Here is a 576,716-nt window from a genome sequence, read left to right as displayed (position 1 = left end):
TAATAATTATAAAAAAAAATACAAAAATTGGGACAGCTTTCTGAAACTAAAATAGAAAAATCTAGAGTTAAGTTTTGTCTAGCATAAATGTTGTTATCCGAAGAACGCAAATAAGTAAATTGTTTCAATAAACAGCGCAATTTAACTGTTCTACTCTCGTATTATGGTGATTAGAAACCAATAGATGTAAAGTACACGAGCCTGAAGACGCGAGATATTTTCAGCGATGGGTTTTCTGCCCAGAAACTACGAGTAATTCAATGCATTTTATAGACGTCAGGACTGGTGGTGGATGAAGGCCTACTGTGATATCCTACTAATATTTATGCGGAAGTTTGGATGTCTGGATGGATGTATGTTTGTTACTCTTTCACGCAAAAACTACTGAACGGATTTTGATGAAACTTTACAGTATTATTGTTTATAACCCAGAATAACATACAGGGTGGAAACGATAAGTGATCTCACTCGATTATTTCTAAACTATACAAGATATCCAAAAACTGGTTACTGATCCTAAAAGTGCTTCACGAGCTCTATCCAACGGTACGAATAATAGGTTACAAAATAAACTGAATCTATCCGAAAATTCAATGTTTCCAGCTTCCATACATTTACTACTGCTACAGTCATGGCACTTATGTCTTGATAATATGTATTATAGAAAGTAAAGCCTAAAACCAATGTTTTCCGTGAATTGTTTTCAATAATAATGCAATTTACGAGTTAATTTTAAGTGTTTAATGATTTAAAATAAAAAAATATAACACTTCTAATATTGTGTGGCTGGCATAGTGGCATACATTTAGTATGGAGGCTGAAAACATTGAATTTTCGGATAGATCCAGTTAATTCTGTAACCTATTACTGATATCGTTTGAAAGAGCTCGTGAAGCACTTTCAGGATCAGTAATCAGTTTTTCGATATCTTGTATAGTTTAGAAATAATCAAATGAGATCACTTATCGTTTCCACGATTTAGTTTCAACGGGACACAATTTCAACGGGACACATTTTCAATCAGACACATTCCCACGTGGACACAGTTGCAAACTGACACAATACAGTCATTTGAATAAATGAAAGTGAAATGAAAAATATGAACATTAAAATAACTATATTTTATTACAATTAAAAACAAAATTAAACAGAAATAAGCATCTTCGCGTACCTAGCTACTTTCCTTAAATCAATAAAATAACCTAAACACAACATAGACCAAACGGCAGACGAATACATACCCATGACAATTAACACATTTTATTTTTTTCATTAAAACATTTAACTGATGATACAATAATTGATGTGTCCACGTGGGAATGTGTCTGATTGAAAATGTGTCCCGTTGAAATTGTGTCTCGTTGGAACCAAATCCACCCTGTATAGGCTATAATTTATGACGATCTGTGACAAACTAAGTTTCACGTGGGTGAAACCGCGGGCAAAAGCTCTCTTAATATTTGCCACAGTTTACTCTATAAAATCAATCGCATTTATAACTTTCCTTTCCGTTACAACACCTTGTTTACAAACATCGCAGATTGTTGATTCTTTTCGTTTTGTTTATTTAAATGAAAATACTTATTACTAGCTTACTTCTTTAATTTAAGGAATGCAAGAATGGAAAGAATCTGTTTTAGGATTATGATTCGCAGAGCCTATAAAAACGGAATCTTCAAAAGCCATTGATTTAAGGGGTGAATAAACATAGGATAGGAGTCCTTGAATACCCCATTCTAATACACTGTTTAAAAAGTAGGTTCTAGCTAGACGATTGGAAGACCATTTGTTTCCAAAGAATTTCAGTCGATTTAGTTCCAGTAGGGAGGATAGTTAGTTAGTTAACTAATAAGGTTGGATAGGATTTCTATAACAATGTGAAAAGCAAATACACTCGGCATCAAATAAATCGCACCTCCCGCGACAAGCACTTATCAAACGTATGCATCCCCACTTCCCACCAACATTGGTACCGTACCATTTGAAAGCCTAGTTCTAAACTTCATTTCATTAAAGGAAAGGTTTTTACCCCAAAAATGTGTCTTTACAAGGATCCAGAGTCACTTCTTCAAAAAATAGGTAGTTACGCTATAGCCATTTTTTATGTCTATAAAACTGTTAAGTTGGGATTAATCGGTATCCATCTGTTAAAGAGGACACGTGAGATCTTTATTTGGTTTTATAACCATAAAAATTGGTCTAATTGATCCCAGAGGTGAGCCCAAAGTGAGGTCTATTTTCAAGTCACATTTATGGTATATGTTAATCATTTATTTAGAAATGAAATGTATTTTTCTTTAAGGATATTTATTGGGCTTTCAAATAACACCAATATTGTTTGGGTACCATGATTGTGTCAGAAGAAAATCTTTAAAGTTCGCGTCGCGGAAGGTGCGGTTTATTTGATGTTGGGTGTTTGTTTGAGAAAACTTTCTTCAATCATTTTCATAAAGCTTAGATCTAAAATAAGCACATAAAATGCTCACAGTACCTTCTATTGACTTACCATTATTTGCTTCGAGTAGGTACTTAATTTTAATTATTGGCATTCAATTTTTCAAGCCGTGTGGTGACGGCAGAGTAGAATACATTTGTCACCAACCCCTACTCTTCCCGCGGGTGTCGTACAAGAGGCGACTTAGGGACTACACATCAAACAGAGAATGGGCAGCAGCGCTCTCTAATCTTTTAAACTAAATAATTAAATTAAATAAATAAATCATTGGACAATTTCACACAGCGCCAGCTAGCCCCAAAGTAAGCAACTTAATGCTTGTGTTATGGGTGCTAGTAGGGAATTTAGTGCAATGATTTGTATGGAGACCCCTCCACTTTGGTATAGAAGGCTCATTTTTGCACCAGTTGTTCTTTGGGTGCTCCTGAGTAGATTTCCGTCGGTAGACATCGGGAGCCCCCCCTGTGGTAGCAGGGGGAGGGGGGGCAAGTTTCCTTCTGCCGCGCTTCACTTTAAGGCCCATATCTTCAAAACTATGGGTATTAGGGCAAGTGTGGTGTCATTTTCGGATAATTAAAGGATGGCAAATTTATTTCTAGAACAAACTTTTTGCCTTTTCATACAAAATAATAGAAATATGGAGTAAAATTCACAAAAACCAAAAAGTATTTTTTTAAATAAACGTCGTTTACTTTTAAACCACTGGAGATAATCTAATAAAAAAAATATGTCCTGAAATCTACATTTATCAGGATTATAAATATATACCATTGTATGGTACTTTTTTTTAAAAAAGTAGGTGAAAAAAAATTTTTCTTCAGGACACAGCGGGCGAATTTTAATGCGCGTCGGAAAAAAATATTTATTTTATCCATGAATTCATACTATTTGGTTCATAAGCAAGTAAAGATTATTATTTTAGAATTTATTTAGAGTTCCTGGCACATCATGCTACCATGATTTGTATTTTTTCTTCAATTAATTTTGAACTCTATGTGTAAGACATAAGGTTGAAAATAGTTTAAATACATTGTATTATTGAAAATATCATAAGAAGAAAGCACTAAATAAAGAACTTGAATTTGTCTAAACGTCTAATGATTATTATTATTATTATTTTAATAAACATTTTTATTTCTACATACTATTGTACCAGTGATAACGGAAAGGTAAGTGTGAGGAAAGAGAACATTGATATTATCATAGTACGGGAGATTATTTTAGCACAAAGGCTACGGCTGTGGCCATTATAGTTGTTTTTTCAGACAGCACCAGCTTCTGCACTACTTCTTTCCAGGCAAGCATCGGCAGCTACGGACAATTGGTCCATGTAGGCTCCATGTTGCTATCGATTCTGGTCCACCCCCAACCAGTCGGGTAAAGGGAAGACTGAGTCGGTTGCTTGCAACTGACCCTATACGCGAACCCCTTGAACCAACTAAATTTTAAATAATATGAAAAAATCATAAAAACATAATTACTGCCCTTGATATACTGATACAAAACTGCCTAGGTTGGTGGGCACTTACAGCATTCATTCATAGTCAAGCATGTAGTAATAAACACAGTGAACGTTTAAGGAGGTTTACTACAGTATTTCAAGCTGAATTCTACGCTATAATTATGTGTGCACTAAAAACAGGGGTGTAAGAAAAGCAATATTTACATCCTTAGCCACAGCCAGGCAGCACTCAAACAAAGCCATCGCCTCAGTGAAGGTTGAGTCTAGAATTAGGTATTCTAGATGCAATCTTAAAGATGAACAAACTCTGAAGGCATGACAAAGTGTCCCTAATGTGGGATACCTGGACATACACGGATCGAATGCAATGAGAGAGCCGACAGTCTAGCGAGACAAGGGTCAGAGACGATAACTATTGGGTCAGAACTGATAGTACCTTTATCTAACAGCTTAGGTACGTCATGGCCATAATATGGCCATATCCAAGAATAACAGGGCTGAATGGGAAAGCTCCAACGATATAAGCCTCTCCAAATCATTCCTAAAGGGAATACAGGGTCATGAAGAAAACTTTTCAAAGGTATGCCCAAGCAATTACAGGTACGCAAACTGGGCATTATGGAACGAACGAATCACATGTCCCACAAAATGGGCCTAACAACAGAAGCTCTCGAGCATGTGGAATACAATGTGGAGTCCATGAAACACTTAATACTGTAAGGATGGGTCTGCTTGGGTCAGCATATCCGGCATCAAAAGACTATTAGGTGGCTTTCACTCAGACGCTTAATTCACTTAACTAATGGATAGGATTTTGTTCGATGATAGGGAATAAAAAAGGGAGAATAAAGATCCTAATGGGTCGCTGTGGACTACGCTTAGGTGTGACCCTACATAAAATAACCCAGACAGCTTTGTATCAGCATTGGCTACTGGCAGTATATCAAGGGGTTCGCGTATAGGATCAGTTGCAAGCAACCGACTCAGTCTTCCCTTTATCCGACTGGTTGGGTGTGGACCAGAGTCGATAGCAACATGGAGCCTACATGGACCGATTTGCCCGTAGTTGCCGAAGCTTGCCTGGAAATGGTGAGATGTAAGTGCAAGAAGTAGTGCAGATGCTGGTGCTGTCTGAAAAAACAACTAGTTATAATGGTCACAGCCGTAGCCTTTGTGTTAAAAATAATCTCCCGAACTATGATAATATCAATCCTCACTTTCCTCACACTTACCTTTCCGTTATCACTGGTACAATAGTATGTAGAAATAAAAATGTTAATTAAAATAATAATAATAATAATCATTAGACGTTTAGACAAATTCAAGTTCTTTATTTAGTGCTTTCTTCTTATGATATTTTCAATAATACAATGTATTTAAACTATTTTCAACCTTATGTCTTACACATAGAGTTCAAAATTAATTGAAGAAAAAATACAAATCATGGTAGCATGATGTGCCAGGAACTCTAAATAAATTCTAAAATAATAATCTTTACTTGCTTATGAACCAAATAGTATGAATTCATGGATAAAATAAATATTTTTTTCCGACGCGCATTAAAATTCGCCCGCTGTGTCCTGAAGAAAAATTTTTTTTCACCTACTTTTTTAAAAAAAAGTACCATACAATGGTATATATTTATAATCCTGATAAATGTAGCTTTTAGGACATATTTTTTTTATTAGATTATCTCCAGTGGTTTAAAAGTAAACGACGTTTATTTAAAAAAATACTTTTTGGTTTTTGTGAATTTTACTCCATATTTCTATTGTTTTGTATGAAAAGGCAAAAAGTTTGTTCTAGAAATAAATTTGCCATCCTTTAATTATCCGAAAATGACACCACACTTGCCCTAATGCCCATAGTTTTGAAGATATGGGCCTTAAAGTGAAGCGCGGCAGAAGGAAACTTGCCCCCCCTCCCCCTGCTACCACAGGGGGGGCTCCCGATGTCTACCGACGGAAATCTACTCAGGAGCACCCAAAGAACAACTGGTGCAAAAATGAGCCTTCTATACCAAAGTGGAGGGGTTCTTGCACTAAATTCCCTACTATGCTAGCTTAACGGATATACTACTTATATACTTTTTTTTTTAAATACATACATATTATACATAGTCACACCCAGACCCGTCACAGAAATTAAAATTCATCATTTCAATTTCTGCCCGGCCGGGAATCGAACCCGGGACCTCTCAGCATAGTAGTCCGTTCTGAACCACTACACCAAACGGCCGACAAAAACTGCGATCTCCAACCCGCCTGCCAAGCGTGGAGATTATGGCAAAACCCTCCACTATAGTGGAGGAGGCTCATCCAGGCCTCGTCGTCGGAGGCTCGTCCAGCAGTGGACTGTAAAGGGCTGTTGATGAATTTTTCATTAAATAATAAACTACTAACTACCTACCTAAGTTAGTCTTTGAAAGAAGAATTGGAATTCCTAGTCATAACTTCTGTGGCAAATGGGTGGTTCATAGCACCTGAGGCCATACCGTATCAGACTTTATGAATCGTTGTAGTATGTATCCATGTTTTAAATTACTAAGGCTAAGTTGCACCATCTTACTTTAGATAAACGTCAAAAATCTGTCAAAAAAGCACCGTTTATTGTTAATGTTAGCCTAGGCGCAGACCACCAACTTTTAGTCGGCCGATAGTTGGGCCCGATTTTAATTTGTATGAAAATCAAATCGGTGTAATGTGCACACTTCTATACATGTCCATACAGCTGATTAACAGCCCGGCCCAACTATCGGCCAACTAAAAATCGGTGGTCTGCTACGGCTAGGCTTACGATCAAAATAGTGGTTCAACTCAGCCTAAGTACTTAATTACCCAAATTGTAGTCCACACAAGTCACTCACACACGTAATAATTTACAGAAATGTGACGCGATGCTAGGAAATATTCCTATTGTACGAAAATCCTATAGTGTGTGTAATAAAATTACATAACGGTTCCACCTCACCTTCCCGATTTACCTTTGTTGATAAAGTTAAGACAAATTGACGTTGGAGCCTTCAGTCAATTTATCACGAATGTTCGGGAGCGCTTAAACGTTGAATATTGATAAAATAAATATTGAGCCCGTGACCGAATGCTTCAACAATGTCTGCTGGTGTTTGCCTTTCGAGCGACTACAGAATTACGCCGTGTATTTAGCGGTTGAGGTGCCGATTCTGGTGTGTTTGTCTGAAAACGTAGGGTAGGCGGTTGTAAGAAGGCAGGTATCCATAAGAGAATTAAAATCGAAAGAATTGTCAATTTTATTCCGCTAGAACTTAATTGTATAACTGGAATTGTCTTTTACTACAATAAAACTAGTTAACTACGCACGCAGTACTTTTTCAGACGATAGCATAGCTAAACGTGTTACTATTTTATAGTAACTAAAATAGAATTACGTAAAGTTACTATTTTATAGTAACTAAAATAGAATTATTGAAAACGGTTAAGCGATAGGTTAAACAGATAGGTACATCATAAATGTTCATACTGACTTCACCGCCACCACAGTAAGGTTTGCCCCCGGCGGTATTAGAACCTGGTCATCCTCCTGGTATCAGCTATCGCAGCTGGCATTGCAGTCCGGAACGCGAGCCATCAGGACAGGCGGCCATGAAAATTGTTCACTTTGATTGGTCCATGAGCATTTGATTTCGTGCCCTGAAATAAATAGCCATGGAAAAGTTTCTAGACCCAAGTCTCTTTAATAATTTATTCTCTATTCACCTTTGGTAAATTAGAGAGGGTCTTCTGCAGAGACTAAATGACCTGGTGATGATGTTATCAAATTAAACTACTTAGGTTTGTCAAAATCACATGAAGTTTTTGGTAAGCATTTATAGTTCAATGCCACGGTGCAAAACTAAAAATAGTTGCTATTTGGATTTAATGACCGAAATCGGTTAACGTTTTTCAAAGTTCCAACTCAAATTTTTGCAAACTAAATTCAATAGGACCCCTCGTTCTTCTTTATTAAAGGCGCTAACACGATAACGAAGGCATTCTGCTCGGTTATACCAGCTCGTTGGCATGCGGGCGGCGGACCAATCGCCCGGAAAATACACTTGTCATACATTTAACGCGGAATATTTTATGATTGGGGGAATTACCGGCACCTGAAACGAATAAAGACGTTGTGAAGTTGTTAAAGAAATATTTTTTTAGGGAGAGAGTTTCAGGGCATGTTTTCGCAGGTGTGGGTAAATAATATTTTTCTCTAATCCTTTTTTTAATCTTTGCCCTTGCATGTAAAATACCGTTATTTGCTTAAAGTTTAAGTAATTTATTTTAATAATTTAATTAAATCAGATAAAATTACACTCGTTAGTATTTCTAAAAATAATGCTAACAAAAATATGCATCTCATGGCATGATGACCATGACTCTTGTCTATAATGCCTAAACATTAAATATAATAGTACCCTACGTTGCCTCCTTTTTCACAAAAATAAAAATAATAATCGTCATGTACCTAACCGATGCTTAGGTGAATAGAAAAGTAAAGCAGCTTTTACATTTATTCGTCTTTTCGTTCCTCTATCTCCAAATGTCATGTCATACATTCCTATATTTCCCTATCAAGAATGTATAGGCCATCTCACAAAATTGTGTTACACAGCCATAACAATTCCAGTTTGTGGCTCCCAACGGGAATAGAAGTCGGGACATCACGTGTCACGAGGCCACGTCCGACACTCGTCATTGTCGAAGAATAACTCCGCAAAAATACTCGTGGCCACGAATATCGCCTAATTCTTCGAACCCCCGTCGCTCTACCCGTCAAATTTGCCTTCAGGGTTCCCACAACATGGTTAAAAAAACAAAATGATTGAATTTTGTAGTTGATCTACAATCCTTCAAATGCAAGTTTAGCTCGAACTTCTAAACTAGTCTAGAGTTTTAATTTTTTTTAAAAGGTTGTATACTACTGACAAACATCTACACTAAGGTCTTTCTTTCTACAATTAATTCCTTTCTTACATTTTCTGTGGTTTTTGTTTATTTTTAAGAGGAATTAAGATCCTCTAATCGCTATTATTCACCAAAAATGATGTAGATATTAAAGGCTTAAAAGAACCTAAGAAGAGATTCAGCTGAAAGCCACTGGAATACGAGTGGACTCCATATTCTGATCGAAAAATACATAGTGAATTTATCTGATGGAGAGACAATCATGTGAATGTGTGGCCATTGTGGTGCGGTAGATATTGCGCTGGATGAAGCAATCTACAACAAACTAGACCTAGACACGATACACATCGTAAAAAAAGTTTTATCGCTGCGCTTCGCACTGATGAGGCAGCGGCCATGCATCACCCCTGCAACGTCTTCGTCCCGACTGACAGCCGGCGACATATTTTATTCACAGCGCACCGCCGTAATTCCGTCGATGCAGATAAATTGTTTTACCGCGGAGCAGCCACGTCCCACGACTTTGGCGTTTGCATGATGAGCTCGTTTTTTATGCTTGAATAAAATTGTGTTAGCCACAGCCACCGGGAGCGACGTGTGAACGAAGATTTGCAAGAAATTGTTTTCGCGGCGGCTGCTCTGATATTTATGAGAGCTGGCATTTTGAGTTGAGGCGCCTTTGAGTGAAGGGTAAGTGGATTTTCGGAATCCCCTGGACGATGCGCATTTGTTTATCACTGACCAAACGTTCGTTCACGTTCGAGATAACTCTATCGACGTTGTGCCGCAGTCAAACTTATTTCAGCGCATTTCAAAGCCGCCAGTCGCTCTGCGCCGTGTCGTATCTCGCAAATACGTCGGCACTGTTGCTTTACAATGTTCGCCTTGGGACCGCGCTGCATCCGCTATCAATATTAAACACGCTGACAAGCAAATATCTGCACGCGACGGCAAACGTTGTAGGTTTAATCTGGTTAATCTGGAGTGTTCCGATTAGCTGCGAGTTTCGAAATCATTTAATGTTGTGTACCGATCGTGCGGCTTCATATCGACGAGTACATGGCATTAATTTACACAAACGCCGACTGAGATTTGCATCATTTGAATATATTCATAGATCATAATGAAATACTTGGTCATATTTTAGTTTGAAATTAACGATTTATCATGATCAAACCGCTTTAGCAATGCGCAGTTCACATTCCAGAAATCTTAAAGAGGTTGTAACTCTATTTGAACTGGAATAAATTGAATGCTTTTAGAGACTCGGTGCGGTAGGAATACGAAATTAATTTTAAGCTAAAATTTACATTACTTAATTGTCTTTCTAAGAGTTTTTAAATCATTTTACAGATTCATTTATGATGTAATCTCACTGCAGTTATAGATGGAAAAACAACCCCTCTCACGTAATTAACAGAGACCTAGTCTAAAAACTGATTTTCATCCATTCGACATAATTTACAAACCATGCTTTGCCTACTTATGCACCCCTTGCTCTCACTATTAAAACCCCAAGATCTGGCAACTCTACCCAACGGTATCCAAAAGCCAACCACGTTAAACGTACGCAAAACAACTATCAAAGATAAAAAGGCATTCGTCCGGAATTTGGCGAGCGAGCCGGAGTTTCGGAGTCCGGATTATGAGTGTTTGTGCTGAAAATAATGCGAGGTTGCGGCGTCGCAAATATTTGAAGACTGAGTCAAAGGGCCGTGGTCCTTTGACCCGTGGTCTGCGGCGACCTAACCCGATTAACAGGCTAGAGACACGCCACGAGGTTGAAAATTCGATATTTACTGCAAGCAACAAAGGACAAGTTTGCCCACAATTTTGTACCGCCAACTCGCTGGCTTTTTGCTGGATACCAAACATTTGTGAACCTCTAAACGTTTAAAGGGTTTAAGCATAGCGTCTTGAATGCTGTCACATTCTTACAAAATTGTGAGTTGATAGAGACGCGCTTAGACTATAGCGACGGGCGATTTTCATTGCAGTGATATTTTTGTTATGAACACATTTTTTGTGACGTCCTAGACGAGTTTTTGTCAAGCTGTAGGAGTGTTTACTTCACGTCGTTTGAAGCTTGAATCAAAGCTTTTGACCGGCGCCTGCGGCGGCCTAACTTTATTACGGCGGGTCGGAGACACGAGACACTGCTCAGTATTCAAAAGTTAACCGTGTAATCTTCACTTTACATTGCGATTACTTATGCAGCTTTTAGAGCTTATAATAACAGACGTTATTCCATGTAGGTAGGTACCTAATTCAAATCGTATAAAAAACAAGTCCAAACCCAAATCATTCAATAATAGATTCTATGCTCCCCAAAACACTCAAAGGCAGGCTGGAAAAAAGGTCGGCCTGACGATTTCCTACGAAAGTAATAGTAATGAATGGGTAAGTAAAAAAACATACATATTATAGGCTGAGAAATACAAACACTATTATTAATAAAAATAAATTCCTATAAACGCCAGTCTCAGCATCACGTAGATTTAGTTGTAAAACGAAACAAGTTCCTCTAAAGTATTCCCCATTTTCATAAAGAGTCCCGCTTTACGTCCAAACCGAAAGGATATGATACTCGCTTTACGACTGACTGACGCTAAAATGGCTGCAAATAAAATTGTTGCCTATCAAAATATCCGGGCTCCTTTAACATACAGAATGCAATGGCATGTGCCCGAAAAATAGTCTCGGTTTTTCTAGAAGTGACAAGAAAGGAAAAAATGTTTCTTTCGAATTTTTCAGCTTTATTGCTAAAATGAAACTAATGGAGATAATTGTATGAAACTTGCTTGATTACTTCTTTACACTATTTGTACCTAAGCAGTTTTAATTTAGGTTTCTTTAGGATAATCATTCGATTTTATCTTCAATTTTTAATCAAGTTGTGTTTGTGTGACTTACTATTTTTGTCTTTTTTTTTTTTATGGGATAGGAGGCAAACGAGCAGACGGATCACCTGATGGTACGTGGTACGTACGTGATGTCTACGTTAATATTATAAAGAAGAAAGATTTGATTGTATATTTTGAATAGGTTTCGATAGTACTGGACCTATTTAAAAAAATCTTCCACCATTTTCACCATGAACTGGTTGTCCACCATGTCGTAGTTCGCAGTTCGCTGGGTCAGATAGTTTATGTATAAATTGTAATATGAATACTACACATAATATCAATTACTTACAGAACTATTAGGTAGCCTCTTATGATCACAAAGATCATACTCGTAGTTTGATTCGGAGTTACAAAGTTAAGTAGGCACTCTTCTAGGTTTGACTGACTTCTCTAGCATGTCTTATCCACGTCTCTACCTCCATGGTCGTGACTTATTCATCATCGCGGCAAAGGCTCCGCTCCACCTGCGGTTAGGTGTAACTTAACGAACCCTCTCTGAATCTTTAATACAGTTTTATTTAATGTAAGCTAGTTCATTGCCTACTCGTCTAATGTTTGTTTTGAAATACCCATGATAGAGTTGAGTGAAAGCGCCCGACATCTTTGCGAATTAATCATGTGCGTTCACGGTCCGTGATTTATGTTTGTTCATAAATTAAGACGGTAATTTTGAAGTTACATCTTATTTACTCATACCATAAATATTTACTTACTCTGGTTTGTGTATCTTACATAAATATTAGAATAATATTTATTAACGGCATTGCTACCATGTACCTTATTTAGGAGCCTCCGAAGTGATAAGTGACCATGAAAGTTTAAAACACTACCTAGTAAACATTATTTACTCTAGTTTTCCTGTACTAGGGAACTAAGTATTCAAAGATAAATTAATTTTAAATATATTTTCTTATCTTACTTAATAAACCAAGTTGAAGGTTTTTAGTTTCAGATGCGACTCTTAACGCTAGAAAATTTTAATAATCAAGTAGAAAGCTCTTATTAAAATCTACACTAGATATCAACTCAAATATTAACTTTCTTTAAGACAATGGCACATCATCAACAGGTTCAAGGTATATTTACAAAGGCTGAAACCGTCGCGGGCTCTCCAAATAATATCATTATAACAACTTAAAAGCTGAATTAATTCCATTTCCAATACAAACACACCTTCTCCAACAGGGTGGTTCTCAAACGGGTTCTCTTCGCAAATTAGATTTCGCATAAAGCCTATTTTAATTTGCGTCGACGCTAAACATTGGGAGCTGTTTAATGTTTAAGCGGGCGCACGAGCCTCGTATTGACTCTGCGCGGGACCAGCCGTTGACATTCATGAACAGAGCAAACACGAAGGTACCCCTAGTACGTCTCGGCCGCGGCCGCGGTCTCCTCTAATAAGCTTACGGCCCGCGCCCTGCCCCGCCCCAGCTTATTAAATTCTTTTGTTGGTCAGAACAACCCAGCTATTTACGCGCAATCCGACTTTACGGATCAACATAAATATCTTCCTCCTTTGAACAGAGCGAAACGGATTACCCCTTTGTTTCACGGGTCAAACAGCTATTCCGACAATTTAATATAAGATATTACAGGTGCTCGCATGTGTGCGATCATAAAATAAGCTGCATAAATTAAATGTGTAAATCCGGGGTGAATTTCGGAATCCGCGCGCCTCATTTAGAGAACATTACTCTGCTCAACAATAAAACTCATGAATTCGGTGCGCGGTTTTATAAATGTTTCAGGTATTAATAAAATTAACAAAGCGGCGGTACGCAAGAGGGCTATTTCCCGACAAAGCGTTGGAGCGAGTACAATGGGATCTAAAATAAATAGGAGGAGTTTAGCAAACAGGAGTTTTGGAGCTGAAAGCGTCCACCTGGCGCGATGACGGCTGCTGCTGTTGGTCCCATTGAAAATTAAGTAACTGCGACTGCGACGGACTTCAATAATTATTTAGGCCCGGGCCTCAACGCCGCTAAAGCACAATGGCATGACATGACATGCCCTGACCGGTGCCGGTGCTTTTGAACTATTACATTTAACTTTTGTTGTTGTTACAACTCAAATATACATGAAAGTTTTAAGCCATTTTGCGTTTAACTGGTTTAACTAACCATCATTGCCTAAACAGGTACACTTATGCTCTAACATGAATTTTCATTGCTTTTTTTAGAGTTCCCTATTATAATATTATTCAATAGATCCAATAGAACAGACACTTTATAAGAAAATTTGCTTTAACATTTTCAGTGAAAAATCATGTTTAAACGTAAAAACATACTATGGGTTTTTAGCAACTAAAAAAAACTTAACATCAATAACAACTAATAAAGCAAACCAGCTTACCAGATGTATAGGGCGACCACATTATCTGCTCTATCAGCACTTCGTCGCAGACAAAAAAACACGCGACCACTTTATCTCACCACAAAAACCGCAAATAAGTCGCACGATTTGTAACACTGATAGACCGATTAACAAGCTCGACCATAACCTTATCTGGTCCAGTTTTTTCACCAACAGAAGGACACGCCACCCCACCAGATCTCTATCGCGGCAGTCCGGCGCTAAATGGCGGCTTATCGAGCAAATTACATTTTACTGGATCCTCTCAAAAACTGCGGAAGGTAGACGTGTTTTCACAGCTTATGGAGTTGCCCCTACCATGGGATTTAAAATAATAATTTTCTTCAGCTTTAGGTCCTTTTCACACGTCCCGGTTGCCGGCTTACCGGCGCCGGGTATCCGGTGGTGAAGTGTATGGGCATGGTACGTAGCTTTCACATGTTCCGGCGTAATTAATCCGGCATGCCCATACACTTCACCACCGGGTACCCGGCGCCGGATAGCCGGCAACCGGGACGTGTGAAAAGGACCTTAGGTTTGCTGAAATTCGATTTTCGATTTTCTTCCGCTTCAGGTAGTCGATTTTCTTCGAAAGTTCGATTTTCTTCAGCTTCAGGTTTGCTATGCTAATATCATATGACTAATATGGTTTGGCACATACTCATCCAAATACAAGAAAATTGAAGAAAACAAAAAAAAATATAAGAAAACAAATACTTTTCGTGTTAAAGAGAGAGAGAAAGAGAAATACGGATCTCAGTGCGACAATTTTTATGTTAATGGACCCGTATTTCTCCCTTTTACTTTTAATGGGACGTTAAAGCTTAAATTATTACACTTTTAATTCGTAGTAAGGGAAAGTAGCTCACCCATCGAACCACCGCTAACTCCCGACGGAGGATTTTACTGCCATTCGTATTGTCGGCTAGAGATTTGCTCTGACACATCGGAAATTCGTTTGTTGACTCAACACCACTATTTTCGAATCGAAGGTGGCTTTGATTTTCCCAGCGTTTTTCTTCTTCGTGAATGGGATTAAAGTGTCTATCTGTGGGAGATGGTTTTTTGGTATTATTTCTCATTCATTCGATTGGTATGAAGTTCAAAAGAAGCATATAGCTTTTCCGAACTTTTAACTGCAACTAATTAGATATAGTATTTGCAGATATTTGAGGTCTTATTTCCGCAAAAATATTAACCGCAATCCCTTAAACATATTGTTTCCATGACTAAACTTTAAGAATAAAGCTTTGATTAATTTACCCCAAAATGTAAATTTTAAAAGCTCTCCAACCACGCTTTAGTGGCAATATTGCAAAATCTTTGCCCGTGTAAAAGGGGTAATTAAACAATTTACTTTTTGTGCCGCTTTCCGTGTATTTAAAAATTCCAACGCACAATTTTCCTCGCAAATATTTGCATGCTGTTTAAAGTTTCGGCCGCTAACAGTTTTAAGTGTCGTTATTTTCAATTTTCACGCCGCAGTGCCTTCGGTGCAGGTGTAAGATAAAATGCATGTACATGTGAGAGCCTTTGTCTGCTCGGCGAATTACGGGGAAAGGCGAAAATTTAAATACCCGCTGGGACTGTTTTACATGTAAGAGATGCACTTTGCATGAATGCGGCGATTAAATGAGTCGGCGACAACGGTGGTTGCATTTGTTTTTTAAATCGACGAATAATGGGAGCCGTCTGAGCAATGTGCGGTAATGTTCAGGGTTCTCGCATGGTTACACTTACACAGACGAATGTAGACTTGTGACAGGTAAACTGAACCTGTTTGAATCATTGGGGTGATTTTAGTCCGTAAGCTCTGGTATGCAAAATTGCCGACGTTATATGACATCACTATAAAATGTACGGATGGTCGGAAAAGTTATTTTAAAATAAAACCTTATAGCACTAAAATTGGCGTGAATGTTGACTGATAATGAAGGATTTTCTCTATCCTTTACGATACCAGTTACATTTAGCTTTGTAATTTTATTGTAATTCAGATCTGACATAATTACGGTACAGAGAGTACCGTAATTATGTCAGATCTGAATTGGCCGGATATTTATGAATTACCAAATAATATTTAAGGAAAACCTCATTCTGATAAACTAGGAAGACACCAAAACCGTCTTCACTCAGCGTATGAAGCCGTGGCGCAAAGAACGATACTTCACTAGTTTGCAAAAATACCAAACGTACACCGAATCCACATTGCCCACGGCGCCTCATCAACTCATCTGTTAATTTCCGAACGAGATCCTCGCAAATGAAGAGAAAAGCACCACAAAGATAGGATAACTAATGACGTCACATTCAGTCTTCCCCCGTTCGAGTGTGACACACAAAGGCAAATGGAAAATGAGACGAAATTAAAACATCACATCAGCTAACGACCTTTGTACTGACATTTAGTCTCTATAGATGAGCAATTAGCTGCAGTTAACTGTTTTTTCAAACTGGGTTTTACTATTTTTAACCGACTTCAAAAAAGGAGGAGGTTATATGTTCGACTGTATGTTTTTTTTTTTTTTCTATGTATGTTCACCGATTACTCCGTCAATTGTGGACCGATTTTCAAAATTCTTTTTTTGTTCGATAGGGTACACTTCTGAGGTGGTCCCATTGTCACCAAGTTAGGATCTGATGATGGGATCCTAGGGAAATCGAGGGCAACCCTCAAATTTTATAGGCACGTATATCGTTTTTCAAACTTTTTCTTAACTTATTCAAGTATTTGCTCCTGGAAATCATCATCTCATATTGATGAGCTGATGATAGAAGGTAAAACTCCTTAATACTTAGGAATTGGAAGATAATTCTTTTAATTTTATAGATAAGTATAGTTTCTAAAGTTATTCAAGTGTTTACATCAGATATTCATCATCTCATCATGATGAACTGGTCATGGTAGGTACAACTCCTTAATGCTTAGGAGTTGGAGGATAATTCTTTAAATATTATAGGTACAAATAGACCAACAGTTGTATTCTATCATGTTTTTAAGGTGGGCTGACGGTTTAAGGTCTTTTTAGGTTTCCTATATGGTAACCTGTATTTTGTAGGGAATATTATTTTACACTAGACATGAAGAATATGGTCTCAATGTACTGCCTACCTTCAGTGGTAACAATCATCAAGGTAATAATTAGTTAACTAAAAAGCAAGAAATAAGTAAAATTTTATAAAAAAAAATAAAACCGACTCCAAAAAACCTACACTAAAAAGTAGAAAAATAATTACTAATTACCTACTTATTTATTAGGACGAATTAATATTTATGTAGGTATACCATGATTGATACTTTTGGAGTCGGTGCAGGCAAACTTTACATGTTTCATAATCTTGGCACCGACTCCAGAAGTATCAATCATGGTATACCTACATAAATATTAATTCGTCCTAATAAATAAGTAGGTAATTAGTAATTATTTTTCTACTTTTTAGTGTAGGTTTTTTGGAGTCGGTTTTTTCAATGAATACTTAACCAGCACAAAAGACGATCTTTTACAATTTTACTATTTTTCGATGAACCTGCACAAAAGACGTTTTGAAGAACAAAGTTACCAAAAGAACTAACTGAAACCATGGCTCTATAACGCTTACCTATGATAAATATTACTCGTATTTATGTAATAAGAAAATTATAATATTAAATTGTTGTTAACCTAGTTATTGTCATAAAACCAAATGAATTTATGATAATGACAGTCTTTTGTAACTAAAAAAAATACATATTCAGTGTGTGTAGAATAAATAAAATTAAATTGATTGAAAAATTAAGTTTTGTGCAAGCTTTTTTATTGCGTAACAAATAACTGTGTTTATTGAAGACAGTTAAGTCATAATGGCTGTATTAATTGAATACTAGGGTTTCTGCTCGAGCTTTCTCGAACTCGAGAAAACTCGAGAAATTTGGCTTCATTCGAGACGAGAAAAAAAATACCGGAGCTCGAGAATTCTCGAGTTTCGATTTTGAAGCTTTAATTTTTTTGAAAGCCTATTTTCTTAGACAAAAGTAAGTTTTTAATTATTTAATAGGTTAACGTTGCGTTTAGACTGGCCTAGTCTTTCCTTTTTTTTAACTAATTTGATTTGCAAGTAATGATCTTAACCGAAACCAATAATGTTCACCTACGAGTATGCTATATTTTATTATGTTTGTATAACTGACTGATTTAAAGACTGAAAAATTTTTGTTAACTGTTAGTTTAGGTACTCGTAAATACGTTTATTCAAGTCGTTATCTTTAAGTTTAAAAATTTATTTAAAAGTTTTTTTTTGTTTGTAAATGTAGGTTTATTATCGTAATTTAACAATTAATTTGGACTTGTGTTCTTTGGAAAACAAGTGATTCAATTGGAGCTCCAGATATTTATGGTTATTAATATAAATGGTTATTCCTTAAAGTACACGCGACTTTATGACTTTTGTTCCTTTAGTTAATTATTAAGTTATAATTATCCTACTAATATTATAAATGCGAAAGTTTGGATGTCTGGATGTTTGTTACTGTTTCACGCAAAAACTACTGAACGGATTTTGTTGAAACTTTACAGTATTATTGATTATAACCCAGACACATTATAACATTAATAAAAACCCGTGTTTTTATTAAATTTCAACCGATTTCAACAGTTTTAATTAAAAGACTCGAGACCCGAGAAAACTCGAGACTTTGGCCTCGAGAATTCCCGAAACTCGAGAAAAAAAATAAGTCGAGAAATCAGAAACCCTATTGAATACGACATTTAATTGTGCAAATAAAAAGGGAAAAGGATTGTTAAGTTATGATTGCTGGTTTATACAAAACCAAGTAATTAAAGTATGAATAAAATTGGTTAATTGGAGTAGAATATAACGACTGTCAAGAAGCTGGTCCAAGCCTATTATTGTTACTTGCACTATTGTTTTACTATTATGTCTCGTATGAGACCTTTAGATAATTATAATAATAACTCTATAAGTAAAGTTGATAGGTACCAATTTAATAAGAAAGAAAATGGTGGATATTCACCTGGATAACAACACGGTCCCTTTAATTTTGGATTAAACTTAAAGAAACAAATTAAATTGCTACTTATGCGGCAAAAGCTTGAAGATCCCGTTCATGTAATAAACAAAATCAGTGTTTGCTTGTTCCCATTTATCAAAAATTCCTACCATAAAACTAAAGTTCTTCTTAACATTTCTCGTCTTATTGAGATAGGTAAGTACATATCGCTAATTCACTAGGTGATCTCCCACACACTGCAGTTACTTGAAGTTAGTACCGTCTCTGGTCTATCGTAATAAAATTAGCATTATTTTCACATAACTTTTATTGCCTCAGACAATGCGATAAGCAAACAAATGTCCCACAAAAATCCTATTCTTAGATGGTGTGGGTTTTTTCGCAATTTGGGGGCGTAAATGAGCGGCGCTCTGACCAATGACCGCTGGGGGAGGGGTGATCCCTGATAAGGACTTTCACACAAAGCTTTGCGACTTCTTAAGACAGTTTTGTTTCACGATTTTATTGGGGACTATATCGTAAAAAACTATTGTTTCTATACAGCTCTTTAGAGCTCTCTTCAGGAAAATTATCTTTAACTTTTACTCGGTAGAAACGCTTAAAAAACGTAATTATATATTACGGTTCTATCATTAAACAAAAAATCTTACTAAAACTACCTATCTCAAGTTGTTGTAACTTTCGGAGAGGTCCTACTTTGATTCATCCTCTAAAGATAGCAAATTGATTAGTAACTTATAACTAATTTCAGAAACTTTACCTGGCGATAAAATGCCTTGTTGCGTCACGCACGTGCCAATATCACAACGACAGACGAAGGTGCTGTAAACTCCTCGCCTAATCATAACATAAAACTTTTGTAACGCATGTAACCACGAACGTAACAAATCACGTCACGCACGATGTCAACTTAAAGTGGATGGAACAATAAAATTTCAAGGAACCTCGCAAGAAATACCTCGGAACACCTCGGCTTCCGATTGGGCAATTCATTTTGGAGTCGGATCATTAATTAATTGGCGTCTGCTGCTTTTTACGAGTACTATAAACTCATCCCGCGTAACAGCCGCGGCGGGTGGCGTCGTTACAGCCAACTTGTGACGTTACAAATTGCTATTTACGCTCAAACGCGGAACCATAAAAATTGGTTGGTTTTACAACACCCTTTCGAGTAATGGTCATTCAATTAGGTACTTCTGGAAATCATTTTCCTAAATTAAATATCCGTGAATGGAGATTGCACAAAAACATTGAACTCGCACGATTTGATCGAGGATTCCATTTTATTTGAAGCTTCTTTCTGCAGGCAGAAAATCGCCGCCATGAAGTGGCATTGCCATCACTATTTTACAAGCTCACACCTCGGGTTATGAGCGAAGGAATGGCACGACCTTTTTCCGACAATCTTTCACTTCATGGACCCAGACGCAAGTTAGTGTATATCATCCCAATTTTGTTAAAATTCTTACCCGCACGTACAAAGTTGCCAACAGCCCAAAATCTTTGAACTGAAACTCTTCAAACCAAGAAGAAATAGACTCTATCTTTGCAGGAATAGTTCATACCACCCTACTGCATCTACAATTTACACTAGATATTGTGCATACTTATTTACCTAAGGACTCAAAAAAATGGAGAATGACCACTGTGAAACTGTATGATAGGAAACTGACGATAGTCGGTAAAGTGCAGTGCAGTTTTAATGCATTGTTTAAACATTAACTTCTATGCCGTTTATTTATTACCTCAGCAACCTTTTGTCGATGACTTCGCAGTACCGTACAGTTACGGATTAATTTATGATGTTGACCGCAACCGTTACTCAACTATAACCGACCGCAAGACCGACCCCCGCCCACTTTGTTTGCTAAGCACCATCAATAGGGCTTTTGTTTTACGCATATTTAATGCCTGCCAACTGCCAGAAATTAAACAAGCTTTAGGTACGAGCCTCCGCCCGAGATGCTCGGCTGTTACAAACCGCAATCACTTTTACGACGCTTTTTGTCAGAATACGCGGTTTTATTGTCAACTGTTTTGTTTAAGGCATCTAGAAATTAGGCAGTAAAAGGATTGTATTTGCCAGGGAGAATAAAATAACGTTTCAAATTTTAATTTCACCTAATAAAATTTATTTTAAATCATATACTTAAATGAATTAATTCTCAAACTCTTAGATAGTTAAGAAATGCATGACACCAGATAAACTTTATTCCCTGATATTCGTAACTTAGGTAGAATAGCATGAATATCCTCCTAAGCTAGTAAAACCGTTACCTACGTAAGACGAATTCACTTAAGTTACAACTATTACGAACTTGCTCCAACTACTTTAACCGCCGCACAATAGAGTTAAATCACTGTTACGCGTACTAGCATTGTCACCTGAAATCACACATCCCCTGGAATCCGGAATACAGGGTGTGCGCATGGAATGAATTATGGAGGCGTACGTAACCCCGCGTTCTGAAGACGAATGCGCGCAATCCTGCGTTTTGAACAGTTTTAATAGACGCTTTGTGTGCTGCATACAAATTGGGGAAAGCCAGGCACGGATGGAGGATCTGAAAATTATTTTGAGAAAATATGTTTTTCACTGTAGTACCTACCTAGTTTATTTTCAAACTCTATTCTTAGCAGATGTAGTCTGACGGTAGTTTTCATTCTACATGAAAGTCCTCAGAAACTGAGTGGTACCTAAGATACGATTCTAGACTACCCTATGCTTGCAGGTTTCAATCGCTAATTATTTTACTGTTATTGTATGTACTTTGCTACGTGGAGTGATCTCGAATTGAATATTCACATCAAGGGAGGTTGCCCCTTTCGCTGGCCATCGACTACTTATATGAGAATTGTAGAGAAGTAAATATAATTTTGTAAGCATTTTCTCAGCGCTACATAAGGCACAAAAATTCATGGAATTGTTCGAGCAAATTACGTAACAAAATAAAATTTCAGTCTTTTTCTTGATTCCAAGCCTGTCCCAGTGTCCCCGAGCGCCAACAGTTAGCAACACCTGACTATTTGCTTCTTCTGCGACAACGCTCGACAACTTTGCCGTTAAAATAATTCCCCCACAGACGTTCTTCGAATACCAATAACACAAAAGTATGAATATTACATTTATTTAAAAACAGCCTAACATGATAACAATTTAAATATTCGCATCGCTCAGTCAGGTACATTGTTACTGTCAAAAATATGCGAATTGTGAACGTAAACAGTAAGTACATTCCATAATACATTATATCATACAAATTGTACAATTTCAACAATAATTCAACGTCAACAAGTCCATTTCAAAAAATATGTTTTATTACTTACGTACGTATCACCATTAGAAAAATAATACATATTATATTACACAATATTTTACACATTTACATATACGTCTGCTATTTCAACAAGATCACAATTTGATTCTTCTATGTTATCACATTTTTACTTTTAGTACATTTACTAAAATTGAGGTTTAGTTGCGTGCGATCTAAAATAAAACCTAAAAGCTTTTTTTAAAGTATTCAATTTTTATCTATTACTCGAAAATAAAAGTGTTATTTAGACATATGAAATTTTCAAACAAGTTATTTATTTATTTGCAATTAAGTATAATAGGTATACGGAACCATCCGTACGCATGTAAGTATGGGTCTAAGAAAATGTAAAGAAGAAGTTTAGTATAGTACTGAAATAAAGCTGAAAGAAATTAGGCTGTTTACTATTCAAGATAATATCAGGCAGTCCCAATATTGTTTTAATTGTTATAAATTAAAAATTAAAATGCTGATGTATGAGGAATGCCTGCTTCTGTGAAAATTCTAATGTTACACACTATTATAATATTGTGCGTCAAGAACTAATCATTTAAACAAAATTATTACGTATAAAATTAAGATATTTCGATTCTATTACCTAGCACCGATGTCAAATATTCAATTTATAGCCCGACCAGGAACATAAAAACCCTCGCCATGTTGCGGAAAACTAATGGTACTAATTTCTTTTAATGGCAACAGTAACTGAAAACTTCATTGACATGTCACCTTGCATGTCAGTCTATTGCTGTCAAAGTGTAAACAAACTTTATTTTAAATGTGCGCAATTGATTTTGTGAATTAAATTGCTAAAATCTTTTTATAGTCGTGAAATAAAAGTGGTTCACAATGTGTTAAAGTATTTGTCGAAGAGAAATAGGTACTAAGGGTTCGGACAATATTTTCATTGAATAATGTTTCCGACAAAGGTTGTCAAATTGACTGACATGTTTATCGCATAGTACAGTCCACTATGAAAATTAGCCGTGGTTTGTTTAACTACCTATTTTTAAAAAAATTGTCACTTTCTAAGTGTTGAATTTTATGGAATTGGGAAAAAAGTACCGAGTTTGAAGCGTTCATGAGCAAACATTGCAGTTGAATATTCAAGTTCTGAATTTGATTATTGATGAATAATAAAATAAATCCTACTAGCTCGATTGATGGTTTCATTTAATTTATTTAAACCAGGTTACCTCTAATAATATTTTTTCGTTAATTTATGAAAATATCAAATTAGCCCGTAATCCTGAATCCTGATACATAAAGTTAGCCTATTAATTTAACACAGGTACGACTGTACTCAGTGTTGCACTATCAAATGCAATTGACGCGCCTCTATGTCAGGGTTTTTATGTTCCTGGTCAGGCTATAGTTGCATTTAATACAATTTTATTTCTATTTAAGTACCAAGAATACTGAGACAAAAGATTTTCGAAAAATACTATTCCTTTTCCTACTAACTAATATTCAAAATGCTGCAAACCTACAACTAAAGAAATCTTAACAAATCTAATACCAATTAAATTGCTAAAAACTAAATTACTTTCTATCGAATAAATAATGAAGCTAATTATAAAGCCAAAGGCTTTTTTTCTAACAAGATGGCCAAAATATTGGATAATAATTTACTTAAGTCATCTAAGGCAATCATCTAATCTTTAATACGGATATTTTTCAAGATTCAATTTGTAAACAATTATTTTAGATGGCAGACCGCACTAACTTCAATTAATGTCCTTAATTTCATGATGTTTATTACCTACTTCATTAAATAAACCTACAGTTATTATAACAATATTATAATACACAAATACATACATATTTACAACATTTGTACAAAATCTATTATAAAGATTCACAAGATCTCGTAAAGGTCTCAACAAACATTGCAACAACTATAAAATTTAGGCACTTTATAGTTCACTAACTTGGTGTCAAATGAACACCAGTACATTGATGGATTATAAATGGATTGGTCCTAGTCCTGAATATACAGTCAGAAAATGGAAAAAACCATCAACATAGTATCGATATCGATCCTACTTACTTCTCACATACATCGCATAAAGAAAATAATTAGTTTCGTACATTTATTGTACTACGTTTAGCTCCAAAAGTTGAAGCATTTTGCTTATTATATGAAATAAATACTTAATTTTCAGCTTCACCGTCTTGTCGAATTGCCATTTTCATCTACTGGCCTGGCCGTTCATTTCAATCTGAAATAAATAAAGTTAAATATTACAAATAAGAAAATGGTATAAGTACAGCAGAAACAAAAACTGTTTTACATCTGTTACTCCTGCCAATTTATCTTAACAATTGCAATGATAAGTTATTTGTTGCTCTATCGACACTGCTTGTACTATAATATCACTGAGACAAGATACACTAGAATACACTGGAGTTATTTCTCTTATAAACATACAAGTACTTTTGGAAAAGGAAGCTGAAACAATATTAACAGCATTATTGTGTTCCGGCAGTTAGAGATAAGATAGCCAGTTCCGCCGTGGTCGAGGATTCCGGGTGAAGCTCGCTTCCACCTTCGGCCTGATCGTCACTTACCATCAGGTGAGATACAGGCCAAGAGCTTCCTCGTAGTGGATTAAAAAAAATCAGGAGACAAGGAAACTTTTACCATTTAATACTCTTTCATACCTTATCCGCACTCCTCGCCATGATAAGCGGCGAAGATGGCCTCGGAGACTCGACTTTTTGCGCTAGCGCTCTTCTCGTCTCCCCTGCCCTTTCCCTGGCTTCCTTGGGGAGTATCTTCCAGACTATTGGCGTGAACAGTTCCTGGTCTAACTTCATGTCAGTGTCTTTGTCGAAGAACCAGCCCACTAACGCGCCAACTGTCACTGTAGCCAGGAGACCGAGCGGCGCTATCCAGTGGTACGAGAAACGGAATAGGGGGAATATCGTCTCGGGATTCTGTGGGACAATGAAGTAATATAAAAAATAAGAGTAGCAAAGATTAAGTGGAGGGAGTGCTTTAAGTCATAAGACTCATTTATTTTTGCAAATAGACTTTTAAAAAGCACTTTTACACGTCCTAGTATGAACCCTACCACTGCTTCGGGACAATAAATAGGCCAGTGCTGAAAAGAAGCAGCGCAAGAAACTCAGTCACTAATAATAGTCATTTATCAGGGTCAATAACAAAGTTGAAGACGTCTAACAGTAAACGTTGTTTAATCTCAAGAAGATCCAACAAAAGACATAATGAGCTGTAACACATGAGACACGATAGATACTTGGACGATGTTGTATCAGAAAAGAAAGAAGAAAAGAAAGAAAGAAAAAAACATTTATTTGGTACCAAAAAATTAAACAATAAGTACAATCAACTTAAAAAGCAAAATACATTGTACCAAATTGGTCTCTGCTCAGTATGAGGTCATAACGTACTGAAGAGCACGTTACGGCCACTGGTATTCTGCAGAAACCATGAAAGAGGGGTGCGTGGCCCACAGCGAACGTTACAACTTACTACAAAATTTGACAAATAGAAGAAAATAAGTAAGTGTGCATTAATTTGTGCTATTGAGCACCTTATAATTATGATGATAATCTAAGATGGTGCAATAAAGGTTTATGACTTAATAAATATGAATATTATGTTAAGGTATTTAAAATAAGTTTGAGAGAGAAAAGATAATATGAATAATAATATGTATTGAGTGTAATATCATTTACTTTTAATGTTGGTATGTGCAGTTTATACATTAAGGCAGGTAGGTAGGTACTTTAAATATTCTTTTGGATAGATAGCAGATGTAGCTTGAATTTGACTTTGAAGGCTCTGACCGTGACACAGTTACGTATTGGTGGAGGAATGTTGTTCCAACATTTTGTTGCCAAGTACCTGAAGCTGCCACGAAAAGCGGCGGTTTTGTAAGGAGGACATATCAATCGATCTGTAATGCGTGATTGGCGTTGCGTGAATTTTAATTTGTTGAACAGGTAGGGAGGACTCTCGTAATTTACTACTCCAAAGAGGAGGCTCGCGAAATGCATCACTCGCCGTGACTCCATGTTAAGGAGGTCACTTCTATTTAAATATGGGGTCACGTGTGCTCTGCGAGGGATGGAGAAACAGTATCTAGCACACGAATTCTGGACGCGTTGAATCAACTTCTTAGTACGACCAAGCAGGCAACCATCAATTACATACAATCATAGTCATCATTGCTTACCAAATCATTCTCGAAGACGAAAGACGAATTCCTCGCGCACTCCATAGTCAGATTCAAGGGAGGGGCCCTCAGGCCCTTGGCAGCTGCAGCCTGGGTGCCCAGAGATACTGTCCCAGCCACGACGGCCCCCGCGATGCCCCCCGCGATGGCCCCCCGGGGGCCCACCCACCAGCACATCATACCCAGCGTGAAGATACCACAGGTAGCGCTCGCGGCGATAGCTGATAAAGCTGTTGCTACGCCTGTAAGAAAACCACGGAAACACTACGTCACACTGAATTCAATTTTAAGAGCCATTTCACAAAAATATTCCGCGCGAATTTAGGTAAAAGCTGTCAACGCAACGTCAAAAGAGTAAAAAGAACGCTGAAATGGACAAAAAAATCTTGAGCCGTGACCGTATTAAGACTTGATTTAAGTTATTATTTTTAAGGTAGAATGAGGTATTCAAACTTGATTAATTAATTTAAATTTTTAATAGAGTTTATTAAGTCTTTTATATTTCGATTCATAATGAAACACGAATAGGTATAATATGTAAAATATATATTAAGTACAAAATAAAGACAGTCACATAGTGAAAAATAAATCTGCCCCCTTACAGCTCCATCATCGGATCCTGGATACGAATAATGAAACACGAATAGGTATAATATGTAAAATATTTTAAGTACAAAATAAAGACAGTCACATAGTGAAAAAAAAAATCTGCCCCCTTACAGCTCCATCATCGGACCCTGGATACGAAATATTCGTCAAGGCGAATCACACAAGCCCAAACTCCATAAGGTTCTATTGTTTTGTTACGGAGGTGGCCATTGCATCTTCTCCAGATCCATTATCAGACAGAGCTAAGAAATAAATAAATAAATATTATTATAAGTAAACAAATAACTAAAATAATTCATCTTACCATCTTACTTTTTACTAGTCTTACTAATATTATAAATACGAAAGTTTGTGTGGATGTCTGGATGTTTGTTACACTTTCACGCAAAAACTACTGAACAGATTTTGATGAAACTTTACAGTACAGTACAGCAGTACTAGGCAGTCTGTGTTCAACTATCACTCGGGTCGGACGTTCCTATCGCAAGACCTTTGGTTCACTCAGTTCCGATACGACTCTAGTGCTGTGTGTAATTATTTTCGTTAATACACTGAGTTTATTAATTTCTACGAGTGGATTTCATTTTGCCTGAGACCTACACCATGAACCCTGAACCAGAAGACCCTGTCGCCAGCGACAGCGACGCTCATCCATCCCTGGCGTCGACCAGAATAACAATGTATAGGCTATAATTTATGACGATCTGTGACAAACTAAATTTCAAGCGGGTGAAGCCGCGGGCAATACTACATATTTCATACTAGCTTTTTGCCCGCGACTTCTTCTGCGATGAAGTGGAAAATGGTTCTAATAGAATTAAAATATTCTAAGAAAATCAATTTTGTTAAATGATTATATTTTTTGATATAAAATCTACACATCATTATGTTTAAATATTTGAATACTTACAAAATTATGAGATCTTTCTAAAACAAAATTAAAACACTACACCTGCCGCAGATTTCTTTGTAAACAATGTTTTTTTGTTTTTCCTTCAGGTGCTAAAATCACCAGGCTATTGTGTGCGCATACTCTGGAGTATTCCACATACAACTGGTCGTCGGAGAAGCATAGATTTCCATTAAGTCTACTCCCGCTACCATATGGAACTCCGCTAAAACTCGTGAGGGCGCCAACACTTGCTTTTGTATCGAAAATTAGTATGAGCAGCTGCGCACGCGGTTGCCCGTTGCAGGCTCTATGCAACCACACTATTTTAAACCGTGGTCCCTAAGCATGAGATGGGAAACTGCACTCTCTTGAATTCTCTTGAATTTGATGGTGTTAGGGGAATCCTAGGAATGAATACAGACTTTCCAATGGAATCTCCTCATCAATATTGCGAAATTGCAAGTTGCAATGCAATGTTACGTTTTCACTTGTTATTTTATTGTAATCTTACCTTGATTTTTCAAGTCAAAATAAAAAAAAAATTAAATCAAAAGTACTAAGGAATATTTCATTGATATCAACTTAGAAACAAGCACAGATCACAGAAACTAAAGGGAAATGTGACAAGGGACAAATTGGAACATATTGCTTGTGAAAGCAATGATGACAGTAGCGACGTCATTATGTAAACAGTTTATATTGCTTGCATAGTACTAAAGATTATTCGAACGTTGAATACTGATACCGCAATGGATAATGAGCACATAATTTGATTTCTTTGTGTGTGTGAATTTCTAATACGACACTGAGTTTCGAACTCAGCGCATTACTTAACATCTCTCTATATTTCTATGGAACCAAGTTATCTCCAAAAAAACATTCCACACCTTTTTAGATTAGTCAGGTAATAATTTTAATAAAATACGAAGCACGTCATTATCAATAAAATATATGTATATTTTAGAAGTTAATAAATTATGCATAAAATATAAACACTAGAAGTTTAGTTAAATCGTAGAATTTCTGAAAAACAAGTACTAAAATCGTACTGAAAAAAAAAAGTATTAACATGTTATCTAATTTATTTATTAAACGTCGAATTTTACAAAGATTTTGGACTTAAGTTTTTGAAAATATTTTATAGCCTACATAGAAAAAAAATAGGATTCTAAATCGTGAAAGAAATTTTTTTTCGGAGCCTATTGCCTCCAAACAAACAAACAAACAATTAAATCTTTCCTCTTTTATTAGTATAGATTTAACAACAAAACAAAACGCTTCTTTTTCTTCTTCACGAAACAAAACTCAAAGCGGATAAATAAATAAACAAATCTTTGGACAATTTCACAGCGCCATCTAGTCCAAAAGTAGGCAACCAATATGCTTGTGTTAAGGGTGCTATCATAATGGATATACTTTTTTATAATTTATTTATTAAATTAAATACATGGTACCTACATATTATACATAGTTACACCCAGATCCGTCAAAGAAATTAAAATTCATCATTTCAATTTCTGCTCGGCCGGCCGACTCGAAACAGCCTCTCGGCATAGTATCAAATGTATTTGGTCGCCGTACAAATCACCGCTTTACGACACGAACGCACGTAAACGTCACGGCGGGAAAAATGACACAGGTCCTGCCTTGACGGGCGCTCGCGCCATACTAATCGATGTCGGCTTGCGCATTGTAATTTATACTCATATTCACATCAATATTTTGACAAAGTGGTTACTAATATTTAAACAATAACTGTAGAAATTAATTCTACAATGAATATTCTTTATTTTGGGATACTTTTATTGCAGTTTATGCTGTGTTTTTAAACCAAAAACCACGATCAAAATGTGACGTTAATCTTCAAATTTGCCAAATTATTTTTAGATTTTACTCAATAATGGTAATGAAATTCAAGAATCTATTTCATTAATGGACTACAAGAATATATGTCCGATGATTACTATATATTTTTAAGCTTATTATATGAGCATAAATAATAGATACAGGACTTTGAAAATGAGTCTGCGGCAATTTTTTCGTAAAATGGTTGTGGGAGATGGGGCACTGTGAATTAAGCAAAAGAGTTTTAGTAAATCCGTTTCATTAATGGTCAACAACAAGGATTGACCTATCTTTCGCAGTTATTAAATAATCTCTGGGTGTTGCTTAAGATAGTAATTCATGCTTCCAAAATCTTAGAAATTCGCACGAAAATGTAAAATGGCTCTTAACATCCGGGATGTTTTTAAGTTATCTCAACAAGTCATGGATTTTGACGATTGTAGGTACTTTGTGCATAGCAACGTTTGAAGTTTGATGCCAAGATAATCGCGATATTGATAAATAGATATTCTTAAATAACTTGCTCTAAACATCCTTTTCATATCAAATACTCAGCAGGAGACGGATTTACAATTCTTCAAAAATTTATAATCAGATAAAGTAGAGAACTGAATCATACATAAGTTAGGAGATACCAGCTAAGTGCTGTGACATAATATATCGACATTCTATGTTCATTTAAAATACGCAATAAAGATTAAATTTAGCAAACGTAAACGCACTTCGTTATCAGAGATAGCGTCAAACAGGATTTGTTGGTTTACGCAGATCGATACCACCAAATTAGATTAAAATTAAGCCACTACCACACAGCGTTCTCATTGTAGGTAACTTGAGTCAATGAACTACTGTAAAATCCTACTGTAGAGCTACAGAGATTGGCATTATCTAAGACATAAATCGTCTTATGATTTTATTAAACATAAAACGGAATAACTAACGTTTTATCGGTTTCCAAGCTACGGTAGGTACAGTAGAAACTCTGTTTTTAAGAATACAAGGAATCCTTCTTCTGATATTAATTCACTTTGTTTTTCAATTTAATTGAACCGTTGATCAAAATTTTGAACACCGCACAAAACATAATTATCCAGCTGCTGACAGCTATTTTTATTAATTCGCTGGTCCATTGAGCGAGAGAACATTTACACCACACTTGTCAAAACATGGTCTCTACTCGAGGACCTGCTTAGTTCAATTTTACGACAAATGAACTGCCCGCTGTCACTTTAGTTTTCTATATTTTAGGACTGAATAAAAAAACTTCAGGGAATGTTGCATTTTAAGGGAACTTAAAGAAATTACCACTATAGTCAACTTACCAAGGACACCACCCAGCTTGGCAATGACGATGAGCATTACAATGGAAATGATGGCCAACAGGCCCGTCACCAGGCGAGCTATGATGCCCTCCGTCAAAGGCTTGAGGTGTATCCTCAGCCAGCCGTGCATGATGTCCTCAACGGCCACCAACGCGCATGCGTTTAGGACTGCTGATAGCGAGCTGAAAATAAGGCATATTGTGACAAATGAGAAAAAATAATACACAATCAAGTGCTTGGTCAACTTTATCACCAAATTGTCTCATTGAAGTGATCGTGAACACGTGATTATTATCATATCCACTCAAATTGTCTAGCAGCTAGAACGGTTAATCGTCTAGCTAGACTCTACTATTCTACGACTTCGCCAGACTATGACACGACAGTCAAGTGTTCAACAGCTTCATTTGTCTTAACTGATCAGTTAGTTGAATCCACGAAGTATCAGACAAGTGTTCAGAACTTCAGATGACTTCTCAAGTTCTCTTCTATAGCAACCTTTTATCATAAGTTACCTTAACCCCTCTCCAAAGATGTCAGCCAACCCCGGGAAGAGCTGCTGCTTTGAGATGTAGGTCAGCCAAGTGTTCAGACGACTTCTCATCAATAGCTATAGGTTTGCAACCGTTTATCTTCACGTACCTTAACCCAGCTCCAAAGAATCCAGCCAGGAACACGCCAGCTAGCCCAGGCAAGTGCTGCTGCTTAGAGATGTAGGTCACGAAGGCTGGCAGAAGCCTACGTCCACCAGAGGCGCTGCATAAGGACTGCACCCGCCCTGCACCCATACTGCCCGGGCGACCAAGGTCAAGCGACTTCCCGCTTATAGCTATAGGTTTGCAACCCTTTTTCTTGACGTACCTTAACCCAGCTCCAAAGACGCCAGCAAGGAACACGCCAGCCAGCCCCGGCAAGTGCTGCTGCTTAGAGATGTAGGTCACGAAGGCTGGCAGTAGCCTGTCGTCCACTAGAGGCGCTGCACCAGGACTGCACCCGCCTTGCACCCAAACTGCCCAGGCGGCCAGTCCGCACCACACGCATAGGGAGATCGCCAGTATGGCTCCGATGCAGAATATGCTAATCGCACTGGGGTATGAAAAAAATATAAGATAGTTATTGTAATTGGGACAGAACAAAACAAAATGCTTCATTTGGTTGTTGGTGTTGTTGGTTTATTTTCCGTTTCATTAATAAACTAGAAGTACACTACTAAAATAATTCCCTTGTTCGCGTCGCGATAGTTTGGTGTCTCTCTTTATTGTTTTCACACGTCAATGAGTAGGTGAGTATTTACGATTTCATGTTGTTAAAATGTTGTCATTCACACAAGCTGTCTTAGCAATTATTAGGTACGTATAATACTCGTAAATAAAAAAAATAGCAATTCGCAAAAAAAAATAGCAAATTTATTTATCCTTAGACCGGTCATCTTTTAAATAATCCTTTTAGATTGATTTTAAATCACGCAATCAGCTCGCACGTCGTATCGGAATATTTCCAAAAAATATATCAACACAAAAACAAGTTATTTTAATTCATGATTTAACTTACTATCGTTCGAAATACATTTTCAAAGGTTAAAATAGGTTAATTAGTCGTAAACAAATTACTAATTTCCCTGTCAACCCCGTCCAAGTAAGCTACATATACATAAACATGTGTTGTTGAAAGTGCGTTGTCCACAATATAGTCAGGTTTTCAGGGATAGAGCAATAAATTATATTTATAAATAGTTACCAACTACTTATTTCAAGTATGATTAAAACGGTTGTTATGTAACTCAAATTAAAGCTAATAAGCACTAAATAAACTAATGATGAAGGTCGCGGGAAGAGCCTGGATGCGGGGAGCGCATGACCGGTCAATATGGAAATTTGGGGGAGGCCTTTGTCCAGCAGTGGACGTCATTTGGCTGAAACGAACGAACTAACGAAGCACTAAAAGTTACAAGACACTTACGCAACAGCCTGTCTCCTCGAGGGCAGCGAGATGTACCGCTGCACCATCGTCTGGTTGACGGAGTTGAAGCACGTCCAGTACAAGAACCCTCCCAGGACTGCGCCCCATCCCGTCTGTCGCTCGTAGGGGGAGAAGCTCCAACTAGGAATACAAAATTGTTCATGTTTGTCTGTATATTTTTAATGGGTTAGTACCTCAAAAGAACCCTATAAAAGGTCTACCAAACTATTTTAGGTACTTAACCCAAGTTATTTTGATAGAAAGGGTAAAGAAATAAAAGAAGCATAGCTCTAAGTGGCAAATCTGATTCCAACTCGCACTTAACCTTTGCCGCCGTACAAATGCTGCATGGACAAGTGAAAGTAACCATCGAAAAATTATGATCGTCAGTTGTTCAATCTTGACCATCACGGTTTTTTACTATTTTAACTGACTTTTTTTTAAAAATCATTTCAGAATAATTTGATTGACGGTCACCGTGGACGCCCTCTACTCCATCGGACATTAGCCAAGAGTCAACAACCAAAATTGATTGGCAACAACAAAGGTGTTTGTTTACCTTATTCCATGTTTAATCACCAAATATATTCACACACTTCAAAATTCCTTAGAAAAGTGGTCTTTAGAACTTGTGTTTCGAGCTAAAGTTAGAAAGAAACTATCAGTTATGTAATGATTCTTCATTTGAGATATTGTTTATTTTGGTTACGATGCCTTTCTTAACTTGGTACCACACCGGCTGAAGAACGCATAAAAAACATTATTTTTGGGACCAAGTCTCCAAAGCCTAAGAAATCCGTCATTAATAAAAAAAAATCGATATTCTTGTCTTGGGGAAACTTGACTATGTTCAGCAGATACATTATCTAAAACGATAATGTCGATAATGATCATTTCTGACTTTTTGTTCTGCACTTACTTAGAAAGTTCTATCCTCCCCGAATCGCTGGCTATACTAAGCACAGCTTTGACCCCACCCACGGCCAGGGTCCCCGCAGCGGCCACCAGGATCACACCTATGAACATCACCCCGGTCTGCACCGAGTCCGTCCACACCACAGCTCGGAGACCACCCTAGCAAACAAAGATGTCTTTTGAATATTCCTAATTATAAATAAACGAATGTGCTATACAAAAACAACTTACTATAAGATTATATAGAATTGTAACGGCTTTTCTTTTTTCTTTTTTTTTTCAAAATAAAATTGTCATAAAACGACTCTACCATTCAATAATAAAAAGCAATCGAAATATTTCTGTAAAGACGGGAAGTTCAACAACACATTTACATTTGCAATGCAGATGTCCGATACTCACTAACACTGTGTACAGTCCACAAATGAGGACCATGATCCCTGCAACGGCGAATACATTGAGTCCCGTCACTGAAAAGAAAACAAAAAAACATCTGAAGATCGCATCGGCGGCAAAAACGGGGAAATAACCGTGAAGTGCAATACTATAAACACGATAAGCAGCATTTCTCGCCTAAATCCGCATTCGCAAGTCGTACAACGCGATAAAATAAGGATTTATAGATATCGCCTATTCTTTGGTGTTTTTATCTCAATATCCTTAACATTGAGCGAGCTAAAGTACGCAAAAAGGCGCAAATATTGCATGAATAATTACCGGCTTATGCAATTAGGAAAAGGTTCTAAATTTAGCATCATGAGCTGTATTTTTCTAAGAAGGAATGCTATTTTTAGTCATATTCAAGTTGACGTTGTTTAGCACATAAGCATTAGATAACATGTTTTTGATATGTTTTCTACCACACGGGAAGCAATCAATCACTGTTATGTAAAACTGCGTCTAAAGGTTTAACGATGACTTACATTGGTTAAATGCTAATGCTGGAACATACACGACCATAGGAAGAAATAGTACCTGGAACAATATTATTTGTACATTAAGTAGCTGCTTACATAGCTCTTTAAACATTATCCTAAAGCGACATCTTCAAATCATTAACAACTGAGCAAATACCTATATTGCATGCAAAGAACCATTATGTGTTCTGAGGCAAAAGTACCAAACAAGATGTTCTATCAAATAATGGAATCATAAGTAGGGGCAAATAACAACCGGTCAAAGTCCACGAGGACAAAGTATATATTAATTTGCTGGTAAACAAACGGCAGGCATTTGTTTCATCCATCTTAAATTGACCAATTGAAATAGTGACATGGGAATAAAGTTCACAACTGTATATTATTCTATTTCCTAACTCCAAACTCGATCTTGTGCTATGCCACCTAGATAACGAACAATCCTACAAAAATATTATTATTATTATTTTATAAATTAACAATGACGTTATTAAACTTCTGTTAGAAATACTGACTTGCGTTCAAAACTTTACATTTGTACCATGTGGAAATCGAATCAGCAACCACAGTCGGGGTTGCAGTCCGTAAATCAAACGGCACATTATTCACGATATTACGAGTACAGTGTGACAGTTTGTGACGTATAACACTTTCATTCATGTGTATCTCAAAATAAACCATCGATAGATAACATGTGATTCAGGAATGCATACAATTGGCACCTACAGCATCATGCGAGTAGTAGTAAGATTAAATACATCGCACCTCGTGCGTGAGCGAACGGCACATTAATGACTAAGAAAGCATTACAATCAATTTTATTATTATCTTAACTGTAAATTAACTGCTCTGTGATTTATGAAAAAAATACTGCGTTCTTTGCGTGTTGTTACTTTCCAAATGCTACTTGTTTAAACCCTAAAGGCAAATATACGAGGCTCTACCTTTCTTGCATACGGAAGAGTGTCGCAAATATCTACGTAAGTGACCTCTTTAAATTGCGGTCAAGGCCCATGAAGTCGGTCAATTTATATATTAATATGCTGACGCTGACTTAACACAGACAGCCTAAAATGATGATCCTTCATGTAAAATTTTGTCAGTGATAAAAAAATATCTGCATTGAATATAATTTTAAACGTCATCATTGACGTTGGTGCAAAGTAAATAAAAATAGGTAACTAAGTACGAGTACATAATGTGTATTGACTCATGAATCATTATTAATGACAAGATATACACAAATCACTGTGTATATTTGTTTGTTGCGTTTTTCATATTCATCCTTTTGAAAGACTCGAAAAAGACTTTCTGGCACCTGCGAGACACAAATGCGGGTGAAACCACGGGCAGAAGCTAGTAAGAGTAATACAATTCTTACTAACAATATTATGATACCTGCCTGTCAGCCAGAATTTCATTGGATCAATTCTGAGATCAAATAGTCATTACGACTGGCGGCATTATGAAAGTAACATCCACTACAGGTATTGTTTTACTATTTTTTCATTTTTACACCTGCCTACCTAATAGGAATATCATAAATTCCGGAAAATAGTCCTCTAGTTTCCAACTGAAAAGCAGTTTTAACTGATTGCTTAAAATACCCTCCTATCCCGTACCCTTAAAAATATGTAGAGCTGGCTGACCTGTGAGAATATTCGGTAACTTAGATCAACGTGAACAGATCTCCTCAGATGTTGAAGTACCATCGCGCGTGTTTTGTTTATTAGTATAATTTTACACAAGCGCATAAGTATCATTGTTCACCACATCTAGGCGCCTTCCAATAATGCGGCAATTGCGGCGGCCAACGCCGAACAATTGACGTTCACACGACACCGGTCAAAGTCCGTGTTGCAAGTAGCTGTAAGCAGAGCGAACGACCTACAACAACATTAATAAGAATTGCTGATTTTACAACGCTTATTGGAATAGAATCCGCTCAGACAACGCGGGGTGTTGACCTTATACTAGCTGTATCCTGGTCGCAACGGCTGTGATAATATTTTCATTTGCAATATTTAAAGTAGAAAGTGTGTTGATGAAGCAACTTGAGTAGATAGCTACTGCCTACGCTTTTCCAACTTGTGATTGATTGAATTTCAATATTTACACCAATTTATTGAAATTCAAGACTGAAAGGTATGAGCGGTCTAAAACTCTATCTAAAGAATCCCATGGTCATAAAAAAATCGGGCAAAGTAGATAGTAACAGATTTAGACACGACAACACCTAACGAAGTGAAAGTAGATGTTTTCAATAGATAAATCATATTCATAACACTTAACAAGGTTAGAAATCTCTTAGAAGGCATCTTATCTCTAAATACACGCCTACCTATATTAATTCTCTGATAAGAATTAAGTAATTCATAGCAAAATAAATCAAACAATTTCGCATGCCTACAATCATTTATAATCAACTTGTACTTGACTGGTATTTATAGTATATCTATTTAAGTAATTATTTATCTAACTATGTCAGTAGTTCCATAAAAACCTGAAAACAAAATTGGTGTTCTGATGAACGATTTTGCATTGATCGTCATAAGCAAAATAGTTATAAGAAAGTAGATGTATTGGAGTACTTTTTGCGAATAATAAGTTACCTAATGTGTTCAAACATGTTTCTAGGTAAATAAATACCCCTTATTTATTCTGCTGATGATGTAATAATATGAAATGACGCAAAAGTAGACAAACATCATTACAAAATTCACAGACAAGATGCATTTAGCCGGTGTATAATATCTGTAAATAACCTGAAATTACGTGGACTAGGTTACAAGTTAGTAACATTTAGTTAGAGGAAAACCAATCTATTTATCAAACATTCATTTTTTACTTCACAGGCGAAGTTCATGTACCTACTTGTATAGTATAGGTACACTTATTAAAATCACACTCAAAATACAGTTTTTACCAGCCAAGGTGACATCAATTGTGGACTAAAAATAAATACGGTGCTTACCTCATCTAATAGAAAAAGTATTGAAGCTACAGCACGGACGTGCCGATTGAATCGCAGCTCGAGATACTGTAACAATACAAAACTAAATTACTTATCCTGCTAATAAATATGAGGCTTGTATCAACTCTTGTACAATCCCAAGAAAAGCTATAAGTTTAGTAGAGCCGAGCTCTCTTTAGTAACGAGCCTCTCGGTTACTAAGGCAAAGGTCTTTAGTAACTAAATCACTTTAATTTGCTGTTGTTGACAAATTATGATGTACAGCAGCAAAGATGTCAGCTTCAAGTAGTTCGTGATACTCAAAGTAGTCAATAAGTTCGCAACACGTCTTAACAAAGACGTTATTGAAATAAGGTTGTGTTGTCAACTTTTTGGCCACTTTGGGTGTCACGCACGAACTATTTTACGCTGACTGTACGTAAGTACATAGCTATAAGACCTATGTCACATAAAGCATGTAACACGTAGCAGCCTTTAATATACCCTTTGGAACGATATCAACAAGTATGCAAACTAAAGGCATCAATGACCTTTATTCACACAGGCTACGTATATTAAACTTAGGAAACCAATCCAACCGGCTTCCTTTTTTGTTGATGGTCTTTGTTAGGTATAACCTAAACACACAGGTTCAAAGTACGATTAATTTAATACTTGTGTACCTACAGCAATGACGGAGAAGCGACGGACACAATGGTTCGAGCTTTTTAAGTTAAATAAAAAAGATATTATAAAAAAAGGTATGATGTCGGTACTCATAAATAAGCGCCAGTAAGCATATTAAAATAACAAGCTTATCAGAAGACAAAAAATGTCAAAATATTTCATTTTTCCTACCGCATACTCGTACATTGCGGAAAAATTGCAATTAAGTAACATAATGATTATGATGGATTAAGTTTTTAACGATGCAGTTTGTTACTGTGCAGCTTATCGGTATACAAAGGGAAATAGGTAACTATTAATACAGTCGAGAGCACATCAAACTATACATTTTTGTCGCATAATAATACCTATTACAACTACATAAGAAGTCACAGTGTTTAACTGGATGTGCCGTCGTCTGTACAAAGTATAATAACCGGACAATCTCTTCACAGTCAATGTCAAGGAAAAAACGATGATTAATTATTCTTTAAGATGCGCCTTCCTATCTTGTATAGTTCAGTCTGTTGAAGAGTACCTTAAAACGTTAGTTTTAGCTGATTTTGAAGCATAAAATAATAGACATCCAAAAAATTTACACGGAACTTGAACTCTATTTTAAAATTATATTTTTGTATTCTACGCTTTAAAGCTATTAAGTTTAGTTATTATTCTTAACGTTTCAGTCAATTTTATGAAATAACATTTTACTTTATCTTAATCAATGACAAGGTACATCTCGTCTGTAACTGAAATGCAATAACTGCAGGCTGACTAATACAGTTAACATTACAATGTTTGTTTTCCTAACAATAAAAATAAAATAAAAATGTTTCATTTTCATCAGAACAACATAATTACTTATCGACTAACGCTTCTAAACAATGAAAATAACCGGATCATAGAGCAATGGAAGGAACCTGAACAAACCGGATAATGAGAACCTAAGTAGGTTAGGTTAAGTTACAAACTTTATGAGCTTTTGGTCGCTTTATAATTTGTATGAGGAGTTGGCCGATGCTAAATCGATTTAACAACCAGACTAAACTATCGGCCAACAAAAAATCTGCAGTCTGCGGGAAGTTTTAGATAAACCTTACCTCATATGAAGACGATAGCCTCAAAGTGCAGAATACTGGCAGGTACACCGTCACCACGACGACACAGCTGAGAGCCACGCCCACTATGACCAGCCAGTACTGGGTGCCGTAGTTGTAGATCTCCGCGGGGGTTCCCAGGATTGTCACTCCAGAAACATAACTGGGAAAAAATGTAAAGCTGTAATATTTACCTCCACGAAAATTACTCATAGAGTCTACATACATGATTATACAACCCCAGGATTTGAACATTGGCCAAAAAAAACTACATACATAATATTCTCTACATCCGACTATCAGATTAAAACGGACTATACAATACTGTCCGCTGTAATTAATAAAAGAAAGCGTCTATGGTGAGACAGACCATAATCTTAATAAATTCATAATTAATAAAACCAAGATTATTGACCTCGTAATAACTAGAATGATTAATTTCGTTATCAGTACTAGAATACTAAGTCACGGTAAGTAATCTGGCGATGCTATAAAACTTATCATTATGTTAATGGCAATAACTTTAATCTTATGAGCTAACAAACACGTGGAAATCTCACTGTCATTACATCCAGAGCATAAATAAACATTTAAACAATTGTTAATAATTTCATTTTAAGATAATTTTAATCTGTCGTTATCTTCGTACGTCTGGCTCTTGTATGTAACCTTGGTCTGACTCTATGCAAATAGACGGGAGAGCAATGTAGAACAATTAAGATATTTTCTTTTGCTCTACTTCTGGTCAACGATCCATTCATGAGAACATTCGTATTAAATTATTGAGATTTATCTGCCCCACCCTTGACATGTCCATATAAATCACAAGCACTTGCGCGGAAAAAACCGAAGGGTCACGCACAGCGTGTTACTTATTTTTTTACAGCGTGTAACATCTTACGTTACCATATAAGTAGAGAAATCTTTACTCTTTTGACAAGTTTTGCCCTCCCTCGTGATCCACGACATACTCGTAATAATGTTACTTAGAAGAACTTTTAAGACTTTTTAATTAGGGTAGTTTACATCACCAGTCAATTGAAATACTTTTTTGAGCTATACCGTAGTACTTATTATTATTCTGTGGCTATACCCAAAGTTTTTTATGGCTTATTAATGTAACCAAAATTATTGATGAACTGCCCATTTGTGGAGAAGGAAAATCACTGCCTCAAAGGCATTTATCATCATTACACTCTTCATTTCATTCATCACTCACCTTGCAATAAGTGACATAGCAACTGGGAATGTGGACATGGCCTTCCCACCTAACAAGTAGTCCTTGATGTCCACTATCGCCTTACTCCTGGATCCCATGGCGCTGTACCAGATGCCGCCTGCGCAAGACGCCGCGCACAGTATCCCGAATGCCACGTAGTCCCCCACCCCGAACCCCCCTTCCTTCATCGTGAATGCCATGATGGTGTGTTGAGTTTAACTGCAACAAAATTTTCAACAATGATTTAACTGCTACATAGGTAAGCTCAGTTCGAGGCTTGGTAAACCAGATGTTGTAGTTAATCTAACAGAAAAGTTCCTGTCAGGGACTTTAGCCACAAGTGTCGCAAGGGATGAAACAACAGGCCCTAAAAATCTTCTTAGGCAAGATATTAATTGAAACAGTGGTCAAAATTCATGGGATGCGGATGCTTCAGATGCGGATGCGGATAAACAGTCTATTTCAAAAGTTATAAGGGAGATATCGCAATAATGGTGCTACACATATTATCGCAAAAGAATTTAAAACATGAAAAATCCGAGTGCTTCAGGTGAAAAATGTAACACAAATGTGCCTAACAGTCGCCTGGTAAGGTTTGGGTTCAATTGCCGTATGAGGTAGTCGAATTTTTCCACTCTTTGTATTACCTAACTCTATAGCGCACATATTTATGTATACCGCATCGTATGTAGAGACAAATACATCACTATTTTTATAAGCATTATCATCGCAAATACGTATGTGTACCAAGTTCCTATGTCTAAATGTTAATGTATGTAAGACCTTTTAAAAGTGGAGATTAATTGATAACTCTCTGATAAGCGAATTGACGTGAAATTAACAACAATTAAAGACAAATTAACAACGTACCGAAGTACAGTTTGCAAGATTGTTATCTATGACAATGATGAAATGGATTTTAGAAATGTAAGTACTTATGTACTTCCAAAAATAAAAACTGCTAGTTCACCGTGACCGCTGCACGAAATGCATTTAACATACTACGGCAATTTAGTATGTATTTTTTTTTATTTCTACGCATTGATTCCTGTACAGCACAGCAAGTAAATGTTAAAATTTCACATGTGAAAAGAAAGAAAATAGGGAAATATTTGAAATAACGTAATCCTGTAACTATTACAGTTTTGAGAAGGTCTCGAATGTTCCTTTTGAAATCATTTATCAAACGAAATGGAAAGTTTTTTAAAGTACAAAATATTATACTGGAACTGGACGACTCGCGACCTTGTGGACTGGTTTTGGAATGTGGAATTTTGCCACAGATCAGATTATGCATCGAGACAGTAGCTGATGACAATTGCTCATTTTGAGCCAGTTCTTAATATAAGTCAGTAGACTGAACGACAAATTGTAGGCAAAAGAATATAAGTAACCAAAATAACGTCAGTTACCGGCAACAAACTGTTTTTTTTTTTTAAATAAAAACAAGACAGCAAAAGCCGTATTATGCGACTTATCCATTATTAAAATAGCTCATCGTTATTTAAACAAACTATGTATTAAGCAACAAGTTGTTAACAAAATGTCAGATTAATAAAAACCAGTTGAATTGCCTACCTACAGCTAAGATTAGTCAAGCATTGAAACCTGATTACGAGGAATCACATAGTTTTTTAACGTTTCTGGATTTTTAAATTTTTAGGCGTTTATTTATTGTTTTTATTCTAAGCTGACATTTTACCGCAAAAATTAATTAAATTAAATATTTATAACGTATTTTTAGAACACATCTTCCTTTGCAGCACCAAACAATATAATTACCTACCGTCATAGCCAACATAAGTACCTTCAGTGTCTGCCGCGATAGCGAATACATACAGGCACATGAAAGTACCAACCCCAATAAAATTTTAGTACAGAGTTTAATTCATAAAACGAATATGAATGAGATATACCTTTATAATCATTGTGATACTAAACTTCGCAGCCAATATTGCTGATGCTTTCCAAGAAATTCGTAGTTTTTTCCCTACAAATGTCATTCAATAGATTAATGGATCATTGGGCACTCCATCACACACAGCTTCACAAGTTAAATATTTATAATGTTTCAATTAATTCAACTTTAATGAAATAATACAGTTTGATTTGTTTAATCACCAAAATCAACGCAACATCACAATGTCACTGTCACAAGTCTGCTGACTGAAAGCGAAAAATGTTAGAAAAAGTCTGAAAAGAAGAGATCTGACTAAACTATTAAAGAAGTTATGGTCATCGAAAACCAAGTCGAAAACCCATTTTACTGAAAATATTACCATTTTCTAAGAAGTAAATGCATAAAAGCGGTAAAATCAAATAAAAACAATGAAATTCTTCGAATATAGGTATGTACCTTGAAACAAGTTGAAACATGGCTATTGATAAATCAATAAATTAGCAGTTTTTATGACATTCTATTCTTTGGTAGCTGAAAATTAAAGAGTGCGTAAATTAACAACGTGACCTACTCGTATTGAGCTGGCCCATTTAAGTAGAACTTAGTGTGAAGTTTATTATCAGGCGAAGCATTTCAATGGCAAACATCGAATATCATTAAAATATTAAATTAACATAAACCAAAACTAAATACATACAAGCCAAATGTTATAAGTGTGTAAGCCTTGAAACAACGTAAAAGATGCGAATATTGCCGTTCGCTACTAACCAGATTTTATTGTAGGTAGTAAGTAGGTATGTCCGCTAGGTAAGTAAGTAGCCGTTTAATTTGCTGTTACGTAAATACAAATGTTAGTTATAGTCCATAAATAATATAATTACGTAAAATCCACGTCCATAATCTGTGTAAACGTAAGTCATATAAACTTTATGATAATTATTCAATCGGACAATGAGTTATTAACTCCAGAGTTTTAAGTTGTTTAAAACTTCATTGATTTTTGTGCACATTTAAATATGATTTAAATGTGCACGCCTCCCTTAGATAGTACCTAAGTACATTACGGAATAATGTAGGTACTGTCTAAGGGAGTCCTTTTGGTCCTGAAAACTTGCTGAAACTGTCTCACTATATTATGTACCTAGAAATGCCTGTAACCTACTTAATTCGTATATATAGTCAACAACAACATACAATTTCTTTGTGCTCATTATGTCAATTCCCGAAAATAAAATATATGAAACCACAAGTATTATCATAATTAACAGATACTTTTACGCATTAATGTATGGTTAAGTATCAAAAACAGCTGACTAAACAATGTTTGTAACTGAAAAAAGAACAATTGAATTATCAGTCGTCCATTAATTATTAACTTGTAAAAACTAACAGCATAATACAAAACAATGAAAACCAAACTAACATTAAAACAAAAGAGTAAACTAATTTACCTGTTGATCAGATCTTCAAAGTTACCGCGCGGAAATACACTTGAATAGTTGGCGAGTTATGGTGGGTTGCCAATCATGCAAGGGCATGCAATAATGCTGGCAACGTCACCGGACTGGTAGTGCACGATCACATAGCTTTACTTTCACCACAGAATCCACGGCAAATCACAATAATGTGAAACTAACTATGCGAAATACGTACGACAAACTTTACACGTCAAATTTTCCCGCGCACTCACTTGTCAATGTCATTTCACAACACAAACTCTGGTTACTCAGAAAAAGGCACATAATTTATTAAATCTTGACAGGACGAGGTCGTGCTAGTCCAAAGTATAATATTTATCGAACACTGTCTACGAGTAAACCAACTCTCATAAGATCGCACGTCGGTATGTGGTATATCAGGTTTATTTGTGACGTGCACTTTGGTAGCAAGCAGTCGCGAATAAACTTCACACTACTTCTAAAGTAAAAAACAAGCACATGGCACGGAGTTCTTTGGTAAATAAACGCACGATAGCGACACCTAGCGACGCATTATCAATTTAAAAGTTGGAACTGTTTTATCGATTCTACCTATGAAGGAAAAACTTTCAGGAAAACATCCACATTTTGGAAAGATTACTTTTCAATATTAAAATTAATATTAAACGAACTGTTCTGATCGGTTTTTCTATTTAGTTTTGAATGATTTCCACTCTTGGCAGGTTTTTCTCAAAATTTTCAGAATTTTCCCTTTCTTTAGAAGCCAAAGTACCTAAATGAAGTTATAGTAGGTACCTATTTCATTAGGCATTTAATTCTGTTTGATTAAAGTCCAATTTGCCCAATATCTTTTTTATTAAAAAAATGTTAGGTGTTTTGTAAGAAAACTTTTTCGTGGTAGCCTTTATCAATACATTCCTTTGTCACATTAAATAAACTTTCAAAAAACGTAAATAATTATTTGATGTCAAAATATTTGGAAATTTTTTCGTTTTATTTTGTAGTTTTATTCGAATCATAAAAGCTAATAATAGTACCTGCAATTTATTTAGTTTCTTCTGAAAATTATAATTCTTACTCATTTATATTCTCAGAAGTTTATAATTCTAAATAATAAACTTTTTAACTCAAGAAAATGCCGCCAAAACCAGCAAAAGACGTGCCCAAAAAGCCTCCACCGCAAGTGGCACGCCCTCCGATCAGTGATTCTAGCCTAATGTACATTCCTGATGATGCGATTGAAGGTAATAATAATAATAAGAATTCTTTATTTGCATACCACAACAAGAACAAGAACAAATTATATCTACTGGAACAGCTGGATGGAAAAAACAGGAGATCGTGGTTGGTGGCGTTCCTTAGGGAAGGCTGTGACGTCAGCGTTCCCGAAATTTGCTGAAATAATGATGAAGAACGATCCAGCCAACTTGGCAGAGGTTCTTATGATTTTAAACTTAGTTATTAGAGAAGTTAAAATTAAGCTCTATCAATAAACTCGTTGGCTCTACTTATCTTTTTACCGTTTATTGGCGAGTCACTTTTTTTTGTTTTGTCGTACGTTTACAGGTTTTCAGGAACGAATAGAAACAGGGATAGACTGGACACTCATTGAAACTGCTGCTAGACACCACAGGGAATTGTGTCAGACTGACCTACCAACTATCACGTTTACCGAAGCCCTGCAAAACAAAATTAAGAAAAGCATATTTAACGGCTTCCTCGATGAAGAGTCTGGTTTAACTTTGGACCAACAGTGGGAGTTACTGCTGCCTATCACGTTGTGGGATAACGAGAAGTTTGCTAACGAAGAAGGACAAACGTGTTTCAACAGTATCAATTGTATCACTGATGATATGGTAAAACTAATCAAGAAAACAGTTAAAATTGGTGATAGAAATGTTCTGAGGCGTGAAATTAAAGCTGCGTCGGTTTTAAGAGTTAATGACACCCAAGTGTGTATTTATGCACTTTTTATAATAATTTAGCGTTGCAGAATTCGTAGACTTAATAAAACTAAGCTTAGAAAATACTTTTGTAGATGACGGAACTAGACAGCGGATTATTAGATTTTCAAAATCTAGTAAATCTAAATTTATGTGGTAATTATTTAAGTGAAGTGGATGGAAAACTTCTCCCACCTGGAATAAGATCACTGGAACTTCAAGCTAACCGCATCAGAGATGTTGGAACTTTTGTAGAGTTTTTGCCCTTCGACTTGTTGTATTTAGGATTAGCTAGGAATTTTCTAGAAAACGGTAAGTCTCAATTCTTTGGAAAGTATTGTCATATTTATTGGTGTGTCAAAGACTGTTATTTTCAGAGTACATTGAGTCTTTGGCGCGTCTACCATTCCACATTACAGTCTTGGATTTGTCTGACAACGACATCTATCACCTTGAGCCGTTACTAGATGTTTTAGCGCGGCTACCGAACATGAGAGCGCTCCTGCTAGCCGGCAACCCGTGCGCGGTAAGATTAAATTTAATATCCGCATGAAAACAAAGATGGCGTTACTATATTTTTCTGAAGCTGAAAACTAGAAACTAAAATATTAATTTACACTACACTACAGTATCTTGTGTAGGTATTTCTTTTTCTTATTATAAACAAATTATGTAAAGTTGAAAAAAAAGTTCTTCCAACTTGTTTGAAACACAAGCAACAATTTAAATTCATTAGAAAGACAAAGATGGCGCTACTGTTTTACGTAAAATTAACTAATTTTATTTCCTGAAATTATTTAAACTACTTAGAAACTTACGTATTAAGAATTTTTTTTTCATTAAAATACAATTTGACCCTTTATAACAAAGCTTCTAGTTGAAGCGCTGTATGACTCTACCTGTTCCACTTCTTCACAGTTTTGTCTTGAATAGAAAAACTACGTCATTAACTTCAATCTACGCACAATATCAGTACACTGCTGGCCATTGGCATCTAACAATACATACGCCACGACTAAAAGCTCCTAATTTTCTTAAAAATCTGAAAAATTGATACTGCAAAACTCTATTATTGTTCAAAACTAATTTTAACAACAATTTATCGAATACTGACTTGTAGATATTTGGCTAATTCCAGGTGTGTGCCGGCTACTCCCGTACTACCCTAATGAGGTTGCCTCGCCTCAAGTGGCTGGACTCCCGCGAGGTCCTGCCCACAGACCGGTCAGCAGAACCGTTCGAGCCCCACCCTGATGACTTGCGCTCTGCCTACTTTAACTTTACCATATTCCGCGTCATGTCTGCTGCGCAACCGCCGAAACCAGAGAAGGTAAAAAAATCGAGACATCTACTCACATTAAATACAATACAATTTGTTATGTGTCCTATAAAATTACAAAGACACAAGTCAAAAACGCTATTTGTATCTTCATTTACAGTTTTTTTGTTTCATTATTATATTTCATATATTAGCATTCTATTGCAAATCATGATGTGCCAAATACTAGACTTACAAAGGAACGGAAACGTCTAAAAGAATGATTGAAACCAAGATATTTCGTCAGCCATCTTCATTTCAAAACTGGTATTTTTACACAGGGTGCAGTAACAACATTTCATGTAGAGTTGGAATTGCCTCTTTTAGACGCAAAACGTCGTAAATTCCTCATGTTCCGCAACAACGAATCACTGATTGAGATGCTGCCTCCACCTGAAGATGAGGAATGGCCAACCAATAAAGTGCCCTCATTGTTCATAGAGAGCAAAAGCGCTTTAGGTTCGTGCTCTTTCAAAATTATATTTTAATAAAGTCATCGTGTCGTTCACCTCAAACATGCGATCTTGAACGTAGCATGCTATCCGTCTTTTGTTTGAAGATATCTTTTCAACCGACTTCAAAAAAGGAGGAGGTTCTCAATTCGACCCGTATGTTTTTTTTTTTTTTTTTTTCTATGTTTGTTACGCGATAACTCCGCCAATTATGAACCGATTTGAACAAATCTTTTTTCGGCGTATAGGTAATACCTCAAGGGTGGTCCCATTTAAATTTGATAATAGAAAAAACAACCCCCAAGGGTGGAAAATTGGGGATGAACTTTTTTATACGCAATATCTCCGCCGATTATTAATCAATTTGAACGATTATTTTTTTGTTGAATAGGTATTATCAAAAGGGTGGTTTCATGCGAATTTGAAGAAAATATTTCACCCCCAAGGGTGGAAAATTGGGGATGAACTTTTTTATACGCAATATTTTTAATTTTTAGTTTTTTTTTGTGTTCACGCATTTGAAGTCGGTTTTATTTTTAAAAAAAGTTAATTGATGTTCTTTTGCTCTTATTTGCCCACAACACCTTGATAAACAACTGAATGATATACTACTGCTGTCTTTTGTTTTTCGAATGGCTTTCCCTAGCATATGTTTGCTAAAAAAAGCATGACACGAAACCTCTTTGTACAGATACAGAGACGTCGCCCCATGAATCTGATATCTATAACCACTTAACGGCTAAAAACTCTAGAGAAATTGTCAATTTTACGACCTTTGAAAGCAACAGGATTCAATGGAACAAAGTAATGAACTTCCAAGAGCCGGCAGTCAGGATCTTCTGCCCGGACCTGATAGCTTTAAGAGATACCTTCAGGACAATCGTTACAGTTAGATTGATTTATTCTGTGGTAAGGGTCACATGTCCAATTAATAAAAACATTCACTTTCGAAGTTAAATTTTAATAATGTACAATCGAACGTAACGTGCTTTGGCACAAAGTAAGTAGGTAGGTATATCGTACACTCACTATTTCAATAACTTGTTTACTGTTTGATTAAAAAAATATAGTATCTATCAACCCCAAATATATGTTACATTCTAGTTACTTGTAGTAAATTAAATCTTGTCTCTACATTGTAACACTATATTCACATCTTCATGGTACCTAAAAGGTAGTCTGGTCACTATGGTTCTCAAATGAAACACTCTCCATAGACGGTAGCTGGAAAACAAGGAAAGCCAGACAAGAAGAGTGCTCACTCGATCAAGCAACCAGGAGAGCAGAGAGTGGTACTGGCCTCCATCAAGTGTCACTTGCGACAGCCGGACTGGAGTCAACACTCCCAGCACTTCCATTGGGACGACTCCTTGGGGACAAACGATGCTATACACTGGGGAGATGGAGATCTATCTGTAAGCATCTTCACATCCAATAAATAGAATGTAATGTAAGTAAGATAAAATGTAATGATGTAATGTGGCACATAGGTGTTCGGTGTGAACGATTCTCGGTTTAATCAGTCAAGAGAATTTTCTTTTTACACATAGTTACGCTCAATTTTCTTGTTGTTTACTCCGATGATGGATTAATAATACTGTTCATCACAGCATTTAGCCTAGCATTCTAAAGTTGACGTTAAATTAGATATCAAATTATTAGTTTTTTTAGAGACTCTACTATTGTAGTATATGCTACATAATACAGGAAACTTTAATTTTATACTGTCTAAAGAATACATCAGAATAAAGAGAGAAATCTCCTTTAGGTTCTGCAGTACAGTCAAGCGCCTGTAAAAGTAACGAAGGGCAAACAAGAGACCGACATTGGATCATCAAGACAACTGCCCCCAGAAAATCTTACATGTCATTTTGGTTTTGGTATCGATACCTTGAGAGCTTAATTTATAATAAATGCAATTTAACTAATATTCCGATATTTTAATACATTTTATTGGCTATCACCGTTAGTCAAACAATCTGATGGAATAAAATCCATTCATTCTTCCATTGTCCTTAACGGATATAGTGATTCATATTCAATTGGTACAATCTTGTCGCGAGGACCCCCAACCGGGATTGCTAAGCAAATCATAAGTTACTAAACAAGGAACTGGTTGTCTTCTAGTCAAGTGACGTTTTTGCTTGATGCAGTAGTCCTATATTTGAAACGCCAACGGTGATTAATGTAGAGTGAGTGGGTTAAACAACAGGACAATTTGCTCTATTTGCGATGGCGGGGGCTCCACAAGAGCGTTGGGGCAATCAGCTCGAATACTTACTCTCATGTCTGGGATATGCAGTCGGGATCGGAAACGTTTGGAGATTCCCATACTTGTGCTACAAAAATGGTGGAGGTAAACTTTTAGAAGTGTTAAAGTGTTAGAAAAAGTTTAATTTAATGTGTCTGATAGTTACAGTCGTATCATACTACTTATGTTACAGGAGCATTCCTTATTCCTTATTTTCTCACCCTTTTCATCTGTGGAATACCATTAGTGTATCTGGAAACCACATTGGGACAGTTTTCTAGTTCAGGATGCATTGCGATATTCAACATCAGTCCATTGCTCAAAGGTAAGATTTTATTATTACAGTCATTGTGTATTTTGCATAACAAACGTCCATGCCTTCATAAAATAGGTAAATCCATCACCTCAAATAGGTCATCTGTTTACTGTTTCTGAACCATGAAAATCTATTGTCTATACCAGCGACAGTAACTACGGTTCCCGCAAATGACTCTCGATCACGAAATGAACGAATAACACCGTAAAATATTGACATTGTAAAGGTTTATTGTACATTTACAGGTGCTGGGTATGCGGCGGTCGTTCTGAACATAATTGCAATCGTTTATTTCTCCGCAATCATGGCGTATCCATTACTGTATATGTATCACTCGTTTAGCTCACCTCTGCCATGGCAAAGTTGTGGGAATTCATGGAATACAGAGAGGTGTACTGAGGTATAAGATTTAATTTTGAAATTACTATATTTGGATCATTTTTTCATAAGTCTAAATCGCCTACAATTTTCAGATCACTGGTAATATGAGCTCTACCTATGGGAATGCATCGATAACAACTCCAGAAGACGAATTCTTCCAGTGAGGATCTCACTTTAATCGTACTGGTTCTATACATTTTTGCCTTTGTTTCGAAATTTTTATTCTTTTGTTTTCATTCAGCATACGACTTCTTCGAATGTCATCGAGCATAAACGAGGTTGGTGGGATAGTATGGCCTGTATTCTGGTGCAACGTCATCTGCTGGGTCGTCGTGTATCTCTGCATCTGCAATGGGGTCAAGAGCGTTGGAAAGGTATTTCCTGTGCTTGGCACAATGCCGCGGTGTCAATCACGTGAAATCATTACCTCTCCTTGAAGTCACTTCTTGGTAATTCAAAGAAATTTATTTTCAGATCGTTTACTTCACGGTGATATTCCCCTATGTGGTTCTCTTCTGCCTGTTCGTGCGGGGAGTGACTCTACCTGGTGCATGGAATGGCATTTCATTTTATATTTTTCCGGATTGGGATCAGTTACGGAACCCAAAAGTGAGTTTTTATTTGTTTACTATTCTTCACATTAGTGGTAGTTTATACCTAGTATTAAATATGGGATATAGTTATGAATTTAACTAAATGATATATTTATGATCACAGGTATGGGCAGACGCTGCCACTCAACTGTTTTACTCTCTCGGACCAGGCTGGGGTGGTTTGGTTAGCATGGCAAGCTTCAACAGATTCAATTACAAGAATCTACGGTCAGTGCACTCAATATCTTAGAATAATACAAATTACTTTACCAATATTCTTTAAAAATATTTAAAATCTGTATTTCCAGGTCATCAATAATAATCCCCCTAGTAAATAGTGGCACTAGCATCTGGGCTGGTTTTGTAGTATTCTCAGTACTCGGCTTCGCAGCTGAACGAACAGGGGTGCCTGTGGGACAGGTGGCCAACGCTGGGCCAGGGCTGGCCTTCATCACCTACCCAGCCGCAGTCTCTATGATGCCAGCTCCAAACTTTTGGGCCTTGGCTTTCTTTGTCATGCTGTTTTTCCTTGGAATTGATACTATGGTAAGTGACAAGGTAACTATGGTAAGAATTTAAGCCACGATAGCCGAACGGTGAAGGGGTCGGACTGGCCGACTCGTGATCCGGGGAACGCGGGTTCGGTCCCCGCCGCCGCTCGACTATTGTGGTGAGCTCACTCGTGATACAAGCATATTTAGCTTAGTACGAGGGGCTAACGGGACTATTAGTAATTTGTGTAATAACTACGAAGATTACTAATCTTTTAAAAAAAAAAAAAAAAAAAAAAAATTTTCATTTTCAATTTCATTCGTATTATTTTATTTTATTTTTTTATAACCAACTGCTTAGGTACTTTCTAAAATATGTTGAGCAAGTTTAATTTTAAATCCACTTAATGAGCTTATATTTTTTATTTCTGAGGGTATTTTATTATAAAGTTGCGCTCCTTCAAAAGTATCTTTATGAAACAAATAACAATCTACGCTTTTAAATCACAAATATTTAATTTTTATAACACTTTCTTCAATAGAGCTTATAGAAAGTCAATGCGAAATTCATCCTAAAATCGATTCGATAATCTCGCATAATTTGACTGTTTTCCCCATTTGGAGTACCTATTGGCAAAGCGATAACGAAGTCAAATCTATAACCTTTATACCGAATCAAAAATGACTTTATTAATTTCTTGTTTTTCAGTTTGTGACCATAGAGGCCGTAATAGCGGGGGTAGTCGACGAATTACCAGCTCTCCGCTCCAGAAAGCGCCTCATCACATTCCTCACTTGCCTCATAATGTTCTGCACTTCCATTATATGCAACACTGAGGTTTGTAGCCAAAGTTAAGGTGAAGTTTACGGTTATGAAAACTATGCTGTCTTCCATCCTTTGTGATTATGTAAAATGCTATCCTTTTCCTTGTTACGCGATAGTAAGAAAATGTCCCAAAACTTTACATTTTCCTGAACCTATTTTTGGCCTTTCGTGTATTCCACATTATTTCAACAACATTCGCGACAATTTACGTAGATTTTTTAAATTGTTTCAATAAATAAATACTTGGACATTTCACACACCCCCATAGTTCAAAAAAAAATTTTTTCTATGGGTTACAACGACGGAAATCTAGTTACCAACATAACATATAATATGAACAGAGAATAACGATCATGTTTGTGTTGTACGAAGATATAACTCGCGTACGTACTAGCCGAATTATCACCATCCATCCAGATTTAACCGTTACACTTATCAAATAAGATGCGATTTCCTGTTGGCCCCTTCTAAGGGTCAGTGCCGTCGCTTACGTCGTATTTTTTCAAATTAGATTTGTTTTTCTCAATAGATATTGGCGTAAACAATGACTAATTCCATCTCTTTCCCAGTAAACAGTGACTGGGGTGGACTTGTCGTGACCTTGTCTGCTACGAGTACGTAGGAACTCGTGACAGCACTTTTATAAATCTGTTCAAACCAGTTACGATAACACTGCACTGACTTGCCCTTTCCTATCGGTTAGCAATTAAAACTAATTTCCCACTGTTACTTTAGCACATAGATAAAGTAAGATAATTTGATCTGAAAATTCTGTGCCAATGAATATTAAATTATAATTTTAGCGCATAAATGAGTCAACGCCAGAGGTATGGGAGTGACACAGGAGGAGTAACATTGACTTAATAATTATTTGATAGACAATTCTGAAACATTTCAAACATATTTGAAGTCTTGCTGAAGTTCGACGTCTCAAAAACACCCTCCCACTAAAAAATAAAGCACTAGACCATTTCAGAAAAGGAAGAAAATTATTTAACTGTATGTTTTGTTAGAGGAAATCTTATCAAACTCCACCAAGAGGCTGTTTATTACCCTTAAGAAAGGGTAATAAACAAACTTATGTAACTTTCATGACATAGATTTTACGTAAGACATTGGACTGGTTTTACCGCCCCAGCGTAGGTTAGATTATACTTATATTGCCTAGCCTAGACGCATGTCGCACATCGTCTAGACGGTTTATGACCTAAATATTATTTATACAGAACAAAACCACAGCATTGGAACACGAAGTGTAGTGGTAGTGTTATTATTAAGATAGAAACTTGTTTAAAAGACGCACACTTGTGGGCAAAAATTTTTTTTTCGTTTCTTCTATTTATTTAGAAACATTAATTTAAACTTTCATTTTATTTCCAAATTATATTCAATGCACATACTTATGTAATGACTAAGTCCCACTAGGTGGACCGACGATCTGGTGAATTTCGTGGGAAGAGCCAGTATGCGGGCAGTGCAGGACCAGTCGTTATGGAAATCCTTAGGGGAAGCCTTTGTCCAGCAGTGGACGTCATTTGGCTGAAACGAACGAAGCGGCACCCTCATGTTTCTAAAACAACAATAATGATTTATTATTTTATAGAATAGAATACCTTTATTCAGCATTAACATTTATATGCAAACATGTACAGAGGTTAAATTACTGAGCCATGCTGAAAAGGCGCCCGCTCAGCGAAAATCGTGACATGACACAAGTCGTCAAGTCACGAAGCTGGTTTTCAGCGGCATTTTTGAGTTGAGCGACTTATTCTTAGTTGCATAGATATTTACAAACATGACTAATTTTACACCCAATTAAGACAGTATTTATATAATAACGTTTGATTATTTCAGGCGGGGCTTCACGTGATAACTCTTTTGGACTCTCACGTAGCTATAGCGTGCGTGCCCGTGGTTTGTCTGCTCGAGATTGTCGCTGCCTTGTACACTTATGGTCCCAAGAGGTTCAGCCGGGACGTACTCTTCATGACTGGGAAGCCACTACACCGGTTCTGGATCTGGCAGTGGAAATACGTCCTGCCAGTCATCTTAGTTGTAAGTTTGTATTCTGCAGACTGAAAGACCCTGACATAGCTCCATTGGATTGGACTGACAGCTTAAAGTCACTTCCTTGTCTCCCTAAGTGGATCAATGTCATATTCCACTTATAACCATTATCCTAATGCAAGTCGCTATCAAAACAATCCGGTTGACTGAATCCAACTCCTATATAAGCTATGCATAAAATGCAATCTCTCCCCTACAGCCATGTCAGTCTACACTACCTACCTACAGTTATAACCTGTATCATAGTAGCTTAGCCTACGCAGTATTTATTTTATTTAGTATACGATAAATGTAAATAAAGACTGAAATCTCATGCTGTCCCTCTGAAAATTTTCAGGTAATCACAATATACACTCTTCGTGAAGCATCAGGGATTGCTGGCTGGTGCGTGGCGCTTTCTTCGGTGGTCTTCATACCAATTTATGCTGCTATTGTTGTTTCCAAAAGCGCGGGACCTCTTCTTCAAGTAAGTGTATGAGCATCAAGCCTGAGTTAAATAAAACTTATCGAAATTACATCACTGTGTAATGAACCTTTGTTTAGTCATGAAAACCTTTGTAATCCGCTTGACACTGGAGAAGTCGAAAATTAACTTTGAACTCCCCATATGTTTTCTGATTAATTAGTTGTGGGTCCAATAACAGTTTAACTTTCCCCCCCGGGACAATCTTGACCTTCACTGGTTGGGGTTTTATTGGCGGTCAAGCGGTAGATCCTGGCTACATAGGAATTGCAGCTGTGGGAACGAGAGGTGGGAATAGTCCCATTTACTGTGTAAAGAAATAAGAATAATTAATTATTTAGTGGTCGTTAAAACGTAATTTATATTTTTCAGCGCATTCGTGCCAGCTGTTCCCCCAACAAGCAATGGGGCCCTTCTGAAGTGGAGGTGCGCCGCAGATGGCTGGGCAGCCGCAAGGAGAGCAACCTGGCCGTTTTCCTCAACGAACTTGATAATTTTGCCTAAGAAAAGGAACCACAAAATAAAAATTATTTGGAAAAAGAATGTTTCAATTCTGAACTGAAAATAGTTGTGCGACACGATACATAAATAAGCAACATGCTTTAACGCAACTATTTACTAATAATCACATAATTATACCTTTTGTATACCTACATTTTATAAAATAGTCAAAATAAATCATAAATTAAACTTAGTTATAACGACCTCACGGCAACAAACTCTAGTTTGAAATTGACTCTTTTCTCTATGGCTAACGCCACTGTTGACAGCTGACATTCATGGCCACAAAATTTCAGAGTTAGCATAACTTAACATTTGGGTATCAAAATTTTAGTAAGAACCGCTTAATCGGACAGCACATGGTATAAAATTGACCGTACTGAGCCATAGTCTCCAAATTTCTAGTGATTCAGTGAAAGCCACAGCTTTTTAGTTGCAAAAATGGGTGACAACAAGCAAGATGATAAGGACAAAAGAGTCAAACTTAACGTAAGATTTCATTTATTAACCACATTATTACCACCAATGATTATCCCAAAGATTCTGCTCTATGCTGCTCTCTCCATTGCTGTCCATACCAATATTCGAGACAGTGTTCTCAATTTGTTTATCACACCTGAAACACAGGTCTTCGGTACCACAGATCCCTAGCATGCCCCTTCATAAGCTCTGCAGAAGTATACCCACTCAAACTACACGTGAACTCTACATTAGCAAGCGTGAGGAACCAGCAGCTTCCGCAGGCATTTGACCTGTTGCACCCATATTTTAATTTATTTAAGGTAGACAAATAATAAATGTAACGAATCACAAAAAACTTATAGCCTCATTAGTCTCACTACAGAAGCACATCAAGCTAGACAATGTGGCGCCTTATACAGTTTTAATAGGATCCAATTTCCAACGAAAATGTGTAGTCTTATAAGCTGTCGATGTTTGAAGGTGGAAGGCGAGGATGAGACGGGCGAAGGTGAGATGGGGCGCAAGAAGATGAAGCGGTTCCAGCTGCCCAACCTGCCGCGCTGGTGGCAGGCCAAGATCATACAATATGCGTAAGCTTGCTTCATATTCATGAAACTTTGTCTGAAGCTTCGGCCTTCCACAAAAAGATTGCTCACTGAGCAAGTAATCACACCTTTTTAGGGTTCCGTAGTACTGACAAGGAACCCTTATAGTTTCGATATGTCTGTCTGTCTGTCTGTCCGAGGTTTTGCTTGAAAACTGTGTGCATTAGGGAGCTGTAATTTTGTGGAGGTATGTATATTAATTAAAAATAGCCAAAATCAAAAATCAAAATTCTCTTTTTTTTTAGACTAATTAAATTAGTAGATACTTGCAAATCGTCAAATGCTCTTAAGGAGCCTATACATGTCTCATTCTTTTTTGCCCTACCAGCCTACCAGTACTGTTTACAATTTCAAAAAAATATTGTTAAACTTCATCCATGTTTTGTCGCTAAGCTAAATAAATAATTGGTATTTAATTATTTAAATAACACGTCATCTAAAAACACGTGATGTTACTTGACAACAAAAAAAATATCACCTTGCCATATTACGATAAAGAACGAGTAAACATCCAACATTAGACATGTATGTGATAGAGCACGCAACGAACGTTTTACAGGCACTTAAATCGTATCATTTAACTAAAAACACCATTAAGTCTACAACTACAGAGTTTTACGAACCCAATTTTCTCCACGAGGGCTTAATGGGAAAACTTTGACCTACTCAGAGTGAGAACATTAACTGTTATTTACCATTAAAAGGAAAGCATAGGATAAAAGTATCGATTGTTTACAAGCTACATATTTTATTCAGTTACGTACCTACAGTTCAGTCACACAACCGCCAAGGTCTATAAATTAGTAACCAACAATCACTTTGGGTGGGTTGCACCATCTTACTTTAACTGTAACAAACGTCAAAATCTGTCACACAAAAAACACCAGTTATACTTCGTCGCTGCATCCTCGAGATTTTCATATTTACCAGGTAGTCCACTTCTCATTGTACTAGGCATCGAACATTTTAGAGCATACAATACAAAAAAGTACTTGTTATGACTCGATATCCGGCGGTAGTGGGGCACGCTTACGTCACACCCCTCCAACCGTCGAGTCGTCATTCGCTTCGATAGTGCGGGCATCGTAACATCGAAATTTCTCGTTCGTGCCGCAAAAATTAAATTAAATTAAATTGGAAAAAGTGTGTGCTTCGTGTGTGTTTAAATGTGAAATGACCATAAAAGAGACCGGATCAAGGCCGCAAGTAAGTGCTCCGCCAACGAAAGTGCCTGCCAAGCTGCAGTCTGCGAGGAATCGCGCCGTATTGCAAAAAACATCACTCATCGTGAATCACAATGATGACTACGACCACTCTGGCAAGAGTGTACCGACCGAGAGGCAGATGAGTTTGGGGAATATTTAAAACAATTATTTTGTTTTTACCCAACTGTAAAAGGAATGGCAAAATGTTTTCGACTATGTTCAATTTCTGTGCTCGTACATAGGTACGTAATAATTATATTGGATCCTAATTTAACACTGAGTTGTGCTGTGATGTGAGTTGTGCTGTGATGAAGTTCATACCGTGTTCATGGAATCTTACCTTAATGCTATTAAGGTAATCTATGTATTTCCTAAGAGTAGTGATGCGATTACTACCGAAATACCAAAATCGTAATAAAGAACCTCGATGCGATTGAGGTCAAATACGAATCTCTTAGAGTAGTGATGCGATTACTACCGAAATACCAAAATCTTAATAAAGAACCTCGATGCGATTGAGGTCAAATACGAGTTTCTTAGAGTAGTGATGCGATTACTACCGACATACAGTTCACAAGAACAAAAACTCGCTGCGTGCCTCCGCACGGCGCGCCTGCCGTGACCACTGGCCCCGCCGCCCCGTCGTCTTCCCGTGCGCCCAGGTGGGACCCCGCCGTGGTTCAGCTGCTCTGCAACTGCCCTTCGCGACCTATGTCGCCCCGTCCGAAAAACGGTGTCGTAAGGTGAGTGCGTCCATTGCTATCATAATTGCTATTGAACGTAACTAAATTTACTTGGCTGGTGTATTTACATACAGGACCTACCTATCAGATTTTTTGTTTAAACTATTTAAATAAAATAAGAAACTATATTCAATTGTACTAAAACAATGATTTCGAATAATCAACCTGTAAACCATCAGCGAGACCTTATATTATGTATTTCCTTGAGTAGTAATGCGATTACTACCGAAATACCATAATCGTTATGAAGAACCTCGATGCGATTGAGGTCATATAACTATTACCTAGAGTAGTGATGAAATATCAAAAGAATCGGATGATTCAACACAGGAGGAAATATCAGTCTGTTAAACCAGCAAAACCGGATATAGAGGTTACATAGGTAAATAGTTTTAACTTCAGACACGGAAAAGTTATCCCGTTAGCCAATAATATTTTGGAAGGCTTAGGTCAGCCTAAAAAGTAAAACTGAGGTGTACGCACTCCAATTTGGAGATGAGATAATATTCTGAACGCTTGGGCGAATCTTGGCTAATTGACTGAGGGACGAGTCAATCCAGAAGTTGACTAAAAATACTTGCACATGTTGTCACGTGTCTCTTACGCAAATAAATTAAAACGGGGGGCTTATCCCTCAAGGTAACTGCTCGAGGAAGCGCAGAAATAGTAATAAAAAAGAAAAAATACACAAAATGATAAAATGTATTTATTTAATAAAACTTTTATACAAGTCCATAAATTAAATTAAAATTACAATAGGAATAAGGACTTTAATCTAAATCAAGAAAACGTTATTTAAATGTTCAAATATTATTTTCGAATATTTGCCTCTGTGTGGGGTAACCGGTTCACGCATTTCTTTTCCTCAACACCATCCGGTTACTGTATGTATGCGCGTGCGCAAACATCACCAACACCCTACAGTAGTAGTGCAACTGTCGCAATTTTTTGAGCAGCAGCTTTATTGAACGGTGGCATGATAAACACCAAAATTATTAAGATTATATATCAGATATTTAATAGCAGTAATCCTACCTTTAGGTTTTGAGTGCCAAAACATATCAGCAGTTTCAGTTTCGGTCATCCTTATGAACAGCAGCGACGACCAGCGATTGCTACAGCAATTTCGTCCAAAACAAACAACAGCGAATTATTTCCGCTTTCTACGCTTTATTCTGGTCTCGTGATAAGGTTTAATTTAAACCAGTATACCAGCTTCATTCCATAGTTACAAAACAGAAGCTTAATTATGCCAACAACTTATAAACATTTTCACTTTGGTCTACCTAAGAACTGCAATGTTTTTTCAATACATAGTTATACATATTATACATAAATATTTGATACTAGCTGACCCGGCGAACTTCGTACCGCCTTAGCGTAGAGATTTTCTTTATATTTTTTTCCGTAAAAACCTTGTACAGAGTATTAGAAAACTACAAAAAAAAAAATCATCCAAATCGGTCAAGCCGTTTTCATGTTATGTCGTGACAACGGAAAACGGGTTTCATTTTTATATATATAGATGTATATCAAATCCAGTTTAACTGAGAAGAGTAATTCTACGATAATCGTAAACCATTTACGTTCATATCTTTTACTCGAGTAAAGAATTTAGTTCAGTCGCCCAAATTAATGACTTTATGTAAAGAGTCTTATCCCACAAGCAAGATACCTACTTAAGATACCCATTACTTAATATACCTATCATCATCATCTTTTTACTTTTAGCAAAGTTAACAAAAAACTGGTAAATTTCCATAAATATTATCGACATAACGAATCCAAACATTACCTAATAAACTATCATTCTATAGGAATGACGAATCGAATATTTATTTCTAAATATGTAGTGTGGGAAATGGCCCCAACTTCATGTTAGTACATTATCTCGTGACTTGGTGTGTCGGCTCTCGGTTGTGGTTTCTTTCTATCGCAAAAAATGATAAGCAATAAATACAAATATTATTTATTTAATTGAAATATTTACCTATAACATCATAATTAAGAAACAGTTAATCGGCTACAGACAGCTGTGCGATGTATGAATATTTCTGCTACCGTAAGGTTACCTCTGTAACATCTTCAAGCTTACTGAAATAAAAGATTTGAGTGTTATTTTTTGTGGGTCTCACACAACACAATTGGTTTGACAAACAATAAGACAAAACAAGGAAATATATTATTTTTTGAAGTACTATTTACTTACTTAGTAAAAGTAAAGTAATAAATAAATTAATTTATTTATTCTATTGGTTTACCAAGGACATACGTTCTTGTGTAAGTGTAAGTAAGTAAGAGCATAAGCTCTATTAAAACACTAAGTATAACATCTATAACGTACACAGTCAATTAGAGGTAAACTCTGCATGCAATGAAGTGTTAATTTCAGAAAAATGACATCAAAGTACAATTTTAGATAACGCTCTCTGCTCTAAGCGTATACTTATATGTATACGATACATGAAATCGGTCTTGAAATGATGTATTAATATTGCTTATTTTAACTATTTTTTTTATTAAGACCGCGTTTAAAAGTAAATAAATAATTCAATTTGTGCTACTGATAGATAAACTCAGTAAATATACAAAGGAAAAGTGGTAATATATCAAAGTCTATATATTTTATTTTTCATGTTTATTGCACCGCCTTAGTCTCTCTACTAGACCTGTGGTTGACTGGCAGAGAATGCCACTTGGCATTAAGTCCGCCACTGTACAGTTTTATGTGCAAAAATATAAATAAATAAATGTTATCCTATCTTATATACACACACACTTATCTGCAAAAACGTTTAATAAAACGTTTCATTACCTGAACGTAGTTAGAGAATAAGCCACCTCTTTTGTGTGCCGACGTTCTGTCGGACTGAGCACGCTGACTGGCGATACTCACGGATTGCGCGCAAATTTTTGCGAAGTACCCACTTATTTAGTTAATCTTTAATTTTATATTCTGTTAATATAAAGTTATCGTTCTCAGTTTGGTTATTATGTTTCCAATCCAAAGCTAGTGTTACTAAACATTGTGCTTCTCTCACGTTAGTGAATTGTTTTAATTCTTGGGGAAATAAAAATCTTAAACTAGATATAAATTCAATTATCATAGCATTAATATACAAAATCTGACCCCAGAAAACAGTTATTGTGTAAACTTAAAAGCGAAGGCAAAATTTCAAACAACAGCTACATTTTATTTGAAGCAGAAAATTACCATCAGAATACTATTAAGTATTTATTACATAAAAAGAAGTAGTAAAAATATTAACTCGCAGAAGAATGGGACACCTGGCCTATTATATTTACCGGTGATTTTACTAATACTTTAGCACCCGGGCGATCTCAGTTGCACTTTAAAGTATTGTTTTCAATATCAGAGTTATTATTCCAGCAAATACAATTATTTCTTACAAGTTTACAGAAATAACAAGTTATATTCGTATCCTTACTAATACTAAAAAACTAATCTCAAACTACGAAGAAATTTTACCACAATGCAAGAACCTCTAGGATAGATTAAACATATTTGAATATTTTTTCATTACGTGAGAGTTATATTGATATAACCTAAAATTATATTCCGCACAAAGTGTCCGTCATGCAACAACTAATCGTTGAAAAGTTATCATAGAATCGATTAAAAGAAAAGCAGCAGGCTAATCTAGAAAATTACCTACCTTGAATTATATTCTTAAATTTTGAAGCAAGACCTTCTGCTTCGCATTTTGATAATACTTTACTTAACGATAATACCTATTATGTATAAATATTCTTTATAAAGGTCTTATTTATTTAAATAACGTATTTATCATAGTTTTGATTTCACTAAAGCTCTCTAAACATCTACCTGGTAAATATGAAAATCTCGAGGATGCAGCGACGAAGTATAATTTATGGTTAAACAAACTTACCTTAAGTGAAGTTTGACCGTAATTATACGAGTCGCTGCATCCGAAGAGATTTTCATTCCCGCCCTACCCCTAAGTTTACACTTAACTTACCCTTACTTAACTTTAGCGAAATCATACTCTGAAATGAATGACGACTCGACGGTTGGAGGGGTGTGACGTAAGCGTGCCCCACTACCGCCGGATATCGAGTCATAACAAGTACTTTTTTGTATTGTATGCTCTAAAATGTTCGATGCCTAGTACAATGAGAAGTGGACTACCTGGTAAATATGAAAATCTCTTCGGATGCAGCGACTCGTATAATTACGGTCAAACTTCACTTAAGGTAAGTTTGTTTAACCATAAATTATCGTTTAAAGTTACTGTACCACCTAACTTTAGCCGGTGCAACTCATCCTTAAAATTTAACGCGAACGGAGTCACAAAGAAAGCAGCTAGTTACCAATAAAATTCCTCAACATGGTATCCGTCACCATGATGATAACCTTTGTGACGTCATAACACTGATACAATCTTTTATCAATTGTTTTTGTCAGTCCGGAATCTTGAAATGTAAACAACTCGTACTAAGCACGTGCGCACTTTCGTGACCACCGCTCATTCCGGACGTAACGTCTTTATTCTGGACGTATGAAATGACAGACATTACATTACCCAGAAGCCAAACGTCTTTTTATAGTGCTATTACTTGAACCTATCACACGAATCAAAACAAATATTGGATGTGCCACATACACCAAGTCACAAATAAGCATTTGTTATCATGACCCAGTTTAATGAAGGTCTCTAGACAAAAAGGAAGCTGAAATAGTTTGTAAGTTACAATTTCAACGTAATTACTTAGGTAGTTGCGAAGGCCGTCCTGGCAAAAGTATCCGGCTGACCCGGTCGCGACCGGCGACGTTGGCGCCATCCGGGTCACCGCGACAGGTGAGCGCCCGACCCCGCCGGTGCACCTCTAATTGGTGCATATTTGTTGACGAGCCTACAGAAGACACACACCGTGCGTGCGGCACGGCGCACAAAACTCATCGCTTCGGGATCCATTACCCACCTCAATCAAGTCCGATATCGACAGAATAATGGTTCGGCAAATTGCTTTCGGAGCAGTTAAGTTCAATTAAAAGAGCTAATCGAGCTTTCCAAGTGTCGGCACTTGGATGTGATTCACTGAATGCGAAAGAAATTATCCGTGAATGGTGTCGGGGCAGATTAATGATCGCGTGCTCACACGAGGTGTGAGTCGGGGGTGAGGCGGTGCGAGGACATGGCGGCGGCAGTCATTGCACCTTCCGCCGCGCGCCGAGCCACTTGCACCGCGGGCGACCAGGCCACTTGCACCGCGGGCCACCAGGAGTGCAGCATGCTCCGCACACCCTCCAGCGCCTCTGAAGGCTCCTTCTGGACCACCATCGAGCTGCTCGCAGACCGCGGCCGCCGCAAATCCGCCGGCGATGCCGACGAATACCCAAACGATGTTGAGGTCCCGGCCCGGAGAGCGTCGACGATCAGGTGCCGGTCCATTTGCAGCATCTGTATGTGCACTTACGGCTTGTTATAGATATACGCATTTTATTTGCCGTTACTTTCTAAAGAACATTTTTCATCTTAACTTTTCCGACTCAAACTCATGAAAGTTAAAAGGAATGTTGTCGCCCGATTGCGAAAGTAATCGTGAGGCGTTCAATCAAGTTTATTTGGGAGTTGCTCAGTGAACATTGCTCACGATATGAGTCATCTCCGCCCGTGACAGAATTTCATTAGCGCACTGGCATCGGGAAAATGTCGGCCAAACCGAACATCCTCTTCTTAAAAATGCATTAGCTGAGTGAAATAAAGTTTTACGGTGCAGAATTTATTTAGCAGTCAGCGCTATTTATGAGCGCGATTTTTAAAAATCAAACGCTGAAAATGTTTTAGTGAGATGTTATAAAATATTGACCACGTTGGTCATAATTTTTACCAAATAGCAAACATATTGTGTTTACAGATAAGACAACATCTTCATGAGATATTATGTTCAACTTTGTGTCATTTGTAAGCTGTGTGACTCTATCATACCTTCTTAGGTACATTACCTATATCATTAATTACGACGAAATCGCACAAACACACCGAATTTTCCTAATTAAAATATTCAGCCGTAACGTAGAGACAGTTTTTACGAAAACAACCAATTATTTTAGCATGTCACATCATCACGCGTCTCATGCATGCTTTCCTGTACTTTACGAATTTACTTTTTGTTTACAGCTTTCATTGCAGTTCAAAGTGCTTATTGTTATCACTGAAAGATATTCGGCAAGTTAATTTACGTCATTCTTGTGTGCGAGATTTCGGCTACAAATAAATATTTTCGCGAGAACATTAACACGTTATCACTCCTGATAACTGATTCTCAACTAATGTAGCTTACGAAACGCGTGACAGCGTTTCAACATGCTTCACTTAGAAACCTTTCAGGGTGTTGTTGTTTTTTCCTTTATCTTAAATGTATTTCAATGTCAAATGTAATTGTTTACTTAATCATTGTTCTCATCATTTATGCAACAAGAAAACCAGTTATCTAACCACGCCATCTGGTTTAGATTTGACTAGACTAGCAGAAATTCAATAAATGTCCACATAAGTATAGATAATAGAAAAAGAAGTTCTGGGCTTGGTTAATAAGTAGAAAGAAAAATAATTAAAATCACGCATAGATTGCTTTTTCTTTCAAAGATAATACATAAATGTATTGTGGTAGATTTACAAAAAAGCTATGAATATTTCAATAAAGATTTAACCACAAAGATAATAAAGAATTAAGCACTTTATAGCTGAAACATCATTTTAACAACTCATGGTGGTTATTGTCTGTTTCGAACCAAATTGAAAGAGTTGCTTACAATATTAGGCCCGTATTTCAAAGCGCGTCTCAATCAGCATTCGAACGATATTCAATAAAGTTTAACAGCTATAGGTACCTATGTAACTAGTGTGGTTTGCTCTTGATATCGCCGCACGGCAACTTAATATCGTCTGTACTATTACTCTACTTTTCTTAAGTACACGCGTGAGGTCTACGACCTCTGGAGATATATGAATTCGTCCCAAACACGAAACACACTCTTAATACACTCAAAGGTTGAAGATTAACTTTTTAATGGCAAAGTAGAGAAGTAGAACTTATGATAAGACTGGGTAATAGCGCTTTGCAAAAAAACATCCATTGAAGAATATAACTAGTGCTATCATTGGGTAATCTAATCCCAGATGGGACTGCGAATAACACCAATAAATTGTACCCACACAATATAAGATTAAATTTTAAAATATGTAAAATTATAAAAATATTCCAAATATACACTTTTTACTGCCATGATACTTTGAAAGATGACAAAGTTCTAGATTTTTTGGTGTCGCTCACCTATATTAAACAATATTCAGATAAAAATGATATAATAACAAATTTATTCAACATCATCATGACGAAACCCAACAGGTCAGGTTAAATAACCGTATGTAAATGTTATGTTTAACATTTGAACTGTAACACAACGGTTCAAAGACTTTTGCCGTGCAATTGTCTTTTATCACCACCACCGAATGGTTTCATTTCACTTGCATGCAAAACGATCGTATACCGAACTGCAAGTCGTGTTTCTGGACATAAAATGCATGCATGAAACATACAGGTATCATTCATGACACAATACAAATGAACTTTAGAAACTGAAATACCCAATCGAGCTTTTGTAACGTCATTGTTCTTAAGGCCGGGTAGCAGAGAAAATGGCGAAAATGAGGTTTTCATTTTTCATTTTTAAGGTACTAAACAGTAAAATTAAAGGCTAAGATTTTTTTTGGGCATAGTTGAGGATATTTTCTAGGGCTATTAACGGATGGAAGCACGATTTGATGAAGTTGACTCGATAGAATAAATTCCCAAAGTTACCTCTATTCGTTTTCTATTTATGGTTTTATTTTTAAAATAAGCGATTTGAGATTCTGAATCTTTTACTAAACTAAAGTTCAGAAATAACTTGAGGGCTTTTAACGGATGAAATTTTTATATTGTGTCTTATTTAGTTACTATGTTAAAAAATGTGTAAAAAATCGCCCATGACGGCTTGGACAATCTCAATCAGTCGCGCGGTGGCGCTTACGGAGGACGGACGCGTGTCAGTTTTTTGGCCGTGACAGTTCGCGATTTGTCAATATTTTTGACAATGATGACTTTGATGAGTCACAGTATAATAATATCAGTGTTACTGGAGAAAGCTAAAATTTTTGATAATTAAGAATTATGAATTTTGTCTACCTATTGAAATTTAAATCATTGGCATCCTTTTAAACTAAGACTCTACTTATGATACATAGTACATTCCTCAAATATGAGACAAAACCAATGAGTTAAAATTACATTTTAAAAGTACCTACATACAATCGTCTTACACTATTTAGAAGAGCACACTGACACAAATAAATAATAAAAAATTAGGTCAGTGGGTCAAATATAAGGGCAGCTGCACGTCACTGAAAGACGAGTCTGTGTAGAAAGCCACATTATATCTGAGTGTAATAGGTTATATAAAAACCGAAAAATTCCACGCGGGCGAAGCGGCGGGCGAAAAGCCGAAGTCAAACATTCTTTATTTGTGTGGACCTATATTAACGAGAGATTACAAGGTGTCAAATATTTCAAGAAAAAAATTAAAAACTATTATAAAGCTAAATTTTGCTCTCATGGAGCCTTTACCTACTCTGACAAATTAAGACTTAGAGAAGAAACTAATAATAAAACTATTTAACTGTCCTGCAATGAAAAGCTTGATCGGGTACAACACCTCAAGTTATTTCAGAACTTGATTTCATTAAAAGACTCCGAATATCAAATCGCTTAGGTATCTAAAGTCAAACGATTCTGAAATGTCAAGTGGCATAAAGTTGGGACTAATAAATAACCCATTAAGATAGTAGCGCCCTCCTGTCAATGACATACCTGGAACGATAGAGTATTGGACAAGTAATAAAAATGCTTTGTCCTAAATGACTGACGGATATCGTAGAGACCTGAAAGTTGGAAGGTGTATTCTTTGTATGACGTAGGCATCTCATAAGAAAAGATTTTCCGAAATGGGGTCATGAAATGAAGGGGGTGAAAAAAGGGGGCAAAGTTTGTATGGGACAAAGTGATTCCTTGGTTCAATGTATTTGAAATTTAGCTTAACAATTCCTTAATATAATTCATGAAAGGGTATCCTTCCGTTTGGCCAAATTACTTTTCGCCAAATTTCACTTCGCAAACAACTTATCGCCAAAGTTTCATTTCCCAAATAAACTTTTAGCAACTGTACTTTTCGCAACTAATTCATTTGGTCAAATTAACATTTGGCCAAATTTTACTTGGCAAATGTTTATATAGCAAATGTTTTATTTTGCCAAATATTATATCCCAAATAATTTGCTTGGTCAAATTGACACTTCACATACTTACGAGTACCCACCGTTACCCACAAATCAAAGCATAAGGCACATGGTCATGGTTTTCACAATAATTTTATGTAAAACAGAGAGATTGCAGAAAATAGTATGGTTGCAAAAAGTAGGTATTGTAGAAAATAGTAGGTTAGGTTAGGTTAGAACAGTGACCCTTAATGCGCGAAGGCGAGCGAAGCGTGCCGCGGCAGCGGCCGCCGAGCGCTAGAATCATCTCTATTGTTAATGAATCATTTGGAAATTTCGATAAAAAGAATGAAATATGAAATTTTATTTAGAAAAATTTTTATATTAACTACCCACTAAACAAAATAATAACCACAAGCTAATTTGTATTCCATTCTATGCACCAATCAAATTGTTTTGTAAATAGTTTATCGTGAAATATTTTTGCCAAATGAAACATTTGGCAAAACATACTTTGCCAAACAATAATTTGCTAAACAATAATAATATGCCAAAAACGACATTTGCGAATTAAAAGTTTGCAATAAGTTGTTTTGCCAAATGAGAATTTGCCAAATGAAAATTTGCGAAACGTTGTTTGCGATGTGATAATTTGGGAAACGTTTTTTGGCCAAACATTAGTAATCCTCATGAAAGACGTGTGGAACGGGTAGAAAGTAATTTTGGCAGTCATTTTCTTCTAAGTTGATATCAATACTACTTGGTGCCTTTTATTTAATTACTTTTTATTTTTACAAGTATTTGAAAACTCCATGTCAGATTGTGTTCAATGTCAAGTGAAATCTCAAATTGAAATGTCTCAATCTCAATGAGGAGACTCTGTATTTATTCCTAGAATTCCCCTAACACCGTCAAATTACCCTTTCGAATTTAAGACAGTGCAGTTTCCCATCAGTCTGCTTCGTAATGACTATAAACAAAGCTCAAAGTCAAACTCTAGGGACCTCTGCTTAAACTCCCATGAGTGCACAGAGCTACGCAGGTAACCGCGTGTGATGCTCATAGCAATTTTCGATACAGAACCCCGTACATACGTCATACATATTATAGAAAGAAAACACCCAGACCAATACAAACAAATATGTTTCTGCAATTTTAGTATGATATTTTTATTTGTTAATAAACAAAGAGACGTGGACAGCAGTGGACGTCATTTGGCTGAAACGAACGAACGAACGAAACAAAGAGACTGAACAAAATTGATGCGTGTACTGATTAATGTTATTAACCACATGCAAAGCTTCGTGAATTGCAACAACTATAATTTATTATCCAAGCTCTAAATAATCGCTACTAAGAGCAACTTATCATAAAATGCTTTTCCAATCGCTCAAGCTCCCAAGGGCCTATCGATAGGTCGGGTAACGTAATCTTGAAATTCTTTAAGCCGGCGCAGAACTTCCAGAAGGTCAGGCGACGCCACGGCCACTTTGAACCGTGTTTACTTCTGCAGTTATATTTTATATTTATTCGATTCTAGAATATATTCCCAAAAAGTCTGAAAGGTGTTTTAATTTGTATCACTTGGATATGATTTTTATTAGAAAGTGTTGTGAGTGTGACCACAGAATAATAATAAGTACTACGTACAGAAGTTTTACTTCGCGAAGGTATTTAAATAAATGTATGCTCAATGTCATTAACAATATGGTGTAATTTAGCCTGTCTTAAGAGTCAAGCACCATTTTGTTGACAAACGTCAGTGATCGGCACTGCGCCGAAGCTATAGGGCTGACTTCGGCAAAATGATGTGACGTGAGGTGCCAACCTGCGGAAAATGGCGGAGGAAATACATGATTTAGCATGAATTATCATGAATAATATTAACTACTTATTTACCTCTCAGTGTCTTGAGGCAAGTTAAAAAAGTACATTCTGTGTTTTTATTATTATTTAGGCAGTTAAATATTGCACAGTATTTAGTACACCATTTCCTTTATTTTCTTCCATCATACCTACACAAGAATACGCGTGCGTGAGTCAATGTTCGCTCGTATGTGAGGCCTTGTCGAATAGTATCCTGTAGGTGGGCCATCGTGCGTGTTTTGTTTTCGATGTAAACTCGCGGAGATGAACAGGCCTGGTGTGACGCTTGAATGAAAGGAAGTCAACCTAACCTAACCAACTGCGTATTTCTATACTGTGTAGCTGGAAATTGTGGCGGGAGCTCTTTGGCGCGCTGTCTTCGGCGAAGAATTGCGCGCGCAGATTTTGACAGCGCGAAATACCTACTTTAGCAGAAATACCAAGCCTTAAGATGCTCTATTCTTACAAAACACAGTTATTTATTCAGCTTTTTGAAAAAAACTGGTAATAAAATATGAATTTTGAATGTTTACTGCTAATAAATCTTTGTTGATAATCATTTCTGGCGATATAGCAGCAATGAATTGAACATATTTATGATTTAGTTAAGCATTGTAATGCTCACTAACGTAAACTTTTTCAAAGAGCCGACGATAGATGAAAATCATCTGTATTCTAGTATCAAGGCTACTCCGCTTTATTGCGCTGTCGATGCGCGAGCGCCACTGTCGAGCGCTCTCCGAAATGACGGCACCTCTCGGAATATGACGAACTTATACCTATTAATAGACTACTAGAGACTCTTAAATTTATTTCTGGTCGAATTTCGAGACCCAATTTTACAGCTCCCGCCAACGAGTTACACAAACCATTTACTCGTATGTTGCTATAATTGTTTTATTGTTTGCACTACTGACGTCCGATCTGAGGCTTTCGTAGGTGAATAGTCATCAGGGCGACGTCATTCCTGTGCATGAACGTGAACAACTCTTGTTTTTCAGTCTAAACATCTGAAACATTACGTTGCACTACTGTACGGAAATAGAGAAAGTTCAGCTCTTTCATAGAGGCGTCTACAAAATTTTTAAAGTATTTTTTAGATAATCTACGTAACTTTATTTTTGTATCATATCTAAAAATTAAACAATAGAAAGCTGCACATAATTACGTACCTACATAATTCTCTATTTTATACCATTGAGTTATAATATATTACTTCAATGTTTTATACTCGTGTTTCGGTAATATCACGGTTTCAGAGGCGCGTACGATAAACAAATAAATCTTTCTTTGCCCAACCATTCCACTCGAGTAGTGCCTGAAGAAAAGACACATTATTACGAGTGATAAATGTGCATACGATATATTTCGTGAATGCGGCAACAAAACAATGCTAAGGCTTAACGTTTTCAGTATGGCATACCATTGGCATAGTTTAGGCTTTTTATCAGGTCGCATGAAAGTTTTACTAGTGCTTTTAGAATCGAAATGTTCGTGCAGGAATGTAGGCAGAGGAATTATATCATTCAATGATAATCATTGTTGAAAACTAGACTAGTATTTTAAAGAGTTTTAGTAGCTGTAAAAAATAGAAGCACTTAGTTTTATCGCTGATATGTTTAACGTTTTTTACATCGCTCGAAGTATCTGTTCGCCATTGCTTGAGTACATAGGTATATGAGCTTACAGGAAAAAAAGATTTTGTGACTTGCGAAGTAGATTTTCAACCTTTACCACATTTCGTTTATTAAAGAAAAGTCATTATTCGTAGAAGTCAAAAGGACATGATGAAAATTCATAACAGTGCGAGACAAAAAATAAACCTATGCCTACTTCCTATCAGTAGAACCTCACCTAAGCAATATAGGTAATAATTAAAACACATCGAGAAAGATGAGTTCATCGCTTCGACTATTTTACTCATACTAGGTATTTCAAGATAAGCGAACACTGGTACCTATTACCAATATGATTCAGCTACACGTTCACTGGAATTAAAGTATGTTGAAGGTACTTATTCGCCTTTGATTATAATCAAATCTATTCGAGTTATACACTGACGCATCTGGCAGTAAAGTGTTTCGTCACACGCAATTCGGATCTTGAATAAACACTTATCGTGTAAACTATAGTCCTCATCAATAAAAACTGTAATTTTGTAACAAATAAACCGAATAACGTTGACATCGAGCTTTCTATGTGTCTTATTGTAATTTGAGTAACCAATCTTTGCTTGCAAAGTAAGATTTTCGGTTTTGAGACGTCTACATTTCTGGTAGAGGCGAATTTAATCATCCTACTACTAGCTGGGTCCGTGACTTCATACACGTGAAAATGGTTTGAATATTTTTTCCCGCTTTAGCGCCAATTTTCATTCATGCTCCGCTCCTATTGGCCATACGTAGCGTTATGTTATATCGTAAATGGACTACCCAACACTTTTTTTTTTAATTCTGACCAGTATTTCCGTCTTCAGCTACTATAACAATGTACAGCAACAATGTTAGTAAGTATACACAGACAATATTTTCTATTTGTTAGTTTCAATTGGCGCGAACTATACGTCCATTGTTTACGCGTCGCGTGCGCAGCCGGCCTGTTACAGCAATATCTTTGATATCTAGAGCTTTCATGTTAACGGTTTTATTACGTAAAATACAAGCTGGATTTAACACACAGCAGATGCAATTGCACGCCAGAGGGCTACAAAATATCACTCGTAATGTTTAGTAGCAAATGCTACAGTTGAAAGACCTATTCCAATTTGGATAAATATACTCAACATCAAATAAACCGCACCTTCCGCGACGTGAACTTTAAAGATTTTCTTCTGACACAATCATGGTGCCCCAACAATTTTGGTGTTATTTGAAAGCCCAATAAATAAACTTAAAGAACAACACATTTAATTTCTTAATAAACGTTTAACATAAACCATAAATGTGACTTGAAAAAAGACCTCACTTGGGGCTCACCTCTGGGATCAATTAGACCAATTTTTATGGTTATGAAAACAAATAATGATCTCACGTGTCCTCTTTAACAGATGGATAGCGATTAATCCCAAATTAACAGTTTTATAGCCATAAAAGTTGGCTCTAGCGTAACTACCTATTTTTTGAAGAAGTGACTCTGGATCCTTCTAAAGACACTTTTTTGGGGTAAAAACCTTTCCTTTAATGAAACGAAGCTTAGAACTAGGCTTTTAAGTGATGCCAATATTGGTGGGAAGTCGGGATGCATACGTTTGAAAGTGCTTGTCGCGGGAGGTGCGATTTATTTGATGTCGAGTGTATTATAGCTCGTAGTCTAAGAGCAATATTCCATATAATAAGCAAGATTAAAACTCATAAAAGTCATTAACTTTTGCAAATAGGCTTTTAAAAAGCACTTACACGTCCCAGTATTAACCAAAATATTGTCTGGAAATTAATCCCAAATAATGAAACTAAACCAAAAATCTGATAACCTATGTTTGAGATTAGTTTTAGAGCGTCGTTGCATACCTACTTATCATGGGCTGTTTAAATTACAATAATTACATAATGATAAAAATCGGAAATGATAAGAAAAAACTTGAAAATTCTAGTATTATCGATTTGGCATTGTGTCGGTTAGCGCTGTATAAGTCTAGCCTTGCTTCAAGTTATCATTACGTTATGTAATGATAATTCTTTGCAATAAAGTCTATATTCGTCAAAATATGGACCATCTCTTTCATCAGAAATATTTTTTCGCCCACCAGCAAGTTTGATAACCTTAACAAAATTATTTATTAAACTATCTTGACCCGAAACCAAAAATAGTTTCAATGTAATGATATAACCGTAGGTATAGGTACGATAGGTAACACACTTAACACTGTCACCTCATACCATATGTAGCTGTACATAGATGTGATTTTGCAACAAAAATAATAGTCTGATGTGCTGACGACTACTGTACAAATGAAATATTCCAGAAAAATGTGGTAAATCTTAATTTTTCGTCTCATTGCAAAAGTAGGTATAGCTGATAGTCACAGATAGTGATAACCCATTGGAATAATATAATTGAAAAATATGTTATTTTTTCACATAAAAAAATATTTAAAAAATGATTTTTTTCAACAAGAGTGATTGAAATTCAGTTACAGATAGGTAATGAGTGATATCTTTGGTTGCTCAATCGAGTGATCGAAAAAGAACGCAAAGAAGAATAATGTTTTACTTATTATGTTACAAATGGCATCCAATATTAATTCTGCTCCATCTTAGATTTCATCTCTTACCAGATGGAACCGAAATGAAACGTAAACTCAGTTCCATGTAAGTAAGTATGTAGGTATATTAAACTGCACATAATTAGTTTGTAGGTAAAGAACTGCCTTTCTATACTATTCGAAGAATTCATTGCAGATAACGTGAACAAAATATAGGTAAGTGTGATTCCCCAGCACAAGTGACGTCATTACCTCCAGCATCCACATTAATTAATCATCCCGTTATAGTTGTGTTGTTTAGACCTACATAGACTCAAGCAAGCGCAAGTGAAAACTTTCAACAGTAAATATTATGTTTCTTCTGAATTAAACCGAGGCAGAGTATAATGGATTCTTCCCTTGTAGGTACGTTGTAACAGGGAAACATTTGTAGGTACCTATACGAACATCAGTTCTCCCTCACCCATTTAGTGAACGTGGGGAGTATAGGACAAATCCTTGTTTAGTCTCTGTTAAGTTAAAGAGGTGGACGTCCTGTGGCTGAGATGATGATGATGATGAAGTTATAGAGAGTCGCACTCCTGCAGTGTTTACGAAATGATTCTGGAGATGATAATTCCCTTCATTTTAAAAATCAGAATATGCAGGCAGAAAAAACATACACTCGAATTGAGAACCTCCCTCTTTATTGAAATCGGTTAAAAATACAGTGTGGCCCTGGATAAAATTCAACCCCAGAAGGGCGTGAAACTACATTACAAATTGATTATCGACAAAAAAACATAGATTTTTTTATTACAAAAATTGTTACATTTTTTTATACTAAGTATCTATCATGCAAGTACGCAAATGTTTCACGCGGGGTCAATGTTAGGTCACCGGCAAACAACCCATTTTATGGGCTTATTAAAACAATGATACAGCAGCAGATATTTTTGTATAATAAAACAAAGATAAAGTATAGTAGCGATTAAACTATGAGCTGGGTCATGGTCTATACCACAGAATAAGTAATACACTCGACAGCAAATAAATCGCACCACCCGCGACAAGCACTTTCAAACGTATGCATCCCCACTTCACACCAATATTGGTACCATTCAAAAGCCTAGTTCTAAACTTCATTTCATTATAGGAAAGGTTTTTACCCCAAAAATGTTTCTTTAGAAGGATCCAGAGTCACTTCTTCAAAAAATAGATAGTTACGCTTGAGCCAACTTTTATGGCTATAAAACTGTTAAGTTGGGATTAATCGCTATCCATCTGTTAAAGAGGACACGTGTGATCATTATTTGGTTTTATAACCATAAAATTTGGTCTAATTGATCCCAGAGGTGAGCCCAAAGTGAGGTCTTTTTTCAAGTCACATTTATGGTATATGTTAATCATTTATTAAGAAATTAAATGTGTTTTTCTTTAAGGATATTTATTGGGCTTTCAAATAACACCAATATTGTTGGGGCACCATTATTGTGTCAAAAGAAAATCTTTAAAGTTCGCGTCGCGGGTGGTTCGATTTATTTGCTGTCGAGTGTAGTACCAAGGTCTATAAATTGTATGTATGTGTGAAATGTATGTAATATACGCTTGTTATTTCCGAAATGTAATATTATTAAGGGAGGCCTGTGTTCAGCAGTGGACGTCCTATGGCTGAAATGATGATGATGATGAATATTATTAAGTCAATATGTTTATTTCTACAATTTTGTTTAGGTACCCCTTCTTGAATCGTAACAAGAGCACGAGCTAATAAGTTTAGTAATAGCTTAAGTGCTTCAGTAATATTGATGATGTGAGTTAAAACGGTGTGTAAAAGCTCTTCTTCAAAGATAACCTACTCGTTTTCTGTCTCCCCTTTCATGTTAATTTATTCAGGAAACTTTTTTCAGGAAATGTATTGTACGATCAGTTTACATCCTGTATAGCGAATGTTGATGCGTGCCGAAACAAAACACGCTAAAAAGCTCGTAGCTTAGCAACTCTTGCCAGAGCTTTTAAGCTACTAGACACACACAATTTATAAACATTATTATTTCCTGCTTTGTCCATCTAACTAATATTATTCTATTTCAAATAGGTAGATAGATTTTGGATAGAAAACGTTAGGTGTTGCAATAAAAGTTGGGAAACAATACTTTTCTCTACATTTTAACTGGCTTCGGGGGTCTGCATAACTACTTATTGTGCCCTAATATGTACCTATTTACTTAATGACTTTTACCATAACGATACTCTGTTCTCAACGATGATTTAAGTATAATGTCGGGATGAAACGGTAGTGTAATAGTAGAAAGTTTTGTTTAGTCCAACAATCTGACCTATTATGTATTGCGATTCCTTATCAAATGAGAGCAAATGCATGTGTGTGATGTCACTAATAGTATCAATTTATCAATAAAATTTAATGTCAATTTACTATATCTGCTGAACGGTGGCAGTTCCTGTTTTGACGAATACACAGATAATAGGAAAAAAAAACATAAAATAATAAATTGGAATGTCAAACAACCCACTTAAGTCAAGCTACTGCACTAGGCATCGTTGGAATATCTTTGCACATACATAGTACTTCATAGTAGATAGTACAATATTATTCAAATTATGCGTAATGGTTTAACAATAGGTTAGGTACAGTAGTTACGATCACAGGTATCATACCAGACAAGGTTTATACCACTGCGGTTCTAAGCAATAATGTATTAAGTTTTGTGTTCCATTAACTTAAAGTCATAAATGAGTCAGATTGTTGCTGTTTAAATGTTAACCACCACAATTCGGTCTCTGTCTATAGTTTCTTATGACTGCACCAATAAAGTTTGGCTTTTACGGGCGGCGCCCTACGTGTTTCAATCCTCACCCACCACGATAATGGGTGCGTGCTGACTGGTGTATATTTATTAGGGGAGAGGGGGGCAGCTTTGAACAATTTTCATAGTTTATTAAATATCTTCTAAATTTGACTGATTTCATTATTTTTTTCTTCCTAGATAGAGGTCATGGTTAACACACAACAAAATAATGATGTTCTTCTTAATTGTTCATGAACGCTTATTAAGATATTTACATTTTTGCACAGACCTGTAAATGTTCAAAACTGCCCCGTAGTCGGGGCAGCCTTGAACACGCCTGGGGCAGTTTTGAATTAGTATTTTTTTCAATGAAATAAAACTGAATATTTATGAATATGTATTTTTTAAATAATTAATAAATAAAATTCTTAATGATCAGTGTCATTTGGGATCAATTTAACATGTTTATTTTATTTTAAATCACTCTGTACAAAGTAACACAAAACTTAGGGATATTATTAAAAAAAAGTAAATATAAGATATATCAATTAACTACATACTAATAAACTTTCTGTTTAATGACACATCAAAGACAAAACTGCATAATTTTAAAAATATCAATCAACTACTAAAACTAGGTTTTGCCCGGACTTCACCCAGCTTGAAATTTTATCTGTTACAGTAAAGCAGTCTGCTTATTTTTTATGTAAGAACCTTCTACGAAGTATTAGAAAACTTAAAGTTTCATAATACCACTGAAAAAAGAAAATTGATAAAGTTCAAAGGTGCCCCAACCATTTCGTTCAAAGCTGCCCCATGGGTATATTTCCAGAAAAAAACATAAATTTCATAACGGAACATACTTTTATATTGCAATTTCTTATCAAATCTTGATTGAAACTATTTAAACTTCCATATAGTAAACAAATCACTCACTATTTTATAAAACTACGTCCACAAAAACCTTAGAACCAAAATAAAAAAGTGCGAAACTGGCAGTCAAAAACAAAAAAGCACTTTTACCGGTTAACCTACAGTTAAATATTAAAAATGAGATGTGACAGCTATGCGCATCAGTGCTGGCAATATAAATTATGATTTATACCATTGTAGCCTAAACCAGTGATTTTTAAATTCATTTGTTCTAAGCTGCCCCTGTCCAAAGCTGCCCCCCTCTCCCCTACCATACGATTGTATTAACAAACTATAAAAACACCCAATCAAAACAACATTAAGGCCCATTATTCGCAAACGTAGACAAAACAAAATGCACCTTCATGCAGCAAGGGCGTTAGTTTTGAGATTGTCATTCCTGTGCCATGTATGGCATTCAGAAACGTTTTCAACAGTCACGGCATATAAAGGGGTTTATACAACTTACGTATACAAAAGTGTACTACACTTTACCTACTCTCTTTTTGCAGTTTTTCTTAAAAAAAGAATGCATTGATCAATAGTCCTTCCTAAAGGCCAAGTAAAGAATGACTTTTTAAATATTATTGAACAAATAATTGTTTTTACCATTGACTTTTTATCAACCAAAACATAGATTGTATAATCTAACTGGATTAAATAATAGATTTATTAGGTTATTATGTCAAATTGGATTACTTAGTCCAAAACACAAACAACGTTTACACTTTGTATTTACCAGTTGTTCATGCTTATCTACGCCTAAGTATCTGAGTCTCATTTAAGAGATTGTTTTATTTACCCTACTTTTGGTGGGTTAAAGTATTCCAAACCAATAATTAAAGTATGACCAAAGTGTGACCTTTGGAGAACATTGAACAAGCATTTGAACGAATCGATTTCCACCCTGCCAAAAAACACGCGTGGACCCACCGACGCATGTGTATGGAACTTTACATGTAAATTGGTACATGTGGTGTCGGCGGGGGTCGTGCCATACCGTGCCAGGCCCATCGCACGCCGCGATAAAGGTCTCAACTATGACACGAGCCACCTAGAGTCTGCTAAAAGTTTACGGCAGCGACGCGGCTAGACCGCTCTTGCTCCGCCACTTCAGAGTCGATTTGCCATTTGGTATACGAAAACGGCACCGAGTAACCCAAACAGCACTCCGCCGCGTCGGGGGTAAGTTGGCTGCTTGGTAACAGCTTGATTGCACCTGCAAGATGCGTTAGTAACACCTTATTAGCACGTAATGCAGCTAAAATGTTAGAGTGCCATTTAGACACGTATTTGATTTGAGGCAATTAATAACTGTTATGAAAATGCACCCTTGTTGATCACACGAGCCACTGACAGCTTGAAACAATTGCCTTGGTTTCCATATTCACAAGAAATATGCATAAAGATTGAGGTACCTAGGTCATAGTCGATTTCAGTTGTACAATGTTAGAAAAGGTTTGACGAATTTATTTGTATCTTCCCTATTAGTCGCACAAAAAAATCACTGGTCTGGTAGACGACAAACTTTATAATTTGGACAGTATTCACCTGAAAAAGTACGATTCTGGGAGTATCATGGTTTTGGGGAAAAACAAAGAAAATGCGATTCATTTTCGTGACACCCATTTTCCTTTCCATTCCACAGCTTCGCGCATCCGCATGTGCGGGCCCGACTGGAGAAGCACATGGGCTCCAACCTCGTCAAGCTGACGGACAAGTCCTACATGACCGAGCTCGAGGAGAGGATCCGTGCCGTCAACGAGGAGAACCTCAACAAGAGGATCTCCAGTCGAGTCGTGAGTACTCCCATCACTCAATTTTGTGCGTTCAGCTCCTCTAGACAAAGCAACTTTTGTGATATTATTCAATTCTGTAATAACTTCACTATTTGTTTTGAATTCGTCCAAGACGCCATGTGAAACATTAGAAAAACGTACCTGATGAAAATTGGCCCTAAATGTAATTTCAATATTTGGCTAGTGTTCTTTATTACGGTACTTACCTTTACTTACATTATTATGCTCATATTCTTCACATAAGCTCGGTTACAGCTTGAGCGTCCTCGTCTTCTCTTTCAAGCATGAATTATAATGAAAAGTTCAGACTTGATTAGAAGATGAGCCCGCTCAGGCCAAAACAAAATGTCATACTCCTTCTAGAATTGATGAAACGTATAGTGTCTGTTTTGTCACTAACAAGTTATTATTTTCTTTCTCGGCAGCTCGATGAGATGGAGAGATTGAAGAGGCTCATCCTAGTCGGGAAGACGCCCCTGAAGGAATGTCCACCCGAGCTGTTCCACCACCCAGTCTTCGTCTTCTGGAGAATGGTGAACAGGGAAGTCGCCAGAGCTTCAAAGAAGAGGGCCGATGCCTACTACAGAAAGCTGAAGGCGTCCCAGCGATTTGACCAGGTTTGTCTCTGTTCTGTTCATTATCATCATCATCATATCTCAGTCATACGACGTCCACTGCTGAACATAGGCCTCTCCCAATGCTTTCCATGTTGCCCGGTTGGTAGCGGCCTGCGTCCAGCGCCTTCCTGCTACCTTTATGATGTCGTCGGTCCACCTTGTGGGTGAACGTCGCACGCTGCGTTTTCCGGTACGCGGCTTCCACTCCACGCGCCTTGTCTTTGTTATGACTAGGTTATCAAAATGTGATAAAGATTTTTATTATTATTATTATTCTTTTCATATCATAAACTGTTACTCTAAATGTACCTACCGAAAGATGAATGACCTCTACAATCGCAGTCTTTGTTATCCGTACTAAGGAGTAACAGATTCGTTTTTAAAACTTAATGCCAAAACTTAGTAACTTCTTTATTATTTTCTTTGTCTTCTACTTGGCAATGTCACTCGCCAAGTTAAATTATTCTGAACTAAGCTTTGTTATGTAGGACAAGCACTAACTTTCAATGTTAATTTCATAAAAATAATTTATTCAAGCAAGTTTCGCTGAACTCTCTATTCTAGAATTGAAATATTTACCTACCTGTTGCGGTTAGACTTGTTGAACAACATTTGTATAATTGTAACATAAAAAAAACTTTTGAAAGACATACCTACTCGGATTTTAAGGTTATCAATATAAAGCAAATATGACGTGTTTGTTTTACTAGTTACCGTTAGTAGCATAGCAACATAATTATCGACTATGCAGTTAATAATAGCGTTCTCATCACCTCATAGTTACAATTTCCTAAAGTTCTGGCAGTTAAAGTATTACTTGCATTGCTGTAAAAAAGTAACTCGATAAATTCGTTTACGTATCGAAATGGTTCGGGAACTTTCTTTAAAACATTCTTGTTATGGATAGTGTATATTTTTAACGCGCTTTTCTTTCCTACAGTCTATGGACGAAGAAACCGAAATCGAGGTGGTCCAAGAAGAAGCAGAACTGTTGACCCCTGACCAGCTTCTAGCAAAATGCAATGAAGAGATTGAAGAACAGAAACAGATAGACATAGAGAAGGGAGTGCGATTTACAGACGAGCAGTTCGCACTGCTCAAGTACGAGACTAATGACGTCAAAACACTTAAAAGCCTTACGGTGAGTTATGAGAAGACATTCATATGATCCGCAGTAAATAATACGGCCATAAAGATGTTTCATGTTTCGCAAAATATGTCTCTTCAAAAGTAAAAACAGCATTTTAGTTGCAAAATAGCCCCTATTACAACCAAATAAGTTGTTCGATGTTTATCTTGACATGCCGTAGTCTATATTTTACAAAATTCCTTTTATTCTACGACTAGGTACTATTGAGTTTGCTAGCATTATTAATTAAGCAAAACAATAATTATTTCTTTATTGCCAGAACTTGGGTACTATTTAGATAAAGTTAATCATAGTACAGGATGTCACAGCTGCACTTAAATGTCTATCGATATCGATTCTAGTGAATGCACTCGCTCTGGAAGTACCTAGCGTTTGTTTACATACACCGAGCAGGGCTCGTGGCAAACCGGCTGGAGCCAGATAGGTTCAGCTGTGTTTAACCCGCGGGTTACCAAACATCGAACGCTCTCTGGACTATGATAACGGCTACTCGTGTCCACCGGTTCACGTTTACTTCATTACATGAGCACATCATTAGGTTATGACTATGACAAATCGAAAAATATCAAAAGATTTTCCTTTGAAATGCGCAACTCTATAAATCATGCGAAAGTTTAAAATCTTGCCTGCGATCGTCATTTGTCAAAACTCTGCCCTGTTTTAATACTCATTTATCATTGGGAATCGAGATAAATAATAATATTTTGATTTGACTCTACAGGGTGTTAGGTAAATGGGTATATGAGCCGACACTAGCCCATGTTAACATGGGCATATAAATGGTATGGTGAAGTCAGAAATTTGATATCATCATTTTAATTTTTTTAATTTTCATACAAAATAAATTTTATAAAATCCGATTTGTATGAAAAATAAAATAATTAAAATGAAGATATAAATTTTCTGACTTCTCCAAACCATTTATATGACCATGTTCATGTTAACATGGGCTAGTGTCGGCTCATATACCCATTTACCTAACACCCTAAAAAATGATGACTTAAATCCAGACACTGTTTAAAGAACGTCATAAATCGATCTCAATTATTTTTTTAAGCCTTAATATAGAAATATAATATTTGGAAGTTACTCTCACAAGTCTAAACATAACCATAACTAACTTAACTACTCGTGCCACTAATAACTTTTGCGATAAAACAGTTGATCAAGGTATCACAGCAAAGATAAATTGGAGCATGACGTGTAACATAATATTTACTCACATTTTATTACCATGTTGTCAATTTATCGTACCTACACCTAATCATGAAGTAAAAGAAATATCCGTGTACTTGAATCTTCTCAGAAATGGTCTGATTAATATAATCATGACTTTTACACTCAAGTCACTGAACCGGACATCGGTTTGTCCCAAACGAGTGTTGATTGTTTAATGAGAAGTGTCTGTACCGATTAATGTGTGATATTGTTTGAAGAACCGAACAAAACCGGCAACCAACTGGATTCTAATCGCACTAACTGCTTGCACAGGCTAATAGGTGATTATGTTTTGACTTGTCGAGTACATTCGTACAGATTCTAGACTAACTAAACGAAAATTATTAACACAAAACTTCCAGATCTCACTGGTTCAATGGTTTTGCGGTGACTTGTCTGATGCCTGAAATATGTTTTAGGATCTTCAACTGTTTCTAGGCTACCTAATATTATGTCGATATTCTGTTACGGACAAAATGTAGGACACGCACTACTCTGAAAGTCAAACGCTCCAGAATATGAGCTGGAATAAAACACCTGAAATATAGCCTTTATTTCCAAAATAATTATATCGTAATCGTATTCCAAGTTAAGGGTTGTGCCGTGATCGTTGTGCTCGAAACAAATTGTCAATTAGTTGTTCGTGACTGGAATAATTTGTGTGCGATTGATTTCTTAATTTGAATATCCAAACAAGACTCTTCTTTTGTTAACTATGTTGTGGTAGGATCAAATAATTTGGTTATTTTAGTCCTCAGTAAGTATTCTTTTGTTTTTGCAGACCGTGGAAGAGTTATACGCCTTGGCCGACAAGATTATTGGGAGCAAACGCTTGTAGCTTAATTAATTATTTTAAGCAAATAATCGTTAGCATTAAATCAGTCACTTTCGTTTGTTTTTTACCATGTGTGTGCCCCCAGTAGATAATACGTAAAAACATTGTAAAGTTTCTAAACGTAGTGAAAGTAAGCGACACTGTGATTTTGTATTAGAAATAAATGTCCACAAAACTTAAACCGGTTTTAGTGTATTATTTTACCTTGTGGATTTCTTAATATTTTTCTCAATCTAGTTTAATAACACAATCATTTAACTACTTCTTGTAGTAAATTAATCTGTGTATTATTTTATTTTGTCTGGTATAAGTACTTTAGAAGTTAATTGGTCAGTTAATGTGTAAGAAGATGCGAGGAAAGAAAGTGATAAATATATTTTAAAAGATTTTTATTCACTTTAACTACTTATAAATAAATACTTTTGCAACTTAAGAGTTGGTTACGTCAGAAGGAGCAGAGCAAAATAATCAAACCAAATAATACTTCACAATTTATTTGTTGACTTATAGTAAAAGTACATTTTGATAGTTATTCTGAGACTTTAACTTTAATATTTACAATTACAGATCAATATAATATTAATATCAATCGAAATGCTTAAAAATAACCCAGTCAAAGTTTTTTTGTATTTAACAGAACTTAATTACACTGACTACGAGTTTGGCGCTACGAATAAATGTCGTAGCGCTTGACTACGACGTTCATAGCCTTGAGTAGTCGTAACTCGTAGCAAACTGTAAAAATGTCACATCGTAATTCATGGTATTATGTAAATTTGTAAATACTTACGTAGTTATTTATTATACAATGCAAATCTTACATCTAGTTTGTATTACTAATAATTTGAACTTGATAATGTCTTAGAACTAGTAAAATTAATCCGTCTGTCTAGTGGCGAAAAAACCATCATATCAACTCTCCTAGTCACAGTGGTTGCGAGTCAAAATATGACAGCGATTGCTATCTTTTGACTGGCCTGTTTAACACTTTAACAGCTTGTTTAACACTTTATCAGCCCAAATATAATACGTATCACTTTATTAACTGACTGTACAGTGGAAACTATAGTTAGAACAAAAACGATTAGCTAGATTGGTGTCACAAGTGACTCTTTGGTCTCCTACGTAGTTGTGCGTAGATGAGGCCTGCAGGTTTGTCTATGGGCTGGTAGATGTGGTGGCGGGGGTCTCCTTTCGTCACGTTGGCGGGGAATTTTGACAGGTCTATGTTCAGGTAGTGCTTATTGGGCATTGTCATTCTAACCCAGGTTATCTGTGGACAACAAAAAAAATAGGATAAGTTATCGGAATACTTGGATATTTCGCCTATGTAAAAATAGCTTCCTAAGATAGCAGGGCGGACTTATACGAGTACAGCATCTATTTATAAATGTTTGACTACTTTAGAATTAAGATTTACACAGTCTTTTAGTCAGTTGACCTCAAACTAATCAGCTAAAGAAGAGAATTGGACGCCTAAAATAACTTCTTATCTTTAACTTTATGCCTACGACATAAATAATAATTAATCTTTAATTTTGTTTTTTAGCTTAAACTTAAACATTGACCAGACCAATAAACTTGTTTTGACACATTATTTAGCTCAATTAGTTATGCTATTACGAGTTGTTATTATGGTCAAGCAACGATATTAACCTAATTCTAAAAACAACAAATATCTATCGTGTATAGTTTAAATTCAAAAGATATTATATTATTTACGATAATCTTTAGCCTCCAATTGCGTCACATCACGCCCATATCACAAGGCTAATTAATATAATTGCAATCAATATTGGTATGACATAACTTAATGTTTTACTCGTGCATGGCTTTATAGTGAAATGAAATCTTACGTAGTTATACTTATTTTTCACAGTCGCCTCATGCATTCTTTTGGCCACGAAAATAATTAATCGCATTCTAATCATTTGAATATTCCGGTAATAATAACACCAAAAGTGAAACTTTTTATATGAAGTAGTTTAGTTAAGAATATGAAAATTTAATACAATTTTACAGAAAAACACATTTTAACTCTATTTACATTGCAATAATGGCATGAAGCTTTGTAAATTACATTTTATAATTTATATGTTTTTTTGTAACATAGACTCAATACTTAAATCTTAGACTTTTCTAAACAGTTTATTCTGATCCATCGATGTTTACAATTTTAATTTGTTTATAAACAAAGTTAAAATAAAACCTTATCTTAGAAGACATAACGACCATAAATCAAATTATTGATACTAGTAATAATTTACTGGCCCTGTTTAAAATTAGTTATCGGCGCACGCGTCGGCCTGTCGACGCGTCAAATAAATCGTGTTATTTACTCAATCGATATCTCACTCGATACCTAATTACTGTCTGAAACAATTAACTGAGTCACATGACCACATTGTTATTGCTCCTTCATACATAAATATAAATAATATTTTTAATTGATCCATAAAGTTGTCAGTGTTGTTAAAACCGGTTTTTCAAACTTTAATCGGAAGATTTTGACAGTTTTAAATGTACCCACTTGAACTAAGTTAGATTTAAATTCATTCATCCCATCTTTGCCTGCATCTAACATTGAACCATATTCCATTTGATTAGGATTGATTCGAATTGAGACTTGAAATCATCTGATTTAAATCGGTTTCGAGAGCGCGGGTAGGTCTTGAAAAATAAACTTCTACATACCTCAGGTACTTTTTCTAAGACGACCTTCTCGGCCTGGTACAAGGTGTGTTGAACGGACGGGGAGTATATGCCCACGTCTGGGGGTCCAGCGAATTTATCTAAGATGGCGTCTTTGACGGTCAACCACGCGTTGTCGAAGTTAGCCGTCCGCATGCTGTCGTATGTCCATTCCGCCTCCACTACCGTACTATAGAAAAAATATGAATGTTAAAGTCTGATAGATATTTAGTAATTACTAGACTAGTCAAGAGCTATTTAAATGTAGTATATTGTAGAAGATAGTCTTATCTGTACTGAACTATTTTTAATTTAATTTATTTTATTTAAAACTAGTCTTGCAAATGTAAATGTAAAATTGATAAATTGCATCTTACCTGAATATTCTTTCCGCAGCATCTGGTAGAGTTGTGTATTCATCCTGCACAAAGTCCACGAACGCGGACTGTGTAGTCTTCAGCACCCTGAGACCACTGAGACCTGATTTCACTGCCACAGCCTCTGTGTAACATAACAGAACCCAGTAAAACACTAGTTCAAAACTTGAAACTTAAAACTTATTGGCACTGTTTAATAGCAGTCACTCACCGTGTCTTGATTGGGACACTTCGCACCATCTGGTAGCAGTAGGGGAGAAGACGAAGGCGTGGTTGTGAGGCAACGTGGCCTGCAGCCTCTCCCAGGGGTACTCGACGACTTTACACTTAGCCGCCACCACTTGTTTGTACATGTAGAGGAAATGGTTCACGACGACCGCGCCGAATTCCTCGGGCGTTTTGATGCCGTGCTTTTTGGCCAGGAGGTAAATGGTGTTTTTCTGAGAGTCGGTGGCGACGACTTCTTTATTGTCGCCGAGGACGTATGCGGTTTCTGAGATGAGTTTGAGTTCGGTGGAGACCTCGAACTCTCGGATGGAGTGGTAGTCGTTGTCGCGGTGAACGTGAAGGAGCTTGACGGAGCTCTTGCCGTAGCCATGGTCGCTGAGCTCGAAGCGGCCGCCGGTGTCGGAAGCGGCGGTGAGAGCGGCGTGCGTGCCGCTACCGCCACCGTTAGCGACCGCGCCGGCCACGGAGCCCTCGCCGGTGCTCGTGTTTGAGGGTTTCGCGTAAATTCTGAAATGTTTTAAATTATTTTACTATTTGCACTAAAATCGGAAAATATAGGAATTCAACATTATTAATTTAATACCTAACATTTATTTTTATTGAAACTTTAGCTTCCATTACAAACATTTAAATGTATGTTTTATTTTATTTTTAAATAGACATCAATAAAAAAAGGCAAGTAAAGTAAAAATCGCGAAAAACCGAACGTGAATTTGCTCAATATTAGCAAAACTAACCTGTTGGTGCTGGTCCACGGCATCTTCGTAACGATTTAATTAATCACTTTATTTTCAACGTATGCAAGAAACAACGCCGGTACATGAGCGCACAAAACTAAGTAAGGCGGGTGTCGCGCGCCCGCGCTACTTATAGGGGCACACTTTGACCCCCTTATCGGGTCAGCACGCGCCCACTGACGACCAGATATCAAATAGATAACCAATATCTAGTCTACTACATTTGCAAAACATGCCAAGATTTATCCTATTATTTGACGTAAGTTCGTAGTGTTATGTAAACTTAATTGGGTTTTTTCAATTTTAACGAATTAAAAAAAACAACAATTTTAGTGAGCCGTATAAAGTTGGACGCTCGACTGTTTAAAAATTAATGTAGGTTTTTTGTAAAACATACTTTTAAATTAAGTCATGATGTTTTTCGTTAGTTAGTACATTTTAGTCAACAAGCGTCAAACATCGCATTATAAAACCTTTGTACACTTTACCGAATTTGCAAAGAATACATTTGTAAGACAACAGCACTGTTTTAAAGCCTAAAAAATGACCTTACTGCATCAAGAGTCAATAACCTTTTTACATTAACGATATTGTTGTAGCAATTTTGAAAGAATGCAACTGGTAAACGTCGCGTCGCGTGCTGAAAACACTGCTGCTCCGTAAGTACTTAATGCATTTTCATCAAAGTATTGGTGCATACTTTACCTACTAATTTTAACGCCGAAGTTGTGAGGACGGTGGATTTTATATTTGTAACTTTACAAAGGTATGAAGAATATAAATTAGTCACGCATTTTTTATCTCAAAAACTTTACTGGCAAATGCTCCATCAGTATTTTTTAGTTAAAAATACACAATACATTTTCTCTATATCTCAGCATCTCTCCCTTTTGCCCTCTGAATCATTGATTTAATTCCATTTCATATTTGTTTTAATAATTGAGCAAGACTTTATTTGTAATAAATGATTCATTAGTGTAGGTAAGTAAACAGACATTGCAATTAAATTGCAATTGAATTACAGATGCCTTTCGTAGGTACCTATATTCTTCGCTACTTATTTGCTTTGGAGAGATCCATGTACAGTCACGGAATGAAAAGGTTCGTCAGTTTTCAAATTGATTCCTTCAACGAATCGCGAGCACATATTACCTTTTGAAACTATGTTACAGAATAATCTCGAGTTAGAGAAAATAATCTTTAACTGTTCGCCAGTAAAGTTCAAAATTATTCAGATCAAAGTTGTTTGACGATTTAACTTGTCAAGAAGATTATTATGATTGATAAACTAAAACCTTCTTGTTGGTTCAACCTGCCATTATCTATTAAATAAAAAAAACTACATTTTGTAACATTGCACTGATGGGATAGAAAAATAAACAAGCAAAACCTTATTCGTTAGCAAACGTCATATTTATTTAAATATTAGCAGCACTGTTTCTTGCACGGTTATGTTGGCAGGTTTGACTCTTACAGTACCTAGTGCAAGCGAAAACCGACACTAAGGTGACGAACCTTTTCATTCCGCGACTGTACTTGAGTGATGCTTTTTCATCAGTTAGATTTGACCGTTCCAAACCCTTGCCAGACAATCTTTTTAGGATAGCTGCCAAAGCCACAATGACCCATACATACTTCATGATGCACCATAGTTCTTACCTGGGTTGAGAGCATGCGCTGACAAACTTTCAGCTATTGTAAAGTAACTTTTTTCAGAGTGTTTAACTTTTAGAACTTTGGTCAAGAGTAAAACCATTGTATTCATCAATAGGCATCTTCGCCAGACTGACGTGGCTTGGAATTACCCGGGCTGTCCCGTGCTGTGACCATATTAAACAAACAATTTTATTAATAAAAAAAAAATATTTTACTTTTTATTCTTGCTTGATTTTTATACATTGATGCTGCTGATGATAAGACAACTTGTGGTTACTTAGCCACGCTTTGCTTATTTATATTTTTGTACGCTGGAAAGCATAGAAAGACCAACAGCAGCTGCAGCACTTTTTCTTAACTTTATCGCAGCGTTTTAAGTCTTTAAGGTAAGCTGTTAAAGCGCTTGTTGATAAAATGAGTAGGTTAATTAACAGAAAATATGTGAATGATTTTCATCATGTATTGTTATACTAAATTATTGAACAGCCAATGATAAAATACACGTGATTTCTACAAATCATAATATGTCACGTCCACAGTATAGTGACGTAGCCACACGAGACAAACAGGGTGAGGGGTTATCGGGCGTAACTCTAAATTCGATTGTCGGCAACCTGCGCCTCCTGCAACGGACTGTTCACATGGTCATCGCATCTCTATCAGTGCCTAAAAACAACTGTTTTGTTGTATGTTGTACAGTGACCAATGACACACGACTGATATAATGCTGTCCGTGTGGCCGAAAGTACATGGTCGCAAAAAGATGAAATAACTTTCAGAGATTACATAAGTAACTACGAGTATGTTTATGTAACAAATCTTCGTTGATAATTTATTCTTTATTTTTCAGTCAGTGAATCACATTCATGGAAAGCGTTTTCGGCAATGAGTTAACTACTTTTACGTTTTTAAGTAGTCAACTACCTACCTAACTTTCTAAGTATAGCATTATTCTGTGATAGAGGCGCACAATAATAACTTATGGCTGTTTTTCCTTGTTTACTACTCTAGAATGCACGCGTTAGGCCGTAACTCAAACATATCCGGTTATTTATTGTTTTATTTTGATCTTCGCTTTTTCAGATTGAATGTTTCAGTAGATTATTTTTTACGTTACTTCCTCAAATATTTTCCTCTTCTTGTCGTAGAGCTCTATGATTAATTACATGTAATTAATTTTGTTGGAATATCTTTATCGGCCTTGTCTCAAGTAAAGTACGTTAATAAGATCCTAAGACCAACTCAGCACTAACTTGACGCTAGTCACCAGTCACTGGGGACCGATGCTGGTTGCGCCATGCAATGCTTGCGTGGTTTCATTCCAGGGCAAGCTACCGCAGCGGCCGGCGATTACAAGACCTAATCTCATATTACTTGATAGTTGGTATATTATGTTTAGTTGTTATAACATTAAATATACCTAAATATTGCTTTCGTAATTTTCTCTCATAAGAATTAGTGCTGTGGATCGCCCAATGATAATGAAGAAGAGACACGATATTCACATTATCATCATATACCTAGTCTTTAGTTACCTGACTTTTCTATTTAGCCACAATATTTTGAGTGTAGCTTCTATGTACAATGTATATTTATTAGACAAAGTGTTTTTCATGATAGCGATAAGGTCTGCTTAATTTAGTACTACTTTCCACCAATGAAACATGTACAAACATCTGCACTGCGTCTCTGTATGAGTATGTCGCAAAGTATCGATTACCATCAAGATAAGGTAACATTCGATAATCGAATTGCTACTCGGTAATGGTTAACATAAAGTAACGCCATCAACATTATTTAATGTATCTGAGTAGGTAATAAAGTCATATGAGTACGCTTCCCAAGAAATAGTGACAAGCCCATACATGGTGGGCAGCCCTAGTGTTGTTCTACTATTTTTGAGACACCCTGTATGTAGGTAAGTGCACTTATTGATGTACTTTGGTATCAATTTCTCAGCTCTCTTTCATAGACTACGTACGTCAGCAAGTAATTCTATCAGAAACTATTTAACTTTTGGATGGTAGAAATTTGTTTGGTGACGTAAAGGGTAGAAGAGAGAGGGTTATGGGTAGAAGAGAGAGCACATAAAGCTTTCATGACAAGAGGCTTATAAAATACGAATCAGGACGACTGCCATAACCAAATCACATAAAATATGTGTCAATAAAACAAATTAATGAAACACTGCGTACACGTGTAAAGTTTTAACGGAGCATCCTCTCTAAAAATAAAGAACCTATAATATCAACATATCGAAATGTACCTAAGTGCCGCGAAGTTTTATCGGCGATCGTAATATTTTATGTGCGTCACTATTTGATTACTTACCTATTTTTCATATCTTTCATGAATTTAAATTTAGATGCGAAATAACAAACATGATACGTTTGTACGTGCTGTACATCTTACAGAGTACTGTATCGTGAAAACAACACTTATCATAACAGTAATATTACTTCTTGTGTTTTTGAAAATATTGTATATATATGTTTTTTAATATATATTAGTAAGTGAAGTAAAGCTAATCAAAATTTTTCAGGAATACCTTTTTTTCCTTCTATCGTGTGATTTTATGATTCGCTTAGATTCGTCGACAACTCTCTATCGGATAGCAGACATAAAACGTCTTTTAGTGACCTTTTTTACTTTTTTTTAATTGTCTATATTAATACTTGGCTTGGAATAGGACACTGAACAGTGATTCAACATTTAACCATGTCACACGTCTACTACCTGACACAGACGATGTTCTTAGAACCGACACAATACAAAGAAAATGATGCCAAAAATATAATCGTGATTGATGGCAAAAAAACAAATGGCTCTGAAGCTCAAAATTAGCTTCATAGAATTCTTAAATATCTCTCTCATAGTAATCCCAATTAAACTGAAATCCATTCCAAAAGATTTATAGGTAATGCGCTTGAAAAACGAGCCAAGCACTTCGAAAAGTTCAACTCTAACCACTACGTTACCAAGTAGGACAATAGCTAATAAACCAGCAACATTATGAAGGAACAAATACACGCTCCCAAATTAGAACATAAACATCATTAATTTTCTTTAAGTCGCCAAGCAGCCGTAAAATTTCGTCGAGTAGATTGAGCGTGAAAAATTACGAAGCGCATGAAGTATTAAGATGCTTCGGATCTGTAAATAGGCGGCGTGAGTCAGTCAACGTCAACGGTGAGCGTCTGCTTCAGTGTGGAACGTGAAACGGGAATACCGTGCCCAATGACCGACGACAAAAAATCGTGATCAATCTTTTTTGATCACGACTTTTTGCCGTCGGTGGTGTCGTAGATGAAATTAATCCGCAGAAAAGTTTACATGTATTAGTAATTTATAACTAAGTAGGTACTGTGTTTGTGATGTTACAAATAAATGATAGTTGTCGTACGTGTGACCTACTGGCATGATTTGCCGTGCATGTGACTTGGCACGATAACTTATAAACGTTTTAATTATCAGTCAATGGTTAGGTACCTAGGTCATGATCGTATCGAATGGTAAGCGTTTACTTATTTCTGCAGCAGAACTTTTGTCGCGAGCCTCTTCTAATCCCTTCCCTTCCCAAAGTGGACAAGCCGAAAACTAATATTAACAACTCGAATCGAATTAGCGTCTGTGGATAAATTATATCGGGAGTAAAGTAGGTAAGTTTGTATGTTTATTTTAGTCAATACTTAAACACCCTAAGAAGGCTATAATTTCCAGCATCATGAGAGAGTGGACAATATTTGTTTTTCTTAGTAGCTTTAAACTTGTAAAGTGGTGTAAATACGAGTTTAATCACTTTAAATTGTTCTTTAGTCGTTGATGTCTTTTACTTGTTTACTTGTGAAAGGTCAATAAAAATACATAATGTTAGGAAAGAAAGAAACATTGTTTATTTAAGTGGTACTTTATAATCTTAACTGAAAAAAATGTCATCCGAGAATTTTATCGTCAGACAATGCGCTCGCAGCGTAACGTGCGGGGCGGTTTCAGTGCGCAAGCGCGGTAGGGCGGCTGGGCGGGCGGCGCTGTGACGTGCCGCTCAGCTGACGGCGGCCGCGTGACGCGTCGGCGCGTCGATACCGCGCACGCCTGCCGCGTCGCACTAGCCGGCTATGCCAAACCAGCCAGCGGCAGTGGCCCGACGCCTCGCCACCGCATCCGTACCGCATCCGCACCGCGTTTCCACACCGCACCTCGATGATGGTGCGACGCAGCGGACGCTACACCGTCAACTGGCGGGGATTCAGGGATCTCGCTCTCGGCAACAAACCGCCGGATGAACGTGAGTAATTTCTAACACGATCAACAGACATAACCTAAAAGATTCGCAATTTCGCCTCCAGTTTTCGCATGATTTCTTCGTAACGTTAGGTCACGCGAGCAAAATTACTGACTGTTAACTCGTAATTTTCATGCAAGTACCGGTTATTTGAGTGTGTGTGACAGAAAACCTCGGTATTTATATTTAGTGGCAATTACCAATCGTGAAACTCGACAGAAACTTTACGTTTTTGTTATTTGCGCTTGGAAAATGCTGTTCGGCCATGAGCGAGGTAAAATGTGTTAAGTACTGTGAAATATGCGTCAAATCATTATTTCAGGCGATATTAAGTATATGTAGAGCAGGGACGCTTAAATCCCTTCCACTAAAGTCGCGAAATTAAATGACTATCCCTCACCAATCCATCTGTTTATGTTTTTAAAAAACAACAAAAAAAAACGTATGTAAATTCCGTTTATTGCATTTCCTAACACGCTCACTTGATATGCAATTACATTCCAAAATCGAATAACGACGTTTTATTAGCGCTTTATCAACTAAGTATTTTGTGTTTTCTAATGCATCATCTTTAGACATTTTAACCACCTACTATAAGCTGAATTTCAGTCTGAAATCATAATACATACTTAGGTAGGCTCTTACTCGTGTTGAGCATTAAAAATGATGAGTATTACGTCGATGTTTGACAGTCTACTTACCTTCACGCCCACGCCAAAAGGATACCTATTTTAAATCCATCAATCACTCCCGTCACATCTCCCGTTATGGTAGGTACACTCATGTAGACAGTTGCTATGCTCATTTTCCCTTCTTTCAGTAAAAATACCTTAGTTACTCTATTTTGTGCTCTAACTGTGCACATTTTGTATAGTAGTAGTATTGTAGTAGTAGACGTTATATTGTTCTATTGTCTGGTACCTATTTGTCACATAAAAGTCCATGAATAATAAACAGAGAGCAGAAATAAACAGAGAGCAGAAATAACAGGAGTGGAACTGACAGGCAATCCCCTCTAGCAATGTAAGTAGACCAGTGGTTCACTCAGTTTATAAAAACTAGTTGCAGCGCCACCAATGACATATTCCAAATGTCACTATTGAAGAGTAACGTGCTGCGATAAAAATGGTGAATTGCAGTGTTTTTAATTGTAAGAAGAGATCTGAAACATCAAATCTTGAAAAGGACAACATTACATTCCATCGGTAAATATTATTTTATTTATTTCACATTAATTAATACACTAAATTTGCAAAAAACTAAATTTCTAGAAGTGTTGCCACTGGAATGACTGGAAAGCAAAAATTCCTAATTGTGTAATATTTTAAGGATAGTGTACCTACTTATAACAATATAATCGAAATTCTATGCAAACAATTTGATACTGCCAATAGGTGTTCTCTTTTATTATATTTGTTAGTATTAATACATTATTAATAATCACTGATAAATGTAAATTCATTTATTACTTTTACCTCGACTGTCGGGAATTATTCATAATAACCGGCGATTATTAATAATTTTCAATTTATCACATTTACCCTGACATAATAAACTTGTTAAGTAAGTTCCCGCTATTTTACAGATTTCCAAAAGATCCAACTACTCGCAATATCTGGATCCAGGCTTGTAACAATCATGTATCCTGGACTCCAAAACGTTGGAGCGCAGTTTGCTCAATGCATTTTGATACTACCTGTTTCATTTTTAAATCACATGACAAGAGGAAATTGAAACCGAATTCCGTGCCAACTTTGAAGTTGAAAAAGGTTTTTTTTTTTATTTTTTTTATTTTTTTTTTTCCTTTATTCCATCATGCGATCAGTCAGAAGACTATGAACAGTTTTTTTTTATAACAGAAAAAGATTAATTTTATTATTGCTTTTTCTCGTTACTTTGTAAACGTTGAACTGACCTTCTTAGTCTGAGTTGCACCACCTAACGTTCAACGTAACTTTAACGATAACTGGTGTTTTTTTATAGAGTATGACTGATTTTAGTTAGTAGGTAATACATTGCCTGTTTCATTATTTTACATATTATGGTCAGTCAAAAGTGTGTACATTTTTATTTCAATACGCTGGCCACCCAGCGGAAATTTTAGTGTGGTACAGCACAATATGAAATATCGATATCGACATCGACTTGGTGATTGTATTGTTAGAAAGATTTACTTCTCTCCTGTAAATAATTTTACGTATAAACCGAACAAAAGAAAATTAAAACAGAGTTCCGTACCATCTTTGAAAGTTGAATTTCGACATTGAACTAACCTTCTATGTACCTTCACATACGCTAAAGTAATAAAGAATATTGAAAGAGCATGAATGCTCAAAATGCCACCTCTTGTTCATCCTCTAAGGCCCGGTTTACACTAAGGCGGAGTGGAGCAGAGAAGTTTTTTGAATCCAATCAGATTCCCTTATTTGCACATCTTCACTCCCCTCCGCTTCGATGGAAATGAATCAAGAGGAGAAGAATCAGGTGCACTTGATTTTCTATAGAATTTGACGCTGCCTTGCGGTGCGGAGAAGAGCGGAGCGGTGTGGAGTTGTGCGGAGCGGTGCGGTATTTCATAGATAGCAATAGACTGACAGCTAACAGCTACGCACAGCTCACGCATCTCCTCTCGTCTCAGCACCGCTGCGCTCTTCTCCGCTCCGCTTTGGTGGAAATAGCCTGCCAGCTTCGTCGTACATCTCTCGTCTCCGTACCGCTCTGCTTTGGTGGAAACCGGGCCTAAGGCTGATAGTCGATCCCCTTTGCCAAGGGAGTATGGCCGTGGGTCATGTTTGGTATATAAGAATATTAGGTACCTATTTCATGGGTAGTGTAGGGTAATGGTGGTAGGGTTAATACTGGGACGTGTAAAAGTGCTTTTTAAGAGCCTATATAAATGACTTTTTAGTTTTTTTCATATAACTCTTAACTTTCACAATTCGTATTCGTGCTAGGGAAGAAATGCCAAACTTTTGCGTATTTTCCTTTAAATAGAGATCTGAAATGTTGAATCTCCCATAGGATAATAAATTAATTCATATCATTTTTTTAAACGAGCCATAGACTATGAACCATAGAGCAATGATTCTCATCGACAAAAATATCGATAGTGTCTCAGCGCCATCAGCTGTTACACAAATGTCATTACCTCGTCCCCCTCAGGAAATGGCGAAATTTTTTTGTATGGAAATAAACGCGCGCTGCTACTCCTGTTATTTCTGCTCTCTGATAATAAAGCAATAACTGCACAAAATAAAAGCAGAAAAATTGCACCAAACCCATAAATTATTTGTATCGTCCCTTTCCCTGCGGTGGGCTAACAAAATTGATGGTGTTGGTTTTACGATAGGGGCGCCTGTGCAAATAATTGCACGAGTGATCGTTGAGTTAATTAGTGCTATCAAATGGAGCCTCTACTCTACATAACTGCGTTTTAGATGAGGTCGGGACTAGATTAACAAATAAAAAGGCTGTGCTAGCAATCATAACTAAAAAATACCCTCTAAGCTAGGAGTGACGATTTGCAAAAGATCGCTAGCAGAAGCGGTAGGTGACAAGCCGAAGGCAGGATAAAATGGCGCATATTAGGGAAGGACCTATTGTCCAGCTGTGGACTGTTATAGGCATAAAATGATATTACCTTCTTTTCATTGTTGGATGGTTCCTGTAGGCTAACAAAATTAGGGTGTTAATTTTCCAACAGGGGCGGCTCCGCAAACAATATCCGAGTGATCGTCGAGTTAATTAGTATCATCAAATGAGCGTTACGGTTTACTTTACCACAGAGACTGAAACAGTTTGGTACCTAAACAGACAGTAAAATAGTGCCGTTTATAATACCCACTTACCTATTCTATTTTGTTTTTATTAAGGTAGTTACTTAGTAGGTAGCTAATTAAGTTAAAAGTGTAAGTAAATAGGTGAACGTTACTTTACGAAACCACAAAGTTCAAATTCTAAAGCTTTTTGTCAAACGTATTCGGACGGAAGTAAGTAAAGCTTAGCGTGCGTGAAGCTTTCTTGAAATTCAACAGCTGCGTGCGTTACGGAAAGCACGGCGCTGCGGTGACGGCACGACTTATCGCGAACTCAAATTCCACCACAACTTTTCATCGACAATGGTTTTGTAAAGTAGTTACTGAAACAATCAACTGGAGCTATTTCGCTGCTCGAATATAACGACCTTTACTTATTATTATTCTGTGCTTTTACAAACATTTTATGAATTGTCGAAAAAGTTGTTAACATTTTCGCAACAGAGTCGCACCCTTCTACGTTTTGATTTGTGTTTGTACTAATTAATTGTCATATCTCACGGTCTCACCACACCTTGAAGAGCTATTACCACGTAGTTACGCTTAGGCCTGCAATATAACTTCATAGTTGAAAAAAAAGAAATATTATTATTTATAAGCTACTACTACTACGGTACATTATTCAACACGTAATCTACGACAAAGAGCATACATCAATAATTATAACTAATTTTTCAAAATAGTATCATCGTGATACTTAATAACACACATTATCATGATTTTTGTAATTCCTTCAGTAATTTGCTAAATCAAATTACTTACCAAACAACCCTGTTAAAGATGACCCACGCTGAACTGTCCCACCAAACTCAATGACAGGAGGGCGCTACCATCGTTCAACTATATGGTTTCCAACATGGCAAAAATCGGAACCAGCGATCCGGTATTGACGGTGGCGCCTCGCTGTCAATGTCATGCATAGGACAGTTCAGTATTTTGGAACTATATGCCTGTATCACTGTCCTCAATTTCATACCACATGCCCTCGGGACCACGCGCCCCAACCCCCGCCCAATTTAATAACAACAGATTGATATGTTACAAAAAATGATGGCGTGCGTGACCTTTTATGTCCTCGAATCGGTCGCGCGGGAAAACACATTCAACCTTTACGATTTTTTTTGTGTCACAAACAAGAATAAAAAAAATGTAATAGGTCCTACATTTTTCCTTTTCAGACATCCCTCTCTATGCAGTACTAATCCCTCCCTTGTCATGATTCAATTTCATTTTTGCCCTTTTTTGGTTGGTAAAAAAATGATTTATTTCAGAGAAAGAAGAACCTAAACCTGAAGATGATCTCAATAACCATGAAGTAATATTTTTGAAGAGCATTGTAGAAAGCCCGGATTTTGGAAGAAGATGTGAGGTAATTAAGTAATCTTCTTATGTAATTATTAATCATGCTTCGCTGAAAACTCAACCTATTACGAATTGTATGGATTAAGGGTTAATTATTGTCTGACCATGACCATAAAATGGTCATTTATCGACCAAGTTGCCAGCGAAGGTTTTTTGCCGAATGCCCCACTGTGCACTTCTCATTCATGGCGTTGGGTTGGCACCATTGTCATTTTGACACATGACGTTACCTCCTTTCTAGTAATGTTATGAATGAACTAAGTAACTGCCCTTGTTATTCTAATTTAAACACTATTGCAAGTTGGTAAAGTTTATTTTATGAAATAAATATTTGCTTTTACTACAAAATATTCTGATAGTACAACTGTCAGTCGTACAAAGCGTACGGGAGGAAGAGTGATGTTTGATGTGAAATCAAGTTTCGGCTGCCCATTGTATCAATTTCGAACGATTACTTTGTTTATAAATTATTTCTTCACCTGTACGCAACGAAATTTATTTGAATTCACTGTGACGCTCCATTAACCATCGCAGTTCAGTGCATCGACATTACTTCGCAACTTTTCATTCAAGAAACATAACAACAAGTGCCACGCCTATCGGTTTCCATATTTTGGAGTGTCGTTAAACTTGATTGGGTTAATTACTGGTGAGTGTTGTGTTTACAGTCTATAGAATCGGAGGAAGATTTGGTGGTGAAGCCCGCGTCGCTTGGCAACGTTACCATAATAAAGTCGCTGAGCGAGTACCGAGGGAACAACATTCGGACTATCGAACAAGCGGAGCTCGCGATTTTGTTGTCGCGGGTTCACTTTAGGGTAAGCCAGCCTCGAAATTAGACACGCCTACACCTTATCGTACTCTAATATGCTGAAGATTCGAATTAGATTCTTAGTGGAACAACTAGGGCGCGCCAGTTGGTTATTTTCATAATTTACTACTTTCAATGCTCTCTGCCTTCTATAAACATAAATTATTTCATTTTTATGCCTAAATAAATACTATTTAACCTTCCCGAATCAATTTCTTTAACACTTAAGGACTCGCACCTTCATTTGTAACATCCATACTCGCTACCGGGTGCGCTGGACCCAGTATATAAAATCCTATGTATTTTTCAAAGACAGTTAATAAAAGTGAAAACTACTTTATTAGAAGTAAAATACGATATAAACAAAGACAGTAGTAAACCAAATAGTAATTTTTATTGCCTTTTTCTAAAATAACAACTTATTTAAGTAATTGAAGTTTTTTTGGTAAAATTAAGGTTATTTTTGAAAATTTCTGTAATTAATTATTTAAAAAAATGGCTTGTATATTTTCGTAAAGTACTATGATTTGCCTACTTATACTAATTAACAATTAATGAGAAATTAGTATAGAACTTTAAAAAAAATCACTTTATTTACCGGGTCCAGCGGACTCAAAAACACCTTTTTCGTCTGTAGCACTCACATGCAGTGGGCTATTTGTCGAGTACGACCGCTATTATCCGTGCTACAATGTCGTAGAAAGGTACTAAGAGCGACAACATCGCAAATGTCAAAACTTAAAAGTTATTACACAAAAATTGAAGGACTGGGTCCGTTAGACCCATTAGCGAGTCCTTAAGTGTTAAGAGAAAGTCATTCTTTTTCTTTCATTCTTAACAAATAATGCTATTCTCAATTTTTTACAGGCACTAATAGACGCTCATGACCAAATAGGTGCCATTTGGCTTGAACGAGGTTCAGGCATCGATGAGAAAGCAGCTGTGAAGGACGAGGATAGTAAAGACATCGCTGAAGGTGCAGACAGTCCTGAGGAGAACGGAGACATGCCGATAGAAACCGTCAAAGTAGTTGGCCTTAGAAAAGTACCTGGACAACCATTAGGGTTAACTGTAAGTTACTTATGTTATTATTACAATAATGAAGAATTACCATAAAGGTAATTAGATAAGGAAATGAGATAGAGTTAGTTATTACTATGTTGAATAATTAACCAAGTAGGAGATGAGAGTCATAAAATTAGAGTTAAAAAATCGAATAGTTTCAATATTATTTTTATGCCCAAAATATGATATTTCTAACATACTAAAACAAGACTTATTACAATACTCCATAAACTATGTGAAAATTGAGCTGAAGATTTAAAAAAAATTATGTTTAATTTACAAAATGTTTGTCAATAACAGGTAACAACAGACGAACATGGACAGTTAATAGTAGCTAGGATATTAGCGGGTAGTGCTGCGGCCAAGCAAGCCCTGCTCTCAGTCGGAGATGTCTTGCTCGAAGTAGACGGAGTGCAGATAAACTCAGAAGACCAGCTCAAGGAGGCCGTATCTAAGCCCAATGATAGAGTATCACTCAAAGTTGGACCTAATTTAAAGGATAAGAATAATCAATTAAGCAATAAACTTACTGTAAGTATTTTCAGTATTATTCCTAGACAAAATTATATTCTATTCATGAAATTATTAGAGTTGTGTCATGTAACATTTTGCTTTTTATTTTACAGTGTTATATGAGAGCATTATTTGACTATGACCCTAAAGAAGATACATTATTGCCATGTAAGGAAATAGGATTAGAATTTAAAAGAGGAGATATTTTACAAGTAAGTATAGACAAAACTGAGAAGTACACAAAACTTTGAAACTAATCTGTAAAGGCTTTATAACTTTGAATTATTTTCACTTTATATTGCTGCTCTTATCTATACTAATACATACTAATTATGTTTTAGGTATCAGATAGAAAAGACCCAAACTGGTGGCAAGCAAGCCATGTAGAAAACCCTGAGGTTGTTGGGTTAATCCCATCGCCAGAGCTTGAGGAGCGGCGTAAAGCGTATGTGCCGCCCGAAGCAGACTTTGTGCACAAAATCAGCATTTGTGGAGCCAGGGTGAGATATTTTGTTTAGTCAAAACTTTTATATTTAGAATTTCTAATGTGTAAAAAACCAGAGGGTACTTATTAAAGCTTATTATTCTCTTCAGTAATTTACTTCTCTGTTATTTAAGATGTTATTAATATGTCGTACTTTGAATACTTTATAATTTCTGTGACAGTATAGAAAGACATTGTTTTTATAAAAACATTGCAACTAACTCTGATTGTATTGTCAAACAGATGTTTAAAATTACAAACAATATGCTGTATTGCATATTTTTTCAACAATGCTCTTTTCATTTCTATTTCATGCTGAGTGTATCTGAATAATGCAATTATAATTTACATCCTCCAGTGATTGTTGTTCATGGCCATTGTTTTAATATGCCCGATGAATATCAATTTAAAAGTGCATTCCTAACGCATTCCCAGTGGAATAATTGCTGTGAGTCATGTACAATTTCACACATTAACTTTTGTTATTAGATAATTGCTGCCATTGTAAGACTTGCTCGTTAGTTTCAATATATTAATGTTACTGAATATTTTTTTTTGTCTGTAAAAATATCTTTTCTTCCATTTATATTAAAGAAAAAACTTTCTGTTGTTCCTAATTGGTTTTAAATACACGCCAACAAACTTCTATTTAAAGTTCTTGAAACTATTTAAAAAAAAGCGGGAAATAACTAATCTCTCCGGGAATAAGTACAGTAGCACAATGACATACGAAAAAATATTGACAGGTTATGCTTTATATACATTTGTTCGTTTCAGTCAAATGACTTCCACTGCTGGACGAAGGCCTCCCCCAACGATTTCCATAACGACCTATCCTATGCTGCCTGCATCCAGTGCCGTGCCCACAGTATTTAAAGTGGCGCAAGCACTTTTATACACATCTAGTTTTAAGATGCCCAAAAAGTTCCACTATCAGTAATTTTTCCAGCTAGCAGTGTCATAAAAAAGTATTCTGTCCACAGATATCCAAGAAAAAAAAAGAAGTTCCACTATCAGCAATGAAGAATGTTCACTAATTTTGTTTTTTAGCTTTCTGTATTCTCTGTTAAAAATAAAAAATACACGTGAAAGAATTATTTCGATACGTCAATTAGTTTCCAAGATATTGAATTTTAAAAGTGCGGGCGGCGGCCGGCCCGCCATTTTATACGCGTGACGTCATATTACAACGACTGGCTCATATTTGTATGGGTGGAATCTTGCAAGCTGAATTAAGACCCACTTCCAGGCAACCGATTAAGCTGAAATTTCGCAAACACATGTGATTTGGATGACCATGCAATATTATGATGACATGGAGCTGATCTGATGATGGAGCTGGAAGATGGCCATAGGAACTCTATAATAAAACGACTTAAATGCATCGAGTTTGGGCTCGTTCGTTTTGTATTGATGAGTATTTTAATTCTATATAGTAATCGGGGTCTAATGATGAAGCTGGAAGGTAATTCGCAATAAAATGACACAATCGCATCAAGTTTGGGTTTGGTTCAATTTTAATTTCTGTGATGGGTCTGGGTGTTAATATGTATAATAAGTATGTATTTACAAAAAAAAATGTATTTAAGTATGTTTATATCCGTTTTCTAGTGAGCGGACACTGTGAATGTACGTCACGCGGGGTCACGTGACCGTCGGCGGGACTCAATATTTAAGCGAACTTTGAATGCCTATAAAATCATAACTACTGGGTATTTTTGAATGAAATAAAAAGTAATGTATTTGTAAATGTAAAAGCTTAACTGTAACATAGGTTTCAAGTAATTTTGCATACCTAGTAACATTCTCAATTCTTCCAGCCAGTTGCATATAAAAACTATTTCGTCCACAGATATCCAAGAAAAAAAAGAAGTTCGTCTACGAGTCCCGGTCCAGCGTGAAGCTAGAAGGCGCGGAACTCGCTCTGTACGAGGAGGTGGCGCGCACTCCGCCGTTCCTGCGGCGCACGCTCGCGCTGGTGGGCACGCGCGGCGTGGGCCGGCGCACGCTCAAGAACAAGATGATACACGACCACCCGGACCGCTTCGGGGCCGTCGTGCCGCGTAAGTGTAGAAGACTAGTTAGGAGCAGAAGTTTGTCTACGAGTACCGGTCCAGCGTCAAACTAGAAGGGGCGGAGCTAGCGCTATATAAAGAGGTTGCGCGCACTCCTTCGTCCGTAAGTGTAGCTAGGAGAATGGTTGCAACTAGTGTATAATAAAGGACTAACTTAAAGCTGCGGGAGCTTCGCCCGCGTGGTAAAAGAAGTTCTTCTATGAGTCTCAGTCCAGCGTCGAAATAAAAGGGGTGGAGCTAGCGCTGTAAAAATAGGTCGTGTCGCGTATGCAGCTAGGAGATTGTTTGCGACTAGTGTATTAAACAAGACTAGCTTCTTCACCTGCGTGAAATGAGAAGTTTGTGTACCTGCGAGTGAGAAAAATAGAGCTCGTCTACCAATCTCGGTCCAGCGTGAAGCTAGAGGGCGCGGAGCTGGCCCTGTACGAGGAGGTGTCGTGTCGCAAAAGTTTATCTTGAAGATTGGTTGCGACTAGCGTATAAGACTAGCTTTTGCCTGCGGCTTCGCCTGCGTGATACAAGAAGTCCATCTACGAGTCCCGGTCCAGCGTGAAGCTAGAGGGCGCGGAGCTGGCGCTGTACGAGGAGGTGGCGCGCACTCCGCCGTTCCTGCGGCGCACGCTCGCGCTGGTGGGCACGCGCGGCGTGGGCCGGCGCACGCTCAAGAACAAGATGATACACGACCACCCGGACCGCTTCGGGGCCGTCGTGCCGCGTAAGTATAGAAGACTAGTTAGGAGCAGAAGTTCGTCTACGAGTCTCCATCTAGCTAGAAACTAGAAGGGGCGGAGCTAGCTTTATACGAAAAGGTCACGCGCACTCTCGTTCCTGAAGCGCACGCTCGTGCTACCATCCGATCTGGTTTGTAACTGTAGTGCCACGCCACATTAGTCAGCTAGCTAGTTGCGATTACCTTATTTACAAGACTAGCTTACAAGTCCCGGTCTAGTGTGAAGCTAGAGGGCGCGGAGCTAGCGCTGTATGAGGAAGTGTCGTGTCGCAAAAGTATATCTAGGAAATTGGTTGTCGTGCCGCGTAAGTGTCGCTAAGAGACTAGTTAGGAGCAGGATTTCGTCTACGAGTTTCGACCCAGCGTCAAACTAGAAGGGGCGGAGCTAGCGCTGTATAAAGAGGTTTCGTACACTCCTTCGTCCCATGTAAGTGTAGCTAGGAGAATGGTTGCAACTAGTGCATTATAAAAGACTATGAGTCTCAGTCCAGCGTCGAACTAAAAGGGGTGAAGCTAGCGCTGTAAAAAGAGGTCGTGTCGCGTATGTGTAGCTAGGAGATTGTTTGCGATTAGTGTATTAAACAAGACTAGCTTCTTCAGGTTAACGCAGGTGCGTGAAATGAGAAGTTTGTGTACCTACGAGTGAGAAAAATAGAGCTCGTCTACCAGTCTCGGTCCGGCGAAAAGCTACGAGGGGCGGAGCTAGTTCATTATGGCATAGCTAGCGTAGTATGACAAGGTTACATACAAGGAGCCCGTCCTTTGTTCTTGCGATACACGCTCGCGTTACGTGGTCCGGTTTGGAGCTGGTATGCCGCGTAAGTGTAGCGCAAGCTATCGCAATGGCTATCCGTAAACATTGTACCCTGCAAATCACTCTGAAGATCGATATGCCATTGAAGGATAATGCAATAGATGTTGAGGTAAAAGAGACAGCTACAGATCGTTTGTCAGAACACTATTGTCTCATATGCTTTTCTCCATACTTTGTCCAAAAACAATGAAAAAATTTAACTTTTTATGCCCGTTTATTGGGTTAAGTAAGTTCTATTTTTAACTTATTTTTATGATTTTGAGAATAGGGATGTTTCCTGGGTCAAAAAGCAAGAGTTTTAATTAGTCCGTCAGTTAACTTATCAAAAAATACTTTACACGTATTTTTCACTTTTTCAAACTAATGAAAATTTAAAGAGATAAAGCGCGCCAAAGTTCATAAGAAGAGGCCCGTGACGTCAATGCTTGCATAAAAGTGCCGCACGTTGTGACGTCGTGCGGAACTTCAACGCACCATAACTATGTAATCATTTGTTAGATTGACAAATAAAAATATATGTGTCCAATATTTTTTGATATTAAACATGACGGAGTAAAAAAATTTTTTTAGGAAACTAGCCTATTCAAGCAAGCGCTACTATTACTTGCAGATACCTCGCGCCCCCCTCGGCCCATGGAAGAAAACGGCCAGTCCTACTGGTTCGTGTCCCGGGAAGAAATGGAACGGGACGCGCACGCCGGCCGCTTCCTGGAGTACGGAGAACACAACGGACACCTCTACGGGACACATCTGGACTCTATACGTGCCGTTATCAAGGAAGGTAAGTGAATCATTAACATGTTAATGGGTGTGTTGACGAGCCGGTTATTTCATCGATTGTCAACCCGGTGACGAACCGGCCCAACGCCGGATCGGGTAGAAACTGACTCGTCTTGCGATATGCACACAAAATTTTAAGCTGCAATTTGACCAAGTCCCTCGACAGGCAACTAAGCACATGAAGAAATCTCCTAGCAATACTTTTTTTTTTTCTTACTTATACATACGGAAAGAAGTGGATATTATATTTTGTAGAAAATAATTCTTACACCCTGGTGCAGAGTACCCAAAATGATATCAAAACGAACCATATCTCTCATTAATTCTGGAATGAGCGAAGAATAGACCTGTCACCAGCAATCGGAATAATTAGAACTCCCTTGAAACCTAAAAAGAATCTTCACGCCTTAACATAGGGTGTATTTTCAGGAAAAATGTGCATCCTAGACTGCGCCCCGCAGTCGCTGAAACTGCTTCACAACAGCAGCGAATTCCTGCCATATGTAGTGATGGTGGGTGCGCCTGGCATCGAACAACTACGTAACCTGACCTACGCTTCGAACAGAAACCTGACGGTAAGACGCTTTCTTGTAGTATTTAACCCTTAACCAGGCCTTGGTTAAATAGAGCCCACATCAATTTGAACTTTATGTCGTGTAAAGCCTGGTCCGTGAGCACGTAGAATTTCGTCCAATGACCCCAAGCTACCCATCCTTATCGCTCGCGAGATACGGTTGAAAACCAATGACTTTTTTTTGGGCCTGGTTAAGGGTTAGTAGTTGAGATCGTAGCATTGTTGTCGCATGACTGCAGAATATAAGACCAATTTAGGTCTTTCGTTGAGATGCTCGAAACTAATTTAATTATTAAAGAGAATTAGAAATTTTATTGTCATATTGAGCGGACGACCTTATGCCTGTGAATGGATGATAGAAAGTTATTAGATAAAAATATGATAAATTGGCTGCTAAAGCTTTAGTTTTGTGATCTGTGTCTGAATTGATTGCGTTATTTTTATTTTTGTACCTGATATTTTAGATTTAATATGAATTCCAATTCCTTGCCTGTAATAGAGATTGTATTATAATATAGTTAAGTTGTAAGAAAATGTAAATAACATTTGGCCCTCAGACAACTTGATCATGCTGAATTTAAATCGAGTAAAATAATCATGCTATTTCATGCCTTATGTACCTATGTCAAGAAGAAACGGTAAAACTTCTTACAGCTTACTATATTTTGAAGTTTTTATTTATGTTCATAAGTCCTTTTTGTTTTATTTGACTTTAGCATGCGTTTATTTTATTTTGTTTGTCCCTTGGCGTAGTTTGACCGGCAGAGCTCCATCCGCTACAGCTCTCGGCGCGCGCGCACGTTGGAATCGTTGGCGTCGCTTTACGAGGTAAGATGCAGTGTTATAGATAGTGTAGATTTGCATGTAGATAGATTAGATAGCATAGAAACTAAAATAAAGTATATTCGACTACATATTTATAATAACCAAAACGTGTTGTCACAATATTATGATCTAATTTGACACTTCGTCACTTTTGGTAACACCGTCGTGTTCATAAAAAAATATCAGAATGACCCTACAGCACTGCTTCTTTTCATCGCAGCGAAATCAATGTAATAAATTAGAATCACTAAAACCGTATTATAGCACTGGTTTAAGGAGGTAACAGTTTATGAAGAGGCCATAGCCGTCTGATATTCCTCAATCGAAAACAGTCTTCTTATCTGGCAACTACGACACAAAGTAATTATTCACTTCGTGTGTGTCCCTTCACGTGTCCTGTTCCCAATCAAAAGAGACCCAACTCCTGAAGGACTAGACCAAATCTTTCTGCATTCAATAAAGCTATAACCTCAATATCAACAGGAAGAAGACATGAAACAGACGCTCGAAGAGAGCGCTCGCATCCACCGGCAGTACGAAAAGTACATCGACTTCGTCATCACAAACAACAACGCCGACACCACCTACTCAAAGATCATGGACGCGCTGCACGCTCTCTCCACCGACCACCAATGGGTGCCGGTCAGCTGGATTTATTAACATCGACCCAATATAGGTTATCTTTAGTCTGCGAATGCGCTACGATGATTATCAGGTAAGCGGGGTATTCCGAAAAACGTTATTCGAAGTTTTGGATGTTGCGATCCCTCTCACGCAACGCGAAATGCTAGCATGGGCGACGGTGACAAATAGACCCGAAGCTACGTAAACGGCGTTTCGGAGTAACCCTCAAGGTCTATGTCTTCGTTTGTACGCTATAAGAGCGATGATACGCATCCTCTTGACCAATTACGGCCTACTTTTCTGTCTATAATGTTGTCCATTTGAAATGGTTTCACTACTTTCTAATTTCTTAATAAAACTAATGAACCTTAATTAGCCAATTTATAGATAAGTTACTTGATATGTCGTCATCGTATCGCATTTATTTTGACTGCCTCTGTATTAGTCTTCCCGCACTGTGTTAGGTAAATGAATTTATGTATTTAAGGTATGAAGCCGAGTGTTATGTTATGAATTTGGTCATTTAAATATGCCTATTTACATCACATTACTTAATTAACAAAATTTTTAATGTTCCAGCATTGCCGCTTGTATTATTATAAAAAATAAAATAATAATGGCCATTTGGAAATATTCATCTGACACTTGCGCTTATTTTTGATAATATTATGCCTAAAATAGCTTGTATAGTGCGGGCCTAATTTTACAATTAATTAATTAGTATTATTAAGTATTACTTGTAACTTGTATTAAGATATTGTGCCAGCAAGAAAAATAGCTGATTTATTTATAGTTGGATAAAGTCATTCCATAATATAAAATATCTTTTACATGCAATTACAAAATTTGTTACCAAAATATTTTTATCACAAAATAGTTAATAAACCTAAATAAATCCACTTTAAACTTACATAATCTGCAGTCTTTTCGATATTTACCATTAGGAATCAGTATGTAATTCCCACCTGTAAAATTATGATTTTACATGTAATTTTAAGGCCAAGATTGTGTGTTATTATTATTACAATATGTATAGATCAGTTATGTACGTTTTTATTAAATTTATATTTATACTTAAGTACTATGGATAGTACAATATTATGTGCAAAGATGTATTATATTAATTTCTTTCAATAAAATCTCATGATCATGACAATGTATTGATGAATATTCTAGGTCTTTTAAAACTTTATTGTTCTTTTTTGCGCTTATTTATATTAATATGCAAAGCTATTTTTTATAGACAAGCGTTACCTAACAATAGCTGATGCTACTTTTAACATTGCTATGTATAGTTTGGTGTCATAATGTCAATATGTAACGGATTTTGTTTAGAGGTAGGTACTTCAAAACTTTTTTATGCAGAACAGCAGGTATTTAATCGCAATCACACCTGATGTTAAGTGAGAAGAAATCAATGCTGAAATAAATCAGTTTATTCTTTACTTTTCTTAATTTATTCATTAGACTCTATTACGAGTACTTTAGTTTCAATGTATTAAAAGTACACTCTTTCTTTTGTGTGTACACTATGACGCAAAATGACATTATGTACCAACTATATTAAATAAGAATAAATCCTGTTTTTACATCACGTAAGGGCGAAACGGTTTCCCCGAAAAGCTCTACGTGTTATTAGTTCTAAGGAGACTTGCTTTGATTTACATTTAAGCTACATTGTAAATTTAGCTTGTACTTCATTGAGAATCTCACATTCCGTCCATTTTATTTTGTTGTTTAGCTATAAATTTTATTGGAATATTCAATATACATTATAACTGTAATAGCTTAATTTTATTTTCACGCTTTTAACTGTTTCTTTACGGTTTTCCCTGCACGGCAAAACTCAACGATACGGTATCCACCATCTTATTGCAGACATCTCGATCCGAATTCCGATTCATGGCGGAATTCCGCTAGCTGAGCTAGGGCCATAAAGGAAAATAGAGTTAGAGTCCCAATTTAGCGCTATCCTGGCTCGATTATTCCCAGCTAGCTTTTGCACGCGGCTTCACCTGCGTGAAATTTCGTTTGTCACAGATCGTCATAAATTATAGCCTATGTTATTCTGGGTTATAAACAATAATACTGTAGTTTCATCAAAATCCGTTCAGTAGTTTTTGCGTGAAAGAGTAACAAACATCCAGACATCCAAGCTTTCGCATTTATAATAATTTAGTAGGATAGTAACCTCTGGCACTGTGTGTGACAACTGGGAATAGTTGTCATCCTTGAGGGGACTACTGGGAATAGATCGATCCAGGGCTAGAAACCATTAAATCAAATGTGTAGATAGGTACATACCAGCAGCCAAATTATATAATCCCGCCCCAAGTAAATAATAAGCAAGTCAGTTATGCGCTAGTCTCACTGGTAAGTGCAAGTGCTTGGGGATTTCCCCATAAGTTTGTTAGGGAAAGTTGTGAAAATGCCCTGCCCCATAAGTTTGTTAGGGAAAATTGTGTGGAAATGCCCTGCCCAGCCCTGCCAGAGTTTTCTTGTAACCTTTATTTTGTAATCGTGTAGAAGTTGATACCATAAAGGCAGAAATGATTTTACAAGAACTGTGTGTACTGTGTACCTACTGAAATTATATTCCTGATGTGGATAAAATATTTTTAAATGAAAAGCATTATTACGTCGTGTAAAATTTATTAATGTCCATTTTTACACTGAGATTATAACTACAAAATATAGATTCATAATACGACAAAGACTAAGTATTCATTGCATGAATCATCAAATTCATCAAACCAAGTTTGGTTTGTATACTAATTATTATTTACAAAGTAATGCCGACTCCAAGATTATTTTTAGACAATATTATAATTAAATGTTTTGACAAAGTAATTTTGGTACATAATACTAACTGAAAAAAATGCTAACTCGACAATTAAACAAATCAAATGACACCTTTTAGTTTTTACACTTACATTAAAAACATTATACTATGTATTACAACTTTTAAATCAATATTTTAAATGGAGATTATAAATACATGGCTGAGTATTGCTACATAACATACATTTGAAGCCATGTAATGTCTATTATTTTACAGTAATATAAAGAGTCTGATCGTAATGATAACATAACTTTTGCAGTGCTTGAACAAAACTTGTAATTGAATATTCATTTATATAAAGTTCTCTAAACTAGATGCACAAGATGAAAAGTGGTACTTATAAGGTAAAGTATAATGAATACGAATAAATTGATACCTCTAGGTATATTTAAACCATAATGGACTGATGGGCTTAGCATACAAATTTTTGAATAGCTCCTGATCATCAGAAAAAGTATAAATCTAGCTGCTGCACCCCAAATGCAAGATAAATTGGTATCGTATTATTAACTACACAACTAAAAATGGCTTAGAGATAATTAAGCAAAATAACCTAATGTTTTACAATTGAAGCCTATTTAGTACTTGACCCAATTATATGAATTTTGTAGGAAAGAAAAAGATTATAATATGATTGAGTTTCACAAAGTACATAAATATCGACATGGAATGGAATTCTACCATACATTCAATTTTAACTTCTATCAATTTGTTCTTCAGTCCATCAACAATAATTTAGTTTAGCGTCTTCTGCGCCGACGTGAGTCACCATTGTAACCGTTTTCTGCAATAAAAATAAATCAAAATTAGACCCATGTCCATGTCATCGATGTTAAATACAAATTGTAAGGTATAAGGAGAGGTGTTGTTGAAGAGATGCCAACAAAACAAAAATGTATATGTAATGTCGAGATCGTCAGTCTCCAGTAGAAAAATCTTTATCAACAAAATATACATATTTTTATACCATCTTTATTCTTTACATAACTACTCAGAAAGATATCCTAGTAGTATGGGTAGTGACAACACCAAAAGATAACCTAGTAGTTCATGGGCAGCATATTTACGATTTGGAATTTGAATGTATGTATGACATTAGAAATCCCAGAAGTAGGCAGTTCTAATGCCAAATTGCCGACTCATCGAAAATACAAGCGATTAAAGTTTTTGAAAAATGTGAGTGTGTGATAGAGGTGAGTTTGCATTGGTTTGAATGTAACAAACCTCTGTATTTTCACCGACGGCGATTCCTCTGGCGGTTATTGTACCCCATGGAGCCATTTGCCAGCGCACCGTTCTGCACAGGTTGATCCATACCCACGGCCAAGCCCGAACCAACGTTCTGAGGCCCGTAGTAGTCCATAACGTTCTTATATCCGGCGTCGTTATAACTCTGATCGTTAAAATTGTCGTTATCCATTTTTTGGTTATTTCTGGACCCGTAAGACCCGAACGCCGCAAAATTAGCACCCTGGTCGCCGAAGTCGCCGACCGCGCTCTGCGGAAGCATGCGCGGCAGGAGGCTCCCATGGGGTACGTCGAGCCCGCCAGAGGAGTATCCGTAGCCGGGGGGCCGGCCCAGGCCGCCGCCGTCGTGGCCGCCGAGGCCCTGCGAGCCGAGCCCCTGGGAGCCGAGGCCCCCGTCGCCCGCGTCGTCCGAGCCGTGCTCGGCGCGGTCGCGTCCTCTTCCTCGGCGCCGGCGGTCGCGCGCGCGGGCCCGGGGCGCGGCCGGCTCGCTCGAGCCCAGCCCGCTCGAGCCCAGCCCGCTCGAGCCCAGCCCGCCCGCGCCCAGCCCGCCCGCGCCCAGCCCGCCGCCCGCGCCCGCGCCCAGCCCGCCGCCGCCCGAGCCCGCCCCGCCGGCGCGCGGCCCGCGCTTCCTGGAATCTGACTCGAGACCGCTCCCTCCCGAGCCGCGTTGCCCGTGACTCGCGCCGCCCGAGGGATCGGAGGGAGGGGGAGGGGGCGGGGGCGGGGGAGCCGCCGACCAGCCTCCGCTCGCCGCCATCATGCCGCTCATGGCGCTCGGAGGAAAGTTCGGCACCATCATGCCGAACTGCTCGGGAGCGTAAAACTGAGGCATCACGAAACCTTGGCCGTTCATGGGAGGGGGGACGCACATGCTCTGAGGGTTGATCGTCATCAGAGGCGGAATCTGATTCGGCATCTGTTGCCGGTTGAAATCATGGGCGCCGTTGGCCCCGAGCGTGAGCGAGTCGCCGGGGGGCTCCTCCCGGGCCGGCCGGGCCTCGCGCGGCGGGGTGGCGGGGCCCCGGCCGTTCTGTTTGGCGCCGCGGGAGGGAGGGAGCTGGGGACCGATGGGAGTGGGTAGCAGCGGTTTCGGCGTGGGCAAGAGAGCTTGGGGCGTCGCTTGGGGCGCCGTCTGCGTGGTGTCCTTGACGGGGCTGCACTTGCCTGAGCGTGATCGACTTCGCGAGCGGGAGCGGGAGCGCGAGTGGCTCCTGGAGGAGCGCGACGACCTGCTGCGCGACGAGCGGGAGGAGCTGTGGCGGCGCCGGCGCCGGTCCCGCGAGCGGGAGCGTGTTCGCGAGCGGCGGCGACGGTCCCGCGAGCGCGAGCGTGTTCGTGAGCGTCGTCCGCCGCGGCGATATCTGCCGCCACGCCCGCGGTGCCCTGTAACAATTGTTCAGAAAAATCAGATTGGATTCCGTGCAAAAAAAAAATACATTGTTTCTATTGTATAGTGATGTTTATATCATCGAGAGAATCTAAATCTGTCAGTCATAACATTTCTGACGACAAAATAACTTACGTCTGCTGCCGCCACCACCTCTTTCGGCTAGTTCTTGTAATTTAGGGTTGACAACTTGCTTAGCTTCCTTCAATACTGATACGAGGTCAGCGGCCTTCGCGGCGTTTGACGGGGTGAAGAAAGTGTATGCTGTGCCAGTTTTGTTAGTACGTCCTGTGCGACCGATACGATGCACATAGTCCTCCGAATTGCTCGGGTAGTCAAAGTTGATTACAAACTTAACGTCATCCACATCTGAAACAGAACAAGTATTGTCAGAACAGATTTAGATAATAAATATACTTAGTAGACTTAGTATTCATTACTGCACAGAGATATACATACCTAAACCTCTAGCAGCTACATCTGTAGCAACTAAAATGGGAGCTTTCCCACTACGAAAATCTGTAAGAAAGGCAATTTATTATTAAGTGCACAATAATAATGTCCTATTTTGCTAAATAAATATTTAATACATACATAAAAATAAGATACCTTTAACAAAATAAATAAATGTATGTAATGGTAACTATCAAGACATATTATTATGAATAAATGAAGATAAAAAGAAAAAAGTTATGAAGAATACATATTATATTATTATGATAAATGTGATGCTAGAGAAATACAAAGATATGAATACTTCAAAATGGAATGAAATTGTATCAAACTGATAAATAAACAACTATTCTACATAAAATATACCAAGACTTCCAGTTGGTTCTCCAAATAATTTAAAATAGCCACAATAGACATCATGTTGATGAACACCAAGCTCTTCAATATCAAATCGCCCTACACAACAAGTTACAAGTCTGATAGGTAGGTTTTATTTTTACACCGCGCGTACTTTTCAGAATGCTTCGAAGATATCCTTTGCCATTTCAATTGAATTGAAGATGATACATCCGTTAACTCGTTAATTTCTAATCTAAGTACTATTACTGACATAGATAAATCGTAAATTGTTATTTTTTCTAATGACCCTTATGAAATCGTCATTCTTATCAATTATATACTTAATCCCATCATTATAATTAAAATGTGTAACGCACGTAGTAATACAAGATCAAGCGAGAAGTCGCCACCCGGCGGCTCGGAGGCGAGTACGAGGGCTGACCACCGAGCGCTGGTGGGGGCCCCACGGAGCCGGCCGGCGCCGGCGCCGCCTCGAGGGCGACGGCGCAAGGCCACGAGGCGGCCAGGCGGCGCCGAACGAGCGAGAAGCGGCTCAGACTAGCCGCGGAGGCAAGTCAGTGCGCATAGGGCATTGCCCCGTCAACTAGTGGCGGGCGCGGTGCGGACGCGGAAGCAGGCGCGGCGCCGGGACGCGCGTGCCGCCGCCTCCGCCGCCCGGCCGCAGCCTCCAGCCTGCACATGCAGACACGCCTTCAGACATGTGACATCGGGCACCACTACAGCGCGCTCGTGATCCCCGCAGTCCGACGCCGCTTCTCGGCAGCCATTTATATTTTACAAGTAGATATCTAAATGTTGAATAGTACTGAGATCTCTTTTACTGAGCGTTATCAAAGTGACATTAACAATTCACACTTTTACTTCTGGCAACTTCTAGATCAAGCTATCGATTAATTTGCAAATAACAAAATAAAAGAAAATAATTGGTTGGTTACTTTCGAAATGTAGAAAACTTACCTTGCAATACCCAGTCACGCTCATGTTGTGACTTGTCACCGTGAATACAAACTGCAGGCCAACTGTAAGAAAACATAGTGTTATCCATATCCATTAAAATACATTAGTTTGACTGCAGTTGGAAAGGACATAATTCAAATTTAAATTGTTGGCCATATTAAGATAAGAACAGATCAATAAATACTTCCAGTGGCCTACCAGTTAATTGATAATAACTAAAGATGTAGTCAACGACTATAAAGGAATTCTAAATAAACAGTAATAACACTTACCCATCTCTTTTCATTTTTCTGGTAATGTCATCAACACGACGTTTTGTTTCAATGAATATAATTGTTTTGTTCTCTTTTTCTGCCATAATTTCTTTCAGGAGAGTACTAAGTTTAGTTTCTTTTTCATATTCCATACAGACATCAATGATTTGCAAAATATTGTGGTTAGCAGCGAGTGACAATGATCCTACATTAATTTGCAAGTAATCTTTGAGGAATTCAGAAGCCAAACTCTGCACCTCCCTGGGCCATGTAGCAGACCACATGAGGGTTTGACGATCTGGTCTTATTTGTTCAATGATTTTTCTTATCTGAGGCTCAAAACCCATGTCCAACATTCTGTCAGCTTCATCCAATACCAAATAGGTTGTCCTTTTCAGGTTGGTTCTACCACTTTCCAAAAAGTCAAGTAATCTTCCAGGGGTAGCAATAACTATTTCAACACCAGAATCTAAATCCCTAGCTTGGGGACCTTTGGGTGCACCACCAAATAGACAGGTGTTGTGAATTTTAGATGTATTTGCAAACTTGTCACAAACTTCTTGGATTTGCTGGGCCAGTTCTCTTGTTGGTGCCAAAACCAAAGCAATCGGGCCATCACCTCGGCTTGATTTAGGCTGATTGTTGATGTGAACTATAGCTGGCAAAATGTATGACAATGTCTTCCCAGATCCAGTTGAAGCAATGCCGACCATGTCATTTCCACTCAGAGCAATGGGCCACCCTTGAGCTTGAATAGGAGTTGGTTTAGAAAAACCCATTTTGTCAATTTCATCCATGACATAATCAGGGAAACCGGCTTCGTCGAAGGATAGCGTTGGTTTTGGGATGTTACGCCCTTTCAGGGTAATTTCATTATCACTTCTCCAAGCTTCCACTTCGGAATCAGGCCTACTTTCGACGTCAGGGTGAGGTACATAAAAATCTTTCTTGAAGGGCTTCAGTCTGCTCAAATCCCACTTGGGTTTACGTAGGCTGGCGCCTGGGTTGCTTCGGCGGCCGCCGCCGCCACCGCCGCCACCATATCCGCCGCCGCCACCACCGCCTCCTCCGGAACCAAGACCATAGCGAGGACTACGGCTACGACTGCGGCTCCGGCTCCGGCTACGACTCCGGCGCCTATCACGACTACGGTCCCTAAGTGAGAAAAAAGTAGTGAGCACGTTGCAATTGTATGCCTACTCTCAATAAAACCAAATGTAATGCCTAATAGATTAAATATTATACCTGGTGATAGTATATTAACATATTTAACTAGAATACATATATATTAAAACGTAGAAACAGGCCAATTAACAAAACCGCTAAAATATTAACACGCACAGTCATGAAAGTACCACATAGTGGAAAAACAATTGATTATTGTAAAGTTTAGTTACCTTCCTCTGCCCATTATAAGAGTATTATCTTTCTTCAATTTGAAATCACTTAGACACACAAACACTGAATTAGAGCTAACACTTTTACAAAAACGCCATTCGACGCTTGGTTGGTTAACTCCGTAGACAAGACAGGATACAAAATGGCGGAGATCGAACGAATTACAAGACCAAAGACAAAACAAGCGGAAATGGAAGTGTTGCTATATCTAAAGGTCATAGACTAAATTTATGTGTTTTTTCAAAGGGGCGAGTGCCTTATTGCGTAATTTTTATAAATGATAGCTATCTATTTAATTAGTGTAAACTGAGACTAGAGAGGTTTCTTTATATTTTTGACCCAGGCCCTAGGAGGACCTTAGGTACATCTATTGACCAATAGAATTTATCTAGTTTTTTTTTGCCCAATAGGAATCATTAAAAGTGACATTTGGTCCCAATATTCCGCAATATTCATTGGCTCTATGGTTGATCTCTCGACTCTGTTGTATTTTTCACAACACTACGGGAATCCATTTTCTGCGTTGTTGTGACATTTTGATTTTACTTGCGTATTTCTTGAAATAGAAAAATTAATGGATTAAATGCTAATAATTTCATTCTTGATGAAGTAGGCTATGATTGAAGGACTATATATTTAATTTTAACATCAAGTTGACATTTTGGAGTGTTTAGATTGTAACACAATGGGTTGAATTAGTGATTGCTATCGGCATACATTCAGCATTTTCAATTCACACTTTCTGTTCATCTTAGATTACAACAATGGAATTGGATGTATCGCCTGAAACCACAGCTGGTAACGACATGGATTATTCAGATACTTCTTCTGATAGTAAATACTTATCTTGCAACAACAATGAACAGTCCTATTCAGTCATACGTATTCCAGATGATACCGAAAAAACAAGTAAACACTCATCTAAGAAACAGTCTAAAAGAAGAAAAAAGAGTTCCAGTCATTCAAGACCTTTGCCTAGGATTATTGTTAAACCCTTGCCTCCTCCGCCACCCCCGGAAACGCGAGAATGGACAGCAGCCTCGTCGTATTCAGAATCGAGCTGTTCGAGTAAACCTTCGACCATGCGTGAAGTGCTAGCAAGTATACCAGGATTCTGTATGAAGCCGCGAAAGCGAAGTGGGAAAAAACTATCCACAGCGGCACAATTACAACAAACCAGAGAAGGATGCATAGATTTAGAAACACCTGATTCAATTTTAGTGAACACAAATATTAGAGCATTGTTAAATAAACACACATTCTCATTACTACCACCATTATATCAATACAAATTGGGACAGCTTTTACCAAGTGTAGATAGGCTCAGTCCTTCAGGACGTCTCAACTCATCTAGTCTCAGTAATGAATTTTTTGCTCGAGCTTGCTTAGAGTGGCAAGACAGCCTTTCAGGTGGAGAGTTCACTCCAGAAAATCAACAAAAAATGAAGACTGAAGCTGAAAAAGAAAAGAGTAAAATTGATCCTTGGAAACTGAAACATTTTGAGCCATTCTGGGGTGAAAAGTCAAAGAAAGAAAGATCTGCAGTCAGTATGAACTCAGAGAGGCCATCTCTAAAAACAACAATAAAATTAAGGCCAACAGCATCCATCACAAGCAGTAGTACTGTACCAAAAATTAAAAAGAGTAAATCAGGCACAAGCAAGAGGATGAGATCAGTTGGAGCAGTGACCAGGTCCTCATCTAAGGCAGATGATGTGCAAGATGAACCAGCTTGTGTTGCGTCTAAATCATCTGCACCCCTACCAGATTTACTACCTATCAAACACATAAAAGGCCATAACCAAGGCTATGTTGAGTGCCAGGTAGATTTCAGCTTTTCAGACTCATCTTCAGTGCAGCAATTGGAAGATTCCACCTCTTCAACACCTGTTGATCCACTACTTGATCCCTTGTTGCCTGACAATGACCCGGACAGAAATGAATTGAAAAATGAACTGGATATGAATGTTGTTACAATAGAAGAATCTTCTGTATCCAAAGTTAGCGAGGAAGTTAAGGCAAATGAAAATGCAATTACTGAAACAACAAAACGATCTAACAATTGTAATGATGAATATGTAAATTTATCTAAAAGGATAAAATTTGAGGTAGAATATGAAATGGATAATAGTAGTTTTATGCCCAACAATGTTGAAGGCACTGAAAGTAATACATGTTCAGACACTGAAAATAATTACAACACTGAACCCTTGTGTTCAAATGATGAACTACACATTTTCCCTAGTCAGGACCAAGGTGAAAACAGTGAGGATGGCAAAGCAACTACACCACTATTCAATTATGATGATGGAAGTATATCTTCAGTTTTAAGTCCAAAAACTGAGAATCAATCAAATGATGGAGCGACAAAAGAACCAAATAGTAATGCAGATTTGTTTTCAAATATTCTTACTACAGTGAATGCTGTAGAGAGTTTAAGAGATGATATTGAAATTAAAGACTCACCAGTCTCACAAGATTTAAACCTAAAAGAGTGTGCAGATTCTATGCCTAGTGATAGCAATTTAAGTGCCGCCCACCTGGAATCACCCACTGAAAATAACTCTACTGTTCTAATAGAACAAGAGATTGAGCAGAAGATTGAGGTAATACAAGAAATAGAGTGCCAATTACCACAAGTAGACCAGCAAGAAAGTATAAAGAGTGAAGATCTGGACATTCAAGTCAAGTGTGAAGACAGGACAATGGATAATGTACAAAGTTATTACGATGAACATTTTAAAGACGCTGAATCCTTTATTTTAGAAACAGGTGGACTATCAATTCTTACATCACGTAAGTCATACTTATTCTAATTTAATATTTAACATACTTGTGTATGCCATGTGTTTTAATAATATGATTATACATTCTATTTTCAGAGAGTGATGATATAAAATTTCCTCCACATCCAAATCTAATGGAACTATCATCATACATGAGTGAAACAAGTATGTATTCTTTTCAAGATTTTGTTGTTGACAGGCTGTAATCTGTACATTTATTAGCAATGGTTTTTCATTAATATTATATTTGTCAACTTTGCAGATGTTACAGCTGTTGTGACAATGCCTTTAACCCACAATTCTTCCATACCCATGATGGAAGTAACAAATACATCAGTGAGCATTATTAGTTTATTGTCAGTCCTAATATTAACATTGTAATCTGTGGTATACTCAATTTCCAAAATGTGTTTTACAGATAGTCTCCTACCCTGATGACAGTATGCAGGATCCAGCAAAGCCAAAGACCTCAGCAGTGACATGGAAAACAGATAACGACTGGACTAATAACGAAAATATTGTGACCTTACACTCATTTTCAAATGTAAACAATGAAAACACTAAATACGTCAGTGAAGACTCCAAAACAAGTTTGGATGATGTTAATATGAATGATGAAAACTGCATGTATAAAGAAGATCGGGATGCAAATTACAACATGGAGTCATCAAGTTCCTCTGAGAGTTGCCAGTCAATGAAGGAGATGTCAATAAAGCTGGAAAACGACACTATTCCTAGTTTAGTGTCTGGCACAACTGCTACAAATCTGCCTGTAAATTCAACATCCAATACTATTACACAAAGTGCCAGGCCTATGGGAAAGAAGTCCAAGTTAGGGAAAGAGTCCAACAGGTATGCATGTCCCATCATTCAAGATATTGAAAGAACGAATTTAGCTTTAGTTACTCTCAGTAAAGAGTAGCCTATGTTCTATTATGATGTATTTATTTATTTAAAACTTATTTATGCACCTAAAACACAGGTTATGGCGAACTTAACACATGAGATACATGTAAAGTTTCATCAAAATCCATCTAGTAGGTTTTCCCATCTATCCTCACTAACATTCGCGTTTAGATATTTTGTCAAAGTGTTTTGTATCAAATAATGGTCAGGTCTGTGCTTTAGCAAGGGTTAGGGTAAACGCGCCATCCTACTGTAAAAAGCATTCAGGATGTGACTCTTATATTTTTTTATTAATGATTCCAGAAGTCGGAGCTCCAACAAAGTGCCCCCAGGCGCGGTCAACCTAGAACGCAGCTACCAGATATGCCAAGCGGTGATCCAGAACAGTCCCAACCGCGACGCGCTGCGCGGCCAGCTGAGGCCGCCGCCCGCGCTGCTCACGCGCCCCTCCCGCGCGCCGCGCCCGCCCCCGCCGCCGCTGCCGCTGCCGCCGCCGCCTATGCTTGTAAGGCAGCTACCAGTGCCGGTTATGGCTCATAATGAGGTAAGTTATCGTCTCATCGTCATGTTTTGGGTGCCGCCTGCCGCTGCCGCTCCCGCCGCCGCCTATGCTTGTACGGCAACTGCCTGTGCCTGTCATGGCTCATAATGAGGTAAGTTATAGTCCCATCATAATGTTTTGGGTGAGATTTTGACCAAAGCCAGGCCTGGCTCACTCCTCGCGGTACATCCGATAATTACCTACAGCGAAGCGCCCCGCCGGCGGGTATTATATCAGTCGAGTGTCACGCGCGCGCTCGTCAGGACGCTGGCGTGCGTTGTAGTATGATTATAATTCTATGATCGAAGTATTATTTAAAAATGGACATAAAGAGAAAGAAATATTGTGCGGCGTTCGGGTGTTTAAATTCGAAAAGTAATCTACCGGATTCATCTTTTTTTTCGCTTCCCAAAGATGCTGAAAGGTATGTTGGCCAAGTGGGTAATCAATAATTCTTAGGATAGTATAGGAACCTAACCTACTATGACTACTGCTCAGAATGCGTCACTGCTGGACAAAGGCCTCTCCCAAGGTTTTCCATATTGAATGCATACTTACCTACATACGTACCTCATTACAAATAAGTAGATTAATATTTTTTCACTAGACAGCAACCCTAACAGCGTAAGAAGAGTTCAGAGGCACGCGATAGAAAGAGACAAAACTTGTAGGTGAATAAAATTGTAGGTACGTAGTGCTGTGCGAGCTGAATTCCACTGTATCGCGTCGTAGCAAGACTCGCATTTATTTAAATCGTCTTGCGGAGTAATCCTTCTGTACCTGTACTATTACTTATTCTGTGCCAAAGCCAAGAGTAAAGCTCAGTTTCCACCAAGGTGGAGCGGAGCGGAGAAATGTTTTGAATAACCAATCAGATTTCATTATTTCCACATCTCTCTGCTCCGAGCCGCCCCTCCGTCACTGTAAAATTCTATAGAAGTCGCCCGACACATCTCTCTTCTCCGCTCCGCCCCGCCTTGGTGGAAACCGGGCCTTAGTGCAAACCCAAACCCACTTTCACAATAAAGAAAATGTGATATTCATTTGATTCTAGATAAATGAGAATCGACCCAACAATGTGGGGCAGTACATCCTTGTCCAGAGGACTCCAAATGTCGCACCAAGAGCGTCCAGTGCACCACCCTCTAATCAAAACTCGAATGTGGTCAGTATAATTTTATTATATGCAGAATTTAAATTTTCTCATTGCGAAAGAACTTGTGATCAGTTTTACGAACCGAATTAAGCACGACCGAACTAGCGTCAATTACTATTTATTTTTGAAGATGAAAGTTGTATCGATTTAAAAAGTTTTGACAGCGGTTCTCAAACTGTGCGTTGCGCCCTCATAGAGTGGGGAGTTGCAAAAAAAAACAATAAGAGTGACCATTTTGAATGCCTATTGTAATTAAAAAAGTTATTAAATAGTAAAAAAATAAGTATAAAATAAGTTTTATATTTGTATTTTTTTTACAAGTGTGACTACCAGAGGGCGTAGTGTGAGTTTATGTTATGCATAAAAAAATGTCAAACGCATTCGAAATCGACTGTGTTAAAAAAACATATGAAAATTTTAGTTTTTGAATGAAATTAGCGGAAGCTAGGGGCGCTGTACAATCCGTCATACATTTAATGTCACTTTTTTACGCAGTCGAGTTCGAATTCGTTTGACGTAAACACACGATACGCCCCCTGAGCAATTAATATCAGTAGCCAATTAATTATAAACTTTTCGTTACCTCCAGAGCGTGGCGCGTTGCCGCAGCGTGGGCGCAGAAGACGCGTGCGTTTGCAACCTTCGCGCGATGATATTATGCAAGAAGTGCGGCGCGTTCTGCCACGACGACTGCATCGGCTCGGCCGAGCTCTGCCTCACCTGCCTCATACGCTGACCCCGCTGCCACCCCGCCTCGCCCGACCGACAGCGATATCACGTGACCCTCCTAAGACACTACAAATTCATCCGAATTACAGAACGAAACTTGAATCTCGATTCAATTTAAAAATGGATTAAAGCTGCTCGTAGCCCACTCTGTGTCGTCGTGAATTTACTGTTTTGTATGTGTTTCTATGAAATAGCATCGGTTGCGTGCTATGCGTTGTCTGAAAGTAGTTTGTAAAAATACATAAAAAAATAGTGTCGCGGCGACACACGTCGTCTGCTGCTGCTGTGTGGAGCAATCACAGGAAAGATTCTATGACTGAGATTGAATCGAGTTTTGGGTGTAGTTTTGTAATTTGGACCTAAGAGTCGCTGCAGGTGAGTGGACACTCGAAGACGGTTGTTAGGAACGGTGGTGCTATTCATTTTCCAGTTTGAACGGTCCGTTTCGTCCTTATTGCATCTGAATCTAAGCGATAGGACGGTCTTCTGCGCTTTAAACGCTGTAACTTAAGTCTAATTCGTCTGTGAGACGAATGTATTGCGAAACTTACTTTTAAGTGATCATAGTTGTGTTGTAAATAGTATTCTATTCTATAAAAGTCTGAATGAAAAGTTTAACTAACTTCCAATTGAGTGTGAAAGTATCGAATTACTGGTAAAAGTAATAGTAGTGTTAATAATATGGTACATGTTAGTACAAGTCAATAATGATTTGATGAAAATCATTACTTGTAATGTAGATGCTTCTTCGTGCAGTTGTCTGTATTGAAGTTGTTTAAACATGCACTAATTCAGTTTGAACGACATTAATATTGCTGTTAGACTTGTTTTTTTTTATAAAACTTAGAAAGTTTGTTTTGACTAAATAAGTATGATTGTCGAGATCTTATGTAAAGATTTCAAAGAAATGTGTATATTTGGATAGTTTTAATTGTAGTATTATAATACCTCTCTACTAGTGCGACTCTGTGCGACTGACATGTCACCACTTATTAGAATTTCTAAGGAATGGTCAAAAATATAATTTATTGTAAACCAATATGTTTATAAATTATAAGTAAACTTAGATAGTATTTATAAAACAAGGGGATTATTTTAACCATTCCCTTGTTTAATATTTCTTCAGTAATTGTAAATATTGTTTTGTACAGTAGTATTGTATGAGGCATGCCACAATGAATAAAAAAACATCATTACTGCGGTTCTGCTAATGTAATATTGGTTTTCATTATTAATTGCTTTTTTATCTGTGATTCCATTTCTGCTCATATCGAGATCCTATTTTAAAAAAAAACAGGACAGTAATGTAACAAAAATGTTCGTCGTTTGTTTTTAAGAGTACATAATTCTAGCATTTAAGCTATAGACATTGTTTTGCCATTATATTTTTAAAGTTAGGGTACCATCACATTTAATTTTATGCTATTGTTATATTTATTTTTAAGATTATTTTACAATTATAATTGGCAGCAATAGCTGTAATAGGTATTTGAAGCAGGATTTTCGAATAAAAACTTAAGTTTTTTGAATAACATCCTAGTAAAGTAACTTTTGATAACTTTGCTTTGATATTACGAAGTGTATTCAATGTTCTTACTGGCGGCGGTTGGCAGGCTTACTCGCCATCCGATGTCACTTTGTAATTCATGTGTTTGTCTTTAATGGGTGTGTACAGATATTTATTGACTTGAGAAGGCTGATGGACGGTACATCGGGTGGAAATGTAATTTATAGCTAGCGAGGACCTTACTAAAAGTATTTGCTATAGGAATACAACATGTTATACTTAAGTTTTTCAATATGGCGTGTACACTAATGACACTAAGTTATGCAATATATTTATAGTTGTCTATAATATTTTTATAAGAACCTTTTACAAATTGAAAAATAGCTTTTGCTAATTTAAGACTCCACCGTGTTATTGGAATTCAAAATATTAATAATATAATATCCTTCTGATCTCTCAGTTTGTAATCTTATAAACATTATAAATTCTTCTAGCTCATATTGAACGTAGTGTATGGTATGTTATAATAATGATATTTTAACAAAGATAACTGAATTATCAAAACAAATAACTGGTTGGTTAGTATTACAAACGTATATAGAAGACGACATTAATCGGCTATGCCTAGATTGTTCACATAGCATTGCCTTACCTGACTATTTATATACGCTGTAATTAAATAGAATAGGTATTATAATAAAAACGTTGCTCATTCTGTTTGAAGGACAAATATGATATATATTTTAAGTATATAAAATATCACATGATTGATAGACTTTGTTACAAATCTCTCATATTATTAGATTAGGCTCCTTGTCCACAAAATAAAAAATAAAGGCACTTCTATCAATGTGAAATCAACACACGAAAGCGATATGTATGTTACTGTAAGCCTTTGAAATTAAACTGTAATTTTAAGACAGGGTTTTTTGTTACTAGCACATAATGTTACGAAAACTATTACATAAAACCTATAACGAGTCTCTATAAAATAAATATGCAATTTTGATATTACTTTTAAAGAAATAGCGAATCTGTATAGGCATTTAAACAACTGTAACGCCTATAGGGTCTCTAGTAATATTTAGAAATGAATAATCAAATTATACTGGATATGTAGCTAATAAATCCATAGAGATCTTCAGGCTTTAGTATAGGTACTATCGCGTGTCGTTTGGCCTTTGTTAACATAGTTACAGAAATATGATTGTCTTATCTGTAAAATGTTATCGAAATGTAACATGGCATATTTTATTGGTCTAACAAACGTACCATATTTGGTATGTAAAGTACTCATTAATTCATTATCATTCGCGATTACAAATTTGGATTACCAGTTCATGTTAAGGATTTTATTCAAGGCGCAGGTTAAAAGACACGTTTTAGTACTTGATAGTTAGTTTGATCCAATAACACATCATAGACTGGTCTTTATTTTATAAATAATGTCAAGTGAGCTGTTGCAAAATACATGTTTGTAAGTTACGAATTTTTTGCATTATTGTTATTGATTGGTAATTAGTTACCTACTTTATGGCACATCAAAATTTTTCTCAAATAAAATTATGTTCTTCTATTTCTTTGTTTTTTTTTTGCTAAGAACGAAGATTTCTTCTGCCCATAGGAAAGGTAGTCCGTAAATCCCTATACATGACTAGCTAGAGTATGCAAATGTAACGCAGAGGAACACACCGCACACTTCAATATTAAATGGTTCTTTTACTATCTCTTCAAGTAATCACACACATAAACCACTGGTTAGGGTCGCATTCCTTCAGGGGCATTAGGAAAAGAAAAAACAATGGTAGTGTCAAAATATAATATAATTTAAATAATCATGGGACAGCATTTTTAAAATGAGAGCCTAAATAAAAGATTATGAATAAATCCCATGATATTGTAATATTAACAATAAATTACATTATTTACGTTTACGACACATAAAAATACTATCTATACAGGGTGTTAGGTAAATAGGTATATGAGCCAACACTAACCCATGTTAACATGGTCATATAAATGGCATGGTGAAGTCAGAAAACTGATATCTTCATTTTAATTATTTTATTTTTCATACAAATCAGATTTTATAAAATTTATTTTGTATGAAAATTAAAAAAAATTAAATGATATCAAATTTCTGACTTCACCATACCATTTATATGCCCATGTTAACATGGGCTAGTGTCGGCTCATATACCCATTTACCTAACACCCTGTATAATATAAAAGAAAGTCGTGTTAGTTACTCCACTTATAACTCAAGAACGGCTGAACCGATTTAGCTGAAAATTGTCAGGGAGGTAGTTTAGAGCCAGGAGAAGGACATAGGATACTTTTTATCCCGTTCGAAATTAAAAAAAAGTCTGCTTATTTATTGCCATTAAGGCGGAACAAAGTTCGCCGGGTCAGCTAGTTTATTACAAAAACAGATGTTTGGGAACTTGTGGTCTATATACAAAGGATTTGACTTGATGTCGATGGTCAGTGCCCAGTGGCCAATTCGCATCGCCATAACTATAATATTTTGAAAATCATCCGTAGGGCATCCGGGCAGGGCACTAGCTAGAGTCACAGTCCTGTTCTCTGTAATGAAAGATATAATGAGGATCAGTACTGTTGTAGAAAATTCAATAAAACTAGTATCTACGTTAATCTTTAAGACATAAGAAAGATATATCTTTTTGAATTATCCAAATCGGACCATTACTTACGAAGATATTAAGTAATAAACATAGGCCGCTTTTGCCGCTAAAAGTCAACGTACGCAAGGCCGCGTGACGTCACTATATCCGAATCGAGCGCAGCCGGCGTACTATTGGGATGGAAAATATTTTTTTCCGGCTAAACTATCAGTTTTAGAAAAAAACTTTTAATAACATTTATTCTTCAAAATAAAGTAACCTATCGACCAGTAATTTTTAAAAATAAAAATTGTGAAAAATAAGTATTGCTATGTCCAAAAACCACATTTTCATAGGATTCGATGCAATGCGGAGACGCGGTTGGGGTGAGTGTAACTTAATGATTGTTTGTATTGAACATAATAATACATAATATGATGCTAATACCCAGTTTATGGCCTGGGGGGGGGGATAAGTCATACCCAGCTTATTGATTGATTTTGTACTAAGTACACTTTTTGCTGAAAGCCAGTTATTGTTTTGAAATTAATTTGTGATTGATTGACACCTTACCTAAATTTTACAGTATTTAAAAAAATTAGAAACTGCTCTACTTTCTACACAATACCACAGAATAAGTAATAGTACAGGTACAGAAGGATTACTCCGCAAGACGATTTAAATAAATGCGAGTCTTGCTACGACGCGATAAAGTGGAATTCAGCTCGCACAGCACTACGTACCTACAATTTTATTCACCTACAAGTTTTGTCTCTTTCTATCGCGTGCCTCTGAACTCTTCTTACGCTGTTAGGGTTGCTGTCTAGTGAAAAAATAATTAATCTACTTATATGTAATGAGGTACGTATGTAGGTGTAAGTACGCATTCATTATGGAAAACCTTGGGAAAGGCCTTTGTCCAGCAGCAGTGGACGTCATTTGGCTGAAACGAACGAACGCATTCTGAGCAGTAGTCATGGTAGGTTAGGTTCCTATACTATCCTAAGAATTATTGATTACCTACATGGCAAACATACCTTTCAGCATCTTTGGGAAGCGAAAAAAAAGATAAATCCGGTAGATTTCTTTTCGAATTTAAACACCCGAACGCCGCACAATATTTCTTTCTCTTTATGTCCATTTTGAAATACACTCGGCATCAAATAAATCGCACCACCCGCAACAAGCACTTTTCAAAAGTATGCATCCTCACTTCCCACCAACATTAGTACCATTTGAAAGCCTAGTTCTAAGCTTAATTTCATTAAAGGAAAGGTTTTTACCCCAAAAATGTGTCTTTAGAAGGATCCAGAGTCACTTCTTCAAAAAATAGGTAGTTACACTTGAGCCAACTTTTATGGCTATAAAACTGTTAAGTTGGGATTAATCGCTATCCATCTGTTAAAGAGGACACGTGAGGTCATTATTTAGTTTTATAAGCATAAAAATTGGTCTAATTGATCCCACATGTGAGCCCAAAATGAGGTCATTTTTCAAGTCACATTTATGGTATATGTTAATCATTTATTAAGAAATTAAATGTGGTTTTCTTTAAGGATATTTATTGGGCTTTCAAATAACACCAATATTGTTGGGGCACCATGATTGTGTCAGAAGAAAATCTTTAAAGTTCGCGTCGCGGAAGGTGCGATTTATTTGACGTTGAGTATAATACTTCGATCATAGAATTAGGTACCTACTACAACGCACGCCAGCGTCCTGACGGGCGCGCGCGTGACACTCGACTGATATAATACCCGCCGGCGGGGCGCTTCGCTGTAGGTAATTATCGGATGTACCGCGCGAAGTGAGCCAGGCCTGACAATACAATATAATAAGTAGAAGGACGACGAATTTTTAAAATTATTATTGGTTACATAATGGTGTCAATTAACCCACGAAGAACTTGGTGGGAGGGGGGAGAGGCAAGTCATACCCAGTTTCTGGCCTGGGGGGGGGGGGGGGGGTAAGTAATACCCAGCTTCCGGCCGAGGGGGAGTCATACCTAGCTTATGCTTATGGACTGGGGGAAGGGGCTAGCCTTACCCAGCTTCTGGCTTGGGGAGGGGGGGGGGGGGGAGGGGAGGGGTCAAGTCATAACCAGTTTCTATGGGCTGGGGGGAGGGGCTAGCCTTACCCAGCTTATGGCCTGGGGGAGGGGGGGGGGGGGTCAAGTCATACCCAGTTTCTGGCATTTCTGGCATGGGGGGGGTGTCATACCCAGCTTCTGGCCGAAGGGGAGTCATATCCAGCTTATGCTTATGGCCTGGGGGTAGGGGCAAGCCTTACCTAGCTTCTGGCCTGGGGGGAGGGGGAAAGTCATACCCAGTTTCGGGCCGGGGGGGGGGGGGGGGGTAAATCATACCCAACTTCTGGCCGAGGGGGAAGTCATGCCCAGCTTATGACCTGGGGAGAGGAGAGGGGCGGGGTAGTCATACCCAGCTTCTAGGCTAAGATTAAATAAATTTCCAGCACGGAGCGGCTGTCCTTTCCTGCAGCAGCTGGCCCGCCCATGGGAACGGCGAATAGATAGGTAGGTGCGTAGGTTTAACTCAGAAAAACTAAATAACAGGTAGGTATTGCGTGTACATCGAAATTATTTTCATAGCAATGTCTTGTAGCCTAGGCAGAGTGTATCTGCCTCAGCTATACCTTATTGTTAGAAGTAAATAAATTAATACTTATACATTTTTATATTTTACTTGGAAGAAGATATGACTCTAACAACACTTATGAACACTTTATTTGAATAAATCGCCAAATATACCACCGCGGAGACCCCAATCGCGTCTCTGCGTGCCATTGAATCGTATGAGCGTATGGATTTTTTGCGTTATTTTTCACAATTTCTATTTTTAAAAATTACCTATCGATAGCTTACTTTATTCTGATGAATAGGTAAATGTCATTACAAGTTTTTCTCTAAAACTGATAATTTGGCTAGAAAAAAATATTTTCTATCCACGCAGTACGCCGGCAGCGTTCGGATCGGATATAATGACGTCATCGTCCCCGCGCCGGGCGGTCAGTGAACTTTTTTAGTAATTTGGCCATAACTTCGTCAATTTTTGTCGTAGAACAAAAATTTTTGCACTGTGTATTAAGGATTTCTTAGCCCTATAAATCTGCATTCACAGCTAAATATCGAAATGATCCTCATTCTAAAACTGACCAATAAAAAAGTGGGTCTGTTAATAAGTTCACCATTAGAATTAAATCATTTTATTGTAGGTTTCAAACTGAAAGCACACGCAAAGGACAATTTATTATCTCTATCAGAAAGAAAAATGAATTAGCACCAGAACTAAAGAACTTCTGTTTAGTTACAGCAGTGTTTTTCAACCTTTTTCATGACACGACCCCCCTAGTACGGAAAAATATTTCGCGACCGGGGATCGGTCGCTTCTTTTCCATGCATTTTTTAAGGTTACTACAAAGATGTTGTAGGGAACGAATTTTTCAATCCATACAACATTTATGCATTTGCATAAATTTGATTTCGGATAAATCTATCTTTAAAACTTTACCGTTTATTAACTGAGATAGTTTTTACGACCTCTCGCGACCCCCTATAGAGGCTTCGCGACCCCCCAGGGGGTCGCGACCCACAGGTTGAAAAACACTGAGTTAGAGGATTAGACCACTTTATTTTAGTCCCGAACTACCGATATGCCGTACACTGTTGATTGTTGGCTTGTTCAGTGCCCAATTCACATAGCCCTAACTATAATGTTACAACCATGGAAACCATCCGTAGGCACTAGAGTCACAGTCACAGCCCCATTCTCAAGGTTTCAAATGTCAAAAAACTATTGACCAATAAAAAATTAGGTGTATAATTGATCCACCAATAGGATTAAGTAATTTTATTATCGGATTTCCAATTGCACCAATAGAAATGAGTTATGATTTTTGTTCTAGAAACTGTCAGATTTGTTTTGAAAGTTCTTGTTGGCCGATCTGAAAAAAAAAACAGTTCCTCTCGTAATAACTCGTCAGGCGGACGGTTCTTGAATAAATAAAGTTATTTCCTTTCTACTAAGGAAGTTACATTGCTATTATGTAGGATTCACTTCTTGTAAAGTTGGCATCTAACGTAATAATATATCGTCAGAATGTCGACGGTTCTTTTAGCTGTTGTTGCAGTAATTTTGTGTGTGCTTTTCCGATTGCTGAATGTGAATAGTCAACCGCAGAAACCTGTGATTTATGGAAAAGATAGGAGTTTTATTGAGAATATATTATTCATCTCACCTTTTTTGAATGAACCGTAAGTATTTGTTTACATTTTAGATAAACTTCCATTCATTTCAATTGCATTTTACAATATCCCAACCCAACACTGTGTGGGTCATGCTTGTAAATCGTGTTTGATGATGTCATATCATTCTTTCTGGACAATAAAACTTTATCGCAAAACTTAGTTCCGATAGTTTATTCCAAATATGTATGATAAATAGAAATTTAGAACATTTGTACAATATCGTGATAATGGTACTAATATCTACAGTAATGTTTTCAAACAGGATAGGTACCTAGTTTATTTATTTACTATTTACTTTACATCCTTTTAAATAGTTACAACATTCTGATTATTTGGTAAAATAATTAAGCAATCTGTAAATGAATGGAACGTGATAAAGTATGTTTTGTTTCCAGTATTGAAAATTGAAAAGCCCTTAGCTACACTACAGCATTAGTAGATAATTAACCCTGATGTCAGCTTCATAAAAAAATATCTTGAGTCACTGATATGACCTTGCTATTGCCACACTATTGTAGTTTCTGTCTTGCATGATTTGGTCAGCTGAGAATGTCTATTAACAATATGTTCATTATTGTTTGTATACATAACACATTTGTGGTTTGATTAAATTCTAATTCTAAATTGAGGTACATATGTAATCGGAAAAAACATATTTTCAATATGTCTCACAGCAATAACTCATAATAATTATAAGATTTGTGATGTATTTGGTGAATCATAAGTAAATTCTGTGAATTATCTTTTACATTGAGTGAGACACAAATATGATTGAATGGTACTAATTAAACTTGCAAAATAGATAACTTTTAACCTCAAAGACTTGAAACACAAAGACAAGTTCGTTAACATTGTTTTGTTGTTGTTTTACAAAGATCCATCTAGTTCTTGAGGCAGAATTATCATATTTAAAAAAAACCATGTACCTACCTCATAATTAGGTAGGTACATAGTTTTTTTTTAAACGGAGGTAGTATTTTAAAACGGATTCAAGTACCTATGTCTCCATCCATTCATTAATCAAGCATTATTATTTATTTAGGTACTTAGCTTTTCCCATTTAACATTAAAATATTCTTTAACCACAATGGAGAAGCTCTTTCCCTGTATCTTGTCTGAAGGTGGAAGCAAGCTTGACTTGGAATCCTCACTTGAAACCCAGAAATACACCCAGTAATATCTTGTCTGGGAAAAATGAAAATAAAAAATAAGTATGCAAATGTTTTATTAATATATTCATTGCAGGTACATTCCAACTCGATTATGGGGCTTCAGTGGCCACGTCCAGACCATCCTCCACAGCCTTATAGGGCGGGTTCGCTGCCCATGGCCTATTGGTGGAAGGGTTTCACTAGTCCTGCCTGACAAGTCAACTCTAACATATGATCTCTATGAGCCAGTTGGATCGGAACATGAAGGTAAATATAAAAATCTATCAATGTTTACTGATCTTATAAAATATGCCCATAAATATTTACACCTTAATCTGATAGTGGCAGAATTGATGCGATTTACATTTTTAACTTTAGTGAGATAAAAGGTTCAAAACCAATCCAACCAAATCTTATTATTAGGTACGACGATGACAACGACGCGACGTGTATCATGATGATCACATTCACATAACGCAGTGATGCTGCAAATGTCGTATTAGTAATCTAATAGTGCTGAAACACCTGAACTAACTTTATTTTCTCCCTTTCCCTAGTCGCCAGGCAGACATCAAGTGCATACCTAATCACAGATAACATAATACTAGTACCTATCAACGCTGTTCTACCCATTATACATGCAGTCATCAACCATAACAAATTTTTATCACATTTTAAATTTTCATCAAAATTTTAATTGTCATCCTTCCTTCCATTAGATGACGTCACGGTTGCAATCTGTCCCGGCATCGGCAACACATCGGAGAGCGTGTACATACGCACATACGTCCACTACTCCCAGTGTCACGGCTACAGGTGCGCCGTACTGAACCACATCGGTGCATTGAACAGCGTGCCGGTTACCGGCAGTAGAATATTCTCGTATGGTGAGTCATCTATACTTAGCGCCGATGTTTCAGGCATAGCAACCATCCGACTTTTCTCTTGCAGATCCAAAGTAAATCAGACTTTGATGTTATAGCTTTAAATGTTAAACTTGCATTGACTTCGGTCCGGTTCTCCGGCGCGCATGCTAATGATGCAATATAACGCATACGCGTGTGACCCTTCTCGTTTGTAGGCTTGCCAAGCTGCTGGTATGTGTGCGACATTTAAAAGCCCACAACGCTGTCGTCAAATTGAACCCGTGAAATAGAAATCCATAATGTTTGTTTATTATACACTACATTAAGACTAAAACTAAACTAGAACACGAACAATCTAATTCTAATTAGTCCTTGTTTTATACGAGTTATGCGTCCAACCAATAATTAAAATGCATTTCTAATAATAATGATTGTAGTAAGCAATTATTCCACAATTTTTCTTCTCATGTGTGTGGAAAATTCCGTAATCGATCATCGTAGCCATTGTTACTTACATTTCTGCTAAATGTAGTTTAAAGAAATGTAGATACCCTCAGATCATATCTATGATCTGAGTAGGTACCCTTTACCCCTGCACCTGTAAATTTCCTACTCTGTAAGTCGAATGTGAACTCTGTGGACTGACGATGTGAAGGTCGGGACAAATACATGATGGGGAGATGAGGATGCAGGCAACGCGAACGCAGAATCGGCCGTAAATTTTGGGGAACGCTTTTTGTTCAACATACGTCTTTTTTGTTTGAAACAAAATTCAATGAGACTTGCTAATCAAGAAGGTTGATTTATCAACGTGTGTCTTATCTAGAGACAATGACTTGTTAAGTTATTAATGGTATCATCACGATATAGGTAGCAACTCTGTCTGTACACACAGGTGCAGCAGGCAACCAATGAATTTATCTACTATATAAAAATAAGTCGGGTTTTCTCTCCCTGACGCTATAACTCCAGAACGCACGAACCGATTTCCACGGTTTTGCATTCGTTGGAAAGGTCTCGGGCTCCGTGAGGTTTATAGCAAAGAAAATCAGAAAAGCGGGAAGGGGGTAAAACGGGATCCACGCGTACGAAGTCGCGGGCGGCCGCTAGTTAGCTATAGATTTCCAAGAAGAGTTTAGAGTAGCATTATTATATCAATTTATAAATTTATATCTCGTTGAGGATATTTTTAAACTACTGGAGACTTCGATACTAACTATGTAATAATAAGTAATACATAATGTTATCTTCATTTTTCTTGCATATGAGTCATGATGGCTAGTCATGGGAGACTGCATGTGCGAGCATTTTTTTGTCCTTCGGAATATTGATCGTGTACGTGAACTCTATCGTTATTAACCAAATTAAAAAATAATACCTTTGTTTTGTTTATTATGAAAACGTTGTGGCGTGTGAAGATTATTAATTAAGCATAAATGTTTAATGAGTGGAAATCATTTATTGCGTTAATAAAGATAAAATTAAGGAAAATGATATTACGAAGTTAATTTGATCAAGATTTCACTTTTTCTAATATCGAAAATATTAAAGCATTATCGTATCGTAAGATGTACACGCTTGCCTTTCATAAAGAAAGAGATATTCATTTATATTGAATCGAAAGTGCATTAGTTAGTTCTTCTTTGCATCTAGCTAGGTATATTATAAAGTTTTGAACACTCGACTCGGCGGAGTCTTGGTTTTTTGGTTTTGGATTCTCAAATGAGACAGATAAACTAATGAATAAATAACTTTAAAATAGTTCCGACCGAGTTTAGTTAAGAAATGCGGTGTTAAAGTATTTCTGCTCTTATTCTGGTAGATGTCGGCCGTATGTGGAAATCCTTGGCCTTTGTCCAGCAGTGGACGTCCTTTGGTTAAAACGAATTCTGTATTGTTTAGTAGTAGTGATATTGAAACCAAATCACTAACTGACTAAACCAAGGCAAAACACATGCCCGATTATGATACAGCCCTAGAAAACGATAAAGTTGCAAGTAGGTAGGTACCACGCCCTTCTTGCGTGAACGTGAGGTCGACATTGACTGCGCATTCCTCGACAAATGTATAACTAACAAACAAACTACAGTACAAACTCTACTGTAATATTAGCTACAAATGCTAGACGAATGAAGAATTTGATTAATCAACGGCATTGTACAGTTACATAGTCCTAATCATTGCATTTATTGTAACCATATTGATAAAAATCTGTCTGTAAAATCCATTACTACCTGCCACAAGTTATACTCGTGATTGTCGTCTCACGAAAGCAGGGCAATTTTCCAGTGTTTATATTGCTCTGCTTATCAATTGAATTGTAACTTAAAATTTTCCACACCAATTTATCAAATGAAATGATATACAACTCTTCAACGAATCTCAAATGAATCACGGCGTGCCAATATTCCTGAATTGACTTCCTCTTTTTTTTTCAGGGCACACCGACGATTTCAACTACATGATAGAAAACTTGTTGGAACGATATCCTAACACGAAGATAATTCTAGTCGGATTCAGTCTTGGCGGCAATTTGATTACGAAATACCTAGGCGAAGACAGGAAGAGACCTAGCAACATAATAGGGGGCATTTCCATATGTCAGGGATACAACGCTCTTGAGTAAGTTACCTGCGTTTAATTCAACTGCACCTACTTGTTATCTAAAATTATCTATTTCTATTTATTGAATGATTAAACGCGATGAAGGACTGTTGTGGACGCCGACTAGGGGACATAGGACTTTAAGTCAAGTCATTTGAGTATTTCTCAAAAAAAATGTACGTAACGAAACGGTAGTAACGAAATAGTAAGGCCATAAGGCTTGTTATACATTGGCGAAATATTGTGAATGCTTTTTATTTATTCAATTCGAAATATTTGTAAGTATGCACCCAAATACGGGGTAATATTAAGGGGTTAGAAATAAAATAAGGGAGTAATCATTCATACTATTTTAATAAAATTATTTTTGTTCCATCATGTTTATCCATTTTGAGTCGTTCTCTGTAAGCTTTTTGCCTTTCGGCATTGGTTTTTGGCGGCATTCCTAAAAAAACAAAAGAAGTAATCACATAAAAACGTAATCTAAATGATTTGATAATTTTTTGCTGGTGGCACTTCTGTAAAGCAGATAGTATCCAATCCTTTTGTTATTAACGCTCTATATTTTTTGAAATTAATTAAGTAGTGAATATTACTATGCTTAGTCAGGTAATAACAGTATACACTCAGCATTATGTTGTACTTTTTCGTAACGTAACGAAATTCGCAAAAAACGTAACGAAATATTAGACAAAATGAGATCAGAAACAAGTATTTTTTTGATAAAATTTGTTACAGCAAATATAAAAGCTTACTAAATGTTCGTACCACACGTATTACAAAAAATGGTTAAATGAAGACTTACCGTTCTATATAAAATCGTTGATTTTACTGCCTGTTACGAAAAAGTAATCCCACAAAACACACACGTTTTCACTAATTTTCGCGATAGATGTTATGGCGGAGACGTCAGGCCAACAGCCATTCAGAGTGCAGCTATTGTTGTCCGTGTAAAATAAATACGGAATTGTTCAGAAACCATGGGAAAGTAGAAATAAATCGTAACTAAAGAGTAAATAACGAAATAGTAAATGAGAGCGACTCATTTTGTTTTTTTGCTTTAAATTGCCAATTCATTATGACACCCCATAGAAAATCAATTTGATACAGAAACTGCGATTACTGTAGAACGATAATACAAAGAAATTTACAATAATTTAGTTACGTATCGCATTTTATGAAACAAAAATACATGAAAAAGCTAGGGTGGCAAACAGGTTTTTGTATGAAAGGTAAAAAAGGACTATTTTTAAAATATCTAAATATTTGGTAATAAGTAGGATTATAGCTATAATTCTTCGTTATCTTAAAGATTAATATTCATCCTTCAAAATTGTGTGTGTTTTTTTTGTGTGATGATTTATAAATATAAAACTTTTGAACTGTTTCAAAGCACACTTTTTTTTTTCAAAATGTACATTTTTTTTGAGAAATACTCATTTATCTAAATAGATGTACATTAACATTTAATAACGACAGAAGCATTATAAAGTCCTCGTTCTACATTAAAAATGTCATGTAAGCAATACTTACTCAAGCATCTACATTTATGCTCTGATTGCAAAACATCGTGAACAGACGGGTCTCTGCTGATCACCGCATTTACGTGATATTTCCAGAAATATAAATGCTTATTTTAACCTCGTAAGCCCGGATGTGCCTCAGAAGGAACTGAAACTTTGTAGTCAGTAACGCCGAGACATTTTCGGAGGTGACTTCGAAGTATCGCCGGATGTGCCATCAGAGGAACTAAAACTTTAGCGATAAATTTAAGTTCAAAAATTCGCGCCTATCGAAAGAAAAGAGTGATAGTCTATGGCTTAAAGTATTCAAAATCAGGTATCCGAACTTATTAATATAAAAAAAACAAAATGTCACTGTCAAATTATCTTTTTTCTTTGACAAGGTGGTTCGTCCAAGAAGACATGATGTGCGATTATTTTTTTTTCTTCACGTAAACGTAGTTTAATTGCAAAACTGACCAGTATAATTTAAGTTAAAATACTGCTAAACAAGCAAAAAAATTATTTTTCCCAATTTGAAGTAGTTTTGTAAGAATTTTTTTAGTTTAAAAATAAAAGTTCTTTGCAAGGAACATTCGGTCTTGATGGTGAAAGTTTTATTTTTGTATCTTTTTTCTATTGAGATGGGATTGAGTATTGGACTTTTAAAATTATGATATGATTGAGAATATTTACCATGAGAACGTTCTGATTTTTAGTTAAGTAAATATTATAATTAACATGAATATTAACTTTACTTCTTGTACATTTTAACCTATCATTAGTGTATGTTATAAAACCGATAGTACTTTTAAAAGTACTAATTATGAAACATTAAATAAAATTAAAACCGTTGTTCCTTTTCAGTTACATTTATTAATATCGTTATTGTATCTTTATGTAGTATTAATTTATTAAGAAGGTTACATTTATGTTTCACTTTAAAGTATAAAACACAATTTATTTACTTTTCCTTTTTAAAGTCTGTAATACCGAATGTTCTTTTAAGAGAAATCATTTTTTTATTATTTTTCACCTAAAATAAGCTCTATGCACTATTATATAGGGCCCCTGAAAATATGAATGCAAAAGAAAATCTCTAACATAGAAATTTTTTTACTCGAAGTGCTCGGCGTTTACTACTTCAAATTATTCGTTCTTCTGAAAGCACATTCGGCGATACTTAGAAGTCGACACAATTTACTCTTCGGTCTTACGAGGATAAATATTGCTCCATCATTAACTTCTGCATCTGAAGTAAATTGTAAACAGTAAACATGTATTTGTTATGTTACGATAACCTGACCTAAAAACAACAAAATGTTAACGACTATTATTAACTCAGCCTAATCACTGTTAATTGGTGCCAATGACACGTGTACACTCGACAGCTCATCAGGCTTTACATTATTATATCATTTATTTATTTATTTTTACCAACATACCATCTTTACAGGTCAATAATCTAATGCGACACTATAAATTTGTAGCAATCACACCTATTAAAAGTACATAAAGATGCAGGTGTTTATCTTGATGTACAGACGATGACACATCAAGCGAAAGAAAGATATCTTAAGTAGTTGTGATAGGGACGTTTTTCCAACAAAATTGTAGTCTGATATGCTATCGTCTGTTCCAACAAGTGCATGCGCTTTAGGGCTGATTTTACCATCGTCGGATAACTTTAAACTGAAGAATAAACTTGTCATTTTAACATATTTCCCATACTGAAACTGTCGAATGTACCAGTTATACCAGGAGTTATTTTCGTATAAAAGTTTGGTCGAATTGGGCCTTAGTAGTGCGCTGCTACAACAATCGACATTCAGGATGAAAAACTTAACTAATGCTTTTTTTATTTCCAGCACTATGGTGTATTTATTGCAATGGCAAAATTTCCGCCGTTTCTATCTGTACATAATGACAGACAACTACCGGAATATTATCACCAGACATAAAAGGATGCTGCTCAATCAAGAAATTAAAAACAGATATACTCTGGATGAAAAAATGATAGTATCGGCCGGTACTCTGCCGGACCTGGATGAGGCTTATTCAAGGTATGCGACTTATCTATATGGACATCCCGCGGATTTATTGCCGCGGTGATTCTGCCAATGTCAAGTGTTTAAGGAGACACATAGTCCGCTTCAGTAATATTAATGCTGACCGATCTTCCTCATAACAAGTACGAGTTTTGTAATTTTTTGCGACTGAACTTTATGATTTATAGCCTGATAAAAATAATTATTGTATAATGATTGTTAGATAAAACTAACGGTGCCATAATTTTAATTTTATTAAATGTTTGGATCAATATGTGTATATGTACTCGTATTTGGCCAGTACAAATAAAATTGCAGCATTTTTTTAAAACTCTCTTTTTGTTGTGAACATAAAACTATAAAACACCTTCAAACAACTGTTTATTTAATATTACAGGAGAGTACATGGATTCGACTCCGTCGCGGAACTCTACAAGTGGAGTTCCTCAGCATTCTACCTGAAGAACATCAATACTCCTATGATATTCATCAACGCCCGCGACGACCCTATTGTACCTGAACCGCTGCTGCCACTCATCCGTCAATTTGTCAGTAAGTAAACATAAATGTTTTCATATTCTATTTATATAAAACCGAAAGGTGACTGACTGACTCACTCATCACGAAATCTCAGAAACTACAAGTGCTAGGAGTCTCAAATTTTGCATGGGGGGTTCCTTTTAGAACGTAGATGCTCATTGATGTGATTTTGCAAAATTCGGGGGCAAACGGGATCCACGCGTACGAAGTCGCGGGCGGCTGCCAGTTAGTTAATCATAAGTTTTCGTAGCTGGGTTTCGTCAACCGTCGTGGTGGGATAAGTAAGCATCTAACAAATTTTATTAATGTGAAAAGTCATTCCTTAAAGATGACGTCTCAACCATAATCAGTAGATGACATTGAACAAGTGAACTCACCTCATATGATGTCATCATCGGATGCCCGATTTTATATTGATGACGTTCCTCGGAAAGGTAAGTTTTAAAAACAAAACTAGTTCTGCAATCGGATGTTACTATCCGGTTCAGTTACGTGAACATTCTTAGGTAATATTGAAAATGTATAATATCGTAAAATGTTTTTTTTAAACTTGGCCACGCATTTTTTGTTTATACCACAATAAAGATTAAGGAGGAAAATATTGCATAACAATCAATTCCTATAGCAATACATGCATGAATGGCTAAACTGTAAAGTAAAGTAATAGAACATCGTAATGCTAGTCAAACATTACAATAGAACTGGATTCGATAATTTGCAACGTTACTCAATGAGCAGCATACACGCGCTCTACACGTGACATCATTATTTCCATACAATGTTCACAAATGATTTTATATTGCTAATAATAGTTACACGTGGAAATTACTTGAAATAAAATTTATTTTTACGGGCACATGCACTTTTGTACGCGGTATAAGGTGGATGAACAGGAAGATGAAAATAGCCAGAAATTGTAAAGCCCTTACGCATACTAAGTATCCACCTTACTATGTATCCTTTCTGCGCAGTCTGCGCTAACATATCTCTGCGACATTACATTTATTTATTTATTTAAAAACTTTATTGCACACACAAAAAAGCGCATAATAATTTCGCATGTTATATGAGATGTATTGTCTCTGATTCAGAGCTCGAACCCCGAAGACAATCCCGGCCTACGGTCCAGCCCGGCTATATTTAGTAACGTTTTATTCATTATTCAATTAATCAATTCACGACCGTGGCCTGTAGTTCTACTTTTCCACGCCCACGCCCGCATTGCCCTACGGTGCATGGTACTTTAGTCTGTGGCCTGTGCCTATAATGGAAATTTTCTATACGAAAACAAAAATGTAACAGAAGTTATTTTTGTTAAAACTCAAATGGCTACAGTCATTTACCTCTTGAGTCATAGCCTGCCTATTTTCCAAGACTACCAATTTCGATAAGCGCCGTACAGTCATGATTTCACTGATTGATATGTTTTACTTTCAGGTTCACACGAAAAAGCTATGTATTTGGAACTAGCTCATGGAGGTCACTTGGGTTTTTACGAAGGGGGACTCGTGTACGCCAACCCTGTCAACTGGCTGGACCGAGCCTTGGTGGGCTTGGCCGGCGGCCTCCTCATGGCACACAACAAGTGTTCACAGAAAGACACCACCACTATCGGAACAGAAATTCACTCAGATGATGAACCAGATCTTATAAAATCGTCAACAATAGTATACTACGATCCACTGGACAAAGTTCAAAAAGCTTACTAATATTACTGGGCTGACCCTAACCTACTACCACTTTTGGATTTAGCCTAAAATAACAAATTAAGTAAGATATTTATATGACGTTTTATTAATAGAGTTTTGGTGTACTTTCATAGAATATGCATTACTAATGTACTTACCAAACTTGAATGCACAGTGGAGAGTGATACCATCAGATAATTATTTTACATCTTTTTTTTATTTAACAATAATACTTTGCACAAAGTCCACAAATTATAAAGCACATTATTGCATGTTTTTGTGTTGTGACATAATATGATTACTTTAGATGTTGTGATATATACTTTGTTTATTTATGTACTTATGCATTTATTTTAATATATTTATTCTGCATGGCATTGAAAGTGAAAAACTAGTTGTATGATAACATTGGATAAAAGTTTGACGCTATAGGAATATTATGTAGATATAATGTATGTTATAATAATGTTCGATCGAAGTCACAGCACTGAAATGGAATCTGTTGCCTTACTTTGTAAAAAAAATTCAACACATTGACTTTATCAGTCTTTCTCACTCTCCCTATTATAATGTTATGAGAGGGGCGGATAGAGCCTAAGTATAAGCCGAAATATTTTTACGAAGTATGTTGCTGGGTGTTGTAAATTGGTTGGCCACTAGAAATCATGTTTTCGACTCGTAGCATAATTGCATTTTAGTCGAAGATTTTTGAGGCTAATAGCTATGTTTGCTAGAGGAATGTGTATATTATCTTAGATTCAGTCGGAAACCTACTTATTCCTTACTTAAGCTGTAGGGCGTGTTTCCATTATAAGGCAAACTACGGGTGAAAGCACCAAAAACCGAGTCTTGATTCAGCGAACATTTATGGTCGCACGGCTCGCCTTGAGCAATGTTGGTTATTTCATAAGTCATCTTTTCCTTGCCGACTAATGGAAAAACACCCATAAATGTTCTATTCAAATTGTTATCAAGCCTATTCTTCAGGCAGACTAATAGTAAATTACGAATTTATAGGCTTACTTTAGGATCGATTCTGAGTAGCGCCTAATACGGATATTGAGATTACATTATATGATAGATAACATAATTTGTATTATAATTTACCACATACGCACGCGACACTACACAATACTGTTTAGCACCTACCACAGGGAATATGTCTCATATAATAGTGATGATCTTTAGATCGGATACATGTCCTTTGCTGTTATCGCTGACTATAATTTGTAATATTGTTAGATTTATATAAACAAATAGATACTGCTGTGTACACTGCTAGCCTTGCTAGAGCTTGCGCTTAGCGTAAGTTTTACTCGATATCAATGACGTAGAGGCCCTATTTTTATACAAAAAAATGTACCAGCGTGCTATCCGCTGTAATCAGAATATTTCGAATATAATGACGTTATTTAATTACCAATATGGAGTAAACTGTATAAACTAACGTCTATACGCTCTACTATAAGCTGTATGTCGCTTGCATCTCATTATAAAGTTTAAACACATGGCCTAAAATTATGAACACTATTTATTTTTTGATTACGATATGAGATTACCGTCAGAAAGAATATACAACGACATAAATTAGATATAGCTTGTGAGTATACTTGACACGAATGGTATTAATGAATGAATATAACAAAATAGACCAAATTTGGAGGATCTCAACGATTTCGCTTGTGTAGCGATAAAATGTATTGCGTTGTTTTGTGTCGAATAAATTATCAGTGTATGTTTCAATGTAGATTTTGTACCGTTTCCTACTGTCAAAGTATCATTCATACTTTGACGACTATATGGTTTGTAGTTCACATTCTGGACTAACAAGCCAATAGTCGCGGGAAGTCCCGTAGAGGAATGATTTGTTGCACGAGCGTTTGTACCAGAGTAATAATGTTATTGTTTTTATCTATTTCTACAAACATAAAAACTGCTTAGGATGAGACTAGATAATTGACGCGAAGGTGGTAGAAATTTATTTGTTGATGTGTCAATTTCGATGACAAAAATCCCACTTCATAAATCATATATTTCATTTCGTGGGGTACAAAGATTTCGACTTTGGCCAACGTTCGATTAGGAAATAAGGTAGGATTCGCGGCCTTTTGTTTTTGTGTGCCTTGTTTAAAATATATTTGTATGTATTAGAATAGAATGTAATAATACATAATAATAATTTGATATATTTGTTCAAAAGAGATTTGCTATAAGAATTTATGAAAGTTTTATTTAGGGACCATTTTAATTTGTTTGCGACTGTTAACAAATTCCATAATACATAAAGAAGAACGGTCATCTGTGACCCAGGCCCGACAGAAACGAGACATACCTCAGTTTTTTTGTCATGTCTTAATTAGTTAAATTATATATTTTTTATATTCGAAATCTATGTATAACACCAAAATATTACCCTTTGTTTTTGTTCAGGCGTTATACAAAAACTAATACAAAATGCCTGTTTATCACCAAAATTGGTAAATGTATGTACCTAAATGTCTATTACAGCTGCTATGGAATGTATCTAGGTGACCTGGAGATACAGCCGGATTATACAGGGTGGAAACGAGAAGTTACAAAATCCAAAAATTCAATGTTACCAGCTTCCATAATCTGTAACCTATTATTGGTACCATTTTAAAGAGCTCGTGAAGCACTTTCAGAATCAGTAACTAGTTTTTCGATATCTTGCATAGTTTAGAAATAATCGAGTGAGATCACTTATCGTTCCATAATGTATAACCACCCTGTATAATCCGGCTGTATCTCCAGGTCACCTAGATACATTCCATAGCAGCTGTAATAGACATTTAGGTACATACATTTACCAATTTTGGTGATAAATAGGCATTTTGTATTAGTTTTTGTATAGCGCCTGAACAAAAACAAAGGGTAATATTTTGGTGTTATACATAGATTTCGAATATAAAAAATATATAATTTAACTAATTAACACATGACAAAAAAACTGAGATATGTCTCGTTTCTGTCGGGTCTGGGTTTTTTTTGTATGGGGCGTGACCGTTCTTCTTTATATTTCCATTTGATTGAATATACAGCACCAAAACAGTTCTTCTATTTGTCAAAATTGTTAATTTTAAGTACCTATGTTAACACTAGTGTATTTTGTTTTAAATCCCTATTATCTATTATTATTTGGTAGTATTATTGTTGAACTATTTATTAATATATAAATATGCGTGAAAGTACAAACTTGTTAAAAGCACAATTTGTGTTGTGTCTATTTGTTTTAAATCGGCGGAGTGGACAGTTTGTAATATTGAACGTGCTTAAATCTGCTTAGAGTACATACATCATGGATTTATGGTATATTTATGTGTCAATAAAAATTGATGTCGAAATAATAATGCGATTTTTTACTTTTTATCCCATTCATGTTCAAATTATTCATTACAAAAAGATTGATAAATAAGTATATTCTAAGTACTAATATAAAACTTTAAGAGACGGGTGAATTTACGCTGCCTTAATTTTAATTAACCTAAGCCTAGCTTAAAATATTTTGTAAATGGAATATTACAATTTTGCAAAAAAAAGTGTCATGGCATGATACATAATTAAATATTAACAAAATTTGAGCAATAAAAATATGAGATCAAACAAATACAAGACATGAAATTGAGAAGCTGCTACTGTTCAACCGTGTCGGCTCCAGGAAGGCGGTTCAGAACCTCGCGCGAGTTACGGTAGACTCGGTTGTCGTAAGTTTCGGTAAAAAAAATGGCATACAAAAATTTTAAATCAAGTTATCAAATGGTTTGAATCACCTACCTGCTAAAGCAGCGCGGTCCGAGAGAGAACGGAGATGTGTGGGTAACTCGCACTCCGCCCCTCTCCGATCACACACCGACTTCAGAAATTAGACCATATTAGGTTTACATACAAACATACTAATTGAGATTCTGATTGCTATAATACAATATGGACTAATTTACAGTTGAAATTAATTGGATAAAGTAATAAAATGATAATATCAATATTCCAAATACAAATATCACAACATTTTCCTTAAGAATTAGCTTTTTTACACATACAACTTAGCATATTATTACACATCAATAGATAAGTATTTAGATACATACAATCTTAATTTACAATATTTTAAAATAAATTTAACACCAGATCTATAGGTACTATTTGTAAAATAAAAAGAGAGCATTATTATAATATCAAAATCATTAAAATAGCATGGACACTAAGTTATGGCATCTGGGAGGTAAATGCATTAAAATAATAAGGGCTACTTAATTAATAAATTTTTACATACATGCCAATAGTAAAACATGAGTGCATTTTCATCTTACTTACAAAAAATATAACATACTTTTACAGTGTCCTTAAAATATGTTTTAGGGTCAATTATCTTATAACCACTGGAAAAAAATATTTTAACTCCCTACCTAGATTTGTGAAACTGATATTTTACAGTCTTTTTACATCGGTTTTAAATCTGAGTATTTTCAGAATAAATTAAAGCTTTTTTACAAAATAGATATTGTATAAATAAATTACGTAAATGCAATTAAATCGTTACTTACAGTGTCATATAGTCAGCATATAGATGTGGGATCTCCTTCCATAGTGCATGCTATATTATCTAATTTATGAGCTAAGTGCATTTTGTTTTCTAGTCCTAATATAATTTGTTCTCTATACTTACTGACATAAATGTACAACTCTTTTAAGGCAGACAGAGTATCAAACTCATTTAACTGTTCTACAGAGAGTTGTTGCATAGAAGTACTTAATTCTTGGTCTGTAACTTGAGGTAATTGCGAGACTGCTTGATAAAACTGAATAACCATTTCTCTGTACGTGGGCAAGTCTTTTGCAAACAATAATTTATTTGATGGCGAATCTTTACACAATCGATGCTCCGTCAAAGAACAGGCATCCATAAATGTTTGTGCGATTACTGATAGTGATGAATCAACAGTAGCCGTTTTGTTGATATCAAATATGAAATCGGGATTTTTTATAAGATTTACCCAAAATCTTAGAGGTAAACTATTTGACTTCCAAGCATGAACTACCTCTGGATTCATTATGCCATGTGCTCTGGCAGCATCATCAAACAAGTCAAACAACCACTTCACAGCTGGTGGTAAAACTTCGTTTACAGTGAGGACAGTACTAAAGAAGTCGTCAACAAACTTGTGCACTGTTCCTTTGGTGGACAAAAGCCTGGTGAGGAATATCTCTGGGATAGCTTTGTGGCTATGTTCTGACGATTTGTTAACAATGTGCTGATACTCAATGGGTTTAACCAAGTGATAATAATGTACGTTTTGATCAGTGATATCGCTATTATACACTCGTATATGCGAATTTGAACAATAAATACCAGTACAATTCTTGCATGGAATTTTGTATGCAGTGTTGAAACTGTCGTTTTGGCGTGATATTAAAGACATCACTGCGGATTCTTTGACGCCATAATGAGCTAAGGTATTGAGTTTCCGCCAGCCGTTCAGCGTCTTTGTCGTAAGGTCTTCATCTTGCAGAGTTACGTGTCCGCCTCTTCCATGGCGCCATTCAAGATCAACTTCGTGGACGGAAGGTCGTAACGAAAATGGAGTATTTTTAAAGAGAGCATCTAGTATTTTTGATTTTACTTGTGATATGCTATCACAGTCTAAAACTTTACATTGAACCTTATCGTCAAAATCATCTTGTACAATGTGTAAAGTAATAGTTTGATAGTTTATTTGTTCTTTCAAAAGTTTTTCTTCTGATAGAGAGTACCGTGCTTCATGTGTTATGGCATCAACCACCCCTTTTTCAATTTGATGTTTAATAGCTTTAAATAATAAAAATAAGGAAGAGCCAGCATAATCCTTTAAATAATAATACATACACAGGGCCATCCAATTTGTTAACATTTTCTCCACAACACTTTCTGTTCTCCTTAGCATTAACTGAGGGTGCTTGTTACAAATGGATTTGTCTATTAGGCGCAACAATAGTGACTTCAATATATCCGTGGCATATTCCATCTTGCCCATAAGTATAATCATCAGCAAAGAAGCTACATTTACTTTGTCTCTAATGTTAAATGATTTTTGTGCTTCTAATGTGTCTATAAATGACAGAAGGAAACATTTATTATTCAAAAGTTGTTCAAATTGAATCATAGCTGCGTCGTAATTTGTCCTAGGAGCATTAATAAATTGACTTTGCACATTCAAAATAGGATGATCTGAAACTCCAGGGAAAAATACTTTCATGACATAATTCACATGATCAAGAGTTGGAATACCTGAATGTTCCAAATCTGCTGCCAGATCTGACATATCAGTTTGCAATTCTGCAAAAGCAAGTTTACATTCTAATCTGACATTACTTTCAAGGGTGTCCATTTGTATTTGTATTCTCTTATATTCCCTCTCTGCCTTTGTGCTCCTCCTTCTGTACATAACCAACACAATCATAAAAATTAAGACTAAAAAGAAGGTTCCAGCAGCAATCCCTGCAATAGCCTCTGGTGGGAAATTATAATTTCTCATCAATTCATAGTGAAGGTATCCAATAGGAAATCTTAGATTTTTTCCAACTTTCACCACAACTAAGGGTAAGTTTATTTCCAAAACTTGCACTCCATTTTCATCTGTGTTAGAGGGTTGTATTTGAGGAGGTGTACAAAGAAGCTGTTGCATTGTTAAGCTTGTCACATTACAGGGCTGAGTGCCGATTGTTACGACCACATCTGATTCATCACTAGCTCTAATCAAATTTTCACCCTCAATCACCAGAGGATCACCACCTTTGTATGATTTTATTCTGTTTGGAAACTGGTATACATGGGGATCTTCCACAAAAACCATGTGAGTTCTAGGAGGATTAAAATATTTTTCTAAATCATGCATAGTCTCTACATTATCCATTACAAATCCAACTTTCATTGCTATCTGTGGGGTACTTGTTTGAGATTTGGTTGCTTGTAATATATCATGATATTTTGCATTTATTGCAGGGCTTGGACATTCCATTTGATTTGAATTTAATACAGTACAGGCAGTGTAGTTGACTGGAATTTCTTCATTGGCATAATATAACTTCATTAAAGGTTTTTGAATAGTATGAAGATTAGTGCCATGTACTGTTATCATTCTTCCACCAGACACAAAACTTTTAAGTGGTTTTATTTCCATTATAGTAGGATCAGCAGTGTAGTTAAAAAGATCTCCATTAAGAGAGCGATTAGCATTATCTATAGAAACAGTCAATGTATGAATCACATGTGGAGCATTTGTCTTGGGAGTTATACAAATTAATCTACTATTGGATGTTTGTGTTTTGTTTACAGAACAAGATAAATCATCCAAATAAGCTGATACAGATGAACCAATATTTAAATGCTGTCCACCAATAGCTAATTGTGTTCCGCCTGACACAGGTCCTACAGCAGGATAGATGCCTTGTAATTTTATATTTTTGTAGCTGAACAAAACTGATGATTCTGTATATCCTGCATCATTTTCTACAATAACTGGAGCTACCATTGATCCATTGGAAGGGCCTGTTTTACAAGTGATACTGACCGATACCTCAAAATCAACTATATCACACAATACATCGCCAATGCGCACTTTTCCAGTGACCTCCTCTACTCTTAGGCCCAAGTTACTTCCTTCTATTGTTACAGTAGTGCCTCCTTCTATTGGGCCACTCAGAGGTTTTATCATGTCTATTCTGGGTTTAGGGCATTCAGTAACAGGAGTTTCTAGACAAGATTCACTATAGGAACAAGAATTACCACACCAAGTGCATTGATATATGGAATTTCGTGTGATACACAGTGAGCAATCAGCATGATCTCGGTGGGACCCCAGTATCTCACATTTGTACAATGTAATTGTTATTGTGTCAATATAATGTTTGTGATTCCATACAACTTTTACACTAACATTATATTCTCCCACATCTTCTTCATAAGAATATGTAGTTTTGTCACACACAATATAGTGATTTGACTCCACTCTAGCTGGGAGTATCATGTTAGCTAGTTCAATGCTTACTATGCATTGAAATCCTGTGTGGCCAGGCTGTAAATGAGGTAGGTTCTCCACCTCTAGTTCCAGTTCCTTGGGGACATTGTTAGGCAGTAAAATTGGCTTTTTATATTGCCTGATGCGTGGGCAATGGCCTATGCCATGATTCAGTAGTTTTGTAGGATTATTTTCCCCACTAATGATAGTTCTTTGACATACTGAAACATCATGGGTACACTTATTGTCATAAATACACCAGTTACATGCCCACTCACTTATAATGCAAGAATGACAAGTTGTATGCTTAGAGCAATCATAAAAAGCAAAATTTCGGGATACAAAATCTTTATTGGTCTCTGAGGAGTGAACTGAAAGGGGTACATAAATGTGGTCCTGATTTTGAGGTATTTTAGGTCGGTATTTTACATCTGGGGTAGGGCATGCTAGGCCATTGGAGGTAACTGCAGCATCAATGGGTTGTGCATTGCCAAACACACATTTATATTTTGCTCCAAAGGGTAATTCAGGTAAAGTTCTAATAATTAGCTGCACAGTAGTTTCTTCACTCATTGATATCCTATCAGGTAAAATTTGTTCAAAATCAATGCATTGCTGACCTGTGTATTGAGACAACCACCTGGGTGCACTCTGGGTACCTTTCTGACACATACTTTGAACTGTACACCGTTTTTCTAATGAACACCATCCACAATGAGGGTCATTGGATTCCAAACAAGAAGAACAATTACCATGTTCTGCACATCTTTCAGTAGGTATTTGTACAATTGTATTCTTTGCTAACACATACAAAGTTTTCTGATAGGGTGACAGAGTTGTATCAGGAAGTATCCTTTGGCCAGGTAGAAGTTCTTCACTAGAATATTCTAATGCCTTTTCTGCATCAATTAACACTTTCTTTAAAACACCATCACTTGTGCCTAGAAAAGCTACAGTATGTAATCCAGTTACAGACATAGTTACAGAAGTTACTAAAGTATTATTCCAGTGAATTACAGATATTGTTTTGATTGGATACAGACCACTAATTTTAAGACCCACTTCACAGAAATTAAGTATATTGCCAGTAGTGCCTACACTCGGACATTTGCCATCAGATATCATACCTGATATGTAACCCATATTGCGTGCCTTAGTACTACCATTAAAACACATATGAACATTTTCATTAAACTTAATTTCTATTTCTTGTAAGGAGAACACACATATAGCTGATTTAGCCATTGGCTCATTAGTGATACCTCTTGAAGGACTGAAAAGGGCAACTAATACAGAGTCACCTGTTTCAATACCCAATTGGTTGGCTAAATTGGAACCAGCCCTGGCTATCTTAGCATCTTGAACTAGATTATAATTGACAACTTCACTCTTACCACTCGAAGTTTCTTCACGCACATGGCACTCCAATGTCACCTCCGTATAACTGTTGTAGTTGTCATCATTAACGCAGGTGCGAGCCAGACGAGACACATACCCGAGCTCTTCATTGCCAGCAAGATGAGAGTGTTTTTGTATTATTAGGAAGTATGCATAATCACTGGCATTGAATCCATACACATACTGCACTAAAAAATTATCTCTGTACTTAACATCTATTTGTATCAAACTCTGTTTTGAGAAAGTGAACTGGGCCAGATCTAGTGTCATAAGATCTCGGCTGGATATGGCTGGAACATCATGTCTGTACTCTCCATTGTTGGTGAATGTTGTGCCTACATATAAAACATTAGCACGGTCCCAAGAGTTGTATCTCTCAGGCCCGATAAATGCGTATGTAGAGGCATCGGCATCGTTAGCTGCCACACTTACGGGCACAAACTCGGGTTCCGCTGACAGGTCTCCCAGTTTATACTTGAAACAGGATCCTTGGGCAACTGATCCACATCCTATCACAATTCTTGACTCTTGATCTATCACCAGGATTTTATTTACATTATCGATGTATGTTGTTTTTATTTCGGGCGAAGTGCAACCACTAGCATGACACATAGGATTGTCAAGTTTTGGACCAGTTCGTATTACATGAATGGGTTTCAGGTCTGGGCTCAGTTGATGAAGCCAATTCAATGATCCAGCATAAACTTGACCACTTATTCTATCGACTGCAAGGTGGTAGAAATAGTATGTTTCATTCTGTTGACTGGGATATTGTGATATAAATTCGTATCCACACACTATTGTACTTTGAAGCCAGAATGTTATGACTAATAATGTTGTAAAAGCAGCCATGATCACATCGTAAGTTTCATTCGCAGGGATATTGTTCACTTTATCACAACCACACTTGTTTTTATTTCATTTTCAACCCATTTTTTGCTTACAAAAATAAAATGTAAATTGTAAAAGCTTCCATCGATGCCGATGACATGGGAATAAACAATAGAGTTTGATCAAACCATAGAGTAACATGTTGCTGCATGTTCTATGGTTTTTTTTACTTTTTTTTATCCACAACGGGAAGCTCTTGGCCTAAATCTTGGCCTGTATTTCACCTGATGGTAAGTGATGATCAGGCCGAAGGTGGAAGCGAGCTTCACCCGGAATCCTCAACTACGGAGGAACTGGCCATCTTATCTTTAACTGCCGGAACACAACAATGCTGTTAACATTGTTGTTATGGCGACAGACTTAGGTAAGATGGTGGTAGCTAGCCAGGCGGACTTAGAACAAGCTCTACCACCAACCCAAGGAACTTATAAAGTTCCTTGCACCAACCAAACCGAACAGAAAAATCTGCCCCCAGCCCACTGGGAATCGAACCCGGGACCTCTGCGTCTGAAGCAGGTGTTCTTACCACGACCACAGATGCGGTTACATTTTAACGGACTTCATTTATTTTACATTCAGACGAAAAACGAAAATTTAATCCTAAAGGTAGACGCGCTCTTGGGCTTCGTCAGCTGCTCAGATGGATTATAACAGACCAAACAAAGGTGGCAGCGAGTTCACCCGATTCCTCCACCACAGAGGAAATGATTGGTTTATTTATCGGCAGTAGGACTACCGAAACACAAAACTCATAATACTGTTGTTAAGATGGAGACATCACACTAGTTAAGTGGTAAACAGACTTAAAATACCCAGTCAACAACCAAAGTAACCAAACTGAGCAGAAACATTTTGCCCCCCTAGAAATCGAACCCGGAACCTCTGCGTCTGAAACAAGTGGTGCAATTAGTGGTCTTACCACTAGACCACAGAGGCGGTATATCTGAGGCTGGCGCTATTGAGACAACATAATTTAAGCTGAAACAAACATTTTATGATTTTATCTAAAAAAAATGATAACATTTTAAAATAAAAACAAACACTGCACTGCACTGATGTGAGAAATTATAATTTTTTTACTTAGGTTCTTTGTTACTGTGGCCGTACCATAATAAACCATAGACAAAGTGAGTGAGTGAAGTTTAGTGTAAGAGTGAAGTTTTATTTTTATGCTGATATCTCTTTTGTTCATAAGCATTCGTCTATCGCTGTCTTTGTCCTCGAGGATTGAAATTTCCATTCCGTGGTATTTTTTGTTTCATTTCATTCAATCATTCAATGTTTCTTGTCATTTGTGGTTTTGGTGATTTTTGGTGTTTGGAATATTCGGCAAACATTTATTTTTATTTCTTGTATTGATCGTGAGATTAGTGAAAATGAAAAGTATTTTCATTCACTGATAATTAATTTGCCATCTGGGAATATATTGTTTGTGATCGGAGAGTAGCCCACAAGCGAATGAGACAGACTATGTGCACGGTACTCAAAAATATCGCATAAACATGTGCAGTGTCCGGTTATTGAGTGAATTTACTATTTTACTGTGATTGTGGTAGTACAAATTACTTTAAAATGATGGCCACGATGGCCGCCGGTGGCCCCGGCGATCCGCATACCCAAATGAATACCTACAGAAGCTATGTTACCATGTTAGCAGACCCTGGCGCTAAGGATGAAATCAAGCTCAAAGCAGCGCAGGAGCTTAGTGAAAATTTCGAGGTAAAATTCATAGCATTTTCTGATAATTAAACCATAATCTTGGTCAGAGGGTAGGGTTTTAAAAAAATCCCACGTTTTTTTGTATCTTCATTTTACTGTGTTTCTGAAATTCTCTTTAATCAATTTATAATGTGGTATTCTGTGGTAAAATCATTATCATCCTATGCTCCTATACTCCAACCTAATCATCACAAAAACGTAAAGTACATAAATTCCAGACAAAATTTCTGTAATACCCACATTGTAAAAATGCACATAAAGCAACAGTTTTTGCCTCTGGAATTAAAATGTATGCCCATTGTTTAAGAACTTTATGCATTAAGTAGCAGCCGCCCGCGCGAATTCGTACGCGTGGATCCCGTTTTACCCCCTTAGGCATGAAGTTTCGTTAAAAATCCTTTCTTAGCGGATACCTATGTCATAACATCTACCTACATGCCAAATTTCAGCCCGATCCGTCCAGTTGTTTGGGCTGTGCGTTGATAGATCGCTATGTCAGTCAGTCAGTCACCTTTGAGTTATATTATTTAGTTGACAAAATATTAAAGTATTCAATCATTTACGCCATAACAATCAAAGTAGCTTCAGCCCACAACTTCACCCTGCGCTGACTTTTTTATAATAGGTATTAAAATATTTAAAATGGTTTGTTTTAGGTCATACTAAGTTCACCGCAGTATCCACAATTCTTAGATCACTCGTTGAAAATATTTCTTAAAATATTGCAAGAAGGAGAACCACATTTCATTGCTGAGTATAACATTCAGCAAGTCAGGAAACTTATCTTGGAAATGATCCATCGTTTACCAATAAGTGAGACTTTGCGACAGTATGTCAAAAGCATTCTCATACTGATGTTAAAATTGATGGAAATTGAAAATGAGGAAAATGTTCTTGTTTGTTTAAAAATTTTTATGGAGCTTCACAAACAATATCGTCCAGCTTACAGTGCCGATGTTGATGTAAGTTGTTTAATTTTTCAAGTATCAATTTAATCCTAATCTGTGATTATTTTATAGCATTCTTTAAAATATGAAAATATGAATTACCAATATTTTAGATCCACAAGTTTCTGCAATGGGTAAAAGGCATTTATTCAGATTTGCCTAATCATTTACCAAAAATATTTGAGCCAAAGCCTACTATACGAGTCAAAGATTTATCTGAAGTCAACATTGAACAACTACTTCAAGAGACTTATACTACGACTCCTATACATACTGAAAAGAAATTATTAGATGGAAGTGTTGTAACTGTAAGTATACTGGAGTGAAATAACTATACATTTATTCCCTGCTTCATAAAAATGGTATTAAGTAAAAAGATTTGCTTAATAGTTGAGATTTTTTTAAAACTGACTCATTTTTTTCAGTACAACCTAATTCCACGATCTGTATTATCACTAAAAGTGATTCAAGAGCTTCCGATAATAGTGGTACTAATGTATCAGTTGTATAAGCAGAATGTGCATCAAGAAGTCAGCAACTTTATTCCTCTCATTATGGAAACTATAACTTTACAGCCAGCTGTCACACATAGGTAAACATGATGACATAATGAAAATCTTGATACATATTCAATAATATTATTGTAATTTACTTCTTTATTTTGTTAATGTTTTTTAGACAATCTGCATCATTCAACAAAGAGGTATTTGTGGATTTTATGGGGGCACAAATAAAAACGCTAGCATTTCTAGCTTACATCATCAGAATATACCAGGAGACTATAGCAAATCATGCTAATCTGATGGTGAAGGGGATTATTGGCTTATTGACTCTATGTCCACCAGAAGTGGCACATTTAAGGAAGGAGCTTGTTATAGCAACAAGACATATTCTCGCAACAGACTTGAGGCTAAGTATGTTCTAAGTTCTAACATTTCATTTTATAACAAGAGACTAGAGGTAAAATAAATCAATGTCATCACTTTTTTCTTGCAGAATTTGTGCCTTACATGGAACGTTTATTTGACGAAGAAGTATTGTTGGGCGGTGGATGGACAGTACACGAGTCGCTTCGCCCACTGGCTTATTCAACATTGGCAGACTTAGTTCACCATGTTCGACAACACTTACCACTGACGGATCTTGCTATTGCTGCTCATTTGTTCTCCAAAAATGTGCATGATGAGTCTCTGCCTACGAGGTTTGTCACATATTATTACAGCAGAACAAAATAATTTATCTGGTATATTCTGTGTGCTTGGGACTATATTGACTTATGTAGTAATGTGTATTGTTATTTCAGCATCCAAACGATGTCCTGTAAACTATTGCTCAATCTGGTGGATTGCATTCGGCAACGCTCGGAGAGCGAGGGTGCCGCGGCTGGCGCACAGCCTCAAGGCAGGCAACTGCTAATGCGCATCTTAGAAGTGTTTGTTTTGAAGTTCAAGACCATTTCTAAACTTCAACTGCCTGCGCTAATGACCAAGTGGTAAGTATATCCTGGTGCTGTCAAATAAAATAGAAATGTATACTCTTGCTCTAAATGGGTCTAGATTGTGTCAATGACTTGTATTTATATGTATAAAAAGTAGGTTTTTATACTAGCCATATTCCTCACAGCAGCCACAGCCAGCCGTCTTCACCGGCTATCGCCAGTGCCAACGGAACGACTCCTAGCACTCCGACAACGCCGGCGCCTTCCACGCCCGCTGTAGAGACCAAGTCAGAGGAAGAGAAGCCTGGTCCAGACTTCCTCGACAGCATAACCAAGGCGGAGGAGAAGTCCAAGATTGGATTTCCTTCGTCGCAAATGAGCAACCTGAACGTGGGCGATTATAGGACACTTGTGAAGACGCTCGTTTGTGGAGTAAAGACTATTACTTGGGGTTGCGCATCATGCAAAGTAAGTGTATTTATCATTTTGAAATAGGTTACATATTGTAGAAATTAGTTAGACTGTTTTAGTGGAGTCTAGAATAACGTAAAAAATCCACCCGCAATCAACTGACGTACTTTTTACGAGCAGGCAAAAATCGATCCTCCCATAGATTTTGAATGACAATACAAGCAGATGACGTCACTATCTTACGGTATATTTGACCCAATAGAAGTAGTACCTAACTTAACTGTTTAAATTCAAATTGTTGAGATTAAAATGTAATTTCTAATTAATTTTCCACCAGCAAACTACCACCACAAGTGAGGGCACGACGACGACGACTATCACCGGGCAGAAGCAGTTCAGTGCGCGTGAGACGCTAGTGTTCATTCGACTCGTACGCTGGGGGCTGCAGTCGCTGGACATCTACACGCTAGCCGCTCCCCGCGCGCCCGTGCAGCCGCCTGCTCAGCCACACGTGCGCTCTAAAGAGGAGAAAGAGGTTTTGGAGCACTTTAGTGGAGTTGTATGTATCTGCTTTTAATTTTGTACTCTATGGTTATGTGCAGAAAGTACAAATTGTTTTACAGATTACATTTTTTGTGATGGACTTTTAATTTTATTTATCTTTTTTGACGCATGCGTGCAGATGCTTAGCGTCTTGCCGCACAGATTGGGAAACAGTGACATCAACCTGATCGTTTAAATTCGTTCCCCTTAAATCGACAGTCTGCTTATTTTCTCATTGAAAATAAAGTTGTTATCCACACATCGTTAACTTTATTACTCTCTTTTCCAGTTTTCCATGATGAATCCTCAGACGTTCCAAGAAATATTCACAGCTACGATATCCCATATGGTGGAACGAATCAATAAGAACATGACCTTACAAATAATTGCAAATACGTTTTTATCAAACCCAGCTACTTCTCCAATATTCGCTACGGTTTTAGTGGAGTACCTTTTGAAACGAATGGAAGAAATGGGCACAAATGTTGAGAGATCCAATTTGTATTTGAGGCTATTCAAATTGGTGTTTGGTTCAGTGAGTCTGTTTCCGACTGAAAATGAGCAAATGCTGCGCCCGCATTTACACAGCATTGTAAATAAAGCAATGGATTATGCGATGACCGCTAAAGAGCCTTACAACTATTTCCTGCTTCTTAGAGCTCTGTTTCGCTCAATCGGCGGAGGCAGTCATGACTTACTCTATCAAGAATTTTTGCCATTACTACCAAACCTTTTAGAGGGTTTGAACAGACTTCAGAGTGGCCTTCACAAACAACACATGAAAGATTTATTTGTCGAGTTGTGTTTGACAGTACCCGTAAGACTGAGCAGTCTATTGCCTTATTTACCGATGTTGATGGACCCCTTAGTATCAGCTTTGAATGGCTCACACACTTTAATTTCTCAAGGCCTCCGTACACTCGAACTTTGTGTGGACAACTTGCAGCCTGACTTTTTGTATGAACACATTCAGCCTGTTCGAGCTGATCTGATGCAAGCTCTTTGGAGAACTCTACAAAACAATGAAGTGGCAAGGATCGCCTTTAGAGTTCTAGGAAAGTTCGGTGGTGGCAATCGCAAGATGATGATTGAGCCACAGAGTTTAGAATATCGAGAAACTGACGCGCCGCCTCCTGCGGTACAGGCCTATTTCCAAGACCAGCCCAAACCTTTAGATTTCGAAGTAGACAAAGTTATAGACACGGCATTCTCTGCGTTAAAGTCTAGCACAACTGACCCGTTTTATAGACGTCAGTGTTGGGAGGTTCTTCGGTGCTACTTAGCTTCTTCGCTCAATTTAGACGATGACAGACCGACGCTAATGAAGCTGTTCAATCATCCGAGCTTCGTTGAAGGCAAAATTCATGTGCAAAACGGGCCCTACTACAAATGTAGCAACAATATTGTGCGAAACACTCATCGCACCGCTTTGACTGGGATGTTTGTGGCCGCGGCAATCAAAGAGTTGCGGCATCACGTGCTGCCCACTATGGTGTCATTAGTGCGCCATTACACAATGGTAGCTATAGCCCAAGAAGCCGGGCCGTTCGCCGGCACCGGCGGGCCTAAGGAGGGGCTGGATGCGTTGGTCCTCGTGGATGCTATCGCTGTTGTGATGGGGCACGAAGAGAAGGAGCTGTGTAAACCGGGTCACCTCGCGCTCGTGTTAATGATAGAGACAGCAGCTACAGTGCTGGGCAGCAAAGAGCGGGCGTGTCGCTTACCGCTCATGGAGTATTTGGCCGAACGCATGTCCGCCCTCTGTTACGAGCGAGCCTGGTACGCTAAGCTGGGCGGATGTATCGCCGTCAAATTCATGGTCGAGAAGATGGCGCCCGAATGGGTGTACAAACACATATTTACGTTTTTGAAAGCCGTCCTGTTCGTGATGATGGACTTGACGGGTGAAGTGTCTTCAGGTGCTATTGATATGGCTACTGTGAACCTGGAGAGGTTGGTTCGCGTGTGCGTGACGGGTCCTGCGGTGGTGTCCTCGGAACCCTCGGAAGGCGAAGTGGCCGCTGCGAAGGCTCGGGCATTGCACGATGTGCTACAAGAACTTGTCCTCCAAGTCACTAGTCCACATCTACTTGTTAGACAACAGGTAATAAGATTACATGGTTTTAATGTTTTTTTTTACAGTTTTAAATTATGTGTATTTTAATATTACCCTTTATTTAATAGGCCATGAAATCCCTGGAATTAATAGCCGAACTCCAAAATAAGACAGTTACAGAGGTAATGGATCCTCACAGGGAAGTTCTAGCTGATATCATTCCGCCTAAAAAACATTTACTACGACATCAACCAGCTAACGCCCAAATGGGCTTGATGGATGGAACTACATTCTGTACAACTCTAAAACCAAGGCTGTTTACGATTGGTAATTATATTTTTTTATTTAAATAATAATAAATCAATGTTTCTAGAATTTGGTTTTTAATGGGTATGCTATTTCAGATTTGAACATCAACGAGCACAAAGTATTTTTCCGCGAGTTGCTCTCATTGTGTGAGGCCGAAGACGCCATGCTAGGCAAGCTGCCGTGCTATAAGGGCGTTAACTTGGTACCGCTCAGAGCGTCGGCCCTTAAAGCTCTGGCAGCCTGTCACTATATCCAAGAGAAGCACTGCAGGGAAAAGATATTCCAAGTGCTATACAAATCACTCGAAAAGAATGACCAAGAATTACAACAAGTAAGTTATCTAATGGACTATTTAATCGCTAATTAATTATTGATTGACTCATAATGGTTGTAGATGTAACAAAGAATGTTGTTTATTTGAGTAAGCAATTCAAGTTTGCTTAATAGTATAAGATCCCGCTATACAACGACCTTCATCGAGATGCTTATTTGATGAAACATATTTTATATTCAATTTAACATGTCAATAATTATATTGCTTAAGGGTTGCCTAATAAATTTCAGTCCAGGATATGATTAATTAATCATTAAAACAAGATTTTTTTTTAAATATTTCATCGGTTTGACTATTAAACAAACTCCATACCAATCGAAAGTATGAAGCCCATAGAATATGCAAACGTTAGGTTGCCTATTCTTTTCCAGTCATAACTCTCGGGTTGCCAGGTATAAACAGGTAAATTGATAGAGCATTTTGCATCGGTCTGATAATTTAATCAAATTTAAATGAAAATAAAGATTATTTCATTATGAACACGGTGGTATAGGGTTGCCTGCGAAAAATCAGTCCTGAATGACGGTTGTCGAATTTTGTAAAGTGAAATTAAAACTGAAAGGTAACATTTTTCGAGTAGTTGGCAACATTTGGGAAAGACGAGTTGTATGAGGCGTTTGTGTGTCTTGTCAAGAGGTGTCGCTTGGGTGAAGAAATTTCTCCAGTGTTGCCATGCTTTGGGAGATTTGGTCCAAAAATGTCGAAAGTGGAAATAACGACTTCCGGTCAAAAATTTGGATAACGCCTCCTGCAAAAGGGTCGTACAAATGACATTTGACCATTTTCATCTCGATCATCTGGCAACACTGGCAGCTACGGGGAAAAGTATTTTTTTCGACATGGGTGTCTTTAAAGTTAAGGACGGACAGAAGGAGATATGGCAGAAAAAATCCAAAAATGGGGTTTGGTCGGTTATACGACCCAGATTATGGGAAAAATCCGAAAATTCAGAAAATCAAGATGGCGACCGAGTGAGCGGTCATTTTGTAAAAAGTTTCAGATTTCTGATTTTTCAAATGCATTTTTTGGGCAGTTGGCAACATTTGGGAAAGTCGAGTTGTATAGAGCGATTACGTTGTTTGCTAAGGAGTATCGTTTGGAAAAACAAAATTTTCCAGTGTTGCCATTCTTTGAAAGATTTGGTCAAAACATGTAAAAAATGGAAATAACGACTTTTGGTCCAAAATTTGGATGACGCCTCCTGCAAATAGGTCAAACTAATGACATTTGACTATTTTTATCTCGATTACCTGGCAACACTGGCAGCTACGGGGCCACAAAATTTTGGGACTTGGGTCGGTTTAAGGAATTGTTTCACGGGATTGGTTTAAGTTAGAAAAAAAGTAAAAATGGGTTTCGGCGCGGAAAATGGTCTAAATTAAGCGAAAAATGCAATAAGTATGGCAACACTGAAAAATTTTGTTTTTCCAAACGATACTCCTCAGCAAATTACGTAATCGCTCTATACAACTCGACCTTCCCAAATGTTGCCAACTGCCCAAAAAATGCATTTGAAAAATCAGAAATCTGAAACTTTTTACAAAATGACCGCTCACTCGGTCGCCATCTTGATTTTCTGAATTTTCGGATTTTTCCCATAATCTGGGTCGTATAACCGACCAAACCCCATTTTTGGATTTTTTCTGCCATAATATCTCCTTCTGTCCGTCCTTAACTTTAAAGACACCCATGTCGAAAAAAATACTTTTCCCCGTAGCTGCCAGTGTTGCCAGGTGATCGAGATGAAAATGGTCAAATGTCATTTGTACGACCCTTTTGCAGGAGGCGTTATCCAAATTTTTGACCGGAAGTCGTTATTTCCACTTTCGACGTTTTTGGACCAAATCTCCCAAAGCATGGCAACACTGGAGAAATTTCTTCACCCAAGCGACACCTCTTGACAAGACACACAAACGCCTCATACAACTCGTCTTTCCCAAATGTTGCCAACTACTCGAAAAATGTTACCTTTCAGTTTTAATTTCACTTTACAAAATTCGACAACCGTCATTCAGGACTGATTTTTCGCAGGCAACCCTATACCACCGTGTTCATAATGTAATAATCTTTATTTTCATTTAAATTTGATTAAATTATCAGACCGATGCAAAATGCTCTATCAATTTACCTGTTTATACCTGGCAACCCGAGAGTTATGACTGGAAAAGAATAGGCAACCTAACGTTTGCATATTCTATGGGCTTCATACTTTCGATTGGTATGGAGTTTGTTTAATAGTCAAACCGATGAAATATTAAAAAAAAATCTTTTTTTAATGATTAATTAATCATATCCTGGACTGAAATTTATTAGGCAACCCTTAAGCAATATAATTATTGACATGTTAAATTGAATATAAAATATGTTTCATCAAATAAGCATCTCGGTGAAGGTCGTTGTATAGCGGGATCTTAGACTATAACCAAATGTATTAGATAAGAGGTGTTGATAATTTAATGACGTCATAATTATATTACATTTCTTTGTTTTTGTTTTAGGCCGGTTTCGAATGTATGCAAAAGTTCCTATCCGGATTCCAAATTGACATGGAAATGGTCCATCCTGTTATGAGACCGTTGCTACTGACGCTTGGTGACCATCGCAACCTGAGTGTAAATGGCGCCAAGAGACTTTCGTACTTAACGCAACTGTTTCCGTCTACGTTCAGCGAAAAATTGTGTGAACAGCTGTTGCAATTGCTCAAAAAATTACTCGATTACTCCATACAAACTAACCGAGGTGGGTGCTTCATGTGGTACAGTCACGAGCACAAAAACAAGTTATAACGATGTGATAGTGATCAAATTACAATGAAAATGTATCTTTCAGGGGGCAACTTCCTTCAGAGTGTTTCGAAGAACATGGAGAACGAACAGAAGATCATAATTCTGATCGGCATATTCCACCAGATACCGGCGGCGTCTCCGCGCTTCATCGATGTTCTGTGTCGGTTAATCTTCCATACTGAAAAGTCACTGATGATCGAAGCTGGCTCGCCATTCAGGGAGCCACTCGTCAAATTCCTCCTAAGGTAAGTAATTCGATATTTAGTTAATACTGATGTGTTATAGGGTATTTTCATCCATGTTAATGACATGCTTTTAGCTGTCAAAACGCGATTCCCCAAAAGATTTTGTATGGTAAAGTGAAGCTTCATGTCGTCACTTTTTTGTCAACTCACTGAATCTGCTGATCTAACCCTATCTGTCATCAGTTGGCGCCACTGTAGAGTAAGATTCTGTCAATCGCCAGTAGCGCCAATAAGTTAGTGCAAAAATATGAGTCTTCATCGAATTTTAATTTATTGTTGACAAAGTCACCAAAAATCTTATTTTCTAATTGAAAGCTAATTTGTGCTCTTTAACAGAGTAAATACAAATGAGTAGGTTATCTTCATAGAAACGCACCGAGCGCGGTTTGTATGTGAGCGCGCCAATACGTATGCGGCGCGCACGCACACACTGACAAAATTTAGCGTGGATTAGCGGGGAGTTGCGCCGAATTTTGTCAGTGTTAGCGCGCTCGGTGCGTTTCTATGAAGATAACCTACTCATTTCTATTTACTCTTGTCTTTAATCTACCAACTTATATTCTAGTTTGTTGCACTCTAGCTTATTTTTTGCATCCTTTCTGCTGATCTAACCCTAGTTGTCTCTTTTTCAGATACCCAAAGGAGACGCTAGACCTGATCCTAAGCGACAACAACATCAAGGACCAGCAGTGGAGCCGCTTCCTCGTGTTCCTGGTGAAACATGCCGACGCCGGCGCCGCGTACCGGGAAGCGCTGCAGACTGCCAAGAAGCCGCGGCTGATGCAGCTGCTAGCTGCTAACAGGTATGTACTCTATCCTGGTACTCTATCCTGGTAGTCTATGGTAGCTTATAAGGTCATAAAACACTTTTAGATACCCAAAGGAGACACTAGACCTGATCCTAAGAGGTACTTTTATACTCATAGCTAGTGGTAGCCTCTAAAGTATGAAACCAGATTTTTCTCAAATTCTTTGAAAGACAATTTAATTGGCTACCTATCTGGCATTATAATGGATATGGCGAAGCGAGATCTCCAGAACACAGATCTAAATTGGAGAAAACAGTTCTCAAAAGCTGCACTGCAATGTCATAGGTTTCCCTAAGTATTGCAAGCCTGTCATTTACATGAACATCTTTGGTGATGATGTCATATCCCGATTCCATAGGTAGCTCGAGAGATCCATTGAACATTGCCAGACGTCTATGGCGAAGTCTCACTCTAGAGTTGTACACAATATACGATAGAAAAAGGCTGTTCCCGTAGGATTATTCCTAGTATACTTGTAACAAAAATTTTTTTTCAAAATTACAAAGCGGCGATAAAAACTACACATAAAAATATAAAAATGTGTGTAATATTTGAATTCCCAACAGTGGCGCAGCGCCCACGCTGCCACAGGCCGACCGCGCCGAAATGCAGTTCCAGGCGATCAGAGTGGTGTCACTGCTGATCAAGTACGACGAGCAATGGCTGTCCACGCAGCATGACTTGATCGAGCTCATCAAACGGATATGGTGCAGCGATCAGTATCATGTGAGTGTTTGATAAGAAAGCAGACTGGTATCCCTTCGCAGGTGGCGATCAAGCGCCCTTTGTGCTCAGGCAGGGGGCGTAGTGTGAGTTTACGTCAAACGCATTCGATATCGACTGCGTAAAAAAGTGACATTAATTGTATGACGGATTGTACAGCGTCCCTAGCGGAAACTTTGAAGACTAAAATCTTCATATATTTTTTAACGCAGTCGACATCGAATGCGTTTGACGTAAACTCACACTACGCCCCCAGAACTTTTTCCACTTAGTTAATTAAACTGTGAGCACAAAGGTAATAATAAAACCACAATCTCAAAAGTGCCAAAAAAAATTTCGTTACTTACTTCCTAAAAATAGATAATTTTCGCTTACTGCTACGAAATAATCTTTAGCCGTGTTCTGGAAAAAGTTTGAACCACCCGCATTCTTCCCGCGAATTTCCGTAACCAGCGACTATCAAGCCGAAAGGAGAAATATACGAAAATCAAGCCTCACAACCCGTCTGGCTAGAATGGCCAGAGTGGGGAGTGGCCAAATCCTCCCTTTTGCCTTTAATTTAGATAGGGACGTTCTCCTGCAGTGGAGACTAAATACCGTAATGACGATGGTGTATAATCTCATATGTTCATAATGTTTTTTTTGCAGGAGGTACATAAGAAAGTCGAAAACGTTGACTGCACGCACTGGAAGGAACCTAAGCTGATAGTGAAGATATTACTCCACTACTTCTGCCACCATCCATCTAGCATCGATTTGTTGTTCCAATTGCTGCGAGCTTTGTGTGACCGGTTCATTCCAGACTTCCAGGTAAAATGACGCCCAATTTAATGTAATTTAAACTCTTTAAAAAACATTTTTAAATGATGCGCTTTTCTTTTGTAGTTTTTGCGTGACTTCCTGGAAAACACCGTGGCCCAAAATTACACTGTAGAATGGAAACGTACGGCGTTCTTCCGCTTCGTGGAGCATTTCTCGAGTGATGCCATGTCGCAGGATCTGAAAGCGAAGGTGCTGCAGATGATCCTCATCCCGTGTTTCGCGGTGAGCTTTGAGAAGGGCCAGAAGATAGTGGGCGGCCCGCCGGCCCCGTATCAGGACAACCCTGACAACGTAGTCTCCGTGTTTATAAACAATGTAAGTGATATAATATAAATTGTTCTTTCATGATTTGTAAATCGGATAATAACAGCTTTTTGAATGACAAATCCCTAAGGCCTGCTATACACAAATGCTTGAAGCAGCTAGTTCTAACTTCAAGCTACGACTGCAAAGCTAACTACAATATTCTACGTATACACATCAGAACCGCTCGAGCAGTTGGCGGCATTTCATCGTGACTATGACTGCAAATGCGGTCCATGTATGTTGACTAACTGCTAACTGCTCGAGCTGTGTATAGTGGGCTTAAAGCTATTTTCTTTTATTTTGTACTAGCTTTCCGCCCGCGGCTTCGCCCGCGTGGAATTTTGTCTGTCACAGAAAAACATCGCGCGAGTCCCTGTTTCAAAAACCGGGATAAAAACTATCCTATGTCCTTTCCCGGGACTCAAACTATCTCTATGCCAAATTTCAATCGGTTCAGTGGTTTAGGTGTGAAAGCGAGACAGACAGACAGAGTTACTTTCGCATTTATAATATTAGTATAGAAGTATAGATTTTTTCCTGTCTCTCACTTGAAGCAAGAGTCAAGACTCTTCATTGAACAAGATCCTTAGATGGATGTAGTTAATCCATATTTACGTTATCTTTCATTTATAGGTGATAGACCCAGAAAACCCGTTCGCATGCTCGGACGCGGTCCGCATATCCCTCCTGCAGTTTGCCTGCTTATTGCTGGAGCAAGCGTCGGCGCACATCCACGACGCCAACAACAAGAAGCAAGGCAACAAGCTGAGGCGCCTCATGACCTTCGCGTGGCCGTGTCTGCTCGGGAAGAACTACGTTGATCCTGCTACTAGGTAACATATACGATTTTGAGCGTTAATCGCGTACCATTATGATTAAAAATACAATGAGTTATGTTTGAGTTCTTTTGCTCTCAGTTTTAATACAAGTTATAAGGTCGGTCACTAGGTCATGGATGTGACTGCTAAGATATAACGAACGGCGGCTCATAATAATGAAGTGTTTTAATAATATTTTTCTCTTTCAGGTATCACGGACACTTACTGCTAAGTCACATAATCGCCAAATTCGCTATACACAAGCGGATCGTTTTACAAGGTTAGTGTTTACCACATGACATGTACTATAAATGGGTCGGTGCCTGCGGCAGTAAAGCAGCTCGGAAGAGATATGATGTAACAGATCTGTCATCAGGGCATTCGTGCAAAAGCACATCCTGAAGTCTCGCTGACGTTTTCATGTAACGAGATCACCCTCCCGCACTGTTCCACTACTGCAGGAACTGACTCGGCTATGCTCTATGTAGCTTCAATTGTTTATTCTATATTATTTCGACTAATCGTACTAATAAAAAATCTTTTCGGCCAGTATTCCACAGTCTATTGAAGGCGCACGCTGTGGAAGCGCGCTCTGTGGTGCGGCAGGCGCTAGAGATCCTCACGCCGGCCATGCCACAGCGAATGGAGGACGGCAACACCATGCTCACGCACTGGACCAAGAAGATCATCGTCGAGGACGGCCACTCCGTCCAGCAGCTGTTCCATATCCTGCAGCTGGTCGTGCGACACTACAAGGTCAGTCCGCGTCTCTCATGGAACCTTCTGGATCACACGACGTCCTCACGCCGCCATGCCACAGCGAATGGAGGACGGCAACACCATGCTCACGCACTGGACCAAGAAGATCATCGTCGAGGACGGCCACTCCGTCCAGCAGCTGTTCCATATCCTGCAGCTGGTCGTGCGACACTACAAGGTCAGTCCGCGTCTCCCATGGAACCTTCTGGATCACACGACGTCCTCACGCCGCCATGCCACAGCGAATGGAGGACGGCAACACCATGCTCACGCACTGGACCAAGAAGATCATCGTCGAGGACGGCCACTCCGTCCAGCAGCTGTTCCATATCCTGCAGCTGGTCGTGCGACACTACAAGGTCAGTCCGCGTCTCCCATGGAACCTTCTGGATCACACGACGTCCTCACGCCGCCATGCCACAGCGAATGGAGGACGGCAACACCATGCTCACGCACTGGACCAAGAAGATCATCGTCGAGGACGGCCACTCCGTCCAGCAGCTGTTCCATATCCTGCAGCTGGTCGTGCGACACTACAAGGTCAGTCCGCGTCTCCCATGGAACCTTCTGGATCACACGACGTCCTCACGCCGCCATGCCACAGCGAATGGAGGACGGCAACACCATGCTCACGCACTGGACCAAGAAGATCATCGTCGAGGACGGCCACTCCGTCCAGCAGCTGTTCCATATCCTGCAGCTGGTCGTGCGACACTACAAGGTCAGTCCGCGTCTCCCATGGAACCTTCTGGATCACACGACGTCCTCACGCCGCCATGCCACAGCGAATGGAGGACGGCAACACCATGCTCACGCACTGGACCAAGAAGATCATCGTCGAGGACGGCCACTCCGTCCAGCAGCTGTTCCATATCCTGCAGCTGGTCGTGCGACACTACAAGGTGAGTCCGCGTCTCTCATGTAACCTTCTGGATCACACGACGTCCTCATGCCGCCATGCCACAGCGAATGGAGGACGGCAACACCATGCTCACGCACTGGACCAAGAAGATCATCGTCGAGGACGGCCACTCCGTCCAGCAGCTGTTCCATATCCTGCAGCTGGTCGTGCGACACTACAAGGTCAGTCCGCGTCTCCCATGGAACCTTCTGGATCACACGACAGCCTCACGCCGCCATGCCACAGCGAATGGAGGACGGCAACACCATGCTCACGCACTGGACCAAGAAGATCATCGTCGAGGACGGCCACTCCGTCCAGCAGCTGTTCCATATCCTGCAGCTGGTCGTGCGACACTACAAGGTCAGTCCGCATCTCTCATGGAACCTTCTGGATCACACAACAGCCTCACGCCGCCATGCCACAGCGAATGGAGGACGGCAACACCATGCTCACGCACTGGACCAAGAAGATCATCGTCGAGGACGGCCACTCCGTCCAGCAGCTGTTCCATATCCTGCAGCTGGTCGTGCGACACTACAAGGTGAGTCCGCGTCTCTCATGGAACCTTCTGGATCACACGACAGCCTCACGCCGCCATGCCACAGCGAATGGAGGACGGCAACACCATGCTCACGCACTGGACCAAGAAGATCATCGTCGAGGACGGCCACTCCGTCCAGCAGCTGTTCCACATCCTGCAGCTGGTCGTGCGACACTACAAGGTGAGTCCGCGTCTCTCATGGAACCTTCTGGATCCTAAGACGTCCTCACGCCGGCCGTGCCACAGCGCATGGACCAAGAAGATCATCGTCGAGGACGGCCACTCCGTCCAGCAGCTGTTCCACATCCTGCAGCTGGTCGTGCGACACTACAAGGTCAGTCCGCGTCTCCCATGGAACCTTCTGGATCACACAACAGCCTCACGCCGCCATGCCACAGCGAATGGAGGACGGCAACACCATGCTCACGCACTGGACCAAGAAGATCATCGTCGAGGACGGCCACTCCGTCCAGCAGCTGTTCCATATCCTGCAGCTGGTCGTGCGACACTACAAGGTCAGTCCGCGTCTCTCATGGAACCTTCTGGATCACACAACAGCCTCACGCCGCCATGCCACAGCGAATGGAGGACGGCAACACCATGCTCACGCACTGGACCAAGAAGATCATCGTCGAGGACGGCCACTCCGTCCAGCAGCTGTTCCATATCCTGCAGCTGGTCGTGCGACACTACAAGGTCAGTCCGCGTCTCCCATGGAACCTTCTGGATCACACAACAGCCTCACGCCGCCATGCCACAGCGAATGGAGGACGGCAACACCATGCTCACGCACTGGACCAAGAAGATCATCGTCGAGGACGGCCACTCCGTCCAGCAGCTGTTCCATATCCTGCAGCTGGTCGTGCGACACTACAAGGTCAGTCCGCGTCTCTCATGGAACCTTCTGGATCACACGACAGCCTCACGCCGCCATGCCACAGCGAATGGAGGACGGCAACACCATGCTCACGCACTGGACCAAGAAGATCATCGTCGAGGACGGCCACTCCGTTCAGCAGCTGTTCCATATCCTGCAGCTGGTCGTGCGACACTACAAGGTGAGTCCGCGTCTCTCATGGAACCTTCTGGATCACACGACAGCCTCACGCCGCCATGCCACAGCGAATGGAGGACGGCAACACCATGCTCACGCACTGGACCAAGAAGATCATCGTCGAGGACGGCCACTCCGTCCAGCAGCTGTTCCACATCCTGCAGCTGGTCGTGCGACACTACAAGGTGAGTCCGCGTCTCTCATGGAACCTTCTGGATCCTAAGACGTCCTCACGCCGGCCGTGCCACAGCGCATGGACCAAGAAGATCATCGTCGAGGACGGCCACTCCGTCCAGCAGCTGTTCCACATCCTGCAGCTGGTCGTGCGACACTACAAGGTCAGTCCGCGTCTCCCATGGAACCTTCTGGATCACACGACGTCCTCACGCCGCCATGCCACAGCGAATGGAGGACGGCAACACCATGCTCACGCACTGGACCAAGAAGATCATCGTCGAGGACGGCCACTCCGTCCAGCAGCTGTTCCATATCCTGCAGCTGGTCGTGCGACACTACAAGGTCAGTCCGCGTCTCCCATGGAACCTTCTTGATCACACAACAGTCACGACGCCATTCCACAGCGCGTGGAGGACGGCAACACCATGCTCACGCACTGGACCAAGAAGATCATCGTCGAGGACGGCCACTCCGTCCAGCAGCTGTTCCATATCTTGCAGCTGGTCGTGCGACACTACAAGGTCAGTTTAATAATCCGTCCCAGGCAACATTTAGGGCCTTGGGCACGCCGCGGTCGGCAAAATGCCGCGGCGTGTTCGTTGCGGAGCCGCGGCGTCTCCGCCGTGGACACGGGGCGTATTGCGTCGCGCCGCTGCTCTGCCCAAAAAACGCTTACAATCCGCCAGTGTGGCAAGGTCCTTAGTCTATTTACATAATGAAACTGGAAGCTGGCCATGTAGATGCGAATGTAGACGTCAACTAGTGCAAGGCATTAGTTTTATTTCGAGGTGGGTATGTTCATCAATAATTCCCGTTTTATCTAATTTGCACCTATCACACGCCTTAGGTGTATTGAGTTGCTGCTGATTTGAAGATATCGTAGCTTTATTGAGGAAACGTTATGTTAACACAATAAGCAAAGAGGACCGTCGTTGACAGCCGAAGGATAGATTCACTTCAGAATTTCCTCAGCACAGTGGATAGCGACACCATACTTCCATCCATGCTATGTTTCTAGTCCGTTATTTTACATTTTTATTTATGGACGACGTTATCTACCGGCGTTGCCTCCTGTCCCGTAAAAAAAAGTTTTTATACGTGGTATATTTGAATAGAATAGAATAGAATAGAATAGAATAGAAAACTTTTTATTTGCAAGAAAGGTATACAAGCAGGCAAGACATAGATTAAAACAGAGAGAAAAAATGCAAAAGCCGTGCGAGCCAACAAAAAAAAAAAAAAAAACAGAGAGAAATAAACAAGTGGACAATTAACTGCTTGTGCCCCTCTGACAAAAAGGCACCCGCTCAGCGTACATCAAGACCGCCAGGGCTTGTCTTGAAACTGATTTTCAGCGGACATTTGAATGCCTATGAATGAGTTTAAAAATTATCAAATGTACTTGCTATCGGCATATTTTATAAGTCATTTATTTCAATCTGACAGGTTTACTACCCAGTGCGTCACGCACTCGTGGGCCATATGGTGGCCGCGATGCAACGCCTGGGCTTCTCGGCCACAGCGTCGCTGGAGCACCGACGACTGGCGGTGGACTTAGCCGAGGTTGCGCTCAAGTGGGAGCTACAGAGAGTCCGCGATCACACGCACACAGACACCGTGGTATGTAAACGAAGTGATATAATCGTGTCTCCATTTGAGTTTTTTATTTCAAATGGAGTCTATTTATGTTATAGTAATATGTAACAGTTAAGGCGCGCGCGCACGGGTGACTTTTTTGTCGCCTTGACAAAATTATACATCTGTTTCTTTTACACCTTTACAAAGAGAAAAAGAAAGACATACTTTCACGGACCACGGTGACAAAAGTTACCCCCGTGCGCGCGCGCTCTTAATAAAAGTTTTAAGATCCTATATTTACCCAAAATTTTGCAAATAAATATTTGAATTTGAATTCGTTCATGGACACAAGTTGCGTTAAAATTCAAACCTAATCTGTGTTGATATTTTAACGAATTGGTTTGCGTTGTGGCGTTCGAATAACTAAAAAATACAGCTCTAGTTCTTTAAGATTCGTGCGACTTTGGGTTAACCAACATTCACTCACAGGTGGCGACATCCCCCGGTGGCGGCATGAAACGCATATCGGGCGAGGACAGCGGGCTGGAGGCCCGAAAGGCTCTCAACACGGGCTGGGCCAGCCCGCAAGCGAGCGTGTCGCGCCTCGAGCCCGACGCGGCCAAGCCTCTCGACAAACAGCACGTGGATGTAGTTGTGAACCTGCTGCTGCGGCTGGCGTGCCAGGTACGTCCCAGCGGGCCTCAGCCGGCACAGGAGCCGGGAAACTCACAAGTGAGCGTGCGTATGAGTGGAATCTGAATCCAAATTTGCTCGGGTCAGGCTAAGTTTTGAACTGTAGAGTTTGTCTTGTGGTACTGGATCTAAACATGCTTGTGGTATATTAAAATTAATTCCACATAACTTTTTTGGCGATGGTAATATTAAAGTTTATACCGCTTTTCTCCCATTGATTTATTATGACAACGATCATCTATGACGTCACGTTCACCAACTCAATGGAATGATTAACTACTTATGGGTGCGTTTGGCGGAAAAAAGCGCTTGGAAGTGCTTGCTGGCGCTTGGAAGCGCTTCATAGCGCTGAGAAATAAACTACAGTTCTCGGCAAGGACACGTTTGCTGAGCCGTTTAGCGATCGCCATTTTGCTTAAAAGCGCTTCCAAGCGCAGAATCTCATTTTATTCAAAAACTAAGTTTAGTTTCACCGGCAGAATTTTGTTTCATTTAGTCTGACACTAGGGTACGTTAGCACTACAACAATGGAAGAAGTCTGCTGCAGTTGTTGATTTTTTCATTCCAATCTCGAGCAGGTGAACGAAGGCAACGTGGGCGCGGCCGGGGCCGCGGCGGGGGCGGCGGCGCTCGGCGCGGCTGGCTCGCCCGGGGAGCAGCTGTCGCGGCGCTGCGTTATGCTGCTCAAGGCCGCGCTCAAGCCCGACGTGTGGCCGCACCACTGCGAGCCCAAGCTGGCCTGGCTGGACAAGGTATGACGTCACTGCGATCATGCGAGCTAGATTATTATAGTCAAACGATTCTGGAACGTCAAAGTTGTCGCGGCGCTGCGTTATGCTGCTCAAGGCCGCGCTCAAGCCCGACGTGTGGCCGCACCACTGCGAGCCCAAGCTGGCCTGGCTGGACAAGGTATGACGTCACTGCGATCATGCGAGCTAGATTATTATAGTCAAACGATTCTGGAACGTCAAAGTTGTCGCGGCGCTGCGTTATGCTGCTCAAGGCCGCGCTCAAGCCCGACGTGTGGCCGCACCACTGCGAGCCCAAGCTGGCCTGGCTGGACAAGGTATGACGTCACTGCGATCATGCGAGCTAGATTATTATAGTCAAACGATTCTGGAACGTCAAAGTTGTCGCGGCGCTGCGTTATGCTGCTCAAGGCCGCGCTCAAGCCCGACGTGTGGCCGCACCACTGCGAGCCCAAGCTGGCCTGGCTGGACAAGGTATGACGTCACTGCGATCATGCGAGCTAGATTATTATAGTCAAACTATTCTGGAACGTCAAAGCTGTCGCGGCGCTGCGTCATGCTGCTCAAGGCCGCGCTCAAGCCCGACGTGTGGCCGCACCACTGCGAGCCCAAGCTGGCCTGGCTGGACAAGGTATGACGTCACTGCGATCAAGCGAGCTAAAGCCCGGTCTGTGAGCACGTAGAATTTTGTCCAATGACCCCTAGCTACCCATCCTTATCGCTTGCGCGTAATTATATTGCTGTTGCGACTGTGCGACTGGCACCCGCAGTGAGTGTGCGAGCGCGATAATAACATAATTACGCGCGAGCGATAACGTGTGGCAGCACCACTGCGAGCCCAAGCTGGCCTGGCTGGACAAGGTATGACGTCACTGATCAGGCGAGCTAGATTATTATAGTCAAACGGTTCTGGAATGTCAAAGCTGTCTGAGCCCAAGCTCGCCTGGCTGGACTAGATTATTATAGTCAAACGATTCTAAAACTTCATGTGGCCAGTAATGATAATAGTGCCCTACTGTAAATGTCATATGGTTGTCCAACGCACGCCGTGATAAAATCTTATCGATGATTTTAGACGACAAAATGAATGGCTTAACGCTTAAAATCGATAAAAATGGCACGATAGAATCTTATCGCGGCGCGCATCCCAGGCCTGTTAAACCGTGTTTATAGTATTAAAAAAAAATCTTTCCACAGGTGTTCTCAACGGCCGAAAGCAACGCAGCAGCTTGCGCGAACGCGTGTACTGCTCTCGAACTACTTGCCTTCCTACTGGGAGTATTGCGGCGCGAGCAAATATTAGCAGCATTGAAGCCTCTGCAACGCGGGCTGGCGGCTTGCGTGTCGTCTGCCAACGCCAAGATCGTGCGTCTTACGCATAACCTGCTGGCTAAGCTTACCTCGTTGTTCCCCACGGAGCCTTCCGGAGCTGCGCAGGCCTCCAAGGTAAGAGCCTAAACTTTGGGAAGTCATTTCGGCGAAGTTATAGAATAGAGACTGTATTGCCTTCTAGCTTGATATACTACCATCTTACCCAAGTCTTTCGGCATAACAACAATGTTAACAGCATTGTTGTGTTCCGGCAGTTAGAGGTAAGATAGCCAGTTCCTCCGTGGTTGAGGATTCCGGGTGAAGCTCGCTTCCACCTTCGGCCTGATCATCATTTACCATCAGATGAGATACAGACCAAGAGCTTCCTCGTTGTGGATAAAAAAACTGACGAGAGCAGGTTGTTGACCTGTTACGAAGCAGCTGCTACGGGCCTATCTGCATTGCGTATTTAGGCAATGCTCTTGAAGTGCTGAAAAAGGCAATTTCTTTCTCTTCTTTCTAAAAATTCTTTAGTGCAGAATCGTTATGTTACCACTATAAGTTATCTTTTAGAAGATAACTTTTTAAAAAAATAAAACCGACTTCAAATGCGTGAACACAAAAAAAACTAAAAATTGAAAATATTGCGTATAAAAAAGTTTATCCCCAATTTTCCACCCTTGGGGGTGAAATATTTTCTTCAAATTCGCATGAAACCACCCTTTTGATAATACCTATTCAACAAAAAAATAATCGTTCAAATTGATTTATAATCGGCGGAGATATTGCGTATAAAAAAGTTCATCCCCAATTTTCCACCCTTGGGGGTTGTTTTTTCTATTATTAAATTTAAATGGGACCACCCTTGAGGTATTACCTATACGCAGAAAAAAGATTTGTTCAAATCGGTTCATAATTGGCGGAGTTATCGCGTAACAAACATAGAAAAAAAAAAAAAAAAAAACATACGGGTCGAATTGAGAACCTCCTCCTTTTTTTGAAGTCGGTTGAAAACTATGCTATTTTTAACAGGTCCGTTTCATCAGGATAGCTTTGTTTTCACCGTTTATTATTTAGGTTACCCAAAGCATTTTGCGAGCCAATCTGAGAATACACCCCCATTTGTTCCAGTACGAAGAACTAGAGACGCTATACGCGTGCGTCAGCAAGTACGCGTTCGAAGGCCTCGCAACTTACGAGAAGTCGGCCGCCGGCGGCGGCGCCGGCGCTCTGCTGGGGCCGCTCATGATGCTCAAGGCGTGCTGCTCCTCCAACCCTGCCTACATCGACCGCTTACTACTGCCTCTTATGAGAGTCCTACAGCGGATGGCTCGGGACCATGTCGCGCCTAATCCAGATACGGCTACGTCGGATTTACTGGTAAGTGTTCTGAATTTGAATTTCCACACGCCTGTTTTAACATAATGTTGAGGGCGTGCTGCTCCTCCAACCCTGCCTTCATCGACCGCTTGCTACTGCCTCTTATGAGAGTTCTACAGCGGATGGCTCGGGACCATGTCGCGCCTAATCCAGATACGGCTACGTCGGATTTACTGGTAAGTGTTCTGAATTTGAATTTCCACACGCCTGTTTAAACATGATGCTGAAGGCGCGCTGCTCCTCCAACCCTGCCTACATCGACCGCTTACTACTGCCTCTTATGAGAGTCCTACAGCGGATGGCTCGGGACCATGTCGCGCCTAATCCAGATACGGCTACATCGGATTTATTGGTGAGTGTTCTGAATTTGAATTTCCACACGCCTGTTTTAACATAATGCTGAAGGCGTGCTGCTCCTCCAACCCTGCCTACATCGACCGCTTGCTACTGCCTCTTATGAGGGTTCTACAGCGGATGGCTCGGGACCATGTCGCGCCTAATCCAGATACGGCTACGTCGGATTTACTGGTAAGTGTTCTGAATTTGAATTTTCACACGCTTGTTTAAATATGATGCTGAGGGCGTGCTGCTCCTCCAACCCTGCCTACATCGACCGACCGCTTGCTACTGCCTCTTATGAGGGTACTACAGCGGATGGCTCGGGACCATGTCGCGCCTAATCCAGATACGGCTACGTCGGATTTACTGGTATGTGTTCTGAATTTAAATTTCCACACGCTTGTTTAAATATGATGCTAAGGGCGTGCTGCTCCTCCAACCCTGCCTACATCGACCGACCGCTTGCTACTGCCTCTTATGAGAGTTCTACAGCGGATGGCTCGGGACCATGTCGCGCCTAATCCAGATACGGCTACGTCGGATTTACTGGTAAGTGTTCTGATTTGAATTTCCACACGCCTGTTTAAACATGGTGCTGAAGGCGTGCTGCTCCTCCAACCCTGCCTACATCGACCGCTTGCTACTGCCTCTTATGAGGGTACTACAGCGGATGGCTCGGGACCATGTCGCGCCTAATCCAGATACGGCTACGTCGGATTTACTGGTAAGTGTTCTGAATTTGAATTTCCACACGCCTGTTTAAACATGGTGCTGAAGGCGTGCTGCTCCTCCAACCCTGCCTACATCGACCGCTTGTTACTGCCTCTTATGAGAGTTCTACAGCGGATGGCTCGGGACCATGTCGCGCCTAATCCAGATACGGCTACATCGGATTTATTCGTAAGGGTTCTAGAGATTCCACGCGTCTGTCGTAAATTTCCTCGTACGCTGACGTTAACATTGGTTCATGCACTTGACCAACTTTTTAAAATTATTGTGTGTGTGTACTGTTTTGTGTAATTTAGTATATTTATTTTCTAGATACTGGCGTTAGATCTGCTAAAAGCGCGCGTATGTATCATGCCTACTGACACTAGAAAAACATTCATTGGTGCTGTACTCGTGGGGCTTATTGAAAAAACTACCGATGCGAAGGTACGTATTTCTTACATTTCTGTTTTTATGTTACACATGGTTATATTATACTTCAATGCAATGCAAAAAAAAATATCTTACGTTCTTCAACAATCAATTTTCTTCAAGGTGATGAAAGCAATCACGCGCATGGTAGAAGAATGGGTAAAGAAATACCACCACATGACATTGACGAGCGCCGCGGCGGCGGCCGGGCAGGCGGGCCCTACTCTGCGCGAGAAGTCCATACTTCTCGTGAAACTCATGCAGTATGTAGAGAAACGCTTCCCCGATGATTTAGAGCTGAACGCACATTTCTTGGATATCATCAATCACGTATATAGGTATGTATAGAGAAGGGTTCTTATAAAGATAAGTAACTTAAAGGACATCATCCATTCTGGTCCAAAATCAAAAGTGCCGGCCAAAAAATAAAAGTGCTGTATTCTGATAGAATACGTCCGCCTTAGCATTTATTACTATGGCACCAAAGCTGTAGCACCACTGTGCATCATAGTATTTGAGTTCTAAAAATATATGAAACGACTGACTGATCTCAAATACTACGACGCACAGTGGTACTACAGCTTTGGTGTCATAGTAACAAATGCTAAGGCGGACGTATTCTGTCAGAATACAGCACTTTTTTTTGTTGGCCGGCACTTTTGATTTTGGACCAAAAATATAAACGTGGATGATGTCCTTTGATTGATCTTCACTTGATTTATGAGTCTTGTAAGTTGTATGGACAAAAAAATTCACGGTGCATGAGCAGTATCATAGCTTGCTCCATAACATTATTTGCTAATACTCTGTGTAGCAAGATTGAGATTAGTTTGACATCTTTAGCAAGATTTGACCACGTTTTGAGATTTTGCCAAGTAGTCTACTTCTATGAACTACCAGTTGGTTTCTTTATTCCAATTTTATTACAAAATCAAAATCATTTTCTGGTTATTTTATGTTTATTTTATTTGATATTTACCCCCTTACTAATAAAAATTACACGTTCGTTGAATTATTAAACGTGCGTGTTTTAAAGTGACGTTTAGTATAGAAATGTCACTTTAAAACAGTGTTCAACAAGTGCGTAACTTTATTAGTAAGGGGGTTAATATTTATATGTAATTAATATTAGACTTTTGAAACTGTACATAATAATAAATAATACTTTTTTTTTGACAGAGACGAACATCTAAGAATATCCGAGCTGTCAATGAAGCTGGAGCCTGCGTTTTTGGCGGGGTTGCGCTGTCCGCAGCCGCACATCCGCGCCAAATTCTTCGAGGTGTACGACCAGAGCGTGCGCCGGCGCATCTTCGACCGATTGCTGTATATCATCTGCTCGCAGAACTGGGAACATATCGGCCAGCATTTTTGGATAAAGCAGTGCCTTGAGCTGCTCTTGGTTACTTGTGTTTCGAGTGAGTGTACCCGCGAATTTTAGCTTAGGAGCTTTTAGTGTTGTCGAATAAATATCCGTTTTTAGATAGGTAGTATTGATACTATCGATTAAACAGACATCAGTTAGGTTTGTCACAATATAATCGATTGTAGTTTTTTGGGAACGTAACTAACTACAGTTATCGATGAGTAATCGATTTATAGATTATTTTGGGCCCCATTTGAATCATTGAAATGATTGATCGATATACTATCGATTAATATGGCAACATTAGAAGCTTATTTATTTATGTTATAGTGCGCTATTTTTTTTACTAAATTTAAAATGTTATTTCTCTACAGGTACACAAATCCGTCTCTCGAATACCAAGTATCTACTGCCTAACATAGCCGCAGTGATCAACTGGGCGGACAGCGAGGAGCGCAAGTCCTTTGTTGTTTTCAGTTCCGTTAAGGAGGAGTCGTCAGACGGTTTCACTGACTCTATGGATCCCGACAAAGATGATGTACTAGATATGGACCTCGATTCTAACTCCAATCAAAAAGAAGACGTCACCAAAAATGCCCCAAACAGGTGACTACATAACTAAATTATGTTGTTTTGACTTGTTGAATTATTGTTTCATTTAAGGCTGATTAATACGTAGTTAATTAATTAAGTAGTTAAGTATGTAATTACATTTTAACTTATTTTTTCGGGTAAGTTGGTGGGCGGGGCTTGTCACTTGACACGTTTTGTCAAGCAGTTTCATAGTAAACAAGAGCTTGACGTTTGGTGGTCATAGACTTACAATTTAGTTAACTACTTAATACGTGTAAATCAGCCTTTAATATTCTTGATTTGCTTCGTTTCTCGCAACATCTTGTGCAGTATTATAAGTTTTAAAATTTAGCTGAGATACCAGGAGAGTAACCAACCTTTTTTCTTACAGACAACGAGCCCTAACCCAGATAATTAACAAGCAGTCCGAGTTTTTGGAGCTGGCGCGGCGGGTTCGCACGGAGCAGCTAGTTGTGGCCGCGGCGCAGCTGTGCCACATGGACGACCAACTGGCGCACCACACGTGGCTGAGACTGTTCCCTCGGCTTTGGAACACGTTGGACGAAAGACAACTGGGGGTAAGTGTATACAAGAAAATTTATCAATCCCATTGCCATACCAACCTGTTATTTATACTGACCGAATCGCCACTAATTAGCATTCAGGGGGCTTAGTGCGAGGTTACATTAAACCTCTTCGCTAGCGACTGCGTAAAAAATGACATTAAATATATGACGCAGTATAATCACTGCGTCCCTAGCGGATGCTTTCAAGAACTAAAATCTTCATAATTTTTTTGACGCATTCGTTAGCAACGACGTTCAATGCGAACTCGCACTAAGCACACAGGACTCTAGTAGCTAACGTGTGTTGACGTTTTATCAGTCTCAAACGATATGATATGATGTGTCTACAAACTACCGCACATCCGATTCTCTCACTCGCTTGCAATCGACAAAATATATCTGTAGCAATAATCAAAAACTTAGTAACCAATATCTTAATTCAGGGCATCATGTCTTGTGGTACAAATCTGATAGTTAAATATATATCTAAAATAATGTAAACCTTATTTCCTTTCTAGACGGTCATGAACGAAATCGTGCCATTCATCATATCTGGCGTTCACGTGGGCCAAAGAGATCAACCTCTCAGCGCACTCAATACATTCATCGAAGCGCTAGCCAGGTGCAACCCACCGATTACCATCAAACCGTAAGTTACTACTTTATTACCGTGTGAACTCTATTGCTGACTGCATAAAGGTGAAGTTTTTAAGGTGTTCAAAATGTCTCCCTATTTTCAGTTCCTCTAGTGCTTAAGTTCTAGTCTTACCACAGAATAACAATAAGTACTACGTACAGAAGTTTTACTTCGCGAAGGTATTTAAAAAAATGTATGCTCAATGTCATTAACAATATGGTGTAATTTAGCCTGTCTCAAGAGTCAAGCACCATTTTGTTGACAAACGTCAGTGATCGGCACTGCGCCGAAGCTATAGGGCTGACTTCGGTAAAATGATGTGACGTGAGGTGTCAAACTGCGGAAAATGGCGGAGGAAATACATGATTTAGCATGAATTATCATGAATAATATTAACTAGTTATTTACCTCACAGTGTCTTGAGGCAACTTAAAAAAGTACATTCTGTGTTTTTATTATTATTTAGGCAGTTAAATACTGCACAGTATACCATTTTCTTTATTTTCTTCCATCATACACAAGAATACGCGTGCGTGAGTCAATGTTCGCTCGTATGTGAGGCCTTGTCGAATAGTATCCTGTAGGTGGGCCATCGTGCGTGTTTTGTTTTCGATGTAAACTCGCGGAGATGAACAGGCCTGGTCTTACTCTTAAGAGCTTTTGCTTAATAAATTAACTAGTATTTTCATTCAAACTTTTGACATTGACACTGCGATGTCATTTCACTCTCTCTTGTTGTGTTACATAAAACATGTAAATACACTTTTATTTTTAGGCCAATGATGAAGTATTTGGGCAAGACACACAACCTATGGCACCGCATGACATTGAACCTGGAGCAAATGGCCATTGATCAGACCGGCAGCAGCCGGGTGCCGCGGGAGGCTCTGGTCTACGACTTTGATGTTGAATCGACCACGCCCACCGTAAGTGCGCCTTTATTTAAAGGCTATGAAAATCTATTTTGGCTTAATGAATTTAAACCTTATGTTGTGTTGAAATAATGTTTAATATCGGTCATTTTTATTTTAGGAAATACTTGATTCATTGAGCGACATGTATGAACTATTACAAGAAGAAGACATGTGGTCAGGACTATGGCAAAAGCACGCACGTTACCGCGAGACCAATGTTGCTATTGCGTATGAGCAACAAGGATTCTTTGAGCAAGCACAGGTAGGTAACATTTGAATATTGTTTATTGTAATTCAAATAGGATTCATAATATTACTTTTTAAATACAGATAGAAGCAAAAAACATAATCCTCCTTCTGCAACAGTCGGTTTAAAACAATATACAGGGTGTTAGGTAAATGGGTATATCAGCCGACACTAGCCCATGTTAACTTAGGCATATAAATGGTATGGTGAAGTCAGAAAATTGATATCTTCATTTTAATTATTTTAATTTTCATACAAATCGGATTTTATAAAATTTATTTTGTATGAAAATTAAAAAAAATTAAACCATGATATCAAATTTCATTACCATTTATATGCCTAAGTTAACATGGGCTATTGTCGGCTCATATACCCATTTACCTAACACCCTGTATATCTTATCGCTATTTATTTAAACAGCGTGATGATGATGATTTCAGCACCAGCCGATATTTTGTCCCGTAGTGGTGGTATTGCAAGCTATACTGAAACGTGTATAAGTTCCCTAAAAATGACCCTCATACTAATATAAAAAAATGAATTTGATGAAGGTTATCTAAAAATATTTATCATTGCAGGCTGCCTATGACATCGCAATGGCCAAATTAAAACAAGACTACACAAGCAACCCAGCCTCTTACACCATGCACAAGGAGTGCACCCTCTGGACTCAGCACTGGCTCAAGTGCGCCAAGGAGCTGAACCAGTGGGACTCATTGCTGGAGTTGGGACTCACCAGAAGTTCCCGGGACCCTTTCCTGATCCTGGAAAGTTCCTGGAGGAATCCAAACTGGCCGACAATGAAAGACGCACTCGCTGAAGTAGAGTACAACTGTCCTAAGGAATTAAGTAAGTTAAAGACAGTTATAGGTCGCGCAACGAGAGTTGAGGCTATCAACAGAAGTAAAATAAATATTTGTACCTATATGTATACGCTGTCAGCGCTGACGTCTTGCGTAGTCGGACTACTAAGTGCTTTCTGTCTCGCTTGCAGACATTTTTAACAAGAGCATGGTGGCTAGTGTGTTCGATATTTGAACTTGAAGGTCATCAGTATGAGTACGTGTTTGCCTCAACTTTCGTTGCGCGAACTATAAGTGAAGTGACAGCTTATTTGTTTACAAAACAATATTTTATTTATTCCGGAAGTCTTTCTTAAGTTGAGTGTGTAAACAAATTGAATTTTCAGTACTCGTTGTAAAATGTTATTTTTTTAAGATGTCGGGTTTCTTCAATCGTAAAACAAGTAACTTATACTGTGGTAAAAATTTAATAACAATATCTGGCAACCCAGAAGCGTTCTATGCTCTAGCTCTATGGCCCCTCTTTTTCCTACCATCTAAGTGTGTGTGCACATGGTTGTATAATATCTCCGCAATAAATAAAATTTCACTGAAATTGAGTGTCTTTTGCACCTGCCGTATCACTCTGTTCATGGTTCTTCAGAGCTGGATGCAGGAGTCTGTACTGAATCTGTACGTGGAGCTGTTTTTTTTGTAGTGTGCGGCCGGGCCGGGATGACGCTAACGCATCTTTATTTTCCAGCGTGGCTAGTGAACTTGTACCGCGGCTACCTGTGCATCTGCGCCGGCGGCGAGCAGCAGCTGAGCGGCGTGGAGAGACACGCGGAGGCGGCGGCGGCGCAGTGCCTGCGCGAGTGGCGCCGCCTGCCGCGCGTGGTGTCGCACGCGCACCTGCCGCTCCTGCGCGCCGCGCAGCAGCTCATGGAGCTCAGCGAGGCCGCGCAGATACACACGGTGAGTGTGGCGCACTGTACACAACCAGCTGAGCGGCGTGGACACGCGGAGGCGGCGGCGGCGCAGTGCCTGCGCGAGTGGCGCCGCCTGCCGCGCGTGGTGTCGCACGCGCACCTGCCGCTCCTGCGCGCCGCGCAGCAGCTCATGGAGCTCAGCGAGGCCGCGCAGATACACACGGTGAGTGTGGCGCACTGTACACAACCAGCTGAGCGGCGTGGACACGCGGAGGCGGCGGCGGCGCAGTGCCTGCGCGAGTGGCGCCGCCTGCCGCGCGTGGTGTCGCACGCGCACCTGCCGCTCCTGCGCGCCGCGCAGCAGCTCATGGAGCTCAGCGAGGCCGCGCAGATACACACGGTGAGTGTAGCGCACTGTACACAACCAGCTGAGCGGCGTGGACACGCGGAGGCGGCGGCGGCGCAGTGCCTGCGCGAGTGGCGCCGCCTGCCGCGCGTGGTGTCGCACGCGCACCTGCCGCTCCTGCGCGCCGCGCAGCAGCTCATGGAGCTCAGCGAGGCCGCGCAGATACACACGGTGAGTGTGGCGCACTGTACACAACCAGCTGAGCGGCGTGGACACGCGGAGGCGGCGGCGGCGCAGTGCCTGCGCGAGTGGCGCCGCCTGCCGCGCGTGGTGTCGCACGCGCACCTGCCGCTCCTGCGCGCCGCGCAGCAGCTCATGGAGCTCAGCGAGGCCGCGCAGATACACACGGTGAGTGTGGCGCACTGTACACAACCAGCTGAGCGGCGTGGACACGCGGAGGCGGCGGCGGCGCAGTGCCTGCGCGAGTGGCGCCGCCTGCCGCGCGTGGTGTCGCACGCGCACCTGCCGCTCCTGCGCGCCGCGCAGCAGCTCATGGAGCTCAGCGAGGCCGCGCAGATACACACGGTGAGTGTGGCGCACTGTACACAACCAGCTGAGCGGCGTGGACACGCGGAGGCGGCGGCGGCGCAGTGCCTGCGCGAGTGGCGCCGCCTGCCGCGCGTGGTGTCGCACGCGCACCTGCCGCTCCTGCGCGCCGCGCAGCAGCTCATGGAGCTCAGCGAGGCCGCGCAGATACACACGGTGAGTGTGGCGCACTGTACACAACCAGCTGAGCGGCGTGGACACGCGGAGGCGGCGGCGGCGCAGTGCCTGCGCGAGTGGCGCCGCCTGCCGCGCGTGGTGTCGCACGCGCACCTGCCGCTCCTGCGCGCCGCGCAGCAGCTCATGGAGCTCAGCGAGGCCGCGCAGATACACACGGTGAGTGTAGCGCACTGTACACAACCAGCTGAGCGGCGTGGACACGCGGAGGCGGCGGCGGCGCAGTGCCTGCGCGAGTGGCGCCGCCTGCCGCGCGTGGTGTCGCACGCGCACCTGCCGCTCCTGCGCGCCGCGCAGCAGCTCATGGAGCTCAGCGAGGCCGCGCAGATACACACGGTGAGTGTGGCGCACTGTACACAACCAGCTGAGCGGCGTGGACACGCGGAGGCGGCGGCGGCGCAGTGCCTGCGCGAGTGGCGCCGCCTGCCGCGCGTGGTGTCGCACGCGCACCTGCCGCTCCTGCGCGCCGCGCAGCAGCTCATGGAGCTCAGCGAGGCCGCGCAGATACACACGGTGAGTGTGGCGCACTGTACACAACCAGCTGAGCGGCGTGGACACGCGGAGGCGGCGGCGGCGCAGTGCCTGCGCGAGTGGCGCCGCCTGCCGCGCGTGGTGTCGCACGCGCACCTGCCGCTCCTGCGCGCCGCGCAGCAGCTCATGGAGCTCAGCGAGGCCGCGCAGATACACACGGTGAGTGTAGCGCACTGTACACAAACAGTTAAAAACTGACCTCTTGTGTACTTGTAAAAAGGGCGATATTGCAACAAAAATGTAGTCTAATGTGATATCATCTGTACGTATAGCTACAGTCAGCGTCAAAAGTTTGTTACACCTAAAAAGTTGACAACATAAACTTGTAACAAAGACGCGTTGCGAACTTTTTGGCTACGAGTGTCACGAACTATTTGTTTCTGACTGTACCTCGTTGTCCTCCGTAGCAACAAAAGCTGCGCAAGTGAGCCGCATTGTACGCAACGCGGCTAATGTGTGTGCTGCACTATACACTGCACTGTGTGAGTGTAGTTAATACTATTTCGAGACTCAGACGCGCTTTTTACAGTGTCTTCGCGCTAGTGTGGTCATTACTCAGGAAATATTTACCAAACTGAGAATATGAAAAACCATTAAAATTAACTTCCATTGCAGATTTACGTACTCTCTACTCTTACTCTTTCTTGATATGTTTTTCACAATGGGGGCATTTCACGCGAAGCGGACAGCGAAAATCAAGTCAGGTTTTGGATTTTGTTCATATTTGGATTAAATGTACTGCTATATGACCTGAATGGATGTGCATCATTATAATTTTTTTATGAAGCTTAGTTTATTTTTTATGAGCGGTCAAAAAATTGCTAAAATTTTAGGAACAGATTTTTCAGAGGCTATTACTGTTATTATTACATTTGATTAAAAATAAACTAACTATTGGACTTTTGAGAATAAATAACTGTGTTTCTTACTGTTTACTACAAATTTGAAATTTCTTATTTGTTCACATAGAAAACCGGAAGTAAAGTTTTAAAATCAAATTTTACAAAACTTCGGTATTTTTTAAATTTTTTATTTTTATTTTAAAATATACCTAGTAGTCTATAAATAACATGTGTAAAGTTGTAGAATGGAGTCTGTATTGGTTTTTGATTTAGACGCAGTACAGTGCGAGCGCGCCGCAACGAGCGCCATACTGGCTATCGACATTTGGCTACTGTATAAAAATTATTTGTTCGAAAATAACTGAAACGTTAATATTGTTGCATGCATACTCTTGAACAATTATAATTTTGACTCGGCGAACTTTGTACCGCCTAAAAACAATGATTGTTGGCATTGAGATGGTATTACGTCGCAGACCACCCACAACTTATTGGATGATATTCTTAAAACATTACCCTTCTTTTTGGGTAGTCGGGATATGTTAGTCCAGGGTGCCAGCTATCTCTATGCCAAATATCATTAAAATCTGATCAGCCGTTCTTTGTTTTATACATAAAACAAAGTCGTGTTAGTTACACGATTTATAAGTCAAGAATGGCTGGGCAGATTTTGATGAAATTTGATATGGAGGTAGCTAGCCAACTACCTAAAAAAGAGGAATAATATTTTTAGTGTATTATTCAATAAGATGTGGATAGTCCGCGACGTAATACGCACCATCTCAATGCCAACAGTCATTGTCTGTTAGACGGTACGAAGTTCGCCGAGTCAAAATTATAATTGTTTAAGAGTATGCATGCAACAATATTAACGTTTCAGTTATTTTTGAACAAATAATTTTTATACAGTAGCCAAATGTCGATAGCCAGTATGGCGCTCATTGCGGCGCGCTCGCACTGTACTGCGTCTAAATCAAAAACCAATACAGACTCCATTCTACAACTTTACACATGTTATTTATAGACTACTAGGTATATTTTAAAATAAAAATAAAAAATTTAAAAAATACCGAAGTTTTGTAAAATTCGATTTTAAAACTTTACTTCCGGTTTTCTATGTGAACAAATAAGAAATTTCAAATTTGTAGTAAACAGTAAGAAACACAGTTATTTATTCTCAAAAGTCCAATAGTTAGTTTATTTTTAATCAAATGTAATAATAGCAGTAATAGTCTCTGAAAAATCTGTTCCTAAAATTTTAGCAATTTTTTGAACGCTCATAAAAAATAAACTAAGCTTCATAAAAAAATTATAATGATGCACATCCATTCAGGTCATATAGCAGTACATTTAATCCAAATATGAACAAAATCCAAAACCTGACTTGATTTTCGCTGTCCGCTTCGCGTGAAATGCCCCAATGGTGTGTTGAAATATTTTGTGATTATGGTCATACGCCTTATTAATCGTATGTCATTTGTTCTCAGGGCCTCCTACACAGCCGCCCCACGTCTCTACACGACATGAAAGCAATAGTGAAGACATGGCGCAACCGTCTGCCCGTCGTGGCGGACCCGCTGTCGCACTGGGGCGCCATTTTTACGTGGCGCCAGCACCACTATCAGTTCATCGCTTCCCACTACGACTCGCAGACAGAACACGGGTCTAATCATAGTATGTTGGGGGTCCACGCGAGTGCACAGGTAAGGGATTATAAGTGAGCTTCATAAAAGCATTGGTATTGATTCCCTTGCTACAAAACGTTCTGTCATAAGTGAGTTTAAAACTTGCAGAGTAAATAGCTGTGGCAAGCCAACTTCTGCAAGATTTACACAGTAGTGATAGCTTGCGGTAGTCAACTTCTGCAAGTTTTACACAGTAGTGATAGCTTGCGGAAGTCAACTTCTGCAAGTTTTACACAGTAGTGATAGCTTGCGGAAGTCAACTTCTGCAAGTTTTATTGCTAGTAAAACTCGCTTTATGTTAATTGGTCTGAGTTAATCACATGTTTTGTTTCAGGCGATTATTCATTTCGCGAAGATAGCAAGAAAACACAACTTATCGGGCGTATGCCTCGATTCCCTCCATCGTATCTACACCATACCTAGCGTCCCTATCGTGGACTGCTTCCAGAAGATTCGGCAGCAAGTGAAATGCCACATTCAGATGTCCTGGACCGAAGGAAAGGAAGAGTTGCAGGAGGGCTTGGACATGATTGAGTCAACGAACTTCAAATACTTCACGAAAGAAATGACAGCGGAGTTTTACGCGTTCAAGGGGTTATTGTTGGCTCAATTGGGTCGGTCAGAGGACGCTAATAAAGCGTTTGCAGCGGCCGTCCAACTACACGATACTCTGGTCAAGGCGTGGGCTCTTTGGGGTGACTATTTGGAGCAGATATTCATCAGGGACCCGCGCCAGACAACTGTGGGCGTTTCGGCCATGACTTGCTTCTTGCACGCTTGCAGGCACCAGAACGAATCTAAATCGCGCAAGTATTGTGCGAAGGTAAGAAACGTTTGAGTGATTTTTCGTTTTTTTTTCATTACTTTTGTTGTTTTGTCTTGTTTCACTGAAAAAACTATTTTCGGACTTTCTTTTAGAAGTTTTCCTCTTTTCACTTAATCTTTATAGCAAAATTGAAAGACTATTATTATTATGTATATTGTTGTGTTTTACTATCGTTTCTATCACTCAAAAAAGCTACTATTTAACCCATTTTTATTGCATTTTTATCATGAGACAACAGTTAACCAGGATCCATTTTCCAGGTATTGTGGATGTTAAGTTTCGACGACGAAAAGAACAGTCTCGCTGAGGCACTAGACAAGTATTCTGTGGGCGTGCCGCCCGTACAGTGGCTGCCCTGGATCCCGCAGTTGCTCGCATGTCTCGTGCAGTACGATGGAAACGTGATACTGAACTTGCTAAGCCATGTACGTAGACTTATTGCTACATTGTGTTTTATGACTTGTTATTTTAGAGTCAGATTCGCCTGGCAACAAAAGGTATGTGCTTACAGGTAGATTTCATGTATTGGGACTAAGGGCCTGTGGCCGCGTTTTTTAAGCGCGGTGTGCACAGGCCCTAAGAAAGTGAACGCGTAGCGAACTTAGTAGCGCGATAATTTGAACAAAGCTGTCGCATGCTCTAATAATATTTGTGTCAGCGGATTATTGCTAAATTGTGGTTGCATTGGACTCAATAAGGAGTCATGGTGATCTATTTGTGTATTCATTTATTTTTTCATATTTTTTTTGAATAATGAACTAATCTCAAAATTTTTCTTGCTCCAGGTTGGCAGATTGTATCCTCAGGCAGTTTACTTCCCCATAAGAACGTTATACCTAACGCTTAAAATCGAACAACGTGAAAGACACAAGACCGCAGAAAACATAGCGGCGCACTTACCACATCAAACCACCACCTCAACCGTAAGTAATATTACATAAGTGCTATTTTGAAATAAAAATGTTTATTCTGAGGTGCCGTCGACTGTGATTCGATTCAGCTGTGCATAAATTATGCTATATTTCAAATTAATTAACGTGTTTTAGATCTTCAGCTCACATTTATTGCTGAATACTTTGTTACGGCTTCATAAAGCCTTGTTTATGGCTTCAATTAGTTCTATAAAAGCGGTCACCGCAAAGTAAACCGCAACCACTTATTAAAGCTTCTCTATAAATTAAAAGCTATAAAAAGCAGCTAAAATACAAGAGCAACTTAATTAGCTTGTCCGTGTTTTACGATCATCATTGTTAATAATCAGGAACTGATTTTATGAATTTTCATTTCGGTGAAAGTTGCTTTATTTTGTGCACAATAAATAGTAATTGGTCGAAGTAGTTCAAATATCAAATTATTTACTTGATTACAGAATTCGCCTTACGAAATACCTAAATTATTGATGACTTGCATCAAACAAGTCGTCGTTTGTCCGCTATATGCTTATCCGAAATATAACCCTATGTAATAAACAAAAGGTTAAACTAAGAGATAGTTCTCAACATGTTTTTACAAGGTGGTAAACAGGCTCTATCTTGTTCTTAAAGTTTTGTAGTTTATCTGTTCGATACCTGTGATTTCCCAATGGGTCTTTACAAGCGTTGAAATGTGTTCTGTCTCGTTCTTAATCGGTACGTGTGATTTCCCGATGGGTCTTTACAAGCGTTGAAATGTGTTCTGTCTCGTTCTTAATCGTACCAGGGTACCAGCAAGTCGTTCTTTACTGGTACAGTCAGCGTCAAATAGTGACACCCAAAGTAGCCAATAAGTTCGCAACACGCCTTTGTTACAATTGGAATAAGGTTCTTTTATCTACTTTTTGGTCACTTTGGATGTCACGAAGTATTTGACGCTTACTGTATGTGTGACCAAACTTGTCTTCACCAGGGTACCAGCAAGGTGAGTGAGGCAGCATCTTCGTCGAGCGGCGGCTCCACGGGCAGCGAGACGGGCTCCATCAAGGCCACGCTGCCCATGTGGCGCTGCTCGAAGATAATGCAGTTGCAGAGGGAGATACACCCCACCGTGCTCTCGTCGCTAGAGGGCATTGTAGATCAGGTGAGTGTTAAGTGCCAGATAGCTAGAAATTAAGTTTATTTTTGTATCTATGTAAAACAAGAACTAGGCAAAGCATTTTGACTTCCGTATTTATCGCGGTCTCTGTGGCTAGAGAGACAGATATGTAATGCGGAAAATACTTTTTAGGAGTAGGCCCACTAGTTTTTTCTGACAAAATTAGCGACCCACATTAATGGTCCCACAAAAGGTGACAAAGCGCTGGCGTAACCTGTGTCTTGTGTTTGAACTATTTCTTTTTTATCTCTGTGGTGATCTGTCTAATCGTTGGGGGAGGCCTATGTTCAGTACTGGACGTCCTATTTCTGTGTCAAATCATTAGGGGAGGCCTAATTCAGCAGTAGACGGCCTATGGCTGAAATGATTATGATAATGATGATCTGTCTATAAACCTCTTTGTCATGTCACGACGTAAGCACGCGTGCTTATAACACTTCAAGTCAACTTAGCATCTCCAAATAATGCGCTTCCCCGCCCGCTACCTACCGCTCTCGCCCTCGATACAATTAGGTTGCTTTTTAGACGCTTTATCGCCGTGACGTCATGAAGCAGGCAGCTTCTACGGATTGTGACATGCTCTACGTGTATAGTCTGGTCCGTGAGCACGTAGAATTTTGTCCAATGACCCCAAGCTACCCATCCTTATCGCTCGCGCGTAAATATGTTGATGTCGCGTTCGCACTTACTGCGGGCGCCCGTCGCACAGTCGCGACAGCAATATAATTACGCGCGAGCGATAAAGATGGGTAGCTTGGGGTCATTGGACAAAATTCTACGTGCTCACGGATCAGACTATACTATTGTGAATGTATACTTGAACAAGCACCCTTCCCCAGATGGTATGGTTCCGCGAGAACTGGTACGAGGAGGTGCTTCGACAGCTGCGTGCGGGCCTGGCCAAGTGCCACGTGGTGGCGTTCCACCACCGCGCCGCCGTTGCCGACGCTACCGTCACGCCGCACACGCTCAACTTCATCAAGAAGGTCGTGTCCACGTTCGGCATCGGCATCGGAATTAGTGAGTTTCAATTTAGAATTGATGCGAATATTGTTTTTATTGGTGTAAGGCTTGGACTACATGCATTATCTATCTTCTATCTATCTATCTATATAAATAAAAATGAATTGATGTTCGTTAGTCTGATTAAAACTCGAGAACGGCTGGGCCGATTGAGCTGATTTTGGTTTTAAAATGTTTGTCGTAGTCCAGGGTAGGTCTAAACGGTGAGCAAATACGCGCGCGATATTGTTTTTCTGTGACAGACAAAAAACCACGCGGGCAAAGCCGCGGGCGGAAAGCTTGTTTAGAATAAAAATCACATTGAAAGAAAAATAAATTTATTTTTCGTACTTGTATAGCGCTGATTGAAAAGGGAACAATATGCAGTGAAAGTCCCTGATAATTTGGCAAATGAGCAACCTATATTGTGATGATCAATAATGAATTACAGATGAATCAATTTGTTACTAAATATGTTTAACATCTAAATCATATTTACACATTCTGATTACAAAAAATTCTTTATTCTGATCAAAAGTACCTAGATTTCAGATAAATGTGGATTGAATGCACGACGCTAAAGGATTAAATAAGTTAAATATTTCGAAGATTACAATCTTTAATTAAATATGCCGTATAATTTTAAAGATCCCGAATGCATGTATTCCAAGCCTAATTATTGCTAGATGTAAAGATTTTAAATTGTTGTTTTTAAATTGTTGTTTTCATGTGTCTTTTTTTGAGAATTTTATGATCTGATCTTACTACTTTCTCAACACATTTTCTACAACACTACCCTAAAAAGTAAAGCTTATTGTTATTCATACATTTCTCAAGTCACCCCATTTCATTTTGACTTTAATTTAAAAATATTGAAACTTGACCTTGATATTGAGTTGATGCAAAATCTCGACATGTAATCCGATGAAAAATAATCATGAAAACCCCCGCAAAATCATCTACAGCAGCTGTCATAGCTGCTATGATATTATTCTTATTGAAATATGTATAATAAAAATTAGCGGTACTATGGTTAGATTTTGGGATTCGACATCCAGAATAAAATCATTGGTTTCCAAAGAGACTTCGACCATCTCATATGGAAAAGACAGAAAACGGATTAAAATGCTTAAAATATCAAAGTCACCCTTGTCGAGATTATGCATCCATATTGTGTAAAAAGAACTTCGATAAATACTGTTTTAAAAGAGTAAGAAGTGTGTCATGTATGTAAAGTGTAAGTATAACTTTTTTGAAGGGTTTTGGTTTTAGTTATGGTTTTGGAAAGTAAACTTTGGTAGATATAAGTACTAACATAGATTTAGAAGCTGTGCGATTATTAATACGTGTGTTTTTTGCAGGTTACAATCTAACTTGTAACTTACTAACAAAATAGTCTGCCGTGTGCGAGCGCTATTACATATAGACACTCCATTTTGTATGTCTACAGAAAGTGTTTCAAGTTCTGTAAGTGGTGCATTCTCTTCAGCTGCATCGGAGAGCCTGGCTCGCCGCGCTCAGGCCACTGTGCAGGACCCCGTCTTCCAGAAGATGAAGACCCAGTTCACCGCCGACTTCGACTTTTCACAACCCAATGCCATGAAATTACAAAATCTCATACAAAAACTAAGGAAATGGGTCAAGATTCTAGAGGCAAAAACAAAAGTTCTCCCCAAGTAAGTAATCCCAAGATTCGCTACTAGCGTATCTTGCGAATAAGGTAAATGATGAAGCTTTATACCTATCATCGTTTGTGCTGTTCTTCACTAACATAGACAGTTTGGGAGTAGATAACTTTCACTCATTTCACTAACCCGAAAAGTATAATTTATTTTAAGCCATTTCTAATTTAATGATGAATTTACAGGTCATTCCTCATAGAAGAAAAGTGCCGATTCCTGTCTAACTTCAGCTTAAAAACGGCCGAAGTGGAACTGCCGGGAGAGTTCCTACTCCCCAAGCATACGCACTATCACGTGAGGATCGCGCGATTCATGCCGCGAGTGGAGATCGTCCAGAAGCACAATACGTCCGCTCGGCGGCTGTACATTCGCGGGCACAATGGAAAGATATACCCGTACCTCGTGGTCAACGACTCGGGGCTCGGCGACGCTAGGAGGGAAGAGCGCGTCCTGCAGTTGCTCAGGATGCTCAACCACTACCTGGGCAAACAAAAGGAGACTTCCAGAAGATTCCTGCACTTCACCGTACCGCGTGTCGTGTCCGTGTCACCGCAGATGCGCCTCGTAGAAGACAACCCCAGCTCGATATCCCTACTAGATATTTATCGCACGGAATGTGTGAACAGGTATGTTGACGTCACAGATCGAGATTCAAATTTCAAGAATGAGGATCTAAAGTTTTATGATTTTGATAAGGTATTTTCAAGTTTTTGTTATTCATGCCGCTATTCTTCACTCACTAGCGATCACTCATTACTTAGCCTTCTGCAATAAGAAGTCACCAATAAGCTCACACATTATTTCCTTTTTCTTAGATAGGTAATAGTTTTAGATTTAGAAGTAGAAAGCAACGCTCTCTTTAAATACTGCAAAACCATTCAGATAGATAGTCTCAATCTCTCTTAGGCTGCCATCTACAGAGACATGAATACATTTTCTAGAACCATTTGTGAACTGTTATTATTCTGCAGGGGCGTGGAGTATGACGCGCCAGTCGCGCGCTACTACGAGCGTTTGGCCGCGGTGCAGGCTCGCGGCACGCAGGCCTCACATCAAGTGCTACGAGACATCCTACGGGAGGTAAGACAACGAGCATAATTATTACAATCATCATCATTTAAGCTTTAGGACGTTCCTTACCCAACCCCATAGTGACAAGATCTTTTGGATGTCACAAATTAGCGTTATTTTAGCAAATGCCTTATAAGTCGGTATATTGAAGAGTTAGCGTGTGTGTAGAAAAAACACTGATCTAACGGAGTGCAAAGCATACCTCATAATCCCCTAACATGACATAGTCCCATACAAAATTTTACAGCAAATAGGGATATGCTACGATTTCTTTGCCAGTTGATTTTACTCGCACTCTACTCAAAATCTACATAACTTTTCCGTTCTGTTTTGATACCTAGTATTCACACCGTAATAAATACTCATGAAGATATCGAGATAGGCAAATGTCTAGTCATCATGTTTATAGCATGAAGTGGACTTTTTGTGATCTCATGCTTGTTTATGGTTTAACCAAATAGGAATACACTCTTACACTCATAAACATGTATTAAAGCACATGTTTGTGCAACTAAATACATTGTTAGTGTGCTCATAAAATAACTAACCCTATATCTGCATCTTCCTATCTATAAAAAAAAGTCTTTGGCTATTGCAAGATTGTGATTGATGTTAATATTATGAAGTGGTTGTTTATTTTTCAACAAATTTTAATTTTATATTAGTTATAGCCCCAAAATTACGTCCGATTTACTGAAAGCGATGTACAAATTGAAATTAACTGAAATGCATGCATGCATCGAACTAATTCAGTTTGATGAGACTTTTATTTATTGCTATGAAGTGTCACGTATTGTCGTGTATAATGTCCATAAATAATAATGAAAACTTTCTTTCCTATTAGAGTCAAGTAATAAATCCCAACTTCCCAACTAATATTATAAATGCGAAAGTAACTCTGTCTGTCTGTCTGTCTGTTACGCTTTCCCGCTTAAACCTCGCAACCGATTTTGATGAAATTTGGCATAGAGATAGTTTGAGTCCCGGGAAAGAACATAGGATAGTTTTTATCCCGGTTTTTGAAACAGGGACGCGCGCGATAAAGTTTTTCTGTGACAGACAAAATTCCACGCGGGCGAAGCCGCGGGCGGAAAGCTAGTAGATATTTATAAATTATGTAACTTTGTTAAACGACAATTATATTGAAACGTACATATTGAATAAAGAATGCTAATCAACCAATCACTATGATTTATAATCAGTATCTGAGTATTACACGTTTCTCGTCTGTGCCAGAGCTGACAATGATTGTATACAGTCATGTTGTAAGTATTACTTAGTGGCGTGTCTTTACATTACGATAAGACTGAGAATTTTCTCTTCTCAAATACATTTTTTAAACTTACCTAAACTAATAGTGCATAATGTTTTGAAACAGCGAAAATATGTTTTGATGACCATTACTGAAAGAGCTAGTGCTTATAACTTAACACTGAGTGATTTATGTGGTCTAACCGTGAGAGATGCACACGGATTTTGAATTACCAATTTTTCTTGGACTTGTCTAAGATGTCAAGTGACTCGTCAATACATTGGAACTGCCTTGCAGTTTGACGAGCCTTCCTAAATTCCTACAGCCCTAGCTCTGCTCTAAGCTAACCAACCCTGATTTAGAAAATAATATTTTTTTAAATCCCAAAACAGGTGCAAGCGACTTGGTGCGCGAAGCTCTGCTCTAATCTAACCAGCCCTGATTTAGAAAATAAAAATCTTTTTAAATTCCAAAACAGGTGCAAGCGACAATGGTCCCTAAAGGCATGGTGCGTGAGTGGGCGGCGGCGACCTTTGCCGCGCCCACCGACTACTGGACGTTCCGCAAGATGCTGACGCTGCAACTGTCCCTGGCCAGCTTCGCCGAGTACGTGCTGCATCTGACGCGGCTCAACCCTGACATGATGTATGTCCATCAAGACTCGGGGCTCCTCAACGTGTCTTACTTCAAGTTTGACGTCGACGATACTACAGGTAAATTGGTTTTCAATTTATATGCTGTGGACTGTAGGTATAGTCTACGGCACATCAGTCTTATTTAATGTTACACAAAAATGTACATTACATTAGCAAAAATGCACAGTCTTTAGCTCTTTTGGTTTTGTCTGTGTTGTCGGCAATTCATGTGAAAGATGATGTCTTGTTGAGTAAAATCTTAACTATTGTAGTTTCTAGCAAAAATCTTTAGCTAAGACATTCTCCACTTTTTACCAATACTGTACAGACATTAAAATGCAAATGAAAGAATTTTAAACAGAATAAAATGTCAGCAAATTCGTGAGCCCATATCTATAATTTCCAGTCCAGAGCTCGCAAATCATATTAGAATCGGTTTATTTTTATATTTTAATGGCATGACCTCGCTTGTGTCTGATATCATAATGGTTTCTACCGTTAAACTTATTGTTTGCTCGTTAGTTACTAGTTTATCGCGACTTGATAAGTCTCTGGGTATAATAAACTTTAACATTTTTATTAATGAATATTTATTTATTTATATTAGGGAAACAAACAATTTTCATATACAGACAAATAATCACACAAAAAATAGGACAGAACTCAGCAAACATTATAGTTTTACATTGTCAATTTCAATAACAATGTGTGTTTTAATTATCTTTATTAATAAAATAAAAATTGATCACAGTACAAACGACAGCGTTTAAAATCAGTAAAATATAGGGAGCACATTTGTTACTGAAAAATATGTAATACATAAATATCTAAATTCTAATTATGCAAGTGTATTGATTCTGAAACGCTTAATTGAAATCATTTACTGATCGATCAGTTGGGTTTTATTCAATTAAACCGTAGTCCGTACTGAGATTTTCTGCCAACGGATTTTTAGTGCTTTTTTATGCAGAACAAGGCTGGTATTTGATAACAATCCCACCTGATGTTAAGTGAGATGCAGTCTAGGATGTACATAATTGCCCAGCAAATGCCTATTCCCTCTCACTGTGAAGATTCCTTGTACGTTCTACTTTATCATGGGGCAGAAATTGACCAAGGTTTATTTACAGGAGAACTCGACGGGAACCGGCCGGTGCCGTTCCGCCTGACGCCGAACATATCTGAGCTGCTGACCTCCATCGGCATCACTGGTCCACTCACGGCTTCGGCCATCTCAGTGGCCAGATGTCTAGTCACACCCAACTTCAAGGTAATTATCATCCACTGAACTAGGCCGATGGGGCAGCAAGGTTCTGGAGTGGAGGCCACGTACCGGAAAGCGCAGCGTAGGATGTCCACCCACAACCTCATAGGTAGCAGGAAGGCGTTGGATGCAGGCCACTATCAACCTATGCTCAGCAGTGGACGTCCTATGGTTGAAATGATGATGATGATGAACTAAAGTCAACGAATTGGTTACAACCGGCTATTATGGAAATCATTGGGGAGGGTCTATGTTCAGCAGTAGACGTCCTATGATTGAAATGATGATGATGAACTAAGTCGACAAATTAATTAATGTAAATCAGATATGTATAATGTAAAAAGAAACAGACTGTGCTTCAGAAAGTATTGCTGATTTATGGTTGATGATTCATTTGCAAGATCTCTAAGCTCTCCAGCTACAGTTTTCGATTTGACGTGAGACTAAAAAGTTTTTCTTTGCAGATCCAATCGATACTCCGGACAATATTACGAGACGAGATGATGACCGGATACAGAAAGCGGTTGGAGGACAAAACAGGGATGCCCACTGCTGGCACGTCCACCGAAAACAAGCCCATGGAGATGGACAACGATACGCTCATAAACATGGTGAACAAAGCCGTCACGCAGATTATGAACAGACTGAACTCTCTTGCCACGTTCGACGGCCCCGACAGCAAGGTGGCAACCCTGGTCACTGCCGCCAACAGCCACGACAACCTCTGCCGAATGGACCCTGCGTGGCACCCCTGGCTCTAAACATAAGTTCCTCCACTTGGAAGTGTCCACGTTAGTATTATTTTATTTTATTATTAGCGACGTCGATAAAGGACTCTTTTCATGACATATAACTGAGTGATGCGGATGTGTAACATATAATTTTACGTGACATTTATGTTTAATAATAAGAGTAATTAAGGAACACAATAATAGGTATTTTAATATCATGACGACGCGCGCCACCATTTTGATGTTTAGTGGACTGAGATAATGATATATGATATGTGTACTAGGTAAGTATTTGTGATAAAAAAACATGCGAAAGCTAAAATAGTGAATGGTGTCCCGCGTCTCATGATATCGATCTGTACCGAAATGATTCTCGTATAAATTAGGCCTAGACTACGTCCACGTCCACTAAAATGTACTGAAAGTGTAAAGGGCATCGGATAATGTGATTGTACTGAAGATTAAAATTTAATAATGATCCGTGTTGTTTCATTTTGGCATGAATTTCGTAATCGTGGTCGTTAATCGCGCGCGGTGACGCATTCCTAGCGGGTAGGTGCATGTGCAACGCGAAAGACTTCTAAATAAATAGACATACTATGCAGAAAAAAATTTGTGTCACATTGTGAGCATGCGCTGATCAATTAAGATAACTTGAAATCCGTTAACAAAAAGCTCCCAAAAATAACGATAAGATTTTTGGGAGCTTTTTGTTAACGGATTTCCAGTTATCTTAATTGATCGGCGCATGCTCAATGTGGCACAAATTTTATTCTATTTTTTATTAACGGCTTTATAGGTCTTGTAGACGTTATTAGTTTGTTGAAGGTTGTAGCTTCGCGGACCTTGCAACTCATAAGCTCCTCTTGCTTGCTCGTAATCTACTAAATGAGGTAGTGATAGCAATCGCAACTTTAGTGTGCAATATATCAGTTCAGGATAGCATGTCTAGTGGTACATGAAGTGTTTGCTTGCGCATGAGTGACAGCGGCGCTCGCGTCGCGCAGGTGAAAGTCCCGCGCCCCGCCCCCCGCCGCGCCAATCTCACTCGATCGCTAGAGATAGTAAAACTGATTTCATCACGCTAACAATGGGAAAGAAAGTGCAATAATTGTAGGATAGTGCAGGAACTGTTTGCGTATTCAGCCGGGCTCTGTAACAATGCGGGTTCGACGCTTTAATGCCATGGTTTCATTCATTCGTTTTATTGTAATGCACCGGCGCTATTATATTTATTTTTATTATGATCGTCCGCTCGGAGTAATGATACCTGTGAGTTGTGAGCCTCACATGAGCATACCTGGCACGAATGTTATTAAATTATATCTTGACTATAAACCAACCTATAAGAACTAGTTCCTTGACTGTAAATTGCATACATGGACGGTGGTATACAGGGTGACAACGAGATCGAACGCACCTTACTTGTTTCGAGCACGAATATGATTTAGCTGTTATTAAAATGGCAGCATGTCTATATTCAAATACCCTCTAATATAAAAATGTCTGGTTTATCCAACGACCTTGTACTACAATTTATTTATTCAAATCGCACCCCCTTTTCAACCCTTCGCAACAAAACAGAACAGTCCTCTCAGTTTACATGTGAAAATCTATACGAGTCTTGTTATTTTCCTTTTTTAATTCATTGTTTTATTAATTTATTTCTGTTAATGAAACGTTTAAATTATCATTCTGCATAATGTAATATGATATTTAGTCACTACCAAAATGATAGCATAAATCATACAGGGTGTCGTCTACCCGAAAACAACATCTCGGTTTAATTAATGATCCTGTTAAAAATGTAAATGGGCGATCAGAGGCAGATGTGGCGTTTGAGTAAATTATGGGTACAGCGACGTGTCACCGAGGTCCTCTGGGGCGGCGGAGGAGGCTGGAGGCTGGCGTCGGGCGCCGGCGGCGTCTGGTTGCTAGGCGGCGGGGGGCGGGGGCCAGGGCGGGCGCGCGCCGCTGCCCCGCTCGCTCCAGTCCGCTCCGCGGCGTCGACTGATGCGCCGGCCTGTCGCACGTGCCCTCTCCGTAACGTCAAGTGTCCGACCTCTGTAACCGACCGTTTATGACATTCGACAACCCCGCCCTGGTGCATTTTCTCGAGTTGCATTTCTATCAGTGCCAGGAGTGCGTCGTCCGCAAACTTTCCGTTCCGGCGGCGGTGGCTCCCCCCGCGTTTATTTATGTTGTCGTTTTGGTGTGGTGAATATTTGTGTTTGTACGGACGATAACCGTATTATCTGTGCGATCGGAGTCGAGTGGATATTTTTAACGAGCGACGCCTTTTTCGCGAAGGTGAGTGAAACGTACGATTCGGCGAATGTTGATCCGCGGATGGGACGTTCGATTCGCCGCGACGTGGCGGCCGTCTCGTCGATACGCTCCGGAATGTCGTGAGCGGTGTGTGTGTCACGATCGCTTGCAAAAATCAAAAATTTGATTTTATTTGAGCCTCAATTTGTACTATTCTTATTTGGAGGGTATCTGTAAAACGGCCGCCAAGTTCGGTGAAATTTATTTTTCTTTTGTGTTGATAACTTTGAGATGACGTCATCCAATCCAAACAGTTTTTTCTAGGAATGCCAAGTATGTTTTAGGGAGTATTTGATGTGCATCCGAAATTCTAGTAAGAATCTTATTAGATTCGGTCCTATCCCACTACATCATATGGTGGACGGAAACGAGTGGATAAGAAAACAGAGGAGAGCGGGCGTCGGCGCGGGGCGGTGCGCGGCCGGTCGACCGACCGCATTCCATATGGAATGCCGGATTATACGCAATGTCAGTGTGACTCGGGTTTGTACCATCTCAGCTAGGACGCTGGCCATTGCACATTTGCAACGATTCTAATTGCAATTGACGTTCTTCACTGTAAACTCGTAGAACGAACGGTTACCTAATTGGAGCCTTGATGGGCTTGACAGCGCAAGTCTGGAGCCTTTAACACCCACACTTTGATATATTTAGACATCGTCAATTAAAGGCTGAATCACGCTAGCTGATTTTCATAGTATAATCGATGAATTCTATAGCTTTCTCCATATCTTACCCCCAGCAATTGTTTTTTATTTTTACTGAGAGAAAGGTATCTGTGTTATCAAATCATTCATTTGGAAGCTATATGATAGCAAAAAATAATCTAGAGATTAGTGTGACGCAAGTTGTTGGACAACAAAAGATAACGGTGTTTGTCATTCAAAATCTTAATATAAAACGAAACTACCGTCAAATACGGGTGCAGTTTCAAATCCAATCGGTAAACGTCAATTGGATTTTCCTGGTAATGTTAGGGTACTTTTATAAAGTTTTTCTCGCTATTGCTTTTTTCCGTTTAGTTTGAATATTAGGTAAAACCCAGATACCTTCCTTTCTTGGAAATCTTTGCTGCCTTCAGAATTTTTTATCTCTGCTTCAAGTAATAAATCAATAGCAATTTCTGTACTTAACAAAAAATATCACGGAAAGTGATACGAGTTTAAGGTTGATTAAAACTAAAACTTACACGTGTACGGAAACTTTCTCGCAAGCTTTTGACTTGGCGCGGTTGTTTACACACAAAATTTTACCTCAAAGATAACTTTTGTCGTCAAAGTAAATAACTACTTGTAGGTTCATACAAAACTATGTACGTTTCCACAATTCATCGCCCGTTTAGGGCCCGTAATCTGTACGGTCCCTATCTCGGTGACATTATAGTGATCTGGAGTGGCGTATAATGAGCTCGATAGTGCGTGCTATATTTCGACACGCGTCCGTCGCCGTTTCCGCTCTGTGACCCACAATTTTACGTCTAACTTTTAGGTGTAACTAAACCTACAGATTTTTTTTATTGCCTTAACGAAAACTGTTCAAATTAACATCACTGGCATACTTAACAACTTTTTTATTTTAGTTCTACCCCCTAAACAAACTAATAATGTTGTTTTACTATCGTCTAATATGTAAATTGCATTCGTACAATCCGTTAACGTTGGTTCATTCATTACTGCCGTGTTACTCTAATTACCTTGGTAGTATTCATTAATATGGATGTTTTTAGGGTTCCGTACCTCAAAAGGAAAAAACGGAACCCTTATAGGATCACTTTGTTGTCCGTCCGTCCGTCTGTCAAGACCCTTTTTCTCAGGAACGCGTGGAGGTATGAAGCTGAAATTTATATCAATTACTCAGGTCTACTGTCCCTTGAAGCTGTGAAAAAATCAAACTTCTAAGCCAACGCAATCAAAAGATACAGCCGTTTATGCCGCAAATTTTCGACACTAGCAAGGGAATCAAAACCTACAGGGTGCTTCCCGTGAACTCAGAATCTTGAAATTTGGTACGAAGCAACGTCTTATAGCATAGATAAAGGAAAAATTACGAAAACCATAAATTTTTAGTTACATCACATAATATATATTTTTTTAATAATTTTAAACTTACTACCCATTTCCTCATAAACGCGTAGAGGTATTAAATTGAAATTCATACCAAATACTCAGGTTTATAATACCTTTAAGCTGTAACAAAATCAAACTTCTATGTCAACGCAATCAAAAGAAACAGCAATTTAAGCTGCATATTTTGAAACTCGCAAGTACTCGCAAGGGAATCAAAACCTAAAGGGTACTTCCAGTCGACCTAGAATCTTGAAATTTGGCATGAAGCAACGTTTTATAGCACACATAAAGGAAAAATTCCGAAAACCTTAAATTTTTAGTTACATTACAAAATATATATTTTTTAATAAATATAAACTTATTACTTTTTTCCTCATAAACGCGTAGAGCTATCAAGTTGAAATTCATATCAAATACTATAAAATAAAGGATTACTTAAACGATAAAGAGATCTTTGTCTTAAATTTATGCTCCTCCATCTTTCCCCATTGTAATGTTATGAATTTCATTTTGCAATAAAAATACCATAGTTATGACTCGATTGTCGTAATGAACGAACTTAGTAAACCTTGCAGGTTTGTACGGAACCCTCGGTGCGCGAGTCCGACTCGCACTTGGCCGGTTTTTATTTCTTGACACCCATTTCTGCTAATCAGAACGTCAACGAACTTTGTAGAATGCCTTGTAATGCATTCAAGTTACAATTACTCATCAATTAAGTAATTTTATATTCTAATTTCAGATTGGCAATAAGTTCTTTTCGTTCCGTACTTTTACGTTATGTTAGTTACTTTGTATGTAATACCACAGTAATACTTTGTAACAAATCGCTAGGTATTTAATGGATTCTTGATTGATTTTCTTTAAGCTCATTCTGAAGTTTAATCATTAGTTGTTGATAGAATTAACAACAATGTCAGAGATATGCTTGGCCCAATGAAAGAGCTGCGCGTGTCCCTGTTGTCATTCGGTGACCAAATTCATTTATCAGGCTGAGTCCGGGTCCCAGGTCAAATTTACACAATCTCTACGACCTTTAATCTCTTTTCAGATAGCTAAAGCGCGCTCCTTTGTGTTGCTTCTAAGAAATGGTGTCATTATCTAACCATATTTGTTTTATTTACAGTAGTTACGATAAAGTCATTGGTTTAATCATTGTGATGATGCCCCACACAAGATCATTCTAATTTTGTTGTTCCAAATATCTTGACCGTTGCATCACTCGGGAATTCGTGTACGGTCTCGCTACGGGGGCCTTATCTGACGGTTTGAGGGTATTTTTACAATATATTTTATGTAAAAGGTTCTCTCGTTCGCGTCAATAGAAACTACGATTTTTTCTAATAAATATAGTCCAATAACATTGACACCGAGTATCTAGTGATTTGAATAAATTCATCACAGATTGCAAAGTAATTTTAAGCTCTGATAGAGTCGATTTTTATCATACTGCATTTTCAAAATTGATCGTTTCTATTGGAAATATTTGCCGCATCAATTTTAAAATTATTTTACTGCCAGAAAGCTGCACAGTTTCAATTGTTGTAGTAAAAATGTTCGCGTGCGCAGTATCTGGCTAATGTTAGTTTCGCATTAATAAACAAAAACATTACAGATTCCAGTTAAAAGTAAACGTTGGTAACTTATTTGAAAAATTAAAATTAAGACAAAAAGAAGTTGCACCGCGATTTAACGCGCTTTGTAGGTATGCCAGAACTCGCATCCACCCGCCATGATACAGCATCCTTGACATATTATTGTGGCTACGACATTCTACTTTTTATTTTCTGATGCAAAATGTCAGATGCAAGTAGCATTTAATTTTGTTTTACGCGGACTGGTTTTAGAAGTTGATGCATGAATATGTTTCTAATTAGATTAACGGCTTCAATTTTGCTACAATTATAATAAAGATAAAAAAATATATGTATGTAGCTATAGCTTGCGAGTCCAGCAGACGCCTTTCATTTCACAAGATGAAGTTCCATCAGCTCCAATGAATACTCATCCCAAATTGAATCACATTCAATTACCAAGTAAATCGTTTAGGATGTCAGCTGCGCACTAGTGACTCGACGTGTACTTGCGACTTCCATCATCATATCTGATGTATTTTATTAATGTAATAACAAAGACAAAACAATGACTGTAAACTTGTACGGTTAGCGTTTGCTTCAGTACCATTAAATAGACCTTGCGTTAAATTTCGTAAAGTGAATGAAGAGTTGCTCATCTGCTACAATGATGAAATCTTCGAGGGATATAATCGCATTCCGCGGTGAGCCTCCCCTCTCTCCGGCCTCTGTTGCATGTCGAGTGCCGAGTGCCGACGTCTCTGCATGGCTCTTAAGTGGGTTGCACTTAAATACCTCTCCGTTGCAGATCGTCGACGCTATATCAATATCATTCAGAAGTTTCTATAGTCTATTCTCAAACGTTTTACCCGGTGATGTCGCGAAACGATAATAGGTACTGGAAAGCTATTAAGAAAATCTCATTAGTCCCTGCAGCGTCACTTTGTTGTCGTTGATGTCTTTAGTATAGAACAGTGCTCCGGACGAAAAGGATCGGCGCTGGTGGTGGTTGCGAGGCTCTGGTAGGTGATGTGTAGGAGCTCCGCGGGTAACGGTTCCGCCGTGTTTGCAGAGGCACGGGCGTGGCCGTGTGTGCGTCCGCGCCGCTCACCCAAACACACAGGCGCAGAACGCTCACGGCGTAGCGCGGCCGTTGAACCGAATACTAGAGGAATTTCTCCAACGCCGCCACTTTGCTTGCAGGCGAAGAAGAAAATTAACGACAGGTGAACCGCGCGGCGTCTTAGGGAGCGACACTGATTTTATGCGCCGCGAACTCGTTTTTCTCAGGTAGTCGAGTTACGGCCGCTTCGATTTATTATTAGCGAAATAAATTACGCTGTGTTAGTGAACGTTTGAGGTGTTCGCAAGCGGCGATTTGTCGCAGACACGTGTGCTAGCGATCTCGCAATCGCCGGCATACCGGGCCAGGGCGCGGTCTGCCAATGGTGCTCGAATTGCGAATAAATTTGAGCTGACATAGTTGTATCATAAACTATACTCCAAGGGTTTCATAAAGATCGATACGTTCTTATAGCCGGTTGATGAACTGAGACTGAGATAGTTAAGTAGGTATATCGCTGACTTGATATTTAAGCTATTGCAGATATTCTGCTACTGCCCTTTGCAGGATTTAATTAACATCTAAGACCTAGGTGCTTCAAAAACTTTACTGCGATGCAATTTTATGAATACAATATACTTGTCAGTCTCACAGCCTTGTCGGTTACTTTAATAGTGATTCTATTACCTTTGCATCAAAGCTTCGTCGTCGTAACTTACTAATAAAAGATTGCATCACTCAGCGCTCACTTTTAGAGTTTCGAAAGTAGGTATGCATGAGTTGCACATTGCACAAACATCCGGCTCGATAGACCAGCGGAGGTCTAGGATGACAGTCGGCAGTTCGAACTATTCAATCGCTACAAAATCGCTTGATTTTCATTTTATTTACACGTGGAACCTACTTATGCATTAGCCATACATTTACAATGTCGTACGAGCTGTAACTGCGCTCAATATCAAAACCGGTTTCAGGGAATTGGTTATAAAGGAAACAAAATTAATCACACATTCCACAAATCGGTTCAGTGTGTGTAAGTGCTAGTCCCGACGTCGTTTGCGGACGTTTTATTGCAATACTTTCCGTACCATACTGGTTTGGATGCGAGTCGGATACTCATTACTGCGAACAAAAAGTTATTTAATGACAAAAGACTGACAGTGTTGCTCGAGTAGGTAGGTATGTTGCCGAGCGGGTTCGGGAAGGTCGGGCAGCGAAAGGAGCTTGCGGAGGGCGTGAGATAAAAAATGGTAAATCTAGGATAAAACCCTCGGCAGCAGTCGGCTGGTGGTGCGGCGGGCGAGTGAACGCGGCGACCTTGGGCCCGTGCCGGGCCGCGGACGTTCGTTGAACGCGCCGTCCCCCGCGCGGCACCACCCGCCACCACAACTCGTTTGCGACCCGATTACTCGAAAATTAAATTTAGAGTTAGACCAGTCTATGGAAAAAATGAAATTCAGAAGATGATTCACGCGCGCAGGCGGATCTTCCCCCGAGGTCTGTGGCTTAACCTCTACATAGAGCGCGTAAACAAAACACTGGCTAATTGCGTGAGCCACGCGCGTTTTACGTGAGCTCGTCACACTCGCATATCCTGAAACGTGTCTACGTTGTCTAAACACAAACATCGCGTTTGAAGTATATTTATAGTCGTTTCATTTTGGAAAAACGATATGCTTGTAGTTGCGTATCAAAAAGTTCTGTTAGACAAGTGTATTGCACATAAGTAAATAACTAGTAGACCACTACTACCATAATAAGCTAGCAATAACGTGACAAAACGTAGCCTGATGAATAATACAATATCTTGTTATCAATTAGTCACTTTGTAGAGCTAGAAAAAGTGTGCTATTGCTCGTAGCTGGATGTTTTATTTACTGTCATAATCCGTGACAAGAAAATAAATAAATACTCGTGATAAGTTCAAGCTTTAAGTTTAAAATAAGTTTTTCGAATGTATCCCGGCAAAATAACGAGATAAAACGACCTAGGTGGTAGATATTCCTTCAGCGTGAAAATGTTAACGGACAAAAACTACTCGTAGCAGGTAGTTAGTTATACATAATGTATAAATTACTTATTATACTTATAATAGTACTTATAATTAATTCACGACATAGGACTTTAGCAAAACAGTAGTTTGGTAGACATGCTCATAAGATGTAAGTACACAAAGTAAACTAAAGTCCGAATATTGTAGCTAGCTCTACCACAGAAATACTAATCTTGGTAACGTTGTATTGCTAAGGTCTTGCTCGACTCTACATTTATTTGATTTTACTTTCACTTAAATCACTTAATTCTGTCTATTTAAAATAATAGAACAATTTAATTTCTAAGATATTACCGTCATTAGCAAATACTCAGCAACAAGGTAGAGCCTTAGTAGCCCACCTAGTTCTGTTGCGTGAAGACAATCTAGAATTCTTGACACAAATGCCGTCATCAAATATACATTTACCCCTTACGGGATTCACGACCGCTAGGTTGCACTGGTTCATAATAAAATTCAGGTTCACCTCCATTAGATTGAGAACATAAATATGTTGTATCCAAGACAAGTCGCAAAATATCAAACTTTTCGGCGAACTAACCGACGCGAAGGCAAATAAAGCGGTGTGAAACAAAAGCCTTTTTCAAATTTCCATTGTGTGTACATAATAGTCTATAAAACGTTGCCAAAACAGGCACGTGATGTCTGGTATGGTTTTGCATTATTTTCACAAAGGCGGCCGTGGGGCCCGCCGGGCGGCCCGAGCGTTGACCGCGCTCCTGCGACACTGCGCCCGCGCCCTGTCGAAGATGGTGCGCGCAGATATTATGCTACGTACCTTGTGTTTAGATGGGAACATAGCTAAGTGTTGCTAATCAGCTCATTAGAATATATTTACTAGCTTTACCTGCCTGAAATTCAGTTTGGCACAGAAAAACCGACTTGAAAGTTGATTTGGTTAATATAAACTCAATATCGTTATAAATTATTGCTAATATTATGTTACCCTGATGTAACAATAACACTGTAAAGTTTTGTAAAAATTCTTTCAGTAGGTTTTTCATGAAAGAATAATAAACATTCATTCATCCTCACAAACTTTCACATTTATAATATTAGAAGGATAGGATAGAGTTAAAAGTAGCGATAATCGAATCAACTTTAGCCGTTGTCTTTCGTTCACAAACACTTCATATAGGAATATTGAAAACTCATTCATAAAGTCCTGAAAAGTAGAAATAATGCCCACTGAAAAGTCTCTAGCTGTATTAAAATTCAGTACCTACGTGCAAAGAATAAAGCCTTTCCACGCGTTTTCTGTTTACTAATCTTGCAACTGAGAACATTTATGACATCTTCTTCAGCGATTTGTCGTCGGCAGGTTCTTGTTTTAATCTTGTACCTTCCTTCACAGAAAAGTACGTTCATGTGTGCATACAAACAGGATTTCGGAGGATTTTCCTTGTTTTAAGGCGGTACGTGACAGGCTCTCGAGTTCTCGACACGCTCGGCGAGTCCGCGATAGGCAGCCGAGCTAATAACAAGAAGTATCTTGACTGTAAACTACACATCTGGTTATTGGCGGTATTTATAACAAGACAACAACAAAGTAATCAACATTTTTCCGTCTTGACTCTATCTTGAATATGTTACCAGCCAACAAAAGTGTAAAAATAAAATGCAACTTGATTTTTCCTTAACATTACCTATCGACTATAATTCGTATTCACATAGTACCTACCTAATTATGTTTTAGTGGTAGAGTTAAATTATTTATTTTTAAAACAATTAAATTGCTCTTATTGCACCATTTTAGCTTCAAGTGCAGTATATTTATTACACGTGCGTGATTTTTTATTTAATTATTACTGCTGTAGGTAATGCAATAGCGAAAATCGTTTTAGTAATGTAATAATTACTTACCAGTACCTGAAGAGGTTATAAATATTTTTTACAGCTTAATTACGCTTTCCAATATAGACTATAATAATAAACAACTTAGAACAACAATAGGAGATACTAAGGCATACTCGTAACACATTGCCGGGATAAGTATTCCTTTTGTCCAGGGCTCTTTGGATTGATACATAGGGTACCGAGATTCAGATTTAAGTAACCTAGTATCTCCTATACTTCTAATACTACATTGAATCTTTGAACATCATTTATATGACCACTCTACACATTTTTTAATTTTAATCTCTATCTCAAGTTTTCATGTGGTCTATAAATTATTTTAATTAAACAACAACGATCTCTTCTTTGCAACTTAGTAATGTTTTTCAATGTGCAAGGTTTAAACACGATGTCTATATGTCAGCGACATCAAAACATGCGTTTTTAGGATTCCGTCGTACACAAAGGGTACCAAATCCCAAAGCTTCGATGTCAAGTAGATCTTATGAACGTATAGCAAAGTAACACTAGAATTTTTTACACTGAAAAAAGTAGTAAAGATTTGACCCAACAAAGAAACTTGTGTTAAGTTATATTAATTTAAAGATTTAAAAAATATAATGTTAAAGTACTTTGCAGTGATACGGAACCCTTTGTGTGCGAATCAGACTCGCCCTTGACTGGTTTTTTGTTAGTTAAATAGCTTGTACACGGTTGCAGCTCCGATCTTGTAAGGTCAAACCGTCAAGCAACAGGATGACAACATCCGCTTTGCCTAAAGAATCAGACGTACCTACTTGATAGGATTGAAATACATTAATAATTCTAGCGTCTAACTGCTTACATTGTTTGTTAAATAGAACAACATTATGTAAACAGTAACAGTTGTTAACGGATTTAAAATAAACACCAATATTGTAACGAAGCTTTGATAGACAGCTGTCTTTAACTCTACGTGAAGGTTTTCTGGAAGAAACTGCTTAATTACTTAGTTGTTTGCTCAAAAGACAATCATCATAACCGCCTATGGAGTTAATTTGGCTTCTTATTATATTTGAAAGAACCGATTTCTTTTTTCTGTTTTATGTTACAATAAAAAGTAGATGTACCTTAAATAAATCCATAGTTTCAGTAGTAACTGTTTAGAAATAACGTAAAACTTAGTTATCCTTGACTAATGGCTGTATTCGGATCAATTTAAAATATAAATAACTAAGGTAAATTGCAATCAATAGTTCTATTAAGTTTATTTTTGTGCGGCGTTCTCTCTGAGTTGCGCAAGCGATTGATGCGTTACGTGGTTCACGGTGATTAAATAAGATTATCGTCAAATACAGAATTTTGTAATGTTTACTCAAGGCATTTAATTGGTTGCGTTTCCCTATATGACGAAAACCGTGACCACATCGCATTATTTGATTGTAGGCTGTTGGGTAACACTTTCTGATGTTAGAGGTCGGAAGTGATATGTCAAATAGCCACCTGTGCCAAATCGTAATACTTCATGCGTAAAGGGAACATATTTTGAATGTACAAATCCGATTAGGATACGAATTAGCACAAAATTTAATAATTTGAGGGAAAATGAGTCTTGTGCCTTTAAAAACAATCAACATTATGCAATTGACGACCCGCGAGGCGTGCCGGAGGGCAAGCTTGTTATCGCATCGCTGATAAGCCGTCCCAGATCGCGGGCACTTTCTTTTATCACCCGCCCGGTAACTCAAACCAACTGTCCCATCGCTGGCACGCTGCCACGTCATTCAGTGTTTTGTTAAAACTATCATGTACACCCAATCGTTTTTAAAATAAACCTGAGTCATGACGTTACGTCTTATTCACACGTAGCCTAGAAAACGTGGTTAATAAACTATTTTTAGATATAACATAGTCATTATTGTACTTTTTTGATAGTTTCATAATCGATTTACTATAATATTAGTCGAAAATACAGTCGCAGTTGATAGCCAACCTAAAACCAAGTAATAAATAAATGCAACTTAACGAATTAGCTCTACATTTAATCCTGTGTGAGCAAAAGCTTAGTTAGTTGCTTATTAAGTTGTTATCAACACCATGCGTGATAACGCGGCAATGCCACGCTTTATCGTTTTAGTAAGAAAACATTAAACATAAGTTACTCTTTCATTTTCTTAGATAATACAAACTAGGCTATTACTAACTACATGCTGGTATTAACTTAAAAGTCTCTATCTATCTTTAAAAACCTGTAATCATTTGTCGACTATCATAAATCAATATATAAGATTAAAACGTAATCAGACGAACCGTAAACCCATGGCTACGTGGTGAAAAACCTTTATAAGTTCAATCGCCCCGTGATAACGCGAGATGTAACAAGTGGTGCATCTAGGATGCGACCGGGGCCGATCGATACCCGGCGGAGGGGGCGCCCCCCGCGTCAGCTGAGCCCGGCCAGCCCCGCTCACGCCTGCGGAGTATAGTATGAGTACTATAACCTCAAAAAACTCACGTGAAAAACTGCTGAGCATCAAGAAAAACGCTCTTTTCACTTTCCTCGCATTCGCTGTTTACAACGCTGTTTTTTTAACTTTTACCTTTGTAGCATTACTTATGTTGTGAAAGATAACTGCTCTACACTACATATTACATTAGTATCCAATCCAAAGCTATAGTTAAAAATTCGAGAGTAGCTCTACCTGATTTAATTTTGATGAGTTTTGATATACAGTCTAATTGAACCTTAGAGAAAAACAGGCATGGAACTATAAGATATCTTAATATCTTCTGAAATTCTGAAAAAAAAGGAAAAAGTAGGTACTTCGGAACTGTTTTGAATTGGAATTTTAAAAAAAGGCTACTTTTGCTAAGAGTAAAGAATAATAATATCCATCTCATATTACTGACTGCATAAACTGTATCAAGACACGATGTAATGTAATAAATACTAAATATTATCAAGAAAAGCTGTTTACAGTAGCCACTAAGTACCCATCCATATCAACACAGACGGGATCGATCGGTGGAATCTCTGACGTCTGATTTTACAGACAAGATGGTGCTTCACGAGCTTTCAGTCACGTAGACGACGCGATTACGATGTGCTACGAAAATGAACATCGTAGCTCACCATTAGGTATCATTTAAACGTAGCATTTTTTATTTGCACTTTACTCTATAAATATTTACTGCTACAAGACACCCACTTTTCGTAGCGCTACGTAGACGACATTTTGGCTGCAGATCTGAGTGCATGAAAGTAATTAATGACGGTGGCCTCATTTATAATGGTTTCATGTTAACACCCGTCACTATAATGTTCGAAATCTATGTCGTTAATCGTGGATTAGACAGAAGATTTGTAGCAAATGCCTGTTAAAATTACTTTCAGTAATTATTATTATTTTATATATACTATTAGTATTTTAATGACTTTAAAGAAAAGATTTAAAGTAGAAACCGAAATATAAATTCACGTTTTTCCGTGTACCTAAGTACTTGTGTAACTTCTTGTGAAGTAAAAAAATAAACTTCCAGTCACGTTTCGAATGTTACTTTATAAAGGTTTTGCGTAGGACTTGTGTTTTCATCCATTTTCTATCGGGCGGGTTGGAAAATTTTAGGTCGCAATCCTTGTTTCGGACTTTATGAGCCAGCAGAGGCATTTGAAATAGCTCAATCGGGCCCACGCCTTAACCTGCGCATTTCACGAAGTGATTTTTCAGACTGTTTTCCTACTTGGAAATCTAGATTTATCTGAGTCTAGAGTTCGTAAAGTTGTTTTTATCTTACAAAGTCATAATACAGTAGGTACCTTTGATTACATAAAGTATTTGTAGGAATATCAATAAAATAAAAAAAACATTTCGAAGAAATCATATCTCTCGACTTATTCTCAGAATTGTTGTTATGAGCGCTGCATCGGAGATGGAACGAGTAACTTTAGACTATACACACTGCAAATTTATGTAGATGCACAATGTAATCTGTAATTAGTTTTATGAAACGAACCGGTGATAAAAATAATAGGATAAATAATGGAAAAACCAATTAGTGTTATTGGAAAACATAACTCTTTCAATCAAAATAAACGTGGAGCATATAAACGACGCTGCACACACGCAACGATACTCGTATTGATGTAGGTTAGCAAAATTAGCTTGATAATGTTATTACGTGCGGTTTAAATCTATTTGAGGGGCCATTAGCTAACTACAGCGGGTGATAAACTCGGCGAACCCATCGACTGTAAAATGTAACGACTAACTGATTGTTTTATTTCGCAGGTACGTATGCAGATGAAAACTGGCCACTCTGGGGCCATCTTGTTGCATGGTAATGTAGCTACGTAGGTACAATTGAAATGTCTCGGGTGTTTTAAAAAACTTGTCATTGTTCGGCGGCGGGCCGCATCATGCGCAGCTCATGTTTTCCTGCCGCGCACAATGCTACAAACAACTGTCGGACATTACGTGTGTTCGTGTATGCGCCCGATAAAATCAGCTTTGTGTACTTTACACTGTGCACAATTAAACACACCTAAATGTGCATCATTAAAACCTAGAGTTTCTCGCGAGGGGCTCTTGCTGATAAACCATTGATTTGAATTCAAGTTACCGACTCAGTATTATGTTATGTCTGTCGTTGTTATCGCCACTTAATACGTCTACGTCCAAGCGTTTGATTTAATTTAATTTGAAGAATTTCTATAGAAAAGTGCTCTTGCTATAAATACTTACATTTACATACATCCTTGAGAACCTGGGGCGCATAAATATTAAGTGGTAGAGCAAACCTTTACGTAAGCAGGTAAAACTTTTCAGCAGTAACCAGGTAGGTAGGTACATTAAAATGATAATTTGAAATAACAATATGCCCTTATCAAAACAAAGGCCAACGAGTTTGGTTTTCGTTCCACGGTTTTATATGAGAGCATAATGTAATTTGTTGCGCAAATCCGGGAAGCCACTTTGAATATGATAACAATGTAGGGATGAATCATCCTTCAATAGGAGTGATGCGCGCTCGCGCTCCAGGGACCGAGAGCGCACCGTGGTATCATGTTCACAGGGCGGAATATTCAACGGACATACGGACATGTATTCGACACGTGTTGAATAATACATTGTAATGTAATTGCGGTGATAGAAAATCAAGTTATTAGATTCCAGCCTTACTTGGTTAGACTTCAGCCTGAAACTCCGTCGGAAGTTTTATTGCGTAGGCAAGAAAGTTTAATAACTTTTGTATGGTTTGGTGGGTATTAATAAATCTTGGGCAGGGTAAGCAACGTGATGTGAATTTCTTAATTCTACGTCACTGCTATATGATGTACGCAATTAATTTAATTTGGTACCAATTATAAGATCTCCACGGCCAGATATACTCGTACTTGCTTTGTTATCATTTGTTTAATGTATCGCATCGACAAAGCTTTAATAAGTACTCGTATAAAAACAGTCTGTTGTATACTTAAGCAATGGAAGCAGACCGATTATTACTAGATACTGAAATAAGTATAATAACGCAGCCGGTGACAGGACGGCGCCAAGCTCGATTGTCGCCCTCATCAATTCTCTCGATTGTCTTGGGAGTGAATGATCGACATTATTGCTTTTGCTCATTGTGTTAAGGAAACGTTGCCCCGCTTCCTAAGTTATTTAAATGGCCGGTTTTACCGACAATTTTTAGAATTCTGTATTTTTTTCATGAAATGGTTAAAACCAATTTGTTGAATAAACTAAAACTTAATCTACATTCATCGCGGTACTGATTGAATTATGGCATTAACTCAACAGTCAAAAATAACCGTTTCATTCTCTTCGAACGGTAGTAAATGGCTTTAGCAGACTAACAACCGTTCCACTTTAATTATATCTGAATCCATTAGAAACTGACGGCGTGAGGCAACGTAATTGCGATGCCAGCCGGCCGCGTCGTCTCGTGTGACTGTCAAAACATGGCCCAGCAGCGCTGATGGTAGAAACAGCTGAGCATCAGCTGTGGCCTCGCCGGCGCACGCGTCGCCGCCTCTTGGCTGAGTTCATCGCCGAATCGGGCGACGTACGACGAGCCCTATTGAGTCTGCCGACCAGACGCGCTCACGACAATTGAGGGGCCACACCTATTGTATCGGAAATCGCATCTGGAACGTCACACACTGGGTGATGCGTACCTAAAAGTCGTTTGGAATGTTTTTGATCAAAACATTTCGACTATTTACGAGTAGTACGAGTAGGGTAATGTAATTTGAGGCTGAATAACTATTTGGATTGGGGTTCGTAAATCGAGACTATGGTCATCAGAAACCTAGGCAGTCCGAAATAGTGAACCTACCAGCTGAGAGTGGAGTATGTGAAAAACCGAGTAATTAAAAGGTTGACAGCGAAGGCCGCAAGTTCCGCGTGGTGTCGCAATGCGGCGCGGGCGCAGCGCGGGCCGCTCACCTCGCCGTCTGCGGGTCACGCGCACCTTCGATTCCTTTCTAAAGTGCTTTCTATATCTTACACACTCGCGTAGCTTCTGGGATTCGTTTTACCTTCACGCTTTTCCGCAATTCTCATCTTTCTATGAACTTATAGAATTTCAATGGGATTTTTCCACTTGCAATAGCCGATACGGATGCGACCCCTCTCACTGTTTGTCACGCGGTCCAGTTATCCAGCGCAGTGTGCGCGTTGCGCATGCATTCTACATCGGCATTCCGATAGAGCCGCGTCATCCTCGATTGTGCTTTGATTCGTTAGGTATTTAGGGCTCCAAGTTAGATAGGCAAGTAGGCACTTACCTATTACATTCAGAAATCTTTTGTTCCTCACATTGCGTTACGACACCGCTAAACTGTATAGTTCAATTTGCATTCTGATTTTGTCAGTTGATAAATCGTTTGATGAAAGAATACCCACCATTATTAAAACGAAATCGAAAGTAAATGTTGCCCAACGCTATTGTCCTCTTTGTACACATACTACCTATCCCGCGTGTATGAGCCGCGGCACGTAATCCATCCACAGCCTCTCGTATGTGCTGCCCGGCCGACGATCCGGCGGACACTTTAATTAGAGCCGATGGCGATATAAATCCTATAGCACGTCGTCGTTAGAAAGTGCGAGTGATGTAACAATGCAGCCGGAGCCCGCTCCGGATCGTGACCGATCTGGTTGTCCGCACTCCGCTCCCATACACATCTTTTTGTTTTCCGCGCTACCAATCCCAACTCTCCAATACCCGATTGGTTTCAACGACCATTACGTCCAAGCGTAACATATCGCCGAGATTAACCAATAACTGTTTTGCAATTGCTTATCTGCAAGCTTATTCTTGATTACTCTGTTTCCTCATTTCAAATCGCAAATAATTACGAACGTCCGTGACTTTTAATATTGCATGGTCTCGGCAATTAAGCGATTTAATGTGACTAATATTGACTAGGGGACAAGTAATTGTCGAGAGCTGTGTGCGATTATAATTACTTCAGTTCCCATTCTACTTAAGTCCATTAACGAGGTGCTTGCTGATCGCCTTTGCGAATTTGCGTAAGGCGATTGTATTGAGTGAAGGGCTTTTAAGAATGGTAGAGCGTATCGCGTTGATCGTTCTCTGGCCGAGGGACGCCGCGTTTCCGGGTTCAAGCCCTATAATAGCGTGCCAGGTGATGATATCCACTCCTACGCATGTATGCCAACGACATATTATGCTAATACAGACAGGCAATAATGCCACATCATTTCCATCAAGCGATTCACTCCGCTGGAATGCTGTGACACTTGACTCTCGACATTACTATTGTACGTCGGAGATGGATCCATAAGGTCGCAGATTGCAATTGAGTAACGATATCTGTTAATTTTTTGTCATCTAGCTTCAGCTGTGTTAACATTTGCTGCAATCATGAATCAATGCAATAGTGTCTTGTTTACACCATAATCACGAAATTTATTACGCAGTGTGGCATATAAAATGCATTTTCTATCACGAGTGAACTGAAATGTAACGCTCTAACATTTAAACTTTTTGCTAATGGATTAGCAATTGACAAAGATAACTGTTTTATTAAAATCTTAGTTCTTAAAGAAAATGCTCTACAACCGGATCTTACGTAAATACTAGGTAAAGTGTAATCACGAATCATATATAATAATTTTCTGTTTGATAAGATAACTATTCAACCTCAAGTCAAGTTGTGTGCGCAGATGGATTAAAGACGTTTGTCCAGCGACACATTGGGACATTGTCTCTACATAATAGTGTTATTTTCTATATCTTTTGTCAGCTGTCGGGGCTACGTGAGACGTAAAGCCATGAACTTGCCGGCTGTAATCCCGCTAATGTATGAGCAAACACAGTGGCTGCAAGGCCGGCTCCACACCATCGCGTCGATCCAAACCTCGTTCCGAGTTTACAAAACACGAGACATTTTACACGCTTCCAATACCAAAACATACTCGAATTCTACTCGCCGCTGTGTAGGAAGAGAAAATCGGCGGAATACCGCGGACTCTGCGATTCTAACCCGATGTTGCAATGTGGCTTAAAATAATTTTATCGTTTGCAATTCTGCTTGTTACGTGTGTTCGTAGCCTTACGTCGCTGTTCAGCTACAAATTCATGCAAATCAAAGCTTGCAAATAGGTTCAATTACCTACCCATGGAACGGTAACTTGGATTATTATGTAATCCATGGATTGGAATACACAACTAGACAGCAGTGCCAGATAGCTACATGGATAACCAGAGTGTAAACATGTATTTTACAAACATTGGTATGTTCATTGTAAATAAGTTATTTAACTATACATGAACAATCTAGAGATATCATGTAGACTCTACATTGTAGAGTAAGGTAAAGATGCTCAGTAATGTGACATACATTGTAGTGTAGACAATTTATTTATTGACTCAATGAGTAAGAATATTGTCATAAATACGTAGTATGAGGTAATGAATAGGCGAGTGGGGCTTATCTGGCAACAAGATAATGGTGTCGCAACTACTCTCATTTGTTTGTTAGTTCTCCGGGCTTGTGTAACTGATTAAAATTATACACTAACGTGCTCAGGCAATTACCTACGTCCTCTCCCAGTCAACCGTTTTAAACTTCTCAATCTTGATAAAACTTCTTGTTGTGAAGAACCATCTTGTGATTCTGTTATTTTGATAGTTAAGTGATAGTTGAGTATCAAAGTGTTCAATAAGATTACACTTACGATACGAAGAGAATTAATAAACTTAGACATACGCAAATAATATAAAAAGTCCTGAAACTTTTAGAAAATAATCTAATGAATATTGAATAGGAGATTTCCAATATGAATAGAAGCGAAATAAAAAGGTAGGTACTGGAGCGTGAGATAGTCATAAACATTTAAAAGTCAAATATTTTCTCAGGCCGTCAAATCCAGTCAAATCGTGATTATCTGATAATGTCAAGGATGTAGAGAAGATTTGGTATTACAAGTATTGGCAACTGAATAGAAAGGCGGAATTGGAGTTTACATAAGTTTTCAGCATTTTCTAGCAAGATAATAGGTATTTAACCATTACTATTATCTAATTCACATTATTCTGATTTGATTTTGATTGTTTCTATGGGTTGTATGACGTAAACTCTATTCTTAGCAACTATTATTTATTTTTAATAATTTATGTTCATAGAGCGAAGGCTGTTCGCTACATTCGAAAGCAAACAATAAGCAATACGAGTGCGAAGTGAAATGATGCATACAATGATTGCCTCCACAGCGTAAATTTTATCAGCTAGCTGATCGACATGTACTGGTGTATTGAGAACAATGAGGGAATTTCACACAGTGTGTCAAATGCGCGTGATCGCGCAACACGCGCCCGCGCGGCATAATGCACTTGCGACACCCGGCTAATATACCATCCGATTGATTTATTTACATGTCATCATCAGAACCCAAGTTTGGTTTTATCTTAGAAAATAGGCCAACATAATTCGATTAAGATTTCTCAATCGTGCATTTGCGTCATCCTTAAATGATATACTCGTAGAATGTACAAATATTCTATCAAAAGAAGTTACATCTTACTCGTACTTACTTTATTTGTAAATCTTTTGTTTCAAAGTTTCTGCCAAACGTTACTTTGTAGATCCCCAAAATTGCTAAATGTCATGCAGAATTATTCATTTCCATAACTTTTGAAGTAACTTTGCAATTACTCAATTTGGAATTTTTGTTAAACAGGAAAAAATAATGCGTCACAGATAAAGCTTTGCCGTGTATACTAATTCACTTTTGTTTCGCATGCATAATGAGCGCGGTATGATAATGAGCTAAAAATAAGCTGCTCTTTCTCACACGACTTATGTTTAAAAGTTCTTTAGTAAATAATAATTATTTTAAAGGTTTAGCCGGTAGGAATTTCCAAACATCCTTTGATCTTTAACTTAAATGTTAATATTTCTTTTACTTTTTATTAATCTTCTAAGTTTGTCTTTTATATCGTTCTGTAATGAAGCCAATACCTTGTTAATTAGAATTATAATGAACAGGTACTAAACGGTGTAAATGATTGTTTCCTGACACCCACTGCGGTTTATCTAAATGTCGTTTGGTCTCGACGGAGCTAATTAATTGTCGTTTTAGCGTTCTAAATCAAACCGAGCGACCACTCCTGCGATCCGTCGCCAACTGGTTTATTGACATTCTGAGTGGCCGACCGCGTGGACCAAATGAATCTTAATTTTCGTTGATTCAGAACAGCGTCCCAATAAACTGTTTACGACTTATGTAAAAGGCTTGATCGTAATGGACGCATAATGGCGGGCTTGTCATAAAGACGGTCGCACGGCTCCGGCCGGCAGGCGGCAGGTACCTAGGTACATGCTTCTTGGCTTTTTACGTTGGCTAAATGTCTCCACGGTGACATCATGATCTTTGACCGGATGAATAAAACAAAAAGCGAGTCCAATGTGCGAAATTCAAATGAGCTCCTTCGCTAGCAGCTCTAGCATACATTAGAAGAATACTTGCGACTCTAGCCTTCAGAATCTGTTCAACATCAACATTCCATACGCTGTAAGAATTTTGCTTTGTTGAGCAGACAACACGATTAAAAAAGCTATATCACAAGGCCCTTAGCGCATTCCAATGTCTTTGGTTTAAAAAGATCCAACACATAAAACGGCAGTGGGTCTCATAGTTACTGCTTGAGACTACGCGTATTCATACGCCCAGGTTATAAATAGAGCCGCATTATAAAACCCATACCATACGCCATAATTTTAGAATTTTATGCAGTCTGAGTGCGAAGATGGTCTAGTAGCGAGCTGGCTACAAATGAGGCGTGTGTCTGTGCTTGTAACTGTGTAACAGGAAAGCAGCTAGAGCATGTCGAAGGTCATTGCCGCCGAGTGCCGCCGGAGCCCGGCCGGGACCCTCACAACGCCGCCCGTAATTACCGCCACGATTGCCACAATAGCGCCCACTTGGGGGAAAAGCTTGAAGACAGCGCCGATTTTCAAAACGTGCACTGGCTAGATTTCTTGCGTGCGGGACTTTTTTTTATCACCGATAACGACTTGCTTTCTCCGCGAGTGTAGAGCGCAGTGTGTATGCGTGGAAAACATTGTTCTTAATGAAGTGCATTTCATTACTCACTCCAATGTAATCTCGTTTCATCGAATTGCATTTGGAAAATCTGTTTGCTTCGAGGCGTTTACCTAAATCTTTGTTACTTGTGGACAGCTCTATTGCTTCTGAGGGGTGCTGAGGGGAGGGCAGGCGCGGGGAGGGGCTGAGGTGAAGAGACGTGTAATCCGCGGCTGCTTTCGCGTGGGAGCTGCACCTGCGCTCGTCTTTATTTAGACGACGTAGCTACAATTACGATAAATTAACATGTTTTGCGTTTTTGCTTATTGCGTATTCTCTCCGCCGCCACTCGTAGATCTGATTTAATAAGCCGCACTTAAGTACGCAGTGCTACTTAATAGTCAAGCGTGAATGGTTTTATTATTGTCTGGAGTAGTTTGAGAAAGCGATAATGAGTCGACATCAAAGTGTTAGGAGTCGTTTTACACAATCAAAAGCAAATTTTCACCCAGGGACGGGTGTAATCTCTATTGCCGAGTCCCGGAGTGATGTGGGCTGCGGTCGCGGCGGACCGCAGCGCGTGCGCATCGCTTTGAGTCCACTTCACCGCTCCGGAAACGCCTAAATTAACTACAATCGATTCGACCAGCATGATACGATTACTCACCCGTTTTTTGACTGCAGCGATCCTAAAGTGTACCTGTTATTTAGTGGGTACCTATATTCGGAGATTCTTTTAGACCGGCAGTAAAGTACGTATTGAACGAAACTTTCATATTTTTGTAGGTAATGTCTTATATTATTAGTTTAATAACTTCAACTTCGGGTAATTTAATCAAAGACACCAATAGATTGTTTTTCTGAATGTTTTTCTTCAATGACATTGAAGATTTTCAGGATTTCAAAATACTCATTGAAGGAAAAATTAAGATATCTAAAGTTTTCCACCCGAATGTTGAAATGTAGAGTTAGTATTGCAAAACAATTTTCGTAAATCGATATTCCTCCATGGTCTCGTTCTATTTTAAACCGGCGAGGGTTGGTTTCTGTCTAGCCCCCGCCTGTGGGGCTGCGACTTTTCCTCCGCCCACGCCTTCGTCGATGTTGCTCCGTGAATGGATTACTAGCTGTACACCGAGTATTAATAATTCCGTGTGAGCTGCCTTCATTCATGGCACTCGCGTGAATGGGCGCCATTAAGGGCTTCTAATTGACCGACACCGGCACAATGAGGTGGACACGACGCTAATGCAACATACGCGCCTGTTACTGCCGTGGAATGCGTGTTTTTAATACCCACATTCACTTTTTTACTCGTCATATCTTTGAATCAGAGTCATTGAACGTTAGGATTAAAAATACTCTTTGTTAATTGCGTTTTCCACACACGTCTTCGTATTATAACAAAAATATTGCAATTCCAAAGGTAGGTAGAATGAATGGTGTGATTTAATGCACTTTGTTGTATTCGACCATCACTTGACTGATCGTTGCAATCCTTTATCCTCTTGGTAGGTACCTACCTACGTGGAAACTTCCTGTGGAATTCTCGCTCGACTCTACTTTGATTTGTGTCGGACAACACAATAAAACTTTTAACAAATGTTTTAAACTGCTGAATACCATATTGTTTTATTACAAAATGGCTGACCAGACTAATAACGTCCTTCCAAACATCTAATAGAAATCCATATTGAACCGTGGAAAAAACACGTTCAGTTTTTCTCGAATTGAAATGTTTCCAGGAAACTTTTCCAATTTTCCCGGTCATAAGAACTTTCCTCTCACTGAAACGAATGTTTAAAAAATATTGCCGAATTGGCCGTCCTCGAGTTATGCGTGCGATTCATTTTTAAGCTGTTAGTAAAGAAGTGTTGTTAAAAGAAAAGTGCGTAAAATAATAAAATTCACATCTGGTTGAAGATGTCAAAAGTTGGTAAAAGAACGATCCGTAATCGATCGATCAAGTTTCATAATTTGTTCATCGAGCAGACACGTGATGATCGATCATTCTAATCCGTCGCTAGTTCGCAGTAGAAGATAATTTGAGCACAATTCTTCGGTAGTACGACTGAAAATGTTTTGGAGTGCCAATTGTGCATAACAATGCCTTATCGAGAGGCCCTCGGGTTCGAAAGCCAATTACCGCCGTTGAGGATCAGAGTGAAGACACTCGTGTCAGAATATCGTATTACTAAGTCGGTATTATTGTCGCGAACTTTGATAGCATTAGCACAAGTTACGATTTTTCAATTGTGGCAATTATATTTTTCATCGCATTTAAAATAGAGCTGAGTTTTATCATTTTATTCGGTACTTGCTGAGTTCGCAACTTCGTGTACAATATTTTCATATGCTCTGCTCCCAATGCTCCCATAGACGTAACGTGATGGTATGGTATAATATCCTTCCTCGATAAATGATCTACCCAACACAAAAAGAAGTTGAAACTGCCTGATATTAGTGCGTTCAGGCAAACAAACTTTTCAGCTTGAAAATATTAGTATAGATAGATGATTGTGTAAAACTAGCCATGAAACGGCATATTTTCAGATTACGGCTAAGTTGTTATAGATTATAGAGCTTTGACTGCAAAGCTTAGAGGTTCAAAGCAGTCATGCGATCAGTACCAATAACAAACTAGTGCTGTCGGGTGTATTGTCTCGGCATCGACGTGACATTATGAATGGCCATTGTGGTGGTGTCGCGGTGGCGGGCCTCGGCGTAGGTGGCGCTATCGGCGCGCGCGCCGGAACCGCTCGTATCCTGGCAGATAAGCACAGCTTCATCTGCGCAGATTCGATCATCGCTCAACGATTGTTTCACACCGCTTATGGATATAAAAAATAATTTTCCGCTTTAGCAATTTCACTAACCTGCAGACTGAATCTTGTCTCTACATTTCCATCAATTTTACCTTTTCTGCAGCATTTAGGTTCTTTACAATGTCTAATGATACTATGTTGTAATGCACATAATACGTAATAGATTAGCATCATTTATGCATTCCATATTAATCTTAGTTTATTTATCCGTATACTTACAGAGTGAGGTAAAGCTGGTTATATAATTGATTTATGCGCGTGTGTATCGCGATGGAAATCGATTTCGAATACTATGGCGTATGCATGTAACACATGAGCCGGGTACGCTGATGCTAATGACATTTTTTCATACTAACTGCGCGATGCTTGCGTGTGCGCAGAGCCGCGGCGCAAATGTATAATAATGTATGCGGCATAGTTTGTGCTCTATTTACGTTATCACAATAGTAAAAATATAATGAAGCTCACGGTAGATAAATCAAAATGTTAGTTAGTCCTGCCTGTATGTACCACTACCACCATTTTTCCTCATAATCAACAGTTCGGCTAGAGCGAGCCAGTGACTGCGCTTCTTGCAATTTACATATTTTGTTTCGTTATTAATTTCGGTTCTGCGAGTATAAAGCTAAATGAAGTTGCTGTGCCTGTAAAGAACATTGTATTTATTAACATTGTACTTGTAACCTCTAAGAGGTAGGTATACCTCAAAGAGGCATACCTACTTACTTCTATACGAGGTCTCAAACTTCAAACTTGACGTATGTAGGTACATACTTGTATGTTGTAATGACGTTAATAGGAAACTAATTAGTGGTAAGTTACATAGGTAGGTAATTGTTTAATTTTACATGGTTTCCTCAACCGTCAATTAATAAATTATTGTACTTTATTGTTCATAATTACGTATCTGAAAGTGCTACGCGTGTACCTACCAGGGTTCGAAAATATCCGATATTTATTATAAATATCAAAATATCGGATATTTATGATTATATCCGATATATATCAACTTTGATATATATCAATTTTTTATGAAAGCCATAATATTATTTTATTGTATTATTCATGAATACTATTGCATATGTGTTACATAAACATGTTTTTATTGTTTTTAATACTTAAAATCAGACAAATAAAGCAAAAACATAAAATATCTTTTAAATACGGCAAAATCAACTAAAAATATAAAAATCTTATGTCAAAAAGTACAAATACAGTAACAAATTTTAAAAGTTGATATAGGTATATCATCAAAACCGGCTTGATATATATCGGATATATATCCGATATATATCTTGATATATATCCCTTGATATATATCCTCGAACCCTGGTACCTACTACGAAAATCATCGAAAATTCATGAATAGGTACTTATTTAGTACATCCGCTTTTCATGATCCTACTTTTTACCTTAAGCATTAAAGAATTATCATTTGTGAAAATTCAGTCTTAAAATATTAAAGATCTTCCGGAGACATTTAATATCTGTTGCTTGTTTTCATAATTTTGTCGCCGAATTAATGATTCAAAATGTTCGTAGCATTCGTTCGTAGAATAATTTTGATAACAAATTATTATTATAATGAAGAAATGTTATTTCACAGAACAATTAAATGACATTAATTAACACGTTTTATTAAGACGTAGTTAATTAAGTTTGAGATAAAGTAGGTAAGACGGTTTTGCAGTTAGTTACGTAAGTCATTGAGCATGTATTTGAGCATAATTACTTCTAAAAACATTACACTCGGTTGATTTATGATAATTGTATGTATAGTACCTATACCTAGACAACTTACAGATGTTAACCAATAAAAAATCAGCGAAAAATTTCCTTTTTTGCTTTGGATGTAATAATAATAAATCTCAAATAACCCATATCCTAAAATGATTTCGTGCAATAGCTGGAAAGTCATTTAACATTTTTATGTTCCCCATGGTGATGTAAAATGTACTAATTTCATAACAAAACTCACATTTACTGCATGCAAACATGTGTAAAAAACAATTAAGGTGATATAATGGGATATAAAATTAAGTGGCTACACCAATTAAAATCCGAAAGCACTCATGTGTACTAGACTTATGGAATGGACTCTGACTCCCACGTTAATTATATGGATCCGAAAAGAGTTTTGTTTATTGAATTATTCTTTAATGAGATAATATATTGTTAAGATATTATCTACCAGTTAACCTTCGGGCTAAGCAGAAGAAAATAATTATGTGGCGCTTTCAAAAGCAGAAAGAAAAATACAACTGCACATAAATGAACAAACTGTACAATAAATACTTAAAGAAATATGATACTCGTATAAGTGTTTACTTGTGTTGAAAGTGAAATTCAGGAAGACGAATTAATTTTAAGGAAATTATTACGAACTAATATTGTAAATTAAAATGTGCAAGCTTTCCTGACCTTTTCAGGAAGGAAATTCGAAAGCTTCATGGCCTGAAGACGGAAGCAGTTGATTATTAGTAATAACATTAGGTAGAGACAACAGCATATTAAGTTAAACACTTGCCATCTTTAATGTGGTTGTAATAGGTGTTAGTTTACTTCAAAAATGCGTCGCTTGATGTGCTGACGAATATAGTAATGTCATGTATCGACTTGCAAGATGTTATGGATAAGGCAACGAAGAACAGATTTGATAAATGAGAGGTAGAGTTTGTAACAAACTTAATTTCTAAAACTGATTTTAAAATAACTTGTCGTATGATGTAAGAAGTAATTAATATAGAAGCCACTATTACAGACAGTGTCGTCAGCCCATCAAACGTTGCAAAACGCTGTACAATGAAAATTAACCGCAACCCGCCACAGCGCCATAAACGCCCTGTGATACGTTCCATTGCATATTCATATCTTAGTTTTTTGTTGAAACTTTAATAAATTGTCGAATGGCCTCCGCAACGACCGTTATGAGTGACAGTAATGCGTATGTAATGTGAGTACATACATGTATATGCTCGATTGTTATTCTGTACACCTCGCGTCGCTGGCCGAGTTAGACTGCAGACACTCCTCAAGTGAATAACCTGTGCTCAAGACTGCCAACCAAGAATAACGAAGTTAGCACGACCGTCATTATAGAACGCTAACAATATTACCGGTTACATCAAAATTGACTTTTATAATAACGTACAGTAAAAACTCGCTAACAAGCCATTAAATCAACATTGTTGCAAGAACTAATTAAGCAGACACAAAATGTGCAGTGAGTGGAGGATGTAAAAATAAAATGAACAGCAGGGTGGAAAATAGACCAAAATGTTGCTTACAGTGTACCTACTTAAAACGTTGAACGAAATTAACAGATAGGACCCGCATAATTCTTATTATCTTTTAGCATTGTCTACAATTGATATACTTATCATGGCAACTGACAGTTTAGGTGTTGAGAGGTATGTTCTATTTATTTCTAGCTCTAACAACACAAAGAAAACTCTACCATGATATAAAACATTATGTAATTTACTGAACGTTTACAACCGATAATAGGTACGTGAAATTGGACCACGATCATGAAATTACTGCCTTCTTAGGTGTTAAATTCGTTCATCATGGTTCAATCCTTGATATTTTTGAAGCTTGTTACACTTACATTATTGGGGAGATTTCAATTTAGATTTTCTTATGAAGCTTTTGAGAATTTTACCAAGGTACACAAGTAATTTGACGTGCAAAGCTTTCAGTGTAAAGATCTTGGATTTAATTGAAAAATAGCCTTTAAGCTCTGGATGTGTTGAGCGATAATTCGGCAGCAATCCTTTGTTTTGTCTGGCATCTCAAATTCAAGCAGGTAGTTACCGATTGGTGTTGTCTATTGCATATCTGGGGGCACGGCAGTGCCCCCGCCAAGTCGAGCGCGAAGCAAACACTGCCGTACCATCCTTTACTGGAACCATTTCGCCGCATTTTCAGGCCCCTATTTGAGAACCTCTGGATAAGACCAGAACGCAGAAATTTTCGTCATCTAGTAAGCTATAATCACATACTTAAAATCCAAAATTTCAAGTCTGTAGGTCATTTAGTTCCGAAGTTAAGCGAAAGCAAAGTTTCGCATTTACGACACTCACTCACTCACTCACTCACTGATGATCATCAAAATAGAACTAGTACTTCCCATAAACTCAGAGAGCTGAAATTTGGTACAGAGTTAGGGTTTAATGGCCACATAAAGGGAAAACTATAAAAACTAGAAAAATCGAAGATCTGGAGTAACACTACATTCATAATCAATACTACTCCGGCACCGTGGTATTCGCCTGTATCGCTCACCGCTAGATGGCGCTAGCACTAGCAAGCGGTGTCCAGATTTTTTTCCTTTCTAGAGCCCCCCGTCGATTAAGTTGAATGTTGTGTAATTTGCATTTCGTTGATTTCGTTTATTATATTGTAAGGTTCGCTAAGGTTATGTTATTAAAACAATTCTGATTCGTTGTCCATTTTGAAGGTCGTTGAGTTTATTTGTGTTTAATATTGTAAAAAAATGTCGATAAAATGACGACGTTAAATAATTTTGATGTTGTGTAATTTGCATTTCGTTGATTTCGTTTATTATATTGTAAGGTTCGCTAAGGTTATGTTATTAAAACAATTCTGATTCGTTGTCCATTTTGAAGGTCGTTGAGTTTATTTGTGTTTAATATTGTAAAAAAATGTCGATAAAATGACGACGCACAGTAGTTTGATTTTAAAAAAAGGTGGACATACGATCGAAAGTCATAATTTTACCGAAACAAAAATTGTTTTGGATAGCATTTTGAATGCTGATCAACATTTGTCATTTTGCATTTTTCGATAAAACGAGCCTTTCATGCTTAAAAAAAATATGACAAGAAAATTTGTATGGAGAAAAATCTTTTTTATTTTTTTTCTGGCTACTGTTGCAAACTGTAGCGGTCAAACCTTATGTAGTCGTAAGTACCTATGGTGCCTAACATTACTACATAAATACTTTTTGCGGGCACGCGCGGCGAAGTGAGTAATGGACATGCAAAATTTTAAATATTTTTATTTATTCATTATTGATTTTAATGCCCTTAAAGTAATTATTAATAGATAAATATACTTAGTCTAACTTACTACAGCCCCCTATTACCTCATTTCACGCTAAAACCTTTCAAACTAGAACCTAAGTTTGTAGGTACTAGGTAGTCTAAGTTGTTTTTATTGTCATTATAATATTCACTACTGGTCTACTGGTTATCGTTTAAGATAGATTAAGTAGATATCAACCCTTTACCTAGGTATATACCTACTTCTTGGCACTTATAATACCGACATACATGATTAAAAAAAGTCTTCAAGCAAGAACCCTTGACTTCAATTGTTATGAAAGATTTTTTAACTTTCTAGAGTAGTCCTGAATAGATCCTTAAATCATTTTGACTGTCATAATCGATTACAGTAGGTAGTGGGTTCAGTAAGGGTTTCAAAAGGTCAACCCGTATAGTAAACAATATTTTTTTATGGTTCTCCATTCAGTTAGTCAAATAATTCTATCATAAATGGAAATATCCGTAACCCTCTTCTACACATTATTCATCATCCATCATCATTTCAACCATAGAACGTCCACTGCTGAACATAGGCCTCCTCCAATGATTTCCACAATGGCCGCTTGGTGGTGCCCTGCATCCAGCGCCTTCCTGCTACCTTTATGAGGTCATCGGTCCACCTTGTGGGTGGACGTCCTACGCTGCGCTTTCCGGTACGTGGCCTCCACTCCAGAACCTTGCTGCCCCATCGGCCATTAGTTCTGCGTACTATGTGCCCTGCCCATTGTCACTTTAGCTTGCTAATCCGTTGGGCTATGTCAACGACTTCGGTTCGTTTACGGATCTCCTCCTCATTTCTGATTCGATAAAGACAAAGACAAGACAAAGACATTTATTTGCAAAGAATAGGTTGATACAGATAGTGTTGTAAATACAAAGTGCTCTATTCTGCTAAAATACATTAACATGCAAATTTTTGTCCAGAAATTCCTGAACACTGTAAAAGCAGGAAGTGGTTAGCCATTCCCTAAGCTTCCTGGTCATTACTTTTGCAGGACCTATTTTAAATCTTTCAGGAATTTTGTTATAAACCTTAATGCACATAGAATAACAATTTTTATGACAAAGTGCGATTTTTGGGCAGAAGTCAAATACTAGTCTATTTGCTGACCTTGTGTTTCTCGGGTATACCTCAGCAGCAGTTTTAAACAATTTTGGATGTTGTGTTACAAATTTGTAAATTTCAAGTATGTACATCCCGGGAACAGTGAGTATGCCTAGTTTCACAAATAATGGTTTACATGTTTCAAAGGGCCCTTTACAACATAGAGCTCGTATGCATTTTTTCTGAGCTATGAAAACCCTTTGTATATCGGTACCATTTCCCCAAAGTATGAGCCCATAGCTTATAACAGAAGCAACATATCCGTAGTAGGCACTTAACGATACACTCAGAGAAGTAATTCTAGTCAATCTTCGAAGGACGTAAACAAATCTATTAATTTTTTTACACACATTGTCAATATGGCATGAAAAGTTTAAGTTTTTGTCCAATAAGATACCTAAAAATGACAAATTATTTACGTGGTCCAAGGTTATTTCATTATTATAATTTATGTCCATTTTAATTTCTTTACGTCCTTTTACATTGAATTGTATATATTTCGTTTTAGCTAAATTAGCAGTCAGATTATTAAGGTTTAGCCATTTCATTATGTCATTTATAGTATTGTTAATGTCATATTCATAGAGATTTAATTTGTCAGCGTTACATTTGATTATTACGGAAAGATCATCTGCAAATAAAATACACCTATGTTTGGTAGCAGATGGTAAGTCGTTTATATAAAGTAAGAAAAGTAGCGGTCCCAAGACGCTGCCTTGGGGTACACCAAATCTGTTAGGTTTGTAAGTAGATCGGCATGTGCTATTTTCGTGATTTGATTTGGTTATTTCAACACACTGGTGTCTGTTCTCCAGATATGTTTTAAACCACTGTAGCGCGTTTCCACGTACTCCATATACTTCTAACTTATCCAGCAATATGTCATGAACTACCCGGTCAAAGGCTTTAGACATGTCAAAAAAAAGCGCAGTAGCACATTGTTTTGAATTTAGGCCAAGGACAACTTCATGGACCAGGTTGAAGCAAGCTAGAGTAGTGGATTTTCCTTTTTGGAAACCATTTTGTTCTGGATTGATAATGTTGAACTTTAGACAAAATTTCATTAGCCTAGCTTGCATAGCCTTTTCAAATATTTTTGATAGCACAGGTATCATCAGGATCTTGTAAAGAAACACCGAGCATAGTCCTCTCCATAGCACGTTGTGCAATTTTGAGCTTATTTATAAGGCCTATATTGAGAGACCACGTTTCCGAGCCGTATTGCCACACATTATTGCAGATCCATTATGTGCACCTCTACCTATAGTTTTATATGCCAGCTAACGTACACAAAAACTACTGATACATGGAGCAGATAATGTGATAACATTTTTGTGTACTGCAAACCTGCCTATTGGATTCTTTCGGAAAAAGTAAGTATGTGAGTGACTTTGATTATTTTGAACACTCTGATCAAGATAAGTGAATAGGCTAAAATATCTTTTTTTGATTGTTTTTCGAGCGAAGATAATAATTGAAGACATGAATGGAAGAAGGTGATAAATGTCGGATTTCAGATTTTTCTCAGTTCGATGATTGGGTAAGGGTATGCTTTATGCTTTATGTTTGAAGCTACTTATAAAGGTGTTATGTACGTTATCTTTTAAGACGAAGGGAAAGAAACTTACACCTCTTTAAAGGAGCCAAAAAAAAAAGAATATTTTTGCGAAAGTATAAGACTATTCAACAGAAGAACTGGAAATTACAGTTCTATCAAAATTGAAACTATCCCGCTACCTACTGTAATCGATTATGACAGTCAAAATTATTTAAGGATCTATTCAGGATTACTCTAGAAAGTTAAAAAATCTTTCATAACCATTGAAGTCAAGGGTTCTTGCTTGAAGACTTTTTTAATCATGTATGTCGGTATTATAAGTGCCAAGAAGTAGGTATATACCTAGGTAAAGGGTTGATATCTACCTAATCTATCTTAAACGATAACCAGTAGACCAGTAGTGAATATTATAATGACAATAAAAAAAACTTAGACTACCTAGTACCTACAAACTTAGGTTCTAGTTTAAAGGTTTTAGCGTGAAATGAGGTAATAGGGGGCTGTAGTAAGTTAGACTAAGTATATTTATCTATTAATAATTACTTTAAGGGCATTAAAATCAATAATGAATAAATAAAAATATTTAAAATTTTGCATGTCCATTACTCGCTTCGCCGCGCGTGCCCGCAAAAAGTATTTATGTAGTAATGTTAGGCACCATAGGTACTTACGACTACATAAGGTTTGACCGCTACAGTTTGCAACAGTAGCCAGAAAAAAAAAAAAAAGATTTTTCTCCATACAAATTTTCTGGTCATGTTTTTTTTAAGCATGAAAGGCTCGTTTTATCGAAAAATGCATAATGACAAATGTTGATCAGCATTCAAAATGCTATCCAAAACAATTTTTGTTTCGGTGAAATTATGACTTTCGATCGTATGTCCACCTATTTTTAAAATCAAACTACTGTGCGACGTTAAATAATTTTGCCACTTTCTACAAAAAGAAGTGAAATCCCACCAAAAACATTCTGTAAAAAACTAGCCAAGTCTCGATGGAGCTGCTTGTTTATCTCTAAAAAGTAATGAAATCTAGACAAAGTCGTGCCAAGTCTATGGTTCCTTACTGCGATTTCTTTATTATTATAGTTAATGTTGTGTGACTTGGCCGTTGAACAATCTTTATTATGATAATCATACATAAGTATTATTGAAATACGCAGCTTTATTAAACCTACAATTGTTGAATCAACGTTTTCCAAGTGGCAATTTTCCATCGTCAATGGGTAGCGGTTCTGGCGACAGATTGGTGCAATGGTGTTATGGAGCACCTGGTTTTGTCACCCTTCAACGGCCAAGTCACACAACATTAACTATAATAATAAAGAAATCGCAGTAAGGAACCATAGACTTGGCACGACTTTGTCTAGATTTCATTACTTTTTAGAGATAAACAAGCAGCTCCATCGAGACTTGGCTAGTTTTTTACAGAATGTTTTTGGTGGGATTAATCTTTCGTGCCGCCAGTCTGTGTGAGTGGGGCGCTCTTCTGCGCCCGCGCAGCGTTGCCGCTGCGGCCGCGGAGCGATTTGGAGGTCGACGAACGACCCCTCGCGATACTTGGTGTCGCTATCGGTCCAACTAACAACAGAATAACTACGATTTCTAATCACGCTTTGTAAACAATCCGATTGGTTCGGTTGTGTAGTATTTAAACGGTTTTCGATCGTGTAGAGCTGTAAATTATTTGTATGTAACAGAGTTCTTGTATGTTCTTGGACGAATGCATTGACAAAATTACTGAAATTTACATATTTTCTGTAGAAAATTATTGAAATTCACATGTTTTCTGTAAAAAAAGAGTTTTGAAGAAATATTTAAAATTAAATTTCTATTCTCTTCCCCTTCTTTCTCGCTCCTGTTCCCCGTTATATTTTAGTCTCCATATTATTGTCTAGACTTAGACAATACCTCAAACAGTTTCCTTACACGTTAAAGGAATTGTTGACGTAGGCTCTACTACACGGAAGTTTGGTCCCCTTGGGCTGACTGCCACATGGCAGTTTAGCCTCAGCTGCTAATAAAGATGCGTGCTATGCGCTGGCTCATCTTGATATCCATCTGTTTGAACATATCGAATATCTAATTAAAACAGCCAGCATTGTGATAATGTCAGCATAATCTTGCCAAAAGTTTTAAGAAATAAAAGCCCCTTTTCTGAATTGATATTTTTAGCTTGAGCGTGCTCATCTTCTGCTAACTATGAATATACCTATATGAAAGTTCATAATTAAGTAGAAGATGAGCACTCTCAAGATAAAAATCTCGACTAAGAAACCGGGCCAAAGTTAGCAATTAGCAATCATGTAATAATTAACCCGCATTCATAACATCTATGTGAAAAATCGGTTTGATGACATTTCAAACAACATTTTGGTTACCACTCGAATAAGTTATTATACCGCCAGTATCTAATGGAGTAAATTGGACATTTAAATTCATATCAACGAGATTACAAACCTATTTTGTTATTCTAATGAAAATCCCTGAATGACTCAAATCTAATCGAATGGATTTCTTGCCAGGCATTGAAATTAATACGTGAGTCGCTTACATTCATCGGGACAATCCTATTTGATACGTTTGTATTGTAAAGCTTTTACTTATAGGGGTAGGTAGATAGAGTCCGTTGAATGTTAAAGTTTTAGGACGTGGTTACTGAAAGGGTCATTTACGTTTACGCCTGAGGATACTTTGAATGTGAGAATTATTGCGGTATTATAATTGTCTTATCAAAGAACTTCGTTGTCACTTTTCACTAATTCATAGAGGAAAACTTAGTGAGCTTGAAGGCAATAATTTATGGAACTGCTGAACGTATTTTGAAGATTCTTTTACCATTAGAAAGCTACATTATTCCTAATTGATATAGATATATTATATGAAAGTCGCACAGAAGAAGTCGCGCACAAAAGCTAGTTTTTAATTTAAAACCGTACTTAAGGCGTAGAGTCTATACAAGTGTTAATTTTGTCAACGCTGGGCGGTGTGTACGAGTACATGCAATAAACGCACTTCCAAAGAGCCGCCAACAGAAATCAGGCCACCAATAACGAGACGGCGAGCGATGGGCCCACTCGCCCGAATGCAAATTCGACCAGATACAAAAGCGGCACTAATAAAACGTTAAGTGATAATTTCGTCGACACAGAGGCTATTCACCCGCGCAAAAATTAGGGTTGTCACTCACTGTAATACAGAAAAAGAAGAAGAATTATTGAGAACGTCAGTCAGCAACTAAGCCGGCGTTTCTTCGCGTCAGATGCGTCAGATGTTTATGCATTGTAATCATTATTCGTTTACGGTTGAGAATTGGTATTTTCAGATAACATTATGGCTAAGTAACAAAAAAGTTTATGATGAAGTATTTTACACGATACTGAATTTATAGCTAGAGAAATGCTGACCCAGGCGCAACTTTGAACATTTCCATTTGGAACACATTGTTTTTTTTCTTCTCTACCACACTTCATAAACTGTTCAACGAACTTTTAGAAATCAACTCGATAGACATCGAAATATCTCTTACATGATAACAAATTCTGATGAATCATTATTAGAGCTATGCATCATTATGTCTGTTTATGATGACAATGTGTTGTTTATGAGGTGGTGACAGCCCTTCCCAAGCAATTCTAATCTAGGTTTTACTTGCGTTGCGTCAATATGATGTCGCGATATTATTATTGTGGCGAAGACGAGTATCTAATATAAAAACAATTTGTCTGAATTCGTGTTCATGGATTTAGGTTAACGGCTGTGTGTGTTTGTTCAGACATAGGTAACATAGTAAACTTGAGCTCATACATAAAAATTAAATGACAATCGGGTATGACTGGTAGAGTCAAGAATAAATAAATACTTATGTGATGACATTAACAGAAATAACATAATTCCAATAAGAATAAAATCGCATGCTTTAATTTGTACTTGAGTTTGAAGCTATAGATTTCGTCTAAACCCCGTAGTGCGTAGCATTTCAAACACTTTGTTGTAGTTGTGATGTTTTGGAACAATAATTATGTACCTAAGTTTTCGATGGTACCATAGAGGGATCCGACTAGTTTTTAGTGCGTAGGCCTTGCCCTTATGGCAGGGAGAGCCCCACATAACCCATTGGTTCCCCCGGACCATTGGGTATTATGCAATTCAGTGAATTTTCCAGTCGCAATAATAAAATGGCTTCAACCAGAATACGGGGGTAGAGTACGTAATGTAAAATTCCTACAAAATTGGCAAATACAATTTCCGATGTAATTTTTTATGGTGTATGCTAAAACATTTACGTATTGCTTATTAATTTCTGCGTCCACATGTTATTTACATTTTGATCATTGAATTTAGCGTTAATTATGATAATTTACAACTGAGCGTCATGTCAGAGACAGCACTCAGTCACTATGAACCCAACTAAGCTGTTAAATTTTCTGAAAATAGAATGCTCTATTTAGCGAAGAGAATAATTTCCAATTATAATCTAAAGCCTCCTTACGTAAATAATTCTTGTAGGTAGACAATAAATCTAATACAATACTGTAGGTAAGCTAAAGCAGTGTTTTTAATCCGTTATCCTTTTATTGGCATGTTTTTCAATAACATGCTCATGTGAAAGACTTAAAGTTTTCCACTGTGGCATTATCCTTATTTATAATAGAGTTTAGATAGCTATGTTAATTATATTTTTATATTTTTCCATTTTCAATAAATAGGTACCTAGTGTTATTGATTTTGTGAAACATTATCGAAGAGATTTGTGGTTATGGTCATTACGATCGAATGAAGCGATTTAACTTATTATCTCACGTTTGTATAAGGTCGTCCTTCTTCAAGGGCCTTCGGTCAATGGCCTATTAAAATTTTATTATTATTGTGATTTGCATAAATTCTAATAATATACAAGGTCAAGACTGTTTTACATCGTATTTACCTACCACAGGTCAATACCAAGAAATTGAGAAGAATTATATCGCAATAAAAATAACTTTAACCAAATGTGAATTTGAAATCCAATAACACCTTATGTGCCGAAATAGAAATCTGGCAATAAAATACGTATATTTGCATCAAAAACCTGCGTTTTTACATCTCTTTTTAAGACGACCTCTAACTGTGATTTGATATTTGCTTTTGTGTAACAATATTTTCAACAAAGGACTTTACGTCGTAGGTGTGACGGGTGGGTTTGTGAAATGTTATTTTTCGTGAAGGGAAAGGTTAGGCGGGCGGCGTGCGTGGGCGCGCACCGTGGGCGGGCGGCGCGCCCCGCCGGCACCGCGCATTTGCGCCCAATCGATCTTTAATAATCCGAATATTAATAAATTCTAAGTAACTAAGGTGATGTTACCTTACATTTACGTTAATAAACTCCCAATAGCAGTATTATGGTAATAGTTAGTTTGTAAGGAAAATATAAGCTTAATATAAAGCTTTTTATAAACATATAGAGGTAGCAAATGAAAACATACCTAATCTACTGACAAATTGTTTGATTTTACATCATTTGTAACAAAACAATCATACGTATAAATCATGCATGCTTTACCTATGCTAAAAATAGACCCACAGAGGGTAGAATAATAATAATTAATGCGAACTGAAATTGCGGGATCTAATTATAGGGACGGCGGCAAATTAAGCTGTACTGTATTATCTTAAGACTTAAGATTGGTTAGACTGACCGCATCAAGCATTGCAAACAAACCTCAGTGGTTTATGCCAATGCATTTAATTGTAATATGTTTAAGAACTTCCTTTGTAAAATGATAATAAATGAAAAAAAAAAAAAAAAAAGTATTTGTAATATTACATTATATCTCATTGGCAATAGGTGCGATTTTGCAATGTATAAGGTAAACGGCTACTAGTTCGTGATAGTACGTAAGTTCGTAAGTTTTTTTTCTAGCTCAAATAATAAGCAAATGGAATAGTATTTATAAAAATTCTTCATTACTACACAAACTCTATTATTTAACCTATCTAAAAAACCAAGTACCAACATTGTGGCTCCAAAAATGAGAGCAATACGAAGCTTCAAACTCTCAGAGAGCCAAAAACAGCCGTGCGGCGTGCAAAGGTTGCTCTCACCCTAAGGTTAGCGCTCCAACTTCTTAAGCTTATAGAAAGGCGAAGGAACGCCCATTTGAATAAAACTTGTAATAGTGGTTTCATGTGTTCCTTGACAATTGATTTGGCTTAGAAAAAAGTTATAAGAAAACGTAGAATTCCTTTAAAATTGCGATTAATTGACTCACGAAATAGCATACATATTATTTTTCGGGTGTCCCCTATTTCGTGACACTACCGAATCAAGGATATTATGGATAACATTTTGATGCTTGGTTTTTAAATAATTATTTATGATAATTTAAATGTAAGTTATGAAACAAATAATGCATTTATTTAAGTTTCTCATGACCTAAATTCGGTATATGTTTCGTTCACTAGAATTTATATGACACGAGTTTGAAGTTTACATAAATGACTAATTTTAAGATAAATTAGCATAAGTACTACCAGTGCAATTTTGGTTTTAATTCGATTTGTTTTATTTATCTTTCTTTATTTGTGTAATATATGGGATATATAATAGTTAATTGACACAATTTGACAAAAATCCATGAATTTTACTTGGGGAATTTGGAATAATCAATATCACGAAACAAGAAACCGTATTAATATTTCTTTTTTCCAAGTTCGTGATATATAAATGTATGGTGTTAGGTACTTTTATGATACATACCATCAAAGAAATCGACATATTTTTTAGTTTTTTTTAATACTACTGACCTACCTAAAAAAATTATTAATTACTTACTTTTTATTATGAATCATTGGCGTATCTGGGGTTATTTTCAGGGGGGCTACCCTCACTTGAAGCAGCTGCAGAGATGGGATTAGGGGGAAGGGGGGGCAGCCCCCCCCCCCCCCCCCCACATTTCCAATAGTTATATAAATATTTTCACATATTGTTAGAATTAACAAATCAAAATTTTACGTAGGTACGTACCTAGCTAGACTCACATTATTTCTCATAAATATTTCAGGTAAGTAATATCGTCAATTTCACACAATTCATTTATTCTAAATGTATATTTTCGTATTTAAATTTATTAAACCTTTAATCATTATTAAAATATCCTAACTCGATCCATAAAACCATATCCCGAAATAGGGGACATGAGTTCACGAACTTAGAATCAGAGCAAAATTTTATCACGAAACAGGATCCAAACAAGAGGTCCACAGAACAATTAATATTAAAAAAAGTTCAAACTATATAACTTTAATTTATGTATTAAGTTACTGTCAAAAGACCAAAGTTTAGCATACAAAAGCTTTCATACTGATATCATGCTTGGTTATTTTTAAATAAAATGTTAAAGTCGTAAGTGCCTTAATATACCGAAGTAGGGGGCACTTACCTTAGTGTGCTTTGGACTGTACATATCAGGCACTCCGCACACCTACACAATGTGCCATTCATTCGCTCAAACTTGACATTGCACTTACTCACCGATAACTGAATAACAGTGTCGTGTCACTATGTATATTGATATGTTTATTATCATCATTAGTTTGTTGCGATGTGTACAGTTGGAGGCAACGTGTGCGCTCAATGGCGCGCGAAATTGCCCCTTTCGAACACCACTAGGAAACTTTTTGTGTTACAAGTAACTAGAATATCATGAGTAACAAAACATACACTGTTTAGCGGTGTTCAACTGGTGCTCATATTATGACAATAACTGACGATATCGTGCCCGGTCGTTGATTTCATTTAATGTGCTGCGTGACGCCGCGCCGTGACTTCCAATTATAATCACTTTTCATTTATAATTTTACTGTGAAACTCTTTGTCGTGGTATTCTATTCTAAAAGATAGTCTCGTTGATGTCATAAAGATATTGTTTGGATGTTCGCATATCAGGCTATTTAGTTTGTCGTTACAATGTTATTTATATGTATAGTTCGTGTTTTATTGACATACCATTATTTGGCATAACAGAAAGTAATATGAGTTAGATACAATACCGTAATATTGGACAATATTCTTCGATTATTATAATTCGCTATAGGTAAAAGTCTCTTTGATATGTTAAAGCGAGCGTCTAGCCAACTGATTAGCCTTGTGTGATGATGCACAAGGTCGTTAAAAGTTTTCATTTCACTAACTTTGACTTTGAACCGTACTGTGTAATTGATCAAACAAAATTCAAGCCTAAAACTTCTCAGACGTGTCAGATTTTAGTTGTCAACTCTTACTCTGTGACGCAATTATCTATTATGATAAAAATGTTTATCCCTGTAAAGTTTTGCGTTAAAGGCCTGTTATGAATAAGCATTTTTTGTTTTTTGCCTAATTCTATTTAAACAAGGTTCGTGTTTGCCTATAGCAGGGTCCGGCTCCGCTGAGTTCTCGCTACCGCTGTCGCGTTTGTTATGTAAATTGTTTCTCGGAACGTCTCGTTGGGTTGATGAGTCTTCCTTTTGTGGAGTGTATTCGGGTTTCCCACCAGATATACCTCCGTTTCGACTTCTCTGATGACCAATCTAGCTATGACTCTTGCATATTGTAGAGATGCATATAAAAGTGCATAATGCGTAAGTACTTATTGCAGAACGAAGCCTAAAAATCGATTCTGTTGCAAGCAAACTTAAGTAGAATGAGGCTTTTAATAAGTTGATGAATATTTAGACTAATCACAGGATAGAATGTACGACCTAAATTAAGTTAAACTTAATTAAAGCGTTATTTGTAATACAGACCTAAGCATAAGTATTAAGTTAGTTTTTCATAATTAACATCTTACAAAGCTCCTTGGCATCGTGCGGAGGCTTAATAAAGCTGAAAGATTGGCTTTTACACTTGCTCAATTACGCCTTCACCCTAGGTTCAGGCTGCAATATTGCTAAGATTTATTAACCAACTTTTTGTATTAATATCTAATCAATTGCAGTTCGTTTATGGGTTTAGTAGAACATAATCATTGAAGCAAAAAAATAAAATAACTCCCTGTATGTATACTTATATGGAAACCAATATCACAGTAATATAAGTAAATGTTAACAGTCAATGAGTAGGCGTGATCACAGACATTAATGACTGCTTGAATGAAATTAGCCACAAATGGCTATTGTTTTAAGGAACTACTTAATTGAGTCACCCACCACAAAAGCTTATTATTTGTAATTGCTTTATAAAATAACTTTACTCAAATACCTATCTTAATTATTTCGTGTAGGTGTGAGCAAATATATGTATATAGTCAGCTTACTCGTTTGAGTTTTTGATAGATGGAACGGAGTTTCATAAAGCATTATATTGATATTATTAAAATAAATAAAGGTGAACTTCATGAAATAGATCGAAAAGAGGCGTCTGGTAGTTACTCATAGCTATTGTATTACGGAATTACTTGCATGAATCATCTGTCACAGAACCGTAATTAGTAATTTTATACAGATGAATGCGTTACCTAGCTCTACAATTAGCTTGGCAACTAATACCTACTTCATGAATTTAATACTCAAGTTATTAATATGCATTTATTAATAACTTAGAATTGTCTTATCAAATTATCCTTGTAGAGGTCGACTGCCAAAAATGGGTAAATTTATAACCGAAACAGGTATGTTGAGGAAAATCGTTGTTTAATCGCTTTCTTGGCCAAAGCTGGTTTATAAAATAAATTGTTGGATCGATTGCGGACGCGCGTGCGTCAGCAGCGGACTGGTGCGTTTCAATTGCCAGCATACTGATATGAAAATCATAAAAACGTATTCATTAAATTGGCTATGACCTAACGAGTAATCAGCAGCGCTGCCAGTGTTATACGTGAAAGTTTTTGTGAACGTTCATTTGGAAAGGATTGATGAAGCTCACGTAGCTCTGCCAATAAAAGGTATGTCTGTGTTTTATTGGTCTTTATTAGTAGAGTCGTTTGAGCATTAATTGATATGATACAAAATTCCCAAAAGTTTCTGTGTTATTATTGTCTACTGAATATAATACTGACTCTACATGGGTTCAAGATGCATTCCTAATTCTTTTTAATTTGATCCTATTCATTTTAATTGGTTAACCAGAAGTTTTGCTATTCAATTCACATTTCTATAAATAGTTTCAATCATGAAAATACCTTTCAGCTCGTTTATAACCGTTTGATCGGAATCCATAAAAAAGCAAGCTTTTACACCCACCTTACATAAGAAAAATCTATCAATTTTATCCTTGTGAAAAAAATGCAATATTCTTTGTGTAGCAATAAAAGTAGCTCAGAAATTACGAAACATTCAAGGAGGACCAAACGTTGTGCACTCAGACGCATCTTCGGTCGCTCCATTAACATACAACGTGAGTCCTTACGTCGTGTAACGCCACGCAACCGCGCGTTTATCCAATTGAACGCGATAGAGAGCGATGAATGATTGTCTTCGTTCGTACTCAGAACCCACGGACGGCCATATAACATTATTGGTTCTCGGAACGAGCTAGATTCTCCGTCTCACACAAATAAGAGCTGATGTAAATGGCAAAGAACTGCGTCAGACAATAAATATTGGATATTTTATGTAGTTTACATCACTTTATTATCAAACATAATAACGCAGATGCTAATTTCTCTTTCTTCAGTTTCTTTCATAAATTCTATTAGGACCAATTTTATTCAAGCTACCATAATCCTATAGTACCTACTTGCCTATAAGAAAGCTACTTTTTACTACCCAAATGTTAATCGACGCAAGTATTTTTTTTTGCGGTCTGGGGACAAGGCCAGACGGTTGATTGGTATATTAATTTGTTTGTATGACACGTAATTCGTTAAGCATGCAAATCTGCTGTGCACCAACAACAAGGTCGTAAGCATGTTTAATGCATAAGATTTGGGCAGCGTTAAAAACTGATGGATGGTCAGTAGCAGTGTTGCCTAAAGTGAAATACTAAATGTTGATGAGAGAAAGCCTTTTTCTTAATCAACTGGTATTTCAGCATTATTAACACACGACTTCAATCGACAAAAGTCACAATTACCTACCTATCATAATTACAGTTATACAAAGCTTGCCTGTAAAAATACATAGACACCGGATAACTATACCTTGGCGACCTAGTTTTATTGTGTAAGCAAAAAAACCATGCAAATAGTGATAGCGATGATGTTTAGGGGAATCCCCGCTGTAGAAACTGATTGGCGTTTAGTCGGTTCAGTATCATTCCAAGAATGTATAAATTTGCACAATTATTAGTAATGCAGATAAGCAAACGTAAGCAGATAAGCTGTCCTAAATAACTTATAACTCAGTAGAATCGTTTCATAAATTATTGACGTGCTTACTTAGTAAGTATTACTTAAATACTTTTAAAAAATATTGTTAAAGTAATTAACTCGTTATCGAAATCAGGAATAAATTAAATACCTAATTAACTTTTTGATTGATTAAATACTTTTGCCGTCATTTTTTTCAAACGCGCTCATTCATTTTGTTAGACACACACGAGGCAAATTATTCAAACCGACGAGTGATTTTAAACTTGGTTACCGATCGAATACTAAACTATCGCCAGATTACTATCGTACTTTTTGCTAAAGTTTACTTTTATAAACATTAACATCGTATATGATAGGAGTCTTCTTAGAATAACACTTGTAAAAGGTGTTGTTTATTTATTGTAACGGATCAATTATTTCATATTATCTTTGTTTTTCTTATGCTGTAAATGATCATTCACAGGAAACTTATCTCATGTTGACGGCGATAAGACCCCTTAGATGCAACTTTATATAGGTTACTGTAATCTTATAATAAACAACTATTGCGCAATTACTTACTTCTATAATATATTACAAAGTTAATAAAGTGGGCAAGAACGAGTGGCAATCTTGTGACACGTAACAAAACAAGTGATAAGACCAGATGTACCTTATCATCTATAATCATTTGTTTCCGTTGTTTACTAAATGCGGGAAATCCTATCTGTGCTATGTAATAGCTGGTAGATAACAATATGTTTGTTTACACTCAATGAAAGTGTGTTTTGCGTTCTGTAGCTAAGTAATTATTATGGCTTTGGAATGATCAGAGTTACTAGTACATTTTGATGTTCCGCAAACTCTTGCCAATGTTAATCTGTTTCAATGCTTTGTTCATAAATGAAGATGTATTGAATTTTTCGTTTGCTTTCGTAACTGAGCTGGCGATGGTCTCAGAAGCAGCACAATCACTGACACAGATTGCGGGCGCATCCACGCAGAACTCGTGAGGAGCCCGGGCGGCGCGGGCGCACGTACAACGCAAATAGAGTCACGACCGCTCAGGCGGATGTGCCGATATCCTCCAAATTCATGTGTGAAATTTATGGTTGCCGAACAGCTGTACTAGAAACAAGATAATAATTATTCAGGTTGTTAGTAGTACCTGCTGCTATAATTTTAGAAAATATTGCTATATCCATCATACTTATTATTGCAACAGTGCCGTTAACAACCTAATTAATTGCTACGCAAGTAATTGTTGCAAAAATAGAATTGGCACCTGTTGCAAAAAATAATCACTCCGACACTACTGCTGGAAATGCTGCCTCTACCTTTTGTCTACTACATCCGGTGACTTTAGAAATAATTGAAATAGTCGAGTATTGCAAGCATACGAAATATGAACTGGAATTACTCATGGATCTCTACAAGTCAAGAACCTAATGCTACTCGAATTTCAATATTAATCTATCAGTAATGCGGACCATTCCATTGTATAAAAATTATTAGCGTCTCTAACGCCCGTATTCACAAACGATGCTGGCATAAGTGAAGCAGCAAATCGAACGCACAGCGTTGAATAGAGCTCTGTGATTGGTTCGTGTGTAACCCTGTGCGTCCACGCGCACTGTGAGACCTATGTTTGTGAATACGGGTGTAATTCCTTTTATTTCCAATTACTGTAACGTCATTAACATTCTTTTTATATTGTTCCAGGTTGAGACTTGAGTGTCGAGCGGCGTGTGCGTCTGCCCCGCGAATGCGGCGCGCGCGCGTGCGAGCGATGCGCTGCTAGAGCCGGCGAGGATGGTGGGAGTAGGCGTGGCGGAGGGGGGCGGCGGCGGCCCCGACGGCTACTACGGCGAGTACTACCCCCCCGAGACGTACTTCGTGCCGCAGGACCTGTGCCCGCACCCCCAGCAGCATCCGCAGCACGCTCATATGTGCACCGTGCACGCTGAATACGGTTAGTGTCTGACATGAGCGTAGATAGGTTTCTAGGGCCGTAGCATTTTTTGGGGGTAGCTGAATTCCCCTAGCCCCCACCACCGGTAGGCCCAATTTCTCTATGATTTGATTGAGGGACTTTGAAACATACCATTTACTGTGATGAGGGATAGGTTATGTGGAAATTTCGTAGCGATTCTAAGTATGTTCTAAGTCTAAAAAACTTACAAAACTAGGAATCTTCAGCCAAGCAGTTATGTCTAGTCCAGCATGCTATGATATTAACTTGAACAGGAAGAGGGTTCTTTATCATTTCATGTAGAGTTTCGGGAATATGTATACAGGACAGAGGTTCCCTATTCCAACCACAGTTAGGCTTATGGATGTAGATAACGTATATCGTAACCTCCTTCGTAGGTTCCTCATCCACTACCTAGTTAGACCCATGGCTATTTCCAGCTTATAAAGAAGCATTATTCTCTACCAAAAACGTAAACTAGGCAGAAAGCCGTCCCTTACCCTAGCACTGTAACAAACTGTTATAATTACCTATTACTATTTAAATATTCTGTTAATTTCACTATCTAGCTTATATTTATATTAGTTACCCGCAATTTTTTTGTGGGAAATATTTACAAAGTCATTAAATTATGTCCTTGAAGATAACAACATGACACAATATGCAATAAAATAAATTATTTTAATAGACATCGTAAAATAAATTAACATGTAACAGTAAAAATTACAACAAGCACGTGCAGGTTTCATTGCGATTTTATCACATTTCACTGTTTTGTAAAAAGTTTATTAACAATTTAGAACATACTTAATGTATGGTAATTAACCTGCTGCCATCGTATGAAATGTTAGTTGAAAATAACAATGATCAATTTCATCAGACATGAAAATAAAAACAACTTGTATTGTACCTATGTAACTTACAAAACAAAATCTAAGTAATAAGTGTAAGAGAAATTTAGGTAAATCATACTCGTAAAACATATGAAATAACTGCACAATAAATATTATGTATAACTGATTTGAAATTAGTTGTAATTTTTGTTATAATTGCGTTGCTAAATGTAGTTAATCGACTGAAAACCGCATTAAATTAGTGATCGTGTCAGAAATACCAAATTAAAGCGGAGAAAAGTCCCTTTTACCCGCAGTTGAGGCGAAACAAAGAGTTTCAAGGCTTTGGGATTCCTAGTGCACGGCATTGCTCAAGACCCTGCGGTTGACTGGCGTTGCGAGATTTACGCCTAGGGCTGCTAACTTCAGTTTAAATTCATTATAAACACCGACAAATGCAGTACGAGAACTGAAAATGTTTTACACCAGAACTTTAAGCACTAATTAAAATGCTCCCTGGGGCTTGCAACGGAGATAGGATTTTCTAAAACAAAACTGAAGGATTATAGAAATAATCCTTATACCTACATAGAAATGTAGATGTACTTATAGTCATCATCCTGCTTAGATAAGGGACGGTGAATCCACACTTTTATTTATACGAATTGATGGATAGTAGGTAGTACCCACTTTACCTATTCCACACAAGTCTCCGATGCGCAAAGGCTGTTAATTAAAGGTAGGTACTTACTTTTTTTCATTGTTGCTGAAAAGTTAATTGGTAGAGCTGTTCCCTAAAATAATAATATTACAATTTGAAAAAATAATCATGCATGTACGTACATATGATATTTACGAATTTTGCAACTTTCATAAACAATGAATCTTAATAGTCGATCGTGTTACAGTAAATTCAGCAGCTACAATTACACGCATTTTGATTTATGGGCATGTTGCATGTTCATATTTTACTCATTGGAAACGGTTGCCGGTGATGATTGATTGATAAACGGTCTCTATTACATTCGAGACCATTACAGAATGAATGCAATTTGTTACTTCGAGGGATCTTGATCTTAACGCTTAATTACTTATGTAAAACTGGATCGATTGGATTTCTAAAATGCATCAAAAAGACCTTTATTATTAAAACAAACGGGCAATAAATGCTTGTAAGCTACAATTTATGTCACATGTAGGTAATATCAATTAGAGTCTTGCAGAATAGTGCCCTACAATAATGCCCTACACGTCTCTTGTAATCAAGGAGATACGTTCATCTGTTAAAAACTTTCGAAACGGAACAACCGTTAATCAATCTGAAAAAGAAAATTAAAGTCCGTGATTGCTTGATTCCTATGAATATTTTGAGCAAACAGGTGTTTGAATGGATACTCGAATAGTGTAAGAATCATAGGAGTGGTCTTATCAGCCTAGTGCTCTAAAATCCTTTGTTACGTTATTTTGTGTTGAAGTTCGTATCAATATTATGCCCTGAATATAAGAAACTAGTAGTGGCTATATTTATCTCTACTCGTCATAGAGTCCCACTCCAGTAACCTGTTGCTATACCTACTATGCCCGTAACAAATTCGCCCCGCGTAATGCTCGTAAACGTTGCTTACGGTAAAAGCTCGCCTTTGAGCTTTCGTTGGCAGCCCTACGGCAAGTGAGCCACAGAGCCAGCCTCACAAAACTATGCGACACGTTTCCGCCGCGAGCGGTTAATATAAAAGTGGATGATCTACAAAGAGCGATTTCTACGAATGCACAAAACACGTTCATTCATAACCGCAGAGCTACGGGGCGGAACGGACGGCGCCGGTGTCAAAATAAAGCAAAACGTAGCCGCCCGTGACGCGGCCAGGCCAGACTCGTCAAGGACGCGGACATGGTAAAAGGTCTCTAGTACCACAACCTCGACACTATCATCGATACGTATACAAAATACCAAAGCTATTGCAGCGCATATCTTATCAAAGTATAAACTTCCATTTGCGGGTTATCTGCTGCAGGTTGAAATAAATTATGTCGTTTAAAACCTCTTGACACCTTTGAGTATAATAATAATAAATGTTACAATGATATAAAATACGTGGTCAAAACATTGGGGGCAGATATTATCAGACACATTTATCTGTTTATTGCTACAAACATAAAGTCATATTATTCCCTTCATAACTAGAATCTATCAACTTATCTTAATTTATTAATATTTAGTCTATGTCTGGATAGAGTCGGGTTATTTTCAGATTGCGGTGTCAATGAGAACATCTCCGCCATTCTAATTGGTATAATTAAAAGATCGTGTAACTAGTCATTATCTAAGTCTAGTCCAATCATGTCTGGCTAGCCCTCTAATTTTAATTTAAAAGGACCTTAGTCCATCAAGAGTTATTTTACAGCCTTACCAAGTCTCTCTCTTTCAAACCTGCAAAGAAAAGCTAATTTCCAATTCCAATTAGCTTAGTATTATTAGGGTACATATACAGGGTGTTCCAAAAAGTGCGTAGCCGAGCCGAACTAAAGTAAAAGATGGTAGATGATTGGATCTAAAAAAAAATAGTACTTATACTACGTAAAAGTATAACTGTTTCAGTATTTTCATATTTTGAATGCCCCCGTTTGAATGCCTTTCTTATTGCTACATACATTGGCTTGTGATTGCACAAGCAGATATTTTCCTTATTTTGCGTTTAAAATACTTGTTGTGTTCACAAAACAGTTTTCCTTTCCAGGCGGTATGCCGGTGGTGCCCTCAACGCCGATGATGCCGCAGCTGATGCCGCAGGTGATGGACGAGAGCATGCGGCACTTCTTGGTGGCGCACCCGCACGCGCAACCGCACCCGCACCACGCGCCGCACCACCAGCCGCACCATCAACCGCCGCACCACCAACCCCCGCCGCATCATCAACCGCCACACCATTATGTAAGTACTATCTTTCCGCCCGCGTCTTCGACCGCGTGGAATTTTGTCTGTCACAGAAAAACGTTATCGCGCGCGTCCCTGTTTCAAAAACCGGGATAAAAACTATCCTATGTCCTTTCCTGGGACTCAAACTAGCTCTATGCCAAATTTCATCAAAATCGGTTCAGTGGTTTAGGCGTGAAAGAGAGACAGACAGACAGAGTTACTTTCGCATTTATAATATTAGTATAGATATACAGGGTGTTAGGTAAATGGGTACATGAGCCGACACTAGCCCATGTTAACATACGCATATAAATAGTATGGTGAAGTCAGAAATTTGATATCATCATTTTTTTTTTAATTTTCATACTAAAATAAATTTTATAAAATCCGATTTGTATGAAAATTAAAATAATTAAAATGAAGATATCAATTTTCTGACTTCACCATACCATTTATATGCCCATGTTAATATGGGCTAGTGTCGGCTCATATACACATTTACCTAACACCCTGTATAAATATACACCCTGTATAAATAAAAATTTGAATTTGAATATATTTTATTAACCTTCACTCAATCAATCGAGCAATAGTATTGTGGCAAAAAGGACATTGTCAGAAACCGCCTAAAAACCGCCCAAAAACATTAACCCATCATAATTATTTTCTAATTTTTTTAATACATTAAGCACCCTTTCATTCTAATGGACACTTAAGCATTGAAAAATGAAATAAATAAGTCTTTTAACGTTTATTCTATAATACTATTACAACTTCCGGACGTTTTGGTGCGTGGCATGGTCTAAAACCTATCAAGTTCCATAATTTTTGCCGATAAAATCTGTACGAGGCATTACCGTACTTTATTGCTGGGAGTCCATGTATAGTGATGTTCCTGCGGCCATCATAGACAATAAAATATAAAATAAATCGATTAAACTGCTTTGAAGACTAGATTTACGTTAAAAGCTAAAAAGATATTGACACTATTACAAGAAGCTATCTAAAGTGTCCAACTGGTCGAAGGTCGTAAATAAAATAAAAACAATTAGGACCATAAACTGATATTCATGGTATCATAACTGTAAAAGTGTCAGAATCCGATGTTGAATCCAATGCCAGTTGAAGTGAGAGAAACATCTATCAACCTAGTATAGTTGCCAGTCTCTCATAATCTATGCCAAGAGGGTTTTCGCGATTGAAAAATCCGCCAGATGGCAATACGTAGACGTGAGGTCCAAATGCTGCATGATTGGTTATTTTTGACATGACATTGACAGATATGTCAAAATCCACCAATCATGCAGCATTTGGACCTCGCGTCTACGTATTGCCATCTCGCGGATTTTTCAATCGCGAAAACCCTTATTCATAGCACATGTATAATAATAGACCAAATGAACTTTTATAGATTGTGAAAGAGAAGATAAAGATTTTATTATTTTATTAAAATCTTGCCACGAGGTAGTTTTTCAGTAGAAACCAGGATTGGATAATCGCTACAGGCAAGTATCAGAACATTTTATAAATATTTTTAATCGATTATATCCTTGTGAATCGTTTTAATAAATTGTCATTTTACTTTTTCAATTAAAACTTTTTCAATCCCTAGTCTTGTCAAACTGTCATAATGTCAACAAATTATAAATGTCACGTCAGTTGACTCAATTTCAGTCTTCTGTGCGTTTATTGTATTTTTATTTCAATGAAATAGTGCTAAAGGGTTAGTACTAAAAGTGAAAGCCTTTTTTCAGAAAGAAAATCAATGTGGTGCCCTTATTATTCATACTGTTTGAAAGTTACAAGTCAGTGATACAGAGTTGCCGCCATTATAACTCCGTAGTGATACCATACCAAAGAAGAAGTTTTCCTAAACACTTGTGTTATTTTTATATGTGATCAAATAAAAAGGATTAATTCTACTGCTCAAATGGAATAACTTATCCCAAGAGACCGAATATAAAAAAAAACCTCTCCATAGAAATTATCACCATCACGAGGATGTGAATTTTTTTGAGAATTTGATATTGGTCCTGTAAGAAAAGTAGTTGTATTTCAGTAGTAGAATCAACCCTTCTTGTTTCATCAGCAAGAGTAACTATAAAAACGCCCTGTAGGTAGGTATTATTAAGCTGAAGAGTTTGTTTAGTGTCAAAGACTGTCACACAGTGTAACTTAAATTGGCATATTACGATAATGAACATAAAAACTTAAATAAATATTTATGTTAATATTTTTTCTATTTATTTATTTTTCCAAAGCTTCACAGTGACAGCTGAAACAGCAATACTGTTGTAAAACTAAACTTAGAACAAACTGTTACAAATAATTTACAAATTAAAATAAAACCGCATGTTGCTTTACTTTCTCGTATAGGTAATAAATGTAATTAATGGCTAGATTATTAATGTTACTTTGTTACCCTCAATAGTGAGGAGATCTTATAAAATGGTAACCCTGATTTTCATTGTCATTCAAGTGCTCTTTCTTCGCATAAGCTTCTGTGATTTGGCCAAGGGCCACACACATTGCGATAACATTATGCGACATTGATTTGACAGCAGCGGAGTAAGTCTTGCGACTATGCAAAATGATACCCTGTAATCGTAGCACATATAGACATAGACGGGGCGGGCCACATAGCTCGTAGAGCTGATGGCCGCTGGGGCAGGAAAGTTCTTGAGTGGCGACCACGAGCCGAAAGACGTAGCGTGGGCAGGCCTCCCACTAGGTGGACCGACGATTTGGTGAAGGTCGCGGGAGGTGCCTGTATGCGAGCGGTGCAGGATCGGTCTTCGTGGAAATCCTTGGGGGAGGCCTTTGTCCAGCAGTGGACGTCTTTTCGGCTGAAACGAACGAACGAACGATACGTATTACCACTATTTACCAGACATTACTATTTATTGCATACTCGCCGGATTACACGTAGGAGCACGCCCGTTACAGCTTCGGCCTTGCATTATTATAAGATCTGTTCCGCCCTTTTTCGAACTTCCTCCGTGAGGATATCCCCGCCGAATTCTATGATGAACCTATCAAAAGTCATATTCTGCAATGTCAACCCACCACAAGGTGGACCGACGACCTGATAAAGGTAGCGGGAAGGCGCTGGATGCAGGCCGCTACCAACCGTGCGATGTGGAAGTCATTGGGGGAGGCCTATGTTCAGTAGTGGACGTCCTGTGGCTGAAATGATGATGATGATGATGAAATGAATGAAAATGACAAATCTTCGAACGTGTATAATACCGTGCCAAAGTAATCATATAATTTTGGCACCTTAATAACTATTGCCGTTTTTGTTGTAAAGATCATGCAGCGCTACTTGCGGATATTATTGGAAAGAAAACTATGTGGGCTCTAGATCTGAAGCCGCTTTAACGAACACGAAGTGCTCATACAATGCGGCGTATTTTCTTCCAGTCTTTAGTCAGGACTTTAGTCGAATTAAAACCCCGGTTGAACGTGATATAGCCGCACTAGAATACGATGCTTTTTGCATAATCGCAAGACTTCGTTCCGGTGTCGACCGAATGTTATCATGATGTATGTGGCCCAGGGGTTACTGTAGCCGCTAAGGTTTGAAACTTCTTGCTTAAAATATTGTAGTCTTTGGCATAGACTACGACGGTAGTCATGGAGATAGGAGTTTGTTATCTCGTGTCAGATGTAAATGGTGAAAAGAAAACTCATGATTCGTGTTATTTTTATGCAATTTGTAGGTATTTTATAAAAGTGGAACCCCGAGTGATCTCCAAAACCCATTCTATTATTATATACGATTCGGCTTCGATATCTATAATACAATAGGAGTTTATTTCATGTGTCAGATGACAAGGGTGGAAACAACCTACGATTCATGTTGTTTATTTACGTGCAATATGTGGGCATATTATAAAAGTGGAATGCCGAGTTGTATTTCTAAAACTTGTTCTATTATTTTATACTATTTGGCTGCGACTCGGCGTGACGACAATACAAAACATTTTTCGCGAATCGGTGTTCATACATTCACACAATACATTAGACGCCATGTTGTCATAAACGACATATTATAAAATCGCTGTGATTTAATATTCTTAATCATTAATTTTATGGCAAGTGTCCATCAGGAATCATTGTTCTTACACACAGAATCGTATTATTTCGCTTTCGGGTAGTAATATGTCAAAATTGTTGGTTCTTAGGCGAACAATGTATGGAGAACGAACATTGTCCTTTAATTAAACTCTATGAATAAATTAATAATTACATGTATTTAAATAAATTAATATTAAATTCTCATAATTTTCTTAGAAAGAATGTGAATGTTCTAATAACTTCCTGATGAAACTAATTTCTGGATTGGAATAGAGTGCGAATGAAAAGTTTTAAGGTAACAAACAATTTTACAAGGAAATCAAATCAAAACATTGAACCGATTCCATTAAACAAGTACTTTACATGCTAAAGTGAGAGTTTAATTAAAAGTTAAATAATTTAAAAAAGACTTGTTCATATTCATTTATCGCATAATCCCTAATCCCAAGATCACATCACTTAAGACCAAGGATCTGAGCCACATCACTATTTGGGGTCACTGAACTTTATTTGACAGTTGATAGTTCAAATGACGTATGCTGTCAAAAGGTCACCGCTTTGTTTGGTGGTTGTTTGGGTAGTTTCGTTTGGGTGTTTTATTATTATTTGGGATTTATTTTCCAATCTATTATTATTTTATTGTTAAGTGAATTAACAGACGAACTATTTTTTTATCAGTGTTTGTATTCCGTCTCATTTCCACTTTTATATGTTGCAATAACAGCTCCCACTCAAAACAGTGTTTTGTGCCTTCTGTTGTCTGATTATAATCAGACAACAGCGAATATAATTATACTCGCTATAGTAAGCATATAAATTAAAACGTTAAAGCTGAAAAAGCGCTTTGTTTGCCATGAATTTAAAGTTATAAAACTGCCGCAGTATGAATTGATATGTTCACCTTCTGTGCAAACAATTTCCGGCAATTTATCGATCGTTTCGCTTGTAAATTTTAACTCATACATGTGAGTTTGAATTTCTACGCAAGCATATCGAATTATCCGGTTGCGTTTGGTGAGCACTGTGGCTGATACGTTGGAGACGTGTTCAGTGTTAATCTTATCGCGGCCGCGTTACAACGAGTGTGCCGCGGAGCCTTATCACCGGCGAGCTGGCTAGCTGTACGTGGCAGTGACGTGCGTACACACTGGCTGATACAGCCACCTCAGTGAAGATGACTGATCCCGACCAAACAAATAAACCCACGAAAAAGGCAGCTGGTCCGGTCAGTAGGTTATCTATTATGTGTTGCATAGGTATAAATGTACCAAGATTGCAGTTTGCTAAACATTATGTTATCAAATATTATGTTACCTAATTTACGTTGTTATAATGTTATTGTTTGTATTCAAACCTTTACAAAAACATTTGTAAAACATTGTTATTGGGAAAGTGACCTTCAAAAGCAATGACATACCTTGCTTTTATAGTTTATTTTCATTCCATATGTTAAGATTTGAAATTAAAATCATAGTAAAAAGATTTTTAAAAGCAACATCTGATGTTTTCTAATCAAATTTCCATTAAAAATTCACATGTCTACTGTTTTGTTAAGTCAAAAGTAATATGAAAATATGAAAAACAGCAAAACAATAATTTCAAATTTAATTTCAGGGTCCAACTAATGGTGCGGGAGGACCGCAACATTTCTATGGGGCCGGATATCCCTCGCACTACCACCATGTGCCACCCCATCACATGCAGCATTCCCCACCTCCACCTGTCTACCAGAAGGACGAACGGACTCAACGACAGTACTCAAAGCTCAAACAAAAGTTGGAGCGCAAACAAACTAATAGGAATAATGGTATAGGTCAGTACTTTATCATAATATTTAACTCTCTGTATGTAAATAAACTACTTCATTGATAACATGACTGATATCAAGTTATGAATAAAACTATTTCCATTTTATCGGAGCCATAATTATTCTAGATTTTGATGTGTATTTGTTTAATTATTATTATAAATTAAACTTATTAAAGTAACAGCAATAAAGATAAAGATGATCATAATTTAAAATTCAATGAGGTTACTTTAATATACTTGCTGATAGTAATTAAATAATAATGAGGGCATCATACTTTTATAATGAAACCATTATAAATTGTTCTATTTTCTTAATCCAATGAGGATCATTTCGATTTTTAGCTGTGAATGCAGATTTATAGGGCTAAGAAATCCTTAATACACAGTCCAAAAATTTTTGTTCTACGACAAAAATTGACGAAGTTATGGCCAAATTACTCAAAAAGTTCACTGACCGCCCGGCGCGGGGACGATGACGTCACTATATCCGATCCGAACGCTGCCGGCGTACTGCGTGGATAGAAAATATTTTTTTCTAGCCAAACTATCAGTTTTAGAGAAAAACTTGTAATGGCATTTATTCATCAGAATAAAGTAAGCTATCGATAGGTAATTTTAAAAAATATAAAATTGTGAAAAATAACGCAAAAAATCCATACGCTCATACGATTCAATGGAACGCAGAGACGCGATTGGGGTCTCCGCGGTGGTATATTTGGCGATTTATTCAAATAAAGTGTTCATAAGTGTTGTTAGAGTCATATCTTCTTCCAAGTAAAATATAAAAATGTATAAGTATTAATTTATTTACTTCTAACAATAAGGTATAGCTGAGGCAGATACTCTCTGCCTAGGCTACAAGACATTGCTATGAAGATCATTTCGATGTACACGCAATACCTACCTGTTATTTAGTTTTTCTGAGTTAAACCTACGTACCTACCTATCTATTCGCCGTTCCCATGGGCGGGCCAGCTGCTGCAGGAAAGGACAGCTGCTCCCTCCTGGAAATCTATTTAATCTTAGCCTAGAAGCTGGGTATGACTCCCCCGCCCCCTTCCTCTCCCCAGGTCATAAGCGGGGCATGACTTCCCCCTCGGCCAGAAGTTGGGTATGATTTACCCCCCCCCCCCCCCCCCAGGCCCGAAACTGGGTATGACTTGACCCCTCCCCCTCCCCCCAGGCCAGAAGCTGGGTAAGGCTTGCCCCTCCCCCCAGGCCATAAGCATAAGCTGGATATGACTCCCCTTCGGCCAGAAGCTGGGTATGACACCCCCCGCCATGCCAGAAATGCCAGAAACTGGGTATGACTTGACCTCCCCCCTCCCCCCAGGCCAGAAGCTGGGTAAGGCTAGCCCCTCCCCCCAGCACATAAGCATAAGCTGGGTATGACTCCCCCTCGGCCAGAAGCTGGGTATTACATACCCCCCCCCCCCCCCCCAGGCCAGAAACTGGGTATGACTTGACTCTCCCCCCTTCCCACCAAGGCCAGAAGCTGGGTAAGGATTGCCCCTCCCCCCAGGCTATAAGCTGGGTATGACTTATCCCCCCCCAGGCCAGAAACTGGGTATTAGCATCATATTATTTTTATTTATTTATTTTTATTTTATTTTATTTTATTCGGATAACCAACAGCAATACAATACAAATAATGGGACCTTAAATTATGTATCTGCTTAGCCATTTATAGGTAATCGCAAATGGAAGTTAAGATGCAAATAGACCATATGCCATAGCAGACATTAAAAGAATTTACAAGTGAAAACTTAACAGTCAACAATGCTTTTTAAGCGCCGCTGGAGTGGGAGTCGAAAAAGTTTGAATTGAATAATTTATTTATGGTAGTGGGTTTCGTTCGAAATAATTCTAGATCACTATAATTTTTTGATATATCGTTAAAACATTTACTCGCACGAATAAAAAAAGAGTTGAGGCGATAATTTGTGTTAACTTTGGGAATTGCTAGCGGCTGAGTACGTCTTACTGGTAGTTTTCTTGGAACCCAGATATCTATTTTTTGTAATAGATCTGGACAGTCGACATCGCCACTAACAATTTTCAACAGATAAGAAATATCGGATACTTGCCGTCTTTTTTCTAAAGGTAGGAAATGATATCTTCTACATCTCGTTTCATAGCCATGATCAATAACTTTACTCTTAAATTGTAGATACCGCATAAATCTTTTTTGTATGGATTCTATGCGGGAGATATAAACATTGTATTGCGGACTCCAGACCACGGAGGCATATTCGAGGATGCTGCGCACGAAGGCACAATAAATAACTTTTATTGGCTTGATGGATTTAAATTTATTTGTAGAGCGAATAACGAACCCAAGAGACCTTGACGCTTTTTTAATCGCATAATCGATATGTTTATCAAATATAAGCTTAGAGTCCTGGATTAGTCCAAGATCTTTCATAGACGTGACTTTGGTGAGCAATTTACTATGCATGGTGTATTGATAGTTCATAGGGTTAGGTTTGCGCGAAAAAGTCATTGCATAACACTTCGAGACGTTCAAATCAAGCTTGTTCTGAGCACAGTATTCCACGAAATGGTTCAAGTCACACTGCAAGCGGTCACAGTCAGAATTGCTTTTAACAGGCATAAATATTTTTGTGTCATCAGCATACAACAATACCTTAGCATGCTGGAAACAGGAGGCAATATCACCACTCTCACCACTTTTATGCACAGGCGTTACAAACGCAGTCTTCCAGGAAACTGGAACTGTGCCTTCACTTAAGGATCGTTTAAAAATAATACACAACGGAGAAACTAAATTACTTGCACACTGTCTAATAAAAGAGGGGGTTATGCTGTCGGGTCCAGCACCCTTATTCAGATTAATGGTTTTCAACAATATTTCGATCTCATTTTGACTTATAATTATATCACTTAAATGGGAATTCTCATTATACTGATTTATGAGATTTGGAGAGCAGTTGGCTGCATTAGGGGCAAGAAAAGTCGATTGGAAATATTCAGCGAATAGGTTGCATACAGACACCCCCGTATCTCCGGTCCGATCCTCGTATTTCATCACTGAAGGTAGCGCGTGAGAGGGTCGGTTTAGCGACTTAGTGTAAGACCAGAACAAACGGGGGTTATCTACAACAGACTCTTCCACTTTACTTAAATACGATTGATAACATTGACTTTCTAATTTTATTGCTCGATCTCTAAGAAATGCGTAAGTTTCATAATCATATAGATTCCCATATTTTTTAAATTTCTTAAAATATTTAAATTTCTCTTTGAGAACCTTTTTAAGCGCGGAGTCGTACCAAACGGGGAAAGTGCAGCTGGAAACAATTTTATGGGGAATAAATGTGTCACGAAGATCAGTTAGAATGCTGTAAAAATTACTAACACAGTCATCCATAGAACCACTCAATAGAATTTCGTTCCAGTCTATTTTTGACAGTTTTGAGTTAATTTCATCATAATTTCCCTTTTTATAGTCAAACAGAGTACGCTTGTTTACAGTTAAAAAACTAGGTATGTCAAGAGTCAATTCTATGCAAATTGATCTGTGATGGGAATCTTCTGGAACAAGAGGATGGTCACTAGGCTGCACTATTACATGTTTGTTACAGAAGACAAGGTCCAATAGCCTATCATGGATATTCAGTACATTATTGTATTGGTCAAGGTTACATTCAACAATTGTGTCCAAAAAACTAACCTGACATTCATTTAATGTGCCTTGAGGCTCCAGCAGTCCATTATCCTGTGGATTCCAAGTAATATTTGGCATATTGAAATCTCCTAGGATCATAAAAAGATCGGTCGGGGCGGAGAGAAAGCAGTCCCCGAGTTTACTCGTAAAATTATTGAGCTGAGTATTCATTGAATTGCCACTCTTCTGATTACATAAATATACTGTACACAAATGCAATGTCAACAGACCGCCTCCAGTGCGGAACGAGACGGTAACCCATACATCCTCTGCAGAGGAGTGCCAGGCTGGCTGCCCGGCGGCGGCGAGCTCCCGGCGCACGGCCAGGAGCACGCCGCCGCCGAGCCGCTGCCCTGTGGACTGGTAGTCGCGGTCGCGCCGCCATACTAAGTACCGCTCGTCAAAAAGCTCACTGTCAGCGATGCCATCCAATAACCAAGTTTCCGTTATTGATATTATGTCAAAACAATTCAAAGCCACGTTTCTTTTAAACAAATTGACCTTCGTGCGCAGCCCCCGGGCATTCTGATAAAAAATATTAATAGCGAAATGTATCATAAACAATAACTGCGTTGGATTTAATGGTGGTTATGTATTTGGTCTGGAATGTACAATATTTACACATGGAAAACGGGTGATAAGTCTCTCTAAAGTGAGATACAAGCCAATCTATTGGTATTATGACGGTTAAAATCAACTGAGGTAAAATAAATAACCGATATATTGCGAGCATCAACAGCAGATAAACAAAATAGTACATCATTTTACTTGTGAGAAAAATATTTCGTGCCATCTCGTGTGAGTTACAATGAAACATAGACTTTAAATACATACGGCTACGGCAGTTATTAATAGCATAGGAACATTCACTAACGACCGCCGTGAGCAGGTAGCGAGTTCCGATAAGCAATACAAAAGAGTCAGGGCCTCCCACACCGCGGGCGCAACAGCTATAATATTCACACTTAAAAAATAATCTTAAGAAATATTTAACCATGGTATACAGAGAGGGAAATTTCAAGCAAACAATTATTATTATGTGAATTTTAAAAGGTCCTTCTCTGATTTTATCCGGAACGTCGGCGATGTATCGGATTTTCTGACTAAAATCTTGCAATGTTTTATCCAAACGTATTTGTAGTTTTTTTCTTTGGCAAGATTTTTTGCTTTCTTAAGGAGACCTTTGTTATATAACGTAAGATGGTCGTTAATGTAAACATTGCCACCGCCGCTGTACCCCAGCTGAGAAGCAGGGAGTTCCCTGTGTTGCCGTGCCGCTGATATAAACTCCTCCTTACTGTACCGGTTATGAAGTGACATAATAATGGACTTCTCAGAGTCCGACTTGAGGCTCGGGACCCGGGCAATGTAATTGATGTCCTCTTTACGTACGGGGCATTTTATGATATTGCCGATTAGGCCCACGATATCATAGAGGTTCTCAGTCTTTTTAAGTGGAACCCCTCTTATTTCAACATTATTAGCCCGTGCCCATTGCTCTTTGTCCTGAAGGTCTTCCTTGAATTTGTTCAAGTCCGCTGCCATAGTATGAATCAAGTTAGTATGCTCCTCAACTTGCACAATTCTGCCCTCCAACGATTTTGCTGTCGCAGATAGCTGATCTGCCGTTTCATGAGCGAATTCAATTGAGCTCTTGAGGTTTGACATTTCCAACTTTATGGTCTTCACATCTTCAACAAGTGCCGCTAAAGGGGTAAGTTGCTTCGTGATGTTCGCAAGAGCAATCCGTATTTCGCCAATTTGCACTGCAATATCAGGATTGATTTTTGACGCAGTTGCAGGAGACTGGGTATTCTTACAATCGTTGCAGCGCCAGGCGGCCTTCCGATCGCCGAGTTTGCGAAAATTGGTCTCCGTGATGCCAGCACAGGGAAAGTCGAATTGGCGTTTGCATGAACTACACGCCGGACCATCCGACACGTTACTTCCACATCTTGCACATGTGAACATTTTCACTAAAAATTATATTATGAGGATTATAATATACGTAGTGCAGTAGTGCGGCCCCGCGGTTGAGTATCACTGGATGACCGATAGAACAACGAGCGCGTATTCCCCCGATCGCGTTCGAACGACGACTGTTATGTATTATTATGTTCAATACAAACAATCATTAAGTTACACTCACCCCAACCGCGTCTCCGCATTGCATCGAATCCTATGAAAATGTGGTTTTTGGACATAGCGATACTTATTTTTCACAATTTTTATTTTTAAAAATTATTGGTCGATAGGTTACTTTATTTTGATGAATAAATGTTATTAAAAGTTTTTTTCTAAAACTGATAGTTTAGCTGGAAAAAAATATTTTCCATCCCAATAGTACGCCGGCTGCGCTCGATTCGGATATAGTGACGTCACGCGGCCCTGCGTACGTTGACTTTGAGCGGCAAAAACGGCCTATGTTTATTACATAATATCTTCGTAAGTAATGGTCCGATTTGGATAATTCAAAAAGATATATCTTTCTTATGTCTTAAAGATTAACGTAGATACCAGTTTTATTGAATTTTCTACAACAGTACTGATCCTCATTCTAAAAACTTTAGGATACTGTAATTTAGCAAAAGAAATATTATTTTTCTCTTGATAAAAATAGTTTTCAAATAGTGTATTGTAGACTTTTTTTTAGTTATAAAATATGCAGTTCATGATTGAAATCCTTAATTCAATTCTTATGTTATATTTACTTAAAATTAAATAGTGCCTTAAGATTGAGGACACCTTTGAAGTTACCAATCATTGGTTTTACTGTATTTTACCTACTGTCTGCTGAAGTCAACAATTTAGTTTACACTACCTTTTCTTATCATCATGTAATGTAATTTTTTTCTTTTGCATTGTTCCCATGCTAGCTAAATGACAATTTAAGCCAGAGTTAACTAGGGTGTAATTGTTATTAATAAGGGGGTTATGTCCGTTTTCACCATCAATCCCTTATTTTTAAGTGAGCCCTATGTAAACAAAATTCCTGTTATTTGTTACCATAGGGGTCACTTAAAAATTAGGGATTGATGGTGAAAACAGGCATTAGTGTATTGTTTTGGATTGTAATAAACTGCTATTTCTGAAAATCGTTTCAGGCATATCTGTTCTAAACTGTTTCTTAAATGTTGCTGTTTGTTTTCCATGCCTAATATTATATCCATATCGAACAGAAGTAAATTCGGGTGCGAGCACACCATCGCTGTCGCCGCGTAAGGAGCTGAACGGTCGCGGCGGCGGCAGCGGGGGCGCGTCGTCGGGCGCCTGGTCGGAGGGCGAGGGCTCGTCGGCGGGCGCCAGCGTTCAGGGCGACGACGACAACGACACGCAGGCGGTGCTCGACCTGCTGTCTGCGACGCGGACGCCTCAAGTATGTAGCCACCTTATTTGAATGAGGGTTTTCGCGAATGAAAAATCCGCCAGATGGCAATACGTAGACGCGAGGTCCAAATGCTGCATGATTGGTTATTTTTGACATGACATTGACAGATATGTCAAAATCCACCAATCACGCAGCAGTCAGACCCCCACATGCACGTCCCGCCATCTAGCGGATCTTTCATTCGCGAAAACCCTCATTGGTAACAATCGTTCGTTCGTTTTAGCCAAATGACGTCCACTGCTGGACAAAGGCGTCCCCCAAGGATTTACATAACGACCGGTCCTGCACTGCTTGCATCCAGGTTCTTCCCGCGACCTTCACCAGGTCGTCGGTTCATCTAGTGGGAGGCCTGCCCGCGCTGCGTCTTACGGCCCGTGGATCTATTGTTATCAATCGATTCATTTGGCTTGGCCTGGTTCACTGTATGATTCTAATTGGATTTGCATAGATGCTGTGACTGAACAAATTAAAAGTACTAGTTTGATAAGTTTTGCACTCTTAAATTATATAGATGTCTGTCTCTTTCTTTGTAATAAAATATAACGCATTAAAGGCGTAGTTGAGGCCCAAGGTATTATGACCAGTACATGTGTTACAGAAAATTTAACAGTAATAATATAGCATTGTTAAAATCGATTGTAAATAATACCTTGTTTGCACATTGTCTGTGTTTTCTCAATGGTTTGAAAAATACATATGTTCTGAAATGCTAGCAAAACACGTCATGCCAAGGTCGCCTGATTCTGATCATAATTATATTTGTATTATTAAACTTATTACTCATAACCCTGCTCTTTTGTTCCTCCTAAATAAAACTGTTTATAATTTTAGGTTAGCGACATTACTTCAACCAGCGCATTAGTACAATGGAACTCTCCGTTGCCGGAGGGCGTCACCCTTCCTAACGTAGACTTAACCTACGACTTGCTGCTCGGCGATAGAGACGTGAAACGGTACAAAGCTATCTACAGCGGACCTTCACTATCATGTCGGTTAGTAACTTCAAATCTTAAAAATTGTTTGACAATAACAATAAACGGCAGTTTAATTTTTGTCGTCAACACATTCATAACATTTTTGTTGCGCGTCCACAGAGTCACCGACCTCAGGCCCGGCTGCGAGTACTCCGTGTGCCTGCAGATCCGAGCGGGCGAGCTCACGGGCGCGGCCAGCGAGGCCGCCACCTTCCGCGCGCCCGCCGCGCCGCCCGAGCGCATGGCCGCGCCGCGCGTCACCGCCCGCGCGCGCACCACGCTGCAGCTGCGCTGGACCCCGCCCGCCGACAACGGCGCGCGCCTCACGCACTACCTGCTGCACGTGGACGCCGGCGCCGGCTACGCCGAGCTCGCCCGCCCGCGCGCGCGCCAGCACTCCGCCGGCAACCTGCGCCCGCAGACGCAGTACCGCTTCCGCATCGCCGCCGTCAACGACGTCGGCGCCGGCGACTGGAGCGACGACGCCGTCGCCTGGACCGCCGGCTCGCCGCCGCCCGCGCCCGCCCCGCCCGCGCTGCGCGCCGCCGCCGCCGACTCGCTCGCGCTCGCCTGGGAGCGCCGCGCCGACGAGGAGTTCACGCTGCAGATGGACGACGCGGCGCGCGGCCACGGCTTCCTGCCCGTCTACAGCGGGCCCGAGCGCGCGCACGTGTGCGCCGGCCTGCGCCGCGCCACCGACTACCGCTTCCGCCTGCGCTGCGAGACCGCCGACGGCCAGGGGCCCTGGTCCGGCGAGGTCGCCTACCGCACGCTGCCCGAGCGGCCCGGCCCGCCCGGCCGGCCCTCGGCGCGCGGCAAGATCCACTCGCGCGCCTTCCGCCTGCGCTGGGACCCGCCCGCCGACGACGGCGGCGCGCCCGTCGCCAGCTACACGCTCGAGCTGGACGCCGGCGAGGGCTACCGCGCCGCCTACCAGGGGCCCGAGCGCGAGGCGCACTGCGAGCGCCTGCAGCCCGGCACGCCCTACCGCGCGCGCGTGCGCTGCGCCAACGAGGCCGGCGACAGCGACTGGTCCGCGCCCGAGACCGTCACCACCGAGGCGACCGGCCCCGGCGCGTGCTCGGCGCCGGAGCCGGCGGCGCCGCCCCGCGCCACGCTGGTCGCGCTGCGCTGGCGCGCCCCTGAGTGCGTCGGCGGCGCGCCCGTCGTCGAGTACCGCGTGGAGGTGGCCGACGGCGACGGCTCCGTGAGGGTGGCGCACGCCGGGCTCGCGCTCGAGTGCGTCGTGCGCGAGCTCAGCCCCGGCCAGCCCTACCGCGTGTGGGTCACGGCCTGCAACCGCGTCGGCGCCGGCCCGCCCTCGCCCGTGTTCGCCTTCACGACCGCGCCCGCGCCGCCGGACGCGCCCGAGACCCCCACCGTCACCGTCGAGACGCCGCGCTCGGCGCGCGTCGAGTGGATCGCGCCGCGCAACAACGGCGCGCCCGTGCTCGACTACCGGCTCGAGATGAGCGCCTCCAACGCGGACGACGCGTTCGCCGAGGTGTACCGCGGGCTCGAGACCACCTGCGTCGTTTCCAAGCTGACGCCGTTCTCGCCGTACTTCTTCCGGGTGTCGGCGACCAACTCGGCGGGTCGCGGCGCGCGCTCCGGGGTGCGCGACGTGCTGATGCCGCGCGCGCCGCCCGGCGCGCCGACGGGGCTGCGGCACGAGGCCACGGCGGACTCGCTGCGGCTGAGCTGGCGCGCGCCGGCGGCGCACGGGGCCGACGTCCTGCGCTACCGCGTGGAGGTGGGCGACGCGGCGTTCGACACGGAGGACGCGGCGCCGGAGCGGCTGGTGGAGGGGCTGCGGCCGGACACGGCGTACCGCGTGCGCGTGGCGGCGCTGAGCGAGCTGGGCGCGGGCGAGTGGTCGGAGGAGGCGCGCGCGAGCACGCGGCCGCCGCCGCCCGCGCCGCCGCGCCTCGGGGCCGCGCAGGTGGCGCACAACTTCCTGCGGCTGGAGTGGGAGGGCGCCGGCGAGGGCGCGCAGTACTGCGTGGAGATGCGCGGCGCGGACGGGCGCGAGTTCCGCGCCGTGTACCGCGGCTCGGCGCGCTCGTGCAAGGTGAAGAAGCTGCGCGAGGCGAGCGCGTACGCGTTCCGCATCCGCGCCAGCGACGAGCGCGGCGGGCGCGGCGCGTGGGGCCCGGCGCTGGCGCTGCGCACGGCCGCCGCGCCGCCGCCGCCGCCGCGCACGCCGGCGCTGACGCAGCCCTCGCCGCGCGTGGCCGTGGTGGCGTGGGACGCGCTCGAGGACGCCGAGTACGTGCTGCAGTGCGCCCGCGGCAAGGATGCCGTCTTCAAGCAGGTGTGTGCGCTTTATTATTGCTGGTTTTAATATTTTACGCTTCATGTTTTTTCTCAACTTCTCGGAGTTCATTTGAATCAACAACAATTTTATTTCCACCTTATTTATAGAAATAAATACGCACTGCATTTTCTTTTCATATTTCTCTAACCTTGGCATTATTATCTTTCAGTTGTTATCTTGATATAAAATTCCTAAAATACCAAGTTATCGATATCCGAGATTTCGTGACGTCATTAGACGGTATAGTGCGTATTATATGACGTCATACTCTGAATTCCAAACCACCTCAATAGCGCTAACCGTCGCAACGAGCGTGTGAACCGTAGCGTGTAACGGCTTCCTTGCCGGCAGGTGTACGCGGGCAGCGAGCCGCAGTTCCAGCTGGAGGAGCTGGAGGCGGGCGCGGAGTACCTGGTGCGCGTGCAGGCGGTGCGCGGCGGGCTGGGCTCGGCGTGGTCGGGCGCGGCGCGGCTGGCGGTGGCGGCGCCGGCGCCGGCGCGGCGGCGAGTACGACCGGCGCCGGCGCGCGCGCTGGGGGCGCGGCAGGCGGCGCTGCTGCTGGCGGCCGGCTTCCTGCTGCTGGCCGTGCTGGTGGCCGTGCTGCTGCAGCGCCTGGTGGAGCCGCGGCCGTGACGCGCGCTCGCGGCGGCCCGGCCGCGCGCGCTGGCCCGCCTGTGAACGACTGTCGTGTACATATTCTGTAGATAATCGCGGCCCGCCGAACGCTCGCGACCGTCGGCAACGATGGCCGCTGTGAATATAGCTTCACATGTGTAAAATGTTTTATGCGTAAATGTGAAGTTGCCATTTCTGAATATGTATCTTGCTGGGGTCTCGCGCTCTTCCGCGAAGCCCGTGTGTGTCTTTTGTCTTTCACAAATCTTCACGATCTAGTCTACGCTTGTGACTTGTTGTTTCGTTTCCTGTTCCGGCACGTCGGTTGATATTTATTAATATATTCTATGTGTGTATCGATCGTATTGTTGATTGTTCTAGAGGTGATACGATGCGTACTTCCGATATTTTATTAGTCTTCTCGACTGTATGTTTTCCGTATATTTGATACATCTTTATAGAAACGGTCTGTTGCGAGTTTTTATCAGTTTTTAATTGTAAGAAGTTAGTAAACAACTAAGGTGCTCTATGATTAAAGTTTTGTTAAGAGGGACGTGGCCCCTCCGTCTGCAACGAGTTTCCAGTGTGTGTGCTGTGATCACTTCCTTATGCGAATGAGACTGATTTTACAAGTAACGCTTTGTTTATAGAAATGTTTCAAATGCTTTCGTAACACTTTTTGACGACGGCGCGGCCCGCCGCTGTACAGCTACATAATCCCACTTTATATACTCCGAATGCTTATTTGATAAATGATAATATCGATGTACCTAATCATATTGTAACGTCGGTAGTAATTAATTTGTTTTAATTCATAGAACATGACCTTTTATTGATGACATTATGTAATGCGTAGGTAATTTGTTTATAAATTTAGAGATTACGAATTATTGAGATTGTTACCACCCGGTAAATAAATAAGGAATTGTCAAATTCGACCTAATTTATAAGGCATTATGTCCCAAATGTACGTTTCAAAGAAATATAATTAATTATATAAATCCCTTATTGATGTTTGTTAATTTAATAGCATTATTAGGAAAATGTTAACTGATTTCCATATTATACATAATTATTCTAAATGAATTTTGTTCTAGATAAGCAAAATGTCTTTATTGTGTATCTTTTATTGGAAGGTTAGAGTAAATTATAATGCCGTTATAAGAGATTTCCATTATACATTGGTGTTTATATATCACTATATAATAATACTATTCACGATTAAGCGTTTCTGAACTATCGGTGGTAATGCGGTTATTATAATGTTCGATATAGTCAATGTCACGTAGGCCTCACCGTATCGATGTGTTGTCGAGCCCTAACTAGGTACTAATTGCAATTATCTTTGTAATCGAGATTACCGTGACACACCAATAGGTTTAATACTTCGTAAATATATAATATTTACTTCTCCTGTGATCAGCTTATTCTATTCTTTGTATATCTTTATTATTGTTATCCGAACATTCCTAGGGTACTGTTATTTTCCGATTTCAATAAACTTGTTTCAATTGTTATTTCTATGTAAACGAGAAATTCACTTGGTGCCTAATTTCATAATGGCATAATGAAATCGTAAGCGCAGCTTACAATGTTATAAAGAATTATTTAATTTTTGAAAATTTTATAATAATGATGATGTGCAATTATTTTAACAATTTATTTATTCTTTATCGCTTAATATAATATTTATTTTTTAGAAAGTATATCGAGATTTCTATAGCGTCACTACAATAAAGGAATCCAATGTTCCTAAATTTTAATGATTTTTACATACTGTACAATACACCAATTGCAAGCTAAATTGTGTACTACAGTCAAGCATTCCAACTTTATTCCACTTGTAAATAGGCCTAACGAATTTTACTACTTTTGAATGTACATCTTGCTTTAATAATGAAATTGTAAATAAATCTGACGTTGATGAGCTTCGTGTAAGAGGCGTGTTTAGATACTGAACATTTGCCAATGGAAATTACTATTCTGTGTTGAGACTAAAACGTTTTTCAATTAATGAGATATATGATTAACGGGGATAACATCTCATATTGTATTTGTGTTTGAATAAGTAACGTATAACGAAATGTATATGTTTATAATATAATATTTGATGATGTTATGTATACACTTTATTAAACATGAATATATCAATAAAACTATATTTTGTGTACGACAATCTTTAATTTTCTTTCTACAAAACAACAACATTCTTTCGAGTTCATAATTTTGTTCACAATAGTTTTAGATTATGTGTACAAAATGTTCGTTAAATGAAAAAATACAAAGATACATACCACATACAAAAACTTAATAAATAAAAACGATAACTAGATATAATAAGACACAGCTTTGGTCCATTTAGAAGACTAGAAAAGTTTTGTACTATGAGTATTACATAATTTACATATTACATTTGCTACTGACTGACACCCTTTGGAATAAGAACTTACTTCTAATATTGATTAACTATTAGAAGATCTAGTAATATTACCTTATATGTATACCTTACCTATTCGAAGAACTATGATAACGGGAATAGTTGGCACGATTTGACGTTTTCGCTGTACACATCAGTGTAGTTGCTCATATAAAATTCTTCCTTAGTGGATATTTGGTCGATGCAGCCTTTGAAGTTGTCTGGGAATATTTTCTTTGCTATAGAACTCTCTTCTTCGTTTATACCACCTGTAAGTAAGATAACAAAATCTGTTTGTTAAAAAAATCTCAATGCAAAAATATTATAAAGGATTTTGTATCATCAAGTTTGATGTGTATTTTATATCTGTAGAGCCTTCCAAAAGGATGAACCAGTTTTGATTGATCAAAGATTCTCTCTAGATTCATACTCAAGTCATAATAAATTGAGAACGCATCTACAGAATGTTCGAATCTCAGTAGTTCACTCAGTCAAAGGACTCTTGTGTGTCTTTCCAAAACCCTGACGTATTTTTTAAGAAAAACTGTTATAGCTAAAATGGTTATCATTTCGAAAAGAGCTCTACCTACTTTACATGGTCAATTTTCATAATGATAAAAGTATCGTTATCAACTTGCCTATAAAAACATCGACATCCTCATAATCCAGCTCATTCCTCAGCCCAGGCTCTTCAACATACGCCAACGTCTGGTCCACAGTCAGCGTAATATTCTCCCTATCTAGTCTCACAACCAACAAGTGCCACTCGCCGTCAGTCAGGAAGCCCGCATGAGGTACCAATCTGGTTAACAGTCTGGAAGGTTCTGGAGTTTTCAGGCTCTTTTCCGTGAACATTTCATGGGTATAGTTGTCGTTGCTAAACGACCACACTAATTTTAGGAAGCCATTTTCTAAGCCGATGCCTAAATAGTCGTTGTCCTGTAAAAATATATAATGTTATATTTTTTCCTGTTGTTGTTTCTTCATGTTTGTGTTGGTCTGACCTGCCTCCTGTAAAATAATGTATTTTCTTTCAGTACGAAACATGCCTATAGGGCATAGGGTGATAGTGTAGGAACCTCAGAACATAGAAGGGTAGGAACTTTTAGTTATTTAGGACACAGTACCCTGTCTCATGCCTAGAAGGTCTACCCAGCCACGGATCTACGATTTTTTTAACCAGGGCAAAGCGCCTCCTTCTTTCCATTTGACGCCCCCTTTAGACTGTCGGCTGGGGCAGGCACCCCGGTTTGCCCCCCTAGATCCGTGCCTGGATCTATTAGATTGAATTAACAGTTAAAAGAAAGTAGTACGGAACCCTTTCTGTGTAAATCCGACTTTTGTGTACTGCGATTTTTTTGCGATTTGCTTACCATGATGGCCCACAGCAACAGTCCACTTTGCTCTGCCGTGGTGAAATTCAGGGCGAGGTAAGACGGCCTAAACAGTGTGGACGCAATCCTTTGCTCGCCGGAATAACGCTCGTTCAGTAGAGTTCGACGGCCCAGCGATAAAAGAGATTCGCCGGTGAATTGTGGGATTGTTACGTTAATTTCTGGAATAGTTAGATTTAGGTGTAAAGAGAAAATTTAAAAAAAGATTGAATGGTAAAGAATTTTAATGGCATTAAGTTCGCCTTGTGCACCTGGTATTAATGTGCCATAGTTCTAAATCTAACATTCGTAGGTAGGTATTTACTCGTAGTTCTACATTCGGAAAATGATTGAAATTGATGGATGTGTAAACTTAGCAAATATATTTAAGGTGTTGAAATTCCAAAATGTAAAACAATAAGTAAATGCAGTGCGCACACAATATTAGGTTGCAGCAATTGCAGCGTAAGCACAAAACTAAGGTGAATGTACGGCAGTTTGTCGCAGCATACCTAGGTCTACATTATACCTACGAGTACATTTAACAGCAAGGCAAGCATGATCTTGGATCGAAATTTAATATTGTGTCTAACATTTCGTCTGCACTGCAAGAGCATTGACCCACTACAATTTACCAGGAGCAATGTCAAAAATGGAGGCCTTCAGTGGATTTGGATTAATTTGTAGCCTGCTTTTCTTATGTGGAAGTTTAGTAGTGCATTAGTAAGGCAGCTAGTTAGCACTAAGGCTAAAAATTCACGGCGCGATTTGCACCCGCGGCCGCCGCGGTTGTGGAATTGCGGTTTTATTTCAAAGTTTTGACCGGTTATTTGCGCGGTTACGCAGCCGCCGATCATCGCCCGCAAACCTAATCGCAAGACGGGCAATTATGTCACTGGTACAAAATGGTCGCCCGCCAATCGATCGCAGAGCGGGCGAGCGCAAATCGCGTCGTGAGTTGTGCATTAGTTTTTACGTATAGCTGCATTCTACAGAAGCTGCGGGCCCGCAACCGCCGCGGGCGCGGGTGAGAATCGCGCCGTGAGTTCTTAGCCTAAAGGTACTCACTCGAATCACACTGCAGTCCCGTATACCCAGCGGCACAAACGCACTGTCCTTTCCTGCAGTGCCCCGCGGGGGGCCCACACGTGGCCCGCGAGCAGCCTGTATGTCGTCGGCAGCGGCCCCCGCCGCCCGCGGGCCCCCCGCACACGCAGCGGGCCCGGCCCTGCTCCACCACACACGTGCCGCCCCCGCATACTTCACCCCCGCAGGATGTGCCGTCGCAGTCGGCGACGTTCTGGCCCTCTAGGAAGACCATTGGTAAATATAACAGTTGCTCTAGCAAGATTATTGAAGAGAGTAGTTGCAAGGATCTGCTTTTAAAGACTTGACAAGAGAAAAAAATGAAAAACTACATGGTGCGAATCATAAGGGTAACTATTCGCATAAATCTCTATAGAGCCTAAAATAGGTACAGCAGGCTTACGGCATTATTCCCACCTCTCATTCCCACCGCTGCAACCCCTGTGTAGCCAGGATCTACAGCTTGACCACCTTATTGGTGGTCAAGCTGTAGATCCAACCAGTAAAAATCAAGTTTGTACAGCAGGCTTAAGAACAGTTTCAGGTACCAAACCACAGCCTAGCTACAACAAACTAAAGCATACTTTCTACTATCTATAGCGACTAGATTACATAACTTAAATACATGAAACGTTAATAATATTAACTAATTTCACTATAAACGTCAATATCTCTATGTAGAGCTCATCACACTAAGATTTTCCCCGGGAATGAACCCGCTACTGTTAGGGCTGTATAGTCCAGTTGGTAAACCAATCCCATATATGGACCCATACCTACGTATGTCGTATAAGTTAACTACAATAGTCGCTATTCAGTCTTGTGTCCTAGGCAATCAATCTCTATTAGAACCTAATATCTTGGCAAGTCAATTAGATCTTGAATCTACTTGACATTTTCATTAAAGCATTGGCTGACCTTTTCTCAGTTCGATAACTAACCCGAAGGTCGAACGTTCAATAAATTTCTGACACTTGATAAATTCGCTAAAGTAATATGTATAAGCATTTACTTGACCTTTATTGTATTTAACCTTTCTAATCATCTTCGTTGCGCAATCAAAAACATAAATATTGTATTAAAATATTGCTAGGTGCAATCAATCAATATGCAAAGACTTGTTCACCTTGAATGTTTTGCTCCTCCAAGGGAAGGAGGATGTTGTTGACGTGAAGGTTTCTGATGCATCCGGAGAATGATTCTGGAGGGCCTGACATCACGTCAAAGGGCAGCGCTGATAGATCTCTTGCTCCTCCTGAAATATGATTCATAAGGTGATCATTCTCAGGCAGGATTTAAAACTTGTTTTTCTTGAACGCCACCTCTGTGCCCGGAGCACGAATAAATATCGTTCTCGTTATGGTGCATCATCTCTATCATGCATGATCTAATTTCTGTAACACATTTGTTTGTAATTCCTAAAATAAATAAATAAAAATAAATAAATAAATAAATTATCTTTTTGCATGAAAAACATTAACAGCGCCACTACGGTTGTTTATGGTATACGAGAGTCATTCGTGCTCAGGGCACTGAAAATCAGCGTCGTTGCCAGACCATAGTAAATCACGCACGACAACTAAGTAATGCTAAGTTGGGGACTTTTTGGCACACTGTCATTGAAACAATGACATGTACAATTTGTGTGCCAAATAAACAATTTCTATTCTACCTTATTTTTCCGTGACTCTTATTGAGATCCTTACCTAAGAGCACAGAAGCGTTGCTAGCGGTATGAGGGTAGGCATGAGCCAGCATCGCCTCCGTACTGATCGCCCCGTCTACCCACACATAGAGCCGGCTGCGCCGTAGCGGCCAGCCTTCTTGCTGAGTTGGCGACATTTTGGCACACTTTGTCTTTGTTTACATTTACGACTTGAAATATTGTGTGTGTTTTTGTTGTGTAACACTTTGTCTTTGTTTAGTTAGTACATTTTGAAATATTTTGTGTGTCGTTTTAACGATTTTTATTTTACTTTGTTCTTACTTGTCTGCTGTTGTAAAGCCTTACCTAATAGAACAGAAGCGTTGCTAGCCGTATGAGGGTAGGCATGAGCCAGCATCGCCTCCGTACTGATCGCTCCATCTACCCACACATAGAGCCGGCTGCCGTAGCGGCCAGCCTTCACACTGAGTTGGCGACATTTTGGCACACTTTGCCTTTGTTTACATTTATACGACTTGAAATATTGTGTGTGCCAAATAAACAATTTCTATTCTAAGTTACTTTATTTTTCCGTGTCTACTTGTTGTAAAGCCTTACCTAATAGAACAGAAGCGTTGCTAGCCGTAAGAGGGTAGGCATGAGCCAGCCTTCACGCTGAGTCCTCAAAATGTCCCCAACATTTTGGCATACTTTGTCTTTGTTTACATTTATTACGATTTGAAATATTTTGTGTGCCAAAAATCAATTTCTATTCTACTTAATTTTTCCGTGTCTCTATAATCTTGAGCCTTACCTAAGAGCACAGAAGCGTTGCTAGCCGTATGAGGGTAGGCATGAGCCAGCATCGCCTCCGTACTGATCGCTCCGTCTACCCACACATACAGCCGGCTTCCGTAACGGCCAGCCTTCACGCTGTGCCACTGAGACATAGACACGACCACCCCGCTGCGAACCAACGAGGTCACGCCTGATAGACGATCTGTAAAAATGATACGAAAAAGAAATAAGTAGGGTACAATCTTGCGAAACTAAGTTTTATACAAACATTTTCCATAAATTTTTAGGTACGTAGTAATTGAGAACTACTTAATTAAATGATCAGCCGTAATAACATTTGGTTAGCCACTAAAAAAGCAGCATTAAAATCATTTGGTTGTCCAAAATATACTTGGTTTGCAATAAAAAAAAATCGTTCAGCGATCCTTGTGTCGCAAATAATCTTGATATTGTTCAGCAATATAATCACAAAACAGGCAGCTTAAAATAATATGGGTTTGCGAAATAAACATTCGTAGTAATTTAGGGTCTAACACACTACTGCTGAAAAAGTTTCTGATAGCCTCTTACAGGACCGACGATCTGGTGAAGGTGGCGGGAAGAACAAAATCAAAATCAAAAATATTTATTCAGTTTAGACCACAAGTGGCACTTATGAACGTCAATAAAAAATAATAAAAAAAGAAAAGGTAGCCCTTATGGGGCACTTTACATGTCTCCTTATCTTTTGGGCCCTACCAGCGCTTCGAGACAAACAAATGGCAAGTGCTGAGAAGAAACGCCGGAACAAACCTGGATGCGGGCAGCGCAGGACCGGTCATTATGGAAAGCCTTGGGGGAAGCCTTTGTCCAGCAGTGGACGTCATTTGGCTGAAACGAACGAACTAGGAAGGAACTTAAGTCAGATAAGTAGGCAGCTGTTACCTACCTATGTAAGGTAAGGTAGCAATAATCAATTTAATTTGGTAGTGTTTTATGTTATAACATAAAACACTACCAAATTAAATTAACTCAGTGAGTTATAACTCACTGAGTTAATCAGTAATCGCTAAGACTGACCATGAGTACTTACTTAGGTATCCTTTTTGTATAGTAAACAAAATTACATAATGTTACATAAGTATATGAAGGTTAATAAATATTTATAATTTTTAGGTGACTATTTCATAGATATCCTTGGGCATCTCTTCAGTGTAATTTGTGAGCCCTGATTGCTCATGACGTAAATGATCCCAAAGAGACCGCTACTTCGGGATCACTGACGTCAATGCTATAATTGTTAAGCACAGTATGACGCAAACTTTCCACTTCTGCGATGCGTCTTTCCGTTCTATACATAGCCAGAACGCAAGGGTGTGAAACTAATCGAGTATAGTTTGGAAATTACTTTATTTACTAAGCTCCTCCAAACTATACACGACCAGTACGCATATGCTGCGTACTGCTCGCGTATACTTTGTAGTGACTTAGGTCAATTATCTTACTCCAAAATATACATCGCCAGTACGCATACGGACTAATCATGTATGTATTGTAATAAGTGCGTGATTACAATTTATACGCGAGTAGTTGCATGCTAGTCATTTTGACTTATTGACCTCTCTTTCTATTACATATTAATTCATATCTGCGTGTCTACTTTAAACATTGTAGTCCAGTCAATGAATGCCTTAACGACGGTGTAGAGAGAAATCCGTGGAACACAATTTCTGACCTCGGGACTTTATTTAGCCTAGTTAGGTGGTGAACATAGCAAAAGTCCCCACCCTTAGCCCTTGAGCCGGCGGGGAGAGGGGGGATTAAAGGTACCACTTTTCGGTTTTTCGCTTAATCCTCGGAAACTATGCGTCCTAGTGACATGACTACTATGAACCAAAAAAAGCTTATTCAATTTGCTACAGGTGAGACCGTCAAGTTTTTCTATATCTTGTATAGTTTTTGCGGCATCTGCTCTAGAAGGTCTGTAAAATCGGAAATTTTATTGTTGTCTTACATGTTCCTTTCAGGAGAAAATCTACTAAATCAACATTGAGCAAACACTATAGACATGCGGGAGCATGTTAAGCCTAGTTCCAGGGAGGGGACTGCATCATGCGTATATTTAGACGAACCAATTAGAGCCACTTTTGACTCCTCATCATTCAAAAACTGCTGTGCATTAACACTTCAAATTTGGCTCATGTATTGAGACTTGTAAGATATACATCAGCTTCAAATTTCATAAATATACCTCAAACGGTTATTTAGGTATTGACGTTCAAAAATCGATATTTAGAGCACTAAAATCTATCTATCACATGTGAAATGTTAAAATTTACTGGTTTTTTATTTGTTCCTATGTATTTACATAACTACCTTTCTGGATGCCAAATTTGAACCTTCGAGGTCATCTGGAAGTGGTTAGAATTTGGTCTATAGGTCAGACATGTAGATTTTTGGACGTCAATATCTAAAGAACCGTTTGAGGCATAGTTATGAAATTTGAAACTGATGTATATCTTGCAAGTCTCAACACATGTGCCAAATTTGAAGTGTTAATGCACAGTAGTTTTTGAGTGATGAGGAGTCAAAAGTGGCTCAAAGTGGCTCGTCTAAATATACGCACGGTGCAGTCCCCTCCCTGGAACTAGGCTTAACATGCTCCCGCATGTCTAGAATGATTGCTCAATGTTGATTTAGTCGATTTTCTCCTGATGGAAACATGTAAGACAAAAATTAAATTTCCAATATTACAGACCTTCTAGAGCAGATGCCGCGAAAATTATACAATTTATAGAAAAACTTGTCTATCTCACCTGTAGCAAATTGAATTTGCTTTTTTTGGTTCAAAGTAGTAATGTCACTAGGACGCATAGTTTCCGAGGATTAAGCGAAAAACCGAAAATTGGCACCTTTAAACCCCCCTCTCCCCGCCGGCTCAAGGGCTAAGGGCGGGGACTTTTGCTATGTTCACCTCCTAACTAGTCTAAATAAAGTCCTGAAGTCAGAAATTGTGTTCTACAGTTTTCCATCTATAATGCTTTATTGACTGGACTATTGAATCATCTTTCGACACGTGTCATTGTTTTGATAAAGGATTTTTTGGTGTTTCTTATTCTGCCATAGAAAAGATATTTGTTTTGGGGCTGATATTTCACCAATTGTCGTAGGTATGGAAATATGTCAAAATGATTTTATTCTTGAGATAAAAGTTAATAAATAAAATAAATAATAAATAAATATCCTTAGACATTTTACACTGCGCTTCTAGTCCCAAACTAAGCAAAGCTTGTACTATGGGTACTAGACAACGGATATTAACATACTTAAATACTTTTTTTTGTAAATACATACTTATTATACATAGAAAACACCCAGTCCAATACAAACAAATATACTCAATATCAAATAAACCGCACCTTCCGCGACACGAACTTTAACGATTTTCTTCTGACACAATCATGGTGCCCCAACAATATTGGTGTTATTTGAAAGCCCAATAAATATCCTTAAAGAAAAACACATTTAATTTCTTAATAAATGATTAACATATACCATAAATGTGACTTGAAAAAATACCTCACTTTGGGCCCACCTATGGGATCAATTAGACCAATTTTTATGGTTATAAAACCAAATAATGATTTCACGTGTCCTCTTTAACAAATGGATAGCGATTAATCCCAACTTAACAGTTTTATAGCCATAAAAGTTGGCTCTAGCGTAACTACCTATTTTTTGAAGAAATGACTCTGGATCCTTCTAAAGACACATTTTTGGGGTAAAAACCTTTCCTTTAATGAAATGAAGGTTAGAACTAGGCTTTTAAATGGTGCCAATATTGGTGGGAAGTGGGGATGCATACGTTTGAAAATGCTTGTCGCGGGAGGTGCGATTTATTTGATGTCGAGTGTATGTTCATGCACACAAATGTTTGTACTGTGCGGGAATCGAACCCGCTACCTCCGGAATAGTAGTCCGTTTCGAACCACTAGCACTACACCAAACGGCCGACAATACAAACCTAGCATTTAAAGTCTCGCATAATATTGTAGGTAAGTATTTAATGCACGTTGAACTTTCTTCTCTCACTCTCTCTCATTTTAATTAAATTGTTATTTAATTTGAAATCTACCTAATCAATTTAATTTCAACAACCACTTACAATAGTGTAAAAATCTAGATTTATTATAGATTCAGTAAAATAATAATATTTTATGTAATAATATCAAATAAATGTAATTTTAAATATAGTTCCATATTTTACTGAATTTTACTAAATCAATATCAACTAAACACACTCTAGTCAAGTGTAAGTGGTGTAGTAGAAACTAATCGAGTATAGTTTGGAGATGACTTTTTTTATTAAGCTCCTCCAAACTATACACGATCAGTACGCAAAATTCGTGTATAGTTTGGAGTCACAGATTTACAAACAGGCACTACAAAATATACACGAGCAGTTTCCTATGGGTGCGTTCTGGCCATGTATAGAACGGAAAGACGCTTCTGCGATATGCGTTGCGTCAACAAGAAACGAGAAGCTATTTTCTAACAGTTAATAATCAAAGTTTCCAAGTCCTGACGGAGGAAAAAGTTGCAACGTTGTTAGACTTCGTTTTGTACGGGTCACGTTTTTCGTCGTGTCATTGTTGCGATTGTATTTTAAATGGGACCATTGTGGAGGCAAAGAAAAGGGAGTTTAAATGATTGTTTACTGTTTGGGCCAATCTACGTAATGGTAGGTACGATGGTTTATTATGGTTACATGATCCTGGTAGGATCATCCTACAAACCATTATGCCGATGCGATGTCCAAAAGAAAAGCACCGAAAGAAAAACAAAAAATGAAGATCATACAGTTTTAAAAAAACAAGTGAAGAGCTAAGAAAGCGAACAAAATAAACCGACACACATGCGTCAAAACAGTATTTAAAATTAATAAAAAAAAACAAGCGAGCATCTAAAAAATCGAACACAATAAAATCTGTACATGCTTCAAATCAGTCCTTCTTACCAGTCCAACGATACTCCAGCAGGCCGCCTTGCAAGGACAGTGCAGTATAAAAGTGGGGCGTCTCCGCGAAGACCATCAGGCCTCGTTCCCTTGACGGCTTCACTTCGGCGTCGAAAGACACGGCCACACTGGATATGGGGCGCGGGTGGAGTTGGATGTATGATCTCGTGCCGGTGAATAGAACGTCCGTGGGGATCAGATCTGGCAAATAAAAATGAAATGTACCTAATGTGTGCAAGTATCCCCAAAGTCCCATATCAAGTAATTTAAAACCTATAGACTAAAGTAAGGTTGAGTAGCACCACCTAACTTTAAAACGGTAACTTTAACGATGTTTTACAGATTTGTGACGTTTGTTATTTAAAGTTAAAGTAAGATGGTGCAACCCAGCCTTAGTAAAACTTTTTTGAAGTTTCTATGTTTTGATCGTCATCGGCATTCTCTTTCAAAAACTTTAAAAAATATTGTGGCTCGGTAATCGGCTTGAACGCAACGAATTTCGGGTTGAGGTGAGGTTGTCGAGGAGGAAAGTGAGGAAACTCTACTTATGCCCAGTAAAGTTTTGGAAGCCGTCTAAGCCTACTAATTGTTAGTCCGTTAAAAACCAATATTATCTAGAAGAAGAAATAGTTTATGCAATTTACACTTAGGTCACCTCACCCGTGTAAACTAAGAAGTTTATTAACTGGAAATTGCAACGCTGAGCTTGGGTGCATCCACCAAAGTATGATGCCTTCACAATGCTACGTATTATGATAATAAAATTATACCTTGATCACAGTGAGTGCCAGTCTTCCCATAAGGGCAATCGCAGTGTGCTTGCGCCGCGGTAACAACGCAGCGGCCACGGCACGGTGTCGCAGCGCGGTCACACGGGTTGCTTGTAGACGCGCAGGTTGCGCCGAACCAGCCTTCGTTGCAGATGCATCTGGCAACATTGACATGTTGTGGGGTCGGTAGTGCCAGCAAGAAGGAACAAATCAATGCAGCTTTTCTCGGAGCTATTCAGAATGTTTTTAACCAAAAGGTGGCGATGGATGACATCATTTTCCTCTTTACAAGGGTATTAAAAGGAATTTGTTTAAAACTTTATATCTAAATTATAACAACGAAGATGTTTCTAATGAAAGCGATTTCATAATTTTCTACGTCTCCGTGGACCAAAGATAGTAAGTTAGTTTGTGGGTTCGATTTCTGAGTGGCCCTACCTACATCTTAGAGTTATTTACTATAGTTGTAGTCTTCTACAGTCGCCATCTCCGCAGAACACATTGCTCCATTGCGTTTAGTGCCTCACAGCGCCTACAATTTGCCGCCAGTGCAACAGATTTTGTGTTAATTCCGGTCTTACCCATAAGTGGCCGGCGAGTGAATGCACACGCCATTCGGAGCGTGGCAAGACTTGGCCGTGCACTGCGCGACCCCGCACTGGCCCACGCCGCGCCCGCCCAAAGCCTTGCCCGCGCCCACCGATGGGCCGCCCACTTCCCAGACACAGCCGCGCCAGCCGGTGTGTAGGGGTAAGTCGTGGGGCAGGTCGCGAAATCCTTCTGATGGATGCCCTCCTAAAAGACAAGAATTTTCTGGCTTTAGAGCATCATAATAACTAACTCTTGTTACAACTCTATTTCTTAAAAACTTTTAGTTATTGGACAGAAATTACGAACTTGTGTTATAAATTTACAGTTTTGGGAAAATGGTGATTTTGGTGACTTAAAAGCTGAAATGACGAAAACCAAAAGATGTTACGTAGACTTCTCGATCTTAGCCCAGGGTATTTTGACTTTGAGCCTCTGATGAGGGGTTTAAATTCGCTGGGAGCATGCAATAAGCAGACCTAAATTATAATAAGATGCAGAAAAGAAAACATATACTTAAGTCCCATTCTTAACGAAAAAGTCACTGAAATGGAGGACAACAAGCATAAAAAGCTACAAAAGCGTGCTAAGAGGCAGATCATACCGTAAGCCAGAAAAGTCAAAAACACAATCAAGCATTAAAAGCTCTTTATGCTGTGAGATAAGCTATAAGCTCCTAAGGAGAAGTAGGAGGCGGAGGAGGAGCTTACGACATAAGGAAGGCTTTATGTTGTAAGAATAGTAAGTAACGTCAGGCAAAAAAGCTCTTTTACAGACACAAACATCTCTCACCAACAAAGATGTAAGGCAGCGTGGTCATCTTATTGTCGTGTGCGGGCGCGTTGCCGCTGACATTGTGGCGGCCATCAACGGTAAGACCGGCAGTGCGCCCGCGCCGAAAAACGCGCACCGTGTGACCTCCTCGACGGAAACTCAAGGCACGGGATGTGAACACACGTCGGGGTCCTTATAAATGGAGAATTGTTAAAATTATGACTAACTCTTTCCGGGCTTTCCAAACATAACTATTCTAATATTCGAAATTTTTGAAAACCTTACTATTCGAGAACCCAACTTTTCGAAAACCCAACCTTTGAACAAATTACTATTAGAAAATTAATTAATTAATATTAGATTTTAAGGACAGGTCTGTTCATTCATAAAGTTAATTTATTACTCTGATTAATGTGTACCTACATCATCCCCCTCCTTATACAAAAAATAAAACACAATAACACTTGATTGAGTAAATAACAAAATAATGAATATTTGAAACAACATTATAAATCAAAATTCTATGTCAATTAAAAATATCTAGAGACATAATACGCTCAATCAAATTGTGCACTTGGTCCATTGCGAAATTACAAGCAATGCGCAAGTTTAAGTAAAAAGTAAAAACATAAGAAAAGGTTGTATGTGCCTATCATTATACAATATAAAAATGTCAATTACAAATTACTAAACATCAATAAACATCTCAGAAACAAAATAACAAAAATGTTTTGCCAAACAAAATACAATAAATCAATTTGAATAAAGAGTAAAGTAAAAAATCATGAAACCATGTATAAGGTAAGTACATAAAAATACAATATTAAATTAATAAACTAATAGCTAATTAATAATACGCATAATAGTTTACATGTTTCGTAAAAACATTAGAACATTGTATTTATAAAAACATATCCTAAGTAAGTAACGATGAGCCGCTCTACCTACTTAGAAAGAAAAAAACTTACAAGTCAAAACGCACCGGTTTATTGATAACGCGGCCACTTCGCGTTGTTTTTGGAATTAGAACTTTGCTAGAAGTGTCTGCGTTATTAGTACTAGTATTCTTACTACCGTAGTTATTACTACTACTAGAATTAGTAAAAGAATCAAAAGTATCGTTTAAATCATGGTCACTAAGAATGTGCGCGGGTTTTAACCTATCCATTGAAATAGTAGTTTCTTTTTCTCCTATTTTAATGACGAATGTTTTGCCTCTCCTACTTATGACGCCATAGGGGCCATCATATGGGGGTTGAAGAGATTTGCGCATTAAATCATTCCGAACAAACACATATTTACAAGTATTTAAATCACTAGGAACAAATAAAGAACGTGAATTACGATGACTTGATGGTCTCGGATTCAGGTTACGTATATTATCTCTTAGTTTCTGCAAATATTCTGAATCTGTATTACAAAATTTGGTATCTTCAAAAAAATCGCCTGGCAATCGAATTGATTTGCCGTATGTTAATTCAGCTGCGCTTACACCGCTGTCGCTTCTAGTAGCGGCGCGTAAACCTAACAATACAACTGGTAGTTCGTCTACCCAAGAACTGTTGCGTTGTAAGCGTGCCATCAAAGCCACTTTAAGTGCTCTATGCCACCGCTCAATCATGCCGTTACTTTGAGGGTGATAAGGTGTCGTGCGCAATTTGTGTATTCCTAAATATTTCATTAACTGTCTAAAAAGATCACTTTCAAATTGTCTACCCTGGTCGCTGGTAAGCTTTGAAGGGCATCCAAAACGAGATATCCAACCCTCAAACATTATTCTAGCGATAGTCTCCGCTGTAATGTTTTGAACAGGAAATGCTTCTGGCCATCCGGTACATCGGTCTATCATCGTTACACAGAATCTATAACCGTCAGCCGAAATTGGTAAAGGCCCTACTATATCTATGTGTAAATGCTGGAAACGATCAGGTCGCCCAAACTGTCCTACATCAGATACAGTATGTCTCGTAATTTTTACTTTTTGACAATTAATACATGCACGAGCCCATTTTGATATATCTCGATCCATATCTGGCCAAAAAAACTTTTGTTTAATTAGATTTTTTGTAGTTTTAATACCTGGATGACTAAGATTATGCACAGAATAAAAAGCTAATTGCCTATATTGTTTCGGTAAATAAGGTCTGACTTTGTTAGTTGAAAGGATGATGGGCACTTTTCTATGGAATCTGGGCGTAAAACCAACAGAAATGTAACTACTATTATTTGTTAGGACTTAATATCAGAAATATATTTTCATATAAATAACTACCAAAAACTCCCGGGTTTGCTTGGAAATTGACATAATGTGTAATAGTAATAGGTGCTTTATTGCGCAAACAAAAAATTAAATTTTAAATTAAATAACAGTTCAGGAGTGGGGCCAACAAATGGTATATTTAAACCATGTTCTACATTATAAGCGTAGGACCATACCTAGGTACCATTTAGAGAAATGACATGAACACAGTCATGTTTCAATGGGATTTCTACCAGTTAGTTGTAGTGTTGTCGCATAATTAATCGATCACGGATCGATTATTAATCGATATTGTCAAATAATGATTTATCGATTAACAATTCGATTAATCGAATTTATTGATTACCATCATTACTATCATTTTATTTTAATTCAATTCCTTATTTTCAGCAATATAATCGATTATGATTTATTCGATATACATACTTACTAAATCGATAGAATCGATAGTAAGATATGATACAATACTCTCAATATGATCGATAAAAGCAATCTAATTGACCTAATATTATTTTTATTACCCTAATGTGATGTGAAATACTATGGAAACTTTGCATATTCAACTACCTCTATCTCGGTATCCCCGCGTATTTCAGGATTGTTGTCATACTATGAAATGAAGTACTAGTATTAAGCTTTAATTTAGTATACTTTTTGTTTCTGTTGGTTTAACGCCCAATATGCCCATCATCCTTTCGCAATAAACAGGTTCCTCACAGCTAGGCAAATGAAACTGCTTAAACTGCAAGTTACTATCCGAAACTTTTAACGCTTGCTGTAGGTATTCGTCGTTAGCTTGTTCTTTTGCAATTTCTGTGTAATTTAGAGCTGTAGGACAATCTACTGTCTCTATACGTGATAATGCGTCTGCCACTACGTTATTCGGTCCGCTAATATAGCGAATATCGGTAGTAAACTCGCTAATATATGAAAGATGTCTAACTCGTCTCGGACTTTCCTTATCATTATTATTGAGTTTAGAAAACGCATATACTAGTGGTTTATGGTCAGTAAAAATTGTTAGGACGCGACCTTCCAACAAATTTTTAAAATATTTGATGGCCATATAAACAGCTAACAATTCCCTATCATAAGTTGAATATTTTATTTCAGTCTGAGACAACTTCTTTGAAAAATAACCAAGTGGTTGCCACACATTGTTTACCTTTTGCTGTAAAACCGCGCCGACGCATGTGTTTGAAGCGTCGGTCATAAGCGATAAGTCCGCATCGGGTAACGGGTAATGAAGTGAAGCGGCGCTTTGTAAGCTCTCCTTACACTTCTTAAATGCCTCGTTGGCTTTGTCGTTCCATGCTATAACAGTACGGTCTTTCTTTTTGGCGTTGTGTAAATAAATATTGAGCTCGGATTGATATTCAGCGGCTCTAGGAATATGAGTGCGATAAAAATTCAACATCCCTAAGAATCGACGTAACTGTTCGACATTCTCGGGCTTCGGATAATCAACAATCGCCTGTACTTTATAGTCCAGGGGACGTACTCCCTCCGACGACACTTCATATCCTAAAAATTCTAACTTTGATTTCCCAAAGTCACACTTCGAAACATTTAAAGTAACGCCATAATCATTAAACCTTTTAAAAACTGTGTCTAAATGCTGTTTGTGCAGGACCTCATTTTCACTAGCTATTATTACGTCATCGAGATACACAAATAAAAAATCTAGACCTTGTAACACAACGCTATCCATGAATCGTTGAAATGTTTGACCTGCGTTACGTAACCCAAAGGTCATGCGCGTAAATTCAAACAGTCCAAAGGGTGTTATGATCGCTGTCTTCTCAATGTCGTCATCATTTACAGGAATAAAATGATATGCTCTATTTAAATCTAGGCGAGAAAAAATAGTTTTCTTACCTGCTAATACATATTTAAAATCTTGCAACCGGGGTATGGGGTAGCGGTCTGGCTTCGTCACTGCATTCAACCTACGGCCATCCTCAAGGACGAGTCTCGCCTCACCAAGCAGTCCACCAAGCCCGTCATGCCTCGTACAAGCCGCGCACGCGCCCGACGTGATCATTACGTATACAGTGTATCAATACGCCCGACGTGATCATTAGGTATACAGTGTATAAATACGTACATTGGTGACGCCTGTTGAACATTTTTTTTTTTACGTTTTGGACAGTGCATTGTGGATATGAATCCTCAAGACGGACCCGCACCTATTTACGCCGCGCCTAATACGCCGGCGCCTTCTTTAGCGGCACCGCCCGCACAGGCGTCGACGGAGACGGAGACTTTGGCGAGTATAAGTGTTTCGTCAAGGATACCTGATTTTTGGTCAGACCAACCGCGACTCTGGTTTGTCCAATTTGAGGCCGTAATAGAATCGCAACGACTAGGTGATGTAACAAAACAAAACTTAGTCGTTACCAAACTCAGCAAATCTGCCATACAGCAAGTCAGCGACCTGCTGCTGTCACCACCACAAGAAAGACGATATCAGACATTGAAGGACCGTCTGTTACAAGTGTTTGAAGAGTCTGAGACGCGGCAATTTCAAAAGCTTTTGGGGGAAATGGAACTGGGCACCCAAAAGCCATCGCAACTTCTCCGTCGGATGAGAGACTTGGCTAGAAACAAATTACCAGACTCCACGCTACAAATAATCTGGACCAGACACTTGCCGTCGGCAGTTCAGGCTGTTCTTGCTGTCACCGAGGTCAAGGACTTGGAGAGCTTGGCAACGGTGGCGGACAAGGTTATGGAGGCAACCAGGCCAGAATATACAGAAATAGCCGAAATGAAAACCTCCACGCCGGGAAGCATTCACGAATTATCGGAAATGATTAACCGACTGCAAATGGAAGTTGCTGAGTTACGCCGGTCCAGAACACCTCAACGACAGGAAGGTTCAGCTGTGAGAGGGAGAACAAGCCGATCGAGTCAGCGCGACGTGAGTATGTCCCGAAATAAAACAAATTGGCTATGTTTTTATCATCACCGTTACCGTGCTAAGGCTGTGAAGTGCGTCGAGCCTTGCAATTGGAAGGGGGCTAAACCGACATCTACGCAGGGAAACTAGACGCGATACAGCCGGTGGCGGGGGCAAGTATCGAAACGCATAATAACCGCCTTTGTGTTTTCGACCGAAATAGCAGACTAAAGTTTTTAATTGATACGGGTGCCAACGTATCTGTGATTCCTGCAGTTAAAAAGTGTGTGTCTTCGCTTTCAGATGATTGTGATTATAAGTTATACGCTGCAAATGGTACTGAAATTAAGACATACGGTATGCGTACTCTTGTTTTAAATTTAAATCTAAGGAGAGCATTTAGATGGAATTTCATTATAGCGGACGTAAAGCAGCCAATTATTGGGGCAGACTTTTTAAGCCATTTCAAACTGTTAGTTGATTTACACGCGCGAAAATTAAGGGACCAAATCACCAATCTAAATGTTCTCGCTTCGATTGTTTCACAGGATAGTAACGATGAGTCATCTATTAAGACTGTGGATAATACTAACAAATGGCATGTGTTATTATTAAATTATCCAGATTTAACCAAACCTGTATCGTATAAAGAGACGCCTAAACACTCAATATGCTCTGTTCATTCATAAAGTTAATTTATTACTCTGATTAATGTGTACCTACAAGGTCTTTCAAAAAGTCCGACTTTCGAAGGGTTAGATTTTCGAAAAATAATGTTATAATACACACATATCGGTAACATGAAAGATTCGTGTTTTAAGAATTTTCACTTCTAATTGGATCCACAAACATCAGAAGCGTACTCACCAGTCCCCATATTCCACGTCAGCATAATGTACCCCTTCACAAACGTCAAAGCCAGGTGCTGACTCCTCGAATCATGCCTTCCCGCTTGCCCCACAAACGCTAGTAGCGCGATCTGATCCATGTCCGAGGTTTGGAAGCGTAGGCGCAGGTCGAAGCGGTCGGAGTTGATCGCCGAAGGGGATAGCGGGTACATGAGGTATGACGATATCCCCGTGCTTATTGGGGAGAGGGAGGGTCGGGTTATTTCTACATCTGGAACACAAAATTAAGTCCTAATTTTTGAGGGTGTAACTAAAATTGTCAACACACATTACTTTAGTTAGGTTTTGCCATTCATGTTTCAATATGAGTTGACCAAACTTTTTTACCTAACTTGACAAAGATTCACAGTCCAACAATTAATAGGCTTTCTGAATGTTGCACCTAAATAAAAGATGGTTTACTGAAGCAGAAATTGAACTTTTCAGTTGACAGTCAAAGGTTTATCTAGATTTTTTCGTACTATGAAAATTCGGCGTAAATATTAGGTTCCTTTTGTTAGCGACATTGCCAAAAGCTATTGACCATGGTATAACAATATAAAACTACACTCACTGTACTCGCAGAAGATGCCGTGGCGGCCGTAGGGGCAGAGGCACAAGAAACCACTGCCAGGATGCCGCACGCAGCTGCCACCCGTATGGCAAGGGTTGTTCTCGCATACAGATTCGTTGCAGTGGACTCCGGTCCATCTAGCATAGACAATAAGGGTAATATTAGATGTTACGTAAACACCGTCATTGTACTCGTTACCTAGATGTCTTCATTGTTCCTTAAAATCAAAGATAATGACTGGAACAAGAGGACCAGTTTGACGAGGCAAAAACGAAGGCACTGTCTTCATGGTAACGAATATCGTCTTGAGGGGATAAGTTGGTTGACTGACATTAGATGTAACTTGGATGACTAGTATTTCAGGCACTGTCGTCGCGCGTTTCCCGCACGCAACGCACCGTGTAGAAGCAGTCCAATTTAGCAGCGCAGTAAACGCGCGTTCGTAAAAGAAGAACCATTTGTAAGTAAGTACCTACAATGACTATTTTTCTAGTAACTACTTATTATATCTAGTACGCTAATTCGTGGTATAAAGTTAGTAGCACTAACTACAGTTACTAACTTACCCATTAGCGCAAGAGCAAGTATAGCCAGATCCACTGTCGCTGCAGGAGCCTCCATTGAGGCACGGTCCTGACAAACACGCCAAAGACGAGCACTCGCTCACTTCACTCGCTTCAACCGCTTCTCCGAAAACCTCCCGTCTTTCACCGTTTACCTAGAGAAAAGTTCAGATAATAAAAAGCAGGTAATTCTTTTTTGCCAATTAGTTTTCCTGTGCCAGTCTTTTTACTTACTATCAAGTCCGCAATACACCCAATGAACGGTTTATTATCAGAATCCTTCAAATCCGGATTGTTCCCCAAGTAAAGAGTGGTGTTACTGTTCAAAGAACTAATGTTGGCCACCTGACCACCACTCATTGCCACCGTGTCATTGAGTCGTAAAGTAGCGTTGCAGTGTTGCTCTTTCAAGTATAAGTCTAGCCTGAAATAGATCTTGCAGTTAGTGTACAACAATTAAAACTAAAATATCATCAACATAAATTAAAACAATGTTACCTTGTTTCAATTTTCATAAGATACCCTTTATTCACAAACGTTTTCAGCTCACTCAAAAGCATAGTCTGGTAGCCACACGAGAACTTAAACTTTAACAATCCTGATACCATGAATAGCTGCATATAAACGCCTTTCGCAATATCCACGTGCATTATTTGCCCTTCAGTTATCAATGTCTTGGCATTGAATTCTATGACTATTGAGGTATCGTTGCGAAGATTATGCGTGATGTACGAAGCTCCACCGAAAGCTGCCGATGCTATTACAAGTTTCTCATCGCAAAATCTTCCTCCGTAGTTGAATGTGCAATGACACTAAAACCAAAATGAGTAAATATAGGAAACTAGCTTTCCGCCCGCGGCTTCGCCCGCGTGGAATTTTGTCTGTCACAGAAAAACTTTATCGCGCGCGTCCCTGTTTCAAAAACCGGGATAAAAACTATCCTATGTTCTTTCCCGGGACTCAAACTATCTCTATGCCAAATTTCATCAAAATCGGTTGCGAGGTTTAGGCGGGAAAGCGTAACAGACAGACAGACAGACAGACAGACAGACAGACAGACAGACAGACAGACAGAGTTACTTTCGCATTTATAATATTAGTTGGGATCTGAAAATTTCTAAGGATCATGATGATGAATAATGCATACTTTATTAGAAGCACTTACTCGAATGCCATGTGGAGTGTTGATACAAGTGCCATGATTACTGCAAACGGTGTCACTGCACTCTGATTGTACCGTTGTAAACCCGTATGTAGAGTTATCAAACCCTGTCACCACTTCCATCGCCTCAGTTGTTGTATACACTATTGGAGTTGGATAATCCGTTTGAGCATGTTCAGTCGGCGTATCGGTGAACATTTTCTCAGTTGTCGTATCTCCTTTAGGCGTGGTAGTTACTTCTGCTGTAATTTCTTTCATTGGCGTTTCTGTTGTTGTAGAAGCAGCTTCAGTAGTTGTAGTAATTGTTGTTAGTTCAAATGTTTCTGTTGTAGTAGTAAGTTTAGTATCTGCTTTCGTAGGTTCTGTAGTCATAACTGAAGAAATAGCTTCATCAATAGTGGGAACCTTTGCTGTATATTCTGTAGGTTTTGTACAAGACTCTTTACATTCAGTTGTAGCTTCAGTCTTAGAATCCATTCCTTGAGTAAATGACGTCATTGATGTGATTTCTTTCACCGACGTATAATCTACAGTAAAAATAGGTGTTGTTTCTTCGTGGCTAGTTTCTTTCGTGACCGTCGTTTCAGAAGTAGTGTCCATTGATGTTTCCGTTGTAGTTGTTATTCCAGGTGATGTTGATAAAGTTGACAGTTCAGTTTCTTCGAACATAGTTATATTTCTCGGTTTAGAGTCATTGTGTCCGATGGTGTAGATAACTGAAGAGTCGGTTGTTAAAAGATCTTCATACGTAGTTAGAATGATTGACTGGGTAATTTCAGGCAGGGGTGTTGGACTGACGTATTCGCAATCGTATGTTCCGTCATCGAGAATAAGACATTCGCACAAAGTTCCAGTGAGTCTGGGTGGGCAGGAGCATGTGAAGTTGTCAACGCCATCAATGCAGGTACCTCCATTCATACATCTGAAAACAGTGTTTGAAAACAAATGACACTAGAAAACTTAAGTGATTGCTCCAGAACTCTACATTTTTGCAACTAACATTATTTGTGCCACACCCAATCAAATGAGTCCGTGTTGTCAAGTTATTAGTGTCATACCTGGGTCCCAGCAAGCATTCATCGTACTGCAGTTCACAGCGCTCGCCGTGGTAATCAGGCACGCAGTAGCAGACCCTCATGCCATCCTCTACGACACAAAGTGCCTCGTTGCTGCATGAGTTCTCATCGCAGAACTCAATCTGAACCTCGCAGCTTTTGCCAGTGTAACCTTCACAAACACATAAGTTTCAGGACTTGGTATGGTACAGTCAATAAGTCACACTCAGACAAGACTCTGTTCTAAAATTTGGACCTTATTCACTCAATTTAAGGTCGAAAACCAATGGAAATTTTGTACCCTATAGGTTTAAGAAAAACTTACCGAATGCACAAGCGCACATGTAATCAGCGTGAACATCGATGCAAACTCCTCCGTTTTGGCAAGGGTTAGACTCGCACTCGTCTATTTGATCTTCACATTTTGGACCGGCCCATCCTAAAAAGAACGCATAAATCATTCATTCATCATCATTAATTATTTTCGTTATGTTTAAAATAAGTCTTTCAGTAATGCTATGGTATTGTATGGTAAGGTATTGAAAAGTTATTAGTATTATTACTGATACAACCTCTACTTACAATAATTTCGTTAATGGTGACGTTTGTCGATATAAAATGTCTATTCCATAGAAACCTTTGAAAAAATTAAGGCCGTGACCGAGTTACTTTTGATGCTATCTATTCATGGGACAATTTGTTCAATCGGCCTCTATTACCAATGCATGCCTGTAGGTATGGGGTTTTATCGCCTCGACATTAATTTAATGGAATCCTGTCCATAAATACTTTTCCAATTGGTATCTTCTTTCACCCATATACCTAATGAAGTAACTTTTCAACTTTATCATAAAGTCACTTGTTTTGCCATCCGGCTTTTAAAAATTAAAAAGGTCCCAATATCATTGCATCTCTTTGAAATTATACTAAACTAGCTTTTATTTCTAACTCTACTGGCCCTGCAGTTCTATGAAAAGTAGCATAAGAAACTCTTGCTCAAAAATATGCATTTCCCGTAGTAATAATACCTTAGTACGCGTACCTGCCATACACTTGCAGTAAAACTTGAACCCTGGTCCTTCAATACACTGCCCGCCGTTGTAACACCTGACTTCCTCCGAGGAGTTGCATACAGCCACATCCATCTCGCAGTGCTGGCCAGAGAAACCAGGCACGCAAGAGCAGACGTAACCGTTGGTCATGTCGATGCAAGTGCCGTTGTTCATGCAAGGGTTCGACTCGCATTCGTTGAAGTTGGTCTCGCAGTTGTCACCTGGGAAATTTGTGACGTCACTCGAAGATAGTACAAGTTTAGTATAATTTTACATCGTAGAGCAAGCCTGACCAACTGCCTTGGGTAGGGGCGCACGCAGCTAACAACAGTCACTGTTTTTTAAATTTATTAGCAACTTTTCCTGGCATATAAATGGTATGGTGAAGTCAGATATTTGATATCATCATTTTATTTTTTTAAATTTTCATACAAAATAATTTTTATAAAATCCGATTTGTATGAAAATTAAAATAATTAAAATGAAGATATCAATTTTCTGACTTCACCATACCATTTATATGACCATGTTAACATGGGCTAGTGTCGGCTCATATACCCATTTACCTAACACCCTGTATATAAAAGAAAGTCGTGTTAGTTACACCACTTATAACTCAAGAACGGCTGAACCGATTTAGCTGAAAATTGTCAGGGAGGTAGTTTAGAGCCAGGAGAAGGACATAGGATACTTTTTATCCCGTTCGAAATTTAAAAAAAAGTCTGCTTATTTATTTATTTAGTCGGCCGTTTGGTGTAGTGGTTCAGAGCGGACTACTATGCCGAGAGGTCCCGGGTTCGATTCCCGGCCGGGCAGAAATTGAAATGATGAATTTTAATTTCTGTGACGAGTCTGGGTGTTACTATGTATAATATGTATGTATTTAAAAAAAAAAAGTATATAAGTAGTATATCCGTTAAGCTAGCACCCATAACACAAGCATTAAGTTGCTTACTTTGGGGCTAGCTGGCGCTGTGTGAAATGGTCCAAAGATTATTTTATTTTCCGCACACCCATGAAATTTTAAGTAGTTTTCTTGCATGTTCATCCATAGACGGCACGATTACTCAGTTGTAACACTTTGTTTGTAAGTTCTTATTAGCATTTAGCTGTGAATATTTCAAGCAGCTTATATAAAAAAATATTAGTTTAACCATTTAAATCCCAACTTCCCAATCCCAACTAATATTATAAATGCGAAAGTAACTCTGTCTGTCTGTCTGTCTGTCTGTCTGTCTGTCTGTTACGCTTTCCCGCTTAAACCTCGCAACCGATTTTGATGAAATTTGGCATAGAGATAGTTTGAGTCCCGGGAAAGAACATAGGATAGTTTTTATCCCGGTTTTTGAAACAGGGACGCGCGCGATAAAGTTTTTCTGTGACAGACAAAATTCCACGCGGGCGAAGCCGCGGGCGGAAAGCTAGTGTATTATAAAAAAATGCTACGTAATCTTTCGTAGACGTCCGCTACGTAGCAGCGTAGCTCGTATTGACAATTTTGTTTAGCATCCCAATGACAATAATAAGGCTAAAATGCAAAATGGACATTACCATAAAATACACTAATGTGTTACTGTTAAAATGACTATCAATTAAATGTTTTAGTAATTTGATTATAGAAATATTAAAAACATTGAAAACGCTACGAGTGCTTTTGGTAGATCTACGTGATATTATATCGGTAATATTTGAAAAAATATCTGTATTCTGTGAAGAAACAACAATAAAAATTTTATTTTTATGTCATAGATTATTTGCGATATGCCTGAAGTCTAAAAATATGCTACGAGTTTTTCGTAGCATGCGTCCCTTTACTTACGCTACGAGATCCAATATTCGTACTACGAACATTTGTAATTATAGTTTCGTATTTTTAAATATCGAAAATTTTAATAATTAGACTAATAACGCATGATGTGGAAAGCCTACCAACGAGATTTAAATCGATCGAATATTACTATCAAGTTTACGTGTCGAAGAAGTGACTTACCAATAAAACCATCGGGACACGAACAGTTGTATGACGCGATGCCATCGATGCAAGTGCCACCATTCTGGCAAGGGCTGGACCAGCACTCGTCCCAGTTGGTTTGGCACTGGACACCAGTGTAGCCATCCACGCAGTAGCAAGAGTACGTGCTGGAAAAGATACGTCATCAAGCATCACGTTTAAAAGACGAACGTGAAACAGTAGACGATCGAAAATAATTGAATAAACTTTATTAAGGTATATTTATTTGTTGAGGCTTGGTTGAAAGCTAGAAGCTAAAGAAAGACGTACATAATACGTCTTCGTAAGGTCCAAGTTACTATAGAAAACCTGTGATTGGTAGAGTTACTCTGAAACTCTTTCGGTATTGAACCAAATTAATGTGCTTAGTCATGGTCTTGAACATCATGCTGTATGCTTGAATCTTATTTTAGTACTCAACCTCTACTAACAGATACAACATAAAAAGAGAACTCTCAGTAGTCTACCAACATGCTAAGACCTAGAAGCTGAAGCTACTGTTCGAATGTATGACATTACAAGCTATTTTTCTTTCTTTCTTTCTTCTGTTGCCGTTACCTATTGATGTCATCGATACAGATGCCGTGTAGGCAAGGATTGCTGAGGCACGATATCCCGGCGGAGATCGCTTGAGCCGCGGCCAGCACGCACCAAGCCACCCGTAAGATGGCTCTGCCTTTGTCCGAGTTCATGACGTTGCTAAAGAAATATTTTAGTTTTAAGTATTTAGGTAATTTCGAAGTAAATTTTGGTCGTTACTATTTTTAACAATTAATCTTGACAAGAAATAATAAATCATTATTACATTATCTCACATTATTCATCGTACCGACGTCATCATACAAGTATTAAAATAATGTAAAGTGTGTGCAGACTAACGCTGAACATCGCCTTCTCTATTACTTTAAGGGGGTTCAAAATGGAAACTTGCGTAGTGACATATTACTCCGTGTCGACAATGTCGATGGTGCGTGTGCGACGCGATGTTTGATCATGTTTGTTTGTATAACACACAATGAGGATCATTTCGATTTTTAGCTGTGAATGCAGATTTATAGGTCTAAGAAATCCTTAATATACAGTCCAAAAATTTTTGTTCTACGACAAAAATTGACGAAGTTATGGCCAAATTACTAAAAAAGTTCACTGACCGCCCGGCGCGGGGACGATGACGTCACTATATCCGATCCGAACGCTGCCGGCGTACTGCGTGGATAGAAAATATTTTTTTCTAGCCAAACTATCAGTTTTAGAGAAAAACTTGTAATGACATTTATTCATCAGAATAAAGTAAGCTATCGATAGGTAATTTTTAAAAATAGAAATTGTGAAAAATATCGCAAAAAATCCATACGCTCATACGATTTAATGGAACGCGGAGACGCGATTGGGGTCTCCGCGGTGGTATATTTGGCGATTTATTCAAATAAAGTGTTCATAAGTGTTGTTAGTCATATCTTTTTCCAAGTAAAATATAAAAATGTATAAGTATTAATTTATTTACTTCTAACAATAAGGTATAGCTGAGGCAGATACACTGCCTAGGCTACAAGCAAGACATTGCTATGAAGATCATTTCTATGTACACGCAATACCTACCTGTTATTTAGTTTTTCTGAGTTTAACCTACGTACCTACCTATCTATGACTCCCCCGCCTCCCTCCTCTCCCCAGGTCATAAACTGGGCATGACTTTCCCCTCGGCCAGAAGTTGGGTATGATTTACCCCCCCTCCCAGGCCAGAAACTGGGTATGACTTGACCCCCCCCCCCTCCCCCAAGCCAGAAGCTGGGTAAGGCTAGCCCCTCCCCCCAGCCCATAAGCATAAGCTGGGTATGACTTACCCCCCTCCCCCCCCCCCTAGGCCACAACCAGAAACTGGTTATGACTTGATCCCCCCCCTCCCCTCAGGCCAAAAGCTGGGTAAGGCTAGCCCCTCCCCCCAGTCCATAAGCATAAGCTAGGTATGGCTCCCCCTCGGCCAGAAGCTGGGTATGACTTAAACCCCCCCCCCCCCCCCCCCAGGCCAGAAACTGGGTATGACTTGCCTCTCCCCCCTCCCACCAAGGCCAGAAGCTGGGTAAGGCTTGCCCCTCCCTCAGGCTAAAAGCTGGGTATTACTTATCCCCCCCCTAGCCCCCCCCTAGTAGGCCAGAAACTCGTTATTAGCACTCATATTATGTATTATTATGTTCAATACAAACAATCATAAAGTTACACTCACCCCAACCGCGTCTCCGCATTCCATCGAATCCTATGAAAATGTGGTCTTTGGACATAGCGATACTTATTTTTCAAAATTTTTACTTTTAAAAATTACTGGTCGATGGGTTACTTTATTTTGATGAATAAATGTTATTAAAAGTTTTTTTCTAAAACTGATAGTTTAGCTGGAAAAAAATATTTTCCATCCCAATAGTACGCCGGCTGCGCTCGATTCGGATATAGTGACGTCACGCGGCCCTGCGTACGTTGACTTTTAGCGGCAAAAACGGCCTATGTTTATTACTTAATATCTTCGTAAGTAATGGTCCGATTTGGATAATTCAAAAAGATATATCTTTCTTATGTCTTAAAGATTAACGTAGATACTAGTTTTATTGCATTTTCTACAACAGTACTGATCCTCATTAATTATGGTATTAATGTCTCATACAAATAAGTATAAGCACGGTATGAGGCTCCTTTTTAAGACTACATTATAAACAAAACATACGCATGTAATGCATATCTTTTAAAAATAGGGTTGCCCTATTTTTTTTTCATTAAACACACGCACATATTAGATGACGCTCAAATAGTGCTAGGCTAGGTATGTAAACGATGCACAATTTTTTTTTACAAAACCGATGATTATTAAAAAATATTTACAAGTTTATTATTAGGCTTACCATTTATGAACGCATAACACACGAATACTCTGAGTTAAACACAATCATCAACCATTTATACTAAACTTAAAAAAAATGTCCTGATAAAGCCGTGTAGCCGAGTACGGCACAGTGAAACTGGGTTTTGTGAGCAAGGTGTGGTTTACTGTCACGGTTACCATAGCACCGGTCAACACACAATGCTGCCCTTCCATCATGCTCGTTGAATTATTGACAAAATTCCGACAGCATTCCGTAACTCCAACAACAAACTGCGTAGGGCTATATAACTATAGGCATGCATAAAATATGATAGCTACTGGTATCTACTTAACTGCGTTAAATCACGGGACATTGTTTACAATTTATTATTCCAATAAGTTGAATTGGGGATTGGCGTGAATTTGTCGCAGAACTAGTTAGGATAAACTGAATAATTTGTGGACTATCTAAATTATTTCCTATTACACCTACTCATTCATTATGGCAAAGTGGCCATTCCAACAATTCCAAAATAAATTCCAAGTAATTTGGAAACCTTTAGCTTAAACTTTTTTGATTTTTACTAAATTTCCCGCCATTTGGAATTATTTCAGCCAACCAATGAGAATACTGTGCTGATCAGTCATCTGTTTACATCGTCCAATCAGAAGAAGGCTCGGGCAGGCGTTCAAATACCTTAATGCCACAGGCGTTGAAAAATGTTTTGTGATAAGTAAACTTTCTAAAATAATCTATAATTTTAATTATTTTTACTAAAATCACATAAATTAAATAATTCAGTAACCTATGATATTTTTTTGTAAATGTTTACTGTTTATAAAGCACGGTAATTGATTTTGCTATAGCATTTTACCTATTAGGTTTTGAACGTTTTAAAAAAAGTATGAATGTCATTTATGTCATCTACATGTCAAAGTCAATCGACGACGAGATTTTTTTCAAGATGTGAAAGGTGGAACTGGAACAATAGTTTTCCAATTACGCTTTTGCTTGATCATTATTCGCTTAGAGATTCAAACAATATTTTGCGTGAAGCTTGTCCAAATATTCGTGACCAAAATTACGTTATAAACGAACAGTGCTCAATTGATTAATACAGTGCAAAAAACTTTGCAAAAATGGATCCGGGAATCCTTTGTTTCCACCATTGTGAGCACAAAGTATTTTGCACAATTATTCCAGAGAAGTGCCCAGTGTGTCAGCAAACACTTGATAGATATGATTACAATCTACTGCCATTCAGGTATTTATTATTATATTTCATAATGGTTCTTTCTATTGGTTATTCTAATAAGTTTTCGCTAAGTGTCCTAATTTCGCTTACAGGGTGCCGTATCCTTTCGTGAAAGCGTCTCAGCACCCGAGGGCTATAGTTATGAAGCCTACTCATGGAGACTTCCTGAAGTAAGTTAAGTTTTATTGGTTTTTAAAATAATTACTCTATTGAAAGTGACTAATTTCCTACCGCGATTTTTGCTTACGTGAGTAATTTCCTTTCAGTGATTACTACAATTCCAAAGACTTACATATAGGGGTGACGAATTCGCATGGTTGTGTTGTGGAGTTCAGTGAAGAAGGAATCCGTGGGGTGGATGCTGCCACCAAGAAATGGAGTACTTTTGACTCCAGCTCGGAATGGGACCAGTGCCTGCTTTTGGAGCAGTTTGATGAGCTTTGGAACGAGATTTGGGACAGTGTTTTACTGAAGGTATAATATTTTCCAATTGGTTGTATTTAAACATCCATATTTTTCACTTTTACCATTTCATAAATGGAAAGTTAATGTTTTATGTATATTCGCTGTTACTTTGTTCTTATTGGAAAATGTGTTAAATTTTCTTATGGCAATATCTGCTAATAAATTTATTAAGAAAGGTAATTACCTTTCTTTATTCCAGGTGTCCCTAAGTCCACTATGGGAGGCTGAAAGATACAACGAAGAGAGGCACAACTGTTTCACTTTTGTGTTAGCTTTCTTACGAGCATTAGACTGCGGTGAACTGTCTGTGAAGGCTCAAGACCCCAAGCTGTTCTGCAAACAGTATGTGGTTCCAAGAACCTCGGCGGCTGGGAAATACATTTCACTCTACAGACAGCTCAAACGCCAGAGCTACTTCATTCAGAACCAATGATAGCTTTACACTACTCATTATATGTATTTATTTATCACTTATTCAGTATTAACTGTGATGTTTATTATTTAGATGTAAGACTCTTAAATTCAAGTGCATTTAATTTAGACCAATGATAATTTAGTTTCAATGTTGAAATTGCTTTAAAACATATTTACTATTTAGGTTATACTCTGTCTTAATAGTTAATAATTATTTTATCAGGGTGGTGCTTTTATTTATTCTTATATTGTATTTAGTGGTAAAAATGTGTCATTATAATATGTAACTTATGTGTTAATGAATACTGCCTAAATAAGGAAGTAAAAGTGAATTAGTCACTTTACCAGACCAATGCAACAAAAAGTGACTCACAGGAGCATTTGGGAAATATAGTTTCCCTATTACTTGCCTGACCTTGTCTTGCCAATGTTGCCATCTTAGTGGACTTATTGATATTGATCCTAGAAGAAATTTGCGCACAGCAAAACAATAACCACATATCCATTGTGTTGTCATATTTATTTATCTCTTAGATTCCCTACTAAATTTTCTGGATTTGGTGTATGTAGCTTAATAATAACTGTAACATGTAAAGTAGGTGTCAATTAATGTTTTCTATACATTTACATTTTGATAATGCTCATTGACATATACTTACTTGCAATATCACTAAACAAGTATTGCATAGACAATAATAGCACTAATTGAAAAAGGAAAATAGTGAAATTATTGCAAATTCATTAAAAATTCAATGTTCATTATAAGTGATAGAAATAGTGCATTACACCTCTTACTCTTAAGTATTCATTGTGTTCCAGTAATTTTGCAAGTTTGTGTATTATTATGAATGTATAGTCGTACACCATTTATCAACTTCCATAGATGCTAGAAAATGTACTGATAATGTAGTATTGTGTGTAGATTCAAGTCTCCATTTTGATAATGGTCTTTTTAAATGCTGAATGTATACAAGATACCTAGGTAATTTGTAATCACTACTTGAATAGTATTTTGCAATTTTTCTATTCCATCTATTGTTTTCTGATCATTTAATCCAAGATAAACAATAGCAATTAATTTTATATGTAATTATATGCTTACCAAATTGAGACTTGAAGGAATTGCAAATGTGAATGTGTCAGTTGTATGTGTTATAGTAAGTGTATGCATACATGTATTGGAATTGCTTTATCGTGGCTATGTGCGAGCTTTTCTCTTCTTAGAAAGTCCATTCAAAGATTTGTTTCCACTAAAGTTGGAATATCATTGCATATCTTGACATTGATATATGTATTTGAACTATGTAAGTTTTAAATTACACGACATACATGTCTTTGAATGGAGTTATTCCATGTTTATGGCTGAGTACTTAAATAATAATACTAAATAAATATCCGTGGACAATTTGCACTGCGCGCGCCTCTAGCCCCAAACTAAGCAAAGCTTGCACTATGGGTACTAGGAAATGGTACTATTTGTATAATGCGTCTTGGCAGAGCATAGCTCAAGCAGTGTCCCGTACTCAGCTATAAACTTGAGCACAAGTTCCTGATCTTATGTATGTATCATAAGTTATGATTCATAACTGAATTTTGTAAACGGATCTCGGAAGACAAATTTCTAGGTGCTATGTCTAATAAAGTGTTGGTTAAAAGTAATAATTCGTTTTCAATCAGGTATAAATAATACATAAACAATTTTCACATAAAATATATTTGTTTATTCCTTATCAAATATAGATTTTTTTATAAATTATATGGCCATGTAACATATTTTGGGTAATATTTGGCAATAAACAGAGAGTGCTCGTGTTATGTGAAAATACAAATTCTTACGTATGTTTTATCAGCGGTACTCGCATAAACGTTTATTACATGTTGTAACAAAATATTTCAAACATCATTCATAGTGATTCAAAAATCATGTTCGATTGTTATGATGCCGACTTAGTCCAGTCAATGAATGCCTTAACGACGGCGTAGAGAGAAATCCGTGGAACACAATTTCTGACCTCGGGACTTTATTTAGCCTAGTTAGGTGGTGAACATAGCAAAAGTCCCCGCCCTTAGCCCTTGAGCCGGCAGGGAGAGGGGGGTTTAAAGGTACCACTTTTCGGTTTTTCGCTTAATCCTCGGAAACTATGCGTCCTAGTAACATGACTACTATGAACCAAAAAAAGCTTATTCAATTTGCTACAGGCGAGACCGTCAAATTTTTCTATATCTTGTATAGTTTTTGCGGCATCTGCTCTAGAAGGTCTCTAAAATTGGAAATTTAATTTTTGTCTTACATGTTCCTATCAGGAGAAAATCGACTAAATCAACATTGAGCAAACACTATAGACATGCGGGAGCATGTTAAGCCTAGTTCCACGGAGGGGACTGCACCGTGCGTATATTTATACGAACCAATTGGAGCCACTTTTGACTCCTCATCATTCCAAAACTACTGTGCATTAACTCTTCAAATTTGGCTCATGTATTGAGACTTGCAAGATATACATCAGCTTTAAATTTCATAAATATACCTCAAACGGTTATTTAGGTATTGACGTTCAAAAATCGACATTTAGAACACTAAAATCTATCTATCACCTGTGAAATGTTAAAATTTACTGGTTTTTTATTTGTTCCTTTGTATTTGCATAACTACCTTTCTGGATGCCAAATTTGAACCTTCGAGGTCATCTGGAAGTGGTTAGAATTTGGTATATAGGTCAGACATGTAGATTTTTGGACGTCAATACCTAAAGAACCGTTTGAGGCATATTCATGAAATTTGAAGCTGATGTATATCTTGCAAGTCTCAACACATGAGCCAAATTTGAAGTGTTAATGCACAGTAGTTTTTGAGTGATGAGGAGTCAATAGTGGCTCAAAGTGGTTCGTCTAAATATACGCACAGTGCAGTCCCCTCCCTGTAACTAGGATTAACATGCTCCCGCATGTCTAGAATGATTGCTCAATGTTGATTTAGTCGATTTTCTCCTGATGGGAACATGTAAGACAAAAATAAAATTTCCAATATTACAGACCTTCTAGAGCAGATGCCGCGAAAACTATACAATTTATCAAAAAAGTTGACTATCTCACCTGTAGCAAATTGAATATGCTTTTTTTGGTTCATAGTAGTCATGTCACTAGGACGCATAGTTTCCGAGGATTAAGCGAAAAACCGAAAAGTGGCACCTTTAAACCCCCCTCTCCCCGCCGGCTCAAGGGCTAAGGGCGGGGACTTTTGCTATGTTCACCTCATAACTAGTCTAAATAAAGTCCTGAAGTCAGAAATTGTGTTCTACAGTTTTCCATCTATAATGCTTTATTGACTGGACTAACTATAACGTGTGTCAAATAAATTGGTTGACATACAAAAGTTTCATACCAAAATATGTGCAAGTGAACACACTAATAGATTGACAAACATTACAAAAACGTTTTACAAAACCTAAATAGCGAGACGTAAATAATTTAAACAATTGAACACTTTAAAATATCAACGAATCGAATTTTAAAATATTAATCTCTTATATTATCTTAAAACTAAGCTTAGGTATGGTTTCCACTTAGTTGGTAACTTTGATGGGAGCGGACTCGACGCCGACCCAGAAAACGGCACCATTTAAGGCGATGGTGGCCCTGAAATAATAAAAAATATACAATTAATAAGTAATTAAGTTAATAATATTACATGGTTTTACATAAACGTTTCAATGGGGCAATAATTTTATTCTCCGCAATAGGGTTAGTAATGAATTTCATAACTGTTGTTGTTGGTTGTCCTTTGTTGATTGCAATCGATAACATTGTCAAATGATGTTGAAATAATAAGTCATGCTACTTCCTCGTCATTTTCATAATAAATTACGTAGTACAAAAGATTATATCTTTTCAGGATTTAGATTATGGGACTTTTCCTTGTGTGAGTAACTTAGGTTAGAAAACAATCAAGTTACTAATACTTGCGCGGTAAAAGAATAAATATCCAATAGAATTTAACGCTTTAAACTGATTCTGAAACCTACTCTCACTAGACGTTCCGACTTACAGTAGAGTCGAAACAACGTTGAGGGCTCAGAAAACACAGTCCCTACATATATAAGCTTTTTTAAAATAATATATTAATGTAAATAAACACAAAATACTAATAGTCCCCTCGTGGTAAGGTATAAATAAATTTGCTTGTGTTACGACGAGTGGTGTCACTAGCGGCGGGTTTGAACCCACGTTCCTCCGGAACTTAATATGACCTGTCCGACAGCGACTCCAATAGTGTGAGCTAAGTATTGTCGATTTAAAAATTATGGTCAAAATAATTTACCTATTTTCATTTATTTATTTATATAAAATTAAATTAAAATGACATACCTGAATTTAATTTCGTCGTTCAAGTCAGCAGGGGGCGTCCAAGTGAAGGAAACGGTTTGTTTGTCGAGTTTAGCATCGTGCTTCGTGTGGGTGACCGAGTTCTGAAATAATAAAAAAATATGGTCAAAATTTTGTTAAGTACTAAGTAATTTATTAATTAGCAAATTCCATAACTTATATTTATTCAAAATCAAATCAAAATCAAAATCAAAAAATATTTATTCAGTTTAGACCACAAGTGGCACTTATGAACGTCAATAGAAAATAATAAAAAAAGAAAAGGTAGCCCTTATGGGGCACTTTACATGTCTCCTTATCTTTTGGGCCCTACCAGCGCTTCGAGACAATCATATGGCAAGTGCTGAGAAGAAACGCCGGAACAAACTCAGTCACCACTTATTGCCAGGAATTATCTAACGGTAAGAATAGTCAAATTTAAGTACATCAAATATGTGCAGACTGAACTGACCACGCATCCTTGTCATCAATATAGTCTCGAACCTTGTAGTACCCTTTGGACATAAGGGTATTTTTTATATGTATCTTAAATTTGTTTATTGGCAATTCGACAAGGTTGTGTGGTATTTTGTTAAATATGGTAATACATTTCCCCAAGAATGAATTACCTATCTTATGCAACCTAAATGATGGAACAGCAAGTTTATTCTTATGTCTCGTGTTAAATGAGTGGACGTCACTTTTCTTAGTAAATAAATGTATATGTTTACGGACATACATAATGTTATCAAATATGTATTGCGAAGCCACAGTCAATATATTGATTTCTTTAAAAACTTCTCTAAGCGAGTCACGTGGTTTAAGACCGTATATTGCCCGAACAGCTCTTTTCTGTAAAATGAAAATTGATTCTATGTCTGCTGCTGAGCCCCACAGTAAAAGACCATAAGACATAATACTATGAAAATAAACATTTAAGTATTTCAATAATCATAATATTACGTCCTTTGTTTTATTATAGCGCGTTACTTCCCTACTTTAGAATTCTTATGTGGAAGGTTGCGGAAAAACATAAGACCGTGGGAGATGCCATTTAAGTACTTTTAGGTAACTATGTGCCTAATTATGCACGTATGAAATAATAAAAAAAATATCCTTAATTTGATAAAATAAGTAAATAAAGGGGCATTCAGCCTTAGGTATGTACCTATATAATATATGATATTCAAAACATGCTCAACCAGCGTCATGATTTATGGACTTTTAATAAATAAACTACCTAAGTGTAGGTAGTAGTACCTACATAAGTTGAAAATCACCAGATGATTACATAGGTAGCACCTAATACTTATGTACTAAGTTACTTGTAGATTGCAGGTTCGCTGCTTCGTAATTATTACCACGACAGTTCAATAGCCTATCTCAAAATTGGTCAAGGTCTACGGAATGGATTTTAGAGATAAGCTGTAAAACGCTAAGACGCTTACTAAGTTATCGTTTAGTACGAGTAGTAAATAGATAGAGCTTTTTGTTTTATCAGAATTTGATGGTTATTGTTTATTTTAAGACTAATGTAAATACATACTTTAATAAATAAGTTAAATAAAACTAGAATAGTATATCAAACACGCGAGTCCCTAAACACAAGTGATACTAGGTAGGTACCCTAACGTGATCTTTTGCTGGGCACATTTCATTCGGTCTCCTGACTCAATTAAAAAAGTTGACAGGGAGTTGTGTCTGGGTCTCCTGTGACCTATCTAAGCGATTACCACATCGTAGCACGGCCGTTAGTGTAACCTGTAACACTGTTTAAATGTAGATACCTACCTACATTAGGAATAGGGGGTTAAGGCACAGTAATTCGCTGATTCTACGATTCGGAGCGGCGGCACTGCAGTTATGTACAGGCAAATTACATTTTATGCAGTTTCTCACGCATTTATTACGTGTTATTTATGAATTAGAAGGCCGGTCGGTTGACAACAGTCGCATAGCTAGTTGAATATGCTTGGGTAACAAGCTACATCGTGACAAAGACAAAGAACTGTTGTTATAGTAGTGGTTAACAAACGATAAGTGAAGGGACTTGCAAGTTTTGAACGCGCGCCCTCGCCTCGGAGAGTAAAGACTAAATAGCGAATGCCAACAGATGAGATTAAAATAATACAAATTGCAAAAGCTTAATAACATTGGCGTGGTAAATATTGCAAAGCATTGGATTTAAGTAATGCATAGAGTTGTCATATATTTAATTTGCATTTTATTTAAGTTTGCATTAAGCGTCTCAAGTATTTCATTCATTTTCAGTTAACCTTTGTGACGATCTAAATAAATAATTCAATAATTTTATTAACTTTAGCATTTTTAACTTTTCCCAGATGTTCCTGTTTAGGTACTTAACCGCTAACTACTTAATTAGAATAATGTAGTTATGCGTTGATTATCATTTTGGAGATTGATTATCGCCTGATAATTATCGGGCGGCCTTATACAAAGCTAAGGTTTGTCGCTATAGTTTTTATTAGTAGGCAGATGATACACGTGGGTGCTCTTTGGAAATGTTTTGCGTTTGGTAGATATGTAGATACCATCATAAATCTTTGAGTGGGTAAGTATTCTATGCGACCTTTTGCACCGAATAGCCTTGCCGGAGTGAGGCAATTGATGGCTCTTTATGCAGCATTAGGTAACCTATCGCCGCAACCAACTCGCTGCAACGTCTATCAACAAAATTACCCATTCATGAAACTTCAATTCTTTTTTTTCAGGCTACGAGTAAATAAGTAATGCGTCCTTTACGTTACAATGCGCATAATTCCTTAAATGTAGAAAAGTTCGCTTCTAAAAGAACTAAAACGCTTTAATAGTAAATAGGAATGACATTAATATATATATAATGAAATAACAGACACCTGCAAATGGTTTATCCAGCCCTCTTTGTTTTTTTAATGACTAAGTCATTAATATTATGGTGTTGAAATGAACATGCAGATTTTTTCCTTACAAGAGTTAATTGAATTCTTATCTCATCAAAGCTCTTTTATTGTTTGTTTAATAAGTTAGTCCGGCTTATTACCTACCACAGACGATCTGTACTTTATTACTTTTTATTAATCTACTTAATATATTCTTTAGCACCAGGAACTACGAAATAATATAAAAAGGCTCTGTCATTGTGAACGTATGAAGGTCTCTAGTGCCCAATTTCTCGTTACCTTGCTTAGTGACAAGAAATAAAATGATTAAGGAAGTACATACTTAGTAGGTAGTTACAACGGATTCTGTGACCTCTTATAAAATTATGTGCACGCGCATGAATTATGCTTACTTGTCTGTTATGGAATACAAGGTTCCCTCTTTTTATCAACCTTAGTGTTCTTCCTGAATTACTTAGGTAGGTATACTTAATTATTACATCTGTAACATCTTTCAGACTGTTCTTCGCTGAACATGGAAAATGTATAGCTCATCTCCTTACTAGAGGAACATTCGTACGTAAGGAATACAGCCTACCAGTTAATCAACACATCACGATCACGAATTTTCATAATAATTCTTGAAACCTCTACGCAAGACAATCGCACATACTTAGTACGTGCCTCCATGAATGCTGTTACGGACGACAGCACGTCAAGCTAAGTACAGAGATATTGTATGCATCTATTGTAATAAGGAGCTATATTACACCAAAAGCTGATGTGCTGTCGGTAGAATCACGTAATTTGGCGACTGATAAAATTATGACAACAAGCTATTTGTTGAGATTCAGGTACGTAATCTTAACCCCATGTAGCTACAAAGAATTGCCTTTAATTTATAAGAATACCTTGATTGATATGTGCAGGTACTTCGATGATTGATAGTGTAGATATTAAAAGATGATTGATATATAGATAGGTACAATAATTTTATTAAGTCCAAGGTGGCTATGTAATGACTTAGGAACCTAAGCGCTCTGTGTAGAGCTCTGCCTCTCTTTCTCACGGTCTTATTGACTCCCATTACGATTAGGTGACTAGCCAAAGCTTTTGACTGATAATAAGTTTGGGTTGCACCATCTTACTCAAAGTTTTTCAAACGTCAAAAGTCTGTCAAACTTCATACAAAAACACCGTTAAAAATAGTGACGGTTAAAGTTAAAGCTAAATTAGATAAGAATAAACTACTTACGCCAGCAGTGCCGCAGTTGAGGAGCTGGAAGGGCTCGTTGGGTGGGATGGTGAAGGTGCCCACAGGCTTGTCTCCCACACGCGCCTGCAGCAGGAGACCACGGATGGTGTCTGACGCCCCCTTGCCGGAGATCACCACTTCCAACGGAGAACCGGCTTTCACGACCTAAAGATGTAAGTTAAAATTGTAACTAGGCAATCGACTGTTACCATCTTGGTGAAATTTATTTTCCATATTAAACTAGGCTGAGTCAAACTACGAGCATAATTATTTTGAGATTAAAATGTTTTACAGTGTTTTCCGTAGCAAAACGATACGATATGCATCGTATTTAAGTTCATATCGCAAATTCGCCATAGGAGTTGAAACAAGCATTTTTATATGTATGATTAACTGCATTTACTATTACCTATCTTTTAATAAATATCATGCCTATCAGTCCTTAATTCCATTACCACACATTGGCAGTTCATTATGTTACTCTGTTCCCTGGATTGTGACCTTACTTAGTTGTTTACAACCCATAGGTAAGGTAGAAAAATTTGAAGATCACAGGGTGGTGGTGAAATGGAGAGTACCCGCAACGCGCGCGACACTTACTCCGAGCATGAGTTTTAAGTAGTATTGCAGTAGTATAGTGGTAGCATCACCTCAGACTGTTGTACTCTTTTGTCATCGTGATTAGGCCTGATGTACATATTGTGTGAACAATATTTACTTAAGGGCCTGTTAAGTGTTAATTTTGTTTCACAACAATACCAAGGTTTATTAAACATACACTCGACGTCAAATAAATCGCACCTCCCGCGACAAGCATTATCAAACGTATGCATCCCCACTTCCCACTAATATTGGTACCATTTAAAAGCCTAGTTCTAACCTTCATTTCATTAAAGGAAAGGTTTTTACCCCAAAAATGTGTCTTTAGAAGGATCCAGAGTCACTTCTTCAAAAAATAGGTAGTTACGCTAGAGCCAACTTTTATGGCTATAAAACTGTTAAGTTGGGTTTAATTGCTATCCATCTGTTAAAGAGGACACGTGAAATCATTATTTGGTTTTATAACCATAAAAATTGGTCTCATTGATCCCATAGGTGGGCCCAAAGTGAGGTATTTTTTCAAGTCACATTTATGGTATATGTTAATCATTTATTAAGAAATTGAATGTGTTTTTCTTTAAGGATATTTATTGGGCTTTCAAATAACACCAATATTGTTGGGGTACCATGATTGTGTCAGAAGAAAATCGTTAAAGTTCGCGTCGCGGAAGGTGCGGTTTATTTGATGTTGAGTATAGTTACCTACTCACTCATAATATAGCGGAAGACTTCAATAATTCTTATACAGGGTGGAATTTTGTAATGCCACCTGGAGGGAAAGTACTCTTAATACTGTAGATAGAAAATTATACTCAAAGAAAACATTCCTTTATTTTTGAAAAGAAATAGAACTGCATTTAAAGATCTCCAAAAATTTGCATGCAATACCCGGGAATCGAACCAACTAAAATTTGTAAAAAATTACACCCTGTCGGTCATTCTCACGATCAGGCGTTCTCAGCCTAATTACCATATCATTTTTGAAATTTGGCTTAAATGACTTAAATGCATTTAAATATAAAACACATGAAAAGTACGAATTTAACAATCGTAAAGGCGTCAAATTATTCAAAGCGGTTTTCGCGTAAATGAGATCCAAAAATTTTATGGTCACGGTAATTAGATAAGGCTAATACTTAATCTAACGGTAATTAGAAAATATATGTAAAATAGCAAAAAAACAACATCTTGCATTGATAAATTTGTATACAAATATATAGCGTCATTAAAAAAGCTGTAGGTACACTTAATAAACCCTTTGCAAACACTAATTTCTATTGTACAGAAAAACACTAATTTCTATTGTATCAAGTTATTTTCAGTATACTACATGAATCGAGGCTATAACAGGAACACTTAGTTTCAGCAAGAAGGGGCTACGTGTCACATTTCAAATGAGAGCATTTAGCTGTATCAGAATCTTAATCATAATTTGATTAAATGTGGTACAAACGATTTAACGTACAGATAATTAATGGAGCAGGAGGTCTCACGAATTAGATTTTTCGGATATGCATATTTTATATCGAAAAAGTAATTAATGATATAAGTGATTTTTCCTCTTTTTAATCTATCTGCGATCAGCCATCAGCCATTATCAGATTAAATTGAATTTGTAATAATGTCAGTTTCAGCTCTACATATCCCATGATTTGTCACCTCGGTTCTTTTACAACAAGTTTTCAGATTGATGCTATTCGCTTTCTCCTGAGCCTGAATGCAGAATTCTCAGAATTTAGAAGGGATGCAGCAAATAGATTTCATGACGGTCTAGTCTTTGTTTGTAAGCTTTACAGGAATTTTCTACACCCTCTTTGACATTTGGTATCATTTCAGTGGACTTTGTATACCAAGGTGAACAGCTCAAGATTTTTAATACTTTATTTTGAAAACGTTAAAGTATTTCTACAGTTGCGAGGCTAAGTCGATGCCATATGTCTACATGGGTCTTAGGATGCATTTGTATTATAGTTTGTTCTCCAAGCTTCTTCTGCCCAGTATCCATTGCATATCACTAAGTTTTTTCTATGCATAACAAATCAGTTAGGATGCAGTCTAGGATGGTACAAAGTGCCTATACACTCTTGTCTTGAAAAGTCCCATTGTCTGTTGATTTGTTCCCTTTTGTTCTTAATGTGATCACGCCAGGTAAGTGTTAATGTTGGATAATCTCATCTTCTTAGGGCAAAGGTAGGTAATATGGATAGATTTTAATGGTATTATATTAGAATTAATTAATGATTTAACATGTAAATATCAATAATATTAATAGTAAAAATAAGTGTCTGGTACGAGACATGTTTCACGCAGGGGTGACATTTCCTGGCCATCAAGAAGCCCCGATTTCACTCCAGCTAACTTATTTTTGTGGGGTTACCTTAGGGGTTAAAATATACTCTAAAATCCAACAACCATGCAGCAACTGAAGCTGAACATTCGTCATGAAATCGAATCAATTTCGAGGTTACTCTAACGAAAGCTTTTCAAAATTTTGTTGTCAGATTGGAAGAAAAGTCCATAAAGTTGTTATGGGAAAGTCTAGGTATATTTCATATTTTATAATCATACTTATTCAATCGTGAGTGCAATTTGTAGGTAATAATTTCATACAACGGTGATTATAAATATATGGTAATTAGTACATGGAAATTATAAAACGATAGTTTTTCTTCAAAATTTCCAAAATCTGCAGCGTATGCAAATACTGTCTTACTACAACGTATGAAGGCCAAAGTACTGGTTCTATTTAAATTAACAACGTGGATCTACCTTCAAAAATCGAATATAAAAATAAGGACATGGTAAATAGAAACTTTGAAAACCAAAGATATGGTAATTATACTCTTACGCAATTCATCGACGGTACGCCAACGCAATAGACGTCTACTTGCTAACAGGTCTTAGAACTAACTAAGGGCTCGCGCCGCGCGCGTAAATGATGTGTCAAATATTATTATTTAAGCTTGTGTGCCCAAAAACAGAAAATGTCACGGGAATTAGGACTTTCGCTCGGACAAGCAGTTTTTTAATTCTAATTATTTACAGAATGGTTCTATTGAATAGATATTTTGCTATGCGTAAGACAATCTTTTGTACTCTTTAAAATGTTGAATGGAGTGAACCAAATCTATACGACATAAAAATTACAGCCAACTTTTAACATTAAGTCGGTGTGCGGACGCCTAACGGTAATTAGAGAACAGAGGTTCATGAAATTAATTAAGTCACAAATACTTAAAATAGAGGCCTATGATTTAATGCACAACTGGATAGGGTTGTTAAGTAACATCTAAAAATTAGAGATGAAACGGATAGTTGTTTGGCCGGATACCGGATACCGGATATCCGGCCAGCTGCTAGGCCGGATAGCCGGATATCCGGCGGCCGGATAGTTGGCCCATTGTCTCGTTGCATGTCGTGACGAGTTTAGCGCCGCACAAGTGCTTCGAAGGCGATCAGTGGGTATTAGTCTCAGATCATAGAAGGGAATAGATGTGAAACGGGGGCGTGGCGCGTGTCTCCGCGATATGCCCAGAAACGAACATCGTACAGCGATTCAGTCGTACTAAGGAAATGTTCTCCGATATTGTTGGATAATGCGTCATAACGTGCAATAACATAAGTGAAACGAAGAACTACAGGAACAATGAAGTCATTTATCACATGTAAGTATTGCAAATCCATTGGTATTTTGCTAATAAATAAAAAAAACTAAACATTTTTACGAACGAATTCAGTGCCGTGACATTTACTGCGATATCGAAATTAGTGGTGATAAAAATTCAAACACGTTGTACATTGACGATTTAGTTAGCAACCACTTTATGTCATGCGTAACTACTGCGCAATGTATTTTATTTCTTCCGATATCCACTGACGCGTGAAAATACACAGTACGGCCGCATATGCCGGTCGTAACATAGTGCAGGGCTCGTGTTCTAATATGGTTTCCTATTATCGATAAATAGAAGTAAATTATTATTTTCTAATTTTGAATGAAAAAATCATGAGTTGCTTGCGATTTTTAAGTTTTTACAAAAACAATAACAATAGTAGAAGGGATTAGTAACTGTCAACTATGTAATTACTATAAGAGCTAGTTGAAAGCCTAATATAGGCATTATTTTTGATAAACATAGGCGGTACGAATTTCGCCATAATTAAAAAGTTAATGCGCGATAGTACTTAATAATAATTACAGTGATCCTGTTATTATTATTAAAGTAAATAATAATATATTACCAATATTGTAAATACTGGTAAAAATCGCAAGTACCTACTTAACCCACGACTTTTCATACAAACTTTGTCAGTCTATAACTTCTATACTCCATCGATAACGACATTGAGCTTTGGTTGGGGTAAATTAATATAAGGTAGGTAACTTCATTTAGTCCCAATAATTGATTCTGAGTTTTTCGTCCATACAAAATGGAACTGACTCCTTTATGCAAAAATCGTTAAAGAACATAATAATAACGTAATAATAAGCCCCGCAGGGCAGCTTTGTGGCGAGCTGTTGGTGAGTAGCGACACCACGGGGCCAGTTGTTAATCCGAGTGCTCCCGAGAGGCGGTCAAGACCCTCGTCTTCGGCTTGCCGAAGTGGAATCCGAGAGGGTCTGCAGGACTTTCACCTCTGGCTTGCCTTAACCGGCCGGCCAGAGTGGAGTCGCTAGAGCTATATGCTCCAGGGGTGGAAGTGTTAAAGGGCATAACGCCGCGAGTAACTTCGGAGAAAGCGCAGCACACCTCTCTACACCCCTGAGCCGGCAGACGCCAATGTTGCCCCTCAGTCCGGTCTATACGACCCATGACGCCAGGGGGGGCCCATTTAGTCGCTGGCTAGTCACCGCCTGTCATTTTTTCAGTCCGAGACTATGAACCAGGCAGGTGACCCGTAGTCTCCATCCATAGCCCAGTAACCAGTCCATCCATCCTTCATCCATAACCCTAGTCCATTCTCCAATAACTGCAATAGCTCCTGTGCACAGGCTGGGGATGGTCTCTGGCTACATCCCATGATATAGTCAGAGACTAGATCCAGCATGTGCACCACTCTCACTTTTGTCGATTATTTTGCGCTTAAAACGGCCTCTACGTGTTGGATCTGTATCCCCACGCAAGCCTTATAAAGGACCGGGCCACTTTTGACCCGTGAGCTCCAAAACGTATAATAATAAAAAGGTTTTCATACAAGCATTTTTTAAACCAATTTCGAGCCTTGCCCCCAGGATTTAAAGTATCGATATCTTATCGACTCCATTTTATCTTTCTTCTCTCTAATTGCTTTTTTCAAAGTGTGCGTCACGTCACGCGGCCATTGATTGGCCATAAGGCACGCCTTCTGGCCAATCACAGCACTTTTAAGCCGGTTGCACATGTTGTCGTAGACTCTCAGTCGCTTTGTTTTTACACAGTTGAATGTGTGTGTGGGAGCTGTGGTGGGGGAAATGTGGGGACACTGGTTCTCGTTGTAGTTACGCGCGACTTCATATCTATTCTCTTTCTATGATCTGAGGTATTAGTAGACTAGACTAGTCACACTTTTCGAAAATCGAATCCGTCCGAATAGAAAGTCAGATTTTGCCACTTGTCTAGGGGGCAGATCAACGGGCGATTTCGGTTGCTATCGTGCGTGATTGAATAGCGAAAATTAAATTAGTTTACTTGTTGCGTAATCTGGCTGAACTGCATGCATCATGTCATCAAACCATCAGTGAAAAAAAGATCGCCTTTTTTATTTGGCAATATTTCGACACTAACAAATATTTACTATTTATGTATTCGTCATTAGAGTGAATAGCCCAGAAAGAGAAATTAGTTTTTTGAAAGACCTTAATATGGCTTTTGTAACTTTTTGGACTTTAAACAAAAACCGTCATTATTATAAGCCATTTTATTGATATTTACCTCAAAGATTAATGTATTTCATTTTATTAATAGAAAATTGTCGTAGTTTTTTAATATCCGGTATCCGGCCGGATAGTGAGTTACTATCCGGTATCCGGCCGGATAGTAAATTTAGGCCGGATATCCGGCCTACCGGATAGTTACCGGATATCCGTTTCATCTCTACTAAAAATACTTGCATGTCTCTAATTTGTCATTTTTAACGATTTAACAGCCCGGACACGCAAAAACTAGCTCATCTGAGAATGGCCGCTGTATTTTTATTGCATCGATCGTTAGGGTTAAGTTTTTGGATGAAATCTCTCTAACAAACTTGTTAAATTAAATTAAAGGAAAACCATGAAATCTTAAATTATTTTAATTATTTACAGAAAATTGTATGGTTGGTAGTGAATTTTCGAAATATTTTGAAAAATCTTTGAATGCAGTTCTCTTTGTTTTAAAAAATAAAAAGGAATGTTTCCTTTGAGTAAAATGTTCTATCTACAGTATTAAGAGTACTTTCCCGCCAGGTGGCATTTCAAAATTCCACCCTGTAGATGCGTTAACTGTTGTACTATTTTTGTCACCGTGACTAGGCTTGTTAAATTTTGTGAACAATATTTAAGGGCCTGTTAAGTTGTTGCTAATTTTATTTCACAACAATACAAGGTTTATTATAAAGTACTTAGTAGGTACTTACTCGTGATATAGCGGAAGACTTTACATTACGAATATTTCATTTCAATCATACGATTGCGAGTTATTCGTGCTAAGGGCACTGTCAACAGGCGCGGACGGACTCAGACAAATATCGGCCATGCGTAGGTCATAGTCATAGGTCATTATCAAAGTTTACACAATCATGGCTTCCATTTTGATGAACTTTATGCAGAACCTTACCTTGGTGTTAGTGGTGATTGTGTAGGGGGCCTTAGACTTCTGCGGCGGGACAGGGTGGCGCGGGATCATGTCTTCGCAAGCGCTCTCAGGGGCTCCAGAGGAGTACCCTTGCGCACAGGCAACTAAAGCCACCAGGACGACCAGCGAGTACATCTTCATGTTGAATCTAAAAGAAACTGCTCATTAATTTTCGGTCTTTTGATAATTTTCACAAGGATTCCGATCAAGAAGGATTTCTTTCTGAAATTACCGAAAGATGTGAAACTACTTCTTCGGAGCTTTTGCAAAAGATTTGCAACATAAATAAGGTACGTAATTTCTTGTAATTTGGTTTAATTAAGACGTTAAGCCAATTTAATATTTGTTAATATTTCTTCTTGTTTGGTTATTATACCTACTTAGGTTCTGTTACAATTTAATTCATGTTATAGCATTTTAACAAATTACCAACGGTTTAATTATGGGTATAGAAAGTCACCGGCTGCTGGGATTAAAGCAAAACAAAAGCAAAATTTAAACTGTGTCACGGTCCTTTAAGCTGTCTCCAGGTTTCAAGATCTCGTAAACTTGACGTGGAAGACTGGTTCTCCACATGAGTGGCGTAACTCGCGATCGCCAAACGCTTTCGGCAAGATTACATCAATGCGATAAATACATAAAACATTTTTTCGGACGGTTTCGGTAACGTTGCACGCTGGTTGAGTTGATATGGCTTACTTATTCCTAAGCCGATTTCAGAATAAGTAAATCATTTATAACTTTTATTTATCCTGCCTATGAAGAAAAGTACATTTATAAGTATGTTTTGTTTTTATGATTCAATTATTTTATTTACCTGTAAAGTCATTGCACAATTAATGATTTATTCTGTTATTAAAGATATGAATAAAATTCCTTAGATTTCTATGAAAACCATCTAGACTAGGTAGATAAGTTATAATTTCTGTATGTACTAAGTACTTAACTATCCAATTAGTGTCAACTATCGACCTATACTTACTTAGCGTTTATGGAAGACCTAGGTTTATCTCTGACCTAGGTCTACATACTTCAAGGAATTTATTATAATAAAGTTAAGTAGGTAAGTTATATGTAAATAAGTAGATACTTACGTATTTTCAAAATATTATTTTGGGAAACAGTTAAGAATTTATAAATTTATATTTATTATGCTTTATTTTATTACTGTTTAAATTAACTAATTAATTATATTGTTAATACCTACTGACACTTTTAAGTAAGGAACATTATGTCGTAGAACGATGCGGTTTTACTCATTACCTTTGCAGTTAAGAATCAGCCATAAAAAATATATTTTTTTATTGTATTTTGTATACTTAACTCAAATAAAGTTGGTTTGCAGTTGGCTTAAAATAAAAAATATTTTATAAATAAAGTTCAAAAAAAAATATCGCAAATACCGTTTAAAAAGATACATTTTCCACATAAAATTAATTCGACAACACAATAGCCAGTTAAAAATACATTTAATAATCCTAATCCTAAATGTTATTGTTGGATATAACTTCCTATTGTTGTTAACAATGTTTGAAATTAAATTAACAATACCTTATTTCTTGTAGCTGACGCGTGCGTGTCTGCGACTGCGTGACCGTATACAAGCGGCCACCCCGTCACCTTCATACTTTATATACTAACTCGCACATGACTAATCGACTAAGCCTCAGAGGCGTTCAGCTGCCCAAGCTTCGGACAAAACACAAACAAACATGCTGTAACAAAAACAAATAAGTAGTTAACTAAGTAAGTAACAATCGAAAGAACGAGTGATCAGTAAGAAAACTATGATTGACTATGCCGGTCATAGCGAGTAAGGGTCTGTAGAATTGCGCTATGAAAAACCTGTTAAAATTATATGTTTATCGGTACCTAAGTAGGAAATAAATTAAACTACAACAACTATTTTACATCGGAAGAGTTAAAGTTTTGATTTTCCTTAAAAACAAAAGGTGAAAACATAGAAGAAATAGATAGGATAGAGAAATATTTTTGTAACATTTAAAATATACGTTACATAAATACCTATTTTACAAATAAGTAGTGTACTTAAACCTCTTTATAAAATGTATTTAAGTATCTAAAAATACATTCAGAACTCCTGCCTGCCACTCTACTCATGAAAAATATGAAAGGAATCAACTAAGTAACTTAACTATAATGAGTATTATATTGTCTCAATCTTTTCTTTACTGAAGTAAGTATAGTTTAATAAGATAACTACTTTTATGTTTTTACCTGTCTAGCCTTAGATGTTAGATTAAAATTATTTTTAACTCGGGGTCGGGAAAAACTTTTAACCATTTGCGCGTGTGGCGCCGAAGGACATTGCTAAAGTAGATAAAAGTACTTAGTTTTTTTAATGGAGGAAAACACAAAGCTTATAGAAGTACCTGAAGTAATTAACTGTTAGTCACAGACTCCCTGGAGAACAAAGAATACCTACTGTTCTCTAATAAATGTAAGCTGATGTAAGTAATGAAAAAACAGAAGGTACGAAATAAATAATATTTAATTTTATTATCTTACTTATGAATTCGATGCACTTCATTAAACTTCCTAAGAATGAGTTAGGAAGGAAAACTTTAATCATTCAGATCGTGGAATTATTTTGGATGGTCCTACACAGGATCTACTTTTTGTCATCGTCGTCGTCTGTAACCTTGCCTGTAACGATGAGACCGATGACTTGAGATTAACGACATCATGCTAAAAAGTGAGCTCGTCATAGTTTTGGACGAATTGCGTAGAAATCGGTAGAACCCGCAAGCGATGTTGGGCAAGATGACAGTCAAGTTATGCATCGACCTATTTTTGAAGGAAAATAATATTATCCGTAGGCGTTGAAAAATGCAATGAACGCACATTTTAAACCCGCATTTGTTAGTCAGTTTAGTACTTCTTATTATGATTTATCATCACTGAGATTTTCCTGTAGGCATTTAAAATCTGTGTAGGGGAATTACGCTGGATGATCTTATTATGATGTAAGGAACCTTTATTCATTACAAATAGTTAAAGGTACCTCTAAGTACTTATCTATGTGTATCTATTTGATAATCAGAAATCTTGCAAGAACGCAAACTTAGGCTGGGTTGCACTTGCACCATCTTACTTTATCTTTAACAAACGTAAAAAATCTGTCAAACTCCATACGAGAAACACCGGATAATGATAAAGTTACGGTTAAACTTAGGTGGTGCAACTCAGCCTTAGAGTTAGTATGTTGTTAATAGGCATCGGAGTTAATAAAGAGTGTGATACAAACTGAATTTTAAATACTTATTAAATAAAATCAATTGTCTCAGGGAAATGGAACCCGCAAAACAAACGATAACTAGGATCTTCCCAGCAACCACGAAAGCAAACATTGCCGCATTTAACCGCCTCTGTGGTCTAGTGGTAAGACTGGAACATGCTTCAGACGCAGAGGTCCCCGATTCGATTCCCAGTGGAGGCAGATTTTTCTGTTCAGTTTGGTTGGTGGTAGGGCTTATTCTAAGTCCGGCTGGCTAACCACCACCATCTTACCTAAGTCTGTCGCTATAACAACAATGTTAGCAGCATTGTTGTGTTCCGGCAGTTAGAGGTAAGATAGCCAGTTCCTCCGTGGTTGAGGATTCCGGGTGAAGCTCGCTTCCACCTTCGGCCTGATCATCACTTACCATCAGGTGAAAAACAGGCCAAGAGCTTCCTCGTAGATAAAAAAAATGGTACGGCACGGCAATGTAGGTTGTTCAATAGCATGAACAAAGTCGTGTCATGGTAGGCTCCTGTCTCTGCCTATATGTTTTTTAAGGATTATAGGGTAGAAAACAAATACATAGGTATAAGTTGCAGGAATATTGTATATGTATTGTAGCGATTTCTGACCGGGACCGGGCATGGCCGGGCGGGCGTAGCGCATAGCGCGGGGCAAAAAAAATGCCTCGTTTACAGCGCCATCTTTCGAGGTTAGGGAGAGTTAGGGCTAAACTGTCTGGCCGATCTATTTTGCAAAGCCAGGTCACCGCCCATATAATGATTCACCATTCATTTAATTAAGATTAAACAAATGCATTAAACTGCAATTTAATAACATATTTTCATTTTAACTTTGAAAGCGACTCCTTTGTAATTTTCATTATATACCTAGGCTGTATATTCCTATTACTTTGGGTATAGACTTCTGGATTTGTAACAAAAAGCAATGTCTTTTAGTCTATGGTTTAGTTATATTTTCGGTGTGGTGGTCGATTTATCAATTTTTCCTGTAATTGTTGCTGATTTTAAGCGGGAATTCATACAATTACAATAATAACCTGCAACCATGAGCGTCGAAGAAGATGTAATGAAAATACAAAAGAAATTGACAAAAATGATATCGGATGACGGCACGGTAGGTGCAGTTACTAGTGGTATGGATAGATGAAAATCAAACCTGAGGCATTTTCCACCAAGCTTATTTTCTCAACAGGGCTATAATGTAAAGAATTTTAGATGAATGCCAACATTGACAATTCAAACACACATGTTATGATATGATGTAGTGTTGTGTTTATTTACTTCGCATTTCACACATTTTGAAAAGCTAAATGTTGTTCCCAATACCTACGCTTTGCGGTACCTACTTGACAACCTGTAGGGAAAAACTGATATTGTTTACATGTCAACAAGCCTGCATTAAAAAACAAGTCTAAGGCCTAAGTGTTATGTATTATTTTTTATTGTTTCAGGGCCAAGAAGAAGCTCTTGAACTTTTGAAGGCTCTACAGACTATGGCAATCAATTTGGACGTGTTGACCAAAACGAGAATTGGAATGACTGTGAATGCTATTCGCAAGTCTAGCAAGGATGAGGAGGTAATTTCTTTATGTAAAACTCTGATAAAGAACTGGAAAAAGTTTCTTTCAACACCAAACACTCCATCCAAGGACAATGGAAGCTCATCTAAATCAAAAAAAGATGGCAAAGACAAGGAAAAGAAGGATGATAAGGAGAAAGATAAAAAGTTACCAGCTTCCTTTCCACCTCAATCCAATACAACTGATGCTGTACGACTGAAATGCCGTGAACTGTTGACACAGGCCTTAAAGGTTGATGGTGAAAACCCTAGCTCTTGTGCCACTCCTGAAGAACTTGCTGAAGAATTGGAAGAATGCATTTACATGGAGTTTAAAAACACTGACATGAGATACAAAAATAGAGTGCGATCTCGAGTTGCTAACTTGAAGGACCCTAAAAATCCTACTTTAAGAACAAATTACTTAAATGGTGTTGTTGCAGCCTCTAGACTCGCTAAGATGACTCCTGAAGAGATGGCAAGTGATGAGATGAAGAAACTCAGAGAGAAGTTTATCAAAGAGGCGATCGATGATGCTCAACTGGCTACTGTCCAGGGAACTAAAACTGACATGCTCAAGTGTGGCAAATGCAAAAAGAAGAACTGCACCTACAATCAACTCCAGACCAGAAGTTCTGATGAACCTATGACCACTTTTGTCCTCTGCAATGAATGCGGAAACCGTTGGAAGTTCTGTTAAGACTGCTTTTACTACAACCTTAGATTAACATAGTGTGTTTATCAATATTAAGATGCAATAAGTGTTGTATCAAATAATTCTACTACCTTTTATTATGAATTATGATATTTTGGTTTGCTGTTAATGCATTGACCTTATAACTACCAATGGATACGGAATCATGTTGAGTAGATAAGGCATCCTTAGTTTTACATAATAAATTATCTGCTTTAAGTAATATTGTAACTTTTATTTTGTGAACTATGTAGTACCTACAAAATTAGTTGAATTTTTTATCATAATAAAAGAATTCGTAAAAGTGAAACAAATGTTTATGTTGAGTAATTATTGTATATTTTTTATAATATTTAATAACAATAGGAATGTGTCCTTTAGGACCAAGTAAAATATAAATCAGACACTGTAGAGTGCCAGCATTTAGTTATACTCAAATAACCAACTATTATTACTATCCTCAAGCAAAATAATATTATTATTAATACAATCAATAATTATGTGATTATGCTGTTTTATATTGAGTCATATTTATCTGAGGAAAACAATACAGAATAATGAAGCTTCTTAAAACTTAAACACTATTAATTAAGAATGTAATGTAAATGACTAACATATTGCTCTTAAAAATAACAAGTACTAAGTTATAATATTCACAATCAGATTCAGGTTTCTAATAACTTTTAAATATCTTTTACCAAAGTATAAAAACTGTCTAGCCTTGAAATTATCAGTGTACACTTTATTGTCTATGGTTTTGTTTTATTAGATCAGATTGTTGCCATAGTTTTTTTTCAATATTTATGTAGTTACAATACTTCAGATTAAGTCAGTCAGTACAAGTTCTAGTTTGTTTAGTTTAGATACTCTCAGCATTTATAAACATCCAAGTAAATATGGTAACATTTTGGACAAACTTCGCAATAGAAACTTTCTAAAAATTTGGACTAGTTATCACACTTTCCTGGATAAGAAGTGGAGTTGTGGATCTACCTTAAATCTCTACATATTTCCTTAAATGTATTTGAATTAACTTAATGCTCCAGTTAATTTAACATGTAGTACTTAATAAATCCGTTTGGCGCTGTATTTTTGAAACATTGGAATTCCATTTCCGTTACATCAGTTACATCAAGTTAGGTAAGGGCATACGAATTCGTATACGATTTGTGTGATTTCGGATGCGGTTAGAGATGAAATGTTTCAAAAATAAGAGCCCTGGTCTAAGTTTCTAAGTAAAGATCTACTTAATTTCTATTAACGCTCATTAACACCTATCCGAATGGCCAGAACTGCTATAATCTAATATGGCAAGCTACACTTTGGTGAATATCAACTACAGTTTTTTGGCTTTTTAGTTCTAATTCGTCTTGAACTTTGCAATAACAATAATTAATTTTACGTGGGTCAGTAAACTACCTATATCATTTTGATAACATCTATATTATTATTCAACCATAAGTTCTCCCGTTTGTATCTTAACAAAAATTTTGTCTTCATTGCACTTGAATTTCTTGCTTTGCATATCTAATTTGAGATCAATAGGTGCATCATCTTCATCATCGACTTTTGTGATAGTGAAACTCACATTTTCATTAGCGACATAACATTCCGGCGTCAATGTCTTTTGGTATGTAAAATGTGTTTTCAAATGGTCTCGGAGGAAATGTGACTGTACAACTACAAGATCACAAAAATTACATTTATGATTACCTAAATTAGAAACATCAGTATCATCATGCCGTTTGTAATGATTAAACAAAGCGTCTTGGCGTTGATTTGTGTACGGGCACAGTAAACACATGTGTAATTTCCGGTCCTTCAAATGTGATACATCTGATGGCGAAGACTGTTCCTTGCCACTGTTGTTCAATGAGCGTCTGCGTTGCAGTATTCTAAGAGTTTGTTGATCGCTGAATGAGAACTGCTGAAAATCGCTTTTGGGAGTACCTTTAGGCATTGTTTTAATTGCTAATTTTATGTTGTCGGTGTCTTCCTGCTTGACTTCTTGAGTTTCAGTTTCAATAACACCATTACTGGTTTTCTTTCTTTCAGCTTGCGCTTCGTCGTTCATTTGATGCTTTCTCATGTGTTGAACATAGTTGGCATAATACTTAACGGAGTAATCGCAAAGTTCACATTTATATCTTTGTTTGGAACCATGCAGTGAAAGATGTATTTTATATTGTTCTCGTTTTTCAAATGCAGACGGACATTTGTGACACTTGTAACGCTTTTCCTTCTGGCGACCGTTTTTCAGATAAGTGGGGTATATGAACTCTGGATTGCCGTGCATCAGGTATCCGAACTGAGGATCAGCTTGCAGCACAGGCGGAAAATGATCATTTGGTTTAACCAATTTGTCTTTATCAATCAACACTCTTTTTTGAGCTTCTGTTTTTCGTTGAAATAAATCTGTCCCTGATAAGGGTATATTTTTGAAATCCATATTGTCGTCTCCTGACTCGTAATCACAGTTAGACGCTTTCCCGTCATTTTCATGCAACGCTACATGTTTTGCCAAATTGCCTGTATTCCTAACGGCGTAGCTACACAATTTACATTTATGTGGATAATTACTGCCGTGTAGTGCCATATGACCGGTAAGCGCCGAACTTTTGATAAATCTAGCTGGGCATTCTTTGCAAGCGTATTGTTTTGGCACTGGTTTAGTCTCGTTTGATCCTTTATGGGTATCGTTATTGTAATTTTTGCTCGGGTTAGACACTCCCCACGTTATATCTGTTGTGGTTGAATTAAGAATTATGTCCAGATTAGGCTGCCTGTGGGCTGCACTGCAGCTGTGAATGAACTTTAGCATTTTAGTTTTTGTATGATATTCATCTGAATGCACTGCAGTGTGTTCACTGAGCTCACTTTTCTCGGGAACGTAAAATTCGCAGCTTGGGCATTTATGCGGTGAAGCTGAATTATTGTGAAAATTGTCATGGTTTTTGAGTTCTTCATCAGCAAAGAATCTTGCTGGACATTTTTGACAAAAATACAGTGTTTTGGATTCTTTATTTTCATCACCAGCTTCATCTTCCTTATTTCCTTCCGAAGTCGTGTTTTTTTCTGCTTCAATAACTTTACGCAACTTAGCGATCTGTTCCTCATCGGGGATATCGGCGTCAACAGGGCAATAAATGCGACCATAAATCTCACCATGGGTTCTTGAATGCTCGGCTAGTCTTACAGCACTGTCACAAGTATATTTGCATTCCAAACATTTGTAAATTATCATTTCACTATTTTCAAACACAACGCAGTGGATTTTCTCGTGATTAGGAATTTTACATTTTTGAGAATTCACATACGAGCAGTAACGGCATTTGTACATTTTATGGAACTCATTCTTTGCCGAAACCCAAACAAATGGGATCTCGTCCAGATTTATTTCAATTCTCAAGTCAGTTTTAGACTCTAATTCAGCTTCAAGTTTCTTGGAGTTTATCCCATGGACTCTTAAATGTTGGTGTAGCAAATGTCTTTTTGATACACTGTAGTTGCATTCGGGACACTTATAGGGCGTGTCCGCTGGAAGTCGATGGAATTGCTCGTGGTACATGTACTGAGACTTGCTGTTGGTTTCATAAGGACATTCGGTGCATTTGTGTCTCTTTGTGGATGACGTGTTTGGGGTCGAATTCGAAGCTGGCTCAGGAATTGGAGATTTAGCACCCATTGCTCTCGCTATGTATTCTTCTGGTTCATTGACGCCGTGCAGGATGAGATGTTGAATCAGTTCGTGTTCATCCTTAACAAAGTAGGGACAGAAGAAGCACTTGAAAATAGATTGTGGTGATGGCTGATGTTGTTGGAGGTGAGCTAGTAATAGTTTTTTGTCGCTAGTTTTGAATGGACACTTGTTACATGTGTCTCCGTGAATGTCGTTCAGTCCCAACCCTGGATCTGGCTTCGGCTTCACCGTAGTTATGACTTTGATAATACCATCGTGCTTGAGGCGGCAGTGTCTCTGAAACATAGAATTATAAATAAGTCAATACATTAAAGAGTGGCTTAACTTATGTTAGTTAAATGTATTTATATTGTTTGTTAATTTATTCTGTTCGATAGACACAATTAGGCCATACTCATTCAAATAGTGTACTCATTGATGTACCTAATAAAGTACTAACTTATCTAGTACTGACCTGTATAACATGTTTCCAGTTCGATAATTGATTGCAGTGGCCGCAGCGATAAGCCAAGTCTGCCGGGTCGGGAACGTTATCCGGTTTCTTGGGAGGTTTCATCCCGTTCGGGTTCCCGTCGGCTGTAGAGTGTTCTCGAACGTGTTCTAACAGGGCCTCCTTGGATGGGTCTCTACAAGGCGTAATAATTTATAAGTAATTGAATCATAACACTTCAAGATTTGCTTTAACATCTCTATTCATGAAACCTTCATTCGGGGTATACTTTTAGATGGATACAGTTTGTCACAGAAATGTGAGTAGCTAACATCAAGCAAACATCTTCAAAAATATCAAAAACATCTAGCTAGAGATGACTGATAAGTTTTGTAAAACTGAAAATAATAGAAAACTAGATTACCTGTAATTGCATTTCTTGCATTTCCACAATGTTTTCTTGGGTTTCTTCTGATCCATGCTTCGGTTATCGAATGCCTCACCATCAGAATGATTCATCTGGAGGTTGAGTGGTTGCACTTCTAAAGTGTGATTAAAGTTGTCGTTCATGTCATTGTAAGATTCTATACCCTCTATGGACGGATGAGATGAAGGATTCTGGTCTATGTAATGGAACACAGTCTCTCCATTCTCATTCAAAACCGACATAGCTAAGAACTTGTTGTACTTGCTATAGTTTCTTCGGCCAGTCTCATCAGTCATTAGGACTTTTGCCTCATTATGTTCAGGGTCTCTAGCTGATTTTAGCTTGATATGTTTAGTGATGTCCCAACGCCAGTTAGATTTGTATTTACAGAGAGAACATTTGAAAGGTTTTTTATTCAAATGTCCTACAATATGAACGTGAAATCTTGACGCAGTGGAAGCCCAGAATGGACAGTGTGGACACTTGAAAACTTTTTTCCCCATGGCTTGACTAGGTGACAAATTCATGCCTTCATTGTCTTCCGCGATGTCCAAATCGAAGCTTCTACACATTTCTGGGAGCGTGGAATCATCATTAATATTTATATCAAGAGGTGTATCAAATTTGTTGGAATCCTGGTTAATATTGTTCCATACGAATACTACATTTTCCATCGGATGTGGCTCTGTTTCTCGATCTTGAACTGTGATGATTTCATCATTGCTGTCTTGGCTTTTGACTTCAACGGTGTCATCTTCCATTTTTTCAATCTTTCTACACGTTTTCATGTGTATGATAAGATCTGCACTAGATTTACATCGGTGCCGGCAATTTTGGCAACGTGTTGAACTTAGACTGGGAAGTAAGGTGTTCGTTGCGGACTTATTCAACTGAGAAGCGCAATTTTTCTCGTGTACGGAATGTTCAGATAAGCATTTACTTTCAAACCCACAGTTTTTGCAGATAAGAGATCCTTTCTCGCCCGTCTCAGTTAGCAATCTTTCTTTCAGTTTGTCAAAGAATGAATTATTTTTCTTACGACCTACATTTTCTTTAGTATTGATAGGAATGTTGTTAACCGGAATCAAAGTGATGTCTACAGGTAAATTTTCGAACTTAGTTGTTTTAGTGGATTCCGAATTTGGGTTTTCTTTGAATTTTTTCGCCGGGGGCTCACCTGATGGTGTCTTATTATTAGTGGGTGTAGAAGTGTGCAACGGAATGAGCTGTGGTAAAGGCCTGGGGACTTTTCTATTGTTCTTGTGTGATTTGGATTCTTCCGTTGCGGCATTGGGTGACTGTTGGCTTTGAATGTCCTGTGATGGTGAAGCATTTTTGCTTCTTCCATCTGCAGCGTCGTTTGAGTCGCTGTTGCAGCTTAACATTTCTTTATCTGCACATTGAAGACCCATTTCCTGGAAAAAGAGAAAATTAATTTATTACTTTAGTTATTTAAACATTAAATAACAACTATTTATTTAAAGTAATACGCAAATACATGTAATTCGCATATGAAACAAAACTATCTATCTATGTTTACTGTTGCGACAAAAAACTAAGTTAAGGTTGAGGGGTGGAGTCGGTCCTGAGGGAATTAGCGAAGAAAAAAGAAATCTTGAAATTCTTTTCGCCTTGACCGTTTCTTAAGGTAAGGATAAAGGCCGTTTGGGTGAAGAATGGTACGTATACCTAATTCAAAACGAAAAATTCTCCACCACATTCTTTATACTTAAAGAAATATTATTCTTAAGTTAAAAACGTTACCTACCTACATTGAACCAACGATCGCCGATTTAGTTCATGACCGTTGCGAGATTTAGAGCAATAAGTTTCGCACTAAACGCGATAGGTGGCGCGCTTGACATCGTCCAAGCATAAAATTGGTTTTCACGAACACTTTCAGAATCTTGTCCAATATAAATAAATAATCAAGTTATTTGATCAAAATAGGTAGTAAATCTTTAAGAAACACAAATCATTCATGACACATCAGCACTTTAACGCGGAGTGGACTAACTAATTATTCCAAATAGAGCATCAACACGTAGATAAAACTTCTGGTCTTAAGCCCGCCTATTATGTACGAGTATAACGATTGATTTACGTTCAATCCAAATTAAGTGTGTACCAAAAAAAAGAAAATAATTTTTATTAAATCGACGTCTTTTCAGCCAAAAAGTTAATTTGGAGCCCTTATTTAAAAAATGCTGTGCAAACACATACTAAAATTATAACAGTAGGTATGTACCTACATGCACTGCACATCACACTCTATTGTTTTTAACTACCTACTTTGTCCGTTGACAAAATTAATAAAAAAGTTAGGAATTATCTATGGAAAATAATTTCAAAGCTTTAGAATTATTGCCCCATGTACATTTACGATGCATGTTTGAAACCAATCGATGCAGATTACAAACAGGTTAATAACTTCCCTATCTGTGTAAAACAGCTTACGCAATAAGTTTAATAAATTATGTTCACCATCTTTCAGTTAGAAAACATGTGTAACATTTGCCTTTCATTAAATGTTTACTGCAATCTTTAGAATTAAGTAACTACGCCCATTTAATAATATGCTACAGAAATATTTGAATCGCATGCGAGAAATGAAATACGTATTGTGGAATTTAGCTCGATGGCCCAGTGGCGCGGAGAATCGCTTCGGGCGCAAGGGGTGCCGTTCCGGGTTCAATTTTCCCCGACAATAAAGTTGCCATCTACATCGTACACACAAATATCGAATACTTTGTACTGCTATATAGTAAGTAAGTAAAATAGTGAAAAAGTGGCCGTTTAACAACGTTTTGTAGGAACCACTACTTAAATATGAAAAAAAGTTAAGCTAGAAATAAAATTACTACTCCCAACCCCATAAAATGTTGGATGTGTCGTGCAACTATTATGTTAGTAATTGCGACTGCAGTGCAGAACGCATTTATTCATGCAACGCAAGCGGTGTGGGGACGACATGCACAGATGCCAGCGTGATGCAGGGGCGCGGGGCCGGGCGGAGTGCAATCGCGCGGCGTGATAACAGCAGTGACGTCACCGCGTCCGGGCGCGGCCCTCTGCACACGGGCGACACTCACCGAGGCCGAGCAGGAGGACCGCGAGTCACTCCCTTCCTCCTCCTTCATCACGAGCGCGTTCATAATGTCGCTGGCGCCCACCCGATTGCGGCGGCGACTCGCGACCGATTGGCCCGCGGGCGACGCGTGATGATTCAGCTCGTGCGACGTCAGACTCTGCTTGATGTCCGCCGTGAAGTTGCACATGAAGCACTTGAAGCTTCCGCTCCCACCGTGATTCTTCATGTGCCGGTCTAGATTCCATTTGTATGGCGAACGAAAATCACATATGGTACACTTGTTCATCGGCATCGAGTGGTACTTCACGTGCTTCGTGAAACGCGATTTTATATGCGTCGCGTAGTTGCATTTGGTGCAAGAAAAGTATTTGTTTTCACTCTTCAATATGGAAAGTCCTTCTTCGTTGGTGGATTTGTCGCCGTCGACCTCGAACGACTCCTCGCAACAGTCATCGACGTCGATCTCAATGTCATCGTCACATTCCTCGATTTCCTCGAGCAAGTCCTCTATTCGCTCGACCGGTTCTGCGGTTTCCGTCGCGGCGGGTAGTTCGACATCCACTTTGATGTTCGTGGTGGCGGCCGCTCCGTGGACCATTTTGATGTGTCTTATAAGTTTCTGATGATGCCTAGAAGCGTACACGCAAATGGGGCAATCGTATATTTTGAATCTTTCGAAATGCACGTCACGCGTGTGGACAAGGAAGGCGCGCGGGTTCTGCGTGTAGTAAGTGCACTTGGCGCAGTTGTAATTTCTCCGTATCTTGCACTGCGGTAAGTCCTCCTCGGCGGCATCGGAGGAGGCCTCCGACGACGCGTCGCACAACCGGCCTTCGAAGGGGCGCACGAGAGAGCCGACCTCGCCGACTTGCGCGCTCGACGGCGAGGACATCTGCTGAAGCATACTCCGCTGCAACAAAACAATGCCGGTGTCGGTTAAACGTTCCGGGAGGGCTCGCGGCGCGCGGCGCGTGGGGCGGCGAGGGGTGGAGCGCGGCGTGCAGCGGGCACGTGTGTGCGCGAGAGCGTCGCGGCCTGAATGAGGCGAGCAGGCGCCGCGGCCGGCGGCAGCGGGCAGCGCCGGTGGCGGCCGCGAGGGCGCAGGGCGCGTGGGCGCGGGACGGGCAGAGGGTCCGGCGAGATGCTTCGGTTGATGTTTTTCGTCCTCCTCGACGGCGGTTAGGGGAGCCAGCGGGCGACCTCCGCTCGGCGACGGTCTAATGAGATTGGATATTCTTTGTTGCTTCGACCTATTCGGGGCGTAATAGTATGGAAGGGCAAGCGTATGTTTTGTGAAAGGTTAGTATTCAAAGCTTTAGTAAAGCTTAAAGAAGCGGAATTATGATAAAGTTAGGACCCATAAGTACTTACTACGTAGGAAATTATTATACCTAGTTTCAAAGAGCCTAGATAGGCACATTAACAAAACCAATTTTCAAACCCTAAACTAAGTTATAATGTTATATAAATCTGATTGGATGGCTCTACCAGTCGGGCACCTGAATAATTTTACTACTTTTTAATGTTTCAAGAGTAAACAAAGGTATCAGATGTTCGTAGTTAATCTTCCTCCGACGCACGAGTATCGACCTTAACTTGTAGCGATACACGGTTGAAATGAAATCGACAAGCTTACGTCACAGAAGTTTAATCCATGCATCAATTTCGTTTTCAAAAGGGTTTAATAAAACCCGTTGAACTAGCCCGGCGTTGATGTCTTTTATAAAAGGTATTATTTTTCGATTTAGGGATGTTATGTAGGTACACTAATTATTATAACTTGTATTACTGTATTATTATTTCTTATCTGGCGTCACACTATGCCTTCGGGTCTCAAGAAAAGCTACAGGCATATTATTTCAGTACCTAATAGAGCAGAAAGTTTGATTGTTTCTTAGATGCGTAGTTTCGTAGCTACGTAGATGTCTACGAAAGATTACGTATCAATAAATAGAATGTTTCAATTAAGACCTGATTTTTCCTTTTTAACAATTGTTAACTGTATCTAAGTTTGTCATGTTAATAGTTTTTATAAGAAAATAAGTCAGCTTTTCTTCGTGTGAAATCTTATAATAAAGTATTTAACAACGGATAGCCTGATATTTTCCTGGGATGTGGCTTTATTCTATAAAAAGCAAAGAATCTAAAATATTTCATGATCAAAACGTTTTTCCTCTTAATAAAACATAAGGAAAATTAAATTATTTCTTGTGGTTCGAAGATTGCGAACATTGATCGCTATAACTCCGAGAGTCATTTTCAGAAGCCGTCGGTTTCTATTAAAGAACCGAGTGTCATTTTCAGAAGCTTCCGTCGGTTTCAAAGAAGCGGTCGGAAATAAGAGGATTGTAGAGTATTTGCAATAGCAATGGGTCAATGTCAGCCGACAGGAGTGACGTAACTCAAGCAGACCACGGCTTAAGCTTTCGGTAGATAATCCCTTGAGACTGATTGTGAAAACTAAAAGACTAATTGACAAACACGTCTAATTGATGGGTTAACTACGAGTAAGATAAGTGTGTGCTAATTGCACTTACAATGTAGAGTTCTGACAGTAAGTAGTTGCAGAATTACAAATCGCTATATTAACCTGTCTCGTGAGATTTTTACTCTTATAAAAGTACCACTAATAGGGTTATCTAAAATATTTCACTATTTTGTTTTCATGTTCATCACTACGAGTGATTAGGCGCCTACCTACTGATAAAAGAAAAAGAAAAATTTTTCCGCCCGCTGTTTCTGAAATACTTTAGGAGGAAGCAACCTCATCAAAATGCAATAATATGTATGATGAATGAATACGAATGCTTTGAACAAGTATGCTCTAAGTCTAAATAATATGTTTATAACACGATGAGATGTAGAGACGGCAACTAACAGTGGACGTTGATAATATGTAGGTATTATGTTTATTTGTATGAGCACACTTCAGACAGATTATAATCTAAGTCAGTGGGTAGAAGTAATCGCACTGTAATATTCATGATCTAATTCACTACATTATTAATACATTCACCACCGTGATCGCTATTGGTTTGAATCAGAGTATTCAGTCTAATGCAATTTTGTGATTAACAACTGTGAAGGCAAAAGTTAGCTAAAAATGCAAGTTAACTAGAGTAACAAACATTGTTGTAGGACACGAAGGCAATCGATTGATTTACATTTTGTACTTTCATAGTGGTCATCATTTTGTGTAATATTTCATGTGCTACCTGTGGTACTAAGCTACGCTTACAATATTCAAATACTGCCTAAGGAAGGTTATCTAATGGGCGAGCGTTCAAGTCAAGAGGCGTAAGGTTCAAAATGGTATGACCATTGAAAATGCGCTGCATCAATCATCTTGAAAACTAGTATTTAGGTATAAACATGTTGTTAATTAAGTAACATTATAAATTTACATATTCAGATCATTTTCTGCAGCAGAACGACCGAAAATTATGAATTTATTATACAATTTATAGACACGTTCGCGGTGACCGGTGGCTCTATAAAAGGACCACGCCTGCACTGTCAATGTTAAGCACGGATTATCACGAATGCGGTCGCTGCTATAAATTATTTCGCTATCCGAATGATGTTGTCTTACCAAATTTTACTACGAGGACTGTTATCTTAAAAAACAAAGTTGCTTGATAGTTTATGATGGCTTGTAAAACAACTACGCAAGGTATTGTAAGAAGTTCTGTGAAACCGCGTGCTTTGACTGAAAACAGGAGTTTTAAAATCTGAAGTATTATTTCTGCGGGGTGTCTTTTCTCTCATTTGGTGCTTTTCTAAATTAACGATTACATATCGTTAAAAATTATCACTCTACCAAATGACCAATGTCATAAGTACATCACATAGTATTTGAATGTTACGAACTGATGATAATAGCATTGCAAACCACATGATTGATACGAACATTTTCAGGAACGGAATGACGGCCATTAGTCATTACCTATTGCGGTTGCTTATTACGCCCTAAAGAGTTAATTAACGCGTAAATGCAAAAATAAATGATGCTGTATGACTTTTGATAAAACTTATATCGCTTGGGATTCCAGGGTGAACAACCACAGAGTTAACTGGATTAATTCGCATTGCACGTGTAGGTATATGTACACGGGATGGTCCGGGTACGTGACATCATGCGGTAAAGCGAGGAGGACCTTTTACGAGGGCGCGCGTGATGCGAAGCACTTATGTAGTCGGAGGCAGCTGGCGGACGTGTCCTGGTGGGACCGGGGCGCGGGGCGGGGGCCGGCTCGGCGACGCAGACAACTCGACAAGGCCGAGGCAGGAAACGGCCGGAGAAGGCATCCCAGCGCGAGCACAATGGAGGCGGCGCGCCACAGGGGGAGCCCTCGCAATCGATATGGCGTCGCTAAGGTCCGTTGGCCGCTGCGAGCGGTTTGGAGCGCTGCAGAGGCGGATGCCCCTCGCCCCGCGCGCCGCCCCGCTCGCCCACCACACCTGCTGTGTATTTATAGAGCGGCACAGCCGGCGGAGCCCGGGGATGCAGGGTTGCCGACTACCACGGCCGTCGACATCGACCGATGTACGCGACCGCCGCCGCCGCGGCGCGGCTGATGCCCGCCTGTTTATTATTTGTCACAATGGACGTAAAAATAGCACTCGTGCGAAAGCAGCTTTGCAGAATACTCCGTTTGCGGTGTTTCGCCAGCCAATCTTTTTACGGACAACTTGTCTGAATAATAACGCGCTTGATCGCCTACCTTTTCATGAACTTATAATTATTTAGATCTAGAGATAGTGGCATAATGAGTTGTAAACTAATTCATTTATAAAATAGAAAAATACCATTCCCATCGATACGATGAGAATATAACTTCTCGATTGAATTTGTTCGCAACAATTAAATCATTCAATTAAATAGCATGGCAGATTAGTCTACCATTGGCGCTACTCTACCTAGGCAAATCCTCAAAAGCCACGGTATCTGGTTGAAATTCATCTAGTACAAATAAGTATATTATTTATAAGCACATTACTACCTGAGCACATTATCATTTCTCTACACAAAGTTCATTTAACAGTAATCATATAAATGTAGAGTCACAATCGTCGCGCCAATTATTTCATTTTCATGGAAAAATTTTCCCGAGTTACAATCCCAACACGAAGATGTTAATATTCAACGATGACCCTTCCGTGCCAACAGCCTACATGCATACCATGTGGGTGTGTTGCAAGCTTACGTTTGCCCCGTCAAAATCGCGTGTCCACATAATAAGCACGATGCTTTGAAACCACGATGTCGCGACTTTGTTGGCCACACACAACTTTAGTGGGAACGTAAATATAGGCGAGTCAAATGTAACGTTAATCCCTTTCACTTTCGGATCTTAAGTTCGATTCCCGAGAACAGCAGTTACGCACAGAGCCATTCGGATCGGAGGCACCGAGGACGCGCACTTTTGCTTTCGATGGTATTCATTCGAATCGAATAACTAAACCATTATTATGATTCACTTTTCTTAGCCGATTTATTGTATCAACTTTATGGTCTAATACGGCACATTCTTGTTTTCATGAGATTTTCATGTTGCTTTTTTAAGCATGCAAAACAAAAGAACGGTGAATCTTAAAGAAGGTGATTTAAATCACTTAACATAGCAATAAAATGACGTCGTTATGCTTAAAATAACAAATGTACAGTCGATGACCGCCTAGTAAACTATGGCACAACATTGACTTTCAAACATCTAGGTGATACAGCGACAATAAGCCTCTTTTATGCTAGTCAAGGACTTAGAGGATTTGGTAGAGCTCCTCAAATATTCGTACATCAAAGGTGTAAGCGAGGCTGTAGGCCAAAACTAAATAATAGTCACGTATCCCTCATTTACAAAATCACAAGATCTGATTAGTGGTCATTAAATCAAGCCTGATGTAAATAACAAAGCCTGTGAACTATCACCTATAACGAACTCGTGCCGTTCAGCTCAGTAAATAAAAAACTGTTTGCACTATTCTTGTACGACAGTAAATATTTGTATTGTTAATACACTAGCTTCTGCCTGTTGCTTTCAATATGTCTCAGTAAGTCATTAACATAAACAAAGAAGGTCATTAGGTCTATAAACTATTCTGAAAATCCTCATTTTAATAATAACAGTTTTACACTCCCGATTTCACAGTACAAAATTAGATTTTTTTCAAACACCTCTATATCCATCTTCGAAATCATCATACAAACGGCGAAATTTTCAGCGGAAAGTCACATGCTGAAATTATTATATTACCTACTTTATACGTAATTTTTCAATAAGTTTTGTTAAATTGCATTAAATTTAATGAAAGAGCCTATGTAGAGTCGGTCGTCTACGAATCTACGATTATTGCTACGAGATACAAGTATATTAATATTAGAATTTTATCCATAAAATTTCCAAAATAAATGATAAAAAGTTGAATCAAAGTTAAAAGTTGAATCAATCTTGTTACAAATCACTCGTCGCGATGCACATTACGCACCTAAGGTGAACGTCCATTGAACCCTTTTGGCCAGGTGTATACCCTGCCCTTTGTCGACGACATTGAAAAGAAAGCACCTCCTTTCTTTGAATGACATTAATGTGAAATAACATCTACACCAGCCCATAAGACTTGCTCCCGTTAGCTCATTGAAAAATATTGTTTAGACATATACACTTGGTACAGATAACAGTTTGGTTTTCTTTTAAAAAATAACATGAATTTCTTAAATATTCACTTCATGTGCCGTCCATGTAATGATTTATAGAAGGTAATGATATTTTACTCTACAATTCAAATGCGGTGATTTAAATATGTAGCATAATTCGATTAATACGAAGAACATAAATATGCTCAGCTCTACATTTGTCACTAGCTTTTGCCCGCGGCTCCGCCCACGAGGAAACACTAATGGTGCTAATTAGTGGCCGTAATTACATTTAGTACGAGCTTTTATAAATAAATAAGGTAAGAAATTGCAATAACGCGTGGTGTTTTTTTTAAGATTGTATTTATTATCAACATAGAGATCGCGTTATCATATTTATGGATCTTCACCAAACCATACTACCCAAAATAAAGTATCAGGTAAATATGTACGCAGTTAATTCAGCATCTTCATAGTTTTGCGATACTAATTGTAATCAAGAAGAGACATATAGGAAAAGTTTGTTAGTTTACTTTTTCTAACGCCTAGCCGGTTTATCTTTGACCGTAGCAGTAAGTACTGATGCGTGTTAGAAACCGTATTCGAATCTGTATAACGATATTTCCATCCCCAAGAGCCTCCATCTTATTTAAAAGTCGGTAACTTTTAAAAAAGATACGGGGCTCTTAGCTCGTCTCTATAGATACTTTTTTCAGGTAACAATTGATAATTTGTTGAATCACGATGACTAAATTAATAATGCACCATAAATGAATTTATAGTCGTATTACTTTCAATTGCCCGAATAGACTTGATGACCGGTGAAGTACCTACCGTCTTGAGAAACTCAATTGATATGTTGCGCGATGACAAAGACTTGCACTGTTGCAGTGCGCTAGATTATAGTGCACAGTTATGTAGAGTCGAGACACGTGTTTATAAATAAGCAGATTTCTCGAAATCATGGCGGTGTTTACGTCATATTTAGCTCTTGTAGAAGTGGATGCGAGGAGGTGAGTCGGCGACGGTAGGCATTCCAACCGTGACTAACCACGGCGCAATAAGGACCGTGGTGAAGCGTTCACCTCGAGCGCGGCCTCCACACTATCTGACCACTTCTTGCATTGAAACCCGTTCTTGTTCTTAACTAGCACTTAAGAATGCAACAGATTTCCATGAGCGGCAAACCAAAACGACTAGAAACAGTAATGGGACAAGACTTCAACAGTCATGTATGTAGCACATCACAAGTTATGTAGGTACCTACTATCAACGTCGCATCTACTCATGCATACCTACTACATATGTAGTGATGCCCGATAAGAATGCGAGCCACGTTGTTGCCTTCAATAGAGCATATGATAGCCTCCTGCTGAATAGAATAGTTAGATCTCTAGTTACCTACAAACGCTATCGAATGCTTGGCCCTAACTTACCTACCAATGATACCGAATTGCAGCAGGGTAAAACTGTAGAGACATATATGTACAAAAAACAAGCATCGCCGAGCTAATAATATATCTATTTGCTGTAGCGGAATGGTGCAGCTTCGGTACGGATTTTGCGACGCAAATAATTTGCGCGCCAATTGACCTTTCGTCGGACATCGTCGTCGGCACAGAGCGGCGGCGGTGCGGGCGCGGTCGCACCGGCTCTCCAACACGCGCTATATATAGCTGCACGACAACACGCCACACTCCTAACGAACACCCGCCAGGGGCCGGCTACGTAGGCAGTTTTCCTTTATCACCCACCCGACAGCCTGTAGCCTGGATTTTACGGAAGCTTCGCTAGAGCCGCCGCCTCTACAGAGACGTAGGCGACGGGATGTCGACCCACACCTCCCTCCCGGGATCGATACAGATGGTCGCCGCAAGAACACCCTTGTGTGGAGATGTATAAGATGAGATATACCTACGTCGACTCAACTTTATTATGTGCGACGTCTTTGGCAGCCGTTACGAATGCGTTTTATTTCTTTGAGAGTCGTCGACGTTGAGCAAGTAGGTAACGTTTGGGAATTATGGCCGATGACGTCCGAATCAAACAATGCTATCGTTAGCTCGTTAATGCGCGATGAGTCTGTTAATGAATGCGACTGTCACCGTGTCGGGTAGTAACCGCGGTGACCTTGAAGAAGCGAACAATGCGCTGCGCTCTCGGCGCGCACAAAGGAGTGCAGCAGTCGACGGCCATCGCGACGACAGTGTTCTCAAATGGAATTCGTACCGTGTGGCGGGTGGCGTGCTGTGTGCTCATTTAAAGATGGCTGCGATAAGGCGCAGTGACGCTCCTCGGGCGCGGGCGTCGTGTAGGCGGCGCGGCTGTGTGCGTGCCGCCGTGTGCCTGTGCTGCGCGTCCCTGGCTGCCCCCGCGCCCCGCGGCACGTTCCGCAACATGTGCGGCGGCTCTGCCCGAGACTGGCCGCCACTGCGCCACCCAACAACCGACCGCAGCCGCTCTCGTGTCGGTCCTCCCGCCCGAGGCCCGCTGATAATGCGCCTTATCAAACCACCAGATAGCAGAGGTGCTGCTCGCTCGTTTAGGTGTCACGGACGCCGCTCTCTGATCGACGTCTGACTCGTGCACGAACACAATCACAGAGCCTTGTTTGCGTTTACCATATTAGCGATTTCTCATTATGAGTCAATAGCGTTGCCAATGGTAAACAACTGTCATAACAACGCCACATACACAGCGCATCTTGCTGACAACATAATAAAGCTGGCGGCAAGAACAATTCTGTCGCAACTCTATTAGAATGTACACAACACTGCACACTGGTCCTATAATGTCCACTAGGCATATGTTACGCGTTGGCATAACGTGACAATGATATCGGTTTGCATTAATGAGCACTACAATGACATGCACCAACAATCATCTTACTATCAAGTGCTTTCTGACTAAACTCAGGAATCGAACTCGCGACCGATCGTGTTTACTACACTACAGGCTTTTAAATTCATTTATATGTAGTTAGTTACAAGCCATGGAATAAAAAACTCATCATTATTTTTACGGATTTTTCACATACCTACTTAAGTACACTGTATCACTGCAATTGCAATTTATACAACATTAGCTACTCGATTCTTTTCGCAAGCATGTGAAATAACGCAGTCTAACATGGGGTTAACAATACAATTTAAGACATCCTATCAAACACATAAAACTTTATGTAGAGTCCACTCTACGCTACATGACTGACGGCAACAATTGAGATATTTATGCAATATGCATGTGTACAAGAGTTACCTACGATATGTGGCAAAATAACTGAGGTAGATGCGCAGTAATTCATCCTCAACACTTCAATTGAGGAAAATGGTGGCCGCAGTACTATGTTGCACATGTGAAATATATGCAATAATCTGTAACGAGTAAATAGGTACTCACGTAGTCAGTTGTGTGCGTGGTGTAGGGCGTAGAAACCCAGGAAAGCGGCCGCAACGTGTCGCAAGAAGCCGTTGAAGTAACATAAGCGCAGCAAATTATCAGGGCCGTGCGACGACGCCGCCGGCTGCACGAACGCCGCTGCCTACGCGACTACCTACCTATGTGTTGTGTACCTATGTGCGGAGCGCTAGCCGCTCGTGTAAACAGCCAACTTGAGGGCAAACCTTCTCGCAACATTGACGGAAAAACACGAGCATGGGCGCGCAAAGGACAACCGCTCAACAATGCGCCCCGACAACAAAGCGGCCGCGCATCGTGCGACCGCTTCCCAGAAACACCCGCCTGTGCCAGAGTTGCGCTGAAACACTAAACTAAAACGATCGCTATATGACACATTCTTGCCGCATTACTTAGTCAACGCAGTGCACCTTTGTAGGATTAATGTGGTTAGTCAGGTCTTTATTAGCGGCGGCGATGGTGGTGGTCCGCCATATTGAAGCTTCTACTTGGAAACAAGTTTTGTTGTACGCAAGCGCAAGCAGCCGGCCGCCAGCTGCTCTCGTGTCAGGTGGTGCGTGGCCTCGAGTTAGCCACATAAGAACTATGTACCTCACACAGATACCTCCGCGGCGTAGCGCTAAGATCGCAGGCGAGCACTAATTAAGGTGTAGACCGGCGTCAATTAGGCGACGGCACGATTGTTAACGAAGGCGATAGTAGAATCGCTATCCAGTCACGAATAGTGTTATGATGCTGATCTGTAATATCTTTCTTGTTCTAACATTATCTGTCATCAAAGATAGCGGCCCCATCAATGCGTAGCGCGAGCGTGCCAAAATGTAGAGCGGTTTATGAAAATCGCATTGACATTACGAATTGAATAAGCAAAAGCAGAACAATGGTTCGAGCTTGATTCATTTTTAGGTGGCGTAGTCAGCGCCTGAGTTGTGAGGTCACTGCGAGTGCGACGGACGCGCCGCCGCCGCCGGGCGAGAACACATGGATATGGAGACAGCCGGGGAGCGAGCACGCATACATTACGTGCCGCCTAGAAGCAGCACGCGGCTGCCTATCTGCACACAGATTATTACTTGTGTAGTGTATTCGATATAGCACTGGCACCGAACACCGCGCGCCGCTCTTCATTGTTGGCTGGATGCGAGCGCTGGCGCGAACATGGCCGACCTCTTTTCGTTTCACTGACATCACGACTACGACTCTCCAGAGGCATTGAAAATGAAAACTTCCTGCATTGAAGTTAAAATACCGCTTCAACAGTTTTAAAACAACGGAACTCAACTTCTACAGTCAAATTAATTATAGCTACGAGAAAACACAGACTCAACCACTAGGGTAGCAACGAAGAGAAAGGCGTATATTATGTGGCCGTACCGTATGTGAACGGCTGGCGTGCTATATACCCGCACACTACTTTATGCGGCTTCACAGAATCCCTTGAGCAAGGTTATTGTTGATAACGCTATCTCGGAACGAAACCACCAACCATTCCGTACGGCGAAACTTCGCAATAGGTGTTCTTTAGAATTTTCAATAACAACATCCGACATAGCGTGGTCGAATGAGAAAAACATTAAGGTTCATTACAAGGATAACCGCAAGTTACATGGCGTGACCATAATAAAACAGGCCAGTAAACTTTACAAGCGACTCTACCATTATTGCATTGGTAACTTCTTAAATCGCATCGTGACGTCAAAAATGGTTGCATTCCTAATTGACTCGCACATTTTATTAATGAGCAGCAAATGTTTGTTTTCTGTAATCGTATCGCACTTTACTAGTTTTAAAAAGCAGGCTCGGCATAATTTTATGTCAGCAAACATTACATACAAAACAGGCTGACTACAGAATCAAGATTATGTAAAGCGAGCGATTAGTTTGCATTTATTATAGGTTTGGTAGAGTCGGAGGCGCGGCAGCCTCCTTCAAGGACGCCTGGCTATGGCTGTGCGAGTGCTACGAATATACGGAACCGACAGCTACCCCCTGCCTGAGGGATCGACGGGAGGTCCGACCTCCGCTGCTCGTCGCTTGAACCTACATAACATACCCGACCGTACATTTTATCCTCATAAGTTATAACGCACCCGAGCGTAGGGAGACCTTATTACCTACAGAGTTCTCTGGCAAAAAAAATCAGGCTACGGTCTACTACGACATGCTACGAAAGTTCAATACATAAAATAGCCTATGTGGCTTTGGTTTTTGTACTTATCACGCATTGGTTGGCTAACAGAATGTGATATAGCGTACCACAAAGAATAACTATGACTTGTATCAACATATCTTGTCACTTACATATAGTAAAACACATGGTTTTCTTGTAATTGTAACGCGTAATAATTGAAACTAACTCGTCTCCGCGGTAGAGTTGCACTCAATCAACAACATTCGAGTAACTACTTTTTCTTGCTACCTACAAAGCTTGATAACAAGTGAATTAAAACAAAAGAAAAACGATACGTGCGATAGGCCGCATTCAAAAAAATAAATGGCAAATGAAGGTCAATAATGTTTCAGCATCCGTGTAAATTGAAATGCAACATGGTGGCCGCATTAACACAGTCTGAACAAAGAGCTGAGCTGTGACCGGGCTTTTTCCTTGTCATTCAAATTATAATTCACTCTAATTATAGCTGTGAAACTAATATTGCTCATAATTTTTGTTGCGAGAAAAATCTTTGGTTATTAAGTTATATTTAATTAAATTATATTTTACGTACTGTTAAAAATAAATAGAGCAAAAGTTAATTAACTTTAATTTATGAAGGCAAAGGATGTACCTACATATCATGTAAAATGGCATACTGGAAAATAACATAATTAATACATATTCCTAATCAGCGATGTACTCATAGGTCCAATGTAATGGTATCTTACAGAGTAAATTAAATATCAATACAAGCTATTACCTACAACTATTTCAGAAGTGCTAAATCGTTGTCACAGGCATTCTTACAATGACTCATCTACGCAGACGTTCTCTGTACGACACGCCCGAAGTTATAAAGGGGAAGACAGCCCCGTCCGACCATTACAGCGTTGTGTGCAGGCAGGGCTGTCTCGATGCGGTAAAAAGAGTAAAAGCACGACGCCAGCTGCATTGCAGCTGCCGACGCGGCCGCGCCCGAGGTGCACAATGCACTTCAACAACTCAATCCGGTAATGGCGGCCGGGGTTGTCGAGGGATTACGCCAGTGATACGTTAATCGCACATCAAAGCAAACGATTGAATTATGCACTCGTGATAGCGTTCAGATTCAGACACATTGTAATGTATTGAGTGCAAACGTCTCGTTCTAGGTTTCTACGTGGGCGACGATTACGCAAGCGTCTATCTCAGCCGTTTTTCCGAATTTTGAGGCTTTTCGATTACTTAATTGTTGTGCTTATTTAACACGTGATAAACCTAGGTATAATGCGTAAAAGCTGAATAGATAAATAAATCTGCATACATTTTAATTAGAAATTAATTACCTACCTACCGAACTTCCATGTTTGTTTTGTAAGTAAATTGATGTCATTGACGACTTTTGTTAAAAAATATACTGAAAAATAAAAAGTCGGTAAGCAAAAACTAGTTGCCATAAAAAAACATACAGTCGAATTGAGAACCTCCTCCTTTTTTAAGTCGGTTAACAAATGCTAGTTGTATGTAAGCTAATAGTAAGTGTATACAGGGTGTCCCAAAAACAATGGATAACCCTGTAACCATCGATAGGCCTTGCCATGGTCTCCCTAACGTCCAATTTTGACCCCAGTAAAAATATCACCGTTTTCAAGATTTTTAAGTTTTTGTGCATTTTTAGAAAATTGCCACCTGCGATTACTTTTTCTCATGCCATTTCTACAAATGAGGATACTTTTCAATCTAGTTTTTTTCCTTATCACAAGGGATAGTTGGGCTATCAAAAGAAAAGATTAAAGTTCGACAAACTAGTTTAAAAGTATGAAAATTTTAAGAAATTGCAGAGAAGAAGGAAAAATTAATTCACTGTCTTGCACTTTTGATCAGCCATCGTGTAAAAAAAATGTAGAAAGACCATCGTGTCCATTACCTTAAAAACTTCCTTGTATAATTGAAATTCTGAAAAGGTATCACAAGCTTCTGTATTCTGTATTATTTTTATCTTATGGCTACTTGAATAGCAACTAGTATGAAAACTGCAAAAATGAGTTTTTCTCGTAATAGTTAAACTAGGACTGCATAGTGGCATCAAATACAAATGGATAATTTTTAGCGTAGGAATTTTAATAAAGCAACATTTTATCATCATCATCATCATCTTTTCAGCCATAGGACGTCCACTGCTGAACATAGGCCTGTACCCCAATGATTTTCATAATGACCGCTTGGTAATGGCCTGCATCCAGCACCTTCCTGCTTACCTTTATGAGGTCGTCGGTCCACTTTGTAGGTGGACGTCCTACGATGCGCTTTCCGGTACGTAGCCTCCACTTGAACCCTGTTGCCCCATTGGCCGTCCGTTCTGCGTTTTTGTGATTATTTATTTTTTGTTTTACACCTTATAAATGTGCCTATAGACAGATGCCCGTGATGATACACGGCTCGGAAACGTGGATTTTTTGCACAGCGTGCTATGGAAGGGGCTATGCTCGGGTTTCTTTACGAAACCGTATCAGAAATTAGGAGACCTGTAAACGAACTAAAGTCGCTGACATAGCCCGACGGATCAGCAAGCTGAAGTGGCAAAGGGCAAGGCACAGTAGTTCGCAGAACTGAGGCAGCAGGGTTCAAGTGGAGGCTACGTACAGGAGAGCGCATCGTAGGACGTCCACCTACAAAGTGGACCGACGACCTCATAAAGATAAGCAGGAAGGTGCTGTATACAGGCCGCTACCAAGCGGTCATTATGAAAATCATTAGGGTACAGGCCTATGTTCAGCAGTGGACGTCCTACGGCTGAAATGATGATGATGATGATGATGATGATAAAATGTTGCTTTATTTAAAAATTCCTACGCTAAAAATTATCGATTTGTATTTAATGCCACTATGCAGTCCTAGTTTAACTATTACGAGAAAAACTCATTTTTTCAGTTTTCATACTAGTTGCTATTCAAGTAGCCATAAGATAAAAATAATACAGGATACATAGGCTTGTGATACCTTTTTAGAATCTCAATTAACCAAGGAAGTTTTTAAGGTAATGGGCACGATGGTCTTCCTACATTTTTTTTACACGATGGCTGATCAAAAGTGCAAGACAATGAATTAATTTTTCCTTCTCTTCTGCAATTTCTTAAAATTTTCATACTTTTAAACTAGTTTGTTGAACTTTGATCTTTTCTTTTGATAGCCCAACTATCCCTTGTGATAAGGAAAAAAACTAGATTGAAAAGTATCCTCATTTGTAGAAATGGCATGAGAAAAAGTAATCGCAGGTGGCAATTTTCTAAAAATGCACAAAAACTTAAAAATCTTGAAATCGGTGATATTTTTACTGGGGTCAAAAATGGACGTTAGGGAGATCATGGCGAGGAGTATCGATGGTTACAGGGTTATCCATTGTTTTTGGGACACCCTGTATAGTTGTAGCCATGAGTAAGTGTATATTACAGCCGCCAAACAGCTTCTTGCACTTGGCACGCTACCACTTAGAATTATTAGTGAAAGAAATTATAGTTTCGAAGAACCGGTCAACAACTGAACACCGCACACGACATGCCAAGCTTGCTTATTCTTAGTAGGCAAGCGATGTCACGCCTAGGAAACATTGAAACGTTACAAAAAAATACAGTTTGCATTGCCTATTGCCTGAAAACTAACCTATATGGGAGTAGAAATGTAGAGTCAGATATTTGTCCGGATTTCGTAAATCTAACTGCTGTAAAAGTAACTTTAGAATGTGTCGAATGTGTGTTATTTTACATTAACGCACTAAAATATATTTCAATTCAAATAAAGAGTAGATTAACATAGATAGACAGTTCAAAAGTGAGTGTATGGAACATTAATCAACCAGTTAATGAGCGAACCTTTATCATTAAAACATAAAATGTTTTTTGATTGCACATGAATGAATTAAAGTATTTGGGCTTTTCTAACATAATCTTCATCACAATCGGAACTTGTCACCTTCCTTATGATTCATCGAAACAAAGTTATCAATGTTCTCTGGGTATGGAATTTATCGCGTTTTGTATGTAAATTGCGGTGTGTTAGTATGACGAGACACTTGATCGTGAGGGCAGCGCTATCACCAATAGATATCGGGCGGTGTAGAGACCTACGACAAAGGTCAGAAGAAAAAAACACCCAAGAAGCAGTAATTTAAATATTATTAAACCTACCTATTATGTAGGCTGGGATTTAATCCGCGATTTATTTTGGGTTGTTCTGGAAATAGAAACTGTAATCCCTATTAGCTCGCATTACTCGGAAACTGTGTAAAATATTATCGAGAAAAAAGTAGTTACGTAATTAAAATAAAACCTTTTTCGTTAATCAATATCTCCACAGATGAGGATGACTCTATTAAAACCCATTGTCTTTTAAAAGTAGGTTTACAAACAAACCTCTATCTAATATTTACAGCATTCGATTGCTACGACGCGTCTTCACTAAAGAGTAACGCAACTCTAAGGCTGGGTTGCACCATCTTACTTTAATTTTGACAAACGTCAAAAATCTGTCAAACTCCATACAAAAAACACCGGTTAACGGTTATAGTTACGGTCAAAATTAGGTGGTGCAACTCAGCCTAAAGGTAAACTTTTTACATCAGGCCGAGGTGAGTAACGAAATAAATCAGCGTAAAACTTTATCCAAGTGGGTGGGTTCGGAGAATTGATAAATCTTCGTGAGCCGTCGTGTAGGCATTTAAGAGAAATACCTTCCTTCGGTGTTCAAGATGTCTACGTCGCGAGTCGTCCTTCAGGCCGGGCGAGAGGACAGTAGAGCAAAGTACATTACATAAGTCATTGTGTGAATTGTATCTATGTACGAAAGCCCGACTTACTACATTTCGTTGGTAATTGGGAGTGCTTATAATACCTAATGGAAAGTTACCCAAAACTGAATTACGTATTTATGGATCAAATTAAACAGATTTTGAAGATTGGGGATGATTCAGTGCAGAGAACTTGTGAAATCATCGATATTACCCCAGATTGGAATGATCCCATAAAAATAACACTGCTTTCGATACTAATAGATTAGATTGCCCGCAGTTGAACCCTGACTTATGGGTAATGTTATTGTTTTGGGAAATACCTAATTAAGTTCAGAATAGACTATGGGAATATCCACTATAAAGGTTTAGAGATAAGAATGCGTACCTACATAATGAATGTTTAATAATGTTTTGGTTAACTGAATTGATATCTGTCTCGTAAATATTAATATGTTTTTTCATAATTTAAATAAAGAAATAATTATTTAGCTAAGATAACGCTTACTACTAGTCAGAACAGCTCCATAACAAAAAGGGAGGTATGTTCTATTATCATAATAATATTCAATAAACAAATCATCAATATTATGATAAAAAGAGAATTGCTATCATTTCTTATGAATGATCAATTGAAGATAAGAGATAAAGTAATAAAAGATGATAATAGAAAACCGGTAGGATTCTTTATCATAACGAGCATTTGCCATCCGCTTGCTACGTCCCTCCGTGCCTGCATCTGGTGTGATGACGTTCACCGATACAATTGCGCAATATAAACAACGTGTTTGTCAAACCGTGTTATTTTCCCACTGACACTAACGATATAACTTTCCAATCCTGTTTCATAATGAACTTTTCGGGGCATTATCAAGCAGCGTCCTCCGGAAGGATTAAGCAGCGATTCCGCGAATCCCCAGGGAAATCAGGGAAACACGTGCGAAATCGAATACGCATTGCGATACACGTCATTATGGTAAGGATGCGGTGACGCAACACGAGCGGTGAATTGACGCCGTCGCGGTGGACGTTCAATATTCAATGATGCCATGAAGATATTGGTCTGTAACCGATAGGATGATTACTTGATAGGCGCTTACGTATAGACCCACCCATACACCTACCTAACTTAGGCGTTTATTTATATTTTCCTCCTATTATTATTGAAATCGTTGTCAGATGTGTCACCACTGAAAATAAGCCACTTTCAGTGACGTCGACCATTTTCACAACAGTGAAAAGCGTACTCTGAGTTTTTCAGGTCGTGAAAAACGATAGATGAGCTTTTTTCAGGCTCTGGATTCTACATTAAATAAAAATAAACTAACTAGCTACTTAGGTATATTATGAAAAAGTCTGAAAGTATACTCGTATAATTGGGATTGAAGCCACCATAGGTATTTAGATTAAGTTACTTACGATACCATGCATGGGAGTAAACATTTCTAAAAACGCAAAAAAAAACAGAATTTAAATTGTAAAGTTTCAGTAGCAGAACGTAATGTCCAGCAATCTCATGAAAAATCGCTCTCGAATGGAAATTTGAAACATATTTTATTGTGTTAAAAGTTGCCATAAATTCAGAAATTATGTCGGTCGGTATTGTGCGTCATACAAACAATTTGCGATATCACAATTCGGATAGTCTCATCTCTCCAGACATTGTGATAATGTTCAAGACTGGGACTACCTTGGTACTATGTATTACTTATTCTGTGCTGGGACCTACTGGGAAGCCTTAACTTTTGTTACTTACTTAGCTAGAAATACAAGGTCCATGGTATTACGGTATAATGACAAGAGTAGGTATTTGAATGGTCGGTCTGACGAAGAGGCTAGGTGGTAATGGTATACCTAACCTACCTAGCTAGGTGGTAATGGCATACCTAGCTACATAGACGAGCGCTAGTCTGTGCACCGACATGAAACAGTCAGCTTGCGAGATGCACTAATTAGGTTCTTGAACCCGACCGCGTGTGGGATTTTTCGAGTGATTTAAGTACTGGGCGTTGGTTGCTAACTAGTTCACCTTATTATTCATGGCGGACGATAGTAATTTACTTAGAGCCTAATTAAAATATCAATCATAACTAATAGTAATTGCAAACGACTTGCAAAATTCTACTCAAAATAAAAAGAAACCTTATTGTGAAGTAAGTTGTAATAATTTGAAAAATAATTGGCTGAATTGACACCCGGTTGTTGAGCGCAGCGAGAAAAATTAACAGCTTGTTAATGCATTGTTATGCGCTGAATATTTTATGTGTGGTGGGTGATGGGACTCGTGTGAACAATAAATTTAATAAATGGGCATGTTAAGGCATACTGATTGTAATATTTATATGTATAATGAACCAATACTACCATCAAATTGTATTAACAGAGCTTTAACTACCTACTATACAATACATACATATGCATAGGTAAAAACTAGAAATAGTTTAGATACATGATACTTAGTTATAATGACCATTAATTTATATTTATATGATGATGTTAAACTAAAATTTGCCTGCAGCGGGATTTGAATCTGAGACCGCAGTTGGCTTTGTGACACATGTGATTAGATACGCGGACCACCAGAATAAGCGGTCGTAAGCGACAGAAATGAAATGTTAAACTTTATGTAGCTTTATGTTATTTAAACTTTTTTATATGTATTTAAGGATTATTTGAAAGAATATAAAATAATTGTTTTTGATATTGTCTACAAAAATGTTTATGCCTGAAAATGTGTCTTTCAGTTCAGTCTTTAAACAATTAGGTAACTAAGGAAGTAAATTTTTGTAACATGTATGTATGTATACTAATATGACTGTTTAAAACGTCTACCTATGTCATGTATTTCGCTCCCTCAGGGACCCTGGGAATAGCGTCAGGTGGCCAACTGGCTATTCGACTACCGGTCACTTCAACAACCCTGTAGCTACCGGTTCTTTAGAGTTTACATTTTGTGAAAGCGTTTTTACCCGTATTAGGAACAAAACCCTGCCTTTAGTAGGTACTTAGGTATATTAAGATACAAAAGTCATCCCAAAGATACGTGCCTAACATATAGTAAACTAGAGACGTGTATCTCCATTTCGAAAGTCATTTGCTTCATGTGCATTAACGACTTTTCCATCATCCTAACCCTAATTGCTATTACGAACGCCGCGCGTCCGACCTAACACCGTAATTTGCTTTTTCGGCAGCGACGGCGTAAAAGCAGCAGATTTAGCAAATCCTAGTTGGAAGTCCCGGGTCGACCACTCCTGCGGGGTGCGCCGCCACCCGGCAGCCACCCACCCCCCTACTTTCACTCTTGTGCGTCGGGGATCTCGACCCTGCTGCGGGTACGAAACACTGTTTACGCCTAAGCCCCTCAGACGATTACAGTCCTCCGGCCCCTTCCTTTACGGGCGAAAACGCCATGAGCCTTAAATGGTACGAGGCCGGGAACATTTTTAGCTTCGCATCCACGGAGTAATAACTGACGACGCGCAAGCACGGCATATTAGGGCGTGTATTTGTGGGGTAGAGTCGAAAATGGCGTGGGACAAGAAGTGTTACACGCATAAGGCTGGTGCTGAAGACGCCATCGGACGAGTGGCAGATCCCTTGTCGCCGGGCAACCCGCACACACTCCGTAGATATTTCATGTCGCTCGCTATAGCAAAAACTTAATATTTAGTCTGGTTTAGGGGCCTTTAGAGTAGCTCACGCACGCCCGTGTCAACAACGCCTACGTCCATTGTGGCCAACAGCCGCGTAGAAATATTCAACAGTTAACAAGCCCGTAAGGATAAGTAAGTCACGTAGTGGTCTCATACTCTGATTCAAACAGCCGTTTCATCAACGAACAGTGTCAGGTATAATATGTAGGTAGATGTGCAAGCACACAATATCAGCAAAGTTGGCTCTTTATCAAGTTAATGCAGTAGCCAATAAAAATTCAAGATAATAAAAGTTGTTGTGGCCTGCTGCTAAATGCAGACCTATCATCTACGTAAATAGGTCTATCATTCAAGTTACAAGTTTTTTTTTAAGTTACCGGAATTTTCATCACCATAAATAAACCAAAGAAAATTAGGTACATTATCTAATTGATTGATAATGATGAAACAGCTGTGCGATGTCCACAAGTCCCAAGTAAAGGTCTTGGCCACATCGCATGCTTTAAAATGATGTGCTGTATTTTCCTCCCTATTTGTGTTTTGACAATACTACAAACAAACCAATGGAACTGTGACAATGGCAATAGATTGTGTGATAGCCTTTGACAACTGGAAGAAACGGAGCGGAGTGTCGCGACAACATCGCGGTCGGCTCCGATGTAATCATTGGGTAGTTGCATATGTGGTATCTATAGCTATTAAGAACGACGCAAGAGCAGAGCAAAGACAGAGCAGAGCCCGAGGTCGGGCGCGCCCGCGTCGCCGACGTCGCGCACTGCTGCCGGCTCGACCCTACTGCCCACGCAATAAGGCGCACATCGCCGCGCGCGCCAGCTGACCTCACCGCACCGCCGGCAAATAATAAATATGTAACACTGATAAAGCCGCAGAAGCGATGACCGGCAAGTATTTAGGGATTCTCGTTTGGCAAACATGACGGGTCATCGCGCCCACGACGCCGCTTCGAGGCCGCCGGCCGAAGCAGTCGGCGCGGCTGCCCACCGGCTATTTCTAGTGAACAGGATAGGCCGGAGCGGGATCCTGCGTGAGCGGGCGGCGGAGATGCGGAGTGAGTCACGTGCGGTACATACCTGCGTGCGGCGGTGTTGCGGGTTGTCGTCGCGTCTCGAACAACTCGTGTCGGTGGCGCGCGGCTGACTGGCGGGCAGCAGCGAGCGTCGCCGCGGCAGCAGCGGCCGCCGCCCGCGCCCCGCGCCGCGCCCGCTGCATTCCGTGCGTGCGCCCGCTGCCGTCGGGAGAGCCGCTCGCTCTTCGACACCAGCGCCGCCTGCCGCCTGCCGCCACCCGTGTCGCACGCACGTTGGTGTCACCTCCGCGTGACCCTCGCGGCATGACCTACCCGCGGCGACCTCGCTCAGCTCTCATCCCATCCATGTACCTACAATCGTGTCGATAAACCACTTCTGATCAAACTGTTAACCTATTAAAGGTCCAATGAATAAAACACTAGCCTTTAATATAAGTTAGTCTAGTAAATCTAGTAATAGGACTTATTAGGTAGTCTAATATCTATCTATAAATAGTATAGTGGTCAACAATTTTACGATATAGTGCAAAAATCTAAATAAACAATAGCAAGAAAGCATCATTATACAATACCTATTACGTTTTATGATTACGTTATTGACCAATATTATTATTGTAACTTAATCAATTGAAGAGATAAATAGATACTTTGTTGTACACAGCTGGTCCAAAAAGTAATCGCAGCTTCACATGCGCGGATTTTTATTTGTCACAAAGAAGTGACTCACTAGGTATCATTTTCCCGGGACTTTACGCCTGTTGACATTTCTCAAGGTTAAAACTTAGGAAAGCTATAACTTACTATTGAAAACTGTTTGTTTAACCTTTAAGCCGTAAACACAAAGCACCAATAAACAAGTGCAAGTCACATTAGAACATACCAAATAACATCATAAGTAACCAATAAATTGAAGTAAAAGCAATATTTTTATTCACCTGTTTCAGCGATGACCATTCTTGGTAGTTTTCGAAGCTGACCCGATCAAAATTGAACCCGAGATCGTTCGATTTCCGCGCCACTGCGCCATCCATCGCCTGTCGCAACCTCTCCGTCAGCTTTGTCCGTTCGTTGCGATCGTCAATTTATTGACGACGACAAATTAGGATATTGAATTGAAATTAACATACCTACATAATGTGGTTTTTGATTCTAGATACAAATGCGCTTATTTTCTTAACCTACTTAATTGATATATTGTATGTAGGTACCCACAAAAGTATCTGATAATCTGACACGGCAATTGCAAGAATGAGCGGTTAATGTGATTATTCTGTGAATTTTCATGCAGGGAACAGTCATGATGTGTTTTAATTTTGTTGATGGGCAATTGGGCAATAAAGATGCTAAATAAAAACATAATACTCAAAGTAATCTTAAGCCTAGGCGCAGACCATCGATTTTTCGTCGGCCGATAGTTTAGTCGGGCTATGGGCATGTATGGAAGTGCGCACATTACACCGATTTGATTTGGCTGATTCTTCATACAATTTAAAATCGGGCACAACTATCGGCCAACTAAGCGTTATAAAATGTTATTTTATTTTATTTTTTTGTATAAAACTAACCGTCTCATAACGATAAGATCGCACAAATTGTGCCATTTTTCATTTATTATATTATTTTGTTATGAACTTTTAATAATGTCGGTTTTGTGTGGTCTGCAGTAAAAGAGTACCTATCTGCAAGTAAAATCATCGACGATGACAATTTTTTACCAATAATAATTATTAAAAAAAGTCAGTACAATAGGCAATTTTAAACTTTCTAAAACTTTTTAAATATACGCGCCATTATTAGTGATGTGTTGTAGCTCAAACATTTTGAGATACATAATCGATACGAGCGATAAATGGAGGAAGCCCACTCACTATTGCAGTAGTCTATGGTCAACTAGTTCTTTCTTCTTTTTCTTTCCCGCGCAAAATTCTGCAACTCTGCAATTTGTTTTTGTAATGACAGCTGATTGTTTTTCATAATTTTAGTCAGGGGTTTTCTGTTGGTTTGTCAATTAAAACTTTTGTTTAAATAATGAATGTGACTGTTACAACATTTATTAATCCGTGGTCCTTTTTCTGCATAAAAGAAGAAGATAAGAAGTCTAATGATTTATTCGAAAATCCAGTTGAAACTCAACATGTGAATGGCAGTCTTACAGGTCTTTCAGATGTTAAAAATGAGGAGGTAACTACGTTATTCTTTTCTGTTAGATGTTTTTTGAAATGTAATAAATATAAACAATTCAATAATTCACTAATGAAATGTACATAATTTGTTTTATATTGATACTTTCAGTTCTAAAGTACCTTACTAAATTATGTTTATTTTTCCAAAGTATATTGCAGTGATGTGGAAGGATAAATGGGTTCGTGGAGTAGTTAAAGTAGATACTCAGTTTCTAATCTGGCTTATTGATTATGGCATTTATATATGGCCCAATGAGAAGACAGTGCATGTGAAACTACCCCCTGAACACATGAATTATCCAACCAAAGTATTTGAAGCCAGCATACATGGAGTTACTCCTATGGATAAAGTAGGTATACAATTACAATATAATATTGCTATTTTGTTTTGTTGTGTAGGTACCTGGTTACCAGGTACGTGATACCATTATGATTATTTTCCAATATTTACTGAAACCTGTTTATCTAATGAATTTATTATCACACAGTAACCAGTTTAACTATTATATTAAAATGTACTTCAATCAACTTCAAATTAATTAGTCAAAGAAATTGAAGTTTCATGTTCTTCAAACTAAATTAAATTAAATGCAAAAACTGCTATCCATCTGGGTTAAGATAATTTGTCATTAAGTTCAGAAAAATAGTAATTTAAGTGGGTATCTGTTTACTTAATTTAATCACACAGTTACAGTTCTGTTTTAGGCCTTATTATGTAATGTAACTATCTAATTTTATGTAATATTCTAATATTATTTTTAGATATGTAATGATTAAAATTGCCAATCATTAAAATTTAATTTCCAATGTTATTATTACCTAATTAAAATAAATATTTTTAGGACCTGACTTACGACTGTGAAATAAAAAATTGTGTTACCAATGAGTGGACTGCTGGGTCAATAGAAAAAGCACGGTCATTGATAACAAGTGCTGATCATGTGTACTTCTTGCCTATTGCTCTCTTGACAACTAAAGACAATGATGTTGTAAGTCGTAGAAACTCATTCATATTTTTAAATATTATTATTTTAAGAAAAATAAAAAACTTTATTTATAATTGTGTTCAATGTGAAAAAAAAGTTTATTCAATTATTGTTTGCAGGTACTGGGGGATTTATATCTAGACTTAAAAGGCAAAGGCATAGTGAACATCATTGATGAGTTGGAATTGTGGCCAGTTTTCTTACAAAAAAATAAGGCTGTGTACATTGAAAGTAATTATCACAATATTTTATTAATACCATGAAGCATGTTGTTGGTGAAAGTATATTATTATATTTTTATTTGTGTAATATTTTACAGACCTTTCCATCAATTACACAAGTCATCGCAAGCATTTGGGTTGTAAATTGAAGCCAGCTTTTGCTGACTCAGATTTGCCCACAATGAGTTTGAATACCACCTATGAGGAATACAGCGACATCTGTGCCGGCGCGCCGCAGTTAGAGACGGTTGAGGAGTGCCACTCTAGTTCGGGAGAGGGCAGCACTGTCCTGGAATATGGAATTGCCAGAGAACCCATGTACACATTGTCGCCCTCTGATATGGAAAAATATTCTCATATGTATATTACTGTTTGTGGCCGGGAGTACAATGTTCTGAATGTGCTCACGAACAAAATGAGAGATCTTAACATGTGTGAGCAATACAAAGACCACGACTTGAAACGTGTAGGGCGGGCTTCTTCAAGACATTCTCTCAAACTTATTAATCAAAACTTCGTACTTGATGATATTCTATAAATTTTTTTTATAATAATAAGGAGTAATGTTGATCATGCATCTGACTTTTTTCTAAATTTAATTATTCTAGATTTATCACCTAGTCTAGGTCTAGTTAAAAACAAGTTTTGTAATCAATATTACAATGTTTGTACTTATTACTTAATAAGCCTAACTAATTGTATTAATTAATATCACTTTCCTTAACTAGCCACATGACTGATATTTGTTCTAACTAGGCAAGTTCCTATTTTTGTTTTTGACTTCATAGAATAATATTTTTGTGTTGTTTTTGTTATAAGGAAGCCATCATTTTTATGTTTATGTTAAGTTTGCACGACTATTTTTTATTTTGTGTGTTTAGCTTTATAATGAAAGGAGGCACTTATGCCAAATCTTTGCCTGACTAGTATTTAAGTAGGTACTTTCTTTATGTAATCTTTAAGATACTTAAAACGAGTGATATTATAATTGTTATAATACCTACCATATAATAGGTATGTAGAACAGTATATTTATGCTCTCTAGCCTTTTTGCAAAGTTAGTAAAGTTTAGATACCATTACAGCTTTTGTGTGCTATAAAAATTCTCCTTAGCATCAAGGACTAATTAAAATAAAAATGTATACCCCACCATCGATATCAAATATCATAATATAATCCCAGTTACTTTTGAAACATATTATTAAGCTGATTTTGTGCCTAACGTGCCTCGGTAAAAAAATATTTACACTGTATCATGTCAACTTGTGATTTTCTCTAATTAATAACATACGAATTTATGCTTAGATTTCGTATCAGTAGATTCTACATAAAACAAAGAAATTGTGTTGTGATTTAAAATGTAGATTATACATAGGTGCCATTAAAATATTATCGTTTTACTAGTTTTGAGAGTAATAAAACATAGTTGATGATTTTTATTGTTTTTAATTTTATTATTTTATATACAAGTAGAAATTCTTCCCTTAGGTAAATAAACCTAATTAAGTTACATATTAAGTCTTAAATAACTATTCTGTACACTCTGTTGTACGACGGAATAAAGGCAGTGTTGATGGAAGGCTATCCCAAAAGCGAGTTTATGGCAAATTTTTGTGATGTATACCGACGAATAAATACTGTGTTGGAGTGTGATGAGGGTATGCTTATTGCAGAAGTAGATATCTAATTTGTACCTTATTTTATCTATGAGGAGAAATTAAAAGTCTACTACATCATAATGATATCGGATACTGAACTCAATGGTAATGTAAATGAGACCCTGATTGGAGTGGCTACTACGCTAGTTGGATCACAGACGGAGACCGGGGTTGGTACTGGCGACGTAGTTGAGGAGTTCCTCGGAGTCCTCGCAGACGACCGGCTTCTCGTGATAGCAGGCGACGTCGTGCCAGGCGATGCCGTCGTTGTAGACGTTGTTTAGGACGCTCATACAGGACTCTGTGGTTCCGTTGATGTCGAATTCAGCGTTGTCAGGCTGACGTTGCTTCTTGTGGCCGGTCTGCGACCATGGGTTGTAGCCCCAGCCGTTGGGGATCTGGGAAACAAAAAACAGTTAATTTTGATTCTATCATCTCGTATGTGGGTAAGTGATTTTTTTCCAACTTATAATAATCGAACCCATTTTCTCTAAGTTGAGAGACCCCAACTCTTAACTTAGAGGTCCTTTCAATAGCAGGAACTTATAAAACTTTATTTTCAATGTAGGTAATGTAAAATACTACATCACGTGGTTGTGTTTCACAAAGTTATGATTCGGAAAAGTAAGTTGGTACGTGCCGGAAACGGCAAATTTTCCCTTTTGCTGTGGCTTTCGCCGCCTCACTGTGTGTGCCTTACGAAGTTATGAGTTGTTTACTTCTCTCCACAATAGTCTCTAGCAAACTCCGTACCTACCAATTATCTTGTAATATTTCATTATGATAATTATTTTTGTGTAGAAGGAGTAAACTTTAATGTTTTGCAACTACTTTATTAGCGTTGAAATACTGATCCTCAACTCTCAAAATATCTTAACACTTGCCCTGACAGTAACCCAGACACATTAGAAGTTTAATTGTTATGAATATGCTATAGCAGTCCACTGTCCATGAAAGTGTTAACCGTTGGGATTTGGGGAGGTCTACTTGCAGGATCCGATCAGTACCTAAGTTTCAGTCTAAATCCCAAAAACCCATAACCTTAACATACACCCACATACATGCGCAATATAGGTACTTAATCTCAAATAAGAAATATGTAGTAGGAAGGTATTTGAACATACCTGGTTGGTGGGCGGCATCTTTTCCCTGTTGGCGGACCAGAACCATCCGAAGACGTTCTTGGGCTCCAGGTCCTTGCGGGATTCGCAGCCCTTGAAGTCGCAGAGACGGCCTGACGTCCAGATGTACGGCACATCATCTGGAATTAACAACAGTTATTATGTAACACTTTTATAGAAACAAATTAAAAACCTGTTTAGCATTGATCTATTCTTATTTACAAACAATTTTAGACAATATTCAAAATACCTACTAGGTACCAGAGTTCCAGAGTCTATTACTTATTTTTTAAAATGGGTTGCATTTTGTAATCAATAATACTCTCGCATATATTTTCCGCATGCCTACAATGTTTCTCAAAGACCTAGTATAAACTTTAAAATTTTCCTTAATAACGTAATGACTTTAAAACTAAACTCACTTTGCTGGATAAGCTTGAAGATTAGATTATTTTCCTCCTGCGTCTCCATAGAGACGAGGTCCATGCAGTACTCGCGGCAGATGTTACGGCCGTCTAGCCAGTCCACCTTCCTGTTGGCTAGCTCGGGAACATGGCCGCTGTAGAAGTAGTTGTGTCCTCGGTAGAAGAACTCCTTTGGTCCTGAAAACAAAATTTTGGGGTCAGCCAGTATCTTTGATTGTTATATTATGATTATGAATAGCTTTTTTTTTTATAAAAGCACATAAGATGTTGGTACAAGTAGCATAGATAGTGCTTTTTATAGTTCTGTCTGATCGGGGTTGTATTCCAGAATACCATCAGAATAGATAAAGTTAAGCTTGAATAGGTCATAATTAAAACTTATGTAAGCTTAAGACTGTTAAAACTTATGTAAGCGTAATACTAAATTTTCAGCGTTTCTATCTATACATGCATATAAAGCTTTCAAAGCTTAATTAACGAAATAAATCAGGAGCTTTTCGTTTTGGGCATCACAAATAGAGACTGAAGTAAGCAGCTTCAGATTTAAAGTACCAACGTAATTTAAATACTTCAGAAGCACAAAATAAATGCACAATGACTATGCTGTATTATTGTTTTCAAATTTATTCTATTATGAGGTAACGAGGGTCTTAGCCGTGTACTCATAGCATAAATATTGGTAAATGATTTACACCGACGTGTGGTCACGGTGAGCCAACGCTAATAGACAAGTGTCGTCCCCGCGCGCAGGTCGTGTACCCACGGATTGATCTGCCACGGTCGTGACATTGGGCTCCTCCGAACACCCCGATAATTGTGATGTCGCAATCGCTATGTTACATAACGACCGATCGCTATGATGCGACCTAAGCGACCTTTGCTTGCGAATAGGGACGCCAGATTTAGGTAGCCGTGACCGAACTCTACTTCGGTTTTTAAGGAAAATTCTATAACATATTCGTAAGTTGCTATAGATCCTCTGGAGCTTAAGTTTATGTACAGTCTCGATTAATACTATATTAATATATGTAAATTTAAATAACACAATAAACTCCTCAAACTGTTATTATGTAAGAAGGACGTAAGTTTCTGTTGTCGGTTTGTTTCTCAAATGAATGGTGTACCTATCCACTTACTTGCAGCTTCATGTTAATGTTTTTTTTAACATGACCAATTGACCATGATGTATTTGAAATGCATATACATTGAAGAGACCTAATCAGATATAAATTACCTTAATTAAAACCGAATAAAATAAAACCCGACCAGATTCCGTTAACGACTGGACGTCCTCGTATTTTTATCTAATAGCAGATGTCAAATGGTTGGTTTGTCTTTTTATAGACTTGCAGCTTTTAATGTTCTTTACGTTCTTTAATCCATAATAGCCTCGGAGATGTCCAGTTAATGATGCTAAACGCAGATTTGTTTGTCGGACATTTGTTAAATGTTATTACCTACTACAAGAGTAACTAATTTTGTAATCATCATTTATGTTTGTTATTTAATATAACGATATTTGTTAACCTGCTAAATGAGGCTGGTTTAATAAAAACGTAACTTATTTTAGCATAACATGAGGTGCTTTCTGTGCTTATTTTACTGTTTATTATTTACTACCGGTATTAAATAATACTTTGGGTTTCATAATTGAGAGCTATGGGCGCTACGTTCATGAATTACATACTAAACAAAATTGAAAAAAATTTACGGATTTGTATTACAGATAAGTTTTTCATACGTTAGATTAAAATTAATCTAGGAGGCCCTGTTGCCGACTTGGCAGGTTCATTTTTCGCGAATTGGGAATAAGTGCCAACTGGGCCAAGGAATGCCTATCCGTTGCGCATTTTTGCCATTAAATATTTTGGCGCTTGTAGATCCCATTGATTTAAGAGAGAAACACTTTTTATTGTGTGATTAGCCCAGTTCCGAACAGCGTCGTATTCTCGTATTAGCTTTTATATCATGATTTTTCAAAAAGTATGTAAGTATAGCTAGAAAACCAAACGTACAATATACGTTTTTAAGTGTGCAAGTTCTTTCATTCTAGCGTGAGGTGTCACGTAGAGCCAATCAGGTCAAGGAGGCGATGCGCTTTTCATATTAATCAACAATCGTACGCATTGTCGTATTGATGACCCACGCGTGTTCTTGTGTTAAAACGTTGGACGGCTGTCTTATCAATGTTGGCGATGCGACGTTGGCGCATAAGCACAACAGATGCGCCAGTCACGTTGCCAACTGCCAACTGGGCTAAGGATCGCTGTACGTTGCGCTTTATTAATTAACCATTGGGCTGATAGACCTAGGTGACCTAGAGTATTGTCATTAAATAAACTTTCAATCAGACGGTTAAGTGGATTCAAACTCTTCAACGATTGTGGTGATGTCATGTGACTAGGTAAATGTTTACCTTTAAACGTCTGGCAACTGAACAAAATTATCAGTTGGGTAAATAAAATCTAGGTAGTAAATATGTCAGTAATGTGACCAAATTTCAAGGGATAAGAAAACAAATAAACACAGTAGGTAAGATAGAAATTTATAGCTGAATACAAGAACAATCGAACACATTTTGCAATACCGTTTTGAATAGGCACTAAAATCAATAGAATCATGCCGGAGAAATGTCGTTTTGTGGCATTTATTCAGGTTAAGGATTTATTTCATAAATTGGAAATGAAAACTTTAATAAATATCTTAACTATATGAAACCTAGAAAAACTAAAAAGCATCAGAACTTGATAAGTTTTTAATGCTTAGCAACTCTCTCAGAATTACACTTTGGACATGGCTATTTTTGTATTGTTATTTTTATGCAAACGTTTTCTACACCACTACGATACGATGCATGTATTCCTCGTATTGATTTAAGTTTTTTGTTTCATGCAAACAACTACGGACAGTTCATTGAAGCTCACGAGAATTTGGGTTTTTGCAGTCGTAGGAATAATTACAGACAATTGCACAAATATAGTAATGAGCCATGATTGCGCCGTTACTTAGTTAATGTTCGCACGCCTCGGACAATCATCTGAGACCTTGCTGTTGACAGACAAACGGATGTGCGATTGTTTCAAGCTGCAAATGAAGCTGCGAATTTTGACGCACATTTTGCGCAACTGAGGTGCGCGCGAAAGAGCGATGTTTAGCGAGCTTTATTGGTTTAGTGCGCGTTATATTCGCGCGCAAAGGGTTCCGTAAATTTTCACCATCAAAACCTACCGAGGAGCCAACTAAATAAAAGTCAGTTTTAACAGTCAGTTCAAATTTTTAGCTTCAGCGGTGTTTTTTCGGTTGTACTACGAACTTAGAAAAAATATCTTTAAGCTCTTTCATTCAATAGTAGCTATCAAGCGATGGCCTTACCTACTATAAACATCAAGTGCGGTACGGTTTGAATTGATAATTTTTGAATCCCACTAAATATTTACTCATATTTGTTAAGTCTGCCACTTTACGATTATAGCGTCTTTATACTTCGATCCGCTAAATTAATTGCAATTTGCACACAACAATAAACCGCTTAGGGCTACGTATTCCGCCACACACTCCTATCAATAGATCCAGCATAGCCAATCATATTAAAACTAGATAAAACAAGCATCGGCTTGCAATGTCGAAAGGCACGGTTAATTTGGATGAAGGCTGTATTGCAAAACTCAGGTCTTGTGATATTATTGTGACTAATTTATGAACGATCGTGTACACTGCGAACGTGATAGATGACAGAAAATCGTTAAATGATGACTCCGCAACGACATCATAGCTATTTCTGATGGGTATCACCATGTTTTTATCAGAGGATCTAATATTTAGCATAAGCTTTTCAAAATAGCGCCTGTCTTTGACTTTTTGATACGATAGATATTACGACATAGAGCTTATACAAACTTTTAATATCTGCGCTAGTAAGTAGAAGAATCCTTCATTAATTATCTGCGCTAGTATAGTATCAACCAGTAACATGACAGTTAAAGTAACATTTAGTGTCAAATCGCGATCACTTCGTTTATCCCCAAATTACATTACAAAAGTACAGTATGAAGCTTTATTAAAATGAACTTTTCAATGTATAAGTAGGCATCGGTTTTATGTTTCACGACTAGCAATATCACTAGGATGAGGATGCTTTTAGCGTGTCTTCTCTATACGACTTGACTGTATAGTAAACCCTTTACTAAGTATATTTACAGTTGCTACGGTAAGCCCTCTTGCACGCTTCGAGAGCTTTGAGTGTCGAAAGCTTTCAATAGCTATTGTCCAATGAACAACCTTTATTAATACCAACAAATATGTTACGAAAACCCATCAATAATATCTCTTGAAGGCTACATTTGCTATTATAAGCACATAATCACTCTATTAGCTACTTTTATTGCAATGTTTTAGACTTAATAACACCTATTTGCATCACGTATTTCGTATTAATGCATTCAAAATTATGAAATGCATTCTCGATCTCTTATTGTTGGATTATCATAATTTGTTTTGAATCGTGGTTACTTTAATTTTAGAGGTTAACACTTGAATGGATGTGCTTTGCTTTTTTTAGATCATCAGCAAGGTTATGTACGAATACAGTATTTAAAAGAAGCATTTATGATAACTAAATGTGGATTGTAATAAATCGAAAAAAGATCTTATCACATAAATTATTACGGTAAAAATAGGCTTTGTCGCTTTCCTACAAATATCCTTTCACAAAGAAAGCTCTAAGTTCTAGTAATTTATTTTGCTCGATAAGTTTTCCAACTTCCATGAAAAATATTAATATCGGGAGCCATGTGTTGTTCCACAAGCATTGCCGCTTATTACAAGTATAATGCAGTGTGACGATGAGCGCAGGCGGCCCTGAGCCAAAACAGACTCAGCATTATCTTAAAATTATTAATTCCACTTAATGATTGCCATTATGCGTACAGGAGCCGCACAGTAAAGATGTCTCCTGTCAAGGCGCTCGCTTGAAGGTGAATCGCGTTCAAACGCTGAATAATGATTACAAATTTATCTCCCATAACCACTTAGCCCAATCGTTTTGATGCATTTTGTCATGTTGATAACATAAATAACTATGGATTAAACAAAAGACGCAATTTTTACAGTTGAGTAGACAAAGCAGTGTAGAGTAAAAATAAAATTGGACCTGAAATGAACCTAGAGAGAGACGTTAGACCTTGATCACAAAATCGAAACTATCCTTAATTTTACAATGCCTAGATATCGTAACTACATTTGTGTTTTTTAATAAAACTAGGTTTTAAAATTTAAATATTTTACACGTCGATTTCAAAAACTTAATGTTATTTACTTTCTCGGAAAGAGTATGCACTTAGTGTCAGTCCCATTAAGCCTTGTTAGGCGGTTGTGGTGGCTCATTATGTCTGACACTGGGGTTGTGACATCAAATATCACTAGTACAACACACGTAATACTTAAGAATGCTAAATCTATCTAGGCATAAGTTACCTAGTAATATTTTAGAATTTATTAACAATTTAATGATCTAAACCACGAAGTTCTAAAGGATTTAACCATTGATTCTACCTTGTTTATTGAACTGTATTTGAATAAAACAATTAGGCAAACAGGAGCTACTAACAAATTGTACTTAGCATACATTGAGTAAGACATAATGTTGGTATTGAGTGCTGGGAATGACTCACGTGATGTAATTATGCAAAGTAGGTAAAGTTACTGTAGAAATGAAGCTGAGAAATACGTTAAGTAACATATTCGTATACATACGTTACATCTGGGTCATATTTACCATAAAAGACGCAAACAAAGCACCTATTAACTGAATGTAGAGCAGACAAAACAATGCGCTCAAAATTACTAAACTCAACGACTGATAACGAAAATAAAAGTTCTTTAAACAGACTTATTTAGCCAAAACGCAACTCTCCCTGATTTTGCATGTCAAGGGGAACTTGATGCCACCAGTTTGTAAATTCAATTGACTAAGTTATAAAAGTTATTGGGTGCAATAAATAGAAAACTCGGTTATTATGGCTAAAAATGTTGTAAATAAGTTGTGTCCTAGTCCTAGAATTTATTGTTTAATGGTGTCAGCTATCAAAAAAATTAAGTACCTACTCATAAAATTTTGTTATCCTATTACGACTTATTAATATTTCTATGTTATCTCTTGTTATTCGTTAATCGACAGTGCTAAAACAATTTGTCATCGTAGAGCTTTAATCCTATTCGTAAGTGCCTGGCCTAAATGGAATAAAGATTTTTCATTTTCATTGAAAACTGAATAAGTAGGTATGGTAAGATGATATTATGTATGTATTTCGTGGGAAATGTTTTTATAGTTTTTGTCAATAGTTATTCAATCAATTAGGTTCAAAGTCAAAGTCAAAGTCAAAATTTCTTTATTTGTTTAGACTAATAAATAGTTCTTACAAATCGTCATATGCTCTTAAGGAGCCTCTACATGTCTCATAATCTTTTTACCCTACCAGCGCTTCGAGACCAACATTTGGCAAGTGCTGAGAAGAAGCGCCGCAACAAACTCAGTCACCACTGTCTGCCGGTTAATATAAATAAATAGAAATAGTAGTAGTAGGTACATTCGATTCAGGAGCAGTTCACTGAATTTACCATGCATTCTTGTATGGTGTATCATAAGAATGGGTATACAAGATTGCGTGGTATATTAAACAAGGTAGTGACGTGCTAATATCTAGACTTACATATTAAGGTACTAGTAGAAATGACTCGCATACATAAATTTGAATAACTTGGATTGACCAGTCCCCGAAAGCAGCGCCTGTTCACAGACATGACGAGTGAACCAGCCATCGCTTCACTCGACCATATTAGAGGGAATGTAACGACCCGCCTCACTACGCCACCACCCCAGAGACATTTTAGTGAGAATGACAATGCCAAGTTATCTCTTTAAAAAAAAAACTAATAATAAAGCTAAGTAACAGTCCAGATTGAGAAGCATGACACTATAACATTTGAGAAATTATTATTAGTTTATACAATATTACTTTTCATTTTAATTCTTTTTAGTGCGAGCATGAGAGGACCATAATCCTACTCCCAGGATGACTTATCATTAAGAAAATCTCGAGTTGTATAATAGGCTTTTTTAAGCATGTGATCTTTAACTATACCTTTAAATTTATTAGGGGAATTATAAAACGAGCGACTAAAAAAAAACTTTGCGACTGATGATGGCATACTGTTTTAATACCTTGAGCGGTATGAATTTGAGTAAGCGAAAAATTTACCAAACTAACGACGAATATTGATCAATAATAAAATCCAGAACGAGCTTACAAAATGTGTGTTTTGATTATTACATTTCAGACATAAAAATACTATCCGGGCGACTAAATTACTAAGTGAGCGACTAGAAATACAGAGAGGGCAACTTTAATATGAAGATACATTAGATTTTTCTAATTGAGGTTTTACTGAACAAACTACAAAAAAGTTAATTCTAAGCAGTTTTGTGAGCTGCTTTATTAATGATTATTGGTTACTGATATTATATTTGAGGTCTCATGTTTTTTATTTTGATACGCTTTATTAATGAAAACTACAGATTGTTACAGCGCGCGAATTCGAATGGGGGCGGGGCGACTGTCCCGAATTTTTAACAAAATATGTATGCTAACACGTTTTGGGTCTAGCAATTCGGCTCAAACTAACAACACCGCCACTGGAAGCAAAACTTATCAGTTGGAAAACCTATTGGACAAAAAAGAAAACGAGGCCGGCCCGCTAAGTCCAAGCCAGCACTTATCATACAGTGACGATGAGTAGGTAGAGCTCCTCAATCCTCATAGGTACCAATCAATGAACCTTATTAATAAGCAGTGTTGCCAGTCGGGTCTTCTCAGAAATTACCAGAAATATAGCGGAGTGTGTAAGGTTGTTCATGGATGGAAAATGAATACAATCAATTTATTGATCATCGATCGTTTACCTAAATTTCAAATTTTGACCATTCCATGAAGACCCTAAAAGTGACCGGGGTCGTATAAAAACGTTTCATGGATTTGCGTTTTATTATCGAAAAATAATCGCTAAAACTATTTTTTTAACAAATAATAAATCAAATTCATGTTTAAATGCAGTTTATGACATTATTTTAAATTGTCACTATTAATATTTTTTACTGAATAACCTGTAAAATTCCACAATTTCTGAAAAATCACCTAAAAGTAACCTTTTCATTAGTGTAACCTAAAAGTAACCAATGCAGTTCAAAAGTAACCTAAAAGGCAACACTGGCAACACCTAACCTTCTGGCAACACTGTTAATAAGATTACTTTTTTTTGGGTTGACAGAAGCAACTTATTTTATTTTGTTTTTTTTTTGTTGATTCGATTCAAGAAAATACAAATTTATTTCATTTTTCGTGATACATTGTTTCATTTGATTACCTACCCTTAAATTTTAATGATTTATTTTTTTCGCTACTAGAATAGTGTTCCGTGAAATATTTATTTCATAAGATCATTTTTTATTTAAATGTGGGCTTATAATACGCTGCTTATAATAGTATTTTTCTATGTAGTTTTTGCATTCGAAACACTTCATTAAAGTTAAAAATACCGTTCAGTATAAAAAAAGCATTTGCCGAATATTGAAAAAAATAAAGGACCGAACGTTGACACTCAATCAAATATTACGTCGCTCAAATATTATGAAGCTTCTCATTTTGTATTTTAAGGAACTCAATTTTTTTTTTGTAAGTTGCTGTTCTTTTGATTTTTCGTCACTCGCACTCAGTCGCTCACTTAGTAATTCTTTAGCCCACATTAATTATTTTTGACACTTACAACATAAATTTACAGTCACTCGTTTAAATACTACCCAATTTATTATACGGTAGCTCTTTATATTTATCAGGGACTTTGTTATAAAAATGGATACCTTGTCCCATAAAAGTGGCAAACACTTTATTAAGTCTAAAAGCGGGTATAGCCAATTTATTTTTATTTCTAGTGTTAATTTGGTGAATATCACTTTTCTTTTTGAATTCGTTAATATTTTGTTGAATAAATAGAATACAGTTTAAGATGTATTGTGAAGCGGCCGTGAGAATGCCAATTTCTTTAAACAATTCTCTAAGGGACGCTCTTGCTTTCATTTTATACAAGTATCTTATCGCACGTTTTTGCAAAATAAATATTGTTTCAAAATCTGCAGCTTTGCCCCATAGCATGATTCCATATGACATTAGGCTATGAAAGTAGCTAAAGTAGACTAAGCGAGCTGTTGAAACATCGGTTAATGACCGTATCCTTTTTATTGCAAAAGCCGCTGAGCTGAGCCTTCCCGCCAGAGTTTCTATATGGGGGCCCCACTGGAGTTTTGAATCCAGGGTAATTCCCAGAAATACAGTAGAGTCTACCAGATCGATTGCATTATTATTAAGTTCTATTTGGGTATTAACTGTTTTTACGTTAGGCAAAGAGAATTTTATACATTTTGTTTTCTTTGCATTGAGTTGTAAATTATTTGTAGTGAACCAACTTAAAACTCTTGTTAGTGCATTATTTACATCGTCAAAGTTATTTTTACTTCTATCAATATTAAAAATCAAAGATGTGTCATCAGCAAATAACACGATTTCGCAAGAGTCCTTAACAAAATATGGTAGATCATTAATGTATATAAGAAACAAGAATGGACCCAGAATGGACCCCTGCGGAACTCCCATTTTCACAGGTGACCCAGAAGACAAAACACCATTTATGTCAACTTTTTGAACTCTAAAGTTTAAATAGGATTGTATTAAATCCAAAGCCGAGTCCTTCACCCCATAATAGTGCAGTTTGCGAATTAGCGTTTGATGTTCTACGCAGTCAAAAGCTTTTGAGAGATCACAGAAGACCCCTAGTGCATTTTGAGAATTCTCCCAAGCCTCGAAGATATGTTTAAGTAGTGCAACCCCGGCATCGGTAGTGGAACGACCCTTGGTAAAACCATATTGTTCACTATGAAATAGTTTATTAGAGCCAAAGTGAATCATAAGTTGCTCCTGTATGATTTTTTCAAAAAAAATCATATCAACATTTTTCTGTTCTTTGTGTATACCTAAAATAAATGTAATACCTACATTGATGTAACGTTATTCTCAACATTTATGTAACGTAATTAGACGTTATAGTATTATGTTTATATTGAGGTCTAATTAATTACAATGGAGAGAAAAGTGATTATTTAATATAGTTAAATTTTTTTTTTCATAAGGTCTTACCGAAAATACTCTTGACTCTATTTATGAAATCCCTGTAAAGAAACGGTCGGTCGATTTACCATTCAATCTTATCAAATCTTGTTTCCGTTTTCCTACCATTGTAATAATGACAATACCTAAATGATATAACACCGCCGTTAATTGTTATGAGTTGTTATTCTCTTGGTACCTGACTTCGTGGCGTGCTATACCTGCCACACCAGTCAAGTGTGTTATGTTATATTCGTGAGTATAGGGATCCGTATAGTTTTGAGATTATCATGTAAAGTCCTATTATTTGGTACACAACAATATGGTTCTTTTTAGATTGCTGATTAAATTATAATTAACTACGTATGATTTCTTAGGCTGCACCAACTAATTATAACTATATTTATTTATTTAATATAATACTCGTACTCGTTTGGACACTAAAAAAACTTTCCACGTATCTATCTATCCAGTGCCGTATTATCCATAAGGCACTTTAGGCCAGTGCCTAGGGGCCCACTATGACCAGGGGCCCAGCAGTCCCGATTAAAAAATGAAAAAAAAAAACATAATAATGTTAAAGATTATTTTTATGCAAAAAATCTCAAACCACCTCCAAACTTCGCCTTATTTTGGTTTACACATTCAGTCGTTATATTTCGATATTGTGGAACTTACCTAATTCATTTTCGTAACGTTTAGGCCAGTAGAATTAGATTTTAAATCGGAAATAATTCCTACAAAAGATTTTATTGTTTTAATGGCTTCATTTGTTGCCCATTAATACTATCCTTGGTTTTCGACGGCAGAGTTATGCTTAAGTGGTGGGGCCCCCCGAAATCGCCATTTTTGCGGTTTTACTGTTATACCGCGTAAAGGACTTATTGCATCGAAAGCTGATCTTTATGACGGTTGAAGGACATTCAATGCTGCATTGAATAAGACCAAATTCATATGTTTTGGACAAACCGTTCTTGTGCTTATCTTCGACAAAGTAGAAAATATACGTATAATTAATTAATGACGCTCTCTACGTCCAATGGCTCGTCACCCGCAGGGTCCCAAACCTTGAAAAGGGCCGCCTTAACCAGCGTATCCCTGTCAAGCCTCACGAGTTGGATTTACCTATACTTGTTCCTCCTTCTTCAATCTTCATCCTTAACTACGGTTGCTGCACCCCTTATCTGTACTCTCATGAACGACTCTGTGTTATCTACTATTATGGCTGCCCCTCTTCCTTGTACCCTACTGCACGACTGCGTTGCCTAGCCGTACGCCTGGTCCAAGGTTCGACGCCACAAAACAGTGGCGGATTTACAGTTTTGCCGCCCGTAGGCTAGGGTGGGGTTGGATCTTTATTTAACTTTTATCTTCTGAAATCGAGTAAGCGTCATCTGAAATCTGCCGCCCCTAGGCCGCGGCCTATACGGCCGCGGACAGATCCAGGACTGCCACAAAATAAACTTCGTACGCGTGAAAATAGTTTGAATACTATTTCCCGTGCTTGCAACATTTTTCTTTACTGCTTTGTCCCTATTAGTCGTAGCGTGATCGTTACAGGGTGGAGTTTTGTAATGCCACCTGGAAGGAAAGTACTCTTAATACCTACTGTAGATAGAAAATTTTACTCAAAGAAAACATTCCTTTATTTTTAAAATTAAAGAGAACTGCATTTAAAGATTTCCGATCAGTTTTTGGAAATTCACCACGCATACAATTTTCTGTAAATAATTAAAATAATTTAAGATTTCATGGTTTTCCTTTAATTTAATTTGTTAAGTTTGTTAAAGAGATTTCATCCTTATACTTAACCTTAACGATCGATGCAATAAAAATACAGGGTGTAATTTCAGCAAGCAAATTGGAAATCTTTGAATGCAGTTCTATTTCTTTTCAAAAATAAAGGAATGTTTTCTTTGTGTAAAATTTTCTATCTACAGTATTAAGAGTACTTAGCCTTCCTCAATTTACGAGGTATCCCACATAAAAATAATTATTTAAATCAAACCAGTAGTTTCTGTGATTAGCGAGTTCAAACAAACTCTTCACTCTTCAGCGTTTTAATATGAACCTGTTGTTGTTGATTTTTGGAGTCGAACCATGGACCAGCTGTAAGACTTGGCAACGCAGTCGTGCAGTAGGGTTTTTTAGTCGTTTAAGAGAGTGCAAGGAAGAGGTGCAGCAACCGTAGTAATGGAACGGCTGGGATGAATAAGGATAGACGAATCCAATTCGCGAGGCTTAACAGGAATATGCTGGTTAAGGTGGCCCTTTTTAAGGCTTTGGAGATTGCGGGTGACGAGCCATTGGACGTAGAGAGCGTCATTAATTAATTATACGTATATTTTCTACTTTGTCGAAGATAAGCACAAGAACGGTTTGTCCAAAACATATGAATTTGGTCTTATTCAATGCAGCATTGAATGTCCTTCAACCGTCATAAAGATCAGCTTTCGATGCAATAAGTCCTTTACGCGGTATAACAGTAAAACCGCAAAAATGGCCCTTTCATGAAGCCATTAGAACAATAAAACCTTTTGTAGGAATTATTTCCGATTTGATCGATTTTCATGTCTTATTCTACATGCCTAGTTGACATTCCTGCTTAAGTTTACATGACTAATTACGTACATTTTTATTTTTAATGTTTATGTTAGTTTTTTTTAAATATGCAAGATTTTCCTGTTCTTTGTTTCATTTTTAAATGACTCCGATACTTCGTCCTGTAGATTGTGGCAAAAGTCTTTTCACTTGAAGGAAGGCGTATACCTTTTCAATGTGATGACTGAAGTCTGTTGTTGATGATGATAATGACCTTCATTCTATTTCGTAATGTAGACAGTAAAAATTTCCAAATGGCGTTTTTGTGGTATGAAAGAGGGGGGGGGCCCGAAACGAGCTGTGCCTAGGGGCCCCGAGATGGTTAATCCGGCCCTGTATCTATCGTAGTAAAATTAAATGTCTTATCACAAGTAGACTATGAATATTTCATGAATTCATTCATAGTCTTCTTATGAATAATTTCTGTTTTATGGTAGTCAAGTCACTCACTATTCGGTCACCCTTTATGCTAAGTACTTGTTTACCATTACAAAATAATCTGATCCAAATCTGCTGGCACGAGTAACTCGAAAGTTTAAAGTTAACCGGTTATCATAAACTTAAACTAGGTGGACTCATTCATTCCATCTCGGTTTCGTTTACATTTACATAATATTCTCAGGCATTTCTTACGGAATTATTTTAGAGTGGATCTGGTATAGACAATGTAATATTCCAAACAATAAGCAAGTCAGTTATAAATTAATCAGTATGTCATTGTATGAGTAGTGGTTATGTGATACGAAAATTAATTGCCGACAAACTGCTAAGCAGTTTGGGAATAACTAAAAATAGATGGTGGAGTTCTAAACTTGGATGTACAATTTATAGTATGTAACCTTTTTTTCTATAAAACCCTGGTTTTCCTAAATAAATAATTTTAAAAAATATAAGGGAGACAATAATTAGCTGGAATAGTTTTCAAAAGGAGACTCATTGACACTACTAACTTGAAAAAAAAGTATGATTATTTTCCCAGGATGTAGAGTCAGATACTTTCATACATGGCAATGACTATTGCATGATTGCGTTAAACTCTATCTTTATCATCTTTGGTTCTTTCGTCAAAAGTCTAAATACCCAGCCTAACCTACAAAACCAGCTAGCCGTGACGATTCAACTGAATCATCTTAATTTTACAATGGTTCACCTTTGATGCGATTATTTTTTATTTAAAATTTATTTCGTGCCAGTAAAGCACAAGAAAGTATCGAAAGGAAAAACTAGAATGAAAACGGTTGTTGTAGAGAAAATTTTCATTTGTTTTTCTCTTCGATAAACCGGCTCTTGTTGGGTTCAAAATATTCCATCCGAACAACGATCCGAGCTATTTAAATCTTTTTCGACGTTTAAAGTTTATTATGTTTAGACTAGGCGCAGACCACCGATTTCTAGTTGGCCGATAGTTGGGTCCGATTTTAGTTTGTATGAAGAATCGACCAAATCGCATCGGTGTAATGTGCACACAAAGACACAACGCCGACCTGCTTGTGGGATGCGATGCCAATGCCCACCATACCTCGTGGGGGAGCACCGACATCAACAAAAGAGGTGAGTTACTTTATGACTTCCTTCTATCTAACAATCTGCATACACTTAACCTAGGATGCACACCGACCTTTGTAACGTGTAACAGACAAGAAGTTCTTGACATAACTTTCGCAACGAATGCCTTAGCCAGGCACGTCATCGACTGGCAGGTAAGTAATGAAAACTCTATGTCAGATCACCGACACATTCGATTTAACCTGGAAGCATCGCTGCCAAGGCGAATCGAAACCTACAGGGATCCAAGGGCTACTGACTGGGACCATTTCAGGGACCAGTTAAAAACCAACCTTGATGTGATCCCAAAAATCATCAGAACTGTGGAGTGCTTGGAATTAGCAGTGGAGGTAGTCACAGTAGGAATAACCAAAGCCTACGAGGACAGCTGCCCTGTGAAAACCAAAGCATCCACAAGTAAAGTCTCATGGTGGAACTCTAAGCTGCAAAAGCTACGAGAAGAAACCAGGAGACTCTTTAATAGAGCTAAAAAATCCCATGAATGGGACACATATAAGAAAGCTCTAACCAAATATAACACTGAGATCAGGAAAGCAAAGAGAGCATCGTGGAGGAAACTGTGCGAGGATGTCGAAAGTCTTCCTCGAGCAGCAAGACTCCAAAAAATGATCTCCAAAACTCCTGTTAGGCAGATTGGGCTTCTGAAAAGACCCGATGGAACTTTCACTTCATGTGAAAACGACACATTGGAGCTGCTGGCAGCAACCCACTTCCCTGGATCGGTGGGCAGCAATTGCTCGGCGACTACACATAGCAACCTTCGCAGGCCGAAGAATGACGACTGGCGGAGGGCTGCTATAATCATAAGACCCAACCAGGTAAAATGGGCCATCAGCTCCTTTAAACCATATAAAGCGTGTGGCGAGGACAACATATTCCCTGCTCAACTGAAGGAGGGGATGGAAATCCTCACTCCACATCTGGTCAAAATCTTCAGAGCCAGCTTGGCCTGGGGACATATACCGGAACGATGGACCACAGTAAAAGTCATATTCATTCCAAAGGCTGGCAGAAAGGACTACGCCTTGCCAAAGTCCTTTAGGCCAATAAGCCTCTCATCCTTCCTTATGAAGGTTATGGAAAAGGTAATTGACATCTATATTAGGGACGTAGCACTAAAAACGAAACCTATTCACCACACACAGCATGCCTACCGCAGAGGTAAATCTACGGAAACAGCCCTGATCAGCCTGATTGACAGGGTCGAAAAGGCACTGGAAGACAAGGAAATCGCGCTTTGCGCATTTCTAGACATAGAGGGAGCTTTTGACAACACTCCTACTACACTGCTGGTCGAAGGTCTGGTTGCAAAAAGCCTTGACCTGACGACCACGAGATGGGTGGAGTCGATGCTCTCCAACAGGAGAGCTAAGGTATCTCTGCTTCAAACCACTATGGAAGTTACAACCACCAGAGGATGCCCGCAAGGGGGCGTGCTTTCGCCCCTTCTCTGGACTCTGGCGGTTGATACACTACTGTATAAAATGGCCGACCTCAACATTGACACTCAAGGGTACGCTGACGACCTTGTTGTCATAGTAAGGGGCTTCTGCCAAAGTACAATATCTTCCATAATGCAAAGAGCGCTAAACACCATAGGTGGGTGGTGCAAAAGAAACAGTTTATCAGTTAACGCTGATAAAACTGTCATTATTCCATTTACCAGGCGTAGACAGTTGAACAAACTAGTCAAACCCTCTCTAAATGGAAAAGAGATCGAGTTTTCCACGGAAGTCAAATATCTGGGCGTCACTATCGACCAGAAACTAACATGGAATACTCACCTTAATAACATCATACAAAAGGCAAAAATTGCCTTAGGCTCCTGTAGCCGCATGATGGGCAACAATTGGGGCTTGAATCCCCGATCTGTCTTATGGCTGTATACCACTATCGTGAGGCCGACTATATCGTACGCCTCTGTAGTGTGGTATCACAAAACCAGCCAAAAGACAGTAACAGTTAAACTAGGTAGTCTGCAAAGGCTTGCCTGTCTCATGGCAACTGGGGCAATGTCAACCGCACCTGGGGCGGCCCTGAACGCACTACTGTGCCTAACGCCCCTAAGTATGCACATTGCTAAGGAGGCGGAGGCAAGTGCCTACAGGATAGACGCTCAGGGGGGCTTCCATTGCATATCCCAGAGAATGAGAACATTACTGGAGGCTATAAAGAGCACACCTACTCTTTGCATGACTTCTGACATCATGGTTCCAAGCTGTAGCTTCCAAAAGAACTACAAAGTGGAAATACCACACAGGGAGGACTGGCTGAACAAGCAAGTCACCTGTGAGAAGGGCAGCCTTATATGGTTTACTGATGGGTCAAAAATGGGCCCTAACGTAGGCTTTGGCGTGTATGGAGAGCAGCCGAAGCTTAGGCTATCTCAAAGCCTGGGCAAATTTGCCTCTATCTTTCAGGCAGAAGTCTACGCCATTATTGAATGTGCGGAAGCTAACCTGCGAAAAAATTATGCCAACCACATAATTTACATTAACTCAGACAGTCAGGCCGCGCTGCTGGCCTTAAACTCCAACTTAATCACCTCAAAGTTGGTAGAAAACTGCATGAGTCGACTAAATACTCTAGGAGAACGAAACAGAGTAACGCTGAGATGGGTTCCAGGTCATGCGGGAATCGAGGGCAATGAAAATGCCGACGAACTAGCCAGAGCGGGAGCGGAGGGAACACAATATGGTCCAGAACCCTTTTGTGGTGTTCCCAAAAGTCTCGCTCGAATGACCCTGGAGAACATCTATTTAAACAAATCCTTTATGGCATGGTCAGACACGCCAGGATTAACTCATTCCAAAGCTCTCATAAAAGCCTATGATCGAAAAAGCTCTAAGCAGATCATAGGACTGAGTAGGACCAAAATGCGCATCTTAGTTCGAGCCCTCACTGGACACTGCAGCTTAAACAAGCACTTGTCCACTGGGACTGTCCGAAACAAGAACGTGCAGGATGTGCCAAGAGGCAGATGAAACGCCACTACACATGCTCACGGACTGCGGACCTCTGATGCGCAAGCGGAGCTTACACCTGGGCAAACACATCCTAAGCCCACAAGATGTAAAACATATCGCCCCCCAAAAGATACTGCACTTCCTAATGGATGCAGGACTCGGAGGCGAACTGTAAGGAAAACAGCGGCGATCACAATAGATCGATAACGGTCGCAGTGATACTAGGACTTTATTGAACTAGAATAGCCGCTCAACACAAATAAAAAAAAAAAAAAAAAAAAAAAAATGTGCCACTTCCATACATGCCCATACTGATCAACAGCCCGACTAAATTATCGGCCGACGAAAAATCGATGGTCTGCGCCTAGGCTTAAGATGATTAACTGCGTTGGAAATTTCGAAGTGTTCAAAACTTTCCGAAAAAAAAATTTAAAAAAGTATTTATTACTAAAAGATGTCACTGCTGTTGTTGATGTCACTTTAATCAAAGTCACTGTTCGCGGTTTATTATTGTGGGTTCAAGTTATTTTTTAGTTGTTTGCAAGTGAGTCTTGTGACAATGTCTGCCGCGAATTCTTCAGGGAAAACCGCAGGCTGTTACGTAATGTTCACTTTCCCCGGGCAGGGCGCGGGGTGCGGGGCGGGCGCGGCGGCGTCCTCGAGCGCGACCGTGACCTTGCGAGGCCAACGACCCATGATCGCTCTACTTTTTTTTCTAAATGACCATTGAAACCAGCCAGTGGTAAGAACTTTTTGGAACTAACCTTTAACTTTTCTTTGCTGGTTAGATTTTCAATGAGGGCTATCGTTTTTATACTTAACAGTTGGCACCCCTGGCGATTGACAGGACCTTACTCTACAGTGGCGCCATCTTGATGAGTGCAAATACGATAGTCCTCCTACCACTTTAGCGCTCACAAGTTGGCGCCACTGTCTTCACTACTAGCAAGTGACAGGACCGTACTCTACAGTGGCGCTAACTGGTGAGCGCTAAAACGATAGCCCTCATTCCAAGAAATTGTATTAAAGAGGTTTAGGCCATGAAATAAAAAAACATTTTTAATTACTTTTAGCTGGTGATACCTATACTATTTTGTATACGTTTAGGATCGTAATAAATAACAGCTGCTGACATGTTATCACTAGGAAGGCTGACGTGTAGAATGGTTTTATAACTTATTGCTGTGTATCACTGCATAAATTAATTTCCATAAAACATAAATCACAAAGTAATCATAACTTACCTAATGTAAATACTACGAGCATGTCGTCATTGAGTTACTTTGTTCGTTATTGAAGATGGGATCCATATTGTGCGTAATTAAATGCAGAAATAAACCAGATTATACTTTAAATGATTAATATTCGCGTTTTTTTTATATTGCCTTTGAATACATGAATAATATCAACGTTATTATAACAGCATCCGCCAGGCGACATATACAGCATGATTTTAACATTGGTTAAAATCTGAGGTGGAATTGTGTAAAGCAATCGTTATCATTTGACAGTTCATAACGTACGATTATTCTGTCAAATGCTTTGTTTAACTGACTTTATCGTACGTTATGAACTGTCAAATGATAACGATTGCTTTACACAATTCCACCTCAGATCTTTTACGACGTAATATCAAATGTTTCATGGTTTTCATGATTTTTTCTTATATTCATCTTGTAATAGGACTGACGTATTAATTTCAAATAGATTGTATAAGCTTCAACCAAACCGAAGCGTGCAGATCGCCATCGCTGGCGCGATCATAGGCCGATAACATTTTATTTTTTTCATTAAGTTAAGTTAAGAAAGGGACATTTAGTCCATAATTTTTGAAAACTGTAGGGAATTCCCGTTTTGGCAGAATAATAAAATACATGTCAATTCATTGGTAGAGTCAAGTTAAAGACTGTCAAATTATTGAATTAACTTTATTGAGCAGCCTGTATTTATTTTATTAGTGTATCTGTGATGTATGTTAAAAAGCCAGTTTCTATAAAATCTCTGAGGCCACAGGTTATTGACTAGCTAAATGAAGGTTCAAGGTTGAACCGGTATTGTCTGTTAATCATTAATCTGTTAATTTTATATCATTCCTTATCTGTCAAGTATAAATAAGACTTTTTTTTTAAATTTGTTAACACCGCGTTTCTATTATAATCGTGTAGAGGGAATAGTACTGATAGTACTACCTACCTACATATTTTGCTTTTTTATTTAATTAAGTTTATAAAAAGCTTTGACTCGTACTTATGACGATAACACAAATATTTATTAAATACAATCTATAATAAATATGTAGAATATTTTTTTACATGTAGGTATAGTATAGTTTTCACAAAATGACGGTTTTTAAAAATAATAAGTAGGATATTTCAAATCAATTGTGGTAGGTTGATATGCTATCGACTGTACATATTTGTATGCACCGATTATTACATTTTTTGTCACATTTTGGACAGGAACGAGTTTTGATGCTCTTTAGAAACAAATAATAGTAGAAATATAAGCTTTTTTAGTCATGATCATTAATGTTTTGCATTACATCGTACTAGATTGTTCTTATATTAATTAATCAAAACCAGTTTTAAAATAGATGCTCATTTAAAGTTTTATACAGCTCAATAAATTGTACTAACGTGTCTATCAACTTGTTTTACGAAAATCTTTATGATTCGATACCTGCGACATATTTTTAGCGTAGAGATCAATTAAGACAGTCTATAGTTGAATTTATAGCTAATTAATTGTATTAATCGTAAAATGCAAATTTTAATTGCAATTATTTCCAATTAATATAATCAGCAGCTTTTAAAGTTTCTTTTAAAACGTTACCACCTGAAACTACCCTAAAAGCGTCTTAAATAATATCATTCCCAGTAAGTCTATTAAAGGTATGTAGGTATCGAGGTAAAAAGTTAGAAACAAGTAAGTAGTTACCCACGAAGTTAAGTAAAGAAATGTGTCTACATTGTAGAGATAGACCGCAAACTGCTACGAACGCTACGAAAGTTCCACGAGTAGTTATAATCGCTATTCGCTCAAATAGACCATTTAAAAAATATTTGTTACTTGTTTTTAAATAGGGTGATAACAAATAAAAATTGATCGTTTTTGATTTTATTTCAAAATCTAGGAGCAGAGCTTTCGTAGTACAGACTGTTGTAAATACTGTTGCATACATTTTTGGACGTTACACTTTTTTAAAACAATTTGCGTTACAGAAGCTGCAGCTTGTGATGGACTGAAGGTTTAAGGTTCAGTTCCACCATGTACTTACTTAGCGGTAACAAAAACAAACGTCACAAGTATGTCAAACTCCATACAAAAAGCACCGGTTATCGTTGTAGTTACGGTTAAAGTTAGGTGGTGCAAGCCTAAGACATTTGAAACTATAGTAAGACTTACTGTTAGCGCATTTCTGGGGCACGGGCAGCGAGAGGAACCGGCCAGGCTTCTGCGCAGCCGCGAGCGTCGCTAGCACCGCTGCGCACGCTACCACCAGCCACGTGTGCATCTATATATATAAAAGAAAGTCGTGTTAGTTACACCACTTATAACTCAAGAACGGCTGAACCGATTTAGCTGAAAATTGTCAGGGAGGTAGTTTAGACCCAGGAGAAGGACATAGGATACTTTTTATCCCGTTCGAAATTAAAAAAAAGTCTGCTTATTTATTGCCATTAAGGCGGAACAAAGTTCGCCGGGTCAGCTAGTCTGGAATAAAAAGAAAAATAAATGATTCCAAATTCAAAACGCCATTGGCAATCGACACAGAAAGCAGCGTCTTTTTAAATGTAATGATTCCAAATTCAAAATGTCATTGGCAACCGAAAAAGAAACAAGTTTTTTTTTCATCATATTTGCGGCAGTTGCTTTGATACAATAACAATACTGGCTTGTTTTTCTACGAATTGAAAAACTTAATTACTAAAACAAATGAATGGTCGTTGATGACGATGACATTAGCTCTATGATATTTAAAAAATAACTATAATTATTTACTAATTTATTCGACTGGTTTTAGTGTAAGATCCGAACTAGAAGGGATCTGCAACCATCTGTTTATTCAATGAAAATTATTTGAAATCAATTTTAGCATGTTAAAGAATATGTATGTCGCGAGTGGATTAGCTAAAAATATCTGACCAAATAGAGAATGCGATATCAAACTTTAGGTGATGGGATGGACAAAAATCATCAAGTGGGAAAAGTTTAACCAGGTTCAGGTAATATTATGCCTTACCATTACGACTTAATTTAGATTTTATCTTGCTACAAATGATACTGTATTCTAGGTATTTATACTTTGCCTTTGGATCGTAGTTGCAACATGTTATCTGCGCTAGACAGGACGTGGCCGTGCATTGCAGAAATAAGTGTGATTCTACAACTTTATATTCATTTACATATTTTACATAGTTACCTCCTTACTACCTGTTGTTTTGCCACTCAAAGTTGCCCTTAATGTCTTATGGTGCCCATACACGTTAGGGTTTGCATGATGGTTTTGACCGTACATGCTTAACCGACATGCAAACCCTAGCGTGTATGTTATAAAACTGTACAGTTATTGGTGCGTGTACATGCAACCTAACGAATATCAAAAAAGATATTTTTGCCGCTCGGTTATGTTTGCGCACATGCATAACCGAGCGTGTGTGCGCCCGCTCATGCTTGAATGCACAGTTTTCTCTCAGTCTCCTATAGTTTCTGGCAGTGAATGGTGGTGAATATTTAAGACACTCATGTGTTCTCCCTGTTGCAAGAAATCTTAATGTTACTGCTAGGTTTGGGCTGTGCGTTGATAGATCACTATGTCAGTCAGTCAGTCACCTTTGAGTTAAATAAATTTAGATTGTACATGCAAACCCTAACGTGTATGTGCTATAGATAACTCGGTTATACCTGTCAGTTAAGCATGTACGGTCGTAACCATCATGCAAACCCTAACGTGTATGGCCACCATTAGATAACAGTATAATCATTTGAAGTTAAAAATAAGATTGCAACATAGCGTTGATTTGTAAAACAAATTGATTTTTCAACAGGTAGAGTATTTACTTTTCTGTCTTATTTTCTATTATATTATTGTTGGAATTTTACTAAAAACACTAAGATAAAGTTTCAAATTAGTACCACGACTCGAGTATTTGTAGCTAATCTCTTTGCGCGTTAGCAAAATGCCAAAGAGTGGCTAATTTATTTGAGAAACCTAAAGCATGATGAAACACCATGTTCGTCTCACGACTGAGTAAAGGCTCGAATTTAAACATCAATCCTTCATTGTTCTCTCAAATACTTAATACATACATACACAATACTTTTTTAATTTATTAATAGAGCAAGATATTTTTGTTTCAGGTTTTGATGTCGATCAAGAGACAGGTTGCTTGTTATGTGATGTTTTTAATGTCAGATTTGTAGTTATTGCTATGACGAACATGATTGAGGATGTTTACAAATCAATGAATGGCATTATGTAACGGTATGATTTAGGAGGGAATTTATTATGTCACATCTACGAATTATTACAAATTTTACCAAAAAAGGCTGCTACAGTATGCAACACCTCTTAAAATTCCGTCGCCCACGCGTGCGTCTGGGTGAACCAGACACGCCAAAGTTAAGCAATAATTCCTTTTCTGTAATAACAACATACGATTTAATGGAGCATATAAATGCATTTCCTGTATACCTACTGCTTCGTGTATGTAAATGACAGAAAATATACGGCTTTACAAACATTGAGTGATGTCACTGACAAGTGGCGGCAAACAAAAGTTTCGATTGTTTTCGAGATGTCCGTCGCGGCGTGCTAGGCCGGTGACACATTGGTCAACTGTATCGTTACGTAAAAACGAGTGTTGCCGACCGGCCGTGCCCCGGGCGACCAACGAAAGAAATGCACGACCTAATAACCGTAAAACTGTGTCACATGATCATGACACTACCCGCAGTAATGTAGGTATACACCACTCGAATTACTTTCTTAATTTACCCAACCTTGGCTAATCTCATTTGGTATGGATCAATAAACATTTGCAGCAGTAAAAAACGTGCGATTCACTCTCGCATCCGCGATCTCAGATGAGGTAAAAACTTGATATGAATAATGTCGTAGAATAGTACCCGGAAACGTTCGGTCGCCGCGCGGAGCTAGGATCACGCAGCGCGGCATATGATACGGCTTAACCTTGACACGCATGTGTACATCTCTTAACTGATGGTATGACCGTAAGCGGATAATTGCGATCCCACATCATCAATAAAGAATAAGGTGACGCGTCATCACGATCGGTTTATGGCGAGATGCATCGTGCAGGCTCAGGGTTGACGCTAATTAACTTCCTCGGCCGAATATGGCAATTAGCGACTAGCTCACGTGTTTCCTTTTTATTAAGTTTACGTTTCAGGTGCTTCGGACTTAAAAGCTTTGCGTAGTCAAGTTCACACAAGATCGGTCAAACAAGGTAACACATACTAGATATGTGCACTGGATTCCGAGCTTATTTACTTGATTATTACGAATGTAATTATGCACATAACATCTAAGCTAACAATAATCAACAAGCAATGCGAAGCTGCTGGATGAGATTCCTCCTCAATTACTTGCGTGATAGAATCATAAAATTCTCTATTGCCTCATAAGTGCGCGATAAATTGATTGGAATTCTCACTGAACACGCATTAAGTATGTAGTTATCTTATAGATAATAGTTTATATTATAAAATGTGTAATTTATTGCACGTCAAGGATGAGGTATCCGGTGGTGGACACGCAAATACGACTGGGGTCTGTTTGAAACATGTGGATAGCCTTCTAGAGACGTTTGGCAGGTCGGAGGCCGGTGCCGGTGGTACAACAATGGCGGACTAGTTGAATGGTATTCTTCGCGATTGGGACACTCGCGAATTTAGTGCGAGGCATAATGTGTCGGGTTGTGCAACCGGCCTCGCCGGCCGCTCCGGTCACGATCCTGCGGTCGTGCATCGCCCTGCACTCCTGCGCCTTGCCAAACACCACCGCCGGCGCTAGGGCTGCTCCACCGGCGACAATGTAGACTCACCTCACAAAAATGCCGAAACAACCATATCACAAACGTATACCGTCATCCTTATCAAACTCCAGGTTTGTGCACTTGAATACGAATTTAAAAGCTTCAAAAAGCTCTTCACTTCTGTGATGTGTCGATAATATTAAAATAATTGCTTTTGAATTAAGTACACTTTAAATACCTCATATCTGTGTCAAAAAACAACCAAAGTATAATCTATTGCAAATCTGATAGACAGGTTGCAGTCACTCGAACAATGGGCTGGCAACCCTCACTACGACACTTGACACGTGAACCGAACCGCTTATTTTGCGTGTCACTAGAGATGTGGCAACCTATGAAGTCATAGATAAAGATAAAAATAAAGATACCGTTAAAACACTACTAGATTCTTATCGCTTACTAATAAGATCTCAATGTCTCAGTTTAAAAAATCTGATAACAAAAATTTAAATAAATTGAGGTCTCGTTTTTTTATTTTAGTGAAGATTATCACGACCAAATTAGGTTTTTATACCGCATCCGTTTCCAAGCTACTTATTGGTATAAGATTTTTAAAGCAGGTCCTCAGTCTCGAGGTCGAAGTAGAGGTTTCGTTTGTCACGCGCATCAAAATTGTTTTATAATCGTTATAACATTGAACTTGCTACGACCCTGCGCCGGATTCGAATTAGCGTCTTCTTCAAATGCCCAAGGACAACAAACAGTTTGGATAACATACGTTCAATGGAAATCCGTGTATATTTATGAGCTTACTTACATAAGTATTTCTTAATCGTATGTACACTATACGCACGAATATGAAATAATATTGACATGAAGTAACCAAACTTTGAATAGGTAGGAAGCCCGTACGCGAAGTTCGATCTTTGACGAAGAATCTACTTTTATTTTGGAACCACTGAGAAGTGTGGTCATGATTACTAATGTTTAGGTTTAAAATTTTCCTTATGATACCATTATGACTACAACTTTAAAAGCATCCTGGTTGTAAAGGCCTGAAGTGAATTGGGATTCGGCGACCCGTCACTTAAATAGTTCCTAATGGCTTCAATGATCATGAAGTCGCGTCATTAAGAACAACATAATCATAATCATGAAATAAAAATACTTAGACTTCAGTGTTCCATTATTAAAACGATAATAAGTATGCATATTTTATAGCTGAAGCTAAGCCTACTCAGGATGGTCTATTCCACTTTGATCACCCAGGTCATCTTATCCATGGATCAAAGGACACCAAATTGTCGCTTGGAGTCCACTTTGACCACCTGGGTGATCAAAGCCAGGTGATCAAAATAGAATAGACCCTAAGGATGATATCATTAATCGCCAATGAACATTAACTCTAGTCTCTTAAGTTGCCTAAGTTTAGCTGGTTAACATACACGTTTAGATTACGTCGTATCAGACCGTATGTAGAACGTTTGATCTAAAAACATCTTGCCATTATTTGCATGACAAAGTGCGGAAGTGAATTATATTCAAAGCGAAGGCTGTCGCGAAACAAAGTTACGTGGGGTCAAATAAAGTTTCACTTAAATGACAGGAGGCACGGGCCGCATAAACAATGCGCAGGGGCAGGCCCGCATTCAAATGTCCCTGCAAGAGCTTTCGTCATAATCTTCATCGGATGAATTTAAATGACATGCACTTAAGGCGGCGATACACACGAAAGTTAAACAAAAGAAGCTTTAAAGCGATAACGACATGTGCAAGTAACTGACCCAATGAGGATTTATTTTCCTGCAATTGGCTTCCTTGTTTCCACTTAAAAAAGTTTGAAATCAAATATTTTTCAACCTAATATAATAAACTTTCATGGTCACTAATCTCACCCGTCAGTTCCTCAGTTACTCCGTGATCATGGCGTTTGCAACAGTGCCGAAATATCGGAGACTCGAAATTAAGGTACATGATAGCAATCTTATCAATAATAATTATTCAATTTACTCGCTTTGCAGATACAGGCAAGAAATAACGTACCCTATATTTACACTTCGCACGTTGGTAAAACGTGCAAGAAGCTGGTATGCAAGTGTACCAATTACTGGCATGTGTGTCGTCGCCTTTACACTAATCATTCCATCATTCCAAGCCAAGAGTCAAAGTTGAGGCAGTGCATGCGAATGAGGGATCTCGTAATTAGTAAGTATTGGCCAACTTAAGTGATTAAACTGAGCAATCAAAATTGACCGGTTTGTGAAATGATTGTTACAGCACTAGGCCACTAGTTCGCTAGTTGACACATGACATTATTATTAGAATCTAATGCAACAATTAGTGCTTGTCCCGAATTAGTATCGCAAAACTTTTTGATATAACGAAATAATCAACTAAATAAAATGTATGTTATTTTTATGCAAGACAAGGCAGGTATTTGACCGCAATCGCACCTGATGTTAAGTGAGATGTAGTTTAGGATGGTGCATATCTGCCCTGTAAGTGCCTATTCACTCTCGGCTTGAAAAGGCGTATCGAATAGATACAATTTTTATGGTTATCCGTTATTCCCAAATTAATAAAAGCTTGTGGTTTATGTGTTAGTTGAGAGAATTTAAATAAAATATTATTATTATTATTCTGTTTAATGGCTTCAATGGTGCGTATTTGAAGCACACTGGTTTCGCCAATGTCGAGTGTTTAACGAGACACGGTGGACAGTGAAATTTGAATATTGCCCGGTGATAATTTATTTATTCCATTCTTCATTGAGTTTTTTTTTTGTTAGTATCACCACCTAAAACAATGCGAGACACTCACAGTAAAGAACGACACAAACAAATAATTAGTAGATCTGGTACATAAAAAAATAAAATATTAACTTCTTATCTTGAAAACGTCAATTGATTGCACACTGCACCTATTTACACAAGCTTGTCGAACCTACACAGGTTAAGGGCCAAATAAAACGGCAACACCTTAGTGTAAGGAATTTAGGACAGTTAATGTTTCCTAATAAAATTAATTAACAGTGTTGTTTTGTAGATATTTAAATAAATTATTCATAGGTCGGCTAGATTATAAAACGTAGAAGACAATGGCAAGGTACTCCTTTGAAATCGTTTGATTTTTACCCAACACAAAGAAAGAATAAACGAAGAACAATGAAATATATAAACCAGAAAACATAAAAAACTAGCTTCTTTTCCAACAATTGCACCAAACCAAGGCAAAGAAATAACAAATTGCAAAATTAAATAAACCCAGCTTTGATCATATGAGTAAACATACATTACGTACATGTCAAGCTTACACTAAAAGGCTTTTATTGATGTGGAAAGCCTTTATGAACTTGGTGATTAATCTTCCTTGCACAAGTGAATTAACCTCATTCGAGCAAATATCGATAATCATATAGTGACGTGTACTTAAACAAGCCTCGTAGTAATATTAAAGTATCATGTACAAGCAGCACTTCAAGCTAAACACTTTGGCTTCTTATGTAGTTGTAATAAGAGTGATTTTTAAACAATGTACCTAGTAAGAAAATAATAGGCAATTTTCATACATGCGTGTGCGCACAGCAAGGAAAAATCAATAGACATAACTACGTAGAGATAAAGACATCAACGCGCGATTAATTGATTTTCGTCTATTGATTTTTTCTGTAATTTTATTAACGTCATTTTTTTTTTCAAACATACGCAAAGAAGTGTTCTTATTTTTGTTTTTGGTAGAGCATTTCCATTAATGATTTAATTCTGATGGCACAAAAATACGACTAAGTACAAAAATGTGATTATTGGCACGCGTCTGCTACGAGCTACGCGGATAAATTGCTAAATGTAACACTAACATGATAGTTTACTTAAAATAATTGACATCTAGTGTTTATAAATGATAATTATTTTTATTGGGATTGTCTCAAAGTTTATTTTAACTCGTCTTTGTTAATTTTACATGAGTATAAATACCTTAGTAAGTACCTATAGTAGACAAAGATACCTATATAGAAAATAACAACAAAAAATAAAATCGTAAATATGTAAAAAATATTCACGGGGAGGTTGCGAAATCAAGAAGCATCGATAACATCCGCGGTTCCTGCTTCGTCTTACAAGCGTATTCTTAAGAATGTCGTTTCGTATAAAACATCGGTGTAGTAGCCTTGAACCGTTGCGCAACGCGACATTTGTCCGCGGCCGGCGCCCGCGCAGCGTCCGCGCCTTTCAAAACAGCGCCGAATTTTATCCCAGCACAAGTTAATTTTTGTCATTATTAATTGACAATAAAGTGTGAATACACGTTAAGAACAGATTCAAGTCCAACATTCCAAATACCTACTGGAATTAATTTATCAAAAGCTACAGGTTTGAATCTATTTCTATGTACGAGTAAGAATCGAGTCAACGTCTTTCGTGATACGCGTGATGGCTTAAATTATCAACAAACACTTTTGATTCTGTAAGTTTTCATTTAGGTTCTGAAAATAATAAGTAAATAATAGCTTTTTAATCAACCAAAAACATTTTAGATTTAAATTACATTTATATTTTAGGCATATCGTCTACTCTATAAGTCGCTTCTAATAACTCGAAACTTTTGACAAAACTGAGATTAACGAAATAAGTTTTGGAAGAAATTATATTTTTGTAAATGAACTAACTTAAAAATAAACAGCCTTGGCACACAGGTGCAATATGAATGAATGCACTCATATATTGAAGATCAAACTTTTTTCATGTGATGAGAAATCGTATTTCATAATAGCGGTCAATCGGTCAAGCAGTTAAAAAGAATTAAACAATCAACCACAAAAAGAGTTTGAGTTGTAAAAGTTCACATAAGTAGATACAAAAGTTATGTAAAATAGAACTAATGTTATAAATTAAATTGCGTTGCTGTGTGAAATTGTCCAAAGATTTATTATTTATTATTATTATTATGTTTGTACGCTTTGGAGCTCACGGGTCAAAAGTGGCCCGGTCCTTTTAAGGCTTGCGTGGGGATACAGATCCAACACGTAGAGGCCGTTTTAAGCGCAAAATAATCGACAAAAGTGAAAGTGGTGCACATACTGGATCTAGTCTCTGACTATATCATGGGATGTAGCCAGAGACCATCCCCAGCCTGTGCACAGGAGCTATTGCAGTTATTGGAGAATGGACTAGGGTTATGGATGAAGGATGGATGGACTGGTTACTGGGCTATGGATGGAGACTACGGGACACCTGCCTGGTTCATAGTCTCTGACTGAAAAAATGGCAGGCGGTGACTAGCCAGCGACTAAATGGGCCCCCCCTGGCGTCATGGGTCGTAAAGACCGGACTGAGGGGCAACATTGGCGTCTGCCAGTGTGCTGCGCTTTCTCCGAAGTTACTCGCGGCGTTATGCCCTTTAACACTTCCACCCCTGGAGCATATAGCTCTAGCGACTCCACTCTGGCCGGCCGGTTAAGGCAAGCCAGAGGTGAAAGTCCTGCAGACCCTCTCGGATTCCACTTCGGCAAGCCGAAGACGAGGGTCTTGACCGACTCTCGGGAGCACTCGGATTAACAACTGGCCCCGTGGTGTCGCTACTCACCAACAGCTCGCCACAAAGCTGCCCTGCGGGGTTATTATTATTATTATTATTAAATGCAAAAGTTTGAAAGCTCTAAGCTGATTTTCATGAAACTTTACAATAATATTCCTTAATCAGAGTCACATAAAAATCATTAATTTTATAAAGATCTGTAACAAACTGAATTTCACGCGGGAAAAGCTAGTATTTTTACAAAGAAAAAGCAATTTTCCGTAATACAAGTTGAGTTTAAAAATAGGTTTAGCATTAAATTTTGACGTGGACTGTACTTAATGATATTGTCAAACTCTGCTACTCTGTTCTTATATGTGTATTACACGCCGCAAAATTGTTTTTACTACTATTAGTCAGTGTCAAAAAGTGTATTTGTTCTGGAAGCGCCGACACAAAGCGAACATGAAGATGTTATTAAGAACTCTAATCTAAGTAGTCTACAATGCAAGCTCATTTATCTACGTCTATAAAACATACTAAGCATGATTTATATGTGTATTTTAAAGCCTTAAAATTCCATTTGTTTGATATATTTGAACGACTTGCATAGGAATATACGTATACGATTTGTTTATTTTAAAAGATATGTTTTACTTCATGAACTTTAGAGAATTAATTATTAATATGACCGACCATCAATGCATGACAATCAAAATTAGGTCTTGTACAGGCTTTATTTCTGCTAATGATTTTAACTAAGTCAATAAATTAAAGTATGTTATGTTACTTTTTTCTAATGAATTAGTTATTATAATATTGATTTGAGAAATTCTTATAAAGTCATATGAAGTGACTTCAATTTCAACCTCGTTTTATATTTTAGTGTTTTCTGAAAGATGCCTAAATAAGATAACATCAACAAACTTATTGCATTAACTTAATATAACATTCTTTGTAGATTTTGATCTGATAAATTTATATTGCACTACATCACTTAAGCGAAACGATCACGAAAATCGAATGTTACATTGTATAGATATGGCCAGATAAAATCAGTACTAATTTGCCAAAAGCACACGTGTTACCCAAGAAGTTCCAGTACGCAGTGATCCAAGACAACGATATCGTAATAAAGTTCGGTTCGGTAAATAACAAATGGCTATTTAATTAACTTTTGAAATAAAAAGTATTCTGATAATTTTAGTTCAGACTTCAGACACATACAAATATAAATATTGTAGTGTCTTTATGGAGAAGAACCGCAGTGTTTTTGTCCTGTTGACATCATTTCATTAATTTGTCTCTACTAAATTCCTAGCTACAAGATTAGTAAAGCAAATACATACAAGAAGAATAAGTACTTCAGTATTCAAATACCTACAGTTTTGGTAGATTTATGTGCAGTTTCATCATATAAAGAACAAAATTCTCAATAGCGCGAACGCAATTAAGACTGGCCCATATAAAGACCTTCCAATTACCAACATATCAAATTGCGAGAACAATGCAGACATATCTAGAACCCAGGGCACCAATGGGTACACAATTGTGTGGCCCAGAACAGCAACGTACCGTGGGATCGACTTTTTGTCCGTGAAAACGAAATTAATGATACTCCATTCGCTTGCAACTTCTTGCAAGCAATAGTCCCTGCCTAGTAGAGCCTTCAAGGGGTGCAAAACATAAGATTCTAATCAACTAATGTAAATAGTATCCATTTATATGTACAATCGTTCACAAACATACGTAAATAAAGCAATTTCTAATCTTGAAAGTTACTAGAAGAAAATAAGCTATAAACTGGCAATATCAGTGTGTGCAACAACAATTAACTGTGTGGTAAATCTTAAAAGAAGAGATTGAAAAGCAAGTCGCAATCGCGTAATAAAATCCACTTAAGTATCCCACTTGAATTTGTTTTAATTACATGTATTGCGTTTGGCTTGTCGAAATAAGACCAAAGTCCCTTAAAAATAAAATAAAGTTTTCACATACGCTAAGGTTCGTACCTATTACAGAACGAAGATCAAAATTGATACAGTTTAAGTATACATTGATTATTTCTATTTTCAATATTTAGATCGATAAAAGAAGAACAGAATCTGAGATTGGAAGTTGTTCTGTAATAGGACTTAAGACTTCCAAAGAATATTCGATTTCCAAAATATTTGAAGTCGTAGTCCAATAATTAACTTAATACTCGTAATTTCACTAATACATAGGCATTTCTATTATTGGCTATGTTAGCATTAGACAAATTCTTCATTCTCTGACACCGTTGCGCTTTAAGGCTCAATTAACAAGATCCCAAAATAATATCGTACAATTAAACGGTTACAGCTTAAACCATGCTGTCTTGTAAACAATGGAAAATTAACGTGTCGAAGGTTTACTGCCACATAAAACAAATGTTGCAGTGTTAATTGAGAATGCTGTTTTAATGCTCTGAAGATTTCAACGCCATTTGATGTAAGTGATTTGACTGTGATTGATTTTGCTTATGTAATGGCATAATAATTAAATAAGCATAATACAACAATTAATAATGTAAATTAATATGATAAAAATCAGCATTATTGCTTGCTTTGTAGAGATATCTAATTTCCCTTCTATCAAAATATTCTAACTTATATTACGTATCGTAAGTTTGATTGCCGAAATGGACCCATTACTACAGTTTTAAAATTGTAATTAAGAAGAATAAAGAGGGAATTAAAGGCTAACTATAGAGTTTGAAAGAAGAACCCGTGTTACAGCATTAGATAATATTTCTGTCTTGTTTACATTTTAATCATAATTATGTAGACGTCTTTCATAGTGTCTGAAATAATTCTTGTAGTTAGAAGAGAACAAACGACATCCTGAACCAAATGCATAAGTTAAGCACATTACATGACTTACCTTCAACGACCTTGTTTTTTACACATTCTTGGTATTTTCGACAATGACATTATGTTAATTTCTTTCAGGTCTAGTTTTGAAATTGGCTAAGAACATTTTTGACTTTGACACGTGGCCTCAGTCAGCATGTCAAACCCTACATCTTTTAATATTAATCGTTAAAATTAGATACTTAGCCACTAAGTAAATAAATAAAATTCAAGAATATAACAACAACTGCGTAGATAGCTATTATTTTAGCTTTGAATAATAAGTAAAAAATATACCGATTATGTCAATTTTTTAATGTTATCCATAATAAATTACATCGATACGCAAATCCGGCATTAGAACAGTTCGTAAACGAGCTATTTCCATATTTATAAATGTCATTTAATATATCGTTTCGATCTATATTTAGGAGGTTAATCTGCCATATATTACAAGAGGTTAAATGTTTATGATTTAATCATAGTTATTTATCATATTAATCAATTTATCTGAACCAAAATATTGTGCAAACTTCGTTAAGCTTATGAACTTATAGATTATAAACTTATGGATTATGAACTATGAAGTAACCATGTTACTTATTTTATTGAAGTTATTAACATTTTATCCATCAACTGGGTTTTGCAATAAGCAAATCTTCCGTTTACTATTTTATATGATCTTAGCGATCCAGTATGTAAATTGATTGATTTGTTCAAATATGATATTTCCACGAAAAACAGACTTTGGAATTTTTCCTCTTACGATAAGAATATTAATTAGCTTGATAAAACTTTAAAACGAATGTTTTAAGTAGGTGTATGTATGTTTAACGTTTGTTTTGTCATAGTATTGTTTGGCGTTGAAGTAACTTATTACATGTGTTCACTTAAACTTTCAGGCGACCGGTGTCAGCGGCCTTCGAAACAAAAAAATTGAGAAACACGATGTTGTTATAAATTCTGAATAATGATTTGGAACTAAGATCGTCAGCTGCGTGGTATTCGATATCGATCGAAACTTGTGATAAAAGTGAGGTTAATAATGTGGCGCCTATCACTCGGTGAAGCGATGCCTTCGGGCTTCGGCAGAAGCTATTAAGTGTTGAAACCGCCCCATAGAAAAGGGCTCTCAGTCATAATCTCAGCATCAACATGTCGCAAGCCGTCTTGACACACATACGCTCGTCGTAATCCACTACCGACACTTGTGCGTAAATATTGGAAGGACACACATGCACTGACACTTTATAATTTTTGTGTCAGACTCCACGAGAGCGATTTGCTCAATGGGCCGGTTGCCGCAACGTCTGTCAACTTGACAGGTGGCGCCCCTAATTAGATTTCGAATTTTAAAAGCTATTGTTTAACTCTTTTCCAAATTAACTTTGCGCAATGAGATGATTAGAGATTATGTTGTTCTTAATTATTATTTTTAATTGTAAAATAATTAATTGTTTTCTTAATTGATCTCATTAAAGGTTGTGTCCCAAATCATCCCTTTGCATCCCTATTGTTGTAGTTCACTTACCTTTATTTGTTGAATGAAATAAATATGACGGCGGGAAAAATCACACAAGCACTGTTGTAATAGCGCGCAGCAGGTTTGGCCGTTGTCTTATATAGCCACCGGAGCGGGGATGAGCGCGCGCGCATGGGGGGATCGTACGCGGCAGACACGTATCATGACTTTACTGACCAGCTACAGGTGACCTCTGGGTGGTAGATCTTAATTTTCCACCCCACGCTACCTGCTTCAGCACGAGGCGAGCTTTCCCGCAAATCGAGCAAAAAAATTCCGCGCATTGTAAATTTTTAGATACTTAACAGTGCGTTTATGTCTTATAGTTTTTACGCGCATTGTTCTTAAGATCAGTAAGAGCTCGTTTAAGTTTTGTTTTGTTTACGGGCCCTGATGCAATTTACACTATTGTTTTGGAAGATCACAACCACGCATCAAATTGATTGAGCCTTGTTTATTTATTACTTCCGATTGAAGTACGGAAAATAATTTGCTTAATATCTGAGAACTCACGTTTTTACAACAAATGTTTTATTTTGGTTTGGGTATGAGCGGTCATTGACATCTAGCAACTGTGTAAGCCTATCTTTCATCTGGAAACATGCAGCAATTTTGGAGTTGAATTTTTTTGGTCATTTTTCTTTAATGCTTAAATACTCTTCTACGTTTTAATACTGTATTATGTAGGTAAATAGGTACATTGTTTTTCTTTGAGTCGCCAAGCCACATCTTTAATAACTTAGTTCGCGATACTATAATGCTATGATTACGGATAAATGTCGATAGATCTTGAGGGTTTCGTTTCTGAAAACTTTTAGGAGCCCCTGAAACTTTAGCGAGTTAGGTAGGTATAAAGCTGAGGCAGCTCCTTCATCACCTACGATATCTCGATATCATGTGAGTAATTAATCTGATTACGTTAAAACATAAAGGGCTAAGATATTTATTAAAAAGTTCAAAAATTTGACAATTTTAGAATTTTACCCCTGAGACCTAACACGCTTTTGATTACATTCTCATTTCTTTGACTCATCATAATATGTATGTGATGTTTAATATAAGATAGTACAATCTTAACCGTCTCTACATTATGATATAATGCAAAGTACACTCATTTATCTCATTAACACCACAAAAAGTCATCAACACATATTAGAATTGCAAAGCATTTGTAGATCCGTCATCGGAACAACCTTTGACTTGGTTTTAGTAGGAATTGGTGATCTTAATGATGACAGGCTGTTATTCATACTTAGCGTTTTTGTCTTCATCAACAGGCTATTGTTTTATTGTAATGACACGTACGCCAGATTAACAGAGATTCGTGGAACGAGTAAGAGATTTAAAGGATGACCCAAATACTTTATCAGATTGTTTTGGACGATACTTATGCTCTTTTCATTTCAGTAGAAATTCGAAATTATTCGTGAAATAAATTGGATTGAATTCACATTTCAAAACTGTGGATTTAGGATATCACATAATAATATTAATAATAAGAATTAAGTAAGTAAATAACTCATTTTTTTACAGTGTGGTTTTTGAAGTTGACGAAATAAAAGCAGCTAGATCTACTCGGTTTTATAAATTACCACAGGCATTTGACAATCTACATTTTAAGTTTGCGAGAGCTTGCCCTGGTAATCGAACCTTCGGACCGGAGTCTTTCTGTAACCACTCGTCGTCCGTGACTGAAATATAACGCCTTTCCCCGCGATATAAAAAAGGTTACTTATAAATCACAAACGCTTTGTTCAGTTATTTTATTTGAGACCAGGAACTTTAAAACGTGATGGCAATTCTCAGTAATCCATGTAGATGTACAGACAACGGCATGTTAAGCTAAATGTTAGGCTCTTATGTAGTTGTACCAGAGGTCAAAATGTAGTCAGATAAATGTAGTCAGATTTTTGTCGACTGTACATTTTCATACCGAGGAAGAGATTGTGCTTTAAGTTCAGGGAGATCAGCCACGATGTACATTTTATTTTGGGATATTCATTATCCGTTTTCATCGCGTTGATACCGTAACATAAAACGTAAAGTTAATGGATCAACGCATTCATGTACACAATCAGATGTTTCTGATAATTATGTAATTGCACACTTATTTAAACTGTGGTATTTAACGCTGGCGTTAAAATTAATTAAAAACATGTAATCAAAGCGGTAAACTATATCACTATCATCACGACTCTACATACCTAGCTTCGTTAATTACTTTGCTAATTAACATCAAGTGCCATAACTTTATCAAAACTTAAAAGAGCCTTCGTGTAATATTGGATCATCAACATCAATAACTAATTAACTAATTTCATGCTAAAGATAAACGAATTACACGCATGATTATTGGACGGACCAATTATTATAAGTTACGTGAGTGAACGGCAAAGGACGAGTTGGTCTAAATTAAAATGATCTCGAAAATCTGCGTAAAGATTCGCTGACAATGTCGACGTTAAAAGGAAGTAGTATTGCGAAAACTTTAGGCATCTAAAGTTGGATTCGACTAAACAAGAGTAAATATTAATCTCAGAATAAATCGTCAGTTTTGACATATTTCCCATACTGAATCTGTCAATGTGCCAGTTATACCAGGAGTTATCTCGGATAAAAGTTTGGTCGAATCGGGCCTAAAACTTTTAAGTACACAGACAGACTTATCTCATTGCTGCAACTTTTGGATCTACAGTTTGTCAACCAGCAAGTCTACATGTGAAGGTCAAGTTTGTCCTAGGGGAAAAAGCTGTCCTTGAACCCGTATCGAATATAGGGTATTTGATACAACCCCATTTTATTGATGTGAATTCGTCAAGTTAATTATGTATATTGTCAAAACGCGACGTCACTAATTTGCCAATTCAATTGATTAATTTTTTATTAATTTCTAAGCAAGTAAAAACCAAATTTACAGTTGATTGAACTTAATTCAAGAGCTGTGCTCTGAAATTATTGGAAAAGGTAATACCCAAATATGTAATAGAAAATAGGAGTTTGACGGTTAATATGAACAATACGGATAAGTTAAGTGCAGATAATCATTGCGCGTTCCTGACATTGATCATGGCATCATCTGCCGATGTTGGCGGATCTCCGGTTCAGTAAATACTTAATCCCATGCTATTAACGTAAAATTGTACAAATCTACATGAGAACGTGTGTTATTTTACTTATGTAGATGTTATTTTACGTATTCCGTAATATAATATAAGACCTTATGTACAACATGGAATGCAATAAAGATATTGACTATTGTGTTCCGGAATGTGGTTTGTAAGATACGATTACAAAGTTGAGCATTAAACGAATAAATTAAATTAAAGCAAATCATCATACTGAGTGCCTGCAGCACTGGTATAAATAGATTAGGTACAAGACCTTTTCTTCTAAATTTTCAGGGATGGGGGGATCTAATTTCAGTCTGATATTCTTTTATACTGACTCTAAATCTTTTAATTAAGTAATATCCGGTGATTAAAAGTATAACCTTCTGGAAAGGGTTTAAAAGTACCTACTGAATATAAGGTTTGACACATAAAAAAAAATGTTAAACAAATTATACATGCAAGTTTTGTAGAGTTATGTAGGTAACTTTATACAGAGTTAGAGTCAATAACTATACCGTCTTGTGGGGATTCCAAGCAGATTTTTTTTAATTAAAAAGTCCTTGCTTAAAGATTTCGTAAGTCTTCTTATTATCACATAATTAAGTGAGTATTTAATGATTTTTATACTACAATAAGTATAAAACATTGAAACACGCGATTGACTCTCTAGTTAATTAAAAATGTCTTCAGAATAACATGACACCTAAATAATTCAAGTGATTAACTTAATAAATAGTTAAAAAAACCTTAATCATTATTATATGCAAACAAAATGTAAAATACGTTCCAATCTTTTATTCTTCGTTTTCAATAATACATTTCTTTAAAAAAACACGTAAAATTAATTGATTGGGACCCGTTCCCATTTATTGAAGTCACTTTAAATGAATAATGATGCCTTGGTTGGTCAGCATTTCTTTTTTTTCTGTTATGTTGTTGTATAAACCTTCCATGAAACTTGTTTGTGTTATTTGCCGAGAGATGTCACTGCTCTTTGAGACGCGTAAAGCTGTACCGCGGTGTCCAGATTTTTTTCCCTGGCTTTATATACCTGGAACCTTTGACAACATCTGTGAACCATTGACAACCTGTGTCAAGCAATAAATTGTCACCTACATATTGACGTCTTATTTATACCTAGATAAGAGTCCCTTAAGTGCGCCGAGAGTATCCGTGGTTTATTCATGGTCCTGTCGAGTCGGATATCATCAGGAAGCTGATGTCCATTGGGCACTGGTAACGGTGCAGGTGCCGGGATCACACTGTGCATTTTTGGAGGGGGGTGACGTCCTGGACAGTGGATTGCTGTCGCAAACAGGACAGGTGAAGAAGCTGGGTCAGCTAGGAGCTGCTGACACCAGTTTGACAGTACCAGCTCTGGTGCTGTCAGGGCAACCAACTGGTTGAGGAAGATCAGGAGATGATGATGGTGGTGCTGCGCTGAGGTGGCGCCATCTGGTGGAGACACGCTCGGAGCCCTAGGGAGTCGTGTTGGAGCCCTAAGGAGGACTTTTCGGAGCCCTAAGGGGTTCGTGTCGGAGCCCGAAAGGAGTTCGTGTCGGAACCCGAAGAAGTTCGGGTTGGATGAAGAGTTCGCCGTCTATTGTGATAGTGTGTGAGTGAAACGGATATAACTGTGAGTACTCCTTTGGCATTTGATTATTGAGAAGAAAGTTGAAGGATTTTGGATTTTATTTACACTGGTAGTTTAACTTGGAAATTTTAAATTGTTTACATTAACTTAGAAAAATTTTAGATTAATATTTTAGGACTTAGAATAGTTTTGAAAAAGCGGTTGCTACGGGGAACCTATGCCCGATTTCTGTTAGAATTGTCAAAGACTTAGAATTTTTATTATTTTTGGAAGTGTGTTTACATGTCAATTTTAACTGTCATTTATGATGGAACGTTTAGAGAATTGTCAGTTTGACCTTGCGTCAAGAATAAAAAAGGCTAAGACGAATTTCCAAAAAGGTCCGAAAGAGCGTTTGGCCAAGGAGTATTTAGAGGGAAAGTTGGAACTACTTGAAGGTTTGTGGAGTGAATTTCTGTTGTGTCATAAGGAGTTGTTGCGCACTACGGAACCTAAATTATTATCCGAGTCGACCTATATGCAAAACGATACTTATGACAAAACAGAAGATTGCTATATTGATTATAAATGTAAATTGAAAGGAGCTTTAGCTAAATTCATCACAGGTATTTCCAACACCGATTCTAACCAGCTCACTCTACAGGCGCCTAATGTAAAACTGCCAAAAGTAAATATTCCGATGTTCTCAGGAAAGTACTCGGAATGGAACACCTTCCGAGACTTATTCCAGTCCTTAATTCATTCAAACAAGACATTAGGAAATGCTCAGAAATTATTGTATTTAAAGGGGTACTTACAAGGTGAAGCCGAGCAACTTTTATGTAACATTCCGATTACAGACAGTAATTATGATTATTGTTGGGGCTTATTAGATGAGAGGTACAACAACAAACGATACATTTGTCATCACATCTTGAAGAGACTACTAAGCCAAAAAAATGTCACTTGTGAGTCGGCTAGTGGTTTGAAAGGTTTGATGGACACCACGAATGATTGTTTGTCATCTCTGTCTAACATTGGCATAGATACGAGTACCTGGGACGTGCTGGTAATCCACATAATAACGCTGAAGGTGGACCCTGAATCAAAAAGGCAATGGGAGTTTAGCATTATGGATAATAACGCTACCGAGCTACCAACCTACGATCAGTTCGAACAGTTTCTTAAAAACCGTTACCGCGCCCTTGAATTTTTGAGTTCAGAGTCCAAACTAATTCCTAACAAATACTTGCCTGTAAATAAAATTAAAACCATGCACGTTGCCATGTTAGTCTGTCCCTTTTGTAAGAAGGAGCACAAATTGAGCACGTGTAAAGCGTTTAGGGATACGTCTGTGGATTTACGTCGCGAATTTGTTGCTTCTCACAATGTTTGCTTTTGTTGTCTCGGAAACAATCACTCTGCCAAATTCTGTCGCAGTGAGTACAAGTGTCGCATCTGCAAGAGGAAGCACCACACTCTGCTGCATCCTACGAACAAGATTGCTGCTCAGGAACCCCAAAACGGGGAGGTTACTACGGCTGATACCAAGAAAGTTGGTGCTGTTATTTCCTGCACGTCTACAAGAAGCACTGTGGATTGTAGCCAGGTATTGCTAGCGACGGCACTTGTAGATACTGTGTCTAAATACGGCCAAACCTATACTATTCGTTCTCTGTTGGATCAAGGGTCCCAATCCTCTTTTATTACAGAGGCTATGGTTGATTTATTGGGGTTGAAGAAGATACCAGCTAGAGGGCAGATAGTAGGAGTAGATGGCACGAACGGGCTCACGACAAGATCTATGGTGGAAATAAAAATAGCATCACGGGTTGATCCAAACTTTATTATCACAGTGAAAGCTTATGTACTAGGGTCCATCACTTCGCTTTTGCCTAATCGTAAAATAAGAGCGGAGGAATGGAAGGAGCTTGAGGGTATTGTCCTTGCGGATCCAAGCTATTATACTTCTAACAATGTGGATTTGTTGTTGGGTTCAGAAGTATATAGCCGGGTAATTCAGAACGGAGTCCTGAAGGGACCGCTTGGTTCACCACTTGCTCAGTATTCGTCATTGGGGTGGATTCTGTCTGGTGTCGTTAGCACGCCCACGAAGCCCTCTGAAACAATAAATGTGATGCATTGTAGCATGGAGGGTAATCAGACAATCAATCTTCTAAAAAGATTTAGGGAGCTAGAAGATGACACTCCGTTGCCAAAGGAAAGAACGTGTACAAAAAATGAAGAGACTTGCGAAGAATACTTTACCAAAACTTTTCATACAGATGACACTGGTCGACACATTGTGCGTCGTCTTCCGTTGAAAGATGAAGATCCCGATGAGAAGAATTCCCGGCAAACACCTGAAAAAAGAATGTATTCATTAACACGTAGACTGAAAAATGGCGATCTGAAACAGAAATACACAGAGGTAGTTAGTGAATATGTTGACATGAATTTGGATCTAGGTGAAGATTCTTCAACGGCGGCTGAGAAGATACTGTCAGACTTTCATGTGGACGATCTCATGATGGGTTGCGGAACTATCGATCAAGGGAGTCAACTTTACAGAGAAATGAATATGACGTTAGGTAAAGAAGAATGTGTGTTGCAAAAGTTGACTACTAACAGTGAAGGTGTGGTAAAGACAATGAAAACGGGTGGTAAAGTAAGACAACGGAAAGGAAATGAAGATGGCCTGAAAAGAAAAACTGATGAAATAATAAAAAGTGGTGGTATTACCTGGAACCGAAGTGAAGATGACGTATACCGCTACAAGGTCGACGTGCAGACCTACGGAGATCCTGAAACAAAAAGAAAAGTTAAATATAAAAGGATACGCTTGAGAAACGCGACGGGTATTCAACAACAGTAGAGATACAGAAGGCTATGGGTTGTATAGTATAGTGGCATGCCAATCTGAAAACTAGTGCTGATGTTGAAAGGTTAAGAGAAAGTAGATACTTACCCAAACGTAGTTTTCTCCGGTTCTTGAGTCCTTTTCTTGATGTGAACAGTAAGTTGAGAGTTGGTTGGAGACTTGTAAGACTCACAGCTTCATGAACGTCGTAAGGGAAAGAAAGAAGTGGACAATGCAAATTGGTCAACCTAAAAGTTGGCGATTTAGTTATCGTAAAGAAGGACAACTAGCTACGGGTCTTGGCTTAGTGGCAGGGTGATTGTGGTCCATCCCGGTAACGTCGATGTTAAGGTTGTAGAGTTTCAAGGTAAACGATTTGGTCTCCTTCCTAAGGCTAAATAATTTTAGTTTATTTAGATTTAAGGTTTTAAGTATATTTAATATGTTTTATTATTTTACGGTACAATGGTTTTTTACATGATTTATTTTTATTTTATTGTTGATGTGTACCGTAACCTGTTTCATGGTGGGCGATGCATTCGCATAAGTTTCATTTGGTTTCTTTTCAATTTTCCTGTTTTTAAGGACCTTGGACGGTCCTTGGTGGGCGATCTTTGATCTTGATCTCCGGTTCTTGAATCCTTTTCTTGATGTAAACAACATGTTGAGAGTTGGTTGGAGACTTGAAAACTCACAGCTTCATAACGTCGTAAGGTGAAAAACATAGAGGTGGACTATGTAAACTCGTCAACCTAAAAGTTGGTGATTTAGTTGTCATAACGGTGGACAACTAGCTACGGGTCTTGGCTTAGTGGCAGGGTGATTGTGGTCCATCCCGGTAACGATGATGTTCTAGTTGTTAGTTTCAAGGGTAACAAATTTGTCTCCTTCCTAAAGCTAGATAATTTTTGTTTATTTAGTTTTAAGGTTTTGATGTTTTGAGTATATTGAATATGTTTTGTTATTTTACGGTACAATGGTTTTTACATGGTTTATTTTAATTTTATTGTTGATGTGTACCGTAACCTGTTTCATGGTGGGCGATGCATTCGCATAAGTTTCATTTGGTTTGTGTTCAATTTTCCTGTTGTTAAGGACCTAGGACGGTCCTTGGTGGGCGATATGTATAAACCTTCCATGAAACTTGTTTGTGTTATTTGCCGAGAGATGTCACTGCTCTTTGAGACGCGTAAAGCTGTACCGCGGTGTCCAGATTTTTTTCCCTGGCTTTATATACCTGGAACCTTTGACAACATCTGTGAACCATTGACAACCTGTGTCAAGCAATAAATTGTCACCTACATATTGACGTCTTATTTATACCTAGATAAGAGTCCCTTAAGTGCGCCGAGAGTATCCGTGGTTTATTCAGTTGTGTTGTGCATAAATTATTACGTAACCTTTTCTCTGAGACCTCTACAGACGTAGGCCTAAGTATTTTTAACAGGTTTAGTGATTATTAAAGTATTTGTTACTAGGTACTGCTAGAAGAATACACAAGATGATCAGTAAACAGTTGGAAGCCCTGACAGTTTTCATAGCGCTTGATATGCTGTCGAGCTTCGAATATTTTTTTTTTAGCAGTGGCACTGTTTTGTTGGCTTTCATATTCGTCACAAGATGAGTCATAACTATAGATATGTAGTAACAAAACAGTGCTTAATATTCAGCAAGGTCTCTGAATATTATAGTTCATCGGAATCACGAGATCGCGAAGGCTGCCTCCTACGTCATGAGGCAGGCACCACGAATCCGGCAGAGGTTCGATAACCTAGCGAAATGTTCCTAACATTCTTAAAAGTCTTGATTTAGCGCCTTAATTTCGTCGAATGCGTTAACAAAAGTACCGTTATCTTATTATAATATTACCGGTAGAGCTAGAAGTCATTTAATTTATTTTTTCTCAAATGTTGCTTGTTGCATCTTTAAGGAAAATTGTATAATATCAAATATCCCAAAATGTTGGTATATTTAAAGGCCACTGCGATTAATACGATTGAAATAGTCTTCTCCGTTTATCAAAATGCAAATGCAGTCATTAAGGGGTTTTTTAAAGCTCTACAAAAATCTGACCTAGGTATAACAGCTTCTAATGGAAGAATATAATATCAAATCGATAAAATAAGAATATTTTTCTAATACATCTAAGTATTAGATTGACGTTTGAATTAAGTATAGAAAGAATTTAGTTTGGAAAAATGCAGCATTTTATAGGCCAGTAGAATTAAACACAAAAATTGATTAAATCGGAAATAATTCCTACAAAAGATTTTTTTGCTTTAATGGCTTCATTGGTTGCCCATTAAGACTCTCCTAAGTTTTCGACTTCGACGGAGTTGTGCTTAAGTGGTGGGGGCCCCCGAAAGGGGCGTTTTTTCGGTTTTCCGGTTATACCGCGTAAAGGACTTACCCTATCGAAAAGTGGTCTTCATGACGGTTAAAGGGCACTTAATCCTGCATTGAATAAGACCAAATTCATATGTTTTGGACAAACCGTTCTCGCGCTAAAGTTCGGCAAAGTAGAAAATATACGTATAATTAATGACCCTCTCCACGTCCAATGGCTTGTTACCCACATGCTTCCAAGCCTTGTAAAGGGTCGCCTTAAACAGTGTAACCCTAACAAGGCTCACGAGTTTGATTCGCTTATCCTTGTTCGTCCCAGCCGTTCCTTAACTGCGGTTGCTGCACCTCTTCCTGGCACTCTCCTGAACGACTCTGTGTTACCTAATGTGGCTGCCCCTCTTCCTTGTACCCTCCTGTACGATTTCATTGCTTAGCCATATGCCTGGTCCAAGGTTCGACGCCACAAAATCAACTTCGTACGAGTGAAAATAGTTTAAATACTATTTCCCGTGCTTGCAACATTTTTCTTTACTGCTTCGCCTCTATTAGTCGTAGAGTGATTGTATATATCCTATAGCCTTCCTCAATGTATGAGCTATTCAACACAAAAATAATGATTTCAATCAAACTAGTAATTCTTAAGATTAGCGCGTTCAAACAAACAAACCAAAAACTCTTCAGCGTTTTAATATGAACTTGTTGTTGTTGATTTTTGGCGTCGAACCTTAGACCAGGCATACGGCTAGGCAACGTAGTCATGCAGGAGGATACAAGGAAGAGGGGCAGCCACAGTAGGTAACACAGAGTCGTTCAGGTGAGTGCCAGGAAGAGGTGCAGCAACCGCAGTTAAGGAACGGCTGGGACGAACAAGGATAAGCGAATCCAACTCGTGAGCCTTGACAGGGATACGCTGGTTAAGCCGACCCTTTACAAGGCTTGGGAGCCTACGGGTGACGAGCTATTGGACGTGGAGAGGGTCATTAATTATACACATATTTTCTACTTTGCCGAACATTTGCATGAGAACGGTTTGTCCAAAACATATGAATTTGGTCTTATTTAATGCAGGATTAAATGCCCTTCAACCGTCAGGAAGACCACTTTTCGATAGGGTAAGTCCTTTACGCGGTATAACCGGAAAACCTAAAAAGCGCCCCTTTCGGGGGCCCCCACCACTTAAGCACAACTCCGTCGAAGTCGAAAACTTAGGAGAGTCTTAATGGGCAACCAATGAAGTCATTAAAACAATAAAATCTTTTGTAGGAATTATTTCCGATTTAAAAGCTAATTCTACTGGACTATTATCATAACTCTTAGTTACTATGACTGTTCACAAACGAGTCGACTCGTTTATTTGAACTTGGCCCTTGGCACAGATGTTTTACCACTAAGTAAATAAATATGTCAACTCAGCAAACAATGCTGTAGCTAGTGTGTCTACAAATCGCAAACATCTGTAATTAATTGAATTACTTATTGGAACTGTACAAACGCACTACGTTGTGGAGGCAATGCATTTTCGATAGAGTACAATAGATTTTCTCACGACCACGACGCGTTATTTTTAAATGGCGTACAATAGGCGGCGTTTGGCAATTGTTTGTCGCAAATAGTGGGTACGATAGAGATGGCGATCTTTTAATTACTATTCACGTTATCCTTTCCACAATTGCAATGATGTACGATAATATGATTACCGTTACAATGTTAGCTTTAATTGTCCGTTTATCATCTTACTTATATCAACTTATTCAGTTATTTGTTGAGATATTATTTACCCAGCAGAAACGTATCATGGAATTTTTGCACCCATGAGATCTTCATATGTCTTTATAGGAGATAGCTACATCACTGTCTTATTCAGTGTCAGCGTTAAATCACTAGATCATGAACTTACTCAAAGGGAATTACTTAATTCCACACAAATTTTTCGTTTTAGGATGACTAGTGTTGTGTCGTCAAAAATAAAAATATTTCTGCTGTAAACCTTTCAAGTAGGTTAGTAAGCTAAATATATGTCACTTACCACGGCAGTGGGTCATCAGGTCATCAGACCAGCGGTCCATCGATCTAGCGTCCTCTCGAAGTCCAATGCGATTTACCGTTGCGTTGGGTTATTGTCATCTTATAAGTTAATTGCTGAAAATAAAAAATAATATACTAAAGACAATAATTAAGAGCCTATTGTAACATAATCTTTACTTATTAGTCCAAATACCAACACGCAATAGTTAATATAATTAAGGGCATTAACGATTGACAGACTCTACCTATGATTTCTAGATCACCTACCGAGATGATCAGTGCATTTCTGTCAAATATAATTAGGGGTTTGAGGTATTTTCTAACTGGTAATAATTATTTTTCAACACGCAATTTATATGCAGATCTATTTCGATACATTTTGCTATTAATGAAAGTTCTTAATATCAGAAACCAAAATATTTTCCAAACAGAAAATCTTTATGGAAATAACGATCCTTCTAATAACATTTAAGCCTTAGTAATGTAGTGTGATGATTTATTGACTATTTACAGTTCTCAATTACTTATAGAGCTGAGTTTAAGAAGGGTTGACGCCATAACTTAGTTGCAGTACAGCAGATCCGGATCCATTCTCATCACGACTCATAACCAGGGTTGTCTTTAGAGTTTTAAAAACATTTGGATGTTTTAAAGACATTTAAAGGGTTAAGCAAAGTACGCGATCTTTGTGTTTAACGCCCGTATTCACAAACATTACTATGAGAACGCGTAGACGGACACACAGTGCGCGTAGACGCACAGGGTGAAACAGGAACCAATCCAAAAAAAAAAAAAAAAACTCTATTCAACGCTGTGCGTTCGATTTGCGAATTGTTTGTGAATACGGGCGTTAAACGGTTAAGCAAACTACGCGATCTTTGTAGTGTTTAAGTACTTGAGTCAAACATTGTATTATTTTGAGAATGTCTTGTAAGTAAATGTATTCCCCTAAAGGATTCTTAGAGAGAGTTGGTTGTATCCATTCGAATTGGGCTAACAATGGAATGAGTCATAAGATCATCACAATGATTCACAATTTAAGGGACTGGACTTTATATGAAAAGCCAACCGCTGTTTCAAAACTATAGACTGAACATAAACAATCCAGCTAGAGGGTTTCATAAAGAGCCAAAGAACGAAAAATATGCACAGAATGTCGTAGAAAATGCAATTGATCGTGATAGATGATTTTGGTTTATCACCACCAGTCAGCAGAATTGATCATGTGGTCTGAAAATAGCGTAAGTAGTAATTCAAACTGTAGACAAAATAGCCCTCGCCAACCCTACTCTTGCCCCATAGAGCCACCGATCCTCCAAAGTTTGCTCGAGGCCTCTACTTTTATCACGTTATTATTACAAAGCTTTTTATCAAAATACCACTGCTGCAACTGGAGGAAACATTTACCTGCACTCGTGTAGAATGCACCGGGCATTGCATTAGAGCTCGATCGAGTACGGACATCGCATGCCAATAGAAAAATAGGCCTTGACTGGACGAACGACTCGCAGACAGATTGAGACAAGTTGCGCTCGCCCATAATCAATTACTCGTCTGTTTTACATAGGTCTAACTATGTAAAACCTATTATGGTAAAACTTTGTTATCTATCTCTGGTTTTCAGCTTGGATATGGCTACGGTTGAAAGCAATAAATAAGCAATTTTCATTGGTGACTAAACAGACGCTATGAGGATGAAAAATGGGGATAAGACGATCACTAGTCTACTTATCACACCTGGAATGCTTGGATCTCATGAATCAGTACGATGTAAAGTAAGATTCATTATAGCAGTGAGTAGGAATATTCAAGGAGCTACGTTTGGAAAAATATTAGATATTGTTACTACATAAAGTCATTTTTTTTTAAATAGTGTGTAGTTAGTTCGTACAGTACTTAGTAGTCGAATTTACGTTGCATTAGCCACAAGTCTACCTTTATTCAAGATCCTCGATTTCAAATCCAGCATTATCGTTAATACGTACCCGTGATTATAGAAAATAGCTGTCTAACGCACGATCGCAAAGGGTCTAATTGACATCCCACGACGCGATTGTTTTGGGCGAGGTGATGCGGTAATGACTGTGCCGATCTTAGCCCGCTTGTGAACTCAGGGATCACTTTAGACAGACATCAATTGCGATACAAGCACCAGATAACAACGCCTGGTTTCTCGAAATAATGAAATACTACCTGAAAAAAAAAAGTAGACATGGGATGCAGTATTTGGAAAATTTATTCTCGAATTTCTTTATATATTATTTGTGATTGTTCCTTGTTGTGTATGCCTAATAATAAATAAATAAATTAATACAACAAACCAGAGATAGGTAAATGCAGAGGACGAAATTCTCAATGACTTTGTACATTAGGAACTCCGATTGCTCTATTCGAGCTTTTTCATCGTTCATACAAGCAAGGATGGCGAGACATCGTAAGGACATCCGCCCACAACAATCATACCCCTGACGACCAAGATCATCGTGTGATGACTGAGAAGAAGAAGACGAAACAGATTTGTCCAGGAGTAGAACTTTGTTTGGATTAAAAACCTCGCTATCTCAAAACCCAATAACAACCTTTAATATTAGTCAATGTAAGCAACACGTGTGTGTGTGCTTTTCCAAAGGAAATCACAATATATAATTATTTGAGTGAGCAGTAGGCTTTGCGGTAGATAACATATTTTATGTTCACGATCATTATAACAACAAGTGATCAAGCACGCTAGTCTATGGAGCATCGCTTCTTCGTCATCTTTAAGTTTGTGGTTTTCAGAAAGGTCACAAACACTGTCTGAATGAGGTAATTACCTTTGGTTATGCACTTGCTTTTAGCTTTTAGCACAATTTAAGCCAGGCCAAGGTCGCGCGGTTCATTGACCATTTTTTAAATTAAGTAGGGATCTCAAACGAGATTGTTGGACAAAAATAAATTGGATTAGGGGCTGGCGATACGCAGGTTACCGCATTCTTTGAATAACCGCAATAATTAAGATCATATTAAGCGCTGACATTAATAGCGTCTAGACAATGTAACTTTCGTTATTAGGTAGAGTTTATAAGTTACATTAGCATTACCTGAAAGAAACTTATACGTGATGTCTGTCTGAATTAAAATAAGTAGGTAGTTATTATTGACCGTAAAAATTAAAATCAACTATCTAGGTCGAGAAATACGAGTACACAGGAACGACAGGAGCTGTAAGCTTATGTGCGATTTTGTAAAAATAAATATTTATAGCCTGATTGTAATAAGGCACTTACCTACTTTACTTATTTTTACTTTTAATATTAAGGATACCGTGTAGTCTAAATGAGGCATATTCATTGTTTTACAAGGAATGCGAACCGAACAGCACCTACTTAAAATCTATTGGACATCCAAGTCCTTGCACTCTCGAACAATGGACGTGGTAAGTACATAATTTGCATCGAGACTATTGTTGCATATATCGCTTCTGTTTGGTAAATATTTATACAGTGATCGAACGTAAAGCTGCACACTATTTTAAGCTATTTATGCTTAACAATCTTTTACCTGCTGCCTAGCACGTTTCGGTATAATCGAAGAAAAAAACTTACGCCTGCATTCTTCGAAGAAAACTCAACACACTTTATATTACTACTTTAAGCCCAAAACTGAGCTTTAATATCACTACCTACTGGAAACAACGGGTTCCTGGACAAAATAATGAGGGACTTGATATTATTTTGTGATGCCGTATTTTGAGCAAATAAATTGTAATCATATTATGTAATAATTCCTTCCCTATTTCCAATGACATTTGTTTAAGAACTTACAGCGTTAGATATCTTGTTTTCTTTCCCTCCAATTTAGCAAGGACCTGTCTTTCAACTTCGAGATATTGCTCCCATCAGCACTGCGCCAAATATTCATTTATTATTGGATCTTCTTAATACGCCATTTGCTTGGCAAGTCCGTCGATTATTTCATAATTATGGTGGGCCATAAAGATAACTCCAACTTTACTGTTTTAGGATGCAAATATAACCAAAGCTACAATATTAATCCTCTCCATTTATTTTTGCAGAACGCTATAAGTAATTATTTTGATGCGATGTACCTACCGGATGTTCGTTTATATGATGTAATTTAATCGAAGCCAGTAATGTAGCATCGACATTAGACGGTAAGGCCGCTGTTATAATTTCCAGCACTTACTAATGCAAATGAGCTACTAGTGATGTACATGTTATCGATATATTTTACGCAAATTCTTTTTTCATACAACATACTTACCACCCTAAAACAGAAGAATTATCAAAATCCCAAAAACATATCATAGGATTACAAAAAAACCGTGCCATCAAGACATGCAACTTAAATTTTTAACAATGAAGAAATTGATACTTGGCGGTCGAGTAGATACCTACATAATGATGATGACTGAATGTACTTAACTAGTTTCATTTTATAGATGTTTTATTTCGTGAAAAGAAAAGGTATTCGGCAGGGGTCTATACTAGGCCCTTTTCCATATTATACCTACCTACTTATAGCTGTATGTCATTGTGCAGCAGTGCAACGTCACCGTGAAATCTCCTTCACAACTTAGTGCTGTTCTGTGCAGTTATTAATATCCAGGGTCTCGCGAATGGATGCGCCCGCCGTGATTTATTTAACGGCCTTCAGGGCGTTAGACATTGTCGGATTAAAGCACGATCACGCTTGTATTAACAGCAGGTAGTAAATATTTTTAAAATATAGGTCGGCTACACTTCTGTTGAAGATCTGCATATTTAAAAGAATAACGACGCTTTAGGCACGAATTTAAACTTTTTTGGGTCTTCTAGATTTACAATTTATGTTGACGAAAGATACATAAAATAAATTGTACGGTGTTTATGAGTAACCTATTAGCTTTTAGATTTTTTTTTATATATTTTAGTGACCTCAAAATTATTATACTGGTCGTGAAACGCTTTTGGAACCTTTTTTGCTAATAAAAAAGTATGCTTGTAAAAAAGGTTTTGGTAAAGTACTTCTAGCCGAGCCTCCACCGCAAGATTAGTGTTAAACTGGTATAATTAAACGGCTCATCGTAACTTTTGAACTATGACGTGTAAGCGTGCAAATATAAGCCGGCCTCGCTGGAGGTCACCGCAATCATGAACTTATTTATGTTTTCAATTAACTTTAACGGATCGCGGCGAATTAAGCCCGTGATTTACTTATTTCCAAATGTCAGAGATGCTTTCATTCAAAGTCGAGTCGATTAAAATTTATTTCACAACAGTTTTTCATGTAATTTATTTACTTTGAAGAACCTTGTGGATATTATATCCCACGTAATACTAAACGTAATACGTGACAAACGTAAACATTTATCTCGTCTTTAATACTGCAGTTACGTTCTTTTATACAATTTGGCCACATAATTAGATTTGACCTATGATAATATAATTAAGCTTTCGCAAATAAATGAGATATTGGAAGATGCAATCACTAATATACGTTAAGTTTTATGTAAAATATTTATTGCTTAGACATAAAATAACAACTAAGATTCGTATAAAAATATTACACCAAAACAACATTAACTTACGCATTAAACTTAAAATTAGTGAGTGAGCTAAGTTAGTAGAGATAAATGTGCATTACATATTCTGTTAGCTACCTACTTGGTATATTTTAAATTGCTAAGATAAAGCCTTCAAGTTTAACAATAATTTGGTACTAAAGTAAATAAGTAAACTCTTTCGCTTACGATTTGGCACCACGAGTTGCGTGCGCGTAAGCATTTACTTATTCGGTGCCGGTTTGGGTTTAGCTAAACGTCAGTTTTTCTCTGGCCGGTTAACCGGGTTAACCTTGCACGTGATCTTGTACGATTCGACCATCTTGACCGAGTCTCTGATGAGTATTGTGGAGCGAATTGTGAATGAATGGGCGAAGCAGACGGAGTTATCGCAGAGCGACGTGTGGAAGCTTAGGTACAATCGGTAGTGAGTTTTGTCAGTTTTCTGCTTTATTTTCATTTCGACGCGGCCGGGTAGTATCGTGCCTTTGTGCGAGCATCCGACGAATTCAAAGTCGTCCAACGTCACGTCCTTATCGTTCTCGTCTCTCACGCACACGCGCCAGTCTTGCGGCGCGCCCGGCGTAAACTTCACGTTCCGTATATCCGAGTCTAGGCTAACATTGAAGTAGATTATCAGATGGCCGCACTTCCTGTTCACGAATAGATCGTTCTTGTACAGAATCAAATTCTCCGGCTCGACGAACTTGTAGTCGGGCATCCGAACTTTGAAGTCTTGGCAGACGTTTTTGACGAGATTCAGGATTCTTATGCTGTGATTGTTGGTGTCAGCTATGTATATGTACTTGCCGTCTGCGGTGACGGAGAGACCGGAGGGTTCGTTGAACTTGGCGGGGTCGACGGTTTCGATTTTTGTAGGGTTGAGGGAGGTGACCTTTTGCGGGCCGACCTCGACCTTTTTGATCTTGTGGTTGTAGGAGTCCGCGACGTATAGCGTTCTGTTGGACTCACAGTAGGCGATGCCGAGCGGGTGCTGGAATTTCGCTTCCACGCCGATGTCGTCGACGTCGCCGAATGCGAAGAGATTCTGTGGCAAGTATATTGTATGAATTAGTCTTAACCAAAATCAGCATAAGTTGACACTGATCGAAAATGTCTGCAGTAATCTGCATTGCAAGTATGATAGCCAGTTTTTAATATCAAATGAAGCAAAATCTTACCATGGGGTTTCGATCACCGCCGCATAGGGTGGACACTTGCCCGGTGGACAAGCTTATCCTCCTGATGGACGAGCTCTCTGAATCGGCGACGAACACTTCTGGGTTTAAACCTGCGTAAAAATATGAGTTTAAAACGCTAAGTCTAGAGCACATTCATTACTAAACTACTGCTACCAATACAAGAGCTTTTCGAGCTGTTTTTGTCATCTGTTATTATGCGAAGCAGTGGTAGTGTTGTAAACCAAAAAATTTGACCTATTTTTGTGATTATGATACAGAATGATAATAGCGGGTAATCAAACAAAAGGTATTGAAATTACTGCTAAAATGCAACAACTTTCCCTAAGACCACTTACATCAAATTGGATAATAATATAATGTTCGTCTAGAAAAATTGTTGTATTTAAACAGTAGGATCAATATTTTTTTTGTTTGATTAACCACCAATGGATCATCCTGTATATTTTAAAACAAACGTAAAGTATCGAAAATAATAATAGGGGTGGACTATATTTTTCTACCTATAAAACTCTAATTACATAAACTAAATGACTACCATGCCTATTGCTTGGTGTATTACCAGTCTTACCAGTCTTCAGCGCCAGTCCCGAGGGTTGCGCAAAGGACGCCGTGTGAGGGTAGGCGCTATTCCGCGCTGCTTCTGCGCCAGACCCGGCTATACATACACACGTGCCTGCGTAAAATGTGCCATAGATAAGTAAACAATAGTTAACAAAACAATCTGACGAAACGTCTATGAGATGAGATACTGTACAGAGAAATAGCAATAAATAATTTTTTTTTTTCTTTTCAGTAAAGTTCGAACGCGTATTTACGTTCTAAGAACTGGCAACTATGTCGGACTATATGGGCCTGGGAGTGTGACATAACTCAATAGCGTATCCTAAGAAGAGCGTCGCTTGACGCACTGACTGACTGCCTTTATGAAAACGAAATTACCTAGGTTAGAGTTCGGGTCTTGAGCGTGTAAAATATTTAAGTTTAGAAAAATCAATATTATTCTTGATTTACTTCCAATATAAATTGATACAATCGAGAACATAAAATCATCAAACGTATTTATCCAACACGCAACTGTTGAATATGACAAAACTCAATGGCTCATTACTGCGACAACAACTAATTGGCTACTGCTGTCTTAGTTTCATGAAATAATTTTAAATAAAACGTAACTAATTGGGGAAATCTAGCATGCAATGTTTACTGATACATTACCACGCCAATGCCAAACCTTTAATTAAGTATAATAATTTAAATAAGTCTTAAATAAATATAAAAGCTGTAAGTTAAGGTGCCGTGAACAAGTAGTTAGAGTTAGACTCTCCTGATTTACAGGTCGTGTAATGGATTCGAATTCTGTGCTTCTGAAGACACGTTAGTCCGTCTTATTGAGACAAGTCAGTGGCCTAATTCACGTATTTTGACGCAGTCAAAATCTCGCTAACGTTCTGAAGTCGTCCCATTGAAAAACAGTTCTAAATCCGTATTCACGATGGTCATTTTGATAGAACGATTACTCGATAGGATCGCAAGTCAGCGATTTGTTGTTGTTGAAGTTTTGTTACGTCGTCCCATTGAACAACAGTTTTAAATAAATCCGTATTCACAAGGGTCATTTCGATAGAACGATTACTTGATAGGATCGCAACTCACCGATTTGTTGTCGTTGAAGTTTTACGTGAATAAGGCTACAGATCCTTACGACGGCTTGGAAGTCTTGATTTCAGTTGTTACACCCAACATAAGAAGCTTATTCTACGAACTCTAGCGGTGTAACGTGCAAGTACTACCAGGCCTGTTCATCTCCGCGAGTTTACATCGAAAACAAAACACGCACGATTGCCCCCTACAAGAGTACTATTCGACAAGGCCTCACATACGAGCGAACATTGACTCACGCACGCGTATTCTTGTGTATGATGGAAAAAAATAAAGAAAGTGATGTACTAAATACTGTGCAGTATTTAACTGCCTAAATAATAATAAAAACACAGAATGTACTTTTTTAAGTTGCCTGAAGACACTGAGAGGTAAATAAGTATTTAATATTATTCATGATAATTCATGCTAAATCATGTATTTCCTCCGCCATTTTCTGCAGATTGGCACCTCACGTCACATCATTTTACCGAAGTCAGCCCTATAGCTTCGGCGCAGTGCCGATCACTGACGTTTGTCAACAAAACTTCTGACAAACTTGCTTGACTCTTGAGACAAGCTAAATTACACCATATTGTTAATGACATTGAGCATACATTTTTTTAAATACCTTCGCGAAGTAAAACTTCTGTACGTAGTACTTATTATTATTCTGTGGTACTACTAATAATAGGGATGATGATGACTGGGTAATGAAATCGAAATTCTATTTAGTCCGTCAGACAGATAATTAGATAATATCAGGCTCATATTTTTTATTTTTTTCCATACTCGAATAATTACAGTATTATATTGAGTTGAAATGTCGCTAGACGTCACTTTTGAGTAAAAATTCTACTCAAGCGTGACGTATCGCGCCATTTTAAATCGATGTAGCACTGTTATTATTTAATTATGAAAGAAAATAAAAAATATGAGTCTAATATTTTCTAATTATCTGTCTGACGGACAAATAATTGAAATTTTGTCATCTAGCCTATTGTAGAAATTCCATATACATACCCTCAGTGAACGTCTTGTATTTCCACCAGATGGTGGTGTCGAGGAACAGCGCCCAGATTTGGTGCGAGCCGGCGCACGCTATTAGAAGCACACGACGCTTCTCATCCTTTTTCTCCGGTTCTGAAATCAGTAATGTTATTTAGATCTGAAATTACAATGATATTTTTATATTCCTTATTTCCAATTACGGCATCACTTTTCTATTTTGTCATAGACGTCTGTAGAAGAAAAATGTAAAGGAGCAATTGCGTGTAAGGTAACAACGCAATTTTATTTAGAGTGTAATACTTGGTCATAAAGCTCAATATCTAATTATACTCCTAACGCTACTTACTTCCTTAGGAAAAAACAGATTTTTTTATCATTGAATAGCCAATTAATTTTCCAAACAAGTAACATCATTAATTTTCCAAACAAAACAATGGTCCTATTTGTAATACAAAACCTACAAACGTAATAGCTTTTTGACAGTTCATGAGCTAAGGATCTTGATTTCCAGACTTTTTATTTATTTATTTATTTAGGTACAGCAACAGAAAATTTTCAGGGTCTCTCTATATCAAGGAAGCAAAACAAATAAATCAATAAATAATTTAAATCATGAATACTAAAAAAATACCTTTCGTCTCCTCCTTGACCTCTTTCTCCTTCTCAGCGGGGGCCTGCCCAGGAACAGGGGGTATGGGGGGCGGGGGCGGCAGCAGCGGACGCACCGACATGTCCAGGTCGGGCGTGGTGTATAGCAGCACGTCCCACGGCGAGCAGAGAGGCTGGAGACCGAGGCATTTGCCACCTGTAGAGTAACGACTTTATGCAGTTGGTGTAAGGTCTCTTTTTGAAGATTAAAGCCGTTGCTGTTGCTGATGTTGCTGTCGCGCTCGCACACTCACTGCGGGCACCCGTCGCACAGTCGCGACAGCATTATAATTACGCGCGAGCGATAAGGATGGGTAGCTTGGAGTCATTGGACAAAATTCTACGTGCTCGCGGACCAGACTATAGTCAAGTCGAGTTTTGAGGATGGAGCTGGAAGCATTTATCGACAAAAAAGTTGTTTATAAGAAGTTTTATGCAGTTAGGAAAGAGATTTATTTTAGTAGATTGATAAGGTCGGGCGTCGTGTACGAGGGGCGGCTGAAAAGTTTTGAGCCTAAGGTATTAAAAATGCCGATAGAAAACTATAAAAAATATATTTTTCTATTTAATCTCCCTCTACTACAACGCACTTCTTACATTTGGGTAAAACAGCTTTTTACCTACTGAAAAAAAATTCGCAATCTTTGCCTTCGAAATGATCCTCTAACGCCGCCTTCATTTCTTTGTCACTCAAAAATCTTCGTCCCTGGAGGATATTTTTACAATTTGTGAATTAGAAAAAAAAGCTAAGAATCCGAACTAAACTGTGTAGTAGGTGATAAATTTCTTGAAATCCAGTTTAACCCGGGGCAAGCCTTGCAACATGCGCGGTGTGCACGGGCGAATTGTCTGGCAATAACAGATTTCCTTTCGCCAGTTTGCCTCTTATTATTTCGACAACCACTTGACGCACTCTTATCAACAGTACAGCAAAATAATCCCCGTTTATTGTAGTTTTTTTTTAAGTAGGTAGTCAATGAATGAAATTCCTCCAAAATCCCAAAAATAGTGGCTATGAGCTTGGGTGTCGATCGCTCCACTTTGAATTTCCGCGGCGGCGTTTTCCCTTTTCAATCCATTGCATTGACTCTTATTTGACTCTGGATGGTACTGCTGGATCTAGTTTTTATCAACAGTGATAATACGAGAAAAAACATTGTTAGGATTATGGCCAAAGATGTCCAAAAACTCCTGCGAAGTTGTGACTCGACGCTGCTTGTCGAGCGGCGTGAACATTTTTGACACCTATCGCGCGCACAACTTTTTCATGTGCAAATGAGTATGCAAAATAATGCTGATACGTTCCATGCTAATGCCTATGGCTTCAGCTATCTGTCACAGCTTAATTCGCGGATCTCTAGAGCAAGATTTTTTAACTTTTCATTATTTTATTCGTTAATGGCGAAATCTGCCCGCCCTGACTTGCGGTCATCTTTTAGCGACTCCCTGCCATGCTTGAATTATCGGATCCAATCTTTCATGGTGGCAAATGAAGGCCCAGACTCCCCATAAACTGTCGACATCTCTTCAAATATTACCGTCAGCGTTTTGTTCTTCTTTGTGAGGCATTTTATGACAACTGTGTACTTCAATTTCGTACATGGCGCGGATGACTGAGACATGATGATGTTTACGGATTAATTACTAAAAGCGTGATGACGCTAATGAAATGAAACTTTGTATATATACTAAGGAGGGTATTGGTAAATTAAATAAATTTAGTGCGAGTCAATAATAACACTTGAAGATACTTAGGCTCAAAACTTTTCAGCCGCCCCTCGTATAGCAGCACGTCCTACGGCGAGCATAGAGGCTGGAGACCGAGGCATTTGCCACCTGTAGAGTAACGACTTTATGCAGTTGGTGTTAAGGTCTCTTTTGGAATATTAGTCAGGTCAGGCGTCGTGTATAGCGGTACTGAACGGAGGCATTGCTGCCTGGAGAGAATCGTTAAAAGTTACGACTTTATGCATTTGGTGTTTTTGGTTATGGATTATTTTGGTTCGTTACATTTTAATTCAATACATTTGTGTAGTGGTTAAAGTTAAGCTCTAGAGCGCTTTCACATTTAGGCGATTTAGCAGCGCGACAAACGCGCGACCGGCAAAGCTGCCGAAAATTTCATACTATGTGACAGCGGCTGCATGCCTTCACATTATAAAAACGCCGCTGCCGCGCTACTGTCGCGATTCTAACGCCCTAATGTGAAAGCGCTCTCAAAGGGGTCTTTTAAGGGGTCGAACTCGTTATTCTTTCTGTGACAGACGAAATTCCCAGGGCAAAAGCTAGTACATTATTAACGCCTATATTTAGAGACCGATATATTCTACATACCCATATCGCCGTGTGCAGCCTGATGTCCCGTGCCCACCAGAACCTCCACGGTGCCTTCATCCAGGTGTATAGCCCGCACACTATGGTTGTTTGTATCGCACACCGCTAGCACGTTGCTGGAAAGCCAGCAGATGCCTTGTGGAGAGTTGAACTTCGCGTCTAGCAACTCTAGAATTTGAATATAATTTTTATAGGTTAATCTTGAACTGAAAAATAATTTTGAGGCGAGAATAGCCCAATTGGACAACCGGCTCAAGATTCTAGGCTCGATGGCGACTTTCGATCCCCTTCGATCGATGGACTCTTGTGGTAAACCCACTCTTAAGAAGCTATTATTAATAGTTTACTTGGGAGGTTACTCTAAAACGACATTTAATGTACTAAACATAACAAAGGATGAAGCTCAAAATCTGATTTAATTTCAGTCTTACATTTGACTGGTTGAATTTCATTATGTAGTATTTGTAGGTTGCTTAACTTTTTGCTAACAATATTGTATTATACTCACTGCCATCCTTAAACCCTAGATCTGTTCCTCCAATTATCTTCAGAATCACACCAGAGCAGTCAGTAAGAAGAACCCTGTTGTTGCCACTGTCTGATATGGCCAAGAAGGGCTCATCGCATCGACCGCGATAGAAGGGGTTCAAAGCAACCTGGAATATTTTAACACATTTAATTATTTAAATTGATTACATTAAGAGGTTAGCAGGCAATACTTGGTTTAACCTAGCCTAAGATAGAAAATAATGGGAGTGAAATGATTATAGTCTGGTCGCTGAGCACGTACAATTTTGTCCAATGACCCCAAGCTACCCATCCTTATCGCTCGCGCGTAATTATATTGCTGTCGCGACTGTACGACGGGCGGCAGCAGTGACTGTGTGAGCGCGACAGCAATATAATTACGCGCGAGCGATAAGGATGGGTAGCTTGGGGTCATTGGACAAAATTCAACGTGCTCAGCGACCAGACTTTAGTCATAACCATCAATCAGGGAGCTAGGTCAAACTTTATATGCTATTAACAATTTTAGTGTGATTGTATGTGGAAAAAATAAAGCTATTTTATATTTTACTGTGTCTTTTGCAACATACCTTACTGGGGAAATGGAGAACATTATCTTTCGCCCTCAAGAATTTCAAGGGTTCTATGGGCAAAGGCAAGCTGGAGATACGGGAGTCAAAGTGCTGCAATGCTGCATCTATGTACAGCTTCAACTCTTCTCTGTGACCCTCACCAGTCAACACGAAAATCGGTTTGTTAGATGGACCTGTGTATCAAAAATATTTTTAGTAAACTATGAGGCCTAGTTTATTTATTTATTGAGAAAGTAAACCGAAAATCTAGTAAACTTCACTAGTTCCAAGAGTTTAAGATAGCTATTGACATAGCTATAATGCTGCCTAACAAATGAAGTTTGCTAATTACCAATGACTGCCAAATATCTAAAAACCAAAATTGTACTTTTGGATTTATCAGTCTTATTATGCTAGCATGGACTATCAGAATCTGGTGAGACTGACCAAAGGTATAGGTAGGTAATATAATATGCTTTTAAAAATCATAATTTGAGAGTAGATTAATTACCCAATATAAGAAGTGTAGGCCAACATTTGATGCCCAATGCATCCCACATCAAGCTCTCAGGGTCATTCACAACTGGGTGGTGTATGTTGTACTTCAGTACTGCAGCTAAGATGTTACCCGTCTCTTTTTCATTCTTGAATTTTCCACAGTGAACACCAATCTGAAAATCAAAATTTTTCTGCTATAGGCAAGGCACATACATTTCTAGAATCGAAGTAATTAGAGCCAGTCATTATCTGTAGGCTAAACTAGGAATAGCATGTTCTATGTGCATATAAGTTGTAATAAAAAAAAAAAAAAAAAAAATAGCATAATAGTAATTAGGAATTAGTAATTTCTTTAAAGTTACCACACATAATAATTTATCTAATTACAATAACTTAAATTCTCTGTTTTGCCTAACTTTCTAGTTAGCTGGAAGAGAATACCACATGGCATTAAGCTCGCCTGTTCTACCACTATTTATTATGTGTGCAATAAAGATTTTAAATAAATAAATACTCCTGTACATTCTCTTGAATGAAAAAACTTTACAATTACAATAATAAATAACTTATGGAGAATTTTTGCAACAATTAAGTAGGATTAAATAAAACATACCACTACAAGTCCGTTCTCAACTGAATGGAGCTGTTCCACGTGTGCTAGGTCCGGTAGAACATGGTAACAGTTAATGCAGCAGTATGTCCAGAAATCCAGCACCACAATCTTCTCAGAACAGTGTGTAGTTAGAGACACCGGCTCCATCACGTTCACCCAATCTAAATCTGGAAAATAAAGGTGAAATATAATTTGCAAACCCTAATGATGTTACACATTTTGTGATGTTTTCTAAGAGATTGAGATATTCTGAATTTTTATACCAATTATAAATTAAGTTATGCATAGATTTAACATACTTTTCTTAAAATCTTCAATGGGAGAAACTGTAGACCAAACTTTCTTGATGTGATTTTGAATGAGAGTATCTTTATCAGCATCATTGCTAGCAGACATGAGAGCTTCAGTCAAATCCATGCATGCTTGAGCCACGTAATCTAAAGCACTAGACTCCATTTTATATGAAATTTAAATAAAATGGCAATTATGATTAATATTTGTATCACACAAACTGCAGCGAAAGAAAATGGAAAAATAGCAAAACAACTTTTACCAAATCTGACATTGACAGATATCAGTCAATGTCATTTCAGTTTTTTTTAAACAAGTTCTGTGAACAAGTTACAGCAACGGAAGTACATATTTCTAGTCTAAAAACTTAAGGCACACTTATTAACTTGGAAGTTCGAAAACTGGCAGATAACGCCCCGCAAGTCAACTGCCCGCAAGCTGCGTGTTTTGGTTCTTCAGCTTGTCCCGACCGAGGCGAGGCGATTAAGTTACGATTTCAATCAGAGCCCCGATTACGGTAATTTTTAACGTCAACAATCCAGACACGCTTCTCGATTCTGCGATACGATTGGTCGTTCAACAGCGTACGTCCAGCTGTTTTGACCAATCGTATTGCAGAATCAGAAACGCGTCTGGATTGTAGACGTTAAAAGTTACCGTAATCGGGGCTCAGTGTGCATTGTAGACAGTTTCTTGCTTTATACGGGGTTTAATATTCTACAAAGCAAAGAATACTAAACGAAAGACTCTCAAAATGGGGATGAATCCTTTCTAAAGTGATAAGTGTGCGTCGACCTTTAAGTGTAGTCTGGCCAATAGCAAAAGGGTCAAACCATCATTTTAAAAGTAAAGAGAATCAATCAGCTGTCATTTGTTGTCTTGTCATTGCTTGGTGTTTTGTGTTTATTTTCCGATTTTCTTTTGAAATACACAAGATTTAATAATATAAATCTAACGTACTTTCTAAAGTAGGCTACGTATGAAATATGTATAAAGATGGATGCCATGTTTGATATTTGTTACCTGTCCTCTGAGGGTAACAGCGTTGAACCTGATGATATTCCTCAAACAAAGGATAGTGTCTGGATCCTCGGCAAGAAATACAGTGCTATTCAAGGTTTGCGCTTGGATTGAGTTCTGCGTAATACTTGTGACATGCTAAGTTTGCTTTAACTTGCCTATTGGTTATGTCAAAAATTTGCAAATGGTTGTTTTGTTCGTAGATTTGGACCGCATCAGACGCGATATTAGTTCCATTATCTGGTGTACGTATCGCAAGGGATTCGTTCCTATTGGCGACGAAGGGCTGACGTCAGATAAAGGCTGGGGTTGCATGCTGAGATGTGGCCAAATGGTACTTGGTGTTGCACTGCTCAGAGTGCATTTGTCTGCTGACTGGGTATGGACACCAGAAACAAGGTAAGTTGGTATAAAAACAGTCTGTGTACTATTAATTATTATTACAAGAAAAGCTTGTTAATTGTTAGTCATAACTGAAATAGATCAACAAGTAGAATAAACTCAAAAATCTACTAACTTTCTCAAACCATTTTATCTTATCTTGTCTTAATCCTACTGTCTATAAGTTAAAAAACCACTATACATTCATGAATGGTTTTTATTGTTAGGGATCCTACCTACTTGAAGATAGTCCAGCGCTTCGAAGAGAGGAAGCAAGCACCATACTCAATACATCAAGTAGCTCTCATGGGAGCCTCTGAAGGCAAGGACGTAGGACAATGGTTTGGTCCTAATACTATTGCACAAGTTCTAAAGTGAGTATTACACTGATAAAGTTCAATAAATGCAAGTTTATTACCAGTCTGTTCTAAATATTAAGTGATAAAAACAATCAATTTAGCATGGTTAATAATTCGAACTGGGACAGAAATCTAAACATTTGAATGAAAAAGATACAGTTTTATTTATGTTGTTTTTAATGGTTTAATTTCAGAAAATTGGTTGTCTTTGACAAGTGGAGTTCTTTAGTGATCCATGTAGCTTTGGACAATACTGTTGTTAAAGAGGATATCTGTAAGTTTGTTTTTAAATACTTTATCAGTATTTATTTATTGCAAAAACATAAAAAACTTCCATTTTGGTTGCAGTAAAACAGTGTGTTGTTAACAATGACAGAGGAGACTGTTCCTCGACTTCAGGGCCAGATGTGATTGTGTCGGACTGGATGCCCCTGCTTTTGATAGTGCCTCTACGACTGGGACTTAGTGAAATAAACCCTGTATATATTAATGGACTGAAGGTACAATAATTTAATAGTTTAGTGTATAACTACAGTAATAAGTTGTTGCAATTATGACTTAACTATTATTATGTAACCCTAATAAGCAGAACTAGTTAATTGATAGGTAAACATTATGTAAATAGATAAATGATATAACATGAACATCCATAATTCATAATGCTGAGTAAAAGTTTGAGTGTATCCTATTAATTTGCTCTTTTGTATTGGGTTAAAATCTGCAACTGCCTCTAGAATTTTAAGTTACTAGACAATCCACTAGGCCATTGGTTCTCAAACTTATTTGAGATGCGCCCCCTTTCGACCATACAAAAAAATCCGCGACCCCCCTTCTCCGGTCAAGATTATTTATCGGTTGTATCGAGCAGTCTGGAATGCATTATTGCATTCTCTCAGCGGTTACAGGTTTTTATACTTAAGTACACAGATGGCCCGCGCCCCCCTTTAAAGGTCCTTGCGCCTCCCCTGGGAACCAATGCACTAGGCCTTGTGGACTTAGGTGTATGTATATTGTATTGTTTTGTACTGGCCTAATTTCTATTTTTGCATTATATTCTATTCCAGATATGCTTCCAAAGCCCCCAATCCATAGGTGTGATTGGTGGCAAACCCAACCAGGCCTTATATTTGATAGGTTGTGTAGGAGATGAAGTTATTTACTTGGATCCCCACACTACGCAGAGATCTGGATTGATTGAAGTAAGTGTGATCTTAACCAAACTATTATTAACATCAATTTGTACCAGAAAATAATGTTTTATGTAAAAGTTAAGTATCCACATTATATTAAAAAAACCGGCCAAGTGCGAGTCGGGCTCGCACACCGAGGGTTCCGCCGTACAAACGTAGCGGTTTACAATTTATGACGTATTAAATCAAATTACTTACTTGATTCCGTTGCGAGTAGTGGCGAATTTCAAAATATGCGGTATGATTATTTTTTATTTATTTATTTTTCCTATATTTGCATTATAGGTAGGTACCTACCTCAGCGTTTTGAATTTTTGCGTTGATTTAGAATTTCTCACAGTTTAGAGGCAATTAGATTTAAGAAGTGTTTGATATGAATTTCAACTTGAATATATCTACGCGTTAATGTGAAAAAGGGTAGGTAGTAAGTTTATAATTATTTAAAAAATATTTTATGTCATGTAAGCAAAAATAATATTTTAAATTTTATATAACTTCAAATTTATCATTTTCGCAATTTTTCCTTTATCTGTACTATATAACGTTGCTTCGTGCCGAATTTTAAGATTCTGAGTTCACAGGAAGTACCTTGTAGGTTTTGATTCCCTAGCGTGTGACGGAAATTCGTCTAAGGTGTCGGTATAAACTGCTGTATCTTTTGATCGCGTTAACTTAGAAGTTTGATTTTTTTACTTCTAAAGGGACAATAGATCTAGGTATTTGGTATAAATTTCAATTTGATACCTTTATTCGTTCGTGAGAAATAACTTAAGGTAGTAAGTTTCATTTTATTAAAATATTTTTATTATATTATATAACTAAAAAAATGTAATTTTCGCAATTTTTCCTATATTTGCATTATATGACAATGCTTTATGCCAAATTTCAAGATTCTGAGTTTACGGGAAGTATCCTGTAGGTTTTGATTCCTTTGCGAGTGTCGAAAATTTGTTGAAAATATCGACATAATCGGCTGTATCTTTTGATTGGCTTGGCTTAGAAGTTTGATATTTTCACAGCTTAAAGGGACAATAGACCTGAGTATTTCATGTGAATTTCAGCTTGATACGTTCACGCGTTCTTGAGATAAAGGGTCTTGACAGACGGACGGACGGACAACAAAGTGATCCTATAAGGGTTCCGTTTTTTCCTTTTGAGGTACGGAACCCTAAAAAGATCACTCTTATCAACATATTCTTTAGTACTGTATTGTTTGCACCAAGATAGGATTAAATTATGTAATGTAGAGACAACCGACGTCGCAACGACGATTTTTGGCACTAAATTATTTTTTCTTTTTACAGGGTAAACAAACTGATGAACAAAAAGAAATGGATTGTACATATCACTGTAAATATGCTTCCCGTATACCAATGCTAGCAATGGATCCTTCGGTTGCTGTGGTCAGTATTTTAACTCAATCCTACAACTATCTATATTAAACCTTGATTTATGTTCATGAAAACATTAAATAAGCTTTAAGAAAATTTCACAATGGAGCTTGCAACGAAGTTACCGAACGAATTTTGCGTTGTAAAAGCGCACAAATGGCTGCATACGCCAAAAGTACTGAGTAGTTATTTTTACATACACTTTAAAAGCGTAATTTGCGATGCGCTGAAACAAAGAGTTCAAGCAAAATACTACTTGTCCGTGAACATACCCTTATATTTAGCCATAAAAATACCACTTTACTTATATTTTGTCGTATTACTGAATTATTAAAGCTGTAGTAACAATGTTGATAGTTAACTGCATTAATATGTTTTTTTCAGTGCTTCCTTTGTCGTACCAAGCGTGACTTCGAAGAATTATGTAACACTATACAAAGAAGTCTGATGACTGAGAGCCAACCATTATTTGAAATTTGTGAGAAGAGGCCAGCTCACTGGGGTCCGAGCACCAATGACATTGATCTGCAAAATACGAACCTTTTCACTGGTATATATTATTTGTTTTCTAATTTATCGTTGATATCTTATTAAAAATTAATTCGAAATATAGGTAGTTTTAATTTTAAAATGATCTAGCCTAATAAAAGTTTACAAGTGATTTGTGGAAAAAAGAAGAAATAGTATTGAAGTCTTGATAAATAAATAAGTAGTTCAGTTAGAGAAGTCGCGATTATTGAGTAGTGGGTTCAGTTCCCACCTGAGATAATACATTTTTCTACTTAAAAAAATAAAGTTATTAGTCCTAATCCTAATTATTTTAGATGTTTATAATTTTGTTACAGAATTTGAAGAGGTGGATCGACAGTTTGATGACTCGGATGCCGAGTTCGAAATTCTTTGAGTCGCGGCGCCAACTTTGTTTATTAAATACATCACACAAAAGGAATTTAGTTGTTTTCAATATATTATAGATAGAATTATATGTAATGAATTAGTCTTATGATACTCGTACATTTGATATATTGCCAGTCTTGGGAATAATTAATCTAAGCTTAAAAATAACATCCAAGTGCAACAGTGCCTATAATAATAAACACCTTGCAAAAATGTCAAATAGACTGGGATAGCATAATATTAAGCAGTTATTATTTTGCAGTGCCTTTAATAAGCTATTTGTTTATGAAATTAGTAATAAACTAAAATCTTACAGGCAACTGAAGGCCACTTTCTTTATAATATTAGTAGCATCCGAATTATATGTTTATTATGTGGCAGCATATTACTTGGTTTAAAATGCAATATGTTGGTAGATCATTACTTTAAAACTGTTTATTAAAATGTTTATGTAGTTAACCCTGACTAAAATGTTTTAATAAAATTCCAAGGAATTAATAAAACTTCAGTTCATAATTATTTTTCTAGTCATTCTAGATAAGCACAAAGTTCTTGTAAAAATGATTTACCTGTATCTGAACCAGTCCATTCCGATGTACAGCATATTATTTTGTTTCGTTTTTAGGGCGTAGATATTGGAAAACACTTCAAAATATCTGTAATATAAGATTTTACATAACTGGAAGAGAAAAAGACTAGTTAATAAATTGGCTTTTCTATTTTCATCACGAATAAATGTTTTTTAGTTTTACTTATAATATTTTTCATTTATTTTTATACCTGTAAATATTGTTTGCAAGTGCATGACTTTTTAACATATCACATACCAAATATAGAATCAATTATGTTGTTCATCCAATTCCAACCGTACAAAATGTAACATAAAAAGATAAAATGTTCAGGTAGGTAAATAAACTTTCTTAAAGAACATTTATAGAAACACATTTTAACAGTAAAATGTACTAAATGAATGTATCAATTATTATAGGGCGGATTTTTATTCACGTTTCGATTGTGATTTTATTTTAATTAGCATTCCCTTATCGGGTTATTGCATAGTGATAAAAATAACATGCTAGAATTTTTCATTACCATTTATTACATACATACAATTATGCTTTGGTAGTTAAGTAACAAACGATTGGACAATAATGCGACTGTTAGATACATATGAATTAAACAAACACTATTCTAAAATATGAAATATATACAACAGAAGTTAACATAAAATATATATACTTTTCATGCAAGATTTCCCGAAAACGTGTGGTAATCGTAACTGAAAATTGCTGGTGAGTTTCTTATTTCCACATTTGATACTGAGATCGGTCAGTCAGCACTTACATTTAGCAAGATAGTTTTAACTATGTATCTTGTTCAAAGTTACGTCAGCAAAAGTCTAAAAGCATAACCAGTAATAAATCTAAATTTTAATTGATAAAAACATAAAACAAATCATAAATTCTGTTATTAACAAATAAAAATAAATGTTTATTTGGCACTATAACATTATTATGCAAAGTATTATTGTAAAAGGCCTATTAAATTGAGTTTGTAAAGTTTTTGGCTAAACTTGATTGGCCCCAGTTTACGAAAATGGATACCTGCCATAAAGATGGTATCAAAAATAGGCGTTCTATCCATAGGCCTCTATACACCATGTAATCAAATACAGAATTGAAAATGTTTTTGTACTTCCTGATCAATTTCATTGATACATACTAATTTAGATAAAATTACAAAAATATTTTATAATAAAACTTTTAGTTTAAATGTACATAATACAAGTAAAATGCACAATAACTTTAAATACCATAATAATTATAAAACAAAGGAATCAAGACACAATACTTCTAAATAACTATATTTATACATACATACTACTATTGAAAAAAGTAATGACTAGCACCACAGGCAAAACTTAGGCAAATCTGCTACATTTCAAAAGTGAAACTATGCTCCAGACGAAATTTCAAATGCAAGAAGTATCTGATATCACATTACACCAAACATTAAACTTAATAAGAACAAAAAATTGGGTGCTTCAATGCTTATGTCAACAAAATACAGTGTGAATCGATATTTTTAGATCACATAAGTAGTCCAGTTTTTGCATTAGTGCCGAAATTCAAGTTTCTCGTCAAAATGTGTCCACATCACAACCATACATAAATTCAAAATTTATAATTTCAAAAATATGATAATATTAGGTACAATTTAACATTCAAAAATATATTTTTGCTTAAACAATAACTACTGGACGTAAGTATTTACACATTTCATAAATATACGAAATTGATATTATTATGCATTTACTTTATGAATATAGAACTTTACATTACAACATTGAAATTACTTTTCATCAACACCGAACTAACACACCACAACAACATTCATATTATGTACTTCTATATAACTTTAGTAATATGCAAATGCAAAAGTTTAGACCTTTTGAGCTGTATGGTTCAAAAAATTAGATAGATTTTTTATATCATAGCTGTTAGAAAAATATAAGTTCCATAGATATTTATACATCTACTATTATGGTTGTCCATATTTTATTTACAAAAATATAGCATGTTAAATGTACAATTAAAATTCCCAAACATTCTTACGGCAAGAAAAAATATTTCAATACATTCTGAAGCTGGAAGAGGTCTGTCATTTCTGTATAAAGACTGTTTAATTACTCAGTGATGGATGCAGCAGCTATTTTGTTGTTTAAAAAATTTATAACTAAGACAGTGATGTTATCCACTGATCCTCGATAATATGCTTGTAGTGTAAGGCTTTTGGCACCATAATCTGGCTCATCCAATCTTTCTTTTATAAATTTGACAGCTTCTTCGTTAGAAAAGGTGTCCCAAAGGCCATCTGAGGCCAACACTAAAAACATTGGCTTGTGGTCATTGAGGTTAAATGTAAGAATGTCTGGGTCAGCTATGACAAACTTCTTATCTTTGAGAGGATAGTCTCCCATGGCTCGAGACGTAGCTAATATTCCAGCAACTCTCCACACACCATTGAAAGCAATATATCCTCCAGCAGCTTCAATTCTTTTCTGTTCTCTTACCTGCAAAATAAAATAATAACTTCAATTTAAAAAACGTAACTTGCAATAATTGCATAGATAAAAAAATAAATTGAAAAAGAAGGCAAAGCCACATTAAATAAATAAAAAATTGCTGTAACAATAAAAACTAAATATCTACCTGCTGGGGTTTATGGTCAAAAGAAACTGGTATAGCATTCCCACGGGAGTCACACATAACTCCTCGAGAATCACCAACATTGGCAACAATCAAATAGTTATTTTCCATCACAGCAATGAGAGCTGTTGTTCCGGCCACATTCAAGGAACGCTTGGCTGCCTCCACCAGGAGCCTGTCTGCAGCTAGCACTTCATCAGTGAGCAGCTTACCATAATTAATCTTGCCTTTGTGCAAATAGCTCGATATTGGTATAGCTATATTCTTGATCGGTTTCACTGTAGGCCTCACTTCTCTTGTAATAATCGGTCTGGCTTTCGAAAGCTGAGCTAACAGCTCAGGGTCAGTGATTTCTTTCCGTGAAGTGTCATCTGCTGTACTGACAGCTTTTTTGAAGCTAGTTTTTCTTTCAACACTTGCATTGCTCTCTTCTTTGGGCTTCGGTTCTTCTGGACTCTCCTTAGGGGGAGTACTTATTATTTTACCCTCTCTAACAGCACTAAGCTCCACTATCTTGTTGAACAGGTTTTGAATAAGATGTTCTTTGGCATAATTGGCAGCAAATTCGCCACCATGTCCGTCAAAAATAGCAAACAGGGAAATACCTGTATTGTTAATGTTTTCATTTATTATGAATCGGTCTTCCATGTGCATTCTCCTTCCTTTGATTGCATAAGCTGCACTTAAGGTGCCTTTCAGCTCCCAACTTTGCTTATCGGCCTCAGAGCCCTCCATAAACTTCATTCGTTGCACAGCTCCCATTGGACTCAATGCTTGCGATAATCTGCTCAGTAATGTGCGACTCCATAATTCTATCGTTTGGAGATACATGAAAAATAATAAGATGCCTAAAGTGAACACTAGTACTTCTGATCGAAGTAAATAAAGACGCACCATTTTCCATAAATAGCTCACAGGAGTATCAAACGGTGCACTGCTCGAGAAACGTGACAAAATTTTCATGAACGAAACGTAGGTTTGGTGCAAAACTCTGTCCTCTAATTCGTCTTCCATGTCCTTGAAAAGAATGTGTCGTGTTGAAGCAATAAAAGCAATCCCAAATAAAAATTGCTTGATAAAATTACGTATTTCTGAACATGGAACTCACTTTTTTTATAAACATTCACTGCATTTTGACAGTTGTAGCTTTTTGACAACCTTGACAGAAAAAAACAGATAATAAAACTAAAGCAAGCTGGTTAAAAAAGGTAGCTGCGCTATCGTGTAATTTTACTTTTGGAACAATCACTTGATAAAAAATGGCAAATGATTTGAATAGTGGCTAGGCTATTAATTTCAATTTAACGTGATGAGTTGTGTGAGAGATCATATTTTGTGTTTCTGAATGGTTGCAGAAAGTTTACAATACGAAGAGGTTTTAATTTTGGGAGTTACACAATAGAATGAATACAGGATGTAGTTTTTTTGTCTCAATCATGGGTAACAAAGGGAATACAGCCCCCCCCCCCCCCAGACATGTAGCACTTTTTGATTGAATCGAAAATCGAATCCGTCATAACTCCATACAAAAAAGGCCTTTCGACCATTTTTCGACTGGTTTGCGATTATATGCACTTTGTCTAAACCCACAGGTTTTGTTGGAGCGTTCGCTCTCTAACCAGTACTTGCAACCGCACTATGGAGCGAAATTGCGATTTATGGACATAGCGATTTTTTTCACAATTTCTATTTGAAAAAAATACCTATCGATAGGTTACGTTATTCTGATGAATAAATGCTGCACAAGTTTTTCTCTAAAACCAATAGTTTGACTGGAAAAAAATATTTTCCATTTTCGTTGTATGGAATGAAACATAAAGTGGTCGATTTCGACTAAGCCTTGACAGATCTTGCTTTGAAACTACTTGAGCCTTGTTCTATGGCTTGTTGACTGTAATCCTACGCTATCAGCGCGCGTCCAAAGTTGCCCGTTCACAAGTTATGAGGTTCTGAAAAATTTAAAAAAAGTAAGTAAAAGTGACTTTTTTTTGGAATATCTTTAAAGATTTAACAAAAATATAAAGATTTTATACGTTAATAATGTAAATTAACCTTAAATTACTGCTAAAAACACATTTTAATAAACTTAAAAGGAATTAAATCAGCGATTTTTTTTTCACAATTTCTGTTTAAAAAAAATACCTATCGATAGGGTATGTTATTCTGATGAATAAATATTATGAACGTTTTTCTCTAAAACTAATAGTTTGGCTGGAAAAAAATATTTTCTATTTTCGTTGTATGGAATGAAACATAAAGTGGTCGATTTCGACTAAGCCTTGACAGATTTTGCTTTGAAACTACTTGAGCCTTGTTCTATGGCTTGTTGACTATAATCCTAGACTAACAGCGCGCGCACAAAGTTGCCCGTTCAGAAGTTATGAGGTTCCGAAAAATGAAAATTAAAGTAAGTAAAAGTATCTTTTTTTGGGTATAAATCTTTAAAGATTCAACTAAAACATGAAAATTATATACTTTAGTAATGTAATTAACCTTTTTCTTGTCGTTTTATCTAAAGAAAAGTCAATTTTACTTACTTTAATTTTCATTTTTCGGAACCTCATAACTTCTGAACGGGCAACTTTGGGCGCGCGCTGTTAGTGCAGGATTATAGTCAACAAGCCATAGAACAAGGCTCAAGTAGTTTCAAAGCAAAATCTGTCAAGGCTTAGTCGAAATCGACCACTTTATGTTTCATTCCATACAACGAAAATGGAAAATATTTTTTTCCAGCCAAACTATTGGTTTTAGAGAAAAACGTTCGTAATATTTATTCATCAGAATAACATACCCTATCGATAGGTATTTTTTTTAAACAGAAATTGTGAAAAAAAAATCGCTGATTTAATTCCTTTTAAGTTTATTAAAATGTGTTTTTAGCAGTAATTTAAGGTTAATTTACATTATTAACGTATAAAATCTTTATATTTTTGTTAAATCTTTAAAGAAATTCCAAAAAAAAGTCACTTTTACTTACTTTTTTTTAATTTTTCAGAACCTCATAACTTGTGAACGGGCAACTTTGGATGCGCGCTGATAGCGTAGGATTACAGTCAACAAGCCATAGAACAAGGCTCAAGTAGTTTCAAAGCAAGATCTGTCAAGGCTTAGTCGAAATCGACCACTTTATGTTTCATTCCATACAACGAAAATGGAAAATATTTTTTTCCAGTCAAACTATTGGTTTTAGAGAAAAACTTGTGCAGCATTTATTCATCAAAATAACGTAACCTATCGATAGGTATTTTTTTCAAATAGAAATTGTGAAAAAAATCGCTATGTCCATAAATCGCAATTTCGCTCCATAGTGAACCGGTTTGATTTTCAGCCCAAGAAAACGCAACATGTCATAGTCTACTAAAAGGTTCAACCTTTTAACTTGTAGAACCTTATGGTTTACATAATTCAATGAATACCGGACCACTGACAACTATTAATGCGATAGTTATTATTTTCTAAGCTTCTGAGCTGAGCTGATAAAAGAAGGGTGTTTGTAAATAATAAAAACGAAATATATTTCAAAATGTATTAAAACAGTGAAGTTCAGATTACAATTCAGTAGAGGATACAAAACTTGTTCCTTAGTACGTGCTTCGATAATAATAGTAACAACAATGACTACAGTTAAATTCGCTATAAGTAATTTGACGAATATTTTATGGCATTTTTAAATATCATGTTTATTATTACATATTAATTTGACAATAAATTATTTAAACAATACAAGTAAATTATCAATACATCATAACATTTATTAAGTACACTCAAGAACACCAATTATTAAATGATATAGCCATCTTCCCGGCGCACTATGGAGCGAAATTGCGATTTATGGACATAGCGATTTTTTTCACAATTTCTATTTGAAAAAAATACCTATCGATAGGTTACGTTATTCTGATGAATAAATGCTGCACAAGTTTTTCTCTAAAACCAATAGTTTGACTGGAAAAAAATATTTTCCATTTTCGTTGTATGGAATGAAACATAAAGTGGTCGATTTCGACTAAGCCTTGACAGATCTTGCTTTGAAACTACTTGAGCCTTGTTCTATGGCTTGTTGACTGTAATCCTACGCTATCAGCGCGCATCCAAAGTTGCCCGTTCACAAGTTATGAGGTTCTGAAAAATTAAAAAAAAGTAAGTAAAAGTGACTTTTTTTTGGAATATCTTTAAAGATTTAACAAAAATATAAAGATTTTATACGTTAATAATGTAAATTAACCTTAAATTACTGCTAAAAACACATTTTAATAAACTTAAAAGGAATTAAATCAGCGATTATTTTTTCACAATTTCTGTTTAAAAAAAATACCTGTCGATAGGGTATGTTATTCTGATGAATAAATATTATGAACGTTTTTCTCTAAAACCAATAGTTTGGCTGGAAAAAAATATTTTCCATTTTCGTTGTATGGAATGAAACATAAAATGGTCGATTTCGACTAAGCCTTAACCGATTTTGCTTTGAAACTACTTGAGCCTTGTTCTATGGCTTGTTGACTATAATCCTGCACTAACAGCGCGCGCCCAAAGTTGCCCGTTCAGAAGTTATGAGGTTCCAAAAAATGAAAATTAAAGTAAGTAAAAGTATCTTTTTTTGGGTATAAATCTTTAAAGATTCAACTAAAACATGAAAATTATATACTTTAGTAATGTAATTAACCTTTCTCTTGTCGTCTTATCTAAAGAAAAGTCAATTTTACTTACTTTACTTTTCATTTTTCGGAACCTCATAACTTCTGAACGGGCAACTTTGTGCGCGCGCTGTTAGTCTAGGATTATAGTCAACAAGCCATAGAACAAGGCTCAAGTAGTTTCAAAGCAAAATCTGTCAAGGCTTAGTCGAAATCGACCACTTTATGTTTCATTCCATACAACGAAAATGGAAAATATTTTTTTCCAGCCAAACTATTGGTTTTAGAGAAAAACGTTCATAATATTTATTCATCAGAATAACATACCCTATCGACAGGTATTTTTTTTAAACAGAAATTGTGAAAAAAAAAATCGCTGATTTAATTCCTTTTAAGTTTATTAAAATGTGTTTTTAGCAGTAATTTAAGGTTAATTTACATTATTAACGTATAAAATCTTTATATTTTTGTTAAATCTTTAAAGATATTTAAAAAAAAAGTCACTTTTACCAGGCCTCCGTCACTCGCCTATGCCGGCCGAGATAATTACCTACAGCGCGCGACAACTTCAAGTTGCAAATCAGTCAGGGCCGCCACGCGCCTGTGAGCACACGCGTATCTCTATACACGCTCGGTCGATCATCGTCGCAATCAAGGTATATTGTTCCAACAGCACTGTTATCCTTCTTTAATGGAAAATCGTAATATTTAGGAATAATAATTAATTGTAGTAATTTAAATAATTAAAAAAAACTACACTTTTTAAATAATTTTGAAATACTTATGACAAAAAACTGTAGCAAAAAAAATATTTTAGCTAATAAAAACATTAACTTTACTTCACCGTGTCTATTTTCCGACACTACACCTTTTAAAACTGTTTGTCCAATTTCGAATTATCGCAACACTGTAGTTTATTAATAGGTACGTACTATACAAACACCACTAGATTAAAGTTTACCAATCGTAAAAACAATAAATTCTTAAAATTAAGTTCTTGTTTATTTTATTTTGCTTATACAACCCTGACGCTTGAGCTGTGAGGTAGATAAATTCTGAACACAAAAAAATGTCGCTCTTGTGAGCGTAGTAGTAAGGTGCGATTTCGAATGCACCATGTGCGTTGGATATTTTGCATTATTATTATTACCGTTAAAATGTCGGCATCTGATCCTACACAAAGGAGTGCAATTTCTGTTGCTACTATTATGTATTCTGTGCTTTTACTTACTTTTTTTTAATTTTTCAGAACCTCATAACTTGTGAACGGGCAACTTTGGATGCGCGCTGATAGCGTAGGATTACAGTCAACAAGCCATAGAACAAGGCTCAAGTAGTTTCAAAGCAAGATCTGTCAAGGCTTAGTCGAAATCGACCACTTTATGTTTCATTCCATACAACGAAAATGGAAAATATTTTTTTCCAGTCAAACTATTGGTTTTAGAGAAAAACTTGTGCAGCATTTATTCATCAGAATAACGTAACCTATCGATAGGTATTTTTTTCAAATAGAAATTGTGAAAAAAATAGCTATGTCCATAAATCGCAATTTCGCTCCATAGTGCGGCGTCTGTTAAGCAAAAGGAAACAATATTCAGATTTTGTCGTGATTATTGTTATCACATTTTATTATTATCACTGACAGACATTTCGATTTCGCGTTTAGAAAAGTATAAAATAATAAAAACAAAATTAAAAATATCTCTACTAGTAGATTGGTCTGAATATTGAAATTAAGCCAATCAAACACTTTGTTACAGTTTAAATAGATTTTTGATAGTCTTTTCAGAATACGAACTTTAACATAGACGTCACTATTATAAAGAATATAAAACATTAATCAAAACTTATTCACCATCCCCGAATACATAAGTTTATGCACTAGCGGCGTAAGGGGGGGCGGTGGGGGCGGTCCGCCCCGGGTGCCAAGCATCAGGGGGTGACACAAGTCGCCCCGGGTGCCAACCCATGCTACGCCGCCACTGAGTTTATGCAACCATAAATAATAATAAGTTATGGAATGAGTGGAGTATACAAACAAACGATTGTGTCATGTAGTCACAGTATATTTATTTCTACCACAAAAAGAAGTGATTACGTACTTATGTAATTAGAATATTTCGAAAAAAATAATAGTCACATGGTTAAACAATTAATCGCTTCATTATAAATATGAAAGTACTAAATGTGCGTTACGTAGGCACTTCATTTCTGCGGTAAAATGAATTACTAAATAAATCTATTTTTGTACGTGAAAATAAGCGTTTATCGACGATTAACAAAATAAATAAAACAGTCAATAACTCTGCAAATAAAATTTGTTCACACAAAAAAAGTTACTTATGAATCGACTAACTAACCTAACACATCTTCATACGTTGCTAGATACGATACTGATAAATAATAGTACGTTTTGTTTCAATTTTGTTATTTTCGTCGACACAAAATAGGCATATTCGTTTATTGCGCGATCAACTCGCTTGTATCATAATTTTATAATATAAAATTCGACGCCGTCATTATTTCAATACATGAGGTCATTTTGTGCTCACCAAATAACAATAAAGTCAATTTTAAAAATGTCCATTATGTATACTACAGGGTATGAAAGAATATAAGTATAATAAGTATATTTTTATTCTTTTATTAAGTGCTCAATGTATAACATCATTCAGTGTGTTAAAAAAAATTACGAATGTTTCATTGGGGTTTTAGTCACTTAGCTTGGTTGAGCATTCTGTTTCAATTTTTTCACACCCTGTATTGTTGTCGATTCTCAAAAAACGCATTTCAATATAACACGAAAATTCAACAATATTTTGGGATAATTCTCACATTATAATGTTTCTAAGTGGTTTGAATTGTCAATTTATTATTCATAAATCATAATTTTATACAATTCTTATTTTAATACAATACAACAGATACAATAAAACAAGGCGAATGTAAAGGAACTATAAAATACAGTGATAATAGAGAGAATAGTAATTATGTATATTATTAGACTGGGATAAAATCCTTATACACTAAACTATGATAAGCATGGCAAATTGCAAACGCTTGTTTACAGGTGACTGATATTCTTAGGTTCATTCTAAATGGGAGTTTATAAATTCCTATCTAAATCTAAATTTGTGCTCGATCGACTTATCTATGAATTGGTATTATGAGAAATAATAATACATTAAGTAATGTTAAAATATTGGAATAAAGAAAAACCTTGAGGCCCCAACTAATTTTACGGTTTGAAATTATTTGGCAAAAATTACGTAAAGTTAAAAGTTGAGTAATCGAATCTACATAAAAGTCAATTAAATCACATGTGGTGTGCTTAATTATGTTTTTCTTTAATAATCTATAAATTAATTACGAATGCAACTAATAGAACACTTTCCTACCCATGACAGCACAGCTGATTTGGCAATGTGCTTTGGAAAGTGAATTTATTTTAAAAATATCAATTTGTATTCATGATTTCAAAATTTGTTACAATTAAGTACTGACGCATACAATTAGGGTAATGATAACCCCCCTCATTTAGCAAAAAGGGGCCATTTTTCTAGACTTAGTAATGCACACTCATAAGCCAACAAGGGTTACAAAATTTCTATCGACATACTATTTTTTGGCTTACGAGGGCAACGTGATTTCTTTCAAAATGATATCTAAACGACTCAACTTGAAATTGGAGGTTTAATCAAAACTATTATCAAATACTGATCCAATTATTTTACCGAAATATATTTAAAGATGAGTAAAATGCTCAATAGATAGATTGATAAATACTCAAGATCTTATTTACGAATGTACACCAACGTTGCGTGTGCGGGAGGATGGATTTGGTAATTGACTTTCGAGCCCGTACTATAAAACGACGCCCACAAAACTATACTTATGAAGGTCTGTCTTGATAATTTTACCCAATCGATCAGACCCAAACCTGAATCAAGGGTAGTTTCGTAATACGGGCCTCAGATATCTAACTATTAAGTACTCGAATACGGGATTAAAAATGAAGCTCTTTAGAGTTCAGTCGGTCGTATGGAGGTAATTGCCCAGTCTTTGGATACGTATTTTTCTCAGGAGTATGGAAAATGGAGATAAGGTCAAGGTGAATATGGACTTTTGCCTTATCGTAATCGTGAAGGAGAATGCCTTAGTATAGAAATAATTAGATAAAGGTAATTTTACTAGACAGAATTTGAGACGAAATAGTTAAGTTTTTTTAATCAGCTAAAGGTATTGACTAATGTTCTCCGTATAAAACGTTTCTCTATTTATACGCATAACGATCCATGCTGGAACGATTGCGACAAGCAAAATAAGTATGTTAAGAAAGACCGAAGCAAAACGAAACAGAATTAAACGTTCATATCAATTATCTCTTTCTAATTATCGTGCTTTCTTTCTTGTCAAGGGTATTTTTTTACATAATGTTGTGTTGTCTCCTGTGCATCTACTCGAAGCGTTTATTAAATAATTTAGAAAATGCATAGCCAATTCGTTGTACGCTTCATTTATGCACAATTAATATGGACAACTACACGAGATTGCGTCCCCACAATACATTTTCTAATGCGCGCACGCATATTTTACCTGTCACTTCAGTCAATGTGCCCGCGTATTTTTGTCTCTGGTCTTGTCTATGCGTTGCTAGACTCTAGTTCAACTCCGGTGACTGTGGTGCTTAGACTTCCGTTCACAAGTATATCGTGTAACGGTTGTCCTAACACGCTGGACAAAGAGTCACTCAACTTGTAGTAGTTAGCCTCCAGCGCTTCGTGATACGTCACTTGATCCGAGCTGATGAGCTTGGCGTTCAATTGGAGGGCTGAATGGCATATGGTGAGGAATTCCCTGAAAAAGTAAAGTTTTGAGTTATTCTTCTACTTTATAGACATTGGATTACTGCCACCTCTCGTACCCACTACTCCTGTAGCCAGGATCTACAACTTAACCGCTAATAAAACCCAAACAGTGAATGTAAAGTTTGTCCCAGGGGAAAGTTACGCTGTTATTGGACCCGCAGCGAAACTAATAAAGGCAAGGAGAAGTTTCAAATTAAATATCTACTTCACTCCACTGGAAAACGGATGACAAAAATGACGACGAAATGATGATGACGCTATCATAGATAAAAAAACAAACATGTAAATGAGGTATGAGAGAAAGAGATCAGGGTAAAAGATAATTCGACGGATTAGCAAGCTGAAGTGGCAATAGGCAGGGCATATATTATGTAGTACGCAGAACTGACGGCCGATGGGGCAGCAAGGTTCTGGAGTGGAGGCCGCGTACCAGAAAACGCAGCGTGAGACGTCCACCCACAAGGTGGACCGACGACATCATAAAGGTAGCAGGAAGGCGTTGAACGCAGGCCGCTACCAACCGGGCAACATGGAAAGCATTGGGGGAGGCCTATGTTTAGCAGTGGACGTCCTATGGCTGAGATGATGATGATGATGATGATGAAAAGATAATTAAAGTTACTTACTTGAAGGTAGTCTTCAGTTTGTCGACGAGTTCGTCGGGGTACATTTGCGCAAGAGTGGGATCTAAGAACGCGTTGGCGTACGCTTGAGGGCCCGCATTCACTTGCACGCAGATACTTCCTTGCAATCTGGAATGCAAGAAGCTTTGTAAACACAAGGGGAAACAAAACACTTCAGGTATTATCTAGAAAGATTTAATCAGTAACATAACTATATTTCTATGTCTACGTGTACCCCAATAGTACCTTTATTTCTACGCCTACAATCAATGGCAGAATATGTTGAACTTTGTACCTATATTTATGATCAAATCATTGTACCATATTCTTGGAAATAAATATTAATTTATCTTGAGTTGGAATCGAGTTTTGAGTAAAATTTATTCATGCAGGCTAGACTGCGAAGATGTTTAGCAGAACAGTAACGTACTATGCCGTTTCCTTTACAGCTTTCATGGGGACTTTAATGCCGCTGCTAATGTTAGTGTTCCAATTATGGACATACCTAAGTTGTAATTTCTTGATATCTGGCGCCTTAGCATTGACGATCTCTGTGAGCTCAGCCACTTGGCTCTCCATTTCGGCCACAGCGACCTCTATCGGACTCTTCTCTTCAACTTGCGTCTCGATTACTGGCACACGACGCTTCACGTAGGGGAACCAATTTTCCGCTGCAAAATTAAACAATATTGACTATAAAACTTCGTCTTGGCCTTAATCAATGAAAATTTTTACTGAAAACTCAGCAGGATCTATTTAATTTGTATAAAATATACAATGATAACACTAAGTTGACACTAAATAATCTCAAGGCTCAGATTAGGACTTCCTCCTGTGTTCTATGGGTTGCACGTAAGGTCAGAACCCTGGTTGATAGATATTGAACCGCAGGTGTCTGATTGAAGGTTAGATAGCGATAAATACTGCCTGAAACACTAAAACATTGTAATGTGACACGATACGACACATAATGAACTCACATTAAAATGTACGACTTACAAGCTCGTACAGTCGACACCTTGTAAGATGCCAGTGTTTACTTCGATGTGCCGTTGTGGCCTCGCTCGAAGAATCTCTCGTTCTGTTGAACCCCAGGATCTGTTTCCAACCAGTTCATTTGTTTCTTTCAGCTTAATGACGTTTACTGCTGGACAAAGGCCTCCCCAAGGATTTCCAAAACGACCGGTCCTGCGCCGCTCGCATCTACGCACCTCCTGCGACCAGATCGTCGGTCCACCTAGTGGGGGGTCTGTCACACCCAGTACTTTTATATTGCTCACCAGTAAGATGCGTCAACCTCAACCGCTGGTGATGCACCGGGCCCCTAGTAGCGCCATCTCCCGTGAAAGGCGTCTCAAAGACAAACCGTCGCACGTTGTGGCCTCGCTCGAAGGTGCCTTCGTAGCCAGAACTGGTCACCGTCACTCCTACGTCACTTGGATCTACATACTTGAATATAAATATAGCTCACCAGTAAGATGCGTCAGCCTCAACTGCTGGTGATGCACCGGGCCCCTAGCAGCGCCATCTCTCGTGAAAGGCGTCTCGAAGACAAACCGTCGAACGTTGTGGCCTCGCTCGAAGGAGCCCTCGTAGCCAGAACTGGTCACCGTCACTCCTACGTCACTTGGATCTACATAATCTAATATAAGTATAGCTCACCAGTAAGATGCGTCAGCCGCAACCGCTGGTGATGCACCGGGCCCCTAGCAGCGCCATCTCTCGTGAACGGCGTCTCGAAGACAAATCGGCGCACGTTTTGACTTCGCTCGAAGGACCCCTCGTAGCCAGAACTGGTCACCGTCACTCCTACGTCACTTGGATCTACATACTTGAATATAAATATAGCTCACCAGTAAGATGCGTCAGCCTCAACCGCTGATGATGCACCGGGCCCCTAGCAGCGCCATCTCTCGTGAATGGCGTCTCGAAGACAAACCGTCGAACGTTGTGGCCTCGCTTGTTCTTCGAGCCATAACTGGCCACCCTTACTCCTACGTTACTTGCACGTTTTTGAATATGAATCTCACCAGTAAGATGCGTCAGCCTCAACCGCTGGTGATGGACCGGGCCCCTAGCAGCGCCATCTCTGGTGAACGGCGTCTCGAAGACAAATCGTCGCACGTTGTGGCCTCGCTCGAAGGAACCTTCGCAGCCAGAACTAGCCACCGCCACTCCTTCGGGCGCCGTCCGCACCCACGTCACTTGGATGTATGCTAGCTTGCTATCTAGCTCTTCACGGTTTACCTATGAAATAACTTTAAATTAAGTATTTGGAAGGAGGAAACGTGGGACGAAAACATGGGACTGGATAGATAAGAATATAATAAATTGTTATCTTTTAAATGATATCTTCTCTTTCTATTGACATTAGGCTCTATTAATTCAGGGAATTAATTTAATTGAAATAAGTCACCTTGGTGTGTATTACAAAAATAAAACTTAATGTTAAAATAATTAACTTTCTTTACGTTTAGAAGTCAAAAAGAGAAATTAAATTGTATTTTCAGTTTAACTGGGGATTTTCCGCTATTGTTTGTTTATTTGTGAAAGGAAAACTTTTACCAAAGTCTTGTAGTTCGGCTAAAAGAAGATTGAATAACATTAAGGTACAGCATTGAATAACATACTGGAGCAGAATCCATTATCATCTTGACATGTCCAGGGCCAAACTTCTCCTCATAGAACGTCTGCAATTTCTCCGAGATCTCACTGAGAGACGTGACCTTTGGCTCTTTGTAAATAAACTCTACGCCTTCTTCGTCTTCCCCAAAGTGGGCTTTTCCAAAGAACGCAACTCGATAAAACCTGCCCAGCAGTCGTTTTCCAGAGTTTGTTACTTCTATAACTTTGGCATAGGCTTTCGTGAGATGCTGGTAGCAAGCGAGCAGCGCCTGGTAATCTTTCCTTCGCTCGTAGATTGGGATGATAAGCCGGTACAAAGGCCCGAGGAGTTCGTATCTCTCAGCCTTGTCTACGTACTCCGTGCATATCATCAGCTGATCCAGGAGTGCCTGCTCATTGTAATGGACGTCTGTCATTCCTGGAACAAAATGAAAAAATCTTTCATTCATTTCATTGCATTTGACACTGAAACTGTCAAGCTTTAAGTGCTCAAGTATTTGATATAATAAATGCCGCGCTTGCATCTCATTGCTTTAAGACTGAAAAACAAAAATCACCAGGTCATTTAGTCCTGGCCCTGATTTTAACTTACAATTTGAGTATAAAGGTGACAAAAACTATTTATTTAATTAGGTTTGTGGTATTAACATGTACAGATGAAACACAATTGATGTAATTAACGCTAATGCGATTAAGCTTATTATTTCCAATAATTTACTTGTAATGTAAAGTAGATGCGCACGTGGTAATAATCCTTTTATTATACTTATTACCTACTGTGTAGGTACAATAATACCATGTTATTATGGTGTTATTAACAACTCCCCAACCGAAATCAGAGTATGGTATTTTAATCGGCTTAAAAAAAGGAGATGTTCCACTGAAAGTATTTTTTCAAACTAAGTTAATTGAATAAAGACTATCAATTTTGCAATTAAACAATAAGGCCGACAACAATAACGTAAATCTTTTTACACATCTATACTAATATTATAAATGCGAAAGTAACTCTGTCTGTCTGTCTTGCTTTCAGGCCTAAACCACTGAACCGATTTTGATGAAATTTGGCATAGTGATAGTTTGAGTCCCGGGAAAGGACGTAGGATAGTTTTTATTCCGGTTTTTGAAACAGAGACGCGCGCGATAGTTTTTCTGTGACAGACAAAATTCCACGCGGGCGAAGCCGCGGGCGGAAAGCTAGTAACACATAAACTTTTTAAACTTAATATTATGTATACCTAACAATGAGAGTAAATATAGATCACTGAAACTGTTCAGTCGAAATAAATTAAATCTTACAATTACAAAATTGTAAAGGGCACGGATTAAACCACTATACCAAAATAATCGCTAATTAATTGCTTATTTGTTTTTACCCAACTGCGCCAGAAGGAGGGTTATTTGTTTTAACGATCATTTTAATTAATCATTATGAATAAACCGTTTTTGGTAGAGTCCAAACTATGAATAAATCGCAGCATCACGGTGGTTTACCGCCTTTTCCTCAATTTTAACTAAATGGGATTATCTAAAAAACAATTAAAATCCAATTTTATAGTTAATTTCTTTTTTCATCAAACGTACAGTACAACATAATGGATCAATCAAGTTTGCGGAACGCCGACAGCAGATCGCGGGCATTTGTGTGGAAGCGATCCGAGCCCGACCCCCTTGAGTGGTATTATTCTATGTATCTGTATATAAATGGAGCAGAGGCTATGTTTATTGCAGTCGAAATCGGCCCGTGAACGCGTAGACTGTCGATAAGAGCGTTCGCGTGGCGGGAAAATTCGAATTCAAAATGAAGTTCGCGATTTGGTTGTTGGTGGTTCTGGGATTCGTGTGTGGTGAGGATCTATCTTCGAGGCAGGTGGTGGAACCCAGCAATGAAGTGGAGACGACAGATGAACTGGCTGATACTGATTTGGTGCTAGCTTTTGTGGTACGTTACAGATGAACGGTTTTGATATTGTTTTCGGCTGAATGACTTGTGTTTGACATGTCGTGTATGTGGTTTATTTACGTTTTAAGCTTTTCAGTTAACTGATTTATTACATGTTACTTTACAATACTGCTTCAGGCTTTTAGTAGGGCTTTGTGTTTTTTTCGTGTTATTATCGTCCGTGGTCGAGTTCACTTTTAAAAGTCCAACGAAACCAGCATCAGGACCTTATGGTTTTTGTTGACTGAAGAATTTTTATCTGGACATCACACATAAGCGACACAGCTGATTACACCGTGTAAGATTATTTTTAAAGTTATCCCTGTTTAAATAGTACTTTCTGTAATTATTACTGTTCTGTTTCTTATTCCTTTAAAAGAGGTCCAATATTCGAAAAATCCTTCTTTCTTTCGCTCACGCATGACATACGTGAACCCGTCTTCCTGTTCAAATCGCGGATCATTTATTACTAAGGATCACGGGTCAACTATCTGTAACATACCTTGTGTGCTTGCAAATCTTCATATAAAATATCATTGTTATGTTTGTTTGTGTAGCAATGATCTTGAATTGTTATCTATATGCTATTGTTAAGTAAATACGTTTTCAGGAAATCCTGAAATATTTCTAGTTGAAACCGTAGTTCTTACTTTACGTTTGAGTAAAGATCTTTAAAACTAAAAAACTCATTAAAACTCATTTATTTCTGTAAATAGGCTTAAAAAAAGCACTTTTACACGTCCCAATATTAACCCTACCACTGCTTCAGGACAATAAATGGGCCAGTGCTGCGAAGAAGCAGCGCAAGAAACTCATTCTTATCGCTACTATTGAAATTAATGAAGTCATAATAGTGTTAATGACACGCACAATAAAATAATTTCCTATACGTATTATTTGTTATGAGCGTTTACATTCCTATTTAGTATTGCTTTCTTATTTACATTGTTTTGTCTGACGTTTTACTATCTGGATTATCTTGTTATTTTGTTTAATAAAATCTTATCTTTAGCTTTCGAAAACTTTTTTTTAAATTTTGTCTACTTGTAAATATTTAAGTTACAAATTAAATAACAGGTTTAGTACCAAAATGGTTCCCAACTTATTTTTTCTTTACAGATATTCAGGCATGGCGACCGAACCCCCGACGAAGAGGAATTGGAGCTGTACTCTACTGATAGCAAATACAAGGATGTCTTCTTCCCATACGGCATGAAGGCGCTAACTAATGTGAGTAAATACCTATACCTACTTTCCTTTTCATGTACTTAGATCTCTGAATTTGCTTTAAACACCATGAGTGTTGTTGCGAAAATCCTTGAGAGAGGCTTTTGTTCAGCTATGGACGTTGTTTGGATGATATGAACGAACGAACCATGTTTTATAATTTTCAAATATTGACCTCACAGTGAAAGTAGTTGTATTTAAGTAGTAACATACAATGTAACCCCAATAATCTTAACTAAATAATATAAGGTAATTTTTTTTTCAAAACCCTGCCCTTAACCGAAGGCATGACAATTATCGTAGTAAACGTATCACTAGCGGTAAGGCTGTCACCATAATCCATTTACCACGCTTGTACGTACCTGTTGAACATGAACTCGTATGTAGATTACAACTTGATGTGTTTAAAACAACATTGTTTCACTTATAGCAAGGTCAAAGAAGCGCCATGTTAGTTTTCTTCATTTTCTTTATTTTATAAATACTTCATATGACCTACTTAGTTTAAAATGACTTTGAAATAATACATGGGATTTTTAAGCGCACCTGCATTGCTGTCTGAACTTGAGGATATAAAGAAGGAAACTGAGCATTAATTACGCTATCGACAAGTCTATGCACATGTAGAATTCTAAAGAAGGCTACAACTGTGGCTAATACCGGTTCAAGGACAAAACTGCGAAAAACCGCTATATAGAAAAAAACTGCCACTGTTGAGAGGTCTCCTGGGATTTACAAGATTTTTAAGAAGGAAGCTAACTTTTACCTTCTTTTTGTGACAGAAAGGAAAACAGCGCGGTTACCTCGTTGGCCAGTACCTGAGGCGTCGCTACCACAAGTTTATATCGGATCTGTATATCCCCGATGAGATAGTCATCCGGACCACAGACTATGCGCGGACCAAGATGACTGCGCTTACGGCGTTGGCGGCTATGTACCCTCCCTTGTCACCCCAGAGATGGAACCCTGTACTGGACTGGCAACCGATCCCGTACAGCACCTTAGATGCTACTGTGGATGACGTAAGTAATGTTCCAGGGTTCCTTATGACATCAGTCTAGGGTTCTTATGACTCAAGGTGGTAACTTAAAATTTTTGTAAAAGGAAACAGCTTTTGACAAAGACCTTTTAAATATTTTAATCTCATTATCAAGTTAAAAACGTTAATGATTTAATTTGTTATAAAAAAAGTAACTAAGTTTATAATTTTTAGTAAACATGAAAAGTAATTAAGTATACAAAAACTACACTAATTTCACAACTTACATTAAGATAATTTTTAATTACACCTAAATATTGTAAAAAGCGAGTTTTAGATTAGTTAAATGACATTAGCCAGGATTAAGTATCTTTCAAGAGCCACTTAAAAGAAATGGAAATTACATAAATTAAGTACCATGATAAGTTCATTAACAAATTACTTGTAAATTATTGCTAACTTGTGATGTTCGTTCTTTAAAAATTAGCAGATGTCCTCTATTTCTATAATACCTTGTATGATAGTTAGTTTCATTGCCTTTACTAATACCATTGTGTATTTGTGTGTCATACAATAGTAAGGACATTCAGTTGATAATCATCTCGAAATTTTTCCTGCTTTGTTATTTTTGAGGAAAAGTTTAAGATACTTTGTACTCGTATTTAACTGCCTACAAGCACAAATATTGACGAAATTAAACGTTGAAATGAAAATTTACACAACTGCTTTATAATTTGTCGTCGATATGTTTGTATACTTAATTGTAATAAATATTTCAGCTGCTATACTGGTACAATTGCCCGGAATATTTGAAGCTACGCAACAAGGTATACGATTACCCAGACTTTAAGATGCTAGTCAGCCCCTATGAGAACCTATTTAAGTATTTGACGACACACACTGGAAACAACATTACGAACCCCGAGGAGGTTTTCTATCTTGATAATCTGTTTCAAGCTTTGGTAAGTTTAAAGAAAGAATATTTTATCATTATCATATTTCCAATGCCAGCTAAGTTGCCCAAGGAACACCACAAAGCATTTTTTTTCATCCAGCTATCTATCTGAGCTTCGATTTCTTTCTGCTTCGATTGACAAAGAAAAGAAGTAGTCTCCATTCGAGAACCCGTTCACTTTATGTTACGAAATGAATGTCTTTCCTCGTAAAGGAAGAAAATTAAACTAACCAAAGGTATAATGATCTTGTTACAGGAAAATGTAGGACTCAAAACCCCCGACTGGGCACAGTCTGTAATGCCACAAATAAAAGAAATGACCAAAATTGAATATGCGGCTGAATTCTTCACACCAGAATTGACTAAATATTCTTCAGGTTAGTAAATAAATAGATTTAATAATTTAAATTATTATTATGTATGTGATTTCGATATTGATTCCATAGGATAAGGCCCGCCATACATAGGCAGCTTGAAACAGCTACTATCGACAACTTCAGCTTCAACCTGGTGACTATAACTGCTCGAGTTGTTCGTGTATGGCGGGCCTGAGTTTTTGCATTTTTTTATAACCTTGTACATGTTTTCAGGTCTTTTAATGGCTGAAATCTTAAATGCCACAAACGCGGCGATCAATGGAGACTTAGACCAGCCGAAGCTGCGGTTGTACTCAGCTCACGAGAACAATGTGGCAGCACTGATGTCCGCAGCCAGGGTGTTCCAGGCTCACCAACCTAACTACGGAGCCACCTTTTCAGTAGAGTTGAGAAAACACCGAAAAACTGGGCGATTTGGAGTTACGGTAAATACTTTTTAATTTGTTATGTTCTTTTGTAGATAAATGGAATGAAGCGTAGTAATCACTTGACTTGATTATAAGCCGTACTCTTGAGGAAAGACTTCGGTAGGCAGAGAGTTAGTCTCTACATATTCACAACATAATTAATGAAACGCTTTAGATGAATAAATCATTAACAGTTAAATAAACAAACAGGGTTAGGTTCTATTTAATTAAACAGCGAGAGAAAGGATAGCGAAGCGTTAGCTTACGTTTTATCTAACCTTCCATTTACAATTAGTTTGTTTAACCGTTTTTTATGCAGATAACATTTGTTTCAGTAAGAATTACACAGCATCTAATTTTATTACATTGAAAACCAAAATTTTACTTTTCATTGTACAAAATGAATGATTTATGTTGCATCACCAGGGCCCTCGCCCAGCACAGACACCAGTTTCTCACTATCTGATAATATAATGTATATTTATTGTAGAGAAAAGTAAAGATTTTTATTATGATGATTATCACTAGCCAAACACGTGATCTTTCAGATTACAATAGATTATGTTAGAGCTAATCTTAGGTTAAACAATTGCTCTGAATGTTGACCTGAAGAAAAAGTTGATAAGGCGGACGCGTGGCAAGTCAATCCGGGTGGCAATCAGGTCGAACGGTGGTGTGATGATCAGACCACTGCCTTATCTTTACACCCAATTATATGCCGTTGGGCAATGATCTAAGATGTATGCGGTAGTTTGGTCTTATCTCGAAAAACCTTAGGCAAAAACAACTTTGAGTTTGTGCGTGCGTATATCGAGAAATTAAATTTTCACAAAGAGTTATAATGTTAAACTTCCTAACCCTTTACAGGTGTCGTACGTAGTTTATTTAAATATTAGTTCTGTTTTTAGTTGATATTAAAACAAGGTTAACCGTAAATAATTAAGTAAAATAATTATTCCTATAACACCTGTAGAGCTATGTCACTTGATTAATTATTCAACCTGTATAAGATTTACGTCAATGAAAAATTAACAGGTGTTTTTTGATCCGAAGACCTACATGTAGGCTTAACGTTGGTATCAGGGAACATACCACGTTCAATTAGGTCATTAATTAGGTATCTAAATAAAAACTAATTTTGTAATTTATTTTAAAGCATTTGTTTTTTCTAGGCTGTGTACTCGGCGAATGCTGGAGGGCCAGGAGAGGTTCTCCCGATCCAAGGGTGCGGAGACCAGCCCATATGCGACTACAGCACCTTCGTCGGCCTCATGCAAGACATTCTGATCTCCCGCGAGGAGTTCAAGCAACAGTGCCCTACCTCCTAGTGTATTTTTAGTTCTTATTTAGCAACAAATAGTGTGCGTCAGTTTTTATGTTATGAATAAAATGGCTGTGAATTACCGTTCTTGAGTTTTAATGTAAAAGTGCTAATTAAAAACCTACTTTCAAAAATAAAATGACGACGAATGAGACGCCTGGAGACGCATGATAAGGAGCGCCGACCTCAAATAAAATTAGAATGGGCCAGCAGGCCCAGACATAGAAAGAGTTGCAAAAATTAAATTAATATTAAGAGTTTTTAATTCCATAGGCTATTAATAAAGATGTAGGGCAGTATCTTCTAGAATTGTACACTAACCACAAGCTACACGAAATGAAACCTGCAATATTGAAGTTAGCGATTATGCTCATAAACAAGCAATTTAACTACTTCTTGCTCCTATTGTAAAAGTGGATCATTTTAATTAATATTATTCCAGTATACTACAACTTGGTAACCATTGAATGAAGTCCAAGTGCTCAAACTATGGATTAAGAAAAATAGCGTAGAAAACAATAGCAAGGAATGGCTTTAAGTGACAATAGACGCATTATGCACATAGCACAGATAATACCTACTCATTGACGCAAACCAAAAAAAAATGAGAGAACCTGACTAATTACAACATATATCACGTACCTACCTAATGTAGTCCAATAAAAGCATCTAATAATAGATGTAAATTCATAGAAACAGTGAATCTTAAAGGCAAACGCACGTCTTGCCATTGTTGAAATTACGAAAATAGTTGTTCAGATTTATGATAGACAGACACATCTAATTAAACTCTGTCTGATTAGATATAATAATACAGAGACATAGAGACGAATTGTGTTAAGATTATTTTAATATGAAGTTACGTGCGACCTCGTGATGTGTGTTTGAGTGTGTTGTAAATACTAGTTATTATGGTGAATCTAATAAGTATTTGTATCGAGTAAGTAATTTTCTCTTATTTTTTTGGTTCGTCAAAAATAAAACTTGGATTAATGGAATGTATCAGTACTGCACAACAACAAACTCATGATTTAATTCGCAATTTTAATAAACTATGTAGAGCATCTTATCCATTTTGAAGAAGAATAAAAAAATAAAATAAAAAATAAAAATTCTTTATTTCAGACAATTTTTAAAAGTCCATATTAAACGGGTTCGAAAAATAAACATACACACAAACAATTATAAATTAAAAAAAAAAAACTTGTACCCTGTGCAGAGACGGACCATCATGGGGGTGGATAAGGCCCCGTGATCAGTCTCTGCACAAGACACTTCCATAGCGGCGATGTGTATCTGTCCGCTAGGGTCCTCAGAATGCTGTTGTGACTGGCTCGCACCCTGGTAATAAGGGATACAGATTTCTTACGTATTATGGCGCTAAACCCGTCTGTATGATAATCCGCAAACATCCCTGATGCGCTACAAAAACGAGGCAGTCTCAACAGCATCCTGAATATATTATTATATTGGACGCGCAGGGCCTCAAGCGATCTTTTGGTATACCTGACCCACAGGTTTCCCGTGTACATGCTCTGGCAGTATGCTTTAAAAAGTGTAACCTTTACTTGGTTTGCACAACGGGAGAACCTGCGAGCCAACATGTTACCCCTTACCGCCAGAGCCCTGCGCTCCCTTTCAATGTCTGCATCATCCTTGAGGTCACTGGTAATAATATGTCCCAGATATTTAAATTTAGTGACACGTTTCACGCTCAGGCCATTAAGGGTAACATTATGTGCAGAATTGAGACATTTACCAGCGGCCTCAAAGATCATGTACTCTGTTTTTTTGACATTGTATGTGAGCCCATGCTCCGCAGCATACGTCTCACACACCCTTAACATTTCTCTTAGGCCACCCACCGTCGGGCTCAGCAGCACCATATCGTCAGCGTAGCTTATATTATTGATGCTAACGCCGTCTATGCGACATCCGACGCGCATGCTGCTCAGCTCCACGATGAGGTCATTCACGTACATGTTGAAGAGCTTGGGAGACGTCAACCCCCCCTGTCTCACCCCGCACTCCAGCACGTACGTTTCCGAAAGGGAGTCAGCCCACCTTACAAGGTTGGTTTGGTTGGAATACCAAAACCTAAACATATCCAGCAACTCCGCCGGTACACCCCCACCCGCTAACTTTCTCCAAAGTACTTCATAGGACACTAGGTCAAAGGCCTTGGAGAGGTCAAGGAAGCAGGCGTACACCGGCGTCTTGCGATCTGTGTAGTACTGGACAGTGTGCTTTAGACTCAGGATCGCGCTTTCAGTAGAAAGTCCAGGTCGGAACCCAAACTGCGCGTCATGTATGTTTGCATATTTGCCTAGCTCCAAGTCAAATACACTGTCCAACACCTTAGCAATTGTTGTTGCTAGTGATATAGGGCGGTAGTTAACCTTGCTAGAGATGTCACCGGTCCTGTCCTTCACGATGGGCACTACGATGGTCTTGATAAGTTCATGTGGTAAATAAGAGTGATTTATGCATAACGAAAAGAACAGGGCCAGTACTCTCGGCAGGTGAGGCCCCGCATGCCTAAGGTGTTCTACACTAATGCCGTCATGACCGGGAGACTTGCCGCCGCACATAGGTAGATTTCAATGATTTAGGCGGCCAAAAATATTTTTTGCTTGAAATTAGTTATAAGTACAAAATTAAATCAAAATAAACCATTTTTGACTGATTTCTTTTATTATTAATGATAATAAAACATTTTTTCACTTAAATATAGAAATTTAAAAAAAATATATAAGGTGTTATTTTTTATACTGATCATACTTTACCAACGCATCTAATAAAATCATACAAATACAACCCGTGTTTTTAAAAAAAAATTCAGGCTAGTTTTCGAGTAAAACGACAAAGAATGTTTCGAAAAAAATAAAAAATAAATCATCCTTTGAGCGCGCAGAGTATTCGTTTACGCACTATCGTAGTAGCCGGCCGAGGGCAACGACCGCTGCCACGTGCCGCGCCGCGTGAGTCGGCCATATTGATATGCCAGCCAGTCGCTCCGCGCCCACAGCCCGCGCCGAGTCGCCGATCGGCATGCGGGAGCGCCACAACATAAACAATCGTCCCAGTCAGTCCAATGTTGTGCCCAAACGTATTGCAGTGTGTGTGTGCGAGTTATTACAATGCCGCGCTTGATAAATAACAAAACGCAGGTGAAATTATGTTTCGGGCACACTAACTGGCCGACGAGAAACATTAACGAGTCGAAAACCTTCACACCTTGCTTGTTTGGAGCCGCGCAGCGCTTCAGGGAGCGCAGCCGTATCCTGACTTGACGGGATCCCGTGCGCTTCGAGGACGAAGTTCTGGATTTCAATTTCAATCACCGGCACAGTGCTGGCGGTACCCAGATGCGAGCGCCGCAGACGGCGGCTTTTGCGTAAAAATACGGAATGCCTTATCAAGGAGTTGTTGCCAGAGGGCCACGACCGGGACCGAGTTCTATCGATGGTTATTGCGAAGTCTACCTAGGTACATACCTACAGTGTGATTTGGACAGATGAGTGCTTGTTTACGCGAAAGGGACTTTTTCCGTAAAAAAGTTAGTGCGCGAATTGTGAATACAACATCCGACGTGGTGTCTAGTGAACAGCAAGCAAGTGTGCAGCCCGGAAGCATTATTTCAATTCGATCGTGGCTAGATTAGACAGTGCAAGACAGTGTTTACGTGAACATTCAACAAAGGCTTGACATTCAAAATGTATTGTGATTAGTGTAATAATAACCTAGGAACTTTAAATAACAACATTCAAAATAGGTAAATGTGTGAATAAGTAAAATCAATGAATCTAAAGTGTGATGGCAAATCATAATTTAGGAATTAAAACCAGGAAAATTGATCAGTGAGTTTTATTTACAACACATAATCATATTCAATATTAGGGTGCATTTCCACTGACGCGAAGCGAAGTAGTGATAGGTATGTACCTACTTATCAATTTTTTATTACGTCTCTAAATAAATTGCGTAGGCATTACGAAACCGTAGATATTGAATTCCAATTTCTATCCTTTTCTAAATTTCTAGTTTAACGCGGATGATTCGCCTCGGTTCGTTGGAAAAGTCCCCCGCTATTACACTAATGAAAATACCTACACTTATTTACCTACCTATGTGGCTAGATTTTATTTCTCCCAGCGCGTAGTACCTATTAACATGACGTAACATCGTACATACTCACGAGTGATAATTTTTGGTAACGTAGGTTTAGTGTAATCTAACCTTTATGTGTGTGAACGTTGAATGAACGCGCGCGCCCATTGTTCGTACTCGTATGAATGAAATGAGTAAAGAAAGAGAGAGAGGCAGTGAGTGAAGACAGGATGGTTGTAAAAATAATATCTTTTTTTTGTTAGGAAAAGTAAAAACAAAAACTAGCCTGAAGTTTTTTTTAAAAACACTTGGGTTGTATTTGTATGATTTTATTAGATGCGTTGGTAAAGTATGATCAGTATAAAAAATAACACCTTATATATTAAAAAGTTTCATTGTTATCATTGATACCCCATCGTGTGTGGTATCGTTGGATAGGTCATTTAAAATGACTTAGGGGTTTCTAAGACTATTTTTTGATTTAGTGATCCGTTTGCAAAATATTAAAGTTTAAAGTGATATTTTTTTTTCGAAAATGGCGTCCCCCCCCTCTAAAAACTAAAGTGTTGGTTTGAAAAATCTGGAAAAATTCGTAATAATAGTGCTTTTCATGAACTTTCAATGAAAACTATGACGGTTAAGATAGATCAGTTAGTTCAAGAGTAATAGTCGTTTAACTCGTGTAAAATTTCATACTTAATAAAAAATCCTTAGAAGAAAATATTAAAAGTGACTTTAGATGAAGTAATTGCTTGCTTATGAAATATATTATGGTAACGACTGACAACTACGGAACCCTACACTGCGCTTGGAACGACACGCACTTGGCAAATTATTGTATTTTTATAAAATAACAATAAGTAGGTAGGTATATCAATCTCACTTTGAGAGCATTCCTCATTGGGTCACTACTTGCTACTTGGCTTGGCAGACATCAACATTTCCATTGTTTCAGGAAGGAATGCTTTGCGAGAAGGTCTTATTGTGTCTCCTGGAGCTGATCAAGGGGTCTGATGTTAATAAAAGCCTATCTACATTGCGTTCCTTTCTAGAAAACTTTCTAGCAAAGTTAAGCCGATATGACCGGAAATGCTTGTTCGGGGCTTCTGCGGCTTGTTTTCAACAAAACACTTCTTCATGTTTATTGGCTTTCATCCACCTCTTCTTAAATTAGCTTTTCACATAAGAAGAACTTTGCTTCAAACTCTTTTCAGCATTTTCTGTGTCTCCATAACGACTCAAAAGAAAATCTTCATAAAAATCAAGTTTATCACTGAAACTTGGTAAATTTTGCCTTTGTATCTGGTCAAATAAGTAATTCCGAGTAACTACTTTAGTACCCGAGGCACCAGACAGGCCTAAAATAAAAAATAAATGGATTTAATACAAAGTAGCAATAAAATGATATTTTGCTCAATTTTTTCTCCAAATCTTCAAATGCTGTTAATTTAAAAAAGCGCGGGTTTCCGCGGCAATTTTTTTTGCAGATTTTAAGAACAATATGTAAACTATTAAAAAATAAAGAAATTATTGCTCGGACGGACCCTGAAGTTAGTTAAACGACCACTTTAAAATAAAAAATACAAAAAAAATCTCAATTCTGATACAGCTATCTTTGACAATTTTTAAATATATTTAGGAAAACAAAAACTAAGTAAATTACTGTTGAAAAACATAGGCTCTATCCTTAATTATCGCAATCCACCACTGTTACTCGAAAACAATGGTTTTGAAAATAAATATGCAATTTACAAAAGTTGTAAGTTTAAGAGCGCCCGAAAACAAATACATACACGTTAAGCGAACTATCGCATTCAGACTACTCTAGAGGGTAGATTTGGGCTCGTTGAACATTGAAAAAGGTACCATGGTATTCCTGGAAGTGTGTACTACCCGCGTACATGGTTTATTTTTCAATAGATTGATTTTGGAAAACTGGGTTTTGGCCGCCTAAATCGTTGAAATCTACGTATGTGCGCCGGTCATTCTTTTTAGGGCCTCTCTAACCTGTTTTGCAGTAACGCGCATCAGCGGCACGTCCCCCTGAAATCCGGTCTTCGCATTATTTACAGAAACTGATTGCCTCAGTGGGGAATGCACTTTGAAATGTTGCGCAAACATATTTGCAATATGTACCGACTCGCTCTCCCCACCTACGCTCACCGGGAGGCCAGGCCTAACATCACATCTCTTGGTAGCCTTCCAAAATTGTTTAAAGTTTTTATCCAACCTATGCTTTGCAAGTGTGTCCATTTTCAGTTGCTCGTTGTTGGTTTCGTTGACACCATTTTAAACGACTTTTAAAATTTTTTCTCGATTCGTTCATCTGATCATATATCCTCCCAGAAGATGGTCTATTATATGATAACCATACCTGCCTATAAAGTTAAGCCTGGCCACCCGATGTGCCTCTTGAACATGTTTGTTCCAGCCACAAATGTGTCGGTTTTTACTTGGCTTGTTACTAGGCTTTTTCTTACTTTTACTACTCGCATCGCTCAGGGCATGGACAATGCTGTTATATAGCCGGTCTAACACCCGCCTGTGTTCATCTAAACCGCATAACTCGCGACTGCATCCCGTCAACTCAGAAGGGAAATCAATCTCACGCAGTCTACTGTGACATTATTTTTGATACTTAGATATTTGCTTCTGATCTCTTTCCTCCCATATTACTGAACTGGGATGCAAGTCACGTGCCATTAATTTAGGCCTAACGATCTTTAAGTCACATTTAATTATTAGTGGTAAATGATCCGACACAAAAACGTCTTCTATAACCTCTACTTCGACAATAGATTGCCAGGCCGAATCTGAGACAACACAGTGGTCCAGCCATCGCCTGCACCCGTGAGCCGCGCTAACATAGGTGTACACGTTAGACTGCAAACCGAGAAGAGAGCATTTCATTATTATTACTCCATCGGACGCCCGAGACTTTGTGTGTAACCTTTTAAAACCATAGCCTATACTTACGTATATGATTTTATTTTTGCAAAATTGTAGAGTGCGAAAAAAAGCAAAAACATTCAAAAATCCTAAACTTTCGCATTTATAATAAGTAAATTACTGGTTACCATGATTGTGTTACAGATAAAAATGAAATGCAAATAAGGGGTCATCCATAAAGTACGTCACACGTAAAGAGGGGGGGAGGGGGTCGACAAAGTGTGACATGGTGTGACAAGGGGTGGGAGGGGTCTTAAGTTTCGTGACATCACATTTCAAAATCTAATATATCTAGAGGTACTAATCGCGTAATTTGAAATATAAATTAAACTAAAAAATACCCCCACTACTTAAGCACAACTCTGTCGAAGTCGAAAACCTAGGAGAGTTTTAATGGGCAACCAATGAAGCCATTAAATCAATAAAATCTTTTGTAAAAATTATTTCAGATTTAAAATCTAATTGTACTGGCCTATAATGCTGCCAAACGCACCGTACCTCGCGCGTGATTTTATTGTTTCTATTTTTTTGTTAATTTAATAATTTTTCGGTGTGAAATTGTAAAACATGTGACGTCACACTAGGGAGGGGAAGGGGGGGGTCTTAGAAATGTGACCACCTGTGACAAGGACGGGGGAGGGGTCAAAAAATCATGAAATTCGTGTGACGTACTTTATGGATGGCCCCTAAGGGTTCCAATGGTTTTCCGCCTTGCTCCACCCGCAGGCGGAAGGCATCGTTTTCGCGCGACGCAGCTGCAATCTTTTAATTCACACTAACAGACAAATAGCAATGGACTTGTGGGGCTCTGTTTATATTCAGCCTTTATACTTACGTCACTGTTATGTTTTTATTCGATTTACAACGGTGACTAAAAGTGCGTCACTATCATGAAATACGTTCTTCAACAGTTGTTTAAATTAAAACTCAAATATCAACAAATTAATAACTTTATGCCCGTGTGCTACTTGATAATATACATTAACATTATAATTTGCTTAATCAATGCGGGTGGAATGATTACATAACGCTAATAACTAAATTAGATTAATTTACTATCATCATAGTACTCAAAATCGGCAATGTTGCCTGATTTCAGAGGAGATTAACTAACCGAATTTAAAATGATTAGCGATGAAGCCAAATTTTTCAAACTGGTAGCTAAATCTCTGTATATCTAATCAAATACTAGTCTTGCTCTTCATATCTTGAGGTTTGTAACTACCTGATCACAATTTCAGAGGAATTTCAGTAACATTGAGCCAGTAATAGTTAAGAGGATTAGTTATAATTACTATGTAGAGTTGCAATGAAAGTGATCTGTCACACTGTCAACGCAAAGACACAGAGAACCGGTGACGGTCAGGGTCATGCGGGCGTTGTGGCTACAGAAAAAAGGCAATCTCAATTGCGATCAACATGCAAAACGTGGTGAATGAATCGTTGAGAGGAAATGATTTGTCCATAAGTATAAATAAACGCGATACACGCGGGCAGCATCCGAGGTTCCCATTCAGACTGACGTCGGCAAGGGCGTTATACGGGAGACTGGCACAAAACGTTGGACGATGCGGGCGCGCATGTGTAATAGGTACCGCGGCACAATCGATTGGACAAAGTCAATCATCTGTGCCGGCAGGTCGCAGCGACCGTGAATCCGTGGACATCCCGTGCAGTCTCAGTGGGACCCCGACGCGCGAGCCGTGCACTTCCCGGCTCAACCAGCACGATTTCACTGACAGTGATTTAATGCGACATATCTAATCTGATAACGAATATGCACCGCTGTTATTAACCGTAAAAGGCTTTAGGATAGAACCACAATGTAGAGGTGCCGACCCGTCGGAGGAAAATGTAAGTGTGACACTCATTCACAAATCAATTAGTGATACATTACGATTATTAGAGTTGAAATCCACGTGTAGTTATTATGAATTGATTGTAACGTATGGTAGAGAATGGTCAGCTGATTTATTAAAGCATGTAACCTGCGTAGTTAACTAAGAGAATACGTTTAATCCCATTATGGAACTGGACTGTACTATAATTTATTCCATCCTAATAGGTAGGTACTTAATAATCTCATTAAATAGGTTTAATAGTTGATTATGTAAATAGGTACACAGAGTAGCAAATCGATTATGTATTATTTCTATATCAATACGCTGTAGTGGTGAACAAATCGTCATGCATTTGCACATTGATAAAAATATAATAATATTGTGTTGACACTGTATGTGAGAATGTGTCAAGTAAAAAGCAATACATTACATAGGTGATTTGATAGAGACAACCATAAGATGTCAAGATAAAATAAACGAGTTTGATAGCCGAAAATATCAATGTATTCGAGGTCCAATACATTCGACAATTAGAATTGAACAATTAGCTGGCTGATGTACTATTTAAGTTTCGTAAAATTGGTATACCTACCGGGGCAGGAGATTTTGAGGTGGATTCATGAGGGAGCACCAAATCTGTTGCTCTACTATCTGTTTCATATTCTGACTAGTTATTAGTACATAGCAGACTGAAAACAAGACTATGAGAAAGCTTCATCAATCTATCTCACTTAAGATAATGAATATGGAATATGCTAAGGCCTTTGAGTCTTGAAATGGAACTCGGTCAACTCGAGTGAGGTAGGTGTACCTAAAAAACCAGAGCTGCTTAGTTATATGCTGCTATGTTATGTTATATTTCTTAAAGGTTACATGACCTTTGTTTTGTCATCTGTCATCCGCTTTGCACTGGAGGGAAGTCGAACCTTAGCTTCGAAACTTTTCCTATGTTCTTCTGATTAATTTCGTTGCGGGTCCAATGACAGTTAACTTTACCCCGGGACAAACTTGACCTTCACTGGTTGGGTTTTTATTGGCGATCAAGCTGAAGACCCAGGCTACGCAGGAGTTGCAGCGGTGGGAACGAGAAGTGGGAATAGTCCCGTTTAAGAGCTGCTAAGTTCTTGAAGTGTAACATATTCTGCGCATACGCAGGAAAGAGGGCGGTCGCGAGGAGGAGCCGACCAATGCGGCGGCAGCGGCACCGGGCCCGGGCATGCGCACCGAACACACCTGCTGCTGCCTCGGCGTGTTGGTGGGCGTCTCGCTCATCGCCGGTAAGCTGACACTTTCTATCTCTTTCTATCTCCTATGTTTTTCCTTCAGTTCATTTTTTCAGCTCAGATATACTAAACTTGAGGACCGCGGGCCGCACGGTGGATCGAAATGGCATTAAAGTGGACATAGGGATTTTTTCCGAAAAATCGAATTTTAAAAATTGCCAGTCGATAGTCCTTTGCTCACTCATCACGACATGTCATATCACATTTTTCCCTAAACCTGATACTTTAGCTTAAAAAAAATAATTTGTGTTTTTTTTGTATGAAACGAGACATAAAGTGCTAATTTTCTCCGAAGACCTGCTAGATCGTGACTTGAAACAACCTAGGTCGGTATAACTGCATTATTTATTAATATTCTAAGCTATTTCCAGCTGCTCCAAACCGCAACTTAGCCTGTTAAACGATTCCGAAAAAAATTAAAATTGACTCTTCTTGTAATTGTATTTTAGTTCTTTTTTTTTAGAAAAAGCGTCGATTACGGTACTAGAAAGTGATTTTATCGTTACGTGACATTGTTATCTATTCTCAGAATCTGTTAAACCCTTTCTTTCCTATCAGCACATGACTTTAAAACAACAATGAAGTTACTCATACCTCGTAAATAACGTGTTTTGCGAATAAGCAGATAATGGTCAGGGGTGGGGGTAAAAAACAGATAAGGATTGTTTATTTGTTTTAAATTTAGTTTGGGCTGTGTAACGTCACCAATAACATTCAACTTTAAATGCGGTTTTTAACATGTAATTACAATGGAAGCTATTGTGAATAATATAGATTTGTTCGTAGTCTTAAGAAATACCTTAAAACCTTTCATGGACAGTGAGGAATTTTATCACCTTTAGCAGAAAATGGTACATTTGTCAGAAGAAAACAGTGTTAAGTTAAAAAAAGTTTGCCGGAATTTTTGTACTAATCTTAATGGACGATGGACAAACTGTCATCTATCTCTTCCCCAATTTTTAAGAAGAAACAGTCATTGGCTTGAATCTCCAATTTACTGGGTCTGGCAACTAGTTTTTGATGAAGACAAAATTGAGGAAAATGTTGGTTCAATTACTGAACCTAGTGAAAAAACAACGTCAAATATAGATGCTATTACCGAAAACATGCCAACTTCTACACTACATGCTTCGACTACTTCCTTTATCCCGAGGAAACCGTTACATAAATTAACTCAGAAACGGAACATTTTCCTCAATTTTGACTTCATCAAAAACTAGTTGCCAGACCCAGTTAATTGGAGATTCAAGCCAATCACTGTTTCTTCTTAAAAATTGGGGAAGAGATAGATGACAGTTTGTCCATCGTCCATTAAGATTAGTACCAAAATTCTGGCAAAACTTTTTTTAACTTAGGAGCGTTTACGCGAAGCGCGGCGTTTCAAGGGGCATCATTGGAAATGATTCGCGTGCGGCGTTTTTTAATAGTTTTCAAATGTTTATAGCAAAACAATAACAATGAATTATATATCGTTTCAAAGTAAATATTTTAAAGAAGATGTTATTTTATTATATTAAGCTATTTTATGTTGAATTAAAGAAGAATAATGGTGTAAAAATCACTTTGATTTTTGGGTATTTCACGTTCTTTGAATTTGTGATTTCTTATTGTAAAATGCTTAAATCTAAGAATTTTCTCAACTATTTGCCTAAGGACCTATGCTATAGGATATAAATGTTTGTTAAATCGATTTCACAGTATTTTTACAAAAAATTCAGCTTGTAAACTGACGCTAAAGTGGAAATTTGAAAACCTGTGTGGACTTATCTTGATAGAATTCTTAAATACTATACTAATCGAAATATTTTCTCAACTAACTGTTTAGACGACGAAATTGCCTAATTATTTATGCCTATAACATATTTGTAATGTAACTGGTTAATGATTGTAACGGGTTGAAAAAGTACTGTTTATGCGCCAAACGGCGTAAACGCTCTTAACACTGTTTTCTTCTGACAAATGTACCATTTTCTGCTAAAGGTGATTATAAAGTTCCTCACTGTCCATGAAAGGTTTTAAGGTATTTCTTAAGACTACGAACAAATCTATATTATTCACAATAGCTTCCATTGTAATTACATGTTAAAAACCGCATTTAAAGTTGAATGTTATTGGTGACGTTACACAGCCCAAACTAAATTTAAAACAAATAAACAATCCTTATCTGTTTTTTACCCCCACCCCTGACCATTATCTGCTTATTCGCAAAACACGTTATTTACGAGGTATGAGTAACTTCATTGTTGTTTTAAAGTCATGTGCTGATAGGAAAGAAAGGGTTTAACAGATTCTGAGAATAGATAACAATGTCACGTAACGATAAAATCACTTTCTAGTACCGTAATCGACGCTTTTTCTAAAAAAAAAGAACTAAAATACAATTACAAGAAGAGTCAATTTTAATTTTTTTCGGAATCGTTTAACAGGCTAAGTTGCGGTTTGGAGCAGCTGGAAATAGCTTAGAATATTAATAAATAATGCAGTTATACCGACCTACGTTGTTTCAAGTCACGATCTAGCAGGTCTTCGGAGAAAATTAGCACTTTATGTCTCGTTTCATACAAAAAAAACACAAATTATTTTTTTTAAGCTAAAGTATCAGGTTTAGAGAAAAATGTGATATGACATGTTGTGATGAGTGAGCAAAGGACTATCGATTGGCAATTTTTAAAATTCGATTTTTCGGAAAAAATCCCTATGTCCACTTTAATGCCATTTCGATCCACCGTGGGCCGCATGCGCTAGCTTAAATATTAGTTTTATTAACAATGGCCAATTTATCTTTGAAATCAGGACAGCATAGATATAGCGGCTTTATGAGTGTCCAAAAAAGGTTGAGAGCCACTGGACTAGCTCAGTAGTTTTGTGGGATCGTCGGATCTTTAGTATTTTGGGAACGTGATTTGGAACTTCTCTTAAGCTTAATTAATTAATAGTAATAAAAAGCTACACAGCAAAATATAAAAAGACATTGCGTCATGCATGTAGATGAAATTTTAGTATTACGACATAATAACATGAAAGCACATAATAAATAGTAAGCACTACGTAACGAAAGTGAAATCTGAACGGCGTTATTAAGTTGTGGCACTGTGGTGCGAAATTACTATGTAATCGAAATTAATTTGATGCAATTTGGCAGATTTTTATTACTTCTAAACGGATACGCGAGTAACTAACGGTCCGATGTCCGAATTAGCGCTTTCATAAAAACTAATTCCATTCGTCTCATTTTTATAGAGACATATTTTTATATGCATATTCTGAAGTTTATGAATACAGATTTTGTGGTTAATTTTTTTCTTATTTTTGTATAATTATTCGATATCCTTGATGAAGATGATGCAGTATTAAGGAAAAATTATTTCAATCCAAAAATATAAAAACGTTTCTTTTCTTTCTAGCCCTCGTAGCTGTGATACTGATGAAAGACTCTACTGTAGAGATCACAGCTTTGCGGCAAGTTCACGTGGTAAGTCTGTCAACAAACAGTACTAGAAAAACTAGAGGCATAAACGAAACAGTTATAGGATTGACTATATTGGTTAGTGAAGACTTACTTTGAAGTTCATTGCCAATTTGTTGATTCTATTATATCTAAAGGTGATTAGTCATTACGCATGAGTTGTTAGACTAATTTTTGGCAACGGTTATTGACCCGTTAACTGTGCTTAACGGTAATTTTACTTTTTTGAAAACTAGAATGAAATGATACTTTTTTACAAGCTTTTACCTACACCCGTATTTACAAACGATGCTTCTTAAGTGAAGCAGCAACGCTATGCGAATTCAAACGCACAGCGTTGAATAGAGCTCTGTGACTGGCCATGCGCCACTCAAGTATTGTCTATGAATAGGTTTTTGGGATCCTGTGCGTCCACGTGAACTGTGGAACCTCATAGTAATGTTTGTGAATACTGGTGTTATTTTCAGTGTAAGTATGCACGTTTGTGTTTAAAACTGAATTTTTACCATTTTTGCAGCTAATGTCGCACGGCGAACGTACGCCGAGCGAGCACGAACTAGCAATGCTCGGGGCGCCCCCGCCTGACCACGTGTTCGCACCCTACGGCGCCGGCGCCATGACCAACGTGAGTGGCACCTTAATTTAATATTTTACATAATTTATAAATAAACAAAGATCCGATTGAGTTGGCAAAATAGTGATGGACTTGTGTTGTCCTACAAAATCCATGGGAGAATTGCACTCTTGATGAAAGGTGTTAATAATCCTATTTACTCAGCTCATATTAGAGGTTACTAGAGTACCTAATTCGCATTGAGAGAAAGGACTTGCTCTTACTATGCAAGGTCGAATCGTTATTTAAACTAAAACAAAAGACAACTTATCTCTAAGTTAACATTTAGACGCAACCTTACCTTATTTGAGTGAAGAGTAATATCTCTCTATTAATTATTTTACATGCGTGAAACATCTTTTATTTTTCATTTAGTCATGGTTATCTAACGGCATAGTGAAATGGAAATGACATTTACAAAATAGCGAGTTTGAAAACAGACAGCGCCATTTGCTGAAACGAATCATACAATTTCCTGAACAATTTTTGAATGGAGTATTTAGATGACGTACTTAACATGTATGTAACTGCAAAATCCATAAAATGTTTTATGGCTTGTACCCTATTCTAAGCTCACAATGTAAATAGCAGCGGTCTACTTAAACACAATCGCATAAAAGGCTTTATAGTGAACAAAAACATTTTCATGTAATAAAATTGAAATGACGGAACATTATTACGACATTCTTCATGGGAATCACGAGACATCCGATGGGCAACAATGGCGCCTTTGAGCGTGGTTCCCGATTCATCGGATCACATGGCCGTAACAAATGACGGACAACGCAAATATGCGGACGGATTTTAAAATTTTAGTCAATGCAGTAAAGTATGGGATAGCGAATCTGTTTGTTGAAATAAGTAGGAACACGGTTCATATAATTATGTTCACCAAGTTATACCTACGTTTACATTGCGTTGAATCGCATTAAGATAATAATAATTATGAAGCATCAGGATAATACAGGGTCATTTGTAAAACACCAGCAGCCTCGCAAGACTGATGTTAGTTATCTAGTTCTGCGAAGTTGTTGGTATTTCACAAATAACCCTGTATAAATGTTGTTCAGGGTTTATAGCATATCACGTCCATGTCAAAGCAGGAAAAACTAGCCATCAAACATTATTGCGAACCCATGAGTAAAAATGATATGTGTCTGAGCATTAGCTCAGATAGCTCAGTCAGATACTGTAGGAAACAATCTGTATACTGGTATTGACATTGAACTCTACAGAAGGTAGTATCAAGACAAACGAGTTTATAACGAAGTCTAGTTCCCTGTCAGGGGTTCCCAGTCCTGAAGGTCGCGAGGTGCTAAACGGGAACGAGGTGTCAGCAGAGACGCAGTTCGCCGTCACACACTAATAATGATTTATTGATTGTCGCATCGCGTCACATGGAGGTCTTGCAACTGTGGAACGGTCCACTGGTTGTTGTGATGCGCGTTTGTTTATAATGCAATATGGAAACACCAAAAAGTCAAATTCAAATTTTTTCTTTATTCATCATGAATTTAATTTCAGCGCGTCAGAGAACAACTTGTTACATAAGCTCATAAGCATTACAAACATACCTACAAGTGTTGCCTTGCGATTTAAAAAAGATATATTTCCTTGTTTTGTTTCAGGAAGGTAAAATGCTAACCTTCGAAATGGGCGCATTACTTAGAAAACGATATAACGAATTTCTCGGGCCCTATTACGATCCTGGTAATTTTTTACAAGTAAAATCATGATCATCTACTCGTCATAACTCTTCACTATGTTGTTTTCGTACGCGTCTACCACGCTTCTTCAATTTTACTCATTTTCATCTGTCAGTGCCCAACAAAGCCGTATCAAATTCTAGGTCAGAGTAGTTTTCATTTCATCACGATGCAAGATCGTGAAAAATTACACATTTGTTCGACAAAGACATTTTTTACGTCCAAACCATTCTTAAAATACCACAGAATATGACAGCATCTGCTTGAATCATATTGACCACCACTTGCTTTTAACAACACTATCGGCCATCAGTCATAAAAATAAGTTACAGACATCTCAGCCACAGATCAGTCGTTACATCATCGTTACATTGTTTATTTTGACAAAAGACGTTAATAGAATGTTTATTAATTGGTCAGAGACGAGCATCGTGATAGGATCGGATACGGACCTGAGCAAGATGACAGCCCTGCTGATATCGGCTGGGCTGTGGCCTCCACCGGCAGAACAGGTGTGGAACGAAACTCTTCCATGGCAACCAGTGCCGTACACTTATCCTTCGAGACATGAGGACTACGTAAGAAACATTTATATCAATGCTACTTTATTTTATAGGATCATTGTTCTGTCCATATTGTTCGCGCCTACTAGCGATAATTGTCACTTTAAATCCTGTCTTAATGCATTTTAGCAACTTTAATTGATATTTAAATTGAATTGTATGGCACTAAACATTAATTATGTTGTAAAGCGTGTTAAATTATATTTCTTCGTCACTAAATATATTATTTTCACGGCCAGTTTTTGTTATTATAATTTATATTTCACACATCACCATGTTACGACGAAATTAAGTAAATATTATTTTCAACGACTTTAAATATAAATTATTTCTATTCTTTCATAGAAATGATATTATGATGTATTTAAATAAGTTAATTCTTTTTTTTTTATAAAAGTAAACAGTAAGTCAAGAAGCACATACAAGTCGTAAATGTCCTGTATGTGTACTTAGGCTGACTTAATTAAGATCAAAAGCTGTATATTTCTGTTTCAGCTGCTATACGAAGAGAACTGCCCGCGATACCAGCAAGAAAAGCAAAGGATCCTGAAGGCATTCACTGAGGAGAGTCTCTTAGCGCCCTACAGGGATCTATTTCACAAGATCGCTCAGATGACTGGGACCAACTTCAGCACGCCGCAGGACGCGTACCACATGCATAATCTGTTTCTGATACAGGTACGTTGGGAAAACTAGCTATTGCCCGCGGCTTTGCACGTGTTTTTCATTTAACATTTATTTTATTTATCATACTTTATATCTACAGTCTTAATCCATATGGGAAAATTATCTAAAAGCGTGTCATTTATTTCATTTTTATATCAATTCGTCGAAACACATTTTTTTTAACCGACAGACATTTCTTTATAATTACTGAAATATCTTATCTATCATTTTAACAATAAGATTTTCACTCATTGTCATTTAATCACGTAAAAACAATTTAGCAATCGTTTTTAGTTTGAAATCTTTTTAAATTAAAACTAAGTGGACTAACGATGATTTATTGTGACTTCGATTGGTCACATCGGAGGTATTGGTAACGCAACTTTACATAAAAATACGTACCTTACCTACTCATAGCACGTGGACATTCTACTGAACATATGGTATTAATTTACGTAGAACGTAGACTTAATACGTTTTGAGATTACGCGACAATAAATTATATTATGTTATTAATCAGTAAAACGATCACAACATGAATTTTCCTATTTCATTCATCTTTGTCTCACTCTGAGACGCAGTCAAAATGAATTTTAAAGTCAAGTTTGCCTACAATGCAGTTTATATTGCATTAATATCTAAAGGATCAATTTCCTTCCCAAAATCAGATAATCACTTAGCTTTTTCCCTCATCAATATTAAGGCTACTTTGTCTATTAAAATATCTCATAGACTAAACTTTTCAGGACGATATAAAAGTACCAAATCCGAAGTGGGCGAAGCATGTGAAGAGAAAACTGATGGACGTAGCAAGGCTGGAGTACTCAATGATGTTCCACAACAATCTGCTGCGGAAACTAAGTGGTGGTGAGATTATTTTGTTTTTATTCTTTAAATTAGGTCCTGTGCTGACCTAGGAGAAAATTCTATTGTCCCCATGGGGGAAGCAATCAGGGACAAAAGGACTGCATCATTTTTTAACCTGAGCTTATTTTTGGGACTTTATGTTGTGTTCAAAAGACGAAAAAGCCTTAATTTTTCGGCTACTTCAAAGTGCTTACTAATGGTCAAATTTTTCAAAAACATAGGTGGTCGCTATTAGCTAGTTATAAGTGGCCAATTAACGAGTTTATGTATTGGGATAGACCTATGCCGAATAAGGCAAGGTTTTAAGTTTGTATACAACTGCGTATTTAGTTTTTTTTTGACACGTGTATCAACCTCGTGGACGGAACCTAACAAAGCATTTAGATAAACTTATGTTTCTAAATAATTTTAAATACTTACAAATAGGAATTCAAAATTGAAGACAATTCATGCGTGTCTAAACCTAAGACATGTACAATGTAAATACGTGCTTTATTTCTTTGAAATTATCACAAGAGGCATTGCTTACATATTTAATTATTTGTTGTATGTAGATACTCACATAACTTATTTCCTATTGTATTTCATGTGGCTATTCTATTTATCTATGTCAAATTGTTAGCGTTTGAATGGCTACTTAACGTCAATTGAATCAAATTAATATCATCAAGGGGAAGGGCATACTCTTGCCCTTGAATGGTCGGGAATACGAGTACTTCCGTGGTACTATAAAATTATTACTATTGAAATAAGTAGGTACGCAACTACGCAACTAAGATTTTTTTTTTAAATTTAACTAGCTTTTGACCACTGCACCGCCCGCGTGAATTTTAGGCTGTCACAGAAATCGCGGGCGAATCCTTAACGATATCATTAACTATTCTATGTTTTCCTCGGGGTTAAGCCTAGGCGCAGACCACCGATTTTTAGTTGGCCGATAGTTGGGTCGGGCTGTTAATCAGTATGGAGATGTATGAAGGGGAAAACTATCTCAATCTAAACTTTTTCAGTATAGATAAGTACGCATTTTATGTTTTTTGACCGATTTCATTTCACAGGGGCATTACTGCAACAGATTATAAAGGAAGCTGTCTCGAGTACCGTAGATAAGACTAGCCCTCGAGTCATAGTACGGACTGGGACACCAGTGTCTGTCGCAGCCCTATTAGCCGCCTGCGTAGCGCCGCCGCCACGTCTGCCCGACCCGGGAGCGGCTCTGCTGTTCGAGCTACACGAAAAGCTACCTTCTAACCAGAGCAAGAAGGATCAGAAAAACTTGACTGACGGACAGAGATTCGGGTTAAAGGTAATCTAATTTCTTTTTTTATCACGATACGAGGTGTTATGACAGAACGAACTCAATTTTGTACATTCAATTTCAAACATAAATTGAGGCTTATATTTGTTAGTCTTCAATATTTAATGAGACCGTCGATTGAATCGACTTTTGAAGATTGCTTTTTCAAGTATAATAATATCTTCAATATCACGAATCACGCGCATTTCATGAGTTTTTAATAACCAACATTTTTGTCACGCTCCTGATTCTGTTTTATAAACAGTAGCGATATTAGAAGCAAAATATGAAACGCAATTCGTTAAGAAAACGATGAGTAATATTTTTTACATCTTATGTCAGTCACCAGCGGTACTTTTGTTTTAGCACAGTGATGTATAAAGTATGTCTCTTTGTACCAAATCATTGTTATTATAATTTGTTTTCCTTTCAGATATATTACTGGGACGACGACTCGGCTGAGCCTCGACTAATGGAGGTACCCGGTTGCAACGCCTTCTGCCCATTAGAGACGTTCACCGAACTTACCAAATACATAGTTTCACACGACTATAATAAAGACTGCACAGTGGTTCCTATGGCATAGTTTAACATTGCAGGTTTAGTTGTAAAGTATGGACGTAATTGATGCATAAGAAAAAATCATCGAGATAAGTGTGGTAGGTAGTTAGTTAAAACGCGTTCGGGTTAAGAGTAAAAACGAGAGAAGGCTGTGTTATTTGAAAATGAGCATTATACTAGTAGTAATAAAAGTTTTGTGTGTCAAATGTGTTTCGCTTACCTTCGTCTATTTTGAGGGCGGTTTCGTCTCGGGGGATGTTCATGGAGATCTCTGCGAACTCGTCCGCGCCCCACGTTTGAGTTCCGCGTTGTTTTAGGTACTCGGCGATGAGAGCGGCAATGTGGAGTTGGCAGCACATAGCCTGAAAACAAAAGACGATTTCAGGAATGTTGACGAAGTCGCAAATTAATAGATTGAGAACTCCTTGAAATGTCTAACGTTCACACAAATGCTATACAAGTTTCTTTGTAATCTACATACTTTTCTCCCGTTCTATGTGCAAGTGCTCACGCCAGTAGGGCTATTCCGAAAAGCTGTTTATGTATACGTTGTTCGGGTCTTTCTGTCTCCGTCGCTCATGCGGCATCTCGCTTTTCGTGAGAGGGATGGCAATATTTGAAACTTCGGATAACGTTTTTTGGAATAGCCCCGCAGTTCTTTACTCTCGTACACCTAGACTGTTCCTGTAGTGAGCTGATTTTCATTTCGTTTTATTTTCGCTAATAATAATAATTATAAAGAAATAATGTGTATTTACCTCGTCGTGATCTCCATGGCGTGCATTGTGCTCGGCCAGTGTTGCCAGCCACGCGTGCCTCAGGCGCGGTGTTGCCCGACACGAAGCTGCTAGCGCGTGTTGCAACTCCGCCAAATGGACGCTGCCCGCACCTAGATTATTATTTATAATAGTTTAAGTGTTTAGCATAATCGGATTCCTGAATATCGATCATAGAAATTGCAGCATTTGATCAAATGTATGATGAAAACATTTAAAAGTTTATGGACAGTTCAATATACTTTAGGCCTAAAAAAGGGTAAAGTCCAGTACGCTCTGTAAATCTGTAATGCTTCACATTTTATACTGTTACATTTATGAGTTTGAAAGATGGCGAAATCTGAATAACTGAAGTGTAGACGCTAGTCACTGATAATTTTATGTGATAATAGCGCCATCTAGTTCCAATTTAAGCAAATCTTATAACTTTGGCTGGTAGACAACGGTTATAATCATCCTTTTGTGCATAAATATAGCTGATACTGAGTCCAGATAGAATGCTAATCTTCCAAATGTTAGCATAGTGCGGGAATCAAACCAGTGACCTCTATCGACTAGTCCGCGTTAACTTACCCGCCGCACCAGTGCCGCCCACGCCGGCCAATCGCGCTCTCGCTCCTACCACGGTGCGCACGCGACGCATCAGCTCCGCCACTTCGCTGGATAAACCTAATTGTACATTTTATATCAGTTAAAAAGGCAATGACAATATAGTTGGAAATATAATTTGCACTTTATTACTGCAAAATCTTAAGGCCGAAACAATATTTGACACTGTATAGGATGAACAGAATAAAGCTGTTTGATACCTTTTGGTGTGTACCAATATGAATAATTCCATTAATTTCAAGGCAGAACTTTTTCAAAAGAACTTTTATTTCTAGCTTGTTTAGTTTTCATGTTTTTGAGAATTTGTGAACAATAGAGTTGAGTAAATTTAATTGGCAAAAAGTGACGCCATAGCTTATCTTTGTTATACATACAAATTTTAATGTTATTGTCACCAAAAATTACTTACCAGTTCCCTTCATAGCTTTGTCGCCAGTAGCAAAACAGTTGATAACGGAGAGAGATTCTTGGAACCTTTTGCAATTCAGAGCAGTAGAACTGTCTAACAATTTGGAGACGGCGATAATAACCTGTAATTTGCATAAATTAACATATCAATTAGTTATTTCTTTCAAGAAAAACAAGGTGAGTTAAATATAAACGTAACACAATGCCAAAAATATCTCCGGTGGGGTTTGGAAAATAATTAAAGAAAAACACTGCGCCGCAAATAATTTAACATTTTGCTTTCGATAAATAAAATCTACTGTTTAAAACCCGTATACACGAAAAAATCAATCGCAAACTTCTATTGGCTGTGCCGACTCAGGCGCTAAAAATTTTCACCCGACTGCGCCAGAAGGAGGGTTATTTGACAATCTTCTTTCAATTCTGCAGTGGTACTATAAACCGGGGAAAAAAATACACAAGCAATTTTACACTATAATTTTTCCAGCTGGGAATAGAATCCAGAACCATCGATTCCAAAGATTGCAACTCTCTCATCACTGGATTGTAGATGCTCTCTATATTCCAGGCTGAATTCATTAAAAGATATGAACCGAAAAGATAGACCTTCTACTTTTAAGAGATAACTATTGAGTCTAAATTGTGTTACCTGTAAATGCACTCTTGTAAGATTTCCCCCAGATCCGTGTTGGAAGTTAGCTCGCATCAGCAAGTACAGGGCAGCGGCCGCTTCTCGCCGTAGCCACGCTGCGCGCGCTTCGCACAGTTTCACTACTGCGCTTACCACTCCTGCGCATAAGGTGCTGCCACCTAGAGGGGAAAAATAGAATCAGAATATCTCTATTCTTGAATTTATTTGGAATATCACCCAAATTATAGCCAGGGTGGTTTTCTCGTCTTTAGCTATTACTAAGGGTCGGCGATCTTTTATGATGCTGTAAGTAGCGCAATAGGTCATAAATTGGAATCTTACTAAGAAATTCATTTAGAGTCAACTGGGTCAGAAGGCCGTGTCGATTTATTAATCTATCAAAATATGACGATATCGGTATGTGATCAATCTACACATTATTATTGCAATGGAAACTTTCTTACCTTCAAAAAGCGTTTCAGAGAACTGATTGATATACGCTCTGAGAGCAGCAAAGATATGTTTATACAACGACTCGCTTTGCGGGTAGTGCAGAAGTTTCAAATATGGCTTCGCTGCAACTCCGTCTGCGGCGCCCAGGTTCTTCATGAAAAGACAGGCTCGGTCGATGATGGTGAGACCCACTTCTGTTGCTAGGCAACCAGCTGACAGAATCGTGTGCTCTGCTATTGCTTCCAGCTCTGCGAAACAAGCGTTTTTATAGTAAACGACTTTTGCAATCTAGAAAGTTACAACTATGTCATAGTCATAATTTGTCAATTTGTAACAGTCTCTAAAACCTAAAATTAAAGTGGATGATTTTCCACTCAGTAACTGTCCCTAAAAATCGAACATCAAAGATGATAAATTTAATAGGTGTAATACGTGTATGTATGTTTTTTTCTTATAGTTATTCCACTAACCTGTTGTCACAGTATTGGTGACCAGATTCTCTCTGTTAACTGTGTTGTTTTTATTTTCCACTGCTATCGGGGGTTCCTTGGAGAAATCTGGGGGGCTCATCCTAGCGGGCAAGGTACGAGCTTTCACGGGTTTCGGCTTGCCGTTGCAGTCTGGTGTGGTCGCCTTCAGCTCTGATAGGATCTTCTTTCTGCCTACGTACTGGAATTGCTCGGCACATATCCTAAAAGACAATGAGTAATAACTAGGGTTTCTGATTTCTCGACCTATTTTTTTTCTCGAGTTTCGGGAATTCTCGAGGCGAAAGTCTCGAGTTTTCTCGGGTCTCGAGTCTTTAAATTAAAACTGTTGAAATCGGTTGAAATTTAATAAAAACACAGGTTTTTTAATCTAATACCTACTTTAATGCACAACAATCAATATTCGAATTTAGTACCACTTATTTTGGTAAGAAAACAAACAAAAAATGAAAATAATCTTCTTTCATAATTATATTAACTAATAATTATAACTTAGTTATTAACTAAAGGAACAAAAGTCATAAAGTCGCGTGTACTTTAAGGATAAATAACAATAAAAAATCTGGAGCTACAATTGAATCACTTGTTTTCCAAAGGACACAAGTCCAAATAGCAAAATTACGATAAATAGTTTTTTTTTATAAACAAAAAAACACTTTTTAATATTTTTTTAAATTTCTTTAGGATAACGACTTGAATAAACTTTACGAGGAGGCACGAGTACCTAACCTAACAGACAGTTAACAAATGTTTCGGTCTTTAAATCAGTCAGAGTTAAAACATACATAATAAATAGGTTAGCATACTCGTAGGTAAACATTATTAATTAGTTTCGATTGAGATCATTAATTGCAAATCAAATCAGTTAAAAAAGGAAGACTAGGCCAGTCTAAAAGCAACGTTATCCTATTAAATAATTAAAAACTTACTTTTGTCTAAGAAAACAGGCTTTCAAGACTATTAAAGCTTCAAAATCGAAACTCGAGAATTCTCGAGCTCCGGTAATTTTTTTCTCGTCTCGAGTGAAGCCAAATTTCTCGAGTTTTCTCGAGTTCGAGAAGGCTCGAGCAGAAACCCTAGTAATAACAGAACTGAGCTTCTGTCACACACAATAAGATACATTAGGGTTTGGTTGCTGTGTGTAATAAAGAAGGATGAAAGGACCAAACAGGCATCAGTATCTCAAACAAACATCACAGTGCCCTTACACGCTCCGTGGTCATGTGAAAACAAGGTTTATTTACAGTGTACACGATTACGTGTCGATTCTGACATAAAAGAGAGCCATGAACTCGCTATTATTTAGTTTTACTCGGTTTGAATTTAATTTGTGCATGTCTCATTATGTCGATAAAAATAATGATGTTCTGGCCTATTAAAATATTAGAGCGTGATTTATATTCCTTAAAATCATGAGCTTTTTAAATCGGAAATCTAGTCACCTAGCAAACAAAATATACTTATGTCTGTTCCAAACCACAGAAGATGCAAAAATCTTGAAGCAGTATATTTTACCTATGGCGTTATACTCACTCTAGAACGTTAAAGAAGGACTGCTGCTGCGCTTGCGAGTGTGTCCTCCACCACTCGACGAGTCTGTCCTCGTCCAAGTACTTCAACACAAACAGGAAACACAAAAGCACATCGCGCACCTCCTCAGCGGACATCACACCGAATCTGGACATACACAACACATAGAATTAGCCATGTACCCAGGAGCAAAGATATAGTTATTGTATGGCAAGGATGGTAAATACTTTTAGTACCTATAATTCAAATTCAAAATTTTTTCATAAAATATAAAATATACCTAATCTATAAATAGATCTGATCTGATTTTGCATAGTAGATATAGGCTCATTTTCTAATCAAGTATGAACTGAAACTGGGCCCTAACTATGTTTAAACTGCTATGATATTTGATCAAAGATTACGTATTAAATTTTAACGAAACGAATATTACGAAAGTCGATTCAATTTGAAGCAGACTGAAGGCTGTGCTGAGTTGAATTTCAAAATTTATTTAGTTTAAATAAGGGCCAAATAATTTTAACAAAATTTTATTTAAACACTACTGCGAATATCAATTTTATAAATATTTACCGATTGACTTGATCGCCAATTTCGCCCAAGTCGAGCCGCCCGAAGTTTCTTGGCAACGAGTCGCCACCAGACATGGTTGAGACGGACTCTAGCGAGCTTTGCGACACATTGTTTGTGTGATCTACAAACAGAGTGCTGGTCAAGCCATAACAAAACTTTAGTGCACGACGACACTTCCTGATTGAACAAAACAAAGACGCTAGAATATTCTGTTTGGACTTTTCATGGAAAGGGGTTTAAGAAGCTAAAAATTTGCGAACTACAATTCTGTAGCTGATAAATATACAGGGTTTTCGGAAGAGGGTTAGCCAAACTCATTCGGCGTTTATACATCAAACTTCTTTAAAATATCTCGTGATTTTGATAATATAACTTTTTAAAAATTATTTACTGTTTAATGTTTTACGGGAACGGGACCATAAAGTCCCATTAAAGTTAAATTAATAACTCTACTTGTATATTTTAATGAGATTGTTAATAGTTTGAATGGGAAAACCACACTCCAACACCACAGGGGACATGACAATGAGAAAACGAGTATTTGGAAATGCACCATAGCAAAATTTTCATACCTTTTAAATACATGACGCCGCTTTGAATCACAGGCGGTTCCTTGAAATGTGCGGAGTTCCTTACGGGCGTGTGGTCGAAGTGTAGCGTGAGCCTGTTTCGGCGCGGAGTGCTGTTTGCTGACGTCACGTCCTTGGTTTCAGTCTTGATGGCGGGCGCGGCGGTTGCGTCACCGTCCACTTTGTCGTGGCCGTTCTCAAGTATTGGACTGGCGAGGGATTTGGTCACTAGGCGGTGGGCGTTATCTGTTGAAATGTGAAATGTATTTAAGATTGAAAGGGAATTAATTTTGTGTCTATCGATACATAGAGATACAGCTTAGAGAGTTACAAAATTTACTTCGGTATTTGACACATTATTTTGTGATCGTAATGGGATACCGGGATACCAGGATTCGGTATTAAACTCTTAAAATTTTTTCGACACATATCGTTCCGAATACTAACGACTGTAGGCCTAAAATGAGCGCGCCAATGAGCTTTTATCGGACCATTTTATCGATTTCAGGCGTTAAGCCCACACATTTGTCGTCTAAAATTATCGATAAGATTTTATCACGCCGCGCATCCTAGCCCGGCTGATCGTTGTTTGGTGTCTCAAAAATTTAATCGCTTACCCAGTACTATCGTGAGCCAAGGGGCATAGAGGTGAGCGATCCGCGCGCGGCACTGCGCCGACCGATACCGGTCGTCGTGTTCGTGTTTGGTCAGCAAAGCGCGGAGCACTCCTAACGCCGTACGCCGCTTTTGAGGCGCTTCTCTTAGAGATTGTTCTACCTGCAAGGAAAATAGATTATATTTAACTTGTTCCAACAACACAGCAATTACTTTGCATCCATGAGTCGGTAGTCCGAGAGTACCTACTAATAACCAACATATCTTTAAAGGGGTCCAAATCAGTAGATATAGCCGACATTGACAATAACGCACTTGATAGTAAAATGTTATATTTGCACTTACTTGTTTGAGCAATGTTCCGGCAAGAAAATATCGCATTATGAAATCATCCGTTAGCTTTAGCTTCGCAGGATCTGTAATACATAAAAAAAAACATTAAAACATGTCAAAACCGCGGCTAAACAAAACCATAAACAAGGTAAACTCACCGTCATCACAGTCTTTGGCCCGTAAGTTGGCCTGTAGCGGCAAATTGAACGGCACGAAGTGTTCGTGCGTGCAAATCGTTTGCAAAAACGTAAACTTGAAGTCAAACAACGCTTTGGGGTCGCACGCTTTGAACTTATCCAAATATTTCTTGATTTGTCGAAACACAAAACCTCGGTCCATAAATGATAGGCAAGACTAAAAAGTAAAACGGTCATAAATCATAATTATTTTCTTTTAATACAGCTGCACTTATTTTGAATTTTATCTTATCAGTATAAGGTCTAATTTACCTTAAGAAACATGGCAAGGTTTTTGTTAAATATGTGAGTTTGCATTGGCTGTTGCAAGATGTACGATGGTTCAACCACAGTCATCAATTTGTCTATGTTCTCCAACAAGTCTGCGTGAAACCTTTCATGTCTTGACATCTAAAAAAAGGGTTAATAAATGCGATATTTCAACAAAAAAGTTTGACTACTATTGTAAAATTGATTTTTTTTTTAATGTACCTTAATTCGGCCAGTATTGATCAAGTACTGAGCCATGCTCTTGATGACGATGTCGAAGAAAAACGAAGAGTATTGCATAAACTTGTGTCCCAACAAAAAATCTTGTTGATTCGGATCCACGAACATGTGTAGTGGTGCCGTTAACACTGTGTGTAATTTGAACTCCACGCAGTTGAAAACATACTGAAAATACAGTAAAAGAATGATGTTTTATTGATTACTTGTACAATAACAATAGCATAACAGTGTCAGTATCAGACTGCCGATTCGGAAGTCAGCCGCTGGACTATTAAGGTACAGTCACTCCTAACACAAGCTTAAAAGGAGGCCTATGCTTATAAAATACTTTTTTACCTTTACATAGCTATCCAGGAGATCCTTTCGTCCATAATCATGGATCATGTGCACGAAGTGAACAATGAGCTTGACAATTTGGTAGCCCATATCTTGGTTGTAACTTTTTTCAACCGTCTGCAAATAATCATAAAATTAGCTTATAAAAAGCATTTTACTAGATAAATCCTTGCAAATAAAATAAGTACATTAATGATAAGCGATTACTCAAAGGTAGATCTAGTTTATTCAACAAGTGTTCAACATCCTAAAACACTTGCTTTCAAAAATTGTATGACAATTACTCATCCAAAGAAATGTATTTAAAAGTTATGTTTGGTCTTCTCGGCTAAATAATGTGCAAAAAATTCTTAAATATCGCGGTTCAGAAATGCACACCGCCATCTATCGGTGATATTATGTACTAAGCGCTTATGAAAAGTGGTTCGTGTTTTCACCCAGTAAATCAATTTGGAACCCTTTATGAAGTCTCCACAGGTGAATACTTTGTACTTATACACTTTAAAAGATGTGATATTATAAAGGTATGATATGTAGGATGCATATTTACCATCAACTCGAAAAGCTGATTCATTATCGTCGGCAAGAATGCGATCAGGGAACTTAGTTTGATCGCGTGTGCAGCTTTCAGCGCGTTAACTACGTCATTCCACGGCGGGGGCGAAGGGGACGTGGGGGGAGAGTTGGACTTTATCAGGCGTTCTGCTTGGCTGAACAAGTTGTGGAGGTGCATGTCGCGCGTGGCTACAGTCGAGTCGAGGACCAGTTGGCAACGGAATAGCTGCTTTTCACCTTCCACCCACACCACTTCTGGGCCTGTATTCTGTAATAATAACACAATAATTCAATTTTTAAAAGGTGCTCAGTCGACTAACGACTTAGCGACAGCGCACATTGGGCGACAGACGCGGCCACAAAACGTTATTTCATATTATTAGCTTATCGTCGCGACATGTCGCGGAGTCGCAACGACAGCTAATACAGTGTGAGTCACGTTAAAGTGTACATATGAAAATACATGAAACTAGACCTATTTTTATCGACAAAAAAGAGGTCAAAAAATTTTTGAGATTTTTATTTTTATTTTTTATAGATTTTTTTTTCTCCCAATTACTTTTTGTAAAGAAAACGTAACAACTTTTAAACTAAGCGGTATATCCTGATAAAATAAAAACAGTAATAATGCTTAATAATAGGCGATACTAAAAAAATACATAAAATACACAAAAAGGCCAAGAAATAATAAAAAATGATATCTTTTGAAAAAAATCTGCTTTTAAATTCGTGTTTTTTTGGTTATTTGATAAATTTCTCCAAAAAATGCCCCTATAACAGGTAGTTTTTATTACTTTGCATTATTCTCTATTGTATTATCTTTGTAAAACCAGAAATCGCATGTCTCTATCCCTATCACAACATTTGCTATGATCGTTTGAACAAAGGCCTGCCACAACATTATTTTCCGCTACAGGTAGAGACAATTTTAATTTTAACTAAAATACTAATTTTACTTCGAAATCTTTTGTTTTTATTTGAAATCTAACTTGTCTTTATCAAAATTACAAATCTAGAGCCATTTTCAGTTTCGTTGTTAACGAAGCGTTGAATGGCGCGCCCGGAGAGGCTTAGTTCAAACGATCATTGCAAACGTTGTGATAGGGATAGAGACATGCGATTATTGGTTTTACGAAGGTAATACGATAGAGAATAATACAAAGTAATAAAAACCACCTGTTATAGGGGTATATTTTGGAGAAATTTATCAAATAACCAAAAAAACACGAATTTAAAAGCAGATTTTTGTCAAAAAGTATCATTTTTTATTATTTTTTGGCCTTTTTTGTGTATTTTATGTATTTTTTTAGTATTTCCTATTATTTAGCATTATTACTGTTTTTATTTTATCAGGATATACCGCTTAGTTTAAAAGTTATTACGTTTTCTTTACAATAAGTAATTGGGAGAAAAAAAAATCTATAAAAAATTTAAAAAAAATCTCAAAATTTTTTTGACCTCTTTTTTGTCGATAAAAATAGGTCTAGTTTCATTTATTTTCATATGTACACTTTAACGTGAATCACACTGTATATGAAATGACGCATGCATGCGTTTTGTCTAGCGCCGCTTTTTTTGTCGCCCAATGTGGGCACATTGGGCTTTGGGTAACTGTAAGCAGTTAGTCCCAATTTCCAAAGCGTGGTGTGAATCACGTTTAGTCAAGATTTAAAGCATACATTACAGATTAAAAATGTTTTTGTGTAACATACCCCTTTTCCAAGTCCTAGGGGTTGAATAGATAGGTATCCGGAGGGCAGATGCGTCGCTATTGGCAAGTTTATTTGTTCCTCTACGAGCTTATCGTTTTTCAATAGTGGCACCCATGCATACCTAAAGCAGAAATACACACATAATAATTATTGAGTTCTGGTATACACGTATATCAAACAGTAGATATCAAACTATGAATATGTGTTAAAATACATCTACATCAGTGAAAGACTTTAACACTCGACCTAAATTCAATATTATTTCCCCAAGTTGAAATATTTACTACTTAAAGACTCTTATCCGGGACGAAAAGTTAAGAATGATTAGAGTTAGATAATGAGACTTAAGTTAAGATTTTCCAAGAAGTCTATGTAAAATTCATCATAATTATAGTGGTTTAGGCGTGAAAACGTGATAAAAATTACACATTTCGTACTTACCCGATGCACGTTTCGACATTAGCGTCGTTCTTCTTCGCGATATCGCAAGATATGTGGTGGAACGTGAAAAGCAAGTGGTGCTGTGAAGTGAGGGTGGCGGGCAGGCGGATCTTGGCCTCGTCGCACCACGTCGGGTTCGCGTTGTGGTGCAACACTGAACAGCGGTACTGTGACGTCATGCCCGTGCGACCGTATACCACCTGGGAAGGAAGGTGTGATGTGTGATAGACTTAAGAATGACAGTACAAAGTAAAGAAGACGGACGTAAAGGAAGAGACTAGTGATATTGATACAACACGTAAACGTTATAGTAATTTAAGTGAACATAAAAGGGTTGAATAAGTAGAACAGGAAGTTGCTCATATTTACAAGAAAGACAAATTTTAAGAAGAATATGTTTTGTGTCTGAAGTAAATGAAAAGACCCAGAAACACTAGGAGTTTCAATCAAGAGTTTATCTAACACATGATTATAATCTCACCAAGAGAGCTTATCTGTAAAGGTTCAGCCAAACTAACGCGATCAGCCGGCGTGCAGCGATGACGATCAATGCTTTTAAGCCATCGCTGCACGCCGGTTGATCGCGTTGGTTTAGTTGAACCTAATTTTAACTTGTGCATTGAAGCCCGTTCCATAAATTCAGAAAAATAAAACATATAAAAGATTCCCAAAAGCCGCACATAAGTATCAAACAACGAACCTATATCGAAAACTTCTTACCTGTAAAGGTTTATTGTCCCCCGTATCGCTATCTCTCAGTTCAATAGAGCATGCGATGTTCCTGGCTCGTACAAACACTTTCTGGGACTCAAAGTTGAGGGCCAAAGGTCTGACGTACAAGTGGTGTACGAAGGCCGCATACGGTTGTTCTGGCTCCACGTTCAGTGTTGCCAGTTCAACGGTGAGGGGAGACGCGGGCGGCAGGGGAAACGGTTTCAATGCTGCGTACGCGCTCGTCATGCAATCTGAGAAACAAGTTAATTTAAATCTTATTTATTTGTACACAAGGTGTGTTTTTGAGGTGTGTGGTTGGTAATTCCGAAACTTAAAGAAGGCGGAAATGCTGAAAGGTATCACGGTCAGTTAAAAATTATTGTGCATTATTCTATTTTTGTGATATTTTTCTTGTCCTAATGCCAAAAATGCTTTAAAATCATAGGCTATATTATTAAGACGGGATTATACTGTCGTATTCAGCAAAGTAATGCTAAATAAAGGCAAGGCACTAAGCTAATCTAACTAAACAATACCTTTTTTATGCTTGAGACCTGTCTATTTAAAATATGTAATAGTTTTCAATCACTTACTTGGGACTAATTCGTTACTCTGCTGTATGTTAATACTGAGCCATCCAGGTATCACAGTCAGTTTTGCCAGTTTCTCTGGCTTTCGGAAATCTGAGAGAATCTTTACAAGATCCTCGTCAGACATTTTGTTTGGTTCTTGCCGGTAAATGGCGGAGAATTCTGGTGTTGTGTCCAAGTCATTGCTGTATAGTCTGCGAAGAAGAAATCATAATAATTATACTTAAATCATCCAAGTAAACTAGGCCATTAATTTATGTTTTTGTAGTAAGTATTTATGATGAGAAAGGTATAAATGGGTGTTGAAAAATGGACACAATGTCATTAGTAATAGAGATGTGAATACTAAAATCAATGTTTCTATGACACAACACAACAACATTACATAATGAATATGGCATAAGGAAAGGGTGGGCAACACTTGATTTTAAAGAGCTTTAATAAGATTTTTTTCTTCCGAAATTATGTGGACAAACATTTTGTTCTACACAATTTCACCTTTTTTGTTGTTTCTACCGTATGTAGATAGTCATTCAAAATTGACTGTGCCGCGATAAATGTTATCGTTTTGTAAATGTTGGAGTTGTCATAGAAACATTGATTTTAGTATTCACATCTCTATTGCTTATGACATTGTGTCCATTTTTCAACACCCATTTATACATTTCTTTCAAGGAGTTCCCTTACCTAAACAAAGGTTTAGCAGTCCACGCGAACGGCATCCTATAAGTCCCTACGCGGTTGGCGTACGCTTGCACTGTCTTGTGCACCTTGAGCCCTAGCCGCGGATCCTTGGTGGCTTTCTGGTAGGGCTCCAGCACTTGGCTTACGTGCCCTTGAAGAATCTTGTCGATCTTCACTACTAGGAATAAGTCTGGGTGAGGGTTGTTCACTGAGAGGATTGCCTGGAAAATTTGCGGTTATTTATAATTACAAAATAGTTAATAAATTAGTATCTTACAGAAATATAACACTTCAAATAAAGAAAAAAGCTTTTTGTTTTCCGCACATTATCCTCATTTCAGCCACAGAGCGTCCACTGCTGATCATAGGTCTTCCCCAATGACTACCACATCCCATGGTTGGTGGTGGCCTGCATCCAGTGCCTTCCTGCTACCTTTATCAGGTCGTCGGTCCACTTTGTGGGTAGACGTCCCACGTATTACGTTTCCGCACAGCCATTTCATAATAAAATTGAGATCGCTGTTGCAGATTCGAATCACAGAATCCAAAAACTTACCTGCTTTTTGGATTTGAACCACTCCTCCGGTATTTGTTTAACATCTAACTTAACGTCGTAGCTAAAATTCTCTACTAATGACTTCGTGCACTCCGTATCGTTGACTAGATCCTTCACAGCGGCGTGGTTGAGGTCAAAGTGGAAGTTTTCTGTCAGTTTTCTGCCACTCCTCGCGTCGTAGAGAGCGAGATAGGTATAGTAGGGTTCCACCTGGCACAATAGCTCTTTATCGCCATCTATTGGCGCTTGTAACCTAAACTTTAAGCTTTCGCATTTGAGCAAAATTCTTTGGCCGAAGTGTTCTCTGGAATGGTGAAATTACAGATTAGAATTAAGACTTCATGTAGCTATGTAAAAGTAATATTATTCAGTTTTATTTAAGTGTGTCTGTATGTAGTAAGGTAGTCTTTTAGGTGTCGGAAACAAACAGATACATGCATAGCGCGTTCCTGGCAATAATGGAGTGGCACGGGAGAGATGAGAGCCGTCGTGATACACGTCTGAAGTCTGGCAGCATTTGACGTAACAAAACACATCGTTCCTGCACTACCCCAATGCCGTGGGATTCAGTTATGCGCAGTCTGCAGTTACTTATTGTTACCTACAGTCAAACTTTTTAGAAATCAGCAGAAATGTCATCAAACATGGCCAACTGACATAAAAATATTTTTAGTCTATGAACTAGTGATGCGACAAAACCTCTCGTTAATCGCGAAGTGAAATTATTGTAGTACTTGCGTATCATCGCCGGGTGATCGTCAAAATAATAAAAATATGCAACAAAGTCGCAACATTGAATGTGAACTGATTATGAAATTTTCGAGAACAGGAAACAAACTGTATGCACAGATGTAATCAAAAAACACACTGTGGACAGTAAAACCAGAAAACAATCAATGATATCCGTAAAGTTATTAAACTTCAAATAGTTGCAAAAAGTTCTGTTTGACAGTGTTGCTACTAGTGACATCTCGCTCGCTCAGTCCTTTGTTGCTCTATTCCGTTAGGGAGGTAATTAATAATAATAATAATAAGGGCTTGGTTATCGGCTTCGAAGAGGGGGTGAGGTCATTAGTCACCTGCTCTACATGGATGATCTCAAGTTGTTCGCACCAAAACGACAAGACCTGGTGAAGTTGCTAAAAACCACACAGGTATTTAGCAACGCCATCAGGATGGAGTTTGGTGTAGACAAGTGTGCGGTCTTACATGTAGAGCGGGGAAAAGTTGTGAATTCCCCGAATTTACAACTTTCTGAGACAATGACACTCAAATCTCTCTCCGAAACTGAGACCTATAAGTATCTTGGTATGTCAGAATCGTTAGGTATATCTGTAGAAGACATCAAAAAATCGGTGAAAGAACGCTTTTGTAGCCCACTGACAAAAGTTCTTAATAGTCTTTTGTCTGGCGGCAACAAAGTAAGAGCTTTCAACGGTTGGGTGATGCCTCTATTGATATACTCCTTCGGCATACTAAGATGGACTCAGACTGAACTTGACGCCCTGGATAGGAAGGTACGTCAGCTCAGCTCACACAACATCGCATGTTACATCCGCGTTCATCTGTGATGAGACTGTACATTCCACGGAAGTGGGGTGGTCGAGGCTTTTTAAATGCCAAGAACCTCCACAACCGTGAAGTGTGCAGTCTCAGGGATTATTTCCTTGCCAATGAGTGCGGAATGCATCGCGATGTTGTGGCAGTTGACAAAGGCCTCACGCCGCTCTCCTTGGCGAACGAGAACTGGCGCAAGCCAAAGGTCCTGAGCGTCGCGGATCGGAAGGACGTATGGAAGAGCAAGGAGCTGCACGGGAGGTTCTATCGGGCCCTTACAGGTCCTGATGTAGACCTCCTCGCCTCGGTGAACTGGCTACGCTTCGGTGACCTCTTTGGGGAAACCGAGGGTTTTGCTTGTGCAATTGCTGACGAGGTCATGATGACGAACAATTACCGAAAATATATCCTGAAGGACGGTACGGTCGACATTTGTCGAGCATGCCACCGTCCCGGAGAGTCACTCAGGCATATAATTTCTGGTTGTTCGCATCTTGCTAACGGTGAGTACTTGCACAGGCATAACCTAGTAGCCAGAATCATCCATCAGCAACTTGCTCTTCAGTACGACCTTCTTGAATCTGAGACGCCTTATTACCGATACCAGCCGGTGCCAGTTCTCGAAAATGGTCATGCATTGCTCTATTGGGATCGTTCTATCATCACAGACAGGACTATTGTCTGTAATAAGCCTGATATTGTGGTGGTTGACCGATCCCAACGTCGGGCAATGCTCGTTGACATTACCATCCCGCATGACGAAAACCTCGTGAAGGCCGAGAAGGAAAAGCAAAGCAAATACCTTGACTTGGCCCACGAGGTGACCGCCATGTGGGATGTTGACTCGACGATCATTGTCCCGATAGTTGTCTCGGCAAACGGGCTAATAGCGAAGAGCTTCGACCAACATCTAAAGAAGCTCTCGCTGGATGGTTGGCTCAAGGGTCAGATGCAAAAGGCGGTGATCCTCAGCACGGCACGCATTGTCCGGAGGTTCCTCAGCCTGTGACCCTGACCACCGGTAGCTTGGGCCCTGCTCCGCTACCAGCGGAATAACTATTTTTAAGTATTTTTTTATAATGTATTTTTATTTATTTTTTTTGATAATTTACATTGTAAAAAAATATTTAAAATTAAGAACCAAAGTTAATAAAGAGAATAATAATAATAATAAAATGTTTATTGCCATTAAATCAATGTACAGAGTATTCTTATGACTAGCGGCTTCTGCACTAAGCATAGCTTGTGTCGCAGGAGCCTTTTAGTTTTTACAAGAAGATCTTTACTTTGGGGTCTGAGAACACACAAGTCAGGCAATTTATTGCTATAAGAAATTAAGATTAAAACATAATAATAATAGTAACAAAGCTTACATTAATGATAATGGTATTAGTCTCTATTAAAGGATGACAAGTAAAATTACATCTTAAGTAATTATGGTAGGTAGGGTGATTGCTATAGTAATTGGCCTGTACATAGTTATTGGCCACCTTGGCTAAAATAAAAATAAACAAGCATATGTACGTTATTAAGAGTGGAAAAGAGACACAAATACTTTCTCTGAGCAATACGCTGTCCAATGTAGTATGTCAGAGTAAGAACAGATGGCACTCTAAACAGCAGAAGCTTTCTTTCGACAACGAGTCGTCCGAGTAGCCGCATGCTTGTCAAAATTTTAAGGTAAATATTTATGAATATTGTTCGTAATTTAATTGTTTTTGCTTGTTATAGTAATTTTACTGTTTTTTTGTAAAGAGATAAATGGTAGCTTATGTAGATAGATAAAGTTACTTTGTTTTGGAATAAAATAACTTTAAAATTAGACCGGCCAATAACTATACCACGTTTCAATTTATTTCAGTTATTGGCCATGGGTGGCCAATAATTAAATTTTACTTTTATTGTATTTTTATTCAAGATTAAGTTAATTTAACCCTTAAATATTTGCTATTAAAATACTAACGTCCTAACCTATTAGGATCAGTAATTAGCCGGGGGGCCAATTACTGACACTTATGCACGGCCAATAACTATTTTTATTGATTTACTTTACCTAGATTGTTACAAGATGCCGTAGGTAACACAGTATACTAAGGTTGGTATATAAGTAGTTGGAACAGAAACAATCAATTTATAAAAATAAAACAAATAATACCTGAAATGCAAAACAATGATTTTTTTTTATTCTTTATCGTTTGTGGGACTTTTTATTATAAGCAAAATGGATTGGAAGCGGAAGTTACAAATGAACCTGAACCTATAAGTCGGGAGAAAGAATCAACATTGAGTGAAATAGGAGAACTTCAAACTAGAGATAAAGAAAGAGAGACAAAAGACCCTAAAACTGGGACCCAAGAAGATGAGATAGGTACTTGTAGACGAACGAGAACGACGAGATGAACCGTTACCGTAACCAGAATATCAGAGGATTCTGGAAGAAAAAGCTAAAGAAAAAGAAATCCTCGAGAAAGAAAAAAGGTAACGGGAAATTGAAAGAGAACATAAAAGAGAGGACAGAAAACTGAAAGCTGAAGAAAAGAAAACTGCCAAAATAAAAAAAGTAAGAATAATGTATCTGTATCCAATCAAATCTGTAATATTTGCAAAAAGCTTGTAAAAAATAGACTTTTAGTATGCTCTGAATGTCACCGTGTCTTTCATAAATCTTGTGCAACAGCATATTCCTGAAGAAGAAGGAGACAGTTATCTTTGTCACAATTGTTACAATGTTACTGAATGTACTGACGATGATGAGATAGATGAAGAAATCGATAAGAGTGATACTGATGACGAATCCTTAGTTAATCTTAAGGAAAGACAAAATGAGTTAGGATTACAAAGCGTGAAGTTTCAGTGATTTTTATGGGTTTTTTTCGGTGGCTAATAACTGTACTTCTAGGAGCCAATTACTGTGATTTTGGGGCCAATAGCTAAATTTAATGTGATCTCTGATATTTTTAAAATTATTATTGTAATTCTTATCGTATAACACCAAATAGGTACTAGCTTAAATAGCAGCAATATTGTTTTCTCATAATAAAATATAAAAAGTAAACAAAAGTCGAGTTTTTGTTACATTTTACACAAGTCAACTTACACAACGCTCTTAAAGGGCCAATAACTGTAGCAATCACCCTAGGTATAGGTATATAATTAAAATCTATTTATTATTCTTATTAATAGCAAACAAAATATGTAAATTTAGTTGTGTGTTGGGTGATATGTGTTGAGTGTTGTGAGTGTGTGTGTGTGTGTGTGTGTGTGTGTGTGTGTGTGTGTGTGTGTGTGTGTGTTTGTGTGTGTGTGTGTGATAGAGGTTTCTTAGTCTTTAAGTAAGAAGGCATTCTGTGTCCGGGTAATCGAGGTTTTTAAGCCAAGATTCTATTTCAAGTTTGGCCTGGCGAGTTGTCAATGTTTTAATTTTTAATTTGCGGCAGATTTTATTGTATAAAAACGGTAACAGAGAAGTAGGGTGACGTTTGGCAAATTTTGTGCGTACTGTTGGGACCGGGATCTTGAAGACTCGTTGCTTACACAGCTTTTCGTATTCAGGAGACTTGAGGGTGATAGTGTGCATGCCAGTGGCAGCCCGTAGTATGAACAGCTGACGGACTCTCAAGACTCCTGCATCTGAATATAGCCGATCTGTATTGTACTTGAAAGGTTTCTTTAGCATTACTTTGAGAACTGCCCTTTGGGCTCTTTCGAGCTCGATCATTAAGTACTTAGCAGCTCCTCCCCAAACTCTTATACAGTACATCAGTAAGGATTGGCAAAGGGTCTTATACAGTGTGAGTCACGTTAAAGTGTACATATGAAAATAGATGAAACTAGACCTATTTTTATCGGCAAAAAAGAGGTCAAATTTTTTTTTAGATTTTTTTTTTTTAAATTATAGAATTTTTTTTCTTCCAATTACTTATTGTAAAGAAAACGTAATAACTTTTAAACTAAGCGGTATATCCTGATAAAATAAAAACAGTAATAATGCTAAATAACAGGCAATACTAAAAAAATACATAAAATACACAAAAAAGGCCAACAAATAATAAAAAATGATAATTTTTGAAAAAAATCTGCTTAAAAATTCGTATTTTTTTGGTTATTTGATAAATTTCTCCAAAAAATGCCCCTATAACTGGTGGTTTTTATTACTTGGTATTATTCTCTATCGTATTATCTTTGTAAAACTAAAAATCGCATGTCTCTATCCCTATCACAACATTTGCTATGATCGTTTGAACAAAGGCCTGCCACAACATTATTCTCCGCTACAGGTAGAGACAATTTTAATTTTAACTAAAATGCTTATTTTACTTCAAAATCTTTTGTTTTTATTTGAAATCTAACTTGTCTTTATCAAAATTACAAATCTAGAGCCATTTTCAGTTTTGTTGTTAACGAAGCGTTGAATGGCGCGCCCGGAGAGGCTTAGTTCAAACGATCATTGCAAACGTTGTGATAGGGATAGAGACATGCGATTTTTGGTTTTACGAAGGTAATACGATAGAGAATAATACAAAGTAATAAAAACCACCAGTTATAGGGGCATTTTTTGGAGAAATTTATCAAATAACCAAAAAAACACGAATTTTTAAGCTGATTTTTTTCAAAAAGTATAATTTTTTATTATTTTTTGGCCTTTTTTGTGTATTTTATGTATTTTTTTAGTATCGCCTGTTATTTAGCATTATTACTGTTTTTATTTTATTAGGATATACCGCTTAGTTTAAAAGTTATTACGTTTTCTTTACATTAAGTAATTGGAAGAAAAAAAATTATATAAAAAATTAAAAAAAAATCTCAAAAATTTTTTGACCTCTTTTTTGTCGATAAAAACAGGTCTAGTTTTATCTATTTTCATATGTACACTTTAACGTGACTCACACTGTATACTAACAGCAGAATTTCCTTTGGGGCCGAGTTTCTTAAGTTTTTCATGACGAATATCATTTTTCGGGTACGAACAGAAAGTTGGGAAATGTGTTCTTTGTAGGACAAATTCTCGTCTATGGTTATTCCTAAATATTTTATGCTACCTACCCTCTCTATCTCGTCACAAGAACAACTTATTGATTAATAAGATGCTATCAATTAAAAGAAGATTTTTTTTCTTTTATTAATAAGCAATGGAACAATACGTAAGCATAATTGCATAAAAAAGGAAAATAATTTCGTTTAAATAAAACCGACTAAAAATTAAACTGACTCCGAAAAAGTATACACTAAAAGTAGAAAAATAATTTTACGTTATCTCCAATATTGTCGAAGTTATCGCTGGAAAACTTAACAAAGTATCGTATACTTTTTATTTAAAATTAATCAGTAATCGGAATAAGTGAATACTTAAAGAAATATCGATTAAATTTACAGATTATTGTCTTTGACTCACAGGTTACAGCACTGATGTGTCAGAGACAAGTCATAGACAATATGGAGATAACACATGATTTTAAACGTCAAGTCAATTTGACAAGTCTCACAAATTTTCATTGTCCACGTATTTTGCTAAAATAATTTGTTTCAAAGATTGATTTCAAACTTGTATAAACGTGAAAATAAAGTTGGTTTCATGGGCTTGTTAAATAATGTGTATGATATTATGAACACGTAAGTGATTATGGTGTAATTGTGTATGAAAGTGTTTGTTTACATCTCTGCTGGATTCTAAAAAATCAAGGTATACAATTATTCTATACTCACTTGAATGGTTCTAACTGAGGTTCAGGGGAGGGCGCCCGCTTGTATGGCATGCTAAATATATTGGAGCGATACTCGTTGCGAGCCGCGGCTATGGACATATCGGTTTCCCGGGAATACCGCAACAGCAGGGGATTCATGCTGTGTTCGAGACCCTTCAGGGTTCCATACGTGGGGGGAGGAGGTTCCGCTGTTAAGGACACGTCTGCGTCTAAAAAGAATTGGGTAGAAAATAACAAAGAAAAAACCCATTAACAGAACATGAATGTAATGATTTAGGTAATTGAATTGTCTTGTCGCCACTATTGAGTTACATTGTACCTACTTATGATTTCACAGTATACAAAGGATATGTATTTGTTACTTAAAATAAACTGATGGGATTCCATCAATGTTATTACTCATTATAGGCCATGATAACAATGTCACACTTGTTCATGGAGCTATTAGCTTCATGAAAATGATGTCATCCTGATAACTGAGGATTCTATAAATACGGTACTTCGCCAATTTCCAAGAATAAGGCAGGAGTAACCGTCATACAGATAAGATTTTTACCTTTATCTAAAATCTCGTCATTTTGGTTGTTTTCTTCGCTGTCTTGAGTCTTCTTTAAAGCAGCATTGAAGGCATTTATCCAACCATTCATCTCCTCCTCATTTTCAGTTGCAAATGTGTAGCCTTTGCCGCCGGCCATACGCAACTCAAAGCAAAATCTCCCGCGCTTAGGATTCTAAAAATAAACAAGGAAATCTATTTCAATTTATGTAGCAAACATTTAATAACATCAAAAGGCTATTATGATTTCTATGAATCAGAGACGCAAAAAGGGTTTTACTACACACAATTGGCAAGTAGACCACATAATAAACAAATATGAATGTCCTAAATGTGTATTGCTGTTGGTGCTTGGTGTACCTTTATTAATAAATAAATATCCCCAAGCAAGCAATCACTTCTAAATTCCCCAAACAAGAGCTAATACTCGTATTGCCAATGCGTTCCTCGTCTTAGGAGAATCATAGCATTTCTCTTTACGGCTTTTTTTAACTCTAATGGATTTTTAGTTTTATTAGTTGATAGCACCTTGACTGGCAAAATTAAAACTAGGTCGAGGCTTTAAACAAGGTCGCGACTGATTAAACACGACAGGTAAAAAATTGCAGGTATAGTTCTTGCAACTCACGAAGGCGAGTGATCTTTACTTGTATATGTACGTGTACATGCACATAACGATAGTGTAATGTCTATCAAAACTTTTGAAAAACGAATAGTAGCGAGCCACCACACATGTAAGGCCCAGAACAGACGGTGAAACGCAACTGCAACGAAACTGCAACTGCTAGTTACTTTTGAGTTGCATCTAAGTTTCTGCCATAGCGTCCTTTGAGAGACCACACATGACGCGACCAGTTTGAAACTTTCAGTTTCAGTTTCATTCATCAGAATCATCAGAAAGTTGCAGTTTCGTTTCACCGTCTGTTCTGGGCCTGAAGCTCACTCGCCTTCGTGAATTGCAACAACTATAAGGAGTAAGGACATACCCTCACAACATCTGAGCAGAAATCCATAACAACGGTGAGCTTCGTATCAGTTTTCTTCTCGTCTTTATACACTTCGAGAATATAAGTGCCGTCCGCTTCTCTGACCATTGAGCAATATCGTTTCTTAAACGATTTCGAGGCGAGATTGCTGAATATCCTATCTGAGCCGATCTCGGGGCCTTTGAGCAGGTAGCCCTCTTTGGTTCCGATGTCCACCTTCGCTGCTTGAGCTTCATGGTCGCTTTCAGTCTCGGTGTCGATGTCGTATACTTCTTCTGGCAATTTCAGGGCTAAAGGCCTAGCGAAATAAAGAAAAACAATATTTCATTCGAGTCAAAATGGACCGTATGTATAAGCGTAGCTTATACTCGTACTACAGCTTGGATGAAAAAAGACATTACCGCGCTGCAAAAGATACTATACTGTTTAATAGATGCAGGATTGGGAGACGTAACATGGCGGTCATCACAATAGATTTAGTAAGGCTCCATTGAGTTCCAATGCTTATTTCGTAAATTGTTTGCTAAATAAATATGTAGATGGGCTTTTACTGTCTGCTATTTAAAATTCAGCAGTGGTACCTATTACATTAATAAGGCTTTCAGCCTTCACATTTAGTTGCAAAATTATTTTAATTTCCATCTTAATGTTGTTAGTAGCAAATGCAATTAATTAATATCCTAACAAAATTCGCTGTTCGGAAATGACTCATAGGTAAATCCGATAAATAGAACAATGGCCTTGTAAAACTGTATCAAAACTGTTGTCCATGCACTCACTGTTGTGTAAGTATGTTAATTAGGTAGCTAATGTCTGACCAAACTGTTTGCTACACATTTAACGCTTATCATTTATCAGGAATCATTTTCCGACATCTAGGTACAATGCGAACGCTCATGAAACTAACATAACATGTGGCATTGACATTTGATTGTTAAGTTGCACATAATGCAATTTGCATGATAATAAGTTTTTAACTGCCGGGCGAAAATTGGGACTTAATGCGCAAAATGTGTGGACATTATGATAATTATGCACGTTGGACTGACATGGCATGAGAAAATAGATTTCAAAAGCTAATATAAAGGTTATAGACTATGGAGTCTCCTTAGAGATCCTGTAATTGTATCTGTTAAGCTTATGCTTCTGGTGTGATTTCTGGAAGAGATAGGTAGACTAGGTATATTTTTCATTCCTTACCATTTCAATTAACAATTGCATACAACACACATTGGTTAGTTGTGCCCAGACCTTGGTGATGCATAAGTATGAGTGCATAAAATGTTATAATAGTTCCCTAGAGACTGGTTATGTTACTGCCATTTGGGAGTTGTGGAAAACGTAAGAGAGAAAGTTTTGAATTGTTGTGTAGAAATAGAATGGAATTCTCATAAGTCATAAAATATCTAATTAAACATACCTAGGCAAGTTGAGATAAGTGCCGGAATAGCTGCTATATTTGTAATGTATGAGGTTCCAACTAGATGCATAGCTTAGCAGCGCTTGACGAGTCAACAGTGGGCAGGTAGCGGCTGTTCGTACATCTGGCACTGCAGTGGTGACCGTCCTCCAACGCCTTGGTAGAACTACACTCTGTAAATTAATAATTATGAATACACATTATGCAGTGGCATATTTTTATGTCCCAAAGCACTGACAGGGTTAAAATTCTGAGATATTATGTAAAAGTGCATTACAAATGTCTGTTTACAAAAGTTTATTAGTTTTATCACATTTATTTACAAATTACTGGAGTCTACACAATTCAAATATCACTTAAATCATAGTAATAAAAGTAGAATATTAAATAATGTGTAGTCATTAAAAAAACCGGCCAAGTGCGAGTCGGGCTCGCACACCGAGGGTTCCGCCGTACAAACGTAGCGGTTTACAATTTATGACGTATTAAATCAAATTACTTACTTGATTCCGTTGCGAGTAGTGGCGAATTTCAAAATATGCGGTATGATTATTTTTTATTTATTTATTTTTCCTATATTTGCATTATAGGTAGGTACCTACCTCAGCGTTTTGAATTTTTGCGTTGATTTAGAATTTCTCACAGTTTAGAGGCAATTAGATTTAAGAAGTGTTTGATATGAATTTCATCTTTAATATCTCTACGCGTTCATGTGAAAAAGGGTAGGTAGTAAGTTTATAATTATTAAAAAAATATTTTATGTCATGTAAGCAAAAATAATATTTTAAATTTTATATAACTTCAAATTTATCATTTTCGCAATTTTTCCTTTATCTGTACTATATAACGTTGCTTCGTGCCGAATTTCAAGATTCTGAGTTCACAGGAAGTACCTTGTAGGTTTTGATTCCCTAGCGTGTGACGGAAATTCGTCTAAGGTGTCGGTATAAACTGCTGTATCTTTTGATCGCGTTAACTTAGAAGTTTGATTTTTTTACTTCTTAAAGGGACAATAGATCTAGGTATTTGGTATAAATTTCAATTTGATACCTTTATTCGTTCGTGAGAAATAAGGTAGTAAGTTTCATTTTATTAAAATATTTTTATTATATTTGTAGGAGATTGGGATAGGAATGGGATGGGATACCTTCGATTGAGCAGACTCCACAGGACGGTCCAAGCTTGGTTCTTCTTTCACTTTCACAAACACTTGAATTTTTATTGAGATGAGTTTAGCGCGCGATTTGGGTTTATTTGAATTGGTTTATTTTGGATACTTATTTAGTAATTAACGCCCAGATAGGTAGGCGAAGCGGCGCGTTGCGATGCGAGAGCGAGACTGAAGGTGGGAGGGAGAGGATAGGAAAAAGGACTGTCAGAATGAGTGATAGAATAGTGTGACATGAGTTCGAAATGTATGAGGTTTTAATGCTGGCGCGTACAACTCCCCCGGCCTAGAGGTCTTCCTCTAGATTGAGTAGCGTTTGTAAAAAAAAAAGTTAAAAACGTAAAAAAACATGCGTTAGAGAGAACTAAACGAGTTAAATTAGCGTTAAAGTTGTGTTAAATTAAAGTTAATGTTAAAATAAAGTTAAGAACATTATTTGAGTTACTGTAAAGGAAGAGGACAAACTCTAACTACAGGCCGAACATAAGTACCGGTTGCAGTGCGAATCTTTAAGGTGCGAATGATTTTGTCCTTTCCGGGATATACTTCCACAACCACACCCAATGGCCAACAAAGAGGATGCGCATTGTCATCTTTTATAACAACAACAGAGCCCACATCTATCGGTTTGGTCACCGTATTCCACTTTTCACGGCGTTGTAGAGAAGTTAAATACTCCTGACTCCAGCGACGCCAAAAGCTTTGCACTAATTTATTGACTAACTGATAACGCGTTAACCGATTGTCAGAAATATCAGAGACATTCTCTACTGGTAAGAATTTCAGTGGAGTTATATTGAGAAAGTGATTGGGAGTGAGAGCGGATATATCAGATGGGTCAGAGCTAAGAACACACAATGGTCTACTATTCAATAAGCCTTCTATTTGTACAAGTACAGTGTTGAACTCTTCGTATGTTAACACTTGAAGACCAATAACTTTATAAAGATGCGTTTTTACATAACGAACATTTATCTCCGTGATGCCGTTAAAGTGCGGACCATATGGTGGACTATGAAGAAACTTAATGCGTTGTTCAGCCAAATGTGAACTTAAATAATTTTTGTGAGAGTCAGATTCCAAAAGAGCGTAAATTTCGTCAAGCTTGCGTTTAGCGCCAATGAAGTTAGTACCTCCGTCGCTATATATCATGGAAACGGGGCCTCTTCTACAAATGAATCGACGGAAAGCGGCGAGAAATAGATCAGAGCTTAAGTCTGAAACTAACTCTATGTGTAGAGCCTTAGTTGTAAGACAGCAAAATAAACAAATATAAGCCTTCTGGCTTTTAACACCTCTGCGGCGAATGTGAGTAATAAAGAAGGGACCTGCATAATCGACTGATGTATAAACAAAAGCTTTAGCTTCTGAAACGCGGAATGATGGCAAGTCGCCCATAAGAGGGTTTGTAGATTTAGGGTTTAAACGAAAACAGATATTGCATTGATGCACTCTTTGACGTACTAAGTTACGTGCGGAAAGTATCCAAAATTTCTGTCTAAGCAGACTGAGTAGAAGTGAAGGACCAGTATGTAAATTACATACATGAAAGTAATCAACTAAAAGTTGAGTGAAGCGATGTTTAGGCGATAGAATGATTGGATGCTTTTGTCCATAGTTGAGTTGAGAGTGAGTGAGTCGACCTCCGACACGAAGTATATTATCAGAGTCAATGAAAGGGTTAAGTTTAAGAAGCGATTTGTTAAAGGGTTTATTATTTTTAATTGCGTGCATATCTTGAGTAAAAAATAGTGCCTGTATATGGCGTACTAAATAGAGTTCAGCGAGTTCTAAATCAGAGGATGTAACCACTCCGTTTGAACGTAGTATTTTAGCGAAGCGTAACACGTACACAGTAGCGCGTAATAATTTTGGGTACGTGGAAATGCGATCAATTAATCGATCGAAAGGGTGAGAGTTCGATTGAGAGTTTGTCTCTGAAACAAGAGCGATAGTTTTCTCTTCCAGTCGAACACTGTTAGATGAAACTTGAAATGGCTCGATAGGCCATTGCGAGATTGGCTGAGCTGTCCATTGAGGAGAGTGAAACCAATTTAATTGATTTAATAATGCTTTAGGAGTTACAGGTCGCGATATTACATCTGCAGGATTTTCATTTCCATTAACATGATGCCAAATTTTTGCGTTGAGTTTCGAATTAATTTCAGTAATTCTATTCGCAACAAATGTGTGAAATTTGTACGCGGGAGAATGTATCCACGTGAGAGTGACAGTCGAGTCTGAAAATGCGTAAATTGAGTTAACAGGATAACGATTCTCTATACTATCGCGAACCGATAATAAAAGATTTGTTAAGAGCAGCGCTGCGCACAGTTCAAGCCGCGCAAGAGATATTTTCTTTAAAGGCGCGACGCGCGATTTGGATGCGATAAGAAAGACTTCACCGGGTGAATCTGCATCAGAGCTCACGCGCACATAAACTACAGCTCCGTAGCATACTTCGCTGGCGTCCGCGAAGCCCATGATAGTGACGTGACAACCCGCGGTGATTCCTATGTGACGAGGTATTTTTAATTGCGATAAATAGTTAATCTCACTATCAAACCGATTCCATTTATTTTTTATTGAGTCTGGAACTGGCTGATCCCATGCAAGTTCGCGCTGCCAGCATTCTTGAATTAAGAGTTTGAGAAACGCTGTCACAGGGCCTAGCAAACCCAAAGGGTCGAATAATCTAGCGGTTGCGGAAAGAATCGTGCGTTTTGTGCATTGGTCAGAGTTAGTAGAGTTAATTTTGTAAAGAAAAACGTCATCATTAGGTTGCCACTGCATGCCTATGATTTTTGTCGTAATTTCTGAGTCAGTGTCAAAATCGACGAGCTGTGGATTTTTATGCGAATCGGGAATCTTATTTATAAGCTCAGGGTTGTTCGAGATCCACTTAACCATTTTAAACCCCCCGGCCATGAACATCTTAACCATTTGATGGTAAGATTGTTCAGCTTTTTCTAACCCGTCCATCGATGAGACATAATCGTCCATATACATACAGGATTGAGCTTCAGACGCGGCGATAGGATAATTCGCGCGCTCGTCCTCAGCGAGTTGGCGAACGACACGCATAGCGAGGTAAGGCGAGCTAGAAACGCCAAAAGAAACCCTATTGTATTGATAAGTATCAATCGGTGATTCAGGATCAAATCGAAATAATATGCGTTGAAACGGGTGGTGATTTTGATCAAGCTTCACACAGAAATACATCTTTTCAATATCAGCAGATAAAGCGACTGAGAAAATGCGTAAGTTAATTAAGAGATCAAAAATATTACTTTGTAAGTTTGGGCCAGTGTAAAGAACATCATTTAACGACTTTCCAGAGGTTGTTTTACAACTTGCATCTAAAACGACTCGAGTTTTTGAAGTGAGTTTATCTGGTCGGTATACTGCATGATGAGGTATATAATAATTTGGAGTATTTTCCTCTGAATTCGATGCGTTTTCGACTTTTGACAGAAAACCGCGATCGATACAGTCTTGAACATTTTCATTATAGTTAGTGCGTAAGCCCGGAGTTGAGTCTAACTTTTTCTCTAAGTTATAGAAGCGACGCCTAGCAGTAAAGTAAGAATCGCCGAGTTCTGATGGGTCGAGTTTAAATGGCAAAGAAACGGTATACGTCCCAGAGTCGTCGCGAGAATGAGTTGATTGGAAAATGTTTTCACATATTTCGTCGTCAGGGCTGATGTGTCTCTTAGTAGGTACACTTTCAAGCTCCCAAAAGCGTTGCGTGAGTGATTCTAATGAGTGCGAGTCTACATTGCAAAAGAATGCTTTATTATCATTGCGTGAATGAGCTGAGTAGCACTGAGCGCGTCCCATAGCGAGATATCCGAGCGTGGTTTCGATAGCGATGACAGAGGATTGCGGTGAAGTTATTTTATTACTACCTAAAAGAAGCGGGAATATCTCATTGCCTAACAAACAATCGATTTCAGCAGGGATATCGAAGCTGTCATCAGCCATAGGAAGACCTTGTAAATGCGATAACTGGGTTATGTCAACCCTTACATTAGGTAAATAATCGGTTATTGTATCAATGACGCGTGCGTTAATAGTGTATTTACACCTGGGATCAAAGCGTGAGGCAATTGTGAAAGATACATATCCTAGCGACACACTTTCAGACTGACCTATGCCCTTAATAGTGGTAGGTAGCGGATTGACTTTTAAATTCAGTCGCGCACAACATTTATTTGTGATAAAGTTGCTCATCGAACCTGTGTCTAGAAACACGCGTAATTTTTGACACGTCTTATTATTGTCATAAGTATACACTGACGCGGTGGGTAATAAGACCGTGGTACTAGATTCATCAGCGATCGACGGCGTGACTGCAGAGAGAGACACATTGTTGGTTGGCATCGATTGCAACGGCGGCGTGACCGGACCGGGCGCGGACATGGACGCGTCGGTCGGCGAAAGCGTAGCGCTGCAAGTCAGCTGTTGTGACGTCATAGGTCTATTCACGTTAAAGTTGTCTATATGAATAAGAGTGTGATGTTTACGTTGGCAAACTGAGCAACGATTTTGAGATTTGCAATATTTAACATTATGAAAGCCCAAACAATTGAGGCAAAAGTTACATTTTTTCACTAAAGAGTAGCGAGTTGGCGCATTTTTCGAGCGAAAATAACTGCATTTGAATAGGGCATGTTCAGGTTCCGTCTTACAAAGTTGACAATTCTTGCGTACAGCGGATGGAGTGTATGAGCCTTGCGAATTCGGTAGAGATTGGAAGTAATGTTGATTGGGTTTTACTCCAGAAGCTGTATTAGAAACAAACGACTGTGTCGGTTTCGAGTTTTTAGACTGCGATGCGAAATTCGTTTTATTATTAACGTACGGCTTATTCTGCGTAAAACATAAGCGTAAAGTATGGATTTTATTCTGTTCTTTTATAAAAGTCTTGAGATCATTAAACGTAGGCATTTTTACGTGCTTAATGGATTGTTCAAATAAATTTAGAGTGTCTTTGTCTAATTTACTGAGAGCAATATGAGTCAAAATGAAATCGGAAAGGTCATCAATCTGTAAACGTCGTAAGGCAGCTTCAGCTGAGCAATACTGTTCCAAAAATTCATCTAAAGATTGCGATTTGAAGTTTATTAACTGTTCCAAATACATAGAGGCTTGTACTCTTATGTCTTGGTATTTTTCTAATAGGTTGTTCCAAATTATGTTATAGTTCTCACCAGTCGGTGGAATACCCGAGCAAATTGTAAGTGCTTTTCCGGAAAGTTTTCCTATAAGGTATTGAGCCTTTTCACCTGGAGACAAACCAGTGTTCTCATGAATAAGAGTTTTAAAATTTTGGTAGAAAACGGGCCACTTGGAAGGGGCTCCGTCGAAAGAGACTAGTTCTAAAGGCGGTAATTTTTTTACGAAATCCTGTTTGCGTCGCTCTGTGTTGGCCTTTAGTTGTGCGATGGAGCTTTGCACCGAAAGGATGTTACAGTACAAATCGTCAAACGAGTTGAGTGCGGCAAATGTAGGTTTGAGTTCCTCATCATTTTTCATATAACACAAATTAAGTTCGTCAATAGTATCAAGAAAATCCGATCTTGTTTTTTCAATCGAATGCATGCGAGACATGAAAATTTGTTCAATCTGAGGGTCGGAGACCTTTAGGCTGAGGTCGTATAGTTCCTGAACCCTCTGAAAAAGCGCTTCTTTTTTAGCTTCAAGCAAATTAATTTTGCGTTTTACTCCCTCCATTGTATTGTAGGTGAGCAAACACACGCACGAGAGCTAGCGTTAAAAATGAGTTGAGTTGTGCGTATTTATTTATAATCCAGTAGGAAAATAAAATGCGTAGCGTATGTAAGCGAATTTGAAATTGAATTGAAATAAAATTTTAAAAGATTGAATTTAAAAAATATACGTGTTTACAAACAACGAGTTGACGTTTGAGTGAATAGCAATTTCTAGAATGTGCCAAATGTCAAACGAATCGAACTTTCCAGAAAGAATGTGTCAAACGAGCGAATTTTCTAGAATTTTCTAGAGAGTTGTCAAAATGACGGATGCGTGAAAATGTGTAGTTGTGATTTTATGTAAGTGTAAAGGATAGGAAATGAACCATGCGGCTCGGTAGGACCAGAAAGGAGTTGTAGGAGATTGGGATAGGAATGGGATGGGATACCTTCGATTGAGCAGACTCCACAGGACGGTCCAAGCTGGGTTCTTCTTTCACTTTCACAAACACTTGAATTTTTATTGAGATGAGTTTAGCGCGCGATTTGGGTTTATTTGAATTGGTTTATTTTGGATACTTATTTAGTAATTAACGCCCAGATAGGTAGGCGAAGCGGCGCGTTGCGATGCGAGAGCGAGACTGAAGGTGGGAGGGAGAGGATAGGAAAAAGGACTGTCAGAATGAGTGATAGAATAGTGTGACATGAGTTCGAAATGTATGAGGTTTTAATGCTGGCGCGTACAATATTATATAACAAAAAAAATGAAATTTTCGCAATTTTTCCTATATTTGCATTTTATGACAATGCTTTATGCCAAATTTCAAGATTCTGAGTTTACGGGAAGTATCCTGTAGGTTTTGATTCCTTTGCGAGTGTCGAAAATTTGTTGAAAATATCGACATAATCGGCTGTATCTTTTGATTGGTTTGGCTTAGAAGTTTGATATTTTCACAGCTTAAAGGGACAATAGACCTGAGTGTTTCATGTGAATTTCAGCTTGATACGTTCACGCGTTCTTGAGATAAAGGGTCTTGACAGACGGACGGACGGACAACAAAGTGATCCTATAAGGGTTCCGTTGTTTCCTTATGAGGTACGGAACCCTAAAAACGACTCTGTGTTGAAGTAAATAAAAATATAAATAACTAAATAATAGAAACACTTACAGATACATCATCAGGTGGATATAAAAGAATGTCCCTTAGAGGATCATTCATCAATAAGGTTTTATTTTCTTGGATGTATCTTTCGAAGTCCAGGGCTGTGCATTTGTTCACCACAATATTCTGAAAACATTTTAATTTGGCAATTACAAATGAAAAAATTGAAAATATACAATGAAAGTGACACTTAACAGTAAACTTAACATATGAAAGTGATTACATACAGCCTTATTCAGAATGAAAATACAGATTAACTAGAACTAAACTACAAAGAGGTACAAAACAATATTGTGGTCATAGATAAAAATCAACTTGATGGTCATAAAATAATGTGCATCAACCAGTTTTATCATGAATATTAATGAATTGAGTAAATATTTCAAAACTATGACAAAACTGTCATTGGTTAGAAAGGATGACCAGTTCCTTTCAACATGCACACCATTCTGAAGCTTATGTTATGTAAATATTAAATGCTGAGCAGACATGGTAATGCATTTAATGTATAGAAATGTTAATAAACATACACTCTACTTATGTAAACTCCATTAAATGTGCATTACAATAATGTGCGTTCATTAAGTATGTAGTTTGCTAGACTAAATATTTGGTTTTAAATTCCTATTAGTTATTATTTACTATCCAATAAGAATATTTACCTAAGTATCTTTGTATGTTTTAGACTTTAGAGTATGGATATTGACAGATTTGTAGGTAAAAACGAATATACAACATTTTAGTACTGTTTACTATTTAAATGGCACAATTTCTATTTCAGTAGGTCAAACCATTTGCTTATTGTTATTGCATTGCATTGATAGATGAAATGAGCTTAAAACACCATAGATAGAATAGGCATATAATAGTTAGGCATAGCAGGCGTGAATATTGCTTTATGCCAATTCTAGAAGTAATAATAACAACAAAAATCTTGTAAAATTTCAAGGAACTATAAATCTCTGACCAATGTAATCTACAAAAATGGTAATAAAACCATGCTGAATCTATAAGATAAAATTACAGCTACGGGAATAATTGTGCTGATGTAGGCAAATATGATCGGTTGGAGTTGGAAGCAAAACAATTTATATTACAAACAAAAAAAACCTAAAAACGCAATAAGAATTTTTCAATTTCACATGTAATGTTTATTCAATGCAAATGCTACGGTTGGCTAGTTTTTTTTAAAAATGAGAATGTTAAATTACACTATTTTTATCAATAGCGCAAAGCTTTTTGTGGTAAACTTTGTAATGAGAATAGATTTACCTCATACTCTGCGCCACCTTTGGTCTTGCTTTTGGAGTTAACCGGCGGCATGATGTTCGATTTACAGGTAGGATCAAATCAAATCAAGTATAATTCGATTTTACTGAGGTTCACCTTCATGTTAAGAATTTATTTTACTGTGTAAAAAGCACTCATACGTAAAATCGCCGAAAGAAAAACCTTCACAAGCCAAACGAACGAGTTCTACTGACAGGTTTGACAGTATCGACTGGGAGAATTGACAGCCAACTTTTTTAATATCAAGCAAAGAAATGTAGAATTATAGTTTTAAGAAGTGGATATAATTTCCTTGGTATTTTTTAAGCTAATGTCTTCGAGCGTAGAGCAATATTGGAGACGTCATAGTACTCTTTTCGCTTTAAATTAATACCGGGTGGTCCAAACTCCAATACAGAGACATTGAAACACTTTTAGCTGCATGTCAATCTTTTATTTGAAAATTTAATTCAATATGTTAGTAATTTGGCTGCCATTACTGTTGAATGTTAAATTTTGGTTTGAGTTAACTAAATAATGATGTTTCATGTTCTGTCTGATACATATGATACGCGTATAACTGTTACGGTCAAAGTGATAAATGTGAAAATTATGAATAATCGCCGGTTATTATGAATAATCACCGCATGATATGGTAAATGTGATTAATATGAGGTCATTTATGTGTGTATAAAACTAAATAGGCGGCTTAGGGGTGGCCCAACGGCCACCCCCGCCGCACCTTAACCTATTTTTCACTTTAAATCAAAACATTATGTTATAGGCATCATGGAAAAGTAATATTATGCAAGAAACATTCCAAACTCATTATGCCAAATTATATTAATATATGATATCAAAACATTCAAAAGTTTGGTAATTATTCATAATAACCGGTTATTATTAATAATTTTCAATTTATCACATTATCCGTAACATAACTACTAAAATAATGGTTGCGTATTTTAGTGGTTAAACCATGGTTAAACGTATTTTATAAACAACATATTTAATACGATCATTAATCGAGAGCTCCGTATTTGAACCAGAATCTTATGGCTCTTGAAACATGGTTTTAATGGGTTTGAAATAAAATTCAACGTAAGTTTCAACGTTTTATGTTGCGTACGTACTTACTTACTTAGGTTGTACTTGTATAATATACAGTGTGAGTCACGTTAAAGTGTACATATGAAAATAGATGAAACTAGACCTATTTTTATCGACAAAAAAGAGGACAATTTTTTTTTATTTTTTTTAGATTTTTTTTTCTTCCAATTACTTATTGTAAAGAAAACGTAAGAACTTTTAAACTAAGCGGTATACCCTGATAAAATAAAAACAGTAATAATGCTAAATAACAGGCGATACTAAAAAAATACATAAAATACTTACACAAACAATGCCAAAAAATAATAAAAAATGATACTTTTTGAAAAAAATCTGCTTTAAAATTCGTGTTTTTTTGGTTATTTGATAAATTTCTCAAAAAAATGCCCCTATAACCGGTGGTTTTTATTACTTTGTATTATTCTCTATCGTATTACCTTCGTAAAACCAAAAATCGCATGTCTCTATCCCTATCACAACGTTTGCAATGATTGTTTGAACTAAGCCTCTCCGGGCGCGCCATTCAACGCTTCCTTAACAACGAAACTGAAAATGGCTCTAGATTTGTAATTTTGATAAAGACAAGTTAGGTTTCAAATAAAAACAAAAGATTTCGAAGTAAAATAAGCATTTTAGTTAAAATTAAAATTGTCTCTACCTGTAGCGGAGAATAATGGTGTGGCAGGCCTTTGTTCAAACGATCATAGCAAATGTTGTGATAGAGATAGAGACATGCGATTTTTGGTTTTACAAAGATAATACAATAGAGAATAATACAAAATAATAAAAACTACCGCTTAGTTTAAAAGTTATTACGTTTTCTTTACAATAAGTAATTAGAAGAAAAAAAATCTATAATTTTTTTTTAAAAAATCTCAAAAAAATTTTGACCTCTTATTTGTCGATAAAAATAGGTCTAATTTCATCTATTTTCATATGTACACTTTAACGTGACTCACACTGTATTAGTAAAGTGTGTAAATTAAATTGTGAGGATAGGCAATTAAAACAAAACTTTGTATATTTTTGGTCAAATACATTTAATACATTAATTTTTATAACATGTTTTACACAAAATTTCGGTGTTGTTTGATCAAAATGTCACAGTAAAAACGACTACCTATATTCAATGTCCTAGTTATTTACAGTAATCCAAGTGGAATTATTTAAGAGACGCCTAAGTACCTACATAAAACATCATGATTGATTACATTATTTTAATAATTCATTTATAAAGAATTCGTTTTGCATCCAACGAATAGATTAATAAAATAAGTTTACCTACTTACAGAAATATTAAATTAACAACAAAACTAAAATAACTATTTACAATTCTTATTATGACTTCATTAGACATAAACAAAATCTTTAAATCAAGATTTTTGTGTTATGCATAAACTTATTACATTAATTTCGGAGGATTGAAATGGCACACTTTAACATAGAGGGATAGGTAAATGTTGATTTTAATATGGAAACACTTACTTATTTTTAACATTTTACCATATCTTTAATTTTAATATTAACTTAGTTATTACATCTGACCTACAACTTTATTTAATTCGTGTGCTGGTGCGATGAAATGAAATGTTTAATGCATCATATTGAAAACTAATATAACTCCATCTTTAAAAAAAATAGTTTAACAAAATTGTATTTACAATATTCAGTCATGATTTAGTGATGATACATAAGCAAAATAACATTAAACTAATCATTTACATTCCTTAACTTTCTATTGGGTAGGCAGGTAGGTACATTGTTATTTTTTGGTATATGGCACATAAACAACTTATTTACCATGTCGCGTCACTTGAAGTACGAGACATGTTTGGAGCTTTCTCCTGAACTTAATTTAGGCCCAGTAATTTAGTTCTCTAAATTAAAAATATCACACTTAGATAATGAGTATCATCACCTTCAAGTACTGCCCGATACATTCCAAACTTTAGGAATGATTTCCTTTTAATTTCCATGGCAGAACCTGGAATGCGAAGGTGACGGCTGCGGCCTAGGGCGAGGAGCGCGGCACATACTGAGACGAAGGCGCGAGCGCTGCCCGTCAAGTGTATTCCTCCTCCTCTTCTTCTTCGCTAGATTCAGACTCAGTGAGGTCATGTTCAGGCTCAGGCAAAGGACGAATGTAATCGACAGTTGGCTGCTGATTTGGAATCAGGTAACCGGCAGAATCTTGCGAGGGTGGGGGCGGGCAGGGCAGTCGCATCTGCACCGGCGCCCCACCTGTCGCTGCTGCTACTTCTAATTTCCTACATATTTCATCAAATCCTATCCGATCCCGTGGATCAGTCTTCCAACAGGCGCGCATCAGTTCGCCCGCGAATCGCGGACAATCTTCTGGAGGTACCAAAACTATACCTTGAAGAATTCGTTTCGTTGCTCCATCGTTATTGTAGCCGTAGAACGGTTGTTTTCCGCGGCTATAAATTTCCCATAGCACTACACCGTAAGACCATACGTCAGACTCGTGAGTGAAGCGGGCATAAACTATGCTTTCGGGAGACATCCAGCGCACAGGCATGGGGCGTTCTCCTCCCATTTTATAGTAGTCACAAGTGTACACGTCTCGAGACATGCCGAAGTCTGCAATTTTAACCGTCAAATTGTCGCCGACTAAGCAATTTCGGGCCGCGAGGTCTCTATGTACGAAGTGGCGGGATGCGAGGTATTGCATTCCTCGGGCGACTTGCAGGGCTACGTGGAGAAGTGCTGGGTCGTCTAAGTGAGGGCCAGGGCGGCCTCCTCCTTTCGAGCCACGCAGTACTCCCGCGAGGTCTCCCCATTTCATGTATTCGAACACCATCCAAGGACTGGCACCGATGTCATCTGGAATTTTAGAGTTGTACATAAGAAGAGCTTTTAATTTCATTATTAAGGATATGAATATTGCTAGTCGTAAAAGTTAAAATTATTTTCTTTTAGATAAAACTAGTACCTACCTACTTGAAATAATCAGTAAACTGATCATATCAATTGGGTATTTTCAAGATTTTTGATTGTAGGGATTTTACCTTCTGATAAACATCTTTGAATTTACAGCAAGTGGGCCTAATATTTAGAGAGCGATGTGATAGAGCAACGCAAAGTAATTTACTTATTACGATAAGTCCATCCATCCATCCTTTTTGATGCATGTTAATCAACAATACAAACCTCTATGCACCACTCCTATAAGCGTGAGGATGTTGGGGTGCCGGAAAGCGGACATGATTGACACCTCCCTCACAAAGTCCTCTTCGGCACTCCGTCCCACGCTTTCCTTCAACACCTTGATGGCCACTATGTGCTCTCCGCTAGTGGCTCGAAGTAATCCTGCAATTAAATAGGTAATTAGCAAAAAATACACATTAAATACGAGTAGAAGGTAAGGCGAGCTATTATTGTATAAGGTACGAAAAGATAGTCGGGTGTTTATTTATATGAGGCACGAGCTTTCCCTAAGCTTCAAGTAAGTAGATATGCCACGTGACAAAGCGATGCTGTAATGAGCATTATCTAACAATGAAATTGAATAAGACATAAGTAAGTAGTGAAGAGATGTCTTTAACACGCTCACTGCGAAACCATTTTTCGTAGACTTTCAGCCAGTGCGTATGAGGTCTTTTCGAGTCAATATTGAACTTCTTTACAGTGCGTATGAGACCTTTTCTGCCTCACAAAATATTGTTTCTAAAAATACTTTAAATATAGCTCAGAAAAGACAATATTGGCTTGAAACTTTTCTATTATAAACTTAAATAGATGTTTAACCTTAAACTAGCTTCGCCCGCAGTTATGACATTTTGGTATTGAATAAATTAAAAAAATATATATGACATCTTTTCTGCCTCATTTCGCACTGAAAGAAAGTCCAATTTGTGTCTCGACTAGGGATGGGAAAAAAACAAAATTTCATATACCATAAAATTATAATATTTGTTTTTAATTAAAGTGTTTTTCATTAAAACAGGGCAAATAGTAGGATTTGTCACACAGAACACAAAAAGTTACAATTTTTTTAGTTTTTTTTTGCAGCCTGAGTGCTATTTAGTGTTAGTCTTAATCTGTCGTAGCAACCTACGCAGCGCTTTCGTTGACCACCTTTTTTAAGCGAATGTTCAGCACATCATTGTCGGCCGTTTGGTGTAGTGGTTCGAAACGGACTACTATTCCGGAGGTTGCGAGTTCGATTCCCGCACAGTATTTGTGTGCATGAACATATTTGTTTGTATTGGATTGGGTGTTTTCTATGTATAATAATATGTATGTATTTACAAAAGAAAAAGTATTTAAGTATGTTTATATCCGTTGTCTAGTACCCATAGTACAAGCTTTGCTTAGTTTGGGACTAGAAGCGCAGTTTAAAATGTCCAAAAAATATTTATTATCATTATTATTTTTATCTGCCACTAGGAATACCTGAAATAAATTTTAGTTAAAAAGTCAGTGTTAATGTGTCACCGGCTAACAGCGTGCGTCCGTATCGAAACTTATCACATCACTACTCTAAATGCGCGGCGCCCGCGCCTCACCCTGTGCGGTTATGAGGCCTGCAATTTTTGAGGCAGTTCAGACCTCACGGCGCACTGAACGTGATTAATTTCTATCCAGTGCGTATGGGACCTAATCGACCTCATACAATATTGTCTACGTCATTATGCTAGGCTTCGTAAGAGAAGCAATTTGATATATTTGTCTCTGTTGTACTCATAGAAATGTTAAAATAGTCGCCCCCCGCACAGAGTGAGAGAACGCGATTATCACTGCCGCACCTGCGGTAAGTTCTGCATGTGGCTTTTTAGACCTCATAACGCAGTGAGCGTGTTAACTGATCTTATTTATAACTACACTAAGCAAAATTGTTTAATTCAAACTTGTTCTACAAACCTTTATGAACTTTCCCAAAGCACCCTTCCCCGACCTCCTCAAGGAACGTGAGTGCGTTCCGGTCAATATGCGGCACCTGTTCCCCGGTCTCCTCTGCGCCGGCGGCTAGCGCTGCGCCCGCGCCGGCTCCATACACGCCGTACTGAGGGTTCGTTATATACCGTTCAGCAAGCAACGGCTCTCCAGGTCGTCGCTACAAACAGGATAGTTGGACCAAAAAATTACACAGCGAGATGCTTTACTACGTTACGAAGTTTATAGGACATGCGTGTTATAGCAAAGAAAAACAAGAACTAAGAGACACGTCGCACAGTGGGGCCGAAAACTAAACACGAGAAAAAACTACATAAAAAGAAAAAGGCTACGAAAGGCGTAACTTTTTTGCCATGCTTTTTAATTCATGCTTGAAAATTAGAGTAATTGGTATCACTTGAAACAAATATTTTGTCAAAGTTTATATCAATTTTAATTTATCAGACTTGTTATTGTAGCCCAATATTTCATGATTGTGGAAATCAATTGTTGTTATTCAAGTCTATTAAGATTTATTTGTTTTCTATTTGGCTTTACCTCAACTTTGGCAAACAAAAATATTTTTTATTCAGGGGCAGTTCGTAGATTCAACGAAAACTCTTTGAGAGTACTTAAGGCGAAATAAAACTAAATGATGCTAATAAAGCTTTATTTTATTCCAACCAAAAATATAAAAACAAATGAAAATCACAACACATTTTTGAGCAATCGTTTAAAGTTTTATCAGACCCACAGTAGTACTAATCTATTCTGTGCCCACTGTGCGTTTGAAAGATAGAATAAGAAGCGTTAGGTAGAGTTAGCGTTGTCAGTTTCAATAGCCTGGCCTACCGGTTGCGCTTTGCCGTCGACTCTTCGCATTCGTCTTCTGACGTAGAAGATAACGACGGAGATAACGAGCAGGATGAAGACTACGGCGCCAATGACGGCAGTGCCGAGAAGTACTCCAGCTCCATTGACTCCGGCGGCTGGAAGGTCGCTGCTGGTAGAGTCGGGAAACACGTCTCGACTCACGAGAGACTTGGAAATCTGGTGGACAAAAAAGGTAATTGACAATATATTTCGCTACAGTCGTGGGCTTTTCAGAAACTAAACACATACAAATTTGAGGCAGATAGGTTCCTAGACGTCCGCTAAGAATGTAGGTATTTTACGAAACTCCACCTCTAAGGGGGTAAAACGGGGGTTGGAAGTTAGTATGAAAGTCGTTTTCACGCGTACGAAGACGCGGGTACAACTAGTTTGTCATATTGATTTAAGACTACCGTTTGGGCGTTAAATAACTTCTCGGGCGTCATTGTATTTTATTACGGTCGTTCAATTCTCAGATTGACACACGAGAAAACAGTTTGTGTTTGTTCCTTCCAGTTTGGTTAGGACATGGTAGGCTTAAGTCATCCTTAAGTATTGCTTGAAAATAAATATTATCCTGGACTTAAGCTGTCGATCTTATTGAGCAATGTCAGATTTGTGACACAGCGGAAGAAGATTTATGTGCGTTTGTAAATGGTTAAAAACCTAATACATTCTATCCATTTAATTTTTCATTGTAGTTAGGTAGAGCCTACTGAAAGCCTTAAAACACTTCTGGTACTCCATAAAATATATTATTATCCCAAGTATTGATTTATTCAGCAAACCTATTGTACCTATCGCAAACGCAAAGCTTTACTATTGATTGATAGCACAATGATAAAAGCTAAAATATACTACGTGGAACGTGGGCAGTCTTTTAATTTGGTTGACAACGTTATCACGCTGACCCAACATGAATATTTATCAGTTCATGGAAAAATACTGATTTTGTTTTCCATCTCGCGAAAAATGGGTATCTATTTTACCTAACCAGAGACACAAACAAAATAGATAGTAAGGGAAAAGATATAAATGTTTTATGGCTTGCATTACAGGATTGCTGCGGCTCTTATGTGACCATAAGGAGGTAAAGTGATTTGTTTTTTGGATTGCTCCTACAAATGATAAAATTAGAGTAATACCTAAATAAGCACAGAAAACAGCAACGCAATAATAAAACATGCGAAAATTTCTCACGCTTTAAAAAAATAAGTGCGCAGAATATGAAACCTGCCATGTAAGAATGATTAACATTTATTAAACGGTACTAAGCTCTCCGTAATTTCTTTCGCATTACCATAATTTACTGCTGGTACATGTATTTATTGATTATTACGGTGTAATTTCGCTGCGTCTAATATTAAAATTGTCTGCTGTTGTACTGAATCTGCTGTACAGAATACGTAATTACCGTTGATTGCCCATCGATCTCGATTAATTCTTCCCAGGACGCAAGATTGCAGGGCAAACAGACCGTAAATTGTTCCTATCTTGACTGACTTGAGTTAATGTGTCATGCGGATGAGCGGGACTATAGATAAAGTGATAAAAACCGGTCAAGGTAGAGTCGATTTTCAGTTATCAGGGTTCCTTCCAGGGTTAGGGTGTTTCAGAAGCTACTCATTCTCGATAACTTTACAATCCCGTCTACAATAATATTGTAATTGGTTTTATTATAAAGTTACTAAGAATGTCGATTAGTCATGGATAAGTTAGTAGTAATCATCACCAATCTCTGAACATTTCCTAGGATTTATTCTTGGAACATCCTTTGCAAAAGACTAAGAGAAATTAACAAAATAATATATTAAGGAATTATAATAATCTATTCTATCTATGTAGCTAACAGTGCTAGATGTAGAGACAAATTCAGACAGATTTAATCTGACTTAATGCACAAAATTAGTTAAGACTAAACTTTCCGCTTAATTTAACAGGCTTTGTAGTTTATAATCCCCGTGAACCCCAAGAGTTGTCTGGTATAATGAAGATGGATGGATACCTCGTCCGAAGCCGACGACACCGACTGGCATTCCGCGGACGTGAATATTTTTTAATCAACGTAATGCGGAAAACCTTTTTAATGACTTGAATCGAGAAACCCTAAAAGGTGTCTGTATAAAAAACTTAATTAAAATGGCTATAAATCAGAGGCTAGTGACAATACCAACCAAACCTATCTATAAAACATAATGAAGATGGATGCACTTCATCAGAAGGCTACAATGGTGGTGACGCAACTTTCTTAACTCTCCGCATGGTACTAGTCTAGTAGTCCTACGTATAGGTAGGTATAATAGATTTGGGTGAATATCAACAAACTCGTTTTTTGCCTAATTCCGGTGGCGAATTTTAATTTACACTTTCTAAAACTTTTTTGTGGCAGAAATAATAGTAAATAACTTGTATTATTCAATGATATGGTAGAGATCAAAATATTATTAATACTTCTCGAGATATGTTAATTTGAAATTATCAAGAGCCACCGAAATTGTATTTAAGCCACCGGAATTAAGAACCAATCCACCGAAATTTATTTATACAGCGGAATTCGGAATGTTATGGATGATTATCTCAAATTACTTATTTATTTGTAAATTACTTGTTTATTTGTAATCAATTAAGTATTATTATCCAGTAAAGATGTTTATAATTAAAAACAATATTCAGGCCTGTGTTGTGACCCTAAAAAAGCATCAGATCTTCCCATGTGAGTCGTAAGAGCCGACTAAGCAATCAAAATACTGGAGGGTGGGCTGCAGCATCTTTCCAAGTATTATACTACCATACTGGAACTACTAACTAGCCTGCTAAGCATGGTGATAGCGGCAAAATCCCTCCATAAAGAACAAATCCAAAACTTTCTGGCTCTAGCCGCCAACAGCCCCGTTATTCTAGACTCATCACAAAGACATCATACATGACCCTCAAACCCAGAAACCAACTCTAGTCCCGGGAGGGCGACCAACTTCCCCAGGTTGGTGTTAGGTTTATCTTCCATAAGTAAAAATGTTGGTCCAGGCTAGCCAAGTTTTCATGATGGTATCATACCTATCCTACACTCAGAATTACGCAACTAATTATAGAAAGAAGACCATGCGAACTGGAGATTAAGTATGAAGATATTTCTAGGTCCATACCAACTACTGAACTAACACATTACATATTTGTGAGCTAAATGAAAGTAGTACAATTAAGAAACGGAGGACTAAATCCAGCCAGCCTCATGGAGAGAGAAGGCCTAGCAAAAGATGCCAGAACTGTAAAAACGTACTGAGCTGCACCCTAATAGTACTGCAAAAATCAAAATGTAGTAATCATTTTTAGACGAACAGGCAATTTAATCACATGTGCATTCTCCGATCACCACACAGCTTATGACCGCAGTCTATGGAGGAACACTATCTGCGGTCGCGATCCTCATCAGTGAGGGACCGAGGAAGAAGAAGAGATCACCGAAATAGAAGAATACCGAATAAAAGATGCTCAAAAGATGTCGACTGATAAAGTCTAAGCCACGACCAGTGCCAATCCAGCTCCAAAATCCCACGAATTTTCAGCTCGAGTGGCAGAATAGATTGCAACCTACGAGACTAGGGAAATTTTAGCTGTTTCAGAACTATTCTCATCTGTTTTTAAGATGCCTAAGCTGCTAGGAGAGATTAAGAAGCACTACAAGTAATTAGGCTGAAGATCGAGATTATTCCGACACTTTAGCGAAGATATCCTAGACTTTAGCTTGAGCGAGATTAGAATGCCCTATTAAAAACAACAAGGTATGAACCAGGAGATAATGAAATCACAACTGAGCTTATGAAATCAGTGGTCGCTTACTATGGGCCTCATAAGAAGGCTCACGGACACCCAAAGGGCGATGGAGCGTGCTGTGCTCGGAGTTTCCCTGCGTGATCGAATCAGAAATGAGGAGATCCGCAGGAGAACCAAAGTAACCGATATAGCTCGCAGAATTGCTAAAATCAAGTGCCAGTGGGCGGGGCACATAGCTCGTAGAGACGATAGCCGTTAGGGCAGGAAAGTTCTCGAGTGGCGACCATGGGCTGGAAGACGTAGCGTGGGCAGGCCTCCTACTAGGTGAACCGACGATCTGGTAAAGGTCGCGGGAAGAGCCTGGATGCGGGCAGCGCAGGATCGTTCATTATGGAAAACCTTGGGGGAGGCCTTTGTCCAGCAGTGGACGTCATTTGGCTGAAACGAACGAACGAACATGCAACTTCTGAAGTATTTGTATGAAAACTTCATCATTTATCAGCCCTCCCCCAAGATCAGAACTCGAAACTTATCTGATTGCTGCGAGGGTTCAGAGTTGGAGACACCACAATCTCTTAAAGTCTTCACTACCTCCCAGTTAGAGGTTTTCAAGCTTCTGAGCTAGACCGAGCTCAGTATCAAGATATGGCGAGTACATCACACAATTTCGATTAACTGACGATATTGTAGTTATGACTGAGACCTTAGTAGACCTAGGTACAATGCTCCAGAGCCAATAAGAACAATCCTGGCAATAGATTCGCCACCGGAGCCACCGAAATTGCGCCACCGGAATTAAAAAACTGTAACAAAATTCAAATTATAAAGAAAACTATAATTCTGATCAATAATTTCTGTATGCAGATACAACAAAACACCAAACTTTAATCATGTTAAAGAATCGTTTAGCATCTAAGTAAGTAGCTTTCACTCATACACTTGTCAGCGAAATTGAAAAAATTTGTATTCCTGTGCCGCTGATACAAATATTTACGGGTCTGCTGGAAAAACAATACCACAAGTCGCAAGTCTTTATAGCCCGATCAGGAGGACACAGCTGTGTGATGCAGGGAAGAAGAACTCTACGTCTCTCAAAGCTTCTTTGGAGATGTAAGAGAGTGTCGAAATTGAGCCACTGTAATTGCTTTTTTTCGTGGGACAGTTTTGAAAGGCTATTTAAAATACTTAAATTATGAAATATCACATTTCTTTCATATCATTTGGAAGTCTTATTTAATGTATTTTATGGCTATACTATTCTTAAATTACTAGAATCCCCGAGAAAGAAGGAATAACACAATTTATGAGTAGAAATAGAGTTAGGACACGCCACCGCTATTAGATTTTGGGCCTTTGAAATTTTTTTTAGTACATAAAATAACTACCTATTGTCCTGAAGACTTTGCTATCGTGTAAAACGCTGTTTTAACTATATACAGAAAAAAAATCATCGCTCTAGTTACATTTCTCCCATCGATTCTCAGCTCCGCCGCGTAAAAAACGTACTTGGGATATTCACCCATTTATGTGTGTGCTTCTTACTTCAATATTGCAATGCGGAAAACCCTTAGAAAAACATTAAAAGAACCCTAAAAAGAGACAATAATGATGGATGTTTACCTCATCAGAAGCTTATTTATCATTTCAATTGTTACGCGGGAAACATATAAGTAAAAAAAAAATACAAGCCGTGCCTGCGACTTCGTACCCGTAAAAACTGTTAGAATATTTTTCCCATTTTCGTAACATTTTTAATTAATGCTCTGCTGCTTAGTCGTAGCGTGATGGTATAATAATATGAGAGCTTATAGAATTCCTCCTTGGGCTCCAAAAATATTTTTTAAATTCGGACCAGTAGTTCTGGAAGTTAGCGCTTTAAACCTAACAAAATCTGTAATAGTAGTAAAGTATAGATTGAGAGAACAACGAGGGAACCCTAAAAAGTGTCTGCGTAAAAACGTAATGAAGATGGATGTTACCTCGTCGGAGGCCGGCGACGCCGAGCGACTCTCTGCGGAGGTGTTGGACGTGGTCGGTGGGATGATGTTGTGGATCGGCACCGGCGTCACGGGCACTGGAAAAAGGAGAAGTTTATTAGAAGTCTGTAATTCATAATTCATTTATTCACTAACGGCCGCCCGTGACTTCGTACGCGTGGACCTCGTTTTATTACTAACGATGCTGTTGATAGATGACGTTCCACGGCTTCCCCCACATTAATATTTACGAACGTATTTTTTGTCCAGCGCTGTAGATTTTAACCAATGACGATAGATGGTGCTTTTTACCCACGTCTTATTTATTTATTGAAATTTAGTTTGTCACATATCGTCATAAATTATAGCCTATATGTTAATCTGTGTTATAAACAATAATAGGCTGTGTTTACAGTTTTTCAACAAAACTCGTTCAGTAGTTTTTGCGTGAAAGAGTAACAAACATACATGAAAGTTTGGATGTTTGGATGTCTATCCAGACATCCAAACTTTCGCATTTATAATATTATTAAGTAGGATTGTGATGTTTTGTAGGTATCTTAGAGCTAAACCTGAACCCTTTGGTCAAAAGATGCGAGCGATGAGCTTATGCTTAAGTGCGACATTGAAAACGACTCTATAATTTTCAGGTTTTTAGGGAGGTATTTATACAATATTAATAAACATTTTTGTTTACTGGCATAGTTCGTTCAGTTCAGCCAAATGACGTCCACTGCTAGACAAAGGCCTCCTCCAAGGTTTTTCACAAATCACAATGCACGGTCCTGCGCTGCCCGCATCCACAACATCCATAACAGACATAGTTACTTTTACAATAATTGGTAGGATACCTACCTATTTCGTAGCTACTTCATTTAACTTTTATTACGAGCGCACTTATACTAAAATTAGATTTTCATAATTAATGCGAGAAGCCTTATTTATTTTAAAGTGGTACTTTGCTTCAAAGAATTCTCAGATTTTTTCAGTTATATGAGTTCTTTGACTTTATCTACACGATTCTTGAAATTTAACTATAATTAGGCGCAATAACAAAATAAAATAATGATATCTAAACCATATAATAGTTATGGTCCCATTTTAGAGCACAAGACGGTGTTCATTCAACAGCGGGAAATTAACTAACTAGGATTGATTTGCGAAACTTGTTATTACTACGACGAAACCATTTTAATTGAAGTGGAAACTTACAAGTAAAAATTCTTAATTAAACAACAGAGTTAACAAACATTCGTGTCTCTACCTAACATCACAGCTTTAAACTAAGGCTGGGTTGCACTATCTTACTTTAACTTTAACAAACGTCAAAAATCTGTCAAATCCCAAACGAAAAGCATAAGATAACCAGTGTTATCGTTATAGTTACGGTTAAAGTTAGGTGGAGCAACTCAGCCTTAGAAACCATAGTCACCTGTGCTCCTAGGGCATTTGAAGTCACTAGTGGGCGGCAGACCGTTTGAGGTGCACAGGCAGTAGTGCGTCGTGTTGTTATTCAGAGGCACACAGGCCACTTCCTCGACGCCTCCGAGGCAAGACTGGGGCAAGCACGGGCCTTTGAATAGTTTCCCTGAAAATGAAGATTTTGCTCAAAGTAGGTAATTTGCAAACATCGCAAGGGTATCTCAAAAAGGAAAAAGGAATTCGTTTATGTTTTATGAAAGCTACCCTGCACTGTTTTTCTATACTCATAACTTCACCACTAATAGACCATATTCTTTTATTGGATTTGAACATCTATTGACGGTTGAGACTAAAATTATTAGGTACTTTGACGACGCGCCCCTAATAGAGAAATACTTACTTATACCTAAGTAACTGATAGTTACTTTACTGTCATGTAAAGAACTGCTTCTAGCTCATAAAATATCTAAAGTAGAAAGGATATACCCAATTAGGTACTAAGTAAAACTTAATTCATTATTTTTACTTACCTGTAACCGTCTGGTCCCGTGCCTCCTCCCTCGCCACTCTCGCGCGTTTGCCTCCATTGTCTCGTAGTCGCTGAAACAATAACGTTTAATTAATGTCATTACGCTAACACATTGTAACATAAGGGTGCCAGTTAGTGGCACTATGTTTCTGTAATGGTAACCTGTAACCAAACAAATAATTGATCATTCTATCCATAACCTCGTTATAATATAAAGAACTAGCTTACCACCCGCGGCTTCGCCCGCGTGGAATTTTGTCTGTCACAAAAAAACCTTAATCGCTCGCGTCCCTGTTTCAAAAACCGGGATAAAACTATCCTATGTCCTTTCCCGGGACTCAAACTATCTCTATGCCGAGTTTCATGAAAATCGGTTCAGTGGTTTAGGCGTGAAAGCAAGACAGACAGACAGAGTTACTTTCGCATTTATAATATTAGTATAGAAGAGCATATCTTGTAGGCTTAAGTATAAGTATTTCCGAACGTAGGTAGCCCTTTTTCATTTCACGCGGTTTCCCGCCGTCCGCCCTCTACCGAAATTGCCCTCTACTCTTGTATACCTACTTTATTTGTACAAACTAAAGTGTTTATCGGCGTTTCTCTGAAAATTATAATTAACTTTTTTCGCGAGGATTCTATGAATGAATGAGAACTGAAATTCTCGTTTGTATTTTTTTAGCCTCGAATTGCGTTTTAAATAGTAAATAAATAACTAAAATTTACTACAAAATAACAAGGATATTATGCAACAAACGCTCTTGCTCTAGTTCTACAATCGTTTAGTATATTAAATCCACCGTAACTTGATATCCAGGCTGTTGAATAGCTTTAACAGAAAATAGATAACAATGGACACTATGTTTACGATAAATGTCGATACTTGTTTGTGATCATTTGAAAAGCTTCAAGCACAAAAACATCCAAATTGTAGATATGTTTTTCTAAATTTTTTTTTCACGATGAATGAAGCTCTATAAAATTGTCATTATTATATCAAAACATTTTATTTTTAGTCTTTTATATCCTTTTTTAAATGGAAAGTAAGGTTTCGGATATCAAGAGGAAAGGAGGAAAACTCGAGGCACACGAAAAGAGCCATTCACATAGCCTCTTTGACACACAGTCAAATATCAAACTCGTATGGGCAGAGTCGCATTCCCACATGAAGCCTTGCACTGCCACACGCCATCCATAACAAAGAGCTTGGGCAACTCATTTGCTGTCAATTAAAATGTCCTTACATTTTCATATTAATTGGCACACACGTATCTGACTGCTAATTAGTTGAGGCATTCTGATGCATCTATTGTCGCGATTAAGGTAAACAACGAGTTATCTGATCATAGCGGTACTCAGGGTCCGACGCTACGAATGATTTACGAGCTTCTTGCTCTTTATTTAACGTAATACTGGTTGTATGGTCTTGTAAGTGGTTTATAATAATAAAATAAAAATAAGACGATTGGGCAGCGTGCGTTATCTCCTGCCGGTGGAGATGTTCGCCGTAAGTCTATTTTGGCCACGCTATCGTGAGTGGCCGCGCTCCGCCGGCCCGGGGTTACGATAAATCAATAATATCATTGTACATAAGTGAATTATTGATATAAATTCAAAGTTTATGTCTTCAGCGTCAATAACATCCACTTCTGTGCCTATACAAGCGGCAAACATGCTGCCGTACATCGCAGCTATCATAAACTGTAATAATGCACTTGGCATTCTTCTGTAAAATTAAAATTGAGCAGAAGAATCCAACTTTTAATTTGAAATATAAAGTAAGCTTATAAACCCCGAATGTGTGCAAAATACTCAATTCCTAATGACTTAATTGATAAAATTGATTGATGGAATAAAATAACAACTTTACATCTTCAATGAAGATTAAAGTTCCTAAGAGCACCATGCGCAGACTAAACAATGTGTTAATTTGGGCAATCAATAACTACTTGTAATAATAGTGCGTTAAAAATAAAACAGCTGTGCTGAATACGATTCCTTCATTCTCTTAAACGCTAAGGCTACTTATGTGTAATTTGGCCTTCATGATACCTATGCTAAAATTAATAATATGACTTCAGTTATGGTGTGAAAGAACTTAGTTTTGAAGTTATGAAAGTAAGAGGACAACATTTTATCAAAAATAAACATTAACTGTCATGACTGATTCAGAAATATGGAAAGGACTTAAAACATGATTACCTTCAGTGGATTTCCCTTTCCCGAAAAGAAAAACACCATCGCGCCTAGTCTCTAGAGAAAAGCTGTTTTCAAAATCCTGAAATCACTCGTTTGATTATGCGAACCCCCACTGGCTTAATCAAACACCGCTTGTTCGAAATCAAAACGTACAGCGTTGCATTATTTACGTGAGCTTCGTGCAGGCTGAAATTGAAACACGTGTGATCGTGAAAGCTATAGTCCACATTTTGAGGAGACACGTGTAGAATCTAATTATCATTGGAGTCCCAATAATGGAATCAGGGAGCAGGAAGCTTCTGTTTTCCTAAAGGTGTAGTGATGTGCACACTTTCGTAACTTATGACGATAATCTGACATAAGGGCTACGAAACAAAGCTCAAGCTCGAACCAAACTCACTCAAGCATAGCGTCAAGCGTGTGAATAAATTGTGATGTGTGTCAATTCATATTATGGGCGCACGAGTTGATTAGAAGAAAAGAAGCCCTTCTCATTGATTCAACACAGTTTCTCTGAAAAACTCTACGTAAGTAAGTCCTAGTTATTACTTTTTATTATCCAACATTGAGTAAAAAAGAATTTCACTTGAAACTCCGAAAAAGAAGCTTGAACGTAGATTGAATTGCTTTATTACCTCTAAAACATTCAACTTAAGCTTAATTTCAGAATTTTTGGTACGACCTATGGCATGACTAACGCCCTTTTGCCCTCTTTAAAAACACATAACAAAAGAAAATTGAACAAAATTTTGATAATAAAACTTATATGACTTTTTATAACAGTTATTAAAAATAATTACATACATAGAGACAAGCCATCCAAGAATGAAATTATTAAGTAGGTACATAATATTTATCGTAATTTAATGAAGAATGATTGGATCCTACTAAAACATTTTCATGTGAAGTATTGCCAAGACGAGACCATTACTTCTATAGGTACCTATGGTTCGCACCGTGAAAAAGTTTTCAGATCTCACGTAGAGCCTCTAACTCTATCTACTCGCCACTTCACCACAAACTCTATATGGGTGTAAGGTGAAAAATTTATTCACCCTTTATTAATTAGTAAGTAACAAAACGGCCAAGACACATATATTTTGACTAAGGTAGAGTACCTACAACAATTTGTATGTCTTATTGTCTATGAATCTTTTCGTACAAATTATAAAGTTGACTGTGTTTAAAATGCATTGTTAAAATAGCATTATGAAGCACATCTCTACACCAGCTGACGTGGGTAGTTCGTTTGAATCAACGTACGCGTAACTTTTATTGCCAGTTACGTAGTTGTTACACGCGCATTATTATGACTATAAACTACGCAAACGCAGATATTTCAGTATGCATAAGCTTTTTCCACGTGCTTTATACATTAAAAAGTTCAAACACCCGCTTTCAGGCATTATTTTTATATTAGGTACTTACTGACAACTTGCGTCACTATAAGTAATAAATCACAACTGATTTTCATTTTATTTTCACTAAAAGTTATTGTTACAGTAAGTGCTTTCAGGCGTAACCAAAGAAACCACTTCCAAATAGACAAAACCTTTTTTTCTATTACCTACTTAGTTACCTTTGCGTTAACGTTGCCGGTGTTAAGTTAAAAGAAATACTTGACAAAGAAAGAAAAATAAAATAAAAGATTAACGAAAACACTCAAAAAGGTTAAAACCTTTTTGAGAGTTTTCACTCTTTACATAAAATCTCTGAACTGAGGTAAGTTTTAGGAAGGACGACGATTTTGCTCTTGGTAACAAGATGACCTAAAACTTCTGCGAAACTCGTAACTTCCACAAGTTAATGTCGGATGTAGTAGGTAAGTTCTTGTAGATTTTGTTCAGACAAATCAGTTTGTGAGGTTTCGTAGTTACGAGTGTTGTTGTGTTGTTTAAAGTTATTTGAATCTATTAACCCTTTCTTTTCTAGATCAGATAATACGAGTTTTACACAATTCGTCGGTAACCTAACCAATCGAGTACTATTATCCAAACGTAACCCATAAATGTTGTTTTATAGTTCCATTCATTTCTCCATTATGAACACGATAATATGGATTTACGATCGGATATTCCGCTGGACGTGTAACAATATCCATACTTAGATCTTAGATTCTTAGGTATTGCACAATCAGTGGGCATTCATCTAACGGTAAGTGTGGTTAACGAGCGGCTCATTGTGGCGGGTGAAATGTGATCGATACGGCCGCGCGCGCAACAATGACGTCGCCTTTATTGGGCGCAGGCGCAGCATTTTAAAGCCATATCGCACGGGAATTCTTACAAATGTAGTTAAAATGTCCAAAAATGCTACGGTAATAAACATTTTTTTAAAAAGGCTCGAAATTACCCATTCTACTCTTATTTATATACTGGATGACTACGGGATACTTTAGATCGGATAATAAACTATGCAGAGTAGGAAATAATTAAATACGAACTTTGCATACGAATTTTGGTAAAAAAAGGCCAAAGAAAACCTTTGATTGTTCGCAATTAATGTTTTTAATAATGACAATAGTTACTATGTTAGGTGTTGTGCACTTGTGTTGTTAAGTGAAATGTTTATGGAAGAGAACCTCTAGTCGAATAGCCTACAACTGGACAATCAAGTAATTTGTAGTCAAAGTAAAAGTCAGTAACGTTTGCTGGCAAAGTGACTAAAGCATCTTAGTGAGACATGACTGGCAATATAACTATCAAACGACTCAATTTATTATTTTGAATGTCTCGTATGGAAGGTATTCAATAGAAGACCCACCGTAGCTCGTCCAGGCAATTAGGTATCGCGAAGTAGGTTTTCAAAACAAAGTTGCACTTAAAAATACTGACACGTGGATGGGACAATTTTCCAGTAAAAGAAAAGCTAACAGAATGTCTCCTATTAGGTAGTTTCTTCTTATGATGAAGACTGTAACATCCTTGGTATTATGAAACTTTATGAGCAAACATAGACGAGTAAATTCAGATAATTATTATGTGAGCAAAGGGATTCCCTCTATCAGTTAAAGGATAATCTCCTCTTATAAATTAAATTCCTCACTCATGGTGTCCAGCCCAATGCGCTAGCTGGTTCCTGACACTATACAAGTTCAGTATCTTAACCCTCAAATCAATAATGTGCTAGATAAAATCGCGCAAATGAATCTGTCAAGCAGATAATGGTAAGGAAACCTGAAGTAGGGGATCGAGCAAACCCAACAACGCCCGAAGTTTATAGGGAAGAAAGTGCAACCCTGCACAATGAATCGAGTATCGACTTAGCGTTTATATTTATTGTATAGTCAGATAAGTTTACTATCGAGGTAGGGAAATCAATTGCTAAAGGCGCAACTAGAAATTACTGGTTTTGGTTTTATTTTATTCCGATCCCAGATCTTATCGTGAGTTAGAACGTGACTCCGCCAGGCACTAGCTTTGGCCTAGAGTGTGGTCAGGTAACATCTTAGAAATGATTAATTTTCTGAAACTATTAGGAAAATATAATCCATGTACCTATAACGCGTACATACCTTCTTGCGAATGTCACTCTACATTTTTGTTCTTTTTACTGTCATTTTTAAACCTGAGTTAAAGTTTAATAAACATGAGTTACGAATTAGTTAATAACCCCTATGCCCCAAAACTTTATAGAAAGTTAGTTAATTTGAGGACAAATTCGAGCCAAATAAAGCTCTAACTTAGCACTGAAAATAAGCGGCGGAAAAACTTAGTCACTGTTGTTAGCCTTTTATTTATTAAAGCTGAGTAGGTAATTCAATTTACAGTCCTACGTTAATATTATTATGTAATACTAAGTGCGAGCTGGGCGGGTAATGCCGTATTTTACAATTGGTAATCCTATTTAAGTCTAGTAAAGACTTAACCTCTCGGAGCTGTCAAACTATAGAATCGGAGTTTATTAAGCGGTACGAGTAGGAACCTACAGTTGGGACGCGGTGCAGCTCTATCAATTTACATACTAACCTTTGCTGGCCCGACCGTAGCTCTACTTTAGATTTTAGTTTATTGAATGTTGTGTCATCTTTACTGTTATTGTTTGGTTGTTTGTGTTTAGATGAACATGCTATAGCCTGGAGTTCTAGTTCTTTTTTTTTTTTATCCCCAACGTGGAAGCTCTTGGCCTGTATCTCACCTGATGGTAAGTGATGATCAGGCCGAAGGTGGAAGCGAGCTTCACCCGGAATCCTCAACCACAGAGGAGAGAGAGTTAACGTGTTGTGAGAGAACAATTGGTATGATTTTTCAATCAATGTGTCTTAATTCGCTATTGAACCTTCTTTCGATTGTAAGAGTCCGACTCTAACTGTAGGAAGTTGTTCAATCCTTCTTTGAATGTAACTCATTTATCTAATTGCACGTCATAAAGTTTTCCTCGAAAACTACCCACTATTTCACTTTAACAATAGCTAATTGTAGTTTCGAGCGATTACGTATGGAGATGGGTGTTTCCGAGCGTCTCGCTTTGCATTACACCCATTATCGTCATCTTCACCCACCTCCACCCACGTCTTTCTGTTTTCAAAATGACCGGATATCGGTTTTCGTTATCTATCTGAACATCCCATTGGCGGCCATGTTGAAACTTACGAGGGCACCCACGTGACATTCTGACAGATTACAATATAAATAACACCTCACAATAACGCCCGAAGAAACGACAACTTGCTCAATAGCGAAACAATATAACAAATTATTGAAACCATTGTTCTCGATCCTAACACTGACATATGGGCCATTCTTATTCTTACGCATTTTTGTGTGAGATGTAAGAATAGCATATGTTTTTAAAGAAAATCAGTGCACTGTATATTAATTTACTTAGTAAAATACCTCTATTAACTAGGCCCAATATCATTTTTATCATAAAACTATTAGAAGAATATTTAAAAAAAGTTACAAGTCCAAAATGTCACGGACCGTGTAGTGTGAGATTCCCGGATTTGGACATACAATATTTTTTTCTGAAGAGATGTTATGTTATTTTGATAAATATTACAGTAATTATGCAAGATTAATACATGTTATATAAGACTGTTAAAAATTTATATCAATAATAATTACCATTTTTGATTTTGAACACCAAACATTGTGTGAGCAGTTTTTGTGTCACAACCACGTGCGCCACTTTAAATATGCGTAACTCGGTAAAAAACTATCTTTGATATTGACATCCATTGCTAAGTTTTTTTAGAACAGTAACATTGTCATCTTATTAGATTTGCAAATGGCTGAACGTAGTGAGTGAGCCGCAAAAAATTATTTCTTATTTATTTGAAAAAAGGGACAACCATAACACGTCCATCCCGTGTACGGTTTTTAAAGGTAGGTATCAATGTCACGCTATTGTATAAAACATAATTATGTACCTCCTGCAGTATAGTTTCAGATAATTGCACAAGATCTGCTAATTCACAGATAGTTTTTTGGATATATCGGACACGTTCCAAATTGTCACGGCCATGGTATTAAAAATGTGTCACTACCGCAAACTATTTAAGTACATGGTCGTGACATTACAACGCGTGGTTGTGACATTCTATTTTTATTATTTTAATAGTTTTTGTTGTTCTGCTAAATTATTTTGTGTATTGTGCAATTTTTAGGAATAGCCTTTTAGTAAGTGTACTTATTTTTCGCTAGTATGATTTTCTAGATGCCACGAAGGAAAAATTATTGCACTTTCTCATTTCTGCAGTAATATCAAATTTTACTGAGACAGCTCCCGGTAAAGGCCCTGCAGAGGTGGTCGGAGTCGTTTTAAAAGGAATTGCTATTAACCATATTTTTAGTGGTACGGTGACTATGAAACATGTTTAAGTTGTCAAAACCAACTGTTATGTGAATCCTACAGAAATCGCATTTGACACTCAATTAGGTACCTACTGTGTTTAAGATTTACTAATTTGTTAAGCATATTATCATATCGAAACCATGTAGGTAGCATATCAGAAGCATGATCAGATAGTGCCAATAATAAAAAGTCTATTTTTTTATTATCTAGTAGATATATTAACTACCTGACGGTATTTTTGATCTCAATTTTAATTAAATTTTTGGATGTTCAGAAAAAAGTACATATTACCAAATAACACCTTTGTTGATGAAACGAATTTAGTATATTTTATTGTTAATCAATTTAAACTATTATGATATAAATTTAACAACATAAATATTATTATTTACAGTAAAAATGTAAAACTGTCACATCCGTGTCATGCAGTGTCACAGCCGTGTTTACGTAGGCTATTTTGTTTCCTTTCCGAGGGCTTTAAGGTTGTCCATATACATCAAAAGTATGCTTTTGGTTTATACTTTCGATACACATCGCAAAAAGTTCAAAAAAAAAATCTTTAATTTTTTTAAAAAATTTGGCACAAATTTAAGAATGGCCCATATTGATGTGTGGTGTATCGTTCGTTAACGATAAATAAGATGCAAATGTTATGACTCAAAGTTTCCGTCTTATTTCATGTTGATGAAATACCTTGTGCGTGATTAAAATATGGCAGCAAGCAAACTGTGAACGTCTGAAGGCGTAAGTAGCTGTTCTTTAACTCATCTAAATCAATTATCAATTAAATGTACTCTTTGACAGTGCTTATAAGTAGCTGAAAAAAGTGAGTTATGAATAAATAAATAAATAAAATAGTTTATTCAGTACATGGCCATTTTCCCGTCACATAATACACGTCCCAAATATAGCTTTCCCTAGTAGGTATGGAATCCCTACCACCACTTCGAGCGGGACAACATACTTGTACTGAGAAGTGGCGGAAGAAACTCAGTCACCTTTGTCAGCCTCTTTTTTAATATAGTACATTAAATAAGTTCTGAGTGCTGAACTTTAGGTGTAGGATAGGCTTTTTATTATTCGCAAGCTAAATAGGTACCTACTCTCCATTATTTACTCCCCACTCTGCAAAATCAATTAGTAACCTTTACTCTTTGACTATGTGCCTGTTTCTTCGAAACGCTTGGGAAAACGTTAAATAGGTGGGTAAAGTTTACTAACGACCTGCGTCCTCAGGTTTGAGGGATGGCCGGAGAATTAATTGGTGGACGTGGTAGAATTAGCATTAATCAAATGGGATGCTCGCACGTTGCTCGCTTTCATCTCATTAAATAAAGATGATGCATGTCAAGGGAATTAGAATTCTTAGATTAAGTGGGTTACTGTTTTAGGAACAAAAGAAGTAGGTGCGGGAGGGCCCGAACCGCCGCCTGCGCACACCTGGCGCGGTGGCAGCGCGGGCCGATCATTAAAAATGTTTATTTAAAAATCCGACCGCTTAGCGTCGGATGGGATGCAGCAGGAGGGAACAATCCTATTTCCTAACGCAAGTGGAGCTTAAAAGGAGAGTCCAAGTGTTATTAAAATTTTAAATAATTTCAGTAAAATAACTCGTGGAAAATCTTACCCCTTATTAATAAAAAGTTACACTATTTTTTCCATATTAAATGTCAATTTAAGAGAGAGCAAAGCTTAACTAGGGTGTAACTTTTATTAATAAGGGGGTTAGAGTATTATGGAATAGTAGCTTTTGGGACAAGCTCTGAGGAGCTTTTATCGCTTGATCTCTGAAATAATACTATCTAATTTTTCAACCAAGTCCTTAATATCATCACTCAATTAGAACGATTTTATATCATATTAGATGTTCATTTATACATGTGCTATTTACTTGTTACTGGTGCGCACGGCATAAACCCGTCCCGCTCCTATAACATTATGGTCTGTCTATTTTCCCAATGTGTCGGAACACCGGCCGGTCCGAACCAACTGGGCTTTCAGCATAACAACAGTCTTCCTGAAACATCAACAACATATCAAGCATTACACTTGTTTTAAGATAAACGAATCAATCCTTTGTTTATTTACATAGGTATCCATCAGTAATTGATTGCTGATAAAGTTACTTATACCTAGGGTACAGATTTTGTAATAATTATTAAGGACGCCATAAGTAAGGTAATTAATAAATTATTACCTACTCTGATATGAATAAGGTAACTCTACCTTAAATATTGATAACGTTAGATATCAATGTGCATTTTCAGAAAGAAAGTAAACTTACAGTTTCACACCCTGTGCGTATTATTAGCTAGATAAGTAAATCATCTGGATGTTTTGATTGCCCTAACACCCACTCAGACAAATACCGCCTGTCAAAACAGAAATATCTATAATAGTGAAGTGTTAGAATAGAAGAAAGGTTCGTTAAGATGCGGGCGGCTGGATGACAGATCACACCGAGATGTTTACTCGGCAATAAAGGCGCCTAAAGCGCACTAAACTATGACATAAAAAGTTTAAAAAGCTCTCAGTAGATCAAACAACATGAGTGGCGTCGGTCGACACGCGGCGCGGTGTAGGGTTACAGCGGCGGGTCACATTTGTCCCAAATAATAAACACCAGATTGGTGTCAAAAAGAACACTTTTTATTATACCATCTACCCGTAAACGCGCCATTCCGCGCAGCATAAGTGTTTATTTTTAATAAATCTTCCGCGAAGGCCGAGCCCGGCTTTGATTTACCGATCGTAGTTTTAACTTTTCACATAAAAATAGTTCGGATGCAGTTTGACATACAATTGTATTGCGGTTTACGAAATGGCTTATCCAGGTTTATGTCCAATAAAATTCTGCTGGGAAAGTTTTACCGCTGCCCTGAATTCTCTTAATGTTATTTTGGTAAGCGTTGTTTATTCTGATGTAATTTGTGCGAAATTATGAACATAAAATATCACAGGTGTCGGCACACCGTTGCACGGCGTCTAGGCGGAGTGTTTAACGTAGATACAATGTTTGGACGGTTCCGTAATGGGCCGTAACCTGACCAATGAACTGTGGAATACGATCGGTGTCATAAATGGTCAGGCGGGGAATTGAATTGCAAACGTTCGATTGGAGAGAAAATTACATGACGTGTGTACTTATAAGGGCTTTTAGGTGCTTTCGCGCTATCTCAGAGAAAGCGCCGGACTGCGAGGACGCGCTGGAATTCGATGCGCAGACCAAACGTTGGCAATGCACTAGAGAGGAAAATTCTTACATCTAGCACGAGGTAATCGCTGCAATTGAAGCATAATTATGTTTTGAATAGTTTCCGTTCGTATGGACTTTGACTTGGAAACTTGGATTTAATTTATTACTTATTAAATTAAACAGTTATTCTATAAATTGTTTTTCCTTTTATAGTAGAGTCCGTGTATGTAAAAGTCATGAAACTAAAGGGTTTGATTAGTTTAACATTCTTGGTGTCACTGAATAAATGATTGATAAACAAGCACGAAGCTCTATCGCCAGAGTCTGCGTCTGCGAGCCATATTTTGTTCAGGATGATGCATGATGACACATCGCACCTTGAACCTAAAACTTTTTTCGAAATTGTAGAGATGATGGCAAAGGTACATTTTATAGCATCTTATGTAGCCATAATAGGAGCTATTTTGCCACAGAATGTGCTGTCACGCTGTCAGCTGTACCTGGGATTACGGATTACCCGCGGGATACTGACATGCGCGTACGCACCTACTGCGGAAATCAATTTGGGCCTCGGGCCACGCTGACTTCGGAACCACGTCCCACTTGCACGGCCCGGCCCACATACCCACACAACAATGAACCTTTAATTAGATATTGCAATGAACTAGCACTGCAACTCTTGTGCAATGCCAATAGATTTAGAACAAACAGGTTGCACTTGATTTTTTACTTGGGAAAAGTTTTGATCAACTTTGGCTTCAAATGTATGAGAGTGTAAAAAGCGCGATTTTCATGGTCAGCTAGGTGTGTTGGTGACTGTATTTTTTCAGGCATGCCTATCGGCTCCTCTTAAAGTTTCATAAAGTTTTATGACATAATATAGAGGGTGCTTTTTACTGGTGACTTTTTCTGCTAGATCTGAAGTCTGTAAAACCTAAAGATATGTTCCTAATAAGCTATCAGAAACTCTATTAGCTAATAAAATACGCCCTAACATGGGATATTCGATTCCCATAAGTCCAAGTAAATCAAGTTAGCACATATCGCTTACGGGCTAATAATATTGTGTTTGTTTATAAATATAAAACCAAACATTACACTTTAGTCAGAAGCAAAGCTTATTCTCGTAGTTAATGTTATTCTTGTTTGTATTTCGCATTCATTTCCCAATAACAAAAAGTAATATTATCTGGCAATTAAGCAGTGCAATTCAATGAATAGCTCAGTTAGAATTCTAGATTTTTTTAATTCTATTTTCGGGGACAGGAAAGTTAATGTATTAGGGAAATTAGTAAGCATATTTTTGATGCTAGCTCTCTTCTGAAGAAAATGAATATTCTGAAGCGTACTTTATTTAACATTAAAAGTGATTTGTTCTTCGAATTTCTGTTATCCACTGAATATTCATGTTCAATTTGTGAACAGACAACAAAAACAACGGGGTTGTTGTGCAAAAATCGTTTAGTTTTTCCAATCTTTCAATCTCTGAGAGATCAAGCAAGGCTGTGTTCTATCCCGCTGATTGATTATGTACTCAAACCAAGATTAACTTGTAATGTATTACGTGATCCGAGTGATACGAGCTAACTACATAAAGTATATAAGTAGTATATCCGTTAAGCTAGCACCCATAACACAAGCATTAAGTTGCTTACTTTGGGGCTAGCTGGCGCTGTGTGAAATTGTCCAAAGATTTATTAATTTATTTAAATTGAAAAAAGAGAGCAGAGTGCCTAAAAACAGGCTAAAAGTCAATTGTTAGCGATTGTTAGCGATATGTAGTATTAAAGCCATATAGGTAAATACAATCATACTTAATTTTACGTTGATAAACGAGATATTATGCTATAGTGTAGTCTGCAGAGTGTCTCAAACAACTGACAGGAATAAAGGCGCTCTACTAATGCATAAAACTTTAGCAAGCAAAAAATCTCTACATATTGTGAAGATCACGATTGTACACAGGGCCAAATGTAAGTATACTCTCAACCCGAAAACACATAACAGATATGGAAGATGGTGATTTTCATGAAACTATTTAATTTCTATCAAAGAAGAACACTGCTTCAGCTTCTTTATGTCCATTCCATTTTTTATTTTAACAGTGTAGCGTAAAAATGTTTGGATTTAAAGAATAAACCAATTTACGAAGGTGTAAATAGCAAGCAACAGATTAATGTGATCACTTTTATTTCAAGATCGCTCTTTGCTATTTTAAACAACAGCTTCAATTTATTGAAATGTAAACAATTTATTGCGGTCAATACTCAGGGTGAAATAGTGGAATTTCAATTTATACTTCGCAAACTTTTTTACCCGTTACACACAATCGAGGTTTGTTTAAAAGATTAAAAATTAATATGCACATAATTTCAGTAACAATAGGTAAGTAGGTGTATAAAAGCTGAAAATGCATTTAACAATGAAATTACGTTCTAAATCATCGAAATGTTGGTAACAAGAGTTGATTTTAAAAAAAAATTAAGTCAATGTTCTCAAAGTCCATTTCTTGATAAAACAAAACGAACATCTTTGCTGATCATCCACGTTTACCTACTTGAACACTTGCCTTATTCAGTTTCAAACTTGTAGTAAGTTTTCAAGTTAGTTACTTATTCTGTAGTCAAAAATTTTCTTCACAATATGCTTTTGTTAAAAGATGCTTAGGTAAAAGTTTAAAGTCATACATTTTTAAATCACCCCAAACGCTTGACTGCTCAGGTTATTCTAACTTTATCAATTTAGATACCGTTTAACTTTGAAAATGTTAAACGTATGTTATTGGCAGATTCGAGAATCGCAAAGAGTAAAAGAGTGTCATGAGAACTTTTTTCAGAGAGATGGAATTGAAATCTTGTTTCCGATGAATATTTTATTAATTAATACAAGAAAACTGTATTTAATAATGAAAAAAGAAACCAAATGAAGAAGATAAAGAACTAAGTAATTAAGAAATAACTCCAGAGAAAGAACTACAAGAAAAGCTCCATTAAGTATTTAGAAAATATCTCTGTTACGCAACTTATTATGGCATCGTTTGCAAAAGATAGCTATGCCAAAATCAATTATTGTCAAAACAAACAAAGTCTACAGCTACGACTAGACATTATAACTAATTATTATTGATAAATTATTTTAAACAATATTTTAAATTAACGATGACAAATCTAGCCCCGCCCCAATCATCGGCGAGTAATGGCGCGTGAAGGTGCGCCTGCGCCACTTTTGGAACGCCCGCGGGATAATCATTTGAAATATTGTTACCTCTAGGCCTGTATGAATTAGCGAAAGGTGCGTAGGAAGACTACTAAGATAGGGCTTGCATTTGTGTTGCAGAATTATCGTTTGTTTCCATATTTTTATTTGAGATCATCCCCGTTTAATAAATCTAAATAAAGTAAGAAACTGATGTAGAGCAATAGAGACTGACTAGATAACGATTCATCATCATCGTTTAGTCTCCACTGACGAAGTAATAATTTACCAGAGGTAGATGGAGGATTTGACCTACACTCCCTACGCTGGCCAGACGGATTATGGGGAGGCTTGATTTTTCCTTATTTGCCACTTTGTCGCCTTTTATGTTATGGCACAGACAAGGCGGGAGTAGTCCTATTCTTCCATGCGGAAAGCACACAGCTCTAAAAAAAATATAGTAGTAAAAAGTTGTTGTTCAGTGTAAGAATAAGGTTTTTCCCATTACGTCTGGTGCAAACCCTGCGTGCGCGCTTAGAATCTGTAGACTGTAATATAGAAAAACGCGTACGCCCTTGAGCCGGCCACTCTGTTTATTCGACTGTCGTCTAGCACTTAACGCCGACGTCGATATTGGCTATTTCTGCGCGATACAAACCAAGAAAAAAACTCATTTTGTACTATCTACATATTCGATTTGCAAGCATTTTTAGTCTTGTTAGTAGGGCAGCAAAAGTAGTTTTTGCTTGAATAAATAAATTAAGTTGGACATCCTTTGAGAGGGACGAAATGCAGATGTAGAGAATAAAGACATCATTTTGAATTAAGTTTCAGAAAAAAGCATAGTCCTACTAATTAAAATATATTCTAATATATGAAACAGATGGGCTAACGCCCGTATTCACAAACATTACTATGAGGTCTCACAGTGCGCGTGGACGCACAGGGTGACACACGAACCAATCACAGAGCTCTGCGTTCGACTTGCTGAGCATCGTTTGTGAATACGGGCGTAAGTACTTCGTTTCAACGACAGGAACGTCCACTCGGAGAGGTCTCGGAATCGGTCCTACGTTGCCCGCATCTCTACATAGTTAGTTCTGCTGCGACTATCAGTGTGACCTTGGAGGCCTGCACAAAGGCAACTTAAAAATTACCTTTTATGCTGTGCTTATGCTGTTCACATTATGAAAATAAAAATATAAGAAATATGGATCGATTAATTGACACAGTAGACGCCTACATTTAAATTAAATTTTCAAAGAAAGATAACTAATATCAATAAATAAAATTACGTTTTTCTCTAGATTTTTACTTAACTTTCTGATTTCATTACTCAGAAATAGTTAAATATTACTAAGAATTATCTTAATTAAATTTACTGTCACCTGAATAACTTTCAATGACAAAATCGGCTTCTAATCTTCTTAGACAATGAAATACGAGTATTATGAGGTTCCAAGTCAACATTAATTAATATTGAGAGTAGGTAAGCATTTACCGATTTTAAAGTTATTAACAATTTTCAGACCTTAATGATTTATTAACTTAAAGTTCCTTTTTAATACCAATTTACCAATCAATGAATTTAAAGAAATTATTTTGTTTAAAATGATAATGAATAACATACCTACTCAAAAACATTTTTCAAATTGAGTAGGTATCTTTTTAATCCAAAAATATCATCCCTGGCGTTTAATTAAAAACGCATGCATGACGCGTTTTAATCGACGTGAAAACTTGCACTGTTTTAAAATTGCGTGTTGGAATATCCACTGAAATATTTTGGGGGATATAGAATTTTCATGCAAGGACGAAAATCACAGTATTAAAAATTTAAAAGCACTGATATTAGGTAAGTAAACTGTATTTTTATTTGCGGGCTGAAAGGTTTTTATTTAGGTTTCAATACTAATCGCAAAAAAAAGTAACATTGATTTATTTTCCCAAGCTGAGTAGAGGTAATAAACGGAGCAAAACAATGCGAGGGTTCCGTACAAACTTGTAATACATCGACAGATCTTAGTGTTGCAAATAAGTGTGTAATTGCAAAATTAAATGTTTTTATTTGTGGTGAATCAACAAATTATCAATTTTCGGTTTTTCTTTTAATAAGAAACCCCCAAATTATTCTATTTTTTATCCTTTTGGGGTACGGAACCCTGAAAATACGAATATTGCAAGGTATCCAAGTAAACACAATAAAAATTCGGCGGCACGTTTATCTATACCGTTTTAAGGTTGAAACACTCGAAAATTAAACTTAAAGATGTATAGGGCTGTTTGACTTAAGATCATGAATAATTAGTAAGTATCAAGATCTCGTAAGCAGGAATAAATCCGAATGTTGTAATTTGTAAAAACCTAATGTTTAAAAACTTACATTTTATAAGGAAAAACGTGTGCTTAAAATCAAAAGTTAAGTTTGTTTTGGATCCCACTTATATTTTTTAGGAGAGGAAAGGAGGGGACAAACCTCGAGCATGACTAACTCGCACTTGACCTGTGTTATTGTTCGGTACAGTCGGCATATCTGATCAAATATAACTACTGCAAATTAGCATTTATTACAACTATTTATGATGCCACAATATTTAGCTACATTGGTGTCTGCTACAGTCAGCGTCAAATAGTTCGTGACACCCAAAGTAACCAAAAAGTTTGCAACACGTCTTTGTACAATTGCAATAAGGTTGACTGTTGTCAACTTATTGGCCACTTTACACGGTAATCACTTACGATCAGAGGGCTGAGTGTGAGTTTTCATCAAACGCGCTCACTAGTGAGTGCGTCAAAAAATTACATTTAATGTATGACGGATTGTACAGCGTCCCTAACAGAAACGTTCAAGAACTAAAATTTTCATACATTTTTTAAACGCACTCACTAGTGAGCGCGTTTGATGTAAACTCACACTCGGTACACAGCACAGGTGATCCTTCTGCTGTGCTCGTTTGCCTCCTGTCACATAAAAAAAACTTTAGGTGTCACGAACTATTTGACGCTGACTCTACAACAGACAATACTCCTATTCAGAATAGGCTATCCTCTGAATATTTAAACGTAACCAGTAAAATTGAGGGCATGAGTTATGCACACAGGTTATTTCGCCTGGGGTAAATTATTTCCTTGACTATCCAGTAAAAGCAAACCCGAGTAATAAATTGCAAAAAAAAATTTTAAAAGCACGTCTCTTTAACCAAGCCAAGTTGCTCTGAAGTGAACCTAAGCTTTTTATGAAATGATGCTAAAATCTTATTTACTCGTATGTACGCAGTTGGTTGATGTACACTGTACACAGTCATGATCTAAGTGGATAATAATTATGTTTACTTTTTTCTCACTAACCCCAAACTAAGACAGTTTTACTATGGCGATTACAAGCCTAACGAATGGAATGTTTGACTCTCATTATGTATAACTTTTTCTATCATAATTTTCAATGAATATCTCTCTACTGTCGAAGCTGACTCTGCATGTGCTAACGTCTCTACATTTGATGCTGATCCATATTAAACTTTGCATAATAACCTACTAGGATGATTAACACATCTTTATCTTAGCCACAAAGTTACAAACAATTTCTGTATTTTTAACGAATTCTCAGAACAGATGCTGTACGATTCCCCACTGGGGAAGACGGTTACTTCCAATAAATCAAGCTGACCTCGGGGTCAAATTAATACAATATTATCTGTTTGAAAAATTTCTACCGTAACAAGAAGTATGTTCGCAATCACTTAGCAACCTGTTCTATGATGAATAATTGGGCTATTATACGGAACACGACTGGGGACTCTACGACAGTATTTATCTTCGACATGGACATCTTAATTATTATTTACATTTTAAAAAACAAGTTTCGTTGATTTATAGCGCCAGTATTTTACCCGATTGATTGTGCTTAACAAAATTGCTGCTGACATGGCTCAATAGGCAGCGGATTAAGTTGACTTTCGAAGCACGCGACCATATTAATTTTCTACAAACAGGTTGAATGCATGTCCTATATCCAAAGTGGAAAAAGCTACTCAGTGTAAGTATCTTTTCAATTCTTTATCTAGATGGGACTGGGAATTAAAACCCAAGACTCCGAATCTTGCAGTACACAACTGCCTAATAGCTTAGGGGGCGTCCATTAATTACGTGTGACAATTTTGGCAATTTTTCAACCCCCCGCCCCCCTTGGTGAGATTTAGTGAGATTTTTCTAGACCCCCTACCCCTCCCCACAATCTCACGTAAGATTTCTTAAAATACATATTTGCAATGTAAATGTCTATTCTTCGATAAGGATTTAATATAAAAAAAACTTATTTCTCTAATTTCTTTATTGTTTAGACGGCTTAGAATAAAAAAATTACTTAATAAAATATTTTTTAATTTCAAATAACCCAGTTTTCTCGCAATTTGACCCTTTTTCTTGCTGAAAAAAATTTCGTGATATTTGTCGAGACCCCCCTCTCCCCTACGTGAGATTTAGTGAGGTTTTTCTTGACCCCCTCCCCCTCCTAAACGTCTCACGTAATTAATGGACGACCCCTTATAGAGGTGGGGGCTACACCACGTATCGAAAGCAATTAAGCGTACCTACCACTTTGATTTTATCAAAAAAGTGGTTCGCATACTCACGCACGTAGACGCATTTAATCGTTTGTTTGTCTTTCATATATGCCGATAAATTAATAAAAAGCTCTTATTAATTAGAGATCTGTGTGCATTACAATGGGGTCTTAAGTATTCTCATGTGTACCTATGTTTGTGCACGGAGTCAACGCATGTTTGTAGTAACGTACGGGCCGAGCGTGGAAGACAATCGGGCCGAAGACGCGGCTCTTATCAGCCGTTATCTCTGGAACGTGACCCCGCTATCAGGCCTCCGACCGCCCATCTCTTCAGTTCCTCACTGAGCATATACGAACAGATTCATGATGTGTATGAAAAGTCAACCTTCAAAATCGCAGCAAGCAAGTACTTTTTCTTCGTTCAAAAGTTTTATGTGCCATTTAAAAGTCTTTTTACCCGAGTTCGCTAGAAAGAGGGTTATGTTTATTATGTATCTTTTTGTCTTTGTGTGATGTCATTTGTTTTTTTTCAGTTTCTAACACTTCTAAACCAAAACTGCTGATATCCGTTATTGAAATTCATACAATACAGAATCAAGGTGACTCGTTGGATGGGTCGCTGTTAGTCCAAAAGTTAAAACATCAATGTGACCTAAAGATCTAAGTTGCTAAGGTACAGACGGTGTTGGGATTAATTAATTGCTTTTGAAATGAATTACATTTTCAATTAAGCACATGTAACTTAGTTAATTGGTTCCAATAAGTGATTAATTTTGTACTCAATAATATTCTACTTTACTCTGTAGTATGTTCACCTACCTGCTGTAGTTAACTCCTGTGAATAGGTTAAGTAGTTTTGAAAGTCATCTTTATAGTTAAGACTTTTCAATAGTGTCATTTTAAGCTCCCAGATTAATATTTCGTGAACCGTGAGAATGCGCGGTTCGAGTAAGTAATTTTACACAGCGAAAGCCATTAATTTAGAAATGCCGATCTGTCGTTCGATTGTTTACGGCTTTGGACCACCTCGTCCGTGTTATTAATTGATCGGCAGATAAACTCGCCGGAGATTTACCGAGATAAAAATGAATTCCGACTTTCGACTGCGCGTTGAAACCGATTTATTGTTTTTCGTTTCGTACTTTTTTCCGTTCGTTCGTGTCCTGATGAACGATACGCAACTTTGTGACTTCGATTGGTCGAAGCTTTTAACTGCTTAAGAAAGGACAATATTTTTTGCAGTATCGTTTCAACAAGTCAGTGATGACATGAACACAAAACATGTAAGTCTGCTTAAAGTTCGTAATGGCCCAAGCACAGAATAGAAACTTAATAAGCTTACCTGAAAGGGATAAGCGCAAAATGATAACGTAAGCTTATTACATTTCCATCAGGGAAGCTTTGCTCACATGACATAGGTACCGTCCTCTATTGTTAACTTTACAAAAGTTTTTTTTAATTTAAAGACACTCCATTGCGTCAACGAATATTTTGGTTAATTTTGCATGGACATTATAATTATTAAATAGAACGAGATTTAGAGACACGCCATTTCCCCTTCAACTAATATTTTGGTCAAAAGTAATGAATGGGCATTACAATGTTAGATCGTAGCAAAAAGAAGAACTTGAGAGGCTTAAAATAGGGTTAATGAGCAATCGCATCGATAAGCGTCATAGTGCATTGTCAGATGAGCACAGGAAGCAATCTAAAAATAAGCGGAGTGATAGTAGCGCCGACCGGACACTGTGCGAGGGGCCGCGCGTGGGGCGTCTGCAAATCAGTTGACTGCTCTTCTGGAGGCACACTTTGTGTTGGTGACCCCACGGGACAGATAAATCACTATAATGGTGACCCAGGACTGGGTAAAACGTAAGCAAAAGTGAGAGTTTGGAGACTAGAGTCTGACGATAAAGACCGACACTGAAACTCCACAATTTGCCAAAATGGACGCACTGACCAAAATCATTCCCCGATCTCCTCGTAGAAGTCATAAAAGGCAACTAAGGGCAAAAGTAACATCTAACCTTCTCATCCCTAATTAATTAGAAAGGCCCTTGCATCTTGATGATGATGATGAAGTTATCTATCAAATAATAAATCTATCAAATATCAACAACAATGTACTTTTATAAAAAGGGAAACCTTTCATTGGCTATACTATCAGTCTAAATCTTATAACTAACATTTTCAATGTATCGCTGTTGGTTTCTATAAAATAAATAAATAAATAAATAAGATTACTGACATACCAAAAATACGTTGATTTATGTTACTTACAAGAAGACCTAGGTCACAGTCGTTAACGTTCTCGGTCTCCCCGTAAGACTTTACTACGTGACGAAGGCTCTATCTTCAAACAACATCACTCTGTTAGCAGGACACGACCCTTTTACGGTTGACTTACCCGCTACTTACTCGTACTAATCGCCTATCAAGGTCCATCTTTTGCATCAGAGGGGATCCTTGCCTGCATTTGAATAGGTATCGCTCCTCCTTCTGGGAATAAAACCTGGCGCTACCGAATCCGGAGAGTGAAAATCTTTGACTAGACCACGGAGTTGGCTCATGAAACTGCTTGTTGGTTTTGAATTAGAAGATTACGGTCATAAAAACGTTTTTGGCCCAGTTTCACTTGCGACATTTCAAAAACCGGGGGTATGACTACGTTGTAGTCGTACCTAGTCATTCTATCGTTTATGAAGAAAAATTCTATTAATAAGACCTTCACATGCTCTCCAATGATACTCCTAGATGTTTGCATGTCAAGATCATCACTGCACGTCATTCCAACGTCAGCAATCGCATCCACATCAACTCCAATTAATAGAACCGCGCTCTGACCGCAATATGGCTTTGCATGTGTACCATTTGTTGTTTAGGAATTTCCATAATTAGTAGATACTTACTTAATTGTATTTTATTAGTTAAACATGAACTTTTCATAATGGTAAACGTTTTAGACGATAGTGTACCCTACATTGTTTGTAGAGTCCGTAAAATCATTATTTTATCTTATCATTCATCATCACTATCTAAGAAGACCGAATGGTATAAAAATGATTATTTATTACACACCACTTTTTTTTCAGGGCCTACTACTGTACTAGACGGTAATTAATAGGATCCGACATGTAATAATGCCAAGTTGAAGTGGATTCAATTGAACGACCGAAAATCCAATAACTTCCTAGGGGTTGAATAGAGGATGAAACCCTTATGGAAATTAAATCAATTTAGGATTAAATTAAATTAATTTAATAAAACTTATTTTACGCTTTTGCCTATAGCATTGCAATAGTATTATTTAACTGTCACTTAAAGGCAGATCTTAAACAACACTTACTGGCGGTTTAAAAAACGTTTCCGGTAATTTTATTTTAGAATACATTTCCACAATTTATTGACGTCTTTGAGTTTCGGGGAACCGATTACAGAAAATTGTAAAAACACACTGCGATAAACAATATTTGGCAGGATTATTTTTGTAATGTTTCGCTCTCAGTTCTAAGTATTATTGGAAACTGGGAAGGAACTTTAGTCGGCGTTCTTTAATCACGTTGTTAGGTCATATCTGGCAACGGTTGCGTTACGAATGTTATTCCAATTCATTATATTTGCCGATATAAGGGGCAGAGGTCGATAACATTGTTGGTAATAAGCAATAACCAAACTTAAAGATAACGTACTCGCTACAGTTACTTCGAGACAGCTCGTTAACTGATACTAACATTAACATTTACTGAAGTAGACGATGGGAATTTCGGTCCAAATTGCTTATTTATTTTATTTCCAATCAAATTATATTAAAGTGACAAATTAGTTTTACTTTCTCATAGTTGTTTACATTAATAAATAACCGTCAAAAATTACTTATCTACTTATTGCTAATGAACGTAATGAGATAAGTAATGTTATTGAAGTTACCAAGTTTGTTTCTGCGACGAGAAATACTTATTGTAATTTAGGTAAATATAATATTGTTCGAAAGCAACCATTTACGCATGGCACGAATAAAACCTTATTTTTATGCGTTAAAATACAATATCGGACGTTTTGGTTGCATGCATTCTGCCTTATAGGAATTTAAATATCTTTTATGGCGGCTCTCGCACATGTACAAAGGTATCTCCATAAGTTACGACATACATAATTTACCTACCTTGGAGTTATGTATTTGTGGACAGGCTGTTAATTATTTAGCACTGTTTGCAGCTTGATGTATTTGCCACTAAATTAACAGGTGTCGACAGAATTGCGAAATGAAGAACTTTTAGGCCTTTTAGTAAATACTTACGTTAAAACATTTGACAACTTTTCGAAGTCAACAGATACCTACAGATTGTTTTTGATTAAGTCAGTGACTCTTAATCAACGTTTTTTTTTTCAATTTAGAATATTATTTATTAGTATTCCTCTATAAGACTAGAAAGAACCAGTGGGTTGGTCTTCCCTGATCTAATCGTTAAAACCAAGAACCTCATCTATCATTTAGTATCTCAGTACAATTTGTGATTGTTGTTATTATCCTTGAGAGGATTTATGGATTAATTTTGTGTTGGAAGCTTCAATTTGTGAAGTTATGAAGATTTAAGATTAACAAAACACAAATTACAAAACAGTCGAGTTTTATCGAACAATCAAGCTTTTAAGGTGAGTATAGGATAGGCTAGAGCATTTAGGTAGGTCTGAACTTGTAACAGAATAACAAGCCGCTCTGTAAGATATTCTAGTTCTAGTGTATCATCCTTTCATGAATTAAACGTGCTTTGGAAAGTGAGTTTCTACCTGCATTGTTCCATTCGTAAGAACATTACATAGAAATGCTTGTGAAAATGCTCTAGCTATCCACCTTTATGGGTGTAATGGCCGCATGTGGACTAGACTGAATGCCATGCGGTTGCGGATTCGAATCTCGCTTAATGCAGATTTAAGTAAGTGTGATGAACACAATGTAATTAGTGTACTTATTTTTTTGTTTTTTTTTGTTTACTTGACCTATCGAAGATGGTAATATGAATGCTTTGAAGCAGTTAAAAATATAACTTTACTAACGTCTAATGTTACTCATATTATAAAAAAATATAATATGAGTAACATGAGACTTTCATCCATAGTTTTATTAGTAAGAATTAGTTAAAATTTTCCTCATATTATACTCGTAAAGACGATGTAGTACATTAACGCACTTTAGTTCTTAGTTGTGAAATAGTGTGCGTGCATATGGTAGTGCGATATTCAGCTTAATCTAATACCTTTTCTACACAAGTACTAATACAGTAGTAATAAAATAGTTATTAACTAATAAAATTGTCGTAAATGAAGTAATATTCAGCTACCTAAAGTAAAGGCATTGCACATCGGAGTTTTAGTTATCATGTTATGTTTATATTAGGATTTTCCATTTATTTTATAACTTACTTACCTACTTGTTTTATATAGCCAAAAGTGATAGTGAAATAGCTCTACAAATTTTTTGTGACATAGTTACATCATATTATTGTTTACTTAGTTAGTTAGTTAGTTAGTTTTGCAGGGCAATCGAATACCGCACTTAGCCTCATGATAGGGCCATTGTGCGCGATTTGTGGTTTATCTTCCTACTCCAACCACCCCAGATCCCCCCAGAAGGCGAGCAGCCCGTCCAGGCTGCTGCAAGCTTCCTGTAGCGACGACGGTGATCGAAGAAATTGAGCCCGTTGTTCTTCCACGCTACTGCACTCCATGAGCACATGCTGCGGTGTTTCCTCTGCCTCCATGCACCCCCTGCACAGTGGGCTGTCTGTGACACCTATGTTGTATAGGTGCTTGTTTAGCATACAGTGTCCTGTTATGACACTTAAAACCTTGCGGATGCTGTCCCTGTTTAGTCTGATGAGGCTGCGGGAGAACTTTTTCGATACGTCCGGAACCGCATCTTTTGTTTGCCTGCATCCTTCGCTATTTTTCCATTCTGTGTGGTGTTTTTCTTCTGTTTTGGAACGCAGCCAGTTCCTGATCTGTGCTTGTGGTATCGGCAGTATTGGTTCCGGGCCAAATACTGTTGTGTCCGAACCTCTTTTTGCCAGTTCATCCGCTGCGTCGTTGCCTAACGAGTTACTGTGCCCTTTGATCCATTGTAGGGTAACTCCATTTACAGCTGCAATGTCTTGGAGCGCTTCATGGCATTCCAATATAAGGGCCGTTGTTATTGTGTTGCTTTGTAGCGCTTGCAGTACGGATGCACTATCCGAGATAATTCTTATATTTAGACCTCGGATGTCTCTGGCTGTTACCGCCTGTGCTGCTTTGGTGATTCCAATGCATTCTGCTTGGAAAATTGTATTGTGTTTATCTAAAGTTGTTGATATTCTTATATTAAGATCATTCGAGAAGACACCAGCTCCTGTACCCGTTTGAGTTTTGGAGCCGTCCGTGTATATCCTAACTTCATTGATTCCAGAGTAATCTCGCGTCTCCGCTGTAAGTTGGATATCATATCTTCGGTCGAAAATGTGTTCACAGGGTATCCTATCGATTGGTGCCTCAGTGAGAGGTATTTCTTTTATGGTTTTCTGCAGGATCGCAGAGTGTCCTGTCTCCTTGTTTTGCTTCCATAGGCCGTTTCCTTTAAGTCTTAGAGCGGCTGCTTGCGCTTCCTCCTGAATGATGAGATCTAAGGGTCTAAGATTCAGAAGGTACTCAAGTGATGCTGATGGTGTGGTTCTCATGCAACCGGTGGCCGCTATGCTTGCTAGACGTTGCAGGCTTTGGAGTTTTGATCTTACTGTGGATAGTTTTGTTCTGGGCCACCAGACAACTGATCCGTAAGTGACAGAGGGCCTGATAACTGATGTGTAGAGCCAAAGTGTTATCTTTGGGTTAAGACCCCATCTGCTACCAATGAGTCTTTTACACTGATAAAATGCTATACAGGCTTTCTTTGTCTTGTTTTCAATGTGACTCGCCCAGTTCAATTTGTGGTCAAAGGTGATGCCCAGATACTTCACTTGTGTTGAGAGGGAGAGTTTTGTTTTAAAGAGTTCTGGTAGCTGGAGCTCTGGTAGTTTCCTTTTGTTAGTGAAAAGGATTAGTTCAGTTTTGTTTGGGTTTACTGACAACTGGTGGTCGCTGCACCAGTTTTCAACAATGTTCAGGGCTGAACGCATTATTTCACATAGCACGTTTTCAGCCCCTCCGTTTAACAGTATGGTGATGTCATCTGCATATCCAATGGCCGTGTACCCTCTGTCATTTAGTTTCCTTAACAGACTGTCCACTACCATGTTCCATAGTAGTGGCGATAGGACGCCTCCTTGAGGGCATCCTCTGACAACCTTATTGTTTACTTATATTAAATGCTCATATATTTCCCGTGATCGTCAGTTTTGTATGTTGTAAAATATGATGACAATGGATATTATGGCCTATTTCATGTAAAAATCTAGAGTTTTCTTATATACGCGTTATAGTAGAGATTCGATAGCTATGCTGTCTTCTTTTATTTATTTTTGATGTCTGGTATATAAGGCGAACTTAAAGCCATTGGGCATTCTCTGCCAGTTAACCTTTTTTTTAATGCATTGAAAATCATTAGATATCTAATTGCCTATCGGATAAATATTTACTTTGAGTCAAATTTTCACATGAGTAGAGTTGCAGGCATTTGTTTACGTCAATTAACCGTCCTGTACCTCTAGCATGAACAACTTTCGTCTTCGAATCGTTTGCGTATTCGATACTCAACCTTCGAATTAAACGATAACGTGACAATTTTGATTCTCAAAATAAGTTTCGTGCAACCATTTCTTACACTAAGTTCACTTTACGACACGTCCACAAGGGTGCTGTTGTAGTTTTCGTACTAAATCTTATGATGGCGATTTGAGTACGCAAACGATTTGAACTCGAAAGATTTTCGTGCTAGCCGTACTGGAGTATTTGATTAGTGTGTCAAAGGAAAAGTTATCTATCTATTTAATGTTGTCGGCCGTCGTCCTGTAGGCCCTAATTACCAACTCTTTGAACAGTATTTTGTGTCGTTAGCATGAGGCCCACGCGTGACGTGAATTTAATAAGGGTTTACTGAACCTCAGAATACTTCTAGGCTTTATTTGATTGTATTATCAGATTATAACGATTTAATCAAAGCTGTATGATAACAATTTAAGAATTTTTTTTGCTATCGGGCCTTAATTCACAACCGTAACTGTTATCTAGTCACAACAATAGCTTGTATTAGTTTGGGACTTTAGCGGCCAAGCTGTAGATCCCGGTTAAGCAGAAGTTATAGAGGTGGGAACGAGAGGTGGGAATAGTTCCTTTCAGTAAGATTAATCCTATTTCAAGGCTTTTCCATGGGGAAATACTTATTATGCACTTTGCTTGCCAACAAGTTTAAGCTTTATTTGAGTTAGTGGGTCGTTAAGTCAATTTGAAAATTTAAATGCAATTTTACCGCAACTACCTGCTTGAATGAAAATTGAACTTAATAATAGTTTAGGTAACAGTAGTATGTTAATTATTTTAATATTTGTCAACATATTGAGATCTCGGCTACGACAGAGCGAAACCCACTAATTATCTAAATATGAGCCCAGTCTTAAGTGCTGGTTGCAGAAATAATCAAATAAAATTAATAGTTGGGTGCAAAATATTCTAGTCACTGGATAATTACACATGATCATAAAACCTTATGTTTACGGTTTATATAAAACATGTTTTAAAATTATAATTACTAATAATTACTAGAACATAAAGATTCTACTCGCAGTATTGAATATTTATTTAGATAAGTATGGATTTATGTTTATTTTACACACGGATGAAAAAATAATATCTATTGTAACCATATTGAAATAGAATTACACAAAAACTTGCTTTCGCAATACTTAGTTTTTAAATCCAAAACATTATAATAAAATACAGAAATACAGCCCCACCTTAGGCAATCTATTATTTAAAGCTTTATATTAACTTAGGTAAAATGCATGGAAGCTGGAAACATTGAATTTTCGGATAGATTCTAGTTCCAGTTTATTCTGTAACCTATTTATTGGTACCATTTTATAGACCTCGCTTTCAGGACCAGTATTAAACAGTTTTTCGATATCTTGTATAGTAATCGAGTGAGATCACTTATCTTTTCCACCCTGTACACAAAAACCTCAATAATTTAACTAATATAAATTAAGACCCTTATCATGATTTAGCGATACTAATACTAATCTTTCTATCCGGTCCTGGTAAACAACGTGCTGAAAACAACGACCTCCCCTCAGGCATTATTACGACGATTGCAAATAACCATAATCTTATCCCTAGAAGAAATTGGGTGTACAATCATAATATTTGTATTATTGTCAATATTAATCCAATCAGTGGAGCTTAAGACTATTTATTTGTTGTAAGTATAATAATATCGTAACATAAAAGACTACGAGGTCCAATGCTACGAAAGATCAATGATACAAATAACTGAAAATTATATGCGATTTATTTGTTTGGTTTTACCTATTGGATGCATTACCATCAAAAATAATTTTGAAGCATAATTTATTAAATTATTTGTAGAGGTTACTACCTAGGTACTTCACCTACTTTGAAAGGTCAAGGTTTTTGAAGAATTAAATTGGTAAGTATAAGTACTTCAGATCTGATAACTACTTACATAAGATAATAACACAAAGTTATGAAAATTTTAAAGTGATTTGAAATCGAAGTAGTTAAGGCACTAATAGGCACGTAGCATTAGCGTTTTATTAATTTTATCAACGATAAAACAGTTTTTTTTTTCAATAAGTTACATAAAGTGATTAGGAGAGTAAACTGATTGTGTTATTTTATATCACATTTAAAGCAAATAAAAAGTTATTATATTCACCAAAATATATTTTTTGCTCTTTTAGACACTACGTACAACTTTTCGCTTGAATATAATTAACTTTTAAAAAAAAATAAAACCGACTTCAAATGCGTGAACACAAAAAAAAACTAAAAATTAAAAAAGTTGCGTATAAAAAAGTTCATCCCCAATTTTCCACCCTTGGGGGTGAAATATTTTCTTCAAATTCGCATGAAACCACCCTTTTGATAATACCTATTCAACAAAAAAATAATCGTTCAAATTGGTTTATAATCGGCGGAGATATTGCGTATAAAAAAGTTCATCCCCAATTTTCCACCCTTGGGGGTTGTTTTTTTTATTATTAAATTTAAATGGGACCACCCTTGAGGTATTACCTATACGCCGAAAAAAGATTTGTTCAAATCGGTTCATAATTGGCGGAGTTATCGCGTAACAAACATAGAAAAAAAACATACGGGTCGAATTGAGAACCTCCTCCTTTTTTTGAAGTCGGTTGAAAATAATTTATTTTTTCTATTAGGTTATTAAAATATTAAATGGCCCTAACATGTTTTTTTACTTTTTTTACCTGCCAGCATTCTAAGTGGTTCCGCTTATTTTAAGGTTTAGGATTGCACCCTAGTGTCAGACGTTATGATCCGGCGCAGGCGTTTGACATGGATTAAAGTGAGTGCCGTGAAAAGTCAATTAAAACTAACATTGGCTCATCCAAGAACAACATCTTAGAAAATAGCACTGTGAGCGTGTCATGACCATGTCATAATCGTCTAGGCTTAATAACATTAGGTTGTTGTTGTTTTGATTAGAGTTAAAATAATAATACATAGTTGGAATAAGTACTTATGATCATAGAAAATATCTAGGCTACAAGTAGGTACATTTAGGCAATGTCAAAACTTTAAAAAAGTTTTAAAACGAAACAAAAAGCAGTAAAATAAACGACACAATAAACACCGTACTAACACAGACGAGAAAAAAATCTAAACAGATTCAAATAAAGGCGTGGTTGGATGCCTATTGCAGACCGTCAGCCAATATTTACATCGCAACTCACCCTAAGTTTTCCTTTCGGCTTTTCCGTCGCTTGGGAGTGATTCCTTTTTTTGATAGTCCCCATTTTGAAAAATCCTTTAAAAGTACATTTCACTGAACAATATTCACTGAGCACTCATATTGTTGACACTGGCACAAAACAGACGGGATCCGAGATCGGTGATCACTCGAAGTTTGCATCGTTTCCCGCGTAGAGTGAGGGCACGCGCGTCGAGTCGCGCCGCGGTCGGGGCTTGGAGTGAGTGATCGCGCTGCCGCCCGCCCCACGATCCCGGCCCATCAGCCCCCTAATTAATACACTACGCACTAATCACAAACTGCGATTGACAGTTTGGTAATCAGTTTTTTGCATTACAAATTTTAGAAAAGCATTACAAGTTGTTTGTGTACTTAGAGGAGTGAGGCATCACGAAGAAGATGAGTTGGTTTGATGATAAAGTTTATAAACATTTTATGCAAGCAAATAGACGTAATATTCACTTAGGCACTTTGTTTTGATCCTATCTGTTACTTTCGATGATAGTGGCAGATTAATCGTGTCGTACCGATGGCAGAGCCTCATGGCATTAAGGTCGCGTTATGTACCAAATTACATGACATTAAAATAATAAAGAAATACTTAATTATGTTGTAACTACCAATGTCTTGCTTTAATTAGCAAGATTTACAAGTAGGATGTAAAAGCTTTACACAAAAACTTTAAGCTTCATGTAAAGTGATGTCAACAGACAATAAAGTTGCTACTTGGTAAAGTTTATCTTCATAGTGACCTGCGGGAATTTGGGTGAGAGATAAAACTTTTATCATAAAAATACAAACAGAATGTTCAAAACATTTGTGCTTTTACTACTTATTTGGGTTTGTCTTTACGATGATGGAAAAGATACTTTACTTATAGAGTAGGTAACAACAGAATGTGACTAAATTCGAATCAGTTTGGCATACATTTTTATTTCAGTCCCAATAAGTATTTTTATTTCATAACCTGGATGCGGGGAGTGCGCACCGGTCGCTGTGAAAATCCTTTGGGGAGGCAAAAAATTTTTCATTAAAATATACATATAAGCGAACCGTCACACCCTTTGGATGGGATTTCGGGGTCTCAAAATAGATTTTGGCCAAACTACAGATTTAAATTCCAGGATACCTTATTTACCCTATAAAGGGATACCTTATTGTAAATAATGTTTAGTAACTATAAGGTCAAAATAAAATACGAAAATATATTTTAAGAAGATGAAAGTTAATAGAAGCGTCTTCATCGAAGAATTTTGTGTAGAAAAACTATTAGCAGAGCGAAATGCACGAGAGTATCAGAAATATTTTGAATAGTAACTAAATTAAATTAGTTTCTAAAGAACTAACTAAGTATCAACTTTCAAAGACACGAATAAGGGTTTCAAAGTTAATTAAGTTGCTAGTTGTGCTTCAGAACTTTAAGTTTGATTCGGTTATGTAGCAGCCATACAAATCTTAATAACATTTAGTTGCAATGTTAGTGTTCTTTATAAGATGTAACTCAAACACTATGTTGACCGCTAACACGTGTAACTCAGTCCTAATTAGGCAATCTTCATACCTAATTTGGGGAGTTTAACGGTGGGGATTATAATCTTGATTTCAAAACATATGCAGACAGACGCCATTCAATATTAAATAACAGTAAAAGTGCAAAATACCAGTACAAAAGACACGATTCTTTCACGCGACGATTCTTCAGCGAAAAGTAACTCTAGTTGAAGTCAATGGGTAGGGCAGAACTGACGGCCGATGCGGCAGCAAGGTTCTGGAGTGGAGGGCTCGTAACGGAAAGCGCAGCGTAGGACGTCCACCCACAAGGTGGACCGACGACCTCATAAAGGTAGCGGGAAGGCGCTGGATGCAGACCGCTGCCAACCGGTCATTGTGGAAGTCATTGGGGGAGGCCTATGTTCAGCAGTGGACGTCCTATGTCTGAAATGATTATGATGAAGTAACTCTAAGTATGTGGTCAGAGGTAACCTCTAAATTGATACTATTTATGTAGAAATTTCTGAATGTAACCGACCAATAACATGAGTAAGATTCCGTTTCCTTACTCATGTGCAATAACCACACCGATTATATTCTTATCTTGAGTACACTTTACATAAAAACATCTCGTTTCGAATGTTTGCACTAAAAGCAATGTGACGGTACGAGTTGAATCTCACTAATTGTATCACAAGTTTATGTACCTATGTGAGTAAGTATGACTAAGTAAACAGCGTCGTTCAATTGGTTAGGAATGGTAATGGTTAAGCGGTTGCTAAAAGCTAATAGCAACCTGCCCCGATAAATGTCGCGGCACATCGACACCGCATACAAATTGCACTTCTCAATCCTGTTTGGGTGATATACGGGAGAGGTAGTGGGTCAGACTTGCTGTGAGATGTATAGGAAGTATTTTGTAAGTTATATATTTGCATTTGAGAACAATAATACAGACCTCTAGGTGCCTTCTATTCATCCACCTCACTCATCAAAACAAAATATTGTTTTGATGTTTCATTTAATAATTAGTTCATAGATTCGCTTCGTAAGACGTATAAAGTTACTAATAGAGCTTCTGATTGCGATTGACACCAAGAATCCTGAATTACAAACACATAAATAAATTAAGCTTTGATATAGGATTGAGGTAGAGCTCTACGTGGAGTGTTAAACTGGTCACGTACCTGTTAATTAATGTTATAATTTGAAAGCTCTATGTAATTTTAGGCACGTAATATGAAACGACTCTCAAAACTTGATTCAAACACAAGTGTAGATTCAAGTTGAATTTCAATTTTAGACAAATCACAGATTTTAATCTATTTCTAAGTTGGAATGAAGCTCTCTAGCATATGACACGGAGCCTTAAAAAAACCGCACCAAGCTTCTCCGTCTATGAGCTTTTTCGTTTTCAGTCAAAGCACGACCTTTTGTGACTATATCAAAGCTCTTTTCCAAATATGCTGAAATTATACGAAGCTTGCGTCTATTTCGTTTCACTACTTGTCACTGAGTTTGCCTTTTAGAGCGTAGTTTTGAATTCTGTGTGCATCAGTGATTTAGACGAATTTATACCGTTTTAGTTAGATGGTTAATTAAATATGGTAAGTACATTTTGTATACTGATGAAACCAAGTAATCTTTTGACTAAATACATGTTGTAGATATTCACGTTTTCTCTTATTTCTTTGAATCTAAGATAAAAGTGCTTTGATACCATTTCACTAAAATTATGCTTAAATAAATTATACTAAACCATTCGTAATTCCCAAGGTTTTTACGTAGGTAAGTAGATACACATCTAAGTTGTGTAGCAAAGTTATGAAATATTAAAAAAATACTCTTTGTATCCATTTGTTAAAGCTTTGCGTGTTATAGAGCGATCCAGATTAACACAAATGAACACTGATATTCAATGAAAATAATGATGAATGCGCAGTGATTGGTTTATAAATAAATCAGTGAGCAGTTTACTAAATAATTCAGCTTTTTATGCCCAACTAACGCTTTATCTATTTTGTCGCTTACTTGTGCATTTGCTTATTTACTTTCCGAACACAGTTATAATGATTATTAATGATTACTAATTTCATTTAACAGCATTCGGTTTCAAATTATAATTTGTTTTGACCAAAAATACAACCCCCTGGCACAGATATAATAGTTACTAGTCCCCTAATTAGAGTCAAGGTTGAATAAGTTATTGAAAATGGTGACGTAGAACTGATTAGTGAATAATTGGAGGATGTCGACCACCACGATCGTTGTCGCCCATTACCTTGTCAGTCAATGCGCAAACGATTCATTATTTAGTATTTACCGTCATATCATAAAGTTATGGTATCTGTGTCGATAACAGTGTTGGGACCTTGAAAACTGACGAAGGAATTAAGTGAATTTGTTTTGAAGTAAACTGACTCTACCTTAGTTGAGGTATAAGCACAGCACGCACGTTGCACACGCCTATCGTGTTTACGCTATAGCAAACGGTGTTCAATTAAAGAACATCTGTGTTTTGGCTCTGTTAATGTCTCCAGGATAGAACAACAATAACTATAGAGCTTTACCTTACTCAAAACCGCAGAATATCTCCATATTCGTCCATCCATTGCTATACAAAAGCCGAGAGGAATCCCCCAGGGAATTCCACGAGCGGTCCTGTACCTGTACTTCTCGCGACTTTCACCAGCTAAATATCATATTAAAATATGGTTAGTTAATTTTTCCCTGCGTGATCGAATCAGAAATGAAGAGATCCGTAGGAGAACCAGAGTGACTGACATAGCCCGCAGAGTCGCTAAAATCAAGTGGCAGTGGGCGGGGCCATAGCTCGTAGAGCTGATGGCCGCCGGGGCAGGAAAGTTCTTGAGTGGCGACCACGAGCCGGAAGACGTAGCGTGGGCAGGCCTCCCAGGTCGCGGGAGGTGCCTGGATGCGAGCGGTGCAGGACCGGTCTTTGTGGAAATCCTTGGGGGTGGCATTTGTCCAGCAGTGGACGTCTTTCGACTGAAACGAACGAACGAACGAATTAATTTAATTACAAGCCTACCACATCACTAGCTGTTGCCCACCGAGACGAAGCGCGACTTTATCGAGTCTATTGAATCCATCACTATTCACTATAATATGCACGTCGAATGGCGAAGAAATTGCCAATCAGCTTGGCCCATTCACTGCAGAGTGCGGTGCCCTTCATTATAATCCAATTAAAAATAAACATCCTGTAATAGCAAACTACACAAAGCTCTTTGAATGCATCGTACTTACTTTAAAGAAAAAAATAAAGTAGATCTTTATTTCTTTAACTTGATTCATTTTAATCTCCATAATCATAGTTTTACCAGCAAGTTAAAAGTACTATAGCTATAGTAGTATAAATAATATCGCTTGCATCCGTGACAGGTGTTGTTGTTTCTACTGAAGTAAAGTTCAGACTAAAGAGAAGTGAAAATGAGGCTTTCTGCATACGTACCTATCAAATAATCAGATTTCCTATTCTCTCTTCCATTCCTTTCATTGTAAAACCTTGATAAACCTCTTAAAAATAGATAATCTAGCCTCGATAACGACAACCCAACGAGTTTTTAATTGATGGACACGGACATTCTAATCATGGCATTACATTACAGCAGTATTCCTATTTATTCTTAACGCAATTAAGTTAAATCTCATTTAATTCTGAAAATAGATGTTAAGGACAATGAAGATATTAACCTTTGTTGTCCTTTGTGTAAATAAGGGCGGCAGTTCAGCCGAAGAATTCGTAATGTAGGCCTACACATTGTTGTCTGCGGTCGTTTCAAATAAGGCAAATACCTAGTACGTAATTTAAAGTGGTCAATTGAGGTCTAAAGTAACTTAATGTGCCTAGATTACAAATGTTAGATATTACATAAAATTTTATTGGGTAGTACCTATCTATGCACAGGTTATTAGTCTGATTGTATATTTGAATGTCCGAACCCCATGCTAAAGAAAATATTTTCCCTGAATTATCTAAAACTCTTTTTTAATGTTATCATTTTCAATCATCAAAGCTCTAGAATCCGGATAAGTAAAAGTCTGGCTCTACATTATTTATGTGAAAATTAGTACGAAGGGAAAATGCAGCCACCTCTGCCTCTATATTTGAATTTGTATTATCTATGTATAATTTATTATTTTAGTTTATATTTTTAAAAATTAATCATTACTTGTGAGCATTTTTGCAGCTATCGTTGTCGCTCTTACTACATATTTATTTTGATGTGCGGTTGATACCTACTCGTTGTCAATTACATGTAAGTATCAATTACATGTAAGAAAATATTTTCCCTGAATTATCTAAAACTCTTTTTTAATGTTATCATTTTCAATCATCAAAGCTCTAGAATCCGGATAAGTAAAAGTCTGGCTCTACATTATTTATGTGAAAATTAGTACGAAGGGAAAATGCAGCCACCTCTGCCTCTATATTTGAATTTGTATTATCTATGTATAATAGCCTTTGTTTAATTTATTATTTTAGTTTATATTTTTAAAAATTAATCATTACTTGTGAGCATTTTTGCAGCTATCGTTGTCGCTCTTACTACATATTTATTTTGATGTGCGGTTGATACCTACTCGTTGTCAATTACATGTAAGTATGTATAAGGTGGGTTATCCACCTGATATCTAATTCGGCGTGGTTCACACAATTCGTTATACACACCGTGTCAACGCATCGTGCGTCAATTAAAATATTACGGTGCAACAGTAGTGTGCATGCGGATCGCATAGTAACGCGTCCTTTCTAACAACGACTTTCGACTATCATTCAAGTTGATTTATTTGGTAGCTCTTTGGCAGTTGACTAGGGAACTAGATTACTGTTAAGGAATATTAAGTTGGTGTTGTGATTACTTATCCATTTTCCTTAAGACGTAAAAATATTGGCAAAAGCTAAAGCCTATTTAAATCAGTCTGTATAACGTAGCTAGGTACTGCCTGTGGTACTACTCCTTAGTTTTATTATATCTTATATCTTCCATAATATAGGTTCTTTTAACTCAAAATTCGATTTGAGGAGCCTAACAGTCTTTTCATGTCAGTGATTCCGTCGAATTTAATAGTAAGAAGTTTTTTTTTTGCAATCATTACGAGCTTTTCCATTGAAAGCTCTACAATTGCAAATAGTGAATCACAGAGAATATGAGTGGAGTCAATTTTATGCATTAAATCGTTTCAATTTCTGCAAACCGTTATGCACGAGTTAGTATAATGTAGTATTTGTTATTGAAAGAATTCATTTGCTATAATTCCTGTACATAAAAGGATGTAATATTTAATAGTAGATCTATTTTGGTCCGGTTGCCTACTTGACCACTGATTTATAATTGAACTTTGGCCAGATAGGTTTTTATACATACCTAGTAAAGTTACCGTTTCTATCGCTACCAAATACAGAGTACAAAATTGCATCGCATGTGGTACATATTTGGTTTAAAATCGTATTAAGAAATCATGAACATGTCTATAACCGCAAACCGAGATTTTTATTACTAGTTTTTATCTATCTTTCGTACTAATTCGAAAGCAGGTAAGATTCATTAAGTGTACAGATTAATAACTATCCATACTAGGTCTTCCAGGCTCTATCTATAAACCTACGCTATTACTCTTAGTATTATGGAGTGTGAATAGCTTAAAAAGAATTATTTTCACCTTTCGCCAAGTCAAGATTTAAAGATTCTTTTAAGATGGTAATTTATTGTTTTAAGTCCCCATTAGCCTTGCAGATTATGTTCTTTTAAAAGCTCGTGTAGGCTAAGTGTGAAATATATGGAGTTGAAATTCTAGCTTCTTTGCCTTATAAAATAAAACTCCTTTATTTATTTCTACCTGGTGGTCAAGCTAGTTACCTACAGAGTCTAGGGTTCGAATATTATATTTGAGGCAATATACTTAGTATTTCCTACTTATACCTATCTAGTCTAACTAGACTCAAACTCTTTATTACTCAAGTACTGTATTTATTTCACACGTTAAAAAGTGCATTGAAAAACAGTTTTAAAACCGTAACGGTATCTTAGATATGATTGCACGAATTACTAGTCAAATACCATCAGTTAATGACACTCATTATTAACATACTTAAGTTTGTGTTAACGGGGCTCCGTAACACAAAAACATTATCATTAGTGACACTAATTTACTTTAGGGGTAGCTGTCACACATAATGTAATGAAGGTCCTAAGTAACTTAACTCTCTTTTTTAATAGTGGATGATTACAGTAATCGGAAATCTACAACACTATGCTTTTAACTTTTAACTTGGCACTTTATTGAAATAATAGTTAATTGTTCACGAAATTAATACGCGTACGTCAATAACGTCGTGTGTGGTCGACACAATGTCCCCGCGAATGGTCCGTTATCCTTTTTTTGACATCATTTGCGTCATAGTTCCTAAACTGTTGCTCTTCGATCATGTCCATAACCGATAACTGATGTGATAAAGTTTTGGAAGCCGGAAAATCTGTACCTACAGTTTGAAAATTATCGGACCATTCAGAAGAGAGAAAATAATTTACCGAATTTTCTTTTGTTTAATCCTTTCTGAAAATATCATTATTTTATTAAGTAATGTAGCAGTAGTTTAGTAGGTAGTGAATAAGTAGGTACGTGCACATCCGTTAAAGTGGCTGATCACTCTTGCCATAAAAAGGCTTACGGGCCTCTTTATGCGATGATCCCAAGCTAGAAGCAAACAGGAAGAGAATAGATCCCAAGCTATGTCTCAATAGAAAAGAATAGAAAAGCCAGCAAAAAGTACTACAAAAGAGAAAAGTTATTGGAAAAACGCTGGTAAAATAAGGACGTGTAGTGTAAATGCCTTCGCGAATTCACTGCAGATACCATCAAAGACAAAGTCCTTGGCACGTAGCATCAACAACCGTGGAATCATCGATCAATTTTTGGCGCGATCCACGACCGAGTTACTTCAAAGCAGCCAAATGGTCTTTGGCAGAACCATCTCATAGATTAAAATATTCTAAGCACGAACGGTTTTGTAGGTAAGTAAATTGCGTACTATAAAATATTTTTTATGAGAAATATCATTTTTTATGTTCACACACTAATTATAATCTCATTTTTGCATTATGCTATCTGAGTTTGAGTCAATAATGTTTATAAATTAGTGGTGTAGTTAAACAAAATAATGATAATAATATAAGATTGAAAAAAATCTAAGTAAGCATTTTCAAAAATTTTCGCTCAAAAAAAAATGAAATTTTGGAAGCTATAATAAAAGCAATCAAATGAAATGAACCGGAAGGATGGTCTTATTACGTTATTTAAATTTTACGAAGGCCACATTTATTTTTCATGACCCAATAATGGAATTATTAAAGGTCAAATACTTATTGTATTTGATTTTACTTAAAGTATTGTAAGTATACGATTGTGACGGCGCATTATTTTATAAGTATTATAGAATTACTGAACTAGGAATTAAAAAAACAGACCGTCAATTAAGCATGCAGTTTATACAAATTGTTTCAAGATGTCGTCACGCATCAGTATCCAAATTATCAGTAACAGAAGCCGCCTGTGCCACAACATAATCGCTTGTTGTTTCAGATTAAGGTCATACGCAAATTGTGCTCTACATAAGTAGGTATATCAGGGTATCTACTCCCAAAACATTATAGTAAGTAGTTGAACTAAAATTATCTCAATTTCAAAGCAAATGTAGAGAGGGGATTGTTGGTGCGTTTTTGTTAATTGCTATAACTCTCTATTAACTCGAACAAAGTAGAGCTGAGCGGCAGGAGGACAGATTGAGATCTAATTAAAATCCAAGATTTTAGTTTTTTTGTAATTTTTTTCTTTATTAATAACGTTCTTGGATGAATAGGTATGTACTTTTACTTTAATAAATTATGTATTGTTTCTCGGAGGAGGGCGTTGATCTCTGCGACACAGTTTTATACTTCTGCAGGGGTCATCGTTTTTTCCATTGTATCGTGTAGGTACCTTTGCTTTTACTATACCAAATAAAATAAATAAATAAAAAACTAATTCTAATTTTATCGGAATGATACATCTCTCGTAAGTAGGATACAGTTTGGTCTAACAAGTCAAATCCGTAACATAAAACCCTAATAAACGATACTTACTTATGTACCTAATTATTATTTCTAATGCTAGTCTCGTAAGTGCTCTGATCACTGACTGACATGAAGATAACAGCGTCAACTCGACAACAATAGTAACGGAGCGTGAAGGGACGAGCCTCGTACGTGCGTCGCACGACCCACTTACGAGGATGTCCAGCGCGGCAGGACTCGCCACAGCCTGTGAGACATCAGTGGAACAAAAATAACGAAGACCTACGTATTGGAGCGCGTTTCAGCAGCTAAAAATACTTATTTCGTAAGGATTTCTACTAAAAATGTGACACTAGTAGGAGCACAAAGCACCGATCTTTAACATGGTTCCACGTAAGTGCTTCAGGGCGTTTTTTCACTGCCACAACACGTTTTCGTGACTATTTTCATAAGAAGCATAGCACTAATTTCCCATTAGTTAGTTGTTGTTGCTGTTTTTACCCGACTGCGCCAGAAGGAACATTCTGATCTTTGTCGGTATACAACATTTAAAGGTACCAAGTTACCTAAAAGGCACCTATTTTGACCTATGTCTTACCTTATAGTGTTGACTCAGCTGCACTCTGTAATTCAGTAGGCTGTGGATCGCTGCCCAGCTTACAACACGCCGACACTTAGGCATCTAATTATCATTATTTTCTTGAACAAGATGCTGTGATGTGAGTGTTTCAACATTGGAATTTGGACGAATTAATAAACTAAAAACCTGCATATTACAATCAGTTGGAATGGCTATTATCCATCATTCTACTAGGATAGAGTCATTTTGAAAGTATTAATGAGTCCGCTATATCAAATTCTAAAAAAAATTAATACCTATGTGAATAAATAAAAAAAATTTAGGTACTCGCAGGTACCTTACTCCATGAATTAATATGTTTTACTCATACGGATCATATTTATAACCCGCATAACAGATCAATACAACTGTAAAATATAGCCGTTAATTTATGACACTTTTATTATTCATTCTTGAGCTTTTATAGATGCATTACCAACAGACATTTAAGACTTGGGTGACCCACCAGGTTATACCATATTCTGTCACAAACCCGTTTGCAACATAGGCTGTCTATCACACTGACACCTGTCCACACACCGCTAGATTAGATATGTGGCACGTAACTAATTAATTATGAACGCCGCGGTTCAAACACAAGTCACGAGACAAGTTTGTAACGTTTCGACTACCCACATAATTATAGATTCGTAAAGCAATAACGCCCATTCAATATGGGCTGGGCGGCATAATAAAACATACATCGGCAACAGCAAAATAAGTCTTTATTGAAAAGCGAAATTAACATGTTCCAATCTCCTGAACATGACAACAAAAATGGATGGGCGAGAAACCTTTTCTATAGCAATTAATTTCCAAATATATCATTTTCCTTGGTGATATACTATAGCATAATGGCTTAATTTCAAAATATACCATTTTCCTTGGTGATATAACAACCATGAAAAATATTTGGGCTCTATTGCGGAGCAATGCCAAGTATATTTTCATGTTGTTCCCGTAGGAAAAGTTTTTCATATTCGTACCTACCTAAAATTTTGTTTTTAAAACAGAAACTGTCAAATAAGTGGCTAGAAACGAACAATGGTGAAAACGGAGCCAAAGTTCCGCATTTACCTTATCTTATTATTACAGTCACCTATTTTCATATGTGCACTTTATCAATGTAGGGGAGATGGGCCCAAAGCGGGTAACTTAAGGTTTGTGTCAATATAAAAGACGTTACTGCAGTTGCAAAGTTATATATTTTTAATAATTCGTACAAGTATGTATTAAACTTTGTAATAAAAACTAAAAATCACTTCTCTTGTAACAAATCACTTCAAAAATTTAAGAACTAATCAGTCAGTCATTTTACCCGGTTTGCCCGCAGGGGGTGCCCAAAGCGGGTATGGCCCTTGGGGCAAAACGGGTCGAGACTGGGCAAGGCGAGTTACTGACGTTGGCTTTGACTTTCTTAATGTTAGTTGGGGATATCTCTTTTCAAAGGCTTTACACCAATCTTTTCCAGCAGTTTGACTTTTGAAAGGGTGCGGAATTCTATTGCTCTCTGCATATTGATATACGTGAGATAAAAATCCGATTTTGTCAGACCAAAAAAAGATTATCCATGTGAAACAAGACTTCTATCAATTCAGATTCTTGTTCAGCCAAAACAACAAAGATTACCTATGAAACTACCATTTTTGTATCCATATATAATTAGAATAAGAATAAGAAGCGGTTACCCGTTTTACCCATACCCGCTTTGCCCAAAAGATACTTTTTCAGGTTTTGTAAAATAATCTCAAAATCTTTATCAGAAATGTTGCTCAAACAATAAGAATTCTACGCTGTTTTAATGCAGAATAATACACAAGTAACAGATTCAACACAACTTTAAACAGAATGAAGTAATTCATATTCACATATCTTGATATTTTTTTGTGAAACAGGCAAATAAAAACATTCGCGTCTCGGATCTCCGCCGCGCGTCGCCGATGTTTTAGCAAAACTGATTCGTGTCGAAACGAGTTCGGACGTTGCCACGAAACGCACACATGTGCACTATCGGCTTGTATACGTGAATAACGAAGGCTACCCGCTTTGGGCGGTATACCCGCTTTGGGCTCACCTCCCCTACCTATTATGTACGCAATGCAAACAAAAACTATAATTATGCATCCAAAAGACTCATAAGCAGCTAATTATGAGAATGATGAGTATCTCTCTCTAGTCTACCCTCTTATTGCAATTACTCCCGGAAAGCGCGCAGTATTACAAAATACCTTCCCGATACGATAACGCGTGACATACATCAGTATATCACGCAGAGTTCGTAGAACCCAATTTACTTATGTACCCATGTGTTTACATTTAGTTACTCGCTCGTGACTCAATCTAGAAAGTCGTTATGTTATCGTAGAAGATGCACCCACGGTACATCAGGGCCATGTCTCCGTGATACCTCTTATCAAGTACATGTGTTGTTTATAAGTCAATGCATACTTGAACTTTCACGTTAGCCAATCTAAGAGTCATGTAACGTCATGTACCTAGGTAGACCATTTTGTAGGTAGGTACCTACTAAACTTAGTCAACATATAACACTCCTATTGAACATGGTCTTAGAAAGGAACCCTCCTGAGAAAAGAATTAGGGTTGTTGTACCTTAGAAATATTTTATAAACTCAAATTCTACTTGTTTTCGATACCAAAGCATGGTATCGAAAACAACTATAGGTGTACGTACAGTGTACAGTGTACACCCATAGTGACGAATACACATGTGTGTAATCTAATAATCCTCAATTTGAACAATACGAATCGCTATATCACCCGCTTTTTTAACGGAAAATAGAAGAAATCATTTAACTGGTGGCAAGAAATTTACATACAATGGACCTCAATAAATCGTACAACCATAATAATGGGATGGGATGTCAAATACCAAACCAATTATTCAAAAGTAATTAAAATCTGCCCAAAGCTACTACAAGCTCAATCATTTAACATTTCAATGCATAAATTTCCACTTCATCACAATATGCTACACTTTAAAATGACATGGACATTCTGAAAGAGATGTTAGATTTGAAAATGCTTAAATGCTATTACTTATAGAAGGTCATGTGAAAATGATCATGTATAAACAATTTGTCAAATGAATTTGTTCAAACTAATATTGCAAATAAGTAAAAAAAGTGATGCTTACCTTTTTTAAAGGGAGCACCATCATAAAATGCCTGAGTATTGTGTTTATACCTACTGTACAAGAATGTTGAGAAATTGTTAGAGTTTTCATTTCCCCGCAATATTGGTCCCCTGAACAACTATTGTAACCTGAATTGCTGTCTGCCTTTATAAACTTGTAGCACAGAATAGATAAAGTTACTATAATCCATTCGATAACTGGACGCTTTAAACTCAACGTTCGGCTAAACTGTATTTCGATTCAAACTCAACGAAAGGCTTCGACGCCATTTATTCGCACATCGATAGTGTTTTCTATTTACGATCGGATTTATGGTCGTCGGCTCACTTGCACTTAGCGGAGGCTTTGTTGCATTACAAATTACACTTCGAAGGGCCGCGAGATTCCTCACCGAATATAATCATAAGTCAGTTATCGCTGCCTCGATCTACGGACATCGCGTCGCAAAATTCAATTTATTGCTTTTGCAAGCAGCGTTGGCAGTTGGCACTGGTGATTATCTGCTACGTGATTTCCTATTCTATGTCTTTAGGAATAAGCACAGAATGTAGCATTGGATTGACAAGGACTGCGTTGTGAGGTTCCGCCTCTTTAGACAGAACAGCGCGAGCGCAGGGCTATCTGCACGCGATATCACTGTTCCCACTAACGAACTCGTTCAGTTTGCCTATAAAATCTTATTGGCACTGCCCTAACACTACACGTTCTGTCACATGTCCATTGGAATTATTTTGTGGTCCAGCCACAATAATAATAGGTTTACACGAAGTTCCAGTGGGCTAATTCAAATGCATTTGTCGAGAGTAGAAATCGTCTGTCAAATAATTTTCTAGTAATCAATTTTGAACTGATTGTCAAGGTAATACAGTTGAAAATTGAATATCAAAGCCAGACTACGCCTAATGTCAGATCAGCCGATGGTAGATGCCAAATTTCCAATATCGCGTACGAAGACGGAGAACTTTGTCAATATAGTGGTACATAAGGGTCATAATTAGTGGATGCCGACGATTTTCGCGCTGTCATCTCAACGACTGCCCACCCTTGTCGTTAGAGCAGTCGACTGGATAGAAAGCATGGAATTAACATGGTGATTGATAAACTAGGTGCAAATAAGCATAGGTATTTTATAACCACAGAATGCTTTTTGCTTAAATTTGAAAATAAAGGATATTGTTCTGCGTCCATACATCGTTCGCCCCAAGACCCCCAAGCAATGAAATAATGATTTTTATATGTGAAATTACTTAACGATTGTCACCTTATACTCCACTAGCTTTTCGCTCGCGGCTTCGCGCGCGTGGCCTACATTAGGTACCTACATATTTTACGGAACCCTATTATTTTCCAAAATAAAATTTAGCCTGTTACTCGTGGATAATGTAGCTTTCGAATGGTGAAAGAATTTAATAAAAACGGTCCAATAGTTTTTGAGTCTATTCATTACAACCAAACAAACAAAGTTTTCCTCTTTATAATATTAGTGTAGATACTTAAAGCACGGATAAGCGGGAGATTCGTTACAATAGGAAAAATGCTTCAGATTTTGAGGTTATTAGCATAACAGAAGTACATTTCCATTTTCTATCTTCTATAGGTACTTATAATAAATCTGTAGAGAGGTCAACTCTGTACATGAAATATATTTTCAAAATAACTATCAGGGGGTGATACTGATGCCAAAAATGCAATCAGTAAAATTTTTGTCTGTCTGTCTGTCTGTATGTTCCTTATAGAAACAAAAACTACTCGACGGATTTTAACGAAACTTGGTACAATTATTCTTCATACTCCTGGGCAGGTTATAGTATACTTAGGAATTCCCACGGGAACAGGAATTAGCGGGAAAATCCTTTTGTATGAAAAATCTAAACCGCTTAAGTTAGACGCTTGAAATTTGACATGTAGGTATCTTAATAAACTTAAAGCTTAGTTACAACAGGATATTGCAAAATTCCCACGTGAACGGGAAAAAACATTTGAACGAAAAAATCTAAACCGCGTAAGATAGATGAAGGGGGTAAAACGGGATCCACGCGTACGAAGTCGCGGGCGGCCGCTAGTTGCTAATAAAACTATTTATTGTCAAGAATTATATGTATAATAATGCGAATTCCCGTTCCCGTGGGAATTAGTTTACTAAAGTACCTACGTGCGAAATTTAAAGCGTCTAACTTAAGCGGTTTAGATTTTTCATACAAAAGGATTTTCCCGCTAATTCCTGTTCCCGTGAGAATTCCTAAGTATACTATAACCTGCCCAGGAGTATGAAGAATAATTGTACCAAGTTTCGTTAAAATCCGTCGAGTAGTTTTTGTTTCTATAAGGAACATACAGACGGACAGACAGACAGACAAAAATTTTACTGATTGCATTTTTGGCATCAGTATCACCCCCTGATAGTTATTTTGAAAATTATATTTCATGTACAGAATTGACCTCTCTACAGATTTATTATAAGTAGGTATTAGATATGTAGGAGAGACGTCTTAATTACACTTTAAATCGTAGATCGATAAAGAACCCCTTTGTCAAACCGTATGAATAGCAGCAAATAGAACTTTGCGTATTGGAAAAATAGGAATGCCTACGGAAAAGCCAAACATTTTTTAAAAAGAAGTTAATATATTTTACTTACATTTAAATCCAAAAATATCTTTATTCCGACCCAAGGGTAAGTAGGCAGTTATGTACCTAGGTATAAATGAAAATACGTATGTAGGTACTTATTATTTATTAATGGTCATGTTCTACATTTTCTATTAAATATGGGCCCAATACATCAATGATGTCGCTATCACAACAAAGTACCATAAATGGTTTAACGAGATTCCGATATTTGTATAGGGAATAAGTTTTTTTTTTGGTATGCATAATTGCTACTTTTTTGCACATAAATGTATGTATGTACCATCCATGATGACAATAGCCTTTCTTTGTGGTAAATCGTTTCCTGGCTTCCCGAAAAGAGACTGGAACATAAAGGTTTCTTTGGGCTACTTCCTCTCTACTAATATGTTGTAACCCTAAATGTGCTGGTACGAAATGTTCCTCCATCATACTGCGTGCTTTCATTACATATTTTGTAAGAGTACTCCTTGAAATGCCAAGTAATGTAGCTATTCTGTCATCTGAATCACCGGTCCTCAGCTTCATTAAATAAGCACCAACTGTAGTAATTCGTGCTCTCTGATAGTATCTATGGCAAAGAAGATCTGAAGGACGAATCTGAAAATAAAATAAAACATCAGATTCACAGTTCAACAATAAGAAGAGCAATATTTATATAGGATTAACGACTTTTGTGTGTAACAGAATAGTAAGATGAGTGATGAAAGATAATTTATGATTTGAACGCTGAATGATGAGGAATGATTGGTCTATGGAGGAAACAAAAGGGATGAATGAGGAACGAGGATTGAGAGTGAGAATAGTGGTAGTTTAAAAGAGTAGTCTGTTGTTATGCAGGAAGTATAAATAAAACTTTACTGAGTTTATTTGGCTCAGGGAATTTTTAACTGGCTTTATAATAGTAAAAATTATGTTTAATATTATGTAAGTAATAATATTGCAATATTTTAATAATATAAGTCTATTTGTATTATACAGGGTGGAAACGATAAGTGATCTATAACACTTTTAATATTGTGTGGCTGGCATACATTTAGTATGGAGGCTGAAAACATTGAATTTTCGGATAGATCCAGTTAATTCTGTAACTATTTACTGATACCGTTAGAAAGAGCTCGTGAAGCACTTTCAGGATGAGTAACCAGTTTTTCGATATCTTGTGTAGTTTAGAAATAATCGAGTGAGATCACTTATCGTATCCACCCTGTATAACCTGTATGGATGAGAGTAGTGGCAGGTTGAAAGCAATGGAAGGAGTTGAAGGATGGGAAGGCTGATTCGGAAAAAACCTTTTTTATTATTATAATAAACCGGCATAATTATTTTTATGTATTATAAAACTGGCAGGGCTCTTACCTCTCTGGGTTGAATCCAATTTCGAACAATGTTTAATATATCTTGATTATTCTCTGTATCCAAACAATGACTTCAAGTTCGCAATAATGAACAACCACATCCAACACAAACTTGTTGGTGACCTACCGGGGCACCGGTTGGCATATCTGGAGAGTCTTGTGAAGTAGGTGTGGTATCTCTTTGCAATAATGAGTGACAAGCCCCACAGATGTAGTCATTTGCAGTAACCTGTTTAAAAATAATAATAATTAGAAATAAGTTTAAAAAAATTATCAGTTTTTTAATGTCCCGCACTTAAATTATTTTATTTTAGTATTAATTTACAGAAACCAATAACTTTACAAGAATTAGACTGATTGTATAGCCAATAACATTTTATTAAATAAGGACTTTAGCGTGCATTACCTCTAATGGAGTTAGTCGTTCCACAATTATGTTCCTGATGTTAATATGATGTTGAGTGTTAGTTCTCAGGGACATGAGCTGATGTGAACGTGTTCTAGGCTCTAGTGTTCTACTGCAAAGCACACATTTTCTGCTAAGATTTGAAGTAGATCCATTTGTGTTGTATCTTGGGCTTGGGTCCAACATGTTGTGCATAAGATCATGAGCTGTAACCTGTAAAAATAAATAGATTCATTGCATGCCATGCCACACATACTCCTGTGCGTTGAATAAATTGAGCCGCAAACCATAAAAAAAATGATAATTCAATATTATGTGCTGTTAGTAGAATTTTGGGTCAGAGGGTAGGGTTAAACAGCTTTAGTAAATAAGCATTGTTGTTATAATAATTAATTATGACGTGTTACAAACTTAGTTACAAAAAATAATAATCTAGTAGTCTTAGTTCCAAAAAACAAAACAAAACAAGCTTTCATTGAGAGCAGGGAGATAGTGTCAAAGTAAATAATTCCTTAGATTTACACCAAAACCAGCTGGATTGTCAACATAATTGTTGTTTCGCTCATGCCTCCATTGCGCTGTACCATCGACTAGTTTCTTACAATCGAATCGGGCCTGGCTGTCCACACTGTCCAGGGTTGAACCACAGATAATAGCGGAACATTCATTTCAAGACAACCCGCCATGAGAATGGCAATTCAGAAGTTTGGCAAGGCTAGTACTTATTCATAAGATTGCAGAGCAAAATGTAGGTACTTACCGATCGAGGTGCTGCCCATTGTTGTGTATAATTAAGTTGCTCATTTTCTAACACCATAGAACCACCAGCCGAGCCTTGGCCGAGCCACACAAAAACAGTAAATCCCAGGCTGAGTATGTCGTTATTGCAATCAATCAGAGTCCGTTTGAATAGCCAAGTTTGTAGTTAATAAAGTTCCGAAAATAAAAGCTAAAACACAAACGAATCACAAAGAAGGATCAAGCAAGACAGCAACACAGCAAGAGTGAGTGAGAGAGAAAAGGTGATGCGAGTGAATGACAATTTGACTAACAAATAGGGATGTCCATTTAGAATAGACATAATCGATTAAATTGATCGTTTTTGAAAAATTTTATTTTTAAACATTGTGTTGCTATAAATATTTATTTTATTTATTTAATAGGACAACCAACAAGACATACACTGGAAGACAATCAATATTTACAACGTATTTAACTTAATCTAAGTGCTGCCTTAATTATAGGTTGCCACGGCATGCAATAGTGGACTTATACATAAACAGTGTCTACACTTAAAGAAAAGAGTAAATATGTAAATGTAGGTAAATAAATGTGATTAAATATACATAAAATGCAATAATCCACTGAAGCGCTGCGGGCGCGGCGGATCTGCGCCCGTCTAAAGGTCTAATGATTAGACTCTAGTCTAATCGATCATACCATTATTTACTTAAATCGAATTAAAAAAGCGCATCTCTGTCTCTGCTCTGTCAATATGTCGGTGACTTTGATTTCGTTTAAATACTTTTAAAATATTTTTTCGAACTGCAACTTGTCCGATAGGTTTGGACACTTGCAAGTAAATAAATAAAATATACATAAAATTATGGTACATACTAAGTCTTTGAAAATCTTAGGGCGATTTTTATCAATGTCCTTTGTCTGCTCGATTGCATTGATGGTAAGGAGCAATGGTATTATCACGGTAATACTATCTATACAGTATTCCAACTCGGCCATATTTTTGAAATAAATGTCAACAGCCGCGCGGTACGTCACCGTACAAGGGGCTGACATGTAATTATTATTAGCAAGGTAGAACGTGATGGTTATATACAACAATCAATAAGAGTGACAGAGACGCACAAATTGTTTTTTGTCCCTTTCTGCGTACATAGGTAATTTTTGTTTGCCCCAAACTTGTTTGGGGCAAACAAAGGACGCGTGTGCAAAACGATTGTGAAACTGAATTAAATAAAAAGACATTTTGTTAATGTGAAGTGTTTTAGGGATTGCCGAGTGATTCTTCTAATAATTAAAAATGGTAAATTGTTGCGTAATTGGCTGTAAAAACCGTACTCAACGAAAATGTGAAAACATAACATTTCACACGTAAGTAAGCCTCCTTTATATTATGTTTCTTATGGTTTACCTTTATTTAAGTGTATTGATCTTTAATCCTTTATAACAACATATTATCAATGGTTAAAAGAAGACTATTGTAAATTGAATTGAAAAATGTTTTTCTATTAATACCTGACCAATAATAAGAGGTCGTCTATGGCCCAATTCGGAGAGCTATGGCGATAAAGGCAGCCATTTTTTGAGTATTTTAAATTTAGCCGGATTATTATCCTTTCAGGGATACCATAGTACAAAAGGGTAAAAGTTCCCGATTTAAAGGGTAATTTAAATTTGACTAAGAAATAGTTTAATAATTTCATTTGATAATAATAATAAGCCTTTTATTTCCGCAAATATGTTCGTTTTACATGTAACACTTTCTGAATTTAGGACCCAAATAACATAGAAAACTTATTGGAATTTTATTTGATAAATAGAACTTAATTGGTTTGGAGTGATAGTAAGGTATTATTTAAATTAATTATGACTTGTTATTTTTTATAGATTCCCAAAGGACGAGACTTTACGAAGTCTTTGGATTGCAGCGACTGGACGGCAAAATTGGCAGCCCACTCAGCACACTCGCATGTGTTCTGTCCATTTTCAAGCTGGTTGCTTTCAGAAAAAGCAGCAGAAAATGTATTTGGCAAATTATTCAATACCAACATTAGCCGTTCATGTAAGTTTAGAAAGCCTATACCTATGTAAATAATAACGCTTTTAATTCACTATTCTCACAGCGTCGCGTTGGGTCTTCATAAATGACCTCGAGTATACTTACTATTTTTGATATCTTTATTCAAACATTTTTTTAGTTATTTAGATATAAAGTTTTTCCTGAATACATTTTATTTTGCAGGATGTACCAGTTCATTATGACAAAGCTTCATCTAGCGAAACTACCGAAGTTTTACCCATGGAATGCAATATTCAAGCAGTAAGTCAAAGTGGTTGCATATTATCATCAGCTGATGTTTAGTTAAATTAAATGACCTCGGATTCATCTTGTTTACAATCACACAAACTACAAGATAAGATAAGCGTCGCGTTGGGTATTCATAAATGACATAAAGTTTTAGTTGAATTAATTTTATTTTGCAGGATGTACCAGTTCATTGTGACAAAGCTTCATCTAGCAAAACTACCGAAGTTTTACCCATGGAATGCGATAATCAAGCAGTAAGTAATATCTTGTTAGATAATTTTACTAGGTGGAGCTTAAGAAATTATATTCTTGAGTTGCGGTCTTGCGAATCCCTCTACTATTTCATCTTTTTTTATTTTGCAGTCAAATGATCTAGCAGACACGATGACACCAAGAAAGTTAAAGCTGACAATGAATTTACAAAGAAGAACGTTAATAGCTGAAAACCGCAAGAAAAAAATAGCCGCATTGAGATCAAAGACTCGAAGACTTGTAAAAAAAAATGCAGAATTGACTGATATTATAGAAAATTTAAAAACAAAGCGATTCATCAACCAGGAAGCAGCGGATTTACTTTCTGTGCTTAATAATGGCTCTGACTTCATTAAGCCAAACAAAAGTAAATTTTCACCCGAAGTGCGAAAATTTGCTTTAAATCTTCATTTCATCAGTCCACGCGCCTATAATTATGTGCGCCAGCATTTTAAAACTTGCCTGCCCCATACACGTACATTAGCACGTTGGTATTCAACTGTAGATGGTGAACCAGGATTTTCATCTGAAGCTCTTCAAGCCATAGAAAAAATTGCAAAAAATAATAATTCGAAAAAACTGTTATGCAGTTTGTGCTTTGATGAAATGGCAATAAGAAAATGTGTAGAGTGGGATGGAAATAACTTTGTAGGATTTGCAAATTACGGACATACTACTGACCAAAGCGACAGCTTACCAGTCGCTAAAGAGGCTTTGGTTTTTATGTTAACCTGTCTTAATGGCAGCTGGAAATTACCGATAGGTTATTTTCTGGTTAATGGTATCACTGCAGAACAAAAATCTTCATTAGTCAAGACATGCATAGATCTTGTTAGCGCACGTGGGGTGGATATTGTTTCCCTTACTTTTGATGGCTGCCCAGCTAATTTTTCGATGGCCAGAGTGTTGGGTTGCCAACTAGATGCTGATGTTATTAATCCTGTATTTATACACAAAGAAAAAAAAGTGACAATTTTCCCCGACCCCTCCCACATGCTGAAATTAGTGAGAAACACACTTGGCGATAAAGAATTCCTAATAAATGGCGAAGGAAAAACGATAGCTTGGCATTTTTTGCAATCTCTTGTGGAACTCCAAGAAAATGAAGGTAGTCATCTTGGTAATAAAGTTCGAGCAGCTCATATCAACTACAAGAAACAAATAATGAAAGTGAGACTAGCGGCCCAATTATTTAGTGAATCTGTAGCCACTTCAATTGAATTCTGTAAGGATAATTTAAAACTATCTCAATTCCAAAATTCAGAAGCCACAATAGAGTTTATTAAAAAATTTAATACATTATTCGATATTTTAAATTCAAGGAATTTAAGAGCTTTTGGTTGCAAAAAACCCCTTGATATTAATAATTTCGCAAATTTTAATGAAATGCTTCATGAAATTTACGGCTACATAAGCAGTTTAAAAATTGGTTCAACGAACATTTTGCAAACGAACAGAAAAACTGGTTTCTTAGGGTTCCTAATAGCAATAAAAAGTACTATATTTTTATTTAATGAGTATGTCAAAAACGATATTTTACAATTTTTATCCACTTATAAACTTAGCCAGGATCACCTAGAAATATTTTTTAGTGCCGTGAGAGCTAAGGGGGGATTTAATAACAACCCAACAGCTATACAATTTAAATCTGCCTTTAAAAGATTATTAGTGCATGGCGAACTAAAAAATATTACTTCCGGCAATTGCGTGCCACTAACCGACATAAACATTTTGGTTTATAGCAAACCAGAAATCGCTATAAATAAAACAACCGATCGGAATAGATTATTAGACGAAAATCTAAATCTTTTTCAAGATTTAAATAATGAAGTAGTGGTGGACAAGGACCACGACTACATTTCAGACCCATCAAGGATAACAGAATTTACACGTTCTGTAATTATTTATATTGCTGGTTTTGTTGTCAAAAGTTTGAAAAATCAACTGAAATGTCAGGATTGCTTATTATTAATTGTTGCAGAAGATAAAAATTCAAATACCCTGCAATATAAAAAAGACAAGGGTGGCCTGCATTATCCTTCTCGATCAGTCATAACTTTGTGTGAAATAGCTGAGAAAGCACACAAACAAAACAAAATCAGCTCAAAAGCTGATCATATGCATAAACTGTTACAGACTTGCCTAAAAAGATCTTTGGGATTAAATTTATTTTCTAACGATAAACATGCTCCCTCAGAAGAACATTTCCCACTATTAATTAAAGCCATCTGCAAAAAATATTTGAATGTAAGAATTCACTTTTCAACAAAATCCTTAGTGGACAAAGGCGATTATGTACGCAACATAAATAATAAACTTACTTTATTTAAAGGTCAATGATGGTAAATGGTTATTCAGTTTTCTAATACATATCGTCAGTATAAAGGAAAAAAGACTAAAGCGCCAAAATTGTATTTTTTTAAAGCTATAATTTTTTTTACATTATACCATTCGAAACAGCAGAAAAAACTATGAAAAACTGTATATTTAACTCAAAAATCGTATTGTGTCAGTTACCTCAAGTGAACCTGCAACTGACGATGACTGTATCAAATTCACTCTGCCCAACGTAAAATCTGTTGATAACTAAATAATATTGCCACACGGTCTTGTTTGGTTGCCTTGCTTTTCTCTCTGGAGTTTTCTTGCCTTGCCTACTAAATAGTTTTATATCTTAATTATAGATAATCAAGCTTTATACAGGGTGTCCCGTAATGTAACGTCAAGCCGGAACTGGGTGTTGAGGCAAGTTATGCTGGTTATCAGAAAAAAATAAAAAATAATCTATGTGGCATATTTTCAAAATAATGGGCATTAAAAAAAAATCAAAAATTTCTACTCCAGGTGACGGTCTTTTTACTGGTGTTGCCACAAATCTTCACTTTTTCCAAATTTTTTTTTTGTTATGTAACCCTGAATAATGCTTCTCTAAATTGTTATCAAAATTACAAAACCAGCTGCTCCAGCTTGGATGAAAAAAATACATTTTTCCCAAAAAAATTTTCAAAATAAAAATTTTGCCTAGTTTAAACTGACTGTACTGAAAAAAAATTGTACTACGCGAGTGTGGCAAGTGACGTCATAATTTGGCGCATTTAGTAAGGATTCCAAAATGGTATAACACTTGGTAAATTCTTGCTGTAATTGTCGACAATTTTTGTTTTTTTGGAAATAATCCCGTTTTTAACTTTATCTACCTTGGTTAAAAATTATTATTCTAATGTGCCCAAAATTCAAGTTTCTGGCTTAAATGAGGTGGAGAAGCCATTTTAAAAGGTATGAGCGGGACGGAGAGGGCCATCTTACCAAGCAGGGATGTTATGGATATCCGTAACCGTAACCGAAACTATTGGATATCCGAAATAAAAAAATATCCATAACCGTAACCGAAACTGATTCAAAAGTTACAGATAGTTTCGGATAAAGGCGGAGTCTATGGGTACAATTATTCCAAACTGCAAAACTCTATGAAATCTGCAGTATACACGCCGCAGCGGCAATGCCGCGCTGCCGATTTCATAGAGTTTTGCAGTTTGCGGTCTGCGGCCCGTCTTGGAATTGTACCTTAAATCTTAATATTTGTTACCAACTTGTCTGGCATTCCCTGGCACCATCTAATATGCCAGCCTGTTTAACCTTTATCATACATAGGTGTCGTCTTAGTTGGTACATAAAGTAGCTATGTGGGTCACGCAGCATCTTGCTATTTGAATTATACCTACATTTTTGAAATTCTAATAATTCCGTAACCGAAATTATCCGAAACTTTCGGATGATCTGAAATGATTTTATATCCGTGACCGTAACCGAAACCGGTATAATATTATTCTAATATCCGTAACCGTATCCATAACCGAAACTTCATATCCTTATTATCCCTGTTACCAAGTACAAGTGCAGGCAGAGCAGGTAGTAACGGCGCGCACGCACGGGTGACTTTTGTCACAGTATGTCAACTACTAATTACTGTCATGGTGACAAAAGTTTCTGTGACTGACTGTACGGTAGTCAGTCACAGAAACTTGAATTTTGGGCACATTAGAATAATAATTTTTAACCAAGGTAGATAAAGTTAAAAACGGGATTATTTCCAAAAAACCAAAAATTGTCGACAATTGCAGCAAGAATTTACCAAGTGTTATACCATTTTGGAATCCTTACTAAATGCGCCAAATTATGACGTCACATGCCACACTTGCGTAGTACTTTTTTTTTTCAGTACAGTCAGTTTAAACGAGACAAAATTTTTATTTTGAAATTTTTTTTGGGAATAGTGTATTTTTTTTATCCAAGCTGGAGCAGCTGGTTTTGTAATTTTGATAACAATTTAGAGAAGCATTATTCAGGGTTACATAACAAAAAAAAAATTTGGAAAAAGTGAAGATTTGTGGCAACACGAGTAAAAAGACCGTCATCTGGAGTAGAAATTTTTGTTTTTTTTTAAATGCCCATTATTTTGAAAATATGCCACATAGATTTTTTTTTATATTTTTCTGATAACCAGCATAACTTGCCTCAACACCCAGTTCCGGCTTGACGTTACATTACGGGACACCCTGTATATTATGAATCAAATTAACCTAGACATTAGCACGGCAGTTCACGGCACTAAAGAAATATATTTAAAACTGCCACTCGGTCTCGTGCTAGATGAGTCTTAAAAGGCCACCTTCTATCAACGGGAACGCGTGGTAAGTAACTTGCTTCTGAATGTATTGTAACTTCCTACTGTTTTAGGGTTCCATGTAAAGTGGGGATGAATTTTTTTTCTTCTACCCCATCGTGTGGGGTATTGTTGGATAGGTCTTTTAAAATGGCTTAGGGCTCTCTAAAACCATTTTTCGATTTAGGGATTCGTTTGCAAAATGTTTAAAGTGCCAATTTTTGTTTGGGAAAATTTGTGATAATAGTGCTTTTTATGAAAAATCCTCAGAAGAAAATATTAAAATTGACTTTAGATGAAGTAATTGCTTGCTTTTGAAATATATTGTGTTAACGACGAACAACTACGGAACCCTACACTGCGCGTGGCACGACACGCACTTGGCAAATTTTTATATTTTTAAACCGGCAGACAGTGGTGATGGTGACTGAGTTTGTTGCGGCGCTTCTTTTCAGCACTTGCCAATAATGTTTGTCTTGAAGCGCTGGTAGGGCAAAAAAAAAATGAGACATGTATATGCTCCTTAGAGCATTAATTGACAATTTGTAAGTACTAATTTAATTAGTGTATTACAAATAAAGATAATTTTGATTTCATTTATCCTCTAAACAGAACATTCTACCAACAATAATATTTGAATCTGCGTGTAATAAATATTTTTATTTTTAAATGATTTTCGTTTTATTCCTGTATGCCTATTGTATTAAATAATTAAATATTGTCAAATCTCATGTTCATATTAGGATAAACTTAAAAATTGGGGAGTTTATTTTCAAACATGGCTACCCCAAATTTTGAATGTACTCTATGTCTGTCTCACAGGGGTGTACGCGGCTGACAAGTCTATTTTATCCTTAGTCTGAGTCACCGTATGACAACATGCGATAGGGCTGCCCACCTGCAGACCCTATTTTTATTACATCTGCCTACTTTGAATTTCTATCTAGTTTTGTGATTGTAATTTTTTATGTTATTTTGACAAACAAAATACTTTGTGAATGAAATAGGATAAAAATGCATGTTGTTTTGTGATTAGTAGATTGAATTAAAAAAATATATTTGTGTTAAGATTTAGTAACAAATCGACTCGACTGAGGCGTACAAAATGCTTGAATATTATACAGGGTGTTAGGTAAATGGGTTTATAAGCGGACAATAGCCCATGTTAGCATGTGCATATAAATGGTATGGTGAAGTCAGAAAATTGATATCATCATGTTAATAATTTTAATTTTCGTACAAATCTGATTTTATAAATTTTATTTTGTATGAAAATAAAAAAAAATAAAATGATATTATCACTGACTTTCCCATACCATTTACATGCATATTAATATGTTAACATGGGCTAGTGTCGGCTTATAAACCTATTTACCTAACACCCTGTATTAATAGGTACTTGTAATTATTTTTATAGAAAAAAGCACTTACTGTTTAAAAAAACAACACATCGTCCGTTTATTACTGTGGCACATTCGCGACACCCCCGACTTTTGCATGTCGAGCGCATACCGAGATTTGAATTTCGAAGGAAAGCTCGCATTTCGTCCGTTTATATGAAGTTACAATACTGTATGATAGTATTACCGTGGTATTATCTATAATATCATTGGTAAGGAGGGACTGTTCTAAATACATATTATGATAATTGAGATGGTTGAGAATATTTCCGGGTCGATCGCTTTCACCTTCGGCCTAGATAGTAGTAACGTAGTGGCACCAATGACCGACAAGAACCAATGACCGACACTTTATTTTTTGATTCAATAAAATAAGAGTATAAAATCGATTTCTTAATATGTCAACACTGTACCATAGAAAGCACACTTTTGACTGCCTCCCATTGACATTTAAGCAAAATCCGCCAATTTATTTTGAAAATGGCAGTATAACAACTGATTGCGGCTGGAGTACCGGTGAAAATTACAACATTTCTTAGTAAAATCCCTAAGGAAGTGAGTACATTTTTTGTTAATTACACTACTGTATTGTAACTTATTTGAATTTTATCTTTTTCACGGGTTACTTTAAGAACTATAGAATCCATTTTTGTTATAACGAATTTAAAATGTTATTTTGATATTAGTAAAATGTTGGTGTCGATCACTGGTTTTCACAAACTGACTTTTCCAATAATCGACACGTGTCGATAGTAATTTTTCGGAACATTTTTCATTTGACAACCAAATATAGTTCTTATTACTTTGCGCATTTAGTAGATATTTGAAGTAAACTATTCATAGTCGAGCTACCAGTAATCGACAAGTGTCGATTATTGGGGAATAATATATGTCGATGATTGGTTCGAGAAAAAATTATTCTCCCGAGCAGTTAGAAAAAGCTGTAGAAGCTGTTAAAATTGCGAAAAGATTGCAGTTGCTGCTAAACGTTTCGGAGTACCTAGGTAGGATTACGCTCCATGATAAAATTTCGGGAAAAACAACAATGGGTTACACTATATTATACAGGGTGGAAACGATAAGTGATCTCACTCCATTATTTCTTAACTATACAAGATATCCAAAAACTGATTACTGATCCTGAAAGTGCTTTACGAGCTCTATCCAACGGTACCAATAATAGGTTACCAAATAAACTGGATCTATCCGAAAATTCAATGTTTCCGGCTTCCATACATTTAGTAAAACCACATAATACATATTAAAAACTATTCAAGATATCCAAAAACTGGTTACTGATCCTGAAAGTGCTTCACGAGCTCTATCCAACGGTACCAATAATAGGTTACAAAATAAACTTGATCTAAGCGAAAATTCAATGTTACCAGCTTCCATACATTTAGTACTGCCACAGTCATGGCACTCATGTCTTGATAATATTATAGTAAGTAAAGCCTAAAACCAATGTTTTCTAAATAAGAATGCAATTTGGAGTTCAATTTAAGTGTTTATTATTGAATAAAAAACAATTAACACTTCTAATATTGTGTGGCTTGCATACATTTAGTATGAAGCCTGAAAACATAGAATTTTCGGATAGATCCAGTTAATTCTCTAACCTATTACTGATACCGTTTGAAAGAGCTCGTGAAGCACTTTCAGGATCAATAACCAGTTTTTCGATATCTTGTATAGATAGTTTAGAAATAATCGAGTGAGATCAATTTTCGTTTCCACCCTGTATAATGGGGCCGAGCACAGCTTTAACTAAAATCGGGACTATTCCCACCTCTCGTTCCCACCACTGCAACTCCTGTGTAGCCAGGATCTACGGCTTGACCGCCACAAAAACCCAACCAATGAAGGTCAAGTTTGTCCCGGGGGAAAGTTAAACTGTCATTGGACCCGCAACGAAATTATTCAGAAGAACATAGGAGGAGTTCGAAATTAAGGTTCGACTTCCCTCCATTGCAAAGCGGATGACAGGTGACAAACAAAGGTTTAAAACCTTTAAGAAAAGATTATGCACCACGGACAATAAATATCAATTAAGGGGGCTTATCTTAAGAGCAATTAGCAACTACCTGCCAATAACATTTTTCACAAAATCGCTTAAAAGCACGGAAATTTTTCCTTGTCGCGACAAGATCGGTGTAATAAATTGCGGAAACAGATGTAGGTATGTTGTATTGAATTAAGCATTAAATTACGTTCATGTTTCCAAAGATCACGCTCCCACAAGATAATATGATGGGCAGACTGCTCATGACTGACATCATTAGTGGAACACTCGCAAAAAGGAGACGGAACTAGTTTGAATTAGTGAAGTTTATGTTTAACTGCGAACGAACTGCGACGAGCAATGGTCGATTTCTAACCATCGCCTAGTTAGACGTTCGCGTACATTTGGGAAGAAATTATATAAGTGACGCCCTTTGACTGACGTATTCCATCTTTTTTGCCATTCATTAAGTAATTCCTCTTCAACGACTTCTCGGGAAGCAAATAATCGGCTTATTTTAGAACGATCGCGGCTATTTAAGAAATCGGAGGTTAGGTATATTTCCCTTGATGCGAAGTACATAGCCGCACGCTACTGTACCTCTAAGTCGACCGGCAGTACACCAGCCAGGACTGGCAGAGCTTCCGTCCTAAACCTGGAAGAGTACTTGCCAAAAAAGGAGATCGTCGATAACTGGGTGTCGGTAAGTGGCAGCTGTCGATGACTGGGTGTTGACTACTGGAGATTCGGTGTCGATAATTGGAGATTTATATGCTTTTTCATTTTTTGGGATTTTTTTCTAGTCCGTGTATAGTTAATAAAAATAATACATCCTATTCTTATCTCAAGAATATACCTTATCATGCTCAATCGTTACTTTTGGTTTAAAGATGACTAAATGACCTTTAATCTTAATAAGAAGCCCAATATCTCCTTAAAGTGTCGATCATTGGTGCCACTACGCTAGGTAGGTACCTACCTACTTATACGCCAAACTATCTTATGATTGTTATGCATTGTTAAGTAGGGTTATAATACCTAATTATGATTGTTATGCATTGTAAGTAGGGTTATAAATAATTATAATTTACATAAGCAGCAGGTCGGTTATTTTTATTTAGGCAAATGTAATATTTTAAAAGACAATACGTACGATCAGATATTAAGAACAAAGATAAAGATTTCTGCTGTGAAAAAAAATATAAAACAGCTAACTTCTATATCAAGTTCCAACGTCGCTATACGTACCTACCTACTTAATGCTACTGGATTATACGTTCATAGCTCAGAAGTTTAGTCCTTTTTCAGCAGTGTTTATTAAGAATATTATTACAAATGGGCTTTTAGGGATTTTGTTCACATGGAATAAACGACAAAGTTCTTAGTTACTTATCCAATAGGTAGTAGTAACATATATGTAGAAAACAGGAACTTAGATGCCAACGAAAGAAAATAGGCTATCAAATGTTGTTTTGGGGACTTACCTTTATAAAAATATCACATTTAAAAATTCATACCATTTGTTGTTATTTAAAAAACAATGTCAATTTTGACGATTAACTGAAAGTCTATTATCTATGAATATAGTAGCGATATATGGTATCCAGCGGCAATGGCAGTGCAAAATTTTGACAATGACTGACTTATCATACTTCGAGTTTGTCCATGGAGACGGCAAAAGTCCTTTAGTTGGCCATAAAGTAAACTTAACGGAAAATGTTACTTAATTGATACCGAGGCGCAACCTGGAAGCATTGCTAAGTGTGCTCCTCGTTACTGGTTCATCGTTCGTCATCGTCATTGTTCGTAAAAACCGGGTCGCGGCAGGCAAATAATAAAATTAGTCTTATGTCTTCTCCCTTATTAACTTCGATGGATAAATAGCTAAACCTCCTTGCGCGTAACTGACGTTTGTTGGAAAACCGATTTTTTCAGGCCATCGGATTTTAATTTCAAAAGTCATTGACCAATCCCAGTTCATATAATAACTATTATGACGTTTTCTATTGGCCAAAAGATTTAACTCTCTAAAAAACCGCGTGCAACCATATCCTGCTTAAATATTGTGCACTTTATTCAGCACAGATTAAACAAGCTAAATGACAAATAGAATAGATTGAAATGACAGATTGCACTTGAATTACCCTACAGGGTCGTTTGTAACGCGAAACTAAGGCTGAGTTGCACCATCTTTATTTTAACTTTGAAAAACGTCAAAAATCTGTCAAACTCCATACAAAAAGCACCGGTTATGGTTACTATATTACGGTTTAAATAAGGTGATGCAACTCAGCCTTAATTAGGTAAAGTTTAAACCAATAGTGATTCTTGGAGAAACGTAAGCTGAAAATAATACTTCAGTAACGACTTGTATAAATAGTTAGTTTCAAGTGAATAGTTTTAATAGCTTTGATAAATATTACGTAATCAAACAATAATAAGAAGCTTAAGAAGTTCAAAGGGAAAGTGGACAAAAGGTAGTTTGAAATGCCTATTTACATTGTAGCCCTGAAAACCCAATTAATAAGTGTTAAGTTAGTTTTTAATTACTTCTGTTATCAACACGTTACAGGTTCATTCATCTTGTCTTAAGAAAAGCTTTTCTTTAAGTATTGTGTTATCCACAGTTCAATGCTCTAATTGTTACCCCCATTTCCTGAGGCTACAGAAAAGTAAGTATTAATAAACAATGACAAGGAATAACTTATAAGCGGACAAGACAGAGCTTAGTCTGGTTCAAGAACCGCAAATTAGGAGAGCAGATTGAGTTCAAGAGGTGTCCGGTTACAGCGTCCGAGGGCCTTGGCCCGACACCCGCCGTCGGACAGTGTCCCGACATACACCATGTACGGGGTAATCGGGTAACGGCATGTCAAGCTAATAATGCTGCACAGCATCTACTTAGCTAGAGAGTCATTCTAATATTGTGCGCTTTTGCAACAAAATGGTGTACTGTTAACTCCTATTTATGATGAAATATTCATCCGATTTAAGAATTCCCTACCAACTTACTTGCTACATCTTACGCTGTTTTTTATTAAAAAAAAAACAGAACAATGTTAAAATAATTTTGGAAGACGCCTTCCAGCCATTTAGAAGTAGAAATTATATTGCATTCTCTCTCTCTCTCTCTCTCATCATTTCTATATTTCTTATGGTTTAACATACTTTACGTTTGTTAAGATCCAAACCAAAGTAACATTCCCACACAAGTGTAGAAGCTACTTAATATTACTAAACGAAAGCTCCCCGAAATCTTTTAGCCGAGACCAGGAAAATCCACGTAGCTTTTTCTCAATGTAATTTTCACGATAAAAGAGATTCGTATGCGACATTCAAATAAGCATTTCTGTTACGAACCTAATTTTGTGTAACTTTTAGGATATAAAAGCTGGTTGAATAATATATAAGCTGACGAATATTATAAAAGCAAAAGGAACACGGGCGTTACAGGTGCGTTGCCGGCCTTTAAGGTGAAGATACGCTCTCTTGTTATACCTACAATGACCTACCTACATGTTTGAAATTAGTTTATATTTTAGGTATCGATAGTGTTATTTTAAGTAACGTACTAGTTAGCTAGCTGATTAGTCTAAAATGTTAAGTAGCTGCTGCTTACATTAAGCGGAGATGCCCTTTCTTACAAATTAACAATATCCTCTTCCTCCGGACAGCGTGGCCACCCATCCTGTTGTTGATTCTACTTCCGCGCGTGGCCGATCCATTCAGAGATTAGGATATGAGACTTAATTTGATTTGTTTGCTATTACATAGATCCTATAAAATAAACTTTACATAGGTACTATTGTTATTGTAAAATCGCTCCTAGGTACTTACTAAAACAATAAATGTTTCAAGATCCTTGATGTGTCGTTTAGGCATGGAAATGATTGCTATTTTTCATTCATTTTCATTCTATGAAATGATGATTTTTTTTCATATGATTTCACATGCGAAATTTCACAGGCAATGATTTTTCTTCGCAGTGTTTTAATGTAGCTCTTTCAAATAATGTGCTACTTTTAATGAAGTATGAATTATGATGAAGGATTGCTAATTAGCTAAAATATGAAATGTAACAATGTCTGTTTCATTTATGTCGCACAACAAAAAACAAACAATTTCACAGCACATTAATAACCGCGCGACTAATGAAAATCATTCATTTCATCTGCCTGCTATCTAATGAAATCACACGAATCATGACAAGGAAATCTAAACCTTACACTTTTGAGTTTAAAGTTCATATTTAAAATGCCCAGTTTCGTCCGTCATCACATCTCTTGTCCTTTTCTAACACGCACATGATCAAATCATTCCTTCTTACTCGCTCGGTCGCTTCGCAGAGCTGCGCTCACGAACTTCGCTCGAATGAATGAATGAAATTCATGTGATTCGTGATTTCGTTGACTGTGAAATTATAGCAGTCTATGTGAAGTAAAATAGCAGGTGTGATTAATGAAATTCATTTCATATGATTTTTCACCTGCTATTCATGAAATGTTCCATGCCTAGTGTCGTTGTTAGCTCTTATAATAATTATCTTCGTTAAAAACGAACTTTATTACTTGTGACTTTTTTATAATACAAAAATGCTGTGTACATGTAAAATGTACAGAGGCCACCCAGCATTGGTGGGCGGTTAGCCCAACACGTGAACATTATCTCACCAAAATTGGATGTAATGACCAACAATTATGCCCAAATCAGATTTTTACAACGGTATATTGATTCCCTGTGTGTGATATCCAGAAATGACTCAATGTATCTGGTATTAAAGCAAAAAGCAGTCATACAATGCTCCAAAAGAATTGGGTTGACTTTCAGAAGCATTCCAAACCACAACGATTCCAGGAGTGTAATGAATGAGTAGTTCTTATGAAAGTATTGAGTGCATTCCACTTGGGACCACGAGTCAGACCGATTAGCGGATTAAAATTAAATAAAGAAACATCAGTTCACTTTTGTCAGAACATTTTACAGTAAGTAGGTACTTAACATAAAATGTAGAGCTACCTACCTCATAGCAATTTTAGTATGTTCATTATTCAATTGAGGGGATTCAAAGTATACTTACTTAATTTAGACGGGTCATATTATTAGTCTTAATTTGGTCATTAGCCTTCATTTAAGATATTTATGTCTCTAGCTAACATAACTAACATAAAAAAGGGAAGTACATATATTATTGGCATGGTAGGTACCGCGCAAGAGACTTTATAATGGTTCCTTAGTTCAAAATAAGGTCCAATCCCAAAATACGGTGAGGTCGGCAAGGAAAAACTCGAATCAACGCAACGTATAGTCACACTGGCATGTAAGTATGGTAAATTAGCAAAAAATAATGGCGAGACACCGCGGCGCAGGCGCACGCGGTTTCTTTCAATATGACCGCATCGCCCCGTATCATCCTGTACGGTCTCGTGTTGATGTACGAAGAAATAGCAAAGACATATAAAATAATATGTAAAAGGTAATGCATCCAAAATTTATATTGACTAACATAGGAACGACAAAAACATAATTATTAATGCGCGCATGTAAGGCAAAATTAAACTTAGTATTTTTACTATATTCTGCAATGCTACTTTTACTTTTTGATAAAAAGACAGTAGGTCTTGGGGCATGTGAAAATCATGAATTGTATGTTTTATAAACCATCACCTAGGCTCAACATGTCCATAAATTAAATGGCGCTCTATCATTGACGATAATAGAGCAAAACCCGGCCATTTTAATTTAATAACTTATATCGATTAATAACTTTATCATCACTTTATTATCTCCTGATTTTGTATGCACAGAAACAGCTAATTAACAATCTCTGTGATAAATTAGTAAAGGAATGTGAATCACATAATCATATCCAATGATTCATACATGAATGTATGGCGCATCGGAATCAATGGAGGCCTGTATTATGGGTATTTTGATACAAAGCGCTTCATGTGGCCAGTGCAAGGCTGCTGACCTCACGTTCCTGCTCCCGACCCGGCAAAAAATGACGTCTAAGTACCTATATCATGCGATTTAATGAACACATACTCGTACGTACGTACGAGATTAACACCCGTATTCACAAACATTATTATGAGGTCTCACAGTACGGGTGGACGCACAGGGTGACACATGAACCAATCACTTTAAGCCACCAGCTCGCACTAAGCGTTTCGATGACTCTTTTATAATGCGAACACGCGAACAGCTAGGGACTGGAGGAACTCGCTGCCTGCTGCTGCTGTGTTTCCTGAACGCTATAATCCGGGCCTTTTCAAGGCGTGTGTGAATAGGCACTTACAGGGCAGATATGTACCATCCTAGACTGCATCTTACTTAACACCAGGTACGATTGCGGTCAAATACCTGCCTTGTCCTGCATAAAAAAAACATCATTTGAGAATACGGGCGAAAGAGGGTTTTTCAGGAAAACTAAGGCTGGGTTGCACAGTACACCATCTTACTTATTTAAACGTCAAAAATTATGTAGGTATCTTACGTATACTTAAGTTATCGTTATAGTTACGGTTAAAGTTAGGTGGTGCAACACAGCCTAAGAATTCAGTATGGTTGCAATTTATAATGTGACATGCATTGATTGACGTCATGTAATGATACAGAAAATACTTCAACTTCCTGAAATTTAGACGCAAAAGTTTCATTTTGAAGCTTTTCTGTTAAATGCAGCTTGTGCTCCACTATCGTCATAACAGTCAACTTTTAAAGGTAACGGAAGAACAATACAAACATTTCAAGACCAAAAATCGTACAGCTGTGGCCAAAAGGTGACTTCAATCAGGACTTCAAATGTAGAGTCCTTTGATGTGGCACCAGCATTATGTTTATTGGTTTATGTGTATAGAAATAAGCTTCTAACAAAGTGTTGGTGAGAATAGGTTACGTTCTATGTAACGTTCATGTTTGGACTTTTAATCTAAAGCAAAGGAAAAATCTTATTATCAAATTGTGGTAGAGCAATAAAAACAATTGTAATATTTTAACTATTATTTATTTAGGTGGAATTCTTTAGTAGGTACCTATTATTTATAAATCATAACATAGCACTTAAAACTAAACATTTACATCTTTGTCTTTATTTTTGTTATT

The 576,716-nt window shown here is 37.7% G+C and overlaps 27 protein-coding genes and 1 long non-coding RNA gene across 36 annotated transcripts in view; 14 read left to right on the top strand and 14 right to left on the bottom strand.

Moving 5' to 3' along the window:
- Positions 1–22,214: 22,214 nt before the first annotated feature.
- Positions 22,215–44,870, bottom strand: LOC135087982 (sodium-coupled monocarboxylate transporter 1-like). The gene is made up of 13 exons (XM_063982856.1): positions 44,370–44,870; positions 41,019–41,237; positions 39,803–39,962; positions 38,058–38,123; positions 35,090–35,141; positions 34,569–34,636; positions 34,171–34,325; positions 33,252–33,392; positions 32,154–32,378; positions 31,293–31,474; positions 26,625–26,866; positions 25,084–25,359; positions 22,215–24,641 (listed from the first exon to the last, which is right to left on the bottom strand). Exons 2-13 carry the CDS (start codon positions 41,216–41,218, stop codon positions 24,612–24,614), a joined length of 1,797 nt encoding a protein of 598 aa, XP_063838926.1. The 5' UTR covers positions 41,219–41,237; positions 44,370–44,870; the 3' UTR covers positions 22,215–24,611.
- A 611-nt stretch (positions 44,871–45,481) lies between these two features.
- LOC135088346 (uncharacterized) lies at positions 45,482–49,989 on the top strand. Its single transcript, XM_063983194.1, has 9 exons — positions 45,482–45,601; positions 45,924–46,309; positions 46,396–46,612; positions 46,678–46,826; positions 47,439–47,630; positions 47,900–48,077; positions 48,762–48,979; positions 49,288–49,485; positions 49,839–49,989. Exons 1-9 carry the CDS (start codon positions 45,493–45,495, stop codon positions 49,971–49,973), a joined length of 1,782 nt encoding a protein of 593 aa, XP_063839264.1. The 5' UTR covers positions 45,482–45,492; the 3' UTR covers positions 49,974–49,989.
- Positions 49,990–50,140: 151 nt separating this feature from the next.
- Positions 50,141–55,962, top strand: LOC135088347 (sodium- and chloride-dependent glycine transporter 1-like). Its single transcript, XM_063983195.1, has 12 exons — positions 50,141–50,426; positions 50,515–50,646; positions 50,883–51,037; positions 51,111–51,178; positions 51,260–51,392; positions 51,493–51,627; positions 51,736–51,839; positions 51,920–52,157; positions 52,812–52,940; positions 54,783–54,983; positions 55,333–55,461; positions 55,831–55,962. Exons 1-12 carry the CDS (start codon positions 50,303–50,305, stop codon positions 55,960–55,962), a joined length of 1,680 nt encoding a protein of 559 aa, XP_063839265.1. The 5' UTR covers positions 50,141–50,302.
- A 254-nt stretch (positions 55,963–56,216) lies between these two features.
- On the top strand, positions 56,217–83,841 carry LOC135087983 (uncharacterized). Its single transcript, XM_063982857.1, has 6 exons — positions 56,217–56,448; positions 56,902–57,011; positions 79,690–79,840; positions 80,266–80,457; positions 81,398–81,598; positions 83,607–83,841. The coding sequence occupies exons 1-6, from the start codon at positions 56,401–56,403 to the stop codon at positions 83,661–83,663; spliced, it is 759 nt and encodes a 252-aa protein (XP_063838927.1). The 5' UTR covers positions 56,217–56,400; the 3' UTR covers positions 83,664–83,841.
- Positions 83,842–84,138: 297 nt separating this feature from the next.
- LOC135087981 (uricase) lies at positions 84,139–87,803 on the bottom strand. The gene is made up of 5 exons (XM_063982855.1): positions 87,694–87,803; positions 86,940–87,463; positions 86,729–86,852; positions 86,355–86,541; positions 84,139–84,933 (listed from the first exon to the last, which is right to left on the bottom strand). The coding sequence occupies exons 1-5, from the start codon at positions 87,714–87,716 to the stop codon at positions 84,760–84,762; spliced, it is 1,032 nt and encodes a 343-aa protein (XP_063838925.1). The 5' UTR covers positions 87,717–87,803; the 3' UTR covers positions 84,139–84,759.
- Positions 87,804–93,426: 5,623 nt separating this feature from the next.
- LOC135087980 (protein PALS2) lies at positions 93,427–109,887 on the top strand. 3 transcript variants are annotated; one of them, XM_063982852.1, is made up of 13 exons: positions 93,434–93,634; positions 98,718–98,815; positions 99,477–99,626; positions 100,487–100,690; positions 100,985–101,215; positions 101,311–101,409; positions 101,539–101,697; positions 103,534–103,589; positions 104,317–104,471; positions 105,911–106,081; positions 106,510–106,655; positions 107,408–107,482; positions 107,963–109,887. In XM_063982852.1, exons 1-13 carry the CDS (start codon positions 93,550–93,552, stop codon positions 108,137–108,139), a joined length of 1,806 nt encoding a protein of 601 aa, XP_063838922.1. In that variant the 5' UTR covers positions 93,434–93,549; the 3' UTR covers positions 108,140–109,887. The 3 variants fall into 3 exon arrangements, with proteins under 3 accessions (XP_063838924.1, XP_063838922.1, XP_063838923.1); XM_063982853.1 differs by lacking the exon at positions 93,434–93,634 and adding an exon at positions 93,717–93,905; XM_063982854.1 differs by lacking the exon at positions 104,317–104,471 and having other exon boundaries at positions 93,427–93,634; positions 103,534–103,744.
- Positions 109,888–110,735: 848 nt separating this feature from the next.
- On the bottom strand, positions 110,736–117,167 carry LOC135087979 (uncharacterized). The gene is made up of 7 exons (XM_063982850.1): positions 117,002–117,167; positions 115,623–116,759; positions 115,351–115,412; positions 114,040–114,099; positions 113,716–113,949; positions 113,358–113,576; positions 110,736–111,729 (listed from the first exon to the last, which is right to left on the bottom strand). The coding sequence occupies exons 1-7, from the start codon at positions 117,013–117,015 to the stop codon at positions 111,686–111,688; spliced, it is 1,770 nt and encodes a 589-aa protein (XP_063838920.1). The 5' UTR covers positions 117,016–117,167; the 3' UTR covers positions 110,736–111,685.
- A 342-nt stretch (positions 117,168–117,509) lies between these two features.
- LOC135087978 (putative Polycomb group protein ASXL3) lies at positions 117,510–126,203 on the top strand. The gene is made up of 7 exons (XM_063982849.1): positions 117,510–119,798; positions 119,885–119,953; positions 120,051–120,124; positions 120,207–120,640; positions 120,998–121,238; positions 122,290–122,400; positions 122,981–126,203. The coding sequence occupies exons 1-7, from the start codon at positions 117,767–117,769 to the stop codon at positions 123,125–123,127; spliced, it is 3,108 nt and encodes a 1,035-aa protein (XP_063838919.1). The 5' UTR covers positions 117,510–117,766; the 3' UTR covers positions 123,128–126,203.
- Positions 126,204–131,221: 5,018 nt separating this feature from the next.
- Positions 131,222–143,657, top strand: LOC135087977 (abhydrolase domain-containing protein 2). The gene is made up of 7 exons (XM_063982848.1): positions 131,222–131,521; positions 132,761–132,933; positions 133,386–133,553; positions 135,971–136,154; positions 139,507–139,701; positions 140,084–140,238; positions 141,664–143,657. The coding sequence occupies exons 1-7, from the start codon at positions 131,367–131,369 to the stop codon at positions 141,933–141,935; spliced, it is 1,302 nt and encodes a 433-aa protein (XP_063838918.1). The 5' UTR covers positions 131,222–131,366; the 3' UTR covers positions 141,936–143,657.
- Positions 143,658–145,285: 1,628 nt separating this feature from the next.
- On the bottom strand, positions 145,286–152,304 carry LOC135087976 (plexin-B). The gene has a single exon (XM_063982847.1). It carries the CDS (start codon positions 152,171–152,173, stop codon positions 146,486–146,488), a length of 5,688 nt encoding a protein of 1,895 aa, XP_063838917.1. The 5' UTR covers positions 152,174–152,304; the 3' UTR covers positions 145,286–146,485.
- A 1,200-nt stretch (positions 152,305–153,504) lies between these two features.
- LOC135087975 (transcription-associated protein 1) lies at positions 153,505–198,312 on the top strand. The gene is made up of 48 exons (XM_063982846.1): positions 153,505–153,931; positions 154,588–154,893; positions 154,992–155,186; positions 155,304–155,470; positions 155,557–155,792; positions 155,875–156,079; positions 156,182–156,370; positions 156,502–156,784; positions 157,065–157,286; positions 157,560–159,374; positions 159,455–159,653; positions 159,731–159,966; positions 162,468–162,708; positions 162,799–163,000; positions 163,633–163,803; positions 164,376–164,535; positions 165,181–165,342; positions 165,418–165,669; positions 166,294–166,493; positions 166,688–166,758; positions 167,029–167,234; positions 171,360–171,590; positions 171,701–171,730; positions 172,844–172,936; positions 174,131–174,379; positions 175,376–175,624; positions 177,005–177,118; positions 177,227–177,441; positions 178,283–178,521; positions 178,844–179,075; positions 179,434–179,620; positions 180,127–180,257; positions 181,021–181,171; positions 181,278–181,421; positions 181,985–182,255; positions 182,952–183,163; positions 187,104–187,319; positions 187,636–188,124; positions 188,388–188,552; positions 188,913–189,050; positions 190,012–190,182; positions 191,037–191,217; positions 192,650–192,875; positions 193,067–193,507; positions 193,853–193,961; positions 195,683–195,917; positions 196,970–197,109; positions 197,568–198,312. Exons 1-48 carry the CDS (start codon positions 153,785–153,787, stop codon positions 197,862–197,864), a joined length of 11,421 nt encoding a protein of 3,806 aa, XP_063838916.1. The 5' UTR covers positions 153,505–153,784; the 3' UTR covers positions 197,865–198,312.
- A 1,520-nt stretch (positions 198,313–199,832) lies between these two features.
- LOC135088180 (fibronectin type-III domain-containing protein 3a) lies at positions 199,833–263,951 on the top strand (the record flags this gene model as incomplete). The annotated part of the gene is made up of 7 exons (XM_063983069.1): positions 199,833–200,144; positions 243,819–244,068; positions 247,640–247,833; positions 253,513–253,711; positions 260,575–260,771; positions 261,615–261,775; positions 261,878–263,951. Coding segments are annotated over exons 2-7 (2,985 nt in total), but the record flags the coding sequence as incomplete, so codon positions are not given.
- A 778-nt stretch (positions 263,952–264,729) lies between these two features.
- LOC135088179 (protein eyes shut) lies at positions 264,730–292,293 on the bottom strand. The gene is made up of 21 exons (XM_063983068.1): positions 292,160–292,293; positions 291,581–291,729; positions 289,581–289,811; positions 288,864–288,977; positions 288,542–288,710; positions 287,487–288,405; positions 286,820–287,133; positions 286,556–286,745; positions 286,325–286,476; positions 285,759–285,895; positions 285,165–285,416; positions 279,154–279,327; positions 278,355–278,568; positions 277,774–277,931; positions 277,004–277,204; positions 272,024–272,209; positions 270,691–270,819; positions 269,547–269,786; positions 268,479–268,660; positions 267,744–268,044; positions 264,730–267,374 (listed from the first exon to the last, which is right to left on the bottom strand). Exons 1-21 carry the CDS (start codon positions 292,291–292,293, stop codon positions 267,211–267,213), a joined length of 4,710 nt encoding a protein of 1,569 aa, XP_063839138.1. The 3' UTR covers positions 264,730–267,210.
- Positions 292,294–295,393: 3,100 nt separating this feature from the next.
- LOC135087973 (MKRN2 opposite strand protein) lies at positions 295,394–298,249 on the top strand. The gene is made up of 4 exons (XM_063982843.1): positions 295,394–295,717; positions 295,801–295,878; positions 295,975–296,182; positions 296,373–298,249. The coding sequence occupies exons 1-4, from the start codon at positions 295,593–295,595 to the stop codon at positions 296,604–296,606; spliced, it is 645 nt and encodes a 214-aa protein (XP_063838913.1). The 5' UTR covers positions 295,394–295,592; the 3' UTR covers positions 296,607–298,249.
- Positions 298,250–299,924: 1,675 nt separating this feature from the next.
- Positions 299,925–314,156, bottom strand: LOC135087974 (putative defense protein Hdd11). Its single transcript, XM_063982844.1, has 5 exons — positions 314,047–314,156; positions 312,478–312,643; positions 305,084–305,248; positions 300,953–301,053; positions 299,925–300,223 (listed from the first exon to the last, which is right to left on the bottom strand). The coding sequence occupies exons 2-5, from the start codon at positions 312,634–312,636 to the stop codon at positions 300,151–300,153; spliced, it is 498 nt and encodes a 165-aa protein (XP_063838914.1). The 5' UTR covers positions 312,637–312,643; positions 314,047–314,156; the 3' UTR covers positions 299,925–300,150.
- A 2,534-nt stretch (positions 314,157–316,690) lies between these two features.
- LOC135087972 (transcription elongation factor S-II) lies at positions 316,691–318,234 on the top strand. Its single transcript, XM_063982842.1, has 2 exons — positions 316,691–316,873; positions 317,211–318,234. Exons 1-2 carry the CDS (start codon positions 316,805–316,807, stop codon positions 318,015–318,017), a joined length of 876 nt encoding a protein of 291 aa, XP_063838912.1. The 5' UTR covers positions 316,691–316,804; the 3' UTR covers positions 318,018–318,234.
- A 93-nt stretch (positions 318,235–318,327) lies between these two features.
- On the bottom strand, positions 318,328–347,431 carry LOC135087971 (zinc finger protein Xfin-like). 3 transcript variants are annotated; one of them, XM_063982840.1, is made up of 5 exons: positions 347,375–347,431; positions 325,661–326,569; positions 322,566–323,983; positions 322,166–322,337; positions 318,328–321,987 (listed from the first exon to the last, which is right to left on the bottom strand). In XM_063982840.1, exons 2-5 carry the CDS (start codon positions 326,561–326,563, stop codon positions 319,459–319,461), a joined length of 5,022 nt encoding a protein of 1,673 aa, XP_063838910.1. In that variant the 5' UTR covers positions 326,564–326,569; positions 347,375–347,431; the 3' UTR covers positions 318,328–319,458. The 3 variants fall into 3 exon arrangements, with proteins under 3 accessions (XP_063838910.1, XP_063838911.1, XP_063838909.1); XM_063982841.1 differs by lacking the exon at positions 347,375–347,431 and adding an exon at positions 335,693–335,789; XM_063982839.1 differs by lacking the exon at positions 347,375–347,431 and adding an exon at positions 334,523–334,643.
- A 1,717-nt stretch (positions 347,432–349,148) lies between these two features.
- On the top strand, positions 349,149–352,472 carry LOC135087969 (uncharacterized). 2 transcript variants are annotated; one of them, XM_063982836.1, is made up of 5 exons: positions 349,159–349,512; positions 349,664–349,864; positions 350,357–350,503; positions 350,620–350,731; positions 350,820–352,472. In XM_063982836.1, the coding sequence occupies exons 1-5, from the start codon at positions 349,360–349,362 to the stop codon at positions 351,257–351,259; spliced, it is 1,053 nt and encodes a 350-aa protein (XP_063838906.1). In that variant the 5' UTR covers positions 349,159–349,359; the 3' UTR covers positions 351,260–352,472. The 2 variants fall into 2 exon arrangements, 1 of the variants encoding a protein (XP_063838906.1); XR_010260937.1 differs by having other exon boundaries at positions 349,149–349,512; positions 349,664–349,868; positions 350,620–352,472.
- On the bottom strand, positions 352,152–388,290 carry LOC135087970 (uncharacterized). Its single transcript, XM_063982838.1, has 5 exons — positions 388,186–388,290; positions 374,675–374,783; positions 353,923–354,102; positions 353,504–353,640; positions 352,152–352,777 (listed from the first exon to the last, which is right to left on the bottom strand). The coding sequence occupies exons 2-5, from the start codon at positions 374,781–374,783 to the stop codon at positions 352,532–352,534; spliced, it is 672 nt and encodes a 223-aa protein (XP_063838908.1). The 5' UTR covers positions 388,186–388,290; the 3' UTR covers positions 352,152–352,531.
- Positions 388,291–405,574: 17,284 nt separating this feature from the next.
- Positions 405,575–415,222, bottom strand: LOC135087965 (NHL repeat-containing protein 2). The gene is made up of 11 exons (XM_063982833.1): positions 414,955–415,222; positions 414,656–414,822; positions 414,056–414,215; positions 413,563–413,738; positions 412,974–413,121; positions 412,466–412,633; positions 410,115–410,288; positions 409,496–409,615; positions 407,403–407,507; positions 406,814–406,923; positions 405,575–406,680 (listed from the first exon to the last, which is right to left on the bottom strand). Exons 1-11 carry the CDS (start codon positions 415,109–415,111, stop codon positions 405,892–405,894), a joined length of 2,274 nt encoding a protein of 757 aa, XP_063838903.1. The 5' UTR covers positions 415,112–415,222; the 3' UTR covers positions 405,575–405,891.
- Positions 415,223–415,802: 580 nt separating this feature from the next.
- LOC135087968 (cysteine protease ATG4B) lies at positions 415,803–420,935 on the top strand. Its single transcript, XM_063982835.1, has 9 exons — positions 415,803–416,063; positions 416,170–416,365; positions 416,575–416,721; positions 416,901–416,980; positions 417,055–417,206; positions 417,771–417,905; positions 419,201–419,299; positions 419,672–419,837; positions 420,133–420,935. The coding sequence occupies exons 1-9, from the start codon at positions 415,943–415,945 to the stop codon at positions 420,189–420,191; spliced, it is 1,155 nt and encodes a 384-aa protein (XP_063838905.1). The 5' UTR covers positions 415,803–415,942; the 3' UTR covers positions 420,192–420,935.
- A 325-nt stretch (positions 420,936–421,260) lies between these two features.
- On the bottom strand, positions 421,261–424,545 carry LOC135087967 (protein phosphatase 1L). The gene is made up of 2 exons (XM_063982834.1): positions 423,397–424,545; positions 421,261–423,257 (listed from the first exon to the last, which is right to left on the bottom strand). Exons 1-2 carry the CDS (start codon positions 424,405–424,407, stop codon positions 422,871–422,873), a joined length of 1,398 nt encoding a protein of 465 aa, XP_063838904.1. The 5' UTR covers positions 424,408–424,545; the 3' UTR covers positions 421,261–422,870.
- A 4,710-nt stretch (positions 424,546–429,255) lies between these two features.
- LOC135088178 (dedicator of cytokinesis protein 9) lies at positions 429,256–496,266 on the bottom strand. The gene is made up of 36 exons (XM_063983067.1): positions 496,074–496,266; positions 494,808–494,927; positions 486,757–486,929; positions 485,337–485,634; positions 484,351–484,525; positions 483,796–484,003; positions 476,536–476,839; positions 475,983–476,200; positions 475,299–475,489; positions 474,712–474,956; positions 473,992–474,191; positions 473,551–473,671; positions 471,834–472,106; positions 471,284–471,400; positions 470,930–471,112; positions 470,711–470,848; positions 470,420–470,615; positions 470,274–470,344; positions 469,931–470,090; positions 469,317–469,559; positions 468,745–468,865; positions 468,175–468,318; positions 466,624–466,844; positions 466,165–466,401; positions 465,719–465,879; positions 465,071–465,191; positions 464,626–464,721; positions 464,035–464,165; positions 463,497–463,638; positions 436,152–436,564; positions 435,412–435,768; positions 435,184–435,352; positions 434,802–434,987; positions 434,027–434,192; positions 433,525–433,650; positions 429,256–432,887 (listed from the first exon to the last, which is right to left on the bottom strand). The coding sequence occupies exons 1-36, from the start codon at positions 496,122–496,124 to the stop codon at positions 432,674–432,676; spliced, it is 6,690 nt and encodes a 2,229-aa protein (XP_063839137.1). The 5' UTR covers positions 496,125–496,266; the 3' UTR covers positions 429,256–432,673.
- On the top strand, positions 437,883–443,438 carry LOC135087964 (venom acid phosphatase Acph-1-like). Its single transcript, XM_063982832.1, has 7 exons — positions 437,883–438,088; positions 439,208–439,318; positions 440,098–440,337; positions 441,074–441,256; positions 441,506–441,626; positions 441,840–442,051; positions 443,206–443,438. Exons 1-7 carry the CDS (start codon positions 437,948–437,950, stop codon positions 443,359–443,361), a joined length of 1,164 nt encoding a protein of 387 aa, XP_063838902.1. The 5' UTR covers positions 437,883–437,947; the 3' UTR covers positions 443,362–443,438.
- LOC135087963 (venom acid phosphatase Acph-1-like) lies at positions 444,081–463,344 on the top strand. Of its 2 annotated transcripts, none has more exons than XM_063982830.1 (10): positions 444,081–444,294; positions 453,410–453,531; positions 456,942–457,009; positions 457,521–457,628; positions 459,245–459,326; positions 459,743–459,900; positions 460,381–460,563; positions 461,298–461,418; positions 462,477–462,724; positions 463,149–463,344. In XM_063982830.1, exons 1-10 carry the CDS (start codon positions 444,266–444,268, stop codon positions 463,299–463,301), a joined length of 1,272 nt encoding a protein of 423 aa, XP_063838900.1. In that variant the 5' UTR covers positions 444,081–444,265; the 3' UTR covers positions 463,302–463,344. The 2 variants fall into 2 exon arrangements, with proteins under 2 accessions (XP_063838900.1, XP_063838901.1); XM_063982831.1 differs by lacking the exon at positions 444,081–444,294 and adding an exon at positions 452,009–452,267.
- A 1,924-nt stretch (positions 496,267–498,190) lies between the features above and the next one.
- On the bottom strand, positions 498,191–540,730 carry LOC135087962 (tyrosine-protein kinase transmembrane receptor Ror-like). 2 transcript variants are annotated; one of them, XM_063982828.1, is made up of 8 exons: positions 540,496–540,730; positions 510,649–510,718; positions 510,129–510,284; positions 508,700–508,794; positions 502,929–503,126; positions 502,065–502,257; positions 500,352–500,510; positions 498,191–500,024 (listed from the first exon to the last, which is right to left on the bottom strand). In XM_063982828.1, the coding sequence occupies exons 1-8, from the start codon at positions 540,556–540,558 to the stop codon at positions 499,243–499,245; spliced, it is 1,716 nt and encodes a 571-aa protein (XP_063838898.1). In that variant the 5' UTR covers positions 540,559–540,730; the 3' UTR covers positions 498,191–499,242. The 2 variants fall into 2 exon arrangements, with proteins under 2 accessions (XP_063838898.1, XP_063838899.1); XM_063982829.1 differs by having other exon boundaries at positions 502,065–502,206.
- A 15,843-nt stretch (positions 540,731–556,573) lies between these two features.
- Positions 556,574–559,240, bottom strand: LOC135088345 (uncharacterized). 2 transcript variants are annotated; one of them, XR_010261023.1, is made up of 4 exons: positions 559,007–559,240; positions 558,247–558,459; positions 557,842–558,069; positions 556,574–557,082 (listed from the first exon to the last, which is right to left on the bottom strand). It is a non-coding gene; the product is annotated as an uncharacterized LOC135088345 (long non-coding RNA). The 2 variants fall into 2 exon arrangements; XR_010261024.1 differs by lacking the exon at positions 559,007–559,240 and adding an exon at positions 558,769–558,876.
- Positions 559,241–576,602: 17,362 nt separating this feature from the next.
- Positions 576,603–576,716, bottom strand: part of LOC135087960 (uncharacterized) — a 3,931-nt gene continuing 3,817 nt past the window's right edge. The window contains exon 4 of the mRNA XM_063982826.1: positions 576,603–576,716. This exon is cut by the window's right edge and continues 1,154 nt beyond it. Within this exon, the coding sequence (XP_063838896.1) occupies positions 576,681–576,716 (36 nt within the window). The 3' untranslated portion in view covers positions 576,603–576,680.

Source organism: Ostrinia nubilalis, chromosome 3 (assembly GCF_963855985.1).
Source record: "Ostrinia nubilalis chromosome 3, ilOstNubi1.1, whole genome shotgun sequence".
NCBI lineage: Eukaryota > Metazoa > Arthropoda > Insecta > Lepidoptera > Crambidae > Ostrinia > Ostrinia nubilalis.
Note: the sequence above shows the minus strand (reverse complement) of the source record. Positions and strands in the feature narration are given on the sequence as shown.

Excerpts from the sequence above, each read along its gene's own strand:
- LOC135087982 (XM_063982856.1), bottom strand. The coding sequence starts at position 41,218 with ATGGCATTCACGATGAAGGAAGGGGGGTTCGGGGTGGGGGACTACGTG. Across the intron at positions 26,867-31,292 it reads CAAGCTGGGTGGTGTCCTTG|GCGTAGCAACAGCTTTATCA; the intron begins GTAAGTTGACTA and ends GTTTTCTTACAG. Across the intron at positions 25,360-26,624 it reads TCGTCTTCGAGAATGATTTG|AATCCCGAGACGATATTCCC; the intron begins GTAAGCAATGAT and ends ATTGTCCCACAG.
- LOC135088346 (XM_063983194.1), top strand. The coding sequence starts at position 45,493 with ATGCCGCCAAAACCAGCAAAAGACGTGCCCAAAAAGCCTCCACCGCAA. Across the intron at positions 45,602-45,923 it reads TCCTGATGATGCGATTGAAG|GTTTTCAGGAACGAATAGAA; the intron begins GTAATAATAATA and ends GTACGTTTACAG. Across the intron at positions 46,827-47,438 it reads TAGCCGGCAACCCGTGCGCG|GTGTGTGCCGGCTACTCCCG; the intron begins GTAAGATTAAAT and ends GGCTAATTCCAG.
- LOC135088347 (XM_063983195.1), top strand. The coding sequence starts at position 50,303 with ATGGCGGGGGCTCCACAAGAGCGTTGGGGCAATCAGCTCGAATACTTA. Across the intron at positions 51,840-51,919 it reads TTCAATTACAAGAATCTACG|GTCATCAATAATAATCCCCC; the intron begins GTCAGTGCACTC and ends CTGTATTTCCAG. Across the intron at positions 52,158-52,811 it reads TCCTTGGAATTGATACTATG|TTTGTGACCATAGAGGCCGT; the intron begins GTAAGTGACAAG and ends CTTGTTTTTCAG.
- LOC135087983 (XM_063982857.1), top strand. The coding sequence starts at position 56,401 with ATGGGTGACAACAAGCAAGATGATAAGGACAAAAGAGTCAAACTTAAC. Across the intron at positions 56,449-56,901 it reads ACAAAAGAGTCAAACTTAAC|GTGGAAGGCGAGGATGAGAC; the intron begins GTAAGATTTCAT and ends CGATGTTTGAAG. Across the intron at positions 57,012-79,689 it reads GCCAAGATCATACAATATGC|CTTCGCGCATCCGCATGTGC; the intron begins GTAAGCTTGCTT and ends TCCATTCCACAG.
- LOC135087981 (XM_063982855.1), bottom strand. The coding sequence starts at position 87,716 with ATGCCGTGGACCAGCACCAACAG. Across the intron at positions 87,464-87,693 it reads CCGTGGACCAGCACCAACAG|AATTTACGCGAAACCCTCAA; the intron begins GTTAGTTTTGCT and ends AAAACATTTCAG. Across the intron at positions 86,542-86,728 it reads GCTGCGGAAAGAATATTCAG|TACGGTAGTGGAGGCGGAAT; the intron begins GTAAGATGCAAT and ends TTTTTTCTATAG.
- LOC135087980 (XM_063982854.1), top strand. The coding sequence starts at position 93,550 with ATGATGGTGCGACGCAGCGGACGCTACACCGTCAACTGGCGGGGATTC. Across the intron at positions 106,082-106,509 it reads ACGTGCCGTTATCAAGGAAG|GAAAAATGTGCATCCTAGAC; the intron begins GTAAGTGAATCA and ends GTGTATTTTCAG. Across the intron at positions 106,656-107,407 it reads CTTCGAACAGAAACCTGACG|TTTGACCGGCAGAGCTCCAT; the intron begins GTAAGACGCTTT and ends CCCTTGGCGTAG.
- LOC135087979 (XM_063982850.1), bottom strand. Across the intron at positions 113,950-114,039 it reads TGTAGCTGCTAGAGGTTTAG|ATGTGGATGACGTTAAGTTT; the intron begins GTATGTATATCT and ends GTTCTGTTTCAG. Across the intron at positions 113,577-113,715 it reads AGGTGGTGGCGGCAGCAGAC|GGCACCGCGGGCGTGGCGGC; the intron begins GTAAGTTATTTT and ends CAATTGTTACAG.
- LOC135087978 (XM_063982849.1), top strand. The coding sequence starts at position 117,767 with ATGGAATTGGATGTATCGCCTGAAACCACAGCTGGTAACGACATGGAT. Across the intron at positions 119,799-119,884 it reads ACTATCAATTCTTACATCAC|AGAGTGATGATATAAAATTT; the intron begins GTAAGTCATACT and ends TTCTATTTTCAG. Across the intron at positions 119,954-120,050 it reads ATCATACATGAGTGAAACAA|ATGTTACAGCTGTTGTGACA; the intron begins GTATGTATTCTT and ends TCAACTTTGCAG.
- LOC135087977 (XM_063982848.1), top strand. The coding sequence starts at position 131,367 with ATGTCGACGGTTCTTTTAGCTGTTGTTGCAGTAATTTTGTGTGTGCTT. Across the intron at positions 132,934-133,385 it reads AGTTGGATCGGAACATGAAG|ATGACGTCACGGTTGCAATC; the intron begins GTAAATATAAAA and ends TCCTTCCATTAG. Across the intron at positions 139,702-140,083 it reads CTGGATGAGGCTTATTCAAG|GAGAGTACATGGATTCGACT; the intron begins GTATGCGACTTA and ends TTAATATTACAG.
- LOC135087976 (XM_063982847.1), bottom strand. The coding sequence starts at position 152,173 with ATGGCTGCTTTTACAACATTATTAGTCATAACATTCTGGCTTCAAAGT.
- LOC135087975 (XM_063982846.1), top strand. The coding sequence starts at position 153,785 with ATGATGGCCACGATGGCCGCCGGTGGCCCCGGCGATCCGCATACCCAA. Across the intron at positions 157,287-157,559 it reads TGGAGCACTTTAGTGGAGTT|TTTTCCATGATGAATCCTCA; the intron begins GTATGTATCTGC and ends TCTCTTTTCCAG. Across the intron at positions 171,731-172,843 it reads ACATACTTTCACGGACCACG|CTGTCGCGGCGCTGCGTTAT; the intron begins GTGACAAAAGTT and ends CCCGGGGAGCAG.
- LOC135088179 (XM_063983068.1), bottom strand. The coding sequence starts at position 292,293 with ATGAACTCGGACAAAGGCAGAGCCATCTTACGGGTGGCTTGGTGCGTG. Across the intron at positions 288,711-288,863 it reads CATGTGCGCTTGTGCATTCG|GTTACACTGGCAAAAGCTGC; the intron begins GTAAGTTTTTCT and ends GTGTTTGTGAAG. Across the intron at positions 287,134-287,486 it reads ACACTCCACATGGCATTCGA|TGTCATTGCACATTCAACTA; the intron begins GTAAGTGCTTCT and ends TTTTGGTTTTAG.
- LOC135087973 (XM_063982843.1), top strand. The coding sequence starts at position 295,593 with ATGGATCCGGGAATCCTTTGTTTCCACCATTGTGAGCACAAAGTATTT. Across the intron at positions 295,718-295,800 it reads TACAATCTACTGCCATTCAG|GGTGCCGTATCCTTTCGTGA; the intron begins GTATTTATTATT and ends TTTCGCTTACAG. Across the intron at positions 296,183-296,372 it reads GGGACAGTGTTTTACTGAAG|GTGTCCCTAAGTCCACTATG; the intron begins GTATAATATTTT and ends TCTTTATTCCAG.
- LOC135087974 (XM_063982844.1), bottom strand. The coding sequence starts at position 312,636 with ATGAAGATGTACTCGCTGGTCGTCCTGGTGGCTTTAGTTGCCTGTGCG. Across the intron at positions 301,054-305,083 it reads TCAACTGCGGCACTGCTGGC|AACTCGGTCACCCACACGAA; the intron begins GTAAGTAGTTTA and ends TTATTATTTCAG. Across the intron at positions 300,224-300,952 it reads AACGACGAAATTAAATTCAG|GGCCACCATCGCCTTAAATG; the intron begins GTATGTCATTTT and ends TTATTATTTCAG.
- LOC135087972 (XM_063982842.1), top strand. The coding sequence starts at position 316,805 with ATGAGCGTCGAAGAAGATGTAATGAAAATACAAAAGAAATTGACAAAA. Across the intron at positions 316,874-317,210 it reads TGATATCGGATGACGGCACG|GGCCAAGAAGAAGCTCTTGA; the intron begins GTAGGTGCAGTT and ends TTATTGTTTCAG.
- LOC135087971 (XM_063982839.1), bottom strand. The coding sequence starts at position 334,552 with ATGAGCACACAGCACGCCACCCGCCACACG. Across the intron at positions 323,984-325,660 it reads GGTCCTCCTGCTCGGCCTCG|GAAATGGGTCTTCAATGTGC; the intron begins GTGAGTGTCGCC and ends CTCTTTTTCCAG. Across the intron at positions 322,338-322,565 it reads TGCAAGAAATGCAATTACAG|AGACCCATCCAAGGAGGCCC; the intron begins GTAATCTAGTTT and ends TACGCCTTGTAG.
- LOC135087969 (XM_063982836.1), top strand. The coding sequence starts at position 349,360 with ATGAATGTGACTGTTACAACATTTATTAATCCGTGGTCCTTTTTCTGC. Across the intron at positions 349,865-350,356 it reads GAGTTACTCCTATGGATAAA|GACCTGACTTACGACTGTGA; the intron begins GTAGGTATACAA and ends AAATATTTTTAG. Across the intron at positions 350,732-350,819 it reads TAAGGCTGTGTACATTGAAA|ACCTTTCCATCAATTACACA; the intron begins GTAATTATCACA and ends AATATTTTACAG.
- LOC135087970 (XM_063982838.1), bottom strand. The coding sequence starts at position 374,783 with ATGCACACGTGGCTGGTGGTAGCGTGCGCAGCGGTGCTAGCGACGCTC. Across the intron at positions 353,641-353,922 it reads CTTCAAGCTTATCCAGCAAA|ATGATGTGCCGTACATCTGG; the intron begins GTGAGTTTAGTT and ends TGTTAATTCCAG. Across the intron at positions 352,778-353,503 it reads AGATGCCGCCCACCAACCAG|ATCCCCAACGGCTGGGGCTA; the intron begins GTATGTTCAAAT and ends TTTGTTTCCCAG.
- LOC135087965 (XM_063982833.1), bottom strand. The coding sequence starts at position 415,111 with ATGGAGTCTAGTGCTTTAGATTACGTGGCTCAAGCATGCATGGATTTG. Across the intron at positions 413,122-413,562 it reads TTCTCCATTTCCCCAGTAAG|GTTGCTTTGAACCCCTTCTA; the intron begins GTATGTTGCAAA and ends AAAATATTCCAG. Across the intron at positions 406,681-406,813 it reads GCGGTGATCGAAACCCCATG|AATCTCTTCGCATTCGGCGA; the intron begins GTAAGATTTTGC and ends TACTTGCCACAG.
- LOC135087968 (XM_063982835.1), top strand. The coding sequence starts at position 415,943 with ATGGATGCCATGTTTGATATTTGTTACCTGTCCTCTGAGGGTAACAGC. Across the intron at positions 416,064-416,169 it reads GAAATACAGTGCTATTCAAG|ATTTGGACCGCATCAGACGC; the intron begins GTTTGCGCTTGG and ends TTTTGTTCGTAG. Across the intron at positions 416,366-416,574 it reads GTATGGACACCAGAAACAAG|GGATCCTACCTACTTGAAGA; the intron begins GTAAGTTGGTAT and ends TTTTATTGTTAG.
- LOC135087967 (XM_063982834.1), bottom strand. The coding sequence starts at position 424,407 with ATGGAAGACGAATTAGAGGACAGAGTTTTGCACCAAACCTACGTTTCG. Across the intron at positions 423,258-423,396 it reads TTGACCATAAACCCCAGCAG|GTAAGAGAACAGAAAAGAAT; the intron begins GTAGATATTTAG and ends TTTATTTTGCAG.
- LOC135087964 (XM_063982832.1), top strand. The coding sequence starts at position 437,948 with ATGAAGTTCGCGATTTGGTTGTTGGTGGTTCTGGGATTCGTGTGTGGT. Across the intron at positions 438,089-439,207 it reads ATTTGGTGCTAGCTTTTGTG|ATATTCAGGCATGGCGACCG; the intron begins GTACGTTACAGA and ends TTTTCTTTACAG. Across the intron at positions 441,627-441,839 it reads ATTGACTAAATATTCTTCAG|GTCTTTTAATGGCTGAAATC; the intron begins GTTAGTAAATAA and ends ACATGTTTTCAG.
- LOC135087963 (XM_063982830.1), top strand. The coding sequence starts at position 444,266 with ATGGTGAATCTAATAAGTATTTGTATCGA. Across the intron at positions 457,010-457,520 it reads CTTTGCGGCAAGTTCACGTG|CTAATGTCGCACGGCGAACG; the intron begins GTAAGTCTGTCA and ends CCATTTTTGCAG. Across the intron at positions 459,901-460,380 it reads CTTCGAGACATGAGGACTAC|CTGCTATACGAAGAGAACTG; the intron begins GTAAGAAACATT and ends TTTCTGTTTCAG.
- LOC135088178 (XM_063983067.1), bottom strand. The coding sequence starts at position 496,124 with ATGCCGCCGGTTAACTCCAAAAGCAAGACCAAAGGTGGCGCAGAGTAT. Across the intron at positions 466,845-468,174 it reads TCCTTCTTTAACGTTCTAGA|GATATGTGCCGAGCAATTCC; the intron begins GTGAGTATAACG and ends ATTGTCTTTTAG. Across the intron at positions 463,639-464,034 it reads GCCATGGAGATCACGACGAG|GCTATGTGCTGCCAACTCCA; the intron begins GTAAATACACAT and ends TTTTGTTTTCAG.
- LOC135087962 (XM_063982828.1), bottom strand. The coding sequence starts at position 540,558 with ATGGGGACTATCAAAAAAAGGAATCACTCCCAAGCGACGGAAAAGCCG. Across the intron at positions 510,719-540,495 it reads AGCCGAAAGGAAAACTTAGG|CGACTACGAGACAATGGAGG; the intron begins GTGAGTTGCGAT and ends TTATTGTTTCAG. Across the intron at positions 510,285-510,648 it reads ACGGGACCAGACGGTTACAG|GGAAACTATTCAAAGGCCCG; the intron begins GTAAGTAAAAAT and ends CTTCATTTTCAG.